Source organism: Cavia porcellus, unplaced genomic scaffold (genome assembly GCF_034190915.1).
Source record: "Cavia porcellus strain 051 isolate PalLab524CR breed Dunkin Hartley unplaced genomic scaffold, mCavPor4.1 scaffold_9, whole genome shotgun sequence".
Taxonomy (NCBI): domain Eukaryota; kingdom Metazoa; phylum Chordata; class Mammalia; order Rodentia; family Caviidae; genus Cavia; species Cavia porcellus.
Genome location: NW_026947492.1, coordinates 32,730,303 through 33,278,531, shown reverse-complemented (window position 1 = coordinate 33,278,531; position 548,229 = coordinate 32,730,303). Strand labels below are relative to the sequence as shown.

Genomic DNA, 548,229 nt, shown 5'->3' with positions numbered 1-548,229 from the left:
TCATTCAACTTCAGGTGATAATGAAAAGTTTGCCTCTGGAATCCTTCCATCTCCTCATCAATTCATTTTCCTTCTCCCTTGACCTAATTCTTTTATGAAATCTGCCCCTTGTATCTGAAGTGTTTCAAGACTGAAAACACGTAAGAGTCTACGAATAAACTCCAAGAGCACAAGGACAAAGCAGTGGGGCTACTGAGAGGGGACGTGCTTGTCCAACACTCCTGCGAACCATGCTACAAGTTAGCTACCTCCTCATGTTTCATGGACAACTTAGTGGATAGAGTGGAGGGCATGTAGGATATGTTACACAATAATTTCTGTGACCCACCTCTCCTACCCAGGAGGTATCTTTTTCTAAGCCTTGGACTTCAGAATAATGATTCTGTAGGAAGAAAAGGAGGCTCTGTAATCCTCCCTCTGATTCTACCTCCAAGACCTGCCTTTTCCAAGTTCTGCTATTTAACCTCTTTGACCTTCAGGTGTTTCATTTGAAACACAGATAATGACCTTCACCCCTTTGTTCTTTTGTGATGATTAAGTGAGATAGTGAATTATAAATACTCACATATAGGAGAGTTGTTCACTAATAGTCATTCTCTTCCCTTTGACCTGAGGGGAATATTATGCATTGAGTTTGCAAACAGATGGGCTGTTTATGAAGAAGAAGATATATGGGGAAATTTAATATAATCTTTTCAAACAATAAATATAGTTTGAGAATCATAAGGGGAGCACAACAGAGTTGGGTTAGACAGCAGCAAACAAATTGAGATTTCTTGGAAAATGTGAGAAGGGGTGGTTTTCCAATCTCTGTATCCTGGAATTGAGAACTACCTTGAAGTTAAATTGTGCTCAATAAACATGTAAGTGAATCTAGCTGAAGAATATTAAAAACATCAGTAGTGAATGTCTCAAGCAGAACAATCATTGCTTGGAGGATGTGTCCCTAAGCCTTACTGAAAGCAAGAACTGGTCTAACCCACACCAGAAAATAATCTGGTTTTTAAAAGATTCATAGGAAGTATCTTGAGTGTGTAGGATGTAAAATTCAAAGAAATATAGTTATAAAGAAGTGAAAAAAATGTCCTCATTAGAAACAAATTTTATTTCTCTTTGGGTCATGCCTTACCAAGGGCCCCAAATGAGTCAAGTATGAGGATGAAGGCCACTTGTGCTGCCAGAGGACATCACAGTGGTTATAAACTCAGGTCCTGCAGTCAAGCTGACTTGCTTCAGAATCTTAGCTCCACCACTGTACAAATTAGTAGTCAAGTTCATATCGCTAAAACTAATTTTTTTCATTGGTAAAATCAGAATAATAATTGTTTCCACCTCAAGAGTTGTTACAGACATCGCATTACATAACAAGGAAAGTAGGCTACTGTCCAATATAATTTAAGGGTTCTTTTTTTCTCTTTGGAATTGGGGCCTCAATCTAGGATTCATTGATTACTAGTTTCTTTTACAACTCTGTACTGAAGGCATTTTAAAATATATTGGTATGTCAGTGTGGTGGCTTACACCATGATCCCAGCAGCAGAAGGCTGAGGAAGGATAATCACAAGTTTAAGGCCAGCCTGAGCCACATAGTGCAAGCTCAACTTGGACTGTGTGGTGAGACCTTGCCTGAAAGAAGGAAAGAAAGAAAGAAAGAAAGAAGGAAAGAAAGAAAGAAAGAAAGTAAGAAAGAAAGAAAGAAAGAAAGAAAGAGGAGAGACAAAGAAGGAGATCAAGTACCTAATCTCTCTCTCCCAGAGAAGGAACTACAAAGTCATTCTGAACCTCAGAGCCAGATTAGAAGCCAAGGATGTGGCACGGCTTCCATGGCTTCCTTCTATCAAGGGCAGTGAGAATGAAGGTGCTATGAGCAATGCTTTTTGTGAAGAAGAGAAAGACAAGTTATGCTGCTAAGAGTTTCCTGGTTACCAGGCTGGGGATTTTGCTCAGCAGCACAAGTACCTGCCCGGCAAGTGCATGGTCATGAGTTCAATCCCCTACATCAAACAAAACAAGAGTTTCCTTGTTAGGAAATCATATTTTATATTACAAAGCTTCCCAAAGCATCCAGGACTCCTGGACATTGTTTCCTTCCTATAGTCAGACACCAGGACATTCAGGGCTTCATCCCTGATGGAAACCACCTGTGGTATTATCCTCAGGGATCCTGAGGCAGATTGGAGCATGGTCACCAGCAAGGACTGGGAAGGGGTGAGAATCCCAAAATTCATAGGAAACCACCCAGCTGACCCTTTGGTGTAAATAGCCTAATCAAGTAAGAAGGGAACTTGAGCTAGTAATGCTCTCCTTTTATGGATAAGGAAGTGGAAGTCTGAAAAGGGGAACTGTGTTGCTTAAGGAGACATCCGAAAGGTCTCCTGACTCTGTCTACTCATCTTGGTAAAGCACACTTCATTTGTCATTTTGACTTTTGCTCATATTTATGTCTCCTAAATAATTATCTTACTAAAAACAATCCAAAACTTCATTAAACTATCCTCAGTCTTTTTAGTGAAAGGCATGCTGTCCCCTTGCTGTTGCTTGGGCCAAAAGTAACCAGGCAGTGCCAGGTGTATGGCAGGTGTGTGAATTCTCTGCCGTGTCTGTGCTCTGCAAGCTGAACTTCTGGACGCCTGCTCCCTGTAACGCTGGTGCTGGGTTCTGTCGGCTGGGTGTCTTCTGATGTCAGGGTTCCTAAGAATTTGGCTAAGGCAGCTCTGAGAAGCAGTGTTTGTGGTCACCCCAGTCAGTTCTGTGAACTTGAACCCCAAGGAGCTACTTTGCAGCTTGCGTTTGTAAGGCCGAGAATGTTCAGTCTCTGCTGTCTTTTAAATTAGCACTCAGCCTAGAATTGCATCAAGGGGCTTCCTAACCTCAATGCATTCCTCCTAGGTAGTTGCCAAATGTTGGTTTTTTTAAAAAATCTGGAGTGTGTTAGGTTTGGGTGATTTGGGAGTGAGGGCAATCTTGCTGAGGGCAGCCCAGAGAAAGAAACTAAATGGAGAAAATAGGGAAAATACATGCTTGCTTTTTCTTGTTATTTTTCTAACCTAGTAAATGGCTCCCTTTTAATAATTATGAGTTAAGACATAAAATACTGCAGGAAGCAGTGTCCTACATGACCGTGAGAGGTAGAGAGTGTGCAAAGTTACAAGCACACATGTTGTGAGTGAATTCTTTGTTTTCTTGTTCTTGAGGATAGTGACCAGTGAACTACTCTTGACTCTGCAGCCTGGGTAGAATGGGAAGAGCAAGGCTTGGAGACAGACCAGGCCTCAAATCTTGCTATGCTATCTGGAGGCTGTGTGGTTTTGGTCAAGTTATCACAGTTCAGTTTCCTCATCTATGACTGGTGTGAGGGTTAAATAAGAGAATATGTGAAACTGCTTAGCACTGTGGCTGACCATTAGTACTCTGCTCGTAAATGTTGGTTCTCTTTCCTGCTTAACATCTGTGGCAGTATTTCTTGATTTTCCTTTGTTACTGCTTTCTCATAAAGAGATGCTTTAGACTTTTAGACATTCTTCTCATACCATTTTAATAAAGACAGGTACTGTGCATTTGCCTCTGTGTTTTATGTATATTTGTCCTTTTATACACAAAAAGATAAGATTTTAGCTGGGTACAGTGGTGGTGGGTACAGTGATACCTATAATATCAACACTTGGCAGGAGACAGGAGGATCGTAAATCCAATAATGACGAATAATGACTCTGTCTCAAAGAAAACAGCACAGAAGTAAGCTGACCAGGTCTCCACCACATGGGGAAGATACAACCCCCACTGAGAATGCATGTCATAAAGAAGTCAGTTCGCCACACTACTGGGTTACCAAGTTGCCCTACACCAGATCCTCCTGGTTGGAAGTGGAATTTCATAGACAGAAGATTTCAAGAAGACACAAATAAAGGAAGGGATCGGGTTTGTGTCATTACAAAGTAAAACCATTCTCATAAAGTATTGTAATCTCTTATAATTTGTTGATTACTTAGAAAATAAATCAGTGGTTAGGGGAGAAGAATACATCAGAGAGAATTGTGGTTCTCTTCAAAATGAAGCAAGGCAATTTTAAAATTATTTTTTCTATGCTTCTCTTGTTGCCTTGAAATCTTAGTCAAGCAACTAACAGACTCTATTTCTTGTCTCGGCATCTGGAAACTTGAACACATTATTCACTTGCTGACTTCTTTTTAAGAGCTTACATATTAAAGTGTACATAGTTTAAGAAGAGTGATTTCTAGGACCGGGAGTGTAGCTTGGTGGAAGAACACTCGCCTAGCAGGCACAGGCGAGGGTCTAAGTTCAGCCCCAAGTGCTTAACGAGAGAGACACAAAGGGATGAGAGACAGCAAGGAAGAGAAAGACAGACGGACAAAGGAAGAGAGAGCAGGAAAGGAAATGGAAGAAAGCAAAAGGAGGAAGAAAAGAAGAAAAAGAAGAGTGATTTTTCCTAAATTGAACTTTTACTTGGAGGGAGGGGTAGGGGAGTATGGATTCTGGATACCATGAAGAACTGAACCCCACCTACACAAGGGTAGCATCACAAGGATGTGGTGGGACTGCAGGGAATCAACAACATGAGGAACAAGCAAATGAGCCTCTGGCCAGGTCTAGTGCATAAAAAATGCAATATAGGAGGCACGACTAGGCTCTGAGTCATTCTGCTGCACACACAGCTAGATGCTTACTATGGCATTTTCTGCCCAGTAGCTGTGCTGTATCATCACCACCATCATTATAAAATATTCATATATTTTAAGGGCAGTTTTCTAATTGTCTTGTCTCATTTCTCAAAAGAGTATACACTTTGGGGCTGGGGATTTAGCTCAGCGGCATAAGCGCCTGCTTTGTAAGCAGGCAGTCGTGAGTTTGATCCCTGGTACCGATAAAAACGAAAAAGACAAAACAAAAAAAAGAGTATACACTTTATAAATTTATATGTTTCTTAAACGTATTTGACCTTAATATGTGTTGAAATAAAACCATAGAGGTGATACCTTTTAATTGTCCTATTTCCACATCAGTACTCAAACTATGGGTTATCTAAGAAAAATTAGGAAATAGTTAATATTTTATTACTCCAGTCCCTGAGCCACTCACATCCAGACAAACCCAGGCTCTCTAAAACTCCTATTGCTCTCAGCTGTATTTCAACAGATCCTTCCTCAAGATATTATCTAGTGGCTCCTGGAAGCGTCTCCTGTCTCACTGGCATTTTCATTGCCATAGAGAATCCTAAAAGAGATAAGAGGACCTTACTGAAGTAAGCCTTCCTATTGGAAAAATGTGGGAACTCACGGACTACACAGAAAGACCAAGGGCAAGAGGGCTTGTTAGGGATGGAGATGGTTTTCTAGCAAGTACTGTCCTATTCAAAGTCCTCCTATCATGGCAGCTTGGCTGCCCTTGCCAGCATCCTGGCCAAAAATATCCACGCACTGCTTGCAGGAGAATTGCACAGACCCACATAGAGAAAGAAACAAAGAGGACACGCCAGGGAAGAAAAGGAGAAAAGAGAAAGGAAACACAAACACACAAGGAGCAACAGACTTGAGCAGAACTTCACTAAATTGGAAGTATAATTCTGTCGGCCCAGAATGGTTGCTTGTCCCAGAAAAATACAGACAAAACAAGAAACTATTTCTTTGCCCGAAGTAATTTCTTAAGCTCAAGTTTCACAATTTAGGCTTCATCTGAATAACAAATCTCTTGGGAGTTTTCCAGTCAAGTCACTTTCGACAAGATACATTCTGTGGAAAGAGCAAAGATTTCTTTCTTACTAGTACAAGTCCTTGAGATGATTAATAAGCTCCTCAAAAAATGGCGAATCATGCTTAGAATCCATTTTATAAATGCAAAATATCTCACCATGAGTGACAACAATGTCTCATATCTGTGTCTGATGCATATTTCAAATAGAGTTCAAAGCAGTCCTGCGTGTCTTTAGTCACGTTCTGCCCTGCTCCAAGAAAGACTCTGAACTTGTTTTTCATTAGTGTAGGTGCAGCCTGCGCTCCAGGGCACAGTTCTAGTAAACTAACTGCGGTGAAGCCTTATCTCATCACCCATTCCTTCCCTTCCAGCCCTGCTCAGGCAGCCTCTCTGTTGCTTGCCTCTGCATTTGTGACTCAGCAAAACATCTACATCCTGACTTCTTTCCCAGAGCTAAAGGGACATTTTCCTCTAAATCTCTAAGACTGTCACGTTGGAACCCACCCAGTATATGTCATATCCTTCCTGAGTCTATACAAGACCACATGAGTTAGAAACTGTATATGCCTTCAGTGTTTTCTGTGTGTCTTTTCTGAAGACAATTAATTTAATGGTGACTAGTTATTCATGAAGAACGTGCAAGGTGTGGAAACTAACAATTTAAAGAAAATTTTATCACTATGAGATTTTCTTGCTATATATAAATAATATGTACTTATATAGAATATCAAATATTTGAACAACAAAAAATATAGAATAATAAATCAACTAATATAAGAAATAAGATAAAATACCAACTGGTATTACTCTGAAATCATAGTCACCATTCTTCCATTCCACTCTTTATGGACATATGCACATACAGTGAGTTTAAATAAGTTCATATCATGCATGAAATTCTTATGATAGATGAATTTTTCAAAAGAATGGACATTTTTGCATTTTAATTCCTTTGCTTTGTGTATGTCACTTTTTCCTTTTGTCTCTGCTAAATAACTCATCTTATCCTGCTCTGATTAAGAACTGATGGTCAACTTAACGCCAGCTGTATTACATCAGCATGGCACTGAGGGAAGATGCCCCACCTGACGAAAGTTGCCAGCATAAGTAGGTGGAGAAGGAGGAGATTGTTAATGTGTTGTTGCATGTTGCGTTGTTGCAGTGTTGTGTTGTTGTTGCGATGTTGCATTGTTGCGTTGAGGGTTCTCCTACATGTTGCTGTTTGAGTCATTGGTTCTCCTGGAGAAGCTTTGGTTCTCACATTGAGCATTGCTTCCTGGCTTCGGAGGGGAAGACATGTGCCACTTAGTCTCCAGGATGAACTCCTCATGCTGGCTTTCTGGCATGTACCCGACTGTGCTTGTTGTTGGAAGAGCTCAGGGCCTCCATGTTGCTGAGGATGGCGATGGTGCTTTTCAGGACAGCACTGGTCTTTGTTGTGAGCGTGACTTCTCGGCTCCAGTGTAGACCCCCTCAACCTACCAGTGGAGCTCCTTCACCCCGATAACATAGACTTTTTGGCTTCCACCACTGACCTTTGGGCCTTCCTGGCATGGATCCATAAAAGAGACTGGTGTGAGTCCTTTTTGTGGGCCCTGGACCTCCAGTTGGACTCGTGGGAGGCATTGGGTTTTTATCTAGACTCATGTGGGACATTGTTGTGGGATTTAGGCCCTTGACTAAATATTCTATGTCTTTGGTGTTACAGATAGATTTCCTGCATTTTCCTGTGTTAACTCCTGGTGACCATTATAAAAATAATATTATAAACTCCATGTCCTGAGTTCTCTGCATGATCCCTAACTACAACAGGATCTGTCACAATTTATTCTGCCAAAATCATTTCTCTGAAACTTGCCTTTCTCACTTAATGATCTCACCATAGGAAGCTCTGCAAATCAATGGTACAGAACACAATTTTTTCATTCTAATAAAGTACTCTTACTATATTCCAAAGTTAAAATGTACCAAAATTTTTAAAACTTTTGTCATTGATGAATGTGTGTTGTTTCCAGTCACTTAACCAGGACAACTGTGGAAAGAGAATCTTAAGTCCACAATACTATAGCACTTTTTTTTCCATTGTTACAGACTTGTGAAAATAATTTTGTGGTTTTTCCTCTGTGACCCTGTCATGTGACTTGAACAGATCTTTGTTGAGACTCTTTTAGAGGTCTTTGGCCTCTTGCAAATCCCACAAATATTTGATGACAAATATCTGAGCTTGAAAAAAATTTCAGACAACAAAGAATCTTCTCTCATGATTTGGAATATCCTTCAGAGCTCTAAATCTTCCTTCTGATGATCATTGGGAGACTATGCAGGCATTTATGGTAAAGGCAGGTGGCTGAGATTGAAGTCACTCACAACACTGTTCCTGCCCTTCCCTGTGCCTTCCAAGCCACTGGACACATTGTTGATTCACATCATGCTGTGTGAATTCAAGGGCTACTGTGATTGCTGTCCTCTATATGATGTGATTATTAAGTGCTTATTATCCATGTCACTTGACTCTCATAAACTTCTATTTGACTTTAGTTTTTTCCTTTTTTATTGGTTGGTTGATTTATTAGTTGCTTGGGATTGTTTTTTTAAATTTTTTTATTTTAAAAATAATAAAACACAACAAAACAGAACAAAGCCAATCAAAACAATGCAGTGAAATTGCACAGAATTTCAAAGCAGGATACCGGGATAATAATAATAATTACTGTAGTATATCTTGTTATCTTGTTAGTTGTCCATTCCATCAGGTATAGCAAAGTCAAACCAAACACAGAACAATGTAAAACCAATGAAAACAGAATGTTGAATAGAGCAAAATAATCATAACAAAACAAAACAGTGAAAACAATATTGGCCTTCAAAGACAAGATAGCAGGAAATCTCCCATATTGCTATATTATACTGTCATCCTCCCAAGAGATTCTCAGACCTCTGGCCACAGGTCAGCATAATCAGCCCAACAATACAAGCATTTAGTTGCTTTATGTCCCTAAGTTGCTATCAACTCCAGCTAACCTTGAAACCATCCAGTTGCTGGGGGAGGGGGTGTTGATTCCCAGCCCACACCCAGTAGGCCCATGGGAGACACTGACTCTTCCTGGGGCGCCCATGGCTCATGCCACCCATCATGAAGGCTGGCTCATTGCTTTCTTGGTCAGTACCCCAAGTTCTAGCATGGCTGATTCTCAGAAGATACTGATTTGCTCTCTCTTTGGGTTTGTTGATTTGCTGTGGGATTTAGGCCCTTGGTGTCTTTGGTGTTAAAGATAGATTTTTTGTATTGCTTTTGTTTTCAAGACAGGGTCTCTCGAAATGAGTACACTCTGTGTCTTCTAGGCTAGCCTTGAATTTCTGGGTAGCATGCTGACCTGGAAGTCCCAATCATCCTGCCTCAGCAGCCTGAGTGCTGGGATTACAGGCATGCGCCATGTCACCCAGACGCCATTTGCTTTTGTTGCTGCTGTCTTGGTTCTCGTGGAGATAATGGATACAATGACTCTTCAGGTATGTGTGCCCTGAACCTTTTATACTTGTTTTTAAGGCAGTAATTCAAAGGCAGAAATCAATCCCAAACTTCAGTGAAGAGCAGCTTTCATTGCCCTATCCCTACTTCTATGTGGCAGAAACAGCACTGTATCTTATGCTCAACGCGAGAAGTAAGAAATCAGAAGCTTTTACGAGTATCAGCTCTGGTTTTTACACTAACTATAAAGAAATAAATTGGAAACGCTGAGGTTAGGGAATCACCTTCATGTGCCATCTCTTCTGCATCTGTATTCTCTTTGTGGCTATAGTCTAAAGGTTTAGAGGCTACCCAAGACCATAAGGCATCAGGGTCAGATGTCCCTTGACCAGGGATGTCCAGCTATTCAACCAATGACACAGATGATGCCAAATTTGGGACAAGTATTCTTATCGTAAGCAATACATAGTTTTAAATCATAAATATTCTTTTGTTTAAGTGATAGGTAGATCACGTTTTGACTTTGCTTTTAAAAAATCCATAAAGAAAGAAAATATAACCTATATAGGTCTAAGGTGGCACAATGTAATGGAAACTACATCCTGATGTCCTAAATAGATAAGGTTTTAAATGGGAACAATGAATCAATTACGTGTGTTAGGAGGTGACCTTAAGGCAAGTAATAGGCACCAAAAAATCCAGCCTCAGCCCAAGGCTGTGTGAGAGAAGAAACTGGCTGTGTGCAGAGGCTGAGACTAGGGAGTGGAAAGTGATGGGAAGTGAGCATCATGTAAATGCTCTCAATCCACAGCATTGACTAGTTACCTGGGGAACCAGAGTAGGAAGAATGGAAAATTCAGGGAAAGTCTTTTTATTTTCCTTGAGATACTAGAAATTGAGCCCAGAGACTCCAGTCCTTTTTTATATTTTATTTTGAGTCAGAGTCTCACAGAGTCACTAATTTGCCCAGGTGGGCTCAAATTTGTTATCTTCCTTCCCAGCTTCCTTAAATGCTAGAATTATTTCTAATCATATACCTCCTCCGGCTTTTTTTGTGTGTGTGTGTGGTATTGGGGGTTACATATGGGAATATTCCCAGCCCTTTTTACTTTTTATTTTAAGATGGGATCTTTCTCAGTTGCCAGGCTAGCCTGGAGTACCCCTGCCTCACCCTCTTGAGTACCTGGGGTTACTGGCCTGAGCCACAATGCCCCATGGGAAAACCATTTTAGTAAGTGAGTATCATGCATTGTTCATAGCAGAATATTTCAGTTTCCCAAGATCTTGTGTTGGAAGATGGCACACATGAAGGGAGCCATTGATTGGGCCTTATTGAGTCAACCAAACATTCCTGTAAGACTGGTACCAAAAAGTAAACTTAAATTTCCTGCTATAATGATTTCATGGGGAATCCCAATGTTTTGATGTTTCATATTGCTCCCATTACCATTACTTGATTGATCTGTTCTTTTTTTTCTCTCTCGGAAGAATCTGCACAGTGAGCAAATACTGGTATTTCAGCTGCAAGGCCTCTTCGTCCTCGTGTTATCATTGGCACCTCCACTGCAGTGTTTGGCTGAGTTTTGGTTATGACAGAGATCCCTTCAAATTTACACCTTTCCCCTATTACCCAAGAATACCAGGACCTGGATGGCTTCTACCCATCCTGGAGGAGTTTCAGCCCCTCCTCAGAGTGTTTTCTCTTGTTCAGCTTTCATCATGGCAGGTTCTGTGGTCACCTCGTGACTTGGGTGGAAGCTCAAATCTAGAAAAATTTATGAAAGTGTCAAATACGGATGCTGGAGAAGGTAAGAACCTGACTTGAGTAAGTGCCTGCTCTATGACACTAGATCAGATGATTTGTATACATTGTTTCATTGAAATTGATAAATCCCTAGTAAGACACTGGTGGATGAGGGACTTGAATCTCTGAATCTTAATAACCTGCTGTGTTCAACAAGATAGTTAAGGAATTGGATTGCTTTTACGTACAATTTTCATTGATATATAATGCACTCAGGTAAAAGAGAGAGGTGATATGTAACACACCTGTAGAATTGATAAATCAGACACAGAGATAAAAGCGTACCAGTCACAAGTGTTCATCCCTGAATTTTCATAAAATGAATATACCCTCATAACCATAAGTGAGTCATTTAAATTATTTAATGATTTTCTTCAGGAGTTTTAAGAATTTTCTGTGGTTTTGACTACTAATGGAATTGACTATTGACTACTAATGGAATTTTTATTAAAGGATGTCTCTTGAGAGAAAGCAATTTCCAGTTTTCATCAAGAAGGAATTCCGTCCACATTCACATCTGGCACTAAATTAACACCAATCATTGCATAATTAGGGAATTTCTGCACCACTCTCTGGAACAACTGTCTTCTTTTTTCCACTGGCTAGAAAGACATCAGCTTGCCACTGTGTGACAGCCTGAAGTATTCTTTACTTCTGTAATGACACACAAATGTCCAGGAAATTAAAGGAAGACACGATCTTTTTTGAAAACTATTAAACGTTTTAACTTTATTTGATCTCTCGGTCTAAAACTTCCTGTTTCTCCTGATGGTATTACTTCTCACCACCAGAACCACAATTCCAGGCGGAACCAAGGGTTTCAGTATTTTGTTCCCTGAGGAAGCACAAAACAGAGACCAGCGCCTGATACAGGAGAGGTGCTTAGTAGATATTTGATGAAGGAACACATGAATGAAGAGAAATTTCCCTCACCCAAGTCTCAAAATATTTTTCTTGACAAGCACTTTATTTTGATACTCTTCCTATTACCATGGAGGATGAGGTCCAGACAGGTTTCTAGGTTTTGTCGTAATGAACAAAAAAACTGGACGTGAGATGCAATGGTAAGGAAAAATCACAAAGCAAGTGGGCTCATGCCTCCCTTCCTTCCTAGGAACTGTGATTTTGCTGTTTATCTTAGAGCTCCAGTTATCATCACAGAGTTGCACAAAGTGAAATCCAAGATGTGTTTATTTTAGATGGTAATGCTTTTTTAAAAATGACCCAAGCAGAGTTTTTAAAAATTACCTTAATATCTGCTCTGAAATGGATATAGCCACAGGAGTGGCTGGGATTGTGTAATTTCCTGTAAACTTTGTTTTCCATGTAGGGTAAACTCTGAAATCCTTCCCATAGCTTCATTCTATCAGCTTGCAAAAACTGGTTCCTCTTAAAAGCTAATTCCTTCAATGCAAAGCAAAGGCTGTATCATTTATTTTTATTTTTATTTGAAATCATCTCAACCTTTTTTCGGATAGTTTAATAACAACCTGATCCGCTGACAATGATGTAGAGTTAGGAGAAACCAGAGACCTGGGATTGGAAAGGGAAGGACCATAACAGGGATGGCAGATACTACATCAGAAGTCAAGTTTCCAAACTTATTAGGGTACAGCAGTATAGAGGTAAGTGTCTATAGGAAAATTTCTCACGGCGTAATTCCAGACCAGAGCATCAACTTCTCCTGAAAATTTATTAGAAATGCATAATTGTGGCTTCCTCCCCAAAACTGGTGAGTCAGAAACCATAAAAGGTTTCACAGGGCCAGCAATGGTGCTTTGGGAACTAATGGTCTAGAGTCGAAAGGGAGGGTCTGCGTGGGAGTTGCATTAAAATCTTACTTCAGCTTCTGCTCCTTTCCTGTTCCTTTCCTGCCCCCAAGTAGCAATGACAAAATCATAAAAATCAGGCATTTTTAAGATTTAAGAAAAAAAAAAAAACCTTGGGTATTTTTGAACTTAGGAATGATTGGATTTGAGAAGCAAAATACTAAATCCGAACTGTAATTTAAAGATCTTAATTGTCTTTATTTGCAATTCTAAAATCAGCCAATACTGGCTTCCATAAAACTGAAGACATGTGCCACCTTGTCCCAAAATAAAATTTAAAAAGCTCTGGGATGTAGCTTAGTGATAGAGCCCTTGCCTAGTATACACAAGGCACTGGGTTCAAGTCCTAGCTCCAAAAACAAACAAACAAAGCAACAAAATAATGTTCTAACTGGGTTGGACAAAGAAGTTGATTTTATAGACATAGAAGGACTAAAATGAAGGAAGCAAAAATAAAACTCAAAAAAGGGGTCAGCTATTTCAAACTTGCTTATAAAATGGGGACAAAGAAGAAGAAAGAAACCTGGTAAAACATCAGATTGTGTCACATTGTTTAGTTGCAAGGATTAAAGCATAAGAACCTGACTGTCATGCTAATGAAATTTGACTATTATTTCTTACTCTCCTAATTTCCAACAAGGTCAGATAATAGCAGTTCTGTTTGGTTACATTAACTTTAGGAATTCACTCCATTTTAATTTGGTCTGCTAAAAAATGCCACACGTATCAAGTTCTATTTTTTTCTTTCTTTTAACTTCCTTTTCTTTTTATGAGCTAAGTACTTAAATCTTATTTAAACCTAGGTTTGTTATGGGTCAGAGATCATTTAGGTTCCTGTCATGTGTTTATGATTCGGACTCCCAGCTGTCCAGAGGCGTCCCTGGAAATGTGTGGTGGCCAAGCTGCACACAACTGTGCAGTTGCCTCTCTGATGACACCAGCGTGACCTTTCTTCTCACAGCACTTCTTAAGGGGGTTCTCTCCAGACTCGGCCTTCCTGTATGATGATTCGATTAACCAGCATGACGTTATGTCTGAAGAAGAGTAGAGAAACTACTAGTAAAAGCAAGGCTTCCGCCTGGTTGTGTGGACATTGTTGCTGCTGTTTTGTTTTCCAAGACAGGGTCTTGTTGTGTAGACAGGCTGGCCTTGAACTCACAACCTTGAGGGCTGTGATTACGGGCATGCACCATCATACCTAGCTTTTCAGAATGCTATTTTAAAATAGTAACTGAGCAACACACTTCCATTAATGTGTTCACTCACTCAGTGTTGTACACCTACCACTTTTTAGATATTAGACATGGGAAATATTGCAGTAGACAAAAATGCTTACCTTTATGAGATAAGTTGGATGACACAGGTAATAAATAATTTTTACTTTTTTTGGTACCAGGGACCAAACTCACGATCTCACACATGTCAGGCAGGAGTTTATTCCTCCGAGCTAAATCCTCAGCCAATGTTTACTTTTTATCTTTAAAAACTTTTTTTTAGGAGTGTAGAGGTGCATGCCTGTGATCTTAGCATGCTGAACGATGAGGCAGGAGGATTGCCATAAGTTTGAGGCCAGACCAGGTTATACATGAGTTGAAGGCCAGTTTAAACTACAAAGCAAGACACTGTCTCAAAACCAAAAAAAAAATCCACAAATATTTTGTTTTTAATTGGAGTATAACCTATAAGTATATGAATCGTAAGCTTACTCAATTTTACATATCTATATATGTCTATAACCAACATCCATGCCAAAATACAGAATCAGCTTTCCAGAAGGCTTCTCTGTGTTCTTTCCAAAACTAACTGCTGTTCTGATTTCTATCAATGTAAATTAATTCTGCTGGGGTTTGAAACTTTTCATAAATAGAATCATGGAATTACTGGTTTTTGTCTCACTTCTTTCAGTCAAATATTATCTGTAAGATTTGTTGTTTGTTCTCTATATTGTTTATCTTTCACATTCGAATTATATAGTCATTTTTATAAGTTATACTAGATATCCTCTTTTGAGAAATTGAGAATAAAGCTTCTATGATTTTCTTTTCATACTCTCTACATCTTCAGCCTTTTTTTCTGTTTTTAGAATTTTGAGACAGATTCTCACTAAGTTACCTAGGGTGCCCTTGAAATTATTAATTTCTCTGACCTCAGGTGTGGATTGGCTTGATAAATTTTGTACACACACACTCATTTCAAATATATAATAAACTCCTATATATCAATATGCAAATGTTAAGCCACCCAATATTTTAAAAATTAGTAAGACTTACGGGTGCATGCCTGTAATCCCAGCACTCAGGAGGCTGAGGCAGGAGGAGTGCTGTGAAATAGAGGCCAGCCTGGAGGACAAAGTGAGCTCAAGGCTAGTTTGAACAGCATAGTGAGAACCCTGCCTCAAAAAGAAAAAGATAGTAAAACTTAATAGACCTTTAACAAAGAATCTACTCAGATGGTGTAAGTGATAATTGGTCTTTGTGATCAAACTTCTGGACAGAATTTGGCCAGTCCAGTATTTAGGTCATTTGAGTGGTTAGATTATACAATCTTTACCTAACTTTCTGTGTAGATTACACTAAAATTTCCCAAAGGTATTAATTTGTTGTCTACATGTGGACACAGTTTATATTCTTCCAGTGTTTTAATTTTGTTATGGTTGTTATTAATCCTTGTAAAGGAAATGAAACCATTCCAAGACATATGATGCATTGCTGAAACCACAGTAAATTTACCAAAAAAAAATGGGTTGACCACATCTTCCTAAATAATGTGAAAAACTCAGTCATGCATTGAGCTGGAAGAGATCTTATTTTTGGTTCCTTTTTTGCAGAAGTCTGAATGATTTAATTTACATTCTCACACATTTTTAGCTGGTATATTTTAGGTGGGAAAAAGAATAATTGCTTCAATGACTTCTTAAAAAATTAGTACTTACAGCTAGATATGCTGGTACATGCATGAAATCCCTCTCAGGAGGTGGAGGAAGGAGATCCCAAGTTCAAGGCCAGCCTGGGCAATGTAGGTCACTTAGTTAAACCCAGTCTCATAATCAAAAATAAAAATAAAAAAATACGGAGGTGCAGCTCACTGGTAGTGTGTTAGGCAAATGGTGGCGACTCCATAAAAGAGTATGGAGCCAGGTTGAATTTAGTGTTTCTGGTGGGAACTCCTGGAGTAACTCCAAAGGAGTTTAGCTTATTGAGTCCATTTACTGAGCTTGGTATTTTAATGGATAGGGTAGGGGATCAGTGGGATGGGCTTAGGTGGACTGATGCAAGTGGGGAAGGTGAGATTGTGGGAGCGATCTAAGTACCTGGCTGAGTACATGGCTATAGCCATAGGCACTGTGACCTAACAGGTGGGGCAGGTGTGTCATATCCTAGTGAAACAGGCATTGTTCTTGGGCTCAGGAAGTTGAAACAGCCATTCTGGGAATTTGGCTAACTGGGGGTGAGGGGCAAATGGAGGTGAGACCCATTAGCATGACCCTGGTTTTAATCCTCAGTATCATAAAGAAGTAGTCATTGACCTGGATGGCAGCATGGGACAGCCAAGAATGCACTGGGCACAGAGCCTTGGGTACTTCCTATGTCACAGCTTCTTCAGATCCATCGCCCAAAGTGGCTTACTTAGCAAAAGCAACCAGGCCAATATGATCAGGAGGGCAGACATCGTGACCAGAATGACTGTCTTAAGAGAATGATGACTAATCCTAAACTGGCAAATGGCTCTAGAACATGAAAGTAAAAAGCTGACCCAGCAGAATGGTTCAGTATATACGAACTGGTCGACAATTGGGTCCTCTATCAGATGAAGTTTGAGTGTGAGCATTTGGTAAGTCAGTAGAGGCAAAAATAAAATCATTATAAGCATACTTTAAAAGTTGGGTCTGGATATGTGTATTCCAAAGAAATAAAATTAAAATTTAGAAAAAATGTCTGTAATTCTATCATCATTGTAGCATTATTCACAACTGCCAAGATATGGAAACAATCTAAAGGTCAGAGATGAGTGGGCAACAAAAATGTTATATGTGTGAAATATTATTTGTCTATAAATATTACTTATCCAAAAATATTATTTTCTCACCAATTTTACATTGCTGATGACATGGATAAACCTGGAGGACATTATGCTAAATGAAATAACTCAGACACCAGAAAAGCAAATGCTGAATCTCCTTGTTCATAAGTGGAATCAAACAATGTCAAACTTAAAAGTGCAAAGTAGAATGGTGGCTGCCCGGGGTGGAAGGAGGCGGGGAAACGAGGACTTGCTGCTCAAAGGCACAGTTTCAGGTACGCAAGATGAATGAGTGTGAGAGACTCGATGGCCAGTAATGTGACTGTTGCTAACACTATTGAATTTGTACTTGAAATTTCTCAGATGGTAAATTTTAATTGTTATAACCCCCAGATGAATAAGGAAAGGAAGAAAGAAAAGACAGAGAAAGAAAGGAAGGAAGGAAGGAAGGAAGGAAGGAAGGAAGGAAGGGGAATAGATGGAAGAAAATGGTAAGTATGCAAAGTGATAATTATCTTGCTTGCTTGTGGTGTTCATTTCTCATGTGTTCGTCAAAGGGCTGAGGGCTCTCAGTAGTAGAGCACATGCATAGTCATGTCTGATGCCTGCATCCAATCCCCAATGTGCACATACACATATGTACACACACGTGCACACACACACACACACACACACACACACACACACACACACATAAAGGAAAGGAAAGGAAAGGAAAGGAAAGGAGAGGAGAGGAGAGGAGAGGAGAGGAGAGGGGAGGGGAGGGGAGGGGAGGGGAGGGGAGGGGAAGGGAAGGGAAGGGAAGGGAAGGGAAGGGAAGGGAAGGGAAGGGGGAAGAAAATTGAAGTTGTATACTTTAAATACATACATATTTATACATATATTTTTGGATTATTCACTTTTATGAAAAAAATGTATTCTTCGATACAAAGCTGGATTACCTACTTGCAAGGAGGCTTTTTTTGTTTTGTTTTGTTTGGAAGATTGAATCTAAGATCTTTGCACTGAGCTCATGTCCAGCCCTTTTCATTTTTTATTTTGAAACAGAATCTCAGTGAGTCGCTAAATTGCCCAGGCAGGGCTCAAACTTGTCACTCTCCTGTGTGAGCATCCCAGAGTGCTGGAAAGCAGGAACCTTGGATTAGGAGAGACAGCTGGGTGTGGTGCTATCCCAAATATTAGAATATAAGGTATCAACATGCAAGTAGAGACCCACTTACATGGAAAAATATTTAGATATTTTACATCAAACCATTCCAGTGGCCCTACTCTGGCTGCTACCAAACAATCTACAGAATTTTCCCAGATATGGCCCCCACAGCTGGAGGTGTAGACTCCTATCTCCTCCTCCTCCTCCTCAACTCTACCCCCATTCACCCATCCCTTTCCGTTCTTCAAACCCCAGCTGCCACGCATGGAGCCCAGAAGCCAGCCTTTTAGTGTGAATCTCTTAGGGCAGGCTGGATGCTGGGGTCTGGCCAGCGCTCTGTAACTTGACTGCACCTTTCCAATCCTTGGTGGTCTCAGGCCCGTAAAGTGCATACGTGATCTTCTCCGATGTGAAAGTGACACGACTCCTTAAATCTAGCACTTCAAAACACCTAACTGCAGGGCACCAGCTCCTGACAAGGGAGACAAATCACTTTACTTTTTTCCTACTCTGGTTTTTATTGCATACACATACATGTGTAAGGCTCTTATTTTTCCTTCCATGCATAAAATTTATAGCCTGGGAGGAAAATAGGAAATCATAATGCAAAGGGGGCTTCTTTCTAAGCTAAATCTGAGGCCAGAGAAATCTTCAGAGATAAAGTAAATTTAAAATAAGGCTGAAGGTTGAAGAAGGGTTATCTGAGATACAAAGAACAGCATGCATTAAGGCCAGACAGAGCAAAGAGAAAGATTGCAGTGGAGCACTGACAGGAAGGTGATTGAAGCTAGAATGGAAATTATGCGGGGAAAAGAGAGGGTCAGCCAGGGCAGCAAGCAGGTGCATGCCATGAGGCTGGGTAGACACACACACTTCATACAGAGGAGCCTGACTCACACCGTGAAAGCAAACTGCTGCCATTGAAAGGCTTTACGTGGCCTCTACATCCACCTCCCCATCCCGGCTGCACTTGGAGAACTGTGGAGCTTCCAACAAGTAGACAGGCACACAGTATCCCCGGAGCCCAGCCTATTTGGGACTCCTGCACCTCACCACTGGTATGCAGAGGAGGGGCTGGGCAGATCTGGGGTGCCTGCATCCGCCTCCCCGTGTGTCTGGAGGACTGTGGATATCTCAGCAAGCAGGGGAGAATTGCAGGTTCCAGAGGCCCTGCGGCCTGTGGTAAGTGCTCAGCACACTCTGCCCAAAGCCCAGACTGTTCGGGACCCTCCAGGCTTCCGGGTGCAGTGAAGTGGAGAAGTGGGTTTGAGGCATCTACATCCACCTCCCGATCCCAGCTGCACTTGGAGAACTGTGGAGCTTCCAACAAGCAGGTGGGCGCACAGTGTCCCTGAAGCCCAGCATATCTGGAACTATGGAGTTCTAAACAGGCAGAAGAGGGTCATTGGTTCTACAGGCCCAGTGGCTTGGGGTAACGGGGTGCCAGAGTCTCAGGAGCTACAAACATAGAAGGGGATTTCCAACAGACCTTGAGGAAGCTTTCAAATAACACTTGAAACACAGAAATATAGGAAAATGACAAAACGAAAGACCAAATTACAACCTCAAACCTCCAGCCCATCTCAAGAAACCCTAGGAACAATGTATATAGAAGAAAATATATCCCATCCACCTCAAATATTGGACACAATAGCTACTGAAATTAACAAGCAACTCCAGGAAGCTTTAAAGAAATTCAAACGTGAAATAATCTCCCAGGTAAAAGAAGAAATGATAAAAGAAATGAAAGAGATTCTGAATATATCTAAAGTAAAAACAGATAAAAAATTGGAGGAACTAAACAAAAAAATAGAATCCCTAGATGAGCAATATAAGAAACAAACAGAATACATAATGCAGATGCACAGAGATATACAGGAAATCAAAAACTCCACTGAAAGTTGTAAAAACTGCCTTAATGAAAGTGAAGATAGAATTTTAGACCTTGAAGACAGGATTGCAGCTAGTGAACAGGAAAGGAAAGATTTATAAAAATAACAAGGAATCAGGAAACAACAATTCAACAACTGCAAGACGATGCAAAGAAAAATAACATAAGAATGATAGGGATTAATGAAAAAGAAGGAGACAACATAAAGGATGGCAAGAGGATATTTAGAGAAGTAATAGCTGAAAATTTCCCAAGCATGAGATCAGAAACCGACATCAGGATCAGTGAAGCATATAGAACTCCAAATAGTCATAACCTAAATAAAACTACACCCAGACATATAATAATCACCATCCCAGAAATCCAACACAAGAATAGATTATTAAAAGCTGTCAGAGAGAAAAGACAGATCACTTATAAAGGAAAACCTATCAGAATCACAGCAGACTTCTCAGCACAAACAATAAAGTCAAGAAGAGCATGGAGTGAAGTATTCCAGATCCTAAAGCAAAATGATTTCCAACCTAGACTGATGTATCCTGCAAAACTATCATTCAAAATTGATGGTGAAATACGATACTTCCATGACAAAGAACAGCTGAAGAACTTCATGAACACCAAACCAACCCTGCAAAAAATATTGAAAGACAGTTTAGATACACAAAGGAAAAAAACACTAAGCAAAGCAGATAATTAAACAGAACAGAAAGATAAAGATGCAACAGCAGAGAGATAACATGTCAACAATAAACCAGCATTTAACAGTAATAACCATTAATGTAAATGGTCTCAATGCACCAATCAAAAGAAATAGACTAGCAGAATGGACCAAGAAACAAAATCCAAACATATGCTGTTTACAGGAAACCCATCTAACCTAGAAGGATACTCACAGACTGAAAGTCAAAGGATGGAAAACAATACTTCATGCAGCAGGAATCCAAAAAAAAAAAAAAAAAAAAAAGCAGGAGCCATTCTGTTTGCAGACAATGTGAACTTTAAACCAACAATGACCATAAAGGACAAAGAAGGTCACTACATACTCCTTAGGGGAAAACTCCAAGAGGAAGAGATAACTATCTTAAATATATATGCACCAAACTCCAGAGCACCCAGTTATATAAAACAACTATTAACAGAAATGAAAACTCAAATTATCAGTAACACAATTGTAACAGGAGACCTTAATACACCATTGACACCAAGGGACAGATCAACTAGACAGAAAATGAGCAAAGAAATAACAGAACTGAATCACACCTGCGAACAAATGGATTTGATAGACATACACAGAATGTTCCACCCAACAACATCAGAATACACATTCTTCTCGGCAGTACATGGATCATTCTCTAAAATAGACCATATGTTAGGTCACAGAACATACTTAAACAAATGCAAAAGAGTTGAAATCATCCCTTGCATGTTATCGGATCATAGCACTCTGAAATTAGAAATTAATGATAAAAGATACTGCAAAAATCCCACAAACACATGGAAATTGAATAACACACTCTTGAGTAATCAGTGGGTCACAGAAGAAATTAAAGAAGAAATTAAACAATACCTAAAAGAAAATGAAAGTTCAGATACAACTTACCATAATTTGTGGGATGCAATGAAAGCCGTCCTCAGAGGAAAATTTATTGCACTGAGTTCCCACATCAGGAAAACAGAACGAATACAAATAAATAACTTGATGCTACACCTCAAACAGTTAGAAAAAGAAGAGCAAGTCAAGCCCAAAGCCAAAAGAAGGGAGGAAATTATAAAAATCAGAGCAGAAATCAATGCAATAGAGACTAAGAAAACAATCCAAAGAATCAATGAATCAAAGAGTTGGTTCTTTGAAAGAATAAATAAAATCGATAAGCCCCTAGCCAACCTTATTTTAAAAAGGGAAGAAAAAGCTCAAATTCATGCAATAAGAAATGAAAAAGGTGAAATCCCTACAGATCCTATAGAAATACAGAAGATCATCAACACCTATTTCAAAAACCTCTACTCTCAAAGGTTTGATAACACAGAAGAAATAGCCAGATTCTTAGAAACATATGAAGTACCAAAGCTAGATCAAGAGGATGTAAAACTGTTGAATAACCCAATCTCTGTTAATGAAATTGAAAATGTAATTAAGTCCTTACCCACCAAGAAGAGCCCAGGCCCAGATGTATTCACTGCAGACTTCTACAAGAAATACAAAGAAGACCTAATGCCAACACTCCTCAAACTATTCAATGAAATTGAAAGGGAAGCAATCCTTCCGAAGTCATTCCTGGAAGCAAATATTACTCTAGTACCAAAACCTGAGAAAGACCCAACTATAAAAGAGAACCATAGACCGATCTCCCTAATGAACACAGATGCAAAAATCCTCAATAAAATATTGACAAATAGGATGCAGAAAATCATCAAGATTATACACCATGACCAAGTGGGATTCATCCCAGGAATGCAAGGATGGTTCAACATATGTAAATCAATAAATGTAATCCACCACATCAATAAAGCCAAAAGTAAGAATCACATGATCATTTCTATAAATGCAGAAAAAGCCTTCGATAAGGTCCAACATTTATTCATGATAAGAACTTTACAGAAAATTGGAATAAATGGTCTTTACCTCAATATAATAAAGGCCATTTATGACAAACCAACAGCCAGCATCATACTAAATGGCCAAAAATTGAAAGCCTTTACTTTAAAATCGGGTACAAGAGAAGGATGTCCTTTATCACCACTCCTATTTAATATAGTACTGGAAGTGCTAGCCAGAGCAATTAGGCAAGAGAGAGAAATAAAAGGGGTAAAGGTAGGAAAAGAAGTTAAATTATCATTGTTTGCAGATGACATGATACTCTACATAGAAGACTCCCTAAACTCCATTGAAAGACTCTTAGATACAATAAATAAATTCAGTAATGTAGCTGGATACAAAATCAATACTCAAAAATCAATAGCATTCCTATACACGAACAACAAAATCACAGAGAGGTAAATAAGAGAAACTACACTCTTCACATTAGCAAGCAAAAAAATGAAATATTTAGGAATTATTCTTATGAAAGAAGTGAAAGACCTATACAGTGAAAATTATAATACACTGAAAAAAGAAATTGAAGATGATCTCAGAAAATGGAAAGACATCCCTTGCTCATGGATAGGAAGAACAAACATTGTGAAAATGGCCATTCTCCCAAAACTGTTATACAGATTCAATGCAATCCCAATAAAAATACCATCAACATACCTTATAGATCTAGAAAAATCATTCCTAAAATTCATCTGGAACCAGAAGAGACCTAGAATAGCAAAGGCAATTCTAATCAGCAAAGGCAAGACAGGAGGCATCACAATCCCTGACTTGAAGTTATACTACAAAGCAACAGTAGTAAAGTCAACATGGTTTTGGAATCAAAACAGAGCCGAAGATCAATGGAATAGATTAGAAGATACAACCACAACTACAAACACACTCAACCATCTTATCTTTGATAAAGGAGCCAAGCAGGTTCACTGGAAGAACGACAGTCTCTTTAATAAATGGTGCTGGAAAAACTGGCTCTCCATTTGCCGAAAACTAAAGCTAGACCCATGTCTATCACCATGTACTAAATTAAAATGTAAATGGGTCAAAGATCTGAATATTAAAACAGAAACACTAAATCTATTGGAAGACACATTGGGTAGAAACCTTGAAGACATAGGAGTAGGTAGAGAATTCATGAACAGGACTCAAAACACACAGGAAATACTTCCCAGAATCAATAACTGGGACCACTTCTTATTAAAAAGTTTCTGTATGTCAAAAGAAATCTCCAGCATAGTGAAAAGAAAACCCACAAACTGGGAAAAGATTTTAGTGAACTCTCTCTCAGACAAGGGACTGTTGTCTAAAACATAAAAAGAATTAAAAAAAACTCAGACCCCCAAAATTCAAAGCTCCAATCCAAAAATGGGCATCTGAGATGAATATACACTTCTCAGATGAAGAAATACAAATGGCAAATAAATACATGAAAAAATGTTCATCATCGTTGGTCATTAGAGAAATGCAATTAAAACCACACTGAGATACCATTTCACTCCTGAAAGAATGGCCAGGATCAAGAAAACCAACAACAACAAATGCTGGATAGGCTGTGGGGTAAAAGGAAGTCTCCTACACTGTTGGTGGGAGTGTAGACTGGTGCAACCTTTGTGGAGGTCAGACTGAAGATTTCTCAAAAAGCTGGGATTGGAAGTCCCATTTATTCCAGCTATTCCACTTCTAGACATATTCCCAGAAGAACTGAAAGCATCATACCACAGTGATATATGTGCACCTATGTTTATAGCAGCACAATTTGTAATCGCCAGATCTTGGAAACAACCCAAGTGTCCATCAACTGAGGAATGGATAAAACAGTTGTGGTATTTCTATACAATGGAGTATTATTCAGCTATGAAGAAGGATTACATTGAGATATTTATCAATAAATGAGCGCAGCTTGAGACCATACTCATAAGTGAAATAAATCAATCTCGCATGCGTGAATACCGAATAGTTTCCCTAATGTAAGTAATGATTCAAATATATAAAAATATGTGGTAATCATGATTCCCCATTATGTGGCCTTGAAGCCTTATAAAGTTTTCACTTATTAATTGGAAAGGCTTTATTCTGGGCTTCTTGATATGGAAATATTTGAAGCTATAGTATACGAAGCTTTATTCAAATATTTCAAGGAAAAGGATAGACACTATGGTAACTACTATTAAGTCAGGTTATTTGATGGTGAAGCACTAGTTGCTGAAACAGTCATGCTTTGACCTGTATTGTTATATTGTTATGTCCTGTTTTATCTCAATCTCTCCCTTATTCATTAAAAAAAATTATTTAGTTATTTTTTATGGTTTTTTTTAATTAGGGGGAAAATTTTAAAAATTAGCAGGATATATAATAGTAACTTTTTTTGATTTCCTATTAACTTGTTTTGAAGTCCTGTAATACTCCCACTATCTTGTTTTGACTGATTAGACTCTGTTCCATTCTGTATGATAGTGTCAAGTTTGAGGATATAGGCAACTACTTTGAAGGCAATAAGATTCACTAAGATGCCCATTCTGGTTTGACTATTGTCTCCTTTGGAAGTCCTGTAATGTTTACAATGCTTAAGTTTTATTGGTCTTGTTCTCTACTGTTTTGTTCAACTTTATAATATCTAATGAGATACACCATTCTTTTTAAGGAAACAAGAGACATTGTTGATAACCTTGTACTGTTTTACATCATGTGCTATGTCTATCCTTGGTTTTAACTGACAGCTTTGTTTTGCCGTATTTGACTTTATTCTCTCCCCCCCCCCAAAAGTAATAAGAACTAAGGAGTAATAAAACCCAAAATGTGTAAATTTTGTTGTGAAAAAGAGAGGGAAAAAAAGTGCTCTAAAGGATACAACAGCAAGTGTGTTTAGGGGTGTTAAATAGCTGACCATATTAATGTTTTTGGTTGGATCATTGAACACAACTGTTTGCAGTCTCACTGTTTGAATGTCCACTTTGTATGCTTTGATACTGTGATTTGAGCAACTATCTCTAAGATGATAATATGTAATCTATTAACTGGTGATTTCTTACTTTTTTTGTAGTTCTGTATTACTTTTGTAGTTCTGTATTACGCTTTGTTTTTTTTTTTCTTCTCTTTTTCCTTTTAAATAAAATTTAAAAAAAATTTTTTTTAAATTTTATTTAAACATAAAAAAAGGCAGAGGAGGAGCTGGGCAGATCTGGGGTGCCCTCACTGGCCTCTCTGCGTGTCTGGAGGACTCTGGATTTCTGTGCCCAGACTGCTGGAGTTCCCTCAGGCTTCCAGGTGCAGTGAAGGAGAGAGGTGGGTTTAAGGCTTCCACATCAGCCTCCCCATTCCCGGCTTCATTTGGAGACCTGCTGAGCTCCCAATAAGTGGGCTGGCCCACACTACCAGCCTAGCCCAGCCTATTTAGCTGCCGCGCCTGGCCACACGTCTGCAGAGGAGGAGCTGGGCAGATCTGGGGTGCCCTCACTGGCCTCTCTGCGTGTCTGGAGGACTCTGGATTTCTGCGCCCAGACTGCTGGAGTTCCCTCAGGCTTCCAGGTGCAGTGAAGGCAAGAGGTGGGTTTGAGGCTTCCACATCAGCCTCCCCATTCCAGGCTTCATTTGGAGACCTGCTGAGCTCCCGATAGGTGGGCTGGCCCACACAACCAGCCTAGCCCAGCCTGTTTAGCAGCCGCGCCTGGCCATAGGTCTGCAGAGGAGGAGCTGGGCAGATCTGGGGTGCCCTCACTGGCCTCTCTACGTGTCTGGAGGACTCTGGATTTCTGCGCCCAGACTGCTGGAGTTCCCTCAGGCTTCCAGGTGCAGTGAAGGAGAGAGGTGGGTTTAAGGCTTCCACATCAGCCTCCCCATTCCCGGCTTCATTTGGAGACCTGCTGAGCTCCCAATAGGTGGGCTGGCCCACACTACCAGCCTAGCCCAGCCTGTTTAGCTGCCGCGCCTGGCCACAGGTCGGCAGAGGAGGAGCTGGGCAGATCTGGGGTGCCCTCACTGGCCTCTCTGCGTGTCTGGAGGACTGTGGATATCTCTGCAACCAGGGAGGGTCCACAGGTTCCTGAAGCACTGCGGCCTGTGGTGAGTACCCTAACCCGGCTGCGATTGAAGAACTGTGGAGCTTCCAAGGGGCAGGTGGGCGCACAGTGTCCCTGAGGCCCAGCTTGTCTGGAACTGCGGAGTTCTGAGCAGGCAGAGGAGGGCCACTGGTTCTGTAGGCCTAATGGCTTGGAGTAGCGCGGCGCCAGAGTCCCAGTAGCTCCAAACATAGAAGGGGATTTTCAACAATCCTGAGGAAGCTTTCAAGTAACACTTGAAACACAGAAATATAGGAAAATGACAAAACGAAAGACCAAATTACAACCTCAAACCTCCAGCCCATCTCAAGAAACCCTAGGAGCGATGTATATAGAAGAAAATATATCCCATCCACCTCATATATCGGACACAATAGCCACTGAAATTGACAAGCAACTCCAGGAAGCTTTAAAGAAATTCAAACTCGAAATAATCTCCCAGATAAAAGAAGAAATGATAAAAGAAATGAAAGAGATTCTAAATATATCTAAAGAAAACACAGATAAAAAATTGGAGGAACTAAACAAAAAGATAGAATCCCTAGACGAGCAATATAAGAAACAAACAGAATACATAATGCAGATGCACAGAGATATACAGGAAATAAAAAACTCCACTGAAAGTTGTAAAAACCGCCTTAATGAAAGTGAAGATAGAATTTCAGACCTTGAAGACAGGATTGCAGCTAGTGAACAGGAAAGGAAAGATCTTTTGAAAATAACAAGGAACCAGGAAACAACAATTCAACAACTGCAAGACGATGCAAAGAAGAATAACATAAGAATGATAGGGATTAATGAAAGAGAGGGAGACAACATGAAGGATGTCAGGAGGGTATTTAGAGAAGTAATAGCTGAAAATTTCCCAAGCATGAGATCAGAAACTGACATCAGGATCAGTGAAGCATATAGAACTCCAAACAGTCATAACCAAAATAAAACTACACCCAGACATATAATAGTCACCATCCCAGAAATCCAACACAAGAATAGATTATTAGAAGCTGTCAGAGAGAAAAGACAGATCACTTATAAAGGAAAACCTATCAGAATCACAGCAGACTTCTCAGCACAAACGATAAAGTCAAGAAGAGCATGGAGTGAAGTATTCCAGATCCTAAAGCAAAATGATTTCCAACCAAGACTGATATATCCTGCAAAACTATCATTCAAAATAGATGGTGCAATACGATACTTCCATGACAAAGAACAGCTGAAGAACTTCATGAACACCAAACCAACCCTGCAAAAAATATTGAAAGACAGTTTAGATACACAAAGGAAAAAACCACTAAGCAAAGCAAATAATTAAACAGAACCGAAAGATAAAGATGCAACAGCAGAGAGATAACATTCCTACAATTAACCAGCATTTAACAGTAATAACCATTAATGTAAATGGTCTCAATGCACCAATCAAAAGAAACAGACTAGCAGAATGGATCAAGAAACAAAATCCAACCATATGCTGTTTACAGGAAACCCATCTAACCCAGAAAGATACTCACAGACTGAAAGTCAAAGGATGGACAACAATTCTTCATGCAGCAGGAATCCAAAAAAAGGCAGGAGTAGCCATTCTGTTTGCAGACAACGTGAACTTTAAACCAACAATGACCATAAAGGACAAAGAAGGTCACTACATACTCCTTAGGGGAAAACTCCAAGAGGAAGAGATAACTATCTTAAATATATACGCACCAAACTCCAGAGCACCCAGTTATATAAAACAATTATTAACAGAAATGAAAACTCAAATTATCAGTAACACAATTGTAACAGGAGACCTTAATACACCACTGACACCAAGGGACAGATCAACCAGACAGAAAATGAGCAAAGAAATAACAGAACTGAATCACACCTGTGAACAAATGGGTTTGATAGACATATACAGAATGTTCCACCCAACAACATCAGAATACACATTCTTCTCAGCAGTACATGGATCATTTTCTAAAATAGACCATATATTAGCTCACAGAACATATTTAAGCAAATGCAAAAGAGTTGAAATCATCCCTTGCATATTATCGGATCATAGCGCTCTGAAATTAGAAATTAATGACAAAGGATACTGCAAAAATTCCGCAAACACATGGAAACTAAATAACACACTCTTGAGTAATCAGTGGGTCACAGAAGAAATTAAAGAAGAAATTAAACAATACCTAAAAGAAAATGAAAATGCAGATACAACTTACCGGAATCTGTGGGATGCAATGAAAGCCGTTCTGAGAGGAAAATTTATTGCACTGAGTTCCCACATCAGGAAAACAGAACGAATACAAGTAAATAACTTGATGCTACACCTCAAACAGCTAGAAAAAGAAGAGCAAGTCAAGCCCAAAGCCAAAAGAAGAGAGGAAATTATAAGAATCAGAGCAGAAATCAATGCAATAGAGACTAAGAAAACAATCCAAAGAATCAACGAATCAAAGAGTTGGTTCTTTGAAAGAATAAATAAAATCGATAAGCCCCTAGCCAACCTTATTTAAAAAAGGAAAGAAAAAGCTCAAATTCATGCAATAAGAAATGAAAAAGGAGAAATCACTACAGACCCAATAGAAATACAGAGGATCATCAACACCTATTTCGAAAACCTCTACTCTCAAAAGTTTGATAACACAGAAGAAATAGACAGATTCTTAGAAGCATATGAAGTACCAAAGCTAGATCAAGAGGATATAAAACTGTTGAATAACCCAATCTCTGCTAATGAAATTGAGAATGTAATTGGGTCCTTGCCCACCAAGAAGAGCCCAGGCCCAGATGATTTCACTGCAGAATTCTACAAGAAATATAAAGAAGACCTAATGCCGACACTCCTCAAACTATTCAATGAAATTGAAAGGGAAGCAATCCTTCCTAAGTCATTCCTGGAAGCAAATATTACTCTAGTACCAAAACCTGAGAAAGACCCAACTATAAAAGAGAACTATAGACCGATCTCCCTAATGAACACAGATGCAAAAATCCTCAATAAAATATTGGCAAATATTTTATTTGCCAGGATCCAGCAAATCATCAAGAAGATTATACACCATGACCAGGTGGGATTCATCCCAGGAATGCAAGGATGGTTCAACATACGCAAATCAATAAATGTAATCCACCATATCAATAAGGCCAAAAATAAGAATCACATGATCATCTCTATAGATGCAGAAAAAGCCTTCGATAAGGTCCAACACTTATTCATGATAAGAACTTTACAGAAAATTGGAATAAATGGTCTTTACCTCAATATAATAAAGGCCATTTATGACAAACCAACAGCCAGCATCATACTAAATGGCCAAAAATTGAAAGCCTTTACTTTAAAATCGGGTACAAGAGAAGGATGTCCTTTATCACCACTCCTATTTAATATAGTACTGGAAGTACTAGCCAGAGCAATTAGGCAAGAAAGAGAAATAAAAGGGGTAAAGATAGGAAAAGAAGAAGTTAAATTATCATTGTTTGCAGATGACATGATACTCTACATAGAAGACCCCCTAAACTCCATTGAAATACTCTTAGATACAATAAATAAATTCAGTAATGTGGCTGGATACAAAATCAATACTCAGAAATCAATAGCATTCCTATACACGAACAACAAAATTACAGAGAGGGAAATAAGAGAAACTGGACTATTCACATTAGCAAGCAAAAAAATGAAATATTTAGGAATTACTCTTACGAAAGAAGTGAAAGACTTATACAGTGAAAATTATAATACACTGAAAAAGGAAATTGAAGATGATCTCAGAAAATGGAAAGACATCCCTTGCTCATGGATAGGAAGAACAAACATTGTGAAAATGGCCATTCTCCCAAAACTGTTATACAGATTCAATGCAATCCCAATAGAAATACCATCAACATACCTTATATAGATCTAGAGAAATCACTCCTAAATTTCATCTGGAAACAGAAGAGACCTAGAATCGCAAAGGCAATTCTAATCAGCAAAGGCAAGACAGGAGGCATCACAATCCCTGACTTGAAGTTATACTACAAAGCAACAGTAGTAAAATCAACATGGTATTGGAATCAAAACAGAGCTGAAGATCAGTGGAATAGATTAGAAGATACAACCACAACTACGAACACACTCAACCACCTTATTTTTGATAAAGGAGCCAAGCAGGTTCACTGGAAGAACGACAGTCTCTTTAATAAATGGTGCTGGAAAAACTGGCTCTCCATTTGCCGAAAACTAAAGCTAGACCCATGTCTATCACCATGTACTAAATTAAAATGTAAATGGGTCAAAGATCTGAATATTAAAACAGAAACACTAAATCTATTGGAAGACAAAATAGGTAGAAACCTTGGAGACATAGGAGTAGGTAAAGAATTCATGAACAGGACTCAAACCGCACGGGAAATACTTCCCAGAATCAATAACTGGGACCACTTCTTATTAAAAAGTTTCTGCATGTCAAAAGAAATCTCCAGCATAGTGAAAAGAAAACCCACAAACTGGGAAAAGATTTTAGTGAACTCTCTCTCAGACAAGGGCCTCTTGTCTAAAACATACAAAGAATTAAAGAAACTCAGACCTCCGAAATTCAAAGATCCAATCCAAAAATGGGCATCTGAGATGAATATGCAATTCTCAGATGAAGAAATGCAAATGGCAAATAAATACATGAAAAAATGCTCATCATCATTGGTCATTAGAGAAATGCAAATTAAAACCACACTGAGATACCATCTCACTCCTGAAAGAATGGCCAGGATCAAGAAAACCGACAACAAATGCTGGAGAGGCTGTGGGGAAAAAGGAACTCTCCTGCACTGCTGGTGGGAGTGTAGACTGGTACAGCCTTTGTGGAGATCTGTCTGGAGATTTCTCAAAAAGTTGGGACTGGAAATCCCATTTATTCCAGCTATTCCACTTCTAGGCATATTCCCAGAAGAACTGAAAGCATCATACCACAGTGATATATGTGCACCTATGTTTATAGCAGCACAATTTGTAATCGCCAGATCTTGGAAACAACCCAAGTGCCCATCAACTGAGGAATGGATAAAAAAGTTGTGGTATTTCTATACAATGGAGTATTATTCAGCTATAAAGAAGGATCACATTGAGATATTTATCAATAAATGGGCACAGCTTGAGACCATACTCATAAGTGAAATAAATCAATCTCGCATGTGTGAATACCGAATAGTTTCCCTAATGTAAGTAATGATTCAAATATATAAAAATATGTGGTAATCATGATTCCCCATTAGGTGGCCTTGAAGCCTTATAAAGTTTTCACTCATTAATTAGAAAGGCTTTATTCTGGGCTTCTTGATATGAAAATATTTGAAGCTAGAGTATATGAAGTTTTATCCAAATATTTCAAGGAAAAAGACACTATGGTAACTACTATTAAGTCAGGTTATAAGGTGGTGAAGTACTAGGTTATTGAAACAGTCATGCTGTGACCTCTATTGTTATATTGTTATGTCCTGTTTTATCTCAATCTCCCCCTTATTGTTTCAAAAAAAATTATTTAGTCATTTCTTATGTTTGTCTTAATTAAAGAAAAAATTCAAAAAAATTAGGATATATAAATAGTAACTCTTTTCGATTTCCTATTAACTTGTTTTGAAGTCCTGTAGTACTCCCACGATCTTGTTTTGACTGATTAGACTCTGTTCCATTCTATATGATAGTATCAAGTTTGAAGACATAGGCAACTACTTTGAAGACAATAAGATTCACTAAGATACCCATTCTGGTTTGACTATTGTCTTCTTTGGAAGTCCTGTAATGTTTACAATGCCTAAGTTTTATTGGTCTTGTTCTCTATTGTTTTGTCCAACTTTATAATATCTAATAAGATAGACAATTCTTTTTAAGGAAACAAGGGACAACGTTGATAACCATTGTTGATAAACTTGTACTCTGTTCTACACCATGTGCTACGTCTATCCTTGGTATTGACTGACAGCTTTGTTTTGCCATATTTGACTGTATTCTCCCCGCCCCCCAAGAAAGTAATAAGCACTAAGGAGTAATAAAATCCAAGATGTGTAAATTTTGTTGTAAAAAAGAGAGGGAAAAAAAAAAAAGAAAAGGAGCTCTAACGGATATAACAGCAAGTGTGTTTGGGGGTGTTAAATAGCTGACTTTATCAATGTTTTTGGAACATTGAACACAGCTGTTTGCAGTCTCCCTGTTTGAATGTCCACCTTGTGTTCTTTGATACTGTGATTTGAGGAACTATTTTCAAGAAAATAGTGTGTAATCTACTAGCAGGTAATTTCTTACTGTTATGGTTTTTTGTTTTGTTTTGTTTTGTTTTGTTTTGTAGTTCTGTATTGCGTGTACCCTTACGCTGCTTTGGTTTGTTTTGTGTTTTTCTCTTTTTCCTCTTAAATAAAAAAAAAAAAAGTGAAATAATGTAAATTGAGGTGTACTAATATGGCACAGAGTTTCTGCAAGTCAGACCTGGGGCTTGTTCTGTGTTCCTTTCCTTTTCTCTCAATGACTGTATATACTGGACATGTACCAGAAGTGGTGATGCTTATCTACCTTGAATCTCTTTTGAATCTGTGTCTCTCTCTCTCCTCCCCCACCACTACAAAAAAAAAAAAAAAAAAAAAAACCATAAAAAAGAAAGGCTTTACGTGAGGGGATGACATTGTTAAATAAGGAAGAAGTTTCCAAATCCTCGCCTCTCCTCCCCGAACAAAGTCTTCAGACTACTAGAGGGTTTCAGCTTCTATTGTATGCTTGTGTAACTGACTAATTTGGAATTTGAAAAACTAAACTATTAATAAAAGAAAACCATGCGGCCAGGTCTGGTGGCATATTCTTAAAGTCCCAGTACCATGGGAGCTGAAGCAGGAAGACTGAAAGTTGGAGCTGAGCCTGGGCAACCTACTGAGTTAGTGAGACACTGTGGCAGATAAAATTAAAGAGAGCTAGGGTTGTAACTCAGTGTGAAGTCCCTGGCTTCAACAACCAGAACTGAAGCAGGAAGAGGAGGAGGAGGAGGAAGAAGAACAGGGAGAAAAGAAGGAGAAGAATGAGAAAGGGAAGAGGAAGGAGAAAAATAAAAGAGGAAGGGGAGGAGGAGAAAGAAGAGGAAGAAGGTGACCACAGTGGATTTTCTTGCATCCTGTGTATAGAGTATAAAGGAAGCCAGTGTTTTGCATATAGGAAGCAATATTGTGGCCTCTTCACCATTTTAAGTAAAATATATTGTATAAAAATGCTTCCTGGAAAACAAAACAAAATTTAAACTCCCACCATCTGGCTTTTTCCACTGTTTTGAATCACCTATATTACCTGTACTGGGAAACTTTATATATTTTTTATCTGGTGTTTTTTCTGCCTGGAAGATAGCTCATAGCCATTCAAGTCCAGCCCTCACATTCATAAGCTAAACGGGCATGAAGGAAAAATCTATTCACTTTTGGTTAATATTTTAAATGCCTGTGGTCTACTACCAGGGTTGTTGGAGGAAGAATAGAAATGTTTCCTATTTTAAAGATTTGTTATCTAACTAGAGGGACCTTGGAGACAAAAAAGAAAGAGATTAAGCAGTTTACAAGTGCTGGGTATGGTGGTGCACACTTGCAATCCTGCACTTGGCTGTGGCAGGAGGATCCCCACAAGTTCTAGGCCAGCCTGGGCTACAAGAGGCTGGCAAGCAGATATTCAAGCAAGGTATGAACTCTCCAGCAAGCTGGGAGCTGTCATGTCTCAATATGGTCCACCAGCATCTATTGGACCGCCATCTCCAAAGGTTTGACCCCATGTTTGCATTTTCTTAAGGATCTCCTTTCTTTTAAATCAATCTTACAGGCACACTTTTGACATACAGAATGATCAAATTCAACATAAAGAATTCTTTTTTTTTTTGTCCCTTTACCCTCATTTCCCTTCAATCCTTCTTCCCCTCCCCCAGTGCTTCTTATTTCTTTTCTACTAGTTCATATTTGCAGTACATAATGATCACATTCCTTGTCAAGAATTGGTGCATGTACATAACACAGCTTAATTCTTTTTTCATCCCCTTCTCTTTCTCTCCCTCCCTCTTTCAGAAAGCAATTTGAAAAGCTGCTAAAAAGTGCTACAGAGTATGCAAAGAAAGAAAATGATGATTTCATTCCCAACTTGTTCAAAGAAGAGTCCAAAGGTCTGTGGAAGTTAAGTCAAGACCTGGATGGGATAAATCCCAAGAAATCACTGACTTCTGTGGAACCAGTCCCTTTCCTTGGTATGATATCTTCTTTGAATGCGGATGATGCCACCGTGGCTTATGCCCACAGCTCACGACTTCCCCCTGGGTTGCAGAGAGTTAAGACATGACTTCTGCAAAGGTCAGTGCATGGCCTCCTGGGTCCCTAAATGTATTTGGGCCTTGTCGTTTCAGCTCCGCTTTACCCAGGAAGTCTTGTCACCCCACCGAGGCCTGCCTTCTAGGAACGTTAATGACGCATTTCATATATCCTCAAAGCAGACTCATTCCCATAGTGGGCAGGTCCAATAGTAACTTGAAAAGTCTGGTAGTTTCCTCTCTCTGGGAGGAAGGCACAGTATAAGAATTTAAGAATTGAGGAAGTTGAGCAGTTACAAATTTACCTCACCCTAATCAGCAGGGACAGGGTGGTACAGCACCCCACCAACCTCATCCTGCAAGAGTAAAAGAAACCCCAGAATGCTTTAGCTTTCATGTGAGCTACAAATTTTATTAGTTTTATTTATTAGTTAGTTTTATTTATATTTAAGTTCATATTATGTGTTAGAGAAAAATAGCTGTGTTTTCTCTTTCTCAATCTACAAGAGTTTCTGTAAGAGTTTCTCATAGGCAGTTTATTTACTTTCTGTGACATGGGATGCTTCTTATTCTACGGACAATTGGCTCAGCCACGATGGGGCGCCGGTGGGTTTCATGCTCAGGACCATACTGTTAGGTCAGGCTTGCTTTCTTTAGCAATTTCTCTGCTGTTGTTATTCCTCAATAACTTCTCACTAAGTCTTCTCCAGGTCTAAGTCATATCTACATGCAGGATTGTAAAATATCAAGTTATTTTTTTAATCTTTGTGAGACAGGAACTTGCCAAGTTGCCCAAATTGGCCTTGAACTTTTCCTCTTCCTCAGCCTCCCAGTGCTTGGGTTAGAGGCATATACCATCATATCTGGCTAGTTTTAAAAATCTTAATTGACACATAATTATATATATTTGTACAGTGAGATACTTCCATGTATGCATACATTATATATCAATTATGTCAGGGAAATTGATACATCCATTACCTTAAATATTTGTCATTTCTTTTTACTGGAAATATTCAGTTCTCTCCTCTAGCTATTTTGAAATTAATTAGTGTCAACCTTAGTTACCGTATTGTGCCATAGAACATTAGAAATTATTCATACTGTTGGGGTGTATAAGAATACAAGAGCCCTCACGGATCATCCGCTTTCTATTCCTCCCCCCACCACACATCTTTCTTAGACTCTGGTAACTGTTATTCTATTGTTTGTTTCTATGAGATCAACTTCTTAACTTCCCTATATGAGCAGGAACATGCCATATTTGTCTTCCTGTGGCCTGACTTTTTTCACTTAACATGATTTCCTCCAGTGCCATTCGTATTGTTAAAATTATATCTTTTCAGTGGATGAATAATAAAATATGTTTTGAGCAAGAATGATAAATATCTTTTATTTGTTTGATGGGTTTTGTTCTAGGAAGTGAACCCAGGGGTCTTAATATGCATGCACTCTCACATAGAACTGTACTTCCAGGCCCATTTTGGGAGGGTTTTTGAAATTTTGTTTTGTTTTGTTTGGGGCTAAACCTAGATTCCAAAATACTTATTAAAAATATACATTATGTTGGGAATAGTAGTATACACCCATGGTCACAGCTACTTGGGAAGCTGAGGCCAGGAGGTTGCTCAGCCTAGGATGTTAGATAAAGCCTAGGGAACATAGTGAGGCTCTGCTTCAAAAAAAAGATTAATCACTTTATATATAGTGGAACCGATAAATCAGAGTGATTAAGAACCTAAATACTGAGATTATAAAGCCTGATTCTATTTATTACTGGCTATATTTCCAGGAAATTTCTTAATCTCCTTAACTAATGTTTTTCTTCTACAAAGTGCACTCAACTATAGAATTTCTATCTATGTCTGCTGTGAAAATCAGATCAACCAGATGAGCTAGTGAGCATGAGATAGCCAGGACAGTGTACGGTTCCTCATGAGTGCTCAACAAATGCTAGGAATTAATAATAATCTTGAAATTATTAATGGATGAGCTAGGTCTTCAAGGAAAACAATGCAATACTTGCCTCCTTTAAGGAAGAGACAAATGACAGCTCTGCAAATAATGATAAAATATGGAAGTTATGTACTTCAAATCAGCTTTTGTTTTGCGTTATTTACTTACTTGCAAAACATCCTTTTTCTTTTAGTAAAAGCATCTTTCTTTTACTTTAAGGAGTGCTCTCTTTGGTCCTTCAGATCATTGTTCTATGCAAGTGTCCACTTTAGAGCCAGGACCTTTATCTCCACACCCTCAGTGGTCAAGCAAGGGTTTTAAACTGAGATAATTTCACTCCCCCACATGCACACACAGAGAAAGATTTTGTGTTCATAATCTCAAGAATTCAGCTCTTGAGAGGAATAAAGTAAGGTGGAAGCAGGTGAGGAGAAACATCCTAATTGGGTAGTCACAGGAAGCCTGGATTCCCATTCCTGAGATACCAGGTCTGTGTTGGAGCATGTTCTTCTGGATAGCCATTGTTTTGGTTAGCTTTCTCTTGTTGAGACAAAATATCTGACCCCAAAGACAAGTAGGGAAAGGCTTATTTAGCTCACAGTTTGTGGTGGTCTCAGTCCATACTCACCTGGCTCCAAGGCAAGGCACATGGCAGAGAAGCAGCAGTTTACGGCAGCTGAAAGAAAACAAAAGCAGCAAGAGCAAAAATGAAGGCAGAGAGGAGGGTGAGAGAAGACTCTTTCTGTCCCTTATACTGTATGCAAGCTACCAACCCTAGGATGGGTGTAGCATTCCACTGATACCCATAATCTCCGCACTGGACCATTAATCAGTCACAAACACTAGAAGCCTGCCTCCATGACAGCATGAGGCTTTGGATGGACCTCTAGACACATACCATACCAGCTATGAGATTAGTTCTTCCTTCAGTTCTCTGAACTGCTGGGAGTCCTCAGCCAGAGCTGCACTCAAAGAGCACTTGAAAGATGCAAAATGAAATAAAAACAGAAGTGGAAGGTCTAAGTAGTATGTTCAGAAGGCAGGTGGCTTGAGTCTAATACGACAGTGGGAGGCTCTGAAGAGGAGGTAATACATTAAACAGGGGTTCAACCGGGAGCGTCAGCCATGCTGTAACTTCACTTCCACTTCAGTTCTTGCTACCAAAGAACTCCCTTTGCTCTCCTTCCTTCATGACAGTTTCTGCTCACTTATGACTTGTTTTGACTCATTAAGCTTCTGGCTAACATTTCTTCTCTGTGCTTTTCTACTCTAATGTCTGCAGATATCCTCAAATTTCAAGTTTAAATTCTACAGAAGCAAGCAACTAATCAACTATAATCCAGTGCTCAATACCTGTTAGGCCAAGTTCTTTTATCAGATTGCTTTCAATGTCATTGCTCAGACCATAGATACCTTGTCAGATACTTTGGCCAGCAGAGTGGGATCATATGATTAGATTAGAGCATGGTGACTCTATGTGTCAAACTTTGAAGAGAGGGTTGTGGACATGGTAATAGTGCTGTGTCCATGTCAGGCTCCCAGATAAGTCATTTTAATTTGTTGTGTAGGTAACAAGAAGCCACTGAAGGATTTGAATAAAGATTGAGTATTAGAACATTGTTTAGGAAGATCAATCATTAGTTCTGTAAAGGAAAGGATTTCAGTACAGGAGGCAGAGGTGACAGCGTGAAGACTATTATAATGGTGTCTTAGTTATTTGTTTGTTGCTGGGACAAAATACCTAACACCCATAAGCTAAAGGATGAGAGGATTATTTTGGCTTACAGTCTGCTGCGATCTCAGTCCATAGTTCACTGGCTCTAAGGTAGGGCCACATGGTGAAGGGTCACAGTGGAGGAGAAAAAGCTCATAGCAAGGCAAACAGGAAGCAAGCTTCACCTTCCAATATCACATTTAGCTCAGAGAGATATACTCTCCCAGGCTGCACTCTAAGTGACCCGCCTCCTTAAACCAGGCTCACCTCCCAACATCACATTTAGCTATAAACTCACCAATAGACAAATCCATTGAAAATACAATATCCCTAAACCTATCACCTCTGAAGATCTCCACCTATGAGTTTATGTGGCTGTAGGAGGACATCTAGATATAAATCATAATATTGTGCCCCTGGCCCATAAGACTCATGCCCTTCCTTTTACAATTAGATCTTCTCTAAGAGCAGCCAAAGTCCTACATGTTTCAATGTCTCTTCTGAGATTTAAGGCAAACTCTTAACTGTTAACTCTTCTGAAAATAAAAAGAAACATATAAAGGTACAGTACAAAAGGCAGAAATAGATGATACAAAGGAAAGGGACCAAAGCAAGAACTAATCCAGCAGGGCAAACAAATCTTTTAGTTCCATGTTCAGCACATGAGGAAATCTGTTGCAAGACGAGAATGCCAAAGGGCTTAGATAGCACCATGCTCCTGGCATTGCCAGTGGTTATAGCCCTGGGGCCTCGCTTCTGGACTAGCTTTATGCACTTCTTGCAGCTTTCCTCAGATGTTCCACATTCCTGGCTTTTCCACCATCCTGGGGTCTCCTCCATACTTTTAGTCAACCTCACACAGTGCCCTCTCAGGGGCAAACTGCCTGGTCTCCAAGGCCTTCTTCTGAAATCTGGGTGAAAGCCTCCCTGACCCCACAAATTTTGTATTCTGCATGTTTCTAAAGCCATCACTGAGTGGAAAATTCTCAACTACTGGAGCGGTAGTTGAGCCCTTTGCGTTGTGTTGGTGGCTACAGGGGCCTCTGAGTGCCTGGATAGCTGAAGAGTGAACTGAATCTTGGGCAATTAATTCCCATTTTTTTAGAATGTCTTTATTCTGGAGCATGGTGCCCTCTTTTCTTGAAGCAAAATCATTTACCTTTGCAATTTTGAATCTGGAAGAGGTGAAGCCTTGCTGGTTTCTAACCTTACCTCAAGGCATTTGTTTCAATTTTCCTGTTCTAAAGAATTTGGCTAATGCTTTTTGATGCTAATCATTGTAGCAACCAACTTTTTGGTTCATTTTTTGCAGGCCCCAACCTTACTAGGATTTCCTTTCTGACCAAACTCAAACATTTTAAAATCATTCTGCTGGACCATTTACTCTTGATTTGAAATTTGGGCCTGGCCCCCAATAGCAGCTAAGTTACAGCGTGAATGTTTGGCTGCCTCAAAATTTCCTCCACCAGATTAATTAGTCTGCTAATTAATTAGCAGACTTAGTCTCAGCAGTCTCCTACAAAATCTCTGGACAAGAGGAAAATACAGACAAATTTTCTACTAGAGCATAACATATATGGCCTGGAGTCCAGCTGCCAGTGGAAACCACTTGAGTCTTGTCTTTCTTAGCTGCATTTTTTTTCTTTTGTACTGGGAATTGAACTCCAGACGTTGTGCTTGCCAGGCAGGCACTGTGCCACTGAGCTATCTCCCCAGCTATGTTGGGTGCATTATTGTTAACATTCTAGTCCTCTGGGATTTGACCAGAATCTCTCATCAAACTTGACTCATGGTGTTCTAGGATTGCTATTCTAGACAGCATCTCCAAACCTTTCCAAACTCTTTCCACAAGTCAGACCCAAAGGCTTCTGAGCCATATGCAGGTAGTGTTAGAGCAACATCCCCACTTTTCTGGTACTAGAATCTCTTAGTTTCTCACTGCTGGGACAAAACACCTAATAACATCAGATAACAGCAGAGCGGTTTCTTTTAGCTCATTGTGTACAGAGATTTCAGTTCATACTTGTCTGGCTCTGAGGTAGAGTCATGGAAGAGGGCCATGACGAGGAAAAGCAGCTCTGGCATGAGATACAGGAAACAGAGAGTGTTATCAGATCTTGGGGCACTGTAGTCTCCTTCCAGAGGTGGTTTCCAGGGGTTTTTTTTCTGTCCTGAGAAAAAAATAAATCAAGACAAACACAAAGAATAGCAAAGTTTTATTAAAGGTAAGAAAAGGCTCTGCAGAACAACTTTGGGCCAAGTAAAAGCAGAAAAAGACATATATTCTACAGCATCAGTATGAGCCACCATACTAGAGAACACAATGAAAAAAATCAACTGGGCTGTCTCTTTTGCTTCATCGAGTCCTCAGGCTGATGCCAAGTTGAGGATATTTTATCCGAAAACCTGCTTGGAATTCTTACAGGAGGTCTATGTGCAGGGCTTTGGGAACTGCTGTGTGAATATATCCTGGGATATTGAAATTATCAGGCCATACCTGCTTCTCTAGCCAGTTTTGCAATACCCTAATCTCCTGGCTCAAGAGACATCAAGGAAGGAAAGAGGGAGAGATAATACTTTTCCAAGCCATATCCCAAGTAATCTACCTCCTTAGTCCAGGTTTCACCTTCCAACATGGCATTTAGCTGTAAACTTACCATTATATGAATCCACTGATGGCTATCATGCCCCCATGATCCAATCATCTTACCAAAGTCCCACTTACGAGTACGTAAGACTTTGGAGAAACATCTAGATATAACCATAACAAATGGTTAGCTATGAAGCTTCTGGGTCTTATTCTAGGGTTTACACAGTTCAAATGCAAAAATAAAAGTAGATAGAAAAGGCATACAAAACAATTGGGAAACTGTCAGAGAAGGGGTCAAAAATAACTTTAATTTTGAATTTGTATGGCAAATACAAAAATTTAATAGGGAATTTAAACTGGTTTGTGGAAGAAAAGGAAGATGAATAATGCTTTGGACATAGTTATAAATACAAAATGGAAGGGGATTTGCAGTATCAAAATCAGTGGTTCTGAAACTTTAAAATATATTTTTAGTTTTGATATACATAACTCTCTACAAATGAAATCCAATGTCTGTAGCAAAATAAAATCAAAACTATTCTTATTGAAGTGTTAGGTAGGAAGTCCCAGAGCTCTCTCACTTGGTGTTCTCCGGAATATTTTTCCTCTCCCATGACACACACTTAAGGGGACTCTGAGATATGTAGGAAATGGTTTGAAGAATCATGCTCCAGCATCTATGAGTTGCCAGGCTGGGCTGAAACTCTGAGTCCTCTTGCCTCAGCCTCCTTAGTAGGTTGGATTACAGGAGTTCAGTGCACCTCCGTGCTTGACCTAATACTCCATCTTTTTTACACATGACAAAACTATTATCTCAGAAAGCAAAGCAAATTGCTCAAGGGCACAAAGCCCCCTGTAACAGATCTAGAATTAAAATACAAATTGTTAACACACAATTTATAATGGATTGTCTAATATGTGCTAAACCTGTGCTAGGTGCTGAAGCTCTAAGGGACTCAGTGTCTGTTCTTACAGAATGTGTATTCTAAACAAGAAAGTAATGAACTATGTTCAGAAAGTGACAAAAACCATAGAGGAAATAGGACAAAATCTATGAGACAGTGAATGAATGGGGCTGGCAGAGAGGGAGGGAGGGAGGAAGGGAGGAACGGAGAAGAAATCAGCTGTGTGGAGAACCGGGGGAAATGGGTGGACACGATAATTACAAAGGCCCTGAGGCAAGAACGAAGATGGTTTCTTTGAAAAACAGTAGGTCCCTGAAGAGAATCAAGCCTAACAGTAGTGAATAAATGGGAAGATAAGAGGCAAGTTACCTCAGAGAAGTAAATGGAGACAAATCATGTATCACTGTGCTTTCCGAAGTTTGGTGTGCCACCAAAACTTCTGGATGGAGACATTCCAACAGACACTAGAAATTCAAATCAATATCAAGCTAGCAATGTGTGTTTAAGAGGCAGTGTTTTCTGGGGAAAGTGTCACTTGAGATTCTGGAGGTAATCAGGCAGTCAAAGCGAGGGTGGCAGGAAAAATAAACCAGGACTGAAGAAGGAAACCTAGAAAACAGTTATGGAAAAGAAAAAGAGTAACTACTAATTTCTTTTAGTTCATTGAAGGGATTATTTACATGGGTTGATTAATTTAATTTTGTACACTTTTATCTTGTAATCTGAGCAACTACTTTAAAGGCAAAAAATGCAGTTTATTAACCATTATTAATTTCTTATTGTCTTGTTCTGAAATTCTGTATTATTATTTTTATTTTTGTTTACTTTTATCTCTTTAAAATTAAAAAAAAAGAGAGTTAAAAGCTACCTGCATTCAGCCTGGCAAGCCGAAAGTACGCACAGCACTCTCCAGCCCACCAGGAAGCTTTGGTGCTTTGGTGGGAGACTGATAAGACCTCACTCAACTTGGGAAACTCACTGCAATAGGGATAGATATTCTCACCCCAAGAAATGACTGAGATCTTGCTTCAGCTTCCCTAAGGGAAAAGAAGAAAATGACAAAATGAAAGAGCAAGATGCAATCTCAACTCTCCAGCCCATCCCAATCAAGCCTAGGAGACATGGACATAGAACAAAATGTAAGCCATACACCTGAAATTCCTGAAATGATAGCAATTGAAATAAAGAAACAACTCTGGGAAGCTATAAAAGAACTCAGAGCAGAAATAACCTCCCAGGTAAAAGAAGAAGTGACAAATGTAATGAAAGAAAAGCTGAATGCATCTAAAGAAGGCATAGTTAAAGAATTAGAGAAACAATGCAAAAAGATGGAAAATCTGAATTAACAATATAAGCAGCAAACAGAATGCATGAAGCAGACTCAAAGAGATACAGAGGAAATCAAAAATTCTATCAAAAGATGGCAAAACCACCTCAATGAAAGTGAAGATAGACTTTTAGACCTTGAAGACAAGATTGCAGCTAGTGAACAGGAAAGGAAAGATCTTTTAAAAATAACAAGGAATCAGGAAATAATCCAACAGCTGCAAGATGATTCAAAGAAAAGCAACATGACATTGATAGGGATAAATGAAAAAGAAGGTGACAGCACAAATGATATCCAGAAGCTATTTATAGGAGTAATAGCTGAAAATTTCCCAAACATGAGAATGAAAACTGACATACAGATTAATGAAGCATATAGAACTCCAAATAGCCATAACCAAAATAAACTATACCCAGACATATAATAATAAACTTCCCAGAAATCCAACATAAGAACATAATATTAAAAGCTGTTAGAGAGAAGAGACGGACCACTTATAAAAGAAAGCTTATCAGAATCACAGCGGACTTCTGAACACAAACAATGAAGTTAAGAAGAGCATGGAATGAAGTATTTCAGATCATAAAGGAAAATGACTTCCAATCCAGACTGATGTACCCTGAAAAAGTGTCCTTCAGAATTGATGGAGAGTAAAATACTTCCACAACAAAGAAGAGCTGAAAAATTTCATGACCTCAACACTGCAAAGAATACTAAAAGACATTCTAGATAGACATAGAAAAAAACCACTAAGCAAGGCAAATAATTAAACAGAGGGCAAAGGTAAAGAATCACAGCAGAAAGATAACATGTCAAAAATAAACCAATATATATCAGTTATAACCATTAATGTAAATGGTCTCAATGAACCAATTAAAAGAAACAGACTCACAGAATGGATCAAGAAACAGCATCCGACCATATACTGTATACAAGAAATATATCTAAACCAAAAGAAAACTCATAAAGTGAAATTCAAAGGATAGAAAACAATATTTTATGCAACAGGAACCCAGAAAAAAGTAGGGATAGATATTCTGTTTGCAGACAATGTGAACTTCAAACCAACAATGATCAAAAGAGATAAAGAAGGTCACTGCATACTAGTTAGGGGAAAACTTCAAGAGGAAGTGTTATGGATTGCGAACTGGTGGTCAACTTAATGCCAGCTGGATTACATCAGTAAGGCACTGAGTGAAGATGCTCCACCTGAAGAAAGTTGCTAGGATAAATAGGTGGAGAAGAAGGGAGGTGTTAGGAGGGTTGAGGTATTAAGGAGGCATTGTGGGTTCTCCTATGAGTTGCTGTCTGAGCTGTTGGCTCTCCTGGAGAAGCTTTGGTTTTCACATGAAGCATTGCTTCCTGGCTCCAGAGGGGAAGACATGTGCTGCTTGGTCTCCAGGATGAACTCGTCATGCTGCTTCCTGGCACGTACCCAACTGTGCTTGTTGGAGGAGGAGCTTGGCGCCTCCGTGTCACTGAGGACAGCTGTGGTGCCTTCAGGATAGCCCTGGTCTTTGTTGTGAGTGTGGCTTCTCAGCTCGAGCATAGAACCCTCATCCCACTAGCACAGCTCCTTCATCCTGCTGGCATAGACTTTCTGGCTTCCACCGCTGACCTTTGGGTCTTCTCGGCATGGATCCGTAAAGGAGACTGGCATGAGTCCCTTCTTGTGGGCTCTGGACCTCCAATTGGACTCGTGGGAGGCATTGTCCTGAGCTCTGGGTTTTTAATCTGGACCCATGTGGGACATTGCCGTGGAGTTTAGGCTCTTGACTAAATAATCTATGTCTTTGGTGTTGCAGATAGATATCCTGCATTTTCCTGTGTTAACTCCCAGTCACCATTATAAAAACATTATAAACTCCATGTCCTAATCCTAATTGTTCTCTGTGTACAACCCCTGACTACAACTGGAAGAGATAACAATTTTAAATATCTTTGCACCAAACTTAGGAGCACCCACCTATACAAAACAAATAGTATCAGAAATCAAAAATCAAATAAGCAATAACACAATAATAACAAGAGACCTTAATAAACCATTGACACTAAGGGACAGATCAACTAGACAGAAAATCAGCAAAGAAACAACAGAACTGAATCACACCTGTGAACAAATGGACTTGGTGGACATATACAGAGTGTTCCACCCAACAGTATCAGAATATACATTCTTCTCAGCAGCACATGGGACATTCTCTAAAGTACACCATATACTAGCCCACAGAACATACTTAAGTAAATGCAAAAGAGTTGAAATCATCACATGCATGTTATCAGATTATAGTGCCATGAAACTAGAAATTAATGACAAAAGAAACTGCAAAAAAAACACCCACAAACACATGGAAATTGAATAATACACTCCTGAACAGTCAGTGGATCACAGAGGAAAATAAATAAGAAATTAAGCAATATCTACAAGAAAATGGCAAATGAAAATATAAGTACAACTTACCAGAACCTGTGGAATATAATGAAAGCAGTCCTCAGAGGAAAATTTATTTTTTTAAAGAGAATAAACACAAAAGAAAAGGAACAAAGCAAATCAGAACATAACAATGCAAGCAACACAGCACTTCACAACAAGACAATCATAGCTATGATAATGTCTCTTTTCTTTGACATAGTTGAGCATACCCACACACACAATAATATCAAACATAACAAAATACTATAAAGTCATTCATAAGAATGAAAGCATTACAGGACTTCAAAACCAAATAACAGGAAATGAACAATGGCTACTATAATATCTCATTTTCCTTAAAAATTTCATTTGTACCATCACACATGATAAAATCAAATAAAACAGGATAGAATCAATTGAAACAGAAGATCAAAAGCATGGTAGGACTTCAAAACAAGATGATAGTAAATCAGCAATGGCTACCATGATGTCTTGTTTTCTTCAGAATAGCTGTTCATACCATCACACATAATAAAATCAAATAAAATAATAAAATCAATCAAACCAATGAATGAAAGCATTTTAAGACCTCAAAGCAATATAATAGGAAACCATTGTTATCATAAAATATCACATTGTATTCAAAATAACTGTCCCTCCCACCTGACAGCATAAAATCTAACAAAATAAGGCAGAACAAAGCCAAACCTAAACAAAGTTGTGTAAATAATGTGAGAGCTCAAGATAGGACAATGAGAAATTGACAATAGTTTCCACCTTTCCCTCCCAGATGTTTCCTCCCCTTTGCTCTTACATTAACTATTTTGCTTTTGGACCCATTAACTCCTCCTATTTCTTATGCTAGGAGAGGAGTTTAAATTGTTTTGGCCATGAACATGATCTCCAGTTGCATCCATTTACCTACAGGAGCCTTGAAATTATTCTATTTTATTATTGGGTAGCTTTCCACTGCATGAAAATACCATATCTTCCCTATCCATTCTGCAGTTGATGGGCAAGTAACTCTTGCTTTTTATTGGGGGGGGGGGAGTCTCCTGTCACATGGAACAACTGTTTTCTCTCCTTTGATTTTCAGTCTATGAATTTCCTTTCCAGTTAGATGTGTTTCTTGTGTATATTATATTGATGGATCTTGTTTCTTGATACACTCTCCCTGTTTCTTTTTATTACTGACCTGAGGCCATCTACATTAATGGTTACAGCCAGCATACATTGGTTTGTCTCTCTCCTAATATCCTCCTATTGTTGGCCTTCCAATTTTCCCCTTTGTTAAATTGCCTGTCTTGTTTGGCAATCTTCTTCTGCTGCTGTTCCTGGAACCATGGTCATCTTTATCTCTTTCTAAAATATTCTTTAGCATTCTCTGTAGGGTTGGTTTGGTAGTCATGAATTCCTTCAGTTGTTCTTTATCACGGAAGCATCTTGTTTTTCCACCAATTTTGAAAGATAGTTTTGCTGTACATCAATCTGGGTTAGAAGTTGTTTTCTTTCAGGGTTTGAAATTCTTAGCTCCAAACTGTTCTTGACATGATGGTTTGTGTTGACAAGTCTGCCATGATTGTGACTGGTTTTCCTTTATAGGTGATCTGTCTCTTTTCTCTAACAGCTTTTAATATTCTGTTCTTGTGCTGAGTTTCTGGAATCCTGATTATTATATGTCTGGGTGTAGATTTACTTTGGTTATGGCTAATTGGAGTTCTATATGCCTCACTTATGCATGCCAGATCCATTTCCCATGTTTGGGAAGTTTTCTTCTATTACTTCTGTGAATATTCTTTTAATTTCATTTGTGTTGACCTCTGCTTCTTCATTGATACCTATCACTCTCAAATTATGCTTCATTGCATCAACTTGTAGCCATTGTTATTTACTGATTCTGTGTTATTTGTAAGAGATCTTTCCTTTAACAATCACTAACTGCAATTCTGTCTTCAAGGTTTGAAAGTCTATCTTCAGTCTCTTTCAAGCAGTTTTGCCAGCTTTTGATTGAATTTTTAATTTCCTGTATCTCTCTTTGAATCTGTTTCATGCATTGTAATTCCTTTCTACATTCATTCAAGGTTTCCATCATTTTCTTATGCTCCTCTTTATTGTCTATGTATTCTTTAGATCTGCTGAACAATTCTTTCAGTATGTTTGTGATTTCTTCTTTTACTTGAGAGATTATTTCTGATTTGACTGCTTTTACAATCTCATCAAGTTGTTTCCTTATTTCAGTTGCTATCCTCTCAGAGATTTCAGGTGTATGATTCCATTTTCTTCTATGATTGTATCTCCCAGACTTATTGTATGTGGGCTAGAGGTCTGAGTTTGCCTTTTGCTCCTTCATCTTGACATTCTCCTGAGTTCCTCCCAACAAGCTAGTTGGGGGTCCCAGGCATTTCCCACATTGGCTGTCCCTAAGTGGTATAGGGGGATGGGACAGACACCTGGGTTCCTCTAATTCCAGATTTACAGGGAGGAGTAGGGTGTGGAGTGGACTTCTCCAGAATTATGCAGCTACACTGGGGCTTTGTTGATGATCAGGGGTGCATGTAGGTGGCGCTGTTTCTCTCAGCCTGTATGTCTACACTGGGTCTCCCAAGATGGTGGCAGACACACAGGGGTGTGTTTGTCTGATTCTGCTAGTGGATGATGGCTGTCTGAGGGAACCAAGGGCCTCAAATGGTGGCCTATGGATGCACAAAGCTTTCCTGGCTGTTTCCCTGTTCCTGCTGGCTGCCTGCAGGAAGGAGCCTTCTGGTGGTAGCTCCTGGAAGGTGAAAGTGGATCTGCTAGTTCTGTCTTGCCCAGACTGGCAGCCTGTAGGATGTGGCTTTTTGGTGGTGGTGCACCGCAAGCAAGGTGGATCTGTTTCTCTTCTTTGGCCAGTGCTGGGCGTGTAGAGCAAAGGGTTTACTGGTGGTGGCATCTGGCAGGTGGAGACGGGCCTCCTCCTGGTTCTCTTTGCCTGTGCTGGGCTCATGGAGGAAAGGTCTTCCAGCAGCAGCACTCAGCAGGCAGAGGTGGGCCTTTTGCTGGTTCTCTTACCTCAGAAGAAAATTTATTGCAGTTAATTCCCACACCAGGAAAACAGAATGAACACACATAAACAACCTGATGCTACACTTTAAACATCTAGAAAGATAAGATCAAGTCAAACCCAAAGCCAAAAGAAAGGAGGAAATTATAAAGATCAGAGCAGAAATCAATGCAATATAGACTAAGAAAACAATACAAAGAGTCAGTGAATCAAAAAGTTGGTTCTTTGAAAGAATAAATAAAATTGATAAGTCCCTAGCTAACTTTATTTTAAAAAGGAAAGAAAAAACCCAAATTCATGTAATAAAGAATGAAAAGGGTGAAATCACTACAGGCCCTGTGGAAACAGAGAAGATAATCAGTACTTATTTTGAAAAACCTCTACTCTCATAGTCTTGATAACACAGAAGAGATGGACACATTCCTAGAAATATATGAACTACCAAAGCTGGGTCAAGAAGATGTAAAAAGTTCATCTGGAACCAGAAGAGACTTATAATAGCAAAGGCAATTCTGAGCAACAAAGGCAAGGCAGGAAACATCAAAATTCCTGACTTGAAGCTATACTACAAAGCTACTGTAATAAAATCAGCATGGTAGTGGAATAAAAGCAGACCTGAAGATCAATAGAATAGATTAGAAAATACAACTAAAATTACAAACACACTCAGCCACCTTATCTTTGATAAAGGGGGCCAAACACATTCACTGAAGAAAGATAGCCTCTTTAATAAATGATGCTGGCCCTCAATATGTCAAAAACTAAAACTAGACCCATGTCTATCACCATGTACTAAGCTAAAGTCAAAATGGATCAAAGATCTAAATATTAAAACAGAAATATTAAATCTACTGGAAGAAAAACTACATAGAAGTCATAAAGACATAGGAGTAGGCAGAGAATTCATGAACAAAAATCAAACCACAATGGGAAATACTTCCCAAATCAATAACTGAGATCTCATCTTATTAAAAAGTTTTTGAATATTGAAAGAAATCTCCAACAGAGTAAAAAGGAAGCCTATGTATTTTGAAAAAAATCTTAGTAAACTGTCTCTTAGACAAAGGACTTCTGTCTAGAACATATAAAGAATTAAAAAAAAATCAGATCCCCAAAATTCAAAGACTCAATCCAAAAATGGGCATCTGAAATGAATATACAGTTCTCAGATAAAGAAATACAGATGGAAAATAAATACATAAAAAATGTTCAGCATCATTGGTCATTAGAGAAATGCAAATTAAAACCACACTGAGATTGCATCTCACTCCAGAAAGAATATCCAGGATAAAGAAAACTACCAACAACAAATGCTGGAAAGGCTGCAGGGGGAAAAGGAATTCTCTGCACTGTTAGTGAGAGTTTAGACTGGTACAGCCATTGTGGAGGTCAATCTGGAGGTTCATCAAAAAGCTGGGATTGGAAGTCCCATTTGACCCAGCTATTGTACTTCTGCGAATATTCTCAGAAAAATTGAAAGCATCATACCACAGTGATACATGTGCAGCATAATTTGTAATAGCCAGATCTTGAAAACAACCTAAATATGCATCAACTGAGGAATGGATAAAAAAGTTGAGGTATTTTTATACAACGGGGTACTACTCTGCTATAAAGAATGATCACATTGGGATATTTATAAGTAAATGGATGCAACATTCATAAGTCATATAAATCAAACTCACAAGTGTGAGTACAGCATTATCTCCCTAGTATAAGAAATGGTAAGAATATGTAAGATACAAAATTCTCAATAAATACAGTGAAAGGGTAAGAATATGCTCAAAGGGGGAAAAGTAATATCACAGGAAAAAGAAAAAGGGAGGGAAAAGAAAAAATATCTAAATTTGTATAAACACATATAAGATAGCTAAGATGATTGTGCTACAAAGTCTATAAGTTTGTAGAACAAAGCAGTTAATATTCATAGGACTGGAACAATTTTGCATGTTTTTATCTGGTGATCTGAGGAACTCTTAAAGATCATTATGTAAAATGACAACCTTAGTTATGTTCCTACACCTTGTTTTTAAAGCCTATATCATTGTTTTGGGCTCTTTGCTATTATTTATTTGTCTTTTTTGTTTCTTATTTTTCTAGTAATGTTTTGTTTTTCCCTCTAATGAAGAAAAGATAGGTATACAAGCAGAGACTTATACATGCCTAGAACTTCTCCTAAACAGTTTATGAGAATCGATTATATCACGTGTGATGAAATCAGCAGCTACTTTGGAGAAAAACAGACATTATGATATCCATTGCTGATTCATATCATCATGCTGTGAAATTCAGTAATGCTTCCATTCTTTGTTCAGAGTGGTTTTAGTCTGTTTTGCATTGTTTAATTTCAACATCATGAAGGAATGGACAGCTATTTTGAAGAGAACTAGAAACATTAAGTCAACCATTGTTAATTTTCCTATTTTCCGGTTTTTAAGGCCTGTAATGCCTTCATTACTCTGTTCTGATCAGTTTTATACTATTTTGTTTTCTATGAATTCATTGCTTGTGAAGATATTGACAACTATTTGGAAGAAAACAAGAAACATGGTAGCCATGGTAGACCTCCTATTGTTTTGAAATCTGTGTCACTTACATTGTTTTGCTTCTGATCTGCTTTGTTCTGTTTTGTTTTTTGATTTTACTCTTTTTAAAATAAAAAATAAAAAAAGAGAAAAGGGAAGTAAAATCACCAAACTAATAAAGCTAAGAAACAGCAGTTAAATGCTACCTCCAGAGCGACTGAGGCATGACATTCAAAACTAGGGAGGGTTTCAACAGTGTCAAATGCTTTTAATCCCCATTCCCCACTTCTATGTCCCATAGAAGTCACAGACATGGAAATAAAGATTGTTTAGCTTGGCAACAGTCATCCTGAAGAATTTAGAAAGCAGTCTTCACCGTTATGAGAGAACCTTAGATTAATGCCACGTAGCAAGAGTTTGAGGAGCAAATTATGGGTCAGAAATAGAACTCAGAGCAGTTCAAAACTTGTACACTGAGTATTTGTATGACCTATAGCAGCACTTAGAATGAGGGGGTGGAGAGACAAGAAAAAGGCACCATCAATGAGAAGAGGTAAAAGTCATACCTCAAGTAATTTATTCCCCGGTAGAAGGGGTAAGGAGAGAAAGCTGAGAATAGTGTGTAAGTCTATCAGAATCAAATTTATTCACTATTGATGATGCCAGAAGTTTAACGGTTAACAAGGCCATGGCAAAACTGTTCAGGACACTGTTTCTGTTGCAGCATTGACTCAGACAGAAATCCTGGCACAATCATTATGTCGTGGAGCTCGTGTGTGATGTGTACTCTGTATCTGCGTTGAACTCCAGTTCAATTTGTCTAGTATTAATTCAGAGACTTCAATGTGAAAGGCAGTTCTTTAGATACAACACATGATCTGAAACCTCAGTCTTACAGAAAAAAAGGTAGTGGGGAATACAAGTTCTGGAAGAAAAGCAAAAGTAATATGGGTAACAAGTTTTAAAAGAGAGAGAGATCAATTTGCAGAACACTAGCATGTCAGCTGCAATCAGAAACCCGAGTAAACCTTTGCTTAACCTTTTAGTTCAGTCATTACAACCAATAGAGCACAACTTTGTAATTGCTGGAGAAATTTCTCACCTACTTCTCATTCAACCAGTTAGGAAGTGTTAGAGGGAACTCATTAAATGTTTGTCCACTGAAGTAGGATTAAATCTCATCTTGGAGTGACACTACACTTAGGGTATGTGTGTCTCATCATCTTCTTCTGGATTTTATTGCATTTCCTGGAACAGCATCTCAGTGTTTAAATAGATCTTCCAGCATGGTGAATAAACTACACATACTATCACAAGACAAGAAAGTCTGTGAGTGGTGCAATAATGTCTGGGTTATTAATTAAGCATATACCCATTTTAAACCTCTTCTCTGTAAAATGTTTATAACATAATTGGTTTTCCTTTTCCCACAAACTAGTCATTTTAAAACCATAAATGAAATACAAGATTCAATTTGTTTCCAAGCTGTGTTTTTGCTGTGATTATCTGTACTAGCTCAGCTATTATGTAGTGACTGGACTCTGTTCCTAAATTTATTAGGATAACAATTGGGAGATCTATATTCAAAAGTCAGTACTTTTTGAAGAAATGGAGTTTAGAAGACCACTCCAAACTAAAGTAAAGACAATGTATTTCTCAGTCTCAATCTAGAAAACCAGATGTTTTTCTACACAATCAATCAGCTCAAAAAACAACGTGTGAATTTGCTGTGCTCCACACTTCCTAGCAATGATTTTGGTTTTCATATTTCCTTGGATTTAAATGAGGGAAATGTAGACTAAATATTCAGAGTGAGGTGATTGAAACAGTGGTTCCCAATCTTTTGGGCACTAGGGACTGGTTTTGTAGAAGATGAATTTTCAACACACTAGGGCTGTAGAGTGGGCTGAAGGTGGTTTTAGGATACATTCTCATAATGAATAGGCAATTTAAATTTCCACATTCACAGTTCACAGTAATGCTGATGTTCCTGTGAGAATCTATTGTAACCACTCATCCAATGGGAGGCAGAACTCAGGCAGTATGTGAGTGGTAGGGAGCAGTTTGCCCGCCCCTCATCTGCTCTGCCATCCAGACCCTAAAAGGCCGTGGACCATACTGCTCTGTGGCTCAGGGGTTAGGGGCCACGGAGTAAAATAATAATTCCAGTGACAGAAGCCAAACTGGCCACTGCACAGGGCTTAGCTCTTAGTGAGCTTCGAAGACTGTACAAATGTTTGTAGGAAGAAAGGAAGGATTGGAAGGAGAGGAGGGGGAGGAAAAGAAGGCAACATACCCATGACTAACCAACAATGCACATATTGAACACCACTGTATTGTTACATATGTCAAGGGTAGTATTTCCTGTGACCCTTAGAACAATCCTGTGAGGCAGACAACACAAGAATTATCATCTTCATTTAGTCAGAAAAAGATGGAAATCAGAGTAGTGGGTTCCTGTCCTCTTTGAAAGTACTAGAGTTCAAATTTAAACTTTGTTTTGTTTTTAATGTCACTGTACTGCATGATCACATTCAACCGTTGTGCTTTCATGGCCAAAATACCAAAAGAAATTCTGAGTTTCTCCAAAGACGTAATTTCAATGTGTATTTTGGTGTTTACAAAGGTTCTGAAAGTATCTCTGGGCTTAGCTGTGGAATTTCCAGTCATTTGATTTGAAGGATAGTCATGTGTACTGTACTACTGTGGCCTCAGTGATCATAATAATCCAGCCGGACGAACACACATGTACACACATGCACACAAACAGCATATTTCACTTGTGTGCTTTGGATTTATGTCATTTGGGGAAGTCATGTTTTCCAAATGTTTTCAGTGTAGCGTTCACAGTCAGATGAATAGCTGCAAAAGATGTAGTCTTTCTGTTCTCTAATTCCCTTCTAAGGCCACTTACTTGCTCCTATTCCCTTTCTCTTTCTCTTTCTCCCCGCCTATTCTAATTCCCAGCTCCTGCTGTCTAAGCCTTCTCTAGGCTGGTCATACTTCATACACAAGAAGATTTCTGAATCATAGTAATATCATGAAACTGGGAAGCGTTGTAGGCAACACAACTAGCTCTGAGGCAAAATGGATACCAGGTTCATTCAAGGTCATGTAGCTGGTCCTGGCGTGTGCGAGACCCTCACGGCTGCTATTTCATCATGGCCAGGACCACAGGAACCACCATCAGCTTCCTAGGGGAACATCCTTGGAGGAAATGTCGGAGTCACTGTCTGTCATTTGTCACAGACTTTCAGTAAAGATTGAAACTACTCTGTGCTCAGAGACACAACAAACTCCTGTTTTTACTTTTCTTAGCTCAGTGATAGGGGATTCCAGTAGAACTATACCTAAGAGGCTGCACAGCAAAGTTACTGGGATTTTCTGTACTTCACTGAAAGTAAGAAGCAATGGTGACAAACCTAAAAGGTTCACCATCACTGGTGAAAAGAGAGACCAATTCATTCTCAAGCATCTGCAACACCCTAACCTAGTGATGGCAAAACTTTTAAAGGCAATTACCCAAACTACAAGTAAAACCCACTTATTTATCTCAAAGTATTAACACTGCAATTAAAACTGAACGTTGAGCTTAGAAAAAGCAACTCAAGTATTAACATCTTTTGTCTTAATGGAAAACAAATAATACTTGTAATAGGTTCACATGACTGCCCTTAACTCTTCTACCTTTGGCCACCATTTATGTTCCCAGTGACCAGGGAGTGTATTTGTCTACTCTTCCATAAAGAAGGTTGCTAACTTTGATTTGTAAAATTACATAGACTAAATAATCTGATATCTTATAACTCTAATCTATGAACCAAATCATAGGATTGTATAGTAATTTTTACTTAAACTTCTCATTGTTTTAAATCTAAACATAATTTTGGTTCCTCTTGAAGTCTGTACAACATCTTTAGCAAACAGAATTACTCATTTATACAGTATTCCTCTGCCTTATGAATGAGGAAGCAATACAGAGTTAAATTTTATAATGAAACTTGATGGCATTGTTATCAACAGTAGCTTGCCAGCCTTCTGAGATTCCAGCTTTGGGAAGGCAGGTACAACAGCCTACTCAAGATTATGATTTCACATTCGGTAGAAAAGAAAAACAACTATAATTCCACAGGGTGTGTTTTTACCTTCTGGGTCCAAAGTCTTAATTCTTTAGTAGTGAAGAATCATCTCAATGGTTGTATCACAAAGCAAACACCTTAAATTATCTTCTCTCCTGAGGCAGAGAGATTGGGAGTTGATGGCATACATGTCACTGGAGTTGGGCAGAGAGATGAGCGTGTCCTCCAACCAACATAAGACACACCTGTGCTGCTGTTCCCTAAGGGTGAGGCTGTGTAAGTGCCGCCTGTGAAATGACTTCATTCACTTTCTGTGGCCCAGGGGGAAGTGATTTTTTCCATACCACACAAATCCTCATAGTTGATTTAGTTACCAATGTAGATAAAAAGTCATACATATGATTGGAAAAAAACAACTACCTTGAGCTTCAGTTTATTGGTTCATGCAGCATGATTAAGTTGTATCAACATGAGGCAAAAGCAGATTTGGGACAGGGCTAGATGTCAACTGTTTCTATTTATATCTGTCTGAGCAACCAGTAGGATTTTAGTCTCGGATGCACCATACCTCAGAGGACAGTTTCCATATTCCATTTGGTCCTGACCTTTCCCTGGGAGAAACTCCTGAAGACTGGTTAATGTTCCTTGCAATTTAGAAGCTTCTGGCCTGTTGCCCTGACTTTATATACGTTCAGGAAATAAAAGTTTTAAAATTAGCCTAAAAAGATACATACTTAAGAAAAACTATTTTCTCAAACAAACCTTATGTTGTATTCCTGAACCAATAATAACACAATTTTATTAGTTCTTTATATTCATTTGATTAAAGCTACCTTTAATCATTGTTCATTGTTAAAATGGATAACTCAGTAGCTGACCAATTGGTCTTCACAAAGAGCAGAGGATCTTTTGATACCACCATTCACATAAGAATCCTGTTTACCAGGACAAAACCAAGGACATATTTGTTGTAAAGATATAGATGATTCACAGTTTTATTCTTTTTTATTTTATTTAAGGAGAAAAAGGAAAAAAAGCAGAAAAAGGGTACAAGTTATACAGAATTTCAGAAAAAAAATAAACAGTAGGAAATCACTAGTTAATGGATTACATATTGTCATCTTAGAAATATTTGTTCAAGTAACAAAATTAAAGCTTATAAAGTGGACATTCAAACAGTGAGACTGCAAACAGTTCTGTTCAATGATTCAACAAAACTCAGTAATATCATTGTCTATCTTATACACTCAAATATACATGCAGTTATACCGTTTAGAGCACTTTCTTTTCTTCTCTTTTGTACAATGATTATTATACATTTTGGGTTTTATTGCTCCCACAGTTCTTACTACTTTTTTTGGAAGAGAGTAAAATCAAATGTGATTTAACAGAATAGAGTCGGTTAAATTGAAAGGATGGACATAATAGATAATGTAAAAACATAATACAAGGTGATCAACAATGGTTACCATAATGCCTCCCGCTATCTCAAATAGAATTGCCTATATCATCAGTTATAATAAAATTGAACAAAACAGTAAAGAACGAAATCAACAAAACCAAAATATTGGAGACATTACAGGTCTTCAAAAGTAGATCATAGTCAACCAGAATGATCATCATAATGAATCCCATTATCTTCACAGCTGTTGCCTAAACTTTCGAACCTGGTACTATCAAGCAAAACAGAATAGAGGAACATCAGTCAAAACAAATGGTGAGAGCCATACAGGGCTTCAAATCAAGTTAATATAAAATCAAAGTGGGTTACTATAATATATCCTGCTATTCTTTTATTTATTTTTCCCTTAATTAAAAGGATAAAAATAAAAAAGTAAATAATAAAAGGAGATTGAGATAAAAGAGTGCATAACAACAAAACAGTGCAGATCAAAATATAACCATTTAAGCAAAATAGTGTTTCACCACAAAATAATCTTGACATAAAAGTAGTTACCATATTGTCTCTTTCCTTTAAGTCTTTGAGTATAACTTCGTATACTGTAGCATCAAATATATCAAAACAATGTAAAATCATTCAAGAGAATGACAGTATTACAGGGTATTTAAAATCAACTAACAGATAATGAACTATGGTTTCTGTATAATTTCCTTGTCTATAAAAGTTTTTGTTTATACTATCACATATAATAAAATCCAATAAGATACAACATGTTAAGACCTATAGAGACAGAAGAACAAAAGCTTGATGGGACTTCAAAAAAAGATAACATCAAATCAGCCCTACCTATTATGACGTTGTTTTCTCCAAAATAGCTGTTCCTATCGTCCACTCTTCTCTGCCTCATTTCTCTTGAGCTCTTTTTCTGTCATTAGTTGTCAGTTTGTCTTCTTCATTTTGTTTTCTGCTCCATTCATTGTGGCCTCTCTGCCACTATTTCTGGATTCTTTGTATTTTTCTTTTTTAGAATATCCTGCAGTATTCTCTGTAGAGTTGAATTGATGGTTGCATATTCCCCTAGTTCCTCTTTATCCTGAAAGCACCTTGTTTTTCCATCAATTTCCAGGGATAGTTGTGCAGGATATCTCAATCTTGGCTGGAGATTATTATCTTTCAAAGCTTGGATTATTTCCCCCCATGCTCTTCGTGATTTGATGGTTTGTGCCAAGAAGTCTGCTGTAATTCTGATGAATGTTCCCTTGTAAGTGATCTGTTTCTTGTCTCTGATGGCTTTTAATATTCTGTTCTTATATTGGATTTCTGGAATTTTGATTATTATATGCCTAGGTGTAGCTCTGTTTGGGTTGTAGGTGGCTGGGGTCCTGTATGCTTCTGAGTATCTTTACCTTTTGCTAAATTAGGAAAATTCTCCTGGATTATTTCTGCGAGTAGCTTTTGTAGTTCATTTGTTTGTGTCCTTACTTCTTCTTTTATGTTCTTAATTCTTAAGTTATAGATCCTCTTATCATCTTCTAGTCTTTGTATTGTTGCTGTTTGTTTCTTTGTTATTCGGGGCTGGGGATTTAGCTCAGCGGCATAAGCGCATGTCTTAGAAGCAGGCAGTCGTGAGTTCGATCCCTGGTACCAATAAAAAGGAAAAAGACCAAAAAAAAAAAAAAAAGAAGTTTTTCATTTCATGCTCCCATATTACAAATCTGCCCTCCAGTTCAAATAATCTATCCTTAGTTTCTTTCAAGCTGTTATGCCAGTTTTCAGTAGAGTATTTAGTGTCCTGGTAATCTCTTTGAACCTGCTTCATATATTCTATGTTTTCTCTATTTTCTCCATCAAACAATTCTCCCCTCTTTTTCTGTTCTTCCATTCCACCATCTGCTTTTTCTTGGGTGGTGCTTAGCATTTCTCTAACTATTCTGCTTATGTCTTGCTTCAGGTCATTAATAACTTCATTCCTGAACTTGTCTATGAGGCTCTGGAGATAGTGCTTTATGTCTATTGGTGCCATGTCTGCTGTTGCCTGTTTCTCAGGATTGGAGGCTGAGGAGCCTTTCTTGTTGCTCCCTCTTCCCATATTCTTTGTTCCTTATACATGCAAGCGTATATAGGAGGCCCAGCTTCCTTCCCTGTTGGCCACAGTCTGATTGAATTGTGCCGCCCAGGTGTTCCCACCCACTGCAGTGCACCAGGGAGTTATGGACCAGGCAGCCTATGCAGGGCCCACCCCTCCAGGTCAACCTACCTAAGGCTTCACTACTAGGGTGCACCTCCAGGCCCTGGGACCTGTGTTGTGCTAGCCTACTGGGTCTCAGCCAGCAGCATCAAGTAGGCTAGGCACTGCTCACAAATCCTGCTTGAGAGGGGGGTATGTGACTGAACTCACTACAGCGCCCTGTTCTGGCAAGTCTGCCTGGTCCCAGAATGTCCTCTGTTGGAGCCTCCTAGATCCTGGAAGAGTCCCAGTTTCCCTCACTCACCGCAGGTTGATGCACAGCTCCCCGCCCATCCAGCCCTCAACTCCATTCACCGATTCCTGTTCTCAGAGCTTTTGCGCGTCTCTCTCCCTGCCGATTCAGATGCAGCAGCGGCAGCAGGAAACCCAAATCATGGCTTCCAATGGCGCAAGCTCCAGCTTCCATGCTGAGGCTTTATCTTTTCCTGTTATAGCACCAGGATTGCATTCCCAGTTGGTTTCTGTCAGCCCAGTTCGTTCTTGGGTCAGCAGGGTATACCTCCTCTTACTTAGGATTCCTCACTCCACACCATTCCTGGATTCTAAGCTGGGTCTCGCAGAGAGCCTGTGTAGCTGCTGCTATCTGTCCACCATGCTCTCCCAGAAGCCCACAGTTTTATTCTTAATTCTGGAGAACTGCCTCTTAGAAAATAAAGAATTTCATGTCCCTTACTCATTAAAGTTCATGTTCTTTTTTCATTAAAAAAAAAAACCCAGGAGATAACATTTGACCAAACTGAAGAGAAGTGGCCTGGAAGCTGAATGAGCAGTGCAAGTGCTTAAATGATTGCAGCTGTAACCCTGAATGCATGAATAAAGCAGCTGATTCTGAGGATGGGCCTTGTGTCCGCAAGGTACTTAGACTTACCATCTCACTTCCACCCCTTATGACTCACTGTTACCACAATCCTCAGCGCTATGAGGCATAGCTACTATTTACTAAACACTTCCTATGTGCCAGGAACTCTGCTGAGGACTATTTATCCATTATATCAGTTTAGTGCATAGCTCTAGAGATAGAATGACTGGGTTCAAATTTCAGGTCTTCCACACACTAATGGGTGATCTAGGAAAGTCTCTTAATGTTTCAGCACTTGCTTCCTTACTCATAAAATAAGGACCAAAATAGAACTGTTGGGATGATAAGTAAAGTAAAACATGTGGCTACTTGAAGAGCTCTGGCACTTAGAAAAGTATAAATGTTTGTTACCATTACTTACAAACCATTTTAGAAATGCCATTTAAACTCAAAGAGCTTGCTTCGATGTTTCACACTGATTCCCCAGGAGCAGGTTAATCGAGGCAGACTGATGAGTCTTTTTTATAGATGAGTCCTTGCTCCTATCATGCATGGGTGCCAGTTTCTTCACTATCGCCTTCATCAGACTGAGCCTCATGGGGCTAAAATGCATCTCTGAGGGTGGAGTAGGCCCTTAGCCTGCTCAAGGCCCTGGGTTTAATCCCAGAAATCATCAGCATCATCGTCATCATTCTTCCCTCTGATGGTTCCTCTACATTCTGCATTTTGACTAAAAACAATAGAAAAGCTGATGAGAAGCTAGTGCCATTATTCATTTTCTGTTGCTATAACAAAATACTTTGAGCCAGACAATTTACAAAGGTGGAGACTATTTGGCTTACAGTTCTGAAGATTCACAAGTCTAAGAGCACGTTGCTACACCCTCTCAGTTTCCGATGAGAACCTTTTTACTAGATCACAACATGACTGAAGCAATTGCATTGTGAGGCACAGCAAGTGAGCCAGGAAAACCTCACTTTTGTAACAAAGACATTGACAGGATAACTCACAAGTCTGTGAATGGATTTGTCCATTCATGAGAGTAGGATACCTCTCAAAGGTTTCATCTCTCAAACACCATTAACATATGACTTACAATTTTGGGGAGAAAGTTTGCAACATATGAGACTTAGGGGACACAGTCAAATTATAGCAGTTCAGTGGTGAAAAGGACAAAGGAGCCAGGTGAGTTGTCGAAGATCTAAGTGAGAGTCTAAATGAAATGAAACGAAAGGAAGCCAGCAAGTCATAGAGACAGGGAGGAATCTGACAGTGCCACACTGAATATCCTGCCTCACTCTCCTGAGGTCGTGATTCTCCGTGAGTGCAGGGATACCTATTGGATGCCACAAGTGGCCATGTAGGTAGTAAGAACCAAGATGTATTATAAGCATAAAATATACATCAGATTTTGAAGACTTTATATGAGAAGCAAAATGTAAAATAGCTTGACAATGTTTTAAAATACTCATATTTGGAACAACATTATTTTGGATCTATTTCATTAAATAAAATTTAGCATCAAAGTTCATTTTATCTGTTTCTTTTTACTTTTTAAAATGAAGCTCCTAAAAATTTAAAGTTATGTATTTCTGATGGATGTTAGTCTTCTATTGACAGAATTACTTTAGACTAAGAGTCTTCAGAATTTCCTGCTGCTATGGCCTGAATGGACCTCTGCCCCAGCCTCGTACTCCTAAGCCCGGTGTGGATGAACCTGCAGACTGAGGCATCCATACCCGCACGTCTGAGACCACTTGCCATGTAGAAGAAAGCACTTGCCATGCAGCAATAAGCGTGGAAGATGAACCTGCTCAGAAGAGGGGCTTCCGAGTGTAGGCACAAGACCGGGTTTGAGTAAATGTGGTTTTGAGGCAACCAAAGGACATACATAGTTCTAAAAGATGACAACGACAGCTGGAACAGCAAAGGTTGTTTTTGGCTTTCATGCTGACACTGTCAAGAATGGGGCTAGGTGGAGGGTGGTCAAGTGATGTGGAGCAAGAGTGTCACTGACAGTTATTCTTCCCTGTGGGAAAAGAAAGGAGTCATCGTGATGGTTCAGGGCAAGAAAGGGAAGGAAAACATCAGGTTTTTGGAATGGAAAAAGTAACATTTGAGATAGCTGCACGTGTATCTTCTGAAAACAGAAGACAGCCATTCATTGACAGCAGGACTCGGCCTCTGTATTGAGGCAAAAATCCTAAATTGAGTCTCAAAAGTCTTTAAAAAAAAAAAAAAGGAAAGGTTATCCACAGAGTGTTAGGAAAGTGGGGACTTGTTATTGAAAATAAAACAGAAAGCTACTTTGTCATGCTACAGCACAAGGGGAACTCATTTAGGGGAAATAGAGAAATCAAGACATCAAAACTGGATGCAAAATTAAAGTTGTCCTGGCAAGGAAGATATTTCATTGTCGCAGCTGAGCTAGAGATCCCTCAATTTCTGTCTCTCCAAACTCTCAGGGTCAAGGGACCTCCTCAGTGAGGAGAAGACAATCAGCAGAAACTGAGAACCTGGTGGGATTTGGCACAGACACACAGACCCAGCTTCCCTGACACTGGGTCACAGGTACAGTCACATCAGTGGTGCCCTAATGTAAGTAGAAGAAATTGTGTTTTACACCCTGTAGTACATAATAAATGTCATAAACACTCTTCTCTCATGTGAAGAACAGTAGAAAAACTAATAAGCTAAAAAGAGAAAAGTAGGGTGAATTTAATGGTTCAATCTGCAACATTGTCGATTCTTCTTATTTGTAAAATGAAGAAATTGAGATCAAGTGATCTAATATGTCACTCTATTTCTTTATCTTATACAAGTACAAGACATACAATATTGGCATATTTTTCCTATCCCCTAAACCTGCCACATCAAAAATTTTCAGAAAATGACTTTAACTCAAATGTAAATACCCAAGCAAAGCAGATAATACAATTGCCTGTCAACTGCAGAACTGGTAAGAAAGATGCAGCATTTCTATACAATGGAAAGCTACTCAGCTATAAAGATAACCTCAAGGCTCTTGTAGGTAAATGGATACAATTTGAGATCATGCTTAGGGATGAAACCATGTGGGTGAACACCATGTTACCTCCTTCGTATAAAAAACTAAAGGGGTTAGTGGAATCCAAAGTGCACAATAGATGTTGTGAAGGTGAAAGGGGAGGAGATGTCTAAAGGGGGAAGGTAGTGGCCATTGTCAATATATATCCTGTTTGAAACACTGCATTGTTTTCATTGTTCTGTTTAGCTTGGTTTTATCCTGTTTTGTTTTGTTTCATTTTTTTCATATTTGATGGCATGGACAGCTATTTCAAAAATAGCAAATTGTATTATAGTAGCCATTATTGATTTACAGTCATCTTGTTTTGCATCCCTGTATTGCTTTCATTGTTTTGTTTTGATCTATTTTATTCTATTTTGTTTTGTTTGATTTTATTGTGCCTGATGGTATAAGCAGCTACTTTGAAGATAACAAGGTGCACTATGGTAGCTACTGTTGTATTCCTGTTGTCTTGTTTTGGAATCCTGTATTACTTTCACTGTTTTGTTTTGATTGGCTTTAATATTTTCTGTTTTGCTTGATTTTATTACACCTGATGGTATGGGCAGTTATTCTGGAGATAGCAAGAGGCATTATGTTTGGTTTCCTTTTATCTTGTTTTGAAGTCTTGTATCATGGTCATTGTTATGTTTTGATTGACTGACTTCTATTTTGTTTTGTTTGATTTTATTGTGTCTGATGGTCTAAGCAACTGCTTTGAAGATAATAAGATGCATTATGGTAGTCACTGTTGTATTCCTACTGTCTTGTTTTGAACTTCTGTATTGCTTTCACTGTTTTGGTTTTAACTGGTTTTATTCTGTTCTGTTTGATTTTATTGTGCCTAATGATATAGGAAGTTATTTTGAAGATAGCAAGCAGCACCATGGTAGCCATTGTTGGTTTCCTTTTACCTTCTCTTGAAGTCTTGTATCACATTCAGTGTTTTGTATTGATTGTCTCTTCTATTTTATTTCTTCTGGTTTTATTCTCTTTACAATAAAAAAATAAAAAATAAAAAAATCACTTTCCTCTAAACTTGACATTGTCTAAGATGGTATATAATTATCCATTTTTATATTTGGAAAACAAGATTTATCATGCCTGGTAGCTTGAATTTTTTTCCTTCTTGCTACTGTAATAGAGCTAATTTGGTTTCATTGTGGGATGCTGATTTTCATGTATTTTGTGATTTACATTGGAGTCTGTCACCAAGAGACCTATGATGACTTACAAGCCTCAACTCCAAGGGCTATGTACAGTGTGTCTTGGTGGCATGACACACCATGCTGACTGTTATTTCTGTGAGATAAGTGACAGGAATACATACGTGACTAAGCTAACTGGAGCAAACTGTTCTTGAATTCAAAACTATTAAATCTTATTAAAGTCAATTACATAAATAATTTCACAACTGGTGATTTGGCCAACTTCTTCATTCCCACATTAATGAACAGAGCATTTGTTCTGAGACTTCTTCAAATTAATAGAAATTTCCCTATCTAAAAAATAAAAAACATAGCTGGTGGCACCTAGTGGAACTATTGTAAATGACACACTCTCATATGAATCTTTAAAATCAAGATACACACTGTGTGCATAGAGTTTAAATTTGGTAGCTTTGTCTAGCAGCTATCTTTCCATAAGGCCGTCTATATTTGAGTTGTTTTTATTTTGGACTGAATTTATGCATATCCAGGACAGTATTTTTAATTTAACATGAAAATTCTCCAAGTATAAAAGGGCAAAAATTATTACATCACTAGAAGACCTGTCAGTTTCCTCTGTTTCAAATACATTTGTGCTATTCGTGAACTTTGTGGTATCTTTCAGACTTCTAATTCTCATTAGCTGCTAAAGAGACCATTACAAGCTGTCATTCAATTTAAGTGCCTAGTGAAGCTCCTCTGTGGATATGGCACCACTTCTAATAAAAAAATACATTACTTGGTCTCTTGATAGCATTCAGGACTATATGTGGAAACAAACTATCTGTATTTTACCTGTAATTTGTGTCACAAAAGGTTCTACTAGGATCATCTGCTCGACTAACTAGTAAATTCCCAAATTCCAGTGATGAGCTCCCAGTAACTATTTGGCATAATTTGATTTTGATGCTTTGACCACAGGGGAAGGGACTTGATCCAGTCATATTGGAAATTTGGATTTGGTAATCCTGACCTCTTATTGTATTTATATATTTATACCTATCCATGTGTCTCTATCTAGTCAGTGTCTATGTGAGAAAGAGAGAGAGAGAGACAGACAGACAGAAGCCAGCAAATGATAAATCAAGTAGGGAGCATTTTTCTAAAATCAAGTTAAACATGTTTTAAAATGAGGGAAAAAGAGCTATCACAGTTAACCGTGGTTGTCAATTTGACTGGATTAAGAGACACCTACAAAATCGGTAAATCACAGTTCAGTTAGGGATATTAAGGCATTAAGTATGTGGGTCAGTGGATTAAGTGGGGAAGACGTGGCCTGATGGTAGGCAGGACTGCCAACAGGACTGCCAACAGGTTGGGGATTCAAAAGAAATTAAAGGCCAAGAAGAGAAATCACATGAATACTCATTAGCCTTCTTGGGCAGGTGCATTTTGCTGCTGCCATTGACCACAGACATCAGACAGTGGACACTTCAGCCTCTGACTGTAGACTTTCCCCAGAGACTTCAGGGTGCTTTCAGGCCTGCACCCTTGCATGGGGCTGCATCACTGATCCCTGTTGTTCCAAGGTTCCCGGCTTCTTAGACTGAGCAGTTGGTTTCCCCAACTCTCCACCTCACAGAAAGCTATTGTGGGCCTTTTCAGCCTCTGATCATGTATGTCAATCTAATCAATCCTCTCATTCTATTCTTTTCCTCAAGAGAGCTTTGACTAATGCAAAAAGTACATGATATTCCATGTTCAAGCCAAGGTAAATCTACTCTGTAAAGACGGTTTCTCCACCACAGTATGGTGAGTTCATAGCTGAATGCTGTTAAGAGGTAGAACTCTGGCTGGAGGTGACCTGGAAGGCTGTACTATACTCTTGTCCCTGGCTGTAAACCTTAGGCATCAGAAATCCCGCTATATTGTCAAGGAAGGTGGAAATTGTGCAGATTTTGTTTGAGGTATACAGGAGGAAGAAATCAGCAGTCCTCTCTTCCCACAGAATAAGGTTATTTCTCCCCTAAAGGAGCACAAAACTGTTCAAACTTAATTGTCTTACAGTTCTATCTCATAGTAGGACAACAGCTTTATAGGAGATTGAGATTAAGACTTTATTTGTTTGAGTAAATGGTATTTAACAGACACTTATTAAATGTATAGAGGAAGCACAAAGCTTAGGAAAACAGAAGGGACCTAAATTTAAGCCTGGGGGAGCCTGGATTCTCTCATTAGAGACCCTTGACACCACCATATTTCCCCCAAATCACCGAGCTGTCAATCCTACTGTTTTGCAGAGAAAGTAAGACCCACGAGATAAAATGACTGGCACAAAGTCAGAGAGCATAGTTCAGAGGAGGGGAGACATAACTCTATCTTGACTCTAGATATATTGTCGATTCTCCTGAGGAATGTGCTGACTCTCCCTAGGGAAGTTGGCCCAGAAAGGTCTCCTCAGAACTAGACAGACCAGAACTTGATTAATGCAATCTGTACAATTAATTTTATATCCTGAATTTGGGGGGAGGGAATAAGGGAAGAAGGAGGAAAGTATATTCAGGAAATAATGATATAAAAAAAAGAAATAATAACTTGTAAATTTTTGAGAACTTCAAATCACATCTTTGAAAATATCCTTTTTATTAGAAACAACATACATACTTTCTAATACATTATGTAAATATACAATTCATTTTCTCTGTCTGAGTTTTTATGAACAAGATCTCTAGGTCCAATAACTCTTCCTTTGGTGCCCAGTCACATATTCAGGCAATGAATGGCAAGTACTCAAGTGTCCAGGCTTGAAATGTGATAAGGAATTTAATAGAGAATAGGAAGGATGGAAGGAAGGAAGGAAAAAAGAAAGAGAAAGAAATAAAGAATAAAGAGAAAGAAAGAAAGAAAGAGAGAAAAGAATAGAAATGGCTCTGTATTTCAAGAGGACTACAATGTAACAGACTACTTTCTTTATGTTGCATGTCTCTGTTTTAACATACATACTTGTAATTCATAAGATGTACTTTATTTTGTTCTACACTAGTTTTTAGAAAATAGCCTATATATCCAAGGTAAAGTGGACATTGAAAATAATTAGGTCAAAACAATACTTTTAATGTTAAATAGTCAAATGATTATGAAAAAGTGATAGTATCATCTAAATTATTTTGTTAATAAATTTAATGTTTAGAGTATAACTTTTCAAAGATCTGAAATATTTTAATAAAAAGAATTTCTTTCTTTGTTGTGTATCAATGTGCAAAAGAATATCTGTCTTATTTGAAAGCTGCCCTTGAGTCATTAGCAAAAGTAGAAATTGAACAGAATCCAAAGCCACATATACCATCCTTTCTTTGATGACTTAATAGTTTCTTAGAGTTTGGGTGAAGAGGGGCATGTACAACTGAATCTTCTCAGTGCAAAAACTTAAATTATCTTTCAAAAAGGTGTCTACAAATTTATCACAGATGTTACCCTTTATCTAACTCATGTATGGCTACCACATAACTCCATAAATTTCCATTTGTACTATTTCATATTTTTAATGATGATTTATAACTATATAATTGTAATTTACCTTTATGCCGTTGTAAATGTCCTTATAAATATATTTAAAAACCATGTTCTCCTTGACTGACCATCTATCCCATTTTGGTGTGGGATATAGCATCTGCTATTGTTTTTATATAGCACACCAGAATCAGCTGATTCCTGGAGTTGTATTTCATTAAAACTCTCCACTGTGGTCCCAGCCACGCAGAGTCGTATAGATACTGCATACTCAAAGATAACTTACTGACGCTTGTTCACAGAACTAAGCTCTCCCCTGCCATCTCTTCCCACCCGCTGCCCCAGTGCTTCTGGAAGTATTAGCCCAAATGCCCTCCAGGACTTAAATAACAATTTTAAAAGACATTTAACACCACAGCAGAGAATTTGTGGGCATGACTCGAACAATACGGTTACTCCAGATGCTGTATTCAAACTGTATAGGTCCATTGAAGAAATAGATGTAACCTACAAGAAAAAGACCACAAGGAAAATTTCAGTTTGAGAATAATAAGGTTTTAATAAAGCTAATATTAAAGATCCAATCTGCTAGACTCCATTTGTTTTTAACTTTCTAACCTTTATCTTTCTTACCTTTTAAAATCATATCAATGTTTTAATATATTGCTTATAGTTTTTATAGGAAAAACTCAATAACAGGAAAAGGAGGGAAAAAGGGATTGAAATCCAGCGCAGACAATGTATCTAAAAATATACCCCAACTTAGCATAATTGTCTTATGTGTTCTTTGCCCTATTATTTTGGTTTTCAATCTGTGTATGATAATTAACTTTATAAGACTTTATAAGGTAAACAAAGGAGCCCAATGCTGGAAAAATAGAAGGGGGAGGGAAGGAAGGGAAGGGGAAAAAAGAATTAAAATGTGTTACGTACATGTACCAATTCCCCACAGTGAATGTAATCATTATGTAAGCAAACATGACTAATAAAAGTAAAAGATATATATTACTTATAGTTTAAAAAGGGATAAATGTTCCCAGATATACTTATTACCTAGAATTAATAATTTTTCCATGAGTTCCAGTTTTGATGTTAGAAAATCTGATATTAAGTCACTTGCAAGTTAATGATAATACATTTTTCATAATTAAAGCAAAAAATCTTCAATGCCTATGACAGTTACAAGTCTTTACATATAAATGGTTCTCCACTCCGCACCTCGAGTGAGTTCTAGCAATACCCTTTGGACTTGGCATCTTTACATATAAATAGGGTAATGTTTAAGGTTTAGCAATATTTGGCTAAACCTTATACTCATATACTTAGCAATATTTGAGTAAAATTCTTATTTATTCTAAACAGATTATTTTTGGTTTGCTATTTGTATAGTCACACAAAAGCAATTAATACTTAAAATGCTATACAATTATTAGTACATCTAAGTACTATATTAAAATCTTTTGTATGGGAAAAAATTGTGAGGTGCTACAGAAAAAGCCCTTCTTGAAAATCAATGCAATGTAAGTAGTTACCATTGTTCTCATAGACAGCATCCACTTTATCACCAATTCCTGGGAAGACCTCTTCTATCAGTCTGGGGTAGTCTTCATCCATAACATGATTAATGTCATCATATCTATTTTAAAAAAAATAAACTCTTAAGTTGTATTTCTTAAAAACTATCTTCATTCAGGTACAGTAGTATATGCTTTAAATCCCAGCTGCTTTGGAAGCTGAGGCAGGAGAACTTTCAGCCTTGGCAAGGGTGAAACAATCTCAAAAGGAAAAAAAAAAGCTGTAGAAATAATGCAATAGTTATAATAGCACCTTTTAAAATTAGTGAGAATTTTTAAAATTTTAAGTCCCCTTAAAACATCTCATAAGATTTGCAATACTGAGGGTACTGAGTGTGTTGATGAGCACTTGGTGACTTGTTTAAAAGCCATCTTTGTAAAGATTGTCATGCCCTCATTTCCATTTCGCAAATTACGTGCTTGTTATAAAAGCATGTCACCGAGAAAGTGTTCTTAAAATAAAATGAATGTTTACGCATTGACCAATTAACTATTGATCTCACTATATATCAGATAGCTTCTAAGTTCAGTAATAAACCATTTAAGTTTAATTTTTTGCACTAAAAAGTTATAGGAGCATTTGATTGTGTTAAAGGAAAGAAGAGGCGTGCAGTTAATATATATTCCCCACATTCAGGAATGCTTCCCTACTAAACCTTTCAAGCGCTGCATTCCTAGCATACATTGCCATTCCTTCATAGAAGCATGGACATGGGCTTCTAAACGTTACTGATATCAGTGCTGCCTGAATCTCTACATATGGTTTAAGTAGTTGCCCTTCAGAAAATGTCACTTTACAAACTATGGGACTGACACCTTCCAGGCCACCTGTCTAGTGGATCAACCAACTCTGCAAACAGGGAGCCCTTTCTCAACCAGTTTTTACCTGTACCCATTCTCATACCCTCTCTAACTGCTGAAAACTGAACCACATGCAAATCAGAAGAGGGGCAAGAAGTAGGAGCCAGGAGAAAGATCAGGCAAAATCATGGCACCAAAGTAAAAGAGCGTGGTTTTGCTGTGATTGAGGTACAATAAATAGCTGAGAAAACACAATGGTTGGAACAGGTGAAACAGGTAGGCGTGTGTCGTGTGTGTGTGTGTGTGTGTGTGTTTTAGAGGGTGTGAGACTTTTAAACACAAACTTGAGCTTTCTGAGAAGTTTCTGACATAAAAAAGAAATAAATGTCTGGCATGACATTGAAAATAACATATGAGGTGATAGTTTGGATTAGAAACGTGTTTGGGGCTCACTTTGCCCTGTGACACAAAGAGGGTCAGTGTGTTTTGCTGCCATACCTCCAGACTTGGTTTCCAGAGAAGAAGAGAGTCTTGCCTGAGTCTTCAAGGTGAACAGCGGCACTTAGCCTCTTAATCTCTTTTGGAAATCCCAATTCTGCTATTTTTTTGGGATAGCCTTCCACAATGTCATAACCATTAAGAGCCCAAAATTTTCTTCCTAGAATAAATAATAGAAAAAAATTGTATCTAAGGGAATCTATTAGGACTCAGATGTAGATGTTTACTTAAATAAAGGAAGACTATGAGAAAAATAATACTGAGTGTGTGCAACACAATGTTTATGAAACTTCAGAATCTGAGTATTTCTCAAAGAAAAAATATCAGATTTAAGGTTTTAATACCTTAAATATGAATGTAGTCAATCAGATATCACAATTAATTTGGTAATTTATAATTGAATATTGTTTTGAAATAAGTAGAAAATACATTAAAATGTCTATGTGAATAAATAGAACCATAGAAACAGTAAAAGAGATTAGAAACTCAACTTTTATATCAGTTAGTAAGCTATTGCTTTTTTAAAAAATAACTTCATTGTAACAGGGCATGATGGCATATGCTTGGCATCCCAGAACTCTTAGTTGAAGCAGAAGATTCCAAGTTGACTCCTTGGACATCTTGGTGATGCAAAGAGACCCTGCCTCAAAATGAAAAGGGATGGGGATGCAGCTCATTGAGATGGTAGTAAGTGTATTCCCCAATGTCAGGGGGAAAGTTAACTTCATCATAACATATATAATAGTTGAATAATGAAAATGATGTCACCATGTTATGTACACATGATATTAAAATATAATCATGAAAACACAGCAACAATTCGGGAAATTTTCCATGATTCTATGTCACACAAACAAATAGAACATAAAAAATATATCTATGTTTTGAAGTCAAGTAAATAAAAATACATATTTCAACATGGTGAAAAACGAGAAAATAGAGAAAATGAAATTAACTCATTTACAGAGAACTAGAGTTAATATTCTTTCACTTTTCCAAAGTACACAATGTTATGTTTTGTCAGTGAACAATTTTTAAGAGAAACAAACAAACTTTAAATGATATATGACTGATATGAAGCAACAAATTAATATGATAAATAGGAATGAGACCTTTTACATATCAAATTTGGGGTATTTGGTAGAATTGATGCTGTCCAGTTTTTGTTTGTTATTCTAGGTTCTTAATTTAGACTTGATCTTAGCCAAAAGGCTGAGAAGCAATCGGTTCTTAATTAAGGTGTAATTTCACCAATAATCATTTCATGAAATCCTTGGTAACAGGAAGTTAATCCCTCTCCTCGCCTGTGGAAGCCTTACCTCTAAAAATGAAGATACGATCGCGAGAAGGATGCTCATATGCTGCATCGATGCGGTTCGGAAGTTCTGGCCAAAATGATTTTGTCAAAAATAGCTCTGCATCAACCTGCTGTGGGTGCAGGCGCCAGAAGAATCTAATGAAAGAGGAAAACCAGAACATTTTTTTCATGACATTTTCACACTCAGTGTTTCAATCCTGCTAGCCATTTCTCTCCACAGCCTTACAGATTACACAACCACATCCTGGCACTCGTGAAGGGGAAAAAAATCCATATTTTTCCTTTAAGTTCTGGTTGTAAGTTGTGACATTTTTAATGCTTGCTGAGGATAGACAGGCTTAAAATGTCACAAGCCTTTGTAAAGACTGAGTCTTCTTTGAGCAGAGACCGTATTTTCTTTAATTTTTTACATTTTGTATGAAGCAAATGTGCCAAGAATTATGTTGGGCTTTGGAGAGAAAGCATCAATTTCAGGGATTCTATTTTCAGTGATCTCATGGCCTAGGGAAAACAGTAGGTGAGAAAATGCCTGGAACAGTGCAGTTAGTCATTAATAGAGGCAGTGGGACTGCTACTGGGCCACGCATGAGGAAGCAATAAATGAATGAATGGATGGATGACTATACAAGCATAATACAGAAATCCAGAAAGTGAACATTGACATACCCTTTTTCTTTATAAATTTAGATTTTAAGCTTTCTGTCTCTTAAATTCCAGCATATGTACCAAAATCAAAGACTAACCATGGCAAAACACATTTATGTGAACATTTATGAGTAACTGTTGACTACTTAATTTCTTTCAATATCCATTTTTCAAGTAAATTGTATTTCTAGTTTACCTTGGTATCTTTCGAAGAGAGACTATCACCAAAATTTAAAGGAAGTTGCATAATGTTAAGATTATCCACTAAAATATAAGATTTTATCCATCATTTATTTGACTTGAAATATGTAAATAAACTGCCAAAAGTCTATTATTTTTGCTGTTAACTTTGGACATTTTACTGGTATTTTGGCAATTCGTAAACACAACTTTGCAAATTACTGTCAGGTGCAGAATTCGTGACAGAATCTCGGGTACCTGTCTTTGAAGATCATTGTTTCTCCTCGGAGACTGGTAATGGCGTCAAGGGACAAGGCGGGGTCACACTTGTCTGGTGTTTTGGGATGTTTAGGGTTGGGGTCTTCATCTCCTGGACCTGCGGTCAGGAAACAAACATGAGAAGTTGCTGATGCTGACCTTCCTGATGATGTAAGGTGTAGATGACAGGCTGAGCCTGCTAGTAGAGTGGTGAGGGTTTGCCCTGGGAAGGCAAGAAGTCCTGAGGCTTCTGTGTACAGCACAAGCGCAAATGCCCTGTAACTTCCTTCCTTCCTCTAGTATTACCAAGGTCTTGGCAAAGGAGTATTTTCAAGACGTTTTCAAATCTTGCTGAACTATAAATTTAGACTTCTTGAGGTTGATTTTAGAAATGGAGGAAAGCAATAAACTGAAAAATTGTCCTCACACCTTGCACAACTTCTTGTCAGATGGTTTGGGAGAAACACATTCCTCTTGAGGCCATTTCTGGTGGCACACGGTCTCTGTGGGAGCTCTCATCTTGGCTTTTTCTTTTTTACTTGTCTAGTTTACTAACTGTCAACAGCAGCTGATATTGCTCCACTAGTTTACCACAGTGCAGCTGCTTCCCAGTGACAAGAGTGAGGTGACCAGTCCCAAGTTTGTAAGTTTTATATCCGGTCACATGCATTGACACACGGTATATCATAACCCATAATGCTTTAACTGCAACATGACACAATACAAAAAAGAACAGCAAAATGAATTGTAAATTTTTCTATGATGCCTTCAAGTTTATGCCTTCACTTAAATCAGCTGTAATAGAAAATTTAAATACAGATGGAAAAATGATGCTCAACAACATCAAGTTTTTTGAGTTTTTTGCTCAGGAATGTTTACACAGATGACTGTGCATAGTGGCTTTAATTCTCTTTATAGCAGGTAACCCATAAATAAATATTTGGATTGAGGTTTAATTATTTTGTAAATGTTACTGAAAATTGATGAGAAAAAATTTTACACTATCATTGAGGATATTGGTTAAAACTACCAAAGGCTACTTGAGTGATTTCTATCCTAGAAAACTGGACTGGTTTTGACTGAGAAAGAAAAAATGGCTAGTTTTTCCCTCAGGTTTTAATAATAAAATAAAAACAGCATTATTGGCAGAGAACATTCAGCAGTAATTTAGAAAGTAAATGTATGTGTTTATTGTGCTTACATGACTAATTTTATAGCTGATTATATTCTGCTTTTATAACTGATAAATTAAAAGTTACCATAGAGAGACTGGATCCCTTGGACATCATCATCAGGAAGCACAAAATGGCTCTTGTCAGTGTAGGTATAGACGGGAAACATGAGCGCTCCTGGGTCCCTAGAGTGCTCAAGACCTAGGGAGTGACCCAGCTCATGGGCAGCCACAAGAAACAAGTTGTAACCTGTAAGGAAAAAAAAAAAAAAAGAAAAAGCAATAAAAACAGTAAGGCGCTCCAATGACCACTTAATGAAAATAAATATTATCTTCCCCATAATTCTTTTCTCTTTCACCATATGTTGTTGCATGAAGATTCAAAATATTAACTTAATTCTCATGATTAATTTTTTCCTTTTATTATAGCTGCCTGCACAATTAGCCAAACACCTACAGTGATATCAATAGGTTACTGCCGTATAACTAGCAACCAATAAGGATTTGATGTAAAGACAATAGGACTGGTTAGGAAGAAAGAGCAAACCAAATTTGACCCTGATTTGCTCTTTGTAGTTTTAGGTCTAGTGAAGGAAGTGGAGACACGACCTTGAATCAGCAGTGAGAGCACACACAGGGCTGGGCAGAGACAGGGTGCAGCCTAGATCACCATCCTAGGAGACCGCAGTCACAGAGATGATGACCAAGCAAGGAAGATGCACTACACAGTCCTTGGCTATACCCTTGGGAACAAAATCCAGCTAAACTATCCTTTCCAGAGATTTCTGGGTGCTAGAATTTAGAAAAAGAAACTCTGAGCATGATTGGTTATCCCTCCTTTAGTCTAGAATATGACTGTGCTCCTTTATTTACATTGCTGCCTTTAGTCATTCTTTCTACCAATTTGCTGCACTTTTAAATTGTAAGAAAGAATAATCAAAGACGTTTTTAAAAATAAGATACATAAGACAACAGGTTCCTTCCGCTTAGACCACATAAAAGTTGGAGCCAGTGATTTTAGTTTGACCTTAAAAAGCATTTTGTTGTCACAGGTTGTGCATGAAGAAAATGAGCTAACTTAGCAAATTTTGCACATCACAGGGCTATCAGTGATCTTTTGAGCTGACTGTAATTCTTTACTGAAATGACTAGTAATGGATATCATTCTTGGCCATTAGCTGAAAATTTCATTTATTTCATTAAATAATTCAAGCCCAGTATTTACTCAGTAACCTAAGTCTGAAGATTACTATGACTCTGCCTTCACCATTATAGATATTATTCTTTCTTCCTAAAACTATGCTTACCAGAGTGTGAATGTATAAATTCTCACCTTTTCTCCCTCCAAATATGGATTGGGTGCTTTGAAACTGAGACATTAATCATTTATGACTCAATTTTACTCATGGGAAGAATAATGATTTTCATTTTGATACATAATAAAAAAAATCAGCTATCTATGAAGACTGCCTCTAGTTGTCCTAAGGATCTATCCGGCTCCAAAGTTAAATCCAAATTGGGATTACCTATGGATTTTCTTCCTAAATTAACATCCCAATTAATTTGGGCCTTGAACATGCAACTGCTAAATTAATTCATTCAACACTCAGTTTTGTTTTACTCTTACAAATATAATCTTCATCTTATCTGTAATATACTATTTGGAGTAAGACATTATTTTGATTTCCCAGAGTGATATTTATAAAATGAGTGCTACAGATAAAACTTAAACAAGTAACTCACACACTGGGAGACAGAAATTTGACATAACTTATGCCACTAATATTTTTGCCAAAGAAAAATATTTTGATTTACATCCAATTCAGTTGTGTGTGTGTGTGTGTGTGTGTGTGTGTGTATGTGTGTGTGTGTAGAGTGGTGGTCTGTCTGTCTGTCTCTCTCTCATATATATACTATACTTCTTCAACAACTTCAAAAAAATCATCCACAGTAACAATACCTTAGCAGACAAGAAAGACATTCTGGTCTTATTAAGTAGAATGTATTCATTTTTAAAGTTGAACATTGATTTGTAGAAATGTCACTTGTGGAGACAATAACAAGTATAAGCTAAACCAATTTTTTTATAAAATATAATCATATACTAAATATAAGTTATCTGTACAACCAGGTTTACTATGTAACCTAATCTAATAAGCCAAGAATTATATCTTTATAAGAAATAATTACCTTTGGAACTATCTGTCCAGTATTCATCATCATCAAAATGCGCATCTCCTCCATAATTTGGTCCAGGAGGAAAGGCATGTGCCAGCAGACCAGAGGGTCCATCAAATGGGTAGTAGTCACCATGTTCTACATACAGAAGCAAGAGTAAGGATCTAATTATATCCAGTAATACCAAGCATGGGGGCTTCGTGAATTGTCATTTAACACTGCAAACATGAGTGACTGAGAAGGAATTTGAAAATGGAACCAAGTAAGTCATTAGAATATAAAATGTTTCAAGCAGAATTCTGTATGGGTACCTTTAGTTCCAAAAGAGATCATGATATCTGCAGTGCCTTCATGAAGTCTGGTAAAATTCAGAGGTGTCACACTGGACCAAACTTTGAAAGCTTTTTTGAATGCTTTTTCCACTTCAGAAGGAGCCATATCAGGTGTATAATTCACAATTCTATTCAACAGAAGAGTTTTCAATTAAATTTCGGAAGGCTAGAGTATTTGTGAATATATTTAGCTGTTTGAAAATGTACTTTCTTGGAATGCTGCTTGACAACTCAAACCGCAAAGGCTTTTATAAAAGTTCTAATGAAGCAGAATTTATTAATTGTGATGTCAAAGAAGACTAAAAATGAAAAGTTCAATCAGATATTCAGTCATCTCTAAATATCTGCATATATTCCATCACAAATGAAAAATATTCAGATGAATAGTACAACCCATTTTACATGCTTGCAATGTTGAATTTATTAACATAGCCACATTAAATAGCTCCATGAAATTTCTAGAAAGCCTGAACTTTCTAAGAACTATTATAAAATACTATTGATTAATACACTTGCAAATTTCCTTAAATCTACTAGTACTCCAATTTGATATTTTTAGAAGAAATACCTTGAGATTTTTGCTGAAAAACTGTGCTAGATTAGTTTTATAATAACAGATGTTATAAGCCATTCTCAGCAACAGCTTCTAAGCTATTCCTAAATTTAACTTCCAATTAAGTGGTTAAGGCCTGTTTTTAATATTTGACATTTAATACTGCAAGAAAAAGCTAACAAATATTAAGAAAAACTAGGCTATGATTTACCTGTAAGTTAAATTCATTTTGGACCATTTGAGTGTTCGAGGGAAAACATTGTATTCTCCCACATCAGGGACCCCGCATCTTGGTTTTTTCATGATATCTAAGGTGTTGTCATCAAGCTTGCCTGTCACCTCTAAGCCAAAGAAGGACTGCATTTCTCGGAGCCTGTCAACCATGGAACTTCCCGCGCTTTTCTTCAGTATGCCCGCAAGATTTACTGGGTGGTAGTATGATTTCAGGTAGCGCTAGAACAGAGAACAAAACGATCAGCTTTTAAAAGGAACATGAATTTAAGGGATAGAGCATGTCAGCAAGAATGGCAAAGGACTCTACCTCTGCAAACTGGAGGTCTTCTTCAGACAAGTCCTCCTCATCTTCAGCGCTCGGCAGGGGCAAGGACCGACAATGAGCCCAGCTCCAGAAGAGGAAGGTGGCCAGGACAACTGGGCGCATCTTGGAAGGCTGTGCCTGGAGGCTGCTGCCTCTCCCAGCGAGGACCTTTGCTTTTATAGGACCGTACTGGTGAGTCATCACTTACGGGTATGTTTTAACTTCCTTGTTAGTGAATGGCAAACTTGCTTACATGGCAACTTTTTTTCCTCTCCCAAGTGTGGTTTGTGGCAGACCTTGAGGGCAATACAAAACTGAGGGCATCTCTTGTTTCAGCAGGGTCTCAGATCCCATCTGACAAAATAAATAGCCTCAGCATATTTATGGGTACTGTGGGAAGAGGCAGACAGCAGCAGGGTTTTCACTACGCTTGGAAAAAATAGGGGTTCTGTCCTTTAGGAAAGCAGATACTTTGACTTCTTTGGAGTAGAAGAGTATTAATATGGTCTGTTTGCTTCCATAAAGAGAAACCTAGTCCTGTGTCCAGAATGTTTGTAGACTGCTGAGTTGTATTCTAAACTAAACTTTCTCTAGTTACAAAAGAAGTCACTGTTTATCTGAGGACCATAAAATTACACCAGAAACATGCTCAAAGACTAAGGGATGTTACAAAAGATTGAGTTCCTTGGTTGTAATTTAAACACATTGATACAACCTTTCCATAAATATGAAGAACATGAATTTCCCACAAGTCCAAGTAGACATAACATATTGTATTATATTGAAATGCAACAAATTAATGGTTAGGGATATATATTGAGAGATTATTCCATGCTGGATTTAAAAAGCATTATCTTATTTAATCCTTACAACACCCTAGGCAGATACTATGGCAAGCTTGTTTTCTATCTTGTATATGGACAATCTGAGGTGTAGAAAATTCAAATACTTATTTAAGGCCATATAGTTAGGAAACAGTTCTGCTAGGGTTTAAACCCAGGCCAGTTGACTCAAGTCTCCATTTTATTAGCTATTAATTAGAATGACTTCTACTGAACCCTCACCCTCTAACAGTAACCCTAACCCTGTCCATTCCTACACGTTTTCTTAAAAACTGAAATGTCTGTTCCCATACCTCTAGGAGTGCCCCAGAAAACAGGACCTTTTTTAAAATTTTATTTAAAGAAAGACTAAACAAAACAGAAAATGGGTAGAAATAATACATACATTCAGAGAAAAAAATAAACAGCACATGGCCAATTATAAGCGTCTCCATTTTTCAGTTTGAACAATGGAAGTAGCACTGGCCAGACACAACTCAGAATAATAATTTTAGAGTCTTCTTAGAGGACTTTTTTTTTTCCAAAATATCACACGTCAGTACCATGAAATCAAAGTGACACCTCGGTGCCTTTAAACAGGTGGAGCAATATAGACCATGATCTTCAGGTTCATCTGACTTCTTCAAATACAGCAAATGCAAATTAACATGAGTGATTAACAGTCAGAAAGAAATGAAGCTTGAGTTAACAACACAGTAGGACAAAGTAGGCATGCGTGAGTTTTAAAGTGAGCAGGAAAGTGACATTGCAACATGTGGACAAAAACACTATAATTTAGTGTAGCTGGCTCTTTTAAAAAAGGCAAACAGAAAAATCTATGAAACATAAGCAATCAACTGAGGGAAATTTATTATTATAGCCCAATACCCCTTAGGATCAATTGTTCCCAATCAATGAGATTAAGATTATATTTGGGATCACTCAGCAATAAAAAATGACAGTTTGTGACTTTCAACTAAAAAAGAGGCTTTTTTGTTACCAAATCAATGAATGTTAGTTGAGAATGAATCATACATCTCCCTTATAGTCAACGTGTAAGTAAAGGCTAAGATGAGAACTTATCATCACTACAGTATTATTTCCCACCAAAAGAACTAGTGTGGTAAGAAACAGAAATAAATGTCATTGTTTCTCAATTTTAAAAATAATGCTAATTATCCAACAGTTTTACTGTTTCATCAATTTCTTTTTCCTATTTAAGAACCTATTTAGCACAAAAGAAAAAACACATAAATGAGAACATACTATTACATATTCTGTAATTTAGTAGAGTCAGAGAAAAATTCCTCAGAAAATTAAAATAGACATTAGTTCTTAAAAGAATAATCACACTATAGTTGAACAGAACTGTTTGCAGTCTCTCTGTTTGAATTCCCACTTTATATGTTCCACTTTTGTATCTTAAACAACTATTTGTAAAAGGACAGTATGTAAACATTAACTAATGATTTTTTACTGTTTATTTTTTCTCTGAACGTATGTATTATTTCTACCCATTTTCTGTTTTGTTTAGTCTTTCTTTAAATAAAATTTTAAAAAAAGAATAATCACACTATATGTCTAGAGGCTATTGTTCATGAAGATGTGATTCTTAGATAACTGACAGAATGTGTCATCACATCATAATACAGTTTGAAAAGTGTTGCCAACATAAATCCTTCTCATGTTATTAACTGTTAAAATGAAAAGTAGGCTTTCTGATTATCACTGCTGAAATAGTGTGTGGTTTCAGGTGCCACCTTCAACACGAGGAGATTGGTATTTTAAAATGGTTCTAACAAGTCTTACTGAATCACTGGAAAATTAGAAAATTTACAGAATGAGCTATCAAAACAGGAACAAGTCAGGAGTGTTAACCTACTGCTGATTCAGACATAAGCAATATAGGACTTCTAAAAACATACGTCATCATCAGTTTCTAAGTTCAAAACATCACCCACGAGAAAAACCATTGTCCATGAACAAACATTTAGTAAGACCCAGGGCAGTTCCAGATTAGATTCAACACAATTTGTCACTTCAGTCAGATTAAAATTTTGAGAATTCTATGAGTCAAAGCTCCTTAAGATCAAGATTCTAGCTTCAGTTTAGAGAAGGATAAACTTATATCATCTACGCTGAGAATGCCAGAGGTGTCTTTGCTTTTCTGAAAGTAAGTAACTTCATAGAGTATTTTGTAACCACTCTTAAGTTTGTTTTATTTTGTGCATTTTTATTTTATTTTACCTGCAACCCCATGGAGTGAGTTTACATGTTCTTCAACAAGAGAACTAAATTTGAATTTAAGCGCTTAATCATATTTGCACCCTAGATGGAAATGTAAGAGTATCCCACTTAACCTACTTATTCATAGTCTGTGGGGTCATAAGCCACAGTCTGTAACAAAAATATCAAGAGTCCTTTTAGATCCTGTCTCTACAAAGCAGGCCAGCAATTTAGGAGGTCATTTATTTTTAACATCTGAATCTCATGCCCTTCAGAGATGCTATTATATTCGTCCTGGGTTGATCCACAAAACAAATGAATAAAATTTATAAGAAACAAAGGAAATTTCTTTTCAGTTTCTGCTAGGCTATAACATCTGAATATGAAGACTTAATGTACTAGGCTCACTTCCTAATGAATTTTAATTTTATTGTTTCATTTCCTAATGAATTTTTTTTATTATTATTTCATTGAAAAGAATATTTACTAACCAGTCATCAAAGCACATACCTGTAATCCTAGTACTTTCAGAAGCTGAGGCAGAATCAGACATTTGAGCCCAGCCCAGGCAACTTAGCCACTTAGATAGGACATGTCACAACATAGAGAAGGTTGGGGATGTACTTCAGTGCAGAGATCCTGGGTTAAATCCTCAATATCACCATCCAAAAAAAAAAGTTTACTGACTCTACTTCTGACAGAGTTAATCAGATACTTAACAGAATACAACTAAGAATAGAATATACATTCTAGCTCAATTCTGTCCAAATTTCTTTGAAAACAATAAAATCTAGATGTTGGTAGTGAAAAATAGAAATTAACATAAGTTATAAAAATGGATAAATGTCTTTGTGGTTTTAACAACAAGTGATTTCAGTATATTTAAAGATCTCTAATATTTAAACAAATTTGAAGCAAATTTCTATTCTTAAAATAGCCTTGTCTCACCTTGTAGCTTAATTCTAGCTTAATGTAGATTTTGTTATGCATTTTTTAAACAACACATTTTCTGATTTAAACAGTGATATACAAAAATATACAATATTATTATACAATTCTTAGAAAACAGAAGGTTAGAAGAAAATAAATCACTGTAATACTCCTAAGATTTTGGGATATCCCATACCCTCACAAACAGCAGGATAATACTGAAAGTTGTTTTATAGTCTGTAATTGATCTTACTGACTTTTAAAAATGTTCTGTCTAGGATTAAAAAGTTGTCATGCCACTTGTTTCATCTACTTTTTTTTTATTCCAGAAGAAGCACCACTAATGGGGTTTCCATAATTAGCCTTTCTTCATCAGAACTATCATAAACTTAAGAATGAGCTTAAAATGTTTAAAAATATATCTTAATTATGCTATTTAAATTTTCTCTAAATATGCCATAGGTAACTTCAGAAAACTAGGAATTCGAGGCAACCATGAGCTGCCAGCAGAGACCTCTACCCCAGTCTGGCTGTTCGGATGATTTCATACCTGCAGTACTGTCCACAGCAAAAACAGTGCTCCTCTAAGCACTAAACCTATGGACAGCAGTATCCATCCCTTAGCTGTGTTCTGGGAATTTGAGCTCACATATCTCCTTGAGAGGTTCACGTACCACCATGTGACTTGTAAGGATCTCAGCTTTTTAAATGTTTAAAACGATGTGTCAAAGAAAGACCTGATCCTTGGGGAGAAGGTTACAACCAAGCAAACAAAACATGTCTAAGGTAAAGGGCACAACAAATTAGTATACGAATTACAAATAAATCTTTTTAAGATACAGACTCCAGAACATATGCTTGTTTCTTCTAGTTCTTCCTTTTCTACCCCTTAACTAAATCAGCGGAGCCACAGAGAAATTAATAGTACAGGCCTTTGCATTAGATACACCAGCTGAAATCCCAACTCTGCCAGTAGTGTCCTGATTTTTAGCAGTTTTTTTAATCTCTCTAAACCTTACTTTCCTCTCTTGCAAAACAGTATAAGAAGGAAGCCTTTATGGAATAATGCAGATAAAGAGCTGAGCTCACTGTATTATTACTATTACATAGGTTAATACTAATTATAAATACAATCACTATGTTATGCCACTAAATGCTATGTAAGTTATTATTCATGATTATTTATTTTCTCTTTTTAGTTCTGGAGGATTTTTTCAAGTGCATGTAACTAAAACAGACAGAATTCCTGCTCTGACATTCTAATGTGAGAGGTAACACACACTCTTCCTACATCTGTTAGGCTTCATTGCTCTGTCCCATGCATTGGTAATTCACCTCCGTAATCACCCTCTGTCTTCCTTCCCTTGTTAGAACCTTAGCCTCATGTAATTGTCATAACCCCCAGAAACCTCAAAATGTCTTTTAGATAATGTTTGTGATTCTTAAAGCATCCAAGAGCCAAAAAAATTGAATGCTGAATGATGAAATTCCATAAATGATTAGCAGTAACCTAACTAGAAGGGAAAGTGTAGCTAGGACTGAAGGTCATGTGGAAAGCAAACGGAGACTAAAAGTCAGAGGACACGCTGATGGAAGAAAGGCCTACATAGATCCTGAAGAGGAGCCACTCTACAGAAGTAAAGGAGAGAATTCTCTGAACAGGAAGATAGGGCCTTTCGTGAATTCTTCATATGAGGCATGATCAGTAAAAAAAAATGTGGTAAACACTGTTGATGAGTGCCAACTAACAGAAAACGTAGCAACTTCCTTACAAGAAACAGTTCACTAACAGAAAAGGTAGCAACTTCCTTACAAGGAACAGATCATCAAACCTTAGTAACAGTGTGTGACAAATTCCAACTATGATTCTCTTCTGAAACATTTAAACAACAGACTTGAGACCAATGAGTGTGAAATTTGTTCCACATGTTTTGACTGCACAAAAGCAATGGTAGTTGTTAGTTTTATTGGAGTCGTGTGATTGTACAGCTACAGATTTTAGCTTTTCAGTAAACGTCATCACAGAAGCTAAAAGCTGGGTTGTGATCTTGAGACTAAGACCCAGAGTCCTCTGGAAATCATCCACTTCTCCTCCTGCTAACAAAAATCAGTATCTTTGAAAATCTACCATTAAGGGGATGTTGATTATGTTTTTTGACCATGATAGAATTGTGTGAGCTGAGTTTATGCTCCGGAGCACTGTAATAAACTCTGAATATTATGAAGGATTAATACATGGGAAATAATGTGTATAGAAAACAGCCTGGGGGCTGGGGATTTAGCTCAGTGGCATAAGCACCTGCCTTGCAAGCAGGCAATTGTGAGTTCAATCCCTGGTACCGATAAAAATGAAAAAGACAAAAAAAGAAAGAAAGAAAAGAAAAAGAAAACAGCCTGAGAAATGGGCAAATACTTCCATCTTTCATCATGACAACCCTCCAGGTCACACATTGTTTTTGCTTCAGCAATTTCATGAAATAAAAATATTACAGTGTGTCTTCATCCACTTTATTAACTGGATCTGGCATCGAGGGACTTGTAGCTTTCTCTGAAAGTCAAAGTGGCCATGAAAGGTAAATGTTTTGAGTCAATTTAGGACATCAAGGCAGCCAGGACTGTGCAACTCAAGCCAGTCACAAAAAGAGGCTTCCAGAATCGCTGCAGAAAGTGACATGGAATTCTGGGATAAGTGTGTTTGAACAGACAGAAATATTTTGAGGAATATTATGGCAATGTCACTACAATAAATGTTTTTAAAATTTAAACACTCGCTATATTTTTTGATAATACCTCATAACTTACATTCATATAGTTGGTAAGATCAGGCCAAAATGAATAGAAAAGTAATGGTTTTTCTTCAGAAAACTGATATTATTATGTCAGAAAAGTCCAAATTTTAAAAAGCAAGATAAAGTAGCTAGTGTTACTTGAAGATAATCATTCCAAAGTTACAGTGGAAGCCTGTACTATTGTTTTTTAAATTACAGCACTGGGTATTGGGCCTAAGACCTTCACACTGAACGGCGTCCCATACATTCCTCAACATTTTTTTTTTTTTTGAAAAAGGTCTTGCAAGTTGCCCAGGTAGGATTGAACTTGTGAAACTCTTGCTTCAGGCTGCTAGAGTGCTGGGATTATAGACATGCACCACCACATTTGGCTTGTAACACTTTTTTTTTTAAATACCATACTCTGTTGAATTTGGCATCAAAAAGAACCAAAAGATATCATCATCCACTGGAAGCTCTTAATGGGGTCTCCAACAGCAGCAAGTCTAAGGATGAGTGGAGCAGAATCCAACAGAGTGAATGAATACAGCAGCCTTTATTCAACAGGGCTGGGTTTAATTTCAGGCTCCATTACTCAAGAGGCTGTGTGAAATTTTGTTCACCTTTCATTCAATGCTGCCAGAGTTAATCATGTGCCCAAAAATGTTGTAAATGGTGGGGATAAATGATAAGAAGCAAACATATTAGATCCTGGTCCTCATGATGCTAACACTGTAATGGGTTGATAGAAATAATTACAACAAAAATATTATGTAGAAATAGAGCCAGAAAGAAGGAGGAGGAATAGGAAAGTCAGGCTGAAGGAAGTGGGCCAGATATGGTGGCCAAAGCACTATTATTTTGGAACTATGAAAACAATTGATAAGCCTCAAGCAACAACAGATACCAAGAGAAATTCAAACCTGGGCTTTAAGTTGTCTCAACGCATTTAGAAGCTTTGCATGAAAATGTAGACATACCAATTACAGTAACTGGTACTGATTTAGCCAAGTCTTTGTCAGAAAGCATTTGGGAAATATAAATATTGATATGTTGTTGCTATACACACAAATATACTCTCCTAATTCCATATTTTCCAAATTAGGGATATTTTTACAGCAAGATTTTCAAACGTGCATTAAGTTACTGTGAGGAATGTATTTTCTATGCACATTCTTCTATGGCATTATTCTTTTCCTAGTGAAAAGTAGAGAGATTATAGATAAATATTTAATGTCTGTGTTGCCTACCTCTGAATACAATATTTGGTCGAAATGTTGATGAAGAGTAGGAATATAAAATAAAACAGGAGATAAAGCATCATTTTGTATCCAAATGTATGACTGTATGTTTGTTTGTGAATCACTGTAAATATGTTCACTGCACTGTGGTTTAGACGTTCATTTGGTAAACTCACATTTTGTATAACCACTGGGGAGAAAAACTGGGTCAGGTCAAGCTTTATTTATAATGTCACCACACAATCCCTGTGGTATTAGCCTAACTATATGTGACCTCAAAAAGCATTTTGCTTGATTGTTTTGCTTCCTTAGCTGCTGTTTGGAAATATGAGATGGAAAGCTCAATGTTTTGATCACTTGTATATGTAAAACAGACAAAGCAATTTTCTCCCAAATGGAACATTTCTGTAACTTTGACTACTCTACATGTTTCATGACTAAGGGAATCATTGGTCTACACTTCATCATTACCAAAGTGAACACTGCCTCCCAGATCCTTGGCAGACGAAAAGCATGAGCTACCTGTCTGCAGGGCCCATCAGCGGGAGACAAATAGCCACACTGTAAACAGAAGGACTCAGAAAACAATGATGAAAAAAATTGTTAAGGCAATAACAAAGCCCACCACTGCAGGCAAAACTGAGAAGTCTCCAGTGATGATTATATTTATTCATTATTACTTCTACTTCCAAAGATGATAGTGATATAAGCAGTATTCTGAAAAATTCTAAAAGTGAGTCTCACCACTCCAAACCTTCACTGTCAATGAAACGTTATAGTCGACAGAATCAAAGCACAGATCTCATGTTTAATCTATTTTTATATTCCTAGAGATCAGACCCCTGCCTGTTACAAATGAATCAATGGATGGATAAAAATAAAGGGTAGGTTCAAGGTGATTATCTAGAATCTCACTTGAAAAAGTCAAATTCATGCAGTAACGTGTGTTCTATATTTGTTATTTCTGAAATTTCTAAATTTGAAGGAAAATGATTTATAGTACATACTAGTGTGAAGAGACAACTGATTTTATCTTTTCTCTAAAATTAAATTCACATTGAAAATTATGCAAGAAAAACTGAAACCCTTAGTTGTCTATTGTTATGATTTAGATCTAAAGTGTCCCCAAAAGTCTCATGTGTTTGAAAGGTGACTGAAGGGTGTTATACTCGTCTGAAGATTAATTCACTGGGGAGTTCAGTAGCTGGATGAGCTGTTAGAAGGTGGGACCTGGTTGGAAGAGGTGGATCGCTGGTAATGTGACCTAAAGTGGTATATTCTTGTCCCCAGTCCCACCTCCTTTCTCTTTCTCCCTCTGTTTGGTATGTTTCGAACAGTGTTCACCTGCCATTCCCTTCCACCATGTCATTTCTGCCTTAGCCAATTAACCATGGCTTGAATCCCCTGGAAACGTGACATCAAAAGATGCAAAAACTCTCTGTTCCTTTAAATTCTGATATTGGATATTTTGTCCCACTGACAAGAAAGAAGATAAATGTATCTATCGTTTTTTAACTTAAAAATTTTATTTTCTTGATATATCAAGCCATGTTGAGGAGATTTACTGAGTTGGGATTGAAGTGACAGAGATTAAGCCTACATTGATATACACAAGAATGTGACTTGGGTACAATATACACACAGGTCCAAAAAAAGCCTCCAGAAATCATCTCTTCTGATGCCTGCATATTACTTTGAAAAACAAACTCGGGGACGTTGAGCAACATCCTCCATACTACACAGAGATAAAGTTGATGCTGAGATTGACATCTGATTCCTAACTAGGCTAGCCCAGGACACTGTATTACTCCAAACACTAGCACATGATTTGCATAACCTAATCCTGCCAGCTATAGCAACATTACACATTGTGAAATTCTTAGACAAAATTTTACTCGTAGGTCAAGTTATTAGTTAGCCACTTCACTTTCCTAAGGAAAGAATTATATTCCTCTGGGTCAAGGATCTCATATTCTGACTGCTTCAAGTTTAAAGTTTTAAATCTGCTTATCCATGTACTAAGAAAGCCGGAACATGTTGACAACTACTTCCCAGATGTGCAGAGTTCCTCTTTTATTTATGGAGGGAGGGGTGGGTTTCCAAAAGAAGCTGATAAAAGGTAGCACAAAAACTGGGCAAAGTGGTGCATGCCTGTAATCCCAGAAATCAAGAGGCTGAGGTAGAAGGAGTATGAGTTAAAGGCCAGCCTGAGCTTCCCAGCAGGTCTGAAGCCATCCAAGATTACAGAAATCCTGCCACAAAAAGGAAGGAAGGAAGGAAGGAAGGAAGGAAGGAAGGAAGGAAGGAAGGAAGGAAGGAAGGAAGGAAGGAAGGAAGGGAAAGAAAGAAAGAAAGAAAGAAAGAAAGAAAGAAAGAAAGAAAGAAAGAAAGAAAGAAAGAAAGAAAGAAAGAAAAAAAAAAAGAAAAACATAATCACATACATAGAAAGTGACGTGCTCAATTAGGAATACAGCAAAAGGAAGGTTCTTTTACCTCTGCAAGAAGCAGTTCTGCACTGGTGAGAAAATCTTGTTCTCTAGAAGTAGCAGCCATCAGACAGCAAGACTCTGGAACAGAGATGTCCTGGTGCCTCCCCTGCTGGAGCAAAAGTTAGAGAGATTACAGAGATCTTCACTGGGGCATTGGCACTGGAGGGACATAAGGTGAACCCCTTCCTCACTGAGCCTTAATCGGATCAGAGTACTGTGTATGGTTCATTTCTTATCCCCTCTTGTTTGTACTACTTTCTGCTTGAGGACAGAGCAAGTATAACTTGTCCAAAGTTAAAGTTCATGGGTCAAACAAAGACTTCATCCTTTCCCATTGAGTGGTCTCAAATACACAAGTTGTATTTCTTGAGCATTTTATCTCTAAAATTGACTGAGCAGCAAAAATCTTGCAGTAATTTGTTTTCTATTAGAAGGTAAGAGGGGAAAGGAGGGAAAATGGAAGAGAAGGAGGGAGTAAAGGGGAGAACTTAAAACAAGAAGGAAAGAAAAAAGGAAGAGAGCACAGAGGTAAGAAGAGAGGTGGTATTTATTCTGAAAAAAGGTGCACTGTCTTCATGTTTTTGCTTTTTTATTATGGGAGTAGCTGAGAAACTGAGTCCAACCCAGAGCCTTGGATGAATTAAATTGTGCTATAGAATTAGCAGGAATTTTTTGCACAAATTATGATCCAAGGACCCGCACTACTTGCATCAATGAATCTATTCATCTTGCTGCCAGTATCATTTTAATGATGAGTTGAATCCTAAATGAAATAGACCCCATATATAGGAAGTGAGCCATTTGCCTGGTAAAACACCATTGAGGCTATGTACTAATTTTTTCCAAAACTAGACTTTTCCCCCAGCTTTCCAAATATTGGCAAGCACACATGTTTAGGCAGATTAGATTTTCTCCTTGTACAAGTATGCAGACTGATGAAACTGATCAACCAAGCATTGAATCTGATCCATTCTTCCTTCAGTGGTAAAAGTTTTACACATTTTGGAAAGTCCTACACCTGTCAGTTTCTGGATGACTTCAGAGTGATTTTAGCATATTGCAAAACTGGTAAAAATTGAGACATCATCCTAATGCTTCATTTGCTCCAGGGTATTTTGAACCAGTTTGTTCCACCATTACTCACTTTGTTATTATGGAATCCGGTTAGTTGATGGGGATGAGGAGTATGTCCCAAAGCCAGGAACTAAAATAAATACTCTCAAACGTAGGAATTAAGTGAACAAGTGCCTCCCAGAAGGTAGTGGAGGCCAACATTGGTTTTCTGAATAAATGTAGGTGAGCTCACTTATTCTCAGCCTATTTTCTGCTGTCCCAAGAGATAAGCTAACAGTTATGACCTTGTCCTTGAACTGCACAGGGAATCAGCTGTAATTCCACCTCTCCCCCCAATTCAAGAAAATATACTCTCAATATACCAGTGAGAATGGTATTATAACAAATAACCTAGACTCTGAAATAAAAAATTTTCAAATGTAAGTCATTTAAAAATTTTGACATTATGATTAATTATGATTTCTTGTGATTGATTCCACACAATTTATGGAGTGAATGATTGATTTTTTTTTTTTGTAGCAGGAATTGAACTCAAGACCTCTTGCCTACGAGGCTGGCACTGCACTAAGAGCTATATCCCTGGCCCACATGGTGAATTTTGACACCAAACTGGATATTTTTGCCCCAAATATGTAGGATATAAACATGACAATATGGAAAATCAAAGTTGGAAATTCTGTGTAAGAAATAATTGTTCACCCATCACCTAAAGATTATCAAGATGAATGCAAAGTTCTCTCTGAAGAGATTCTATCATAAAAGATTATATATGGCCCTTGTTGGGGTGATATTTTAAAAATATCTTCAAAATTATGGAATAAATTTTGAGATTATTTTAAGTTGAAGAGCTCAGAGGAAAATAATTTGAGTGTTTATAGCTATAAGTTGTATCTCCTCAACTGTTCCCAAACTAATGTGGGATTAAAGAGCTTTAGGAGTACTGGAAAATTTATTAGTTTTCATGACTTAAGAATAATGCTTTGGAAGCTTTTGTTTTTGTAATGCAATACTTTTAAAATGATCTAATAAAGACTGGAAATGTAAATCAATGGTAGAATGCTTATTGACTATGTATAACACCCTGGGTTCAACCTATAACACTACAAGAAGAAAATTAAAACACAGACAGCCAGATCTAATAGTAATTGTATTTTTATTTTTTCATAATTGGTTATATTTTTTGATTTTGTAGACTATTGTTCCTAATTTTAATGTCTTTCTAAATAATTTATTTTGATAATTTATTTAGAATGATACTATGTGTGACAAATGCTTATAAATTTGATCTTCTATTATAAATGTACACTTATTTGAAATATACTAGCTACTTCAAGGATTTTCATTTTCTACTTATTTACTTATTTATTTATTTATATATTTATTTTGTACCAGGGATTGAACTTACGACTTCATGCTTGCCAGGCAGGTACTTGTGTCACTGAGCTAAATCCCCAGCTTTCAATGATTTTTAGAAAACATTATAAATTCTGAGCATTTTTAAAAATAAATGAGCAAGTTTTAAACACATGCATTTTATGAAATAAATATCAAAATGCCAACATTATCATTTTGTCAATTTATTAAAATCTCTCAAGTGATAGTGAACACTCTTTTTCGTTTTTAATAGGCTTTTATAATTTTTCTTTCTCTTCTGTCTCTCTTGATTTTCTTTGAGACAGATTGTTGGCTGTCTTTGAACTTGATATACAGCTTAGGCTTTTATTTCTTTTGTAAAGTTTTAATAAGGCTAAGGATTCACAGATAGACAGTTTAGACTGTGGCAATACTTTAGCATGCCGGCTATGATGTGTGAGTTCCTCTCAGGAAAAGATAAGCCATGCTTGTCCTATAAAATTTATGAATGGCTTTTTCTGTCACCAGATAAAGCAAGGAAATTTATACTCTTGATTGTATTTTACATACATGTCCCTCAAAGGACTAGAATACACAAATTATGGTATAGGGCTTTCTAATAAGCATATTTTTATCCAAATTAGCATTGGAGCACTGATTTGTAAGTTTCATGTGAAGAGCTCATAAAGGTTATTAGAGTAAAAGACATACACAGTGATAGCAGCCAAATTGAGCTTTGCAAACCACTCCTGTCCCAGACCAGACTAACACAAATTACCTGCTATAAAGTGTCTTTATCTACACTTTACAACATAAATGAAATTGTCTTCCTGGTACTCATACATTTGAGTTTCAGGGAAAGAATACAATCAATTCTTTATTCAGAATATGGTTAATTAGGAGGGGGATTTGGAGATTACTTTTTTTAGCTGTCTGAAGACAGTGCTCTGTGAACCTAATCTTGGAATTGATAATCGTTTTATTGTGAGCTATATACTATTTAATATTATTTCTTCACTCAAATTTATGAAGTCAGTGCTCAGAAATTACTTAGTTGATGGATAGATGAAACGGGGAAATTATCTATACCCAAAGCCAGTTGAAATTAACATATCAATCATCTAAATACTATTATGAACATTATCATATACAATTTTAAAAACTGATGATAACCTGTTTTAAATTGGAAAGTTTTTAAGGTACAAAGAGTTGCTTTATAATATCATGTTTTCTACCTTCAACTGTAGATAATATTTGTGGTTTAAATTGAACAAAAATATAAATAATATCAAGTATTTACAATTTTAGAAGGCATGCAAGAAATAGAACATGTAAGTGTGTGTGTGTGTGTGTGTGTGTGTGTGTGTGTGCGTGTGTGTGTGTAAAAGAGATACACTTTGAAAAGATCTGGTTATCTTATTTAAATACTGTTCAATATAGAACTGCTCCTCCTTGCATGAAATTTTCCGGCAAGTTTGTTCATAGCAACCTTTGATTTGATGGTTTTAATTAAATAAGATGGCTGGAATGATGTTAAAGTGGTCAGTATAAAGTATAGTAGCCAACACATGAGAAATCACTGCTGAAAATGAAGTTGTGGGTATGTTATGTGTCTTGGTTACTTTTTTTCTCATTGCTGGAACAAAATACCCAACACTCAAAAGTAAGGAAGGGAAGGATTATTTAGTTTATGAAAGTTTCAGTCTGTAATCAGCTGGCTCCAAGGCAGGGTATTTTGGCACAGAGGCCACCATTTAAGGTGACAGAAGACAGCAAATAGAGCAAGAGCAGAAACAGAGTGGGGCAAGTCTCTGTCCCCCTCATAGTGTACGCAGACTACCCGCCCACACTATCCCTGTGCCCTCTTTTTGCTTAGGCTTGGGATGTTTACAAAGCGAGGATCTTGAGCCCCTGCTGAATCACTTAGTTAAACTTCTAAAGTTTTCATTACAGGATGTGATGAGCAAGTCTTTAATTCTCCTCAAATACTGCAGCTTTTTCACAGTCTTCACTAGGTTGCCTGATTCTTCTATGAGAATGGAAAAGATAGTGCAGGATTGGCAAAGAGAAGAAACAGCAAAGTTAACAATTTCCAAAAGAAGATCCCTTAAACGTAAACATTATATGCGATATGCTGAAAACATGTACAAAGAAAAAAGAGGAAGTGGGTGGAGGGTGAAGCAGGGAAGGGAAAGATGAAAAAAAGAATTAAGGTATGTTATATGCCTGTATCAACTTCCCAAAAGGAATGTAAACATTATGTCCTATACCCATATGCTAATAAGCTAAAGTAATAAAACATTATTGCTTAAATCAGTCATGCTTATACTATAGAATTTTCTTGTTGACTAATTTGTTCCTATATACCTGAGCTGCATTATTTACACTGACACAGTACCTAAGAATGATAACAATAAAACTAATGTCCATTTGGTAACTCAGTTAAATAATATTTAATTATGTTTTTTATTATCATTCCCTTCTTACAAATAAAGAAATACACAGTCAGTAAATAGTAGATTCAGAATTTATGCCATGCTCTCATTCTGACACCAAAATCTATGGGCTTAGGGGCTGGGGATTTAGCTCAGTGGCATAAGCACCTGCCTTGCAAGCAGGCAGCCGTGAGTTCGATCCCCAGTACTGATAAAAAGGAAAAAGACAAAAAAGAAAAACAAAACAAAAAAAAAATCTATGGGCTTACCCACCACTCTATTGTTTTTCTGAGTTAAAAGAAAGAAGAAAAAAAGAAAGAAAAAGAATGTGGACGAAGAGAGAGATCAAATAAAGGAAAAATATCATGAGGTAAATGTTCAAGATTCAAAGATCCAGAAGATCTTCATTAGCATTTGATTAATGCCACTGATGCAACAGGGTGCAAAACTCAACCAAGTTCCTCCTCTCTTTTTAACAATACATAGAAATAGCAGAAGAGCTCTTTGCTTAAGCGTTCTAATGATTCCCAAACCACCATTGGGGAAGAAAAAGACTTTTTTCCTCTACTCTTCTTGGTTTCTGAGCAAGAGCCCTGTGTTCCTGTGGTAACACTCAGGGATGGGGAACTCAAAGGGGTAATAGCACCTTAACAAAACAACAATAAATATTCAGGAAAGATACAAGACAAAGGATAAGGTTTGTTTCATTGATTCCTCTTAGTGTTTTCTCTGGACTCCTAATAGTGGAGTTGTCTCCAGAATTAACATTTGTCCTCCATGGTAGACATAGAAGGGTCAATTTGACAAGTTTATATCCCACCTTTACACAAAAAAGGGGAGGGCAGTTTTTCTTCTGTTTCTTCTCAGCTGCTATCAGTTCAAATAATCTTTATGCTAAAGATTATTGAGTGTATTGATTTCATCTTATAGAGGAGCCAAATTTGACCAGATCAAAATCAACACCCTACAGTGGATACTGATTGTATTTGACCTGTATCATTTCCACATAACCCTTCTCATCTGGGGCAAAATTCCTCAAACCTTGAAGAGGAAAACAAAATTCCACATAAAACTAAAAAGAGCTTGCTACTCACATCACAGTCTCTATAAAACATCCTATATAAACCAACCAAGGGAAAAGAAATTTTTAAAAATCAAAAATAATTAAAAGTTCATCAAGATGTCATTATAAGGTCTAGAATATCAGTACTGAGTCAAATATTTCTGTCAAACCGGGACTACAGTTTGCAACAATATTTTTCTTTAGGTTTCTGAAAACCACAATGGTTCTACCAACGGAGTTTGGCACTCCTCTATCATGGGATGAAATGTCTCGCACTACGGCTTTTCCTGCCACAGCATTTAATTTTGCCGTGCAGGCATTGAGCAATGCATTGGGTCTGTACTTGTTTGCAGGAAATCTGTTGGAATTTCTGTATTTGTTAAACCGCTGAAGGGTTTCCTTGGACTCAATTCCAAAAGAGGTCTTGCATTTCATAGAAATAAGGATGTAAACCAACCTTTATTGTCTTCCCTGGCATCTTTCCCCTGCCCAGTTCCAGTCCCTGTAAAGCTACATGCTTTGACCTTTCTTTTTTGAACCCAAAAGGTAAGAATCAAGTACAGCCTTCTAACCCTGACCTGACCCCAGTTGCTGCTGTTGGTCTGACATAATAAACCACTCCTCACCTGAGTGTTTACTATTTTGACCCAGTTCCTATTAGTGGTCACCTTATATCCTCACTGGAAAAAAATCACAGGGATCTAGTCAGCCACCAGGCAGGAAACTTGCCTAGTTGAAAATTCAAGCTTGAACTATTGACCAGAAGACCAGAATCTGGAGGTGGGGAGTTATTTCCAGAATACAGATTGTGAGGGTGGAAAATTGATATAACATTGCTCATTGCAAGTCTTCCATGCCTCAGGGATAGTCCATTCCACCATGATAGCAAAAAACAAATGATTCATATCCTGGCATCGACATGCATCAACATTAGACAACACCTCAGGACCCACTGAAAAAAATCAAGACAACATCAAGGTATGTTTTTAATTTTTCTTGGAAAATTGAGCATATGCCTTTTTTACAGAGTTGTTAGTATAGCATATATGTGTCAAAATAGGTCATGTGCCTTGGTCGGTACTCTTGTATCCTTTCTTATACATGCACCAAGGTCAAACATGGCTATTGCTGTGTCTTTTATTTTCTCTGCCACCCCAGCACCATCCATAGGTCTTCCAGTACTTTCCATCATATCTTACAATATATGTGCTTTACACTATAGGCATCGCATATTTTTCTTTAACCCAAAAAGGTGATGTCCTTAACTTTCTCTTTATGAGAAGTGTGTACATATTAGGTCATATGAAATTACTACTTTTGCAAATGAAAATGATTAATATTGGCAATTTCAAATATTTCATCCTATTATTTGTGTATATGTACAAGTATTACATCATAGGTTTGTGTGTACACTGTGTGTGCATATGTGTGACTCAGGCAGAAGCATGCTGTATATTTTACTTCCATTAATGTTCACAATATCCTGTAAAGCAAGTCAGTTTCAAGTTACACATGTAGAAGCCACAATGAAGAAAATATTATAACTTGTCTATCTCAGATTTTCCCAAGATTCAAATTGACTGCTCTTTCCCTGAGCCACCTACTCTAGTCAATCTTCCCATGATAGAGACAGTTTTATAGGCTGGTCCATCTGGGCTTCAAAGTTGCTTTGGGAAGAGACCAGCTAAACACTCTCAAGCTTGCAGACATCGCTTCTGTCATCCTGTCTCAGGATGTGGTCCTGCACACAGGAATAAGTCAGCATGAACCACGTCTGTTTATCCCACTAGTAAGCAGTGGTAGAATTAACTTAGAATGTTTCATTTTTGTGACAGTTATTTCTACAATAAGCCCTTAATTAATTATTATCCCCATATAGAGAGGTTCATGTTTGGGAAAAAACTTGCATTTGTTTTAGAGGGATGTTAGTTTTCCCAGAAATTTGGGAGGAAAAAAAGTGCTTATAATACAGTTGAGCAAAGGTGAACAAACACTGTGAAATCTAGTTCTTCTTCTGCCAAATTATAGACCGTGAGAAGTGGTTTGCTGGCTTTCCGGTTCCTACTCTGGACATTTTGGGAAATAAGACCACAGAGGTCTAGATTTACATTGTTGGGATTTTTCTTTCAGTAAAAACTTATATAAATCCATTTCTTCCTGTTAATTTGTGACCCGTTTGTCTGTAGCTTACATCCTTTACCAAATAAGAATGATTAAAAAAATACTAAGCCTTTACACTCAGTCATGAGAACACTGCCTTAAGCCTTTTTCACAGCTCATATTTTTAGCTCCCAAAGGTGACAAGAAAGCTTTGGATAAGCAATCAGCATTTTCCAGATTCTCCAAGTGGCAAATAGGACTTTAAGAAGTCAGCAGCAGCACAGAAAAGCAAACCAAAGTAAGAACATGTGGAACATCTCCCTGTCCTGGTGATTTTGTTTGATAACTAAAGAGGCAGAGGTAGGAAGAGCCATTCTCAGGGGTGACCTTGCTGGTAGGATGAACCCTTCAAGACCGTGCTTTACCCAAATGAGGATTCTGAATGCTTGGTAGTTTGTACCATGTGTTCTTAAGGGTCTGCAAGTTTGTCATGAGAATATTTTATGTTTTGACTTTAATGATCATCTAAAAGCAATCAACATATTTGTAGCTGGGATTATTTGGATAACCATCTTATAATCAGTGAGTGTGGCATGAGTTCGTGGTCAATTTTTGTAGTTGTTTGAAACTTATGAAAATTATTTTAAAAATAACAGAGGAAAACTAATTATGCCAAGTCAAAACTAAACAATATCATGAGTTTTCTATGAAAGAAAGTTCTGGAGTAGAGGAAGAGTGGGAGAATTAGACAAGTTCATACTGGGAACCATGGCCTACTTGCATTGCAACTGCACTGTTTATCATATTAACATAGCCTGATTCAAATTTGCATTTAGAATCTTTAATTTATGCATTTTTAAATGTACCTTGATATTACACAAGAGTTATAGATTTATGGAATGTATAATTGTAGTGAGGAATTGTACATGTGTAAGTAAGAGTACTAATTTGCTAGGGCACCCGAGACAAATACCATACACTAAATCACTTAGCGAACACAGACTTATCATCTTTCAGTTCTAGTGGCTGGAAGCCCAGGTCCAAGCACTGGTAGGACTGTGCAGCCTGTGAGGAGCTGGAGAAGACTCTGCTCTGGGCTTCTCTCCTGTTTCCTGGTAGCTCACGGGCTTGTGGCAGCCTAACACTATCATTCGATGACATTCTTCTTGTGCTTGGGCGGTTGTCCAAATATTCCCCCGAAGGACTGACATTAGGGAAATAGTGGATGAACTTATCTAGGGCCACATATCTAAATAAGATCACATTCTAGGGTCCTGGGAAGTGCGATGTCAGCATGTGAGTTTGGGGCAGACATCATTTAATCCGTAAGAGGAATGTGCTTAACAAAAGTAATCTTACATCATGAAAGTTCAAGATTGTTTTAAAGCGATCTACATATTGCTCCACAAAATTATTCTGTTAAGAATAAAATTAAAACTTCTCATTCTTCAACAGGAAAACTTATAAAAAATTTTGACCCATCAAACTATAAAAGGTTAGGGGAAAATATAACAGAATATTAATGAGGCCTCTTGAAAAGATGAATCTCAGTCTCGAAATATAAAGGAAACATCATTGAAGTAGGAAAAATAGGCAGGATGATATTAAAATGTAAATTATATATAATTTTTAAAAGGCACATAGCGGAAAAATACACACATAAACAGAAAAGAAAGGGGAATCCTATGTTGATTTTAGAAAACAAACCTATAAGATAATGGAAACATAAGACCTCAATAAATAAGCAAAAGAAGAATTTTTTTCTTTTAGATGAGTAAATGATTTATAGGGGAAAATAGCCAAAGAATTATTAACCAGAGCATTATTTGCAAAGACGAAGCTGTGGATATATAATGAAACTGGAACCTTCGGGACACTCGCATACACTGCTACTGCCTTTTGGAAATCACTGCTGACAACAGTACAGACACGGCTCCTCAAAGTCAAGGAGGGTGCAGAATGTTTTAAGCCCTTTTTCTGAGGTGAATCTCACATAAAATAAAATTTGCCATTTTAAATCATGCAATTCTGTGGTATTTAATGTGTTTAGAAAGTCATGCAACTACTCCTTGAGTTTCTAAGTACTGTATTTTTGTCCTTCCAAAGGAAACCCGGGTCCCAGTATATGGTCATTTTTATACTTCATTTTACCTGGCCTGGGAACCACTCATCCATGTCTGTGAACATATATATCTTGGCTATCACATATGGATAAAATCATACTAGACGCAATCTTTTGTATCAGGCTTTTGTTGAACTTTGAATAATGTTTTGGAGGTTCATCATCTTGTAGCCAGTATCAGCATTTCATTCCCTGTTAAGACCCAATTATATGCTCTTGTAAACACGGTTTTTATTAATGCATTGATATCTAGGTTCTTTCTATATTTGGGCTGTTCTGAAGCTATTACAGACCACTTTTAAAGAAAATAAAAGATTTCACCTTTTATTCAGTCATTTTAATTCAGGAAATGTCCCTGAAACAAGTACCATACCCTTGAGCTCTCCCCCTCCTTTGTTCTTAATTGGGAGATAACCTGAAGCCTGAAAATGTATAGTTGTGTTTATTGTAGTATTCATACAATAGGGGAAAAATATAACTGCAGTAAAATTCAAGCAGACTCTCGACTGTTCAATCTTTTGGAATAACCTGATAACCTGATAACATGTCCCTACCGACTGTTTTTATTAAAATTTTGCCTTCTAACAATAGCCGACGCCAATGTTTTTCAGCAGAAAAGCAGGTCATCTCATTTGCTAGCTAACATCTCTTCAATTATTTCCTGTCTCATTCAGAAGCCCCCAGCCCTGGAGGAGCCTGCCCTGACTTCATCCACTTCCATTTTCTATCCATCCCCACATCTACTCTGTCCAGGCACAACAGCTTGCCTTCCATTTGTGACTGGGGATCTTTGCTCTTCCTTTGAAGGTTCTGCCACATTTGTGTCCTCAATTTCACTGCCTCCTTCATTTCCTCTTTACTCATTCATCATTGCAGTCTGACTTTTGCTTTGACCATGTGACTGAAACTGCACTCTGGAAGTGACTCATATAAATAATGTTGGAATAAAAAATCCATATGCACAAATATTTGACATCCTTTGAAATGAATTCCTGGGGTGGGGATAGTAGTTTAAAATATGTTAGAGCTTCTCTGCTAAACCAGCTCTGGAAAGTTACAAATATGCTTTCTAACATCGTCATCTTCCCTCTGCTTCCTCCTCTTCTTCATGATGTCTAATCATTCTCCAAGGTTCAAAAGGTCTTCTGGAATCAGCTCTTCTTGTTGTGCTCTTTCCCTACTGACAAAATGCAATGCAAGGACAAGTGCTGCTCTGGGAACTTCAGGATTAGTCATTCTGAGAGCCCTGGGAGTCTGCATCCTCCTCAACAGTACAGTTGTCTCCAGGCAGGACAACGGCAGCGGAGAAGGGCCTCAGGGGCCTTTGAAAGGGCTACATTAACAGGTCACAAATTACATGTGTCCCTAAGTACATGTGATAGCCAATCACCCAGAGAATATGCAAATTAACACAAGGAGGCCTGGCATTGAGTGAGCAGGTAGGGATCAGGTACTCGTGAGATTAAAATATTAATATTATTAATGCTCCCTCTTATAGTCTCAGAACTTGGTAAATTCTGGTCCTTCAAAGTTCTGTGATAGCCATGCTTTTCCAGTCCAGAGAACTTCATATTTGGTTGTCAGCTTAGATACTGGGTCATCTTTGAATCACTCAGACACTGTTCAGAATAAATCTAACTCATTAGTGTTAATTGTGGTTAAGAACAGAGGAACCAGAAATTACACAAACTAATGCTAGCACCCATGATATTCACTGGCAAACCCCATCATTTCTCTGTGATTTACACATTTTCTTAATTCCATCCAAGAAATATATGTTGAATATCTACCATCTGTTTAGTCTCTGAGCTAGGCACTGCAAGTGATATAAGGGGGGTTTGACGTAGTTTCAATCCTGAAAGATAGGTAATCTAGAAAAGATAAGCTGAAACATCCAATAACATCAGATTTTTCCCCAATCAGAATTTTTTTAAAAAAAGAAATAAGATTTAAATACTGAAATAGATAAGATATATATCAACTTTGTTAATAGTGGATTCTTGGATGAAAAACAAGCCCTAGTCTAGGCTTTAGAATGACCCAGCAGAGGGATAGTTTCAGTTTTCAAGGTAAACACAGTAACCTGAGGATTTAGGTAAGTGGTCAAAGTGGAACAGGGCTTAAAAAAGAGAAAGAAAGAAAGAAAGAAAGAAAGAAAGAAAGAAAGAAAGAAAGAAAGAAAGAAAGAAAAGACTGAGTATGCTACCTCAGAACCAATGATGGATTAATATCATCTAAGCCAGAAACATGAACTAAAAACTATTACTCACCAGGCAGGTCACTGATGTAAAGGGGAAGTCAGAATGTTCAGGGACATCCTCCATTTTAGAAAAGAGACCCCTCACACCCATCCCAGCCCAGAGGGGAGCATGCACACGACTCTCTGTTCCTTAAGTCTGACTGTGACACCTGCTCAAAATGAGTGCAAATAATGCCTTTGAGAGATCTAAAGATGGAAAAAATACTAATTAGAGAGGTCAGTAAGGTATGGATAGAAGAGGCAGCTATTTAACTATGTTAATGAGATGCTCAGAATATGCACAGGTCTAGCAAAATGGAATAGCAGAGTGGACGGACTGCTAGACAAAATGTAACTCAAGGTAGAGTATAAGTATTCATATTTACCTGGGAAATGAAATGGGAAATGTAACTCAAGGTACAGTATAAGTATTCATATTTACCTCAGGGAATAGCAAGTATCCAGCAGTATGAACAGGGCACTATATGAAGCCAATTGAATTTATAGGGCTTTTGGTTTGGCCTAAAAGGCAAGCTACTTTCAACTTTTTACAGTATCAAGCAATGTGTATTTGTGCTTCATCGTGGCTCAGAATAGGGTAAAGTTCAACTAGGATTATGAATGTTAAGCCTAGGGGCAGGCTTGTGGTGTCCCAGTTTTATTGTGATTAAAATAATAGTGAGGTCCTGACATAGCCATACTTGGCCATTTTGAAATAGATTTGGTCAGTTATTTTACATATCAGATCATAAGGGGGTGCATAACATAGGAGATACTGATTTGGCAAAAAAAAAAAGAGCAATTTAGATGACAGAATACAATTTAGATAACAGAATACATTAAATAACATTTAAATGAGTTTATATATACTCCCTAGAAAATGAAAAACAAGAAAAATGGCGAGTTATGTAACGGATGTCATTTTAGTCACTGACATATCAATTGACACAACCCCTTCTGGTGAAGGAAATGACTAACCTAAAAGTTCACCTTCTAACGAAGATGTACAAGATGTAATTGTCATATGAGGATATGGGGACTCATAATCCCCAAGTCCTGTGTGTCAGCAAGTGAGTATGACAGAGCAGCAATGGAGCTGAAAGGCAAGGCCCACCATCAGGAAGCAACTGCAGCAGCCCAAGCAAAGGAAGGAGAGGATCCCAGAGTGGCCAGGCAGAAAGAGATTTGAGTGCACAGGGAAAAGCATTCATGATGGAAAAAACAGCTTCACCTCTGAAACAGGTGAAAGAAACAAGTATAACATACAAATAATATTGTCTTTCAGATTTGCATGATTTGAAGTTTATTTCCACATTTTAATTAACAAATTCTCTTCCATCAGTTCTGATGGCAAGTATAAAAGCTAGTTGCTCAGACTGCAAACAATGGCATACTTTTCTGTTTACTTGACTCCAGTGTGCTCATCTATAAAAAATAAAGTAACCGAGAGTTGACCAGGGTGTCTATTTGTAAACTAGAAAACTATAGGTTACATTCTCAGAGGTTTTTATTTTGCCAGGAATCAAAACCACAGCCACCGTAAAATTGTGAAACTAAGTAGGCAGGGAAGCAAAAGGAAGCATTGCTTCAGAGAAGAAAGAAAGAAAAAAGAAAGAAAGAAAGGTACCAGCATGTGGCATGATTTAAAGATGACAGGCAGTCACAACTATCACTGCTTAGCTCTCACACTACCTCTAAAAACCTCATAAAATCAACTGTCTACATTCTCTGAGATTCCTCCAATCATTATTTCATTCATTTCTCAGATATTTATGTAACATCTGCAGTAAACGAGGCATTTTTCTAGCTAATGGAGATATAGCAGGAAATAATAAAGAAAATCTTATCTTAGAAGACATTAAATTTTTAATTAAGTAAGGGACATAACTAAAAAGTAGATAACTGAAAAAATAATCATTATGTTAAATGGTTGCAAGGATTATGGAGAAAATATCTGCAGGGCAGTCACTGCCGAGGTGAGCATGTGCAGAGAAGGCCTTTCTGAGAAGTTGCCAATGTAGTAAAGACCTGAAGGGATCAAGAGAGTGAACAATTACTGTTTCTCCACTTAAACATTTTGGGGTGCCTGAGACCCAGAATGTTTAAAGTATACCTGCCTGAATTCTCAGTGATTAAAATCAGGGAGCCCCATATTCCCTGGGGAGTGACAGAGTCCAGCACACCTTGGCCCTTCAAGTCATCATGACCTTGCCCTGCAGTCCCCTCCCACATTCATCCTTCAGGAAGACTCTCCAATTTTGTGTGTGCAGTTTAGTGCATATGTGACCTCTTTTTTTATTTTAAAAAGCAAAACAGGAAAAGGATAGAAATGATACTGAATTTTTTAAAAAGTTGTATATTGTTATCTTAGAAGTAATTATTCAGAAGTGTATCAGCAGACTGGAGAGGGCAGCAAGCCCTAGCTAGCATGCTTCAAAGTAATTGTAACCAAGACAGGAAGTGCTGGGGACCACCACTATACACTTGTCTGGAAGAAACCAGAAGCATGACAAGAGGAAGAAACAAAAGGAAGTCTCCAGTCACCAACACAAAGAGACGAGCATGTGGTAAACACAGAACAGATCGGGGGTTGCACACCTGCAGTTCTGGAAAAAGCAGCATCTGATATAAAGAATTATTTTCATGTTATAAAAGAACTAAAAATAGAAACACTAATACAAGTAAAGGAAGATAAAAAAATTTTTTAAAATGCTAAGCACTTCTCAAGAAGACACCGACAGAAGAGTGCAGGAACACACACACACACACAAAAGAAAAACATTTGATAAAGAATATAAAGAAAACCTAGAATACATGAAGCAGATTCAAAGAGATTACCAGGAAATTTTAAACTCCACTGAAAGCTGGCAAAATTGCTGGAAAGAAACTAAGGATAGACTATCAAAACTTGAAGACAGGTTTGCAATGTGTGATCATGAAAGGAAAGATCTCTTAAAAATAATAAGGAAACAGGCAGTAACAATATAAAAGCTGGAAGATGACAAGAGGATCTATAACTTAACAATTGATCCCGCCCACGGATCAATAAATGGGGTGTACCTGGAGGAGGAACGGGGATGAATAGAGGGGAGAGAAAGAGAGATTGAAGCAAGTTGAGAGAATCTGATCAAGCCTCGTTTATTTAGGAAGTGATTGCATCTTTTATAGGACAATGGCAGGCTGGTGGGACAGGAAGAGGCTCCAGGGATGAAAACAACAGGGTCATCGTCACGTCCAGGTATGTGATGTAAGCAGGAGAGGATTATGGTTAATGTAGGCAGGCGCATTATGTGCCCGTAGGAGTGAGCCCCAGGGAGGCAGCACTGGGACTGTCGTGCCGCTCCTTACATCTCCTCCCTTTTTATATTATTTAATCAGGAGTATGGCAGGCCCTATGAGGACAGCACCTGTCTTAGGTCAAGGACTTCATTACATGAACCCAACCAGGCCTTACCCATCATGGGTGTGCAGGACAGCAGTTGGTCCTGTGCCTGTCTTAGGCAGCTGATGGAGTAACATGTTTGTCCCAGTTGCCCATCTCTGGCTGCCTGTCCATTGCCCCAGGGCAGTTAGGCCACATCGTCATATGGGCCACTCGTGGGAATTCCTTCCCGGTAGGTTTGTTGATCTGCCATCTCCAGCTGGTGATAGTGTACCTGAATGGGCTTTGCCATAAACGTGTCTATCCGGTTATTAATGAGCATCATAATCCTCTGAAAAATACAAGGACCCACAGAAAGGAGAAGCAACAGGGCAGCTAGGGGACCCAAAAAGGGGCTCTAGGTAAGAGAAAAGCCCCAGCCCCCACACCAAGGAGAAGGAGTTAGCGGCCATTTGTTGTCGTCGCTGTTGAAGTCATTCTTCTATTTCTTGGAGCTTGCCTCACACAACACTGGCCTGATTGACATAGAAGCAACATTTTTCCGCAGTCTATTTGGCTGGTTTGTGTTCCTCCAGACCAAAAAGAGCCTCCTCCACAGTCACAGGGGGTTCCGTACATGGCTGTTAGCAGTTGTAGTCTGTTTGTCAGGGGTCTAAATCCACCATGGGTGTGGTACGGTCTGAGGAGAAGGCTGAGTAGGCAGCATAAGGTTCCAAGGAGTTGTGTCATCTGTAAGAGAGCACAGGGGGTTGTGCCTCAGAAAATGACATTATTCCTGGGTGTCGCATGGGGTCTTTGAAGAACTGTCTACTTGTTTTATGAGGTGCTCAGGTAGCCATCTAGCCTCTCTGTCTTGTTGAGAGTAAACACACACTGAACCACGTCCCCATATGAGAACGGGGTCAGAGCCATGCCATGAATTAGTCAGGGGGTCTCTCCATAGTACAGAAGCAAATTGCTTTTGTGTTTTAGTATGCCAAAAACACATGGCTGCTGACTGTCCAGAAGCATCCAAATTTAAAAAATTAAGGATGAATAATGCATGAGATATAATACTTTTAGGTGTCTCCCTCTTTATGCACATTAAATATACACTGCATATTATAGAACTAATCAAATCATTACAGGATGATGAAGGCTCCTCAGGTCTTTAAGATCTGACATTGGGGAAGACAATAATAACTATCATAGTGTCTCTCATTTTTTTCTCAGCAGCTGTAAGGCCATATTGGGTGACTGCTATCTTTAATTCTTTTAAAGCTGCCACTGTGAATGGCGTATGTGTCCTAATGACTTGTGGAGCTAGCAGTGCGGCACCCACATCATCTTGCGGCTGTGCGGCACCATCTTGGGGAGGCATGTTTGTTTCCATCACTGGAAACACCATTTCGGGGAGGGACCCACCCTGATGTGGCAAAAGTGAGGCAAGCACCATTTTAGAGAGTTGTGGCAGGCCTCGGGTGGTAGGGGCTCAGATGGTGGCGGGCCTCCATCTTGGGGCTTCTTTAACATATCATTTGACTCACCAGAGGGGCAAGAAGGTTTAGATTTGTCTCCTGAAGGGAGTGATGTTGGCGAAGTGGAAGCACGTAAAGCTACTTCACCTTGGATGGTTGTTTTATCTATTTGAGGGTCTCGGCAGCACTGTGTAAGTAGCTCCAAGATTAGGTTCCAGTAGGCAAAGGCTGAAACTGGGATCTTTTCAGGGCCAAAGACCCGATAGTAATCTTTTAATACATCTCCTACTCTTTTCCATCTTTTTGCATCAATAGAGCCCTCTAAAGAAACCAAGGGCAAACCTTATGAATAAATTGAAAATATTGCAACAATTCTTTTGTTCTAACCCTTACCCCCTTGTCTTTAATGCCTTGCTCAGGCCTCCCACGAACAATTCATGTTCACTCAATGCTTGACCCATGTCCGGGAAAGGGGATGGGGTTGCTGTTCACTCACTGTGACTCGGGCGGCATGTTGGACAGTAGTCCATGCAGGCCTCGGTCCTTGATTCAATTTGCTTTCACTCTTAGCCTCAGTCCTTGATTCAGCTTGCTTTCACTTCTAACCTCGGTCCTTGATTCAATTTGCTTTTACTTCTAGCCAGCGTTCTTGAATGGCTCCCTCGTTAACTCCCCCGTGCCAGGAGCCCCCACTTTGGGCACCACTTGATCCGGCCCGTGGATCAATCCATGGGGTGTAGCTGGAGGGGGAACGGGGATGAATAGAAACAGGGGGGAGACAAAGAGAGATTGAAGTAAGTCAAGAGAATCTGATCAAGCCTCGTTTATTCAGGAAGTGATCGCATCTTTTATAGGCCAAGGGCAGGCTGGTGGGACAGGAAGAAGCTACGGGGATGAATACAACAGGGTCATTGTCATGTCTGGGTATGTGACATAAGCAAGAGAGGATTATGGTTAATGTAGGCAGATGCATTATGTGCCCATAGGAGAGAGAGATGGGGAGGCAGCAATGGGGCTGTTGTGCCACTCCCTACATTGAATAAAGAATGTAAATAAAGAATTGGGGTAAAAACAAAGGAAATGCAAAGTCTATTCACAGAAATAATTAAAGAAAACTTCCCAAGCATAGGAAAAGGAAATGATATTCAGATGTATGAGGCATACAGAACTCCAGCCACCTACAACCAAGACAGGGCTACATCCAGACATATAATAATCAAGATCCTAGAAATTCAATATAAGAACAGAATATTAAAAGCTGTCAGAGAAAAGAAACAGATCAGCTATAAAGGAAAAACCTTCAAAATCATGGCAGACTTCTCAACACAGACCATCAAATCAAGAAGAGCTCAGAGTGAAGTATTTCAAGCCCTGAAAGAAAACAGCCCAGATTGATGTACCCTGAAAAACTGTCTCTAGAAATTAATAGAGAAACAAGATGCTTCCATGACAAAGAGGAAATGGGGGAGTTTGTGACCACCAATCCAACCCTATAAAAAATACTAACAGACATTCTAGAGAGAGAGAGAATAAAAGATCATGGTTTCAAGAACAGTGACAGAAGGCACTGAACAGGGAAGACAGTGGAATGAACGGGAAAAGTAGACAATGACAGAAAAATAGCATCAGAGAGATGAGGCAGAGAAGGTTGGTTATAATCTCTAACACAGATGGCCTTGATATACTAACAAAAAGAAACACAGACAGAGTAGAAGAGGAGAAAGGGTCCATTGAAATGCTCTGTATAGGAAATATAATCCACCTGAAAGAGGGCTTATGGACTGAAAGTCAAAGATGAGAAAATAATGCTCTATGTGACAAGGAACCAGAGAGAAATACAGGCAGCTCGTCCAGCAGCTACATATAGGTTGGAAAGACATGACGCTTTTGTACAGTGGAGAACTACTCAGCTATAAGGAAGGACAAACTTGAGGCTTTTGTAGGTAAAGGAATAATATAGCTTGAGATCAAGATCATAGGTAAAAAGGTTCAGAACCACTTAGGTAAATAGCAGGTTGCCTTCCTAATCTAAAAAGTAAAGAAGTTAGTGGATACAAAATGTATAATGCATCCTGGGAGAGTGAAAGTGGAGGAACTGTCTAAAAAGGGAAGGCAGAGGACATTGTTAATCTTGTGTCATGATTTGAAACCCATATTGTTTTCATCACTCTGTTTAGTTTGGTTATATTCTGTTCCAGTTGTCTACTTGTACTATATTTGAGGGCATAGACAGCTATTTCAAAGATAGCAGGATACACTATGGTAACTATTTTTAATTTCCTGTTAACTTAATCTGAAACCCTGTATTGCTTTCACTGCCTTGTTTTGACTGATTTTATTCGAATCTGTTATGATTGATAATATCAAGCCTGAGAGTATAGGCAACTAGTCTGAAGACAGTAAGATTCACTATGATACCCATTCTGGTTTGGCTATTACCCTCTTTTCAAGTCCTACAATGTCTCCAATGTTTTGTTTTTATTGATTTTGTTCCATACAGCTATGTTCAATTTTATTGTACCTGATGATATGGGCAATGTTATTGATGATAACAACACACATCATGGTAACTATTGTAGATCATGTACTATGTCCATTCTTTTGTTTTGAATGACTCCATTTTGTTTGGGTTTTTTTTCTCATTTGGTTTTATTCTTTTCAAAATAAAAATAAAAAGAGAAGTAATTATTCAGGTTACAAGATTTGTTTTTTAACACCAAGTACATTTATTAGAAAAGAAACAAATTATGAAATATCTTCATATCTTTCCTTAAGAAATTAAAAATAAAAGAATAAAACCAAAAATGAATAGAAGAAAACAATAAAGATCAGAAAACACAATCCCTGGGGCTGGGGATTTAGCTCAGCGGCATAAACGCCTGCCTTGCAAGCAGGCAGTCGTGAGTTCGATCCCTGGTACCGATAAAGAGACAAAAAAAAAAAAAAAACAGTCCCTTATAAAATGTCAACATTAATTTCCATAAGGATTAATATTTTGATTCTTACATTTCTCTAAAAATACAAAAGACTCAGAATAGTCTAAACAAAATTAGAGCTCTAACCCTCCCTAATCCCACAATTTATCACAAAATTATGACAAAATAGCATTGATATCAAAACACCAATTTGAAATCCCAAAATAAATACCCATATAACAGACAATGGATTTCTGGCAAAGATGCCAAAACAGTTAAAGTGGAGAAAGGATCATACCCTCAATAAATATACTGGAACAACTAGATATCTACACGCAAAAATCCAAACCTTATATAGTACATCAAAAATTTCTTAAGATATCCAAAAGTCAACTCAAAATGGCTCACAGCGGGTTAGTTAAAATAAAGGCAGGTGTGGCCTGAATCATTACTTTGGCTAAAGTCATTCTTTCTGTGAAAAAATACATGACTTTTCTTTCAGTTTATACATGCATGACAGATACATTTCACTAATAAGTATGTTTTCTAGGTGCACCCATTTACCCATAAAAATGTCCAGTGTATCATTCTTTGTGGATGAATAGTATTTCATTATATAGAAATACCACATCTTTTTTATTCATTCCTCAGTTGATGGGCATTTAGGTTGTTTCCAAGATCTGGCTATTATAAACCGTGCTGCTATAAACATGGGTGCACATATATTGCTGTGGTATGATGTTTTTAATTCTATTGAGAAGATACCCAGAAAGGGAATAGCTGGGTTGAATGGGACCTCCGATCCTACGTTTTTGAGGAATCTCCACACAGATTTCCACAGTGGTTGCACCAATCTGCATCCCTGCCAAAAGTGGAGAAGGGTTCCTTTCTTCTCACAGCCCCTCTACCATTTGTTATTAGTTGATTTCTTAATACTAGCCATTCTTCCTGGGGTGAGGTGGATTCTCATCGTTGTTTTAATTGGTATCTCTCAAATGACCAGTGCTGTTGAACATTTTTTAGTATTTATTTGTTGTTTTTACTTCTCCATCTGCAAAGTGTGTGTTAATCTTGGATGCCCATTTTTGGATGGGATCTTTAAATCTGGGAGGAATTTTTTGAGTTCTTTATTCCTTCTTGATAGTCATCCTTTATCTGTGGCACAGCTGGAAAATATTTTCTCCCACATAGTGGGTTGTCTCTTCACTCTGTTGGTTGGTTATTTTGCTATGCAAAAGCTTTTCAGTAGGATGAGATCCCATTTGTTGATTCTTTGGGATAAGTCCTGTGCAATCTAGGTTTTATTCATAAAGCCTTTGCCTACACCAATGTCTTCAAGAGCTTTACCTACTCTATCTTTGTTTTAATATTAAGATCTTTAATCCTTTCTGATTTTAGCTTAGTACATGGTGAAATTTAATCTTTGGCATGTGGAAAGCCAGTTTTTCCAACACCATTTATTAAAGAGACTATCTTTCTTCCAGTGAATGTTTTTGGCAACTTTGTCAAAGTTAAAGTAACAAAAAATAAAAAATAAATAAAATTTTAAAAATTTTAAAAATGATAAGGTAGCATAGTGTGTCTGCACTCATTTCTGCATCTTCTAATCTATTTCATTGGTCTTCAGGTCTGTTTTTTTGCCAATACCACACTGTTTTTATCACAGTGACTTTATAGTGTAATTTCAAGTCAGGGATTGTGATGCCCTCTGTTCTTGTCTTTGTTGCCCAGGATCACCCTTAGGTTAGAAGATTTAGGCATAAAAAAAAATGATCAAATAATGAAAGCACCATCTGTTCTTTTGGATGAAGAGAGACCATACTCATAAGTGAAATAAATCTAACTCACATTTGTAAATATTATATAGTGTAAAGAAAATCTGCAAGAATGATAAGAGACTTGCCAATTTTACCTCCTCAGCAATTTGCTACTTTATTCCTTAATCTGAAATCCATCTCAATCCCCAACAGCCTCCACACCTGTGTGCCCAGTGAAAACCTGTCCACCAGATCACTGACCCTTACCAGGCCTGAGCTGCCTAAATTACAAAACTGAGCATTCCATTGCCTGGCTTAGATTTCTTCCGGCTTTCTATCATCCCTAGGACACTGGCAAGCACTTTACACAGGAAATGAAGGCCCTTCCAAAATCTGACAGTTTTCAAATTCTCTTCTAAGCAACAAACTGTTCCTTGCCAACATACAACATGTTCTTTCATTCTCTCTTGCCTTTGCTTATACTGTTTCTTCTGCTTTGAATGTACTTTCCTGTACTCCTGAGTCTGGATAACTTGCAGATACCTTTTAAGCTCAACATGGATATACTTCCTCCACGAATTCTGATCTCTCGGGTTTACATGCGCCTCCTCTGCACACTCCACATGAAGAACGTAACAAAATAGCTTTATTGTTATTATTGATATGTCTTTCTCCCTCAACAAGACTAAGCAGCTTGAGGGCAGAATGGAAACTTGACTCATTTCATGTCATCTAGTATATTGTCTGTTAAAGTTTTAAAAGATTCTGCTCCAAGGATGAAGCTTTTAGAGGACGGGAAGTGGTTATATTTTAAACCAAAGTCTGATGCTTCTTTCTACTTGTAACTCTGTCTACAAAAAGTAACCTTCAACCTCAAGGTTGTAGGGTGGTTTATTCTTCCTGATATATGAAAATGCTATCTACCACCTTCCTTCTCAGAGTTAAGGCATAGACCACTCTGTGGCCTGAGTGTGGGTAAGACTTACTTTTGCTGGCCACAGGGGAAATTGTCTTGTGGATCCCAGAAACAAGATTAGAATGGGTAAGTATTTAAATCTGAAATAAGAAAGAGAGAAAAAGGAAACTATAAGTTGGCACTTTTGTGAAACTCCCAATATTCAAATCTTACTAAACTCATAAAAAGATCAATAGAAGGATAATTTGTGTATGTGTGGAGGGGTCTAATCTGAGAAAGGAGTCTGCGTTTTGTTCAATGATGTAAAGCAAGATTGTGAGCTCAAAGATGGAGAGGACTGAGAAGGAGCCATGCATTTGCAACATTTAGTTACTTGATCTAATAAAAGTCATAAGATTTGTGGCAAAGCATGAACCTTGCAGTCAGAATAAGATAGATTTCAATCCTGGGTCAATTTTCATTAGTTGTACAACCTTGAACTACATTGTTTAACTGCTCACAATCTAAATCCTTCTTATATAAATAAGATAAATAATGTTACCTCTGGATTTCTAAAGAAATCAATAAGATGCATAATAAGGTGTAACAGTTTTATCATAATTGGTACAATGTGTTAGGAAGATGTATCTGGTAATGGTGTTGGGCTAGACAGAAACCAAGAGAAACTAGAAATACACTCACTGGAAGAGATTTGAGCAAGAAGGGATTAAGGCCTGAATACAAGAAATAGTAATAGACAAAACAGGAGAAAACATTTTAAGGGTAGAAATTAGTAACTGATTGGATAAATTTGTCCAAGAGAAAGGAGTCAGAGCTTTGCATTACAGTAAATGAAAAATGAATAATGATAGTAAGCTTCCAGGAATGCTGCTCTCCATAGTGTTCCCAGAATATTCCAACAAGTGCTCACTCTCTGAATTACATCCTTTCGTCCTCTGTGCCATGTAAGACTTCAGTCGCTGGTCATCAGATGTGTTGTCTGATCAGTGAAGTCCAGACTTCGCTCTTCTTTCTCTAACTAACTGCTGCATTTCAAGTCACAGAAAGGTTGAGAACTTAATCATACTTGATTCCCAGGACTTCAGATATGACTTGCCAGTTAAATTTCTTGTTCTCTGAAGGCAACAATAAAGTCTCACTCTTTTTTCTGACATCATCTGGGCCAGGTGATCTATATCTATGCCCGTACCTGTGCCTAATCCTTGTCCTGAGGGCTTCCTTTGTTCAAGACTTCCACGCAATAAGTAAAAGGAAGAATAGAACTTACCCTTTATGAGAGCCTCAGCAGGAAGAGTGTGAGTTTAAGGAAGGTAGAAGAAGAACCAGGAGACTGCCCAAAGACACAAAAGCAATCCAGTGCAAATGCCAGTTTGTACTTACTACTATATTGTCAACAGTATCACTGTATGAACATCTATTACCACACTCCAGATCCACAGATCATCTCAGTTAAGCCTCACAATGACCCAATGGAATGACCACTCTTACTATGCTCATTTCACAACTGAAGAAATTGAAACTTTAAGAAGTTAAACAACTCCCAAATATTGAGGGCTACTAAGTGATGGCAGACATAAACTCTAACATTATTGAATGGCTGGTTATATGGTGCTAATAGCTGAATGAATGCAGTTGGACTGAGGAAAGGAGAAGCTGGAGGGTCACTCCACTAGGTGTCAACAGAATGGAGTCCTGAGCAAGGGAAGAGCTTTGTAACTTAGTTTTCTTCATCGGAAAATTGGAGGAATAGCACTGGATAATCTTGAAAATGTAATTCAGGCCAAATTCTGTGCTGGAACCAGCATCTGTTTCCTGGTACAAGAGGCTGAGTGACATCATTGTTAAAATAGATGCACACACTTTTTTCTTAAATAAGTGTATATATTCTTAGAGGCTATTGGAATTATGAGGGGCAAGTCAGTCAAGGAAGGTCACATGAACTTTTGCTTTGAACTAAGAAAAGGAACAGCATGGAGAAGAAACATAAGGAAAAGTTTCAAGTGAGTGTACAGTCAGGAAGATGACTAAAGGGAAGGAGTAGGTGAGTCACACGCAGTGTACACTAGCAGATTCCCCCAGCTGCAGTGGGAAATGGGTACAATTATTAACATGAAGCCAGGTGGTGAACAGTCCTAAGGGCAATGTATAGATAACTTAAAATTGGTAAATGGAGCAAATTCTCTATCCAATAAGCTTTCTTAGTTTGGGAAGACAAGATGATTCATTAATTTTTCATCCACTAATTTGTTATTTGAGTATAATAAGAATATTCTGTCTCACAGAAACTTTTGAAGAGTAAAGCAATGAGAAAGAAGCTGCTCCCATGTGACATTATGAAAGCCAGCAGAGCCAAATAAAATGTTTTGTGATGCAAGAGTTATACTTCTCAGAGCTTGCTGATGAGCATGTGGAAGAAGGGGGGAGAGGGAGAGATCTAAATATGCTATATGGATAAATGCAGGAGGAAATAGTCCATCCCTGACTCTTATATGGTTGCTTTCTTTTAAGGTGGCATATTTTCTTACTTTATTCCCAGAATGTAAGATGACCTAACCTAATTTTCCAAATGTGACCACAAGTCCCTTAAACTTTGTTTCACTTTTATTAAATCTTAGTATTTGCAAAAAATATTTACCTGAAGAAACATATTTTAAAAAGCCCTGTGAGTTTTTTTTTAAATATAGTGCCAGTGCATCTCAAGAAAAGAGGGATATTTTCATACAAAATAATAAAATTATTTAGTTTTGATAGTAAGTTACATAGGCTAGTTCTTATCCTCAGACTAAAACATTTTTTCCTCATTTTCTATTCTTTTTCTAATATGCATTTTTGAAACTATAGAAATAATCAAAATTACATTTAACATCTCAGTTTTCTGCTGTTTATGAAAAAGATTCCTCGGCAGAACCAAAGAAGATGGAAAGGAAAAGCTTTAAATTGTTTGTGCATTCACTATGTGTTGGACACTATGCTCAACTCTTCCTGCACTGTGGTAGATTAACTAATGGCCAACTTGTAAGGCCCAGCTGACCTGAATCAGCATGGTGCTGGGTGTGGATAACAACCTGAAGATCATTGCCAACAGCATAAAATGAGACCTGGAGAGGAAGATGATATGTAGATTCTCCTGCAGAAACTTGTCATGCTGGTTTTCCTGATACGAACTTAGCTGTTCTCATCATTGGAGGAGCCCAGTTCCTCACTGACTCTGAGGATGGCTGTGGTTCTCTTTGGGGGCGCTCTGGTCCTTACCTTGAGTATCACTTCTTAACTCCAGTGCAGACTCCTCAGCCTCCTAGCACAGATCCTTCACCCCACTGGCACAGAGTTTCTAACTTTCACTACTGGTCTTTGGGCCTTCCCAGTGCAGATCCTTGATACAGATTTGTATGAGACAATGTCATGTGTTCTAGGCCTCCAGCTAGGCTCATGGGGGACATTGTCATGGGCTCCAGGTCTTTAGCATGGATCTCTAGTCCATGGAAAGATCTCTTGCACTCTTCTGCAGAACTTGATACTCTTCAAATGCTTTGACATCCATACAGAACCTACTGTCATGATATTATTTTGACCTTTCATTGTCCCAAACCCTTAGCGACTCGTCAACCTTAGAGAATAAAGTCCTTCTCAATATACACATTAATCTTAATCCAACTGTTGTTTCATCACTTCAACCTTGCACTCCATGTTAGCCAAATTTAAATATTTATAGCCTTCTGAATCCACTCTAGGTTTCATACTCCATGTCTTTTCAAATACTCCTCCATGTCTCTGCATAGAATGCGCTTCTCTTCCCTGTTCTAAGACCTTATTCAAGTGCCTCCTCCTCTGAGGTCTTCTCTGGTTTATGTGGCTATAGTTTATGATCCTCTCCTTTGTTTCATTTATTATATTTGTATTTGTCCTTTCTCATAGTATTGCCATTTTAAAAGTCAGTGTGTTTCTATGTGGCAAGTTCCTTAATGCTGTGTTTTTATGTAACTTTTAACTCCATCAAATTCTTTTTCTGTCCCTTGCTCCCACCCTTACTCAAGCCATCGTCAACTCACCCCATCATTACTGGAATAGATTCCTGACCTCATTCTGTACTTGCAGTATTTTTTAATACAAACTGGTGCTATACTTCACTTCTTAGAGGCCTCCCTGTTTTCCTTAGGGTGAAAACGTAGAATCTTTATTATGTTCTTTGTGGCCTTCAGGACTTCACTGATTTTTATCTTCCACATATGCTCTTTCCTTCTCTTCTAATCTTGCTAAGGAAATGACTTTCAGTCCCTGAAATCTATCACTAAATACACAGAGGGTTTAGATTTCCAACTAAAGGAAGTAGAGTCATAATGACATTTGATCAGGTGCATATCAAGATATAACTATACCATAAAGGAGATATAGACCAGGTAGGTTGACTAATCACATGAGTCCTGTGTGAAGCACCAGAAAGTTGGTGCAATAATAGGGTGTGCCTTGTATGATGATGGTGCCCACAAAAGAGACAGGAAAAAGCATAAGAGCTATTTCAAAGGCAAAGACTTCAGAATTTTGGCTGGTCATGAAGACTAAAGGGAATGAACTAGCAGAAGGAGAATGGTTTTTGCCTGGAAAGGACAAATGGAAAAGCTCTGGGTTTGCGAGTTGGGAGCGTGAGTTCTGCTTCAGACTGGTTCAGAAAAAGTGAGACAGTGCTTGGTTCCATCGGAAGGAGGGACTGCTTACTGATGGAAATGTCCTACAAAGGGACAGAAGGTGCAGCAGTACAGATCTGGATGCACCCACACAGCAGAGGAACGAGCAGAGGGAGGGTGGATCTGCTCTGGTGGGAAGACCATAAAGATAAGGGATCGAAAGATCAAAAGGGCGCCTGAGGATATGTGTAAGACACTAATCAAGAAAAAAAAGAACAAAGGAAACAGAGGAATTATTTTTTAAAAGGCAGATTTTGAAATAACATGTTTTACAATCTCTATTTTAGAATACAGATTTTGCGGAAGTACAGGTCACACAAATTCATAAAAAAATAAAGAGACCAAAGTAAGTCTTTTGGGTTCATATTTTTAAAAAGGGGCATTATTCTTGACTTTTGAGAGAATCTACTAATTATTATCTAGAAATAAGTATTAGAATAAAGAGAATACCAAGGAATAGGTCATTGTTAACCTGTGATAATGAAAATGGTTTTCTGACGAGTTTATGGATTTTGAACAGCATAGAAGCCAGGTCACTATTCACTTACCAGACATTCTGAAATACATCCTTACGCTTAACAATTGGCTACCATATTTTGTCAATAAAGGCCAAAAACCACATAAAAACCTCTTAAAAGGTTTCTCTTAAGACATCCAAAGTTGGGAAAGTTGTGAAAAGTCCCAACATGAAATGTTTTCTGAAGCTCTCTCCGCCTTCTATTTTTGCCTAGTCAGAAGAATATTTGGAGCCGGTTGTTTTTCTAAGTGATGTCTGAATTCTATCATTGCAACATGCACAAGAGCAGCTGGAGACTATCTTCCTGTTTTTGTTTTTCTCCAAGTAAATTACATCATGAGACTGGACATAACCCCACCTTCCAGTGGTCTTCAGAAGTTTTCTGTAGCATTAAAAACAGCTAACATCTTACCCAGTCATTCTGCATCTTCACATAAACTCAGCAATACCTATCTTCTAGCTTCCTTTTGGAGGACATGGAGAATTTTATCCAAAACTTAAAAATAAGTCACTTTTTTCATGCATCATTTAGTGAAGTCTATGTATGTCAAACACTAAGATGGCTCCTGAAAAAAATAAAGAAATTCTTGGCCTCAAAGCCTTCACATTTTTGTTTTTGGACATGTGCTCTCCCTGGCCGTGGTAAAAGTGTGTAATTGGAGAATAGATACAAAGATACACTGAGTCCCAGCTAATCTTTGCATAAAGAAGTAAGAAATCAGTGTCTCCCACATCAGAAGGGAAACTTTGCATGGCATTATTCTTTCCACAAAGTTACTTTGTCTTTACAACTATTAAGTGGAATGTGGAAGCCAAGAAAACTGCACAGATAATACTAACTTTACTCGAATAATGCAAAACTTTGAACAAAGTTTATGATAGTTTTGTTTTGCACTTTTGAATAGTTGTTAATGATTATTTTTTTTCCTGCTGTTGAGAATTCAAGTATGGTTTGGTATAAATAAAACGACATTATGATAACTATAGTGAAGTAATTTAAATGTATTTAAATGAGGAAATACATTACGGCTTTTAAATGAAAGAATCTGACTCAGTCTTTCAGTTATAGCAATGGCTGCTTGTTTTTACCCTCTAAGGAAAAATATCAAAATACATAAATCTGACAAATAAAATACATGTTTAAAATTTTTTAAGGATTAAAAATGAAAATAACAAAACATTCTAAACGGGTTAGTAGAAGAGTTACAATCATTAAAACATTGTGTATTGTTGTCTTTGTAGTAGTTATGCAGCATATAAGGTATAGGCATGATATCTTGTCCAAACAATATTAGCACAAACCTTTCTTTCCAATAAACTGAGAGAAACTAGCTATATCAGTATCTTAACTATCCGTGCTGTGTTCTTTTTCTCTTCCTTCCTTTCCCCAGTCATAGTGTGTCTTTTCTTTTGAACGTTTCTTCCCAATTCACAATATCTGTTGTATATTTTGGACCCCATTCACTCTTTCAGTTTCTCACGCTAATGAGACAATACAGTGCTACACATTTGAGTCTGATTTATTTCAGTCATGCTTTTGTTGCGTCTATAAAAGTCTTTAGTTTATCCTCTTTATGGCTGAGTAGTACTACATTATATAAAAAAATCGTTTTTATCTATTCCTTGGTCAGTGGGCATTTTGATTGCTTCCAAGATTTAGCTGTTTACAAATTGTGCTCACGTGGATGCTCATATATTGACATGGTATGATATTTTTAATTCTCCCGAGAATATGCCAAAAGGGGATAGCAGGGTTGAATGGGAACTCAATTCTAATTTTTAAAGGACTCTCCACACTGATTTTCATAGCAGTTGCCCTCCCTTACGGCCGGTGAAATGTTCCATTATCCCCATAGTTCTGCCAGCAGTTGTTATTGGTTGATTTTTTTATGATACTCATTTTTTTCGGGGTTAGATGGAATCTCAATGTTGTTTTAATTTGCATTTCTCAAATAACCAATGATATAGGACTTTTTTTCATGTATTTATTTACCATTTGTATTTCTTCCTCTGAGAATTGTGTATTCATCTCAGATACCCATTTCTGGATAGGGTCTTTCAATTTGCAGGGGGGTCTGTTATTTTTCAGTTCTTTATATGTTCTAGATATAAGTCCTTTGTCTGAAGAAAAGCCCCGCTCCGTGGGTTGTCTTTTCACTCTGTTGGTGATTTCTTTTGTTGTGCAAAAGCTTTTTTAATAAGTTGAGATTCCATTTGCTAATTCTTTGTAGTACTTCCCTTGCACTCTGGGTTTTATTCATGAAGTCTCTGCCTATACGTATGTCTTTAAAATTTTTCTTCTATTTTCTCTTGCAGGACATTTATTGTTTTTATTTTTTTATTTTAAAGAAATTAAGACAAAAGAGGACATAACAAAGCAGATCAGAACAGAACAGAATGTAAGCAACACAGTATTTCACCACAAGACAACCCATAATTAACAGTAACTACCATAATGACTCTTTCTTTGAAACAGTTGAGCATAACTTCATATACAATAGTATCAAAAATAACAAAATAGTATAAAACCATTCAAGAGAATGAAAGTATTACAGGGCATTCAGAACCAAATAACAGACAACAAACAATGGCTACTATACTATCTCATTTTCCATAGAAAATTTATTTATACTATCACACATAATAAAATCCAGTAAGATACAATATGATAGAACCAATGAAAACAGAGAACAAAAGTATGATAGCACTTCAGAGTAAGATGATATTAAATCAGCACTGGCTATTATAATGTCTTGTTTTCTCCAAACTAGCTGTTCATATTATCACAGATAATAAAATCAAACAATCCAGGATAAAATCATTCCAACTAATGAATGCAAACATTATAAGACTTCAAAGCAATGTAATGGGGAATCATGATATTGTTTTTATTTTAATATTTAGATCTTTGATTCATTTTGACTTTAGTTTAGTGCATGGTGATATGACAGACATGAGTCCAGTTTTAATCTTTGGCATGTACAGAGCCAGTTTTTCCAGCACCACTTATTAAGAAGGCTATCCTTCCAGTGAACATGTTTGGCTCCTCTGTCAAAGATAAGGTGGCTGAGTGTGTGTTGGGGTTGTGTCTGCATTTTCTATTCTGTTCCACTGATCGTCAGGCCTGTTTTTTTCCAACACCGATGCTGATTTTATCACAGTAGTTTGCAGTATAATTTTAGGTCAAGGATAATGATGCCTCCTGACTTGCAAAGGCCCACTATTGCTTTTACTATTCTAAGTCTCTTCCAAGTCATGTTTGAATTTTTTGAGATTCTTTCATGTCCAACTAGTGGCAGCAGTGCATGAAGAAAGCTTGGAGCCCAAATGGCAAAACTGTTACACCTCAGGGCGCAGGCCATCTTGGAGAGGATCTGACCTCCAGAATGAAGATGCCATTCTGCATCTGGGTCACAGACAGGCTCCTGGCTCATCCACTTTCCCCTTGGGAGAGGGAGCCCAGCCAGCCAGATACTTGTAGGTTAGGGCACCAGAGGAACTGAAAGCCAGAGAGAAACATACTGGACAGTGAGTAAACTGTCATTGGCAGACCCTTGAGAGAGCTAAAACAAGGGGCATGGTCCTGCTGAGCTGCATCTGGGGGAGGAGCACAGCTGCTCTGCTAGCCAAGCAGCCCACTGGAGTGTAACTCGGCCCCTACAATACATTAGAGGGGCAAACTTTAATTTGTAAAGAAGAAAAAAAAGGGGAGAAAAAAATCGGGGTAGGCAGCTGCGGAAAGATGGAGGACCTGCAGCTCTTTGTGCTCAGTGACCTTTCCCCTCCACCCAGAACTTGCCATAGCTGGATCGGCTCTGGGTTCTTTTACCTAACATCATCTGTCCTGGTGGTCTGTGTGCAGCTGCCTTCTACTTGTCCTTGACCTAGCTTGAAAGCTTTGTCTTGGGGTGGGCAGCCAGCTGGCAAGGAGGTGGCTTATTCTTGATTAGCTTAGCGTTAGTAAGAGGGAGTGTGGATAGCTAGTACACTTTACAGTGACCTTAGAGTGAATAGTACTGTGAGTCTAGGGTGAATGGACCTGTAAATATACGCATGTGTTAGTGCAGAGATATGAGTGAGACCTGCCTCAGGGTTAGTCAGAAGCCCCTCCTTGCTTCCTCTCTGTTCTAGTGGAGGTGGGGGCAGTTTATGGTTTGTGCACTTTGGCTTTCTCTGTCCTGCCTGCCAGATCTTTTTCCTGGTCTGTTGGTGCAAGTCCCAAGTCCATATGGTACCTTTCTTTACATGGTTTTTTTTCTCTTTTCTAACCTTGTCTTTGATTTGCTTCCCAAGGAAATTTCTCTAGGAAAGTTTGTTTTTAACTCCTAGTCAAGATTAGCTAGAAGACCTAAGAAGGCCTCTGTTTTATTTTCTTACTTACAGACCTTTGTCCTTACTTAAGGACCTGAAACCAGACACTGAGTTATGGTCCAGGGAGCTGTGGGTGTGGGCAGCTGTTGCAACCCACAATCCCTTGGGGACAAAAGTAATTTAAGCAGCAATAAACAGGCACTCTCCCATCGTTCCCGCAAACAGCAAGGCATTCCGTGCCCACAAGATATCTTGCCCCCCTGTCTACCATTTGGTACCCACATGGGTTCTCCCAAATCCTGGCCCAAAGCTGCTAAGCGCCACAAGCCGTAGGTATCACGACATCCATAGACTCTATGTTGATTCTTTGTGGAGTGTGGAGACCAAGATATAGGCAAAAAGCCAGAGACCAGTGGCTTAGCCAGGGGGTGCGACATGGGGCAGTTATCTGGAGCCTCATAGAAAGAACACAGAAGTAGCAGAGATTGAGAAGGCCCTGTTGGAAATCAGTGAAAACCCAATTAAACTACACACTACCCCATCAGGTGAGTATCAGTTTTTAAGACAGCAAAAACCTGCAGTTAGACACCCGCAGGAGGGAAGCTGAAACTAAGCAGAGCACTGCCTACAGAGGGAAGGGAGCCGGCAGGCTCAAAATTCCATCTGGACCCCCAAACTCCTTTACTGATTGTCAGAAAAGAGAGCAGGTCAGAGAAGGGCGGCCAGCTCAGTTAGCTGCAGGGGCAGGAAGTGGTCTGACAAGGAAGAGAAAAAAGGCACTTTTTAAAAGGCTCTGATTTGTACTTTCTTATTTTAAAAAGCAAAACAGAAAAAAAAAGGATAGAAATAATACAGAATTTTTTAAAAAACAGTAAGAAGTCAACACTAGTTAACATATTGCATATTGTTATCTTAGTTGTTCAGGTTACAAGATCTAGGCATGAAAGATGATCAAACAAACAATGAAAACACAAACTGTTCTTTTCAATGAACTAACATAGATTAGTAGTATAGTTATTTTGCACACATATACCTACACACAATTATATGTGTATATCTACATATATATAATCTTTTCCTTTCTTCTGATTCTCAAAAAAAAGGGTGCTTTATGGTCTGGTGACACTGTGGAGTATATAAGGGCCGGCTGAAAACTGAAGGGCAGTGACATAACCAGAAGGTGCTGCATGGGGTGCTTCCCTAGAGATGGATGGAAAAAGCAGTTAGAGACACCTGCAGAGATTACTGGTGGGGGACAGGTGGAGACCTGGGAATTCCATTCGGGAAGCAGCAGAAAACAGGCTACCGGCTTCTCACCTCTGACTCGATTGAGGGGATGCCATCATGGGGGCCAGGGAACGACTTCTAGCTACTCCTGTGCATAGGAGCACAATAGAAACTGCACAGAAAATTACCAGAAAGAGCCCAGGTCTACTAACAAGGCAAAACTGCATTTGAGAATACACAGGGAACAACACACTGGTTGAATTTAGACCACAGTATCAACAAGACTCATGATTCTGTAATGTGGGGTTTTTCTTTGTCCTTTCTCTTGTTTTTCGCCTTCATCATATATATATATGGAAGATCTTTGTATATATGAAAAAGAGAGTAAATACTAATCGGTGCTTTAGTCCAAACACTATTTTTCATGGGCGTGTCAAGCATAACCTATACCAAAAATAGTGTATGGAGGTTTCATACAAGCTCTCTTTTAACATAGTAACTGACTCCAACATTTTCACAGCTTCCCTCAATCTCCAATTACCCTTCCCTCTCTCTGCTTCCCTTCTCCTGCCCCACAAATATTTCCTCATGTCTCCTCTCCACAAGTCTTCCTCTTCATTACAAAAATAATATCAACAAAGTTTGATCTCTTTTCTTACTTTTATTTGCAGTTGTATCTCTTTTCTCCTCTGCTTTTGTTTTAATGATGTATTTCCTTCTTTTTTTCTCTCTCTCTATTTCTTTCCTTGATTCATGCTTTACAATCCCAGCCTACCCATCAGTAGTAACTGTAGTTATTCTGGATCATTGAAAAATGGTGGAATTGTTTAAAAAAAGTGTTTGATTATATGATTGATCGATGGTTGGCTCTGTAGATGCTGATATAACCGGTAATAGTTCTCTCCATGCAACATGGTAACTAAAACTGATCCTACTGAGTAGGTTGAAGACGTGTATAAATTAGCAAAACAAGCCAAGATCACACCACAGAGAAACATGCATTAACTAAAAGATCTCTGTACTAGCCACAGATTTTTTTTTACTGTAATTGATCCTTAACCTTCAACACTGACATGTAGAAACAGATGAGAAAATCAGCAGAAGGCCTCCAAAAAATCTTAACTCCCCGTAGAAAAGTCCCAACATGGCTCGTCATTCTGTCCAATTTTGTTTCAAGTCCTTCAGTGATACACCACTCAAGCAACTTTCTCAGATCCTAGTCTCTATGATCTCTTCTTCTTCACCTAATTATCTATAATTCAGTTAAAATGCTAGGCTTTATCTTGCTTTCTTTGTATGTGCATCTGCTGCTGTTTGGATTATACTCCCCTGTCTCCATTTACTGCTTCTCTTTACTCTAATTTCATTGATAAACATAATTTTTAAATTTATGCTTCCTGACCATAATTTCTTTGTTACAGTATTTATTGAATTATTGTATTGCTGTGTTTATTTGTTAATATACCTATCTTGTCTAATAATGCTAGAAGGTAAGAATTTCACCATGTTTCTTTATTATCTCCAGCTTCTAGCAAAATGATTAGCCTGTAGTGAAAGCATAATGAATTTGATTAACTGACCATCCCTAACAACAGAGCACAACTGGTATTGCAGTCATCTAATCAAATGTGACAACTGATTGTTATTCTGTCCAGAACATACCACAATTTTACTGTACTGAAACCAAAAATAGAACTGAAATTAGAGTCTGGTCTTCATTTTTCCATTCTCTAGTTAAGTGACTCTAGGAAACTTTCCAATCTTGCTTTTTTTAACCATTTCTATGATATTAATAGTATCACTGCTGCCCATTTTGCAGAGTTGCAAAGCAAATCAAATAATTCTTTATATGAATGCATTCCATAAACTCTTAAGAGCTTCACAAAACTAAGTCCTAAGGTAACTAAACTGGCCATGCAGCATTTCTGTTAGTGATGATCTTATGCACAGGGCTCACTCCACAGTACAGGCCCAAACCAGCAGGCACAGCACCTTTGTACATGCGGGCCCAAGCCGAAGGGCACAGGAAGTCCAAAACCTTAAGACACATGATTTGTTATGGCTAATTAAGACCTGACCACAGTGGTATTTGGTAGGAAATACCTCAGGTAGGGGAAAAAAGTCTTTCTATTGATTAAAAATTATAGCCTGAAACAGAAGACTAAAAATTAAGCTTTCAGTTGGAAAAGAAATTCAGCCATTACTTATGAAGAAAAAAAATATGCAAAGATGATCATTGATAGGAAGCCGGGCAAGTGTAAACGACATTGCCCATAAAGCGAAGGGCCATCCGCTCCCATGCTTTCTCATCCCTGCCCCAGGCTCCAACTCCTCAGAGTACTTGAGGTTGGCTAGAGTAAGCTCTTATTTCCCTGTAGCTTGGCAGTTCCATGATCTCAAGTGACCTGAGGTTTAACAGCTCTGCCTGACACTGCCTAAATATTCCAGGGAACTAATGGAACATGAAGTGGTTTTATGCTCAATTAAGAAAAGCAAAAATGGGGGATTTAGCTCAGTGGCGTAAATGCCTGCCTGGCAAGTGCATGGTCGTAAGTTCGATCCCACAAAAAAAAAAAAAAAAAAAAAAAGCAAAAAATGGATCTTTTCATTGTGGCCAGAAAAATATATCACTTCTGACACAGAAAGAAGATGGAGAGTGAAGAATAAAGCCAGAGCAGTGAGTCTGAATCATCAAACCAAAATAATTTTGATCCTTGAGGCTAGAAGTTAAAGAGTTTAAGGAAGAGTTCTATAGTTCTTCTCATTCCCCTCACTCACTGTTATAATTGCATCTCTTAGAACACCTGAAAGGTAAACATAAAGAGTCGCGTAATCTTTGCATAACCCTAAGTAAACATTTATAACCCTTGAATGCCTGCCTCAATTTCTTCACCAGCAAATGACTGAGTTGAACAATGAATAAATTACTAATAAATGAGATGGAAAGCAAGGGATAGAAATGGTCAATGATAGAGACAGTAAAGTATATTACAGATAACTTCATCAAGATATTATTATTCACTCATTGAATGAATGCTTATTTATTATGTCAGACATAATTCTAGGTGCTATGGATAAAAGAGTACAAAAAAAAAAAAAAAAAGAAAGAAACAACCTAGTGGATATCTTTGCCCTCTGGGAGCTTACATTATTACCAAAAAATAAATTAATTAATTAAACATATTGCTTGGCAGGTTGTGTGAGTGCTAGAGAGAAAAGGGACAGTGTAGGAACCTAGAGAATCCAGCAAGGGGGTGGAGGTGGAGGGGGAGCTGCAAATATCCGAAGGAGAAGATGATGTGAACTGTGTCTACCAGAAGGGGAGCCTTGCAGCAGGGAGAACGGCGAGCGCCTAGAAGGCTGGAGCCCCAGGAGTGCTGGCCAGCACAGAAGGACGTGAGATAGGGCCCTTCACAGAGGACACGCCATAGAGAGCTCGGTTGAACTTTGGTTTTTACTCAGGGTGAGGTAGAGGGACGTTGGAGAATTTTAAGGAAGGGAATAAATAAACTTAGCTTTCAAAAAGAACACTCTGGTACACCATGGAAAACAGACCACAGTAAATAAAAAGTACTCTGGAGATAACCATTTAAAAGGCTATTACAAAACCCAGATGATGGCAGCTTGGCTTGGGATAACTGCAGTACAGAAAGAGAATGGTCAGATTCTATATGCTTTAAAAAACAGATCGGGGTTTGTTAATGCACTCCTTGCAGATTCAGAGATGAGCCTGATTTAAACTCCAGTATTGCTCTCCCCATCTTGTTCTGTCTGATTCTACTATATTCTATTTTGTTTGATAGTATCAAGTTTGAGCGTATAGGCAACCATTTGAAGGCAATAAGATATACTATGATGCCCATTATGGTTTGACTAGTATCTTCTTTTGAAGTCCTATAAGGTCTCCAGTGTAGGTTTTATTGGTCTTGTTCTGTACTGTTTTGATCAATTCTATTATACCTGATGATGTAGGCAACTCAATTTAAAAATAGCAAGAGGCACAATGGTAACCACTTTTGATCACCTGGTATTCTATTTTTGCATCATGTACTATGCCCACCCTTCTGTTCCAACTGAATCTGTTTTGCTTAGTCATGTTTGGTTTTATTCTCTTCAAAAAAAGTAATAAGAACTGTGGGAGTAATAAAACAAAAAGTGTAATTGTTATTGTAAAAAAAGAGAGGAAAGGAAGGTGGACTAAGGGATATAACCGCAGGTATGTTTCAGTGTGTAGGATGGAAAACCATATTACTGAGCTTTTGTTGGATCATTGAACGGAACTGTCTCCAATCTCACTGTATGAATGTCCACTTTATATGCTTTAATTTTATAATTTGGACAACTGTTTCTAAGAAGACAATATGTAACCTATTAACTAGTGATTTCTTACTGTATATTTTCTTCTTGAAAAAAAAAAAAACAAAAATGAGAAGTCAAGGATGATTTTAAGTTTCTTTGGCCTGAAGAGTTGGAATAATACTGTTGGCATTTACTAAAATGGGAGACAGCAGGAAAAGGAGATCTGCAGATGAAGAGTAGGAGTTTATTAAATCTGAGATGTTAGACATCTCCACCCAAAGGTGCGGAGAAGGCGGTCGGCGATCCTGAGTTCAGAAAAGAGGATGTTGATACTGGGAACACAGACTTAGACTTAGGAGTCATCCATTTTAGCTAGAATTTAAAGGGATAAAGCCAGAAGCAATCACTAGAGAAGAAGAGGAGGTAAGGAAAATTTGAGAACTGAAATAGAAGGCACTCAAATGCTTATTGAATAGCAAAATAAGAATTAGCAAAAGAAATCAAGAGACAGAGATGAATGAGGCAGGAGAGTGTACTATCCTGGAAACTAAGTGGAAAAACTAGTTTCTCAAGAAAGAAGGACTAATAAAGTTGCAGAGCGGAGAGCACAGGGCCTGCACCAGGAGAGCACACCCCACCGGCTCAGCATCTTACCTCCAATGTGAGCACTTCCTATAATCAATTCAGCCTACTACACAGACTTTTGACTCACTTTAGCAACCTGACACCAGGGAAGTGCACATGCCACATTTTCAGATTCTTTCTACCAGCAACACTCTTTTCTCTTTATCTCCAAACAGCCCCCACCCACTTCCCCTGCTAGCAGTAGTACCCCAACTCCCCAGCAAGTTCTGGGCCCAGAAAATCCTTTTCCACTCCCAGCTGATATGCCTCCTGCCTGTGTGCCACCTATGAGAAGGTGGGTCAAGATAATTCCCAGCATATGGATATGACGGTAATATGATTCCTCAGATTATGCCCAGCACACCCAGCAGAGACATCGAGGCTCTTGCTTATTGGTGTTCAACTGTCTACTATGAATTAAACAATCATGTTGGAGAAGCTTTGTGGCATCATCTAAGTGGGTTAGTAGATGGATTCACAGACCCTTCAAATCACAAAAGTAGATTCTGCTAGGGATTGTTGTCAGATAATAATCATAATTTAACAAAAGGAAAAGGTGTCCATCTGTACTGTGTTGTGCTATGTTGGAGGTCTCCGGGACAAGAGCGTATTTGTACAGAGCAGGAACTGCCGTTTTCATCAGGGCTCCATGGCACCACTATCCCCAGCCTTGGCAGTCCCAAAATTTTTAACAATGAGTAGTTTTCACAGCTTCTAGCTGGGTCTGTCCACCCTAGGTTTAAGGCAGTGTATGAGCTCACCAAAATGTTTACCATCTGGAAGAATTCTGTCAAGGACTGGGGAGGCGAGTATTAATAGCAGGATGTTACTGGCACCCTGTGTTGGATTGAGATTCATCTCCATGGGCCTCTTAGTCCTGACTCAGATGGGCTCTTTGAACCCCGTATCTCCTGTTTCATAATGCAGAAGTGTGCTTTTCAACTGTATTAGTGGACTTTAATTTTAAAGAAGCTTCCAGGTGAGGTACTGTGAGCTGACATGGAAAAACAGAAATTGCAGCTTATTTTTTTCTGTATAATTCTGACCAGCACAGTTGTAGTTCGTGTTTGTATTCATGCATTTGTATTCATGTTCATATGATTTATTCTCAAAAGTGTTGTGAAAGATGCAGCGTATCATGCCCTCATTGAGAAGTCTGGCGTTGGTCTTAGACTGGAATACGTTTTTGTTTATTGTTGCAATAATTCTTTTTTTAAAAAAATTTTTAAATAATGTATCCCATGTTAGAGGGCATAAATAGTGAAAAGTAAGTCCTCCTTTCTCAGTCTTCCAGGAGTTGTACTTCTAAGAAATTCCTCACCCCAACAACTTTAGAAAGCATAATACATTGTTTTTCAAAAGCATATCATAGGGGTTCAAACCATTAAAAAATCATTTTCTGAAGCACACTTTGTGCTGCTTTAACAAGTGGTGTTCAGTAAAAACGAAGTAGCTGTTTTCTAGATGGCATCATAAAAATTACATCAAATACAGCTAAATGTCAGTGCAATGTAATTTCATCTATATAGCTTTTATAAAACATTTCCTTTTTTAAAAAATTATACAACTAATTGATCTTTATTACATGTCATGTACTCAAAATCTGTCATAAGTGCAGTATTATGGCATGCAGTACTTATGTATGGCCTCGTTCAGCTATTGGCTGCTTTTGGCCAATGTAGAAAGAACTCTAATTTTGACATACATTAGTCTTTTATTTTCCACTTTAATGGGCAACAGTTTTTAGTATAGCCTTTGGTAAAACATACCTAAGTAACTTGGGTTTAGATGCTTCCTCTTATTTTTTGGTACCCTTTTAGTATTTACAAACACTGCAACTTTACATTACAGCTTTAGAAAGCTATGCATTTTTTTTATTTTCAACCTAAAGTATAATGGTTATTCGGTAGCTCCTTTTAAATTCCCTACAATCTTATGGTGTTATTAATATTGGTAAATCATGTACTTAATGTTACTTTTACTGGTATCATTTCTCCCCATGCGATGACCTGTGCACTACGTACAGAGCCATAGGAGGTGCGATGGATGAGGCTACCGATGTGATATTAAATGAATCAGCAGTAGGTGTTAGCACAGCTCATTTTAAAACCTCCACATGTCGGAAACAATACAGACTGCTATTTCATCATCAGTGCTCTTTCTCAAGTACCACGTGGATGCTAGCCTCACAGAACACACTCCTCTAAGAGCAAAGGCATAAACACACATAAACACCCATTGATCAGTCATGCCTTTGGCATGAGAGTGAAGAAATTATTTTGAAAAGATAAAAGACCTAATTTATCTTTGAAAATATGTTTTATTTTCTGGCGTCTTTTGAAAGCATGTAAGAGCCATGTCCTTTTTCTGTTAAAAAAAAAAAAAACTTTGGTTTGACTTTTGACTTTTTCCTTTCTGCTTTTATGAGAGGAAAAAAAGGTATTTTTTCATGGGAAGGATTTTGTAATTTCTTTGGTTTTCTGTGCCATTATTTATGCTTTTTCAAAGTGCAGCTTTTGGAAGGTTTTAGTTCCTTCAGATGAAATGCCATTTGTGTTTCAGCCCACAGTCCTTTGCTGGGAAAATGGATTCTTTCAGTCACCTAAATTCTAAACATATATGTTACATAACAGATCGTCTCACCCTTCCAGGGCTGGATTAGCCACCCGAGAGAAAATTACCTGCTTAGCAACAGGATTTAAGTATTTTCATGGTTCTTTCATTTGGCAGGCTCATGGCGATCTTTGGAACAAATTTATAGAAAAAGGGTCTCTCAAATTGAAGGACAGATTCCTGTAATTGGTTTTAGTGGATTCTAATAAACTTCTATTGCTTAATTGATGTTTTCAACTGTAAACTAAAAATTGGTATTGCTAAGTCATCATGTAACAACCTTTAGGATTAGCAGAATTTTATTTGTCTTATGTTTGTCCAATTATTTTACATCTCAAAAAGGTGTCTTATGCTCAAATATCATGAAAAATACAAAATGGCATATGCTTTATCTGTACTTTATACGTGTTTTTTTTCTAATTTTTTTTCTCATGAATAACAGTACTGAAGATATAAACTGTTAAAGAGTTTCACGAGAACTAGATATGGTGATACGTGCCTAACATCTCGGCACTCTGGGAGGCTGAAGCAAAAAGATCACAGGTTCTAACCTAGCCTGGGTAACTTAATGACTTAAAGTCCCAAAGAATGCACATGTATCTCTGAATAGGAAAGGAAAACTGCTAGCAATATTAAAAACAAAAAAAGAACTAAAAGTCTAGTCAACAAAACGAAAGCATCTTTAAACAGAAGCCATTTAGAATACCTGGTTAAGAATTTTTGGGGGGGGAACAGTATCTTACTGTGTAGTTCAAGTTGACCTTGGTCTCAGTATGTAGACAAATGTAAGGAAGATATCAGTCAAAAAGATCAAAAATATACATCAGAGTCTAAGTAATCTTTTATAGCTCATTGTTGCTATTTAAGAAAACTGTGGTTATAGAACTGACTGGTTTGTTGAGACAAAATTCAGAATAAAGTTACTAGCCACGTCTAACAAGCCACATGTAAAGTAATGATACAGCATGTACTACTTTGCATTTTTCATATTTGAGCATAAGACATCCTTTTGAGTTATAAAATAACCAATAAATCTTCAAATGTGATGTCTATTGTCAAAATAAGACTTGGGGGTTCACCTTCTAAAACTGTATATTACCTGAGGGGTACCTCTGTGAAACAGGAAAGTTGTATAAAAATAAAGTCCTACCAGGGGCTGGGGATTTAGCTCAGTGACATAAGCACCTGCCTTGCAAGCAGGCGGTCGTGAGTTCGATCCCTGGTACCGGAAAAAAGACAAAAAAAAAAAAAAAAAAAAAAAAAAAAAAGTCCTACAAACAACAGACAAACTCTTCTGTTATAGAGAACATTTAGTATACTAAGTTGGATCCATTTCAATTGAACCCAGACTGGGTTTGAATTTGGAATCTGACTAATCAGTTTGTTTTTCCTTTTTTTCTTTTGGTGGTTCTAAGTATTAACCCCAGTGTTTTGTGTGGGTATATACACAGCTGTTTTTAAATTTTGAGGCAGAGTCTCACTAAGTTCCCAGGCAGGGTTTAAACTTGTGACTCTTTTGACTCTTCCCAAATAGCTGTGATTACAGGGCTCCACCACTATACTAGAGTTCTTTATACTTCGTCTAGTCATTTGCTTAATAGTGCTTTGGATCATTATTGTATTTCTCATTTAAAATATATTAGTATTTTTTTACTAAGGTACAAAAATAAACTTCCTTGACATGATAAAGACATGTATGGAAAAGTCTGTATAGCCTATTTCTCTCCTTTTAAGGTCAGGAGTGAAATAAAGAAACCTACTTTCACTACCACTATTCAATATTGTCCTGAGAATTCTACACAGCATAATTTAAAAATAAATAAGAAATATGAGAAAAGTTAAAAAATCTAATATTGGAAATAAAGAAAAACTGTCAATATTTACAGATAGCATAGTGCTATATACAGAAAATCTTAAGACATCTACAAGAAACCCACTGAATATTCAAAGTTTCAGGGTACAAGATAAACAAAAGATTAGTTATTTTTCGCAAGCCAGCAATTCACAATCTAAAAAGGAATTAAGAAAACAACTCCATTTCAGTCATTGCCAAAAACACAAAATACTTGAGAATAATATTAACTAAGGTGGTTTAAAAAAAAAACCTTATACCTGGAAATTATAATGCATTGCTGAAAGAAGACCTAAATACATAGAAAGGCATCTCTTATTCATATGAATATTGTTAAGATATAAATATCAGACAAGGCCGTGTGCAGATTCAATACAATATCTACCAAATTTCAATACACCTTTTTTTTATAAAAATGAAAAAATCAATTCTCAATTTCCTAGAGCTTCACTCAGGCAAAATAATCTTGAAATTCAGTTGTCACTGCATCATCTCTTGAAGAGACTACTCTTTTTCCATTGAGTAGACTTGGAACCCTCATTAAAATTTAATTGACCATAAGAGTATGAGTTTATTTCTGAACTCTTGATTCCCTTCTGTTGATCTGAAGATCTATCCCTACACCATTACCATACTATTTTGATTATTGTAACTTTGTAGTAGATTTTGAACTTAGAAATTCGAGTTCTCCAACTTTATTCTTTTTCTTGTTCTTGAAAGGCATCAGTTATATGGGATCAAGTTTCCAATCTTAGGCTTAAACTTCAATACAGTCACAGTGGAATTTAGGGCTTCAATGTATGAAATTTGCAGGGACATAATTCATTCTATAGCAACCATTCAGAGAATGACAGATGTTTTTCACCTCAAAAAATATTACTGGTTAATTAAACACAAGAAATAGCAAAGGACTGTGTAGAGGGTTTCTGCAAACAAGAGGATGACATTTTTGTGTGCTTAGCACAAATGCTGATCAGTGACCTAATTTAACTCCATTCCCAAAAAACTAATTTAAGCTACACTGGTCCTGTCTTATGACAATATCTAAACTGTGACTCAGATGCTAAATGCATGTAACACAAAGTTCACAATAATTCCTCAGACTATTCCCCGCAGTCTCCTAGGGGGAATAGAACCAGGCATATAAAACATCACAGATAATAATTACTCAAATTTTCTATGTGGATCTTTACAGAGCTCCCAATTATAATAAATCTTTATAAGAAAAAAATCTACATGTGGAGAGACCACTGACCCACTTCACTGGTCAGAGATACTTTGTGCTGCTTAGGTAGACAAAAAAAAGTTTCAGCTTTTTTGTAAATAAGAGCTTAGATCACAGGGCCAGGGATTTAGCTCAGCAGTGTAAGTGCCTGCCTGGCAAGTGTGAGGTCGTGAGGTCAGGAGGTTGTGAGTTCAATCCCTGGTACAAAAAAACAAAACAAAAACAAAAAAACAACAACAACAAAACCAAGATCTTGGACCACAAACTGTTAATATATTTCAGTTCAACCACAGTCTACAGGAGGGAAGAGAAGAGGTGTGAAAGAAAGGCATTAAGAATAGCTGAACTAATAAAGAGGAGTACATTATTTATAAGACATCTAAAAATAAGTGTGTAACAGGCTGGGGATGTAACTCCATGGCACAAGTGCATGCCTGGTAAGCATAAGATTCTGGGTGTGATAAACAGACCTACTCAGCATGGGGAAGAACAAGGGGAAAATCATGGAGCAGAGGTCCAGAGAAAGTAATCATATAAAAGGTATGTGAATACTCTTAAAAGAAATAGCTGATATATGTAAAGAGGTTGGGGTGAATTCACTAGAAATAGGTCGTATCAGTGGATCTATTTTCTTTATATAACTGAGTTAGTGAATTAGTAAAGAAAATGATTCCATAGATTTAGGATACAGCTGACAAAATTTCTGCTAATACCATTATGGAAAAAAGGAAACAATGAAAGCTGCGTGTTGGCCAAGTTTAGAGGGCCATATGTGCAAAAGAGTAACCACACTCACTTTATTTGTTCCCAAGTCCATGTCAATCCATTCATTCTCCAATGATACAGTGTACTAAGTAGAACTGTCTGTCAGTTCTTATTTTAAGACTTAGGGACAGTAAGAAGACCAACCTGGTCTGATAACCTATTAGGGAGAAGCAATGCTATCAAACAACTGCGAAATTGCTCCAAACCATAGAAGAAATGATTTCCTTTTGTTTCTTTCTTTCCTTCTTTTGTTCTTTCTTTCTCTCTCTCTTTTCTTTCTTTCTTCTTTCTCACTCTTTCACTGCCTTGAATTCTCAGTGATCCTACTATCTCAGCCTCCCAAATACTGGAATTATAGGCAAAAAGAGTAATATTTCAGATTAACAGAGTATCTTCAGGGAGAAGACATAAGGTTCTCAAACCTTATCTGACATTTTTTTAACCAATAATGTAGCCACTGCCAGAAAGCATCTTTAAATTATTTTACAGATGTTATATAGAAGTAGGTATACGCTGATAGATAAAAATAAAAGGTAAGACTTTTCAGGAGGCTAGAATGATGGACTAAAACCAAGAAAATGAATGAAACATAAGCGAATTCAGTGACCTGCATTTACATTAGAGAACATAACCACCTCTGGGCACTTTAAGGCTAAGGTAGAAGATTCAAGTTCAAGGTCAGTTAGCTATAGAGCAAGATTTTCTAAAACAAAAGAAAATAAAAACAAAAGCAAGCAAACAAAAAAATCCCCAACCCATGGAGTACCTGGAAGGACATAGTTTGACCTTCACAACAGCTGCTGTGAAAAAGTTCTGACTCCTAGACTTTTACTCTACGTAGCTTAGAAGAGAAATGCAGTGAATAAAACCAGTCATACAACTTGAGGCTATCCTACTATCATAGTGTGTATTCCGACAAACTGTCCAAGGTGTGATCAAGTAAGCACTTCAGGGGATGTTTAATCAACATTCCTATGAAGTTACCACAATGAAAGACGTACTGCCATTAATCCCTACCGCTCTGAACACACTTTTCCCATCATTTTGCCACATTTTGAAGCAGTTCTGGAAAAACTTTTGCTAAGTATATTTTTGTGGCTGCCTTGACGTCCTGAGTTGACTCAAAATATTTACATTGTCTATCAAATAAAAACAGTCGTGGTGCACACATCTACTTTATCTATCAGGTCAGGCCCTGGATGGCATTTGGCTCTTCCCCAGTGCCGAAATGACCACAAAGAGTAATCGTTTGGAGTCCACTCAGAACATTGTGGGGCAGTTCTCACAAATAAAGACCAGTGCAAAAGTCTTCCAGCACTGCTTCCAAAAGTGGCAAATCTGATGAGATGGATGTGCTCAAATTAAAGGGGGATATTTCGAAGGAAATTGATGGTAATGTGTCTCCTACTGTAACAACTTTCTTTGAATTTAAACATTCACTGCTTTAAAATATATTTTTAATGAATAAGGGAGAGGTTGAGATAAAAGGGGGCATGCCCCCTTTTATCTCAACCTCTCCCTTATTCATTAAAAAATTATTTAACTATTTAAATTTCTTTTTTAAACTAAGAGGAAAAAAATAAAAAAAAAACTAGCAGGATATATTATAGTAACTTTTTTGATTTCCTATCACCTTGAAGTCCTGTAATACCCCCGTTATCTTGTTTTGACTGATTAGACTCTATTCTGCTCTGTATGAAAGTATCAAGTATCAGAATATAGGCAACTACTTTGAAGGCAATAAGATTCACTATGAGGCCCATTCTGGTTTGACTATTATCTTCTTTGGAAGTCCTGTAGTGTTTCCAATGTTTAGGTTTTATTGGTCTTGTTCTCTACTGTTTTGTTCAGCTTTATAATACCTAATGAGATAGACAATTCTTTTTAAAGAAACAAGAGGCATTATGGTAACCATTGTTGATAACCTTGTACTCTGTTTTTACATCATGTGCTATGTCTATCCTTGGTTTTGACTGACTGCTTTGTTTTATCATGCTTGATTTTATTCTCTTACAAAAAAAAAGTAATAAGATCTAAGGGAGCAATAAAGCCCAAAATGTGTAAATTTTGTTGTAATAAAGAGAGGGGGAAAAAAAGTGCCCTCAAGGATACAACAGCAAGGGTGTTTAGGTGTGTTAAATAGATGACCATATTAATATTTTTGATTGGATTACTGAACACAACTATTTGCAGTCTCACTGTTTAAATGTTCACTTTGTATGCTTTGATCCTGTGACCTGAAACACCATTTCTAAGATGATAGTGTGTAATCTATTAACTGGTGATAGCTTACTGTTTTGTTTTGTTTTTTTGTAGTTCTGTATTACTTGTACCCTTACACTGTTTTGTTTTGTTCTGCTTTTTTTCTCTTTTTCCTTTTAAATAAAAAAAAATATTCTATGGTAGTCAGGTTGATTCTCTGCAGGGTAACATCCAGTTACCTAGGGTGTATATTCAAGGCGAGGATTGATGTATAGGATCCATAGAAGGAATTTTTATATGAAACTTCTTCATTTCATATTTTTTAAAAAATTGGAAGGGAAGGAGGATTTTTAGACTGAAGAAAAAGATGCAATAGTCCTTTGCTTTCTTTAATACTAAGTGGAATTATTCTATGTAGCTCCAGAGGGTGAAATAGAAACATCTAAATTTCTACTAAGATTTCTTTTATTCTTTGCAAAGAACTATCTTGTGAATCAAGTCATTTTGCTCTCAGAATGACTTTGAGAGTTAGACAATGTAGGCAGTACCACTACCATCATTTTCTGTATGGCAAATCTATGGTCCAGAAAGGTTGGAGCTTCCCCAAAGTGAAAAAGTTGAGATCCAAATCCCAATTTTCTGAGTCAAAATCTATGCTTTTCCCATAACTTCATTCTTAATCATCATGGGATATGACCCAGTATTCCAATAACAGTACCGAGTCCTAGAATACTAGTAGTAAGCATCTTGGTCCTGAATACAGAAATCCTGGTATTAAGTACCAGTTCACTTAATTATCATCTGTGGACTTTGCTGAGTCTAAGTTTTCCCCTGCGTACAGTGAGGCTTATAAAATTGTAAGGTATGAGCAAGACAATATTTTTTAGTACTAAATTGTTAGTCCTTTTCTCTCCTTTAAATATGAATGTCACGGAGTTCCCAGGAGACAGTTTGCATACCTTAAGAAAGGACCTGGATATAAAGAAAGCAGAAGGGTAAGTGGAGCACATTCTAGTGTTTACTCACTTAGCTGGTCTGAGGAGGACCAATTAGGCTTAACTTTGTCAGATAATAATGTATTAATTTACAAGCCCAGGGCAAAGCATGTTCTGGAACTTCATCTTAAGTTCTCAGTCTAAGATGTTTTTCTTTTCACTAATCTTTGTATTCTTTTGAACAAATTATAGTGGTTTCTTATTTTCAGAATTAGGGAGATATTTGTTAGATTCTTTTATAGATGAAAGAGACAAAAGGGCTTTGTTTTATCTACTTAATCATATTTCTTAATAAGAGAAAATAATACCTTCTAAAAATAAGGAAATTTTTTATTTAGTAGATTTTGAAAACAGCTTAGCTATAACTACAGTGGTTTGGAATGTGATGCTTGGACTATTTTGCCAACTTGATGTTCTGGATAGAAATCAGAAAATATCAGAAGACAATGGCTGGTCTAGTTATGAAAGGGTTTTTAGTTGGCACGTGGAGTTCACCAAGTTATGGAAACTAGTTTTGCAAATAAAATCTTGCTCATCTCTGCCCAACCACTCTTCCAAAAATAAACTTGGATGAAGGTTTGTTTTAATACATAAGTTAAATATTCATTCAACTCTCACATCAACCATGACCAAAAATTATAAATTTCTATTGAATACAGAATTATTGTACTAATCTACTATTTATTCATCTTCTACTCCATTCTGAGAAGGGTAAAAGATGGCAAAGAAGCATAAGATTAAGCTATGGTTAGTTCTTCCCCCTTGTATATATTTAATGCACATGAAGCAGTTAAATAACATCGAATTTAGTCACTGTTCCTAACAGCACCTCGCCTATCGTATGCCAGGTATGCCCTTCCTTAAGAAATAGTCTCAGAGTGGTAGAAGATGCTAGACATAAGATGTCTTGCACTAGCAATATAATGTAAGATATATATTAGATCTTAGCACCATGAATTAGTACAGAACAATAACAAAAATATTTTCCTAGTCTATTCAGTTGTAAACTCCAGCTATTTAGCAAGTGTTTCAATGAGGTAGGATAATTTGACACATTAAATATTTCTATGGGGAATTTCCTGTGCATGTAACACTATGGTGGGTACTTGATGGCCTGGGGAGGAGAGTTAAGACTGTCATTGCCATGCTGTTCAAGCCCTTGATAAATGTAAAGTACTTTTCTTAAAATTAAATAAATTTTAAAAAAAAGAATTTGACTTGATAGAAGAAGAAAATAATCTTAGCAAACACATAGCTCCCTATTTTGTCTCCCAAAATGCCAAACGAGTAGTCTGGTTAAATTTAACAGGTTTACTTGTTTCGGGGTCAGCAAACCACACATTTATCTTGTCAATAATAAAAACTAGTGAAGAGGAACAGGAAAAGAGCTCAGTTATAGAGTGCATGCTAGAATTCTCAAGGGCCTAGGTTCAATTTTCAACCCAAACAAAATAAAACAAAACAACAGTAAATAATGGTGAAGAATGGCTGGGGATTTAGCTCGGTGGCACAAGTGCCCACCTACCTGGCAAGTGAAAGGTTGTGAGTTCAATCCCCAGTGCCCAAAAAAAAAAGATGAAGAAAGTAAGATGGAGAAAAATAAAGGGGATAATAAATCCCCAGGTTGAAAAAAGAATAACTTTTACAGTTAAGGAGGAAATACATTTCCTCACAAATATTCCAGGGTTTATTTAAAATAGTAATCAGAAAACAATAGCAAGTATTTAGTGAACACTTATCATGCATCAGACTATTTCAAATACTTCTATATAGTAATTCCTTTAATCTTCCAAGAAAACTATGAAGGTGGAACTCTTTCACTATGTCATCAGGATCCCTAAACTTTAGGACCCTTAAATCAGAGATTAATGAGTTGGAAGTTACCTATAGAGAATATGGACATAGATTGGCACATCATATCGTACCCTGTAACTATATGCATTTATTATTCATCAATTTAAAACATATAAATATTTAAAGTGAAAAGGATTAATTTATCTGGCTTTTTAAATATAAATTTATGCAGTAGTTATTTATTCAGAGGTTGTTACATGTCAGGCTTGGGAAGTCCTGGAGAGGGAACTCACAGAGCTTTAAGAGATGGCTGGATCCTGGTGATTTCCTGTTTTGCCTCCAGGCCTGGGGCTATCTCCTCTGGTTTCCTCTCACAATATTCAGATTTTCTCACTCTTGAAACCTGGAAAGAATTTCTCAGAAGTCTAAATTCTGTAAACTTAAGAGTTTCTCTCAAGGGAATTTCTCTCTCACAAAACTATAGGTACTAGAAAAATATAACTATTTCTGACAATAATTGTGTTTAGTCATTTTTCAATATAAAATTAGCCTTTACTTTCACGCATGAATATTCAGAGGAAATGTGAATTTTAAGAGTATAATAAGTAACTCCCTATTGATGTTCAATGCAAACTTTACATTACATTTGCCTTATGTATGGATTTTAAATTATTAGTACTGATAACCTGTTATATAAACTTGTATCTCAGTCAGAGAACTTCAATTAATGTGGAGCAAAGGAGGAATACAGGGCAAGATCCAAGAAAGCCACTTCAGGAGTTCACAAGCAAGTCCAAACAGATCAAACCATGGACCTAAGGAAAAAATTTATCTTCTGTAATCTTGCATTTTGTCCAGTTTCATCAGTAGCAAGTCATGTGGGTTTAAGAAATACAGCTTTTATTCTCTAAACTTCCCAGAAATTCACAAAAATTCAACAGATTTTTGGTTTTGCAACTGAATTTTTAGGGTGACTCTTTTGGATAATATGTATAATTTCAAACCACTCTACTCTTCTTCCGAATTTACCAAGGAAAATTAAATTACCTAAATGCAAATTACATTACAAATTTCCATCTAACATAAGCAAACACACCTTTTCTGGAAATTGATTTCCCCAAGTATATAAGGTACTTGTCTCTTCATTGACTGAATAGATGTCAAACTACTGCCTGGCTTTAAATTTTGAATGATTGGTAATGTGTTGATCATAGTTGTGGAAAATTTTAAGATGACTGAACTAGTTTCTTACATAATTTTTCGGATTAGTAATTAATTACATGCATTTCACATGATCACTATAGTTTTGATGATGTGAATGTTAATAGCTTTTGAAATTACTGAATAGCCTTTTAGATTTCATAGTGTTTTCCCCTTTCTTATCTTATTAGAAACTTATAGTAATCCTAGAAATCATCCAGGAAACCCATTGGGCTTTTAACTTAGAAGTCTTTCTCCTGCAAACAGGTTAGTAGAAAGCAAAGAGTACAGTAAAGTGTCTGTTATTAATATGAAAAATTTTAAACTTACAGTGAGCTAGCCTTCTCCAGGTTCACTTTGGAAGGGTCAGACCAACCCCATAAAGAAGACATACAAATTCCACTGTTAAGTCTATCTCATCTTCCATAAAAACACAGGACAAAATATTCTCCCAAAATGATGCAATTTTATATTTAAAAGTAGTTACTGATTAAAATATTGACTCTACTCAATACTCACTTATTTTAAGATATTATTGAGATACTTTTATTTCTATTTTTAAGTAACTGAATAATTTCTAAATTCACATGTTAAGCAGTACAAGGTTGTGCTGTGTGGTAAGAATCTAGATCACGATGACTTCCTCTTCCTATTTGTCATTCTTTCCACTTAATTACTCTCTAGTTGGCGTGTGGAGAACATACAACTATTCAGTAAAGTAATACAGTAAGTATCTGTTTATACTTCTCAAGTGTTTCCTGTTTTGTTGCTTTCCAATCTGTCTATATATAGATATGAGAAGTCTGAAGGTTTGCTTGTTTTTCCCTAATCCTCTTGGCTTCATTCTGTGACTTTTTCCAATCAAAGAAACGAGCTGTACTGCAGGCAGCACGTTTAGCAAGAGGTGGTGTCACTTCCTTTGCCTCGATCTGTCACTTCCATACATAAACTCATACTCCGTATTTCTGCTTCACAAAGATTTTGGCTCACGCAGTGATGATCACTGTGTCTGCAGGCACTTGCTTAGAGAGATTAAAGATATGGAAGGAGCAGGCATTGCAATAACTGGAAGAAAATAATACTCTAAGTTGTTTTGGACAAAGGCTATCTCATTCTTTGTGTGTAAATCTATAACTACACTGAACTTTAACAGAGTATATATCACTTTAAACATAACATGATTTGCTCCAAATTATTACTTTTTTCCAAGTCTTACAAATAATTCACTTATGTTAAGAAAAAATATTTCATGAGGGTTAGCAGAATCTTGAAGAATCTCTATATAAAGACAAATGAAAATTAAAAGCAGGAGGAAACACAAACGTGAAAGGCAAATGCAAAGATGCCTCAGAGAACTAAGGGTAGTGCACGGTAAGAGTTCAGAATAAACTACCCCGCATGCGAAATGCTGTGAGCGTCTTCAGCTGTGTTCAGGATCAGAGTATGGAAGAGTCATGACTATGGCAAGACGTGTCACTCAGAATGCAGAGAAAAATAATTATCCAGGCCCTGTTTTAGTTACTGTTTTCTCTGTTAATGAATCTGAATCTGAAATTTAAAAAGCTAATTTCAGGAACATAAAATATCTTCTGTTCACTGTACTGAATAACCAATCTGTAGTTTTATTTTCAAATCGAGGTTCAATATTTTTAGAGTCAAAGAATCCTGAAATATCTCAACAAAATACTTTTCTCCTTTGTTTAGTCATTAATGCATTTATCCTTCAATAAGTATTTATTTTTCACCTACCATAAGGTTCCATTTTAAACACTAGAAAAATAGATGAATTCTTTTATTGATTTGCTCATTCATTTCCTCAGGTGTGCCTCTATCAGTTCTGGGCATAATGAAAAAGTCAGTCAAGGTCCTTGCTATCACAGATACAGTGTAGAAGTCCCCATGGTAAAAGTTGTGTGATACATAGTGAACCATTTCTGAAACAGAGAGGACAGGAACTCGTGTGGCTAGAAGAAAGGGTTTGAAATGGGCTTGACAAAGGAGGAATTCAGTATATGGAGAAAGGGATAAAGAATTTTGCAGGCAGAAGATTGGCAAGTGTGACATCCCTGAGGTACAAAAATACAAACAGGCTACATCAGCAATAAATGACACTTTGATTAAATGAGAAAAAGTTACAGAAACTAGATATTTTCAAACTGAAGAATAAGACTTATGGCTAGGATATTATTTTTGTCTTCAAATGTCTGGATGTTGCTGGGCATGGTGATGCACACTTGTAATTCAAGTTACTCAGGAGGCTGAGGCAGGAGAATCATAAGTTCAAGACCAGCCTGGGAAACTTAGTGAGATTCCACGTCAAGATAAAAAATAAAAATAAAAGGGTCAGAGACATGGTTGCCTTTGGTATTGCAAAAACAAAGAAACAAACAAAACAACGAAAAAAGTCCATGCATAGAAGTACAAAGAAATATGTCTAGAGTCAGTGTCAAGAAATTCCATAAAATGAGTGTTGTTTCAAATAGAGATGCTTTTTATGGCAGTAATATCAAGCTACAGAAAATATTCAAGCAGAGCCTCCCCAAATCAAAGGATTACACCAGCAACTTTTATACTATGTTGAAAACTAACCTTTTAAGTCTTCTGTCCTATCCTATCCTATCCTATCCTATCCTATCCTATCCTTTCTATTTTTATATTGGAGGTCAAACTCAGGGGCACTCTACCATTGAGCCATATCCCCAGTCCATTTTATTTTAATTTATTTTATTTTTTGAGACAGGGTCTCCCTAAGTTGCCCATGTAGGACTTGAAATTGTGATTCTTCTGTTTCAACCTCCCAAAGCTCTGAAATTACAGGCATGTGCCACCACACACAGCTTAATTCTTTAAGTTCTCTGAAAACTAGGAATGGGACACACTGTTCTAAGCACACTAAAATTTGACACAATTCTGGAGAGGAGAGAGACCGTGGGAATTACTGAATCTAACATTCATTTTATAGTTGAGAAACTGAAACCCTGGAAAAGTGACTGGACATTCTCTCTGCTTCAACATCATGCCATAAGCTGTCTGTCTCCTCTGCGATGCCCATCTGCCATGCTGCCCTGCGTTGATGCCAGCGAAGTATGGACTAAGTCCCTACAGACCTGAGCCAAAATAAACCTCTCCTAAGCTGTAGTCATCTGTATTGTATTCCAGAAGACACCCCACAAATCAATGGCTCTGATTAGATGTCTCTCCAGTACCCTATCTAGTAATCAAGTTACTGTATCATACTGCTCCCTTGAAAAGAATCCAAATATGTAAACATACAACTCCCAGAATACGGAGGTGACAACCAAAGCACAGCCTGCAATGTTTAATGTTAAGTGGAAAATGAAGGACAAGACATTGAGTTGTTAAAGAACTGAATATGGGCACGTTTGCCTGACTTTTCAAAAATAGAGAATATGATTTCTCCAAACCGTAATCAAAAGATTTTTAAAATATCAGCCCAAGAGGATATGGTCCAAAGTGATAACAATAAACAGAAAGAAGTGGTCACAAAGAATCAGCATGGAAGAACAATCCAGCACAATGTTTATTTTTAACATGGTGAGGAAATGTGTTTGCCTGTTTCATCATTTGTCATCCTATCAAGAAAGAAATATTTAAGTGCTCGCTTTAAGTGCTCACACTGAACTAAGCATCAGGAAAATGAGTGACCAAGTCCAAAGTTTCAAGGGGCTCAGTACAGTACAATGTGACATATCCAGTGCTATAGGAGGCAAAAGAGGATTTGGGGGAATGAGTGTGGGTGTGGAAATCCTTGGTAGAAACACTATATAGGCAGGGTGTGCAATCCCAGCACTTGGTAGGCTGAGGCAGGAGGATTGATGTGAGTCCAAGGCCAGCCTGGGCTACATAGGGAGACCCTGTCTCAAAAGACAAACAAACAAACCACAAAGTCAATATAAATGCTAGGATAAGAAATTGTGAAGAATGATGAGAAATAGCCAGATTAGGACTTTGAAGGTAGAGAGGTAAGATGTAAAAGGATACTCAATGGGAAATTGGAAGTGGTATGGTCTGTGCTGTAATTATACTCTATTTTCATTCTACACTGACAAAAATCTAAATAATAAATTTAGTGCACATAAATATATTAGGTAAAGAGATTACTGATTATATGAGTGGGTCTTCTCCAAGGGTAAAGAGCAACAGATTAAGCAGATAAAAGGTTTTAAGTGGCTTTATATTCACTGTATTCATGAGGTTAAAAATAAACAGTATACTGAGGGAAAATTATTTTATAGTAACATATATTAAAATTGTTACTACAAATTCTGTGAGACAAAGTGAAATGAATTAAGAATACTAATTAAAGGCATTGTAGAACATATACAAATACCCGAAGACAAGATTTCGTCTAAGTTTAGGAATTTATAATTGTACAGATGATTTTTACAATTAGGAGAACTTATTAATCAAAACAGCACTAGATTACAAAGGGAATTTCTGAATTTCAGTATGTGTCTTTTATGGTCTCTTGCATCTTGGACAAATCTTGTTGGGATTCATATTCCTCCAACTCCAGCGACAGAAGCCCAGACTATATATATAATTTTCCAGTTTTAAAAATGTTTCAAAATACAATTAATGTTCAAGAATTTGACACTTTAATCTCAGGTTTCACAGTGGGCTCTGGATTCATTTCCTGAATGAGTGAACAAATCAGCGTCCTTCTCCTCCTGTATTTGGGCGTCACTGCATCATGTGTGTACTACGCCAACAGTGGCAACATGAGCAGGGAAAGGGTCTGCAATGCTGGATCCATGTGAAAGATACTGCCACTCTTCAGCAAGACAAAATGTATGATCAGCAAACAAGTATATATTCTTACACAGCCTCAATTTTTATAACCACAAAAGTAGTTAAGTACTTATTACAGAAAACAGTGCCAAGTAAAATTCCTTGTAATTTTATTACAGTGTTCTCTTTTCTTATATTTTGGTGTATAGCCTTTCACTCATTTCCCCACACATACTGTGTCCTGCTTTAAAAATGGGGTTTTCCCTCTTTAGTATAGCATGGACGTTTTGTTTGAAAGTGGCATGGTGCTTCATTGTATCTGTGCAGTATAATGTAATGAATTTTCTTTTTTAAGAATTTAAGCAACTTCCTTTTGTCCCTATCTAAATTGTTACAATAAAATATCACAAATTACTAGTTCATTCTTTAGGGTAGATTTTTTGGCATTGAATGTCTGAGTAAAAGGATACAAAATTTGTTTAGGCTTTTTAATGTATCTTCCTAAATGTCTTTCAGAAAACCTTATGCCAGTTCATATCCTCTTTATCAAAACACAATTTCTGGTTCCCTGTATTATCAACAATGGATATTAACCCTTTCTAAAATCTATGCCAACTTGAGGTGAAAGTCTCACAGCTTTTAACATGTACTTCTTATTTTGATTTACATTTAATATAGCAACATTAAAATAGGACTGCACCATGTCTGCCATACAATGAACAAAAAATACACAAAATATCAGACATCTTACACAAGCAAAATAATTTATTTAATCTTTTCATTCTCATTTACTCATTCATTCCATTTTTGAGTGTTTTTCCTACATTTTGGACAGTTGTAAGCACTGGAGAATAAATAAAGCAAAAACATGGTGCCTGCTCTCAAGGAGCTCACAGTTTAGTTAAAAAAACAGGTAAGTATACTATTATAATACAGTGTTATCAACATTTAAATAAAAAGATATATGAGGTTAGTAGTGGCTCAAAGATGGACAGGAAGGAAAGGATGGTTTTCTAAAAACAACCAGACGCAAAGTGGGAGGACCAGACCCACTGAACGTAGGAGGTACTAGGGATCTGGAGACGCCAGGCGCACAGAAAGTGCTGCAGCTGCTGGACATAAAGGGGAGGTTCCGACAAAGCCAATGTGACATCGGAAACCTAGACCAAGCGTACCAATACCAATTCATGCCTTTTAAGTTCAACAAGTATCCCACCTGCCCTTATTTAACTAGTGGCCTCTCAACTTTTTTTTCTCAGTCATTTTATAACATCAGACCCCAGTCAAATGTAACCATTTTATGACCACATTTAAAACAAATTATCAGTGAAGGGGAGAAATGACTCATTAGTAAGTAAAGTGGTAAGAAGTTACAGCAAATGAAGCATTCATCCTTCAAGCTATTTTTATTTTTTAAAAGATTTCCTGCAAGGTTTACTTTGTGGTTTGCATCTTTCAACAATGCAGCAACTTTAGAAATAATGTCAGCATGAAAAGCTAGGATTTTGTCATGTCTGCCATAACTTTAGAGCCTCAGGATTGTCTTTCTTCTAATTGTATTTTGTGGTTTCACATATTTTTCTTCCCATAAGAACTAATAGGTTTACTGGCAGATGTAGTGGGGACATTCCAGTGCCTCTATTCTTTCATTAGTAAATACTCTTTTTTTGTTATTCAACAAATATTTGCAACCACTACATTCAAAGTATAGTATTAGGAATATGCAGCACTTTACAAACAAGGTACCGTACCGTAACTACGTGCTAAAATCTCAACTCTACCTTGTAGAAGACAAAAGCACTGACATAATTCTCAGTCACATGGTCACTAAGAAGTAACCAACAAGTCTGGGTACAGTAGATCTTTGAATTCCCACCACAGAGCTCTTTTGATGCATTACGTTCCTTACTAGTCTTCCCAGTTTAGTTCCTCTCCAGTTGTCTACTATTCTTAAAAAACCCCTTCCACACTCATCAAGTTTAATCTGTTCTGAAAAGCCATCTTGACTGTTTCAGTACACAGGACTGACTCATTCTCCTTTGAATTACTATAGGCTGGTCCTTAAATTTTTCAACTGGTGCTCAGAAAATGCTTAGGAGCTCTATCTTCAATCATGGGGTAATTTTCATGTCTAATTAGAAGACACTGGTACTACTAAAGCTTGAGTTCTATTCAGTTGTGCAAACTTTTCTGACAATTTACTAAGTTAGATACTATGTTAAGAACTAAAGACATGATTTCTATTATCGAAAATATTAGCCTAAAGGAATTGTAGATATGTAAATGCTTTGTGTAAACACATTTGTTCATTCAATTAATTCAACAAATTCAACAACTCACTCATTTGATTAAGCAAAAAACATGCTGGCCATGTGCTGGCCCTGGGCATAAAGAGATGAACAGTCTGAATTTCAAGTAACTTACAGTTTAAGAGTAAAGGTAAACATGTAAATTTTTTCATTCACTCAATAAACACCTTATTATAAGGTGGGCATAAAGGAAACCTATGACTAACACAGATACGTTTCCTCTCTGAGGACCATAATTCTCAAATGTAGAAAGTAGCAACTGTATTCGTGTTTTATCCTATGTGCTAAGGGACCACAGTGAAGTTTGAGTCCGTGGGTATTCATCCTTTATAAGTCTGGTACTTCATATATCAACTCCAGATAATAACTCTAAGACAATTATGAATTATCATTCTAATATAAATGTTCCCAATATTGCTTGAAATATTTCTCATCTTATTTCAGATCACAACAGCCCCAGCTACCTCTTGGCTTCTTACAGAGAATGAAATAGCAACTACTAAATAGAAATTCAGTTTTCTCTATTACTTTGTTCACATTCAGCATGTCAAAGTACAAATATGAACACACTGGTTTTCCAAATATACTAGTCAGAAGTACTGACATATTCCTTGGAGGTTTCTCAGAAATGATGGTACCAGGGATGGTAAGCAGAACAAGAGCCTACCTCAACTAGAGCATTTTAGCTATTTTAAATTTTGTGGTTCTAGACAAAAATTACTTTGGGAAGAGCCTTGCTGCTTAATTTTCTAAAAATTAACAGCATAACAGAATCAAACAATGTAGTAAGGCATAGTACTGTAATTGTATTTTTAATATTTACCTTTTAAAAGTCTTTCCTGATCCACTTTTAAACGCAAATATAGTAAATAATACTGAACACATTATTTGGGACCAAGCACATTCCAAATTGATCACCTCATTTAAAATCTCTTTGGAGAATTATTTCACTATATCAAGCAGGTAATTCAAATTAATCTATAACACTGATATTAGATTCATTTCCTAAGAGCTTCTAAATGTGATCTAGTGGGTAAACTTGCTCCCACTTACTTGGTTCTATTGTGCAACAACTTAAGTTTTTGAACAAAAATTCAGCCTAAAGGGTCCCACTAATCCACTTCTTTCAGACAGCAATGTAGCTAGTATCTACTAAATGTATTATATTTCTTTCTCAAAAGAATCCTCTAGGTAAGGAGTATTATTTTCATTTTACTGGCAAGGAAATCAGAAGAACTAGCAGCATGCTGAAGTAAAAAGGCCAGAGGAGCACATGGCTAATATAGGAGAAAGCTTTCTGGGGAAAAGGGGGAAAAGGAGGTATCCTCATTCCAAAAGGTTCCACTCACCTCCGACTTTTTGAGCTAATAGAAGTCAGCCAGAGAGTGCCATCCACCTTTCTCATACATCTTTTCACTCCAGTGACTATGAAAAGGCTAGACCTTCCATTCAGACTATTAGAAAAAGGGAGGAGGGAAGAAAAAAGATAGAATCGTCTCCATAACCTTTAGAGATGTTAATAGGAAACCCTTTCTGTAAAGGTGACAGTATGAAAACAGGTGTTTTGGGTTTTGGTGGCTTTTATTTTTTGGCAAAGGCCCCCAATTCAACTTTTTTTTCATGCATTTATTCAAACACTGAACTAACCTAAAGTTAGGCACTATGATGAATACTAAGAAGTACCTAAGAAAAACAGGTTCAGATTTGTATTACTCAAGGGAAAAGACATTTAAATACATGCAGCACTAAATATTAAGTGATGCTGAGGATCTATCAAAGTTTGAGTCAGGTGGATATTTTGCTCATTTTTGCAGCCCCAACTTTTATCACAATGTCCAGCATAAAGTTAATAGCTAAGTACATTTCCTGGATAAGGTTTAGCTCTCTTCAAATTCTCTTATGCTCAATATAGATGCATGGTTGACTACATCAGATTAACAAAGCTACATTTGGTTTCTTGAACTTTATACAAATGTGTTACTTTTAGTTACCAGCCCTTAAACATAATAAAATCAACCATTAGTCTTATTTCAGGGTTCTTAGGCAACAACAACAAAAAAAACATTACATGGTAAACTTGTTGCTTGAGAAACAAGTGCATTCATTGACAATGAACACAGGTACTGTTTGGTTAAATTAACTTGTAAAACTCTTCATAATCTAGGAGCAGGCCTGCCCTCTAGTGCTAAAACTGTCAAATTGAATCAAAGCGGCAACTTTCTACTGGGGGGGGGGGGACGGGACACCGACGACGGGACACGACTTGGCAATATACTGTTAAATGCTCATCCTGAGAATTAAGCAGTAAAGTGGCATCCCTGCTCAACTTTTTAGGTAGTTGGTAATTTATCAATCTTAATTTTTAAAACCTCAGTGTCTCTATAATACAGAAATTGTTTGTAGATGTGGTAAAAAATGTTAACATTTTTACCTGAAAAATCACAAAAGCAGCTCTACTCTATCACTAATCTTGTGTTCAATTTAGCAGCATTCTTTCTGTACTTTTTCTTCATGTAACTTGTGCCACATCTGGATTTAAAATAGGTATACACATTGATGACTTTCAATTTGTCTCCAAACCAAATTTTACCTTTGAATTCTGTCTACTCCAGATTTCCCTCCATTTAACAAGGCATCAGGTCTACACAACATCCAACACTAAGCTCTCAAGTCTTGCTCCTTTTGAGTCTTTTCCTTACCTGTCATTTCACTTCTGGAGTTAAGCCAAAATCCTTAAGCATTCTCCTTTTCTTATAGTCCACCCCCAATTCACCCGCTTACCCCATCTACATGTACTCACAGTCTGATGACTGATGTGCCCTGCCCTCACTGTATTATCCTCCTCACTCTTTTCGCCCTAGGGCTGTTCTGGTCACAACCCTAATGGCTTCCCACCACACTCACTCTAAGTGTTTAGAAGTAGTATGCCTCATCAGGTACCTACAGTCAAGCACAATCATTGCCCCCACTCTCTCTTAACCTTACTTCCTGATTCTTCGTGCTTATTGGTCACACTGATATTAAGACACCAAGCACACTGTACAAACTCCTGGTCTTTGCACACACTCTTCCTTCCACCTGGAATACTTTTTGCAGATATTTGTATTATCCAGTTCTTCAGGTCTCTGCCCTAATTATTTAAGTCTTCAGTCTATCTAGAACAGCAATCCTATGTTCCTACTCTTCCGCTCTCACCTTCAACTTATTTCCTCCAAGGAATCTTGTTACCACATAATGAACTATGTATTTTACTTAATAATTCAAATGAAAGCCCCACAAAGTTGAGTTACTTATTATATGCTCTGTTACATGTTAAGGCCTCCAAGAACAATTGGTATAATTCGGATCTGTTGAATTAATAATTCAGTCTATAAGGAATATGAACAATTTATTTTACAATAAAACAAGAAATCCAGGCTATTTGCTTATATGATATAGTAAAATTTATTGGGAAAAATTTTTTGATTTAAAAAAACCTAAGTATAGTCACTTAATATCTACTAAGTGATGTAGACAGGACCCTATATAGACTTCTTAATAATACTAAGTTGCATTACTTTTGCTATTTTACAGAAGCAGCTCAAGATGTCAGAGGTCAAATGACTTGTCTAAAAGTGAAATCACAGGGAGGAGGCAGAGACAGTCAAATTCAGATTCTCAGCTGTAACTTCTATTAATTCAATATATAAGCTAATACAAATCCCAAAGAGGTGAGCATTCTCCATTTGTAGCTAAAAATCTTGCTATAAACCAATTCACTACATGACACAGAGTAGTACAGGTAAAATACCTAAGTTCAATAAAAAATTAATTATGCTAGTTATGTAATTCTGCATACTTACAAAATGCAGAAGACTGCAAGGCAAGCAGCAATTCATGATCAGTTTTATTAAGTCTGGTGTGGGGCTGGGGATTTAGCTCAGCGGCATAAGCGCCTGCCTTACAAGCAGGCAGTCGCGAGTTCGATGCCTAATACCGATAAAAAAGAAAAAGACAAAAAAAAAAAAAAAAAAAAAAAAAGACTGGTGTTTGGGAAAAGGGAAATAAACTGTATTTTAAAAGATTAAAGGGTTTGCCTAGTGAAGTTAACTAGATGAATTTCTACAATTAAATGTTAGTGACAATTTACCTGAGTTTTGGGGCAATTCGTTTTTCTACAATCTGTAGTTTACCATAAAAGATAAGACTGCTTTTGGGGCTTCCACAATATAATCATGGGTAACTAGAATGGTCTAGAATACTGAATAATTCATACTAGAATAATTTCTACTGCAGAAACTAGTGACATTTTATTATTTCTTTGCTCCTGAAGAGAAAAATGCTTCCTTTCTTGAAATATTTCCTTGTGATGATTTCTTGTGTCACTTAAGACATGACACTTCCCTAAGAAAGGAAAAGTCTTCCTTAGGAATATGAATTCTTCAGCAGTAAGATCAACTTTTTTGCCTATTCTCTTATTTTAATAAAGAATACATCTAAATTACACATTTGTCGATGTATGTGCTGCTTTAAACATCTGGGAAGCACGAGTGGTGCTACAAAACTTTAGGCTTTAGGAACCTAAGAGCAAAAATAGTTTTATCGCATGATAAATTATCACAGCAGTATTAAATGCACTTTTTCAAGAACATAATAAAACAAACTGAGTCAGCATTACTTGTTCCTCAAAACTAAGCATATAATAAATTTTAGAAAGTCTTTTTATAATTTCACAACAGCTAATGGCAGAAAGAACATGTTCTGCTGAAGAAATATTTCAAAGAGAATATATCAATGTATTTCCTTTGTCTTATATCTGAGCAACTCAACATATCTTATATGCCTTAAAATTTTTTGTTATCTCAAAATTCTACTCATGCTCTCAGCCCTGCAAATCAATGGCATTCAATATTATTAAGATAAATTTTTGGTTTGCTAGATGAAAGACATTTGCACGTAAGAGATTTACTCCTCAGGGTCCATCTAACATCTCCGTGGGAGGCTTTTTAAATCCCAAGAAACAATCTAGAGTAAAATAAATCAATCTAGAGATAAACTAAATTAATAAAACCTATTCTTTATATATAAAAATACTTTTCAAAAAATGTATTATATCAAGAATTTTATGAGCAGCATTTAAAAAACAAGAATTACGAGACAGTAAGAAATAAATATGGCCACATAGATTTAGATCAACACAAACCATAAAATGTTTTATCAACTGTTACCTGAATCCTTGGCAAGTTTTCACAGACCAATAAAAATTATTGTCTCAAAGGAATCATTAGGAGTTAAGGGGAGAGACCTCAGTATTCACGTACAGGTGAGACTCAACACCTGGCTCTACGTTCTTCAGTAATATTAATTTGTATAAGAAGCAAATCAACTCCATGTTATTAAGCACCTAGAGTATTACACTCTGTACAAAGGAAATAAATCTGAAAGTTTTACAACAGAATTCCTGAGAAGGCACTTTAAGTCATAAAAGGAACCACAACAGATTTCTTTTTTATAGTTCAGGTTCCTATATACTGTCCTCTTTACTTAACATCTAAAAATCTTCAGTAAATTAACTGCTGTACACTTAAGAAAGGAAAGAATGGAAACAGCCCACACCCAGACTGAGAAATCAGAAGAGTAAATTTGTAAATGTTACAACTCTAAGAAGGCTAAATCCAGCACTCTGGAAGGCTGAGAAAGGAAGAGCCCAAGTTTAAGCCTAGCCTAGGCAACTTAAGTGAGTCCATTTAAAAAAAAAAAAAAGGTGAAATTCAAAATATATCAAGGGAAATAGATGGAACCAGAGAGGGATTAGGACTGCTGACTTTAAGAAAAAATTAATTTTCATTTTCAGACTCAAGAAATCTTAAAGATATTTTTGGATAAGCAAGTAAATATTTTCGTATTTTCAATTTTTAAAAGGCCTTCTAAAAGTTTTAAATGTTTATTTTTCTCAGTGAAAAGGACAAAGACACTACCATTAGCTGAAGCCATAAACTGACCATTTAAACTGTTTGAGAATTAAACAAAAATGGGCAATACTTTTCAAGTTTAAAAGTTGTGCCTTAGAGAGGATTCAATTAAATTGTAAATTCAAAAGTTTAAAAATTTAAATACTTTGCTTGTGAGTGTTATATTAAAATATTCTTCAGATTAAATCTTACCACCATATTATGCTCAATTCCAGTAATTTGATTCAAATGCTTAAGAGCATTCTAAAGCATTCTAAGAAATTTATCTTTTGTGTCAGGGATTTAGCTCAATGGTTTAAGCACTTTCCTGGTAAGCATGAAGTCATGAGTTTGATCCCTAGTACCAAAAGGGGAAAAAAAAAAACGTGATACCAAAAAAAAAAATCTGTAAGATGTTTAGGAAAACTCTTTCCCACTACTATACTGGTGTTTTACAAACTGTACAAAATAATCTCACTAAAAAAGCACAGAATTACTTCTTCTCTGTTCATTAACTTAAAAAGCTTGAAAGTCCTATTTCTTAAGTATTCAATACTGAAAATCACTCATTAAAGATCTATCATCAAAACCATGTATCTTTTATCAATACAGTTCCTTATTATGGAAAAATACCCTATTTACTTCTCTCCACTTATACAATAAAACTAGAAACACTGAGGTGGGGGACTGTCACAAAGTGAACAAAGTTTTCCTATGACTGGGATACTGATGATATGACTGGTTTGAAAGGAAAGTAGTTACAGGCTCACTGCTAACTAGAAGTACTTATTTTGTGAACTAGAAAATGCTGCCATCTCCTTAAATTATGATAAATAGAAAACTATGACACTATCAATGTAAATGGCCTAACTGAATTTGCAGTTACATTCAGAGTTCGCTCATGATTCCTTATGTTCTCTTACATGTATCTTCACTAAATCTACAACAGAGCTACAGTTTTCTTAAGGCAAACGAAACTGCTCTCCATAACAGTTCCTGCATTAACAACAATACAAGTTCAATACCGGCCCTAATTCTCTCACAAACATGTTTGATTTTAAGACCATTAATTTATCAACCTCTTCAAATATAAAAAAAATTTTTTAAATGACAGAAATTCAGAAACTTAAAATTAATGTTAAGGATATACATGCAATATTCATTTATGCATATTAAAAATACTAAAGGTTAGAAAACAAAAATAACTGGACATAACCTTTCTGATTTTAAACTCTTCAAATAAGGTATGTGTGTATAAGACCTTGGCAGCTTTTACAGAAACCCAGAACTGGAAGTTGAAACACTTCTGAAATCTAGAAATGCTATTTTACCAGCTGTAACACAAAATCATGATGCCAGAAATCAATATAAATAATTATCCTTTCTAGTTGTGCAAAGATCAGTAAAATGAGCCATATCACCATCAAACTACATTGTCAAATACTTGAGTCTTTAAATTATCCAAATTCATTGTGATTTAGAAGTTCAAAAATTCAAGATTTCAAATTTACAAAAATAAATACCACTCTGACACTCAAGGGACATCTTCACGTTAAGGCCTTTGTCACAAATCTGAATCTTTATTGTTAAAAACATAACTTGAAACAAAAACGTCAATATTCAGTCTCAGAAGAGGTGTGGTTCAATGCCCATCACATGTAACAAGGAAACTTCCTTTAAAAAAAAGGAAAAAAAAGTACTGTAAGTCTTTCATATGAATGAAAATGCACCCTTCGGATTTTATCCCCCTCAACTCATTGGCTTGTATACACATGGGAATCAAAAGTTTGCATTTTCTTCACAATAGTTCTTGCTATGATGTTTGACGGATTTTTTGCCACTCAACAAATTCATCAAGAAGAACAGGCCCTAAAATAAAGAAACAAAATGTGTTAGAATTCAGTAAACTCATCTTTCCAACTACACAACCAGCTCTCCACAGGCTTTGCAATGACCGAGCCGACCTAAGGTTCCTTCGGGGGTTTGGCTTCTAGTCACGCTCTTCTACTTACCAGCGCTTGCTGAGCCATTTCTGTTCTGATCTTAAAGACAGAAGGGACTGAGAGTAATAAGCAGTCAAAGCAAACTTCTTCTCAAGGTACTTCATAAACCCTCCAACAACTGAGGCGACACAAATTTCTCTCATAGCATTCTGGCATACGAAAAGTGTATGAAGTAGTATTTCTGCTACCCCATTCTGTTAATATGGGGAGTTGGCCATATAAGAAATTTATCTTACTACCAAAACAGGACACAGTACAACGCAAATGCTTAATAAATGTCTATTACTCTAAAAAAGGTATTTTTATAATGGTCCAAACATTCACTTACAAAAGTCCAAAAGGCAATTTAAGTGCAAAGTTTTTTTTTTAAATGTAGGAAAACTCCACACTACAAAGAAATATTTTTGTGTGATTTTTTTTTTTTCAAAACAACCTTTGGGTGGTCTTTTTTTTCTCTCTTGATTTTACTAGACATATTTCTCTACTGTAAGAAAAACAACAGAGCAAACACAATAAATGGCAACTGAAAAACAACTTGGGGTTGGCATACTGTTTGGACTGTCAAAATGGAAATCTGGTTCAACATAAGCCACTGCTTAGCTCCAACCTCTGAGTCTTATGAAGGAATACAGATGCAGTTCTGCCAGATTTTCTGACTTTTCAAACAAATGTACAAGGTTTACTTTTACACACAATATGTTTTAAATGTTGGTTCAACATACATGAATACAGATATATGCAAAACTATATACAGCCCTTGGGTGTCAGTTTATTACTACAAGGTCATTATTTCTTTAAAATAACATTAAATTTTATTGCATCTCATAGGAGAACATTATATATGCAGGAAGAAACAATTAGAATTTTAATTATCCTTTCCTTTTATTGCTTCAATGTAACAGAAACGAGTACATAATTTTAGATTACATTTAAAGAAGTTAGGTCACCAAGTAACCCCTGTGAAAGTTAAAACAATGTATGTAACCAAATGACAGTGGAAACTGGAACAGTTCTAGAGAACTTAGCTTATCTATTTATTCATTATTTTAAAATTCTAATTTATGGCATTCTAGCCGCTCCACTGAAGAGTGCCACTATTTTAACATGAAGGATTTTAAAAAGTGTCCTACTGCACTATCAATATACTCAGAATCAATTTGTAATTTCTAGAGGGAAGTTACTGACATCATATTGTCAAACAGCAATGTCAATGAGTAGTATGGTAACACTAAAGCTTTTTTAACTGTAATAGATTTGTTTTGCTTCTCTACTTTTAAAATCATGAATACATTTTTTTGTATACAGGAAAAGGAAAAAAAGAATTTTAGTATCTGTATACAGAAATTATCACTTACATTTAGATATAATGTCTGGTTACTTAGGAATGGAAAACATTTCATTTACTAGCATAGATTTTCTAATGTTGTTGAATCTAAGCTCTCTATCTCCCTTATTCTGTTAAATAGTACGTTACAGCTATGTATAAAACATTTATGTTAAGCTGGAGATATAGGTCAGTGGTACAGCACTTGCCAGGTGTGCGCAAAACCCTGGTTTTAATTCCCAGTACTGCAGGCAACACACACAGATGGGGACACACACACACACACACACACACACACCCCCTTTGCGTTAACAGTACACAACCCATTCCCTCATTTAATATTTTTTAAAATTTCATTTCTACAGAGATACTTTATACTTACAAGCACCATCTTCATCATAGTTACTAAGATCTGCATGGACTGTCCTGCTGAATTCTAATACATTGTACCACTGATCCTTGTTCATGACACGATACTTTGATTGCTGTGGAAAACAACATAAACGTTTGTACTACAGAACAAATTACTTATTAGGTAATTTTGTTTTTCCTAAAACATTTATTCATCTATTGTTTGTGTTTCTTTCTAGAGAATCTTTAAGTGCACATACACATTAACATCATGCATTTTTTCCATTTTTCTTTCACATTTGAGGAATAAGCGTAAAAGTACTAAATTTAAGACTAATATTTACTGAATTTTTACATATGTATATATTTGTGTAACTACCAATATAATCAAGATATAAAATATTTCCCTCCAGCAAGTTCCTGTGTTGCTCCCCAATAAGTCATCTCTTTCCATGAGTTGTTTTGAAGTTGGTATCTATGGAAGTAGTAAAAAGAATATAGGATTGAATTCAAATACCATGTCTGCCATTAGATGAGTGACCTTGAGAACCTACCTTACAACTCATTTCTTCAACTGCTAAATTTGAATAAGATAACTAAAATGGTATAATGATTACAAAAAACATCATATGGCCTGCACATATACTAGTATTTAAAAATAGCTGTTCTTCTCAACTCCCCAGAGTATTTTTATATTCTTTATTTGGCTTAAAATTTAGTTGTGCACAAAACCCATTTCTTAACTTTGACTTTTATTATAAGTTTAAATAAAATTGTTCTAAAGAACTTGCTATAAGTAGTTAGCTTTATGAGAAATTACTTCCAAAAGAAAGAGCATGTTTATAAAAAAAGTGAGAACCAGAAAAACTAAAATTTAAAAGGCCTCAAAATAGATACTACAGTAGACAAAGAATGTACTAAAAAAAGGACAGTCTTAGAACCACTGCCTCTATTAAAGGTTATGATAAACTATCTAGAAAAATATTTCATAAACAGCGTATTTTTAGTATTAGCCATATTACAACCATTTTCTTAAGTCTTTATTGTAGACACACAGCATTAAAGCTTATTGTCTTTCTTTATATTGAGTCTAAGTAGAAAAGAGAAAAGTTTTATTATAATATAGGTTCTCCTAAGTATATTTCAGCCTAATATCCGTAAGAAAGGACATTTATTTTTTTAAAAGTAGGAAAATTTTTTGGCGAAAAGGAATGGTGAATAGGATAGCACCTGAAAGACAAGGGGGGTCCCAAGTGAGTTGCCCAGAAAGCAGATTGAAAACTTTGAAATTTGTGTGCATTCGATCCTTGCTTACCAAAAACTCAAGAAACTACTTTTGTATGAAGAATGTCTTTAGTAAAACATAGCCTGTCTGGCAAGGGAGGAGGAATGAGGAATAAAAATATTTCTTTTCCAATACAGTGCTAGGGACTGAAGCACGGACCTAACATAGACTAAGCATACTGTCTACCCCAATCTACACCTTCATAAGCATCTTATGTACCGAATACGTTAAATAACATGAATTCAGTCTAAAACTGGCAAATATGTACGCATTTTAACAGAACTTTTTCACTACTCAAGCAGGCTATTTAAAAGTACAGTATTAAAAACTTACCTGCTCTCCAATTAAAAGTGTATCTTCACCAGATAAAGTTTCAAAACATAATTCAAAACAAAAACATACCTCCAGGTACTGGTAAAATACTGAAAACAGTGGCCATGTCCTCCCAAGCAGAAGAGCTAACATAGATTTAGCAGTATCAATATCAAGGCTTCTCTGATCTTTATCCTAAAATGAGTGAAAAACTTTTTCTGAGTATGGTCAAGACATAAAACTATTACAGTGACTAAACATGGAAACTGCACCTACCCTTGCAAAATCAAAGGCATATCTGTATATATTCTTAAATGATGAAATATCATTCAGCTGTGAGCGTAAAAAGTCAAATTTGTTCTGTAACTTTTCTGTGCAGTCACACCTTAAATAGAAAAAAATTATACAGTCAAGAAAATCAATTTAGGATACAAAAAGTTATGCATTAAGAAAAATATGAGAGTATTTATGAAGATAATTTAGCTCTAACATCTCTTACAAATTTAGAATAACAAACTTGTTGCCTTGTATTTACCAATGAAATGAAAAAAAAGATTAAAAAATAAAACCTAACAATTACTGAAAGTTTTCTCAAGACTTTTGAGGAAAAAAAAATTCCAATAAATCACAAATATCTCTTAAAAAGAGAATATAAAATGAAAAGAAAAAAACATAGCACATAAGCCTCTGCTGCTTATTTCTTTGGAAAGTTTTTAGACAATGGCTTGGTGAAGGAACCATGAGTGGTTTTAAAAGTTTAGTATACAATATAGAGAAAACTAATACATTAAATGTCTCAGTTACAAATCCAAGTTCCCACATTTTAGTGAACAAAAAATTTAAGATTTCAATCAGTAAAAGCAACTAATTTCAAATAAGGTACAATACGCAAAAGCAGGAAGACAAGTCATACACATTATTTCTAAAGATAATACATTAAACATAGGGACCTAACTAAATAGAATGCTCAAAAATCTTGAATGGATTTCTGATTCTCACTAGGTTGTTAACTTCTACTATACAGAGGCAAAAACAGAAACTCTTAACAATTTAGTACAAATCTTCAGTCCTGCTTTGCCACTGTGAGTATCCTTACTATGATTATATTTCAATTACCATGCCTAAATGCCACCACCATATGAAGTGTGTTCCTCCCAACGTTGTGACAAACACTACTCAAGATCTAACTCACATTGTACTTCCTCTAAGAGACCACCCAACTTCCATTGACTAAATCAGCTGTGTCATCCATCTACTGTGCCTCACAGTACTCCAGTCAATGCTGAAGATTAGCACTTATGATATAACACAGATACCTGGCATTTTAAAATTTAGCTAAGACTTTCACCATCCTAACCAGTGATGTCAGAGCCAACCATGTGTAGTAAGTTATAATTTTACTAAGGTATACATATTTTGGATACATTTCTGAAGTTAATTAAATCCTGAACATTTAGACTATACCAATCCTTCTCTGTCAGTGGTATAGAGTGACCTGGTGAACAGCCAGGGCTTTCACCTAGTAGCAGCAAGGTCACCTCCCTACCCTAGGAGGGTCCATGAAGGCTATGTGGGAAACAGGAAGGTACTCCCACCCCTTTCAGACAAGAAGGTTATTAGGGGAAACGTACAGAGGAACCTAAACTCTTGTTTTTATTACATCAAATAACATCCCTCCTTCGATGTCAATGGGCACAGAGTAAGAAATTCAATTTCTACTTGCACCTGATAGCAATGAGGCCAAAGTCATTACTTCTTTTGCAAGAGAAGTATTACAAAAATCTAGCCAACACAGAAGGCTTAAATGAGATCCAGAATTTCATAACATAATATCCAAAATGCTCAGTTTTCAATAAAATAAAAATATCACAGATCAAATATATCATTAATCAAAAGAAAAACAGGAGTAGCTATATTAATGTCAGCTAATATAGACCTACAGCAAAGAAAATGACCAAAGAGGTGGGGACAATTGTATAATTATAAAAGTGTAACTCTAAAAGGAAGATACAGCAGTACTAAACAATCATAATTAATATGTACCAAACAGATGCAAAATTATGAAAGAAAAGTTAATAGAATTGAAAAGAAAAACAAATTCACAATTTTAGTTGGAGATTAGAACACTTTTCTCTTAGAGATTGATAAAAAATTAGACTATCGGCAAAAAGAGAATTAAGCAATAGCATCAACCAAAAGATTCTAACTGACATCAATTGAATACTCAATAAAATACATATACAAAGGCCCAAAGAACATTAAGATATGCCATATCCTGAGCCATAAAACAAACCTCAATGACTAAAAGTAAATGAAATGACAGTGTATTGTTTGGCCACAACAGAATTAATCTAGAAATTAATAATAGAGGGGCTGGGGATTTAGCTCAGCAGCATAAGTGCCTGCCTTGCAAGCAAGTGGTCGTGAGTTCGATCCCCAGTAATGATAAATAAATAAATAAATAATAGAAAGACAATAGCAAAATCTCTAAGGAACTCTTAGAAACTCCTAGATAATCTCTGGGTACATTAAGTGTAAGAAGAGACCAAAAAATGCATGCAATTGAAAATGAAACCACAATGAAATCAAAAATTTTAAGACAGAAACACAGCAGTATCAAGAGGTACTAACAACAGATGCAAACATTAGAAAAGAGAAAAAGTTTCAAATCAATTATCTAAATGTATAGTCTGGAAAAAATGAAAATAAACACAAAGCAAGCAGGAAGTAAGAGAAAATTAAAGAAATGGAAAACAGAAAAAACAAACAAACCCATGAAACACAGAGCTAGTTCTTTGGAAAGGTTAATAAAATTGCTAAGTTTCTAGTTAAATGGATGGGGGAAATAAAAACTTAACAATACCAGAAATGAAACAAGGGATATCATTACAGACCTGAAGACATTAAAAGAACTGTAAGGTAATCTACCATAACTCTACACATAAAAATTTGATGACTTAGATAAAACAGACCAATTCTTTGAAAAGCACAAATACTATAACACACAATGTACAATAAATTGACGAGCCCTGTAACCACTAAAGAAATTTAATTCAAAATTTAAAATTTTCTGAAAAAGAAATCTGTAGGCTCAGTTTCAGTATAAAAGCCAGCCATACCTCTACAAATCTGCTTTAGCTAAGTGTGGTGGCTCACACTGGCAATCTCAGAGAGGCAGGCAGGAGAATCAAAGTTCAGCTCAGCTGGGGCAGTACAGTCACTTACTCTCTGTCATAAAATAACATAAAAATAATTTTAAAAAATAAAATAAAGGACTAGGAGTATAGCTTAATGCAAAGACCCCAGGTCCAATCCCCAGTACCACAAGCGGGGGGAAAAGATCTATTCTATATAATTTCTTTCGACAAACAGATAAAAAAATCTCCCCAACTTACTATATAAAGCCAGTATTACCTTGATACTAAAACCAGATAAAACCAATATCAAAAAATTAAAAACTACATAAACCATATAATCAGTAAACGTAGAAAAATCATGAAAAATCTGACATCCATTCATGATAAACTCTCAGAAAAAAAGAAATACTTAAGAGGTCAGAACCCTCAGCCCAAGAGAGCATTGATGAGCAACTTATTGCCAATACACTTATAGAGAAAAGACTGAAATCTTCTCTAAGATGGTAGTTAAAGATGCTCACTCTCGACACTCAACACAGTGATACAAGTTCTAGCTAACAGAAGACGTATAGATCAGAAGAATTAAATTGTGCCTATTTCCAGATGGCATGACTGTCTATGTAGAAATCCTAAGGAATTAAACAAAAAAAAAAAAAGAAAATCTGAACTAGTACCTAAGTTCAGTAAAGGTCACGGGAAACAAGATAAACTAAATATAAAGCAATTAATTTTATATACGCAAGTAATGAATATGCACATACTGAAATTAAAAATAAGAAACCATTCACAAAGGCTTAAAGTAAAAATGAAATGTATTTAATTTTAACAAAGGATATACATGATGTACACTGAAAACTAATGAAGGAAAATGAAAAAAAATCAAACGTGAAAATAGGTAGGGCTGGGTGTGTGACTCAGTGGTAAAAAATTAGCCTAGTGTGTAAGGACTAAACCTCAAAACCACAATAAACAGTCATCCTGAACAATCATAAGCAATTACTATCTAAATCTTAAAATGTAGTGATATAGCTACTGTCCATATACTGAATAGTCAAGTAGCAAAGATGTTAATTTTCTCCTAATTTATTTGTAATTTAACTAAAATTATACCTTTTGGAGATACAGAAAATATTCCAAATTTCATATAAAAAAAAATAGCAGCTAAAGGGATTTTTTAAAAAAAGATAAATCAGTCCATCTGATTTCAAGGCTTACTATATAGCAGTGATGGTGAAACTGTTAGAGCTTTCAATGACAAAAAAGCCTGTGGTGGCACATGCCACTACTGCTATATAGCTAAAGTAAATCAGAGTGTGCAGTACTAGCACACAATTAGGACATATCAATGGAACAGAACAGAGACTGAGAAACAGACCCACAAAAATGTACAAACAGCAAAAGTATTCAATAGAGGAAAAACTGCTTTTCAATGAACAGTACTAGAACAATGGGCCAGAGACAAAGAAATAAAGACGCCTAAGCCTCACACCTTTTACAGAAACTAATTCAAAATGCATCACTGAAAAATATAAAACCTATAAATCTAGACAAAACAGCCATAATTCTTAGTATATAGAACTAGTATATAGTAATAAATGACTGTCAAAACTTGAAACCTTTGTTTAGGAAAAGTTCTTGTTAAAAAAAATAAGAGATAAGATACAGAATAAAAAGAACATAGGCAAACAACATATTTAACACAGGACTCATATAGAGAACTGTCAAAACTCAAAAAAATTATTCTCAGGTCTGTTTATCATTTTCCTTTTATTTCTCTGTACTCTTTTCCTTAAATAGTATAGTTCATGAGTTCTTTCTTCAACTACATTTATCCACCTTTTATTTCATCCAATAAGCTTTTTTAGCCTGTTATTATTTTTCCCTCCTAGAAATTCTCTAAAATCTGATCAGCTGCTATCCCCCAAATATGTATGCATTTCCTAAGAGCTCAAAACAACTAATCTTACAGGTTCTGACCCTGAAGTGTGTTTCTTAAGACTGATTCCAGTGATTTTTTTAAATTTTAAACTAATGATTAAGGAACTTTTCTCTGCAGAAATAAAGTGTTTAAAATTCATTACTGTATAACTGCTTCTGCCAGAAACGTGGAAGGAAGAGTCTTAATTATCTGGGACAATACTAAAGTACACCTTCTGGCATGTGACATACAAATAGTAAATGGGTATACAATGTGCTTCATGCAGAAACAAAAATTATTTTTGCTACTAAGAGTTGCTTATTTACTATTTAAATTGGGTGCACAATATGCTTCATGCAGAAACAAAAATTATTTTTGTTACTAAGAATTGCTTATTTACTATTTAAGTAACTTTATTTGCTACAAAAATTATGAAAAATTTGTACTTTAATAAAAGCTGAATATGCAGTTAAATTCTACTGTGGGGATATGAAAAAGAAAACCATTTTCACATGACATACTTACTAGTTTAACACTGTCTAAAATTTGAAAAAGTATTCAGGATATCTAGATTTACCATCTGAATATCCTGAGAGTACACCACATTTTAAGTAACTGTTTACAGATATTCCTTCTGTTGTCACTGATTTTAAGAAAGGTCTTTATTTTTTATACCTCTATAGCTTCAAACAATGGTTTTCACATTCTGGTTTTTTATGGTTGTTTTGTTTAAGTAATGTAAGAAACATTCTTGCATAAAATATTGTGCAAACTCAACACTTAAGATTCAAGAGAGTAAAAAGATAAAGGACCTCCTGACATTCTAGACGTTCTTCCTTTTTCTTCCACCAGAGTTTGAAAATCACAAACTGCCTGGGATATAGAAACATTCCAAAAGGATGAGTTTAATAGACATATGGACACCAAAAAGAAACCAGAATGCAGTGATATATTTAATTCAAAAAGTTTCAAAATTCCTACCTGGAGAGTAATGGAAAAGCATAGCTCAGATAGATCTAAAAAGCAGTCACTGAGAAGATATTAAATAGATACGACAAATTATAATCTTTTCCAAATACTTTACATTTGATGGGTATACACAGCAAAGACATTATTGATGTGATCTTAATAAGCTCAAGATACAGGGCCGGGGATTTAGCTCAGCGGCATAAGTGCCTGCCTGGCAAGCACAAGCTTGTGAGTTTGATCCAGTACCACAAAAAACAAAAAACAAACAAACAAAAAACTTAAAATAGTGAAAGAACGAAGTTTCAAGTCAATGTGAGTTTGAATGAAACTCCAATTTCTCCATTTTCAGCCATGTGACTTTAAAACAGCTATAGACTAAACTTTTCCAGCCTATTTGCTCGTTTTTAAAACAAAAGTAACTATAATTTCATAGACTAACCATAAAACACACACATTATATCCTTAGCACAATTCTTAGCTTATATACTCCTTTTAGGGAAATAGATGAAAAATCACCTAAACTATACACTTTCATTCAAACTGCGTCCTACCATTCCTTGTAGTCTACCATATCTCAAACAGATAAAGTATCTGGTACAAATTTCACCTTAAAGAATGAAAAATGGTTAAAGGTACAAAGTTCCACACTAATCACCATGAAAGACTATCTACAGACCTAGCAAAACCAGTAACGTTACCAGTCATTATCACCACAAAGCCATTCAATCTAGTCCCTAAATGTACTTTGAATAGTTAAGAATGTCCGTATCTCAGAACTTGCAAATGCAAAGACTATTTCCTCTGAATGAAAAAAAAAAAAAAAATACAGTATACTTTTAACTAGCCCATCACAACAGCAAGAAATTCTGAATAATATCACATAAAGCCACACAAATTTTTGGGACCACTGACATATGATACCACTTCTCAAGACCATTGTGGTTAAATAAGAAAATGAGTTTAAATCTCCAACTTTAAGGGGCCGGTGATATGGCTCAGTGGCGCAGTGCCAGTCTGGCAAGCACAAGGTCCTGAGTTCAATTCCTGATACTACCAAAAAAGAGAGAGAGAGAAAGAAAGAGAGAGAAAGAAAAGATTGTAATTTCAACTTTAGATCTTGGAAATTAATTTCCTGAGTACTGCTAAACATTAGATTATCAATGGAGACTTCTGAATTTCTGCTTCATTAAAGACCTATAAAATGAGAAGAAAGTTTCATTTACTTAACAGACCTAAGTGAGGTTCTGTTTCTCATTAGTAAATTCCAGTAAGTGTGGCACACTGATACAAAGCATTCCTCACAGTTCTGGATTTAGCGTTTGTTCTAAATCAGGTATACCTGAAAGGACTAAAGACCAATCACCCTCGAACTCCCTCTTCCTCCCCTGCAGCTGTAGCTTCTTGTTACTGTTGTTCGGTAAACAGAGCTTATGGCAACTTGTTCTCGCAGGATTCATAAAGCTCTGTCTTCTTTGAAGGCTAAGTTATTAATTGGATGGCATTGGAAGTCTCGGGACTCCCTCTAGCCTGCAGGCAAAGGAGACAGCAAATCTGTCATCTGGTTCCTCTGTGGTCACCAGAAATACTGCAGAATCCAAGAGATCAGAAAGATCCATAAGCAAAGAGGAAGATTTCCAGAATTTTAGATGCACACTGACCTAGCTGAACTCCTGTCCAAAGTACTTGGTGTTAGAACAAAGGAAAGGTCCTACTTTTATGCATTTGCAGAGGGAGTGGTAGAGCGAAGGTATAGAAGCAAGACAAAGCAATTAATAGCTTAGCCTTCAAAGAAGACAGAGCAATGTAAAAGGTAAGACACTGGAAAAATAAACGCCCCAAAATGATAGCAGAGATAACAATAGTTTCAAAAGTTGGAAGGGGCCTACAAAAGGCTACTGACCCCTGGAAAAAGACCCAGCTGCTAGTCTCATTGGATTCATAGAAACTAGGTTACCAGGACTAGGCCACACCAGGCTTCGTCCCCTTAGGCCTATACAGAGGACAAAATAATAAAGTATACAGAGGAAATTCATCAACTTTCTGGTAGATGGTGGAGCTAATCACTCAGTAATGACACAGCCCATTGGGCCATTATGCAAAAATCATGTTACTATTGTCAGAGTCACCACAATCTCAAAAAGAGGTCATTTCTTCCAGTCTGAGAGGTATATCAAAAAAAAAAGGAGGTCTAATGTTAAGTTTCTATATCTTTTAAACTGCCCAGTTCCCCTGCTAAAAGAGACCTACTTTTTGAAGTAGGCACAAATCACCTTTGGGCTACAGAAATAAAGAAAAGACAACATGGCACAAGGTTGAAATTGAGAAGCAGCTCACCCAGGTGTACAAGACATCAAACAGTGAGCTCAAGAGATATAAGGGGCTGTTGGAAAACACTGAGTCAATGGTGACAAATAAAAACGATGCTTGCACTGAGGGTAAGTTTTAAAAAGCAACTGCTGACATGACAGAGCTAGCACCGAAGCTGGGACATATCCACAGCAATGCTAAACACACTGTGTAACAAGTAACAGACCGAACTGGAAGCTGCTCAACAGCAAAAGTTGACAGTGAAGAAACAACAACAGTGCCTGAGGTTAGAAAAAAAGTACGAAAGACAACTGAGGAAAAAGATAGCACAAGGCTGCACTGGAGAAAGTTGACTTAATTAAGATAAGAAGCCTAACACCCAGAGAACAAACAGAACAAAAGCACATGAATCTGCTGGCGTGTCTATGTGTTGAGACAGACACAAGTCGGTGAACAACTGAGGAGGCCAAGAAACATGCTGAACGTAGAATAACACATTCTCCCTGGCAGGTAAGAGACAAAATGACTGAAACAGCTGACAAGGCACACTTTCAGGTCCAGGTATAAGTGGAGCTGGAAACACAAAAACTACAATGACACACACAAAAGGAAATGGCAGGGCAAAAAGAAACAATAGTAGGAAGATGTATGCTATACCATCTGTAGCACAGACTGGAATCAGATACTCAAGCCAAGACCCAATAGGTAGAGGCGACCAAACAGGCTGCACACAGAGAAAAAGATTCATGTGGTATGCCTCTGGCTAGAGACACTGAATGCCTGTGTGACAGGGCTAAAGATGAACTACAGGTTCCATGTACACGGATGGAGGAGACAAAAACACAGAAGTGCCAAGCACAAGAGGAGGCTAAACATTTGCAGAGACACATGCAAGAGGAGTCAATGCAGACATCAAGAAGAAGCAAAGGCCCTGTGGATGAAGACTAAAACTGAGACAACTAAAAAATAAAAAACAAAAAAACAAAAGCAAAACACCAGAGGGCCCTTATAGCCCCTGGAGGAACTGTAACTGCAGGCCAAGAAGGCAGAAAGGCAACCATGGCAGACAGAGCCAGAGCAAGCACACCAAGTACAGGTAATCCTAGAGACTATTCAGTGTAACACAGAGGCAAAACTACAAGACAAGACTACATAGCTCAGTCCAATTCTGCAGGAAAAACAGGGAACAATGGCCCAGCTGCAGGAGAAAACAACAGACACAGCAGCGCACAAAAGCTAAACAGCTCCAAAAAAAGGCTGAATGGGGACTGGAGCACTGACAACTAAAGGCCAGCGCGACACTGAGGCGACAAGCAGAGGTGGTAACACAAGAGAAGAGTGCGGCACAGGCCAAAGCCAAAAATAAAGTAGTTAAAAAAAAAAAAAAAAAAAGAAAAGGAGACTATATTCAGATAAGCCACCAGAATGGGAAGGAGCTCTTCCTCTGGAAAGCTGACCAGGAGAAATCAGAGGACCTGACTCAGGCCCCAGCCTGGTATAACCAAGCCTTCCTTTTTGCATGTCCATGAAGAAAAACATGGCCATACAAGTCTTCCACCTAGGCCATGGATCCTGGCAGTGTCTAATGCCATAAGTGTCCAAACAGTTAAGACTCCATGCGTTACATTACTTGCTCCCACTTCCTTGCTGACACAGGAAGCTAGTAAGTCCACTTTGGGACAGCAACTTACCAATGAGTACCACACTCGGTCATGACCTTAATGGACCAGAAAGGTGCCAAATCCAAGGATGACTCAATATGGAGAGCTCTTACGCTAAAATCCTCACATAACTTTGGAAAAGTTAAGATAGGGTGAACTCACCTACCTTGTTCCCAGGAGTCCTCCAACCCCACCCCCACTTGACTGTATGGCTATACTATACAGGGTCCAAAAAACAGTATGCAACAGTAACTATTTGGGCAGAGAGTAATAGCCTCAACGAGGACTCTTTTGCTAGCAAAGGACAAAAAGGTTTACATCTATATTGACTCTAAATATTAAAAAACAAAACAAAACAAAACAAAAACAAAAAACAGAAGGCTCTTGATGGCTGGGGAACAAGTATAAAAATTTTTATAAATCCAGATGGAAAGTGGCCATTATATACTGTGAGAGACATCAGAGGACTGAAACAATAAAAGCCAGAGAAAACCAAGACGGACAAGGAAGCAAAGCTGGCTGCTATGACAGCTTCACAAATGGGGGCCCTCACTACATCCTTTATCATGAAGCTGCCTTTCCCCTAAACCTCAGATTACTCCCAAAATGAGAAAATCCAATTTGCCCGAGAAGCTAAATATGTAAAAGATGATGATGAAGGTTTGCTGATGGGAAGTCAGCTGTCCTTGAAGTTCTGGGCCTGAGGTTCATAAAAAAAAATTCCATCAGGGGTCTCACATGGGAAAGACAATATTGGAAACATTACTAGGCTGCCATTACTATGCACTATGATTTACTGCAATCACTTGTGCTGTTTGTGAGCAAAGCTTGATCTGTGCACAAAACAGCCAAAGGCTCTGGGTATCCAGGAAATAGGAGCTGCCCCATGTGAAAATTTGCTTATAGGTTTTACTAATTTGCCTCAAGCTGGTGGCTAGCAATATATGTTAATGCATATTTGCACCTTCTTGAGATGGACTGAAACTTTCCCTATATGAACCAAAAAGGCATGAGTTGTGACCAATCTGCTTAAAAGACACCATCCCAAAATATGGACTATTCCTGAAGCTAGGGTCAGAAAACAGACCTGCATTTGTAGCCAAGACAGTCCAGGAGTTCACACAGATCTTAAAGATTAATGAAAAGTGTCACATGGTTTACCAGCCACAGAGTTCAAAAAAAATGGCACACACAAACTGGACACTCAATCAGCTCCTGAGAAATTTTGCCAAAAAGCCCCCTTGAGATAAGCTCCCCATGGTCCTTGTTGTGGTGTGTGTCTGGATGTCCCCCGCAAAGCCTAGCCTCATACAGTCATAGGGGCAGGCTTCTAGAATTTGTGACTCATTCATGGTTCAATTCTGGGATTATGGGAGCGAGTGCTACACCCATCCTACACAAGTCTTCTCTCCATGTTCCTCCCTCTTTGCTCTTGTTGTTTTTGCTGTCTTCTGCTGCCATGAACTGTTTCCCTCTGCCATGTACCACTCTGCCTTAGAGCCAGTAGATTATGGACTAAAACCTCCACAAACTATGAGCAATACAAATCTTTCCTTCCCTAATTTTGGGCATTAGGTATTTTGACTCAGCAATGAGAGAAAAGTAACGAACACAGTCCTCTTCTGTGTCCAGAATATCTTACTCCCTCTAATCAACAGGGTATAATAGAATTAAAAATTCTACTTGGCTGGCTGCCCCCAATCATGGGTCAAGTTAAAAAAGATCTCTATAAATTAGGAGACAGACACAGGCTTTGTAATAGGCATGTAGAATGTTCATAGTTGGGTAAAGGAAAAAATGACCGTAAGCTTGATAGACACAATAAACCCATCCAAAACTGGGGATTTTGTTTTGTTTAAAAAAATAAAATCTGGGACTGGGGATTTAGCTCAGCGGCATAAGCACCTGCTTTGCAAGTATGTGGTCGTGAGTTCGATCCCCAGTATTGATAAAAAAGAAGACCAATAAATAAATAAATAAATAAATAATACTAAATAAAATCCAACAACTTGGGCTCATATGGGATGGGCCTCATACTATAATCCTGTCTATGCCTACTACTGCTAAAAATTACAGAAACTGTCTTAGATCCAACAGGGTACAGAAGCCATAGCCCAAGACAGGTGGTCCAGCCAGCAGCATCCAGACCACCCAAACCAGCTGATCCTGTGACAAGACTGGGCCACTGCCATAGACAACAGACCTGCTCTAGCTACTCTTGAAGCTGAGCAGTCTATGAATGGCCTAAGCTTGAGGATCCACAAGGGAATACAATGACAATGTAAGTCTCCCATCACAAGATAAATGTTAATGACACTGATATTCTCTATAAAAACTTGTTTTAGAAAGCATCAAAAGGGGAAATGAAACTCAAAGAGCAATCCTCTCAAACTCTCCCTTTCCTCTCTTAATAGCTGTAACTTCTCGTTCTGTTACATGTAAGACTGGCAAGTATGTCCTGTAAACAGAGTTTATGCTATCTTGTTCTCACAAGATTCATAAGGCTCCATTTTCTTTCAGAGCTAAGTTATTAATTGCTTTGTCTTGCTTCTGGACCTTCACTTGCCCTCCCCTCAAGTTTCGAAAGTTCAACCCCTTCAGCCAAATGTATAAAACTGAGATCTTTCCTTTATTCTAACATCTAGCACTCTGAACAGTTCAGCAGGGTCGATGTGCAACTAAAATCCTCAAAATAAATCCTCCTCTTTTTTTATAGATCTCTCTGATCTCTTGGATTCTGCAATATATCAACTGCAGCAAAGCAGTCTACCTATTGGTGTATTTGGAAATGTGAAGGACATTTTGAAACTGTTATTACCATATAGAAAAAGCCAAAAGAAGCAATGTTAGTGAGAATAGATGGGCCTGATACACCAAATAAATGAATCATATACCATACCCACCCTACCTTGCTCTTTTGCCTCTACCAAAAAAAAAGAAAAAAAGAAAAGTTCCTCATTCCCTTTCCTCTTAAAAAACAATCAAGCCAGACCAGTTGCTTTAATCTTCAAAGTTCAGGGCTCAATATGAAGGTCAGAAAATGTGCAACCTGAATCATACTGGTAGTCAACTTAAGTTACTATCACTGTTCTCAGATGCTTACCTCTTTATTTCATTGTCATAATCAAGAACAGTCCCTTCAAGCATCTATGCTTTCAATGATCTCCACCAGCATGGTAGTTATTTTATCCTTGCTATACACAGCGAACTTTCAGCTAGCAGATGTGAGGTCTTTTCCAATACAGTAAACAAAACTTCTAGGTGTGCTTGGAACTATGTATCACATGGTGGAAGAGAAAAAGCCAAAATAATATGCAAAATTTTGTGTGTACCAGTACATTTACATCTTAATGGGGACAAAGTCCATAGTTTTCACAAAATTCTCAAAAATTTAGCAGAGTAATTTAGTGAGACCCTCACACAAATGGGCTGCAGATGTTGCTCAGCAATTCAGCATCCCAGGTTTGATCCTCAGCAATATTCCCTTCCACCAAAAAAATCAAGCAACAAAATGCACCCCCCACAAACCTGTGATTTTAAAACATTAAGAATAGTTGCTTAATGAGAGGTACCCCCAAAATCTTTGACAATTCTTATGCTCAAAACTGTTTCCCAGACCAAGGATTTAGCTCAGCAGGTTTAAGCACCTGCCTGACAAGTGCAAGGTCATGAGTTCAATCCCCAGTACCAAAACAAAACAAAACACTCTGTTTCCCAACATCAATAACTAAAGTTTACTCCTTCAACATGTTAGCTTAACCTATCTAGAATTTAAATTCATCCTGGTAATTTTATGTACCTTATGATTCTAGTAACCAGTTCACATTCATCAAATAAATACTTTCTTTCCTCAAGGCTCTGTTTATGAGTCTTCTCTTCTGCAACATTCTCTCAGGTACTCAACCAAAAAGATTCTAATTCTTAAAGATACAGTTCAAAAGCCACATCTAAAAATATTTATCTACTCACTTGAAACTAGTTTTATAGTATTTTTGCTTTCCTGATATTCTGTATTTTTCCCCTGCCACAATTATAAATCTATCTGGATTTATAATTATAGTATTGTCTTCCCAGTGCTATTAGAATGTAACCAAAGGTCAAGACCTCACACTTCACTGTAATCACCAGTAACTGGCTTTACATAGCACAGGGGTTTTAATATAAATAATCTGTACAATTAAATCCAGTTTCCAAGAAAATTTGACTACCATTACCTACGAAAACTACATGAAGCAAAATACTTCAAAGGATGTGGCAATTTCATTTTCTGAAACTTACAAAATAGCCAGCTAGTCCAATTGTAAGTTCAGATACACAAATTCTTTCATAAAAAATAGGAGGTCAATTAGTTTATAGTTTATGGACACATATCCTTAAGACAAATGAATGTACTGTGAAAGCTGTAAAGGATTATACAATATAGACTGTTAATTAATCATGATTATTATACCTAGCTACTCTTGACCCCATTATGTTTTATTTTTATTCTTTAGTACAATATCACTAAAGTTTTCTAAGGGCTAAAACTGATTAATTGAAACTACAGATAACTACACTAAGATGATTTAAAGACCACCAGAAGCCTACATTAAATTAAATTCTAAAACTAAGAAAAATATACATAGGAAATTGAGAATGTAAGGTTTTATATTTTATTTTATGATATAAAACCAAGTACTTTAAACAACTATAAATTTTAAAATTAAAAGAGATTATTTTCTCTTGGATTATACTTCAAAAGCAAGTTTTTCACAAGATTAAGGGACCAGAGTTAGTCAATTTAAAGAAGACACTTCGTACTTCACTTAGCAATCTAACCTTGGGAAAGAAACAACCATTTGTTCGTTAAGAACGCTTTTTATTTGAGTAGCTTCAAGGCTCTGCACTATACTGTTCCATCTAAGCTTTTGAAGTAACTTTAAATATGTAGTAATTGCTTTTATTTTATATAGTCTTCAACCTTTATATTGGAAATGCTAATAAAAGCCATGTTCATGAGCTAGTCAATGTCTGTTCTAGTACTTAATTGATATATATGTATTTTTTTCTTTTGGGCGGGGGCAGAGTTTTGCTATGCAGTTCAGGTTGGCCTCAAACTCACAGCAATCCTGCCTCAGTCTGCCAAGTGATGGGATCACAAGCATGTGCCACTACCCTTACCATCAAGATTATATTCTGATCACTCCACAGTATTAAAAATGTCTTTTAAGGGGCTGGGGATTTAGCTCAGTGGCATAAGCTCCTGCATTGCAAACACACAGTCATGAGTTCCGTCCCTGGTACTGGTAAAAAAAAAAAAAAAAAATTGTTTTTTACACATTTTCATCATGGCACTTTATATCAACTTTAATAAAAACATTAAACCATGAGTAACTTTTTTGTTAGTTGAGATACACCAAAAAAGCAGTAAACAAAAAGTAGTAAAAAAATTTATCATGTCAAATAAAATGTTTTAATAAACCATTACAACACTTACTGAAACAGACTCAGTTGCATAAAAACTAATTTACATTCTTTACATATCCCCTTGTGTATTTTATTTAATCTTCTTTTAAAAAACCAATTAAGCTAATTTGGGATTTAGCTCAAAGAATATCATAATCTATATATTTAACTTGATATATTTTGACTCTTCAATGTATGACAGAATTCAATCTTGGCTATAAATACTATAATTTAAAAAGCTAATAATAGCCTTCGATTTCATAAAGACTTTTATTTATATATGAAAGAATAATATGATAGAAAGTATGGTAGACTCGAAGTTTAAAAATTTAAATTCTAAACCCTCATTCCATCAATAGTTAACTATGGACATTTTGTAGCAATTTTTTTGTTAATTTCCTTGAGTTTCAAACTGTATTTATAAATATTAGAAGTGGGAGGGTTGGTTTTATGTTTCATTCTAGAAATTTTGATTTGGTTCATATGAGAAAAAATTTTACCCAAGGGAAAAAAAATAAAAGTTTATGTTAATGTTTTAATTCATAAAGATAATTACCCACTGAAAATTCAAATATAAAAATTTACATGCCAGGGGCTAGGGATTTAGCTCTGCGGCATAAGTGCCTGCCTTGCAAGCAGGCAGTCGTGAGTTTGATCCCCGGTACCAATAAAAAAGAAAAAGACAAAAAAAAAAAAAAAAATAAGTGCCATATAAACAAATACTTTAAACAACTGAAGTACAGGAAAACAAGGATTAGGAGTATTTAAGTATATTAATAAAAGAATAATCACAACCAGAAACCATGAACCCCACTTTGTGCTCTTAATATATTATAAATTCATGCTTCCTTTATTTTAGAATGCTGACTAGTAAATTTTGAATAAGCATTAGAAATATGACATAATATAAACAAATAATTTCTAATTCTGAAATTAAATATATTTTACTCTGGAAAGCCAAAACAAATTACTTTTATAAAGCAGCAGTTCTATAGCTTATTAAAATAACCCAAGAAGCATACTAAATTGAAAGTATTTAACTATAAAAATGGTAAAAATTGCATGGGAACTATACAACATTTTTCTTCATTTAAAAACAAAAAATCAGAGAAGTATTATATAACTCTTCAAATCTATAAGAGAAGAGAGAGGGGAGAGAGGCCCAAGAGCTTCAGATTGCATAATGAAAACTCATATTGTGACATTCCATATTCACAGTGAGAAAGCCTTTATTACTCAACTTGTGAATAGTCTTTGATCACTGACTTCTAAATCACTTATCAAAAGAATCAAAAGGTTTTAATGGAACTGTACTGAAGCTCTTAAAGAATATGAAAAACGGGCAACTAATCATTTGCCAAGACCATAATATAATTGTCAATTCCCTTTCTCCCCTCAGTGCTGGAACTCAAAAGAATTCAGACATGGATGCAGAGAAACAGAATAACAATCGTTAAGTGGTCCTTTCACTTAAGCTGGAAGCAGCCCAAGCCAGTAGGGCTGGCAGGAGCAGCCCCTGTGCAGAAACTGCTGCTGGGCATGGCCCCGACCCCACTAGCCCATCCCAGGTGACCAAACTGCAGAGACCAGCAGGGCCTAGGTGGGAAGAGAAGCCGATTCCCATACACATACTTAAGTGACCCACAGTCATGTACATCGAACTAATTTGACTTAAAGGTGAAACCTTAACCCTGAAAACTGTTAAGCACAAAATATCAATTAAGATCTTCAAATAGGCCATTAAATTTGTTTTTTAAAAAAAATTCTTACTGTAATGAAGTCATTCCCTTTAACCATTCTTCCTTGGTAAAAAATCCCATGCTTTCAGCCTCCAATTTCCACGCTAAAACTAACATAATAATCTGGAAAGAACAGAACATAAAGGATAGGGGAAAAGTCAGCATGGAGATAATCATGTCTGTATTACGGAAAGCATTTTTATACAAGTATTTCCATTTTGCAACTAGTAAAGAGTACAATCTCTCGAACTTTTAACTACAAAGAATTGATATGTACCAATTTCTTAAAAGGTAAAAGTTCTAAATGAAATTTGCATTAAGCGAACACTTGCACAACTTAAACTGATTAAAAAGATCCTAAATATAAATTTACAATATTAAATATGAAGAAAAAAAATCTTTTTGTAAGAGTAAAGTCTTGCTGAGCATGGTGATGTATGCTTGCAAACCCAGCACTTGGGAGGCTGAGGCAGGAGGACTGCTGGGAGTTAGAGGCCAGCCTGGTCGATATAGTGAGTTACAGGCCAGACTAAATTACATAGCAAGACCCTGTCTCCAAAAACAAACAAACAAAAAAGAATAAAATCTCAATTTTCAGAATTTATCAGTATGTTATACCCCATATATAATCCATTCCACTTAGAAATAAAACATACATTTTCAGGTTCAACACCAATGTCTTCACAAAACTTTTCCATTCCTTCTGGCCCTACAACTTCATCAGGACCTTCAAAGACAAAAGTAGTTTGTATATTTTATTATAATTTAATATCAACATAAAATAAGCCATTATGCAAAAGGCATCTATAAATACAACATATTTTACAAATAACTGAATTTCAATTTTGGCATAGTTTCAATAAAGCCTGATATTTGCTACAGATTTACAATTTAAAACTTAATTTCTTGAACACAACATTACAACATGAAATGACAAAAAATTTTAAACTTTTTAAAAGGAGCAATAAAGAAATATTCTATTAGTATCAATCAACAGTTTATACAAAAGTTTAAAACTACATGTGAAAAAACATTTACTGACAGCCTATTCAGAATAAACTTTGGCAATACAAAAATATAAAGAAGCATAAAAAAGTTGGAGCTTCTACTAGAATGTGTCAGAACTGGAACACAGTAATCAAAAGGAGAATATTTATTAAAAACAAAATCACCTATTAACTGTTTCAAATGTATGTAAACAATTTAACTCTTGAAAAATGTTGTAAAAATGACTTATAGAAATTACTGTATTATGCTTTAAAAACAGAAATTTTCCTTATCATATAGGCTCTAAAATAGACATTAAGAAATTAGTTATATCACCTTAATATGCACACAAGTTTGATTGCTCAGATTATGTCTACCATTTGTCTGAACATTAATTAATGGTAATTTAATCCTTATTGTTCTTCCTTACTATCACTAAATGTCAACAAATCAATTCTCATAATTTTTTTCAGACTTTCAAAACACAGTAATTAGCTAAGTTTCTTCATGACTAACACTAAAACAAACCTTATTGTATGAAATATCATGGGAGAATGCTTAGTACTGTGAAAGTACTGTATAGTCTTGAAATGTTGTTAAAGTCAAGAGAAACCTCTCGTTTCCTTTTCTAAGGATTAAAAGTGCTTCAGCTTTGTAAGTTAGATAAGTTCTAGGCTGCACAGGTGGGTTTATAGCACTATCACTTGATTACAGAAGGTACAACATGAAGTCAGCGTTCTACAGTTTTTTGTAATACAGTATAGTCATCCCGTATGTGGTCAGGCTGCCAAAACAATATTAAGGTAAGACACCAAGACCCTTTTAGATTTTGTAAAAGTATAAATGTCAGTAAGTTAAAATAAGTACCAACAGTGCACTGAGGTGTTAAAAGGTAAAGGGGGTGGTAATTACAGGAGACTTTCACTTCCTAATATATATTTAGAGAATTGTTCAATTAGAATGTGTTACATTTGTAATTTTAAAAGCATACATAGTGATGCGGGGTGGTATGTCTAGTGTAATACAGCACTAGGTTCAACCCCCAGCATCAAAGTAAACAAATGAATAATGAGAAGCACACATAAAATAAGGTTGCTAAAAATATGTAAGTAGGTGTACATCCTTCTATATGGTTGGACAAGAATAATAATAATCAGATTTAAAAATTTAAGAGAAAAAACAAAGAGTATTTTTAAGGCATGATAGAATTACATTCCAACTTTTCTGGTGCAATAACCTCAAAGTTGCCAACAGTGATTAGAAAAAAAAGCTGAACAGTTAAAGAATGTCACTTACTGTAAGCAAAACAGTCCCCTAGAACTGAGAGACTAATTAGTGACTAAATTTGATTAAAAACAAGTTAAATTAGGCTATATAAGGTATATATTATACATATACACGTATATGCATGACCTTATATTCTTATACGAATAAGGTCTGCCCATGTTAAGTGACTTTTTCAAAGCAATGCAAATAATGACAGACCTAAGTTTAAAGCAATATTCTCTAATTGCCTGTTGTTAATTACAAAATATGAACCATACCTTTCCAATAAAATTGGCTGCCTGAGTAAAATCTACAGAGCTATATTTAATTAACTCTTTCAGACAACTATGTTTCCACCCAACTTAAGAAGCCATGGAGAGGATGTGGATGTCTCTTCTAGGACAATTTATCTGCTGGCTATTATAATAGGACTAAGCACCTCTAACCATATTTTTAAATTCTTTCCATGACTTTAATAAAAAGTTTCCTGCCACTTGTTATGTTTTTGCTTACTACAGATCCAGTACACAGTTGGCCTTCCAGACACTGAACCAACTGCTCATAAAAAATGGGGAAAAAAAAATGCATCTGTACTGAATATGTATAGACTTTTTTGACATCATTAATTTCACATATCACAGGAGTTATAAGTAGGCTATAGAAATGATTTAAAGTCTACAGGAGGATGTGTATTAGTTACATGCAAATACTACCCAATTTTACACGAGGGATTTGAGCACCCTCAGATTTTGATACCTATTGCACAGCTGAGATTGTCCTGGTACCACTTTATCCTATGTATAAAGAGGAACAACTGCACTAATGATTCCTGTTATATCACTCCAGAATCATAGATCTTGTGAAAAGGCAAACTATCATGTTTATTACACATGATGTACGATACAATATGTAACAAGTTTTCTGGTATTTCTATAAGAAAAACACCTTAAACTTTCTGATTTTTAATAACCATAAAGAAATGTTTCTAGCTAAATGTTCAGGTCCTAATACCATTCCAACCATAAGAGATGGTCAGGGCCATATATATATATATATATATACACATATATATATATACATATATATACATATATATATATACATATATATATATACATATATATATGTATATATATATACACACATACATATGTTGTTCAGTGGCACAGCATTTTACCAAAGTTTCTGTCAATTTTGAAATGTTACAGAAAACATATCACCTGTAAATCTGATGCTATCTATAATGCTATTGCTGTTTTAATAATAGCTAAGGGTTTTGCATGTAGTGTTCTCAGTAGGCACAGCTATGGTCTCTATTTTAATAATGAGGTTTATTTCTATTTTAAGAAAAAACACTTAAGGTTTATTGAGCAAACAACTGGTTCCTTCTGATGTAGCAGGTTTCTCCTCAGCCTCCACAGAGAGAGGCCTTTCTTCATCACCATATCTGGCAAATCCAACCCTTCCTTTCCCCTCTATTCCTGAACCTCCCATATTACCATATAATCCTCCACAATCTTTAAGTACCTTGCCTACATTTGTTTTCAATTTGTCTTTTTCACTGAGAAGCCAAGTCCCCTGAGGGCAGGGAACACATCTGACTTGTTCACTATATATCCCCAGCACTTAGCATAGTGCCTGATTTACAAACAAGCCCTCTATCAGTTTAATGATTGAAACACTGAATAAATGACAGTTAACTTCAAGTGTATTAATATTTTTATGAAACTGAAAATTAATTGCCATGTTACATAACCACATGCATATTTAAATAAAAGTTTTTCTAAAACACTGTTAAGACAGTAGTATTTAAAAGCAGTCTCTGGGGTCACATTGATTGGGGTTTGAATTCTGGCTTTAGTCACTATATGATCTTGGACAAATTTCTTAATCTAACTGACAGTGTTCTTCTTTGTAAGATGAGAATAACAGCACCTATTTAACAGAATAGTCGTAAGTCAAAATGATATATTTAGCACAATTCCTGGGATAGTGAGAATTATTATGTTGGCTACATAAAAATGCTACCATAGGAAATATTTCATTAGAATATTATGATACCCAGGAAAAGTAAAACAAGTAATCATGAAAGAAAAAAATGTACTCATTATTTTTATGTTATCTAATAACCTCTACATATTAGTAAAACAGGATGAATGACTTCTGGATTCTTTATCATGCATACCGGTAAAACTAGCATTTTGAATAATGGGTCAACGTTAAAATGGAGGTCAGTAAGAAAATGAATTCTTACATTTAAATTGGGTTAGTGGTTTCTTGGGATGCCAGTAATAGCCTTTTTCTGGTCTAAAAAGAAATCTGTCCTGCTACTAAACAATTTTAAAATTATACTTTTGGGATCACTCAGCAGATACCAACTATGAGGTTGCTGCCTCCTAAAAACAATCTCACTTTCCACACAGTTGGCCTAAACTTTACATTAATACCAGGGTACACTTAAATCTTAACATAGATAGGCAATAAATACAAGCATACTTTTATTTTAAACAAAAATTTTAAGAATACCAATAAAAGAACAAAAAGCAAAAACTGGGGAAGCAGGAAAGAAAAAGGAAAAACACAAAGCTTTAAAATCAGTAACTCCAAAAGGCCAAAACTATTCTTAGTGGAAAAAAATTCTTACATGGTCTCATGAAAGTTTATTACTATTCCCATGCATGTATTTGCATTAGCCTCATCCCTGGTTGGCTTTTACTTTCACCTCTTTGCTAGGTATCACCCTGAGCCTAGAGCTTGTCATCTACCACTTACAGGATTTAGCTAAGGTTAATTAGCTCCTTCAAGAAGGCTCCTCTGACATGTTCCAGGCTGGGTTATATATTCCTCATATGAATTCTCACAGTGTGTCTTTCTAATATAGCACTTATCACAGTATTGATATCAACCTACTAAAAAAATATCAAACTACTTACTTTTTTATTACTGCATCTCTTGTAGAAATGGCTAACAATCATTACAAGATAAGTATGTTGCAGAATGACATATTTGAGGTTTAAATTTTTTTCTATCACCCTAAAGTCTTAGAAAATGTTTCTAGTTCAGAAAAATTTCTAAAACAAAGATGTTAGAGAAATGTTTTACAGGGTTTTTTTTCCAGAATATTGCATAGAAAAAAATATTTTACTATGTACTTTTGTTTTCCAGAATACTGCTTTAGCCAATGTATATAAATAAATGAATCTGTTTCTATTTATATATTTTCTCCTTTCCAACTAAATATACACTCAATATATACTTAAAGAAATATCAGCTTACAATGGCATTAAATTCTAACCAATTCAGAATCCTTAGTCTTGACCCTAATCTCAGCATACAGCACTCAAACATAGCAGAACTGCAATAAATAACTTGTTAAATGAATAAATGGGAAAAAAAAAACTTTTAAAAGCATATGACTGATATCTTCTTACATTAATTTCATTACCTGCATACTCATAAAACCAAGCCAGGCACTTCTTGCTTGAAAAATGTTCCTCTCCACTTATTAGTCTAGCAGGGGGTTGGGATCTGCAATAGCTTAGAAAACACACAAATGCCTAAGATTTTTATCAAGTCTCAACTCTTAGTGAAAAACTAAGTTCAATAAGAACTACTTCAATTCAAATTAAAGTTTTATTGTTTTTAAAAGATGACATCATAAGAAAAAAATGGAGTTAATATTTGCAATTTGAAACAGTAAGAATTTCTAGCTAACAAAATTCAACTGGTAACTCTGCTTACTACCCAATTCCAATTAATATCAACTAGAATCATCTCCCCAATTTAACCTAAGTTGCAATGCAGGATTGGTAAATTATACGCTGTGAATCTGCTATTGTGTGAAACAACACTGTATTTGTGTATAACACATACTCATCTGAAATCAAAGTGTATTTTGATACTTAATATTTGAAAATAAAAGGATGTAAGAGATGTGAATAAAATAATATATTGAGATGTTTCCCTATCAAACCTAAATGAATTTTTAAAAGATAATGACTTATAACCTAAGAGTATATGAAACTGCACAATTAAAAAATTTTTAAAAACCCAAAAGTTAATAATTAAAAAGACCAAACAATTATGCCAAAAAATTTTAATCTCAGATTGTTTTCTCCTACTCATAAAATCACTACAAGTTGGGAAATTACAAATGACCTCTAGGATTTACTGGACTTCAGAAAATTATGTAATTGCATAATATAGTGTAAAACAAAGATGCCATATTTAAAAGTTTAAGTTGATAGAGAAAAGTGTCACTTGAGTTCTACTAATACTGCCTTCCGCGCTGTTTTAATGCTTCATTTAAATAATTTTGATACATCATACACTTAAAATGCCCACGAGTTTAAAAATTTGCTTACTTTTCAAAAAAATCAGCTAGTAAAATAACCATGTCAAATTCTAATATTAGCCACCATGAGGAAGAGATTTTACTCTTTACAGTATAAGAAAATTATTCCAGTACCCCAAGAATTCAGTGTGGTGTGCATGCCCATAATCCTAGCTCCCAGGAAGCTGTGGTAGGAGAACTTCTGTGAGTTGGAGGTCAGCCTGGGTATATACTAAGTTCAAAAGCAGCCTGAACTACATACTTGTCTCAAAAAACAAAGAAAACAGAATTTCTCAGGCTTCTTTTGCCAAAACACAGCATTGAAGGGAAAAAAAATAAGGTAACTGCAAAAAAGAAAGACGCAGGCTATACAACTAACATCCCTTACATTTTAAACAGCTCTCTCCTCAAGGAAAGCACATTATTTCATACAGTGTGGCTACTGCTGGGTTTTAATGGCGGCATCTGAAAATATCGCCTTAACCGTAAATTCTTGGTAAAAAGACCCGATTGGGTGGGATTCTCAAACCTAAATTGCAAAGATTTCTGCAGCTTAAAGTATTTCTATAATGGCTATTTCTGTAACAATGCTATAAAAGCGGTCAAAGATTATCGTTCTGTTTCTTTTTTCTCCAAGAGAAAGTAGTGCACAGTAGCTTTAAAATTATTAATATTTATATTGAGAACTAACAATGTGACGAATGTTAGACAACAAAAAACATGAAAGCATGCAGGGCCTTCTAATTCCCCACAAAGAGACCTGGGACAAGTGGAACACCATACTTCCAGAAAACTGGGCTCCTGTAATACAAAAGGCCTGCTGGGCCGATCAGGTGGGGTCACTTCAAATACTAAATACGGAGACCAATTATAGATTGGTCTTTTCCTTTCTATGATTCCCAAAGCAGTTGTCAAAATTCCTCACACTCTGCTCCTTTTTTCACACTCTACAAAGGAATTATACAAGTAATCCTTCTAGATTTGGAAAAAAGGCCTTCGCATCAAGGGAGTGGAGGGCAGGGGAAGAGAGTGGAACACAAATTCGCAAGTCTGTTCCCCAACCTTCCAAGACACAGAGACTCTCGTGTGGGGCGACTCTGCAGTACCCCTCGGACGCCAGAGGACAACACACATAGGAACACGAGGTCGGGTTCCGCGCGGTGAGTCGGTGCTCTCCATCCACCGCCCAGCGCGACGGCAGGGTCTCACCTCTGCAGTCCGAGCCCGGGGCCAGGGCCCGACTCCTTTCTCCTCCAGCAGTCCTGCCTAGGAGGAAGAAGGAAAGACCGAAGGGAGGGGAAGTGGTACCTGGAGATTTTACACTTTTTGAGGCCTCCGTCTTCCGCTACTGCCGCTGCCACCCCGGAGGATTTTCTCTTTTTCTTCACTGGCATCTTCCGCCCTCCCCGGCAGGGTGGGCAGGGGAGCCAGGGAAGGAGGCTGCCACCCGCTGGAGGTCCCTCAGCCTTGGCACCCCGTTCCCAGAGACAGCAGCAAGCGAAGGAGCAGAGCGGCCAGTCCTCACCGGTGCGGCCCAGCTGCTGCCCGTTCCCCGGTCTCGTCTTTCTTTGCCTGGGACAGAGGTAGTACCTCGCCTCTGGGCACTACGGCTCGATCTCACTAGGAGACGATAACACGGACAGCGCGGCACCTTCACTACTCGCGGAGAGCAGAAGGCTCTATTTGACCCGGATGAGAATTGCCCCGGACCGGAAATGACACCGGCGCGGAGCCGGTCGCCGGAGGGGCGTGGCCTGGTTAAACGCGGAGCCGGTCGCCGGGGGGGGCGTGGCCTGGTTAATGCTACCTGACCGCGCCTGAGTAAAGCAGGGGTTTTTGACTGCGGCGAGCGGAGAAATCCAGTTTTGGACGACAGACCGAAGTCGGTATTTTGCCCACGGTATCCTGATCTGTCTCAGGAAACTACCATTCTGCCCTAGAACTTTGTAGTTGGGGTTAAAAATAACCTGTGAAGTATACCAAGTTTATCTTGATGTCCTCTTCACAGTAACCTCAGGTAAGTGTTCCATCCCTTAAATATACTGCCACCCAGTGCCCTGCTTTTTTTAAATGGTACTAAGATCACTTTTCCGTCCTCACCACCACTTCTGTTTGGTTCCTGGCTTCTGCAACTTGACAAGAGACAGTAGGCACACGCTGATTCAATAGAGAGGAACTTGGGGGACAATTCTTAGGGGCCTCTCCCTAAACACTCAAAACACTAATCACTGCACCTTCACTTAGGTAGAAACATTGTTTATAAATAAGGGCTGTCATGTAAAGATTAAGTAACAAGTCACATCTGTAAACCGAACAACGGTGATGGTAGAGGACTAAAATTTTCTTTAAATGTAGTAAAAATTGCTGTGGTTTTACAGAGAGTACCTGCTTTTTGGAACCCTGATCTGGCCAATTAGAATATCCAATTAGTGCTGTTAATTGATTCAGAATGGATGCTTGACTCAAAAGTAGGCCAATGAGTGCTAATTAAATGATATCAAGCCTATTTCATATTTCCTATGAAAATGAAGCCAAAACTCTGAGAAACCAAATCAAATAGGTATCCCCAATCTGTAATATACCCCAGAATTTTTAGTTACATGAGCCAAAAGCTTACCTGTTTTAGATACAAAATTCTGTTACATTGAAAGAATGTGAAAGCATTCACCAACCCAGGTAAAAAATGCATGATGCCAAAAAGTTAAGCTCAATTAGATCAGGTTACTAAATGGAACCATCTATAAAAAGAAGACAGAAGAGTGTGTTAAATGCTTAATGCAAACAAAATCTAGTCTGTCAGAAACTCTACAGAACAAATAACCTAGATTCTGCAACAAATTATTAGAAAGAGATGAAAGAGAAGGAATTTAGAAGAGATATAAAGATATGTCACTCATTTGCAGAGCTGGGGGTCAAACTCAGGGCCTTGCACACGCTAGGAAAGCCCTCTCCCACTGAGCCAAATCCCCAACCTCAGTTGCTTTCAATATGGTTCTTATTTCAAATTCAACTGAAGTCACAAAATACCATAGCCTTTATGAGACAACCAGAAATTGAATATTTAATTAAATTCTAACATCTATACTAACAGCATATCAATTATACTTGGAGCCTGTAATGGGGTAGAGTTGGGGGAGTAAGACTAAAGAGATACAAGAAAACTTTAGTTAATAGATATATGTGTGTGTGTCTGTGTGTGTGCGTGTGAGTGTGTGTCAAAATTCACTGAACTGAACTGTACATGTAGAAATATATGCCCTTAATTGTAGGAATGTTATTTCTCAATAAAGGTTATGTGCGAGTTGTTATGGTTTGTGTATGGAAGTCTCATCAAGGCCGTATGGAATCATGGGGTCTGCCTTCTAGAGTTTCTGATTGATTCATTTTCCAGTGCTGGAATTATGGGTGTGAGTGTTATAGCCATTCTAGAGTGGGGAGCCTACATACAATATAAGACAGAGTCTTGTCTCATGCTCCCCCACCCCCACCTTATTTTCCCGTTGTTGCTGCTTTTGCTGTCTTCTGGCTGCCCTGAACTTGCCCCTCTGCCATATGCCACCCTGCCTTGGAGCCAGCTGACTGTGGACTAAAACCTCCACAAACTAAGCTAAATGAACCTTTCTTTCCTTAACTTTGGGTGTTGGTTGTTTTGTCTCGGCAAGGAGAGCAAAGTACCAAGGCAAAAGATATAAGCAAACAAAACACAAAATGAAACAAATGACGACAAAAAGACATTAAAAAGAGGCAAGTTTGTTTCTTTGAAAAATTAGCTTAAAAGCTAAACAGTGCCTTTTACCAAAGATGACAAAGAAAACGGAGTGTTGCAGTCAGGATTTGCAAGGGAAACAATTTAATATAGGACACATAATTTATAGGATTATTTTATAATATTCACCCATAGAGTCAAATGCACAGGAGTGTGGGAGATCTTTCCACACAATAGAGACCCAAAGAATCTGGCTGAGGGCCTTGATCTCATGGCAGTGGCCTTCGTGAGTCCAGTTGAAGACCTAGAGCCCATGGAAATGTCCTCCATGAGTCCAGCTGGAAGCCTGGAGCCCATAACAATATCTTTGCAAGTCTGTTTCATGGATCTGTACTAGGAAGGCCCAAAGATCAGGGATGGAAACTCAATGCTCGAAACAGTGCTTGCACACTCAGGGATCTGCACTGGAGTCAGGCAGTGGTGTTAAAGGTAAGAACCAGAGCTCCCTCGAAAAGAACTGCAGCATTCTCAGCAGCAGTGAGGTCCCTCGCTTCTCCAGTTGAGAGAACAGCCAAGTTCATGTCAGGAAGCCAGCGTGACAAGCTTTTCCAAGGGAATTTAACAACTCACCATCTTCCCCTCCAAAACTAGGAAGCAATGTTCAAAGTAAGGACCAGAGTTTCCCCAAAGTGAGCTGTAACCATTGTCGGTGACAGTGATGTCCAGAGCTCCTATGACAATGAGAATCCCAGAGTTCGTATCAGGAAAACCAGTGTGACACACTTCTCCAGGAGAATCAACAGCATACTTCCTCTCCAGTTCTCTTTTAATGCTGTTGACAATAATCCTTAGGTGGGCCCTCCATACCCAGAACCATACTGATCCAGTTCAAAGGGTGTTAAAAATCGACCACTAGTTGTCAATCCACCACATGGAGTAAAGCCTAAAATATAACAAATAGCATAGAGAACAAAGCTTAAGGGATATCCTTCCGGAGACTAGAATCAGGATCTAATCAAAAATAAGAAATTTCTTCCTACCTATCTAGCAGGATACCAACGTTGTTATAGACTAGGGCTATTGCAGTTTTCATTCTTTTCTAAATAGGAATTTTTATCATGGTTATCATATCCCTTGTTTGTCATATATATTGGCTAAGGGAAGGAGTGGATAATTTCCTCTTCATTCATGAGCCATTAAACAATATGGAATCACTTCTAGACCTAAGGAAGAAAAGCCCACAACACCTACCCAGTTGCTGGACATTGAGCTGAGTATAGTGATTCAGCAGGGCCTACTTACAGCCATCCATAGAATTCCCTGGGGGGAAAAAATCAAAACAAGTGTTGCATTGATGTGTTATTCAGCCAATCTGCTCAAATAATATTTAATGACCACTTAACTCAGAACTGTGCTGGATTTAACAATATAAAAGACAGACATGACACCTGCATTTGTAGAACTGATAGTCTGGAAAAGGAGATAAACATATAGTGTAAGAAAAAGCCTTAAGTAAAGCACAGGATAAATAACCTGTGCTTGTCACTGATAACAAAGACATTGCAATTTCCAGTCAGGTAGACCATGTGTACCTGTGCACTTCTTCATTACTTTCTCTCTTCAGTACTTACTACCACTACAGTACCTCCATTCTCAAAGGTCAGCTCTTACCCCAATTACTCAAAAAGGGGGATATCAATAGTCTTTCCACATATAAGTGATACAGAACTGACTTGCTAGGTACTTTTAATTTTGTCTCCTGCTCACCAACACATGGATAGTCTATGATTTTTCATCAAAAGTTACCTGTTATGGAAAAACACTATGGCAAAGTATTGTGGCACCTTCTTTTGCAATAAAAAGTTTTCACAGAAAGTAATGAAAAAGAAAATAGAAAAATACGTTCTGGTTTCAGATCCAAAAAGGTACTTGGTAACTTGAAGGAAGGCATAGAAATTTATCCTTCATCTCATCTTACTTTTACGTAAAAATATTAAAAAAAAAAAAAGCTTACACTAAATAATAGCCATCTGTAATGGCAGTGAACATAATACTTTTGCTGACTAGGAAAATAAGCAAAATGCCTGAGACATACCTTTGCCATCTGCCAGGCATTTTGGTCACACACATTCTTTGGCTTTTGGAAGGTATAGAACAAAAGTTTAGGAAAGTGAACTTTAGAAATAGTTATGTGTGTACCCAGCTAGCCAAAAATAGTACCTTGAAAATGTACTTACATATTCTGTAGTTCATTTGTGTAACATTTTTTAAAAATAGGATTTTAACTACTTGTCAGGAAAGCAAGCAACATAGACCGTAAGTGACTTATAGGATGCCATTTGTTATTGTGGTCTTGAATCTCTATACAGATGCTTTTATGAACATTAATATTAATTTTCAAAACAACGTATAAGGCAAAATTTTGTTTCCATACACATAAACCCAGAGAAAGTTGACCCTAAGTGAAAAGTACAAATGAGATATTAAAATTAGATTTTCTACTTTGATGTTTTACTAAAGTACCCCAAAACCCCTAGTGTTTTAAGTGAAGTACAGGGTTGCAGATCCATGTAACATGCCCGCCTACCCTGTGTATCCTAAAACAGCATGCTTGTTATGGATTGTATCTAGATGTCCCCCAGAGTCTCATGTAGTCATAGATGGGGAGTTTCAAAGGCGGCTGGAATAGGGTGTGTGAATATGGAATAAGGGTGTGATTCTGGGACTAAGGGTATGGATGGCATCAATCAAAAGACAGGATGAGTGGAATATAAAGGGGCAGAGGGAAGGTAGGCTTGCTGCTGTTGCTGCTGGTGCTGGTCTCCTGCTGTCTCCTGGCTGTTCTGTGATGCCCCTCTGCTGTGCTGCCCTGCCTTGAAGCCAGCCCTATGGACTAAAACCTCTACAAAGTGTGAGCTGAAATAAACTCTTTCAACACTGTGTCAAGTATTTTGTGTTAGCAAAGAGCAAAGTAACCAAGATAATGGTAGACCACACTGATTGTAGTTTGACTATGAGACTCAGACTGAAAGAATAGCTAGCCACTGTGTGAAACATTGCTTGTCATCATGATAAAGGGAAATATGATGAATCCTATGCTGATTATTAAAGGTTCTGCCCTTTAACACTTGTTCAACCCATATGGCTACACATGAGGTTACCATGTTAAGAATATAGAAAGGAATACCAAATACATCCTACTACAGTGTGGAATTAGACTAAAGTTTATTCAAGGTACACAGAAGAATGGTTCACAGAGCAGTATTAGGGAAAAGCAGGAGATTGGTTTCTGTTTGTACTTCACTGTGGTAGATGGTTATAGTGTTTTAGATTTGGAATGTCCCCCAAACTCTCATGTCCTCAGAAGTATCATGGGGGTGTGTGTGCATCTGTGAATTCATCCACCAGTGAGTTCAGTGGCTGAGTGTGCTGTTAAAAGTTGATGCCTGGTCGGAGTTGGGGATTTAGCTCAGCAGCATAAGCACCTGCCTTGCAAGCAGGCGGTTGTGAGTTCGATCCCTGGTACCGATAAAAAAAAAAAAAAAAAAAACTTAAGTTGATGCCTGGTCAAAGAGGCTGGTCACTGGCCATCATGATCTGAACAATATTCCTCTGCCAAACTATTCTACCATGTCCTTTCTGACTTAGAGCAAGCTGACTGTAGACTGAATCTCTAAAAACTGTGAGTTAAAATAAACCTGTCCTGTTTTAGAAGTTGTGTGTATTAGGTATTGTGTCTCAGCACAATATGAGGTTTATAACTCCAGTGATCAAACTAAGTCATTTGGCAGTACCTATCTTTATTTTTTTATTTTGTTTTATTTTTATTTTGAACATAGAAATACACCAGAACAAGACAGAACAAAGCCAATCAAGACAATGTGATGAAATCGGTGCAGAACTTCATATCAGGTTACCAGGGTAACAGTAATAGGCACCATAGTACGTCTCCTTATCTTCACAATAGTTGTCTAGCCAATTAGGTATAGTGAAATCAAACCAAAGACAGAACATTATAAAACCAATCAAAAGGTGATAGGGTAAAACAATTAATCATAATGAAACAAAACTGTGAAAACATTTGCTTTCAAACAGAAGATAGATTTTTTTTTTTTTGCTATATTTCATACAGTCATCCTCCCAAGAGATGCTCAGACCTATGTCCCCAGTTGCTAACGGTGGGGGTTGGGGGTTTGGGATGTTTGATTCTCAGCCCGCGAACCGGTAGGCTCACAGGAGATGCTGACTGGATCTCCTCCTGGCTCGTGCCAGAGAAAGTCACTTACCGAGAGGGTGAATTGCTTCTTTGTGCAGCCTCCAGGGTTCTACCATGGCCATGGCCGGATCTCTGGGGCCACTGACTGGGTCTCTTCCTGGCTCACACCAGAGGAAGGCACTTCCCAAAAGGGCGGGCAAATTGCTTCTTTGTGCAGACCCCTGAGTTCCACCATGGCTGTATGACTCAGTCTACAGTACCTATCTTTAAAAAGAGGAGAGATGCAATCCTATTACGTGCCATGGAAGAAAAAAAGAGGATAGAAATATTCATTAAATAAAGAATAATTACTACCACATGAATACAGATATTGGTCCTTGGAAGGAAGATTCTGTCCTATAAAAACTTAAAATACGCTATTTGGAATTGGTAGTCATGTAGCAGGTAGGAAAGTAGTAGTTTAGTAGATAAGAGAGTTCAAAAGGACACTTTAACAAGCAAACGCAATCTGAGAAGCAGCACCATGTGTGTACTCCTGCCTGACTGGGATAGCCAAACCCCATCCCATTCTGGCACAAGGTAAGTAAGTACAAACAAGAAGTAGCATATTTTCCCACTCCCCTCTGCCCCAACCACCGTAAGCAACCAGCTTATCTGGAGACACACAGGCTGTGATGATGGATAGCTATCGAGGTGAAGTGCAATCGAACGCCTGTGGTGCTTTGCTGTTTCACTAACATTGCAGGTCTAGGGCCAGTGGTCTAATCATAGGTTCAGAGGATAGCAGTACACAGTGTGACATCTAGGAGAACCTCCTCCTGCGGTTTGCAGACATTGATTCCCCATGGTCTTGTTCTGGAAGTCCTATATCATTTCCATTGTTTTGTTGGGTTAGGTTTTATTCTCTTTTGTTTTGTTTGATTATGGCAAATGTAATGGCATGAGCAGCTACTTCAAAGATAACGAGATATATTATGGTAGCAATTTTGGATTTATTATAGGCTTGTTTTGAAGTCCTTTATTACATTCATCATTTTGTTTTAATTGTTTCTATTCTGTTCTGTTCTGTTTGATTTTTACTATGTCCAAAGTTAAATGTAGCTATTTTGAAGATATCAACTGGTGACTATTACTGATTTTGCAATGTTTTTAGGCCTGTGTCTCTTACACTGGTTTGTGTTGATTGGTTTTCTTTAAAAAAAAAAAAAAAAAGATAAAGAGAGTCCTAGTGACATTGTCCCTAAGGAAAAGAAAGAAGACTGTGAACCCAGGGTGTTGGGAATACAGTTGGAGTCAGAGTGATAATATGTGTGGGCTACAATTGCTCACCTTTAGCAAGATATTACAAGAGAAAGATAAACTCAGATAAGCGTTGGTTACTTTTCTAGAAAGGATGGTTTGAAAAATTCTAGAGATCAAAGGCCTGGGCTACAGATGCCTTCAGGCCCTAAATCCAAATGAGATGAGATTGAATTTTAATTGAGAAAGACATAAAAACAAATTTCAGTTCTTGAAAAAGTGATACAATATATCAGCAAAGATCAGACTAAGGATCTTATTCTTGCCATCCTAACATATTATTTCAGATAACCTCAAGCTAGTTATCAATTTGAGAGAAAGGACATGTGTATGAGGCAAGTAGTTTTTGAAACAGGACTAGAACATGAAATTTAGAATATGGATCTAAATAAAAGCAGTTACATCAGAAAGCCTTCATTTTTATGAGAATTATAATGTTAAAGAAGCTATGTCCCCAGACTAAAAATGATTTTCATTGAGCCTTAAAACAATCATCCATGTCCCAATGTCTCCTCAACAGGCAGCTCTGGTGACTTAGGTTTTTAGTTGTACCAGAAGATCCCCACTCGAACCCGATGAAAAAGACTGTATCATTTGGAGATCTTCTCTCTATCCTTTCTCAAATGAAGGTCTTCTTTAAATGTGTTTTCATTGACTTCCCAGCCCTTTTCCTGACAAGAACACTAGCTATGTGATAGGAATAATTTTCAGTAGATTTAGCAAATATATTTCTTAATGTAAAATTTCAAATTTCATATTTGATTAGAGATTGTAAGAAATTAAAGTTGCCAAGCAAACACTTGGCATGGGAGAAATTTTAATTTGGACTCTTTTCCTTTAAATTTAGCCTGAGCTACCCCTATGAGTAAGATGACAGTGACAATTTTTTTGATGTTCTATTTTCAAAGCAACAGGCTATGTCAGAGAAATATTTTATCACAGAATTTTCCAAAAAAAAAGATACTTGGCTGTGAAACAGAAGGCTCTAATTTAACTGCATGTTATTCAACAATCATATAAATGAAAATAGAAATAAAAACCCAAAATAACCACTTATGTGAACACTTTTATTAATAGTTGCCATGGTATAATAAACCTTCGGCACTTTACATCAATGAGTATTTTTAAAATGACATTGAAGGGTATTATTCAATTATATGTCAAAGCAAGATTGTTTCTTGCAAATAAGAGAGAATCTGAATCATGAACACCATAAAGAAAGAGCAGCCTTAAAACATTTAATATAGTGTAAGTAGTGTCATCGTAGAGGGAAAGATTACTCATTAATATTTAGAAACTTTTAATCCTAAGCACCTCAATACAGTCGTTTTGCTAGTATACTTCATTATCTTAAAAGGCAAAATTAAAAGCAATGTCTTTATTTTTTTGAAAAGTAATTCTATAATTTGCTGTAAATACAGCAAACTGTACTAAGAGCAATAATTAAGGCAGTTTTCAAACCTCGAAGTCTACTGGGAAATTAGTGAAATGGCCAGGGCATGATTCACTAGGGTCTGTGGCGTTGCGGCTATACTGCATGTACCAGCATTTGAATGATTTAGATTAGGCTAGAGCAACAAATCAGCCAATAGCGTGGCTGCCTCCTTTACTCATCAGTGATCAGCTGGGGTTGTTTTTGGTTATTTGTGAATAGTATTGGTTTTTGTAACAGAAGGAAAAGAAAGAACATAGCTTCTGCCTAGTCATAACGGTCCTTTATTCATTTGAAAGACATTAGAAGGCATGATAGTCATTAAGACTGTTCTTAAATACTCTGTTTCTCTGTATCTATCTGTCTCGTATCTCTGTGTCTCTGCCCTTTCATTTTGTGTAAAGGTCTAGTTGAACCTACCTGCCTACTGGCATTTATGTGACCTTTTGGCCCATACAACATGAACAGGAGTGCTGTGCTCAAACTGTAAGGGCCAGAAGGTAGATTGTCACGTGGTCTGTTTCCTCTCAATACCAGTCAGATTGATCAGGGAGAACAAACAAAAAAAGAATGTTTAAGATAATTCTTATATAAGCCAATTATAACTGAAGTTTAAGAACCAGAAATCTTTTAAATCAAAAGATGCACAATATCATAAAGCTGAATATTTTTATATATTCCTCTTTTATTTAAAAGAACAGTTTTAGAATCACTTCTGCCATACTTCTTGTAATCTCTACCATTAAATGTGCTTAAAATTAACTTGTATATTCAATGTAAACCTAAGGAAACACTAGCATTCAAATAAGTAATGTGTACTATAGAAAAGTCAAATATTTAAATTATTTAACTGAACTGTCCATACTTTTCTCATGAAACACAAAGTGGTTGCTGCAAGGAACTCTGCACTTTGATTTTATTTTCTTCTAATATTTGTTTCTGAGTATGTTATTAGAGACAGAAGAAAACCACTCCCATTTTACCTCATTTCTGTCCCTCCATCTTTTCAGTCATGTGGAAAATTTGTTGCAGAAGATACAAAGCCGTGCAATGGAATAACTATCTTCTGCTATGTACTGAGAACCAGTGAAACAGCCATCAGTATTGCCGCACAAACCAAGTAAACCTGAACATGTCTCACAAATTTGAAGAGTAAAACTGAAAATAAAAGGGGGGAAGCTAGAACAGTGTTTATTTGAAATACGTGATGAGAAGTGGCTTCCAGCTTGGGGAGAGGCCCCGTGTGGGTTGGCAGGCATCTGCTCAACCCCGAGCTTCTTATGGATGAGCAGAGCACAGAATCTGCTCAGTTGTTTAGTGGCCACTTATCACGGGTGGTTCAATGGATTTATATTTATTTTAAAAGGAATAAAACAATAATAAAATGAAAGGAAACAGTGATAAGACAGTAGGAAATCTACAACAGTTACTATACTGCACATTGTTGTCCTCTAAATAGTTGCTCAGAATACTGGTTTTAGGCTGCTCCACAGGCAGTGGCTTAGCTGCCTTCCTGGCTCTCCCCACTCCATGCTCTGCCTGGCTCATAGGTGGGGGCCTTGCTTCTATCCTGGGTCTCCCTGTTCCATGCTGGCTTTGTGGATTTAAAACAATCAATGGAATTCAAGCTCTCAGTATGTATGCTTTTATGTTTTACGTGAAACTGAGATTTTAAAGAAAAGCCCATTATTTTGCATTTTAAATTCCATAGTGCTTAGAAACTTAGTAGCAAGGCTGCATTCCATGTTGCCAGAAGAAATTCACTCTTGGTCCAAATTCATAGCCTACTACCTGATCTTACTTTAATTCTTATCAATGTGACTGATCACCCAGCTCTATTTCAAGGCCTTTCCCTGGCTTACTATCTATTCATAAACTAACTGACTAAATTGTCATTTATACAATAAACACTAACTCATCTACTTACTGCCTCCTTCCATATATTTTCAATGCAATTAACTACTGGAATAACTGACTATTAGACCCTCAAGTTATGTTAACTACCAACTATTCACTTTTTTAGGGAAATAGTCATAAGAAATATAATTCCTTTCATTCTATAGGTAGTCATAAAAATGTGTAGAGGTGAATACATTTATTTGCATTGAACATTAAATTTCACATCAGAGTGTTGTCTTAGTCCATTTGTGTTGCCATAAAACATTCTAAACAATAAAAAACCTTGTACTTTGTAAGTGATAAGAATTGATTATCTATATGTAGTTATGGAGACTGAGAAGTCCAAAATCAAGAGACCAATAGATCTGCGTGTTCTTCACAAATGCTGATACCGTATGTGTCCTTACAAATCAGAAGGGGCAAACAAGTTCCTTTGGGCATCCTTTATAAAAGGAAAAGGATTAATTCCCTTTACATGGGCAGCAGTCTTATGACCCAATAATCACCTCCCAAAGCCCCAGTTCTTAATATAGTCACATTTGGGGATTAAATTGCAGCCTGAGAATTTGAAGAAATATAAACATTCAGACCACAGCAAGTATATATTTCATAATAGTTGTGACTGAAATCAGTAAAGAGTTCCGAATTCTGTTAGAAAAAAGCCTTTTAATGACATTCATGTACAGTTATACAGTACTAATACTAGCCGATTTTTTTTTTTATTTTGAAGGTAGTAAAATACAACAAAACAAGACAGAGCAAACCAATCGAGACACTGCAGTGAAGCTGGTACAAAATTTCAGAGCAGGATACCAGGATAACAGTAATAGGTAACCATAGTATATCTTGTTATCTTCACAATAGTTGTCTGTTCAATCAGGCATAGCAAAATTAAACCAAAAACAGAACATTATAAAACCTTTTGGAAGGGGCTGGGGATTTAGCTCAGCAGCATAAGTGCCTGCCTTGCCACCAGGCAGTCATGAGTTCGATCCCTGGTACCGATTTAAAAAAAAAAAAAAAAAAAAAAAACCTATTGAAACAGAATATTGAATAGAGCAAAACTATCGGAACAGGACTTCCAGGAGAACATGGTGGACAGATAGCAGCAGCTACGGAGGCTTTCTGAAAGACCCAGCTTAGAATTCAGGAATGGTGCGGAGTAAGGAATCATAAGCAAGTGGAGATATGCCCTGCTGACCCAAGAACAAACTGGGCTGAGAGAAATCAACTGGGAATGCAATCCTGGTGCTATAACAGGAACAGAAAAGCCACAGTGTGGAAGCTGGAGCCCGCACCATTGGAAGCCATCATTTGGGTTTCCTGCCGCCGCCGCTGTGTCTACATCGGCTCGGCAGGGAGAGAGACGAGCGAAAGCTCTGAGAATGGGAATTGGTGAACGGAGTTGAAAGCAGGACAGGCAGGGAGCTGTGCATTGACCTGTGGTGAGTGAGAGAAACTGGGACTCTTCCATGGTCTAGGAGACTCCAACAGAGGACATTCTGGGACCGGGCAGACTTGCGGGAACAGGGTGCTGCAGCGACTTCAGTTACGTATCCCCCTCTCAAGCGGGATTGGTGAGCAGTGCCTAGCTTAGGTGACGCTGCTGGCTGAGACCCAGTAGGCTAGTACAACCCAGGTCCCAGCGCCTGTAGGTAGATTAACCTGGAGGGGCAGGCCCTGCATAGGCTGCCTGGTCTGCAACTTCCTGGTATGGTGGGCGGGAACACATAACCGACGCAATTCAATCAGACTGTGGCCAACATGGAAGGAAGCTGGGCCTCTAATATACGCTTGCATATATAAGGAACAAAGAATATGGGAAGAAGCAGCAACAAGAAAGGGTCCTCAGCCCCCAATCCTGAGAAAGAGGCAATAGCAGACACAGCACCAATAGATATAAAGTGCTATCTTCAGGGCCTCATAGACAAGTTCAGGAATGAAGTTATTAATGACCTGAAGCTAGACATAAGCAGAATAGTTAGAGAAATGCTAAGCACCACCCAAGAAAAAACAGATGATGGAATGGAAGAACAGAAAAAGAGGGGAGAATTGTTTGATGAGAAAATAGAGAAAGCATAGAATATGTGAAGCAGGTTCAAAGAGATTACCAGGAAACTAAAAACTCTATTGAAAACTGGCATAACAGGTTGAAAGAAACTAAGGACAAATTATCTGAACTGGAGGGCAGATTTGTAATATGGGAACATGAAATGAAAAACTTCTTAAAAATAACAAAGAAACAAACAGCAATAATACAAAGACTAGAAGATAAGAGGATCTATAACTTAAGAATTAACATAAAAGAAGAAGTAGGGACACAAACAAATGAACTACAAAAGCTACTCACAGAAATAATCCAGGAGAATTTTCCTAATTTAGCAAAAGGTAAAGATACTCAGTTGTATGAAGCATACAGGACCCCAGCCACCTACAACCCAAACAGAGCAACACCCAGGCATATAATAATTAAAATTCCAGAAATCCAATACAAGAACAGAATATTAAAAGCTGTCAGAGACAAGAAACAGATCACTTACAAGGGAACACCCATCAGAATTACAGCAGACTTCTCAGCACAAACCATCAAATCACGAAGAGCATGGGGGGAAATAATTCAAGCTTTGAAAGATAATAATCTCCAGCCAAGATTGATATATCCTGAACAAATATCTCTGGAAATTGATGGAAAAACAAGGTGCTTTCAGGATAAAGAGGAACTAGGGGAATATGCAACCACCAATTCAACTCTACAGAGAATACTACAGGATATTCTAAAAAAGAAAAATACGAAGAATCCAGAAATAGTGGCAGAGAGGCCACAATGAATGGAGCAGAAAACAAAATGAAGAAGACAAACTGACAACTAATGACAGAAAAAGAGCTCAACAGAAATGAGGCAGAGAAGATTGGATGATAGGAACAGCTATTTCGGAGAAAATGACATCTTAATAGGTAATACTGATTTAGTATCATCTTGTTTTGAAGTCTCATCAAGCTTTTTTCTTCTGTCTCCATTGGTCTAAACAGGTTGTATCTCATTGGATTTTATTATATATAATAGTATAAGCAAAAACTTTTATAGACAAGGAGATTATAACAGAAACCATTGTTCATTTTCTGTTAGTTGATTCTAAATACCCTGTAATACTGTCATTTTCTTAAATGGTTTTACATTGTTTTGATATATTTGATGCTACAGTATACGAAGTTATACTCAAAGATTTCAAGGAAAGAGACAATATGGTAACTACTTTTATGTCGAGATTATTTTGTGATGAAACACTATTTTGCTTAAATGGTTATATTTTGATCTGCGCTGTTTTGCTGTTATGCCCTCTTTTATCTCAATCTCCATTTTATTATTTACTTTTTTATTTTTATCCTTTTAATTAAGGGAAAAATAAATAAAAATAGCAGGATATATTATAGTAACCCACTTTGACTTTCCATTATCTTGATTTAAAGCCCTGTATTACTCTCACCATCTTGTTTTTGACTGATGTCCCCCTATTCTGCTTTGGTTGATAGTACCAGGTTCGAAAGTTTAGGCAACAAATGTGAAGATAATGAGATTCATTATGACACCCATTCTCGATGACTTTTATCTACTTTTGAAGACCTACAATGTCTCCAATGTTTTGGTTTTGTCGGTTTTCTTCTTTACTGTTTTGTTCAATTTTATTATAACTGATGATATAGGCAATTCTATTAGAGATAGCAGGAGGCATTATGGTAACCATTGTTGATCACCTTGTATTATGCTTTTACATTATCTATTATGTCTACCCTTTTGATTTTGACTCTGTTCTGTTATGTCACATTTGGTTCTACTCTCTTCCAAAAAAGTAATAAGAACTGTGGGAACAACAAAACCCAAAATGTGTAATTGTCATTGTACAAAAGACAGGAAAAGAAAGTGCTCTAAATGATATAACTGCATATATATTTAAGTGTATAAGATAGATAATGATATTACTGAGTTTTGATGGATCATTGAACAGAACTGTTTGCAGTCTCACTATCTGAATGTCCACTTTATATGCTTTAATTTTGTAACTTGAACAACTATTTCTAAGATGACAATATGTAATCCATTAACTAGTGATTTCCTACTGTTTTTTTCTGTAAATCTGTGTAACTTGTACCCTTTCTCTGCTTTTTTTCTTTTTCTCCTTAAATAAAATTTTAAAAAAAAAAGAAAAAAACTATCAGAACAAAGCAAATACAGTGAAAACAATACTTGCCTTCAGAGAAAATCCCCATATTTGCTATATTGCATATGGTCATCCTCTCAAGAGATGCTCAGACCTCTTCCCCATTTGCAAATGGGGGTGGGGAGGGGCGTTTGATTCTCAGCCCATGCATGGGTAGGCTCATGGAAGACACTGATTGGTTCTCTCCGTGACTCGCCTGCCGCTTATTCATGCCGCCGCCACTTACCTTGAAGGAGGGCCTGTTGCCTTCTTGCTCAGCCCTCTTAAATTCCAACATGGCTGTATCTCGGGAGACTCTGACTTATTCTCCTTCCTAGTTGATTATTGCCCTGAAATAAAAAATGGTATATATTAGTCTGGGTCCTCCAGAGAAACAGAACAAGTAGGAGATAAGAGAAAATTTTTATAAAGATCAGGTCTCGTTATATGACACTTGCAACCTGAAGAACCAAAAAGCCAATGGTGTAATTTATCCTAAGTCTAACACCCCAAAAGTCAAAGGAAGCAGTGGTGCAATTCTCAGTTTGAAATGGAAAGCTTGAGAATATTAAAGGGCTGCTGGTATAAGCAAATATTCAGGTGCCTAGAGTTTTTCCTAGAAAGCAGGATGTGGGTGTTCCAGTTCAAAAACAAGAGCTACTTTGTCATTTTCTATCTTTTTCTTTCTGAGTCCTCAATAGATGTGATGATACCTGCCAACATTGATGAGGGCTACCCTTTCATTCAATGTATTGACTTAAATGCTAGTCCTTTCTGGAAATCACTTAACAGAAACATTTGGAAATAATATTTTACCAGCTTTCTGGATATTCCTTAATGTAGTCAAGATGACTGGTACTTTTTCTTTCATTAAATTATAGTTTACTTAATAAGTGAGATGATATAATTAACATTACATGTTTCATGTGATGTTTCAATATTTATCAAACAAGAATAAAATACAAATAACTTCTACTTCAGTTATTTTCATGGAGTTGATACAGATGCTTTAAAGATCATATAGAATAGTCAATCCGACCATGGAGAAAATAGAGATATTTCAGAACATCTACAAGGTCAGAACTATTTTCACAATATTAGAGAGATATTATATGTCCTTTTCATTGTCTGTTTTCAATTTCATTGACGATGTGTGTGGTAGGGTAAACTTTTAAACTAGTACCAAGGTTTCTCTTCCATGGTATACACTACTTGTGTAACTCCCTAATGTTGAATGTGAGAAAAATCTGTGAGTATGATGAAATATCACTCCGATGCTTATTTACTGTTCAGATTACTCTAAACTCAACAAACAAAAGATCATCCATTCGACCTGTTCTAATCAGGTGAATCCTTAAAAGGAACTCATTTCTTGTTATATTTGAAGCACAAGTGAGACTAGTTGTGTTGGCACCAAATATAGTGGTGAGAAACATGAGTGTTGTGTGGTGGCTGAGTGGCTTCAGCTGACAGCTAGCAAGGACCTAGGGACCTTAGTCTCACAACTGCAAAGAACTTAACTGCAACTCAACTATGAAATTTTGGCGGGGAGGGCCCAACAACAGAGGAGAATGCATGTTGCCTTACATCTTTATTTGGGGACCCTTGTCAGACCCTAAGCAGAAAACCTAGCCATACAACAGTTGGCTTCTCTGGCTTCTGAATGTTAGCTAATAATTATGTCCTGTTTTAAGCCACTAAGGTTGTGATGATTTTATGCAGTAGTGAAAAACTAATATAGTCGGTAATATTGCTGCCACCTTGGAACAAACGAAGGTCAAGGCACCAAACCATTCTAGCAATTGTTTACTCCATGCATTTACCGGAAAGTATTCTAGCTGTCCTTAACAATGTCTTTGGGATCTTCTAGGGAAATTTCAGAGTAGTAACAAGCAACAACTCAACCTCTCCAAAATTCAGACACTGGAAAATAACAACCTGGGAAAGAAAACAGGAGGGAGATAGATTTCCAGGACCAAGGAAGGATATGATAGAGAAACTGGGGCCTACAGAGAAATTTAAGAGACATATCATGACAAAGAAAAAGAAGGGCCAATTTGCAATTTCTCCTTGCTCCTAACTTGTGGGTCTCAAGACAGGCGGATGATTGAAAGCAGGGGACTCCAGTGGCCTTCAGGGAGAAATGCAACCGCGTAACGGACTGGCAAGTGCTGTTTGCTGCAGTGGCTGGTGAGTGACTTCAGACCAAGTGCCTGGTATATCCCTGGAGAGAGCAATTTTTACCATTTCAGGGAGGCGTTGACTGAACCGTGTGTGGGTTAGTTTTGTTTCAGAGTCACCGGTGTTACATAGTGACTAGATGAGGCACAGGCATGGGAGACAGCCATGGTCAGAGAGCCATGACTAGGCCAGCCAGAGATCCTCTAAGGGGTTTAATCTAAAGGAATCAGGTCCTGCCCCCACAGCCAGAGGCCAGGCCCCACCTGAATTATTCTGGATTTGACAGTTACAGAATTAGCACACTCACTCTTAATTTTACTTCCTGCGAGTGACTGCATCCTGGTAAAATTTGGGATCTGACTGTCTTCTTTATCTACCAGTGTGAGAAAGGACACAGTTCCAATTGGACACTGCCCCAGAGTTGTAGGTCCTGGAAGAAAACCACACCTTTGAAATCAAAGGGAAAGTTCTTTATTTTATTTTATTGCCCAGGAATCACCTCATAACCTAATGCTTGCCATGCAGGCAGTGTGCCACTAAGCAAGCATGAATACAGAACAGGGGCTCTTCCTATAGGAGTTTGGGTCAGTGGCTCTTCCTGGCTTCCTCAAGGGGATTCATACCTATTTAGAATATCAGTCCCTGATGTTTATTCTTAGGAAGCATTTCTCCTGAGTTCCCAGATACTGTTGCCTCAGTTTTCTTGCAACATCAACAGTGGTTTTGGTCATCAGGAAAATCTAGACAACTGCATTCTCATTCTCAAGAGTGGTGTCTGCTGTCTGGCTTTTTGTGAGATCAGCCACTGTAGCCATGGAGGAAGCCACAAAAGCACCATGTTCTTCAGTATACTGCTTACTTAATTTTTGGGTCCCTTTGGGTCTTCTTTCTAGGAAACAGATGTTAAAGGGAGTTGAAAGGTCACAAGAATTATTTGGGGGTAATTCTTGTGAAAGATAAAGGAAGGGAGAGGGGAAAGTCTTAGGTCATAGAGCAGGTCATTTGTGAAGCAAGAGGAGGACAGGTGGAGAATGAGGAAGAGAATCTCATTATGTATGTTATGTACAGGACAATGGGGAGATAGTCTCAAAATCCTTAGAGAAGCTCCTAGAGGGATAAGGCGTTGGCTTAGACTGCAGTGCCAGCACAGTAAGACAAGTAAGGTGGACATTGCTGAGATCATGTTTGAAAGGTTCTTGGTTTAGTAGAAATTATGGCGGTGGTTTAACGTGGCAGAAGGCCAAAGCAGGACCGCCTACCACTTCCTGCTTCTTCCTCAACCTTAATTGCAACTCCCCTTCCTGTTTGTGCAGGAAGAAGACTCCAATCAGCTCCTTGCGCCTCATCAATGCCCGCCGTAAGCACCATCCCCGGTCAGAGGTTATATACATATCCCATGCAGCAAGTTCTGGCCAGAGAAAGCCAGGACACCGCTGTCATGGACTTCTCTCCATGTCCTTGGAATAAAGGCTATTTTTACTTTATATTCTCTTTCATCACGCCAAAAACTCTTTCAATGTTGTCTGACTGTAGTCCTCACTCAGGCTCTCTGTCCAGGGAGCCAGAGCAGCACATCTCCAGCCCTCCACAGGTCTCCGCCCCACTGGGTTTGAAGCTTAGCTTCCTGAGTAGCTGTCAGTTGGTGTTATGCTTCATACATTGTGTCAACTTGAGAAGTCTAGAAGCTTAGCTAAATGACTCAGCAGCTCTACATCCTGGAGTAGAGGACAATCATAACATGCTCAGTCTGTGCAAGAGGAGGCCTTGCAGATTATGTGAGCTTTGCATCCATCAAAGGGGCATAGCCTGCTTACAATGTAAGGGAGGAAAAGAGGCTTGCTCCCTCTCTTTTGCTCTTGCTGCTTTTGCTTCTTTTGCTGCCTTGAGGTGCTGTCCTTGTGCCTTGCCACCCTGCATTGGAGTCAGCTGATTATGGACTGAAACCTTCACAAACTGTGAGCTAAATAAACCTTTCCCTCCTTAATGTTGGCTCTCAGGTATTTTGTTTCAGGGATAAGAGAAAAGTAACTAGGACTTTTGCTGTATAACAAGCCAATCTAAAACAGTAACTATACAAAAATAAATACATAAAAATATATTTTGTGTTTTTTTCCAAATAAAAAACATTATTAAGTAAGTCCAACAGAAGACAAAGTAATGATCTGAATAAGGTCTATCTTCTTAGCTTCTGCAATAAAGAACAAAACAGTAAGAAAAACCTTTGGGAGGAGCCTCAGATACCACACAGAAAATAGCTGCTGCTAGCACATATGAGCTTTGTGTTATTTTTCTGTCAAAAGATCCAACCACAATCCTAAGCCACAGGTCTAAGCACCACCATTCCTATTATATACATCTACACCTGAGTACAGGAAGTCCACAGTTCACAAAGATTCAAGTTGTGAACTGGCCCAAATACAAACAGGCCTCACATTGTGAACACTCATAGATTTAAACAAATCACATATCTGAAGTAGCTCACGTGTCTGCTGGACATTGCTGTAGATGTGCTGCTGTGTGCTTAATGTGCAAAATGATATTATAGAGTAGTAGAGAGCTCAGTCAGAGTCCAGGAGGTCCAGAAGCAAGAGGAAAAGCAGTGGTGATGGGAGGGATCTGTAGGAAGTTCAGTATACTAATCATGCAGTCCCTTATATGCGAGCTGTGCATGGACTGTATTAGACCACCATTTTTAGGTAACTGTAAAAGTAAAAATAGTATATTTACAGTATTTGTGTGTGTTTGGTGTTTTTTGCTTTACATTGTATGTTTCTGTCAAAGATGTATAAGACTCACTTTGTTGGACTTACAAATATATCCAGTTTACCAACATTCTCCCAGAACTGAACTTGTTTGTAAGTTGGGGACTTACTGTACTGAACACTCGTTTGAAAAAGAAGGTAGCATTAAACACCACATACCACACATGGGTGTCATACACATATTCCCAGCTTCCAGATTAATCCATCTCTTACCACTTTTACACTCATAGCATTGAGACAAAGCCCTTTTACCATGGACACAAAGCATATTTCAATTTCACACTATCCAGGGCTCCAAGTTGTCTTTGGAACATTCATTTCACCAGAGTACTTCCCACCCAAGAACAGACATATGAATTTGGAAACCAACAAGAGGAGGGTTTTAGAAGTCCTTTTATCTAAAGATTGGGTATTTACAGGGAGCTGTGGGGATCTGTAGCATCACCTTGCTATGGTCTCCTCATCTTGGGACACAGCCTATCAAGGATTACTAATCTAGCCTCTATCAGACAGCAGTGTACGGTGGACCTGGAGCCTGACTAAATGAGGTGCTGGCCCTCTGCCCCAGCAGTCCTTTATTGTCAAAGGATAAGGGAAGATTCTAGCCCCTTTTCCTAGCAGCCGACAAGCTTCCAACTCAAAGGCACAAGGACTATCCAGAAACCTGCAGGTGCCATGAGCAAGCAAGTAGCCCCAATTCTACTTGATGGATAGTACCACCCCTTTCCACCTACCATACCATCTGCCTAGCATAGAGACTGAAGTCAGGTTGTTGCCTCTGGGACTGAGGTGGCCAGACCATTGCTTGTTCCATTAGCTCAAGCTCATCCTTTTCCCCCATCAAACACTAGCAAAGATTTTGACTGCCCAGGAACCAAGGTGAAAGGTGAGGAAATGTGTAAGGAGACACTTACCTCCCACAGGCGGTGGGTAGTTCAGCCTCTAGGAGGTGTACAAGGACGTGTGCCACACCACACATTCGTAGATGGTCTCGTTGTCTTCCAGGGAGGCACTGAGTTTCAAGTAGCTGGTGAATGTTAATCATTCTGTTCTTGATGGTGGGACCAATCCAGATGTCCTTGGAAATTATTTGGTAGTGGGGAACTTTCTGGATCCACTTCTCCCATATTATGTTAATGCTTCTGGACAGAATCCACTGGACTGACACACAAAGTGTCTGCCATTCCTTTCAGTGCTTTCCCTCCATGGTTTGCTCCAGAACACTATGCTGGCTGGCTTAGTCACCAAGGAAGAAAAGACACAGAATTGGATTCAAAACCAACTGCCGTTTTTTTCCCCCTTATCTCATGGTAACTGGCTTCTGCCAGTCCTGTACATCACCATCACTTATACTCTAACCAAGTAAGACAGAAAACATAGGTGTCTGCTCTTTCAAAGATGGAAATTTGGAGACACAAGTGACAGTAAAACCATGCCCAGCCATGAAGTGAAGACCCTCTAAGTTGCCATTGCAGACTGGCATTCCTGGAGGGTGAGTAGAAACTTGCTGATTCCCAGCCCCATGCTTGACCCAGGGTAAGACTTCAGGAAAAATAAGTGAACTAAATGACACTGCTTAAGTTAGGGAGTCTTAAGTAAGCAGGTTCCACTGCCAATGAGCTATTGCCACATTGACAGTGGACCTAGACTCTCATGGTAATTTGGAAAGTAGAGTTTCTTCAACTCTTCTGTGCCAGAATGTTCAACAAGCCTTCTGTTGTTGCAAAGACTACTCCTGAGCATTCTCTGCTGGACATGACACATCTAGATTAAATGCACACTCCATTCCTACTGCATGTAGGTGTACGCATATGAATTTGGGGCTAGTCACTCCAATGTAATAAAACTATAACACATGCCCCAGCAACTGTGCGTAAGTAAAAAGTATGATTCTAATAAAATAATGAATAAATCAACAGAACAGGATAGAAAGGCAGAAATAGATTAACATAAATATGGTCAGTTCGTATTTGACAAAAGAAGAAAAGTAATTTGAGAGAAGAAATAGTTCCCATGGAATGGTGCTGGAAGAGTTGCACGTTCCTATGCAACAAATGTACATGGAATTTACACAGAGATCTTACTCCTTTTACAAAAATTAATTCATTTGGCCGGGGATTTAGCTTAGTGGCACAAGTGCCAGCCAGGCAAGTGTGAGGTCATGAGTTCGATCGCCAGTTCAAAAAAATAAATTCATTCATTTGGATGAAAGACCTAAATAAAACCACAATTAAATGACTGAGTAAATAAATGAATGGCAAAACAAAAACAAAACAACTCTCCTGTGAGGAATTCCAAATAAACCATGAAGCTACTCCATGCCAAAGGGAAAGGAGCACAACTTGAGTGGGGGCCACAGAGTGACTTCTTCCCAAAAACCACAGAACTGAAGCAAGGGAAGAACAATAAGTTAACAGTGAACAAGCCAAACCAATACTACTGCACAGAGGTAATCAGGGGCAACTTCAAGAGTCATAAATTATGTGACTTGACACAATGTGTTGCAAACTTGCTTTATGTTTGTAACCACCCTCCAAAAATCAAAACCCCAGTCACATTATAAGAGCAGCAAACAAATTCCACAAGAATGGCATTCTACAAAACCTTGACAGTATTCCTCAAAACTGTCAAGGACATCAAAAACAAGAAAAGTGTAGAAACTGTCATGGCCAAAAAAGAAATGAAGGATACATGAAAATTAAAAGTATGTGGTATTCTGGAATAGAAAAAGGATATTAAGTAAAACCTAAGGAAAATGAAAAAACTTATGGACTTTGATTAATAGTAACCATCAATATTGGTTTATTAATTAAATCAACTGCACCGTACTAAGGCGATCTGGACCGTCTTGTAAGTCTATTCATTCCTTTTAAAAAAGATATTATTTCAGGCTTTTAGGGGGTTGCAGAATCAATGAAAAATTTTAAGTACTATACCTCTATACTGTTAATATTAAAATGTACAAAATGATCAAGGTTCTGCTTACAGTTAAAGAGGTTTCAATATGGCCTAAATTTCATATGTCCCCCCCAGAGTTCCTGGTATCCCTGTATGTGAAGACCTAACAATAAATTCTTAAAAGAGCTAATTAAATTAAAATGAGATTGTCAGAGTGGGTCCTAATCTATCGTAACTAGAGTCTTTTCAAGAAAAGAGTTGGAGCAGACAGATGCAGGAAAAAAGACCAAGGGAAAATAGAGAATCCAAGCAGAAAGGACTCAGGAGAAATCAGCCCTGCAGACACCCAGACCACGCAACCTTCTGGAATCCAGAATTGTAAGAAAATAAACATCTGTGGTTAAGCCATCGCTTCAGTGCTATTTTGCTTTGGGAGCCGTAGCAAACTAATAAACCATGAAGCTCACCCACATATCAGATTCTTTCATGAAAGAGGAAAGAGAAGCTCAAAGTGATTTTTGAGAGATGTTTTAAGCCTTGATAGAGAACCTACCTGCATTACAGCAGGCAAACACCCTTACCAGTGAGCTACTTCTCAGCAACAGTTTTGCTTTTTTTTCCCATCTGTGTTTACTGTTTGTACTTTTTTGCTTTATTTTGAAAAGGAGTCTCACTAAGTTGCCCAGGTGGCCCCCAAGATTGAGCTCCTCCAGCCTCAGCCTATCAGGCCACTGGAATTTAAAGGCATGCACCACCATGCCTTATTTTACACATGTTTATTATTAGGCAGGTAGGAGTTGTCAACCCATTTTGTACACGGGAAAACTCAGGTTTAAAGATATTAAGTGATATGTCACAGTGACAGGTTGGAAGTAGCAAAGCTAGAATAGGATTCAGGTTAGTCCAGTCATGAACTAGCATCTCTCCCCTTTCCCAGTGACCTGTCACTTCTTCAGTGACATCAACTGTTCATATAAGAGGTGAATTATGTAATAATTGCTAATATTGTCATTTTCTGGGCACTTAACAATGACCAAGCACTATGCTAAACATTTCGTCTGTATTTTCCTACAATCTTACCTTTGGGAAGTCCTGTAATTGGCTGCCACCTTATATCTGCAGGCTGTACCACCTTAACTCCCTCTAGGAGTTAAATTTGGTAGTTAAGCAGCACCTTGCCTACTAGCTTGTTTGATCTATTCAGGGATTATGTTAATCAGCCAGCCTTATGAGACCACGTGGGAAATTTGAATTGACCTATAACCCTTGGTCTTGTCACTGTTGCTAAGTTACCTGCTGCCCTCTCAGAACCCAACTCCCTCCTCCTCAATACCCTATATATTTGATTCTCCTTCCTTGAATAAAGAGACTTGATTGGACTTCATCTTGTCTCCATCCTTTGTGTTTCTTGTTCCCTCTTCATCCCCACTCCCCCTCTAGGGTCTCCGTGGACTTACCCGCAAGCTGGGTCACTTATCTATAATTCACTTTGGTAGAGCATTGAAGTTCAGAGTGACTAATGACTTGCTCAGGGTGGGCCAAGTGTTTATAGATGGGAGACAGCATTTGGGTTAGACTCACACACTATCCCTCTACCCAACGTGGTCCACCTTTATCTCCACCCCAGGACATAGCATCTCGAAAACTGGAGGGCTCTTGCCTCTGGTGCTCACCCACCACTTCCAGCCAGACCTTTCTTTCTGCCATCTCAGAGAGGACGATCAGCTGGCACTGGTATTCTCCTGCATCGCCCAGCTGGACCCCAGGCATTGCCCTGCTGCAGTCCCTTTGGAGACCCTAATGCCTCAGGTCAGGTAATGTTTTTCTTCTGTACAATTAACTCAGACACCTTGTTCTTCTAATACTGTAACAGAAAAGTTAAAAATCAACAGTCTGATGCTCTGTTGAAACAAAATGTGCTCACCTAGGCTACCACATAGTTAGACCATTAGACTGACCTTGCTGACCATAGCTGAATCAGCTGACCATGTCAGTTGCAATTTAGAGATAGTCCAACCTGATTCAGTCTGACCCGTCCATCTGCACTGCCTGTACTGTCTGATATGTAAACATATTTCATTTTCAAGGGCTGTCCAACGGAGATAAACTAGTCAAGGACATGCTTAGTTTCAACCGCCTGCTCAGCCCCAGTTCCCTCCCTGGTTTCTCCTGCCTTGTGATAAACAATTCCTTTTTAAATAAACCTGTCTGGAACAAATCTGCTTGACAACATATGACCTGACATAAACTGATTTGCAAGTGGCTTCTGTACTTCCTGCTTGCAACCCTATAAAAACTAAACCCAAATTGACTTGAGGCTGGTGATTTGGACTTTGTCCCACCAGTCCACTAGCAACAATACCACCTAATGCCTGATGTCTTGGGGTCCAGCCTTGGGGAGCCAGAGACTTTGCAGGAGATGGTGGTATTGTCTTTCAGGTGTACTGTCTGTGGACTTTTGAGCATCACCATTTCCAGAGAACCTGTGACAATAACACACTTGGTTGGTTATGGGGGTCTTTGGTATTCTTAAGCATGACCAGGTCATAAGTTTTGTTCGAGGTAAGTATGAGAGGACTCAGGACACAGGTTCTCAGTTCACAGCCCTCATTCACCCACATAAGATCCCTCTTTGTTCTTTTTCAAGATTATTTTGGTTGGTGGGATCCCTTGAAATTCCACATGAATGCTGGGGATTTAGCTCAGCGGCATAAGCGCCTGCCTTGCAAGTGCGTGGTCGTGAGTTCGATCCCTGCTACCGGTAAAAAAAAAAAAAAAAAAAAAAAAGAAATTCCACATGAATTTCAGTATCAGCTTATCAATTTCTACGAACTGACCAGCTGAGCTTCTAATAAGAATTGAACTTAATCTGTTACTTTGGGAATACTGCCATCTTTACTATGTTACCGGTTTCACTCATAAGCATGTTTAATGGACTCAATGTTTTTGTTCTCTCAATGTATCCATTGTGCTCTTATTCTCAGCATGATGGTATTTGGAGGCAGGTTTGTTTTGTCCTCTGTCTTGTTAAGTTTCCTAAGATTATGGAAATGGTAAATATGCATGCATATAGTACACATGTTGCTTTTGATGTATGGTATATAGGTTGCATTATTTCCCTTCTTGGCACTTCCACATGACCTATACACAATTGTGTGTGCTGTGCTTTCACACATCTATCAGCACAGTAGTTTTATTTGTATCCATAGGAGCACAGGAGTACTGGGCTGCATTACTACCCCCCAACTCCCATACTTTCCCCAGAATACATAAACTGCTATGTGCTCCAGCAAACACATTCTTTACCCACTCATAGGTGCTTCCCAGTCCCTTTTCCCATATCCTTAAACTTTTATGAAAACTCCAAACTCTCATCCCTGATTTCTCTTGTGGAAACCACAATCTACTAGGCCAAGTAAATGCTTGTCTTAACTTGTTGCCAAAGTGGCGTTTACTTGAATCATATCCCATGCTGCAGGGCAGTTTATCTCAAAACAAACCAAAGCCTAAAAACAAAACAGAAACAACCCAAAAACTTCTAAATGTCTAAGCTTGGGTTTTGCCCCACAGATGAAAAAGTTCCTCAAAGTAAAGGAGTTCACTGTCAGGTCATGCCCTCCAACTCTCTTGGTGAGACTTCAGTAAGGTCAGGAGTCTTCCTGAGATGCGGATGGAGAACTTTTCTTACTCGACCTGTACATTTCCTTCTCTGTCCCAATTTTGAAGACATGGACAGGGGCCAAATGCAGATGTCCTGGGAAGGAGCCTGGCGCCCCGCCCCTGCCCTGAGCCCTCACCTAAAGCTGCAATCTATAAATCTGCACTGCAGGTGGCTCAGAACCTGGCAGCTTCACAACAGCACAGCAGGTGGGGGAGGCCACACGGTTGCAGCCAGAAAAGGGGCCACACTCTCACCCCTAGCTTAACTCATGTTGGTGGGGAACCTAGCACTAAAACATTAGGAGACCATCTACTTCTGGGTGCGGGTTTCCTAAGGAGCAAAGCAGCTGCCTTGTTGTGATCTATTGAAAGCCAGCCCTGGACAAGAGAGTTATTAAAACAAAACAGAAACAGAACCAGAAAGACAAATACCACAGCCCCTTTAAGTACCTAAATCACCTAGATTGGCCTGGAACTCGGAGTTTCTATTCTTTAGCTTCCCAGGAGCGCAGTGCGGAGATTTCAGACTTGGGTCTCTGCAATGGGGGGTGGAAATAAACACATCAATTAAAACGACTGACATTGGTCCCTAATTTTCCATTCCTTGAATAACCACCACCATGAAGGAAACTGAAATGCTCAGTGCTCATCAGTGATTGAATTCTACCATCTCCACAATTTTAAAACCAAATTTAACAGCAAAGTTAAATGGCACAAATGGCAGGTGTAAATGTGTGAATGCATGTTACTTTTCACGTTCAACATTTCTTGGCCCTTCTGGAGCTAAATGTATTTCTGTTGTATACATTGATCGTACTTTATTTCCTCTCACATGGGTACAGAGAAAGTACGTCTGAATCTCTATCCTCTCCACTTACTAGAGATGAACACATGCCCGCCCAGGCGCCACAATCCCAGCCCTCAATCCCTGCAATCAATGAATCCGCATTTGGCCTGGCCATTTCCTGGCAACACTGCAGGTAGGCGTGCCACCGCCAGCGCCCCAGAAGCCACCTAGTCCGGGTCCCCTCTTTCCCACTAGCGATCCCACGCGCGGTCGCCAGCTCCCCACACTAGAGCAGCATCCGCACCGCTGCACCCCGGTGGGCTGCAGATCACTGGCCCTGCTCCGGGCAATGCCATTTTCCCGACCCATAAACTGCGGCCCGCGCGGGCACTAGGGGGGTCAGAGTGTGGCACGCAAACTCCCGGGCTCTGGCAGACCGGGTCGGGCGCAGGAGGCCGGACCAGTCGGCTCTGGCGTCCGCGTCGGTGCGACGCGCAGAGCCGCAGCTTGCGGTCCAGTAACATCCCTTAGCGCCAGAGTGGAGGAGCCGATCCGGAGCCGGACAGGACGAGAAGCCAGCGCGTTCCTGCGTTCGCCCAGCCTGGCTCAGGCCCCGCCTGGGAGTGTAACTAGTGTTTCAAAGTGTTTTAAAGTCTCAGTTTTACTTTAAAGTTTTTCTTTGTACTGAGTAAATCTCCAGCTTATTATTATCATTATTACTGTTATTATTTTACTTTGAGACAAGGTCTCACTAAGCTCCTAAATTGCCTTAGGGTGGGATTAAACTTGTGATCATCCTGCCTTAGCCTACCAGAGTTTGGAACTGCAGGTATGTGCCACCATGCCCAGCCTGGTGTAATGTCTTTTTTTTATTTTTTTTTTATTTTTTATACTGGGGATCACGCTCACTACCTCACACTTGCCAGGAAGACACTTATGCCACTAAGCTAAACCCCCAGGCCCTGTTTCTAATGTAATATTGACAGAAATAACCTACAGAAACAAATCTTTTTTTGGTTCTAATAAATTTTTACAGCATAAAGAAATCCTGACATCAAAAATTTTAGGAAATATCAGAATAGAACAAAGTTAAGAAAAATGGTTCAGAAAGGTTTCCCTTCCTCTTGTTCTCCAACTTCCTATGCCACCTACCAGCCAATATGTTGCAATGCCTTACACTAAAAAAAAAAAAAAAAATTTATGTAGCATGACATTAGGGACATTTATTTATTTACTATGAAATTACTATGAAAACAGATTCACATGTTTAATGTAAAATATTTGAAACACAACAAAGATTATTTCTCATTTATTTAACAGTTGCAGGCATCACAATTCGGGAATCCAGGGTCTTTTAAAAGTGTTCTCTATTCTTGGTTGCTTTGTTAGCCGTACCCTGTTGGCAGAAAGCCTAAAGATACATGCATTTCTTTAAACCTTTGCCTTAAAAATGGCATATATGATTTCTTCTCACACTGCATTGGTGAGAATGATCATACTGGCTAGTAGCCATGTCTTAGTTGTGGAAAGAAAAAATGAGTTTTGGTGAGTGTTTGTCTGCCACTGTATATAGTATATTCACATTTGGTATGCATCTTGTTGCATCTGTGTGGCCTTGCTGTTATTCATCTGAGATTTTTTTCTTTATTGTAAAAATTTTAACTGTAATGTTCTTATCTGTCTTATTTTGTACTATAGGCCTAATTCTACACAACAATGGAAAAGATGTATAAAATATTTGTTTTCATGTCAAGTGGCACTTCCATGTTTCTTGAGATCTAAATCGAACTTGATTCAACAGTTCAAATTTCGTAGCTTGCCTAAAGCCTGTTAAAGAGTTTCAAGAATTATTGGGAGAATGACAGTGTCATGATCTCACCTGCTTTCCAGCGTCATGATTTTATATGTGTAGGCCTTTCTTCACTATATTGCCTTGGAAATCTTCACAAACATTAAAACTTGCTCAGATCAAGGACTTATGGGCAATGGAGTGCCAGGAGGCTTAGGAAGGATCATAATTTCCACTGCAGAGCAAGAAGGTCTATATTTATACCAGCCCCTTTTGCTTTCAAATTTCTTTTTATTTAGTTCTATCTATCTATCTATCTATCTATCTATCTATCTATCTATCTATCTTTATTCCTCTTCTTTTTCTTATCAGTGTGATGGGAAAAATAACTCCCAGTCTATTACATGTCAGATGTACTGAGTTTCACAGTATCAAGTAAGGAACTCCTGAACCAAGGGAGGAGGTTGGAGAGTTTTATGGGAAATAAGAATAGGTTTTGGATTTCCAGGAGGGGTCCTGATTGGGTGGCCACTGAGGCTCTTTGTTAAGAGTATTTTGACAGCAAAATCACAGTGTGGGTACAACGTAGGTCAAACTATAACCAACCTATACAATTAAAAGTATAGTCACTTAGCTAATATTGATTCAGTAGGGAAATGAGGGATGTAGGAAACAAGACAGGAGAAAAGCATTCCTGGAAAAGGCTGGGAATATGGGCCCAGATGTTCTGGTTACCCACCTGTGCATCTGATGCCTTTTTACACTCACTGGGTCAGCTTGTGTTAATTACAGGATAATCTCCAGGTGCTCTTTATCTCTAGAGAGGGTTGCATGCCTGGCCATTTTGGGCCAACCCTCTTTAGATTCACCTCCAGCCCCAATCTTGGTGTGTCTCATCTTTTGCATTGACTTCCTCAAGGCCCAATCCTTCCCTGATTATTAATTTTTAACTGAATTAGCTGCCTATAATACCAGTGGCTACCATTTAATCTCATTGAATTTTCCCCCACTGAATGGCCAGACTCCCATATCCCACCTCTTGGATATTTCATGAGAATTTTAATTTACTTTGATCATTGACAACAGTTCAGCTTCCTTTTGTTTCTACTATTGAATCTTAAGATGTTCAGCAGATAAAAGGGACACTCTTCTACCACTAAAAGAATATGGTTTTAGGGGAAAGTTTTGATTACTGTGAAAATTTACAAAATCTGTGCATGTTTTATCTAATCAGTTCTGAGGTGATGAATGACTAGACCCAAATTCTGTGATTCTATTGTGTTCTTCATTTCTGGTTCAGTCCTTAGCATGTGGTAGTAAGTAGTAACTGCTTTTAGAAGAGAATTATTGAATTTACATGGTCTATAATACATATTGGAATAAATGACCAGCAGTTTACTTGATTACAATTGATGATGCCGTGGGGAGGAAAATGATGAAGCTTGCTTTATTTCTGTATTCAGTATGTGTCCTTGTTATTAAACTAACAACCATCATTGTATATTTTGACTATTTTACACATGGCTGTGTTCGTGTAATGATTGCATATGGGTTTTCTCCCCTTAAGTTAATATTTAAAAAATCAAAAGTGAGAAATTAACCAGCACAGAAGAGAGGAATTACGAAAATAAGTTAACATTGTTTTGAACTTTACTAGCCTTTCTAAAAAGCGATTTTAAGTAACAGTCTCTTAAAATCCTCATGATACCCTTAGTTGTGGGATTGTATTTCTCCATTTTACAGATATGTAATTTTGGGGCTGGAAGTGATTTGCTAAGGGGATACTAAAATTCAGCAGTGCTTATAAATCCTGGTCACGGTTCTGCACTTGAAAACTATCCTTACTGTTTATAGATGATAAAGAAACCAGTAGGAATAAACGTTTTTCACTCAATATAAACTCGTCCGAATCTTTTATTATCGATGATTGCGGGGATCAGCTAAAGAACTCCGAGGCGATCGAGCGCTTCCTGAGCTCTGCGTGCGCATGCGCAATACAATGAAGTTTGCTGAGTGGCGCCTGGTTTCTGAAGTAGCGCATTGTCGCCATAGCGACTGCCCTTGGCAACCGCGAAGCTCTGCGGCCCTGCGGGCCTGCTGGGAGTTTGAGCAAAGCTGTGCTGTATTAACTTTGATTCCTCTGCGACTGTAATCTTGTTCTTTTCAAGGTTTCCCATCCCCCTTTCCCTCTCCCTCTCTTCGGAATCATGGCGGGCGGGACTGGAGATATTCGGAAACTCTTCATCCTCACCACTACCCAGAATTACTTCGGGTTGGCGTCCGATACCTGGGACCAGCCTCTCCTGTACAACTGTCTTGAAATCAACAACTTCTTGGATGATGGGAACCAGATGCTGCTGAGGGTACAGCAATCCGACGCCGGACTCCACTTTTCCAACACGGTAGGGTTCCTTGCAGCTCTGCCTGACCTACCTTAAGCTCCCCAGGCCGACCCGAGGGATGCGGACCCCTCTTCAGCTGGACCTGAGATCCTTGATTCTCCTCAGGACTCTTGACTCTCCGCCTCCCTCGTGTTTAGCATGTTTTCCAAGCTTGCTTCCCACTTACTTGGAGCTTCTTTGCACTTTAGGAGTATAACCCCCCCCCCCTTTTTTTTTTTGGTAAAACGCTCTCAAAGTCGCCCTGGTTGGCCTCGAATTTCTGTGCCTGAGCTATTCTGCCCCAGCTACCCAGTAACTGGGACTACAGGTGTGCCTCGGGCGCAGCTCTTCTAATTTTTCAAGGAAGCCTAGAGATGTTTTATGAACTAAAAGGAAAGCATTTAATTTTTGTCCTTCGTGTAACCATCCCCCCCCCCTTTTTTTAGTTTTTAGTTTTTTTTTTTTTCCCTTTGTCTTTTTCCTTTTTATCGATACCGGGGATCGAACTTACGACCGCCTGCTTGCAAGGCAGGCGCTTATGCTGCTGAGCTAAATCTCCAGCCCCACCATTCCCCTTTGAAGCAAATTCTGGTATATCTTCTTTGGGTTTTAATACAGCCTGAGAGAAAAATTAATTAGGAATTTAAGTCTTCAGGAAATGATTTTATATATTCCAAAATGAAGTTTGAGTTCGTTTTTGATGTGTAACATGACATTTATTGATTTGCTTAGTCTACTGTTACTTCGACTGGCAAGATTGTTTTAAAATGTTACCCTCTATTTCCATCAAGACTCATATACAGTGTATGTTAACTTCAAAGTAAACCATGTAATAAAATTGCCTAACATGCTAAAAGGGACAGGGAATGGACGAAAATTAACTAATTATCGACATTTTCAACCTCTTCCTCTTGTAGTCACTCATATCTTGAGGTATGGCAGAACATTTGCACATTTTTTTTTTTTTTTTTTTTGGTAATATCACTGAATCTTCATTCATTATGAATCTTTTTTCTTTTTGGCTTAATTCAGTTCTATTCATAAGTATTTATTTTGAACTCAGTATTAATGCAAGACACTGCCAGATCTGTTGGGTTTACAAAGATATAAAAGGATAGAATATAGCTAGCATTTATTTTCAGTTTACCTGTGTCACAGGTTGTTTCAAGCATTTTATGTGCATGACTGTACTAAATATCCATAAAACTATGAGACAAAAACTACTTGTATTCCCCATTTTATGGCTAAGGAAAGCAAGGCATGCATGTTACATTCTAAGTGATACCCGTTCCATTTCTCTAATGCTATAATTCAAAATGGGGCCCCTGCTTCTGTCTTCTAGTGCTTCACTACAGTGATTTGTTGACACATTCTCAACAAATTGTAAAATTAGGTCACAGTGTAGTAAATGCCACTTAAAGTTCGGATACAATGCAGTGGGAATATGGGAAAAGTCAGTATGATTTAATGTTAGTCAACGTATATTTATGGGATACATACAATAGTTTTTGAAATTTTCCTAGGTGCACGGCATAAAGTCATGAACACAGTAGATTCTTCATCTTACAGGAGAAACACTAGGATGCACAAAGATATGCTAAACACAAAGGTGTAACATAATTGTTAATGTTGATAAATGATGTTAAGGAAAAAATATTACAGCAATGATGGGGGAAACTTCAATTAAAGTAGGGAAGAAGGGAATACCACTCTGGAATAGTGGCCTTTGAAGTGATAATTGAATGATAAATTGTGGGCTGAGATATGATCTGGGTGAAGTACCTAACTCCTGAAGCTGGGCCTTTGCTTAATTTCAAGGCAGGAAAATTCAGTGTGGTTGCTGAAGTTTAATGTATGAAGGACAGTGTGGAATACCAGGTGGGAGAGTAAGGAATGTGCTAACCATGTAGGACCTTGGATATCAAATAGGAAGTCAGTGGTAATGTTAATCAAAAGAAAAATGTGATCTGCTTTATGCTTTAGGACTAGGCTTAGCAAATATTCCATAAAAAGCAAGATAATATTTTAGGTTTTGCAGATGAGAAGGGTTTTGTGACAACTATAACTGTTCCATGGTAGTGTAAAAACAGTTACACAATAAACTATGTAATAAGCCATGTAAATGAAAGCATGGCTGTGTTCTAATAAAACTTTATGGATATTCATTGATACTTGAATTTCATATTATTTTCATGTGTCATGAGAAATATTAACACAGAGTAGTTCCATCCTAGTGGCTACAATTGTTATAATTCTGTAGGAAAGTGGATGAATCTTGAGACCACAATATTAGATGAAATAAGCCAGTCACAGGAGGTTACATATCACGTGGTTTCTCTAATGTGACAGAACCAAAATATAAATAATTTAAAAAGTGAATAAAAAGAGCTATTTAAGAGATGGGAAAGCAATCTGGGGAAAGGACGGGCAAGGTGAGTAAAGATGATAACGGTGTGATATGTATATGTATCAAACCCTTAATGTAATCACTATGTACATCACTAAATGTAATCACTATGTATCACAAAGATATACTGATAAAAATTGAAATATTTAGGATAAAGCAACAGCATGAAATGTCTATGAAGTTTCAGACAACAGTAACTTTGAATACTTTTTCATTTATGGGCTTGTTTATTGACTGGAAGAAGAAATGAGAATAACTGAAAAGTAATATAGAATGCAGAAATTTCTTTTGAGTAGTGTATTTCTGGGCTAATGAACTACTTACTATGACGATCTCTTTTAAATGATCACTTTAGTGAATCCCAATTGAGTTCATCTGATCACAATTTTAAATTATGTGATAATTTAATAAAATTTTGATGTTCCAACTCTGTGGAAACATTTTTGGCGAAGATAATTCTAGGAGATATACAGTTTAGGTTCATTTGGGTGTTTTGAACATTTACATATATAATTTATTATATAAGTGATACATTATAGTATATGCCTATAAAATTTAAAAGCTGTCCTTTAAAATGCCCTTTCCAAACAATAGGGTAATAAACAAAACACCATTTTACAGACTTTCTTGGGCTACTAGAGAAGTGTTAAGTGCCTGAGGCTTCCACCCTGTGAATCAGACTGGAATGGAATAGTTAGCTTTATGGTATAATCACATAGGAGTGGGGATACATTTTTAAACCTAGGAGAAGAAGAGAGCTATATTAGCTTTACTATATTTATTTTAAAAATAAGTATGTTTGGGGCTGGGGATTGAGCTCAGCGGCATAAGCATCTGCCTTGCAAGCAGGCAGTCGTGAGTTCGATCCCTGGTACATAAAAAGGAAAAAGACAAAAAAAAGTATGTTTTCCTGGGAAATATAGTTACATTGATGCAACATTTTAGAGCCACATTTTTAAAGTATTAAACTGTATGAAAATAACATTAAAAATCATTTATTACTTTAGGTTGAGTTCGGTGATACAAAAGATAAAGTACTGGTGTTTTTCAAGTTGCGACCTGAAGTAATTACAGATGAGAATCTACATAATAACATTCTTGTTTCGTCAATGTTAGAGTCGCCTATTAATTCCCTTTACCATGCAGTACGGCAAGTATTTGCACCAGTGTTGTTAAAGGTGAGTAAGTAGCTGCATATTTAATTTATATTTACTTAAGTATTTGAATAGTTATATGAACTCATACATTGTTTATTATTGTAATTGGTGTTTTACTTTTGCATTGAAATACCACTTTTTGTTATTACTGGGTATTGAAACTATAACTTAAATGGTGAACTGCGGTCCTAGCCCCCTTTATTTTGTTATTTGAGATAGGGTCTCACTAGATTACCCAGACTAGTTTATTTATTGATCTTTCTGTTTTAGTTTCCCAGTAGCCGGGATCATGGGTGTGGGCTGGCATACCCAGACATTTTCTTGTTTTTAGGTGCTGGGCAATGAACCAGGTCCCATATAACATTTCTCAAATTCTAGTTGTAAAGTAAGCTCTACTGACAAATAGAGTAATTAGAGAAAGGTATCCAGTGCAGTTCATTGCTGTGGTAAATGATCTTTATAAAGTTTTAACTGTTCAGAGGACAGTTTATCCTTCTAAAATGGAGGCTGTGGTGACTTTAAGCCAAGCAGGAGTACGTTCACTTAGTTCTTTAGACAGTGTCTTTGAAAGCCAGTTTGATTGGCAATGCTCTGATCAGAGGTTGCTCTTGTATGTTTTTATTTAGGATCAGGAATGGAGTAGTAACTTGGATCCCAAACTTCAAAATCTTTTGAGTGAACTAGAAGCTGGGTTGGGTGTGGTTCTACGAAGATCAGATGCCAATTTATCAAAATTGAAACTTAAGGAAGATGATACTAGAGGTATATAACAATATATAATGTTTCATGTTCATGCATCGCATCAAAATAGCTTTGTGATATAATTGTGTAGCTTAATCAAAGAAAGTAAAAGATGATTATTTCATTAGTACATTTGTATCTTTCTGCACAGAATGCAAAATGTATTTTTTCAAATGTACAATTTCTTGAAATAGAAGGACAGTTGATTTTCATTGTTCACATTAGTTAGGTCTTATAAGGTCACTATGAATGCTGAATTGGTGAATACTGAACTGTTGCTTCCAGGAGAAATACAGGGTAGGTTCCTTCGAGCTTCCAGCCATAACATTTTGCCGACTGATAATACATAACTTTGTTTTATGTGTGCTTGTGTTTAAAGACTTTCATTAATGTGTATTTTTGAATAATTGACGTTGTCATTATGGCCATCAGTGCTGTAATAGGAAGGTTTTGTAACGTATTTTCCTTAAGGAACACTCAGTTTTCTTGTGCTTTAGGAATACTTGATAGCATTTTAGCACTGTACTTAAGGGTCATTTTAAGCAGTGACATCAACAGAAAGTAACAAATATGGCATTAAATATACTACAAAACAGACAGGGACTAAGAAAGGTACAGTGTTACTTTAATCTCGGCTAGGAATATACATAGCAGGTCACTCAAATATTTTTGCTGCTCTAAATATTGAATATGTGAATAATGACAGACTAATTGTATGCCATGCAAAGATGATAGACCATTAACTTTTATGTTAAAATGGATTTCCTGTAGCAGTCATTTTAACTTAGTTGTAATTATAGGGAAATTACTATTCATATGAAAAATAAATGTGAAATGTATAACATACAAATAATTATTTTAAAATGTTGGCTGTAGTTTTATATTTTGCTTGAAAATAAACTAGAAGCTGACAGCTCATAATCTCAAGAAGAAAAGTATGTTTATTTCCAGCATATTATTAGGCAAATTGAAATTATCCAGTTTATTGAGAAATTTATAAGAAAATTTAAAAGTAAAATTAATTTGTCATACTTAGAAATTAAATTAAACCATACTGATGAAATTGTAATTATTTCCATTTGGATGGAATTTTAAGAGCATAAATGATATTGGAATTAGATTTATAAAAATAGTGCTAGAGAAGCAAACTCAGACATAAGAAGTGGAATGATTGTGTAGAAAGGAATGAGTTAAAAAGCACATGAGAATCATACTGAATAACAAACTCAACAAATGTGGTATGATCAAAAACCCAAAAAAGCCCAACAAGCTGGATGTGGTGGCACACACATGTAATCCCAGCACTCGGGAAGCTGAGGCAGGAGGATAGCCATGAGTTTGAGGCCAGCCTGGGCTCAACAGTGAGTGAACTGCATAGAAAGACCCCATCTCAAAAAATAAGAAACAAACACAAAATGTGCTGTGAAGTAGGAATTTAGGGCTTTTAGTGTTTTTAGTGAATTTAAGTAAGACCTTACTGTTGATAGTTTATTACTATAAAAGTACTTGCATATACCTCTTCAAGAGTATGAGAAATATTCATGTATGCAGACATAGTTAAAATTGTCAAATGAACCAAATAACTTTCTGGCTTTTCATTTTGTATTGATAATTTTTCTTTTTCAATTTTTCGCTTTTACAGGTATACTTACACCAAGTGATGAGTTCCAGTTTTGGATAGAACAAGCTCATCGTGGAAACAAACAGATTAGTAAAGAAAGAGCCAGTTATTTTAAAGAATTATTTGAAACAATTGCACGAGTATGTGATTTGTATATAGTTATATATCAGACTTATAAAAGTTCCTTATGATTCAGTTTATACTGTATTTTTCTCATCTTAAAATCTACTTAATGACTGAGAACAAAATACATACTACATCTGTAGCAAACTTTACTTAGGATGTGAATTTAGAAATGAATAAAATTTAGAAATCCAAACACTAAAATAAGTTTTTCTCTAGGAAGTTTTTTTTTGTCAAAAATAAATTTACTTTTTTTACAGATGCTTAGAAAAAAATAAAAATACTGACAGAAGTTTATCTATGTTGAAAGAATATGTTCTTTTGAGATGTTTACTCATATTAGCACTTTGAAATATAAAATCTTTTACAGTTTTTTTTTATGTTTTCTCAGATTGATTGATTCATATAAAATAAAAATCTTTTAAAAAATACAGTAATTTTCTGCTTGTTTCCACTATTGTTTCAATAAAATTTTAATTGTGTATTTATAATAATTTTTTTTAGTAACAACAGTAAAATACAGAATAATAGAACTTATACTGTGGTTCTATTCTTAGTAACCACAACATTATTAATAAATATCAATTACAGAGATTAATGTATATATGAATTTAGGACCACTTGTACTGAGAGAATAAGTAGATGAATCTGAATATCAAGAAAATTAGGCTAAGGGTATAAATAAATGAATGCATTTTTTTTTTTTTTTTTGTCTTTTTCGTTTTTACTGTTACCAGGGATCGAACTCACGACTGCCTGCTTGCAAGGCAGGCACTTATGCTGCTGAGCTAAATCCCCAGCCCCACGAATACATTGTAAAACAATTATTTTTTCCTCTGGCTGTCATGAGATGTATGTTTATGGAGGATATTTACATAAAGAAGTAGTTATCTGTTAGAAAAAGAAAGAAAATAGCATAGCAAATATGAGAGCTGTGGCAACTGAAAGTCTGGGAACATTTTAATTATAGTACTTAAAGTATGTTTATAAGTATGTTAGAAAATTAGTGCTTTTTTATTTTAGGAGTTCTATAACTTGGATAGCCTATCCTTATTGGAAGTTGTTGACTTGGTGGAGACTACTCGAGACGTTGTAGATGATGTGTGGAGACAAACAGAGCATGATCATTATCCTGAGTCACGGATGCTACATCTCTTAGATATCATAGGTATTAACAAAGACATAAACTTTTGGAAGTCTGTCTTAATCTTTTTTCCCTTTGTCCTTCAGGTTGTTACTTAATATAATATTAATATAATATTATATGTAACAATGTAATAATATGTATTTGCATATAGTGGGTTAATTTCAACCATATGTGAATTTTTGACCTAAAATTAAATTTATGTGGATTATTTTGGATGTATATATTTAACTTATATTTTCTAAACTGAAAAATTACCAAAATATATTGGTTTATCTGCCACTATTGAATTTTTGATCCAGAAAATAACTTTTTAAAAATTATCCTAAGGAATATCAGATAAGCACATAAAAGTTTATGTATATCGATATTTATTGGGAATTATTTATATAATATTACTAACCTATGGTAGGCTCTGTAGCCTTGAAAAAATTGTATATATATTTTTACCCTTGCAAGATATGTACAATATATTGAAAGATACAAAATGCAACTATGTGTGTGTGTGTGGGTGTGTGTGTTTTAGCAATATGTTATTGACAGTGCTGTGTGAGGGCATGCATGCAGTATTTCATACATTAATATTTTCACTTTTTTTTTTTTTGGTACTGGGGTTTGAACTCACGACCTCGAGCTTGCCAGGCAGGCACTTATGCCGCTGAGCTAAAACCCTGGCCTATTTTCAGTTTTTTTATCAGTATATATTTATGTCTGTAAAAAGACACTTCCATTAAAATCTTTGCTTTTTGTTTTACTAGGGGGTTCATTTGGAAGGTTTGTTCAGAAGAAGCTGGGAACTTTGAACCTATGGGAAGATCCTTATTATCTTGTGAAAGAAAATCTGAAAGCTGGTATCTCAGTTTGTGAACAGTGGGTAATAGTCTGTAGTCATCTAACTGGTCAGGTGTGGCAGCGCTTTGTTCCTCATCCATGGAAAAATGAAAAATATTTCCCTGAAACACTTGACAAACTTGGCAAACGCCTTGAAGAGGTATCAGTTTGATTATCTATATCTTTATTTCTAAGAGTGAAGTACATCTTTATCGTTGTTTGTGAACACATTTCATAATTAACTGTACATCTGATAGAAATAGTTTATAATTTTGGGAGACAACATAAGTTAATGTTGTGTGAAATTTGTGACCTTCATCTGGTATAGCGCTAGATGCAAAGTACTATCTTCTTGTTTTTTGCTTTTTTTTTGAGACAAGGTCTCGTTGTGCAGTTCAGGGTGGCCTTAGACTCACTGTGTAGCCCAGGTTGACCTTTAGCTCTCATCTTTCTGTCTCAGCCTCCTGAGTGCTAGGATTAGAGGCATGCCATATACCTGGCCTGTCTTCCTCTTATTTTTTTGGGGTGTGACTGGTAAACATATTAATTATGAAATTTTAGTTTTTTCTTTATTGGAAAAATGATAATCCATTCACTTATTCAGAGTAGGAGTTCAGAGGCATTCGGCTGTTGAGTTTGTTTTTGTCTAGACTTCTTTTTAGTGGGCATTGAATGAACTATTTGAAACATTCACTTGATTTATGTTATTAGTTTCAATATATATTACTTTTTTTTTTTGGCTTTTTTGTTTTTATCGGTACCAGGGATCGAACTCACGACTGCCTGCTTTCAAGGCAGGAGCTTATGCCGCTGTGTTAAATCCCCAGCCCCCATCTTGGTTCTTTTTTGGTGAGAAATGCTATTCAGTAGCAACCTGGTTGAGAAAGTACTGTTACCTGTGTATTAATGCTTTTAGGCAGAGACATACATAGATAGAATTTTTGATTTTCTTTTTTTTAGCAAGAAAAAAAAAAACCGTGAGTTTATCCTGATATTTCCAACTTAAGTGGAAGATTATAATGTTAACACTTAAACTTTCTGATTACCTTTTGATTGTTAGCAGAAAATTTCATTTTAAAAATAACAATACTTATTTTTTAACCATTTATAAATTATAAATAGTGGAGACATTAACATAAATTTCATTATTAGATGTGCAATATAATGCAGAATAATGAAAGCTAGTTGTTGCTATACTTAGGAAAGACTCTAAAATTTGCTTAACTGAGCCTTAAATATAAAAATATCAACAGCATTCAGATTTCATCTCACTCCTGGAAAGAATAGCTGCCATAAGAAATCAACTGATAACAAATGTTGGTGCGACTGTGGGGAAAAAGGAACACCTCTCCACTGTTTGTGGGAGTGTAGACTGGTGCAGCCACTATGGAAATCAGTATGGAAATTTTTCAGAACGCTAGGATTGAAAATTCCATTCAATCCAGCTATTCCCCTCCTGGGTTTTTCCCAGAAAAACTGAAAAGGTCATGCCACAGTGACATGTATGCACCCGTGTTCATAGCAGCACAATTTGTAATAGCTAAATCTTGGAAACAAGCAAAATGCCCATCAATCACAGAGTGGATGAAAAAAAATGTGGTATTTTTATACAGTGGAATATTACTCAGCTATAAAAAGGATGATTTTGAGGCCTTTTTCCATAAATGGAGGTAACTTGAGACTATCCTCATAAGTGAGGTAAATAAGAATCATATTTAAAAATATCACATTTGTCTCTAGTGTAAAAAGTAATAACTGTAGGAGTATTAAACCCAAAATGTGTAATTGCTATTGTAAAAAAGAGGAAAACAAAATGCTCTAAAGGATGTAACTGCATGTATGTTTAAGTGTGTAAGATTGATAACCATATTACTTTTTTTTTTGTTTTGTTGGCTCATTGAACAGAACTGTTTGCACTCTCACTGTTTGAATGTCCTCTTTTTATGCTTTAATTTTGTAAATTGAACAACTATTTCTAAGATGACAATATGTAATTTATCAGCTAGTAATTTCTTAGTGTTTTTTTTTTTGAAATTCTGTATTATTTCCACCCTTTTTTTGTTTTGCTTTTTTTCTCTTTAAATAAAATTAAAAAATAAAAATATCCAAGGTTTACACATTCTCACTAGACTTAAGTAACCTGATCAGTGGTAGTATGATACTTTGATTATCAATGGGTGTTAATTCTTAGGATTATAGTTTCAGTTTCATTCATTGCAGAGACCCTGGTTTAAAGACATTCTTACCTACTATTTTTGAATTTTAAACCTATCTATGTAGATTTTTTTATTTAAATAAATTCTCTTTGATTTAATATTTTGTGTTCTAGGTCTTGGCTGTTAGGACAATTCATGAGAAACTTCTCTGTTTTATGCCTACCAGTGAAGAGAAGATTGTATGCCTCTCTCGAGTATTTGAACCGTTTACTGGCCTGAATCCTGTGCAATATAATCCATATACTGAGGTTGAATATATGTTTTTATGTCTATATGATTTCTTGTTTACATTGTTATTTTTAAAGATAGATTTTTAAGTATGGAAGTCTAACCAAGTTGTTAATTTATTCAGCCGTTATGGAAAGCTGCAGTGTCTCAATATGAAAGAATTATTGCACCCGCGGAACAAAAAATAGCAGGAAAGTTGAAATATTATATTTCTGAAATTCAAGACAGTCCACAGCAGGTAAAAGATTGAAACATTTCACTTGTAATATTTTCCTTAAGCTATTTGTGTGTGTGTGTGTGTGTGTGTGTGTGTGTGTGTTTATGCATAAAGCCAATTGGGATAACATGTACTTCTTTCATTTTATGTTAGCTTCTTCAGGCATTTCTGAAATATAAAGAGTTGGTGAAGCGTCCAACTATAAGCAAAGAATTGATGTTAGAAAGAGAAACTTTACTGGCAAGACTTGTGGACTCAGTTAAAGGTAAAAATTTAGTGATTAGTGTTTGAAAAAATATTTTTGTAGATTAGTTTTTTATGGCATATCATTTCTGATTGACTATATTCTGACATTTTTATATTGAAGGTTAATTAATTTCTGTGTGTTTTGAGTGACAGATTTTTTAAATTAGGTTATTTTCTTTCTCTGTTTCAATTGATACATAGTAAGGTCTTTGAGGGTAAGGATGAACTCATTATTTTTATTTACAATATTTGACATGTTTGGTCCATGGAAGGCATTTAGGAAATCCTTGTTAACTGCATTTAATAATTTTTTTAAATTTAAATTTCATAGATTTTCGATTAGATTTTGAGAATCGATGCCGAGGAATTCCTGGTGATGTGTCTGGTCCACTTGCAGGCAAAAATCTATCAGAAGTTGTCAATAATATTGTTTGGATTCGCCAGTTGGAATTGAAGGTATTTTTTTTGAATAAAAGTTGAAGAATACTAGTAGATCTTCTAAAACTGTAGTAATGAATTCAGTGTTTTTTTGTGGCATTTCTGTCTAATTTTCATGAGATATATAGAAGTCTGTAAAACTATGTAGAGAAAATTCTGAAGGTTCTGTTTTTTGCTTATATAGAGATACTTTTCAAGTCATTTATCATTCCAATTGTATTTTTTCTAGGAAAGTGCCTTAAAATTATGCAAGAAGAATATATTATTTATACTACATTTAAAAAACATAATTGTAAATTCTTGTTGCAAAGTTTATTTGCAAATACATTTATATAACAATCTAAATTTTTTTTTTAACTGAATTCATCTTTAGGTGGAAAGGAAGTTAAAGGAAAGGTAGAAGATAATTATGGCATTATCTAAGAGTACTAGCAATGTATAAATTTAAAAGGCTATTTTAATATTAAAGTTGAACTCTTATTGACCTAGTGAGTAGTTAGTGTCTTGCATTAAATCATACAATAAGTATTTGAATATGGTCTATGATCAAGGGTAAAAGGACTGTTTCTAACACTCTAGTGTTACAAAAGCTAGCATGTTTGACAGTTCTACTTTATCAAGTTTGTATTTTTTATTTACTGGAATTATCAACCACCTTTCCAGATTGCTACAATATTCTACAATATACAATTATAGAGGAAATGTATACTTTTTTCTCTTGACATTAAAATTGGTACAATTGTTGGTTGTTATTTATAGCCTTTAGCTGAGGGCCAGAATTATTAATGAACATTTTCAGAATTAATGCTGAAGTTGTTGAAGTTGTCAGTGGGACACGAATATTTTGAGACTTTACTATTCCTGTATTTTACCCTTCAATTCATGCCTTGTCTTGCTTTAATTGTGTTTTGTTATTCTGGTGTGTGGAATTCAGAAGTAGAGATTAATATTCTTTTTCTGATTAATACTCTTACCTCGTTATGTTCTTTCAAATATGTGTTCTTCTGTTTATAGCTGAAAGGGAAAATATTTCTGAATCACAGATCAGAGAAAAGAGGTCCTTACTTTATGCTAATTTTGTTTGAATTTATATAATGCGAATCTTTTAAATTTGACTTCCTAAGGTAGATGATACTATCAAGATTGCGGAGGCTCTTTTGTCTGACCTGTCAGGATTTCGATCTTTCCACCGAAGTGCTGAAGACCTCTTAGATCAATTTAAACTATATGAACAGGAACAATTTGATGACTGGTCCAGGGATATTCAGTCAGGTTTGTCTGATTCCAGGTCAGGTTTGTGGTAAGTATAAGTATACTAAACTGTAAAATACAAAACTGTATGTTACTAATCCAAATTCAAGATGGAATTAATCTTTCTCCTTTTTCCAAACTTGTTGCTGCTCGTATATTTTCTATTAGCTGATATTTCATTTTGAAGTCATTAAAGTTGGAAATTTTCTTGATGTAGTTGACTGCCCGCCTCATCCTGACTTCTAATGTCTGTTGCCTGGAATGGCAGATTCTTGTTTGGGAACTAGGCTTTTTATGTATTTTATGTTGTTTTACATTTATCTTACACAAACACATACTTCACACTACATTGGATCTACTTCCTTGAAACAGGGAGTATTTTTTCATTGTGCCTGACATAATAGGCTTTTAGTAAATATTAAGTTTTATTGATTATACTAATTGGTTAATTTATTTATTGTAATAGGGATTTAAAATTATCAGTTAAAAACAACTACATTTTCTCTGTAACACAAGCTCAGTTTCCCCAATGTTGTATCTGTCTGTAGATTTACTATGCCTCCCCAACCCTGCCCTGCCCCACCCCTATGGTGCTAAGATCAAATCCAAGCTCTGAGGATGCACTCTACCACTGAGATACACTACTGTGTCCCTTTATGTTTCTTACAGACAGAGGATCTTGCTGTGGTGCTAGGTTGCCCTTGAAGTTACAGTCTTCCTACCTCTGCCTTCTTAGTAGTTTTAGGACCAAAAGCATTCACGCTCTTGGCTAATCATGTTTCTGTATTTTGTCCATAATATAAAGTTCTGTTTATTTTCCCCATACGGCTACAAAGGATAATGAATTCAAAAGTGCTCCTTCCTAAAGTCAACAAAATACTTCTATTTTATTTTTTCTAGAATTGTGGTTCTGGTGGAAAAATAGAACCAAAGGATTCTAGGACATATTGATTATAACTTTGTGAAAATTAACTTATTTCTTGCCTACTTTGGGCCTAAAACATCAGAGATGTTCCACCCTACCCGCTCCATTAGTTCTTTAGTCAACTAATTTTGAAATATTTGCGTACTTTATAACTGTTACTCTAGGAGTGAACATTATATGTGGTAACATGCCAAGGGGCTGAGATCTATTCTAAAGAAGCCTGTTTAACTTTGTTCAATTTAGCGTTTCCTATTTTTCAAAAATCACCTTCTTCTTTCTTTTTATTTTGTCATAAAACCTATTATTGCCCGATAAAATCATAAGTGTATTTTTTTTAGCACAGGTTTGGAAATACTGGTATACACACATTAATTTTGAAGGCCACTTCTGAGTATAAACAAAAAGTTATTATTACAGTTTTCTGACATGCTCTATGTGAATATAGCAAAGTTTGGGCTAAATTGTTACTTAAAGCCATTTGAAAGTATCTGTTTCGTACTATGCTCTGTTTATTTGCTATTAATCAACTGAATAGATTTGTTTTTGCTTTTCAGTAGGTTATTCTCTAAAATCTGTAATCTTCTTAATTTTTCAAAATGATTAAAAACAGTAAGCATTATATAAAACTAATTCTGAAAGGAAGGTAATGAAAACATAATACTTTGTACTTAATTTAGCTCATTTTCATAATCCATGCTTACTGGCATATCTCAAAATAATAGTTGCTATTAATGTTTTCAAAGAAGCCCAGAGAAAGGAAATCAGTAGGTGGCAAAACACATGTAGAGAATAAAATATTTGAGCTTGTGTATTCTTACCATTTAGATTTTTATAAATCTTTGATTGTTTACTGAAAGTATTAAAGAAGCAAGTAGGTTAATTTAAAAATTCTGAAGTATATTTAGGAAATGAATCCAGATCTTTTCTTTTTATGACTTAGTTTTGAATCTAAGTTGACTTTTCTGACTTGTATTGAAACACAAAAATTGGTTGCAATATTAAGTTGATGATATCTTTTGGATATTGTCATTTGTTTCCAAATTCTTCATTGTGAGGTAATGTGTGAAAAAATACAATTTAAAAGCTGAAAATAAAAAATATTTTAATATTAGATTTATAGAAAAGTTTAAACAAAAGCTGTTGTGTTTTTTATCCTTCAAAAGAGTGAGACCATGAAATAAAAAGCTTTTTTTTTTTTTAATAGTATTGAGGCTAATAGTCGAATTATGGAATTGGATCCTAATGATGGATCATTAAAAGTGCATTATTCAGATCGCTTGGTGGTTCTTCTAAGAGAAGTTCGTCAGCTTTCGGCCCTGGGCTTTGTTATTCCTGCCAAAATACAGCAAGTTGCAAACATTGCACAGAAATTCTGCAAGCAAGCAATTATTCTTAAACAAGTATGAAATTATATTTTTCAAAATATGTATTCTGAATTCATTACATTAAACTAGAGTGTGTTAAGGAGTCTGTTTGCTACTTTTTTTTTTTTAAAGCAAATAGAATAGAGTTTTTAACTTGTGAAATTATGGTTTGTTAAGTGACTACATTACAAAATTTACTTTGTAAACTATCTGGAGTTTATTAATTTGAAGTATTCTTGGTTTTCATTTTAACATTTGGAAAAGGAGAACTTTTTTTTTCATGTTGCTTACTAAAGTTTTAAAAGACTTTGTAATTGAAGTCATCCGTCTACCTATTTAGGCAGATCCATAGAGAATGGCTGAGCTAGTTGGTTGGCCTTTGTTTTTGATCCTTTCTTCAATCTGTGTATTTGCACAGTGCCATCGTCTAATCTCTGCTTGAAACCAGTTCTTTTTTTTTTTTTTTTTGTCTTTTTCGGTACCAGGGATTGAACTCACGACCACACACTTGCAAGGCAGGTGCTTATGCTGCTGAGCTAAATCCCCAGCCCCTTGAAACCAGTTCTTACGTCTCACTATCTCCATAGCATGGCATATAGAATCCTCCTCAAATCATTTTCTTGTTAACCTTACTTGTTGGGCCTTCACTGCCTATACTTTGCCCTTATACTGTGCCTATGTTGTATTAGCATTGTGTCAGTGTAAAAAATAACTGAGATAATCAATTGATGTGGAGAAAAGATTTATTTTGCCTTACAGTTTTGAATGTTCCAACCCATGATTGATTTTTCTCCCTTGCATTTGGCACTGTGTCAAGGCAGCATATCATGGTAGCATGTGGTGGTATATGACTACTCACTTCATGAGTGGGAAGAAAAGAAAAATAGAATGAAGAAGGGTTGAGAGGTCCTAGAATTCCCTTCAAGGGCAGGCCTGTAATAATCTAAAGCCCTCCCACTAGGCGCTACCTCTTAGAGTTCCTACTGCTCAAGTAGTTCTTTTTTAGAGATCAAGCTTTTACTACATGTGTTGTTGGGGGACATTTAAGATCTAAACTATAACATTATACTTTGGTAGTATGAAAGTTGGCTTTTCTCTGAGTATGTCTCCATTCAGTACTATTTTTTCTCTTTCATTGGAAAACTCAGTGCTATTGTTTAATTACCAACTCAAAGTGATTTTTTCAATTGTGTGTTTCTTTAGTTGATTCGTCCATATATTGTGTGCAGTGCAAAAATCATTGTAAAGCTTATCATATTGTATTCTTTTTATTTTCAGTACTGGGAACTAAATCCAGGACCTCATATGTGCTAGACAAGGGCTCATTGAGTTAAATCTCCAGCCCTGGATTTTTTTTTTTCAACTTTTCTCTCATTTACATGTTTGGAAGGCAGGAATAGTATTTGGCTTTTAATTCTTTCATTCAACAAAAATTCATTGAGCACCTGTTTTGCTAGATATTATATAATGATATGAAAATATTACTCTCGTAATTTGGTACAGGTATTCTTACCCTTACAGTTTTGATAGTTTGTATCAATTTTTTCCCCATTGGGAGAACTTCTGTAATACACAATGTTTTATAGTATGCCTGGCCTATACTTAGTATATTCCAATAGTACCTACCTGGTACTGATCATAAAAAATACCTGTAGAAAAGATATTTCTAGATGTTCCTAGGGTGAGAATCACTGATCTAGTGGGAGAGAATAAACTTATGAACATTTATTAAATACCAGGCTTTGTGGTAGATAGTTATGGTAGTATATTCCCTTTTCTACTATTTTGCTTTCCTATAGTTTTTTTTTTAATACCTGTGGTCAACTGGAGTTTAAATATTTTAAATGGGAAATTCCAGAAATGAGCAATTTATAATTTTAAAATTGCACACATTCTGAATAGTATGGTAAAAGCTCAGACTGTGCCACCCCTTTGGTGTGTGTTTCATACTTTTGTCCAATATGCTATGAATGCTACCCTTGATAGTAACCATTTTGGTTAACAGATCTGATCACTGTCATAGTATTCCATGTGTTTAAGTACTTTTATTTTATTTAATAGTGGTTCCAAAGCACAAAAGTAGTGATGTTATTAATTCATTTATGCCAAAAAGTAGTTGTAAAGTGGTTCCTTTAAGTTAATTAAGAGGAAAAATTCCCAACTTAATAAGGAAAGAAAGCAATTCTGTGCTAAGAATGTTATTAATGTGTGTTAAGAGTGAATCTCCTACCTGCAAAGTTCGAAAAAGACAAAAAATAAATTTATGCTAATTTCACAATCACATGTCAAACTACAAAAGTAACAGCCACAGTATGCAATAGGTGCTTAGGATAGAAAAGGCATTAAATTTGAGGTTCAGCCCTATCTGCAGTTTCAGGCATCCACTGTAGGTCTTGAAATATATCCTTTGTGTCTTAGCACTGATCTAATTGCAAAGCATGTGCATTACATTTTTCCAATGTCACATAGCTAGTAATTTATGCAGCTATTATTTGATACAAATCTCTTGGACTCCATATTTATTTAATTATTGTCTATATAGGTTGACAGGTTGTGAACAAGCAGATACAATGTTTCATGTACTATAAGGACTATGTTATATCCAAAGTCCTGTGAAAGCATAGAGGATGGGGATTTTTACTTGTTTTCCAGGGCAAGCATAGAAGTAGCATCACATAATTCATTTCAGAGGATTGATGTTTGATGTACCTCTGGAAGAGTATGGGTGTATTCTCTCTGGTGCCCAGGAGGGGTGAGTGATCATTTCAAGCAGAGAGATTTGCTCACTTTTGTAACCCGTGTATTTAGTTTATCACAATAGGGATGCAACAAGTAAAGAAGTGATCATATACTTTTTACTTACCTCTGAAAGAGCAACTGGGAAAATCAGTTTACATAGACAGCTTTATTTATGAACACATATAGCTGGAGTAGAGAGTGTGAAGTAGAACGTTGGAGAGAGAGCAGCATGACCAGCTTGGGGTGATAGTATATTTTCTGATGCTTCTAGTTTTCCTGATTATGCTTTCTCTGCCTATTGTATTTGTTTTGTTTTATTTTTGGTCCTGAGTACCATACCCAGGGTCCTACGCATGCTCTACAACTGAGCTGTTTCTCCTGGCTGGGCCTACTTTTGTGATACTGAACAAGAGTAGCTATTCTCCACCGAATAAGTTATATTTTCATACATATTAGGAATAAGAAGAGTCAGTATAGTTGTTTACTTTATAAACATTACTATGTGCCAAGAATTGTTTGAGGTGCTGGGGATACAAACTTCATTTCTTTTGTCCTCAGAGTCATCCTAGAGTATCTACTTTATATTTTTATGTGAACCTTTCTTTTTTTTTTTTTATTCTCAATGTCAAATGACATTGTGTTGACAATATCCTTTGTCCACCCCTCCACCCTATGAAGTATTTCTACATATTGATTCTTAGACTAATAAATATTCACTGAGTGTATCCTATCTGCTTGGCACTGTTTCAGATCTCTCCTTCCAGTAATAAAGACAAATAGACCTAGGATACATTAGATAGTGAAAAGTACTTTGAATAAAAAGCATAGTAAACAGATGGTAACAAAAACTTCAAAGAGTGATTTCAGCAGGCCTTGAGGAGAAGGTACTATTTGAGAACAGAAATGATGTGAGATGAGCAAAAAGCCATCTAGATATTTGCATTGCAGAGGGAATAATAAGATGCAAATTTCCTGAGGAAAGCCTCACTCAGTCATAGGCTAGACGGAGGTCATTTGGGTTGCTGTGCAATAAGGGAGAGGCTTGTGGTGGGTGGGATTGAGGTATAGTTTAAGTAGAATTGTATGTGCTGAGATAAGGTCATGGGTTTTATATTTGGATTTCAGTCTTTATTATATTGAGAGTTTTGGGATTTAGTTTTTATTCTCAAGTATATTGGGAGGTCATATATTTTGAATAGGCAAGAGATGTAATATATGTATAAAAAATACCACTCTGGTTTCTTAAATTATATGTGTCATGGTTGGAAGCAGGGATACTAATTAGCAGTGTGTGTTATTCTTCTTGCCACGAGATGAGGATGTATAAATTGCAGTGAAATTTATAGAAGGTGTGAACTGGTTGAATTCAAAATATATATTTTTTTATATGTATATATACTTTTTAAAGTATAGGTAGTAGGTTTTTGCTGATGTGAAATGTTAGAGAAGAGTTGAAGACAAATAATTTTGGCTCAGGAAATGGATAAATCTTGTGGTATATCTAGAGGAATGAAGGAGCAGATTTCGAAAGATGCAAGAGCTAAGAATTCTGGTTCATAGAAGTTATCATGCTTCTTTGTTTTTGTTTTTTTTTTTCCCCTGTGAGGCTGTAAATTTGATCCAGGGACTAAGTTTTATTATTCTTGTCTAATAAGCCTCCAGATGTGACTTGGCAAAATATAGGAATTTAGTATGTATTCATTGTATTTAGTAATTCATGAAGACATCTTATATTTGAGATAGAAAACTATTTTTTTAATCTTAGAATTGAGAAATGTTAACTGCCATTCAAACAATTAAAAATGAGGAAAAATGAAAATTTAAAAATGGAATGTGGGTCAGGGATGTAGCTCAGTGTTATATTTGCCTGTGCGAGGTCTTGATTTTGATTCCCAGTACAAAAAAAAATGTGTTATCAGTTATTGCTAACTTGTCTTTTACTTTGTAGGTGGCACATTTTTACAATTCTATTGATCAACAAATGATTCAAAGTCAGAGGCCAATGATGTTACAATCTGCCTTAGCATTTGAACAGATAATTAAGGTAAATGGATTTTTTATAATTAGGTTTTACATGTAAAATAACTTCTGTAGAAATGCTGTGTGTGTGTATATATATGTATGTGTGTATATGTATGTATTGTACTCATTGCCCCCCAACTCTACCTTACATGCTTTCTTTGAATCTGTATTCTCTACCTCTTGTCTAAAAATAGTCTCTTACGAAGTGATTCTTATTATTTGGCTTTTCTGCAACCCTTCACCTTAGTATAACCATTGAGCAAGACTTTCTTTTGTCCTCCAGTTGACAAGTAAATTTTTTCCAGCTGAAGATTTAAATAATTTTAGTATTTTACGTATTTTGGAATTTGTTTTGAGTAATTGCATTAATGTGGATTGTGTATAATTTACATGCTATTATATTTATTTTTCCTTGATGTTTGAGGTCTTCATATATACAAAGTTCATTAGTGGTTTACTGCCAACTTTCAGTTTTGTTATCTAAAACATGTTTGATGTTTATTTGTGCTTATTTAAATTTTCACATATCTGGAATTAGCAAAACCCATAGTAATGTTTAAACTACATTTTAGTATCTGACTGCTAGCTTTTTGAAATTTCTATTTTTTAGTCTTCATAGACATAAAAAAATAAAAAGAGGAATATACCCTTTAATTATTTGTTTGAAAGTGGGTAGCTAGTTGTTTCAAGCACCTCAAGACCTCTCCCCTGTTCTATTATTCACTAGGAAAAGTCACAGAATTTAGTGTATAGTTGTACTTCTAAGATTTGAAATTCAGTCATACTTACAGCAATAACTTGCTTCAGTAAACAGATACAAAACAAAATTAGGAAAGAGAAAGATGCATGGACTTAAGTCTAAGGAACCAGGTTGTAAGCTTCACGCAGGTTCACAGAGGCCTGTTTAATTCTCTCAGCAATACCCTGTAGTACATGAAATGCTGTCTTATAGGGAAAATGATTAGAGACTCAACACTCAATTTTATATTAGGGGATGGCACATAGGCATTTTTGGTTTAGTGTGTACCCAAATTCTGCGGTTTTAGACAGAAAACAAGTGTTTAAACACAAACCGTACATTTACAAACAGTGAGCCATTCTCACCAGGTTTTTAGAAACTGAGGTTTTTAGACGCTAGCACAGGGTTAATCTTTAAGAAGCCTTTTCAACTGATAGACATACTATCTTAATTCTTTTTTGCACATTAGTAATTGAGCTTAAAATTTATGAGAAGTTATTTAATTTATACTGGAATAGCCTGGTTTATAATGAAAAAATTTAAAAAGTCCTATAATGCTGCCAAGATACTGCAGTTAGATATATATCTTTTAAAACTTTTTCTGTGTATAGTTTTGAAGACAGAATCATGTATAAATGAGTCCCTGCCCTCCAAAAGTTCTGTAATACAGTGAGTGGCTGAAGAGTTACAAAGATCCTTGGTATTGTTAAGTTTCACCCTAATTTTTTATCTACTGTTACATCTCATGTAATATATACTAAATGTAATTTCTTCTCCTAAGACAGTTTTACAAAATAAGATTTGTGTCTCTTCAGAAATAGTAAGAGATTTAAGAAACTCATGAGCAGGAGAAAAGCTTTGACTTAGTGACTGTCCCATCCTCCAAGACATAATACTTGACACTTGCAATTTAAAGGCTGCTCCGAGACAGAAACAGGATGACGGGGCACAGAGGAAGAAAGGTGCTCAACCGGGTGGTAACCAGGAAGATGGTAACCAGGAAACAGAAAAAAAGAGAGGAGTTGGGCTCACCCTTTCTGGTCGCACTCCTGGTTACCTGCCTCCAGCAGGCCCCACTGCCTAATAGCACATTCAGCTCATCCATATAGTGATGCTCTGGTGAGGATAGCACACCCGGGTCCAGATCACTTCCCACACACATGAGCATTTGCGGTCTAAACCCTAGCAAGTTTATTATAGGTATATGTTAAGGTCTGTCTCTGTCTCTTACACACACACACACACACACACACACACGCAACTTCATCCCAATGTTCTCTTGCCTTTCTGAAGTTCCAAGCTTCTTTTGTTATTATTTCCTTGTAATGCGGAGAGTTTCCTCTAGCCATGGTTTAAGAGTGGGTAGGGTAGTAACAAATTCTCTTAGTTTTCCTTTATTTGAAAATAATTTCATTTCCCCTGAAGGATGTTTTTACGAGATACACAATTCGTATTTGACAGTTCTTTTTGGTTAGCACTTTAAAAGTGTCTTTTCACTTCTGCTGGTCTCTATTTCCTCAGTTGAGAAGTCATTTGAATTTGTGTATCTTTTCAAGTAATGGAAATACTACGTATGTTTTGCTGTGTCATAGAATTCAAAAGCAGGAAGTGGAGGAAAGACACAAATTACTTGGGATAATCCAAAAGAACTGGAAGGTTATATCCAGAAACTCCAAAATGCTGCTGAACGACTTGCCACTGAAAATAGAAAACTGCGGAAATGGCACACTACATTTTGTGAAAAGGTATGCTCTGTTTATAAAATTGAATAGGATTAATATAATTATTAAAAAGTAATTAGGATATAATTTAAAAGAAAACTTAATCTGAAAATAATTTGGAACTTAAAGTGCAAAAGTAATATCATATTTACCCTTCACTCAGCTTCCTTTGAGGTCAACAATTTATGATAGTGTAACATAGGCATCAAAATCGGGAGATAGATCTTTTTTAATATTATCATTGTTTCTATTAAAATCCTTTTTCTTTTTTGGGATATAATTCATTTTTTTGTTTCCCATTTAGTTGTTGAGTCTCTATAGTCTTTCACTCTTCAGTGTTTTCTTGTTTTTCATGACTATGATACCTTTAAAATGTGGTGCTCACTTATTTTGTGGAGTGTCTTTCATTTTGACCTTATGTGATATTTTCTTATGGAACTTTGACAGAAATACCATAGGAGGTGATGTTTTGACCTTAGTACATTAGGCAGGTTTTGATATTTCTTACAGGTTGAATAGAACTTGTTCACTTAGTTAAAATGATATTTATCAGTTTTCTCTAATGAAAATTACTGTATTAATAGCAATACATTAAGACTGTTATGTTCTAATTTTTAATAGGTGGTCATTCTTATGAATATTGACCTGCTTCGGCAGCAGCAACGTTGGAAAGATGGGTTACAAGAATTGAGAACTGGTTTAGCAAGTGTAGAAGCACAGGTAGAGTATATTTTACTTTGTGTCTGTATTTTGAAATATAATCTTTTCAGATATGAATATATGAGTTGATAAGAAATATATCTATCTTTAAATCTTTGCCAATAAATTCTTAGTGACTTTAGAATTCTTTGAGAAAATTATATGTATTAAGACCAAAACTTAGCAGTAAATTTAAATTTAAATTTAAAACAATTTTGTTTGTTTTACAGAATGCTAAATTTCCCAATTTAGAGTTTGTGGTGTTTCTGTTTTGGTATTTAAATATCTGTTGTTTGTTAATTCTCTTTAATTGTGACATCTATAGAACACAAAGTAAAGTTTAGGAAGATGACTAGTAACAGAAATAACTATGTGAGAATTGTTTCCTTTTTCAGAGAAGGCATTAAAATTTCAGTTTTTACTCACATTTTGACATAAGATATGATTTACATTGAGGGGGTAATACATGGTCTGCTATGTATTAGGTGGTGATAGAATTATAGTTGAATATGTATTAGCTGTGGAATCATAGTTAAATATGTAGTTTGGAACTTCAAGACAAAAACAAAAATATATAGAACCAAAAAAGTGTGTAAACTTATCTTGAGCATTTGTCTTAGATACTTTCTTGTCACTAGGATACAATGCCCAAAATCCACAGTTCTTAGGAGGAAAGGTTTATTTTGGCTCACAGTTTGTGAAGGTTTCATTCTATAGTCTGTTGGCTCCAAGACAGGGTGACATGGCAGCAGGGCATGGCAGAGAAGAAACTGCTCATGTCATGGCTGGCAGGAAGCAGAGACAAGGGAGGAAGAAGGATGTCTTGTACATGTGCACACCTTTCTAGGCCATGTCCTCATTGGCCTGCCTCTTCCTACCAGGTCTCCTCCACTGTAAATCCATCAGTGGACTAATCCAGCAGTGAGTACCACACACCCGTGATCCTGTCTCCTCTCGGAATCCTCACTTATGAGTGCATGAGGCTTTGGGGCACATTTTAGATCTTAAGTCATAACAGCATTCTAATATTTTAAAGTCCTTACATTTTAAAATACCTAGTGAATCATTTAGGAAGTGGAAAGGAAGACTAATGATAAAAATAACTGTCAGAATTGTTTCCTTTTTTTGGAAGGGCAGTAAAATTTCAGTTTTATTCATATTTTGACAGAACATGATACACATAGAGGTAGTAATACAAAGCCTACTATGTGATGGGTGATAATGGGACCTTAGTTGAATATGAGTCCTCTGCCTCATGGGAATTTTTGAAAAATGACTAAAAAATTTATAAAATAAACCATTCTTTGTGTTACTGCATTCTAAAGTCCAAATATAAAAATCCATTTAATAGTAGTTTACTTTTCTAATGTTATTGATTGCTTTATGTACCATTCATAGCAAGATGATTTGTTATTTTCCTGTTTGACATATGAACTTACTGAGAATGATAATTTCATGTTTTAGGATATTTAAAATGAGCTCTTTTACTTATAAGCATACTTTATGTGACATGAAATTATTAAATGAAAAATCTATTCTCCATCTAATTTTTAAATAAAAATATGACTACCATGTTAGGGGTTCCAAGCAAGTGATATGCGTGCATGGAAACAGCATTGGAATCATCAGCTGTACAAAGCTCTGGAGCATCAGTACCAGATGGGTTTAGAGGCACTTAACGAGAATCTGCCAGAAATAAATATTGACTTAACTTACAAGTAAGGTGTTTTAATATACCAATCTAATTTTCAATTCACAATTTTCTAATAATGTATATTTTAAATTAAATAGGTAATTAAATTATAAATTAATATGTGTAATTAAATTTATATTTTATTTTCAGACAGGGACGGTTACAATTCAGACCCCCTTTTGAAGAAATTCGGGCTAAATATTACAGAGAAATGAAGAGATTCATCAGCATTCCAAATCAGTTTAGGGGAGTGGGTGAGGCAGGAGATGAATCTATTTTTTCTATTATGATTGATAGAAATGCAAGTGGATTTCTGACTATTTACAGCAAAGCAGAAGATTTGTTTAGAAGACTGTCAGCTATTTTACATCAGCATAAGGTACAGAACACATAAGTTTCCTTTCTTTCATAAAATTTCAACTGATTAAATCAATGCCAAATGTCACATTAATAGTTTATCTTATGTGGCATGCAATTAAAACTTGATAAACCAGAAAGCCCAATTTGTGGATTCTCATACAATTAAATTTATGCTGCAGATGAAAAAAACATTATTATGTTTTTTGTCTTTGATTATTTTGTGAAGATTAAGAATAAAAGTTGTTTTATTATTGTGTTAAATTGTGACATGACTTGCCATTTGTTTTTGAGACAAAGTCTCACTATGAAGTTCAAGATGGTCTTGAACTCACGATATAGCCCATTCTGGCCTCAAATTTATGGTGATCCTTTTGCCTCAGCCTCCCAAATGCTGTACTATAGGCGTGCACCACCATGCCTGACCATTGTTACCAGTTTTAATTCTCCTAAAGAAAATGTATTTTGAGGGGAAGTGCTCAAATTTTAGTCAATTCAGGACAGTATATAGACATTCTCATGTTGCTTAATGAGTTAGTTATAACCTGAAAAATGTTTTGTTTTGTGTGAATATGATAGAGTGTGAGGGTAAACCTTTTAGAGCTTTCAGTGACAACAAAAAAAACCACTGTGGCGCACGTGCCATAGGTTCGCCACCACTGTCATAGAGTGACCTTATGCAAACCCATATAGTAAGCTTACTATGCATTTGGGCTATGTGGTATGTATGTGGTGTCATTTATATGGCATTATGTGGAGCAGACCATTTCTTACTGCTTTAAGTGCATCATAGCAAGTAGTTCCAAATACTGTATAAAGCCCAGTTTCATTGCTTATTTGTACTGGTTCTGAGATGTATGACTGAAAACTTGTTCATTTCCTTACTGCGGTGCTTGTACATTTTAGATTTCTAGACTCTACTGGGTAAATGTGGATATTTCCAGATCTGTAGTTTATCACAGTGAGTTTTGGCTTTGGAGAGGTGATTCTGTCTTTGTATTTTATGAACATCTGCTTCAAAAAGATAATCTAAAGAAAGTTTTATTCTCTTAAAGTGTGATTACTATATTTACGTACTAAAGCTTTTTTTTTTCCGGTCTATTCTTAGACTATGCATTAACAAGTACCTTTACTTATTTAAATCAATATGTACTTGAATACTGTACATTTTTTCTTTTTTCGGTCTTAATAGTTGTACCCTAATATTTTCAATAGCAACTTATTCTATTTATCTAATAATATGCTTTTCATTCTTTAAATAGGAATGGATTATGATTGGACAAGTTGATATGGAAGCTCTGGCGGAAAAGCATCTTTTTACTGTACATGATTGGGAGAAGAATTTTAAAGCATTGAAAGTAAAAGGGAAAGAAGTAGAGCGACTTCCGAGGTATTCAAAGTTAATGTAGCGTTGCTATACCAGAATACCACAGTTTTTGACATGGATAGTGAGGGTATTCTCCACTTAATTGTGTTGAAATAAAATTCTTCACTTCTATAGATCTCAGCTGTGACATCTGAGCATCATCTGGGTAGGGATGAAAGACATTTCCTTTACAGAGGTGCTGGCTGATATGTATTTGGGTAGAATAGATTGGAGGATGAGGCTTCTCTTCACCACTGGTATGAGAAGCTAATATTCGTTGTGCATTAGCACAGTCTAATTATGGTCTAAAATTACTGGTGAGAGCATACCAGAGAATATAGTGCTAATGACATTCAACTGCTTTCTTTCTGAATGCCCTGGGAGGCATACAATGAAGTGTTGCATTTATGTATTGTTCTACATGTGGACCAAGGCCTCTGAAGAGTGTTGCATAATCTAGCTACTTGAGAATTTATCTTCCTTGTTATTTGATATTCTTACCTCTGGAGCCACTCTTAGCAAAACTTTCCATGAAAGGCTGTGTGTAACAGTGTGTATATTATCTATAAAAGGCAATGTTGCCTTAATTCATTTGCTTACTCAAATGTTTATATTTTGTCTGCAGGATACTGAATTTATTTTACAGATATTTAAATAAGTATATTCTCTGCTATGACAAAATGTATGAATATTTAAATGTATTCTGTTGATTCTTTAATAATTTATAATGCTTTTGTAAAAAACTAATACATAGGGGGATGATCAAAAATTAGTGATATATTTACATTGTTCAGCAAAAATAACTTTGAAATAGTAGGTATAAATTGAACCTAAAATCTAGATGTGTTTAAAGATCATGGTAAGCTGGGTGTTGCAGCACATGCTGTAATCCTAGCATTTGGGAGGTTAGGGTAGGAGGATTGCTGTAAGTTCCATTCTGGGCTACGAAAGTGAGTTCAAGGCCAGCCTGCACTACATAATAAGACTGTGTTTCAAAAACAAACAAACAAACAAAAAATCAAAAAGAGAGAAAAATCACAGTAATACATTTAACTTAAATTTTGATTTTGTACAAAGCCATTACAATATTCATGTTAAATATGTTGTTGACATTTTTTAGTGCTGTCAAAGTGGATTGCTTAAATATTAATTGCAACCCTGTGAAGACTGTGATTGATGATCTCATACAGAAGTTATTTGATGTGCTTGTTCTTTCTTTGAAGAAGTCCATCCAAGGTAAAGACACTTTAATTTTATTTTCTATATAGAGGGATGTAATTTGGGTATAAAATATGAATTTCAGTGATGCTTAAAAAGTGAAACTGAACTAGGCAACATTATGAAATAAAATTTGTTCAAAATGATAATTTATAAAAGTAAGAAAGTTCTCATTCATTCTCATGAGTTCTAAAATCTGTTGATACCTGTATTATTTGAAGTTTGAGCTGGTTTCATTTTGTTGTATGTTACTGAGAAATGTAGGTAATTCTGGCATATTCCATTTCTCCTTATCTCTTCAAATGACACAAGAAAACTGAAAAGACTTCTGATTTTTAGTAAAGCATACTAACAATGGTTACATTTTACTTTTTTTCTAAAAAAATTTAAGCATAATGGGAAATGATTACGTTTTCATTTTACTATTTAATATTTTGAAATTTTGTTATATGAGAGTGAATTATAATCTAGGAGTTTATGCAGGAATTATTTCTAAAACTGTTCCACTTAGAAATTATGTGAATAAATATATTTGGGTAATAATAATAATAATAATGGTATGTCTTATATTTTAATGTTACTATTTAGCTCATTTACATGAGATTGATACATTTGTTACTGAGGCTATGGAAGTCTTAACAATTATACCCCAGTCTGTGGAAGAAATAGGTGATGCAAATTTACAGTATGGTAAGCTGCAAGAACGGAAGCCAGAGGTGAGAATCATAAAGTGAGGTTGTTATTATTTTTATTGAACTGGAGATATTTAAATTAGATAATTTTATGTGATTATGTAGAAATACATAATCTGAACCCAAAAGAATGTCTTTTTAATTTTTTTGTACTGGGGATTGAACTCACAACCTCACACTTGCCAGGCAAGCACTTGTTTGGCTGAGCTAAATCCCCGGCCAAGAATGTCTTTTTAATCGTGATCATGATTGGGCTCTTGATTATGTGATAGTTTAATGAAAACACTAATGGTAATGTTTCATATTGTTTTTAGAAGTCGGTTTTTTGATGTATTAGAATATGAGCAAACAATTCATCTCCCTTTCTTGAATACTTTTTTCATGATTTTTTTCTCTATAAAATAGGATATTTTTCTTAATTTATGCTCTTAAAAACAATAATCCTACTCTTTTAGGAGATTCTTTAGCATTTTCTGATGAATTGAGCATTTATAATGAGAATTTTACTTTAAAAACTAGTTACTCTCTCTATGGATTCTTGGATTTACTCAACTCGTATTAGTATTATTAGTACACTTGTTACTTCTGATGTTAGATTGCCTTAGTTTAGATTTGGTATAAATAAGTGTTAGAAATTTTATATCTAGGATTTTAACAGATTACTTAAAAGCAAAAACCCTGATTTTGGGAAAGCAAATTATGAAGCAAAAATTAAAATCATAAAGAGATTTGGGAAAATAATTGGTCATACTTTTTTAACCTTTAGATTTTGCCTTTATTTCAAGAAGCTGAAGATAAAAACAAACTTTTAAGAACTGTGGCAGGTGGAGGGTTAGAAATAATTAGTAATCTGAAAGCCAAGTGGGATAAATTTGAATTAATGATGGAAAGTCATCAGCTTATGATTAAAGACCAGGTATGAAACTTTTAATTATTTTATTAAAATGGGATTTAACTTAATCTCACATAAAATTTTTCTTATATTTATTTCATTATGTCCCAGGCATGTAAGAATTTAATGTCATTGTTGAATTTGTCTGTTCTCTGTACTTTTATAGTCAATACTTAATATAAATAATAACTTCATATGGTTTCTCTTTATTTTCATATCCAAAGAAGAAAATAGTCCCTTTAACATATAATTTTATTTTCAGTATTATGAATTAATTTATTTATATGTCTTAAGGTGATCTGAAACTCATGTTCTTTTTTTTTTTAATTATTGCATTTATTAAACCATCTGTTTGACTATTCAAATGGAGACTCCAAAATTTAAAGCTCAAGTTTCTTTTTCAAGTTATATTGCAGGGGCTGGGAATTTAGCTCAGCGGCATAAGCACCTGTCTTGCAAGCAGGCGGTCGTGAGTTTGATCCCTGGTACCAATAAAAATGAAAAAGACAAAAAAAAAAAAAAGTATCAACAAGTTAGATTGCAAGCTGAAATAATACCTTCATTCCATAACTTTGTCTGGGGCCCAAATTTCTTCAGTTTAACTTCGCAGTGTCTCTAGGGTATTGCCCCACATGGGTTTATTACCACATTCACTTCTTATCTTAGAGGGGAGGGAGAGAGGAAAGAGAAAGGGGAACAGTCTGTCTTTTAAGATACAGCCTGGAGATTTGTGCTCATATTCGGATAACCAGAAGTTAGTCTATGACATAAAACAACCAGCAGTCTTTTATTAATTTTTAAACTATATACTTTTGTCCACAGTTGTCATGGGTGCTGTTAATCACAAAAATGGCTTGTTTAATGGTGATAATTGTTAATTTATCATCTAACTTAATATGATTAAATCAGTAATAAAAATGTAAACCTTTGAAAAGTTCATGTCATTTTTTTTTTTACTTTTAAACAGAAAACATTAGAAATGAAAATTAAATGCAACTTTACTCTGCGTTAAATTATTTAAACTTTATTGGCTTGTAGATTGAAGTAATGAAAGGAAATGTGAAATCACGTCTTCAGATGTATTATCAAGAACTGGAAAAATTTAAAGCTCGTTGGGACCAACTGAAACCTGGTGATGATATTATTGAAACTAGCCAGCATAATTCTCTTGAAAAAAATGCAAAGTTAATAAAAGAGAAAAAAATTGAATTTGATGATCTTGAAGTCCTAAGAAAAAAGCTAGTGTATGTTTTTTCTTTAAAATTGTTAGTTTATTTTGAGAAATAAATTTTGTTTATATTAAGCCAGTAATTTTCTTATCTCTGCTGTCTTGATACCTTCCTTCACAAATTTTAGTAGTTTTAAAATACAAATAATACATGCATATGTCCACATTACTACTCTCTTAGGAGTTGTGTTTGGGATATTAGAGCAAATTTCAAGGAAGGCTTTAAAATTTGAAAATTAAGTTTATACATAGGTTGTGTTGAGAGGTTGGGATATGTTTCATGATCGCTTTCTGTTTAAAAATGGAATATATAAAACATTTAGGGAATATATTTTTAATGCCTCTTCGAGAAAAATGAATATGGGAAAACAAGTAATAAGACCTCCAGTGAAAAAAGGGGTTGTTGATTTATAATAACATAAGATACTAGATTTGAGAAGTATTTTAGGTTTGATCTAATCAGGTGACTATATCAGTAAAATAATTGCTTTCGTAGGTGAGTGGAGATTTTAATACTATACTTATTAAATGGTATTATAATAATTAAGTGAAGAATATCTTATATTTGACTGAGGCTATTCTCTTTTCAGATTAATTCATAGATTTATTAGAATCATGAACATTTATATATATTACATATACAATTATATCCATGTATGCTTTACCAACTCCATGTTGGTTCCTTTTGAAAAAATGTCTATTATTTTAAGTCATCTAAAATTCTCTTCTGCTGTATCTCTACTAGTTATATACACATGTGAATGCTTATATTCATGCAAATATATATACTCAAAATTTAAGTAACTTAATATTTATCAGTTCTTTTCACAATTATAAATATTTTAATATTTGTTTTGGTAGTGATGATTGTCATCATTTTGGACTAGAGGAACCTAACTTCTCTCTAGCATCTACCATCTCTAAAGACATTGAGAAATGTGCACAAATTTGGGCGCTTTATGAAGAGTTTCAACAAGGATTTCAGGAAATGGCCAATGAAGATTGGATTACTTTTCGGTTTGATTCAAAAACAATATTAACATGTAGATTCATATAATTTGATATTTATTTGTATGTGAACTTTAAGTTGTGTTTTTGTATTTTATAGGACTAAGACTTATCTATTTGAGGAGTTTTTGATGAATTGGCATGAAAAATTAAGGAAGATTGAAGAGCATTCAGTTATGACAGTGAAATTGCAATCAGAAGTTGACAAATATAAAGTAAGATTGTTTTAATTTATTCTATTAATTAAAATCCTATTTAGGGTCTGGGGATTTAGCTCAGCGGCATAAGTACCTGCTTGGCAAATGTGAGGTCGTGAGTTCAAATCCTTGGTACCAACTCCCCCCGCCCCCCTGCCCTGGAAAAAAGTGCTATTTGGAGCTTTCACTGATCTTTTTCTTAGTAACTCAACCATGGTCTTTTTCGTTTTTATCGGTACCAGGGATTGAACTCACGACTGCCTGCTTGCAAGGTAGGCGCTTATGCCGCTGAGCTAAATCCCCAGCCCTGAACCACAGTTTTAATTTATACATTTTCCAGTTAAATTATTCCATTATAAGCCGGGTATAATGGTGCATGCCTGTAACCTCAGCACTTGGGAAGTGAGGGCAAACTGTGAGTCTGAAGCCAGCCAGGGCTATATAGTGAGTTTAAGGCCAGGCTGAACTGGCTAATAAGACCTTGTGTCAAAAACAAACAACCAAAAAAATTATTTCATTTAAAAAGTCATAAATATAAAGTAAGTCATAGAAATTATAGATGAAAGTATTATAGATTCACTGGAAAGAAATTATAACTAAGAAGTTTATGGATAATATTATAGAGTATTTAGATCCTGGTCTACATGCATTATATCCTAAAGTAGAAATATTCTTTTTATGTTTTAAAATATATTAAAGTACAAGAGGAAATAAGTATATAAACTTTCATACAATTCTAAGAATGTGATTTCAAGATTGTTAAATAAGGTAATAGTGCAAAATTTTGAGTGCTAATAATCATAAAATTATAATTTATAGTTTGCATATGTGAACATAATACCTTTTTCTTCTTCTTTAAACAGATTGTAATTCCCATCTTGAAATACGTGAGAGGGGAGCATCTTTCTCCAGATCACTGGCTTGACCTTTTTCGCCTGCTTGGACTTCCTAGAGGGACTAGTCTAGAGAAATTACTGTTTGGTGATTTGCTCAGAGTAGCAGATACCATTGTAGTCAAAGCTTCAGACCTTAAAGTAAGAATATTCTTATAAATATCCCTTAATGCTGACCTTTTTTGATATAGTTTTTGTTGATATTTTGTTAAGTGAAGTCAGACTTTTTCTTCTCTTAAAATTGTAATAATGTATTATTTGATTCTTTCATTACTAATGCATCTGAATCAATCTAGCACTGTTAATGGGTTTATGGAAACAATAATATACTGTAAACCATTCTTTGTGAGAGACAAAATAATGCAATAAAAATTTTCTTTTCAGAAGGATGTCAGCTACAATAAAAAACTTAACAAACATTTTTACCTAATGCATTTAAATCTTATGATATGTTACAAGTTGAAGGTACAGGGAACAAAATCTAGAGCACCAAGTTATTAACTTGTTTATTAATCATATTTACTAAAGGCTGTAGGTAATTGTGAAACTTGTCACAATAGTTGCTTAAATGGCAGATAGTGTTGTATCTGGCCACTTATTATGAAAATATGACTCATTCTATCATATTGTTTTATTTTCTATCTAAAAGGTAAACCTGTATGTTTGTCAGTAATCCTGGAACATGTTTCACAATCGTGAGAAATTGTAAGGGTTAGCTGTTAAACCTTTTAGGTAAATCAGGGTTGACAGATTACAGTGACATTTCTGTAGTTGTATTTTCTCAAATATTGGCTTTTTTGTCTCTAAAACTTTGATAAACCAGACTAGTTTCCTCTTGAATTTTGTTTTTCTTTTGTAGATGTAAAAAGCATAGATTTGTGTGAATCACATGAATGTGAATGCTTAATACCTGATATGCCTTCATATGATAGCATATCATTGGGGGGGAGGATTACATGTAAAATATATTCACTTTATTGTTTTTGCCTTATGATAAAAATTTGTACAAAAGTATATTCTTATATAGTATATTTTTATAATTTATATGACAATAAGTTTGAAATAGTAAATGTGGAATTTTATGTTAAATAGGATTTAAATTGTCGAGCACAAGGTGAAGTTACAATCAGAGAAGCTTTGCGTGAACTTGATCTTTGGGGAGTTGGAGCAGTGTTTACATTGATTGACTATGAAGACAGCCAAAGTCGAAGTATCAAGCTGATTAAAGACTGGAAAGATATAGTAAACCAGGTTGGGGATAACAGATGCCTTCTTCAATCGTTAAAGGACTCTCCATATTATAAAGGATTTGAAGATAAAGTGTCAATTTGGGAAAGAAAACTTGCAGAGTTAGATGAGTACTTGCAAAATTTAAATCATATTCAGAGAAAGTGGGTGTATTTGGAGCCCATTTTTGGCCGTGGAGCTTTGCCAAAAGAACAGACACGCTTCAGCAGAGTTGATGAAGATTTTAGGTTGGTACAAGTACATAAAATCTTGACATGTGTGCCAGCATTTTAGTCATATTGTGAAGTGTTTGTTAATCTCTGTACTCAGTCTCTTTTCTTTGGACCTTCTGAGAAGCTCTCTCTCTCTGTTTTTAATTCAGGCATTTAAAGAAGTTATAAGTTGTGTTTTATTATCCTCTAACAAAACTTTGTACTCTGTCTTCGTAACACATACATATTCTCTCTGTCCCTCTTTCTCTTCTGTGTGTGGGGTATTGGGGATTGTACCCAGAACATTACATGTGTTAGGGAAGTGTTCAGTCACCAAGCTGTATCTCCACTGTTTTAAAATTTTTATTTTGAGATGGTGGGTCACTAACTCTTCCAGGCTGGTATTGAATGTGCAATCCTCCTGCCTCAATTTCCTCAGCAGCTGGGATTATATGGGTGCTCCACCCTGCCTAGCTTTATTTAAATACTTAAAAAATTATTTAATGTCTTTCTCTGTCATCATAGCATTTTCTGAGCTAGGACTTAATGGTGTTTCATGAATGAATGGTATAAAAGAAATTGTAATGTGAAAAGAGAAGATCATAATGAGACATTAATGTTTAGCATAATCTATTAAAAGTGTTAATGGTTTCTCAATGTATTCGAAGCAGATAAAAATATCTTAATCTCTTTCAGTTATAAAACTGTTAATACATGTGAAAATAATTTTTCTTTTGTAGATCAATAATGACTGACATCAAGAAAGACAATAGAGTCACAACATTAACTACTCGTGCAGGAATCAGAAACTCTCTACTAACAATACTTGATCAGCTTCAAAGATGTCAGAAATCATTAAATGAATTTTTGGAGGCATGTTTATTTTTAAAGCAATCTAAATGTAATAAATTGTAGAGTATTTAGTATCTTAATTATTTTAAAAGAAAACTATTTAAAATTTTTTTATTAGGAAAAACGCTCAGCATTCCCAAGATTTTATTTTATTGGTGATGATGATTTGTTAGAAATACTGGGCCAGTCTACTAACCCGTCTGTGATTCAGTCTCATCTTAAGAAGCTGTTTGCTGGTAAGATTCACTATTTATTCAGCAGATACTTATTTTGTTTTAACTATCTGCTAGGCACTTGAGTAAAATATAATTAATATACTCAGAGTTTAATCCTGGAGCCAAGGTAGTAAATCGACAACTATAAATAAATACATTGTGACAGTTTTTATGGTTTATGTATGTACTATAGCTGTACATATGCGAGGATTTAGTACAGTTGTGCAACATCATGGAGAATATAACATGTAAGGTAAGGTCTGATGAATATATAGGCCTTAAAAGCAGGGTGGTCAGTAAGAGAGGACAGGCTGTGTAAAGGCCTCAAAGTGAAGGAGAATATGCCTTTTCATTGTTGAGTTTAAAGTCTTAGCAGTGAAAGACAGCCAAGTAGAAATATTCAACAATGATGGTTATTTTTTCACAGTATTTCATTTCTTTGGAAAAGAGCTGTAGTTTTCAGAATAACTTTAAAGAACAAAGAATTCTAGACTGAGGCAAGGGGATTGGTAAGTTAAAACCCAGCCTTGGCAACTTCATGGTTTAATGGAACCTTGCCTTGAAAGAAAGAAAGGAAGACAAGAGAAGAAAGGAAAGAAGGCTGGGGATGTAGCTCAGTGCTAAGACCCTAGGTTCAATCTTCAGTACCAGGAGAAATAAAAAAATAAACAATTCTTGTCTTCATTTACAAGCAGCAATTAGCAGTTACATCCTATGGGCTAAATCAGTCTTCTGTTGCTTTTTAAAAGAAGTTTAAATAAAGTTTTATAGGATCATAGTCATACTCTTTTGTTTTATGCATTATCCACAGATGCTTTTGTGTTATAATTCTAGAGCTGAATATTGGACACAGAAATTCTGTGACCCATACAACTTAAAATATTTACTTTTTGGTCCTATACAAATATTGCCAACTCTGTGTTCCTGAAGTTTTATGCTGTTTATATAATCTGTTATATGGGCTGTAGAAGGTAGTAGAGCTATTGGCATCAGAGGTCATATTTAAGCTCTTTCTCTAATAGTTATTTACTTCTCTGAAATTGAATTTTCTTCTTTATATTACAAATAATAACTTTTTGAAGATCAAAATGAGATCACATGTTCACTTACTTTATAGGTAATGTGTTAATTTGAGATTTACCATCTCAATTCTCTTTTGTTTCATTTTTAAATACTATTTACAATCATTACTTTTATAACTCACCTAGATTTTAGTATCCTAAAATACATTTTATTGATACATAATTTGTATAAAACAACCTGGGCATCTCTCCTTGAATGCAGAACAATTGCTTCAGCGTTAGTTATAGTGAGTCTTATTTCCATGTACTGATATGTACAGAGCTGGCTTAATGGGGACCTGGTCAAGATCCCCAATGTCCCAAATGAGTGTATGGCAAAGGCTTAAATAAATGAGACAAGTGGTATAATTTTTAGGGTTCCAGGAGGATCAAAACCTTCTGCAGAGTTCAAGACTCTGAGCTAAGACAAGGAATGTCTCTTTGTGGCCCGTATTTATTTAGTATTGACACAAGGAAGGAGTTAGAGTGGAAAATGCAAGAAACCTGAGCAGGACCTTGGGAAAGGTTCAAAGACCCCTCCAAATAACAGTCTATGTTAATTGAGGAGAACTATCCTAGAAGAAAGTCTCCAGGTTGACTCACTACAGGAGTGAAATGCCTGAAGCTACAATCTCTATCTTAATTGGTGTTGGAGCCAGGTGTCCTCAGCTGTGGCCTATCTCACCCTTTGAGGTGTCGCTTTGTTTTCAGTTCAGCCATGACCCAGCCATGCCACCTCCTTGCTCGTGTATTCAGCATCAACAGCTTTAACACTGGCTGTGCTATTTTCTTCTATCTGCAGTTGGCTTTAAGCAATGCAAATAAGGCCAGCTGAGATACTGGTATATAGTCCTTAGGATCAGCCAACAATTTTCTGTTTCCTTGTATCATGGTCCCTGTAAAACAGTGAAATACAGTGTGATGTCAAGTGGTATGAGCCTCAAAATAAGAGACTATGACATCCCAGGGCACAAAAGTTTACATATCAGAAACTGATGCAACAGTCTCCTAAATTCATTCATATGCTCTCTCAATTGAGTTATGCAGGTTGGTCTTTCTGCATATCTTTTTCCTTACATATTATTACAGAGGTGCGTGCTCTCCACTTGGCTGGCTCATCTCACCTTACTCACATAATTCCCACCATCCTCACTGTCACTCATCCTTCAGCCACTCCCTTTTTCATGAGAATAAATTCTGGGAGAGACCTTGTAATTGGGCCTTTGTTCATATATCCTCACTTGAATCAGACTTAGGACCTCTTGGCTGCCAATAACTTTAAATATGTCTTAGTGTCTTACTTCTATCGTGAGTTGCATTGGTGGTAGATTAAAATTAACTCTCTGGAATTCCAGTAACGTTTCTATGGTATTACAAATATAGCTTTCTGGATTATGAGGTGGACTGGAAAAGGGATTTATAATATTTGGACTACAATTTACAATATTTGGATTACAATAGTAATTTATATACATTATACTGTTTATACTTTAAATACATAATTTGATGAGTTTTTACAAATATATACACCTGTGTAACCACTACTTCAGCTTAGCAAAAAACATTTCCATCCACCAACAGTTCCCTTATGTCACTGTTACTCCTAACCCTTTATTCTTATCGCTTACCTGGTTTTACCACTTTATATTAGTTTTTCTTATTTCTAGAACATATAAATCACCAATATGTATTTTTGTGCTCTGATTTGTGTTTTCGCATTTCTTTGCTTAACATGGTGATTCACCATCCAGTTGTATATCCTTTTGTAATTAAATCATTGCTTCCCTATAACAGGAATTAACAGTGTGTGCTTTGATGAGGAGTTAAAACATATAACTGCAATGAAATCGTTAGAGGGAGAAGTTGTACCTTTAAAAAATAAAGTCCTTCTATCAAATAATGTAGAGGTATGTAATTCTTTTTCAAGTATGAAAATAAAAAAATTAGCCTATGAAATCTGTATCAAAAATAATTTAGTCAATTTGTAGGATAGAGTTACTTAATTTATGTGTTTTAAGAAACTCATATCTTCAGGAATGCTTTATTTTGTTAGGCTCAGAGTATTTTAATATTAAAAAAAGGGTCTGAAGTGTAGCATGTAATTATGCAAATAATTTTGATTTTGGAGTAAAAAAAAAGTACTGGATAGTGACCTGGGCTCCACAAGTTATTAGCTTTGTGACTTAATGTCTCAGTGCTCTTATCAGTAAAAGGGAAATCTTCATATCTGTTGCAAAAATTTTCAGTTGAAAATTAAATGAGATCGTTGCCTTCAGTTAGACTTTGATTCCTTGGAACATAAGTACTTTAAATAAATGCTAAATAATTCCTGTTTTCTCTTTATTCATTAAAATACTGAATTGTATGAGATTATTTAGGTGAACAAGTAAACTGGAAACTATTGCATTAATAAAACAGTCACTGATTAGTGCTCCAGGACTGGACGTAACCTAATCAAAGGTCTATTATAGACATACAGCTTAAACCAGTCAACAGTAATTTACATCACATTAAAATTTTCAGGTTCCAAAGTAATCTTTCAGTGGAAGCCAGGGGCCATGCCTGAGGATGTGTGTATATATACAGGCCAGCAAAATACCTTTTCTTGGCTAGGTCTCAATATTTTATTGGATGTTGAATATGTAAATCAGGTAATTAAAATGTTATAGTATTCTTAAGTAGTTCCCATGTTTGAGAATTTTATTATTGCTTTCATTCCTTGATTTACTGGCACAACACAGAGAGGAAAAATTGAAGTTTTAGTAACTGGGCAACAGCATTTATTATGCCAGCAAAGGAGAAGCTGATGCATAGGAAGCTTTTGTGATTAGCAGAACAGTTATCTCCGTTGGCTGAAAAACAGATTCTTACTCTAGCTTCAGTGGCTTTTAACATAGGCAGAAGTTCATGCAGTGTGCTGTATAAATTAAAAATAAATCTAGAACTTAATTAGATGATGAAAAACTAAGATTATAGTTTTTACCTTTATAGTTCTTTTCCAGTGATACTTTGAAAGTAGTGGTAGATAGTCTTTGTTATTTTTTATCAATCATTATTCACTTAACTGCAGTCAAATTTTATTTATCATTAAGTAGAAAAATGTATTTTTTTGATTTTGAAGTATGTTGTTTGTTTATCAAGGCAATCTAACACCCATCTTTCCCTGTGCTGCCTCTGTGACATTAGGTTAAGCCTAATGCCACAATCTCTTCCTGTGAGTGCCCCTCTCTGAGTCTCTGATAACTGTGATGGCATGGACCAGGAGATTGTACAATCATTGCAGCTGAATAACTGGCTTATCTATCTAGCTTGTTTGTCATAATGATAAAAAGGATGGGCAGCTTTTCAAATGTTCATATTATACTGGTTTTTGTAGACATACTAGTTATGATACAGCTATCCCCAAATGTGAGCTTTAATACTCACTATTATACCAAAAGGTGAAAATACTTTTTTCAAATTATTTGAGCCATTTATAACACAGTGGAGAATTATATGCTGTGTTACACTGTTACATGCAATTATATAAATAATGTCAATCAGTAGATCATATGTTTGTGTTATGACTAGTGTATATTATTTTCTAATTGTATTTTCAGGGTTGGTTGAATGATTTGGCCTTGGAAATGAAGCAAACTTTGAAACAATTGTTGAAGGAATGTGTTACTATTGGGCAGAGTTCACAAGGTGCTGTTGATCCATCTCTGTTTCCTTCACAGGTAAAGTGCTTATGTCTGGAATGTACGTAAGCATGGAATTGTGGAAGTATCCTTTACATAGATTCTAGGAGGCTCAGACAAGTGGAATACTTAATATTTAACCTTTCACATTTTAAGAGAAGCAAAATGACTGGTTTCAATCACTGCTAAATTGTTAATCTAAAAAGCAAATAACTATTGTAGATTTTTTTCCCATGAGAACTCAACATCTCAGTGTCTGCCTTCGGTTCCCAAGGATGAAAGTTCTTTTTATCTAGAGCTAATGTGAACAGATGACTCAGCTTCTGCATTGGGTCCTTCAGCTGTAGAATGTAAAGGATGAACTTTGTGGTAATGAAATTATCTTCTGGCTCCATTACTTTGCTCTACTTCAAACAGGGGGCATTTTGTGATCTAAGTAACGCAAGTCAGTGACGAATAGAATGGGGAAGGGAATCAGCCACATAATAGCTTCCTAGTTCCAGATATTTAGGCCATTATTGATGGAGACACACAGGATTCATAACATTGTTGCCCCTATGCCACCACTCCTTGCATGGGACCATCTAAGAGTAGGGAGCTGGAAGGAATGTGGTCGGGTGTTAATTTAGATCTGAAATATAATCACAACACTGTACTGGAGTATTGGCAGGGAATTGGTCACATGGTGGGACACAGACATGCTATAGCTCAGTAATAACAGCAGCTCATTCCTGAGACATTGGATACTCGATATGTAACTTACACAACTTGTTCCAGGTCTTATCAAAGTATAGCACTAATAAGACTTGTGCTACCAGTTTTGCCCTGTTCAGGATGTGGGCCCATTAATGCTCTCAGCATAGAGCATTATTAGCTTTGTCCTTAGAGCTGGAGGTAGGCATTGAGGATTTTCACATTAAAATCTTCCAAACAGCTTTCAAAGTTACTTACTTTTTGATTAAGAAAATTATTACCTATTGAAACAGGTTTTTATGTTGATTCTCTTAAAGTATGGGAAGTTAATAGAAAGTATGGAACATTTTAGATTCTGAACTTTTTGTCAGTAGTATCTTTTTATATTTTGAAGCAAACTAAAATGTATTTTAAAAGTATTTAACCAGCAGCATTACAGATTTAGATTTAAGCTCTTTTATTATCTCTGAAAATGCTTGCTTGTATTCTGTCAGCTTTTATTTTTCATTTTTTGGTACCAGGGATCGAACTCACAACTTTGCGTTTGCCAAGTAGGCACTTATGCCACTGAGCTAAACCCCTGCCCCTTCTGTAGCTTTTAGATAGGGCTTAAATTGACTTACAATAAAAGACAAAATGTAAGAAATCCATAAAAGCAAGAATTGACTAATAATTGAGTTAGGAAAATGACAGTTGCATTTAAAGATATATTAAGAAAATTAGGCAGAAGGAAGTTCCAGATTTCAGCCTGAAAGTTACCTCTAGGTTCTTGAACAGTCAAGTAATAATGCAAATTCGTTTTTTTTTTTTATTTTAAAAGATACAAATTCTTAAGAATGTAAATAGGTCTTGTGTATCTTAACAGAGGATTTCAGTTAATTAGATTTCAATTCCCTTAACAATGTATCTTGAGTATTTGTGTGAAATGATGAAATAGTGTAACTAGTTACATAAATGCTTGGTATAGGTAATTATGTGCTGATGATTCAGTTACTTTTTTATACGGGCCTGAAGTGATGTAGAGAAGGTCTGATCTAGAAAGGAGGCAACCTGGTGAAGTTGAAAAATATTCCATAGGTGATGGCTTATTTTTCAGTTATTCTCTGAATAATACGTTTTGACACATAGTTATGTGTCACACATACTATAATAGCACTTGTATTACCAAATTATTTTGAAGGTTGTTTATAAAATATTTACAGAACCCAAAGTGATTGTTATATTTTATGTGTTAGTAGTATTACTGCCTGTCTAAATATCTTATTGATAATGTGACTTGAGAATACAATACTGGTCTTGACTTTCACTTCTGTTAATGTCTCACAGATATTGTGTAGTAGACTGTTAAAAATTGAGATCATTGATGTTCATTTTGGAAATAAGAAATACTAGATGAAAGCATCTAAATGTTTATGTATTAGGCTTGGAAATAGCATGTTTCAATTAAAGAGCCAAGTCTTTTTCAAACCTGCATTTGGATTTGATTAAATGCTTAACTCTACAACCTGATTGAAGTAGCAGGTGAATTTGTACCACCTGATATAGTGAGATAACTTTACCCAGGAACGAATTATTAATTGGCTTTATCTTCTATAAAGTAATATTAATATGATATTTATAGAGTAAATTAGAATAAGACAGAAGCTTAGCTAACTATAATATAAAATATATGTATGGATAACTCAATTAATATAGGGGTTGGATGATATCTGGATAATGAAAGGTATGTGGCAAAAAACTTCGTTAAGTAGAAAACTGTCAAGAAGTGTAGAGCTTTTATAAGATGATAGTTAATATCTGTAGTTTAAAGAAGGATATTGGTTTTTATTTGTTCATCTAATAAGTTTATCAAAGTGTCTTGATATAAGTTGCAAAGGCTGGTCTTTCAGTATATGATGTGCCTTATCAATAGCCTTGCCATACTGTACTATTATAGAAATCTTCTTAAATAGTGTTAGTATTTTCAGTTTTCTATAAAGATTTTTGTTTATGGATATTAGATTGAAAGGCTGACACATCTTTAAGAAAATTAGGATATTTTTAGCAGTATACTGAAAGATTATTTTGAAATGTTAGGTTTTTGTTTTTTATTAAGTAGCATACATCGCATTCTGATATCTCTGCATCTTGGTGGTTGAAAAAGGGTAAAAGGAGAATCAGTGTCTGTAAGTCCAAAGCCCTTAGGGTATAATAACTTGGTGGATTTTAGGATCAAAAAATAGACATGGAGCAGAGTATAGTAAGAGAGGAGTTCTAAGAAGTAGGGTTCATGCAGTGGTTTTTCTATTACAATATTGCACAGTCAGTAGTTGAGGTGGCAGTATGACATTCAGGTGAACTATTTAATACACAGTTGACAATTCAGAAAATGGTATTTTTCCTTAAATTTATAAAATATTTCTAAGAAAATTCACCTTTTAAGCTAATTTGTTCTTTATTCCATAGATACTATGCTTGGCAGAGCAGATTAAGTTCACTGAAGATGTAGAAAATGCCATTAGAGATCATAGTCTTCATCAGATTGAAACACAGTTGGTGAATAAATTGGAACACTACACCAACATTGATACAAGTTCTGAGGATCCTGGAAATACTGGTATGGAAAAAAGTGTTGCTTTTTTTTTCCCTCCTGCTTTTGGGTTATTCAAATTTTTAAACCTGGATTGTGTATCCATTCTTCTATACAACCATTCATTTGGTAATTACTCTGTGATTTACTATATTTTTAAAATTTTTATATTGTACTTAGTCCAACAAATGTACTTCTTTAAATAGAATGTAGAAACTACCCAATATAGATGTCTTTATCCTTGCCTTTTTTTGTTGTATTCAACTATTACATCTACATACATTGACATGTCTGTGAAATTGTTTTATTTTTTGCTTTTAACCCCAAGTATTTTTAAAAGATTCAAGAGAAAAATAATCTATTGTATATGCTAATATGTTTACCATTTCTGTTGCCCTTCTTCATTCCTGAATATTCTGATTTCTGTTATTTTCCTTCTGTCCAAAGAATGTCCTTCACTGATTTTTTTTACATGTTGTGATAAAAAATATGGATAAATGTTTATATTTGAAAAACTGTTTTCACAATAAAAGACACACTACCATTAATCACTTTCAAAAATACTCCCCCTCACATTGAGCATGCATATCCTATCCTCCTTGCTGTTTTGTCAATTAATTTAGTGAGAACTATCTTTAGTTGTGCTGTCATGGGTGCCTCGGTATCCTTGCTCTATTCAGGATAAACCTTTCATGATCGTTTTCAGTTTGGAAAAGAGCCAAAAGTGGCATGGTTCTAGACCTGGTGAATGGAATGAGTAAGGACCCTTCACAGTGTTTTTAGGAGCTTACTTTTCTGCTGAGTGTTAGTTAAGCAGCAATATTCACTCTATTTTTTTATTATACCTCATAAAAATATAAAAGAGGATTTCCAGAACTGCTTTGGAAAGTGTCAAGAACGATGGCATACTCTTTCCTGGTACTCTTTGTTTATGTCAATCTGAGTTTTTTTTTTTTTTTTTACCATATTGGGTATAGAAATGGGAATGTCAAAGGAGGGCAAATAAAGAGGTACATTTGCCAATTAGTTTTGTGGTATTCCTAATTTTAATCTCCCAATATGCCTACCTTTTTTTTTTTTTTTACTTTTCAGAGACTTAAAATAGCAGATCGATATATGTCCAGTTGTTTAACCTACATTTACATGTACAAAGAAAGTAGAGTATGCTTACTCCTTTGAATAAGGAACCAGAACTCTTTTTTTATTGAAATTTGATGACCTAATTTTTTGATACTTTTTATTATTTCTTGCTGACATTTTTTGTCTTATACAATTTATATTACTGTACTATTCAAATGTATTGTGGTATTACCATTTAAATTGATTAAAAAATCACTGTGTACATACTAAGTCACTGGCTAATGTGTTTTCCTGTTATGTTTATTTGTGTGTAGAAGTAGGCATTCTGGAACTTAAACTTAAAGCACTAATTCTTGACATTATTCATAATATTGATGTGGTGAAGCAGTTAAACCACGTTCAAGTTCATACAACTGACGACTGGACTTGGAAAAAGCAAGTTAGATTTTATATGAAAAATGATCACACATGTTATGTTCAAATGGTGGATTCTGAACTTCAGTACACCTATGAATATCAGGTATGACTTTTGGCAGAAATGGTTTATTTTTCTAGATAGAAGTTATTTAAAGAAAATTTACATAGGAAGTAATATGTTTATTTCTATTGTAGTTTTGAATAATTTTTTGTATTATTGTTTTCTTATGAGAATTTAAAGGTATTATATAACAAAATATAATTCTTACAAAAATTTGAAATATTGCTAGGCTTGTACTGAAGTCTGTCATTGATATTTATGTAGAGTTTGACTCTTTCCAAAAGGAATTTTATTTTGACACCCAAATCTGTGTACCTAAATTGAGGAAAAGTCCTATAAATAACAGCTGAGGGTACAATCTGTTTTCTCTATAATTTAGTAAAATTTTTGATTGAGAAGTTACTACTTTTATGAAAAAAATTGAATTAATTGTACTTTGACTCTCAATGTTGTGATTCTTGTTGATCATAAGTCTAAGAAATTATTTACATACATTTAAAAATATGAAGTGTTTTTCTTAGTGAAATAAACATTCTGTTGTCCTATAGAATATTTATTTCACTAGGAAAAATTTAAAAAACTTTAACTTGTTTGTGATGTTTTAGCTTTTTATGTAAAATCTCCTCCTGTATAAATATTTGTAAATGTCGAGCAGAATATGAATATCTTGACATGCTTCCTTTGGGTAGGGTAATGCTCCTAAGCTGGTCTATACTCCACTGACGGATAAGTGCTACCTGACGCTCACTCAAGCCATGAAGATGGGACTTGGAGGCAACCCTTATGGGCCTGCTGGAACTGGAAAAACCGAATCAGTGAAGGCATTAGGTGGACTTCTTGGAAGACAAGTTTTAGTTTTTAATTGTGATGAGGTACAATAAATAATTATTAAAATACATGATAGTGTGTTAAATATGTTTAGTTTTCATTTACTTATTTAGGAAGTAATTTATTTTCTACTTTTAAAATACTTTTTAGCAAGGAAAATATTGAATGGTAGGGAAAAAAACTCTAGCACACCAGCTCTCCCCTCCTCCTATAGAAGAAAAGTCTTAAGTTCATTTAAAATTACTGTTTTCACAATATTTTATATAAGATTTGTATTTCAACTTAAAGAATATCTGAAACAAAATCTCATACTTAATTCTATATAATTTTCAGAACATTTTCCCCATGCATTATTTTATTCCTTCAAACTACTCTGAAGTTTGAAAGAGAGGCTACTTAATCCCTAATTTATTTTTTATTTTTATTATTAATTATTTTATTTATTTTTGAGACACAGTCTCACTGTGTAGTGCAGGCTGGCCTTGAATTTGCTTATGTTTCCCAGGCTGGCCTAGAACTCATGGCAACCTTCTTGCCTCAGCTTCCTGACTGTTGGGATTATGGGCATGTGCTGCTGTGCCTGGCTAATCCCTGTTTTAAAAGAAGCAAAGGAGACATAGATAGGTGAAATGATTATCAATGAATGACATGAAATATTATTAGATTTTCAATTATTTTTAATAAACATTTTCATTATCATTTTTAAGGGCATCGATGTGAAGTCAATGGGGCGAATATTTGTTGGTTTGGTAAAATGTGGGGCCTGGGGTTGTTTCGATGAATTCAACAGACTGGAAGAATCTGTTCTGTCAGCAGTGTCCATGCAGATCCAGACAATTCAAGATGCTCTGAAGAATCACAGAACTGCGTGTGAACTGCTTGGCAAGGAGGTAAAGAATACATTGGAAATTTAAAGAACTGGAATATTTTGTAAGACTTGGCATTAGTTATACTTAGGAATTATTTTGTCTCTGTTTCTCTTCTATTCTTGTTTCTGATCTGTGACCAGTATGCTAAGCTTTTTATCTACAAGTATCTCTTGAGTTCTCCTGTCCTTTTTGGTCCCACTTTGACCATTCATCTTTAAACCTTCAGTGTGGACTGTATATGTGTGTGGACACTGTGCATAACATGGTAGTGTACTGTCTATAATACTGTAATCTTTTGATGGAGGTACTTTTTTCTACTTTATAGATGAAATTAGAACATGATGGTGCTAGCAGTAGAGCTGGGATTTGAATCTGTCTACTTCTACAGCACATGTTTTTAACCATTGTGTATGTGAATGTTAAAACAGTAAGCGCTCAGCTATGCTTTTCATCACTTTCCCTGTAGGAAATGTTCATTCATGTCAGTAGAATGTAAACTTACTTGTATAGAAGATGTAAACATCTTCAATACATGCATAATGCTGAGCTCACCAGAAGTCATAGGAACTGTGAAATTACCCTGTTATCCATAATAACCTTTTCACAACATGGATTTGTCTGGGTATCCCAAGAAAGTAAGATCAGTCCTACCTTGTTAATGTGTTATTTACATGGTGCTTAAATTCTTCACAAATTTAAGAGAAGAAAAAATTACCTCTCTCCTGTCAAAAATTACCTTCTTCCACATTTAGGTTTTTCTTCCTCTTAGAAAGAGTAGTTCCTGGGGCTGGGGGGTTTAGCTCAGCGGCATAAGCGCCTGCCTTGCAAGCAGGCAGTCGTGAGTTTGATCCCTGGTACTGATAAAAAGGAAAAAGACAAAAAAAAAAAAAAAAAAAAAGAAAGAATAGTTCTTTTTCCTGAACAGTACTAATCTCGCCATCTGTATTTTGGAATCTATTTTTCAGAGACCTTTTGGTTTCCTCCTGTGCTAGAGCTTCAGTCTTCCCTCTTCTACTGATGCCTTATTGGCCTTCAAGTGTAATCAGTCTTTTTCATCTTAATGATACTTAAAGCATAAACAAATCTTTCCTGAATTTATCTTCTCTTATAACATCTGCCTTTTTTTTTTCTTTTGTAGACAGATTTTTTTCTTTGTTATTCTAGGTGTTTTTGCTTAGCAATTGTTTCTACGTTATTTACATGTTGTAATTTAACTTTTAATCTTAGTCGCATTGAAAATGCTACTGACAGCTGCTCCCAGAACATTCTACTCTTTATGTCCTAACATTTATCCTACTATGATTGCTTCTGTGCAATACTAGATAGGCTGTGTGTATGTTTCAGAAAAGCATAGGCCATGATTAACTTTAGTGCAGAGTTGTCTCTGTGTACTAGTGCAAAGAAGGCTTTTATTAAACACAAGTTGAATGAGTGAGTGGCATTCAAATTAGTTACCTTTTCTTAAACTTTCAGTTTTAGGCACTTCAGGGAAAAGCCTGTATATAGCAGTACATTTCTAAGGAGTTTATTTTATGTTTAGTGAGGAGATGGCTAGCCTATTGGAGGTTGCTTTTGGCTAAGATGTAAGATTTCTATAGAGAAATGTTATAAGATTTCATTTGGCAATATGTATATTTATAATTTCAAATTTCTAAATTAATATTTCAGGTAGCTTTGGATTCTAATTCTGGAATTTTTATCACGATGAATCCTGCTGGAAAAGGTTATGGAGGAAGACAAAAACTGCCTGATAATCTTAAACAGCTTTTCAGGCCAGTAGCTATGTCTCATCCAGACAATGAGCTTATTGCAGAAGTTATTCTCTATTCAGAAGGATTTAAGGATGCTAAAGTACTGGGCAGAAAACTGGTAGCTATTTTCAACCTATCTAGGTGAGTTTTCTTCTTTAAATATTTTTATACCTTGTATTACTGATGAATATTTATGGTTATTAGCTTTTTTTTTTTTGTACCAAGGGTTGAATCTTGGACCTCACAGTGAGCTACATTCCTACCCTTTTTCAAACAGTTTGAGACAGGATCTTACTGACATTGTCAATTGCCTAGGCTAGGCAGAAACCTATGATCTTTATTCTTCAGCCTCCCAGAATACTGGGATTACAAGTATTTACCACCTTACCTGATGGAAAAATTTTACTTTTTTGTTGTTTGTTTCAGACTAGTTCTTACTGTATAGTTGAGGCTGGCTTTGAACTCACTGTGTAGCTCAGGCTGGCCTTGAACTCCTGGTGATCTTCCTGTCTCATCCTTCAAGTAGTGGGATTTTAAATGTGCACTACCATGGCTGGCCTGGAAGATTGTAGTTTGAAGAGTAAAAATATGAGGCTCCAAACTACTCATTTTTTTCTGAAAACTTAGTTAATATTTTTCCTTCAAATATTTATATTGGAACACTAGCTAATGAACTAATTTACCACCTGACAACTCAAAATCTGATCTTTGCAGAGAATCTTTCACATTTTTTACTGAGGTTTTCTAGTAAAGGTTGACTCTTAGCTTCTTTGGCACAACCTAAAGTTCTGTTTTATATCACTTAAAGAGATAGTAGGGAATAAGACAGTGCCAGAGATGGAGAGCAAGAAGGGTTGATTAAATTCTTTAAGAATAAAAGTAACAGGTTGTTGTTATTTAGCTTTTTTATTAAGATAGTGGGTTTATAAAAGGTTAATCCTAATCTTTGAGGACGATCTGCTTTGAATAGCTTACTTGAGTGATCATTTTTTTGTGATTGGCTTCTTATATAAATTAAAAGAAAACAGTCTTCATTTCTGTCTGTTGGCAGTTTTATAATTCTTTGGCTGTGATGGAAAGATTTCTTATAGCTGCTTGATGATTTAGTCTTTTCACATTTTTCAGGGAACTTTTGACACCTCAGCAACATTATGATTGGGGTTTAAGAGCTTTGAAGACAGTTCTGAGAGGAAGTGGAAATCTTCTTAGACAGCTAAAGAAAAGCGGTGCTGAACAGAATGGTATGATTGATTATTCCAATTATAGTAGCTTATTTTTAAAAACAAGCTTTAGTTTGGAATAGCTTTATATTCACAGAAAAGTTACAGGTTCAGTGCAGATATTTTCTGTATACTCTGCCCCAGTTTTGCCTAATGTTAAAATCTTAACCTTATGAGAGTACCTTTGTCACAACTAATTGGCTAATTTTTGTATGTTTTTTTATTAACTATATTTTTTACTTTGGTTTTTAATCTGATGCCCTATAATTTGTTTGGGGTGAGGGTACTGGAGATTGAAACCTGACAGTGCAGTCTATGACTAGTTATACCCTCAATCCCTTCTATAAGAACTTTGACATGTATATCAAGTATTAAATAGTTGTTATCTCTAAAGAAATACTTTAATCTACTTGTACTTTAGTGTCCATCAGAATCACCTGGTGGCTTGATAAACTGGAGTTTGTTGAACCTCACTATCAAAGTTCTTGATAAAGGAGGTATGGAATACAGCCCACGTGACTAGTCTTAATAAGAACAGAAACTTTAGAAACACATGAAAGATTTTCTCTTTCAAAAGACAATATTCCATGATTAATTTGGATTATGAACCTTTGAAAGAATATGATGTGGAAAGCTCTATTTATCACTCTGTATTAATGAGTATATATTAACAACATGATAATCACTGACTGTTTTTTCTTTTATCACTTGGCTGACTTAGTATTTGCCAGTCTCTCCATTATAAAGTCATATTTTCCCTGTTCCCTATGTGATGTTTTGGAGCATGTTAAAAAATCTGGCATACTTGGGTTGGGGATATGGCTCAGCAGCATAAGTGCCTGCCTGACAATTCGATTCCTGGTACAAAAAAAAAAAAAAAAAAAAATCCGAAAACTAAAAGCAAAACCAGAAAAAATTCCCCCAAACTAGTATGCTCTAAAAGTAAGGAGGCAAGTATTAAGCTGTGTCCCTTAGAAGTGTAATATCTGCATTATTATTTGGAATGGTTCAGTAAAGAGTTGTCTTAAGTGATAATGGTTTTCATTTTTATATGTGTTATTTATCAGTAAAGACTCATGCATATTCTTATTATACTTCACTCATGTAAAATAATTGATTTGGCACTCAGGATAAATGATTTCCCTTTGTCAACAGATGTATGTGTAATGAAAGGTTGAATGTTCAGCCCCTTGAAGTTTCTATGAAAAACTGAGGTTAAGATGTTGTGAAAGAACAACATAACAAAAAGAACTACATGAAATTACATGTTTGGAATTTTTAAAAGATCAAGTGTATATACATATTATAAAAAGAAGCTATATTAATGCTCTTAATTAGGTAGACATATGCAAAGGTAGAAATAGCTGTTTTGTGAAGTACTTAAATAACTATTTTCCTGTTGTCTTTCGTGATTTTTAAAGACATACTGAAATAATACCTGTAATAAACTAAGATGGCTTGTGAACTCAGTGCTTGAAATGAACTTCAGAGTAGCCAAATCTTTCTCCAAATATGGTATATTTTACCAATATCAAGTAATTATAGAGAAAAATTCCAAGCTAAATATACATGTATGTATTTTCCTTAGTGTGTGTCATAAATCACCAGCTAGTATCTTTGAAAATAATAGTTAGATAGTGATGTTAATATATACATTTGGTCTAAGAAGAGATGGGATTGACCAAAGATTGCTGCTTGTTATCTTCAGGTTTAGGACAGAAATTTTCTTGGAGGTAATATTATCGTATTTGAAAGGATAGTCAAACCTAGAATTGGTTTACTTAGATTTGAATACCAGCCTTAGTACTGTGCCTTCTCAGGCAAGATATTTAAACTGTTAGAGACTTTATATTCTCATATGTAAAACTAGAATAATAACAGTAATTCTTTCTTGTCTATAGAGTTGTTACAAAAGTACGTCATACAATATATGAGTGTTATACAAATATGAGTGATAATGGTTTTCATTACTAAAGTCTGGGTTTACTAGAATTCAAATCCTGTGGAAAGGGGTTCCTAACCACCTAGTAATCCTCATTTTTTCAGTAGTTACTAGATACTGTATTTGCCAGTTTGTAAGATTTAATGTCTTTAAATGTTTCTTGTGCATCATTTAATCAATTATAATGCTTATGAAGCCAGTAAAATAACCTTAAAAACTCTGAGGTCATTAAGTTGATAGCAAGATTTTAAGATGAACCTTTTTCTCTAGCTAATGAAAGTCGTGTTGTGGTACAAGCATTGAGACTTAATACAATGTCAAAGTTTACATTCGCTGATTGCACCCGATTTGACGCACTGATTAAAGATGTCTTTCCTGGAGTTGACTTTAAAGAAGTAGAATATGATGAACTAACTACTGCATTAAAGCAAGTCTTTGAAGAGGCTAATTATGAAATCATACCCAATCAGGTAAACTATCAAGAATATTTTATTACATTTTCCTGGGTAATAATTATCCTTATCATACGTTATGGAAGTTATCTTTCCTCTCTCAGCTTTCAGCTTGCTTCCTCAGGGAAGCAAGCCTTCTTCAGTCTTAAAGTCTGGACTATAGCCTTTTGCTACGTGTGTTCATTACCCGTTAGAGGCCGTGATAGGAAGATTCCAAGTTCACGTCTCACCAGAGTGACTTAAGGAAACACTGTCTCAAAATAAAAAAATAATAAAAAGGGATAGGTATATATATAGTTCAGAGGTAGAGCACCTTGAGTTCCATTCTAGTGTAAAAAGAAAATATGCTCTTTGTACATCTTTGTTATTTTCATATATGGTTAATATTGATTCTGTGTCACCAGATAATAGTTTTTATGGAAGGTAATATCTCTATCTATTATCTGGCATGTAATAAATCCATCATATATTTTTTGATAATTGATTTTACATGATTTAGTTTCATTTTGATAATTTCCTTGAAGACACTCTTTTTAGTGAGTCTATTTATATAGCGTAAATAATTATTTAAAGTGAATACTTTTTTCCTTAATATTTGAGAGATATAAAAAATGGATGACTGAATAAGTGAATAAAATAATGAGTATGTTGTATTTTTATGTAAGAATGATTAAAGAAAAATAATAGCATATTACATTGTTAAATATATGGGAAGTATATTTATTTTAAACATACTGAATTTGAAGATTTTGTTGTAATTATTTTTAAATTTGTTTAGCCATTGTTCTGCCTAAGGTTTTATCTTCCACTGAAGAAACTGAAGACTCAATTTACATGTTTGAAATAGACCAGTTATGTAGAATGAAATAAAAACTAAGCATGATTTAATATTATAAATGATATATGAACATAAGTCTTTTCTATTTCTGCTAGATCAAGAAGGCTTTGGAATTGTATGAACAGTTGTGCCAGAGAATGGGAGTCGTTATCGTTGGTCCAAGTGGCTCTGGCAAATCAACTCTTTGGAGAATGTTAAGGGCATCACTCTGTAAAATTGGCAGAGTAGTAAAGCAGTATACTATGAACCCAAAAGCTATGCCTAGGCATCAGCTATTAGGCCATATTGACATGGATACAAGAGAATGGTCTGATGGTGTTTTGACAAATAGTGCTCGTCAAGTAGTTCGGGAACCACAAGGTTAGTTTCTAATGTGTAATTCTGATGTGTAATGTGTAGTTGATTTACGTAATAATTCTTTTTTGAAACAGGGTCTTACTATGTAGTTATGGCTGACCTTGAACTCACTTTGTAGCTCAGGCTGATCTCAAACTCTCAATGATTCTTTTCCCTCAGCTTCCCAAGTGCTGGGATTATAGGCATCGCCACCATGCCTGGCATACATAATAATTCTTAGAGAATGATAGAACTGACCTATAATGTTCTTGTCAAGACTTAGACATTAATGTAAAATATCTTACAATGATATGTTTTTGACATTTTATTAAGACATGCTATAATTTTGACATAATACTCTCTTATAACTTTAGTACTATATAGTCAAGACTCAGAGTAACTTGTGTAAATTGTAAACTAGACTAATTTGGTAAAGAAATTAACATTTTTGATTGCTGAGTTGATGTCATAGTGTCATATAATCGGTGTGTGTTTGAACACTTATTGTCAGTTTGAGTAGATTGTTTTTGAATAATTTTGAAATTTTAAGTAGTAAGCAGATTTCTTGGTCTAAATTTTTTCCACTTACTGTTTAAGAGAATTTTTTTTATCAGAATCAGAGGAGACTCCAATTTTGCTAGATCATTATTTAATTAATAGTTATTTTCCTAAGGCACTTAGTGAAATTGAAAGACAATGAAATTCTAAGATTTTGGAAGAGATTTTCAGTGTAGTCTCTTCATTTCTACGTATCACATTAAATAATGATCAGATACTACATTACTTGCACATTTCTCATGTTTTTATTGATCATGTTTTCCTTTCAATTTTTACATATTTTTAAGTACATCTTGAACTGCTTCCACTTTTAGAAGGCTATAAAATGTTCCTGAAGGCTGTGCATACAACCTTCATTACTTTTTCCCTTTGAAGTTATCTTTCAATATATAAAAAAAATAGTGAGTAGTCAATTATTTCTCATCTAGGATACTGGAAATTGAGTGTTCTATATTTTCTGAAAAAGATACCAAATTAGCAAGCATTTACATATATTCTCATATCATGGAAGAAAACAGTTGTTTGAAGAATACTTTATAGGTATCTGATGGGAGGAAAAAAATTTGTCTTCTATGCTATTTTTTTGGGAGGGGAGGTGTTTCCATTCTGTGTATTTATAGATAAATAAAGCATTTTCACATGGTAGGTAACATGGCCTGCTGAGACAGCGTGACCTGTGGTGTTTTTGTTCTTTTTTTTCTTTTTTAGCAGATGTGTAGTACAAATTGATATGAGAAATTTCAGCTTGATCAACTTTTTGTTTCTGATGTTCAGGTTTAATAATACAAATAATGCCTATGCATATCATTTTTGAATAAAGATTATTCCTTATTTTTAATTATAACTGCATATACACAATACATGTTAATGATCTCCTCTGTTATGGTTGGGAAACAGATGTCAGCTCATGGATAATTTGTGATGGTGATATTGACCCTGAGTGGATAGAATCTCTGAATTCTGTTCTGGATGATAATCGACTACTCACTATGCCTAGTGGAGAAAGGATCCAGTTTGGCCCAAATGTTAACTTTGTATTTGAAACTCATGATTTAAGCTGTGCCTCACCAGCCACAATATCTAGAATGGGAATGATATTTCTTAGGTAAGCCATAGAGAATTGACATATATTATATTAGATTGTTCTTTATCACTTTGTTTTATAGGAAGTTAAGTATAAAAATATATATTTATTTTGTCAATTAACTTCTTTTTTGTGAAGGTTTAATTCATTCAGAATTGTTATATTGCAATTGAATTTCAGCAGTTTTGATTGTATTGTAATTACTAAATAATAATAATATTTTTGTTTATTTAAGGAAGAAGAAAATATTTTGTTTTTTTTTTCTGTTTATTTAAATGTAATTGAGTCCAGAGAAGCGAATGTACTAATGAAGAAGTAGGAGCTGATGCTTTAACGCTCAGCAGCAGTATTTTAATTATCATCTTGCATTTATAGAATGATAGGACTAGTTTAGTTTGATAGGTACTGTTGTCCAGTGTTTTCTTTTACAAACTGAAAACTGCTTTAATATTTTCTTCTTCAGTGTATTTGGAAGAAGCTTAAAGAGCAAAAAGTGAATTAATATCATATGTGGTAGTCACATATCAGAGCATGGACATTTGAACTAGTTTCATTTCCCAAAATGTTTGTTATAAATAAGGAAGTTTTATTTTCTTGTTTGATTTTATGTTTTAGAACTTGTTATTTATCACCTCATATAAGGTGTTTACTTCTTGGGGCCATTTGAAACAAAGATAGTGAGACACATGACAGTATAATCAGTTAGGTTCAGATTGTGTTTTAAAATTGCTTATTTCTTTAACAATATTGTGGAAGTAAATTAGTTATGAACTTCAGTTAATATGAGCTATTGAAAATACTGTAACTGAATTTATAGTTGCATAGCAGCATATGTAAAGAATTTACCACTTATGCAGTGTATTCTTATAATCATGTGGGAAAATTAGAGTAAAAGTTAAGTTTATAGTTAGATTTGAGTATTTTCAGTGTGACATGCTCAATAGGGGCCTTTTAATAGTGGAACACACATACAAAAGTAACCAAACTAACTCTTGCATACTAGAAGATAAAATACTTGTGTGTAATGATTCATTTTAGAGCAGAAATTTATTTGAAAGGAAATTTGTGATTTCTGAATAATTTCTTATATTTTTTATGTTAATTTGTTTTAGTGATGAAGAGACAGATGTTAATTCTCTTATAAAGTGTTGGTTGAGGAATCAGCCTATTAAATATAGAAATAATCTTGAAAACTGGATTGCAGATTATTTTGAAAAGGCTTTACAATGGGTTCTGAAACAGGTACGTTGACCATAATATTTCATAATTAATCACCCGGGTAAGCAGTATAATAATCTATAATAATGCTTATATTTTGCTTCCTCAGATAGAGCTGGACTGGAACCTGGGGTTGAGTTTAAGTGACAGTCATCTTAATTGGTGTCTCTAAGTGTCTTCTGGCATAGTTTCTTTTTCTTTTTTTTTTTGGTACCGGGGATCGAACTCACAACCGCAACTTGCAAGGTGGGCGCTTATGCCGCTGAGCTAAATCCCCAGTCCAAGCATAGCTTCTTAATACATTAGTTTTAAATCATTTTAATTTTCCTATCTACAATACTTTCATAGATTACCTAAAAATCTTGAATTGGGAATATCTTTAAGTTTTCACTAATAAAACTTTTACCTTATGTTTCATTTTACTATGTCGATAATACATATATATATCATGGTAATTTTAAGCTAATGTAAAGTAGAAAAAGTATGAAGATTTATATAAAATAGTTTAGGAAACATTTGTTTATTCAGGGAAAAGTAATTGAGTAATGTACGTCAATCATAATACTATAGAAATTTTGAGAGCTGACAGCACAGTAGGCCCTTTCCTTGAAAAGGGTTGATCTAATTAAGGAAAATGCCACATTAACAGATAATCATAATATAACAGGATAAAAAGTAATTGCTGTCTTTAAGAAGCTATAAAAGATCATATTTGATTTTGAATTTGAAGAATGAATAAAAGATTAATATTCCATGAATTTTTCAACTTTTCTTGGCTTTGCTTTTAAGTTATTGCTTGTTTTTTTTTCCTGTACCAGGAATCAAACTCAGGACCTTGCACTTGCCAGACAGGTGCTGTGTATGTTACGGCTTTTATGAAAAACTTAAACATATACAAAAGAGAAGAAATAAATAGCAGTGTATTTTGAAAGTATGTGATTATTAATCTGACTGAATTAGTCGTCTGTACTTTGAGATTGAACTAAATGCATGGACAGGGAGATTTAGCAGTAATTTTCTTAACTTTTTTCTTTTCTCAGGGAAGTTGAAGGAATAGGGATTTATGAAGAAATAGGTTTCTCTGGGGGCTTCACGGAAGGACTATTCCACCAGTCCTCAGTCTGACTAACCTACATCCTAAATGCTATAGCAGTACAACATTTGCCAACTAGTTATATAATAACCTATTTATATTAAATTGTAAACACCTTGAGAGTGTCTCATTCCTTATGTATCTTTGGAACCACATAAAGTATTAGCAGAGTAGTGAGTGAATAATAATGCATATACTTAATTAAATACTCCTTTCTCTTTTATACTACCTGTTCAGTAGATATGTCATTACTGAAAAAAGCATAAAAAGCTTAACCGTGATCTCTGTAAATACTTTGCCTGCCATGAGAATGTTAGATAGAGGGACGTAACAGTAGCTGGAATATTTTTATGTGTATATAGGGGTTTGACTATAGTTCTGTGACAGGATGCTTTAAACCAAAGTGGATATCAATGATTCATTTAGAAAATAAGCTGATTCTTTTAATGTGTTGAGATTTCTTTTTTTCTTTTCCTTTGTTTTTGATGTTCATATTATGAGATATAATAGATACTCTAGTCAAGTGGTAAAATTTTACTTATACTGTGTTTTCTTGTATTAAGTGAGCAAATAAAAGAATCTAGCAAAGTAAATATGTAGGTTGCAACCTAGAACTCTAAATTTTGAGCTAACCAGCTGGATTTCTTTCCCCCTTTCTTCTTCTTACTCTTTTTCCTATTTCTCTTTTCTTCCAAAATAATTATATAAACAGAATGGTCTTTTGTAATGTAAAGTGGTTCATTTTACTGTCATTAGAAACAGTGTAAAAACAATGAAACTAAAATTTTAATTCCTTTTCATGGTCTATAAATTCTGCCTTTGGCCTCTCTTCTGCTTCTCTGATTTAAACCACTGATTTCTTGCTTCCTATAAGTTCTTTCAGTGTCTTAAATGCATCATTTTCCTTTGCGTTTGCTGTATTCTCTGCATGACCACATAATTTTATTTTTTAGATGTTAACTTAAATGTCACCCTTTACAAAGAGACCTTGAAACTTCAATATGAGGCACTCTCACAAACTCTACTGTGCTACTCTCTAGCTCCTACTACAATTGATAACCATTTCTTCTTCCGTGTTTATGTTCCTTGAAGGTATAGACTAAGTGTAATCTACTTTTTAAAAAATATATCACGTATAGATCCTGATGCATGGTTGGTTCTCAATAAATATTTCTGAAAACAAGGGTGATTTTTCATCTGAACTCTCTGGCATTTACCAGAGGCCCCAGATATCTGTAGATCAAAACCATGTGTATCACCTCAGTCCAGAGGTTTCATTTTAAAATTCTGCCTTTGGAGAAATCTCTAAGTTATTTGTCATGTGAATGAGCTTTTAATTGCCCTCTTTGTCTGAGAGCCATTAACCTAGGCTCTTGTATCTGTTTTCTTTTATTATTGGCAAGAGAAAATGGGCAGCTATTCTTTTTGTACTGTGTTCATTTTTCTTTTATATTTTCAGATTTAGAAAGTAATCTTGTAAACACTAGCATTTACAGCTCAAATTATTATTTTTTTAGCTCAAATTATTTTTATATATAACTGAATAAAATCCAGACTTTCTACAGCTATTAATGAGATGGCTGAATTTAAAGGTGATTGTCTGAAAAGACATATGAGCATCAGTGTGAGTTTAAGTAAAGTGGTTAATACATATTTTTTGTTTGTCCATACTATGGATTTTAATCAACAGAATGACTATGTGGTAGAAACAAGTTTGGTGGGGACTGTAATGAATGGCTTGTCCCATCTACATGGATGCAAAGATCATGACCAATTTATTATTAATCTCATAAGAGGACTTGGTGGAAATCTGAATATGAAATCACGTATGGAATTCACCAAAGAGGTAATGCTATTTAAATCCTAATCAGTCTATTCTTTCACTTTTTTGATGCTTAACTGACAAAATCAATGATTTGTAATTATAAGGTAGAGAACTATTAAGTTTTGAAATTATATACTTCAAGAAGCAATAGTGCATTTGTATGTGTGCATGTGTAGTTTCTCCTTTGATCTAATTTATGATCTTTGATATTATTAAAAACATAAAATAATTTTTTAATAGGTTAAAATTCTGAATGTAGAAATGTTAGACATTTGTGAAGATACTTACGAATATATATGAGTATATATGAATTTAATATTAGAATTTTTAATCTTAGAATAACATTTTCTATCATCCTTTTAAACAGAAAGTTACTAGCAAATGAACAATACTAGGATGGATAAATAGTCTTTAATATTTTGAAAGGTTGTATTTTATCGAATTGTCATAGAGCTGAATTTCCTATCGGAAGGGGTTTTCTACCTGTTGTTCTCTACTGAAATAATGGTACATGTTTTCCACTGATTAGGTGTCAATTTTATGTTCCAGCTTTTTTCCCCATTTTGCTTTGTCACTAGCGTTATTTGTTGCTTTCTTCATTCTATTTCTGTTAGATGCTTCTTATTGTTACCACTCAGTGCCATTCAGTGTGCTTCTTTGAAGCAGAAACTCTCATGAAAGTTCAGAATAAATGTGTGGAAAAATAGCTTGAGGGAAAACTCAGCTTTATATTTATAGTACAGCTTTTAATATGAAAGAAAAGAGTAGCACATTGAGTGCGGTAGAATGGGCAGTACTAGGATGTATGGAAATGAATGGCTTAAAATTCCTACACGCTGTAAGTTGTGAATTAGTGCCTTTAACAACTCCATTAAAAGTTAAAAATAGATATAAACTGGTGTATAAATACCTACTGATTTGATTTTTTCTGTATATACTTTTATTTTCTTAAATTATTGTTTAGAGAAAAATTTTTAAGGTGAAATACTACTGTATTTATAATTTGCTTATAAGTAGGTATTATGTATACGAATTTTAAAAAAAAAACCTAAGAGAATTCACACTGAGGACTTGTACTGTGAAGAATTAAAAAATTTGACACACTGCATTTGGACCATGTAAAAACTTCTCACAACTTTTCCTCCTAAGGTTTTTAACTGGGCGCGAGAATCTCCTCCAGACCCTCACAAACCAATGAACACCTACTATGACTCAGATAGAGGGCAGCTAGCATCTTACGTGCTGAAGAAGCCAGAAAACTTGACTGCTGATGAATTCAGTAATGGCCAGGCACTTCCAGTTATTCAGACTCCTGACATGCAACGGAGTCTAGATTATTTCAAACCTTGGTTAAGTTCTCATACTCAACAGCCATTCATTCTCATAGGTCCAGAAGGATGTGGCAAAGGGTAAGGAACATGCTGACAGAAGTGCATTTGTACATTTATGCCCCTCTTCCGCAATGATTTGCGTAGCATTTTCAGTTTCATGTAGGATTCTTTTTATTCTCACTAGTTGTAAAAATTGTAACTTCTGAGAAGAATGTATCCTGATGTCTGCCAAGTTATATGAATTTAATGGAAAGAGAGCATCTGAGAAGATACTTTCAAAGATGATACGTTTCAATCACAACAAAAAATGAATACCTTAGATATACTCATAAATTGTCTTGTGCTTTAGTTATAAAATTTAAATGTTTAATTTGCCATCCTATTTAGCTTCTAATTTGGTAGAACTCACCTATTTTTAATGCTTTTGGAACAAAGAAGTCATGAATTATTATCTTTTTACCTAGGAGAATTTAAAATTTTTGCTTTAACTCTGTGGAAACAGAGATATATTTTGTATATACTTTATTAAGTGAAATTACTTTTGAGAACTTTGAAGTTTTTTGGCTGAAAAGAGCTCCATGAATACCAGGAAACATATATTTATTGTTTTCCCCTCTAAAAATTAGAAAGTTACCTTGATGTTATGGAAACCATATCCATGCTTACCATATAATTTGTAAATTAAAGTTATTTATAAGATAGACATTTTATATTGAACATTAAAAGTATTTTGCTGGTTATGATTTTAAAATTAGATGTCATACATCTTTCCTAGGATGCTGCTCAGGTATGCTTTTTCTCAACTGCGGTCCACTCAGATTGCTACAGTCCACTGTAGTGCTCAAACTACTTCTCAGCATCTTCTGCAGAAGTTGAGCCAGACGTGCATGGTAATCAGTACAAACACAGGACGAGTATACAGGCCAAAAGACTGTGAAAGACTTGTTTTATACTTAAAGGATATCAACCTACCCAACCTTGATAAATGGGGGACAAGTACTTTGGTAGCTTTCCTACAGCAGGTAAGCCTTATTGCTTGATGTGTTTTGGTAAAATTTGATATAATTTAATTCTACTTATTTTGCTTATATATAGAGTATCTGCTTTCCTTCTTTGAATACAGTGTTATGTAGCATGTATCATGAAAATTAAATTGCTGAAACATTTCCGTTTTGTTCTAAGTCACGTTGTTTAATCTCCCTGTTAGATGTTAGTATTACATTAAGATAATATGAGGAAGAATAAAAACCTGAAGTGTACATGTGGTAACTTGTACCACATTTTTTTTTTTAAATGAGGAAAGCAGAAGCTAGAAATCATGCTAGAGTTGGGGTAATTTTTGATTTTTTTTTTTTAGGTTCACATTCATCTACCAGCAGTTACAGTCAATCATGCCACACTCTGGCTCTTTCATCTATTAGTCTTTCATTTTGTCTATGTAAGGATTCAGAACCACACATTCTTATTCAGTACAGAAGATTTTCTCCATTTATATATTTATATCACATTTAAATCTCTAAAATCTCAAAGTTTTTTTAATGACTATTTAGGCCTATTTTAGCTAAAATAGCAGAATATGATAGAATACTTATAGAAAAGAATCAAAATATTTTCCTGACTTCTGATACTGTTTTTTTTTTGGTAATTGCTGCTATAATATTTGGACTTTTTGTTTACTTGAGAGAAAATATTTTAAAAATAAGGACAATTTAGTAAACATTAACTGACAACAGATTTGAACAGTATTCCTTTTCAATAGTCCAATAATTTAAAATATATTTCAATCTTTTTTTATTGTTGTTGTTGTCTTTTTCCTTTTTATTGGTACCAGGGATCGAACTCATGACTGCCTGCTTGCAAGGCAGACCCTTATGCCGCTGAGCTAAATCCCCAGCCCCAATACATTTTAATCTTAAACTGTTATGTAGAGGAAATGATTGCATTCAGATATAATTAAAATTTATGTATAGTATTATTAGCAAAGTTAAAGTATAAAACATTTAAAATGTATTTTTCAATAGGTATTGACTTATCAAGGATTTTATGATGAAAATTTGGAATGGGTTGGTCTAGAAAATATTCAAATTGTAGCTTCTATGTCAGCTGGAGGAAGATTGGGAAGACACAAGCTTACTACCCGATTTACTTCCATTGTTCGACTCTGTGCTGTAGAGTAAGTATCTTAATATTTAAATTTTTTTTAAACTTGGAGTGATAATACTTAATTGTATCTCATTAAAGAGGTCCATTAGTAATACTTTTCCAAAATGTAGACTGTTTAAGTAGTCAAACACACAGGTGTGATGGCATATGCTATGTAAATGCAGCAGTTATTTGGAAGGCTGAGGCAGGAGGATTTCCATAAGTTTGAGGTTGGTCTGAGGTAAATCATGGGTTTAAGGCCAGTCTGAACCACATGTGGAAGAGCCTGTCTCAAAAAGAAAAAAAGTGGTCAAATTTAAAATCTGATACATTTTTCCTAACCTTCCAAAAACAGGTAATAATTTAGGATCAAAAAGGCTAAATTAATCAGAAACATTTAAGGAAATAGAACACATGTTTTGTACAGTTTTTGTTTTAAAATGTTAGAATCAGAAATCAAAATGATGAACTTGGGCTGGGGATTTAGCTCAGCGGCATAAGCGCCTGCCTTGCAAGCAGGCAGTCATGAGTTCGATCCCCGGTACCGATAAAAAAGGAAAAAGACAAAAAAAAAAAAAAAAAAAAAAAAGATGAACTTTACTTTTTGGTACTGGTAGTCAAATTTATGACCTTGTACTTGCCAGGCAGGTGCTGTGCTGCTGAGCTATGTTCCCAAAATGATGAATTTTAATTTTTTTGAATTTAAATTTTATAACTGATGCATAAAAACAAAATTATATATATAACAGGTACTATGTACTGTTTTGATTTTTACTTTGTTTTGAGTCGGGGTCTCACTAAGTAGGTGAGGCCAGCTTTGAACTCACTATGTAGCCCTAGCTGGCCTTGAACTTGCAGCGATTTTCCTACCTCAGTCTCCCAAGGGCTACGATTATAGGCAAATGCCATCACGCCCAGCACCTTGTATTGTTTTCATACATATTTTCATTGGATGATGTTTACATCAGGTTAAGCATGTCTGTCTCACCAAACAGTTACATTTCTTAATGGTGAAAAGTTGGAAAATCCTTCTAGCTTTCTGAAATGGATAGCACATTGCTGTTATGTGATCATGCGAGTATGCAGTCGCACACCAGAACTGCTTGCTACTGTCTAGCCAAACTCAGTGTCCATTGATTGACGTTTCCCTATCCCTCACTGGCAACTCATCTCCCCAGCCTCTGGTAACCACCATTCTACTCTCAACTGCGTTTCCACATATGAAAGAGATTGCAGTATTTATCTTTCTGTGCCTCATTTATTTCCCTAATGAGGTGGTCTCAGGTTCCATCCATGTTGCAAATAACAGAATTTCATTGTGTACCATATTTTCCTTATCCATTCACTGACTGATGAATAGTTGGGTTGTTTCCATTTTTTGGTTATTGCGAATAGTGCTGCAGTGAATATGCTTGTGCAGATGTCTTTTCTCATACTGATTTTTACTTCCTTTGAATACATAAGTCAATTGTAGATTTAGAAGTTTTACATGTTTCATAAAACAAAAAGTGTGGTAAATTTTATGAAGCAAATTAAAATATTTAAATCTGGGTAAGATAGAATTAGATCATTTTAATGATTGATGATACCAATGCTGATATATCTAGCCATCCCTGTGGTCCAAAATTGTTGCATGGACTCCTGGATTTTCTGATTATGGCATTACCCGCTCTATTCTATTTTTGCCTTACTAGACTTTGCCCTTGTGGTTTCCTGCTAAATTTTACCTTTGTGTTTTCATGCTAATTGCACCTTACTGATCATTGATTTTTTTTTTTTTTTTTTTTTTACTGAAGTGTCACCAACACTGTTTAAGCTTCATGAAATATCCTTTGGTTTAGTAGAAACAAATTGATTTTACTCGTTGTATGAGTCCTACTTTTAAAGTTCTCAGGTAGATTACTAACCTTTCTATAGGCTCTGAGTAACCTAAAAATACATTTTCTTAAATGAAATTTTTCTTTTGTTCCTTTCTAAAAATCGTTTTTTGGAATGGTTAGGTGTTTAATAATTTTGTTGGAATCCTCTACTAGTACTTCAGTATTTGACAGTAGAAACGTAAGGAGGTGGTGTGGTTGAAATGAGAACGAGCACTGTAAGCCTAGCCCTAGTCCCTGTCCCAAGCATAATTCGACCAGTCCTGTAACTTATTCATGCAGTAATGTAGAATGTTGATTTCAGCTTTCTTTTTGCTTATCTGTCTCTTTTTAGTTACCCAGAAAGAGAGCAATTACAAACAATTTATGGAGCATATTTGGAAGCAGTTCTACATAAAAATCTGAAGAATCATTCTATTTGGGGTTCTTCATCAAAAATTTATATCTTAGCAGGATCTATGGTACAAGTGTATGAACAGGTATGTATGCATTTGTACTGTAGTTTTCATGTCTATTGGTGTCATTGTCAAAGCTCTGTCTTTAATACTAACCAACAGGCTTTATTTTCCTGTTGTTTATTAAACTTCCCTACTTGAGAGTGGGCTTTTTCAGGGAAGGGACTATTTATGCCTTATAGATGATTGTATCCGAAGCCCAGTTTCTATTAAGCACTAACAAATATTTTTTGGATGAATGAATTGTTGAATTACCTATTCTGTTATCAGCTCATGTTTAACCTATTCAGAATGGAATGATCTTCTTTCCAAAGCCAGTTCTTTCTTCTGATTCTGTCAGGTTTTTTTTTCTGCCAGGCTTCAAACTTGAGAGTAGCATTTGATGTTTGTTTCTTTCCTGCTACCTGACACAAAAAGTCTAAAGTATCATTAGGAAAGAATATTTAAAAGTAGGCAGAGAGGACGCAGAAGAGTTATTGAGTACTTTCTCTTGACCGCAATAGTCCTAAGTATACAAAATGAATGAGTTTCCCTTCTCTGAAAGTTTTGTCTAATGAAGTACTGAATTATAGAAATAAGCTATTAATACAATGTGAGAAATGTAATAGTAACGTGCTTAACTTACAGAGGTAGTTCAGTGGAGAGAGTGAATGTTGTTGCTTTGTATGGAAAGGAGGTAAAATTTTATGTGTGGTATGGAAAGTGAATAGAAATGCAGTGATTAGAGATGAAAGGTATTTTTAAGTAAAGGGAACAGCATGTGATATTAGGGAAGTATTTGTGGAAGATGCTTTTTATCGTATCAGAGTAGGAGTGAAAAAAGGTTAGCAACAAGTTACTCTTTAAAAGATATATGTATATATGTGTATAGATGCATATGTATGAGTATATATGGGTAGGGGCTGACACTAATTCACGTTATGTGGTTGAGATCAAAAGATAATGGCTGAAGGACAGACTTTTTGAGGATAGGCATTTTGATTTGCTCAGAAACTTATTGAATGTTAGTAAATGGCTCCAAGAGTACCTTGCAATCAGAAGCAGAATTTTATAAAGCTTAGGTTAACTTTTTAAAATTGCTTTACCTCACCTACTTAAACTTTTTTCTGTTTTTTTTTTTTTTTTTTCTTTTTTCCTGCCATGGGCAGTCTTTGCCAGTATGTTGAAACCATGAACCCCTTTTAGAATATTGTTTTAAAGTGCATAGGATTGAAATAGGGTAACTTAAAAAAATCAGTTCTGCTAAAATCCCACCAAGAAGAGCTTATCATTCATGGCCAGGTATGGTGATGCACACCTGTAATCCCAGCACGGGAGTCTTAGGCAGTATCCTTGTGAGTTCATGGCCAGCCTGGAATACATAGTAACACTCTGTTAAAAAAAAAAAAAAAAATAAAAAAGGCTTATTCTTATGAGTTGAAGGTGATTGAAAAATTTAGAGCTTGATTATATATCTAAGAAAGTAGATTGTTTACTGTATTTTCTTTTTTAGGTGCGGGCCAAATTTACAGTTGATGAATATAGTCATTATCTATTTACTCCTTGCATTCTTACACAGTGGGTTCTTGGCTTATTCAGATATGATTTAGAAGGAGGTAAATTTTTCTGTTATTTGTGTTAATCTGTGTATATTTGTGAGTGCATTTATGCTTATTTATGTATTTGTAATAGGTCAGTATTGTGAGTGTAATTATATTTTAAATTGTATTTGTAATAGATCAGCATTGTGAGTGCAATTATATTTTAAAAATGATACTACTAATATTAAATTTAAATGTCAAAATACCTTTTAAGTATCTCTATTAAGTGATATGTATTTCTTTGTGTAAACTTCATTGTTATCAATGTATTGTTATCAAGTATTAAATCTTGATCATAGAAAAAATTGAAATTATTCTCTTTAGACAAAGGTGTTTAATATGTTTTTTGGAATCAATATTTTTAATGAACGATTAGGGGTAATAACATTTAATGTAGCCTTTAATAATAAAAATGTACTAGTTCAGTAACAAAATAAATTTAAACCTTTTTTCTTTTTTTCTATTTATCTGATGCCAAAATTATGGTATGTAGATTCTTACTATTTTAAAATTATATTAAACAAAATATTTTAAAGTAATTTGAATTTTATTACAATTAAAGAAAATTTTGCCCTTTCAGGCTCCTCAAATCACCCATTAGATTATGTGTTAGAAATTGTTGCATATGAAGCACGGCGCTTATTTCGTGACAAAATTGTTGGTGCAAAGGAACTTCATTTGTTTGACAATATTTTAGCGTCAGTGTTTCAAGGAGATTGGGGCTCAGATGTGTTGGAGAATATGGCAGGTAATTTTTTAATTTGAACATTTCACCATATATTTTTGTCCTATATCATACTTTTTGTCCTATAAAACTTGTAGTCTAATGGCACAAACAAATATAAAACATCTAGTTGAGACTTCTGCTAGTGTGTTTAGATGCCATGAAAGTCATTGAAAGTAGATGATTAAACTGGCAATAATAGTAAAGTATTAAATATTTTAATTAATTAAGTTTATAAACATGTTTGGGATAGAGGGTAAATTTTATGGTCATAGAAGAGATAGAGACTTTTTTTAGGAAGTTACATTGAAGCAGTTTTAAATTTAAAAACTGAGATATTGTCAATTCACATGCAATTGTAATAATATAGGGAGAACACACATCACTTTCACCCAGGTGTCTTCCAGTGGTAACATGTGACCAAATTATAGTAAAATATACAACTAGGACATTGACATTTCCATCAGAGGCTAGTGAAGTAGAACGTTTTTCATATGCTTATTTGCTAACTGTATATCTTATTGCTGAAATATATCTTCATATGTATTTTTCACCTGTTTTTGATTAAATTGTTTGGTTTTTACTATTAGGTTTTTAAAATATTGATATATTCTTGCTGGTAGTCTTTTGTTAAACATGTGGTGTGCAAATATATTCCTCTAGTCTGTAACTTGTCTACATCCTCTTATAAGTGTCTTAATTTTATTCGGTCTAACTTGTCAGTTTTTCCTTAAGGATATTTGGTTGTCAAGTTTAAGTTGTTTTTGTCCAGTCCTGGATCCTGATAATATTCTTTTGTGTTTTTATCGTATATATTTATGTTTCAAACTTTAAATTAGTGGCCTATTTGAGTTAATTTTTTTAACATATGAATGCCCACTTTCTATAGCATCATTTATTGAAATGTCTTTCTGCTTCAACTATTTTTGCATTTTTGTCAAAAATTATTAGTCTGTTCCTGGGTTCTTTATTCCACTGATACATGCTGTCTGTCTTTTTCCCAATAATCACAATATTTTGATTGCTGTAGCTACCAAATAATAAATCTTTATATTGGCACTACTCTTACTTTATACTTCTTCCTCAAAGTTCTTTTAGCTAGTTCAGTTCAGTTCTTTTGCTTTTTCATGTAAATTTTAGAGTATTGTCTACATCTATAAATATGTTGCTGAGATTTTAATAGTATTGCATTAAATTTGTATTTTACTGTTGTCAGATTGGATCTTTAGTATGTCAAGTCTTCCAGTTCATGAACATGATATGTTTCTTCTTTTTCTTAGCTCTTACTTGCTTTTTTCTCATCAATACTATGAAGTTTTCAGCATACAAGTTCTGTATATGTTTTAATAGATTTCAATTTAAATCTTTATTATTTTTTAGTTATAAATTATAAATGTTCATGCTGTGTTTTAAAGTATAACTATATTGAATAAAGAATAGGGTAAGGGTGTTCTGGATGGAGGATAAAGAATATAAAAAAAGCAAAGACTTGAGAAAGCTAGTATACTAGCTTTATAAAATACTACTAGTAATAGTATTAATGTAATAGAGGTGGTATTACTAGTGTAATAGAAGGAGACAGGACAGTAAAGCATTCACTAGAGTAGACCAGAAATTCTTTATTGAAAGCTTGAATATCTATCTACTTCATTACTGTTTATACTGTTGGACTCATATGATGCAGTTAGTTTTATTTTATTTCTCCGTGTTGATCTACTGGTAGTGAGGATGTGCTTATGGCGCAAAGACTTTTGGAGGACTGTCAAGTAGGAGACTACTGACGTAGTCCATGTGAGAAATGAGATATGTAGTTATTATAACATTTATAGTTTAAAATATTTATTATACACATGTTTGAATATTTTCAAACTTTGGGAGTTTTGGAACTGTGCCTAGAGTTGGTCACCCATGAGGTAGGAATCATGTTTTTCTTATTCATTAGTTAAATCTAGTAGAAAATACAATACTTAAATTGGAATTCTCAATAGATAATTGGTTGAGTGAATGAATGTGACTCATATGTCAGTTAGGAATTGCAAATATGAGAAGTATGAGAATTGGCAGAGCTTTGGAGACCCGCATGGAAAAAAGTAGTGAATGACTGTTGTTTAATCCATAGAAACTGATAAACAGAACTCTTCAAAATTGAAAGCCTAGAAGGTTAAATTTAGATTCTGGGTCACTTAAATATATAAAAGCTAAGCAGAAAACCAAAAAAGTGTGGTTTATGAGTTAATGTGGATGGTCACATAAATCCAAGAAAAAGGTTTCACAAAGTGAGCAGAGAGGTTTATTTTGGCGTAACGATTGCACAGAAGACTTGAATTCAGATATTAGAGCTTCATTATTATTCCCTAATAAGAATTCTGGTATAGGTGGAGTTTATAGAGAGAGAAAAATGAGAAATATGACAGTGTAGGAAAGGAGTGGACCATGGAATAACCTGTGTTTAGGAAGGTAAGTGGTTCTTATTTTAGGAGATGGTAGAATTGGGAATGCAGCAGGACCCTTCCTGGGATAATCTCCCAGAATAGCAGGGAAGAAAAACATTCAATGAATAGGGAGTGGATTTTCCTTATATGATAACACAAACACTGCTATAGACAAATTTAAGAGAAATTTGGATGGTTTTGGTTTTCTAATTAAAATTTTTCTTCTATTTTAGAAGTTAGGCTCTTGAATGTATTGCTAACTCTGTGTTCTTTCTCAAGAGAATTTGTTTTATGTCAATTTTATACATGCTGTTTTTAGTATACAAATCTCTTTGAGAGGTTCTGGAGAAGGAAAATGGAGCACACTGAGTGTAGACAGAGGGATTAGCAGGGAAGCGTTAGGAAGCCATTTCATCTGGGGAGAGTCAATAGGGATGTGATGGTCAGCCAGCTCTCTGTCACAGTCTGATGTTAACTGACTTGACTGATCTTCCCAGGGATGGTGTCTATGAATTTAATGTAATTTTTCCTTCTCTTTCTGAAGATAATCTAATTTGGGCTGCTTAAAAGTAATTTTTTAAACAGTGTACTTACTGATTCTTTCCTTCATCTTTCATTTCCACAGGTAGTTTCTATGTTACCTGGGGAGCTCGACATAATGCAGGTACAAGACCAGGCCCAGGGCAGCCATTGGCTCCACACGGAAAACCGCTTGGAAAGCTGAGCTCTGCAGATCTCAAGGATGTCATTAAAAAGGTATAAGATGAGCCATGAATTTGTGTTAAGATTTAGGTGTGATTATGTAAAATACATCTATTGGAAACATTTTGAGACCATAGGGATGGATGATCATAGGATAGACAAAGGTACTTTTGTTGTTTTGGAGTTGGGTCCAGTGTGGCATCCATAAGTAGATGCACATACGCTGTCAAGATACACTTTAGTAGATGACATTTGTTGAAAATATTAATGAAGCCAAAAATGGGGAAATCATCCTAAAGCGTGATTATTAGACTTTAGTGAGCGTCAGAATCACTTAGAGAAGTAGAAAATGGACAGATTTCTGGTTCCTATCTGCCTACTGTCAGACTCACTAGGCAACGCCTGGAGAGTTTACAGTTCTAACAGGCTCTCAAATGATGGTCATCTTCCTTGTCCACTGTCTTCCAGACATTATGTCCTTTCTTTTTTTCCTTTGTTTTCTTTCTTGTTTTTCTTTCTTTGAATCTTTTTCTTTCAGTTTTGTTGTAAAAAAATTCCTAAGATTGTTTTACAATTACTATTTATAATGAAAGTTAGTATACATTTTGTGTCACAATTTTTTTTATGCTCTAGTTATGACTCTTATGAATGGCTATTGCAATTTGGAAAGCTTTGAAACATTTTTAACTATGTGAATCCTATTTGTCTTTTCTCTCTTCCTGTACTTCATCACATAGTCCCTGGTAGTGTGTGGTGCATATATGGGATTTTCAATCTTTCCCAAGCAATGCAAAAGAAGCATTCACATGAGATTTCTTAAACATTGGGTTTCTAGAGTTTTGAGATTGTTTTATAGTTTATGCTTGTTGACTTATAATAACTCATAAAACTGGAGTGCTTTTAAAGTTTTTGAATTAAGCTACTATCTTACTATTAATGCTACTACTTCTGCTGTTTGCCAATATATTAACGTCCAATGCGACTGATACTTGTGGACCCTTGGAACTTGTTTGGCATTGTATGAGATTTTCCTTAGAGTGCTTATAAACTATATTATTAGATAAGTAAAATGTTGGATATGAAGAAGTTATTTTGTCCTTTTTTCCTAAATGTATCAAAATTGTATTTTAATCTAGATAACATGTTAATTATATAATTAGTGGTTATATTACTTATAAAATATTCTTTGTTACCTTTTCAAAGGGTCTTATTCATTATGGACGAGATAACCGGAATCTAGATATTTTACTTTTCCAAGAAGTTCTGGAGTATATGTCTAGGATAGACAGAGTCCTTAGCTTCCCTGGAGGTTCACTTCTTTTAGCAGGGCGCAGTGGTGTAGGTCGTCGGACCATAACTTCTCTAGTCAGCCATATGCATGGAGCAATCCTGTTTTCTCCAAAGATTTCCAGGGGATATGAACTGAAGCAGTTCAAAAATGATCTCAAACACGTGAGTTGCTCATAGTCTTTGGCTTTATTTGACTTTAAATAACATTAATTTAAATGAATTTTAAGATCTTTATGCATCATATAGAACATAATTAATTTTGATGATTATCTGTCCCATAATTATTAAAAATTGTGTTTCATAGGAAAGAATTTGTAAGATTTCTAGGTCTCAGGTGCTCCAGTTATGGAATATTTGATGAATATAAATGGTAAACAAGAGGATGTAATTTATATGGGAAATATACATATTTATAAAAATGATCTTCTATTTTTATTTTAATGTCTTACCTTTAAAATAATTAAAATTTCCCTCAACTGGTACTTACTGAAGGGTTTGATTTACTCTCCAACATTGACAAAACTGAATTTAATATTAATTATTCAAATGTAAACAAATACATCTTAATGACATACTTACATAGAGAATGAAAGTTTTCTACTGTATCAAAAATACAAAAAAGCACTGAAAACGCTTTCTTATTTTGCAGGTGCTTCATCTTGCAGGAATTGAAGCACAGCAGGTGGTTTTACTTCTGGAGGATTACCAGTTTATACACCCTACGTTTCTGGAGATGATCAATAGCCTTTTGTCTTCAGGCAAGTGAAAATGAAACTAATACTATAAAATTATTCATGTTAAGTTGCATAAAATTTACCTGTGTTTCAGAGAATTTTTGACACAGTTATTAGCAAGGTCATAGAGAATTAAATGTACTTTTGGTTAGAGAATTGAGAAACTATTTTTATAAAACTAATAATTTAGAAACTATTTAAATATTACTGATAGTATTGAAATATTAGTAAATGTACAGGAAAATTGTTATTCTTATATATTTTTTAGCAGGCTATTCTCTGCTCTACCTTTTGGAAAGTTTCCCAGTAATACTCATGAAGAAAAATCTATCATACATTTTGATGTAGCATTTAATTATCTATAGGAATTTAACCCATAGATATAAAAGAACTAATATATACAGGAAAATCTAGTATAATTTCTAATCACAAAAAGTTTGATACAACTTCTGTCATTAATGAAATTATTAAGTGATTATGGTATGGCCTTAGTGTGGATATATAAATACAGATATATTTCAGCAATCTATTCTGCATGTTAGGGCCCAGATTTCATGTATGTCTGAACAATATATAAACCTGGTGTAATGCATATATTATTTCTTTAATTGAATTGAATAAATTTACTACTTACTAAAGTAATTTCACTTTTTTAAAGAAGAAATTAAAATTATTTTTAAGGAAAAAGGAACTGTGTTGGGCATAGTGGTGCACACGTATAATCCTAGCATGAGGGTGGCTGAAGCAGTTGTATCTCTGTGAGTTCAAGGCTACCCTGGGCTACATAGAGAATTCAAGGCCAGCCTGCACTGTGTAACAAGACCTTGACTCAACTAAACAAACAACAAAAACCGCTATAAATATGCATCTGCTTAACAGAAAAATGTCATTGGAAAGAAGACTACATTAAATACTTTTTAAAAATTTAACAAGTGGACCTTCTGTATATGATTATGGATCTGGGTTATAGAAATAATTATTCCTTTATTTTCTCAAGATTTTTATGTTTGGCTGTTGCTTGTAAGATAAAATAATAGGCACTATATCCATTTTTATTCTGTATCATTTAAAAAGGTCTAATTGCAATTAGAATTTTCTGGAGAATTAAAGACTGAAAAACGAATTCTTTCTTGCCTTCCTCAAATCTCTAAATCAGACTCTCTGGAGTGTGGAAAAGAGATTTTAATCATTAAGCCCCTATTTGATACAGGGCCTTTGTGCCGACCTACTCCCTGACCCTCTTTGATTTTTCACATTGAAATACGGTTTTACTAAATTACTAAGTTGTCCTGACTGGGCTCAAACGTGTGGCTTGCTTGCCTACCTTAGCCTCCAAGAGTTTTTGGATACAGAACAGATTTATGCCACCATGCTCAGGTCCTTTGTATGTTCAGAATCCATTTGGGCAGGAGAGGGAAGTAATTCATTATTACTGTGAGAAATGTGAAGCAGCGATATGTTTGGAGGCTAAGTGAAAAAGAGTGCTTTTCTTAATGTGTAGTTCATTAGGGCACAACAATTGGAGAAGCAGTGTTTTAAAGGATGAACAGTATGGGAATGGTAAGGAGCAAAGGCTTAGGCCTACGTTCCAAGAAAGAGAATAGTTTGTTATATTTATGGAACACAAGTTCATCAAGGCTAGAAACAGGGCTATATGGGAAAAAGTGGAGGAAAAAAACTTACAAGGGTACATAGATGGCTAGATTATAAATGTTATTGAATGACTTGCTTGGGAGTGTAGATGCAGATTTGTAGTCACACAGTAGGGTTTGTGTTTTTTAGAAGCAAATTAATGTGAAAATTGAAAAGTGTGTGTGTGTGTTTTTAGGTCAGTACATTACAGTCAAAATTAAAAAGCAAGGTCATGTTCTTGTGTAGGTGAAGTCCCTGGTCTCTATGCCCTGGAAGAACTAGAGCCCTTGCTGTTGCCTCTTAAAGATCAAGCTTCACAGGATGGTTTTTTTGGGCCAGTCTTCAATTATTTCACATATAGTAAGTGACATACAATTTATTAATCAGTACAATCTCTCATTCAGGTAAAATAAATATTATCCTATACCTTTCTCACTCTCTCTTTTTTTTTTGTCTTTTTCGTTTTTATCGGTACCAGGGATCGAACTCATGACTACCTGCTTACAAGGCAGGCGCTTATGCCGCTGAGCTAAATCTCCAGCCCTCTCACTCTCTTTTTATTTCCTGGAACTTTTAGAAGATAACAGACAGCCTATAGGCTAGATTGTGATAAAAATACCTTAGCAAAATTTTAGCAAAGGGCAGTGGTGCAAATGTGGAATATGTACACTGTGCCCTTTATTTTCATGTGATGAATTTGTGCTACTTTTGTATCTGCTCTCTTTTTAAAGAGTTACTGAACTGTTTAGATTGCAATGAATTTTATTATTTTATTAAACTGAATAACCTTTATTAATACAGTTATGTGTGATTAAAATTTAAAATTGAAATAAATTTTAAAAATGAGAGAATAATCATACTAAGGCATTGCTGTACTTATGCCATTCATGGATAGTCTTCTGAATCTTTTTTAGAATTCATACACAGTGTACCTATATACATTTATAAATATTGTATCCTATATTTCATAATTTGTTCTTTTTAATAAATGGCTCTTAATATTCTATTTCAGGACATTTTAATCTCATAAAACCAAATAATATATAGATGTTCTGATTCCATTATTATTATAATTATTCGTGATTATAATTTTCTTATATTTTTTAGGAATTCAGCAAAACCTTCATATTGTTTTAATAATGGATTCTTCAAATTTAAACTTCATAATAAACTGTGAAAGTAATCCAGCTTTACATAAGAAATGCCAGGTGCTGTGGATGGAAGGCTGGTCAGATAGCAGTATGAAGAAAGTAAGTTTACATTTAGATATGAAAGTCATAAAAAAAATCATATTTTATATTTCAAGTTTATTGATTTTTACATCTTCTCTTTGGTGTTAATTTTAAAATTACCTAATTGTGACACTTAACATCTCTCTCCTGATTGAAAATGTCTGTTACCTTTTTTTTTTTCTTGTTGACAAGTATAGAATTTTAGGTTGAGGATTATATTCTTAATTCAGGACCAATGAGATAATTATCATACTTTAAAATTTTATGCCTTTAATTTTCTAGCCTATTATAAGTTACCCAATAATTTAAAAACTCATAGCAATAACATTTCCAATTAAAAATTTTAAAATCTTTTTTTCAGCTTATAATTGCCATACTTTATGTTCAGAAGAGAATAAGTTTGAAATGTGAATTCAACACTATGAGCCTCTTTGTTTTATTTAAATAAATAATAATTTCCAGCATTGTCCCTTAAATGATATTCATATGTACAACCATTCATGTCACTATTTGTGGTAGAAATGCAGACAAGTAGCTGTTATGATTCAGAGAAAGGAGTATAATTTGAGATAATAGACATAGCTTTGCAATTGAGACTATTTTAGTTAGATTTCATTAAGTAGATAGAAGTATTTTAGTCTGAGGAGACTCCAGAAAAAGAGGCATTCATTGATGAAAGGTGATTATTTGATTTGTAACACCTACCACTTTTCTATATATTGAAGAGATAATGTGGAGGCTAACAAAACAAAGATCCTACCTTCATAGATTTTTACATCTTGTCACGGAGAAGTGAGGGAAAGCTTGTTAAGTAAAGATTCTGAGGTGAGAACATGTCTGATGATTTTTAGACTTGGCAAGAAACTCCTTCACCAGGAGCAGAGTGATGGATGGGGAGAGTAGTAGATGTGGTCAGAGATATAAGCCACGACTAGTTAGGGTATGGGTTTGTAAGCCATTATAAGATCTTAACTTTTTCCTGAGGACTTACTTCTTTAGGCTTTTGAACAAAAAATGTTTTGACTCACATTTTAATGAGATTACTCCGGTTTTAAGGTTGAAAGTAGATTAAGAGGCAAGGGTAGAAGCAGTTAAAAAGTACTGCAATAATCTAGCTGAGAGAAAACAGTGATGATTTAAACTGTAGATTTCTAGTGGGAAGGTGCTTGTAAGCACTTGGATTCTAGATATGTTTTGCAGTGGAGCAACACAATTTGCTGACATTATAATAAAGTGTAAGTGAAAATGAATCAAAGATTTTGCCTGTACGTGGCCAGAAGGATTGAATAACCATCAGCTGATATGAACATATTGAGAAGAAAAATATAAGGCTTTCAGATTTAGATGTGTAAAAATATGGAGTACATCCAAATTATGAAGTTGAGAATGTATGGGTCTGGATTTCTGGAAACAAGTGCCCATAAACAAACGTATCAGAATTATCAGATTGTATTGGCATCTAAGGCTATGAGAATGACTAGGAATAAGAGAGTGAGTGTACACAAAAGAGAATAGTGATCCAACAGCTGGACACTGAGGCATTTCAACCTTAAGAAGTTGGGAGAATGAAGAGGAGGAATGAACCATCAGAGGCTCGAGAGGAGCGTCTAGGGAAATGTGAAGTGAAACCAGAGAGAGGGTGGTAGTGTAGAAGCCACGGGAAGACATCATTTCAGAGGAGAAAGGATATGCTTGCTTTGAAGAAAGGGATATTGGAACATGCTATATGAAAACCCAGATGAGGACTAGAAATTGATGGAGAGTAATTTAAATTTAAAGTCGGAGTGAAAAAACCATTACAATATGCAGTTTAAGTTGGGACTGAAAAAAACCTTTTACAATGTATGATTTGAGACACTGGATATAGGCAACTTTTTTATATTTAAACTTTTTATTAATGTATTTTTGCAGTACAAAATAGTTTTAGGAAATTGTTACACATATATAATACATCTTGATCATTTTTTGTCCCTTTACCCGTTCCCCTGACAATTTCTCCTACCCTTTGAGTTCCTTTCCTGTTTTTAATCTATACTTTTGTCTCCTACCTTTATTTTACTTTTTATTTATTGATGTTTTTCATATGGTGCATGCCTGTAACCCATTACTGGGAGGCTGAGGCAGTAGGATTGTGAATTTGAGCCCAGCCTTGGCAACTTAGTAACTTAGTGAGAACCCTACCACCTTAGCCAAAAAAAGGCTGGGGAAATAACTCAGTTCAGGTCCTGGATTCAGTACCCAGTGCTACTAAAAAAATAAAAAATTAAAAAAATTAGAATTATATGGATACTTTTTGAAGACATTTGTTTACAGGGAAAGAGAAATGGATCAGTAATTGAAGAAAGTAAATGAAAGATTTTTTTTTTTTTAAAGATAGGACAAACTATAGCATGTGTGTATGGATTTGGGAATTATTTAGCAGGGAAGCCAAATATATATGATACAGAAAGGCTGGAGGAAATTGTTAGAGAAGCAGTATCATCAAGTAATGGATAGTGAATGCATCTAGCGCACAAATAGGTGACTTGGAAGTTTAAACAGAAAGATAACTGGATGGAGGTTCACAGGTCTGGAGAGGTGGAAAGATGCAGCACTGAGAAAGTTTGGATGCTCTTTTCTGTTTCCTCAGTGAAATCAGAAGTAGGGTAATCAGTTTAGAGAAGTGATGACAGAGATTTTCGGAGCTTGAACAGATACAAGAAGACAGATATACAAAATAGTTGTTTATGAGAGAAAAAGAGTAAAAGGGGCTAGTAGAAGAGAGTATGCTAGACAGGTAAAATTAAAATTAATTTGAGATTAGTGATCCTGAGTTCATTTGAGTCCAGTCAGCATAGTAGTGTGTTTTTCCTCAACCATGTGTGCATTCATGGATGCCAACCTGGAGTAAGTAGTGAGTTGAATGATGATGAGCCAAATCTCAGGATGTAACCCTGAGTCTCAGTGGATCACCACGAGGTAGTACGTAGAAGGAGAGAAGTTTAAGGAGTTGAGAAGTGAGGATTGTTGAAGGGATTATGACTAATGAATATTGACATTGTTAAGAAAAAAGATGGGAATTATTTTGTAGATAGTGACAGTGGGACAAGAGTTAAAATAATTTTAGGAATCAAAAATCATTAGACTGGTAAATGCCTGGAACAAAGAGGGTTAATGATTGCTGTAGTTTGATCATATGGGAATTTAAATTGGGTAATTTAGTGAGGATGGTTTTGAAATAAAGATGAGGTCTGGAGGATACTGCCTCATCATGCATGCCTTAGTTGAAAGACACGATGTTGTATGGAATGCTTGGATGGCATGGGATTCATGTGGCTGCTGCACGGAGTATGCAGCACATTGCATGTGGGAGATATAATGAAAACCAGGTTGGCAACTGATGAAGGAAGCTAGGAAGTGCTGTGGCTTTGAATTTTATTGATTAAAAACTGGGAGCACTTGAGAGTTATTTTGAAAGGGTTCATAGGATCCAGTCAGTATTTGATATAACAACATAGGTACTGGACAGAAATGTTAATTGATAAAGTTAATGTATCTGTATAATTTTTATAAAGTATCATTTTGATCTCAGAGAAGGGAAAATGGAGGCAAAGCACGTATGTAGGTAAATCTGAGTAGGGAAATTTTGCTAGTATAGGATAGTTAGGAATAGGTTGTTTTAAAGAAGTGAGTTTGCAAAGAGACAAATTTTCACTGATTCCAAAATGTGAATTTAAAATATTCTCACAGTGGCAGCTCTTTTATCAATGAAGGTAGTAGAGAAAAAAATACAATCTCTGGTTTCAGAACAATGACACCTTTCAAATTTTGTGGATGTTAAGGGGTCTCTTGAGTTAAATTTTATTCTGTCTGAAAAATTTTAATAAATTGTTTTTTCCTAGTTATCTGAATTATTTGTATTTCTTCTTGCTATTAATGTTAGCAGTATTAGTGAAAGAATAGGCTATTATTTGGCTTGATTTTAATTTTTCTACAGAAAATTTGTTTTCTTTTGTATATCTCCATGTAATATTCTTTTTTTTTTTTTTTTACCGGTACCAAGGATCAAACTCATGACCATGTGCTTGCAAGGCAGGCGCTTATGCCACTGAGCTAAATCCCCAGCCCCCATGTGATATTCTTATAAAGTTATCATGTTTTCTTTGATGATAAGCTAGCTGTTTGGAAAACATTATTTGATTTTTATAGTGGCAAAAACTGAGTTACAGCTAAAAAACAATTTTAGAATTCCCAATTATGAACTTATGTAGTATCATTTATGAAATTATTTTTCTTTAATTTTAGTTATTTCTTATTTTAAAAAGCTAGGAATTGTTGTTCCCCTGCCCTTAAAGTATTTTGTTCAATGTCAAATGAAAAATTTTATTATCAGCTGTATAATCTAAATGATATTTTCTATTCAATCCAAATATTAATACCTTTCATTTCATATCATTTAATAATTTTAAGTGAGATGTTAGAGCTTTTTCATCCATACCATTAATGTGTAATCAATTAATGATTGCTATATATCTAATATCTAGTAAATAATGTACTTTAAATTAGTATGCTTTTTTCTCTTAATCTGGAAAGAAGAAAATTGAATTGATACTGGATGTTTTAGCATTGCTGAAAGTTGTTAACTTGATATTGGATATATTTGAATTTTTTAATACTGATTTAAGGTTAATTCTTTTTTGGGTGATGCTGGGTATTAAATATAGGTCTTCATGCATTGAAGCTCGCACTGAGCTGTACTCTCAACCCAGATTTGAGTTTTAAATAAATGTCTCTGTGTTATAGATACCTGAAATGTTATTTGGTGAAACAGATGGTGAAGACAAATATACTGATAAAAGGAGAAAAGAAGAAAAGAAAAATAATTCAGGTAGTATTTGGTGAAATCAATTTTATCTGATTTTTTGAAATCATTTCTATTTTTCTAATGGTATAATGAATAACTATAAGAAAGTTAAATTTCTTATTCAAACCAAGTTTTGAACCCTTCTTTATTTTAATTAATGCATATGTGATTTATTATAAAATAAAACAGAATACCTGTAGTTTGAATTTAAGAAATTAAAATATTATTTTTCTTATTGGGTGATCTTAAAGTCCTAATAATATTGTTGGAGTCTTTGTCTAACAGCCTAAGTTTTCCATATTAGCTAATTGCTTAAATATGTCATAGAACTCATTTCTAATACAGAAAAGTTTTATGTATTTTTCTAGTAGAGATATTTTCTTAACTGTAATATTCTCATTATTTTTTCCATCTTCAACTTAATTTTGAATGTGGTATTTATATTGCTTTGTAGCATTGCTTATTTTATGAATCTCACCATCTAAGCATTAAATATTTATTAACCTTGTTTTATACTGAGTACAGGGCTGCATAGTAGTGATGATTTATCAGGTCATAGGCTGTATCTGGTAATCTAAGCAACTTTTTGAAGATTACAATATGCGATATAACAACCATTGTTAAATTCCGGTCATCTTGTTTTAAAAGCCTATAAAGTTTAAACCACTTTTGTGGTTGTTTGTTTGTCTCTTGTTTTTTTGTTTTTCTTTTCGTTTTTTTTTTTTTTCTTTAAAATCTGCAGCAGGTCATAGGCTATGAATAACAAAGAACTATAAATATGTGTAAAGCTCTGACATAGCAAGATAAGTGATGGTAGAAGTGTATATGAAGTGGATTTGAAAGTAGAACTTTTAACTGGCAGATAGTATAGGAATTAGAATTTCCCAGATGGGCAGATCTAGAAAGACATTGTGGTCAGAACGAGTAGCATGGCAAAGGCTTGAAGTAATACAGGCCTTTTTAAGGAACTGTAAATAACATCAGTTGCTAAAGCATAGAATGTATAAATGGTAGAATACTAAATGGAGAGGAAAAGATTGTCAGAGTCATGTACTAATGAGTCTTCCACATTTTGTTGAGCTTGGATCCTAACTCATATGTGATCTGAAGTTATTGGCAGAGTTTAATGGAAGTATAGCCAGACAGATTCTTATTTACAAGTAGCAATCTCTGTTCCACCTTTTTCTTTGGTTATTGTAAAATAGATTGGTTTAGGGGGAGACTGAACACAATTGGATCACTTTACAAGTCCACTGCAGGAATCCTAAGAGAGATGTGAGAAAGTACTGAATTCGGGAAAAAGTAATAGAGAGGACAGAGGGGACTCGGGGATATTAGAAGGTAATCTAACTGGGACCAAATTAGGTTATGCTGTGGCATACAAGTACAAAGAAAGAGTTGAGGGATGTCTTGAGAATTTCATTAGATGTTGATTTCATTCATTACAGCAGGATATAGAATGAAATTGAGTCAGTGAGAGGTAATGTGTTAGATCATGGATGTAGTGAGTCTTAAGGTAAATTTAACTTTTTGTTTTGGAAATTTTGTTTTCCTTTGTATCAAATGGGAGTAGATGAGTATTATTTGGTTTGGTATCCCTTATTTATTTGAATGCTTTTTTTTTGAGTTCACTTTTTGATTACATGTATTATGTAGTCTTAATTTATGTTATTGTAACTCCATCTTGCAGCAGTCAAAATGTTCAGGAGAAATAGAAACAGTGGAAAGGCAGAGAATTAGATGATACCAAATTCTTAAGGAAGCTAGGAGCTGTGAATAGATGCTTAGGAATACCTGTGAATTTTAAAGCAAAGATATAATTGCAAAGGAAATAGCTAATATAAAATATATTTAAGATTATTTTTCTAAATCTTTATATATTATGCGTATGTCATTTTTATTTCTTATTATTTTCTAGTTGATCCTGACTTCCTGAAATCATTTTTATTAATCCATGAGTCTTGTAAAGCATATGGTGCTACACCAAGCCGATATATGACCTTTTTACAGGTGTATTCTTCAATTAGTAGCAGCAAGAAAAATGAATTATTAAAAAGACAAAGTCATTTGCAGGTACAATATTGATAAACTTGATGATTTTATCTTTACTTTTAACTTTTAAATTATATTGAATTATTTTATTATTTATTGGAAATAAGGACTACATAAATCATAATGTTAACTGGGGTATATATATATAAGTAAATAATGTACTGTATTAAAAAGTTCAGCAAACAGTTCTCTACTTTTCTACCTCTACTTCTCTACTTCTCTAGATTATAGTAGTGGTTTGTATTTTTAAAATTCAGTAACTACTATTTTGTTTACTAGATAGTATTTATGTGCTTTGGATAGCTTATATTAAGAATTTTTTTCATATAAAAGCATTTTTAGAAATTGAGAAATTCTTTTAAAGGTTAGTAGAAAATTTAATTGGTGGGCATGGTGGCACATGTCTGTATTCCCAGCACTCTGGGAGGCTGAGGCATTAGGATTGCAAGTTTGAGTCCAGGATGGGTAATTTAGTGACTTAAAGAGACCCTGTCTCTAAAAAAAAAAAAGGCATAATCTTAGATGTTATAAAATTGAAAATCTATTTTAAAATAAAATTGGCTATTATATCTGACACTAAAATTATATTTTATGAAGTAGTGCTCTTATCAATGTCACTTCCCTTAATAGCTTCTCTGCAGTTTATTTCTGTATTTTTCTAAATACGGTGCTTAACTTAAGTGTGATATTAGAATGCCAGCCTCTGAAATTGTTGGCATTTCCTTTCTTAAGTTCTAGCTTCTCTTTCATAGGATAAACTAGAATCCCTCTTAATTGACATAATTTTATCCTAATTTGATACATTTTCATTTATTTTAAATTGCTAACTACACATGAGTTTGGGAGAGTTAATTTCCTAATTTAATTCTTGATGGTGTTTTGAGTAAATTACTTAAACTTGCTGAGTTTCAGCTTAATTGAGTTAATGGTAGTTGTATATATGGGTTTATTAGATAAAATTCCTACGTGAAGAAACTCACTTGAAACCTGTCTTTTATGTTAGGTACTCAGTAAATATTTGTTACATCCCTTTTAAATCATGATTCTTTATCAAAATTTTTTGATTTGTTAAGTGACAGAAATGTAACTTAAACCATACAAGAGAAGGTTTTTTTCCCCCCCGTCCATTCCTTGGATTAGTCATGGAAAATGTGATTAGATACTATAATAGACAGGTTACGGCTGCATACATGTCCACTTAAAGAGTGCAGTTGAGGCATTTTGAATATTACTCTGTGAAAAGCATAAGTGAGGTAGAAAAAATCAAGTCATGTACACTATAAGTGAGTGACCTTCAATAAGAGTCCTAATGAGTCTTTCCTCAGTAAGACTAAAAACTGAAAAAGTTTTACTGAGTTTTTCATTTTTTATTTTCTCTCATCCAACACAAAAAATACAGTGTTTAATCCAATGTTTTATCTATCAAATATATGTTAAATATCTAGCTTTGAAATTTGTTTTCCTTTAAAATCTTTATGGAGTCTGTCATTATATCTTAGAGGGAATAACATTTAGTAAAGCAACAAAATAATTAGCAACAAAAAACCTTACATATACGTGCTTCTGTTCCGGAGGTAACTGATTATATGTTTGCTTGATTCTTCTCTTTCTTACTTGGCTGAGTGTCTGTAGTTACCTTTTTATTTAGCTAATCAATATTTTGTTGATGTAGGCTGGTGTATCTAAACTAAATGAAGCTAAAGCTCTTGTGGATGAACTGAACAGAAGAGCTGGAGAGCAAAGTGTGTTACTTAAAACTAAGCAAGACGAAGCAGATGCTGCCCTTCAAGAGATCACAGTATCAATGCAGGTAATGTTTATAATGAATGCAAAAATGCCAAAAAAAAAAAAAAAAGCATTTAAGTCAAGTTGTCAAACAAAATGAAAAAAATGACATCTTTATTTATATGCATTTAAAAAAATATTGCCCATCTCTCCTAAAACAAATTGATAGTAATGTATATTTAAACTTTTGTGGAAGAGCATAATGTCTTTTCACTTTATTTAGGATCATAATTCTCTCAGTTGACCACATTCTTATTTATCTAAATTCTTTCCATATTTCAAATTGGTATGTGTCTTTCTGTTAACTGATTTTATTTATATTCTACCAGTAAAGTTGGTATTTCTTTCCTTTTTCTTAAAATTCTCTTTTACTCTTTGTAAAATTTCCACTTGTAATATTCTCAAGATTTGTAAATAAATTCTTTATTATTGCATTACAATTTTAGTAATATTTTAGTTATATAGCCTTTTAGTCATTACTGGGTGTGTGTTTGTGTGTGTGTGTGTGTGTGTGTGTGGTGCTGGGGCTCAAGCACTGGGCCTGGTACATGTTAGGCAGGAGCTCTACCGCTGAGCTGCTTCATGACTCCAGCCATTACTTTTCCTTCACCAAAGATTTTCAAAGGAGATTTCAACATCTATCTTACTTAGCTCATCTTTTATGTTTGCTTACTTTCTCAGGATGCTTCTGTCTATTCTCTTGCATGGTGCTATCACCAATATATAACTATTACCACCTCTATCTTTTTCTTCCTTTAGACCAAACCCTTTCATTTATTTATTTATTTTATTGATTATTTAGTTTTTGAGACATGGTCTATCTGTGTAGCTTAGGCTGGCCTTGTCTTATGTAGCCCAGGCTGGCCTTGAACTCAAAACAGTCCTCCTTCCTCATTCTCCCAAGTGCTGGAATTATAGGTGTGTGCACCACCATGCCAGACTTCAGCCCCTTCTTTGACTTTCAAATTCATGTATCCAATTATCACTTAAACATGCCTTTTTGGAAGTGGTATGGGTATTATACTTTGAAATGGGCTTGAAACTGAACTCATGATTTCCATCCTTTATATTTCTTCTTTCAGGTTATGGTAGTATAGTTTAGTTAATTATTCAAGGAAGAATTTATACATTATGGTTCTGTTTTGTCATCTCTTACATGTAATCGATTTTGTCAGTTTCATCTTCTTGGACATGTCTTAAATGCAGTTACCTCATCTATGTTGGTAAACATTACCTAGTCACTAGTTTCTAGTCTAATACTTCTTTTACTAAAGTTGGCTTTAATTATCAGACTAAGGTATAAAGTTGACTTTAATTATCAGACAAATGTATAAATCTCAATTAAAAAGTAAATAGCACAAAATTATAAAAATATCAAAGTTGATATCAAAGTTTAATTAGAATGCTACAGTATTTAACATAGTCTGCTTTTAGTATAATGTTCAGCATAGAGATTATTGGAATACTTATAGAGTCCAGAAGTAGACCTACACATTGAAGTTCAATTGGTTTTATATAAAAATGCCAATTATTTGGGAAAAGGTAAGTTTTTTTAGAAATGGTGCAAGATATTTGGATGTCCATAGGTAGATCAAAACTCCAGATTTTTGCCTTGAATTTTGTAAAATTTGGAATTGTACACTGTTTCATTTTATGGATTATAGATGTAATTATACAATGTTAAATTATAAAACTTTGGAAGAAACTCTTCGTGGCATTAGCTGAGGTAAAGAATTTTTTACATGTGATGCCAAAATAAGAAAAGAAAACAAAAATAGATTTGATTAAAATTTAAAATTAACCTGTCATGATGGCACACATATATAATCCCAACAGGAGGTTTAAAGAGAAGAATTATTAGTTGCTAGCTTGAGGATGACGCGGCAATTTAGTGAGATCCTGTTTCAAAACAAACCCCAAACAAACTCTGGAAACAGACAAAAAACCCCAAAGAAACTCACTGAAGTATTCCCTAGGTCCAATAACCAGTACTACAAAAAATGAAAAGTAATAAAAAATACAACTTACCCTTTTAAATAAATTCTGAAGTAAAAAGGCAAACCACACTCTTGGAGAAAAATACATACAAAACGTGTATATAATAAAGGATTATATTGTATCACGATGTAAGAGGTGTTACAACCCAATAGTAGTCAAACAAAAATTCCATTTTAACAATGGTCAAGGACTTGAATCGGTTGTTTATAAGGAAGACAGAAGAAGGGTTGGTATTATAAAAATTTGCTCAGGATGGAGATTTAGCTCAGAGCCATAGGTGCCTACCTGGCAGGTGTGGAATCATGAGCTCAATCCCAGGTACAAAAGAAAGAAAGACAGAAAGAAAATATGCTAGTCATCAGGAAAAAGTAAAGTAACACTCCAGTGAGACGCCATTAGACCTCTACCAGGAGGGTAAAATTAGAAGACTGAGGGTACAGAGTGGTGGCAAACATGTGAAACATTGGGGGCTCTCTGGTACGGCCTCTTTTCAAAAGTTCACACTTTTTATAAAGTTAAACATAAATGTATTGTGGAATCCAGAATTCCACTTTTAGGTTGTCAGTATTTGGTAATCTATAAAAGGTTTTAGTTTTTATTGTATTTGAATAATTACTTTTGCTGTTCCTGGATTGTTCCAAGATATATATATATATATATATATATATTTTTTTTTGAATTGTCTAAATTTATAAAATAAGAATTTACTGCTTTAGGTGGACAAAATTAAAACAAGAAAACCAAGCTTTCTGATAGAATTACTGTACTTTAGAAGCTCTTATGTCATAGATTCAAAATTTATATCAGAAAAAAATTAATGGAAATTGTTATTTTAAATAGCATTTTTGGTAGGATTCTTTTTAAATATTAGGTGAATCAAAATTGTTGAAATACCACTTAAATATTTCTCTAGGATGCGAGTGAGCAAAAGACAGAACTTGAGAGACTGAAGCATAAAATAGCAGAAGAAGTTGACAAAATTGAAGAAAGAAAAAGCAAAATTGATGATGAGTTGAAAGAAGTACAGGTAAGTTAAAAAATATATATTAAAATCCACTTATTGATTTGGTTCCCAGTTAAATGTAGGAGTGTAAGCATTATTTGTGGCTCAAGGTATTTTCTTATAATATTATCAAAGGTGAGTTTCAACCAGAATATTACTTATAAGAAGAAAAGCAAGAAAGAAAACTTGCTAGAAAAAGAAGTTAATTAACTGATGGTAACTGAAAATACGCTGTTTTCTGTGATCCTTGTTTGATTGTAGTAATAGAAATGTATTATAGACAAACTATTAGCTTCTTTGCAGACTTGACTGAAATTTCTGTCTGGTGGTAAAATGTAAATGCTAAGGGTGGCAAATTGAGCCAGGAGTGGGGGCTCCACCTGTCCTGCCAGCACTCCCGAGGCTGAGGCAGAATCACCAGGTGTTTGAGGCCAGCCTGGGATACACAGTGAGATCAAGGCCAGCAGGAACTCCAAACTGAGACCTTGTCTCAAAAGAAAAACAAAAACTACCAATTATCTCAGGGCAAATTAGACTCTCATGTTGCAGTGTTAGTGGCAGGAAGACTTGCTCAATTTGAGGATTTTGCTATTTGAAGACAATTTTAGTAACTGCAGTTATTTGAATAAAAGACACTATATTATGTTTATAGTTACTTATTTTTAAAAATACATAGTTTGAAAGTAAAGTGACCTTTTTTTGTTTCAGCCTTTAGTTAATGAAGCTAAACTTGCTGTTGGAAACATTAAGCCAGAGTCTCTTTCAGAAATTCGCTCACTGCGTATGCCACCCGATATAATCCGAGACATTCTGGAAGGAGTTTTACGGTTGATGGGCATTTTTGATACTTCTTGGGTGAGCATGAAAAGGCAAGTTTTTGAATTTGTGATGAACATTACTTCAGCAAAAATTCACCTTCTTTTATAATTTTAAATATTTGTTTTGTTAGTATTTCTCAAGCTGACCTTTATATAAATACAGTTACACATGTTGCCCTGAATTTTGAAGATACTATATGTAATCATTTATGCGGATATATATATTTGTCTTCCATAAATGATTGTTAAAAGTGTCAAAAGAGGTAAGGAATGCATTAGAATCTTTCAGAATGTTTCATTTAGTTTAATAATTTATTTGCTTTTTTTGTAGTAAGAACATTGATTTTGTTGTTAAAGAAAATATAATCACTACACACCCTACAGTATTCTACTTTTAGGGTGAGGTGGGAAGAAAAGGGGAGAAAGGAGAGAGGTGAAAAAAGCAAGGAAAGATGGAGATACAGAGGTGGGAGCGACAGAGAGAAGTGAGCCAGCCGTAGATAATATGGGACATGTAAACTAGAAATCCATGAGTAGTAACTAACACACAGACATTCTGCTTCAGGCTTCTCGTTGTAATGTTGGTGTTATGGTCTGCACTGATGTTAAATTCTGTGTTGGGATTTAGGTTGCTGGTAAAGAATTTTTAAAAAATCTGCTGATAGGAGAGGAGATTTAGAGTAAGAAAGCACTTTAAAATACCTTAGTAAAATGTCAGAAAGTATTCTTTCATATTCTAGACCACGTGAGAGTAGTTCACAATGATGTGAGTGGAATAACAACACTGATTCTAACATTTCGCTTCTTGTTCTAGTCTAGTAACAATGTTATTAGATTAGATTATTATATCTTTCTCCAGTTGTCTTTCTTGTGTATTAAAATGATACTACTAAAAACTTATATCTTTAATGTTCTATTATTTAAGTAACTAACACAGTTATATTAAAAGTATTACCTACATCAATTTAATTGATTTTTTCAAGAAATACTTTTATTTGACCTCCTTTGAATTAATATTTTAATTTTAGTTTCCTTGCTAAAAGAGGTGTGAGGGAAGACATTGCAACTTTTGATGCACGAAATATTCCAAAGGAAATAAGAGAGAGTGTTGAAGAACTTCTTTTTAGAAATAAAGGCTCTTTTGATCCAAAGGTATTTTTTTTAACATTTATACCATGTTTTTTCTATTCTGCTTGTCAGATTGTGATGCCTACTCAATTTATCAGTAATTAAGAATCACCGAAAATTACAAAAAAAAAACAAAGACCGTCTGGGTTTTATACTTAGAAAACATTCACTAACAGAATTAAATAAAGTAGAATCCAGTAGCAGAAGGCAATTTATTGTCCTGTTAGGTTTTGAATCTTAGGATCTTCTGTCAATGTTAAATCCATAATTTATCATTTTTTTTGACTTTCAACTGTTTTTCTTGTGTACTTGTCAAGCAATAACATATATACAGATATCAGTGTTAAGATAATTGTATCAAATTTTAGTGTACAGTTTTAAATTCTATAATTTTGTTATTTTTAGAACCTTTATTCAGAATGTTTTATTTATTGTATTTGAAACCAATAATAATGATTTCAAAGTTGCTCTTACATAAAATATATTATATGTATAAAAAGAATCCATTCTTGAACATTGTTACACATGGCACGTGTATCTATAAGTGGAGACAATAGAATAATTATGGTAGTAAACCATAAAGTAACATCTTCATGTTAAAAATTCTGTGTGGTTGAAACAATTAATTTTTTTAAGCCAACAATAAGAGTTCATGGGACTGGGTATGTAGCTCAGTGGCACAGTGCCTGCCTGGCAAACACAAAGCCCTGAGTTTGATTCATAATACCCAAAACCAACAACAACAATGAAAGCAAAAACAAAAACAAATCAAAACAAAATAGAGTTCATATATATTTCTCTTAATCAGACTAATTCACTATATTTTTATTTTAGTTGTAACCCCAAAATTTCATTTTTTGCATTATGTTTTCTAATAAAAGCCTAAATAAAATGCATTTAACTTTGCATTTATTTGAAATCAAGTCAGGAGACTGAATACTTCCTTTTGGTTTTTTTTAGAATGCCAAGCGTGCCAGTACTGCAGCTGCACCTTTGGCTGCCTGGGTTAAAGCCAATGTACAGTATTCCCATGTCTTGGAACGAATTCAGCCTTTGGAAACTGAACAGGCAGGATTAGTATCGTAAGTGCAATACAAAATATACAAAGTGCAATACAAAATATAAGCAACTCTAATACTTATTTTTTATTAATATGAGTTTGTTATATTATTAGTACTGTACAGTATTTATTTTTTGTATTTGAAAGAACTGCCAATATTAAAATATAAAATGATATAAATTAAAAATTAAACATATGCAAAAATGAAAGGACTCACCATCAGTTGGATGACAGAGCCAATTTATTTATTCCTTTATAATGTTGTTGGAAGGATAAGTTGATAAAGACTAAGTTTTATGAAGAAAAATAGTAAAATGCAAAAAGAAAGTTTTGGAATTTAAGGCTTTTATGTTTATTTTCACCATCTAAATTTTAGATATGTGTACTTTTTTTTTTTTTGCAAAATGGTATCTGGGCAGTTAGAAAGATATCATCAATTACTATTGACGCTCAAAGATCTAGTTTGCTGGTACAGTGCTGTTTTTTATTACTGTAGCTTTGTAATACGCTCATAATAACTAAATCAACAGATGGATAGTTAAAGAAAATGTGCTATTTATATACAATGGAGTGCTACTCTGTCATAAAGAAGGATAAATTTGAGTTATTTGTGGGAAAATGAATACATCTTGAGACCATAATACTAAGTGAAATAAATCAAACACACAAACTTAAATATCATATGATTTCTCTTATGTGAGAAACCCAAAATATAAGTAAATTAAACGCAAAATAAAAGATAGTACAAAACAGGGAGACAGATTTCCCTCCAAAAGGGAAGTAGACCAAGGTATAGAGGGAGAGAGAGGGAAAGAAGGGGATTGAAAAAAAGAATTAAGCTGTATTATCTGTATCTCCCCACAATGAATGTAATCAGTATGTATTGTAAACATGTACTAGTAAAAATAAAAAAAAATTAAAAGATCTAATTTCTGCTGGGTATAGTAGATAGTTCAGGCCTATAATACCAGCTGCTCAGGAGCTAAGGCAGGAGGATGGAAAATAAAAGATCAACTTGGGCCACTTAGCAAGATCAAAATAAAGTAAAAGAAATCTCTAGTACTACAAAAGAAACCACACACAAAATCCAAAAAAGAGGTTATGCTGTAGATTGTGCAGTTTTTTACATTTCTTTGAAGAATTTTCAAATATATTTGGGTAGAGTTCTAAACTTTTATTCGTCTTAAAGGCTTCGTCCTCCTGTGCCGACATGGATTAGTTCTTTCATCATTCTGTTCTGAGCTGGGTTAGCTTCTCCTTAGGCCTAATGACGATAGTAGTTACTCAGAGCCTGCTCTTCACCATTATTCTGAAGAATACCTTCTTTTCTTTATTGTGACCTTTCATTATAAATTCTTATGTTTTCCTTAGTTTGTCTTCTGTTTTTCTGGAATATATCCTTCATAGAAGCTTCCTAAGAAAGCGTAAAGGGCTGAAAAATATTTTGGTATCTTTTATGCCTAATAATATAGTTCAGAAATTTATATGTCAATTCTGGGTTATTACATTATTCCTTTGATGGTTTGTTTCTGTACTTTTGTATCATTTGGGATATTTTTGGCTATGGACTAGTAAAATCACGCCTCAAAATGGTTTTTAAAAACTAAACAACATTATAAACAGTAAGGCCCAAACTAGATTGTTTCCAGGGTGGTTAATAATGTACTTCCATGATAATATCAAGGATATAAGTTTTTCCTCATTTTTGACATTCTCAATTTATGTGCAAGTTAGCAGCTTCTTTGGGCAAAGGAGGTTGCTGAAGTTCTTTTCAGACAAGATAATATAGGAATGAAACAAAGATTATTTCTTTACTGTGAGCCATTTTTTTTTAAAAGGAAGCACATCTTTTTAAGAACAATGAAATCTTTATAAGACTTCACCTACCTTGATTTTCTTCTTATGTGTTATGATTGGGTGAATCATTATGTCCCCAAACTAGATAAAGGAGGGATGCACACTGGAACAAATCTGTGGTTCTGTCAGTATTATAGAATGAGAACTTGGTTTGGAGTAGGCAGATGGAAATATTGGCTTTATTTTTTTCATAAATTCATATTAGTCTTCTGTTAGGATACTTGGACCAATCTTCTAAAGTGCTTTTGTATCTGCTGTGATAATTTTAGAGTTCTGCTAACTTGTGAAAGATAGAAAAAGCCATCTTTTCTGGGAAAAAGTGTTCCCAGTATGCAATGAAGTAGTACCCAGTAATACACACAGTGGACCTATTTTCCATGTTGTCTGTCTTATGTTTTACATTTTTAAAAAAAATTTATTTTAAAGAAACACTAAACAAAACAGTAAACAGGTAGAAATAATACATACTTCCAAAGAAAAAATAAACAGTAAGAAAACACTAGTTATGACTACATATTGTCCTCTTATAAATAGTTGTTCAAGATACAAAAGTGTAACATAGAAAGTGGCGATTCCCAGTGTGAGATTTAGGTATTGGCTGTTTAACTTCCAGTGTTTTTGGCTAAGTATGGCCTGGTCATTGGATAGCAACCCCTTCATAATTTTAGTATTTTTAGAGAGCAGCATCATTCATTTTGCTCTAAAGTAATCCCCATGTCTTCTGGGTAGGATGTGCTTAGAGGTGGATGGCATCGGATGGGGATACGATGTGCTTACTGCATTCTGGGTTGGTCCAAAAGCAAAGTCTGCTTCTACTGGGAAGGGCTTTTGAAGTCAAACACTTCGTAATATCAACTTTTAAACAGATCTTTGTATTTGACTTTATTGTTACCTTTAGAGAGACCTGTTCACATTTTCTAAACATTTTGAAATTCTTTTAGTATATCTTCCTGCAGGCATGCAGCTTTTGGCTTTTATGTTCTGGTATGTTATTACTTTTAAAAATTTTATTGCAATTTTTACTTTGTTATATCTTTCTCTTTTGTTCTTCTTACATATTTCATTTTCTTGATTTACTTTAATAATTTTGGGAAGGAAAGAATACAAGTGAATAAGTGAATAGGTTTAGTCTGCCAATTTTATCTAGAAGTCTACATGCACAAATTTTTTAAAACTTGGATTCCTAGGAGTGTCATGGTTAGATGAAAGGAGGCACTTCTAATTTGACCATTAATTCTCAAATTAAATTTGAAGCGAAAGTGTTATGATTTTGAACTACTGACATTCATGTCATTGTCATATATTTACTGCAAGATTATATTTTTAAAAATAATATGAGTTTTATAATGCTGAATTATATCTTAGGAATTTGAAGAGAACTGAAGACAGAAAAAGGAAACTTGAAGAGCTTCTTAATTCTGTTGGTCAAAAGGTTTCTGAACTAAAAGAAAAGTAAGTTAAGTTTGAAAAGTAACTTCCATATTTGAAACTTATACCCAAAGTGATTAATTTTGAAAATCTTTCTGATTACTATTTTATTTTTTGTGATATATCATTCTGAAGTTTGGAAGCATACAGAATAATATAGAATATATGGCTTTATAAATAAATTTTTTCATAAGAAGTCTTTTTTCTCCATCTATTAGTCATTGCTACATATACTCTTTTTCTTTTTCTTTTCTTTTTTTTTTTTTTTTTTTTGTCTTTTTCCTTTTTATCAGTACCAGGGATTGAACTCACGACTGCCTGCTTGCAAAGCAGGCGCTTATGCCGCTGAGCTAAATCCCCAGCCCCGCTACATATATTCTTGAAAACTACTGAGACAATTGAGCAAGATGAATTGAATATAATGAATTAATGCTGGGAGGGTTCATATTGGACATTCCATTTTCTTTTCATTTTAGTTTTGACATTTAATTTTAGACTCCTTTTATATAAGATAATGTTATTGCCACATATTCTGTAATCTTCCCAAGGGCATATTGTAATGATGAAAAATTTCTATACTTTCAAATTGTTTTTCTGCACAGTGTTGAAATTTTTTTCATGTAAATACACTTAAGTTCAATAATGTGTGAAGATATTTAGTATTAAAGTCTTTCATATATCGTTGGTGTCTGCAGTTACTACTTAATATAGCATAAATATATTGATAAGGAATTATTATTAATTTGGAAATATTTTCTTTGAAAGTATGAAAAGTTGAAAAGCTGAAGAATATAGAATTAAATGTAATATGTATGTTATAATTTGTATCAGTTTTTGGAGACATTTCCATGAGCTTCTAATTTTTTTGAAGTGATGTATTTCCTAGATGTTATGGAAGAGATAATTACTGTATCAAGAAGGAATTTATCAGACCAACATTATGACTTTGTTACCTCTAATTTCAGGAAACAAATCTCTGTTTTTTTCTTTCATTCATATATAGCTATATCATACATGTATACATATAAGCTATATATATATATATATATATATATATAAGCTGTATATATATACATTGTGTGTATGAATTTTTCTATCAACATTAATTTACAAGTATACAAGCATGCATTCATACATTTAAGTATATATATAAAATAATTGTACAAATATTTTGAAGGAAGACATTTAAATACAGAGATATGAGCTGTGGCAAATGAGCCATGGATAGGTGATTATGTATAATGGACTGGATAGTTGAGGTGAGTTTTGAAATTTTATTTATATTTTGAGCATGTTGCTGTTTGAGAGGATTGGGCTGTAAGGTAAATATGGATGAGAGTGGTTGGAAACGAACAGAAAATAGGTTATTTTTAAATAATATAAAAATTTTCAGATATTGACATATACTTTTATAGGACTGGAATAAAAAATGAAATTAGAGGGGTAGAATGGATCAGTCTTTTTTTGTGTGTGTCTTTTTGAGACAGGATCTCACTATGTAGTTTAGGCTGGTCTTGAATTCACTTTGTAGCCCAGGCTGGCCTCAAACTCACAGTACTCCTGCCTCAGCCTTTTGAGCATTGAGATTACAGGCATGTGCTACCATGTCTGGTTTTGGACCAGTTTTGAAATAGAGCCTTGACCTCCATACGAGAAATTTGCACATAATATAGTAGGGTAAGGGGCCCTTGTTCAACTTTTTGAGATAAAGAATGATACACTTTCATGTTGGTATATTTGTGTGTTTAATGAGAGATATTTTGTACACAAACATTATGATTATCATTAATTAAATTTAGGTATAAAAGTATACTTACTGGGGCTGGGGATTTAGCTCAGCGGCATAAGTGCCTGCCTTGAAAGCAGGCAGTCGTGAGTTCAATCCCTGGTATCGATAAAAAGGAAAAAGACAAAAAAAAAATTGATGTAAAAAAAAAAGTATACTTACCTACTGAGTGAAAATTTCATTAAACATATATGAAATTTATTTTAATTTTAATTAAATGTTAATGTCTTAGATTTCAGAGCAGGACTTCAGAAGCTGCCAAACTTGAAGCTGAAGTCAGCAAAGCACAGGAAACAATCAAAGCAGCAGAAGTCTTAATTAATCAGCTTGATCGAGAACACAGGAGATGGAATGCACAGGTTTGTTTGATTGAAAGGGTTCCTTTAAAACAGGAAACTTATGGTGAAATGTATTTGTTTCTTTAAAAGGAGAAAATACTAATTACCTTGCAGCTGGTTTTGGACAATTGCTCTAGATACAAGTTCAGTAAATGAATCAGTTCTTAAGTAATATATCTTTATATGGATGAATTTTAGGATAGCACCAATTCATTCTCTTTTCAGTTACCTATGTTTTTGAGAGAAAGGACAGGAATGAAGATGATCTAGTAGAAATTTGGTACTCCTTAGAGTGTTTAAAGCAGTTGATCTTTATCAAGATAGTAATTGTAAGATTCAAAACTGATGTCCATTTATTTCTTGAAATTTTCATTAGTTACCTTTGTTAGTCTTATTTACCCCTCCACCATTTTTTAAGCCAGATTCCTTCTTTCTTATCTGCAAACCCAATAATGTTATCTGCAGTATTCTCATCTCTCACCTGACCCTTAAATAAGTCCATCCTTCTTGTGTCAACTGAATTAAAAACCCAGATGACTGTTTTTCCTCACTGCCTGCTTATACTGTCAATGGCTTGCGAGGCAGGTTAAAAGAGAAAATTTGTTGAATAGTATGGAAATTCTTTCACAATCTGCCTCTAATCAACTTTACTTCTCTCTCTTTTTGCTCCTATATCACCACCCTTTCTGTGTAATCTTATGCTTTTCCTTTACTAAAGTTTTCACAAATGAATCTCCTTTTGTTTGTTTTGTGCCTTTGTTCATATACTATGTTTTAGTTTTATTTTACAAAGTGAAGCAAATGCACAACATTTAATTGTGGTCAGAATCAAAACTTTGCATGCACAATGGTCAGTAGGAAGCTTTAATGACAATGTGTTTATTTTTGCAAATATATTAATATTTCATACTTAAAAACATCGCAGCAAAGTCTAATGTCTTGGTCCTTTAAAATATTGACCATTGTCTCAGGCTAAGGAGTTACTGAACCAACAGTTGATATTTTTCTCCATAAACAAAACTCTGACTTGTTTTCTTCCATGTATATCCATATATACCCCTCTCCCTTTTTCCAGGTTGCAGAGATAGCAGAAGAGTTAGCTACTCTTCCTAAAAGAGCTCAACTAGCTGCTGCATTTGTTACATATCTTTCTGCTGCTCCTGAGTGCCTGAGGAAAACCTGTTTGGAAGAATGGACCAAGTCAGCTGGTCTTGGAAGTTAGTTATTCTTGAATTAGAAATTTTAGTGTATTAAAAATGTACCCTTGACCAATGTTATTATACTTTATTTAAATGGGAAAAATTTTCTGTAACTTACAGGAATACTATAACTACTTTAGATTTGCCAGGCTTCCCATTTTTGCAAGTTGCTTTGTAAGTAAGAGATGTGCATTTCTAAATTACTGTCAGAAACAGGAGACTCAATTTTTTTGATACTGCAGCTGAACATTGTAATTTTACAGTAATTTAATATGATGAGATTTGATTCTAAAATTTCTTGTGAACTTTCTGACTTTCATTGAATTACTATGTTGGTAAAACATGCAGTGCGGGTGAATAAGATTTAACTGAGTTCTGCCTCATTGAACTTGCTTTTTTTATTTTATTTTTTTTAACCTTTACCCTTGAGGTTTGGGTGGTTTGAGTGGAAGAATGGGTTTCAAATTAGGGGTTGTCATCGACTTTTTGCTTTAGAAAATTTTAGATAGTTTCATTTCCTTTTCTTCATCAATTGTAAGATCATTTTAGTAAGATATTATTGATATGTTTACCTTTTCAGAATTTGATCTGAGGAGATTTCTTTGTACTGAAAGTGAGCAGTTAATTTGGAAAAGTGAAGGCCTTCCATCAGATGACCTCTCCATAGAAAACGCTCTTGTTATATTACAGGTAATTAGTTTAATTTTCCCAGAAATTTTTGAAGCTTGTTGCAGGAACTTTGTTCTTTAAATTCTTAGACTTTGTTATTTTTTTCATAGTTACATAAAAGTGAAAGTATTTTGCTAATGGAAATATGTTTATGATTCAGCTAGTAAATGCATATTTTATTTCATGTTAAAATAAAAAGATTAACTAAAGTGGCATTTTTTGATTTTAAAATATTCTAAATTCAACTCTCTTTAATAATAATTATAGTATTTTAGATGTACCTGGCCCATTTGGTTGTATGTGTTCTTTAATATATAACTTCTTAACCTTTATATTGTATGAGACAAAGTTATTAAAAGTGAACATAAATTTTGAGTTACAAGTTAGAGATGACTAAGCATATTTTAGAAAAATTTGAGTTATAAATTAAGAGATGACTATATACATATTTTAGAAAATCTTACCTTTATTTGTATAAGACAAAATTATACAAAGTGAACATAAATTTTGCGTTATAATTTAGAGATGACTATATGCATATTTCAGAAAATTTCATATTCTATATATTTTTACTTTTTCTTTTTTCTCTTTTTTGGTAGGGAGACAGTGCCTTGATATGTAGTTTAGGCTGGTCCTGAACTCATTACATAGCCTCAAAAATTACATGGCCTCAAAAATCACAATGATCCTTTTTTCTTAGCCTCACCAGTGCTGAGATTTTAGGCATGCACCACATGCTCAGTGGTATGTTTTCATAAAGTTGAACATACTCTGATCTTCTTGGTAGTAAATGTGAAAACCAAATTCAAAACTGTGTATACAAATAAATCTTTGAGTAAAATTTGATTTGAACCTTAACATGACTGTCCTTTCTGATATTCTTCTGATAGACAGAATTCTGATAGAGTACTTGAAAGACAATATATCCTCCTTGATAAAGTGAATTTCTGTTATCTATCTCAATGTTTGCACATGTTAATGTCAGTATTGTTTTTCCTCTCTGTAACCTTTATTTATGTCCACACATCATTTCCTTGTTCTGTAAGTCTATAGTCTCAAAGAAGGGATAAATATTAAATTTTTTTTTCAGGTAGGATAAACTGAATCATAAATTTATGTTTTGGGCCCTGTTCATTATTGGACAATTGACTTCGTTTTATTAGACATATTAAATAGCTAGCCCAATGTTGGCTCATTTCTTTGATGTCTTATTAGTAGAGAAGTTGCTCACAACAAATTCGATAGCTTTGTCTTACACTAATCTAATTTTTGCTTTATGTTCAGTTTGCTTTTGACCACTTTCCATCATTGTTTTTTCAATAGAACTATAAGCGTGGCACTCTACATATGTGTGTAAATAAATTCATTGTATTGTTAACTATTTTTACTATGTTTGTAATCCTTTTCACAGGGTTTCATAGTCCCCTTTTCTTCCTATTTCAATATAAGAGTGAAATTTTTATAAATTAAAAAAAATACTAGGTTAAGAATTTTTTTCTGTAAAGTACTATGGGCTAAACTTTAGAAAAATATGTGTTCATCAGAATAATTTATATTTTTTGCTGATAATAATTGAAAATAATTTTGTGATTTGAATTTTCTACATAATGGTTATGGGGAAATTGCCTTTGAAATTAATAATACATTTATGTTTACTTTGTATTTAATAGTACCATGCTTCTTTTAGATACTGATGTATATATTATATGAGACAATAAAAATTATTTGCAAAGATTTATTAGGGTAGCTAGTTAATTTGTTAAAGTGAATTTGCCATTATGTCAACATTTTATCTCTAAGGTAGGCTAGTTTTAAAATAATTTGTTGTAATTAAGAGTGTGATTGGATAACACATGTTGATTCTATCTACTCATCAACACACTGTGAGCTACATGTGAAATTAAATTGCTAAATAAATACTCCCTGAGCTTCTGAGAAGCTTCCTCTGAGGGAAGATGGCAGACATGATAAATAAGATGTACTTTTGATTCCAAGGTTCATAAAAATTCTCCAGTAAGTATACTGAAACTTTCTTAGATTTAAGCCCTGGAGTTATGCAGTGTTATTGACATCTAGAAAAACCTTTTCTGTTTCAAAGCATTTCCTTACTGTTCCTCCAAAGATGCTTGAAATTTTTATAATTAGGTTAAGCTAATCGTTGAAGTGCATGTATTACCTGGGTGAGGAAAGCCTGGTAATAAGCCAGGTTCTCATCCTTAAACTTTGCCTTCTAAGGAAAATTAATTTTATGTTAGCAAAAAGATTATATAACTTACATCTCTGAGGAGCAGGGAAAAATTTGACAATCAAGATCATATGTTGTGCCTTTCTTGGGCTATGGTTTCTTTACACTTTGCCTGATATAATTGATAATTTCCTTTTACTTTCCAAAGTGTTCTTGTATGAGTAATAAATAGCATGATTTTTAAAAATTGGACAACTCTGGATAATGGGGAGTATAAAGCTGTTAGAAACTGTGGGGAAGGTATATGTGAAAAGCATCCAGAAAGGAGAAGGAAAAGAAAAGTAGTTTCAATTTCAGACTTTATATAAAATTTTTTTGTGAATATATCTATTGGGTATATATTTTCTCATTTATGGCCAACTCAGTGTCAAATTGGTTTTCTTTTGACCACTTAGAATTTCTAAAATATATTTTCCTTCTGCAGTTTGGTGTATGTTAGAGAAAATACAAATTAATTTGCCATTAGTATAATAATATAAAGTATATTAAGGTAAATCATAAAGGGAAAATTCTTTAATTCTTAGATAATAATAATCAGCTTACATGTTGTGCATGTATTCCTGGTTAATAATTAACATTGCAAAGAATTTAAACACTTAACACACTTAACTCACATCTGTTATCCTTTTTGCACATAAGGACATTGAATTATGGAAGAGTCAAATCACAGAATTAATACTGTCAAATATTAGAGCCAGAATTCCAACATAGGCTGATGGCCCCAATTTTTGCTCTGAAACTGCATATCATAGGAATATGTGTATTCATGCATGTGTGTTTAACTTTATTTTTGTTACTATAGCTCTCCTTAGTTAATAAAAAGATCAGCTTTAGTTTTACTTGTAAAATGATTTTGCTCTTATTCCCTGTATACATACTAAAAGTAGAAAAAAACTTGTAGTGTCTTAAATATTTAAAAAATTACCTCTTTCAAAACTGTTCTCAGTGATCCTTCAACATCAAGGAGAAAATTAAAGTAGGTACTTTTTTATATTTCTAGCTTTTGACTTCTCTTTTGACCTGTAATTCCAGCTAATTACTAGATGTTTTTATGTAGGCATCTAAAGCTTCATCTGCCTTTGACTAAATTTGCCTTTTATTTGTCAGGAATCTTTCTGTGACTATTATGGCACATTTAAGCAGCAGCAGCAGCAAGAACAAATGAATGAACAAACAAACAAAAGCAACAACAGACAACTATTCATGCTTTAAAATAATTGTGGTTTCCGCAAGGTTGAGGCTACCTTCAGAATTCAAATATCACCAGTGCATCACTCTCTCCCTCTATTGACAGATGAATTCATTCTGAAATAGGTTCTCTCACCTTCCGTTAACAGTGGTTACTGATATTGATGACTCATGTTTATCATCATAGGAGTTTATCTTATGAGATTAAAGATGTGTCATCCTTCCACTCCTGTCATGTATGTCGGCCTGCCAGAAGGATTCTGTTTAGTTAGCGTCGGTCATCTGCTTATCTTTTGCTCTTTTGTACCCACAATGGTAGATGATCAATAACTCTTATCAAAAGTACATTGAAGCCTAGGTATGATGGTGTACTCCTGTAATCCCAGCACTCGGGAGGCAGAGGCTGAAGGATCACCATGCATTCAAGGCCAGCCTGGACCACATAGGCACATTCAAGGCCAGCCTGCACTTCATAGCGAGATCCTGTCTCAAAGACAAACAACAATAATAAAATACTCCCCAAAACCAAACAAACAAAAACCCAAAATACTTTGAGCGGTACCTACCAGCCAGGAAGGGAAACTTTTCACTGTAAAACTCTTCCTCACTTCCTAACCTATTCCCTCTTAACTGTTTCTCTTTCATTTCTTAGCACTGGAGCTCTCACATCTTGATTTAGTGGTGCAAGCTACATAACCTCAATCGTTCTCACTTTTTAGTTTTTTATGTAGTTAATTATTATTTATCTCGACTTGTTAAATGTATTTCTCACGTATCTCAAAAAATGTCTCTGCTTTAGCTATAATGCTGGTGGCTTCATTTCTGCCTTTATTATTTTTAGTTTGATAAATACAGTATACCTGCCCCTACCATCAGTTCCTTTACTGTTGAAATGATCTGAGTCATTAATTTGATCGTGATTTTACCTCAATTAATATATTTCATTAACCTCTCAGTGCCTGAAGTACAAAAATTTCATTATCTTTATGCATGACATAAGTGCTTTTCATGATCAGACTTCAGATTACTTTGCTGTTTTAAATGTACCATTTTTGCCCATGTTTTTTGATCCTGCTGTGTCAAACTACTAGGAGCCAAGCTTTTTTTATTTCTCTCTTAAACATAGTATTGCCTGAAATACCATTTCACTTTGTTGTTCAGCTAATCTTTTACTGTTTTTTGGCTTGAATTTTCTAGTGGTCTATGCCAATTCCACCTGTCATCTTCGTGGAGTTTCTTGTATACTTCATGATAATGGGATTTTCATTTTTGCTTCTTTATTGGATGTGAAGTTATTGAGGACAAGGTTTTTCTGCTTTCTGTAACCCTAATTTTATCTAATGTATGATGAATGAATGAATGAATGCAAGTATGAACCTATGATTCAATTAATGTGAGAATGAAAGTTGAACAATTCTGAATCTATTATAATTTGCTTAATGTAAAATTTGACTACATTTAATCATGGAGCATGATGGTAAAATTGTACCTTAGAAATTTTGTCTAAATCTCTGGAAGTGTATAAATCAAATGAACATAAACTTGTAAGTACTCTTTGAATTTGTTAAGCATAATTTCTTTGCTAAAAATAGGATTTTGAAACGTTACCATCTTTTTCTTTCCTTTTTTTTTAAACTGCATCAGATCATTGCTTTGCAATCATGGGTAAGAACTTCTTTAAAATTTTAATATAATTACTCTGATAGGCAAGATCTAGCAGAATTATGAAACATTTACTGTTAAATACTAGCAAAAAATTAGACTGAAAACTTACAGTAACAAACCACATCATTTTGGTAGGAATCATACATTTATTTGATGGAACAGCACATGAAACCTCTAGACACAGCTGCTGTATAAAGGTCATAAAGTGCTGTCACATGAGAGTGGTATGGTAGGCATAGCCTACTTGGGTGCAAACAAAAATGAGTCATCTGTATTAAAGTGGTTTGTGATCCCTATAAACTCCATCTTTGTTTCCTTCTTGTGGTTGTATTTTTTTGTGTTGCCCAAAGCCAGAAAGAAAACTTCATTTCATAATTTTTAATACTTTTTATGAATTTATTTACTTTTAAATGAAAACTTAATCATTTAAATAACTTTACTTTTTCTTAAACTAGAGTCGAGTGTGCCCGTTTCTTATAGATCCTTCTTCCCAAGCTACGGAATGGCTAAAGACACATTTGAAAGACTCACGTTTGGAAGTTATTAATCAACAAGTATGTGTGCTTATAATTTAGATTTCAACTAAAAATAGTATTTTATAGTAAAATAACTCTAGATCTATATCATAAAGCATGTATTCCAGACTGAGTCCTATAGTTTACTGGTATGGTTACAGGGGAAAGAAATATAACTCCTAGGTTCAGTTTTCCAACTGTTAAAAGATGAGAACATTTATTTGGTGCTAGATAGCAATCTAACCCCTGGGAATTTAATAATGAATAAAGGCACAGATTCTGCACTTAAGAATATGGCACTATAAGTTAGAAAGACAAATAAGTACACTATTTAAGTTATGATAAAGGATATAAATATAGAGTGATATTTAATTAAGTTATTAATTTAGATTAGAAAATAAGAAAAACTTAGTAGTTTTATTTATACCACCATTACCACAAACACTAAAATAATACATTGTACTATGATATTACTATTACAATTTCATTAATCAATAGAAATTTCTTAGCTTTGTTAGAATAGTATTAGACCACTATTTTATATGCATTTCATTGTTGAGTGAAATGTTATAATGCAGCACATGACTGTACTTGAATCTCTTTTCATTTTTAAAACTTTAGTTGGAGGCCTGGAGTAGTATTTAAAACCACTCTCTCTGGCCAGAGAGTCCCAACATTTTTAATGGTGTAGAATTTTGTCTAGTCTCACACCAAGAAAAGCTTATTGGGATTCATCATCTTGCCTTTTCCCCTCTATTCAGTGTTTGATTTGGAAGGTAAGCATATTAGATCCTTGTATAATAAGGGAAATTTGGGAAAACACTTATTATATAAGAATCTAATCCTATTAATGCCTGCTAATTTATTTCAGGTAAAATTTGATATTTTATTCTATTATTTTTCATTATAGTGAAGAATTAAAGGTTTTTATAGTAGGAGAAATAAAGAGTTGTTATTCAGTGGATATAGAGGTTCTATATGTACATGAAAGTGTTCTAGAGATGCACTGCCCACAGTATTACAATTAATAATACTGTAATCTACACATAAAAATTGGCTCTGAGAGTACATATTATTTGGATTCCTTTTTTGCCACATTAAACATGTTATAAAATTCTTGTTTTTATACATCTATGTTATGACATTTTAATGATTATGTTTTCAGTTAATTCAGCACCAAGTACTTCCAGCTAGAAAAAAATCACAAATATAATTTGAATTATTAAAATGTATATTATATTTAAATATGCTATCCCTATTAAAACTTTCACTGATCATCTTTGAGGCTCTTTGAAAATACTAAGGTCATAGAGGAATTAATATGTAGTCTTTTTTATTCTCATAGGATAGTAACTTTATGACAGCTCTTGAGTTGGCAGTACGTTTTGGGAAAACCCTTATTATACAAGAAATGGATGGTGTAGAGCCTGTACTTTACCCACTGTTGAGGAGAGATCTAGTTGCTCAAGGTAAACATTTGAGTTGCCAGACTACCTATTTTTTTGGTTTTGTTTTTCTACTCAACATCTTTCTACTTCTTTATTGGCATATGTTGCAATACATTGTATTACTTTCATTTTGAGGAATTGGTGTATGTAAAGGTTACATTTGTTAAAAGAGAAGGTTACATTTGTGATTAATTGTTGTATGTATTTTTAGTAGGTTGTTCTCCATAGGAGTATGTCTTTGCTAATTCAGTTGGGTTTCAGTGGCCCAATAGCTTGAAGATTGATAGGCAGTTACTTCTCCATCAGGAACAATTTTACCTTCTGGAAATGTTTACCAATGTCTAGAGAGATTTTTGAATCTATTCCAGACCTATCTTAAAGGGATGTAGTATCTTCCAACAAATACAATTTTTCCAACAAAAATTGTCAGTAGCGCTGAGGTTAGACACCCTAAGTTAGTTTAGTATTTCTGACCCACGAATCTTTGTACAGCTATGTTTCAACTGGTGTCAGAGTAGCATACTTTATAGCCAAGAACACTACTTGAAGTCTGCTAATTGTACAAACTATCCAATGCTATATAGATTGCTGGAAATTTTAGTTGTGTTTGGTAGATGATTATAGCATTGGATTGGCTTTGACAATCTGTGGCATTATTTATAGGTCTCTTTAATTCTGTATGCCTGAAAGATGTAGGAACCAAAAGCAAGGATTGATTTACAAGTGCTTAGCTTATTTCCAAAGTTACTGCTTGGAGAAGCTGCCATTCAAATCCATGTTTGTGAACATGATAAGAAGCTATTTCCAGGTTTAGTAGACAGACATTTATCCTTAAATGAGCTGTGGGATAGCTCTGTGGGAAATGTCCATTTGGTCATTTGTGTGGCAGGGTTTTAGATTTCCCTTCATATCATTTATGAAAAATTAGTTATACCTGAATGGTATACAATATAATGTCAATGGTTTTGTCAGGAAAGACCATTAAATGTTGTAATTTTTAAAAATATCTTCTGTGGAGAAATGTCTCTTATGATCTTTTTCTTATTTTTTAAAAATGTGCTGTTTCTGTGCTATTGAGTTGTAAGAATTTTTAATAAATTTTGAATATTAACGGTATCTGATGAGTGACTTGGAATTTTTTTTTTCAGTCCATAGGTTACCTTTCATTTTGTTGATAATGGGTATCTTTACAATTATGTATTCATAGGTTTTGTCATTTTGTTTCAAGTATTATATCTTATGTATCTTTTGATGAATTTAGAAATAGAGAATAGTATGTAATTGAGTTTCTATTTTTATCATCTCTAGTCAAGTGTTTTAGAAAAATTTAGACTATGAAGCACAGCTGATATTAAAACTATTCTGAATATAATTAGACGTTCCCTTACTGCTTCAATATCCCTGCGTATATTAATGAATACTATTATTCTTGCTTATGTAAGTGCTGATTTATAAGAGCATTCTAATATATTCGATAACTGAACTTTTGCTGTGTTTTGGGCCATCTTAAAAAGCCTATAATATATTTATAAGTAGTTGAATCTTATATTTTTAAACATTATGCAGCAAAATTAAAAACATTCAGGCTAATTGTCTTTTTTTTTATAGGGCCACGTTATGTGGTACAAATAGGTGACAAAATTATTGATTACAATGAAGAATTCCGTCTTTTCTTAACAACAAGAAATCCAAATCCATTTATTCCACCAGATGCAGCGTCCATTGTTACTGAGGTTAATTTTACTACAACAAGAAGTGGATTGCGAGGCCAGGTATATAAAGAAAGTCATAATTTATTTAATTTAGAATGTTTTTTAGCTTCATATACCTGTTAGACATTTTGAGTTGAAAGACAGTTTGTTAAACTGATTACTGTTTATGTTTGGGAGTTTGAAAATGTACTTGTGAATTAACAGTTCAGGCTTATTTTATCATTGTGTTAAATACGTGTGTTGGGTCCTAGCATCAAATTGTTGCTTCTTCTAATATGACTAATTTTTAGCCTTATTTTTGTCAGCTGTGCTAGAATTTGAGAGACAAAGTTTTCATAAACAATAAGATCTGTGCTTTATTTTTTAATTTTGAAAAGAAGCTTGTAAAAGTTGCAGTTGATTGACTTATTTAGATAGTTGAAAGTCTTTGATTCCTGTGCTGGTATTTTGTTTTAATCACTAGAATCTGTGCATCTTTAATTTTAATTGGTGTATATATAGCTCATTACAGTTTAATATTATTGCATTAATTTCAAAATCATTTTTTATGTCCAGACTTTTACATGTATATCTAGTCATTTTTTCTTCTTGAAGTATGTCAGTTGACTTTTATGTCAGTGTCATTATTTTTTTAGCTAATCTAACAATAGATATTTTTCTGTTTTGATAACGTACATTTGCTGTAATTTTTAAAACTATTCCTTCTAAGTATTGTTTTCTTACTATACTATAGGACTAGGATTCACTGGATATATTTTATAAATGATATCTTTTGATTGACTTGATTATGGCTTTTGTAAATAAAACAATGTAATAGCCATTTAACACTTAGCAAAATCACTCCTTTCTTCTAAAAGCTCTCCACAGTAACTATTGAAAAGAGCTGTGTGGGTCTTACTTTACAAGAAGTATGGGAAGATGCTTATACAGCAGATTTTGGGAAAAAATATATTTATTTATTCATCTTTGTTCCAAGAATTGAACTCACAACTCATGGTTGCCAGGCAATTGCTGTGCCACTGAGCTATATCTCTGTGCTAAGTTATATATTTTATACCAGTGTCATCTTCTATTTTGGATTTCAAAGTTACAATTAGAGCATTTTTGACAGTTTAACAGATTTATTTACTTAATTACTAGTTTTTTTGAGGCAAGGTCTTACGTAGTTTAGAGCAGCCTTGAATACCGTATGTAGTCCAGGCTGGCCTCAAATTTGTGGCTGTCCTCGGCCTCAGCTTCCCAAGTGCTGGGATTACAGGTGTGTGCCGCCATATGTGGTAGCTTAAGAGTTTTAAAAGATAGAATTCATGTACCATACAGTTTGTTGGTTCTAAGTGTATAATATTTTCTTAGTGAAATTGGTGGTAACTGTATGTTTAATGATTTGAGAGACTAATTTTTCAAAGAGACTGTGTTGCTTTACTCTCCCATCAACAATGTAGGAGTGTTTTACTTTTTCTGTATCTTTGTCCATTATTATTATCTGTCTTTTGAATTGTAAATGTTCTCGTTGAAGTGATACCTCATTCCGAGTTCAATGACATATTTTAAGTAATATATCTTTTTATTTTGAATGTGAATACCTATCAATAGGTAATAATGCTATAGTTCAAATATATTTAAGATTAAATATTGCATATTGGCATAATAAATAATATAACTTCTTATAGCTGTCCTATAAAACATTTCAGCTTATTTCCTTCTGTGAGATATAATTGTGAAGGTGTCTCTGTCTAATTAAAAAAATTAAGTGAGGTAACAGTGTTATAAGACTTGTAGTATTTGCTCAAATACAAGGTCTATTCTCATGAATGTTTTATTTTAAAGCCTATTGGTAGAATTAACTTACTTTTTATTTTTTTTAAGCTTTTGGCTTTAACCATTCAGCATGAGAAACCTGATTTAGAGGAACAGAAAACAAAATTATTACAACAGGAAGAAGATAAGAAAATACAATTAGCAAAGCTTGAAGAATCTCTTTTAGAGGTAAAATTAATGCAGTATATTTATTATACAGTATATTTTTCATATTATTTTTCTTTAATATAAAAAATAATATAAATAACAGTATATTTCTTTAAAAATCTACAATATTTTCAAAAAAGTTTTTCCTAAAGGCTTACTAACAGCCTATAATAAAATCTAAACCAAGTAGGTAACTATTTGAGTATAAGATCTTAGCCAGTTATATTTAAGACAAACAATTTTAATTATTATTTTCTTTACTATATATTATATCATTTGATATATAGGAAGGCCAAAAATGTTGAAAATATCCTAAAATAATGTAAGTTTCCGTCATCAAATGGTCATTTTTGATTTCCTTTACTTGCTTATTTTAATATGTTTGTTAATAGTTATGTTATTTTGTAAATCTTTATTCTAGACACTTGCCACATCTCAAGGCAATATTTTGGAGAATAAAGATTTGATTGACTCTCTGAATCAGACCAAAGCAAGTAGTGCACTTATTCAAGACTCACTTAGAGAATCCTACAAACTCCAGATTTCCCTTGATCAGGTAATTATTTATTTCTCCATGATTTTTTTACATCAGGTCTTCCTAAGAGCTTTTGGCAGTATGATAGAAGATAATACGGTGAAGTCTTAGGGGAAAGATGATATCTAAGAAGATGAGAAGGGGAAGGAGGAGGAAGTGACAGTGGTGGCCGCAGTGGCCACTTAAAAGCACTAGAGCCTCAGGTCTGATTCTATTAAGGCTGCTAATATTTTGAGCACATTGAAAATAAAGATTTCTGATCAGTATACCTTAGTAAGTTTTACTGATTTCTTGATGTAATATTATATCAGGTAGAGCTACAATTTATTTTTAACTAAAATTGAAAATGAATGTTAGAAAACCTCTTTGCCATTGTTATAGTCAGCTTTCTATTACTAAAGCAGATACCTGAGATAAACAAACCTGCAAAAGAAGAAAAGTTTGTTTTGATTCAAGATTTGGGCATTTAGGTACATGGTCAGTTGGTCCATTTGTTTTAGGGCAATACCACATCGCCTGTTTGAAGGCACTCTCCCTGTGATACATGATTTTTCACTAGGTCATCCTTCTTAACATTTATAAAGGTTTCACCACTTTCTAATAACACCGTGGTTTGGGGACTAGACCTTTATTTAACATATGACCCTTTGGGGAACATTTCAGATCCAAACTATAATACTATTTTTGGAAAAATTTTAAGAAGTGTTGGAAACACAAATAGGGTTATAAGCCATCATTTGCATTAAAAACATTTTTCTTTTCTGTTGTACTGGATCCCACTAATGTGATGATCTGATTTTCTTGCAAATGACTTTAACTCCTTTTTACTTTATGTTTTTGATATTTCCTTTAGCAAGATTTCAACTTTAAATCAGTATATCTCTTCCACCCATGTATTCAGTGACTATCCTTTGTTCAAAAAATTCAGACAACCAGAAAATTAATGTTACTATGAATTTCCTTGCACTTGACTCGATCTCTCATTGATACAGTATTTTTCAGTTCACCTCCATTCTTAGTAACCGTTCCAACTTTTCCAGGCTTTTCAATCTCTTTTCAAATTTTACTCAATCTGTCTCTAATTTCTTCAATTGGGAAGAGCATGCCCTATTTCCAACATGTTTACCCCACCTTCCCTTCAGTGCTAAACTTTGCATATGTCATGATTATTATTTTCTGCTAAAAGTATTTTAATTTTTTTGCCTTTTCTTATATAACTGTGCTGATGAATGACATACATAATTTTACCATTTTTTTTTACCATCATTGTAATGCCAGTGCTTTGATCATAATAACATGGAGAACCTTCTCAGAGGCCATTAAGGCCATTTGATCCTATGATATTCCCATTGCTCTTATTCTTTACCTTCACTTAAAATGAAAGTCCCTATAATTATTAGTTCTTTTTCTGCTTGCTTTAATCACTTTTAGGTACTTTATTATTATAAAATTCATGTCTGTTAAAGATATCTTCTCTACCTTTAAAAGTGTTCTTATTGGTACCAGTTCTCTCAAATTTGAACTTTCCTCTGCTTCAGGGATAGCCTAGTAGTATTATGCCCTCTTGAGTTATCCAAACTGGTTCTTTTCTCAAATGTAAAATTGTATCATGTATTTTCTGATCCCAACTGTTTAGTACCATATATTTCAGTGGGCGGTGAACTTATGGCATGCGTTATTGTGTTTTTCTTTTAAGTCAAAAGATGTTGAAGTAAGAGTTGTTTTTCTCTGAAGTAAAACCATTGCTAGCATTTTGCATAGATAAGTGGGCTTTGGTTTGCAGATTGGGTACTCATCTCTTAGGTTCACCATCATTGTATATTCTATCTTACTCTTTGTACATTCTACAAAGCATAGAATGTATATACTCATTGTGTATTCTATCTGTACTCTTGGTCCTCATTAAGACCAATTTGATCTATTTTCAGATTTATCTACAAAGGATGGAAAATGCTTTAAAATGTACTACTGGGGGGCCTGAATATTTATACCTGTCCCACTAGTCATGTGTAGAAATTTGTCCCACAATGGGTTGGTATTAAAAATGGTAGGATCTTCTGAAAGTAATTAGGTCATGCATATGAAACCTCCTAAATGGGATTAATGTCTTTGTAAAAGAGGGCTTCAGGAGTTTCTTTTTCTTTTCTGCTGTGTAAGGACACAACAAGAAACAAGACTATAAACCAGAAAGCAGATCTTCATTAGACAACAAACTTTTGATTCCTTAGTGTTTTTGAGTTTTCAGCCTCCAGAAGTGGGAGGAATAAATTTCTGTTTTTAAAGCATAAACAGTTTAGTATACTTTATTGTAGTATCCTGAACAGACTAAAATATATATTGTACTCAGATTAATAAAAATAATTATGTTTTTCTTTTTAGTTACAAATTTTTCAGTTCGTTACTTGATTTGCTGTGTGCTGAGAACCCAGGGCTAGAAATATACGTGGTAGTCTGTAGGTGGCAGTAAAGCACTAGTATGTACTAACTTGTTTCCCACTCCTCCTATAAACAGCAGCGGGATGCCTATCTCCCTCTGGCAGAGAGTGCCAGCAAGATGTACTTCATTATCTCTGACCTGTCCAAAATTAATAACATGTACCGCTTTAGTTTGGCTGCCTTTCTCCGGCTTTTCCAACGAGCTCTGCAAAGCAAACAGGTAAACTACTGGTTTTCCTAAAGCTGAATTAGATCACTTTAGCAGGTATTTACTTTATGATAGTTTCCTGAAAAAACTTACAGAATTATGCTACAGAAGGCTCTGTGTAACCCTTTTAAATTCTATGTAAAAGAAACCAGTTCCTTCATTTTATCATATGTTCCTAACAAACTTCCAATGTGGCAGTTTTTTTGGGTGGAAACAATTTATGTTCCAAGAATAAATTATAAGTCATATGTGATAATTAAACACCCTAGTGATTCATAAAGGTCAAGAATAATGTCTATAATTTCATTACCTTTGATACGGCCTCATTATTTGAGGCAGTAATGTATGTCAAGTATTGTTCTAGATAATGGGACATGGGATGTACTAGCTTAGCAGGATTGTATCCTCAAGCAAGGAAGGATTTACTGAAGGATAACAATTGTTTTAACCAAAAGGTCGTATTATAATTGTATAAAATGAATCAATGAATATATACCTATGTAGTGTTTTTAAGAACTGGTGAGTTGCACCATAGCTTACCTCCTGTGTCCTGTGTGGATATTGTTTGGGTTATCTGTACTGACTGTTGTCACCAACAACTGTGGCATATTAAAATGAGTTTCTTATACTCATGTGATAAATTTTGGTCAGAACATAGCAGGGATGGCTTTGCCTCTCTTTTAGAGTCAGCAGCCTCAACTGGGATGTGTTGATGAAATGAAAAGGGGGTGGGGAGAGGTGCTTGATCTGCTTATTGAGTGCCTGGGATGGAGGGATGTGACCACCAGGATTGCTGACTGCAGTGCTTCCACAGAAGGCTTGACTTTCTCAGAGCACTGAGTAGACGGACCTACACCTTGGAGCACCACGTGTGTATTCCAGTGAATAAAGCAGAAACGGAATCAGCTTTTATAACTAACCTTCACATCAGTGTCATTTCTGATGTCTTGCATTAACTAAAATAGTCATAGATCTTATTTTCCAGATTCAGCAGGATTAGGAAATGGACTTCACTTGATGGAATGAATGTCACTGAATTTTGCAGTTATATTTTAAAATAGCTGTAGACATATATGTTCTTTCCCCCTTATGCTTTACTTCTCCAGTTGTTTTCCTAAATTTCTATGTTTGGGCAGTAGCCTGGAACAAAAATGCGTATATATAATTCTTTGTCAAAGGCCTAATAGTTATACTTCAGAAATATATCGTGTTGGTTTATTAAACTGATTCAATGACTTTTTCCATTTACATCTCAACAACTGATAATAACACCTTTAGTAACTGTTGTTTTAAGTGATTAAAAAGTATTTTATTGATTTTGCAAATCTTTGTAAAATGTAAATATTATATGTAAGATAAGTAAATATATTATTTGATGTTTTTATTTTTTGGTTAATGTTGTATCCTTTTTCTTTTGTGCTTTTAATATTTAAAATTTTTATTAGTGTGTTTGCAGTACATGTTTACATTTCTTGTATGCAGTTGATACATGTACATAGACATGAATTCCATTTTAAATTTTTTTCTCTCTTCCATCCCCACTCTGCATCTTTTAGTCTCCTTCCCATTTTAGAAAGAGCTATTGTCCTACTACCTAAAAATGGAGTTTTAAGAAGTCCTTATGTATGAAGACTTTAAGCCTTTGTCATGTGTTGCAAATGTTGTCTGTTTGCCTTTTTACTTTATTTCAAATTTGTTAAACTAATTTCATTGAAATTTTTATTTATTTGCATTTGGTATAATACTAATACAATCTTTAAAACTTTTCTGGAAAAAACCCCACATTTTCCCTTTAGTTAAATTGTGAGGAAAAGTTTCGTACTCAAATAAGGGTACTTACATATCTTTTGCTGAGGAGAGGCTCTTCATTCAGTAAATATTTACTGTATTCTCACTGTGTGCCACATATTCTTGAAGATATATGGCAGACAACAGAGTTTAAAAACCTTTGTTTTCATATTTGGCTTAATATTTTTTATCAGTGAATTATTTTATAAATCCATTAATTGATACTAAATATCACCTAGAGTGTTTGTTTGTTTTACTAATTTCTCTTCTACCAATGTATATCATTTGATGTTGTTCCTACATTCAGATTTCAAATAAGATTGTACATAATGAAGAATTTGTTCTTTGGAGATTAGTTTCTTTCTTTTTTTAAAAAAATATTTTATTTAAAAGGAAAAAGAAAAAAAAAAGCAGAACAAAACAAAACAGTGTAAGGGTACAAGTAATTCAGAACTACAGAAAAGCAAAAAAAACAAAGAACAGTATGCTATCACCAGTTAATAGATTACTCGCTATCATCTTAGAAACGGTGTTTCTTGTCACAGGATCAAAGCACACAAAGCGAACATTCAAACAGTGAGACTGTAAGCAGTTGTGTTCAGTAATCCAATCCAAACTATTAATATGGTCTTCTATGCAACACACCTAAACACCTTTGCTGTTGTATCCTCCAGGGCACTTTTCTTTCCCTCTCTTTATTACAACACAATTTACACATTTTGGGCTTTACTGCTCCCTTAGATCTTATTACTTTTTTTTTGTAAGAGAATAAAATCAAGCATGATAAAACAAAGCTGTCAGTCAAAACCAAGGATAGACATAGCACATGACGTAAAAACAGAGTACAAGGTTATCAGCAATGGTTACCATAATGCCTCTTGTATCCTTAAGACGAATTGTCTATCTCTTTAGGTATTATAGAGTTAAATATAACAGTAGAGAACAAGACCAATAAAACCTAAACTTTGTAAGTCTTACAGCACCTCAAAAGAGGATAATAGTCAAACCAGAATGGGCATCATAGTGAATCTTATTGCCTTTATAGTAGTTGCCTGTACTCTGATACTTGATACTTTCATACAGAGCAGAATAGAGTCTAATCAGTCAAAACAAGATAACAGGGGTATTACAGGACTTCAAGTTGATAGGAAATCAAAAAAGTTACTATAATATATCCTGCTAGATTTTTGATTTTTCCCCTTAGTTTAAAAAAGGAATTTAAAAAATTAAATAATTTTTTAATTAATAAGGGAGAGGATGAGATAAAAGGGGGCATAACAACATAACAATACAGGTTAAAGCATGACACTTTCAGCAACCTAGTGCTTCACCACCAAATAACCCGACTTAATAGTAGTTACCATAGTGTCTTTTTCTTTGAAATATTTGAATATAACTTCATATGCTATAGCAACAAACATATCAAGACTGTGTAACACCATTCAAGTGGATGAAAGCATTGTAGAGTATTTAGAACCAGCTAACAGAAAAAAAATGATCAATGGTTTCTATATTATCTCTTTGCCTATAACAATTTTTGTTTATACTACCGCATACGATAAAATCCAGCAAGTTACAAAATGATAAAATCAATGGAGACAGAAGAGCCATAGTTTGGTGCGGCTTTAAGACAAGATGGTATTAAATCAGCACTAGCTATTATGATGTCTTATTTTGTTCAGAGTAGCTATTCATTGCACAGGCCATAATATCAAACAGCCCAGAATAAAGCCATTCCAATTAATGAGTGAAAATTTTATAAGGCTTCAAGGCCACATAATGGGGAATCATGGTTATCACGTCCTTTTATATATTTGAATTATTTCCTACACTAGGGAAACTATTGGTGTTCACAGATGCGAGTTTGATTTAGTTCACTTATGAGTATGGTTCCAAGCTGCGCCCATTTATTGATAAATACCTCAATGTGATCCTTCTTTATAGCTGAGTAGTACTCCATTGTATAGAAATACCACAGCTTTTTTATCCATTCCTCAATTGATGGACATTTGGGTTGTTTCCAAGATCTGGCAATTACAAATTGTGCTGCTATAAACATAGGTGCACATATATCACTGTGGTATGATGCTTTCAGTTCTTCTGGGAAGATGCCTAGAAGTGGAATAGCTGGAACAAATGGGACTTCCAATCCCAGCTTTTTGAGAAATCTCCAGACTGACCTCCACAAAGGTTGTACCAGTCTACACTCCCACCAACAGTGTAGGAGGGTTCCTTTTTCCCCACAGCCTCTCCAGCACTTGTTGTTGGTTTTCTTGATCCTGGCCATCCTTTCAGGAGTGAGATGAAATCTCAGTGTGGTTTTAATTTGCATTTCCCTAATAACCAATGATGATGAACATTTTTTCATGTATTTATTTGCCATTTGTATTTCTTCCTCTGAGAAGTGTGTACTCATCTCAGATGCCCATTTTTGGATTGGGTCTTTGAATTTTGGGGGTCTGATTTTTTTTAATTCTTTATATGTTTTAGACAAAAGTCCTTTGTCTGAGGGGGCGTTCACTAAGATCTTTTCCCAATTTGTGGGTTTTCTTTTCACTATGCTGGAGATTTTTTTTTGACTTACAGAAACTTTTTAATAAGAGGTGGTCCCAGTTACTGATTCTGGAAAGTATTTCCCATGCAGTTTGAGACCTGTTCATGAATTCTCTACCTACCCCTATGTCTTCAAGGTTTCTACCTAATTTGTCTTCCAATAGACTTAGTGTTTATGTTTTAATATTCAGATCTTTGATCCATTTAGATTTTAATTTAGTACATGGTGATAGGCTTGGGTCGAGTTTTAGTTTTCGGCAAATGTAGAGCCAGTTTTTCCAACACCATTTATTAAAAAGACTGTCGTTTTTCCAGTGAACCTGCGTGGCTCCTTTATCAAAGATAAGGTGGTTGAATGTGTTTGTAGTTGTGGTTGTATCTTCTAATCTATTCCATTGATCGTCTGCTCTGTTTTAATTCCAGTACCATGTTGATTTTACTACTGTTGCTTTGTAGTATAACTTCAAGTCAGGGATTGTGATGCCTCCTGCCTTGCCTTTGTTGCTTAGAATTGCCTTTGATATTCTAGGTCTCTTCTGGTTCCAGATGAACCTTAGGAGTGATTTTTCTAGATCTATAACGTATGTTGATGGTATTTTTATTGGGATTGCATTGAATCTGTATAACAGTTTTGGGAGAATGGCCATTTTCACAATGTTTATTCTTCCTATCCATGAACATGGGATGTCTTTCCATTTTCTGAGATCATCTTCAATTTCTTCCTTCAGTGTATTATAATTTTCCCTGTATAGGTCTTTCACTTCTTTCTTAAGAGTAATTCCTAAATATTTCATTTTTTTGCTTGCTAGTGTGAAGAGTGTGGCTTCTCTTATTTCTCGCTCTGTGATTTTGTTAGTGTGTAAGAATGCTATTGATTTCTGAGTATTGATTTTGTACACAGCTACATTACTGAATTTATTTATTATATCTAAGAGTCTTTCAATGGAGTTTAGGGGGTCTTCTATGTAGAGTATCATGTCATCTGCAAATAATGACAATTTAACTTCTTCTTTTCCTATCTTTACCCCTTTAATTTTTCTCTCTTGTCTAATTGCTCTGGCTGGTACTTCCAGTACTATATTAAATAGGAGAGGTGATAAAGGACATCCTTGTCTTGTGCCTGATTTTAAAGTAAAGGCTTTCAATTTTTGGCCATTTAGTATGATACTGGCTGTTGGTTTGTCATAGACAGCCTTTATTATATTGAGGTAAAGACCATCTATTCCAATTTTCTGTAAAGTTCTTATCATGAATGAATGTTGGACCTTATCGAAGACTTTTTCTGCATCTAGGGAAATGATCATGTGATTCTTACTTTTGGCTTTATTGATATGGTGGATTACATTTATTGATTTACGTATGTTTAACCATCCCTGCATGCCTGGGATTCATCCCACTTGGTCATGGTGTATAATCTTCTTGATGATTTGCTGGATCCTATTTGCCAATATTTTCTTAAGGATTTTTGCATCTGTGTCTATTAAGTCCATTTGTTCACAGGTGCAATTCAGTTCTTTTATTTCTTTGTTGATTTTCTGTTTGGTTGATCTGTCCATTGGTGTCAATGGTGTGTTAAGATCTCCTGTCAGAATTGTGTTACTTCCGATTTGGTTTTTCATTTCTGTTAGTACTTGTTTTATATAACTGGGTGCTCTGCAGTTTGGTGCATATATATTTAAGATAGTTATTTCTTTCTCTTGGAGTTTTCCCCTAACGAGTATGTAGTGACCTTGTTTATCCTTTCTAATCATTATTGGCTTGAAGTTGACTTTGTCTGCAAAGAGAATAGCTACCCCTGCTTTTTTTTTTGGGGGTTCCTGTTGCATGGAGTGTTGTTTTCCATCCTTTGACTTTGAGTCTGTGAGTATGCTTTTGAGTTAGGTGGGTTTCTTGTAGACAGCATATGGTTGGATTTTGTTTCTTGATCCATTCTGCCAGTCTGTTTCTTTTAATTGGTGTATTGAGACCATTTACATTAATAGTAAGAACTGTTATACATTGGTTTATTGTTGACATTATCTTTCTGCTGTTGCATGTTTATCTTTCTGCTCTGTTCAAAGTCTGCTTTGTTTAGTGGTTTTTTCCTAAATGTATCTAGGCTGTCTTCCAGTATTCTTTGCAGGGTAGGCGTGGTGATCATGAAGTTTTTCAGCTGATCTTTGTCATGGAAGTATCTTATTTCTCCATCAAATTTGAAGGACAGTTTTGCAGGGTACATCAGCCTAGGTTGGAAATCATTTTCCTTTAGGATCTGAAATACATCACTCCATGCTCTTCTTGACTTTATTGTTTGTGCTGAGAAGTCTGCTGTAATTCTGATAGATTTTCCTTTATAGGTGATCTGTCTTTTCTCTCTGACAGCCTTTAATATTTTATTCTTTTGTTCAATTTCTGAGATGGTCATTATTAAATGTCTGGGTGTAGATTTATTTTGGTTGTGACTATTTGGAGATCTATATGCTTCATTGATCTTTTTTTTTTTTTTTTTTTTTTTTTTTATTTAAGAGGAAAAAGAGAAAAACACAAAACAAACCAAAGCGGCGTAAGGGTACACGCAATACAGAACTACAAAACAAAACAAAACAAAACAAAACAAAACAAAACAAAACAAAACAACATAACAGTAAGAAATCACCTGCTAGTAGATTACACACTATCTTCTTGAAAATAGTTCCTCAAATCACAGTATCAAAGAACACAAGGTGGACATTCAAACAGGGAGACTGCAAACAGCTGTGTTCAATGTTCCAAAAACATTGATAAAGTCAGCTATTTAACACCCCCAAACACACTTGCTGTTATATCCGTTAGAGCTCTTTTTCTTTTTTTTTTTTCCCCCTCTCTTTTTTACAACAAAATTTACACATCTTGGATTTTATTACTCCTTAGTGCTTATTACTTTCTTGGGGCGGGGGGAAGAATACAGTCAAATATGGCAAAACAAAGCTGTCAGTCAATACCAAGGATAGACATAGCACATGGTGTAGAACAGAGTACAAGTTTATCAACAATAGTTATCAACGTTGTCCCTTGTTTCCTTATAAAGAATTGTCTATCTTATTAGATATTATAAAGTTGGACAAAACAGTAGAGAACAAGACCAATAAAACTTAGGCATTGTAAACATTACAGGACTTCCAAAGAAGACAATAGTCAAACCAGAATGAGTATCTTAGTGAATCTTATTGTCTTCAAAGTAGTTGCCTATGTCTTCAAACTTGATACTATCATATAGAATGGAACAGAGTCTAATCAGTCAAAACAAGATCGTGGGAGTACTACAGGACTTCAAAACAAGTTAATAGGAAATCGAAAAGAGTTACTATTTATATATCCTAATTTTTTTGAATTTTTTCTTTAATTAAGACAAACATAAGAAGTCACTAAATAATTTTTTTTTGAAACAATAAGGGGGAGATTGAGATAAAACAGGACATAACAATATAACAATAGAGGTCACAGCATGACTGTTTCAACAACCTAGTACTTCACCACCTTATAACCTGACTTAATAGTAGTTACCATAGTGTCTTTTTCCTTGAAATATTTGGATAAAACTTCATATACTCTAGCTTCAAATATTTTCATATCAAGAAGCCCAGAATAAAGCCTTTCTAATTAATGAGTGAAAACTTTATAAGGCTTCAAGGCCACCTAATGGGGAATCATGATTACCACATATTTTTATATATTTGAATCATTATTTACATTAGGGAAACTATTCGGTATTCACACATGTGAGATTGATTTATTTCACTAATGAGTATGGTCTCAAGCTGCGCCCATTTATTGATAAATATCTCAATGTGATCCTTCTTTATAGCTGAATAATACTCCATTGTATAGAAATACCACAACTTTTTTATCCATTCCTCAGTTGATGGGCACTTGGGTTGTTTCCAAGATCTGGCGATTACAAATTGTGCTGCTATAAACATAGGTGCACATATATCACTGTGGTATGATGCTTTCAGTTCTTCTGGGAATATGCCTAGAAGTGGAATAGCTGGAATAAATGGGATTTCCAGTCCCAACTTTTTGAGAAATCTCCAGACAGATCTCCACAAAGGCTGTACCAGTCTACACTCCCACCAGCAGTGCAGGAGAGTTCCTTTTTCCCCACAGCCTCTCCAGCATTTGTCGTTGTTGGTTTTCTTGATCCTGGCCATTCTTTCAGGAGTGAGATGGTATCTCAGTGTGGTTTTAATTTGCATTTCTCTAATGACCAATGATGATGAGCATTTTTTCATGTATTTATTTGCCATTTGCATTTCTTCATCTGAGAATTGCATATTCATCTCAGATGCCCGTCTTTGGATTGGATCTTTGAATTTAGGAGGTCTGAGTTTCTTTAATTCTTTATATGTTTTAGACAAGAGGCCCTTGTCTGAGAGAGAGTTCACTAAAATCTTTTCCCAGTTTGTGGGTTTTCTTTTCACTATGCTGGAGATTTCTTTTGACATGCAGAAACTTTTTAATAAGAAGTGGTCCCAGTTATTGATTCTGGGAAGTATTTCCCGTGCGGTTTGAGTCCTGTTCATGAATTCTTTACCTACTCCTATGTCTCCAAGGTTTCTACCTATTTTGTCTTCCAATAGATTTAGTGTTTCTGTTTTAATATTCAGATCTTTGACCCATTTAGATTTTAATTTAGTACATGGTGATAGACATGGGTCTAGCTTTAGTTTTCGGCAAATGGAGAGCCAGTTTTTCCAGCACCATTTATTAAAGAGACTGTCGTTCTTCCAGTGAACCTGCTTGGCTCCTTTATCAAAAATAAGGTGGTTGAGTGTGTTCGTAGTTGTGGTTGTATCTTCTAATCTATTCCACTGATCTTCAGCTCTGTTTTGATTCCAATACCATGTTGATTTTACTACTGTTGCTTTGTAGTATAACTTCAAGTCAGGGATTGTGATGCCTCCTGCTTTGTCTTTGCTGCTTAGAATTGCCTTTGCGATTCTAGGTCTCTTCTGGTTCCAGATGAAATTTAGGAGTGATTTCTCTAGATCTATAAGGTATGTTGATGGTATTTCTATTGGGATTGCACTGAATCTGTATAACAGTTTTGGGAGAATGGCCATTTTCACAATGTTTGTTCTTCCTGTCCATAAGCAAGGGATGTCTTTCCATTTTCTGAGATCATCTTCAATTTCCTTTTTCAGTATATTATAATTTTCACTGTATAAGTCTTTCACTTCTTTCGTAAGAGTAATTCCTAAATATTTCATTTTTTTGCTTGCTAATGTGAATAGTCCAGTTTCTCTTATTTCCCTCTCTGTAATTTTGTTGTTCGTGTATAGGAATGCTATTGATTTCTGAGTATTGATTTTGTATCCAGCCACATTACTGAATTTATTTATTGAATCTAAGAGTATTTCAATGGAGTTTAGGGGGTCTTCTATGTAGAGTATCATGTCATCTGCAAACAATGATAATTTAACTTCTTCTTTTCCTATCTTTACCCCTTTTATTTCTCTTTCTTGCCTAATTGCTCTGGCTAGTACTTCCAGTACTATATTAAATAGGAGTGGTGATAAAGGACATCCTTGTGTTGTACCCGATTTTAAAGTAAAGGCTTTCAATTTTTGGCCATTTAGTATGATGCTGGCTGTTGGTTTGTCATAAATGGCCTTTATTATATTGAGGTAAAGACCATTTATTCCAATTTTCTGTAAAGTTCTTATCATGAATAAGTGTTGGACCTTATCGAAGGCTTTTTCTGCATCTATAGAGATGATCATGTGATTCTTATTTTTGGCTTTATTGATATGGTGGATTACATTTATTGATTTGCGTATGTTGAACCATCCCTGCATTCCTGGGATGAATCCCACTTGGTCATGGTGTATAATCTTCTTGATGATTTGCTGGATCCTATTTGCCAATATTTTATTGAGGATTTTTGCATCTGTGTTCATTAGGGAGATTGGTCTATAGTTCTCTTTTATAGTTGGGTCTTTCTCAGGTTTTGGTACTAGAGTAATATTTGCTTCCAGGAATGACTTAGGAAGGATTGCTTCCCTTTCAATTTCATTGAATAGTTTGAGGAGTGTCGGCATTAGGTCTTCTTTATATTTCTTGTAGAATTCTGCAGTGAATCCATCTGGGCCTGGGCTCTTCTTGGTGGGCAAGGACCCAATTACATTCTCAATTTCATTAGCAGAGATTGGGTTATTCAACAGTTTTATATCCTCTTGATCTAGCTTTGGTACTTCATATGCTTCTAAGAATCTGTCTATTTCTTCTGTGTTATCAAACTTTTGAGAGTAGAGGTTTTCGAAATAGGTGTTGATGATCCTCTGTATTTCTATTGGTTCTGTAGTGATTTCTCCTTTTTCATTTCTTATTGCATGAATTTGAGCTTTTTCTTTCCTTTTTTTAATAAGGTTGGCTAGGGGCTTATCGATTTTATTTATTCTTTCAAAGAACCAACTCTTTGATTCGTTGATTCTTTGGATTGTTTTCTTAGTCTCTATTGCATTGATTTCTGCTCTGATTTTTATAATTTCCTCTCTTCTTTTGGCTTTGGGCTTGACTTGCTCTTCTTTTTCTAGCTGTTTGAGGTGTAGCATCAAGTTATTTATTTGTATTCGTTCTGTTTTCCTGATGTGGGAACTCAGTGCAATAAATTTTCCTCTCAGAACGGCTTTCATTGCATCCCACAGATTCCGGTAAGTTGTATCTGCATTTTCATTTTCTTTTAGGTATTGTTTAATTTCTTCTGTGACCCACTGATTACTCAAGAGTGTGTTATTTAGTTTCCATGTGTTTGCGGAATTTTTGCAGTATCCTTTGTCATTAATTTCTAATTTCAGAGCGCTATGATCCGATAATATGCAAGGGATGATTTCAACTCTTTTGCATTTGCTTAAATATGTTCTGTGAGCTAATATATGGTCTATTTTAGAAAATGATCCATGTACTGCTGAGAAGAATGTTTATTCTGATGTTGTTGGGTGGAACATTCTGTATATGTCTATCAAACCCATTTGTTCACAGGTGTGATTCAGTTCTGTTATTTCTTTGCTCATTTTCTGTCTGGTTGATCTGTCCCTTGGTGTCAGTGGTGTATTAAGGTCTCCTGTTACAATTGTGTTACTGATAATTTGAGTTTTCATTTCTGTTAATAATTGTTTTATATAACTGGGTGCTCTGGAGTTTGGTGCGTATATATTTAAGATAGTTATCTCTTCCTCTTGGAGTTTTCCCCTTACGAGTATGTAGTGACCTTCTTTGTCCTTTATGGTCACTGTTGGTTTAAAGTTCACGTTGTCTGCAAACAGAATGGCTACTCCTGCCTTTTTTTGGATTCCTGCTGCATGAAGAATTGTTTTCCATCCTTTGACTTTCAGTCTGTGAGTATCTTTCTGGGTTAGATGGGTTTCCTGTAAACAGCATATGGTTGGATTTTGTTTCTTGATCCATTCTGCTAGTCTGTTTCTTTTGATTGGTGCATTGAGACCATTTACATTAATGGTTATTACTGTTAAATGCTGGTTAATTGTAGGAATTTTATCTCTCTGCTGTTGCATCTTTATCTTTCTGTTCTGTTTAATTATTTGCTTTGCTTAGTGGTTTTTTCCTTTGTGTATCTAAACTGTCTTTCAATATTTTTTGCAGGGTTGGTTTGGTGTTCATGAAGTTCTTCAGCTGTTCTTTGTCATGGAAGTATCGTATTGCACCATCTATTTTGAATGATAGTTTTGCAGGATATGTCAGTCTTGGTTGGAAATCATTTCGCTTTAGGATCTGGAATACTTCACTCCATGCTCTTCTTGACTTTATCGTTTGTGCTGAGAAGTCTGCTGTGATTCTGATAGGTTTTCCTTTATAAGTGATCTGTCTTTTCTCTCTGACAGCTTTTAATAATCTATTCTTGTGTTGGATCTCTGGGATGGTGATTATTATATGTCTGGGTGTAGTTTTATTTTGGTTATGACTGTTTGGAGTTCTGTATGCTTCACTGATCCTGATGTCAGTTTCTGATCTCATGCTTGGGAAATTTTCAGCTATTACTTCTCTAAATATCCTCCTGACATCCTTCATGTTGTCTCCCTCTCTTTCATTAATCCCTATCATTCTTATGTTATTCTTCTTTGCATCGTCTTGCAGTTGTTGAATTGTTGTTTCCTGGTTCCTTGTTATTTTCAAAAGATCTTTCCTTTCCTGTTCACTAGCTGCAATCCTGTCTTCAAGGTCTGAAATTCTATCTTCACTTTCATTAAGGCGGTTTTTACAACTTTCAGTGGAGTTTTTTATTTCCTGTATATCTCTGTGCATCTGCATTATGTATTCTGTTTGTTTCTTATATTGCTCATCTAGGGATTCTATCTTTTTGTTTAGTTCCTCCAATTTTTTATCTGTGTTTTCTTTAGATATATTTAGAATCTCTTTCATTTCTTTTATCATTTCTTCTTTTATCTGGGAGATTATTTCGAGTTTGAATTTCTTTAAAGCTTCCTGGAGTTGCTTGTCAATTTCAGTGGCTATTGTGTCCGTTATATGAGCTGGATGGGATATATTTTCTTCTATATACATCGGTCCTAGGGTTTCTTGAGATGGGCTGGAGGTTTGAGGTTGTAATTTGGTCTTTTGTTTTGTCATTTTCCTATATTTCTGTGAATCAAGTGTTATTTGAAAGCTTCCTCAGGATCTGTTGAAAATCCCCTTCTATGTTTGGAGCTACTGAGACTCTGGCGCCGCGCTACCCCAAGCCATTAGGCCTACAGAACCAGTGGCCCTCCTCTGCCTGCTCAGAACTCCGCAGTTCCAGACAAGCTGGGCCTCAGGGACACTGTGCGCCCACCTGCCCCTTGAAGCTCCACAGTTCTTCAATTGCAGCCGGGTTAGGGTACTCACCACAGGCCGCAGTGCTTCAGGAACCTGTGGACCCTCCCTGGTTGCAGAGATATCCACAGTCCTCCAGACACATGGAGAGGCCGATGCAGGAACCCCAAATCTGCCCAGCTCCTCCTCTGCAGACCAATGGCCAGGCGCGGCAGCTAAACAGGCTGGGCTAGGCTGGTAGTGTGGGCCAGCCCACCTATTGGGAGCTCAGCAGGTCTCCAAGTGAAGTCGGAATGGGGAGGCTGATGTGGAAGCCTCAAACCCACCTCTCCCCTTCACTGCACCTGGAAGCCTGAGGGAACTCCAGCAGTCTGGGTGCAGATATCCAGAGTCCTCCAGACACGCAGAGAGGCCGGTGAGGGCACCCCAGATCTGCCCAGCTCCTCCTCTGCAGGCCTATGGCCAGGCGCGGCAGCTAAACAGGCTGGGCTAGGCTGGTAGTGTGGGCCAGCCCACCTATGGGGAGCTCAGCAGGTCTCCAAGTGACGCCGGGAGTGGGGAGGCTGATGTGGAAGCCTCAAACCCACCTCTCTCCTTCACTGCACCTGGAAGCCTGAGGGAACTCCAGCAGTCTGGGCGCAGATATCCAGAGTCCTCCAGACACGCAGAGAGGCCAGTGAGGGCACCCCAGATCTGCCCAGCTCCTCTTCTGCAGACCTATGGCCAGGCGCGGCAGCTAAACAGGCTGGGCTAGGCTGGTAGTGTGGGCCAGCCCACCTATCGGGAGCTCAGCAGGTCTCCAAATGAAGCAGGGAATGGGGAGGCTGATGTGGAAGCCTCAAACCCACCTCTCTCCTTCACTGCACCTGGAAGCCTGAGGGAACTCCAGCAGTCTGGGCGCAGATATCCAGAGTCCTCCAGACACGCAGAGAGGCCAGTGAGGGCACCCCAGATCTGCCCAGCTCCTCCTCTGCAGACCTATGGCCAGGCGCGGCAGCTAAACAGGCTGGGCTAGGCTGGTAATGTGGGCCAGCCCACCTATCGGGAGCTCAGCAGGTCTCCAAATGAAGCCGGTTATGGGGAGGCTGGTGTGGAAGCCTCAAACCCACCTCTCTCCTTCACTGCACCTGGAAACCTGAGGGAACTCCAGCAGTCTGGGCGCAGATATCCACAGTCCTCCAGACACGCAGAGAGGCCAGTGAGGGCACCCCAGATCTGCCCAGCTCCTCCTCTGCAGACCTATGGCCAGGCGCGGCAGCTAAACAGGCTGGGCTAGGCTGGTAGTGTGGGCCAGCCCACCTATGGGGAGCTCAGCAGGTCTCCAAGTGAAGCTGGGAGTGGGGAGGCTGATGTGGAAGCCTCAAACCCACCTCTCTCCTTCACTACACCTGGAAGCCTGAGGGAACTCCAGCAGTCTGGGCGCAGATATCCAGAGTCCTCCAGACACGCAGAGAGGCCAGTGAGGGCACCCCAGATCTGCCCAGCTCCTCCTCTGCAGACCTATGGCCAGGCGCGGCAGCTAAACAGGCTGGGCTAGGCTGGTAGTGTGGGCCAGCCCACCTATCGGGAGCTCAGCAGGTCTCCAAATGAAGCCTCAAACCCAGCTCTCTCCTTCACTGCACCTGGAAGCCTGAGGGAACTCCAGCAGTCTGGGCGCAGATATCCAGAGTCCTCCAGACACGCAGAGAGGCCAATGAGGGCACCCCAGATCTGCCCAGCTCCTCCTCTCTTCATTGATCTTGATAACAGTTTCCAATCTCATGTTTGCGAAATTTTCAGCTATTTTCTAAATATCCTCTTGACATCCTTTATGTTGTCCCCTTATTTTCATTTATCCCTATCAACCTTGTGTTGTTTCTCTTTGTGTCATCCTGTAGGTGTTGAATTGTTGTTTCCTGATTTCTTGTTATTTGTAAAAGATCTTTTCTTTCCTGTTCACTTGTTGCAATCTTGTCTTCGAGGTCTGAGATTCTATCTTCACATTCACTGACGTGGTTTTTACAACTTTCAATGGAGTTTTTGATTTCCTGTATATCTCTTTGCGTCTGTTTTATGTATTCTGTTTGTTTCTTATATTGTTCATCGAGGGATTCTATCTTTTTGTTTAGTTCCTCTAATTTTTTAACTGCCTCTTCTTTAGCTATGTTTAGCATCTGCTTCATTTCATCAATTCTTCTTTCATCTGAGAGAATATTTCTAGTTTGAATTCCTTTAAGGCTTCCCATACTTGCTTCTTTATTTCAGTTACCATTCTTTCAGGTATTTCAGTCATGTGGCATGTGTTTTCTTCTATGCACATGGCTCCTGGACTTTCTTGGGATGGGCTGGATGTTTGAGATTGTATTTTGGACTTTCGTTTTGTCATTTTTCTGTATTTGGGAGCTTTAAGTGTTGTTCCAGGTTTGGGAGAGAGATCCACCAGCCTGGGATGGGGTACCCCACGATGGCCTCACTCACTGGACCCAGCAGGGAACTATGGCCTGTTCCTCAGGCCAGGTAGAGTGTCTCCTCAGGGTGGGCGGAGCTCCCCGCCGCAGCTGCCACAGTCTCTGATCTGGCCTGCTCCCTAGGTCTGGTGGGGAACCGCCCTGGGTCCCTAGGTCAGGGCTAAAGTTCCTGTAAGCTGGGTGTAGCTCCCAGCCGCCACGGTTACTCTCACCCTTCCGGTCTGGTCTCTGGTCCGGTGGTGAGCCGGTCTGGTCCCCAAAGTCAGGCAGAAAGTTCCAGCAGGCTGGCCGGAGCTCCCAGCAGCAGCTGCTACAGTCTCTGAACTGGCCTGGTCCCAGGGTCCGGTGGGGAACCAGCCTGGGTCCCCCATGTCAGGGAGAAAGTTCCCACAGGCTGGGTGGAGCTCCCAGCCGCAATGGTTACTCTCACCCTTCCGGCCTGGTCTCTGGTCTGGTGGGGAGCCGGTCTGGTCCCCCAAGTCAGGAAGAAAGTTCCCGCAGGCTGGGCGGAGCTCCCAGCCACTGCTGCCACAGTCTCTGATCTGGACTGGTCCCCGGGTCCAGTGGGGAACTGGCCTGAGTCCCCAGATCAGGAAGAAAGTTCTGGAGATTAGTTTCATTAGTGGAAATTTGCCTACTGAGTCATGGTACATAGACATTTCTTCAGTATTTATTCTTAATTTCTTTTGGACAAACACTAGCTTTTAAGATGGTAGGTATCTTGGATCCTTTCTCTCATTGCTGATACAAAACATCTGACACCCAGAATTAAAGAGGTAGAGTTTATTTAGCTCACAGTTGGTGGAGGTGTTAGTCCATAATCAGCTGGCTCAAAGGCAGAGTGGTATGGGAGAGGAGCAACAGTTGATGACAGTAGAAGACAGCAAAAACAACAAGAGCAGACAGGGGAGGAGCACGCAAGAAGACTCTGTCCTTTATATTGTATGTAGGCCACATGTACTTGGGTGTAACACACCCATAAACCAAGCTTTGGAATGTAAATCATTCACAAATTCTAGAAGCCTGCAACCGTGGCTGCATGGTATTTTGGGGGACATCCAGAAAAAAACCATAGCAGTGTGAAATGCTAAAAAATAAATAACTAGACTTTTGGTCTTCAATTTAAAATACTTTAATACTTGAAAAATTTGAAATACGTTAAATTTAATCATAATATTTACAATATGCTAAGTTTTTACAAAAATACAGAATTTTGTAAAGACTGGGTGCTTGTGATATGTAATTTAAACTTATTTTTGTAAAAACAGAATTTGGTAAAGTCTGAGAGTTAGTTCATAATATTTGATCTTATTTCCCATTCACTGTATCATATAAAACTAAGGTAATTTACATTTATCTTTTTGCATTAAATTTTTTGTGATAGCGTTATTTTAACTTCTCTTTATTTTTTAGCTAAACATACATTTTGAAAAATTCAGTAACTACCAATACTGTGGTATGAGAACTGATAAGTAGAAATTTGATCAAATGTCATGAGAGCATTAATTGTTTTTTATCTTTTAGAAAAGCTAATAACTCGTACTCTTCTAGGTAACCTTAGTTCTTGGATAGATCATGTAGCCTTTGAATAATATTTACCCTGGTGTGGGTATATACTTGCTTGTGATTATGTGTACACTTTAATTACTGAATATAAAATGTAACAATTTTAAATATGTAGGGTAAAAACTTGCTTCCTAATGTTTTGAAAATCTGTAGGATCTTATAGATACTGTACTCCGTTTTACAATGGAGTACATTTCAGTGAATCTAAATCACATTTTACCTGTTATCTTTCTTAATTTTTTTTTTTTTTGAGACAGAGTCTCACTGTGCCATTCAGGCTGGCCTTAAGCTCACTTTGTAGCTCAGGTTGGTCTCAAACTTGCAATGATCCTCCTGCCTATTTCCCAGCATTCCTGAGTGTTAGAATTACAGGCATGTGCCACTGCTGGCACTCTTAGTTTTAAAATGAGAAGAAACATTTATTGTGTGAACCACAAATGAACAACTCTCCTAGTTAGAACATACTATTAACAAAATCAGAAGGCTAGATTTTATGTATTTGGCTATAAATTTGTAATGTTTTATAGCAGTTTCACAATTCGCAACTAACCTTGGTTGCATTTTTTTAAACCATTAAAATTTATTAGAGAGTTCTTCTTGTTAGTTGTAAGCCCAGTGAAGCAAAGAAATGTCGTCTTATTCTTATAAGAGCATTGAACTTTGCAAGACATGTATTCTAGTGATCTCTGAAATGAGATATAAAACTCATATCACACTAGAGGAAAGGCTACCTCATACACAGCCTTTCCTGCCTTTGTTAGTATCCCAAACATTTTTTTTTCTGTAATTAAAGGAAGTAGCTATTGATGATATTTTTCAAATTATGGCAAATATGTACAGTGGCAGTATCAGTTTAGTTAAAAAATTAAATTAATTAGGCTTCTGGGAGAACATGGCAGATAGATAGCAGCAGCTATGGAGGCTCTCTGAGATACCCCACTTAGAATCCAGGGATGGGGCGGTGTGAGGAGTCCTAAGCAAGGGGAGATATACCCTGCCAACCCATGAACGACCTACGCTGACAGAAACCAACTGGAAATGCAATCCCAGTGCTATAACAGAAACAGATAAAATCTCAGCGTGGAAGCTGGAACCTGCACCACTGGAAGCTGTGATTTCAATTTTGTGCTACCGCTGCTGTGACCAAATCAGCACGGCAGAGAGAGAGATGCATGAAAACTCTGAGAGTGGGAATCAGCAAATGGAGTTGAGAGCGGGACTGGCAGGGAGCCCTGCATTGACCTGCAGTGAATGAGCGGAACAGGGACCCTTCCATAGAGTAGGAGGCTCCAGCAAATGACATACTGGAACCGAGCAGACTAGCCGGAATAGGATGCTGCAGTGACTTTAGTCACATATTCCCCTCTCAAGCGGGATTGGTGCGGAGCGCTTGGCCTGGGTGACGCTGCTCACTAAGACCCAGTAGGCTAGCCCAAACCAGGTCCCAGTGCCAGGAGGTACACCCTAGCAGTGAAGCCTTCAGTAGGTTGACCTGGAGGGGCGGGCCCAGCATTGGCTGCCCAGGTCTGTGTCTCCCTAGTACACTGCAGAGGGCGGGAACACCTAGCCAGCAGATTCAAACAAACTGCAACAGACAAAGAGAAAAAAAAAACTTGGTCTCCTGTATTCGCTTGTATGGAAGGAACAAAAAGTATGGGAAGAGGGAGCAACAAGAAAGGGTCCTCAGTTCCCAGTCCTGAGAACACTGATCCAGGAAAGGTAAATGCAAAGGAGGACAGAAAACATGCAATATCAGACACGGCATCAATAGACATAAAGTGATATCTCTGGAGCCTCATAGACGAGTTCAAAAGTGAAGTATTTAACGAAATAAAGCAAGTTAAAAGTAGAATAGTTAGAGAAATGCTAAGCACCGCTCAAGAAAAAGCAGATGGTGGAGTGGAAGAACAGAAAAAAAAGGGGAGAATTGTTTGATGGAGAAAATGTATATGAAGCAGGTTTACAGAGATTACCAGGAAACTAAAAACTCTATCGAAAGCTGGCATAACAGCTTGAAAGAAACTAAGGATAGATTATCTGAACTGGAGGGCAGATTTTTAATGTGGGAGCATGAAATGAAAAACTTCTTAAAAATAACAAGAAAACAAATAGCAATAATACAAAGGCTAGAAGATGATAAGATGATCTATAACTTAAGAATTAAGAACATAAAAGAATAATTAGGGACACAAACAAATGGACTACAAAAGCTATTTACAGAAATACTTCAAGAGAATTTCCCTAATTTAGCAAAAGGTAAAGATACTCAGATGTATGAGGCATACAGGACCCCAGCCACCTACAACCCAAACAGAGTTACACCCAGGCATATAATAATCAAAATTCCAGAAATCCAATATAAGAACAGAATATTAAAAGCTGTTAGAGACAAGAAACAGGTCACTTACAAGGGAACACCCATCAGAATTACAGCAGAGTTCTCAGCATAAACCATCAAATCATGAAGAGCGTGGGGGGAAATAATTCAAGCTTTGAAAGATAATAACCTCCAGCCAAAATTCATATATCCTGCACAACTGTCCCTAGAAATTGATGGAAAAACAAGGTGCTTCCAGGATAAAGAGGAACTAGGGAATTTGCAACCACCAATTCAACTTTACAGAGAATTTTGCAGGATTCTAAAAAAGGAAAATACCAAGATTCCTGAAACAGTGGCAGAGAGGCCACAATGAATGAAGCAGAAAGCTAAATGAAGAAGACAAACTGACAACAAACGACAGAAAAAGAGCTCGACAGAAATGAGGCAGAGAAGATTGGATGGTAGGAACAGCTATTTTGGAGAAAACAAGACATCATAATAGCTAGTGCTGATTTAGTATCATCTTGTTTTGAAGTCCCATCAAGCTTTTATTCTTCTGTCTCCATCCGTCTTAACAGGTTGTATTTATTGGATTTTAATATATGTGATAATATAAGCAAAAACTTTTATAGACAAGGAGATTATACAGAAACCATTGTTCATTTTCTGATAGTTGGTTCTAAATATCCTGTAATACTGTCATTCTCTTGAATGGTTTTACATTGTCTTGATATGTTTGGTGCTACAGTATATGAAGTTATACTCAAAGATTTCAAGGAAAGAGACACTATGGTAACTACTTTTATGTCAGGATATCTTGTGGTGAAACACTATTTTGCATAAATGGTTATGTTTGACCTGTGCTGTTTTGTTGTTATGCCTTCTTTTATCTCATCTCTTTTTTAAAATTATTTACTTTTAAAATTTTATCTTTTTAATTAAGGGAAAAATAAAAATAGCAGGATATATTATAGTAACCCACTTTGATTTCCTATTAACTTGATTTGAAACCCTGTATTGCCTCACCATCTTGTTTTGACTGATTTTCCCCTATTCTGCTTTGCTTGATAGTACCAAGTTCGAAAGTATACACCTGTGAAGATAATAAGATTCATTATGTCGCCCATTCTTGTTGACTGTTATCTTCTTTTAAAGCCCTGTAATATCTCCAGTGTTTTGGTTTTATTCTTTACTGTTTGGTTCAATTTTATTATAACTGATGATATAGGCAATTCTTTTTTAAGATAGCAAGAGACATTATGGTAACTGTTGTTGATCACCTTGTATTTTGTTTTTACATTATCTTTTATGTCCATCCTTTTGATTTGACTGACTCTGTTCTGTTATGTCACATTTGGTTTTATTCTCTTCAAAAAGAAGGGGGAGTAATAGAATCCAAAATGTGTAATTGTCATTGTACAAAAGAGAGGAAAAGAAAGTGCTCTCAAGGACACAACTGCAAGTGTGTTTAGGTGTGTAAGATAGATGACCATATTACTAAGTTTTTGTTGGATCATTGAACAAAACTGTTTGCAGTCTCACTGTTTGAAAGTCCATTTTATATGCTTTAATTTTGTAACTTGAACAACTATTTCTAACATAACAATATGTAATCTATTAACTAGTGATTTCCTACTGTTTATTTTTTTTGAAATTCTGTATAACTTGCGCCGTTTTTCCGTTTTCTTTTTCTCCTTAAATAAAATTAAAAAAATTAAATTAATTAAAGTCATGATTTTTACTGCACCAGTTTTAAAGTTTTTATCCTTAGTTAACCTGAAGGATGATTTAAGATTGTTTAAATTCTTAGGTTGAGGATGAGAAGTATAAGGTGAGTCTGGCCATAATTTTGGGTTGGACTGGTAATTATAAGTAATTTAAGCAGCTTTTACTCAGTTCAAAAATAGTGTTATTAAAACTATATGCTGTAGTAAAGTGATAAGTTTTGACTATTATTGTATATTGGAAATCAATTATAATTTTCATTTATTTAAAGCTTCAACTTATACTTTTAATAACAATGCAGCATTTTTAATACTAGTTTAATGCACTTATTTATTTAGTTCCTTGGTTTCATGAGCAAATATACTTGTTCAAGAGTCAGCTTTGAATCTAGAGAAATAATTTATATGATTAAACTATGTACTTTGAAATATTTGTAAATTTCCTAATTTTTTAAAATTTTCAAATTGTAATCAACAGGATGCTGAAAGTACTGAGCAGAGAATCCAGTCTCTTATCAGCTCATTAAAACACATGGTATATGAATATATATGCCGTTGTTTATTTAAGGTAAGAAGCATTGTATTTTTCAAATATAAAATACTAGTTGAAGCCAAGCATTACGGTTGGAGGATCACTTATTCTTAGAATTTAGAAATTACCACCCTATGTAGACAACATAAAGAAACATTGTTTCAAAAAACTTTTTTATTTTATACAGTATTTACATTTGTATAGCTAGATACTTGAAAGATGTTGCAGTTAGCATTTCTGATATTTCTCAGGATATTATTCATTACTAACTGAAATGTCATATAGCATTGTATAATATAGTGGGGAGAAAAGGGAGGAAGAGGCACTAAATTAGCTGCCTCAGCTTTGAATATTCTGTGGTCATTAAAGGAGAGAATAAAAATGGCTTATGTAGCTCTTACCTATCCAGGTTTTCTCATCCTGAGCACGATTGACATTTTGGGCCGCACAAGTCTTTGTTGTGGGAGGCTGTTCTATCTATGTTACAGTGTTGAACAGGACGCTTGGCTTCTGCTGAATAATGCCAGTAGCACTCTCTTCCCCTGTCCCCACTTTGTGAAAGTAAAAAATGTCTCTGAACATACTTCATTGCCTCCTGGGATAGGTGATAGAATTGTTTTCTGTTTCTTGCATTATGAGGTAGACTAGTTACTGTTTCTGAGTTATGAACAGAATTTATGATAGAAGACTTCATATTATGAAGGTTCCAAAGGTACATGCAATGTACAATCTTTTAGAAACTTCTGTATATTATAAGAAACACGGACTCTTATGCTTTCTTAAAAAATCTTTAGGTATAGGGTAGAACATAATGTTAAAGAGGAACATTGTAAAGGCAGTTAATTAAGTTTGATAAGTAGTCATTATCGTTCTTAGGAAATCTTGAAAAATATATACTTGATATATTTTTTAGAAAAATGTAATAATTTATGATTTTTTGAGGATTTTTATTTGAGAAAGTATAAACCCTTCAAAATATCTTTCAGTATTTTGACAAGGGTTGTTATTTAAGAGTTTAAAAAATTATAATTTTTGAATTTCTAAAAGCATTCTTTTAATGGTTTGTGTACAAGTATATTTTTCTTTAAAGGTCTTTTCTTAAAAACATCTCCTATTTATTTACTTATGATTCATAAACTTACTCTTTAGGCCTTAATGTTAACTGTATAAAATGAGAAATTGTAAGCAAATTATCTCACATTTTGTTGCTAAAATACTAGGATCCTACATAGGAGAGTTACCTTTAAAGTGGTACGGTTTCATCCGTTACACGTTTCATGTCTCTAATATTTGTATAATGTTTTATATCATTGACACTTAACATTTTTATTATAAGCAAAACAATATTTTCTGAAGAAATTTCAACTTTCTGGAAATACTATAGAAAACAAACTTTAAAGATTTACTTCAACCTGTACTCCAAGCCTTACTGCTGTTTTAAAGTAGACTAACTGTTTAAGGTTTGATTTGTTTCTTATTGTCCATTTTCTCTCTTTTCATTCATGTACAGAAATACATAGTTTTATATAAGAATTCCTTAGTTTATATTATGTCCTGTAGCTTTTCTTTCATTGCAATAGGCCCTAAAGGTTAGAACTTTCCATGAATATAAATATGTTAACCTCACTATTTGTAGTAGTCATGTGGTATTTCATTAAGTGGTTACAAGGTTGAGTTTCCATTATTCAAAGTGCTTGGGATCAAAAGTGTTTCAGATTTTGGATTCTAGAATACTTCTACATAAACATTAAGAAATGTTAAAGATATACCCAAGTTGAAATACAAAATTCATTGTTGTTTTGTACTCATATTCAAGTTTTAGTTGTTTGACTATAACTTGTCATTTGAATTTAAATGTGAAAATTTCCATTGTGGCATAATGACAGTGCCCCAGTGTTTTTAAATTTTGGAGCATTTGAATTTTGGATTTTCAGGTAGTAATGCTAAGCCCATTATACTGCTTGACCTGATATTTGTTAGTGTATATTTGGTTACATATTTTTTGGCTATTATGAAGGATTGCAATGAATATCCTATGCAATACACGAATATTTATGTGTATATATAAGTGTTTCCATTCAGTAGATTTCTGGAGGGTAGCATAATTGCTGGTCCAAGGATTATGCTTTGTAAATTTTGCTTAATGTTATCAGATTGCCTTTTGAAAAGTCTTTCTGTAAACCACTTAATACTCCTGCCTCCTATGCTTCTGATGGGATCTCTTTCCTTGCATACTCATGGACCCTGGATATTATTAGTCTTTTTAATTTTTACCAAGCTCTGGTTTGCGAAGGCTCACTTACTGTTTTATAATTTTATTGTCTTTCAGATTTTTACTTTTACTTTCTTCGATTACCTTGCCATCTTTTTCTTGAAGAATAAATTTTTTCTTTATGTAGAATAAGTTGACTTCATTGGAACTATGTTTTATATTTTAGTTTTTATGCATTTCATTTACTTATTTTTCTATTTCTATATTTGTATGAATAGTTTTAATTAAAATGTAGTTTCAATGCATTTTTATTTTCTAGGCAGTATATTAAGCCATAAAATATTATTTTATTATTCTCAGTAATAAGGTACTTAATGTCTTTTAATTTTCCTTTCTAAACTTCTACATTAAGATAGGTTGTGACTTAAGAACATGTTATGGTGTTCCATTTGTTTTAATATGCCCCAAATGTTATAAATAAATGGTACTTTTGAAAAATGCTTTAAGCCTGAAGATAACATGAACTACCTTTGTATTCATTCCAAAAATTAGTAGTTTTTCTTATTAGTTTCTTGATTATTCCCAACCTATGTGTCTGTATTTCAGTTTATATATTCTTTGTTTTTAATAGGATACTATCTTTGCTCCTGAGATTTAAATCTTATGTCACGGATTTGACATAATATAATTAGGAAAAATATAAATATTTAGCACCAAACTCCTTACTGTATCAGTAGAATGAAGTGAGGATTATAGTTTAAAAATACATTTAAATTAGGCATAAAGCAGTATTTTGTTACCCTAGAAGAGAGACTGAGAGGCTTAATTTCCTAATATTTTAGTGCTCAACAGGAGTTTTTCATGGCTTATAATGAGTAATACTTTTCTATCATGAACAATTGAAAATCATTAAAAAAAGCTATGGTTTAGAATCTTCAAGACATACTTTTGATTGATGATGGAATATCTATTTGGTAAGATTCATTTCTGGTTGAGTAATGTTAATTCTGTACAGCATGAATTCAGCATACCTGAGTGTTTCAGTAGTGAATAAAATTTTGGAAAGCACATTAATCATAAAACTATGATATATATTCTTAAGATTTAACACTGTAGCCTTACTGAGAATGGAAGTAATTTCACTTATTTAAGTTTGTTAGCAATAAGCACCATTAAATTGTCTGCCAGAGTCTCTGTCATTCTGATTTTGCTGTTATGTTGATGACAACAGTATGACAACAGTGGACTCTTAAATATAGAGACAGAATGGGAATTATTAGTATTCATATTACATTAAGCTGAAAGGAATTTGAACTGGGACATAAAAATGATTCACTTATTTTATAGCAGAAAAATTAGATTTTTAATAAAGTAAGCCAAAGAGACAAAGTTGTCTTGCAATTTTAGTTCAGGTTATTAGCTATTTTATTGTGTTTTTTTAGAGAACAAAATTTTTTAATTCACTTGCCTAAGTATTTTAGAAAATATACAAAATTAGTCACATATTTTGTTCCAAACTTATGATTATTTTGAAACTATGAACACATAATTACCTCTGCATATCCTGTCTTCACTTTAATTTATCATCTGGAATAGATACAAAATAGTGGAAGCTATTATTAGAGTGTTAGTTGCAGTGTGTGACTATATGGAAGAGGGTTGGCCAGAAGAACTGGAAGGATATGTTCTTATTTTTTCTTTATTCTTCATGAAGGTATAATTTCAATGAGATCTGATGAGGTATAGAAAGAATGGTGGATTATGAAGTTACATTTTAACGCATATTTCTTGAGTATGTTGTATATTGTTAACAAAATCAATAAAAACAAAACATTGGAGACATTATAGGACTTCAAAGAAGGTAATACTCAAACCAGAATGGGTATCATAGTGAATCTTATTGTCTTCAAATTAGATGCCTATACCGTCAGACTTGATACTATTAAAAAAAACTAGATTCGAATAAAATCAGTCAAAGCAAGACAGTGATCAAACAAAACAGATTTTTAAAAAATCAATCAAAACAAGACAGTGAAAGCAATACAGGGTTTAAAATTAAGTTAATAGGAAATCAAAAATGGTTACCATAATATATATATCCTGATATCTTTGAATAGCCGTCCATGCCCTTAAATCTAGTATGAGTAGAAAAACCTGAAACAGAATATAACCAAACTAAACAGAGCAATGAAAACAATATGCGTTTCAAATCATGATACAAGATTAACAATGTTCACTGTCTTCTCCTTTTAGACAATTCTTCCCCTTCCATTTTCACAGGATGCATTGCACATTTTGTATACCACTAACTGCTTTAGTTTTTAGATTAGGGAGGCAACCTAATATTTACCTAAGTGATTCTGAATCTTTTTACCTCTGAGCTTGATCTGAAGTTGTATTAGTTTACCTACAAGAACCTCAAGGTTTTCCTTCCTGATAGCTGAATAGTTCTCCATTGTATAAAAGTGTTATGTCTTTCCAGCCAGTCTACAGCTGAAAGGTGAGCTACTCCAATTTTTTTCTGGTTCCCTATCACATAGAGCATTATTTTCTCATATTTGACTTTCAGCCCATAAACTCTTTTTCAGGTTAATTATATTTCTTATATAGATCATCTTGATGGATTCTATCTCCTGATCCACTCTGCCTGTGTTTCTTTTTATTAGTGTGTCAATACCATCTATATTAGTGATTATGGCCAACCTTCTCTGCCTCATCTCTGCTATGCTATTTTTCTGCCATTGGTTGTAGGCTTTTCCCTTTCATTCCACTGTCCACCCTGTTTAGTGAGCCCTCTCTGCCACTGTTCCTGAAACCATGGTCTTTTTTTCTCTCTCTTGAATGTCCAGTATATTTTTTGTAAGGTTGGATTGGTGGTCACGAACTCCTTCAGTTCCTCTTTGTCATGGAAGTACTTTGTTTCTCCATTAATTTTGAGAGAGAGTTTTGCAGAATACATCAATCTGGGTTGGAGGTTATTTTCTTTCAGGGCTTGGAGTATTTTGCTCCAAGCTCTTATTGATTTGATGGTTTGTGTGGAGAAGTCTGTTGTGATTCTGATGGGTTTTCCTTTATAGATGATCTGTTTCTTTTCTCTGACAGCTTTTAATATTCTGTTCTTGTGTTCAGTTTCTGGGATCTTGATTATTATATGTCTAGGTGTAGATCTATTTTGGTTATAGCTGACTGGAGTTCTGTATGCCTCATATATCTGAATATCATCCTTTTTCTATCATTGAGAAGTTTTCCTTAATTATTTCTGTGAATAGATTTTTATTTCATTTGTGTTTATCCCTGCTTCTTCACTCACATTTTTTATTCTTAAGTTATAGATCCTGTTGTCATCTTCTAGCCTTTGTATTGTTACTTCCTGGTTCTTTGTTATTTTTAAAAGATTTTTCCTTTCACGATCACAAATTGCAAATCTGTCTTCAAGGTTTGCTAGTCTAAAGTTTCTTTCAAGCAGTTTTGTCAGCTTTCAATGGAGTTTTTAATTTCTTGGTAATCTTTTTGAATCTGTTTCATGTATTCTAATTTTTTTTATAATCTCCATCGAAGGTTTCCCTCCTTTTTCTATGCTCCTCTATTCTTCCATCTTTGTCTTCTTGAGAGGTGCTTAGCATTTCTTTTATTATTTTTCTTATGTCTTCCTTTACTTGTATTAATATTTCGGTTTTAAGTTCTTTTATAGTTTCACGAGGTTGTTTCTTACGTCAGATGCTGTTGCCTTAGAAACCGCAGGTGTGCAACTCCTGATATCTTCTGTGTTTACCTCTCCTCAGCCAATACTACTTGGGTTGGAGGCTGGAGACTTCCTTTTATTTCTTCCTCTTATCATGTTCCTGGTTTCTTCCAGTCAAGTGGGTAGTGGGGTCCTTGGCACTTCCTGTATTGATTATAATTACTCTGAAGTGTGCTGGCTAGGGATGGCTGCTTTCCCCAGTCTGCTGGTTACTACTGGAGTATAAGCAGTGTGAGGGCAGGCTACCCTCCCTTCTGAGCTGGTTAATCACTGGGAGTCTTCAGCACATTAGTGTGTGGTGCGCTGTGGCGGTGGGGTTGGTTAGGGATAGCTTTAGGGAAAACTCAGCATTAGCTATTGCACTATGCATAGGGGCAAGACTTAGTCCAAGCAATTTTCATCAATCTCCTCTGCACTAGGAATGGCTGAATGAAGCTGTCTACAGTTCTGGGTCCAGGCTTATCCTGCCTGACTCCAGAATGGCACCTGGCCAATTGCCTACTCCCCCCCGGAGGACTGAACCCCCACACTCACCGCCAGCCAGTGCAGTTCTCGAATCTGCCGTTCCCCTCTGCCACCGTGTCTTCCCGCAGAGGCCTTTGGGCTTGCCAACCCCCAGCCTCACTGTGACCTTGCATCTTAGGATTCCAGTGGCCCTTCTCGCACAGTGGGACAGGCTCTGGTGAAAGTGTGTCCAGCTACCGCCTTCTGTTTAAGTTTTTGTTTTCTTTTCTTTCTTTCTTTCTTTTTTTTCTCTTCACTTTGGTTTAGGTTTGGTTTGATTTGGGTTGAGGGGATCTATTTCTTTCCTTCTGGTCTCTAAAATGCTATATTCCAGCATTTGGGCTGTTTCTCTCTGAGAGGCTTTTTACTTTGCTGCTTACTGGTCCACCATCTTCCCAGAATCAAAATATAATTTCTTATACTAATTTAATGAAGGTTTTCTGCTGAGTGTTTACAGAAATTTTATAACCTATGGCTATTACAATGGATTTTGATAATTTCCTTCTGCTTAGGTAACTTCAGAACTTTTGGTATTGTATTTTACCCTTTGAGTTTTCTTACCCTTTGAGTTTTCTGGAACTATACTTGAATGTACATAAAGATACCCATTAAAATGTATGGTTTAGTTTCAATTTCAAATGTGAGTGCTTAAGTTCTGAGCTTTATCAACTCCTTTGAGAATAAAGAAGAACTTTTCTTCATAAGATAATAATTCTTTTCATTGAACATATTTGGAAGCAATGAATATTGTAAAATCGACATAAAAGAAAAGAATGTGATATTCTGTACTGCATAAGTCTCTCTGAGAACAATGTAATTTATGGAATATTGTTAAAAATTTCTTTTCTGATATAACCGTTTGCTGTATATCAGACAGTTATTATTACCTATCATCTTTTGATAAATGCTTTAAATATATTGCCATCTACCAAAATCCTATTTGCAGAAGAAGTTTAGAGTTAATAACCATTCTTTACTCAGATTTAGAAGATACTGACATTTGGAAGTCAAATACCTTCTGTTGGTGCTTAAGATTTTTTAATAATGGAATATACATGAAATAAAACACTATAGAAATGCAAATTTGATTTTAATGATAAATTTGACTTTAGTATTTTCCTGTACCATATTAATTCCAATAATTAATAATTTCTTTCTATTTACTACAGTATGTGTAATGTGAAAATATGGAAGGTATGGCTGATCTGTACTACTCTGTGGCCTGCCATCATGTGTTTGTATTTCTTTATTCAGCCAGTGAGTCATGTACATGATCAGTTGAGGTTTAGCTCACTGTATGTTCTCTTGATTTTTAAAAGAACCCATGTATATTGAGATAAACAAGAATTGAATTAAAATATTAAATTTTCTGATCTGATAAAATAGATAAAGATTATAACAGGTATTTTCTAAACCTTGCCTAATTTGCTGTTGACATTTTAAAAAATATATTCAGAAAATCTTTAAACTTGATTCATTCATTTCAAATTTTGTTTCAACTTAATAGGAAATTATATCCCACATACTTACATTCTCTCTCTGTAAGTTAGGATTTTAGTTTTATTCTTGAATCGTTATTCTTCATTATAATATTTTTTGTTACATTCTATGGCTAAAGGGATTCATTGATATAGCTAGGCAATCAGACAGATGGCCAAAAGAGCTTTTTGTCATTTCCAGCTTGGAAAATAGTGGAAGAAAGTCATGATTGGTCTTGCTTAAGTCACATGATACTCTTGATTCAATATCTGTGGGGTGATATAATAGGCAATACTATAATTACATGTTTTTTTCTAAGGTCAGGATGTTTTCTGAGATTCCCAAGTGGGAAGGAGATTAACTACTCTTATTTATGGGCCACATATTATGTTCCAGTTTTTGACAATTCTTGGAGTTTAATCTCATCTCAGTAATAATCAGCAACTAGTTTTCAAGCTGCAGGGGATAATCTGAGAATCAAAGAATAGTGGGGGCTTTCCTTTTTCCATTAACACTAGTGGACTACATTATTCTTCCTCAGTTCAGAGTAAAACATGGCTAAGTTAGTAATACTGGCTATACATCTGTGTGTCTGTAAATATTTTAAAGAATTAACTATATAATTAAATCTTCAAAGTAATGAATTTATTAGCTTACTTATCATTGTATGTTTGGTTACCTTAAACTGTGGATGTTAGAATGATAAAATAACTTCTAATTTCTAAAATAAACATTTCAGTAGCTTTTCCAGCTGAACAATGAAAAAATCACAAACTTAATACATATTTTCCCCAAAATATGTGTTGTTTTTTTATAGTAGTTTAATTCACATGGTAGCTGTTATGCATACATGGTAGTTGGTTGTGTCTGTTTTGATCTCATCTTAGTTAGGCCAGCCAATCATGTATGATTTTTTTTTGAGGGTTTGTTTATTATGTTATAGTTGTAGATGTTTTTTACATAATAGTCTTTATTTTGTAGAGTAATTTTAGATTTATAAGCAAATTATGCAGACAGCATCAAGATTTCCCATATGTTCCATGATGCTCCCTATTATCTCCTCCCAGTATGAAAATCCTGTGCTAGAATGGAACATTTGTTATAAATAGTAAACCTACATTGACACATTATTATCATTTCAGTTCACTTTTGATGTTATACCTTTTGCACTTTTGTTTTAATTGTAAATGATGTGTATCCACCATTGTATCCTACAGAACAGTTTTACTGTCCTAAAAATCTGTATTTCACCTTTTCATTCTTTCCCTCCTTGACTCTGGCAACCAGAGATCCTATTTCATTGTCTGGATGTACCATTTTTTTACTCATTCACCTACTGAAGGGCACCTTCGTTGCTCAGTTGCTAAGCTTTAGTAATTTTGAATAAAGCTGCTATAAATATCTATGTAGAGGTTTTTGTGTAGATTAGTTTTCAACTCTTTTAGATAGATGACAAGGATGGCAATTGATGGCTTATATGATTATGGTACATCTAGTTTTATAAGAAATGGCTCAGTTGTCTTCCAGAATGGTATACCATTCTGCACTCTAATCAGCAATGAATGAGAATTTCTGTTTCTCCATACCCTTGCTGGCATTTGGTGTTGTTAGTGCTTTGCGTGTTAGCCATTCTATTAGATGTGTAGCAATATTTCTTTTTATTTTGCATTCATCCAATGGCATATGGTCTCCTTCACTTATATTTATTCACTTAGTTAAAAGACATCTATTGAGCACTTGCTGTATGCATATACATAAATATCTAATAGATACTTTTATAAAATAAATTATATTTTTATACTTTTATTATTCAAAACACTGAATTGGAACAGATGGTGATTGTCTTTCAGACATACTAGTAATGTTAGTAATTTTTACAGGAGGTTCTTTTAAAAATATGTTTCTTTTCCATATTGTGCTTTAATATGCTTATTTTATCTCTGTGTGTTTATAATCATGTATATGTGTACGATATACTAACTATAAGGAAGTATTATTTATAATATAGAAGATAAACACACATTAGAATTTAGTAGAAAGCCCTATACTTGAATAGTTTCTTTTTCTTACTAAACATTTTCCCTGTCTCTCTGTTTCTTTCTCTGTCTGTAGTACAGGGGATCAAAACCATAGCAGTTCTGTCACTAAGTCCCAGACACTTTTACTTTTTATTTTGAGACAATTTCATTCTAAGTTGACCAGGTGGGACTCGAACTTGCAATCTTTTGCCTCAGGCTCCCAAAGTACTTGGATTAAAAGTATCTATCAACACACTTGGCTTCTGAGTCTCTTTTTGAAAAAACACAAATAATATAACTTTATTTTAGAAAATTTGCAAAATATATATAAGAAAAAAGCAAACAAACTATAACACTAATGAAAATTTTAAAATCCATTGTAATTTGTTTTTTGTAGGTATATCTGACTATTTTTATATAAACATATTCCTCCTCTTTCTGCAAAATGGGCTATGCTATATATTTTTTGTTTTGAATATTACTCATGGTAGACTCTTTTGGAGGATAATTTTTATTAATTTTACTTAGGACAACTGAACAGTGTAACTGAACAATTTAACTCAGTTTAGAGGTGAGTGTTTTAGCTTTTTACCTTTTCTGTTTGGTAATGTGAATTATAGACTGTAGACCCAGGACTTTGCCTTTCCAGTGATGGTGGATCTCAGTATATCACTGTAATTAGTTCTGATAGTTCCATCAACTTAGTGAGAGCCCTTATCTTCCAGGTGAAATTTTCCGAGGACAGTGGTGGTACACGTCTTTCTATGGAGTAAATGTGCCACACTCTAGCCTTCCTCTTGATGGTGCAGTATGAAACTCCACCTTAATGACACAGGATAGGCAAAAAGACAACCAGCTAGGCAGAAATATGATAGACTTTGAACATTTATGTCATTTCAGTTTTTCCTGTTATAAATGATGTTTTAATTATTGTTTTTATGTTGTATATAGGAATTTATATGTAGTCTTAGGCATAAATTTCTAGAAGTGAAATTTCTTAATGTAGGGGCATAAAGACTTTTAAGAGACATATAAAGTTCTCTTCAAGGATAATTGCATCCAATTCCTTATCATCAGCAATATGTTAGTTTTATTTTCTGGCTAGCATTAATACTAGATATTTCATAAGGTACTTGGCCTTGACATTTTAAAAATATTCCACCTGTTGTTATTTAGAAAAGTTATTTGTGCTCTTTGAAAAGATCATATAATATATACCTATGTACAAAGAAAAAATATTTTACCCCTCTTGCAATTTTAAGATATCCGTTTCCAAAGATTCTATTAGTATTAAAATTTTAAGTTATGCTTTTCAAATTTATATTTTCTTACCATTATACATAGAATATGTTAATATTTTCATATGTATGACTTTTACATTAACAACTGCTTCATATTAATGTGACTAGTTTCTTCCATTTCACTTATATCTTACTAGCTTTTTCCTTATCTGGGTCTAATTTCTTTCTTTCTTTCTTTCTTTTTTTTTTTTTTTTTGTCTTTTTCATTTTTATCGGTACCAGGGATCGAACTCACGACTGCCTGCTTGCAAGGCAGGTGCTTATGCCGCTGAGCTAAATCCCCAGCCCCTAGGTCTAATTTCAACAAGTGTTTTTTCCCCCAGAAATTCTTTCGTCTTTCATCTGCCATTTTCAGAAATATTGTTTACTTCTGGGTTATGTGATTCTTTTCTTAAGGTCTTAGTTATTTAATCTGTATAGTCTCTTGCAGATTGTTCTGTTATTTAAAGTTCTTGGAGTTTTATTTTTCTCATTTGACGTATCTAATGATGCTTATAGTAGATTATTTTCTCATGTTGGTAGTTTTGAACTTTGAATTTCATTGATGCTTTATACATTGATGTGTTTGACATCTAGGTTAAGGGACCAGCTTTGCAGAGCAGGGTTGCCTAAACTTTTGCCATATAACCAGTGGAATCAGTGTTAACTGTGTTGCTTAGAAATTCTTTGCCAGCTTCACTGTTAAATGTGTACTTGAAAATTGCTAAGCACATTATCTATTTTTTGTTCTACTTTTGTTTCAACTATAAAATGTTGGGTTATGTAGTTTTTTTTTTTTTTTTTTTTGTCTTTTTCCTTTTTATCGGTACCGGGGATTGAACTCATGACTGCCTGCTTGCAAGGCAGGCGCTTATGCCACTGAGCTAAATCCCCAGGCCCAGTTATGTAGTTTCTTTTGTGTTGTCTAATCAATCAGTTACTTATGTTTTACCTTTGCTACTTTTTCTAAGTAGTATCACATTGATGTATGTATCCAATTGGTCTTGGTAAGAGTTCTAAGTAGAAAGTAGAAATTCAGTAATTTAGGATGTTAGTAAATATCTAGAAAACAGAAAATATTGCAGCTATGATAATTGCATGTAGTCACCTGTTTACATCCTCTCAATGACAAGTTAAATATTGCTAGTGCATTAAGTTGATCTGATTAATAATAACTGATGAAACCTCACAGTTGGGTTTTGTCTAAGTATGTTAATTGTGTTTTGTTTTTTAGTGAAATATACAAGCAAGTGTTTAGGCAATATATGGGAAGACTTTAGGTAAACCTACTTTTCAAAGCTGGTCCCTTAACCTAGATCTCAAACACATCTTTAATACTTTATCTAAAAAATTTTACCATTTTGTCTCCATCCTCAATCCTCATAGTTCGTTCTATGTAGATGTTCTTTGAATGGCAATTTCTTATGCTGGTGAAAGTAGGCAATTTAAAGACAATAAACAGATTTTTATGAACCAAGATTTAGACTATACTATACTTTTCGAAAGACATAAATTTAGAAAATACATATTAACATCTGTTATTCTTTATAGGCTGACCAGTTGATGTTTGCTTTGCATTTTGTTCGAGGCATGCATCCTGAACTTTTTCAAGAAAATGTAAGTTGAATTGAAGGAATAAAATTCTATTGCTTATAGACATTTGATAATGGGTATATTTTAAGTCAGATTAAAGGTTTCTTTACTCTATCAATTATATATAACCTACTAATTTCTTACTAAGATAGAAATTTAGTATTAAATGCTGTTTTCCAGTTCTATTCCATTCTTGGTAAATTCTACATTTTAGAATGACAGTGAGGAGGAAAGACACCTAGGTAACTTCAAGCTGTCTAAATTTATCTAAGCCTAGGTCCATTACTCAATATACCGCAAGAGTCTGCCCTTTTCTTTTTCTGGCTTAAGAGTTGAACTAAGAAAAAGTGAGACAGAATGAATATTCAATTATATTATTTACTTTCTGACTTGTCAAGAATCATTGAAGCAAGATAGTGGCCAGTTCTCAGGAATTTCTGGTACTGATCACTTCATGTATAATTTATCTTCTTTGTCTGTGATCTTATATTTGGTCTGTCATCTCATCCTCATTGAAACTTGAGAAGAACTTCCCTTGAGCTAGAATTCATCTCTGTGCTTCTAATTAAAAAGAAATGTTTCCAAGTATTTTTTTTTCTTGTTATTATGCATTTGTCATAAAATAAGAGTTTAGTAGCCAGGATGCAAATGCTATGCAACTGTGACCTACTAACTTTTAATGCCACTTGGTCAGAGTTTAACTGTCTTCTGCGTGTCCTTCATTCAGATAGTTAAATGAAGGCAGACCACTTGCAATTCTGCCTGTGTTCTCTCTTTCTTTCCTCCAGCTCCTTTTGATGTGGTTCATTTGTGGAGTTTTTCCTGAATTTATTTATTTTGCTTCTTTAATTCTGTTAACTTTCATGTCTTTCACTTCTATATAATTCTTTTCACCTCAATTGATATGTTTCATGTAATACAAGACCTTATGTTCCCTATTTTTTGGCCCTGGAATATAAATAAACCATCACTAGGAAAAGAAAACATTTTTCTCATAAGTGTTAGTACCCATCTCATCTATTTTAATTATATGTGACTTCATAATTATGATAGAACAGGAGTGAAGGCAAGAAGCATATTACTTTGGTAGTTTTTCCATATTACTCTCAAATATTAATATGTTTTGTTAGCTAGTGAATCACAAATAATATGGTGGTGCCAATTATCTAAATTGGAAGACTCCCAGGAGAAGACATAAATTTTCTTAGAGCACTAGATTTCATAGCACTTGATCATTTTTGATTTTTTTGTTTTAAAAAAAGAATTAATGGTAATCTTACCCTAGTCTATAAAGAAAGATAAGTTAATGGAATTTAAAAAAAAATTTAACATACAATTTTTAAATCTTTATGTACCTTACTAATAAATTAGGAATACCATATAAAAGAACAGATTAACAGGTAGGAAGAAATATTAATTACATTAGACATTTAAGTTTTAGATGTTAAAACTAACAGTAAAGTTATATATAATTTTAAAAAGTTATCAGTATAGTTTGTGTAATACATGATTAATACAGTGATCACGGGGACTAGGTGTATATATATACATGTTGTATCTTAATTATTTTCATTTCTAGTTTTCTTTCTTTTTCCCTGCCTTTTCTTTCTCTTCATCCTTAGGTCCCCTTCCCATCTGAAAACAGTCTACTTTTCTGCTTCCTACCTATGTTTCATTTACTCTTTGAATCACATATATTTTGGAATTCTCAGAGAAATCATCTTTATTTGATTTTTTTCTATTTATTTCACCATATTATATTTTTAAGGTACATTCATTTTCCTACAAATGACTTTTTTATCTTAATAAAATTATTCCTAGTGGTTTTCATTAGTACTTTATATTGGTACTTGATCTCATTCTTACAATGTTAAAAAATGTGAAAGTTTTTCTCATGTTCATAGTTGCATTATAAGCCATTTTATAAGACAATTTAAAATAACTGTTAATATGTTATTGTTGATATTTTTGTGTTCTTCATATTTTTATTTGCTAGGAGTGGGATACATTTACAGGTGTGGTTGTTGGAGATATGTTGCGGAAAGCTGTAAGTTAGAATATTATTATTTCACTAAGAGAAAATAGTCCTAGTTTGGCTTCATGAAATATTATTTACTTTAGATGAGTTTTAAATGATTATTTAAATTATACTTTAAGTAGAGAAATATGTCGTGGCTTCTCCTGCCTTCCTATAAAGTGAATATAAAACATTCTATGATGTTGAAGACCTATATTCTTTTGAGAATAATATTAAATACTAGAAGATTAACATAGTTATGTTTTCTATGTATACGTATTTTGCTCCAAGAAAAATTTTTTAATCTTTAGGAAAAAAATGGAACATTGTGTAATGTGTAGGAGAAATTCTATATAATTTCAGTTTAAAATTTACTTTCTGAAACTTTTGATAATTTATTCAAATTAAACTTTTTAGTACTTTTTATTTGAATAAATAATGGATGTTATTTTTCAGTTAATGCACTGAAAGGATAACACAGAACCTCAATTATATCTGAAATGCAGAGTATAATTGAAATAATATGTTTTATGACAATTAAATTTACCTAAAGCTTTGTGGAAAATTATGTACAGTAAAGTGAATTCATCATTTGCCTTAGTGGTTCTCTCAATACATTATGTTACATGGCAAGTTGTAAAGTATAAAGAAATAGTTCATAGAATGTGTATTTTTTTCAAAATAATGTTTATAAAAATAGCTAATTGCTATTTTTAAAATTTATATCTTATCAAATATACTCAGGAGAATAATTGCTTTTATTAAAGGATTCTCAACAGAGAATACGTGATCAAATTCCATCTTGGATAGATCAGGAAAGAAGCTGGGCAGTGGCAACATTAAAGGTATTCTTTTTCTGCATGAGAAATATTTTAATTTTTAAATATAGTTTAGTTATTTCTGTGGACATTTTTATGTGCTGTTTATTCATACTTTTTCGATGTTTCTGTGACTAGGAAAAAAATCACTCAAGGCAACTAAAGAATTACTATGATTAGCTCATTAATCAATGTTTAATTTAAGTCTTTCATTCACAAAATAGAATGTGTTTGATATATAGGTCTTCCAAATATAGAATCATCCCCTTTGCCATCCCTCTGTCCTTCAGCTGTTCTGTATTTTGTTTGTTACTCAAACCAAAGTGGTATTTTTATGGAAAACAAAAGACAAATATACTTCTCTTCAATTCCATTTGTCTGTCTATTTATCTATTATTTTTCCTCCTTATTTCTTCTGATTATTTTCCACATTATAATATTACACCAGTCTGTGGTAAAAATACTAAGTTTAGTTAGTAGTTACTCATGGCTCAGTATGTTCAAGTCATTATGCAAAATTCGTGTATTTCTAATAACGTTAAGTATTTCCAGTAACATTAGGAGCTAGCTGTTGTCTTTGTTTAAACTAAGGAGCACTTGCTTATAATCACTTAAGTAGAGGCAATTCAAAATTGGGCACCTTGAAGTGTAATCTGGGAACCAATTACTACTCTATGCATTGTTTTCACAAATGTTTATTGAATGAAATACGTGAATTCTCCTTTATACCAGTCATTGTTTTCTGCACTAATCATTTACTTGGTGCTTACTGCCAGTTTAGCATTGTATTAGTGACAAAGTTGATGCTTGACCAGATTTTAGCCAGTGTCCTGGATCTAGGTTTAGGCCCATCCATGACCTCCTGGTATATTTAGGAACTCTGCTGGTAATCAGAATTCTCCCATCTTCCATCTCTGATCAGCCATGATATCTAATTTACTTCCTTAGCTTCCTTCATCCCCCAGGTGATTCTGATCACTTTGATGTGCCTTCGAGAATACTGTTTAGTAGGTTTTGCAGAGTCCTGTGTTACCCTAATGTTTTCTCTTGGTAATTTTCTAAATGTTAATCTGTACTGATTTCTTGGTTATAAATTCCCACTTACCCACATTGTGTTAAACTTTGTTCTCTACTGACAACTGTCATTCCCTGTTTCAGTAGTCTTGAATAAAATCTGTTTTTACTGCTTTTACTACTGTCGAGCTCTATTCTTCAACATCAGTGGAGCGACAAATGTTTATTTTATATATACTGAGACTCTGCCAAAAACAAACTTGTTCTGTAGAGAATGTATCACAGAATTATCTACTCTTATGGCTAGCATTACACAAGAGCCATGACATAGTTTTGCAATTTAATTGTGGCAATATCTAAAATGTGTACTTGATTTTAATAATGTTTTCCAGCATTTTTTTTCTCCACAAGGTGGAAATAGCTAAGTGCAAATGTTTTTATGTAAAATTACAACAAATTTCTTAAGTTGTGAGTATTGCTTTACTGTTACTTCAGAAAGTTTTATTTACTCTTGGCTTTAACATGAAATACTATACTGTTTCTGATCTAGAAATGATTAGATAAGCCAGTAGGAAGTTTTAAAAAAGTATTAATAATTGGTCTTCATTTCCTTTTAAAGTTTTTAAAAAATACATGCATGTACCTATATTTACTTGCAGTTCATTATATATTGTTACTTTTATCTTTTAGATTGCTCTCCCAAGTGTTTATCAGACCCTTTGTTTTGAAGATGTAGCCCTGTGGCGTGCTTACTATCATAGTTCAATATGTGAACAAGAGTTTCCATCCATTCTTGCAAAGAAAGTTTCCTTATTTCAGCAGGTAAAATTTAATGTGTCCAAGTGCAAAAAATTATTCAGTGTTTCTGATCAGAAGTCATTTGAAGAAAGTTTTGTCTTTAGATTAGTATAACCTTTAATGGCATTTGAAAGGAAGCACTTTTTTTCCATTTTATCTAGAAAAATCACTGGCAGAATTTCTTACTAGCTTGTCTCCCACTGTAGTCTTTCTTCCTCTGCTTGTGATCCAAACAGGTTTTACAGATATCTTATAGATACATCTTACAGAAGGAAAGATACAAATTATTTAGATTATTCACTCATTTTCGATAGATTTATCTAGGAACAAGACTGAGGTGAGGAAAGAATATTTTTCCCAATTCGATTTCAAAATAGAATGAAGAAATATACCAGAAGGTTCTATTCAGTATTTTGTGTACATGAAAGTCTCAAAGTGAGAGTGTTGTCCAGGAATGAGTGCTTCAGAGAATGACTCTTCTATATATCTCTTCTTTAGGTTGTTAATTGTAGGACATGGCCTCTTAGTCTTTGTGTACTGTATAGTCAGTTCTTTCTCAACAAATGCACTTGAAAAGAAAAGAGTAAAAAATCTAGGAATGAAAACTTAAACATCTAAGATTATCATAGATATGTGCAATTCAGCATAAAAGTAGGGATTTGAAGTTTTTAGGCTTCCATTTGCTGCCACTAGAAATTCTTAGCCTATATTGTTCTATATTTTCACCTGTCATTTAGCCTTTTATTAGCTCTTGAAGATATAGCTAAACCTGTATTTACTTTAGATGATACTCTTAAATGGATTTCAGTAATACTTTGTATATGAAAGAGATGCCTTGCTATATATCTATTGTGACAGTTTTAAGCATAATCAATACTTTTTAACAGTAAGTATGCACATATTTTAATATTCGTTTAATTAGTTAACATTAATTATTGTTTATTAAAAGCTAGCTAGTAAAAGTTTATTTAAAAATATTCTGCATTTTGTTTTAAGGTTCTTGTAGTACAGGCTCTAAGACCAGACAGATTGCAAAGTGCCATGGCTCTGTTTGCATGTAAAACTTTAGGTAAGTGCAGTACTTTTCAAGAGTTGGAACATTGATGCTAGATTTTAGTGATTTGCTTGTTATCTTTTGTTACCTTGCTTGTAACTGCATTGCTCAGATCTATTTCTTTATTGTCACATTTTATTTTCCCTGTGTGTCTTCTTTTTACATGGCTGTATTCTTGTAGGGACACCTGTCATATTTAGGGGCCTTTACTTAAGTATAGTTAACCAATTATATTTACAACAATCTTATTTCCAAATGAGGTCACATTCTGAACTTCTGAGATTAGAATTTTTACATGCCTTCTTTGGGGGAGGACACAATACATACTAAGTTTTTCACAAGATGCTTCTCTTTTGCCTTTGTCAGAATATGTCTTGTTTCTACCTTGCTCTCTAATTGCATGTGTAAAAATACATGCACTCGCATACACACATAAGCCACACACAAGTGGTACCTGTGTTCACAAATTTGATTCTGTCCACAATTCTAGTTTCAGGTGAAATGCAAGTGCAGTATGTATATGCTTGCAATTTGGTTGCAACTAGAAGTTTGTGAACTGAGGTGCCGCTGTATTTTGAGTTGGCTTTAAGACGGATCAGTTGATTTGTGATGGGCATTTAAATATGATTCTGTAAATACCCTGTACTTTCTATTACTTCTGTATGGAGAGGACATTTTCCTGTTAATTCATTTCTGTTAGAATGTTTATCAATCAGTGTGGTGTTTGCAGTCCAGAATATACCTTCAAAACCTCCTGTGCTCCAGAAGTGTGGCAGGTGATTGGATTATTGGAGTGCACCAGCTAATTTACTATTGATAGGTGGATCCTGAGTGGGTGTGGGTTGTTGGTGGAATGATCTGAGTGTTGTGTCCCCCTCCCGCCTCCTCCCTTCTTTCTCTGATTCCTGGCTGCCATGAGTGAGTGGCTTTCCTCCTCTGCAGGGCCCTCCCACATGCTATTTTCTGAGTTTGAAGCTATCAGGCATGGACTGTAATTTCTGAATCTGTGAGCCACAATAAACATCTCTTCTTCAAATTGGGTGTCATATTTTGTCTCAGCTGGGAAAGGGATTAAGACAACCAAATGTCTCCTTTCTCGTGTCTGGCAGAATGTTTATCTACCAAACTGTTGATACCTATAGCAAACTCACTTAAATGGAAAAGAGAAATTTATTGGTTTAAGTAACCAGTACTCAGAAAGAAAGAACTAGAGCCGGCTTCTATGCCAGCTGATTTCATGGTCTCCTATAATAGATTTTTCTTTTCATCTAATAGTTGGAGTTTGTCTCTTTTCTACTTTTTTCTGTTGTTGTTAATGAATGTTCTTATTCCAAAGTACAATTGATGTAACCCGTCTCTGCCATTGTCATTATCTCTTGCATCATGAATTTCACCGTTTTCAGTGGCACATTTCTCACATCATGAAATATATTTTGATATCGTTTCTCTTATTCTTCCCTAGCCTCCATCATAGTTCTTACTTTTATAAAACGAATACTGAACATGTGACTGTAGCTAAAGACTAGAGTAGTCCACTTCCCCAAATCTTATTCTATGTTCAGCTCACTTTATTGACACTTCAAACTATGAAGTACCAAAAAATACTATATTCTTTCTCTTACATGAGAAAATTAAAATATAAGTAAAATATAGAGCAAAATAAAAGACAGTAGGAAACAAGAAAATAGATACTTTGTAGATGGAAGGACACCAAGAATCAGAGAGGGGAGAGGGGATAAAAAAGAATTAGATGTGTTATGTACAAACTCCCCATGATGCATGTAATCCTTATGTACCGAAACGTACTAATAAGAAAGATTACTTTTATTAAGGTCAGTCTACTTGGCTGTATCCTCTTTTGCTTTTATCTTGATTTTTCAACAAAGTTCCATTTTTTCCTTCTTTAAATATCTTGTCTTCTCTTGATTGTTATGTTCCATTTTACAACACTTTTGAACTGTCCCTTTTCTGACTCCTTAATTTTCCTCTCACAGCATTCTTCCTTCGGGTTCCTTTTTAAAATTTATTATATATTCTTGCTATAGGTGATCTCACCTAACCCCTAGTTTTAAATAGCATCTTTTAAATTACTCATATCTCTTTTTCTGTCCCCAGAATTCTAGGTTTAGGTACCTTAATGTTTATTTGATGTTTTCTTGTGAATGTCTAATAGATATTTCACGATATTGTGATCACTGCAAAACATGATTCCAAGTCTGAGACTTTCTCTAAGTTTTATTTACTTTACTTCATTACTGGTGAACTAAGTAAGCTGTCGTTGTTGCTCACCTCAGTTAGACCATAGCTTTTTTCTTTGTCTTATTCTTCATAAGATATCTAGAATTCGCTCACTGCTTATATCTCCACTATTGTGTACCCTTTTGTTCCAGCTCATGAACAAGATTATTGCCATTCAGACTTTTTTCCTGGCTCACTTCCATTTTTCTTCAATATAGCAGCTAGCGTGTCTTTTGAAATATAAAGCAGATCACTCAAATGCCTCTAATAGCACTTTCCTTGCTCAGTATCCTTGCAATCTTTTACAGGATCTTAGTCTTTTGTTCCTGTTTCTCTTCAGATCTCTCTTACTGTTCTTATGCTTGCTCAGTCTTTTCCCAACACAGTATGTTGTTTTTGAATCTTCCAGGGATGCAGGTACATTTCTGAAATATCAGGGTCTTATACTTATCTTTTTTCTTCTGATCTTTACCCAAGTTATCACCCTTACTTTTATTTTTTGGGTGAAGATTTTTTTCTCTGTAATTGATCATAGACTGACATCTTTATTTCTTCATTAATTGCCTGTCCCCTTGACCAGAACATATGCCACATGGAGGCATAAACTTTATTTTAAAGTTATGTCTCCAGTGCTTTAAACAGCTTCTAGAATGTGCAGTTACTATGAATATTTGTGAAATCAAGGATTACCTTCCCAATTGGTTCTCCTTACTTCATTTTTTTCTTCTTGTTTTTAATCCTTTCATCTAGAAGGTAGTGTAATGTTTTTGAAACTTAAACCAAATCTTTTTTTGCACAAAATCTTCAAAGTCTGACTCATCTTGTACTACTTTTGCTTGCCCTCTGTACTTCAGTACGTTATCCAGGTCTTTATATTCTCTTTCCTTCCTATGTTCTCTCTACTTCTTATGACTACTCTGTATCATTTACTTGTTAGCATAAAATATTACATTTCAGATAAATTTTATGGGCCGTCTAATCAATTCTAATATATCAACCTGTTTTAAATTCTCTGCATAGCACTTACCACTGTGTGGTTTATTTCATACATATGTATGCATTTTCCATCTGTTCCAGTAACTTAAATGCTCAGTTAAGTAAAATGAGGTAAGTCTCAGGGTGGTTCTTAAGAGTTCTTCTTTTTCCCACCTGCTTAATCTATAAAAATGTGCTTTGTGCTGCACGGCACATAACTTTTCTCAGGATTTAGTAGTTTTACCCTCTACCAACTCTTTAGAACACTTATTAATGCTAGTATTTCATTCCCAGGTCATGTGACATTTAAAGTTTAACAGTCTTAACTGAGAAACTCAGGATATTCAAATATTTAAGTGCTTTGAATGTTTAATATACTTCTAAAACCATATTACCTCTAGGCAATATATATATTATTATATGGGTAGATGACTTTGTGTTTAGTTAAGTAGTTTTATTAATAAAGTTTTTAAATGTAAAATTGGAGGTTTTGTAGTATGCATAAGTTTTACAAGCTCAAATTATTACAGAGCAAGCACATAACTCTTTTAAATCAAATTTTTAGAGATTTGATTTTAAATGTAATTTCTTTCTTATTTTGGGAGGTGGAGGGAGATTAGTAATTGAACTCAGGACTTTGCACTTGCCATGCAGGCATGGTGCTACTGAGCTATATCCCTGGTCCTGTAATTTTTATCCATAAGGAAAGATTATTAAGTTTTAGTACTCCTTTGTATAGTCTATAAACTTTAAGTTAATAGCTTATAAAAATGTAGTTTTGAAAGCAGTTATAATTTGAAGATTAAGTTAATAGAACAATCCTGAAAACTTTTAGGACTCTTTAATGCAATCCTGCAAAAGCATGATAATAATGCTAGCAAAATCTACTGCATAAATATAGTACCATGTGCAAAGTTTCTGACTTCTGTAATTCTGATTTAATTTTGATATTCTAGAACTGTTTGAGAAGGATGTTATGTGATGTAGATTGGAGTACCAGAAATGTAAAGATACATGCTACCATAATTTGCTGCATAGCTAAAGAAACTTTTAATAGTGTTCCATCAAAAGTGTTTTTGAGACCGAGGATTTAGCTCGGTTTAACAGCACCTGCCTGGAAAGCACCAAGGTCCTGAGTTCAATTCCAGTTACTCCCCCCCCCCCCCCAAAAAAAAAAAAGTATTTTGGGCCATGCAAGTGTTGTTGGTTTTACAGTCCTCTCCCTCTTATCTGTGCTGTCACCCCATCTCATGCATGTTGCTTCCATTGTTGAAACTGTATGAAAGGTATACCTCTAAGACGAAGGAGCATCACAGGAAATATATATTCATTTTCTACTGTTATTATAAATTTATCAGCTTATCAACAGCACCCATTTTTTCATGGTCTGCTTACACCATTTATTAGTCTAAATTTATTAATCTAAAATCTGTTTGAATTTTTATGAGGGAGGCTCTGGGAAAATTCTACTTTCAAACGTTGCTCAGGTTTAGCCCCATGGGGTTGTAGGACTGAATTTCCCATTTCCTTTTGTTGTTTGGTGTCATTCTCTGGCGTTGGAGGCAGCCTGCATTCTTTGGTATAAAGCCAGGAATAATAAATTGATTCCTTTTCATGCTGCACATGTCTCTGACTTTCGTGTCTATCTCAGTGCACCCTCTCCTCTCTTCTCTTGCATCTGTGACTCCAAGCAATGGAACCTGTCTGCTTTCTAAAGGAACAAATGATTAGATTAGCCAGAGAGGCAGTGTCCTTTCACAATAGTAACTAGTTTCACGTTTGATTGAATAATCAAGCCTTCAGAATCTTGAAATAGATACCTTACAAATTCTGCCTGCCACAAAGTGACTTTTTGTTTGATTCTAGTGTTGAAGTTTATTCTGTTTTAAAAAATATATTTCCTTATTTAATTGGCACGTTTCTTAGGTTAATGAATGGTTGTTTTTCCTTTTTATTGATGTTTGTGGTTCATGTAACAATTGCCTTTTCTAAGAAAAGGGAGATAATTTTGTATTCTTTACTTAGCTGTTTGTAAGGGAGGATATGCTGAATGAGGAAAATAAATCTGTTATTACTTACTCCGTGTAGAAGATTAACATTAATTTGGCACTTTCTTTACCTGAGGTACCTGAAAAGGAAGGAGTGATAATTTTTAGTTTATAAAGTGTAGAATATTTCTTTTTTTTATCACAGCATTTTATGTAAGTAAAATAAAATATAATAAAGTAATAGATTATTCCTTTGACTGTTTTAAGATTTTTTCAAAAAATCTTGTTTTAAAGCACCATGTTCAAGATATGATTCTCATGATTTACACATGTACGTGATTTCACAGTGCAGTTTACTCTTTTTTCTACTTTCTAGCTTTACTAAATAATTTTGAATGATTTACCTAGACAGTATTCGTGATATCACGTCAGAATTATTTGAGTTAGTAAAATAAGTGAATGTACCTAATTTGCTTAATTACATTGGACAGATGACTAGTGTGGAATTCCAAGAAATAGTAATGGCACTTGTGTTATATTAGATGGAGGATTACAAGTTCAGGCCCAAAGTTTTTACTTAGCACGACCTCATCTCAGAAAAGAACCAGGGCTGCAGATGTGGCTCAGGGTGTAGACCTTGAATTTAGTGTCTTGACTAAAAAAAAAAAAAAAAATCTTGTTTAAAATGTTGCCCTGATTTCAAATATTATATAAAATGAATTGATAAACATAAGTTTAGCTTTTATGGTAAAATTAGGCATTATAATTGAATTACATTAGCCTCTGAATATAAAATAGTGAACCAAACAAAATGACACTTGCTCTTATGAAGTTTCCACTCTATTCATTAAATTAAGGAATGACATGATAATCTACATTTACTCTTTTTTATATTGGCATATGTTTTCAAAGTTAAATAGTTTTAAGTGTTATTTTATGTAAAAGTATCATGTTTTGACATTTTATTCATATAAGAGATACTAATTACAGCAACCAGAAGAACAGTAATACTAACATTTTTATGTGTAACATTTTATTCTCTCTATGCATCTTTCTCTTTCTCTACGCGCGCACACACACACACACACACTACAATGTTGCCTATCCTATTAAATAGTCTGGTTTTCCAGTAAATTAACTTTTACCTCAACATTTTGTAATTTTAGTTCCTTTTTTGGCTATTGGGAATTTACATGCAGTTTCCTATTGTCTTTATGCAGTTTTTAGCTAATACCAGCAGCTATAGTGGAAGCATGGATACCTAGTTTATGTACATACTCTGACTTATTTCTTAAATAATTTCAGTTTCTGAGTCAAGGCCATGCACATTTTTAGGGGTTGGTGAGGCCTGCAAAGTAGAAAAAGCACAGATGAATTGTGTTTGAATACGGTAAGCAGTTACCAGCTGGGCACCCTTTGGCAAGACCTGCAGCTTCTTTGAGCAATATTAGTTTTCTCACATGTAAATTAAAAATGGTATTTGTTTTTCATGGTTATATTGTGTAGAAAGCAAGTTAATAAACTACGGTGCATTCGGTATAATCTTAGGATAGAGTTGGTGATGGTTGAGTGGTATTTATTATAATTACAGTTTACTTTGCTCCTAAGGAACCTGTGGGTTGTTTTGGCCCTATTTTACGATTGAGAATGCTATAGCATAGTGCCTTTCAATGATTTGTATAAGGTTAGTCAGTCAATAAATATAAACTGACACTGGCATATTTCCATTTCCAAAGTAATCATTCTTTTTATTTTCTATTCCACCTATTGTGTTGGGCACGAGAGATAACTATCCTGTATCACAACAGTGAAATTATTTACCCTGATGTCTTCGTCACTTTCCTTATTGCTAGGACCCAGTACCTAACACCTATAACTTAAAGGAGGAGAAGTTTAGGTTGGTTCACAGTTACAGTCCCTGTTTGGTTGCCTCCAAGGCAGGAATAGCGTGTCAGAGGGACATAGTAGAGGAAAAACTGCTCATATCATGGCAGCCAGGAAGCAGAGAGAGAAGGGGGGAGCCAGGCAGGGAGATACATCTTCCAGGTCATGCCCCAAAGGACTCACTTCTGAACGGGTCCCACTGCCTAACAATGTCCCTGTCACTTTCTAGAAGCCCCACCTATTGGCTCATGAGAGTCTGGGGAGTCGTTCTTGACCCATAACATAATAACACATGATTTAGAACCCAATTCCTCTATATACATGGTGCAGAGAAGGACTAGCTAATATATAAAGTAATCAATTGCCTAAGAGAGATGTCCAGTTAGATGGAAGGGTTCAGTCTTCTCTTGTAGAGAGAAAAACAGACTACAGTGCTGGCTATGTATTTATTCATCTGTTAAATGTGATATTCACGTTACTAGTTAGCATCATAATGATGAGAAGATAATGAACGTGGAAGTGTTTAGAATAATGCTTGGCACACTGATCCAGGTGTGGTGATACGTGTCCGTAATGCCAGTACTTCTCAAGAGGTTGAGGTAGGAGGATTACCATGTATTAGAGGCTACCCTAGGCTACATAGTTTAAGGCCAGCCTGAAATGCATTATAAGACCCTATCTCAAAATTTTTTTTTAAAAAAAGTAGGTACCCTAAGCATTCAATAAATATTTTATAGTTCTTATTATGTTAATTATTTTAGAGTGAAAAACTTAGAATATATAAGATTATAATTTACTCAGATATTCTCTATGATATATATAATGCATTTTTCAAAAGACTTTTTATGATGCATGTTGCTTTTTATTTTTTAATTCCTTTACCATTTCTTGTAGGACTGAAAGAATTATCACCACTTCCACTAAATCTCAAACGTTTGTACAAAGAGACACTGGAAATTGAACCCATTTTGATAATTATTTCTCCGGGTGCTGACCCTTCTCAGGAACTCCAGGAACTTGCTAATGCTGAAAGAAGTGGGGAGTGTTATCACCAGGTGAGTCCACATTTCCCAGATGTTTCAGCTCCTTCCATTGTTCCTGCTGCAAGAGATCCTGTTAGTGAAACCGGCATTTTTGTTGTGGTAGCCCAAGTAATGACATGAAAGGTGTCTTATGTGCCAGTCCCTGATAGGTTTTTGGCAAGATAGACAAAGAAAGGAAAAAGAGGCCTTTATTTCACGCACAGGATAACTGTGGAAGAGACACAAGCACCCTCAGATGAGAACAAGGCCGTGGAAATCCTTTTCCTCCTTTAAGTCTGACTGGGGGAGATGTGTGGGAGGCAGGCAAAATGACATATCAGCAGCTGAGTTGAAGGAGCATCTGCGTGTGCAAAACAAGAGACAAAGATTTACTGGAGGCTAGGGGTGGGGTGCTGGGGTGGTTGTGGAGTCTTGGGACTGGAGAGGGCTCAGCACACACAAAAAGGGAGAAGGAGGTTTATTTCAGGAACTAGAAGAACAGAGAAGTTATTCTTAGATAAATTGCTTCTCTGGGCCTAACACCAAGTTGGTGGGTGTTATCTTAGAGATAGGTAAGGCCCAAGCTAGCACAATCTATCAGTCCCCAGAACTTGTGACTATGTTATACAGCAAAAATAACTCTGCAGATATTGTTAAGGATTTTTGCAAAGAAAAGTAGCCTGGATTAACAGTAATCACGAGCATCTTTATGAGAGAGAGAGAAGCAGACCAGGGAAAGTGAAGGTACAAGACAAGGAGACAGAAGTAGAGGTCAGAAAGGAAAGAAGGTACTGTGCTGCAGGTTTTGAGCATGGACCAAGTTGCCATAAAGGAAGGTAAATGGCTCCTTGAAGCTGGAAAGGCAAGGAAAAGGTTTTTTTCTTACAACATTCAGAGTAAAAGTAGCCATATACTACTACATTTATTTTCACATCCAAATGCCTCAATTTTAGATTACAAAAACTTCTAGAAGTCTAAAATAATAATGTGAATCAAACTACTAACTCTGTGGTAACAATAGAGCAGCAATAGGAAACTAATATATTTGCTTATGTCTTGGGAATATCTTTTAAAATTTTACTTGAATGCCTTTACAATAAATTATTATGATGTTTGCCTGCAAAATGTTAACCTAAAGTGAAATACATTAGAGTAAAATTTATTCAGTATGTTTTCATATTAGAAACTTATATTTTATTCAGGTTGCCTATTTTTTTTTCAAGTTAAATACAAATGACTTTCAAAATTAAATTTATTTTTTCTTGGTTTTTGCCAAGTGAATAAGCCTTTTTGGCTAGGAAAATAATTAATGATTCAAAAATCCAAATATTTCATAGCAGGCAAAAGGTGAGAAACAAGAATTTCACCATGTAAAATTTAAGTGGTAAATAATAGGATAGCAAAGTGTTAAGCTTACATGAACAGATTTTCACCAACAATAGGGGCATTCCATTCAATCATTGGTATAGTATATTAGTATATTTATTAGAACAATATTCAGTTATCAATGAGGTGTTTGAAAGCAAGGAGTCGTTTTCTATAGGTTGTATCTGATAGCCAGGAACTTTGGCAGGAAGATTAAACTATGTGTATACATTTTTAAATTCATCCTTATCCTTGTGTAAGTTTTGTTTTTCATAACTTGATATTAAAGCTAGCAAGAGAGTTTTAGAGTTTATCATTTTTATTACTCTCTTACAGTGTTACAGCATGTTAGCAGAACTTCTATATTTTGTTTTTGTAGGTTGCCATGGGTCAAGGTCAAGCTGATTTAGCAATCCAAATGTTGAAAGAATGTGCCAACAATGGAGACTGGCTCTGTTTGAAAAACTTACATCTTGTGGTATCTTGGCTGCCGGTTCTGGAAAAGGTAGATTCAGATAAATACAGTATAAATTATGTCTAAAGTATAAGTTCAGTGATGTTTAATAAGCATCCATATTCAAATTCAAGCATTATGTTTTTAAAATTTAGTAACTGATAATTTTAAATGTGTTTACTTCAATAAAATACATTAGTGCAAAACAAGATAGGTCTTTTAATAGTAAGTTTATAAAACGACCTCTTTTAGGGAGAGTTAGAGAAACTTAGAGAACTTTGTAAAGGAAAATAGTGAACATATTAGAAGACTGTAGAAAACTGTTTAAACTAATCTGGTGCTTAGGTAAGAAAAATATGTTCTTGGATAGAGAAAACTTAACGAACGAGGTGTACCTTAAGGTGAATGGAATTTAGCTAAGTGTGGACCAAAAAGGCTGATTATGGCTAATTCCAACAGCACAAGTAGAGATGCACATTGCCGAGGTCAAGGACTGGAGAGATGTTCGTGGCAGTACTGGAAGGGCCAAATAGGGCAGTGGGAAAAGATGCAGTTAGGTGAGTTGGAATGGCCAAGGTTAGTGAATATCCGGGGAACTGTGCAGTGTGTCGTGTTTTATCCTGCCACTTAGCTGAAAGTCCTTCCAGGGTGATTAATAATTAATAAATTGAATTAGCCTCGCCATACTTGTTTACAACATTGAGCCAAACAGAGTAGACTGAGGACAGCCCTCTCCTATTTGTGAGGAGTTAAAAATTTATGCAGTCCTGATAACCTGGCAAGTAGAGCGTTGTGCACAAAGTAGACACTTAGTAAATCTTGGAATGAGCTTTTGTCTGAGTGGATGAATTGATGGACTATGATGTTTCATTACTTATAAATGAAAGATACAGATTATGGGGCTGAGCTACATATAAATGTATAATGATTTATAGTTTTCTATAAAAATCATTAGTATGTTAATATAAAATTTATGTCTGAATCATATATTTTTTATTAATTTTGTTGGTACCTGTTTGCCATACATAATGATTACATTCATTATAGGGAGTTTGTACCTGTACATAATATATCTTAATTCTTTTTTTGTCTCATTCCTCTCCTCCCCAACTTTTCTTCCCCTCCCCATTTACAAAGGCTTGATTTCTATTTTTTCCTTTTTTTAAAAACTCCTGTTTTCTTCCTTCCCTTCCTCCACACACCTCCTTTCCTTGTTCACCTTCCCATTTGAAGATGTTCTTTTTATTGTCTCCTAATACCCAAACTCCATTTTGCTCTTTATTTACCCTTTGGGTTTTCTCATGCAAAATAAACTATGTGATATTTAAATGTGTGTACAATTTTATTTTACTTAGAATTGTATCCCAAGGTGAATCCATTTATGTAAAAATACCTCATTTGTGCTTCTTAATGGCAGATTAGTATTGCATTGTGTATAAATACCACATTTTCTTTATCTGTTCATTGTCGATGGGTATATGAGCCATTTCCAAGATTTAGCAATTATAAATTGTGCTATTATAAACATGGATGTGCACATAACACTGTGGTATGATGATTTGAACTCCTTTGGGAAGATATTAGAAGGGGAACAGTTGGAACAAACGGAACTTGTAGTTACAGTTTTCAGGACTCTTCACACTGATTTCCATAGTGGTTGTACCTATTTACAGGCTCACCAACAATGGAGAATGGTTCCTTTTTTCCTACAGATTGATTTCTTGAAGGTGGCCATTCTTTTAGAGTGAGATAGAATCTCAGTGTTGAATAGCCAATGCTGTTGAACATTTTAAAATATTTTTATTGCTATTTGTACTTCGTCTGAGAAATATATTCATTTCAAGCATGCATTTTTAGATTGGATATTTAAATTTGATTTTGTTCAGTTTTTTAAAAAAATACATATTCTAAATATATTAGTCCTTCATCTGGGGAATAGCTGGTTAAATTTTTTTCCCCACTCCATGTGTTATCTTTTTCTCTGTTGGTGATTTCTTTTGCTGTGCAAAAACTTTTTAATTTTTTGATGTGATTCCAGTTGTTGATTCTTTTTAATATTTCCTAGGTGATTGAGGTTTTGTTCATAAAGTCTTTGCCTACACATATGTCTTCCAGTGTTTTACCAATTCTGTCTTCCAGCAAGTTTTTTTTTTTTTTCTGTTTTAATATTTAGATCTTTGATCCATTTTGATTTTAGTTTAGTCCATGGTGAGAAATACAAACCCAGGTTTACTCTTCGGCATATGGAAAGCCAGTTTGCCTAGCACCAGTTTTTAAAGAGGCTTTCTTTTGGTGAAAGTGTTTGGCCCTTTGTCAAAGATAAAGTTGAGTGTGCTTGGAGTTGTTTTACCATCTTCTAATATCTTCCATTGATCCTAGAGCTATTTCTTTGCGAGCACTATTCTGTTTTTATCATGGTAGCTTTGTAGTGTAATTATTGTGATGCCACATATCTTACCTTTATTGCCCAGAATTGCTTTTGGTATTCTAGGTCTCCTCTGGTTCCATAGAATTTTAGAATTGTTTTCTGTAGTTCTGTGAGGTATACTACTGGTATTTTGATTTGGATTGCATTAAAACCGTGTAACAGTTTTGAAATTATGGTAATTTTCACTATATTTGTTTTGCCTCTGTAAGAATAGGGGGTTATATTTTGATTTTCATTAGAAAAATTGTTCTCCTTTTTGATTGTACTGTAGTTTTCATTATAAAGGTCTTTTATTCCATTCATTACACTGATTCTTAAGTATTTCATTTTTCTAGGTGCTGTTGTTTAAGATATCCATTCTCTATTTCTCTCATATTTTAAAATATAATGAAGATGAATGAATAACTGAATTGTGCTCTTTGTAATAAGTTGTTGATTGGTAGCTATTAATCTATGTAAAATATAATTTTAGTCAATACCTTGAAAGCAAATTTTAGAACTTTTTGAAGGACAAGTAGAATATACTATATTTCAAAAGTTTAAAAGAATTTTTCTTTTTTCTTTTGCTCATCTTGGGAACTTTGGATGAACTGTTTGGAAATAAATTTACAAGTTTTTTGTAACCGCAGTTATATCACAAAGATTGTTTTTAAATCTTTTAGATATGAGAGTCCAAGGCAGAATTTTATATTAATTTTACATTTTTAAGTTGAGATGTGAATACATTTTAAATGATATTAATCAAGAATGTGAGTGTCAATGAAAGCGGTCTTAAGAGGGAAATACATAGCAATAAATTGTCATATCAAGAAAACAGAATGAGCTCAAATAACCTAATACTTCATCTAAAGCTTCTAGAAAAAGAAGAGCAAGTTAAACCCAAAGCTCATAGAAGAGTAGAAATTGTAAAGATTAGAGCAGAAATCAATGCAATTGAAACTAAAAAAAAAAAAAAAAAAAGATACAAAGAATTAAAGAATCAAAAAGCTATTTTTTTTTTTTTTTTTTGTCTTTTTCCTTTTTACCGGTACCGGGGATCGAACTCACGACTGCCTGCTTTCAAGGCAGGTGCTTATGCCGCTGAGCTAAACCCCCAGCCCCAAAAAGCTATTTTTTTGAGAGAATAAGCAAAATTGACAAACCTCTAGCTACCCTTATAAAAAAATAGAAAATACCCAAATTCATGCAATAAGGACTAAAAAGAGGGAAATTACTACAGATCCCATGGAAATTCAAAAGATCACGGATACCTACTGTGAAAATCTCTACTGACGTGGAGTGGAGAATGCAGAGGAAATGGTAGATTTCTAGAAATATATGAACTACCAAAGCTCAACCAAGAAGATATAGCAATTTTGAATAACCCAGTATCAGCTATTGAAATTGAAAACTTAATTAAAACTTACCAACAAAGAAAAGCCCAGGTCCTGATGAATTCACAGCTGGATTCTACAAAAAATTTAGAGATTTGATGCCAATACTCCTTAAACTCTTCAATGAAATTGAAAAGGAAGCAATCCTCCCTAAATGATTCCTGGAGGCAAGTAGTACTCTCATACCAAAACCAGACAAAGACCAAACCAAGAAGGAGAACTATAGGCCAATCTCACTAATGAACATTGATACAAACATTCTCAATAAAATACTGGCAAACAGAATGCAGCAAATCATCAAGAAGATTATACATCACAACCAAGTGGGATTCATTCCAGGATTGCATGGATGGTTTAACATAGGCTAATCAATAAATGTAATACACCACATCAATGGAGCCAAAAACAAAAACCATATGGTCATCTCAATAGATGCAGAAAAAGCTTTTGATAAAGCCCAACACATGTTCATGATAAAAACTCTTCAGAAACTTGTTATACATGGTAGCTACCTCAATCTTACAAGACTATCTGTGAAAACCAACAGCCAGCATTATACTAAATGGACCAGAACTGAAAGCATTCACTCTAATCAGGAACAGGACAAGGATGTCCACTATTCACCACTCCCATTCAATATAATTCTGGAAATACTACCCAGGGCAATCAGACAAGAGACTGAGAAATAAAAGGAATAAAGATAGGAAAGGAAGAAGTTGAATTGTCACTATTTGCAGATGATATGACACTCTATATAGAAGATCCCCAAAACTCCTTTGAAAGACTGCTAGATACAATAAATAAATTCAGCAGTATAGTTGGATACAAAATCAGCGCTCAAAAATCAATAACATTCCTGTACACAAACACAAATCTCACTGAGAAATTATGGACATATCACCTTTCACAATAGCATCTAAAAAAATGAAATACGTAGGAATCAACCAATGTAAAACACCTATATGCTGAAAATCATGCTACACTAAAAACAAGATTGAAGAGATTATTAGAAAATGGAAGGATACTTATTACTCTTGGCTAGGAAGAACCAACATTGTGAAATGGCCATATTCCCAAAAGTGTTACACAGATTTAATGCAATCCCCATCAAAATTGCATTGACATCCCTCACAGATCTAGAGAAAACACTCCTAAAATTCATTTGGAAACAGAAGAAACATAAAATAGCAAAGGCAGTTCTGGGCAATGAAGGCAAGACATTGAGGCATCTCAATTCCTGACTTGAAACTATACTGCAGAGCTACAGTGACAAAATCAGCATGGTACTGGCAAAGAAATGGACCTGAGGATCAGCGGAACAGATTAGAAAGCACAAACACAACTACAAAGACACTCAGTCACCTGATATTTGACAGAGGTGCTAAACATGTTTACTGGAAGAACGATAGCCTCTTTAATAAATGGTGTTGGAAAAACTGGCTCTCCACATGCCAAAGACTGAAACTACACCCATTTATCATGTATAAAACTAAAATCTAAATGGATCAAAGATCTAAATATTAAAACAGACACACTAAATCTACTGGATGACAAAGTAGGTAGAAATCTTGGAGACATAGGCGCAGGCAGAGAATTCATGAACAAATTGCAAACTACAGGAAACACTTCAAAGAATCAACAACTGATATCTCATATTATTGAAAAGTTTCTACGCTTCAAAAGAAATTACCAACAAAGTGAAAATAAAACTCACAGAATGGGAAGAATTTTAGCCAGTCACACAAAGGACTTATATCCAGTGCATATAAAGAATTGAAAAATATCAAGTCCCCAAATTTAAAGACCCTCTCCATAATGGGCATCTGAGATGAACACATAGTTCTGAGATGAAGATATACAAATGGCAAATAAATACATGAAGAAATGTTCACTATCACCAATGGTCATTTGAGAAATGCAAATCAATACAACATTGAGATTTCATCTCACTCCAGAAAGAATAACTGCCATCAAGAAATCAACTAATAACAAATGTTGGTGAGACTGCGGGGGAAAAAGAAACACTTCTCCACTGTTGGTGGGAGTGTATACTGATGCAACCACTATGCAAATCAGTATGGAGATTTCTCAGAAGACTAGGATTGGAAGTTCCATTTTCTGTTTTGCTTTTGTTCTCTTTAAATAAAATTTTAAAAAAAGAATGTGAGCATCAAACAAATGAGCAGTAAGAATTAATACTGCTTTTTTTAAGATACTGGCTTTTTTCCATTTATTCTTTCAATCTACAAACACTTGCTGATTACAGAATGTAGGAAGTGTACTACATGTTGCCTACATATAGAATTTGTACCTGTTTTCTTGCAATGTAGTTTAGAAAAGATAGATTCCATTTTACATAACTGTATTACAGAAATGGATTTACAGAATAGCATGAGTGATTGATCTTGCTTGGGATTGTCGTAGTGCTAAACTAGAGAAGATGTTTCCTTGAAACATGAGTAAGAATTTGTTAGGCTACATAGAGAAAAAAAATCTGAGTAAATGACCAATGTATATAACATTAGGGGTATGGGCAGATAAATTAATTTAGTATTTGAATTTATAATTTGGGGAGGGCATAGCTCAGTTGTACAGCTCTTGCCTAGCATGTGTGAGGCTCTAGGTTTGATCCTTAGCACTGAACCAAACAAAAGCCTTATGGACCAAACGTTGTATCAAATATTGCCAGTAAGGAAGTTCATATTGTTGTATAACTCTGCCAAAGTGTGAATTAAGATAGAGTCCATAGGTCTGGCAGTCACTGCTAGTTTAGGTGTTGCAGTTGTAGCCGACACTTCCTCCTAGGCCTGTGTGGCAGGGACTGTTATTATTGTGGCCTTGAGAAGTAAGTCATAAAGCCCGAGGTCACACAGCAAATAGGGGGCAAAGTTTGGACTCTAATGAGTACAGTTGGCTGTAGTTCCAGGTTCTTATTCATTACACTAAGCTAATAATAATGAACATAAAATGTAAAAGAAATTTCGTCAGTATTTTATCAGAATACATAGAAATTATATCAGTGCCACAGAAAATTTTGATAAGAAAAACTGATTAATAATAGATGGCTTAAAAGGAGTGTATATTATATATTAAATAGCTTCTTATCCTTATTTTTGTAAACAAGGAATTGAATACTCTTCAGCCTAAAGCTACTTTTCGTCTTTGGCTCACTGCAGAAGTTCATCCGAACTTTACCCCTATCTTACTACAGTCAAGTTTGAAGATAACATATGAGGTAAGAAGACTTAAAACTTGGTCATTAGTTGTGTAAGAGCAATAATCTCTACATGCTTCCTAAAATTTTGTAAATAATTATCTATGTAAAATCCATTAAAAACTTTTTTCTAAGTGAAGTACAATATGTAGAATAGCAAAAGATACAGAAAAAGCTTAAGTGTTCTTTTCCAATTTTATCATTTTGTACAAAGAACACAGACTTGATCATTTTAACCATTTATAAGTATACAGTATTATAGTGTTAATGTGTACCTTCTCATGTAATGCATCTCTGGAACATTTTATCCTGTAAAACTGAGATACTGTTAATGCCCAGTCCCCGTTTCCTCATTCTTCAGCCCCTGGCATTCACTCTACTTTTAGTTATTATGAGTTTGTTTCAGATATCTCACTTAGTAGAATCATACAGTATTTGCCTTTTAGTGACTGTCTTATTTCATTTAGTGTAATGTCCATCCATGTTTTAATTTTAAGCCTGAGTAATATCCCATTATATGTAAGACAGGTCCTTTATCCATTCATCTATCAGTGAATTTTTAGGTCTTCTACTTCTTAGCCATTATGAGAAATGCAGTGAAAATAGGTAACCACATGTCTCTTCAAGATTCTATTTTCTGTTATTCTGTACATATGCCCAGAACTGGAATATCTGGATCAGATGACAATTCCGTTTTTAACATTTCAGGAAACTCTGTATGGTTTTTCATTGTGCCCGTACCATTTTATGTTTCCAAGGGTGGTGCACAGCTTCTTCATACCCTTGCCATCACTTTTTGTGCTGTTTTACAAAACAGCCATCATCCCATTAGATGATAGATGTTATCTTATTGTGGTTTCAATTTGCATTTCCCTAATGTTAATGATGTTTAGTATCTTTGCACATATTCGTCAGACATTTGTGTATCATCTTTGAAGAAATATCTATTCATGTCACTTCCCACTACTAATTGACTTGTTGTTATTAAAATTCTTTTCTGTAATCTCATTAGATAGAGATTTCGCCAATTATTTTCTCCCATTTGGTTGCTTGCTTTTTAGCACTCTGCTTCCATCTTACTGTACAGAAGGTTTTAAGTTTACTGTAGTTCTGCTTAACTATTTGTGCTTTTGTTACCCATGCATTTTGTGTCTTAGATATGGAATCATTGTCAAGTCAGGGTCATAGAATTTTTTCCCAGTGTTTTCTTCTAGGAATCTACAATTTCAGATTTTATATTTTGGTCCTTAATCCATTTCTATTTAGTTTTTAAATGTCTTATAAATCTAGGCATCTTAACTTCATTGTTTTACATATAATTATCTGTTTTTCCTATCATTTGTTTTTGTCTTTAATAATTTAGATTGTCATTGTTTGATTTTATCCATCTGCATGTCCCCATCTACTCTTTTTTTTGGGGGGGGTACTGGGGATTGAATTCATGACCTCACACAGGCCGGGCAGTCGCTTGTGCCGCTGAGCTAAATCCCTTGCCCCATCTACTCATTTTTATATTGCTCAAACATGTAATTTTAAGCAGATTCACTGAAACTTTATACATCTAAAACTATATATTGTTGAAATATTTTATACTTTATCAGTTATAAATAATAAACAGGATTAAATATTAAATACTTGTGAAAGATGTCCTACTTGCATTCTCTCTCAATTTGTAGAAACACTTCTTATAATGTTTTCTGCATAAAATATCTTCTTAGTATTTGTAGCTGTTGTGTTGGATCAGTATTTCACTTTTTCTGAAAGTGCTTGTCTCAGTTAGGGAAGAAAATGGGCAGGGATTAGTTCAGGGATACAAAGATGACCTGACAGTGTACATATATGAAATAAAAGCCTTTATAAAGCCTAGTAAGAATCTGTCTAGACTCTTCTCTAGCCACTCTTCCAATAAGCTCCCCCATTATGTTCTCATCCAGCACTGAGTGATCTCCAGCACTGAACTATGTGAGCCATGAAGGCAAGGTCTATTTTTTCATTGGCTTTTTTGTAGTGTTTACCATAAAGATGACTATAGGACGAGCTTGGTAAATTTTTCGGAGAAACTGTCCTTGAATGTTTTATCTTTAAAGTGCAACTTTTTACAGTATCTTTTTAAGGAGGTAATTTGATGACATTTTAATGGAAAGTTCTGTTTTGTTATTTTTCAAATATGTAGTCTTCATTTGCATATGATTTTTCTTTAACAGTATGATTTATTTTTATCACCTATAGTTGAGCATGAATTAAAAACTAAGTGGTTTTTAATCAGGCTTTATTAAATAGTGTGAAGAAATTTGATGTAGTCCATAATTTTTAGCACATACTTAATAAACGAAAGTTTAGAAACCATTTTAGAAGGATTTTACTGTTAAATAAAGGTCATTTAATTCAGCAGATAAACCTGTATCATGTTCTTAAATTTTTTTAACATTAGAATTCTCTTGGGGGAGGATTTTACTTTTAAGAATTTGAATGCTTTTTATCATTTTGATATATGTACACAGAAATAATACAGGAACATGATCTATAATACATAAAAGTATAATAGAGTATATTTTATATAGACCTTGTACATGTAGATGAGCATTTATTTACCCAACATTAATTCAATACATACAGCATTTTAGTTCCTGGGTTTGTATTTGTGATTAGTTGCATAGTAGCAATGTCAGGTAACACCTATTTCAACTTGGACTAATGTGCAAGAAATAGTTTACGTCATATGTAAATGACATAGTGTCCCAGTGGAAATTGAAATACCAACCAGTGAAGGATAACTGGTTTATTAAATTCAAAATATCTGTCGTATTGCAATCAGTATCATATCAATATTGTCATGATTTTGTTTCAGTTAAAAAACTCAGTATCATATAAAATTGTATCATTTTGAATATTCACTATGCAAATTTTATGAAGGAGTATTCCTCATTTGTAATTGAGATGAACTATTAGCTTTAAGGTACTTAACTAGTTTTATATTTGTACATTGTAAAATAACAAAATGATTCAGACTTGGAAACTGATGAAATGCTCTGAAAATACGTCCTTAAATATATGAAATACAGTGAAGATTCAAGCAATGCAATGTCTGTTACTTTCATTTCTTTAGTCACCTCCAGGTTTGAAGAAGAATTTAATGCGAACTTACGAGTCTTGGACTGCTGAGCAAATTAACAAAAAAGATAATATACAGCGGGCTCATGCTCTCTTTAGTTTTGCATGGTTTCATGCTGCATGTCAAGAAAGAAGAAATTATATTCCACAGGTAATTAAGAACATGTCTTAAATATAGTTCAAAGTTTACTTTCTATTAGAATCTTTTTACAATTTAGTCTCAAATTGACTCATAACTCATAAATTTAATCTCCATTTCAATATATTCTGCTTATCTTCTCACTAATAGGTAGTTACTGGCTTCGTATCTCATTGAACTAGAATATTAATAATTGGATATCACATTTATGGTTTGTATCTCACAGATACCTCAGACTTCAAGAACTGGTCCCCTGTTGTTGTTCCTTTAGTGCATCTGTCAGTTACCCATCTGCTTCCTCACAGTGGAATTCTGGGAGATTTTTTTTCCCATCCTAATTTCTCTACTTAGTCTATTGTCGAGTAATATAGATTCTACTTCCAAAATGTAATTCAAGCCTGTATACTGCGCTTCAGCCCTTTTTCTAAGCTTGATCATCTCTCCTGTACTACTCTATGAATTCCTATAACTGCTTTTCCTTTTTTTAAAAAACATTTAGCAACCAGAATTCTCTTTACTGTGTAAGCTTGATTATCTTATTACTTTGCATTAAAATTATCAAATAGGCTGTGTTGTACGTGGGTAAAAATTATGCAGATTTCTTCCCATGCACAGAAGAAAAGATCTGCTGTGTCTCGGCTTCTTCTCAGGCTCCTCTTCTTACTTGCTTACTTGTCGGGTGGCTCTCCAGTCACCCAGAGCCACCTCACGGTTTTCTATCCACCAGGTTCTTTCTTATGATAGGTTCTAGCTGGTGACTGTTACCCAGCCACTGAGTTGAACTTTTTCATTGTCATGACAGTTATGCCTGACTCCGTGCTCCCTTCTTGCCAGAGGTCTTACTCACCCACAAATTGCATCACCCTCCCAGTGTTCAGTATTCCTCCATCTTCTCTTTTCTCTTCTTCCTTCCTTCTTTTCTTCCTTCCTCATTCCTCCCACCACTTCTGCTGGGAAGTTGCCCTCCTCATCTTTCTTACCTTTTGGGTTCTCCCTGTATTTCAGTTACATTTCAAAATACAAGCATAAATTCTTGTAGACTTGGGTTTGAGTTAGACTTGGGTTTGAGTCTTGACCAAATTTTGTATAAACTATTTTAACCCCTAGTAAACACTAGTTTTATTAACTATAGAACGGGATTCATGATTATGTTTACCATTATTGTGGGGACTAAATGAGATAGCATGTACTTGGAGGTACATGTTTGACTGGCCTGTAGTCTGTCAAATGCTTTATCAAACAGTTGAAATAAATAATAATAATGCATTGTTCCATACAAAATGTCAAAATAAGAGCATCTTCATACTACATCTCAGGGGAGTATTCATTTATTACCTTCATTTACACAGACGGAAAGTGCATTTCGATGATAATTAACTTGCTCAAGGTATCATACCTAAAATGCTGCTGAGTTCTGAAATGTCCAGACCCACCTTCCCCTAAAGCATATGCCCTTAATTCTGTTACATTCGTGTTCGGCTTAGTGTAGCAATTAATATTGACTGGCACATGAGGAATAGCACTAGTGATGTACTTTCATTGATAAAAGCTATACTGTATATCATTGTGAAACACACACATAGTATAAATTCAAATGCTGTAAAACGTTTTGCAATGGAAAGTCAGTCCCTTCCTCTTTATCTCCTTGCCAGCTAGTTTCTAATCCAGTGGTGTTCACCGTTAACTGTTTCTAGGCTGTGCTTCAGACATGTTGTATAAAAATATGCTTTATGAATGTATATATCTACTTAATGTTCTTTGTAACATAATGGTGAGATATTAAGAGTTCTATGCATTGCTTTTTAAAAAATATATTTGAAATATCCATATATGTTTAATGCCTAATTTAAAAATATTTATATTATTGTTTTGACTTTTAACACATATAAATTGAATGGTTATACATATTTTTAGTCTTTGTTATTATGAAAAATGTTTCAATGTATATCCCTTTATTTGCCTTATTTGACACTTTAGTAGCTATTTTCAAAGTGTGTAGTTGGAGTAAAACATATTTTAAAAATACTCATAAATATTACCAAAATGCTTCTCATAGACATAGCAGTTTGATCTCTCCCATAAAAATCATAAAATTGGAGGTGAAACTAGACAAAATATAGAATAATATTTTGATTTGGAGGACCATATCATAGGAAAATATGGTAAATAGTAAAAATGATAAGAGTCTTTTACTTTGGGGATTTTATAAATATTAATCTTTTATAGTTTTTGACAGAAATTCACTTTTCACAAATAAGATCTAATAGAACAATGTATAAAATGTTAAAACTTTGAGTTGATGGAAAATTTAAAATATTGTAGGAATTTTACTGTTGATTGTTACATATTCCTACAGATCATTAATTCCTAAATAATTATACTTAGATGTAAGTCTCTTTTTGTTTTCACAATATCTTTTTAGAATTATAATGCAAATGCTTCTGACCCTGTATTTATATGGATCAATTCTCTAAGCACGGGATTTATATATCTAATTACTCATTCTGCCTGTCAAGTTTAATGTCTCAAAAAATGTTTGAAAATCTCATATTCTCATATTCTAGATCAAGTAAACCACTCTATGAGTGGTTTATGAATTCAGTATCAAGTATTGGAATATAAGCTTCCCAGCAGCACAGATCTTGGTTTCTTTTATTCATTGCTAGGTTGTCATTGACCAAAATAGTGCCTGGTGTATAGCACACATTCCATGAGTTGTTTAATAAGTTTTGTTTGGAAGTTGTGCTAAACTTTTGATCTCCTGATTCCTTCCTGTGCTGGTTCATTGTTCCACTTATCAGTGAGTGACCACTATCCATTTGAATGCGACATAAGGTTAGAAGTCATTTAGAGCAACTGTCCTTTTGGTGTCTTCACTTTCCATTACAATTACAACTCCATTCAGAACTCTTAATAATTTTCTTAACAACTGCTCAAATCCATCTATTTTGTGTTTCCATCTGATTTACCCTTTTTCTTATCAGTGTGACTTACCTCCCCTCTTAGATTGGTTCAGATCTCTTGTTTATAAATACCAAGCATGGTTCTATTAGTCTAATTTATTATAATTTATAGTCATGCATATATTTGAGAGATTATCTCACCTCACTCCTCCCTAATTTGATTGAAAGCCACATAAAGGTAGAGATTATTTATGTTTGAGTTTATTTTTATACTTCTTGGGATTCATCTATAAAACACAAATTTTTTGAATGATGAATAAGTAAAATTTGTATCAGTATTCATAAATATTATCCAAGTCTAACACTCTGTAGGTTGAACTTACCTAATTATAGTTAATGGAAGCGCCACAGAAATTGTTTTCATGCTTCTTACTATTTTATACACAATGTCATCCTCTGTGGAAGTTTTTTTTTTTTTTAAATACAGACATTATAACCATTAGCTCTATGAGTGGTTTATGAATTCAGTATGAATAATTGTATGGAGAGCAAAATTATATCCTTTTGGGACCCTGGCAGTATTTCCATTTTCATGCTTTTGGAGAAGGTATATAGTTTGTGAAGCATAAAGTTATAGAAGCTATCTCATTGTGTACACAATCTGTAGAATAAAAGAGGTACACCAATTTGTTCTCACTCTTTTATCTATACTGAAGTGATAAAAAGCAAATATGGTATTATAAAGTTTTTTCAATTTGGGGGGAGTCAGTAGATTTGCTTTTGAAAAAGCATTTGTTGTTCTTTTAGATATATATTGGTTTTATTAAAAATTCCAGTAAGGAATTATATTTTAGTCACTATAGTTGAATTTTATTTAGTATCTATTCAGCATTTTCTTTATAAGGGCAGTAATATATACATATGTATCTTTGAATATTGCTTAGTTTTTTACTACATTTTGTATTCTAATAGGGCTGGACCAAGTTTTATGAGTTTTCTTTGTCAGATCTTCGGGCTGGGTACCACATTATCGATAGACTGTTTGATGGTAAGTTCTAACAATGAAAATTTTTATCTCTAGGGTTAATGATGTTTGATTTGTAGTATTATTAACAGTATGGTTTTTCAGTAATATTTTAATATCTTGGGTCAAAATATGATTTTTTTTTATGTCTTAACTATCTTGCTTGGCATATCTGAGGGTTTTTATATTATAGACTTTAGTTTTGATGTAACCCATTAGATTTCTGATAAACTTGTAGCTTTCAGGAAGCAGAAAACTGGAAAGACCATATTCATTTTGTGGTCTCCAAAAATTTGAGGCTTCAACTTAATTATTCAAATATCTTTCAAGGGAACTGTTAACATTCAGAAGTATAGCAGTCAAAGGCCAGTAACAAGGATTTGTAGAGCCTTAGTTGAATTATTAAGTAGGAATGAAGGTACCAGTACTATACCGAAATAGTGCAGCAAGTAAGATTTATAATTTGATTCCTTTAGATCATCTAGCTCTTCGCCTTTTATGGGCCAGTGTATCCCACCATTTAAAGTTGCTCATTATAAAGAACACCCTAAGTTCCCTCTCAACTTCCAGCCCTGCTACCTTGCCAACCCAGTGTTCCCTGATCTGCCCCATTGTAGTAGATAACATCACCATTCATCTAGTTTTTGAAGCTCCAAGCCAACAAGTCATCCTGGATTCTTCTCACCCTCAGACAGCCAGTGCTTTGGCATTCCTGTCCATGCTATTTCTTAAATCATATTTTAATTCTGTCTAGTTTAACATCATTAAAATCTTAGATTAGTGGTAATTCTACCTTAGCACACTTTGAAACATTTTCCGTACTGTAAACTAGTTTATGTTCTGGAAAAGAAAACCAAGTCATGTAATTCTCTTTACATACAACCATTCTTGTTGTCTTTTTGATATTTAATAAGGTAACTTTTTCCTAATCATAGATTTTATTAGGTATTCCATGGTTTTTAATGCTTATTTTGACATTTGAGAAGGAGCATGCAGTAGTGCAGTGGTGGTGTACCTGTGGTACATTTGGCATAAGGATGAGCATTGCCAGCTAGGTTGTGGCCAAGTTCCATTTTAGTCTTTGTTTGTGAAGTTAGAGTTTTGGGTTTTCTTTTTTTTGAAACGGGGAATCGAACTCATGACCTCATGCTTGCCAGGCAGGCAAGCTAAACTGAGCTAAACTCCCAGCCCCGAAGTTAAAGTTTTTAATGAAGTATAAAATACGTTGAAAAAGTACTTGCAAGGTCAGAACCTAAGAAAATTTCCACAAACTGAAGACATCTCTGTAGCTGGCAATTTAAGGAAGAAACAGAACATTACTATTAATCCAGATTGCAATGTGTGCAGTGCTGCTTTCCAGTTACTACTGTCCCCTCACTAACTTCCCTCACTCCAGCTCTTGAGGTAAATATCAGATGCCTTATTGTATGAGTTTTGCCTGTTTGTAAAACTGAAGTCATACAGCTTATATGCTTTAGTGATTAGGTTCTTTTAGTAAGATTGTATGTGATTCATGCATATGGTTGCAAATAAATCATGGATAATTTTCATTGCTATTTGGCATGCTGTTGTGTGATTATAGATCTTTGTGTTGATAAACCTGTAGATAGATTTTAGTTTGGGGTGATTATGAGTAATAATAATTAATACTGCTATAGCTTTAGGTAAATATGAGTGTTTCTGTGGACTACATATATAAGGATAGAATTGCTGCTTCATAATTTGTCCAGTTATTAGTTAATGCCAACTAGTAATCAAGTGGAATTTTTTAATTAAAAATTTTCTTGAACCATGTATCAGAAAAGTGCACATAAATGAACACCTCAGTAGATTTGCATAAATTGTACCTATATAATGGGGCTAAAATAAAAACAAAAAATTGCTGTCATTCCAAAAAGCATAATTACCTAGTTTAAATATAACTAGGCTTCCTATAAATACTATTAATGTTTCCTGTATTTACTAAAGATCTGGGATTTCTTTCTTGTATTTTAACGTTATCATCAAATTATGATTATGAGGATGTCTCTGTTGCAAAGTGACATAATATGTTATAGAAAAATGCCCCATTGCAGGTAAGATTGGGTGTGTGTATCAGGGGGCCGGAGGGGCCCCCTTTTTTTTTATTTTGAGATCTGGTTTTTCCAAGTTACTAAGTTGTCCAAGCTAGATTTGACTTTGTGATCTACGGGTTGGAATTACCCTCTGTCTGTCCCATTTTATTTTATTTTTTTTCAGTACATTTCTCTTGTAGAAGAGAAAATGGATAGTTGGCTGTGTGATTTATGACATGTTGAAGACTATATTATATAAATTATGTATTGTATGCTGGGCAAAAAGGATGACTCTGGGTTTGTTGTTCCTCTTTTCTAATCTAGATCTGTGGGACTGCATGAGTTTTTTTGCCTGTTTTCATCAGTAAAACTTCTTAAGCATTGAGTTTGCCATCTATATAACTGGCTAATATTAGTATTTCTATTTGTTGTGAAGAGTTTATAAATACAAAATATTTGTAATTTCAATGAATATCACCTACTGTTAATATTAACGATCATATAAATGATTTAATAGTTGTTAAATATATGTTACCATTTCATAAATGTAGTCAGAGTTCATAATTTAGTTAATATAAGGATTTTAGAAATGAAATTAATGTTTTTTTAAACTACAGGTTCCAAAGATATACAATGGGAATTCGTACATGGCTTACTTGAAAATGCTATTTATGGAGGACGTATAGATAACTACTTTGACCTTAGAGTTCTTCAGTCCTATTTGAAGCAGTTTTTTAACTCTTCAGTAATTGATGTACTAAACCAAAGGCACAAGAAAAACATTTTTCCATATTCTGTGTCGCTACCAAAATCTTGCAGCATTTTGGTAGGTAAAATTAATCTCAATTTTTTTCCCTGTACCAGATAATTGAATCATTTATTAAATATGTTATTTCTTTTCAAAGGTACAAGTAGTTATTGACAGTATAGATTACTTATTTTGTCAGCTCATGGCCTGATTTTTTAACTCTAGTAAAGCTTCCTATATGCATTCGGATCTTTTTTCCCCCTGAAGATTGGTTGATCATAGTGATAACAGACCAGTGTTTATGCCAATCTAGGAGTAGCCAAAGAAAACTCAAAAATATCAAGAACTGCTGTTAAGAGCTGTAATGGAGGATTTGCTATTTTGTACTAGGCTTGAATATACTCTGATACACTGAAGAATATTAAAGAAGTGAAATATGAAAGAAGTAAAGTATTTAGCAAATGTTTGTTTTTAGCTTCTGGTTTTTAAATTTAAAGTAAATCTAAAGATATAGAAGGCATTCACTTTATCTGTCTTTCACAATCACATTTTTGTTTATGCATATTTATTTTAGCATACTTGTAACTTTTGCTTCAAGTTATCACATAAAAGCCTCCCAAAATACAGTTGTCATTTTCAGAAGGTAGTAATAAATATAGCCAAAATATTTCAGTTCTAGTTTATTTTGCTACAAGTCAGTATTTTTAAATTGACTATTGTTATAATGTATTTTTTCACTATTTGTGGGAAGATTATATGTATTAATTATGCTGTTCTCTCAGTATTGTTAGTTTTTCCTCACATACGTTTTTCAAGAAACTTTTCAATAACATAATTGTCAAACAGTGTCAGTGAATAAATGGTAGGCTCCAACCAATCTAAATGAGGAGGCTTCATAACTATTTGGAAGTGAACCAAATGTGTAATTCTAGAGTAATGGTTCTACATTTATATGATGATTTATGAGACTCAATATTTCTAAATTGGATAGGAGAAGATCAAGAATCCTAGGAGGATAAATGCACATAAAATTGTGCACACACTCTTAACACAAACATACATTTGTATATGTTGTGATTGAACGCTATGAAGAAGCTTTCATATGCTAAGCTAGAGGAGAGGAAGAATTTCAAAATACAGCATGACTTTTAAAAATGTAACACATTTATAGTTCTTGGGCTTTCTGTAGTTCAACTCCTTCCCTGAAAATTCTTCAGTGCTGGTTACCAGGCATGAGAAAAGATAGCTCTGCATCTCCCCCCTGCTACTCAGCACCCATCACTTATGTGTATTTATATAATACTTAAAATGAACTTGCCTCTTACGAAAACAAAACAGTTCCCATCTTTGGGCCCAAATAAACTAATCCATGGTCTGCATTTCATTTCTCATCTGAAGTCATGAGTATATAAGTGTTCAAATGACACTTGACATGTTGTGGGCATAGCCATGCAAGTATATTTGGTTTTAGCAATTTGAGGTCCATTTGTATATGGGCAGTTGGGATAAGAAAACAATATAATGTCAAATAACTGATGCAAAAAGAAGTATTAATGAAAGAATATTTTCTCTAGATAACTGTATTAAAATATAGGCAGAGGCCTGGTCATGGTAGCATGTATCTGTAGTCCCAACACTGCAGAGGCAGAGGCAGAGGAATTGCCATGAGTTTGTGGCCAGCCTGGGCTATGTCCTAAGTTCAAGGCCAATTAGAACTACATAGTAAGACCCTGTCTCCAAAAAAAGTGTGTGTTTGTGTTTATGTATATTTTTCTAATTTCAGTTATTGTAAATTCAGTCTCTAATTGAAAAAGTTTTTTACTTGTTTATGTTTAGGACTATCGTGCTGTCATTGAAAAACTGCCAGAGGATGACAAACCTGGTTTCTTTGGTCTACCTGCCAATATCGCCCGTTCATCTCAGCGCATGATCAGTTCTCAGGTAATCTAAGAAAGCATCTACCTTGTAGAAAAACATTACTGTTGAGTCTGAGGGGAACAATCTTAAATTTTATTACCATAGATCCAATTGTTGTCTTTTGCTTAAAATGTGTATTTCATTTATCATGGCACATTTCAGTTTTACCTCAAGTTAAACTTGTAAGAATCAAATAAAATTAATCAAATTGCATTGAATTCATCAATTTCATTGAAATTTTGTTGTATTTCTGGTATATGTTTTCTTGCTCAAGGCCCCTTTTACCCAAATAGCCTCATTAGGAAACACTCTTTTTATTCCCTGAACTTTTTATTTTTTTGGTACCGGGGACTGAACTCACAATCTCACGTTTGGAAAAGCAGGCACTTATGCTGCTGAGCTAAATCCCTGGCCCTATTCTGGTATTTATTTTATAATTAAGTGTAACAGTTGAATATGTCATATTTTCATAGCAGGTACCACATACAAATACGTAATTTGCATGTTTCCAGATACATAATTGGCTTATAAAATATAATATTTCATGTTTATTTTCTCGTGACCGAATATTACACAAATTTGGGAAAGCATGAATTTTTGAATCACTGCCACATGGAAAAATATTAGCCATAAATAATATATTTTCTTGGCTCTATTTTATTGATACCAGATAATAAAAAAAAACTAACATTTACTGACCTCTCACTACATGCCTGAAATAATTCTCAGTGTTTTAAACCTAAAAATTTCTTTAATCTTCACCTTCTTGAGGTATTAACTAGACAGAGACACAGTAATATAAACTATAAAATCATAAAGTCAGAAGCAGAATTAGAATTTAAATTTAGGCTCTCTGAGTAAAGAAATGGTCCTCTTTACCATGTAATATAGTTACCTTCAGGCATGAATATTTTGCTAAGTAATGTGCACCATTCCAGGGACATGGAATTGTGAACTGTTCCACAAGGTTCACTGTGTAGTCATTGTCAACATAATTCAACATAATTCTTATAGCCCTAACTCTATACTGTTTATAGTCATTATAATTAGATGTTATTTTCGTATTTCAATCTACAGTTTCATTTTTTATTGCTATTTTAGCCAATCTTTATAAGTCTGATGGCATTTTCCCTGTTTTATTATTGTATTGTTTGTTTTTGCAATTTCAGTGTTCACTCTTAATACCATTGTAAATTTTGCATATATGTTTATAAAAATAAGTGTAAATATTCCCAGGAACAAATAACCACTCCACTTCCAGCTGATGATACTATTTCCTTTTCCCTTTCTTACAAAAAGTTAAATTGCTACTCTGTGAGAATGTAATATGTTGTGTTGAATAAAAATTTTCACCATATATAATTATACACTAGTTCCTGCCATCGTTTTTTGTTAACCTGAAGTAATTATTTTTTTAATACCCACAGCAATAACATGTATGTATTTTCATATCTCTGTACATGTATGTCCATATTCGCCCTTCAAAAATATTTTCCTGATACCAGGTAAACCTGAGTGCACAGCTAATCCAGGCTAGTTTCACTAGTTTATCTTAGAGTTTAAACTGAAGTTTTTAATATTTTTTACAAATGGGTGTAATATATTTTATACATGCATAAAACTTCACAACAGTGCTTAAGTAAAAACTTGAAATAATTAAAAGATCAGTGAAATAAAAAGCATTTCACAGAATCTACAAAACTGTTTAAGAACCTTATCAATAGATTTAAGAGCTTTCTTTCTAACGCTCTTTTATTAACAGAGCATAGTTTCTGTAATTTCTAGTCTACTGCAGCTTCTGGGAGAATCTGACTTAGCAATATTTGGATTAAACATCTGGTTCTTTGGGTTTTTTTGCAAAAGAAGAAAAGGAGGGTTAGGAGAGTGCTAGGTGTCTCTTGAACCAACTTGATCTTAGGTTTGCCTCTAAAATATTTCTACTATTGACTTTTTGAGTAAGGACATTTTTTCCTTTGTTTACCACATTTCCTGCACTACTTTTGCCACCACTTTTTGCTTATTAGGTCCTTGTTCCCAGAATCACCATCTCCATGAAGTTTTGTATTGATCCTTTGAAATTTTCCACTTTTATGTATAGTATGTTCTTCTAACATTAGCAAGTAGAGATGGGTAAAAAGTAGACCCTGTGAGTATCACTACATTTAAATATTAAAGAAGCTTGTGTTCTAGTTAAGTATGTGTCTTGTGAATTTACATATGAACAAATGTACCCATGTTTCAGTTAAAATTACTGGAAAAAATTTTGACATGAATTAGTGTGTCTGGAAATGAACAGAAATTGTGTAATTAAGACAGTTTGAGTACATGAGAACCTATTTAAAATTGAGCTAAATTAAGTTTTACCAAGGAAATCTCAAAGCAGAAATTAAATTCTATTTCTCTTATAATTTCAGGTTTTGAAAATTAGAACTAATAGTTTTAGTATATCTGTATTTTAATTGGTTAAATTTTTAAAAAAACAAAAGTTAAAGAGAAACAAGTTTAATATTCAAAATCATATTTTTTCATCATTTGAATTCTTACTATTAACTTGTCTCTTTGTTTACCAAGATGAGGCAATATCTTCTATAGGGAACATATATTCATCTTTATTATCCCAAATACATAAAGCATTTAACTTAGTAGGGTGTATCATTTTGTATGACTCTGGTAGGATTATTAATGACACTATCATTCTCTTCCATCTCCTTCATATCTTCCTTCCTATTGTACCAGAATTGTTCATCAGAATATCATTTGCTCTGTGATGAACACAAATTATCATATCAGGAAAGTCAGATGTTGATACAAAATAGTGTTCTTTTCATTAGATTAAACTGAAATATTAAGTCTGTACCTGGTGTAGTCATACTTAAAAGACCCTTGTAATTCAATAATATGTAAAACTCAAGACATGCAATGAACTTGAAAGAGTAATGTATTTACTTTCACAACAAAAGAGACTATATGGACTTCATGTTTGTTACTTTTTATTGAACTTATCAGTGAAGAGATCATAAGGCAGCAACTCTGAAATCACAAGCATTCATTTACCTCAGGCAAATGCATCCAGGCACTGATATGAGTTCAGCTAGACTAATTGATTAATTGATCAAGACCAAGTAAAGGCTGCAAGAGCCAAAAGGCTACAGATAGAGGATGATTCATTCCTACTGAGGGGCGTTTTCTACATGAACATTAAGGGGAATTTGAAATCTGTGGTGCCCTGTGGATAACTAACAACAATGACTTCAAACCTATCTAAATTCCTCATTTAAGGACTAGAAACTGCATTATAAAAGCGTATCACAATGGTGGTAAACCTGTGGCACACACATGCTCTCTGCAGCCATTTGTTATTGTTGAAATCTGTAAAAGTTTTGCCACTATTGGCATATCAAAAAGGAAGTCTTGCCTACTTCTTAGCTTCGAGCTTCTTAGTTTCTCCTGCTCTGTAGATGTTTAGGTCTCAAAACTATTATCAGGCACAAGAAAAGTTAACATTCCAAGAGACAAAACAGTTGACTTGGATATGACACATATGTTGGAATCATATAACAACAGATTCAAAATAATTATGATGTATATGTTAAACATTCTGTTAAAAAAATGGACAGTTTGCAAGATGGTTCTGTTGGAAAAAATGTGCAGCATATGCAAGATGGTTAAATCCAGCAGAGATATACAAACTAAGAATGAGTAAAATGAAAGTGTTAGAAAAACAGCAACAGAGATGAATGTCTTTAGAAAACTAGTAAGTATACTTGACATAGTTAAGGAGAGAATTAGCAAAAGTAGAGATAGAGCTATAGAAGTTACCTAAACTGAAATACAAGGGAAAAAATGGAAAAGAGGCTAGAATGTGTCTTGCTTAATGTGTACATGGACCTAGATTTGAGCTCAAGCAGCATAAAAAAGTCCAGAAATTGAGAAAAATCAAACCATTATGTAATTAGGATCCATATATCTACAGAACTGAATGCCATCCTGGATAAATTTCCACCCTTTCCTCCTCTAGAGAAAAAATAAACCCTCTTAGACATATAATAAAATTTAAAATATATAAACACTAAATGAAGCAGGTAAGGAGAGAGGATGGTGACACAATACATAAAAAGAAACAAAGCTCGGTGTGGTGGCCCACTCCTGTAATCTCAGCCTTCTGGAAGCTAAAACAGGAGGAAAACTATGAGTTCAAGGTCAGCCTGGTGTGCATAGCAAGACCCGGTCTCAGTAAAAAACAAAACAAGTATTAGAGCAGTCTTCTCAGAAGTCAGAAAAGAATGAGATGGTGGTGTAAAGGTCTAACTGATGAAACTATAAACCTGAACTCCTATATCCAGTAACATATCCTTCAGAAGGAGAAAGCAGTCTTTAAATGAACAAAAACAGAATTTATTGCAAGCAGACTTGCTCTGAATGCTATACAAGATTGCCACTGGGAGTTCTTTATGCAGAGGGGCTTAAAGAGACTGAATGTCATTATAAATAATTCAGAACATCAGGAGGTAGGAGAATGCTGTTCACCACATAGTGAGTGGCCAGGAAACAGAAACAAGAGGAATTTGGAATAAGAATGTACCTTCTAGATTGTGCCCCCGGTGACCCACCTCGTCACTCTGGCTCTGACTCTGAACAGTACAGTCCACTCTGAACTCACCAATGGACAAATTCATTGATGAATATAGTACCACAGCGATTCAGGCATCTCCCGAAAGCCCCATGTCTCAACGTGAGACTTTTGAGTGACGTTTTAGATTTAAACCATCCTACTGTTAGTTAGTTTATTTGATGACTCAAATCAATACAATTAGAGATGTAATTGTACATCTGTTTTCCACAGCAGTTGTACTAGCTCTCGTTCCCATCTACAGTGTATTGTATATGGGTTTTTTTTAACTCCACATCTTCACAATGTGAGTTATTTTTGTTTGATAATATTTATTCTGACTGATGTGAAGTGGAATCTCAGTGTAGTTTTAGTGGCTAACACTGTTGAGCATTTTGTCATGTATTTATTGGCCATTTATATTTTTTTTTTGAGAAGTGTCTGTTCAAATAATTTGCCCATTCATTTATTGGATTGCTTGTTGACTTGTTAACTTTTTTTTTTTTTTTTTTAGTTCTTTATAAGCCCTGGGTATTAGTTTCCTGTCAGATGAATACCTATCCAAGACTTTCCCATTCTGTAGTTTATCTCTTCATTCTGTTGATTCTTTTGCTGTTCAGAAATTTTTTTAATTTGATGCAATCCAATTTGGCAATTTTTGTTCTTACTTCTTCTGCTGTTGGAATGCTATTTTGGAAATTATTACTGTGTTAATATTTGAAATGTTTCCCTCTATTGATCTCAAAGTTTTAGGTTTTACATTAAGTCATTGATCCATTTTGAGTTGACTTTTGTACAGGGTGAGAGATCAGGGTTATAGTTTCAGTCTTTTACGTATGGATATCCAGTTTTTCCAGCATTATTTTTTGAAGAGGTTGTCTTTTCTTTAACATCTGTTTTTGGCATGTTTGTCAAGCATCAGATGGCTCTAGATTTGTGGATTTATTTATTTTTAATATGGAATATTTCACAAATTTGCGTGTCATCCTTGTGCGGGGGCCATGCTAATGTTCTCTGTATTGGTCCAATTTTAGTACATGTATTATGAAAGTGAGCACTGTGTATTTATGTCTGAGGCCTCTATTTTATTCAATTGGTTTGCGTATCTATGTCAATAGACTGTTTTTTCACTCCAGTGGATCTGTACTATGCTTTGAAATTTCTTGTGATACCACTGTTTACATCTCTAATTGTATTGATTTGAGTCATCTTTCTTTCATTTTATTAGTTTGGCTGAGGGTATGTTAATCACATTTATCTTTTCAAGGGGCCAACTTTCTGTTTCATTAATCTTTTGTATTATACTTTTAATCCTTAATTCATTTATTTTGACTCTGTTCTCTTTTTTTTACTTCTTGCCTTCTGCTTGTTTTGGGTTTACCTTGCTCTTGTTTTTCAAAAACTTTGAGATGTATTTTTAGGTTATTTATTTGAGATTGCTATACTTGTTAAAAACATGCTATCATAGCTATAAACTCTATAAACTTCCTGTTAAGAATTGTTTTCCACAGCTTCTCATATGTCATTTTTCTGATTTTATTTGATTCTATGATTTTAAAATTTTTTCTCCAGTTTTTTCAGTAACCCTACTTTATGTTCAAAATTCTATTGTTAGATCTCTGTAAGTTTCTTTGGTTTTTCTTTTCTACTAATTTCTAGGTTCATTGTATTATGATGTGATAATATTCAAGAAGTTACTTCATTTTATGTATTTGTTAAGACTTCATTTATGGACTAAAATGTGATTAATTTTGCAGACTATTCCATGAACTGCTGAGAAAAATATATATTTTTTCAGCTGTCGAATGAAATGTTCTGTGTATGTCTGTTAGGTTTATTTAATCTCTGGTATTTCCTTAATTTTTTTTTTTTTTTTGGTGTAGCTGATCTAGATATTGGTGAGCGTAGGATATTGATATCATTCATCATTATTGTATTGGAGACTGTCAGCTTCTTATATCCAGTTGTGTTTGTTATAAAATTTGACACATTGACATTCAATGTATCTATAACTTCTGAAGGGTTCCTTACCTTATCAATATGTCATGACCTTTGTGTCTTTTCTGACAAAATAAAAAAGAGGGCAAAATATTATACATAAACCATAAAGTTAAAAAATTAAAAGAAGTAAAATTTATTGATGAGGAAAGATGAGACAATAAAAGACTGAAAGAAGAAAAATTTTATTAAATTATATTAAGAAAGAAAAAATATAGTAAAACTAAAAGATAAAATAGAGAATAAGAAATGAAAAAAAATGTCAAATTCCTCTTAGCTGAGGTGTTTAGATTGCAAACACTTCTTTCTGGGCGTGTACCCATTCCCACCATAGGCTATCAGTCTGTATACTTGATATCATGGTTGGTCTGAGCTGCAGTACGCCTTTCTGTCCAATGTAGTTTTGGTGTTTTATGAGATATGTCTGGCAGAGGATGTCTTAGTTACTTTTTACTCGTTGCTGAGACAAAATACCTGATTACCAAAGTTGGGAAAGGAAAGGTATATTTTTTACAGTTTTTGGAGGTTTTAGTCCATACTCAGTTGGCTCCAAGGTAGGGTGGCATGGCAGGGCCACAGTTTATGGCAGCTGCAAGCAAAAAGGCAGAAACCAGCAAAAGAGCAAGACACACCTTTTTCCTGTCATTACATTACATGCTGGCTCCACCCCAAAGCCTCCCCTCACACCCCCAATCCAAGCTCTAGACAATGAACCAATCACAAATGCACAATGCAAATGCACGAGGCCTGGGGGGCCTCAGACATAAACCATGACAGAGGGCTAGTATACAGCCCATTGGACTTGAGTCTGTGTTCCTTGTGGAGTGGAAAATTTCCAAGCTACAGTATATAACCAGGATGCCTCAGAGCATGTGGGGGAAGCAATCAAACCAAGTTCTTTGCTGGAGAGGGGTGGACAGAAATGGTGATTTGCAGCCCTCCAAATACTTTCAGACCTGGCTCCCTTAAGACAGCTTATGCAGCAGATCTTGCTCATCACAGGTAGCAGGACCACTGTTTGCTGTATTCTCCACTGTCTGTCACACCCTGTGCCCCTCTGTTCATACCTTATGCGTGGCCTGACTGGACATTTTCTGACTACTGCTGTCCTGTACAGTTGTCTTTCGTCCTCTTAAGTGCATTGGGTTGTCCATAGAGTGCCAAATTTTTTACTGCTTCCAGTTTTCTGCTCCCAATAGAAGTTCAGTTCCTAATAAAGCTCTAGGAAGATGGCTATAGAACTCTTAGAATTTGCTGAGAATATACTAAAAGTTTCTTCTAGAGCTATCTTGCTTTGTGGAGAAATCATTCATACAAAATTCCCTAGTTGGATTTAAAGTATGTACGAACCATGGGTTTTTTCCTGCAGCTATGATTGATGAACTGCATTTATTATTGGGATGGCTAGGCTTTCTGGTGGCTTGCATTGTGCTTGCGAGGTCTGGTTTCCACTCTTTAGCTGGGGAGCCATTGTGACTTTCTTGGTACTTCACTCTGCATTGGCTTTCCAGTTTTCTGTGCTACTTACATATCTCATCACTTTTGGTTGATTCTTTCTATGGAATATAATACCTACTTTGTTGCCTCATATCCTCTAACTTGTAGAGTGACATGAAATCTACTATTCCATCTCCTTGTCCAGTTCTTGTTTTCCTTTTAGTGATTGTATTTATTAGACACCATGCAGTGACAACACCTTTGCTATGCTGAGAAGACTTGCAGCTTGAGAAGGAAAGGTGTGAAGTTTGTTTTTGAGCAAAAGGCTGGAAAAAAATGGGAAAATTTTAGTTTTGAAAATTCTTATTACTAGTTTCAAAAGTGAGATACAATTAAATCTTAATTTTTGATTTCTTCAGTTCAGTTTAGCAATGTATTAGCCATAATTACTATATTATATATATTAGTGCTTTAAAAGATTTAAATACTTTCTTTGAAAAGTATTTTTCTTTGTCTTTAATTTTGCCATGAAATTTATTTCACATTCAACAATGAATTTTCAAGTCAACTTTGGCAAAGTATTACTTTTTAGGTCAGTGTTGGCTTTTCCTTTTAAGAAAGAAGAAAACATCAGGATTAGGCAACTTGGAAGTTAATTGGAGAATTAAAATAAATATTTCTGATCTCTCTAATGAATTCTTGACCCCTTAAGATTTTGCATCATAGGCCTGCCTACTCAGGTTTTTATGGCATTTTAAAAAATTGGCTGCTTATACCAGATTCAAAAGAAATAGGGGAAAACTGGGAACTGTAGGAAATATGAGAAAACTAGGAGATGTAAGAATAAAGGAGAACATAGGATATTTGGAGCAGACAAAATAGCTCCTCATTGGAAGATGTGCAGAAATAATGAAAATATATAAATAAAAACTGGTTTTAAAAGGTGACATCTATTAAAAGAGTCTGTTTAGTTTTAGAAGAATGATAACATTTTTATTTTAAAGAGAAAAACAAAAATCAAGAAGCAAAAAAACAATCAAAAACAACAAAAAATGACAGCAATAAAAAAAAGAATGGCAATATAGGATTTCAAAACAAGGTGATAGAAATTTAACAGTGATTGTTCATATTGCATATTGTTACAGTAATAACATTTTTATATTGCTAGAATTAAATGAAGTACTGTCTTACCTAGATGACGTTATTTATTACATTCTATGCGATAATCACATAACTTTCCTTGAGTGTCCTTTAAAAGTTGTGATTTTCTTTTCTTCTGTGTACAGTTAGTTAGATTTTAGAGTGTATATCTAGTGTCATCTTCCTTATCTATGTTTATGATGATTTAAAAGGTGACGATTTTGATAGTTTTTATGCTTCTTGTAACCCTCATTTAACCGTCAGAATAGCTCCATAATATGGGTATTATTATTGAGCTTATTTTATAGTTGAAAAAATTGAAACCCAATGTGTTTTTTCACCGCAGAGCATATTTTCTTAGTAAGTTACTGAAGTGAAATTTAAATTTACTACTAAATTTGAGTTCATGTATTTGTGACATACTCATGGAGCAAGGTTAAGTTATTGATTTGAGGCTTTTATGTGTTATGACATTCAATAGATTTTTCTTTAGCAGGTTATACTCTTCACATAGTCTCCATTATTGAGAAAGATTACTTGTAAGGCAAAAGTAATTATTAAACTATTCTGTTTGTATATTTATCATTTGCTTACTTAGCAACTAAAGTCAAATTTTAATTACAAATATGAAATTTAGTATATTTTAGAGATAGAATCTTAGGGAAAAATATCAAATTAAAATTAAGCATTGTTGAAATAAATATTTTGTAGTTAAGTTACCTGACTCTAAAGTATTATTGTTAATCATTTGGTCCTTCAAAACAATAAATTTATTTTGTTGTAGACTGAAAATGTTTATGGACAAGTTCTTATGGCTTATGTCTAGATGTACTCCCCCCGCCCCCAGGCCTCATGCAGTCATGCAGGACAGGCTTTTCAGAAATGGCTGACTCTAGAGTATATGATGCTGGGACTAAGGATGTAATTGCTATACCCACACTATGATGGGTGGCCTGTATATAGTAGAAGGGAACAGAAAGAGTCTTGTCTTTCTTTCCTTGTTTATTTTGCTATCATTCCACCACCAAGAATGACAGGAACAGTTGCCCCTCTGCCATATACCACCCTGCGTTGGAGCCAACCAATTGTGGACTGAAACCTCTATGAACTGTGAGCTAAATAAACCTTATCTTATTTACCTTTTGGTATCATGCATTTTGTCTTAGCAATGAGAGAAACATAACTAAGACATAATTTGGTACCAGAGAAGTGGGGCTGCTATACCTTACCATGTAGCATGATCAATATATTTAAAATTTGTGTCTGTAACTTGTTTGTAACTTTTGAATGCAAATGTCTATCTTGTGCCATTGAATGCTGGACTTACTTAACTTTCTTATCATTTGTACAGGGACTCAAATCTAAGAATTTGGTCTAAATCTCAGAGAAGACTTAAGACTTGGGCTATTCAGTCATGTTGAAACTATTAGGACTTTAGCAATTCTTGGAGATTTAGTAAATGCCTTTTGCATAAAGGGATGTGCATGAGTCGTTGGAGGGCCAGGGGTGGAATGTTATGACTTGTGTCTAAATGTCCTTCCAAAGCCTCATGCAGTGATGGGGTATGGGCTTTGCAGAAATGGCTGAATCTAGAGTATGTGATGCTGGTTTTAAGAGTGTGAGTTCTGTAGCTACTCTAGGGTGGGTGGCCCTGAATACAGAATAATAAATAGAAAGAGTTTTGTCTTTGTTTCCTTATTGATTTTGCTGTCTTCCCCACTGAGATAGATGCCATGCATGGTTGCCCCTCTGCCATGTGCCACCTTGCCTTGGAACCAACCAATTATGGACTGAAACTTTTAAAAACTGTGAGCTAAATAAACGTTACCCCCTTTAACTTTAGGTGTTAGGTATTTTGTCTCAACAATGAGAAAAGTAAGTAAGACACAAGTGGAATTTGCACAAAATAAGTAATTTTTCATTTAATAAAAGTGTCAATTTCTTTAGTATTAGTCAAAATTACCATAGCATTCTTAGTTAAGTGTTCATTGCAAGACTAAACAGAAAGAACTTGTGTCCATTCCTGATCTGAATACTTTGGTATCTGGATATCTTCAGCTCATGAAGATATCCTAAGTTCTTTTGGTCTTAGACTGTAGTAAAGAGCAGCCATCATAACTACTACCTGGCTAGAATATTCAAAATGCATTGGCCATTGATGCTGATGAATATCAGAGAATTGTTAATTAATTCTGCTGAGAATAAGGAAGTGACAGCCTCCTCCAAACCTATAATTGTCAACCAAATGAATGTTACTATGAAGGATGAAGAAAGTTCATATTTATGAAGTTTAGGGATTTAAAATAAAAACTGGTCACGAGGTATGTGAAATCAGTGAGACACAAATCTTTAAATATATTGATCATGCCTTTAAACCAGTGAAATAGTCAAAAAAACAAAGTTGTCTATTTAATTATTTCAAAGGTCACCACATTCAGTGATCTAGACCAGTGATACCCAACTGCTAACTCTAGCACATCTCTTTATGATATTATTGCATTCAAAATCTTGGGAAGCAATCCATAATTTTTAAACTGTCCAAATCACTCTGTTGGTTTGTATTTGTCATTCTTAGATTTGTCCCTGTGGCCTCATAAAATCAATACTCAAATCTCTTTACAGCTTTTCTTTCTGTCTTTCTAAACTGTTAATCTGCAGTTACAAATGTACATTAAAGTAATTGTTAAACTATCATAATTCTTTTCTGCCTAATTTTAATCCTAGGCAATATCTCTCTATGTTGACAATAGCCCGTTATATCAGAATTATCTGAGAAATTTGTCTAAAATTTGCATCTTAGCTCTATAATTAGATTATTTTTGAGTAGAGCTTTGAAACCTCTAGTTGTCTAACTACAACTTTTTGGGCGACTCTTAGATACCCTTAATACTGAGAGCATCTGCGCTGCAGTTAGGGGAAAATAGAGAGAATGGATGATTCTAGTATTGTAAATAATGTAACATATACATATTAGATTATTTTTTACAATCTGTTCAATATTAAGCTATATGCTCAGAATTTTAAAAAATAATTTAACAAGGTATTGTACTTCTGGAACAGACTTTATAAATAAGCTATTCACAATTTATTTACAGAAATATTGAGCTTATGATATACAATGATAAACATTTGGCCTACTAATATAACACCTAAGTTTGTTCATTTCTTTTTTTTTACATCACATCTAGGTTTCTTGAATTCTTAAATTCACATCATAGTAGGCTATATCTATGAATTTTTTTCTTTAAAATATTTTCTTCACTCCATGGAGTGCCTTAATGCTTGAAATTTTTGAAATTTGATAGTTATTAATTTTGTTTCATTTAAAATAAGTCAAGCAAGAAGACCTGGGGTTATATGAAAGATGTGTCACGTTATTAAATGTCTATTGAAGACTTCACCCTTCAATAATTTCAAGCTATGATTTATGAATTTAATATAGTCAGTAAAATGGTAGAGGGCAATTCTTAGAATATTATTAAATAAAATGATTCCTTCACTTTTCTGTAGAAACCATGAATCTTTTGAGAAATCTGAGATAATCAGCATGAAATCTGAAGCATGTGCCTTTTAATTTTGCACAGCATTCTGTGTGATTCAGAAAAAAAAAATTTAGTTATTAGAATCTGCATTTGCATACGCACTTAAGTTTTTCCATATAGATTTTAGATACAGGCAAGTAGAGCAACGTTGTTCTTGTGATTCTAGGCCAGTCTAACTCTATCCAGGACATGAGATTTTCTAACAAACAGATGGACATTTTCATGTTGTATAGATGATAACAGAAACTCGTTTTTCTACCAGTCTCTCTGGTGCTCATTGTAGAGGTCTAGGAAATTGCACAAATAGTCAGGCCCTGGTGCTCCTTCATCATCTTTGTCTACTAATCGTCCTCTTGCACATTCAGTTGCAGCCACATTGGCCACATTCCTTTTGAGCTTCTGCTTAAGATCCTTTACCCTTCACATGCCCTTTACCTGGACATTCATACTCTCCATGTCTACGTGACAGTCTGTTACTCCCTTCAGGTCTCTGAATGTTATTGTATCATGTCATGAGAAATTATAAAATAACATTCTTGTTCAGCAGTTGGTTCCACTTATTTCCTTTAGCTTGTTTTAATTTTTTTCTATGACTAGGTGATGCCTTTATGTATATTCTTTAGATTTTGACTTTTTACTCTTTGAACATAAAGTTAACGCTTATAAAGTAACAATATACTAATATATGTTAGGGCTAATATCTGGGTTTCCCCCCAAAGCCTCTGCAGTTAAGGTGGGGCTTTTTTGGAGTTGACTTAATTTAGAGTGTGTGAATAATTCATAATGCAGTGCTAAAATTAAAGGTGCTAGGAGTAAGGATGGGTGATTACTAAATCAGTTCTCCAATTAGTTTCGCACCACCCTAATCCTGGTAGCCTGGATACAATATAAAGGACAGAGAGAGGCTTGTCTTTTCTCTCCCTTGCTTTACTACCTTCTGTCTGCCATGAACTCTTTCTCTTCTGCAATGCCTGTCTGCCTGCTCTGGAGCCAGCTGATTATTGACTAAAACTCCACAAACTGTGAGCTAAATAAACCTTTTCCACTTTAACTTTGGATGTAATGTATTTTGTCTTACCAATGGGGAAAGTAACTAAAACAATATATAATGTAAATATTAGAAGTGTGATATAATGAACAATAGCAAATCAAAAACTAAGATACTATAGTAACTTGAATCAGTTTACTGATTCTGTTGTATCCAATGTTTCTCTGCTTTTATGCTAAACAGGAGCCAGTATGCTGGTTTTGTTTATATTTTAAAAATAATTTTATACTATTAAAAGTTGTATATATTCTCCTCTCGCTTATGCCTAGTGCTGTGTTGTTTTACTTAATTTTTCTACTTTATAACATTAATGTATTGCCTATGATAATAGGACTTGCTTTTTTCCTCCAGCTTTGGTTTTCTTTACTTTTAAATTTTATTTAAAGAGAAAAAACAACAGAAAAAGGGTACAAGTAATACAGAATTTCAAAAAAATAAACAGTGAAAAATCACTAGTTAATAGATAACATATTGGCATCTTAGAAATAGTTGTTCAAGTTACAAAATTAAAGCATACAAAATGGACACTCAAACAGTAAGACTGCAAACAGTTCTGTTCAGTGATCCAACAAACTTAGTAATATGGTTATCTATCTTACACACTTATACATGCAGTTATATCCTTTAAAGCACTTTCTTTTCCTCTCTTTTTTACAATAACAATTACACATTTTGGGTTTTATTATTCCCACAGTTCTTATTACTTTTTTTTTTTTTTTTGGAAGAGAATAAATCCAAATGTCACAAAACAAAACAGAGTCAGTCAAAACCAAGGATGGACATAGTACATGATGTAAAAACAGAATACAAGGTGATCACTAATGGTTACCATAATGCCTCTTGCTACCTTAAAAAGAATTGTCTATATCATCAGGTATAACAAAATTGAACAAAACAGTAAAGAACAAAACCAATAAAACCAAAACTTTGGAGACATTACAGGACTTAAAAAGAAGATAACAGTCAAACCAGAATGGGCATCATAATGAAGCGTATTGCTTTCAAAGTAGTTTCCTATACCCTCAAACTTGATACAAACAAAACAGAATAGAGTAAAATCAAAATCAGTCAAAACAAGATGGTGTGAGCAATACAGGGGTTCAAATCAAGTTAACAGGAAATCAAAATTTACTATAATATATCCTATTTATAAATTTATTTTTTCCCTTAGTTAAAAAATAATAAAAAAAGTAAATAAATTCAGAAAAAAGTGATTGAGATAAAAGAGAATATAACAACACAGGTCAGAGCAGAAGAATTTAAGCAACATGGTGTTTCACCACAAGATAATCCGACATAATAGTAGTTACCATAGTGTCTCCTTGAAATCTTTGAGTATAACTTTATATACTGTAGCATCAAACATATCAAGACAGTGTGAAACCATTCAAGAGAGTGAAAGTATTACAGGGTATTTAGAACAACTAACAGAAAACTAACAATGGTTTCTATATTATCTCTTTGCCTATAAAAATTTTTGTTTATACTATCACATATAATGAAATCCAATAAGATACAACATGATAAAAGCAATGGAGACAGAAGAACAACAACTTCATGGGACTTCAAAACAAGATGATATTAAATCAGCACTAGCTATTATGATGTCTTATTTTCTTCACAATAGCTGTTGATACCATCACAGACAATAAAATCAAACAACCCAGAATAAAACTATTCCAATTAATGAGTGAAAACATTACAAGGCTTCAAAGCAATATAATGGGGAATCATGATTACCACATATTTTTATATATTCATATCATTTCTTACATTAGGGAAACTATTCAGTATTCATACATGTGAGTTTGATTTATTTTACTTATGAGTATGGTCTCAAGCTGTGCCCATTTATTTATAAATATCTCAATGTGATCCTTCTGTATAGCTGAGGAATACTCCATTGTATAAAAATACCACAACTTTTTTATCCATTTCTCAGTTGATGGACACTTTGGTAGTTTCCAAGATCTGGCTATTACAAATTGTGCTGCTATAAACATGGGTGCACATATATCACTGTGGTATGATGCTTTCACTTCTGGAAATATGCCTACAAATGGAATAGCTGGAACAAATGGCACTTCCAATCCCAGCTTTTTGAGAAATCTCCAGACTGACCTCCACAATGTTTGCACCAGTCTACACTCCCACCAACAGTGCAGGAGAGTTCCTTTTTCCCCACAGCCTCTCCAGCATTTGTTGTTGTTGGTTTTTTTTGATCCTGGCCACTCTTTCAGGAGTGAGATGAAATCAGTGTGGTTTTAATTTGCATTTCTCTAATGAGTAATGATGATGAATATTTTTCTATGTATTTATTTGCCATTTGTATTTCTTCATCTGAGAATTGTGTATTCATCTCAGATGCCCATTTTTGGATTGGATCTTTGAATTTTGGGAGTCTGATTTTTTTAAAATTCTTTATATGTTTTAGACAGAAGTCCTTTGTCTGAGGGACGGTTCACTAAGATTTTTTTCCCAGTTTGTGGGTTTTCTTTTCACTATGCTGGAGATTTCTTTTGACATGCAGAAACTTTTTAATAAGAAGTGATCCAAGTTATTGATTCTGGAAAGTATTTCCCGTGCAGTTTGATTCCTGTTCATGAATTCTCTACCTACTCCTCTGTCTTCAAGGTTTTTACCCCAGTTTGTCTTCAAATAGGTTTAGTGTTTCTGTTTTAATATTCAGATCTTTGATCCATTTAGATTTTATTTTAGTACATGGTGATAGGCATGGGTCTAGTTTTAGTTTTCAGCATATAGAGAACCAGTTTTTCTAACACCATTTATTAAAGAGACTGTCGTTCTTCCAGTGAACATGTTTGGCCCCTTTATCAAAGATAAGGTGGTTGAGTGTGTTTGTAGTTGTGGTTGTATCTTCTAATCTATTCCATTGATCTTCGACTCTGTTTTGATTCCAGTACTAAGTTGATTTTACTACTGTTGCTTTGTAGTATAACTTCAAGTCAGGGATTGTGATGCCTCCTGCCTTGCCTTTGCTGCTTAGAACTGTCTTTGCTATTCTAGGTCTTTTCTCACTCCAGATGAATTTTAGGAGTGATTTCTCTAGATCTGTGAGGTATGTTTATGTATTTTATTGGGATTGCATTGAATCTGTATAACAGTTTAGCGAGAATAGCCATTTTCACATTATTTATTCTTCCTATCCATGATCAAGGGATGTCTTTCCATTTTCTAAGATCATCTCCAATTTTTTTTCAGTGTATTATAATTTTCCCTGTATAGGTCTCTCATTTCTTTCGTGAGAGAAATTCCTAAATATTTCATTTCTTTGGTTGCTAGTGTGAAGTTTGTGGCTTCTCTTATTTCTCTGTCAGTGATTTTTGTTGTTAGTGTATAAGAATGCTATTGATTTTGTATCCAGCTATACTGCTAAATTTATTTTTTATTTCTAAAGTCTTTCAATGGAGATTTGGGGGTTTTCTATGTAGAGTATCATGTCATCTGCAAAGAATGATACTTTAACTTCTTCTTTTCCCCTTTTATTTCTCTCTCTTGTCTAATTGCTCTCCCTAGTATTTCCAGTACTGTATTAAATAGGAGCAGTGATACGGGACATCGTTGTCTTGTACCTGATTTTAAGATAAAAGGCCTTCAATTTTTGGCCATTTAGTATGATACGGCTGTTGGTTTATCATAGATGGCCTTTATTATATTGAGGTAAAGACCATCTATTTCAGTTTTCTGTAAGGTTATTATAAATGAATGTTGGACCTTATCAAAAGCTTTTCTGCATCTATAGAAATGATCATGTGATTCTTACTTTTGGCTTTATTGATATGGTGGGTTATATTTATTGATTTACATATGTTGAGCCATCCCTGCATGCCTGAGATGAATCCCACTTGGTCATGGTGTATAATCTTCTTGATGATTTGTTGCATCCTATTTGCCAATATTTTATTGAGATTTTTTGCATCTACGTTCATTAGGGAGATTGGTCTGTAGTTCTCTTTTTAGTTGGGTCTTTCTCATTTTTGGTACTAGAGTAATATTTGCTTCCAGAAATGACCTAGGAAGGATTGCTTCCCTTTCAGTTTCTTTGAAGAGTTTGAGGAGTGTAGGCATTAAGTCTTCATTGTACTTGTAGAATTCTGCAGTGAATCCATCTGGGCCTGGGCTCTTCTTTGTAGATAAGGACTTAATTACATTTTCAGTTTCATTAATAGAAATTGGGTTACTCAGCAGTTTTAAATCCTCTTGACCTACCTTTGGTACTTTATATGTTTCTAGGAATCTGTCTATTTCTTTTGTGTTATCAAACATTTGAGAGTAGAGGTTTTCAAAATAGGTGTTGATGATCTTCTGTATTTCTACAGAGTCTGTAGTGATTTCGCCTTTTTCATTCCCTATTGCATGAATTTGAGCTTTTTCTTCCCTTTTTTAAATAAGGTTGGCTAGGGGGTTATCAATTTTATTTATTCTTTCAAAGAACCAACTCTTTGATTCATTGATTCTTTGGATTGTTTTCTTAGTCTCTATTGCATTGATTTCTGCTCTGATTTTTATAATTTCCTCTATTCTTTGGCTTTGGGCTTGACTTGTTCTTTTTTTTCTAGATGTGTGATGTGTAACATCAGGTTATTTATTTGTATTAATTCTGTTTTCCTGATGTGGGAACTCAGTGCATTAAATTTTCCTCTGAGGACAGCTTTCATTGCATCCCACCGATTCCAGTAAGTTTTGTTTGTGTTTTCGTTTGCTTGTAGGTATTGTTTAATTTCTTCTTAATTTCCTCTGTAAATCCACTGATTACTTAATTTCCCCTGTAATCCACTGATTATTCAAGAGTGTGTTGTTCAGTTTCCATGTGTTTGTGGGATTTTTGCTGTATCTTTTATCATTAATTTCTAATTTCTTGGCACTATGATCTGATAACATGCAAGGAAATATTTCAACTCTTTTGCATTTATTTAAATAGGTTCTGTGAGCTAATATATGGTCTATTTTAGAGAATGACCCAATTACTGCTGAGAGGAATGTGTATTCTGATGTTATTGGATGGAACACTGTGTATGTCTATCAAGTCCATTTGTTTACAGGTGTGATTAATTTCTGTTATTTCTTTGCTGATTTTCTGTCTGGCGTCAATGGTGTGTTCAGGTCTCCTGTTATAATTGTGTTACTGATAATTTGATTTTTCATTTCTGTTAATACTTGTTTTATATAACTGGGTGCTCTGGAATTTGCTGCATATATATTTAATATTGTTATCTCTTCCTCTTGAAGTTTTCCCCTAAGCAATATATAGTGACCTTCTTTATGTCTTCTGATTATTCTTGGTTTGAAGTTCACATTGTCTGCAAACAGAATAGCTACCCCCGCTTTTGGGGGTGGTATTCCTGTTGCATGAAGTATTGTTTTCCATCCTTTGACTTTCAGTCTGTGAGTATCCTTTTGGGTTAGATGGGTTTCTTGTAGACAGCACATGGTTGGATTTTGTTTCTTAATCCATTCTGCCAGTCTATTTCTTTTAATTGGTGCATTGAGACCATTTACATTAGTGGTTATAACTGTTATATGTTGTTTTATTGTTGACATGATATCTTTCTGCTGTTGTATCCTTATCTTTCTGTTCTGTTTAATTGTCTGCTTTGCTTAGTGGTTTTTTCCTAAGTGTATCTAAACTGCCTTTCAGTATTATTTGTAGGGTTGGCTTGGTGATCATGAAGTTCTTCTGCTGTTCTTTGTCATGGAAGTATCTTATTTCTCCATCGATTTTGAAGGACAGTTTTGCAGGGTACATTAGTCTATGCTGATAATCATTTTCCTTTAGGATCTGAAATACTTCATTCCATGCTCTTCTTGACTTTATTTTTTGTGCTGAGAAGTCCGCTGTGATTCTGATAGGTTTTCCTTTATAGGTGATCTTTCTTTTTCTCTCTGACAGCTTTTAATATTCTATTCTTATGTTGGATTTCTGGGATGGTTATTATATGTTTGGGTGTAGTTTTATTTTGGTCTATTTATGACTATTTATTTGGTCTGTTTATTTTATGACTATTTGGAATTCTATATGCTTCACTGATCCTGATGTCGATTTCCTATCCCATGTTTGGGAAGTTTTCAGTTATTACTTCTCTAAATATCCTCTTGACATCCTTTATGTTGTCCCCTTCTTTTTCATTTATCCCTATCATTCTTATGTTGTTTTTCTTTGCATAATCTTGCAGTTGTTGAATTGTTATTTCCTGATTCCTTGTTATTTTTAAAAGATCTTTCCTTTCCTGTTCACTAGCTTTCATTTGTCTTTGAGGTCTGAAAATCTATCTTCACTTTCATTGAGGTGGTTTTTACAATTTTCAATGGAATTTTTGATTTCCTGTGTATCTCTTTGCATCTGCTTTATGTATTGTTTGTTTCTTATATTGTTCATCCAGGGATTCTATCTTTTTGTTTAGTTCCTCCAATTTTTAAACTCTGTCTTCTTTATATATGTTCAGTATTTCCTTCATTTCTTTTATCATTTCTTCTTTTACCTGGAGATTATTTCTAATTTGAATTCCTTTAAAGCTTCCCGGAGTTGTTTCTTTATTTCCTTTGCTATTATGTCTGATATTTGAGGTGCATGGCATATATTTTCTTCTATGTACATAGCTCCTAAGGTTTTTGGGGATGGTTTGGAGGTTTGAAATTTTAATTTGGTCTTTTGTTTTGTCATTTTCCTGTATTTCTGTGTTTCAAGTGTTTTTCCAAGGCTTCCCCAGAGTCTGTTGGAAATCTTTTTCTATGCCCTCAGCTCTTTGGACTCTGGCAGCCCAGTTGCCCAGATTGAGAGAGGGTCACTGGGGGTGGAGCAGGCTGGCTCAAGACCTGCAGAGCTGGTCCAGTGAACTTCACTGAACAGGAAGCTGTGAAGTTCCCTATCCAGGCTGAGCGAGGGTCCCCAGCTAGCTGGGCTTGGGGGATGGTGCGGGGGACTCTCACCCCAGGCAGCCCAGCCTCTGGAACCAGTGGCATCTGTTTGCTCAGAACTCCAGAGTCCACCAAGCATGGCAGGGAGCGGCAATGCCTTTACAGGCCTGCTCAGGACCCGCCACGTTGGTCCAGTGCAACAGGAAGCTGCAAAGTTCCCTGTCCTGGGCCGAGCAAGTATCCCAAACTAACAGGGCTCAGAGGATGGTGAGGGGGACCCTCACCCCAGGCTGCCCAGCCTCTGGAACCGATGGTACCTGCTCACTGAGAACTCCAGGGTCCCCAGCTTTGATTTTCTAAGGTTCATTCATGTTGTTGGGGCTGTAGTCTGTTATTTCATTATGTAAACATTATGTGAGTTGTTTATCCATTTTCTATTGATGGACATTTGGTTTACTTTTTTTGCCTACTAAAATAGTGGCCCAATGAACATTGGTATATAAATCTCCTGGTACACATGTACAAGAATTTCTTCAGAGTATATGCTTAGGCATAGAACCACTGTGTTAAATAGTCTTTAGAGGGTGGTAGTTACTTACACACCAGCAATATATAATATCCACATTCTTTTAATTGCATTATATTAAGCATTTTTGGATGCCTTCAGTTTTGCAAATCTGGTAAGTTAAAATGTTACCTCATTATGGCCTTAATTACCATTTTTGATTACTAATGAGACAATGTGGTGTTCCATATGTTTATAGACTGTTTCTCCTTTTTCATTTGGAAAGACAGCATGAGGGTAGATATGGCCAAATTATAGTGAGATAGAAGAAGAGTGATGGAATGTTAACCTGAGCTAGCTACAGTGGAAGCACTAGAGCCTTGGGGCCATGGGAATAACTAGATCACCCTAGCAGGCATGGCTTGTAGAGAATAGACAACTGTGGAGTAAGACTTAAAGCAGGCAGAAGAGTTGGAAAGCAGTTGCAGTAAAATAATGCTGTAGCTCAAAAATGGTAGCAGGTATTTGGAGGTAGTCATTATTGATCACATTTATGACTAGTTTTGTGGTTCTAGAAAAGTTTCTACATGTGTTCCCTGTAAGGACAACAGTGTTAGCTACTTACATTTTTTCCTGAACATGCTTGATATTTCCAGAAGTGCATTACTTTTTCATAGATCCAATAGCAGTTTTATAACAGAACTCTTAAAAAATGTGTTTTATTTATTCTGAAAATACAATTATGGTTTTTCTGTTGCCAAAGATTTGAAGATTAAATGTTAGTATAATAATTTTAGCAACATAACAATGAATGCCTTTTGTGAACCCAGCAGATGTGATTACTCATATTCAGCAGTTGTGCTTATCCTGACTCAAATGATTTTTCATCAGTTACTAAAGAAGACACAAGTTTCTGGTACATTCAGTTTTTGAAATCAGGAAGCTTAAATTATACTTCTCTTTTATATGTCCTCTGTTTGCATATATTATCCCGTATTTCAGAAGCCTGTTTATTAGTTGCTACTTTGTCACTAGTGTATCACTGAGAGATAATATATGTGTATACAAATGTATATATTTTATTTCTCATGTAATAACTTTTATTGTCTACTTCTGGGCAAATATGAATTTAAATACTCTTTGTATTTCAGTTCTAAAATGATTTAAAAGAAAAATAGTTTGGAAAACACTATCAGTCTATGCTGTACACTTATTCTTCTTGAATATTTATGTTGAAATAATATTGTAAACTTGATTTTTAAACCTGTAGATTATTTAGTAAGAAATTTAAAAATGTATCTTAATTTAAAAAGATCAATTAAAGGGAAAGTAGTAAGTACATTTTAATTTATACTTCAGAGCATAAAAGAAAAGTTTAAAGAAAGCTCTTTTTAGTGCTAACTTCCTATTAAAAGGAAGCACAGGAAAATAAATGAAATTACAACAAAATATTCAGAAGATAGAATATTTTGCAGGATAACTGATTTAACTTAATCAATAAATTAATGGTATACAGAAAAAGAAGGCAAGAGGGACAGTTCTATGTTAAAAAGATACAATACATAGTAATTTTATAATCTTAATATAGATCTTGATTCATATAATACAATTAAAACAAATTTTGAGACAATCAGGGAAATTTAAAAATGTATTGACTATTATTTGATACCATCTGATTTTTATTATTGGAAAAACTACTGCCATTATGGTTATCTTTTGGGTTTTGGTATGCGATTTGTTCTACAACATCTAAGGAGTAATAAGAAAAGAAGGCAGAATCGAAATGGATGATGCAAGTGCAATAGATGTCAATAACTCCTAGATGTGCATGATGGGCTAAATCCTTCTCACATTGCATTGGCATGGCAGTTTGTAAACAGGGAAATAATGAACCAAAGAGGCAGTTTACCTGTCTAAGAAGGCAGTAACCAATCTACACTGGGAATAGAGGAAGGGTAATAAAAAGGGTTATGAAGTATGGAGAGAAAACATCAGAGAATGTAGAATGTTTACTTTTTTTCTTTGTTTTTGGTAATGGTACTTGGGATTAAACCAAGAATCTTCACATGACCTTTAAAAATTTAAAAAAAAATTTTTTTAGACAGGGTCTTACTAACTTTCTGAGCTGAATTTCAATTTGCATTCCTCCTGCCTCAGCCTTTCACAGAGCTGGGATTATAGGTGTGCATCACCTTGCATGGATGAATGTTTATTTTTTAAACACTAACAATTTCTAACTCCTGGATAGCATCCAAAGCCAAGACCTGTGATGACACAGAAATAGCCACTGGTTCTATGTCCACTGACAAATCAAGTTTTTACTTTTTCCTTCTAGAGTAACTAATGTTTTAATGGCTCTATGCCCACTTTTTAACTTTCCTTGTAATTCTGTGAACTGCCTAACATTTTAATACTTACTTTTCCCACTGTTACATTATTGAAGTTAATTGAGGTTCAGTAAATAGCACATTTGAGAAAGTGTAATCTGATAAAATTGGACAAATGTACACATTTATGAGATGATCCCAACAGCAAGACAGTAAACATTCACCTCAGCCCTCCCAAATTTTCTCTTGGCACTTTGTCTCCACTATCCCAAGGTAACCAATGATTTCCTTTTTATCAGTATAAATTAGTTTGCATTTTCTACAGTTTATGTACAAAGATAATACAGTTAAGTATTCTCTTTGTATGGCTCCGTTCTGAAGGTAATTATTTTAACATTGGTCTACTTTCTGACTTGCATCAGGAGTTGGTACCTTAGTACTAGTGAATAGCATGCATTCTATTGTACAGGCGTACCAACATTTGTTTATCCAGTCATTGAAGAATATTTAGATTATTTCCAGTTTGGGGCTTCTAAAATTGACATTCTTTGATTACTTGAACATTTTCTGTCTTTGTGTGAATATTTGCTTTTATTTCTCTTGAGCAGTGACCAGGCTGGATCGTATGACAGGCATGCTTGAGTTACTAATTAATTGCCATAATATTTTCAAATATAGTATACAATAAGTAATATAATCCAAAGGCAAAAATCTTGTGTGTATTGAGTATATATCTGTGAAATACAATGTTTATGTAAGATGTCTCTGGCTTGTTTGTACTTCTATAAATAACAAAAAGATTTTGCTTTCAGAAAATAGGACTACCTACCATTGATTATCCAAAGTGCATCAAAGTATCATAACTATATCTCTGAATATAATATACATCAGAACAAAATCAGTAGTTGAGGAAGTCAGGGTATGAAAATAAAATCAAATGAGAGAACTGGTTAATGCCAAAAGAAGACAAAAAAACTCTTGTGCTGACATTCTGTAAAGTTTCTATTATTATATCAAAAATTACTGTTTACTTCATAATATTGAGATGAAAAGGGGAAATATAATATTATGTACAAGATTCAGTGCCTTCAAAGTATTAACTTTTTATTTTGAGAAGTGAATGCTGAAGTGAACTAACTTGATGAAGAGTTACTTAGTCTCGTTGAAAGGTCATGAGCAGGTGGGAGGAGGGGTTCTCGTTGGTTTGTGGTTAGGGTTCTGGATAGTGGCACATGGTGGTGAAAGGGGAGTGGTGGACACAAGTGGTCATATCCTAAACAGGAAGACAGGAAGTAGGCAGGGCCAGGGCTGTCCCTTTTATACAGTCCTCTTGCAGTTTCAGAACTAGCTCAGGCCCTGCAAACCTCCACCTTCTAAAGATTCCACCGTCTCCCCACCGTGCCACCCTGGAGACCACACTCTGCTTACACTGGGAGGGACAGTTAGACCATACCCAAACCAGAGCAGTGTCTTACAGTAAAAATGTTTGTTGTCATACTGAAGCAACGATAGTATTAAAATGTCTTTCGTTGGTCTCTAAAATGAGGATGGGTGAAATAGAAGTAACAGAACCTTCTGCTGCTTCCCTACAATTCGTAAGATCAGCAAAGATTCCCAGATGGTGCTAGTCAGATAATGTAAGCTGGTAATGATATATCTCATCTACGTTTGACATCCTAGTAAGGCACTATTATGGAGAAAATATGTTTTAAGTAGTTTAAACTATTATAAACAGAGCCATTTCTTCTGTACTTTGTAAAAATATGTTAGATTTTATAGAAACCCTGACCTTATTAATAAGAATTATTTTTATTACTGTCTGTTCCTTAAAATTATAGTAGTGTTTTTAAAGCATGAAAACCTCAGATTTTCTACAATTAAAAAATGGCCCTTTTTGGCTGGCATACAGTCTTCTTAAAATAGTTTTTAGCATCATGTATAAAAACCATTTGTACTCTTTTTCCTTATACTTCTTTTTGTATTCTTGTTTTCTGTTGTGTTTGACAAATTTAAAATGTAAGTAAGTGGTAGCAAATGTTACCAGAGTTAAAATAGCATGCATTCTAACAACTAGTGATGTTTTGTAGTCGTGCAAAGCTGATAAATTAGGTGCTGTTGTAGAGTTCAGCTTGAACAAATGAAAATAATTTATCAGAAAAACCAAATCAAACACTGAATCACCATAGTTTTTTAAGACTAGGCAATCAATCAAAAGTTCTAAGAGTACCTTGAGTTTTAAGAGCCTGATTGTGGATGTTTAATAATTAAGTGGTACATTCATTCTGAAAGATTTATAACTTTCATTACAAATTTTGCTAACATAAGAACTTATCAAACTGTGAAATCTAACCCAATTTGTTAAAAAGGAAAAACACTTTATATCTCTCAAAAATTAAAAGCAAAAAGTAGTCAATGTGCTGCAAATGTTGAAGTTTAAAATGCTGCCTTAAGCAAACATGCTTTTTAAAATTCATTTTATGTTATCAGTGAGGTAGCACAATTTTAATATAGTTTAATAGTTGAAATATAAAAAATAGTCATGGATACCTTACTGATTTTAGACACACAATAATTGTGACACAGTATTTAGCATACTTAGTGATATTATGGGTAATTTTTAGCAAATGGTTAAGGAAGATGATTAATATTGTTAAAATGAGAGCCATTAACACTTTATAAGACTGTAATAAAATGATTTCAATGAGAATGGGGACATAGAAGCTAATAATAAAAAATCTACATATGTGAGAGTTTTAGGAACGAATAATTATTTACTATGCTTCATTTTGATTAGTTGACCTATATTTCTTTCATTGGAGCCTTATATGTAGAGCAAACATTGAAATGGCTACTTTAACAGAACATTAAAATTTAGATTTATGAATAGCTTATCAGCCAGTAATCACTGAAAATTGGTTTGCCATTTTATTCTTGCCATGCCATTTATCTTTCCTGTCACTTTACATTTTAAGGAAACTGTCTTTGTTAGCATTTTGAAATTATGAAATTTAAATCAATCAAATTGTACGGATTTTAAAAATGAACAAATAGATACCAAGAGGTTTTAGTAATTAGTTTTTAGTAACAGTTATTAATAATTAGTGTTAGACAAAAATTTTCTACATAAAAAAGCAGCTTTATAATATATAACTTTTTTGTTTTTGTTGTGTTTTGTTTTTCTTTTAAGAAAGGGTCTCGCAGCGCAGGCTGCCCTTGAACTTTCTGTGTATCCATTGTTGGCCTCAAACTGGGAATCCAATTGCCTTAGCCATCTGAATGCTAATTATGCTGCCGTGCCTGGCTTTATAAATTTTTTAACGGTTCCCTCAACTTGAAATATTTAAATAGTAAAATATGAAGCCAAAAGTACAGACACAATAGCATTAAAACCTGTGTATAATATATTTGATAATTGTGTATAAAATATGTCTGGTTTTGTACCTTTACTGCTTCTCCCTATTTGGAGTTATTTTCATTTATTACTACTTTTATTCATTTAGGTTATTTCACAGTTGAAGATCTTGGGCAGATCGGTAACAGCTGGTTCCAAGTTTGATCGAGAAATTTGGTCTAATGAACTTTCTCCTGTCCTCAGTCTCTGGAAGAAACTAAACCAGGTTAGTAATGAGTATTCTTCACACTTCTTTTTTTCTTCATATCCTTTATCTATGTTCTACTCTTCTTCTGGAGTCTTACTGTTACCAGATTCTGAGGTTCCATAAACTCTTCTTACCTCTTGTCCTGGACAAAGAATAGGACAAGATCCATGAAAAAGATTTTATATTTATTAAAGACAGGGAAAGAAGTATGCTCTGCAGAGTGAGAATGGACCAGTGAGAGAGTTTACAGTGACTAGGAGCTTAATGGTGGGACCTTTTGTGTCTCTCATGCTTCAGGTTGATGTCAAATCTAAGACATTTTAGCAAAAACTGGCTGATTTCTTTTTTTTTTTTTTAATTTTATTTAAGGAGAAAAAGAAAAAAAAGCAGAAAAAGGGTACAAGTTATACAGATTTACAAAAAAAACTAAACAGTAGGAAATCACTAGTTAATGGATTACATTTTGTCACCTTAGAAATAATTGTTCAAGTTACAAAATTAAAGCTTATAAAGTGGACATTCCAACAGTGAGACTGCAAACAGTTCTGTTCAATGATCCAACAAAACTCAGTAATATCATTATCTATCTTATACACTTAAATATACATGCAGTTATATCGTTTAGAGCACTTTCTTTTCCTCTCTTTTGAACAATGACAATTACACATTTTGGGTTTTGTTGCTCCCACAGTTCTTATTACTTTTTTGGAAGAGAGTAGAACCAGGGTGGACGTAATAGAAAATGTAAAAGCATAATACTAGGTGATCAACAGTGGTTACCATAATGCCTCCCGCTATCTCTAATAGAATTGCCTATATCATTAGTTATAATAAAATTTGAACAAAACAGTAAAGAACAAAACCAACAAAACCAAAACATTGGAGACATTACAGGTCTTCAAAAGTAGATAATGGTAAACCAGAATGGGCGTCATAATGAATCCCACCATCTTCACTGCTGTTGCCTTAACTTTCGAACCTGGTACTATCAAGCAAAACAGAATTGAGGAATATCAGTCAAAACAAGATGGTGAGAGCAATACAGGGCTTTAAATCAAGATAATGGAAAGTCAAAGTGGGTTACTATAATATATCCTGCTATTTTTTAATTTATTTTTCCCTTAATTAAAAGGATAAAAAAAGTAAATAATAAAAGGGAGATTGAGATAAAAGAGGGCATAACAGCAAATCAGCGCAGATCAAAATATAACCATTTAAGCAAAATAGTGTTTCACCACAAGATTATCCCAACATAAAAATAGTTACCATATTGTCTCTTTCCTTGAAATCTTTGAATATAACTACATATACTGTAGCATCAAATATATCAAAACAATGTAAAACCATTTAAGAGAATGACAGTATTACAGGGTATTTAGAATCAACTAACAGAAAATGAACAATGGTTTCTATACAATCTCCTTGTCTATAAAAGATTTTGCTTTTACTATCATATATAATAAAATCCAATAAGATACCACCTGTTTAGACCAATGGAGACAGAAGAACAAAAGCTTGATGAGACTTCAAAACAAGATGATACTAAATCAGTATTACCTCTTAAGACGTCATTTTCTCCAAAATAGCTGTTCCTATCATCCAATCTTCTCTGCCTCATTTCTGTTGAGCTCTTTTTCTGTCATTAGTTGTCAGTTTGTCTTCTTTATTTTCTTGTCTGCTCCATTAATTGTGACCTCTCTGCCGCTACTTCTGGATTTTTATTATTTTTCTTTTTTAGAATATCTTGCAGTATTCTCTGTAGAGTTGAGTTGGTGGTTGCATATTCTCCTAGTTCCTCTTTATTCTGGAAGCACCATCAATTTCCAGGGATAGTTGTTCAGGATATATCAATCTTGGCTGGAGATTATTATCTTTCAAAGCTTGAATTATTTCCCCCCACGCTCTTTGTGATTTGATGGTTTGTGCTGAGAAGTCTGCTGTAATTCCATCAATTTCCAGGGATAGTTTTTCAGGATATCTCAATCTTGGCTGGAGATTATTATCTTTCAAAGCTTGAATTATTTCCCCCCACGCTCTTCGTGATTTGATGGTTTGTGCTGAGAAGTCTGCTGTAATTCTGATGGGTGTTCCCTTGTAAGTGGTCTGTTTCTTGTCTCTGACGGCTTTTAGTATTCTGTTTTTGTATTGGATTTCTGGAATTTTAATTATTATATGCCTGGGTGTTGCTCTGTTTGGGTTGTAGGTGGCTGGGGTCCTTTATGCTTCATACAACCGAGTTTCTTTACCTTTTGCTAAATTAGGAAAATTTTCCTGGATTATTTCTGTGAGTAGCTTTTGTAGTTCATTTGTTTGTGTCCCTACTTCTTCTTTTATGTTCTTAATTCTTAAGTTATAGACCCTCTTATCATCTTCTAGTCTTTGTATTATTGCTGTTTATTTCTTTGTTATTTTTAAGAAGTTTTTCATTTCATGCTCCCATATTACAAATCTGCCCTCCAGTTCAGATAATCTGTCCTTAGTTTCTTTCAAGCTGATATGCCAGTTTTCAATAGACTTTTTAGTTTCCTGGTAGTCTCTTTGAACCTGCTTCACGTATTCTATGCTTTCTCTATTTTCTCCATTAAACAATTCTCCCCTCTTTTTCTGTTCTTCCATTCCACCATCTGTTTTTTCTTGGGTGGTGCTTAGCATTTCTCTAACTATTCTGCTTATGTCTAGCTTCAGGTCATTAATAACTTCATACCTGAGCTTGTTTATGAGGCTCTCGAGATAGCGCTTTATGTCTATTGGTGCTATGTCTGCTGTTGTCTCTTTCTCAGGATTGGGGGCTGCGGACCCTTTCTTGTTGCTGCCTCTTCCCATATTCTTTGTTCCTTATATATGCAAGCATATATAGGAGGCCCAGCTTCCTTCTCTGTCAGCCCCAGTCTGATTGAATTGCGCCAGCTAGGTGTTCCCACCCACCACAGTGCACCTGGAAGTTGCAGACCAGCCAGCCCATGTAGGGCCCGCCCCTCCAGGTCAATCTACCTTCAGGAGATGAGACCTGGGCTGTGCCAGCCTACTGGGTCTCAGCCAGCAGCATCACATAGGCCAGGCACTGCTCACCAATCCCGCTTGAGAGGGGAATACGTGACTGAAGTCACTGCAGCGCCCTGTTCCCGCAAGTCTGCCCGGTCCCAGAATTTCCTCTGTTGGAGTCTCCTAGACCGTGGGAGAGTCCCAGTTTTCCCTCACTCACTGGAGGTGGATGCACGGCTCCCTGCCTGTCCCGCTCTCAATTCCGTTCACCGATTCCCGTTCTCAGAGCTTCCGTGCGTCTCTCTCCCTGCCAATCTAATGCAGACGCACCGGCGGTGGTGGGAAACCCAAATCCCGGCTTCCAATGGCGCAGGCTCCAGCTTTATCTGTTCCTGTTATAGCACCAGGATTGCATTCCCAGTTGGTTTCTCTCAGCCCAGTTCATTCTTGGGTCACCGGGGAATATCTCCTCTTGCTTATGATTCCTTACTCAGCACCATTCCTGAATTCTAAGCAGGGTTTTCAGAGAGCCTCCGTAGCTGCTGCTATCTGTCCGCCATGTTCTCCCGGAAGTCCAACTGGCTGATTTCGCACCAGAAAAACTGAAGATAGCACTTTCTGATTGATACCAGGTGCTGGACCTGGAAACTGTATTCTGCAAATGTATCCTAAACCTCCATGTTTTACAGGTAACACCCACTTGCTCAGCTGATTGGCCACATCCTAATATCTTGCTGCTTTCCCCCTGAAAGACATAAATCCTCATAATCTTTATGGGTTGTTGAGGGCATAGAAGTCTCTGTCTTCACATAGCTATTTCTGCCTGAAAGGGGCTGTGGGCCCTGCCTGTAAGGGAATTATGTACTCTCAATCTATTCTGGAATATTGGGGTTCCCTGGGTCAGTTAAAAAAAAGTCTATCAAGACAATGAGAAAAGAATCACTGTGTGTATGTCAAAGACTATTGAGCTACCCAGCCAATAGGGGAAAGCCTGGTGAACATGTCAGGAGAGCTGTGGTCTGAAATCTGGGTTACTGTCTGAAGTCATGAATGGATAACCTTTACTATTAGGTTGGGGATGCAGAAGCCAAATATGAGAAGAAGTAGTTTAGACTATTTCCTAGTTTGTCTTAAAAGGTCGACTTTGATGGATCTAGCAATTGGAAACATTATTTTTCTCTATATTATTGGTGACAAGTTTTCTAAGTTTTGTTTTCATGCTTCCTGTGGATAGTAAGCATGGCAGAGAGAGATGTTAGCTAAACTACTAAGAGCCTGAGAGCTATACTCTAGTGGGATTACCCATGTTAGAGATCTAATTAAAAACAGGTATGCAAAAACAGGGGCCCATTTAATCTGTGATAGGTTATGGGCCACTGATAACTGTACTTACTTGAACCTGAAGCAGTACTAGAGTCCTGATTTTTGAAGAGGAGCCTCAGGTCTTCTAGAGCTTCACAGGAATAACTTTTATCTTTCAGGTGGTCTTTTTCCGGAGACAGTTCAGGTGAGGCTGGCTTTGTTTTAGAAAGGTGAATTCAGCTATTTGTCTCTGCTTCCTTTACTTCAGTGGGTGTGGAAAGAATCACTGAAAAGAGGCCCTTCCATTTTGGGTTTGTTTTTTTTTTTAATTTTATTTAAGGAGAAAAAAAAAGCAAAGAAAGGGTACAAGTTATACAGGTTTACAGAAAAAAATAAACAATAGGAAATCACTAGTTAATGGATTACATATTGTCATCTTAGAAATAATTGTTCAAGTCACAAAATTAAAGCTTGTAAAGTGGACATTCCAACAATGATACTGCAAACAGTTCTGTTCAATGATCCAATAAAACTCAGTGATATCATTTTCTATCTTATACACTTAAATATACATGCAGTTAGTTATATCATTTAGAGCACTTTCTTTTCCTCTCTTTTGTACAATGACAATTACACATTTTGGGTTTTATTGCTCCCACGGTTCTTATTACTTTTTTGGAAGAGAGTAAAACCAAATGTGACATAACAGAACAGAGTCAGTCAAATCAAAAGGGTGGACATAATAGATAATGTAAAAGCATAATACAAGGTGATCAACAATGGTTACCATAATGCCTCCCGCTATCTCTAATAGAATTGCCTATATCATCAGTTATAATAAAATTGAACAAAACAGTAAAGAACAAAACCGACAAAACTAAAACATTGGAGACATTGTAGGTCTTCAAAAGTAGATAAAAGTTAACGAGAATGGGCGTCATAATGAATCTCACTATCTTCACAGCTGTTGCCTAAACTATCGAACCTGGTACTATCCAGCAAAACAGAATAGAGGAATATCAGTCAAAACAAGATGGTGAGAGTAATACAGGGCTTTAAATCAAAATAATGGAAAGTCAAAGTGGGTTACTATAATATATCCTGCTATTTTTATTTATTTTTCCCTTAATTAAAAGGATAAAAATAAAAAAGTAAATAATGGAGTGGAGATTGATATAAAAGAGGGCATAACAGCAAATCAGCGCAGATCAAAACATAACCATTTAAGCAGAATAGTGTTTCACCACCATATAATCCTGACATAAAAGTAGTTACCATGTTGTCTCTTTCCTTGAAATCCTTGAGTACAACTTCATATACTGTAGCATCAAATATATCAAAACAATGTAAAACCATTTAAGAGAATGACAGCATTACAGGGTATTTAGAATCGACTAACAGAAAATGAACAATGGTTTCTGTGTAATCTCCTGGTCTTTAAAAGTTTTTGCTTATACTATCGTACATAATAAAATCTAATAAGATACAACCTATTTAGACCAATGGAGACAGAAGAACAAAAGCTTGATGAGACTTCAAAACAAGATGATACTAAATCAGTATTACCTATTAAGACGTCATTTTCTCCAAAATAGCTGTTCCTATCATCCAATCTTCTCTGCCTCATTTCTATTGCGCTCTTTTTCTGTCATTAGTTGTCAGTTTGTCTTCTTCATTTTGTTCTCTGCTCCATTCGTTGTGGGCTCCCCGCCACTATTTCTGGATTCTTTGTATTTTTCTTTTTTTAGAATATCCTGCAATACTCTCTGTAGAGTTGAATTGGTGGTTGCAAATTCCCCCAGTTCCTCTTTATCCTGGAAGCACCTTGTTTTTCCATGAATTTCCAGGGACAGTTGTGCAGGATATCTCAATCTTGGCTGGAGATTATTATCTTTCAAAGCTTGAATTATTTTCCCCCACACTCTTCGTGATTTGATGGTTTGTGCAGAGAAATCTGCTGTAATTTTGATGGGTGTTCCCTTGTAAGTGGTCTGTTTCTTGTCTCTGACAGCTTTTAATATTCTGTTCTTGTATTGGATTTCTGGAATTTTAATTATTATATGCCTGGGTGTTGCTCTGTTTGGGTTGTAGGTGGCTGGGGTCCTTTATGCTTCATACAACCGAGTTTCTTTACCTTTTGCTAAATTAGGAAAATTTTCCTGGATTATTTCTGTGAGTAGCTTTTGTAGTTCATTTGTTTGTGTCCCTACTTCTTCTTTTATGTTCTTAATTCTTAAGTTATAGACCCTCTTATCATCTTCTAGTCTTTGTATTATTGCTGTTTATTTCTTTGTTATTTTTAAGAAGTTTTTCATTTCATGCTCCCATATTACAAATCTGCCCTCCAGTTCAGATAGTCTCTCCTTAGTTTCTTTCAAGCTGTTATGCCAGTTTTCGATAGACTTTTTAGTTTCCTGGTAGTTCCTTTGAACCTGCTTCACGTATTCTATGCTTTCTCTGTTTTCTCCATCAAACAATTCTCCCCTCTTTTTCTGTTCTTCCATTCCACCATCTGTTTTTTCTTGGGTGGTGCTTAGCATTTCTCTAACTATTCTGCTTACTTCTAGCTTCAGGTGATTGATAACTTCATTCCTGAACTGATCTATGAGGCTCTCGAGATAGTGCTTCATGTCTATTGGTGCGTTGTCCGCTATTACCTGTTTCTCAGAATTGGGGGCCGAGGAGCCTTTCTTGTTGCTGCCTCTTCCCATATTCTTTGTTCCTTATATATGCAAGCTTATATAGGAGGCCCAGCTTCCCTCCCTGTCAGCCACAGCCTGATCGAATTGCGTCGGTTAGGTGTTCCCGCCCACCGCAGCACACCAGGAAGTTCCAGACCAGGCGGCCTACGTGGTGCCTGCCCCTCCAGGCCACCGCCAGGCTCTGGGATCTGGGTTGGGCTAGCCTACTGGGTCCGCTAGCAGCGTCACGTTGGCTAGGCACTTCTCACCAATCCCGCCTGAAAGGGTGATATGTGGCTGAAGTCGCCACCGCACCCTGCTCCCGCAAGTCTGCCCAGTCCCAGAATGTCCTCCGCTGGAGTCATTCTGTGGTAGAGTGTCAGTTTCTCTCACTCACCTCACCACAAGTCAGTGCACGCCTCCCTGCCCATCCTGTTTTTGACTCCGTCACAGATTCCTGTTCTAAGAGCTTCCGCGCGTCTCTCTCCTTGCCGAGCCGATGTAGAGGCCGCCGCGTGGCAGAAAACCCAAATCGCGGCTTCCAATGGCATGGGCTCTAGCCTCCACACTGAGGCTTTTCTGTTCCTGTTCTAGCACCAAGACTGAATTCCAAGTTGGTTTCTCTCAGCCCAGTTCGTTCCTGAGTCAGCAGAGCATATCTCCACCAGCTTATGTCTCCTTACTCCGCACCTTTCCTGACTTCTGAGCTGAGTCTTTCAGAGCGCCTCCATAGCTGCTGTTATCTGTCCACCATGTTCTCCTGGAAGTCTCTCCATTTTGGTTTTAATTAGTGTGCGGCAGTTCCTTTTTTTCCAAGTGTAATGAGCACTTCATCCCCAGTGTGGACATGAAGTGGTCCTCCTATGCCATGAATCAGCAGAGTTTTGTGCCCAAATAGTTGAACATCCTGTTGTACTTGGCCCAGATTAATAAGATTTTTAAGAGTTTTGTGGTCTCTGGGTCCACTACCATATCAGAATATGGAAAAGTTCTTCTATATAATATCTTGGATGCATTCATGTTTAGCCCAGCTTTTTGAGGTGTTTTGAATCCTCATGAGGGCCATTGGGCAGTAACCAAAGCCAAGACTCAGAAGTTTCTGGCTAACTTTTGCTGGAGTTCACTTTAGAATGTGCTTGACTCTTTGAACCTTTATTGAGGTCTGAGGTTTTCATGCAGACCTGCATGGAGGTAGTACTTTATTCCTAAGTCTTTTGTCAGAAATGGAGAACTGTGCCCATTTTTACTAGTAAATCTCTTCCTACTGAGGGAATTGGACACTGTGGGGCAATTAAAAACCCATAGTTGAACATTTGACCTTTGAATTGACATGTGAGAGCACGTGTAAAGAAATTCTGATTTAGGGCTTCCCTCAAGTCCAGTTATGGCTAAAGATCTTGGAGAAGGGTTTTCCAGGGTAGTTAAAACACAGTAAACTACTTTTGTGTATACAAGAAATTGGATTTGGTTATCCATGATGTCCAGGATCACCCCAGGTTCCTTAGAGTACATGGAGATGTTTGTGGGCACAGACATTCAGTTTCCCTAGGCCCTGCAGTCTCCTTCATTAGAGCAGGCGTTGAGAGTTTCAGCTGGCCTTGTCTCCTCCCTGGGATCTGGAACAGTGAGTCTTCCATGCCAGGAGTTGTGCACGTTGGCCACTTGACACACTGAAAACAGGTGCTTTCCTTCATTAGCCTTGATGACTTGGGTGTGCTTAACAAATTCTTGCCAGTTTCAACCATTGGTAGCACATGTATGATTAGCCCACTGGGCAGCATAGGACTGTCACACGTGTACCACTGGGTAGTACAAGCTGCCTGGCAATGAGACAGCATTGTGGCACCATTGTGAACATTTAAAGCAGAGAGATCCAGGCCCAGCCCCTAGAGAAATGGTCCAGAGCAGTGTAGCACAGAGGGCAGGTGGCAGCTCCACAGCTGACTCAGATGTGTCCCATACCCTCATGGTAGGGCACATTAAGGAGCTGTTCTGGAGAGATAAGAGTCTCCAGCTTCCACTAATTTTCTCACTTGCAGAAAATTGCTTATCTCCTGGCTGGGTCTAACAAGAAATGTGTTGTTGGATTCTGTAGACTCTTACCATGTCCTTGGTGTCCTGGAAAAAAGAAGTGGATAAGACACAAGTAAAAGATAGTGAGATTTTACATTTATTAAAGGAAGGAAAAGAAGTATGCTGTGCCGAGTGAGGGAGGGCCAGTTAAAGGTGGGAGAAGAAGTACTATATAGTCAGCAGAGTTGAGAGCAGGCCGCAAAATGCTTCTGGTGGCCATGAGACTAATGGTAGAGACCTTTTGTAGCCTTCGTTCTTCAGGCTAATGTCAGATCTTAGACCACCCTAAGAAAACCTGCTTGATTTCTCACCAGAAGAATTAGAGAGAGCGCCTTCTGACTGGTCCCGGGGCAGGACTTGGGAACTGTATCCTGCTCTTGCACCTGAATCTCTAAGATTTACAGGTCACAACCATTTGCTCAGCTGGATGGCCAGTCCCTAATCTCCTGCCTCAGTTCAAATAATCACACGGAAGTCATGGTCTTTGCCATGACTCAGGTTCCCTGACTTCCATTGTAGTGGAAAGAGTTTTGATGACATTTCAGTAAACATGAGGTTCATGAGGCAGAATTTAAAAGTACACACTTAAAGAAAATAGAATAGGGTCCTCCAGAGTAGCTTATTTGCTTCAAGCTGGGTGTGTGGCTAAGCAGTGAAAATCTGTGGGAAGAGGAGACTTCATTTTATAGGTGAAAGCAAATGGCCTTGCTTATCAGTTGAAGTGTGATGACCCAGTCACAGGTTAAAAGGCCCATTTATCAGGAGAAAGTGGGTATGTTATTGGTAGCTTGCTTCTAAAAAGTGACTCACCAACTAAACATTCCAGGTTTGGAATTACTCCCTTTCTTTCGGAAATTGAATTCTAGTCCTTTTCATCTCTAACAGTCTCTAACAAAACATTTAACAGAACAAGCAAACAGCAGTCGCAAAGTTTATTCAAGAAAGTAAAAGTAAAGAGTGAAAAAGAAACTGGCTCTGTAGAGCAAGCTTGAGCCAAATAAATAGAAAAAGGTGGAAGGGCAACACGGGAAACAGCATGCGTGGGCTGCCATGGGACGTTATGATATCCCTGGCCCTCAAGGATGCCCTTCTTTTATGCTATCCACATCTGGGAGAATCCCCGGGTGCCTTCCCCATACACGTCCTGAGAGGCAGTTCTTGGTCTCATGCTTCAGGCTGACGTCAGGACCTGTTGAAAACCTGCTGGAGTTCTCCTAAGAAGTCCACATGCAGGACTTTGGGAACTGTTCTGCACAGGTTTCAGGGATCTTGTAGCTAACACATCACACTTACTTCCCCAGCCAGCTTTTGCCAAACCCTAATCTCCTATCTTAAATGGGCAGTTCACAGTGGAAAGGTATCGGCTTATTTTCAAGGTGAAAAGTATGGTTTACAGGTGAAAAGCACAAGTATTTTAGGAATTTATGTATTTATTTTTAAAGTGAGATTCTGGGCAGAGAAAAACACTGGATAGCTCTTGTCCTGAAACTTGCAATTTTTCTTAAAGTAAAATTCTAAAATTGACTTTCCTTGTCTCTTTTCTATCTTTATTTCTTTTATCCTACCTTAAATCTACAGTCAACAGGTATCTGTTGTAAAGTTTTCTCTTTTGTAGAATATGGATTTTTAGGGTTTGGGTAAGATTGAAGATTAGTATGCAAGTCCTATTGCCTTATTTTCTTTTAATCTCCTCAGGGTCTACTTCTGAATTTACACTGGCCATGGTTTTGCTCCACATTAGATCTAGCACAAAGTGCAACTTCTATTCTGCTTTTCATAAGAAAACCAGTCATGATTTTGCTCTCATTACTGACTGTGTGTTCTAATAACTTACTTTCCTTTTGTTGCCAGACTGATTTTCCTGCTGCTCAAAAGATTTGAAACACTTGGGAGACAAAAGTCAGTAGAAACAAGTAGTTTTATTCAAACTGCCCCTAAGAGAGATGGAGGGGCTTCTTTGTTGCCTCACGTCTCTATCTCGAGGGCTCAGGGTCAGTAGGAACTTTTTTGGGAGAAGAGGATTATAAGACAGGAGAGAGGAAATCTCTGTACTGCTTAGGAGTCTTCAGAGTGGACTCCTTTCTTTTAGCACTCTCCTCTTCCTCAGCTAAATGAAACTGAAACTTCACCTCCTGGGACCAGCATGTACATTTTCTTTTCAGTAAAACACATACCTTTATGCATGACAGTTCCTATGAGCTGAGAATTGGGAGCATTTCAGAGGCCTCTCTTTAGGAATTAGAATGTGTGAAAGGACCAGATCTTAAAAGAGTAGGAGCAAGAATTGAGTCATAAAAGCATTAGGGAAAACATTTGAAAGGGAAGGAATTTTAGTGAAAAGTCTTTCCCTAAAAAGTAACTCTGTTTGGATTATATTCTTTGAAATTTTTACACTTTCTAAAGTGATACTGTTGCATGGAGTTTCCTAGATGTATAGTTTAGTCTCCCTTATTTTACCTGCTTACTTTGTTGAGCCCATATGAATTTATTGCTGCTATACATACCCCCACACCGACTGTTAACATACTTATGTTCTTTGTAACTGATAGAAATATTTTCTGTTATATAAAGAACATGAATATGACCTCAAAAGCATAAAATATTTGCCTCCTAAAACCCAACCCAACTCAGATTACCTCTTTGTGTTCCCTAATCCTCATTTGAAATGTTCATAATAGTCCATTTCCATTCCGATGTTGGATTTATGCTGTAACATGCGTTTTTCTCTTTAAGTTGTTCCACTGCTGGACAAAATACTTGATACTCACAATTTTTAAATGGGAGGTTTATTTGGCTTATGTTTCAGATGTTTCAGTTCATGTTAGCTCATTCCAAGGCAGAACATCATGGCAGAAGATCATAGCAGATCAAGGTTGTTTAGTTCATGACCTGAAAGCAGAGCAGGGGAACAGCACCAGAGAGGAAAGGTCCTGGGACCGGCCACTTCTGTGACTCGTGAGACACCAGAAGTATACTCCGCTAATCCTTGAGGTAGCTGTGAAGCCAGTCAAGTTGACTATCTAGTTTAACTGTCACACCCTCCTTTGCTTATCCTTATACATAGAAAAAGTAAAGACTTGATAGAGTAAAATATTGTAATGAAATATTAGATCATTGAGATAAGTGTTATTGAGCTAAGTGAGGGCAGAAACACAGTTTACAGTATGCAAGATAAATTTTTTTTATTTTATTTTAGGAGTAGTACCATGGGAGAAGTCAGTAGACTTCTCCACAAATCATCATTCTGAAGGGGTTAGGCCAGTGGTGGCAAACCTATGACACATGTGTTACAGTGGGCTGTTTGTGTCAGTGAAATATCTAGAAGATTTGCCATCACTGGGGTAGGCAGAAGGGCATAAAAAGCAGCAACTTCAAGTGTTTGATAAGGCTCCCAAAAAGTAATAATTTTAGCCTAGGAGAGCTGGCTATTTTTTTTTTTTTTTTCTGAAGAGGTTGAACAGAACTTGTTGATGAGTTTAGCCAAGACAGGTATGCAGTTGGTTTTCATTCTCCTAGCCATCCCATTTGGTTACATCAGCCAGTTTTTTGAATGGATGATCCTGTGTCTGCTACTGTGCCACTAGGGACTTACATGTTATATATCATTATCTACTGTGACAATAAAAATGTGGCTTCTAAACATGGTTAAAATTCCTACCCTAGCATTCCTACTAGTTTACAGAATAGTCATATCATCTACCTTCATACAGTTTACAATTGAGTTTAGTATTTTATGAAAGAAAAAGAAGGATTTTTATGAGAGCAGATATTGTTTCATTTTCAATGAGAGATAGTTATATGATTTCCCAACTTCCCATGAGTCTTTTTGCACATTAAAAACCTTAAAACTTTATAAGAAAGGCAGGAAAATCTTATTTTTAAAATGCAAATATATAGCTATTTTAGATAATTAACAGAGAAAGGGAATGGAAGGAAACTAAATATATGACTCAATTTAACTATTAACTTCCTATGATAGTATAATATACATAGTATTTTAAAATATAAATATATATTATATGTACATATACTGAATATGTATTATATATTATATATATTCAGTGCATATACTTCACTTTTAAAAGATAAAATTTGTGACAGCTTCAGTAGAACCTAGGAATATTAATGCTAAACAAAAGTGTAAAGGGAAACTGAAGGAATTGAACTAAATAAAGGAATTAGAAGGCATAGGGAGAGAGGCAATTTCATTCTGATGATTTTCCTAAAGGATCAAGAGAAATGATTTCATGATTTTTATTTGTTCCACTAGTTTTATATTTGCTCACCGGAACATTATAATAATAGTCCCTTTACAATCTCAGCTTCTGTGTTGTCTTTGAGTTTGTATAGACAGGGCCTTGTTATCTTTTTGTTGTTGTTGTTTCAGACTGGCCTGGAACTTGAATTTCTTCCATCTCAGCTTTTCTGGTGGCTGGAATTATGGGCAGGTGCTACTGCATCTGGCTCGATTGTTGCTTTTTACTTGAAATTTAATTTTATGAGGTTTTAGTGTAATAATTTTGTAACCTGAGCATTTGAAGTATTTATAAGATTTGGGCTCCAGTTTAAATTATTTTAAACAGGTAACTAACTTGTTTTGTTTCAAAATACACATTACAGTCTCTTTTTGAGGACTGTGATTCTAGCCAATTAGTTTATAAAACTATTGCCATGCTGTGGTCTCCCTCACTTACATTTTGCATGACTGGATTTCCCCCTCATCTGCACAGAGTAAACTGGGAAAGAAAGGAACAGCCATGGGTTTCTACAATAGTGGGCTAGAGGGGAGGAGCAGTATCTCTTCAGAGAGAGATCAGAAGTCCGGCTGCCTAGAGTCTCTGCCTTCTACTTTAGGCCAGGGAAGACTCATGACTTCTAATAAAATGATTATTCATTTAAAAATATTTTATATTCATAAGTTAAAATGTGTATGGCTGTTGCAGTTTAGGTAAATTACTAACAGTGTTTGGGGAAGTATCTCTCAACCTGTTAGATGTGCCAAGTTTATGTCTCTATCCAATGAGAATTCAGTTACGCTAAAGAATGGAATTGAGGATAAAAAAGATTAAGAATAGGAAAAGTTTTACTAAGAGAAAGCCTCTGAGAAGTAGGAGTCCCCAAATCAGGTTGCTGCTGAGGGAATTTGTCCAAGCAAAATCATATCACAGGTTAGCTTGGGTCAAACAGTACTCAACCTGCAGAATGACAAGACAGGAACAACTCAGATTGAGCTAATAGAAAAAGAAGGTACACAGCACGGGTAAATAGCACAGAGAACAAAGGCATTTCTGGAAGGGGCAGGAGTGACTAACATGTTCTGATCATCTATCATTGTTCATTACTTGTTTCTATGTGTTTGTTGCATTGTTTAGGCTTACTGGGCCAAGTGATGCCAGTTACAGTACAGCCTTGAGCTGCTATCCCTGGGGAGGCTTGCAGGCCCAGCCACATGGCTCCATCCTGGGGCCAGTTTCCACCTCACAAAGCAGATTTGCCTCATCTTGTTTCTGACTGTATCCTGGGCCTGTCATTCTACCTACTTTGGCTGTCTGTAATAATAGGAAATTCCTTAATATCTTATGTAAAACCTAGCAAATTTTAACTCTCATTCCTATTGTTTAAGAACCCAGAATAATATAGTAAGTTATATTTAGGAAAGAGGCAACAACACACTTGTTGGTCATACTGAAACTAAGTGAAGACATCAGTGAATTTAACTCATTTTTCAGGGGAATTAAATTGACAGAGTTAAATAGATTTAATACCATCATCCTTTATTGCACAGGAAAATTTTGTCTTTTTCCACTTGCCTTCAAAAGGTTTGAACATACAAGGCAATTGTATCCCATATTTTTAAAAATTTGTTTTATAACTTGTCTTAACATGTTTGAGCTGTGTTTATATTAGTTGAAACTAAAGAAATTAGGAAATGGAGCATGTGTATTTTGGGTTAAATGTACCTTTTATGAATGATAAAATTTAGATCCCCCTTTAACAGAAGCAGATAACAGCAAACACTTCATTTGGGAGAAAGCAGTGTTACATAAAGGACAGTAGAAGATAGAATAGGTTGCAACTTATCATAAAAGGTGAAACTAAATTTTAAACTATGTAGACACTAAATATATTTGAACTTTGAATTTTTAAAATGCAGTCATCTCAAGACTAAGCTGTTTGTGCAGAGGTTTCACTTGGAAGGCCAGAAGGGTCTGTATCTGCGTCCACGTCTGTGTATTTCTATAACCCCACCTGTCTGCATCGACAATTTCAGTGTTTAAGGATCTACTCTTTAACATGCCATGTTGGTGCATGCCTAGAATCCCAGCATTCCAGGAGGCTGAGACAGGAAGAGCACAAATTCAAGCCCAACTGGGCAATTTGGGAAGAGGGAGAAAATCTACTTCTTTCTGATAAGACTGACTCATTGGTTTTTACTTTAAAATGTGGATTATTTTATATGTGTAACCTTAAGGTGTTGGAATGGGGGATGTGTTGGTGAAAAGTGTGTGGAGAAGAAGAGATTGGCCATGCTGGTCACTGAGTCATCCTGGAACTCTGACTGCAGTTGGCAATTGGATTGGGCCATGGAGTCTGTGGGAAGCCGCCTGAGATGGCGCCCATTTCCTGCTTCCGGGTTCTTCCCGGCCTGAACAAGCCCGCCAAATTGTCATATCTGCCCAGTTACCCGTGACGCTAGCCTATCAGCTTGTTAGGCGCGCTTCTCTGTGATTGGATACTGCTTCCCCTTATAAGAGGTTGTTCCTGCCCCCAACGGCGGAAGAGGAATCAACACCGAGGGTGGTGGACCTTGTCAGGTCCGGTTCGCTGTACGTAATAAAGTTTGAGAGCTGATCCTGCTCGAGTTTGGTCTCCTGTCTTCCGCGGCTCCGGTCATCTGGTGGCCCGTACGGGGAAAAAGGTAAAAGACTCAGCGACGTGCCTCTTCGGCCGGGAGGTGCGATTGCTGTCGCCTGCGGTACGACGGAGGACCTGGCTCAATAACAACGGAAGGCCGCGAGCGCCTCTTCTCTTCACCCTGATCAGCTACGTGAGATACAGCGGTTCCCGGGACAGGTGAGTACTGGGTCACCTGGGTTGGGTGGACGCACCTAACAGATTTTGAGCGCCACACGAGTGGACGCTGGGTTTTTTTTTCTTTTCTTTTCCCTTTGCATCTGTTTTGCTTTCGCTTCACTAATACAGCCCGACAGGCTTTTGATAGAGCTCGATCGAAATGCTCAGAGGAGCCCGGAGCCACTGCCGATTGTGGGTCTCCGGAGGACCCTCAGGGCTCTAATTCTGATTCGGATTTGGAAGGCTCAGAAGAGGAGGTCGTCTTTGCTAAGCATGACCCTCCTACACCGTTAAAAGAAGAACTTAGGGCTCGGGAAGATAAAAAGGGGAACCAAACATCACCCTGCTCGAGCTACTCTGCCTTACGGGAGGAGCTTAAGCCCTTCCGCCCTTTGGCAAGTTCGCGAATTCAGGGCTCGGGAAGATAGCACCGCCGTGGCCGGAAGAGGAGTTGCTCCCTGGGCTGCCACCACAACCTATGGCACCGCCCTGGTTAGAGGGAGAGCCACTTCCTGGGTTGCCTTCTGCGCCCCCATCTGGGGAGGGAGGAGGACGTTCCTTCCACCAGAGGGTATGGTCGCGACTTCCCTTTAAATGTTTTGGACTTCACGCCTTCCCGGTACAAGTAGGCGGCAGGGGAGGAGGAGGATATTATGAGCCCTTAGAAATTAAACAACTTAAAGCTATCAAGGACGCAGTTTCAGCTTATGGGCCCAATGCGCCATTTACCATGGCGCTTTTAGAGGCATTGGCAGGTCTGCTTTTAACTCCTGGAGATTAGACCCAGCTGGCACGCGCCTGCCTCTCCCCCGGACAATATTTAGATTGGAAGTCCTGGAATGAGGAATTCTGTGTAGAGCAGGCGGCAGCCAACAGGGAAAATAACCAGAGAGAGTAGAACAGGGATATGCTATTAGGGCGAGGAGCCTTTGAGGAAGATCAAACTCAATACCCTCGCCAGGTTTATGAACAAATTAGCCGCTGTGGCCTCCAGGCCTGGAGACGGCTGGCTGGAAAGGGAGAACATACGGGTCACCTTACAAAAATTATACAAGGGCAGGGAGAGCCATTTTCAGACTTTGTGGCCCGCATGCTTGAGGCCGCTAACAGGATTTTTCCAGATGCTGAGGCGGCTCACCCTCTCATAAAACAATTGATTTTTAAACAGTGCACTAAGGAGTGCCGTGATGTCCTAAAAACTAACAAAAATAGGTCCTTAGAAGAGTGGACACGCCTGTGCCGTGAATTGGGTGGCCACGGCCTAACGCCCAAAGAAAAAATATCATTGGCACTCTTTACCATAAATTTTTAAAATCTTAATCACAATAATCATTCCCCTGCCATGGAGCACAATAACCCGTCCCCGGCCGACAAAGGGCTGGTGAGATAGAAAGATGTCCTTACAGGACAATGGATGGGCCCGGATCCAGTGGTTAGTTGGACCTGAGGTGCGGTTTGTGTTTTCCCACAGGAACCAGGTCGCGAGCCGCTGTGGGTCCCGGAAAGATTGACACGAGCAGTAAACTCCCCACCAGTTCCTGATAAAGCACAGGAAGATAAGCCCGCGGACACAAGTCAACTCGACCCTTCTGGGACCGACGCTCAGCGCCCGAGACCATCTACAAACTAAAATGTCTGGTTTGGAGCTTTTTCTATTCTGTGGGTTCCTATTAATCACCCCTGTGATATGCTCAAATTCCACAGAACCACCACAATATCTTTGGGGTCCTTGGCACCACCCGCCCACATTGGCACCTTTTTCGGCGGCCTCGCCCACCTCACCCAGGGTTTACACCATCAATCAAACAGTCCTTGATTATGCTAATTGCCATGGCTATCCTAGTAGGGCTTGTGGTTATTAAATGCTTGTTAGATCGCCTCATACAAACTCAGCAGCAGGTTAAGATCACAGCTATGGCAGCCATACAAATGGCAGCAGGTGGCCCATCAGGCCAGCAGGCCGCCGCATATCTCCTTCACATTGCAGAACATCAGCTATAAGAGCTGAGTGGGCAAGCCAATGACGGGTAAGACGGGAAAAGCCCTCCCGGTCAACCTAAGACAGGCTCCACTCAGATATACATGGCCTATAAGGCCAGGGGTCCCTCCCGGAGTCAAATTATTGGCATTAAGATGCGAGACCAAGGGTACTGCAGTGCCATCCGCCCCAAAGGTTGGGGGGAAGGCAAAAATAAATGTCTATATGCATCCAGGTTCGGTTCACAAAAGCCTGGCCCTGCAAAAAAATGAACCACTCACCTTGAGCATGGTCCTGGCGCAAGGATATACACAAAACAGGGTGATGCACAGCAGGGTATAGACCTCTACATTCTCTCATGCCTCGGCCTATAAGGTAGGCCCACTCCTAGGTGTCTAACAGCAACAAGGTCATAGACACCTTGGAGGGACCCACAGACCATCCTATTTTAATAAATAAAAAAGGGGGAGATGTGGGAAGCCGCCTGAGATGGCGCCCATTTCCTGCTTCCGGGTTCTTCCCGGCCTGAACAAGCCCGCCAAATTGTCATATCTGCCCAGTTACCCGTGACGCTAGCCTATCAGCTTGTTAGGCGCGCTTCTCTGTGATTGGATACTGCTTCCCCTTATAAGAGGTTGTTCCTGCCCCCAACGGCGGAAGAGGAATCAACACCGAGGGTGGTGGACCTTGTCAGGTCCGGTTCGCTGTACGTAATAAAGTTTGAGAGCTGATCCTGCTCGAGTTTGGTCTCCTGTCTTCCGCGGCTCCGGTCAGGAGTCACTTCCGGTCAGTGAGTTATGAATAAAGATTTAGAAGTCATAAATAAATAAATAAGTAAATAATAAAATGTAGTCATTAACTGGTCAGCCAGGGTCTTCTCAGGCGGTGCCACAAAACAGATGAATTTAGAGGAAATGAAATAAGTCTGATTTTCATCCATTTGGGTCATTTCCTCAGTATTTTTTTGGAGTGAATATAGGACCACTTTTTATTGCTAAGAAACGAAGTGATCACTTAGGCATTTAGAATGGCAAATGAGGGAGGGAGAGAAATGGAAATACTAGCAAGCAAGTAAGACAGCCAAGATTAAAAACAGGCATTGTACTCTTATTATATTCATGTATTTTACATTAAAATATTAGGACATAAATAAAAGAACAATAAAGATTCAGATCAAGTTCCACTTATAAATAAACTTTTGCTATAGGAATGTGAGAGACTCCCCTAGGAATAGTTGTGAATTTTTCCCTATCTTCTGCATTATAAACATGATTTTCATGTAATTTTATTTTAATACAGTTTATATATGTATTCATTATAAAGCCATATTAGCCAGATAATATAAAATCTTTATGAAAATAAGACAATGTATTTTTACCAATAACAATACAGTATGATATAATAAAGCACAGCTTATAGAACTCCACTGCTTAACTTAAATTCCAGTCCTGTTATTTCCAAATATGATTCTGTACATTTTATTTAATTTTTCTTTTCCTACTTACATGCTTTGAGAAATGGTAAAAATAATTACTATGACATCTACATTAGTTAATACCTGTAAAATAGTTATAACTAAATTAAATGACGATAAATATTAGCTATTATTAATCTACATTTTATAGACAATGTTAGGTTGAAATTTGCCTATAATCTGGAACGTTAGTATCCTTTTGATAAGTAAACAATCTAGAAGAGTAGCATCATTCTGTTAGAATTTATCTTAAATGTGATTAACAAAGAGACTTATTTTAATTAGGTGAAAATGTAAATCTGTAAAGAAATGAGCCTAGATTAATATAATGGATCATTCAGAATTCTATATCAGTTGCACATTAGGGAAGTTTTCAGTGAATGCAAATAACACTGCTTTAAATTAATTATTTCTCTAGGAATGATAATGATCATTACAGTACTTAATGAATGATTAATATGAATTCTAGGTAAACATTATTAACTTTTTTCTTTTGTGTTTTAAATGCCTATTTCGTTATATATTTGTATGTGTTTGAGTGTGGGCATGTGTATAACTTTATCAGATCTGACTTTTTTAACGTGGTTCGTGATCGCAATGACAATGTTAGAATGTATGTTAGTCTCATTATTTTTCCCCTAACTTGACTGGAGCCGCGGGAGACAGGAGGCCAGACTCGAGCAGGATCAGCTCTCAAAGTTTATTGCTTACAGTGAACCGGACCTAACAAGGTCCGCCACCCTCAACGTTGGTTCCTCTTCTGCCCGTTAGGGGCAGGGACAGTCTCTTATAAGGGAAAACAGCATCCAATCATAGCAAAGCAAGCCCAGCAAGCTAATAGGCTAGCGTCATTGGTAGCTGGGCAGACGTGGCAATTTGGCGGGCTTGTTCGGGCCGGGAAGAACCCGGAAGCAGGAAATGGGCGCCATCTTAGGGGACCGGTCAGGCGGCTCCCCACATCTCCCCCTTTTTTATTTATTTGAAAATGTGATGTCATGTGGGTCCCTCTAGGGTGTTTATAATCTTGTTATTGTTGGACACCTTGGAGCGGGTCTACTTTGTAGGCCGAGGCATGAGAGAATGTAGAGGTCTATACCCTGCTGTGCATCACCTCGTTTTGTGCATATCCCCCCGGTAGGACCATGCTCAGGGTGAGTGGTTCATTTTTTTGCAGGGCCAGGCATATGTGAACCGAACCTGGATGCATATAGACATTCATTCATGCCTTCCCCCCAACCTTTGAGGCAGATGGCACTGCAGTACCCTTGGTCTCGCATCTCAATGCCAATAATTTGGCTCCAGGAGGGACCCCTGGCCTTAAAGGCCATATATATCTGAGTGGAGCCTATCTTAGGTTGACCGGGAGGACGTCTCCCATCTTACCCGTCATTGGCTTGCCCACTCAGCTTTTATAACTGATGTTCTGCGACATGAAGGAGATATGCGGCGGCCTGTCGACCTGATGGGCCGCCCGCTGCCATTTGCATGGCTGCCATAGCCGTGACCTTGACCTGTTGCTGGGTTTGCATAAGGCGGTCTAACAAGCATTTGATAACCACAAGCCCTACTAGGATAGCCATGGCAATTAGGATCCAAAAAGAGGTAATCGTGGGACAGAAGGAAGAGAAATGGAGGGTCGACCGGAGTTAAGTGGGTGGGTCATAATCAAGGACTGTTTGATTGATGGTGTAAACCCTGGGTGAGGCGGACGAGGCCGCCGAAAAAGGTGCCAATGTGGGCGGGTGGTGCCAAGGACCCCAAAGATATTGTGGTGGTTCTGTGGAATCTGAGCATATCACAGGGGTGATTAATAGGAACCCACAGAATAGAAAAAACTCCAAACCAGACATTTTAGTTTGTAGATGGTCTCGGGCGCTGAGCGTCGGTCCCAGAAGGGTCGAGTTGACTTGTGTCCGCGGGCTTATCCTCCTGTGCTTTATCAGGAACTGGTGGGGAGTTTACTGCTCGCATCAATCTTTCCGGGACCCACAGCGGCTCGCGACCTGGTTCCTGTGGGAAGACACAAACCGCACCTCGGGTCCAACTAACCACTGGATCCGGGCCCATCCATTGTCCTGTAAGGACATCTTTCCATCTAACCAGCCCTTTGTCGGTTGGGGACGGATTGCTATGTTCCATGGCAGGGGAATGATTATTGTGGTTTAAATTGAGAAAATTTATGGTAAAGAGTGCCAATGATATTCTTCCTTTGGGCGTTAGGCCGTGGCCTATCCCCTCTTTTTGCTTTTGTAAGACACCCTTGAGTGTCCGATGTGCCCATTCAATGATGCCTTGTCCTTGAGGGTTATATGGAATGCCATGCTTAAGGACAACATCCATTTGTTGACAGAATGTTACAAAAGTTTTGCTGGTGTAAGCAGGACCATTGTCTGTTTTTAATATATTGGGCTTTCCCCAAGCAGCCCAGGCTGCAAGACAATGATTAATAGCATGGGTGGCCCTTTCTCCAGGTTCTGCCGAAGCAAACATAACCTGAGAAGTGGTGTCAACCGAAACATGTACATATTTGAGTTTTCCGAATTCTGGGATGTGTGTAACATCCATTTGCCAAATATGATTGGGGCGCAGTCCTCTCGGGTTAACACCAATAGATTGTTGAGGTGAAGAGATCACACAGGCCGGACAATGTCATACTATGTCTCGTGCTTGTGCTCTCGTGATGTTAAAGCGCGCCACAAGGGTGCGGGCATTAACATGGAACTGAGAGTGGAATTTTTGGGCCGATTCTAGAGGACTGGGAAAGGTGAAGATCCATACTGGGCGCGTGGCCAAGTCCGCCAAGGCATTACCTTCCGCCAAGGGTCCAGGTAGGTTAGTGTGAGCTCTGATATGTGAAATGAACATTTTTGAGGTCCTACTCCATAGTAGATGTTGAATACCTCGGAATATGGAGGCTACCGTCGAAGAGGGTTTGATGGGACCTGCCGTCTCCAAAACTTGGAGAGCATTTACCACATATTTGGAGTCTGACAGGAGGTTAATGTCGCCTGGGAAGCGACGTAAGACTTCCTGTATTATCTGGAGCTCGACCACCTGGGGTTGGTCTGGAGTGAATTGGATAGTTTTTGGCTCTTGACCCATAACCACATATGCGCCTATGCCTGATTTGGAGCCATCCGTGAAGATTATTGGAGCTCCAGTTATGGGGTATGCGGATGTAACCTTGGGAAAAATCACAGGGTGTACTGTAATAAACTGAAGTAGTGGGTCTTTTGGGAATTGATTATCTATGGTCCCTTGAAACGTACACCGGAGAATCGCCCAGGAATCTAGACACGTTGTTAAGGTCTCAATTTGTTCTCTTGTGTATGGTACATGTAGGGAGGAAGGAGGCACCCCAAAGTGTTGTATGGCTCGTGAGATGCCCTCTAAAGACAGGGAAGCAACCGAGTCTGGATAATGATCAATAGCTTTAGCGGGTGACTTTTTGGATGGACCCAAAGCAAGGGTCCCTGCTGCCAAATGACAGCCGTGGGTTGTCTAGCTGTCTTGAGAACGCACAAGGCGAAGATCTTTTCTGGATTGATACGCCTTAGTGCAGCCGTGGTCAGGGCCCGTTCCACAGCTTGTAGTGCCGTCTCGGCCTCCGGCGTGAGCTTTCGAGGTGAATTTAAGTCAGGGTCTCCCTTAAGTAAGTCAAACAAGGGTTTTAGCTTACTATTAGGTAAGGCCAAATATGGCCTGATCCAATTGATAGCACCAATTAATTTTTGCATGTCATTTAAACTTAGGATAGTATCGCGCCTGATGACCAATTTTAATGGTGATACCTGAGAGGAGTTGATCCCTGTCCCTAAATATTGGGCTATCTCTGATTGTTGGATCTTGTCTGGGGCAATATGCAGATTAGCGGCTCTGAGGGTGGAAACCAGCTGTCTTAGCATTTGTTTTAGGCTCGGGAGATCTTTTCCTGATATCAAAATGTCAACCATATAATGGAGACATTTGTTTTTTGGGAATTCATGTCTTATGGGCTCTATGACAGCGTCAACAAACAACTGGCACATAGTGGGACTGTTAGTCATCCCTTGGGGTAACACTATCCACTCGTATCTAAGGTCTGGCTTTTCCTGATTGATAGTGGGCAAAGTAAAGGCGAAACGAGGTGAATCTTCTGGGTGAAGGGGAATGGAGAAAAAGCAATCTTTGAGGTCAATCACATAAACCGGCCAATTGTGCGGGAGCGCTGATAGTGCAGGCATGCCTCTTTGAACCGCACCCAGGGGCTGCATCTGAGCATTGACTGCCCTCAGGTCATGGAGGAGTCGCCATTTTCCTGACCTTTTTCTAATGACGAAAATAGGGGTGTTCCAGGGAGAGGTTGATGGTCTAATATGTCCCGCCTGGAGCTGCTCCTGAATTAGCTCCAGGGCGGCTTCTGCCTTCTCCTTTGGTAGGGGCCACTGTTGAACCCACACAGGGGTGTCAGTTTTCCAAGTAATCTTTATGGGTTTGGGTTTGAGAAGGCTTTCAGTGGCCCCTAGGAAAAACCCAATCCTTTTTTGTCCTGCTTAGGGTTGCCTAGAATTGGCGAGGTTCGACCTTGTAGGTGGACTCCTAGGCCCTTTCCTGGGATATACCCTTGTTTCAACAACATGGACTGAGCCTTTGGGGAGTAAATGTTAGTTAGGGTGATGCCCATATCTGTCAAAATGTCTCTTCCCCATAGAGATACGGGAAGCTGGAGCATGAAAGGACGGAAGTGACCAGAGTGGCCTTCTTTGTCACGCCATGCCAGGAGCGACGCACTTACCTTGGGAGCGTGGACAAATCCAAGTCCCTGTAGGCTCTGGGATGCCACATCTGTGGGCCAACAACTAGGCCAATCTTTTTGTGAAATGATTGAGCGGTCTGCTCCTGTATCAAGCAAGCCTTTAATGGATTTGCCATTGATATCAAGGGTTAACATAGGACGTTCTTGCAACGTCAGATGTAAGCCTTCAAAGGTGTCCCCGGAAGAGCCAAAGCCTTGATCGCCTCGAGTTGAGGCCTCTGCAGGAAAGTTTTTGTGAAGGCTTGGCAGGACCAATAGCTGGGCTATTTTATCCCCTTTGTTGATGATGACTGTACCCTGTAGGGCTTGGACCATAATTTTGATTGTACCCGTGAAATCTGAATCAATCACACCTGGGATAATCATAAGGCCTCTGAGTGCCACTGAAGATCTCCCCAATAGAAGTCCGACCGTATCTGGTGGGAGAGGGTTAGGTAGGGAGGTTTCAACTATTTGTACTCCCATCTCAGGTGTTAATAGGAGGTCGGAGGTGGCACTGAGGTCCAGCCCTGCTGAACCTGGGGTTGCCCGCCGCAAGGGACTTGGGGTGTTTGTGGTTGCTGGGGCTGGAGCTGAAGGAAGGTTTGGGCCAGAGGGGACCCCGCCTGCAGGAGGGGCCACCGCTGGCCGTTTTTTGACTGATTGTCTGAGCGTCCCGAAAGCCTGTGACCATCTTTATCAAACACTGAGCGGCACTCAACTGCCGAATGATTGCCTTTTCGGCATCTTGGACATAATCCAGGGCCAAGAGCTCCTCCTTGCCTAATCTGTCTATTAGGACAATTACGTTTGACGTGTCCTGTTTGGCCACAGCCAAAACAAGAGGTGTTGTTTTTACTTTTATTGCCCTTTGCCGGGGGCTTGCCTCCGTTGGCGGCGCCTTGAAGGGCAGCGACCATGGCGGCGGCGAGCCCGTGATTAGTTACCGGGCCACCCAATTCACGGCACAGGCGTGTCCACTCTTCTAAGGACCTATTTTTGTTAGTTCTTAGGACATCACGGCACTCCTTAGTGCACTGTTCAAAAATCAATTGTTTTATGAGAGGGTGAGCCGCCTCAGCATCTGGAAAAATCCTGTTAGCGGCCTCAAGCATGCGGGCCACAAAGTCTGAAAATGGCTCTCCCTGCCCTTGTATAATTTTTGTAAGGTGACCCGTATGTTCTCCCTTTCCAGCCAGCCGTCTCCAGGCCTGGAGGCCACAGCGGCTAATTTGTTCATAAACCTGGCGAGGGTATTGAGTTTGATCTTCCTCAAAGGTTCCTCGCCCTAATAGCATATCCCTGTTCCACTCTCTCTGGTTATTTTCCCTGTTGGCTGCCGCCTGCTCTACACAGAATTCCTCATTCCAGGACTTCCAATCTAAATATTGTCCGGGGGAGAGGCAGGCGCGTGCCAGCTGGGTCCAATCTCCAGGAGTTAAAAGCAGACCTGCCAATGCCTCTAAAAGCGCCATGGTAAATGGCGCATTGGGCCCATAAGCTGAAACTGCGTCCTTGATAGCTTTAAGTTGTTTAATTTCTAAGGGCTCATAATATCCTCCTCCTCCCCTGCCTCCTACTTGTACCGGGAATGCATGGAGACCGGAACACTCAAAGGGAAGCCGCGACCATACCCTCTGGTGGAAGGAACGTCCTCCTCCCTCCCCAGATGGGGGCGCAGAAGGCAACCCAGGAAGTAGCTCTTCCTTTAACCAGGGCAGTGCCATAGGTTGTGGGCGCCCTCTGGCGGCCACGGGTGGAGGTGGCAGCCCAGGGAGCAACTCCTCTTCCGGCCACGGCGGTGCAGTGGGGCCTGGCGCCCTGAAGGGGGTGATCGTGGGTCGCGAACTTGCCAAAGGGTGGAAGGGCTTAAGCTCCTCCCGTAAGGCGGAGTAGCTCGAGCAGGGTGGTGTTTGGTTCCCCTTTTTATCTCCCGAGCCCTGAATTCCTCTTTAAGCTGTGCAGGAGGGTCCTGTTTAGCGAAGACAACCTCCTCTTCTGAACCTTCCGAATCAGAATCAGAATTAGAGCCCTGAGGGTCCTCCGGAGACCCACAATCGGCAGTGGCTCCGGGCTCCTCTGAGCATTCCGATCGAGCTTTATCAAAAGCCTGTCGGGCTGTATGAATTCCGGGGATCTGCTCATCCGTTAGGCAAGCTCTAATCATCTCCCATAGGGGTAGAACCATAGGGTCTAAGAGACCCCTCTCCTGGGCACATCTAAGGTCTCCTCCCAGCTTTTCCCACGATGGGAGAGTTAGTGAGCCCGTGGGCCAAAACCAGGGGGCAATATCATTGATATGGTCCAGGAACGTCGAGAAGGTGACCCGGTTCATGTAGATGCCTCGGGTCCACAGTAAGACCCTTAGGGAATCGGCAAGGGGCTTGCGAGCAGCGTTGCCCATATTAGCGAAGCTAAAGCAAAACAGATGCAAAGGGAAAAAAGAAAAAAAAAAAAAAACCAGCGTCCACTCGTGTGGCACTCAAAATCTGTTAGGTGCATCCACCCAACCCAGGTGATCCAGTACTCACCTGTCCCGGGAACCGCTGTATCTCACGTAGCTGATCAGGGTGAAGAGAAGAGGCGCTCAGGGCCTTCCGTTGTTATTGGGCCAGGTCCTCCGTCGTACCGCAGGCGACAGCAATCGCACTTCCCGGCCGAAGAGGCACGTCGCTGAGCCTTTTGTCCCCGTACGGGCCACCAGATGACCGGAGCTGCGGGAGACAGGAGGCCAGACTCGAGCAGGATCAGCTCTCAAAGTTTATTGCTTACAGTGAACCGGACCTAACAAGGTCCGCCACCCTCAACGTTGGTTCCTCTTCTGCCCGTTAGGGGCAGGGACAGTCTCTTATAAGGGAAAACAGCATCCAATCATAGCAAAGCAAGCCCAGCAAGCTAATAGGCTAGCGTCATTGGTAGCTGGGCAGACGTGGCAATTTGGCGGGCTTGTTCGGGCCGGGAAGAACCCGGAAGCAGGAAATGGGCGCCATCTTAGGGGACTGGTCAGGCGGCTCCCCACACTAACTCAGTAGACTGAATGAATATTTTGGAGAAGTTTTAAATATGTCATTTTGAGAACATTTTATAATTAGTTTTGTAAACCAGAAATTTAGGACCCCTCACATTTTCAGGTCTGTTAGTATAATTAAATAGAAAACCAGTTTATTACCTTTTTCTAGGAAAAAGTTGATGGTAACAAAATGTCACATCACTAATTATTAAGTTTATTATTGTAACAAAATGTAATTAAAAATGTCATTTCTGACAATGTTTTGCAAACCAGGTTATCAGTAGTTTACTTTTTTCATATTTTAAAAATTTTAATTGATACATAAAGTTTGTACATATTAATGGGGTAATACAGTGGTTTCAATACCTGTATAGGTTGTGTGATGTTTAAATCAGAGTAAACATTTATCATTCCTCATGGTGAAAACTTTCAAAACCTTTTCTGAGTTACCCTGCGGTGCAGGAACACGCCGTCACTTCTTGCTGCCATCTAACTGTACTTTAGTAGCCACAAATCAACCTTTCTCCATCCCTTCCCTTCCCTAAATTGCCCCTTCCCTGAAAACCAACATTCTACTTTCAACATCTGTAAGATGAAACTTTTTAGATTCCACATGAGCAAGATAATACAGATCATTCCCTAGTTACTCAGTTTACTGCATTTTCTTGATATCATTCCCTTGTTATTAATTCAGTTTATTGCATTTTCTTGATATCATCCCCTTGCTAAACACATAGTTTGCAGTTACTTTCTCCCATTCTCAGGATTGGCTTCTCTGTTGATTGTTTGCTGCATGGGAGTGTTTTATTTTATATTTGATTCTGGCATTTATTTTTGGTTTTATTTCTTGTGCTTTTGAATTATTATCCAAAAAAGCTATTCCAATGTCCTAAAGCATTTTTCCTGTTTTCTTTTAGCAGTTTGACTAAGACATTACATTTGTGTTAAATCTATGTTGAGGGTTTTTTTGTTTTTTTTTGTTTTTTTTTTTTTTTTTTGAGACGAGTCACACTAGTAATTCGGGCTGGCCTTGAAATAGCAATCCTTGTGCCTCAGTCTCCTGAGTGTTGGGATCACAGGCATGTGCCACCATGCCTGGCTTTTGAATTTGGTTTTATAAATGATGGGAGATTGGGTTCTAGCTTTATTATTCTGCTCATATACATTCAGTTTCAATTTTCTTAACTCAATTTATTGAAAATGCTGTTCTTCATCCATGCATTTTCTTAGCACCTTTGTCAAACATCAGTTGTTTACCTCTAGACTCTGTTCTGTTTCATTGGTGTCTCGTTTTATATTAATACCATGTTGACTGGCTGCTGCAGTGTTGTGGTTTTGCATAAGTATAATGCCTCTTGCTTCTTTTTGCCTGAGACAGTTTTGGCTATTTGGGGTGTTTATTTGTTTTATTTTTTTGTGATTCCATATACATTTTAAGACTTTTTAAAAAATTCTGTGAAGAACATCATTGGTGTTTTGACAGGGATTCTTCTAATACATAAATATAGTGTATCTTTCCACTTTTTCATGCATCCTCTTTGATTTATTTCATCAGGGTTTTAGTTTCCATTACAGAAATCTCACCTGTTTAGTTTTAACTAGGTATGAACACACAAACACATTTTTGTAGCTATTGTAAAGGACATGGGCTTTCTTGGATTTATGTTTCATATAATTCATTGTTGGCATATATCAACACTAATTTTTATATGGTAATTTTATGTCTTGCAGCTTGGTAAATTCATACATTACTTCAAACTTTTTGTAGAGTTTTGAGAATTTTCTGTACATAAGTGTCATTTGAAAACATCGACAGCCTGACTTTATCTTACTAGTTTAAATGCCCTTTTCTCCCTCATGCCTGATGGTTCTGGGTATGACCTCCAAAACTGTGTTGAATAAAACTGATGGAAATTGGCATCCTGTCTTGTTCTAGATCTTACAGAGAAAGCTTTGGGGTTTTTTTCCTTTTCAGTATAAAGTCAGATATTAAGGTATGTTCCCTCTATACTGAACATGTTTTGCATGTAATGAAGGGATGTTTAAATTTATCAGATGCTTTTGCCTGCGTCTATTGTAATGACCATATCATTTTGCCCTTTATTTTTTCTTTGATGCTTATTGATTTGCTTGTATTGAACTATCCAAGTAACCTTGGGATAATTTCTCTTCATCATGGCCAATAATCTCTTTATGTGCTGTTGGATTTAGCTTGCTAGTATTATTGTTCAAGATAGAACATCTCTGTTCATCAAGGAAGTAATGTTGTTTTTCTTTTTGTTTTATTTTATTTCATCTTTGGTCCTTACCTGGTTTTGCCATTGGACTATTGATGGCTTCTTAGAGTGTGTTTCAGAATTCTTTCCTTTCCCATTTTAGTAATGTAGGGAGAAGTGAAATTAGTTTTTATTTAAATGTCTGGTAGAACTTACTAGTGATGCCTTTTCATTCTGGATTTTCCTTTGATGGTAGACTTTATTACTAATTCAGTTTTACTTGTTATTGATGTATTATTTCATGCTTCGGTCTTGGTGTCTAGGAATTTATTAATTTCTTACAGATTATCATACTTGTTGGCATATAGTTGTTCATAGTATCTCCAATGACCCTTTGTATTTCTTAGGTCTCAGTTCTAATGTTTTTCCTTCATCTCTGATTTTATTGTTTTTGACTCCTCTCTCACTCTAGCTAAGGACAATCAAACTTTGTTCTTTGTTGATTTCCTCTCTGGATGATCTATCTCTTGCTGAAAGTGGAGGGTTTTAAATTCTTTACTATTCCTGTATTGGAGCTGTATCTTATTGATATAAGTATGATTGTTCCTATTTTCTTTTGAATTCTGTTTCTTCGGTATTGTAAAAATCTCATGCCTCTTCTACTCACCTATAGGTTTGTACTGAGAAATCTCCTTTAGGTGAATTACAATACCCTTATATGTTACTACTTGTTCAGGCTTAAGAAATTAGCTACTTTGCTATTTAATAGTGATTGAGTTAATTTCAAACTTTAAAATAGGTTATACTCTTATGTAAGAGTCAGTAATGCATATAAACTACACCAAAAGCATTCCATTGTCATGAAAAAAGGTAAATCATTTAATTGTTAGAACATGGTTCAAAACTTATTCATTTAAAACAAAATGACATCATATTTTTCCTATAAACAGATCCAAAAATCTCAAATTCTATTCTTCTCTCACTTTATTGTATTCCTTGAGAGTTTGTTTGGAGGTTCTTGTAGGGGAACATAGCTACTCTTGTATCTTTGACTTCCTCTAGTGGAAGTGATTGTCCTCTTCCACCTAACATGCACGCTGTGGGAGGGACACACATGGAGCAGTGAGGGAGAAGGGGACACCAGCCTAGCCAGCCAGGTCCATCACATGAACTCTGGCCATCAGTAGGGTAACATGTTTTAGCCTCACCCTCACATGCACTTTGCTGCAGAAATGCATGTGGCTGGCACATATATTCTCCAAATGTTAGCCATTCTTTCCCTTAAATATCACGGTCTGTGTTTGCCTCTTTATGTACAGAGATTGTGTTGGTACTGTTATTCTTTTAGGCCACATCTTTTCTTCCTCACCCCTCCCCCCTAGTATTGGGGATTGAACCTAAACTGTACCAGATTAGACTGAAGATCCTTTATTTAACAGTTTATAACTATCCATAATCTATCTTTCTTTGTCAACTCCATGATAAGATAACGATTTTCTGTGATTACAGTTTGCTTTTTAAAGACAAAATGGACTTTAAAATGTCAAATACGATTCTTCATAAGTATGCAACTCTGTCATTTATATTTTCTGCTTTTTTGGGTAACTTTTAAAGAGAATAAAAACAAGCAAAATAAAACAGATTAAAGTCAGTCAAAACAAAACAATGATCACCAGCATCATCTGTGGGCCGCTGCCAGACTGGAACAGACCCCAGACTCTGCCCATGAGTCAGTACCATTTGCAGACTGGAGATAGAGAACACAAACCCATACCAGTGAGCAACCCAGTCTGGGAACCAGTGCCATGCCTGGACCACTGCACTGAAACAGTCAGATCCAAATCCCTTCTGGTGCATGGGCTGGCAAACAAGAAGTGTCTGCCCCCTGTCTCCATCCCTGCCACTCTGTGCTGTAAGCTACCCGTTTATCCAGAGAGGCACAGGCTGTGATGATAGCTATCAAGGTAAAGTGCAATTGGATGCCTGTGGTGCCTTGTTGTTTCACTAACATTGTAGGTATATGGCCAGTGTTCTGATCATAGGTTCAGAGGATAGCAATATGGAGTGTGACATCTAGGAGAATCTCCTTCTGAGGGTTGTAGCCATTGTTGATTCCTTATGGTCTTGTTTGGAAGTCCTATATGATGATATAGGACTTTGTTTTGTTGGGTTGGGTTTTATTCTCTTTTGTTTTGTTTGATTATGTCAAATCTGAAGGCATGAGCAGCTATTTCAAAGATAGCAGTATATTATGGTAGCAATTTTGGATATACTATAGACTTGTTTTGAAGTCCTTTATTGCATTCATTGTTTTGTTTTTATTGTTTTTATTCTGTTTGGTCTGTTTGATTTGTATTATGTCTGAAGTTATCTGTAGCTATTTTGAAGGCATCAAAAGACATTATGGTAACTATTGTTGATTTCATAGTATTTTGAAGTCCTGTATTTCTTACACTGGTTTGGTTTGATTGGTTTTATTCTATTTTATTCTCTTTAAGATAAAAACAAAATGTGACACAGGATTTCAAAACAAAATAATAGGAAATCAACAATGGTTACCATAATGCCTCTTGTTGTCTTCAAAATAGCTGCCCACACCTTCAGAAATAGTAAAATCAATCAAAAGAGAACAAAATAGAAACACTAAAAACAAAGCAAGTAATGCAATTCAGGAATTCAAAACAAGATAATTGTAAGTCCAAAATGGCTACTATAATATATCTTGTAATCTTTGAAGTAGCTGCCTATTGCCATCAGATACAGTAAAATCAAACAAGACAAAACAGAATAAAACCCAACCAAATAAAATAATGAAAGTGATATAGGACTTCAAGATTAATAGGACGTTAACAATTCAGAAGGAGATCCCCCATAGATGCTACATTCCATATTATTATCCTCTAAATAGATGATCAAACTACTGGCTTTAGGCCTGCGAAATCATTGTAGTGTTTAGTGTTTAGTGTCGTAGCTATCCTCTCAGCCTATGTTTCTCCAGATCAGCTGGTCATTTTTGCAGGGTGGAGTGTAGGGTCTTCTTGTCTCTCAGCCTGAGGAGCCACTAGAAGGAGCTGGCATAAGGTTCTCTTTTGGCGGCCTGTGCATGGTGCCAGCTCACAGGAAGGGTGTATTTTTGCACTTTTTTTTTTTTTTTTTTAGAAAATGCTTTCTTTAAAACTGTTGACTAAAGAGATATCACTGTGACCCATTTAATAGTTTCATCAAAAATTATACTACTGTATATATGTTGTATTCATTTGTTAATTATATCTACTTGAATGATAAATACTACTGTGAGTTTATTTTTGTTTAAAATTATGTAACGGTTGTTTAACATGTTGGTAGTATATATATATATATCTGTGTTCCTTATCCTTTGAGAATATATTAAAATAATTGTATTTATTCTCAGAATAGTTATGTTATACCTTTAATGAAAACTTTGGAGAGCCCTGTGAGAAATGGGTTATATCATAGTACATACTACAATACACCTTCCTGTCATTTTCTATATTTTCCCTCTATTATTATATCATTGTTTATAGACTAGTTTGCCTTTCTGTTCTTCATTTTTCTCAATATTTTAAATCTTTCATTAATCAAATTTTGAGTCCCTACCATATGATTTTTCTCCTGTTCATTTTGCTGAACTTCAACCATTAATACAAATACAACATGAAGCAAAAATGAGAGCCATAATTTTCAAAGTAGAAACAGCAACTGAAATGTTAGTAATATTTTGTTTAATTCAGTATATCCAAAATATTAGCATTTCAGCATTTGATCAGCGTGAAAAGTTGTGGCACAAGCATCGTTTTTCCTTGTAGTCTTTGAAATTTCATGTGTGTTTTACATTTATGGCACATTTCTAGGCTCATAACACTTGAATTCTATTTAAGAATTTGTGTAATTACTAGAAATCAGACTTCTTACAGTTTCAGTGCATTAAGCTTTTTGTTTCCTTTGGGATGTTCATTTAAGAAATAGTCCACTTAACTAAGTTCTTGTTCCACAAAGTAACATGAAAACAGTATATATTTGTCATGTCAATCTATAAAAAAACAGAAACCCACAAAAAACTACTTTTAAATAAGCTATTTGCTGACTTTGACATAATCTTGATAAACATTTTGATACCAGGAAGCCTGTTTTAATAAAGTAGTACAAAAGATTTACAGTTCAACTTTTATTTGACTTTATTGCTCATTGATTTAAGGTGAAATGTGTTTAGTATTACTTATTGCATGCTCTGGCCCATATAGGTAATTCTGATGATATTGTTAGATTTTTCTCTTCTCTAAATTCAGTTTTGAGTTTGCTGCGAAGTATTTAAATGTATATGTTTCAGTAGTGTTAATATTGTTAGTGCAGAGTAATAGAACTAAGAATGCCATGCCCTACCCATATGCTAAATTTGTGTTCAGGAATAACTATATGTCAGTAAAATTATTTAATGGCAGCAACTGTGCTGTATCATATTGTTAAATTACTATGGTAACTGAATGTCACAGGGACAATGCTATTGTACACAATGTGACTATATAATTAGTATTGGCTTACCTTTTGGTTTAATAAAGCACTTGCCAATTTTTGCACCAGTGAAGAACATGTAGAGAAAATTGGAATAACAGTAGTTAAAGAACAAGACTTCTCAAGTTTATCTTTTGGTACTTTTGATAATTTTAGAATATATTGAAAATTGTCTTTCTCTTTGGAAAATAATTAACCATTTAAGGTATTGTAAAATGGGATTCTTTGAGTTTGTTTTTTCTTTAAAATTTGATAAATTTCAGAATTTCCATATACCATATGATATATTACCTCTGTTAGATATAAAGATTGACTGGCCTGAGTACAAGACATTAAGGGTAGATTTCAATTGAAATATGTACTCACATTTTATTTATTGGCATGATCTTTTCTTACTGTCTTTGTAATGTCAGAGTGGTAGGTAGCTGTCTTGCTTTCTGCATTGGCTTACAGGTTACCTCCCGCCCCACTTTTTCTAATATATTGAATACTGCTTTTCAATATGTTTTTCCTTTTATCATTCTCAGTTCCCACCTTATATACCCCTTTAAATGTTAGGAATTTGCAGAATTGTCTTCTTGTGGTTTTGCAGACATAATATCTTTGGCCATTCATGAAACTTTTAAAACAGAATACATTTTAATAAGTTTTGAAGTGTTTCCATGTAACAATGATTTATATTACTTTTTAGTGAATATGACATAATTTTTTTTTTCAGAATTCAAACCTGATTCATCAGAAAGTGTTTCCTCCTAATGATCGACAAGGATCTCCAATATTATCATTCATCATGCTAGAGCAATTTAATGCCATTCGTTTAGTACAAAGTGTTCATCAGTCTCTTGCTGCTCTTAGCAAAGTTATCAGAGGAACTACCTTACTGAGCGCAGAAGTGCAAAAATTGGCAAGTGCTTTATTAAACCAAAAGGTAAGCCAATACTAATTATATGTGTGTGTGTGATTTTTTTTTTTTTTTTTTACCGGTACTAGGTATCAAACTCACGATCACACACTTGCAAGGCAGGCGCTTATGCTGCTGAGCTAAATCCCCAGCCCCAAATTATATGTGTTTTTTATTGTTTAAAGAAGCTGTTGTTATGTGTACATTTATAAGTAGTTTTTGTTATTTTTATGTACTGTATACTAAAATGGTTAAGAAGTAGCCCCTGAAAGAATTTCAGCCTGTTTGAATTCTACTTTATTATGTAGTATCCATGTAAATGTAGATTAGTTATTTGAACATATCTAATGTTCTCATTTGTAAAATGTAAGTAGTAATAGTTAATATTATTTTGATGATTGGGGTAAAGTACTTGGCACAGAATAAGTACCCTATATATGTTATTTTTGTTGGTTTTACTTTAGGGTAACTTCATTATGAATACAATAGCGTATTTATGTGATAACATTATGCAAAATGAGTTTATAGCAGTAGACAATTTGTAAGTTACTAAACATTCCCACCAATGGAGGAAGAGTTCCTTTTTCCCAGCAGCCTCTCCCTCATTTGTTATTACTTGATTTGTGGATGGTAGCCATTCTTTCTTGAGTAAGGACTCAGTGTTGTTTTAATTGGCATTACTTTAATGACCAGAGGTGTTGAAAATTTTTTCATGTCTGAATTAGCTATTTGTATTCTCTTCTGAGAAGTATCTGTTCACTTCAGTGGATCATTTTTTTATTTGCTTTTATTGAGAGGATAGCTTTCTAGAGTTCTTTATGTTTTCTAGATACTAGTCCTCTGTCAAAGGAATAGCTGGCAAATATTTTTTTCCATTTTGTAGGTCATCTCTTCATTCTGTTGTTTCCTTTGCTTTGTAGAAGCTTTTTAATTATATAATCCCATTTGTTGATTCTTAATGTATCTCATGCAATTGGGGTTCTCTTCAGAAAGTCCTTGTCTATGCCTATATCTTCAAGAGTTTTACCTATAATGTTTATTTTTTAAAAGTTGTTGAGACTTGTTTTGTGAGCAACCCTATGGCCTATCTTAGTGAGTATTCCATGTGCTAGTAAGAATGTGTGTCTTAAGATATACCATGTTGAAGTCCTGAACTATTACAATATAGAAACGTCTCTCTTCCTTTAAATTTAATAGTTTTATGTAACTGAGTGCTCCAGCATGGGTGTATATATATTTAAAAACATTTTTCTACTTGTTGAATTGATTCTTTTATCGCTATACAGTGATCTTAAGTCTTTTTATAGTTTTTGACTTACATTATTTTATCCAGTACCAGTATACTGTACTTTTTGTTTCTATTTGCATATATACCACCTTCATCTATTTGCTATGTCTATTTGTGTTTTTGTTTTAACCAATAAATATGTTTCTTGTAGAGAGCATAATCATTGGAGCTTATTTGTTTTAAACATGTTTTCAATCGGGCTGTTAATTGTATGTCTCACTACTGGGTGGCTTGAACCACAGGCAGTAAATGCATGACTGTCCCATTGGGCAGCTTTTTATTAATTAGTAAAAAAAATATGATAAAAGTTATTAGATTAATTTGTACCACTAGAATACACAATGCCCATGTATGTGGTCATACATGTGCCACCAGGGATTCAAACCAGTGGGAACATGTTAACCTATTCATCCATATTGAATCTTTGAATGGAGTAGTCTGTTTACAGTTAAGATTATTGATTATTAAAAATCCTTTTGTTGTTATTTTTGTGGATATTTTATACTTTTTTTCTTCCTTAATCTTTGTGATTTGGTAGTTTTTTTCTTCCTTGATCTTTGTGATTTGATAGGTTTTTATTATTTTTTTTTTTCTGTTTAAGAGTGATGGCTTAAGGTAGAGTGCAACTTGAATGGCTTTGCGATCTGCTCAGAGAATTGGTGGAGTGCACTTCTGGGTGTGTCTCAGTGGCCGTACAGGCATGGCCTTGAAGTCTGTTTGTGGTCCCTTGCCCCTTTCTCTCTGACATTCGTCTCATGTTTTGCTTCTTGACTACTGTGAACTGAGCAGCTTTGCTTCAGCTTGGCCTTCTACCCTGATGTTCCTGCTTTGGAGCCAGCTAATTAGGACTGCACCTCCTTAAAATGTGAACCAAATCCAACTTTTGGTTCTCTGAGCTGTGAGTGTTGTATACAAAAGAAAAGCTAATACAGTAGTATTAATCCTTTTTTCTTTTATGTGAGTTATGCACTTGTGTATATAAAAATTGGCAGTTTTAATTTTCATTTTAAGTAACATTTAAATTTCTCTTTTGTTTTCTTTATTTATCTGTTGGTCATTCAAGAGAATGATATTTAATGTCCATCTATGTGTTCGTATACTAACTATATAGGTCCTTTGATTAACTTCTGATTTTAACCTTTTATAGTCAGTGATAATACATGATATAATTTGGATTTTTAAAATATCTAAACTTGATAGTTATTGTTGTTTTGCTACTAGCATAGGATTTCTTTTAGTCATTTTAACCAAGGCTGGTCTGATGGTAATAAATTTCCTCAGTTTTTTAATTGGGCAGGTCTTTTTTGTTCCTTTATATGGTTGGCAGTTTTTGCTTGTTTCAGGACTATAAACATAATCCCATTTTACTCTGATCTATACATTGGCATTGCAGTGGAGGAATCTCCAGAACTCTGTTCATCATTTAAAACTAAAAATATACCCATTAAGCCACTTCTTTACTCTTCCCAATCCCTGACAACAGCCATTCTACTTGTCTCTGTGTGAATTTCACTCTAACGTATATCATTTAAGTGGAACTACACAGCACTTTTCTTTCATAACTGGTTTATTTCACTACGCATAATCTTTTCAGGGTTCACACTTGTGGTAACAGCCACAATTTCTTTCCTTTCCTTTTTAAAGAAAAATACAGTGCTACCTTATTTCATGAATTTAATTCTTTCCATCATCCTGCTTATAGAATTTGTTTCATCAATTCTGGAACCAATTCTGTGGCCAGAACATAGAACAATAAGTGTAAATAAGGACAAAAATGTATAATACATACTGGGAAATGGAAAGCAGTGTACTAATGGGGAGTAGAACAGGGGAGAGGAGAGGGGAGGAGGAGGATAGGAACAAAGAGAAGAAAAAATTGGAAACAGAGCCTTTGTAAATAAAAGAGGGGAAAAGGGGCTGAAGGGAGGGGAAGGAAGTGAGGAGAAAAGAACTGACATGTATCACGTAGATCAAGTTCCCTATGGGGAATGTTAACACTCTGTAATTCTAAAATGTACCCCCCCAAAATGATGCTTTGTAACCAATAAAAAGTTAAATCTTAGTATAAATACTCTATAACTTCATGGTCTGGTCCTTAATACATCAAACTAATTTTCTTTCTACTGTAGCCTTTTTTTTTTAATCTGACTTTGGAATATGAGACTCATTTTAAGAAGTTACCTCCTTGAGGAGGCTTTTCTTATTCTTGTCCTTTTAATTGGCATAACTTCATGTTTGTTTATAGTGTTTGTCACTATTAGGGAACTTATTTTATCTGTAACTCTCATTTATTGTCTGCTTTTCTATCTAGCATAAGTTTTTATCGACAAGGACTATATTATGACTTAGTATCACCAGCAAGTAACAAATGATTGACCAGTAGGTTCTAGTTAATAGATGTCTGCTTGATGCAGTGGTTAAGATAGATTGTCAACTTGATTGGCTTGGGAGCCTCCAAGGGGACTGGTAAAACACACTTCTAGGTGTGTCTGTGTAGGTCATAAAGGTGTGACTTTGGTCTATAGCTCGTCCCTGGCCCCTTTCTGGTGCACTTCCCTGCTGTTTCCCAACTACCATAATGTAAACACTTTGCTCTGTTGTGCCCATCTACCATGACGTTGCAGCCTGCTATAGGCTGAATCCCTCAGACTATAAGCCATGTTAAAGTTCTCATAGGCAGAGCAGTAGCACATACCTGTAATCCCAGCCAGGCAGAAGAATCACAAGTTTAAACTTATCCAGGACAATTTAACAAGACCCTGTTTTAAAAAAATTTTTTTAAATGGTTGGGTGTTAGTGTAAAGGCCCTATCTTCCATTCCCAATACTGCAAAACAATAGCAAACAGAAAATATCACCATTAAATTTTGAGTGTAGGATATTGTTTCCCAGCAATGGGGAAAGCCAATACGCTAGATAATTAATGCTGAAGCGAGAATAGAAAATGAAACTAACACCTGCTCCCTTCTGTGACATATCTGATGGAAAGCATGGATGGTGAAAAGAGGGTACATACTGTAAGGTTAGACCTGGGTTCAAGTTCTTTATTACTTAGTTTTTAAAGACCTCTAAAATTGACTTAACTTTACTATGTGCTTTCCCCATCTTGTAATTTTAATCTCCAGTACACAATTGTTGAATTTCAATTGGCACACTATGAAAATTTTTATAGAAATATAAATTATGTCAAAGGCAATGTTATTCTAAGGTCATTGATGAGATGGCCATTGCCAGTTCACATATCTGCTAATTCTTGAATAAATATATCACTTCCTTGTCACATGAGCCTTCCCATGAGTCATCTGAAAGTGATCAAAGGAAGTAAGAAATAAAGAACAGGACAGGGTTCTTGCGACCTAATCTCAGAAGTGACGTCATTACTTTTGCTATATTCTTTTGTTATGAAAATGTCACAATGAGCAATTCACATTTAAGGTGAATGGATTTCACAGAAACATGAATACAGTGTAGCAGAGATCACTGGAAACATCTTAGAAATTGCTTAATTATTTATCATATGTGGTAAGCACTATGAAAAGGAGACATAACAGGAAAAGTATACTATGGTGAATATAAACACCTGGTACTGTGTATCAGTTGTTTATTTCTTGATTAAAAAAAAAACAGAGAATATCAACTTTTAAACATTTTTATCTTCCAAGCGTGATGTCTGAGTAGGTCTTGGCATGAAAGCTTATTTCATCCACACAGCCCCCCCACGTGGCTAGTAAGTCAGGAGGCTGACAGTTTGGAGCCTCTGTTTATTGCCACGTGGGCCTCTCCAAAGATAGGAAGGGCTCCACAAAAGGGGGCTAGGTTCCAACAAGAAGGACATCTCCACAGAAAAGAGATCAATCTCTTCACAGTCTTGAGCTGGAAACTGGCTCTGCCTCACCTGCATTAAATTCTATTGCCCCAAATAGTCATTGGGCCAGTATTTAAGGAGTGAAGATGGACCGCATCTCAGTGTCAAAGAATTTGGGATGTTTTATGATAACAGTTTTTGGTTTAAAGCATAATTCTGGCTTTTATCTACCACATTTTTAAGGTTTATTTTGTTTCTATGAAGTAACTAAATTAGATGTTTTCTAAGGCCCTGTGTGTGTGTGTGTGTGTGTATATATAAAATAAAGATATATATATCTATGGTATACACTATACATATTCCCATTTTCTATAAATCACTGATATATTCTAGCATAAGTAATTTCATGACAACATAATCAGAGATTATTTAGGGTATCAAGTTAATATTCAGAAAAATAAGACATTAAGAAACTTATAACATTTATATTTGGAAAATGCAGATAACCCTTACCAAAAAAAGTGATAATTATACTGTAATAATTATGAACTTACAGAATGCCTGTGAAGTAAAGAAGTATGCAGCAATGTAGAATGCCAGCTAATAGGTCAATATTCATAAGTTGTACAAGACAGCTATTTTTCAATCAGTGTTTTTGCTTTTTACTTTTCCTTCATACTATATATTTCATTATAGCTTCAGGGTAAATGTTCTATTAATACAGCTTTATTATTCAAATAAATTCTTGTGGGACCAGTGATTTTTTTATCTTACATTTTTAGACCTGTGACATTTGATTTCGTTATACACTAAATATTGTTTTGAGAAAATATGATTGACTTTTTTTGTTGTTGTTGTTTTGGTACCTGAAATCAAACTCGGGACCTTGCAGTTGCCAGGCAGGTGCTTGTCCTGCTGAACTATATATATCCCCAGCCCTTAACTTCTATGCATGTTGAATTCATTAGTTTTTTTATTTCAAGAATTTTTACTTTTAAAAAAATGCTTTCAAGTAAAACAGTTCATTATTTTTATTATTGACTTGAAATGAAATTAAAGAAAAACAAATGTATATCTTAATGAAATCATGATATGGAAATGTGAATTATGCCAAACTTTTTTCCTGTTATACTAATATAAAAATATTTATGTAATATGTATAAACTTAATCTTGGCCCTTTTAAAATTACAGTGTCCTCTCACATGGCAGAACAAGTGGGAAGGCCCAGAAGATCCCTTACAATACCTTAGAGGCCTGGTTACTCGTACCCTTGCTCTACAGGTAAGTAGAAAATATTTAGTAACTATAGTGCATGACTGTTGTATTATAGGCATACATATTAGAAATAATTAGAAATGTACAAGCAAGTAACTAAATACCACAAATTAGAATCACTTAGTGTTTATTGCCTGTGTCCAGTCCCAAATTGGTTCTCTTCTATTGGACTGTATTAAGTCTGAATTAGGCCTAAGTTGGGCACTATGTATTACAGTGCTAAAGTGCCACATGTGTTAGCAGATACCAATGTTACATTGGCTTCTTTCCACCCCGTCACCTCACAATGCTGGGAAACAGAGTTTTTCCCAGCATACGTGTTGGCCTCTACCTCCCTCCGTGGTGTATTTCTGAGATTCTTATCCTCAGATGCTGCTTCCTTTCTTTTGCTACAAATTAATATTCAGGCACAGAGTTGATCTGTAGCATGTCATCAAGGTTCTTGTTGCCTTAGCTACATTTAGCTTCTTTAGTGTCTTGGTTACCTTTCTCTAGTTGCTGAGACAAAACATCCAACACCCAAAGTGAAACAAGGAAAGTTTTATTTCATTTAAAGTTTTGGAGGTTTCAGCCCATAATCAGCTAGCTCCAAGGTGGTGTGGCAGTCCTTCATGGTGACTGCAAGTGAGAAGAGCAAAAGGGCAATAGGGGGAAAGCATGCCTCCTTTCTTCCCTTGAATTGTATGCTGGCTCCCTGCCCCTGGGCAGATGCAGCACTCACACCCCAATCCCAGCACCGGACAATGAACCATTCACAAACACTAGACCCAGCCACCTCCATGACTGCATGAGGCTTTGGGGGGAACACTTAAACAAACCATAGCATTTAGCTTTCTAAATAGCAGGTTATGTGTATTGGCCACTTCAAGAAGATTGATTTTTCACTAGTTCTTCTGTCTCTTAACTAACCCTGACTGTTTACAGGAATCTGACTGAAATTGCTAGATCTAGAAATGTCTCATTACTCCTACATTCATCTAAATAGCTCCTGTCATTTTTAAGTATAAAATGTGCTAGTTGCCTAAATTTCAGCTTCACACGTCTTTATTCCAGCCAAGTATTTAACAAGTATTTAAAACACGTATTCAACTTTTCAAAAGATCTAACCAAAGGTAGAAAGAATATATATAAGAACTGAGACCAACTCTCATATTAGACATTTATGTAATTTACATGGAATTTAGTGATATAACCTATGAGCTAGACATTATTATTGATATTTTAAAGATGATAAAAATAAACCCCAAAACTAAACAATAGATTAAATAGTAAAAAAGAGAAGGTACATTGAAGTGCCTTTTTTATAATAGCATATCAGATATTTAAATCATATGTAACTCATTAGTAGCATTTAAAAAGACTCTCTCCTTCCACCTTACCCTTTGAAGCTATTTTATACTTTTACGCTTTCTAGCTTAGTTTACACTTAGGCTTTTTTCTTTTGTATCTACTTTACTGATTTTTTGTCTCCCTGATTGCTAAAATTGGATTCCTTGAGAGTAATGTTATCCTTTTTGTTTTACTTTGGAAAGTTTTATAGGTCTTTGTATTCCTGGAATAGAAAATTCTTCATTTTCCTAAGTCTTCTAGTCTTTATAGTACAAGCAGTATTAAGTGCTCCTTAAAATTATAAGTACTAATTATGAGAAAGACTTATAAAAACAAATTTTAAAAGTCTATGTGTGGCTCTAAAATGTCTGGCATTCTTCTTTAAAAAAATTATTTATGTAAGAGAAAAATAGATACTGAAAAGAATAAAAAAAAGCAAAAGAGTCAAATAACAACAAACCCAAAACAGTAACAGGATAGGTTCTCAAAACAAGATGATAGGAAGTTAACAATGCTTGTAATATTGCATATTGTTACCTTCAAAAGAGGTGCTTAGATTACCAGATACAGATTTGAAAAATTGATCTAATCATATGAGTATTAACTGTTCTTTTCTAAGAACTAATGGAATTAGTAGTATAGTCTTAGCTATCCTGTGTGTGTATGTGTGTGTGTGCGTGTGTGTGTTTCCTTTTCTCTTTGTTCTTTCCTCCTTCCCCATATGCCAGTTACTTTTCCTCTCTGAGTAATTTCCTACCCTTACACAATATTTATTGTGGTTTTGGATTGATTTTCTCTTTCAGTTTCTTATCTTTATATTATACTTAGAAGAAAAACCTTCTGGGTATCTTATCTAAGCGTCTACATTTGTGTGTGTGTGTGTGTATGTGTGTGTGTGTGTGTGTCTGTATACCTAGTAGTGGGGTTAATATGAAATTACTAGTAACAAAAATTTCACTATATTTTAGTGAAGGATATAGATAATATGTTAATAATAGAATTACATAAAAGATAAATTTTGGATAAAATCCTGAAATCTAAGTTTAATACACAGCCAGACTTTTAGATTACCATCATCCTAGAATGAACTTATGTTTTAATGCATAAAATTTTAGACATGTAACTTAAGTATTGCTATGGCTGTAATTATTACAAAATTTTAAGAATTAAATTTTATACATTAATTCCGCATCACTTTCAACTAATAAATTCTTCCTAGGGTTAACTGTCTCGCATGGCTGGAATACTAAACAGTAGTTTAGTGATAGTTTTATAGAAGCAGTTCTACAAAACACTGTGCTGCTTTTCCAAAAATTCATGTTGGTTTACAAATCTGACAGTATATCAACATGACATAATTAGTTTTCAAGGTAACAAAATCTTTACAGAATTTCTGTCTGTATTTGCAGCCTTCCTCATATACATGTCAATTTTTACAGCTTCTTGTGACAGCATAATAAGAGGATCCGTATAACAGAAATACTTTAAACTCTTAGGGCAAGTTTAGTTTTTTGAAGAATTAGCAGAATCTAACAATCTCCCAGACAAGTAGCCAGTAATTGTTAGTAATATTGTCTGTGTTAGTATATTCCTATTTGCAGAATACATTTCTAGATTTTTGTTGTTTTGTAGCCTTTTTTTTTTTTTGCCATTTGTAGGCTTTTTTTACATATTCTTTGAATACTGTTCAGTAGTATATAACAGAACAGTTGAAAAATGTGTTGTGTGTTATGTAGTATTACTTTTGGTAACGAACAACAGAAGTGGTTGACGCTTTGCTGTTTGTAAGTATATTCTGACAAATAAATCTGGCATTTCTGAACACACAGTGGAAGGTTGTGAACAAAACATTGTGTGTGATTCCTGTACTTCCACCACTTTTTTTTTTTGTCAATGATAATTTTGCTCATTTTCTATTCTGTAATGCACCTTACAGGTTTTGATTTTGATTTTTTGTTTAGGTTTTTGAGACTGTATAATCCAGGCTGTAGTCTTGAACTCACTATGTGGCCTAGGCTGGCCTCAAACTCATATCAATTTTCATGCCTGTTTGGAGTCACCTGTTTACAACTAGAAGTATCTTCACCAGAAAAGAAAGCATTTTTTTTGGTTTCACTGTGTTAATTTACACATTATCACACATTGAAAGAATTTTTAGCTGTACGTGTATATCTCACTGTGGTACATACTATTGAAGTAGGCCATTGAGTAGTCTTTTGAAAAACACCAAAACTAGGAACATTTTACATATAGTACACATAATTTAGGAAAATATTTTTCAATAACCTTTTCTCCAAGGAATCTTGAATATAAAATCTGTGACTTTAGCAAGTCTCAGAACTTTAACATCATCTCCTGAAAGTTACTAACAACCCATATCACTGATTTTGCCAAGTTTTGAACCTTTACAGATTTAAAACCTCAAAAAGAAATTTTCTAGATAGTCTTTTAATGTGTATAGTTTTGAAAATTAATTGTATCACATATTTACTCATTTTATTTTTTATCAATTTTTTTCAGTTTTTTGATTTTGATTTTTATTTAGGTTTTGAGACTGTATAATCTAGGCTACAGTCTTGAACTTATTATGTGACGTAGGCTGGCCTCAAACTCATGGCAATCTTCATGCCTTACCTTCCCAAGTGCTGGAATACAGGTGCACACCACACTCAGCACAAATACTTTTATAAGTGATAATATACTCTTTTAAATTCCTTGAAAATTATGATATGGCAAAGTTGATTTTCTGTTGTTATTTTATGCTTATGAAATGGGAAGTATGCCTAAATAAGACCTCTTGAAGAATGTGTGAAGTTTTCATAAATAGAATTAAATAACTTAAAATTAATTTAATTTTTATAAATATTGTTTAGTATTAAAAATGTCAGTATATCAAATTATTCTACAATGGTCTGGATTTCTATGTATAGTTATATGTATTGCAGACTAAATATTAGACTATATATTACAGACTACATATTCTAATTAATTATATATATAATCTACTTTTGTTAGAATATTACTAAAACTTAACTAAAATGTATCTAACATTATTTCTTACATTTACTCCGATATATTATACTCTTAATATTATCAACGTTTATCTATTATTTTACCATAAATTCTTTTTGAAATAAAATTTTCACAATAGTTTTTAGGTTTTACTCTTAAAGTAATACGTATTTATAGTTCAGAGTAAGATAATTTCATATAAAGGGTGATATTCTCTTTGGGTGCCTTTTAAAATGCTTGTTTAGATATGGTAATGAATAATATTTGAAGTAAATCTAAATGTAATACCTTATTGAGTTTACTATCATCAGAAGGTAAAGGCAAATAACAAATCATGGTCAAATTTTGAAACTGAACTAAACTTCATTTCAAATACCAAGGTGTGCTATAAAAAGAATTGATGCAGATTAACAGAACTGGAACTAAACATGCTAGAAGTAACCCTTTAGTAAGAGCGATCAAGGAATGCCTCTTAGGAGGTAATATTTAAAGTGTGAGAGAGTGAACTATGAGGGGGAACTGTGGGGGGAAAATCTAGGCAGAGGGTCCAGTAAATGCAAAACCCTATTAAAAATAAGTTTTCTTTTTCAAGGAATTTAAGAGAAATCCAGTATAGCCACTATATAAATCAATATAGAAATTTCTTAAAAAACTAAAAATAGAAATGCCATTTGATCCAGCTATAGCTCTCTTATGTATAGTCTCCCAAAATTAAAGCCACCATATTATAGTAGTACATGTATACCCATGTTTATAGAAGTCCAGTTCACAATAACTAGACTCTGGAAACAGCTTAGATGCCTGTCAGCAGACAAAGAAAATGAAGTATGTGTTTACAGTAGAATAGGAATCACTTGCAGCAAAATAGATAGAACTTAACACCATAATGCCAAGTGAGACAACAAAGTTAAATATCACATGGTTTCTCTTAGATGAGAAACCTAAAATATAAATAAAATAGAGGAGAGATGGTAGGAAGCAATAAGCTAGACTTTCCGGAGATGGGGGGGTGAGCATAAAGCTGTGTGTGGGGGAGTGGTAAGAGGGTAGAAAATGATAAAGATACATTATGTGAATGTACCAGTTCCCCCAAAGGAACATCACTATTATGAATTGCAAACATGCATAGAATTTTAAAATGAAGTGTAATAGGGAGGCCAGGTTTGGCTAAAGCAAAGAAAGTCTTACTGAAAATTAGGTGAGATGCATAGCCAGGAACTGTGACATACGGATTCATGTGGGCTTGCTACAGGCTGTTAATCCAGTCTGAGTTCAGAAGTTAGTCGATACTTGCTTGAGAGCAGGAGACTGTAGGATTGATTACTCAGTGGGTCAGGGGCTAGACAAACCTTTTAGAGCTTCAGTGATACAGCTGCTGAGGCACATGTGCCGTAAGTTCACCAGCACTGGAATGCAGAGAAGAATGCAAGCAGGATGACCAGGAGATCTCTGCAGTAGTACCAGTGGGGTTGTGAAGATTTTATACGTAGTGCAGTGGCTGTGAGGTAGAAAAGTGGTAAGATTTTTATAGTAGACATGGATTTGGTTATGGAATACAAGGGAGTTACCAGACATGATTTCAAAGCTTTGACCTGAACGATTGGTTGCAGGATACTAGTAATGGAGTATATTTCTTAGGCATGAGGGAAGTGGTCTTGTATATTAAGGTGTGTATGTGTGTGTATGGTGCAGTGTCCCTGCTGATTGCACTGAGAGTCTTGTGGATGCTAGGCAAGAAGTCTAGCACTGGACTACATCTCCAGCTTGAAAATTCTGATTTAGACATACCTAAAGAACTGTCAAAGAAATAATTGACAAGAAAGAAGTTGGAATAAGGAATACAAAATTGGCAGACATCAGCATTATCAAGATGGCTTGCAAAACTATAGCACTTGTCAATTTTTGGCCCTGTGGTAAACTCCAGTATGTCAGATTCTGTAGGGAGATTAGACAGAGATCATTGAGTGGCAACATGAATGACACTGGTGATGTTGAGGAGTTGATTTGAGAAGTTCTGAAGGATGAAAGTTTAGCCTTACAAGTGAAAGAGTAGAACAAAAAGTAGCACAGATAAATAGTGCAGTAAATACTGGAAAGAGGGGCCAAGGAGTGATTGTTTTACCATGTCTGTGTCCAATGAAAATAAAAATATTGATGATAAAGGGAAAAATAATTTCAAGAGTAAAGTTTTGGGGAAGGCAAGAGGAGATGAATCCTAGTGTACTTATTGAAGAATTAGCTTTCATTAGAAGTGTAAGCTACTCATGAAATAAATTATAAATTATAAACAGTAATTAAGAAGGGAGCTATAAAATGGGTAGATAGTAGAAATCCCTGGCTTAACATATTATAATTAAATACTATACCAAAAGCCATTTGTAATAATCTTTTAAAGTGGCTCAGATTCTGCATGCAGCCTATCTGGATTCAGTCCATGCAATGTAACTTACTTGTCATTGGAAAGGTCCGAGGAGATGATCAATAAAAACATAAGTAATGAAATTTTATTTTCCAGTCTTTTCTGTGTAAGATGGTAGAAGAGAATCATAAAGTTTACTGAAATAATATAGTAATGCTTTGTATTAGCCATCAAGCCTAGAAACATACATTTATAGTTTTGAGTTTTATTTAAATTTAAAAATTCTACACACTAGAATAGACTCTCTACCTTTTCATTAGTTAAGTGTATTAAAATAAGAAAATAGTACAATTTTTAAAATTAAGAAAATAGAAATTTTAAAAATAAGAAAATAGTAGTATTTTAAAAAAACAAGGTATACTCAGTTTCCAATCAGATTAAGACTGTGTATATTAAGATAATACATTTAAACAAGCTAAAAAATTGGTCCATTGGAAATCATTCTAGAGGCTAAATTCTTCTTAAGATTCTTTGCATGGCTTGAGTATTTTCAGCCTGCTGTGTAAGATAAAGGATAATAAGTTACCTTGTCCCAGAGACTCTGTGTTTATTTCCAGATCGCATGTCCAGACTTTGTTCTTAAGAGATTTATTATAGTTGAGTTTTTTAGGCAATGAGAAATCCTTCAAATTTCATAAGTACCTAGGTTTATTAATAATATTTTATTTCTGGTTGATATGATTAATTTAGGTAAAGATTTTTATTAATTCAAGGTTTGAGTATTGGTATAAAAATAATACCTAATAAAATGAGTATCAAGAAACACTTGGATTTTAAAACATTTCCAATTTCCTAATAAATACTGAAAAATCTTAGTCTTTTCATATACTAGAAGTACAATTATAAAGGATGGTTAACAAGCAACAAGTCACTTTTAGAATTTAAAAACCCTTCGGAAATGTCCTTCACATGTAAGGAGATAGAATCTGTGCTTACTGTGTCAATGCTGCTTAAATCTGAAATAAAATAAAATTTCTGTAGAAAATTTGGGATATTAAATTTAAGGGTAATAGTAAACAAAGGAGGTAGCTTGCTTATTATATTTGTAGTGCTTTCCAATGGAATGAATGGTTGTTCATATATGTATATATTTTTCTACCATTTGCTAAATACCATTCAGTAAAATTGTGTTCTGTTCACAAGTCAGTGTGGAGAAAATTTCGTATTTAATTTTATAAGTTATTTGTGATCATTATCATCACATATGTTTGGAACATTATTTAATTAAAAATATTACCGAGAATATAAAAAGGAATATTTTAGGTAAGAAATCAGTACTCTGATCTTCATCTCTTCATTTAAAAAGCATTGTAAAATCTCATGTAAAAACAAATTAAAGCTATAATTTCTTTTTCTTTTTCTTTTTTTTTTTTTTGGTCTTTTTCCTTTTTTATCGGTACCAGGGATCGAACTCATGACTGCCTGCTTACAAGGCAGGCATTTATGCCGCTGAGCTAATCCCCAGCTCCTAAAGCTATAATTTCACATGCTGAATTCATTTGGCTCAGCTCAAGACCCTGAATTGCTTCACTATAACATATGAAAATTTTCCATTCAATAATAGTAAATTGTTAAGTACCATTTTTATAAATTAATGTGTATTTTCAAAGTCACCAATGAAAAGTGAAGTATTATCAATTTGGATAAAACAAGACCACCCATGATAGCTATAAGGCATCATGGCAGTGCATTTTAAATGTTAAGATAGAAATTTGTTAAAAGTAAAGCAATGGCAAGTAATACTTTGTCCTAGTAGCAGCCCAAAGAATTGTCTTAAATATTTTATTGTCAGGCAGATGACCAGAGATAACAACCATTGTTTATAATGATAAATGGATGATATCATCAGAAGAACTTAACATTACTAAACTTTTACCCAATTTCAAAATAAGATTTCTTTCAGTGCTTATTAATAATTGAAAATGTTTTAAAATCCAAGTGTTTCTTGATACTCATTTTATTAGGTTTTTTTTTTTTTTTTTTTTTGTCTTTTTTGTTTTTATCGGTACCAGGGATTGAACTCACAACTGCCTGCTTGCAAGGCAGGTGCTTATGCCACTGAGCTAAATCCCCAGCCCCCTAGGTATTATTTTTATACCAATACTCAACTGAGAATTACAGAACAAATAGATAAATCTAAAATTAAAATTACTGATTTCAATACTTGTCTCTCAGTAATTAAAAAAATAGAAAATCAGTAAGATTATGACTTGACCAACATTGTTAACATGATACCTTCAGAGCAGTTTTCAATATTAGCATATATATCCTTTGCAATTGCACATAAAACATTTACAAATATAGATCATGTTCTGGACTATTAAACAAGTATCAACAAATCTAATAGGATTCAAACTATGTAAATTATGTTCTCAGTCCACAATAGAAAGTTGTTAAAAATCAGTGCCAGAAAGATTTAAGGAAAATCCTCAAGTATTTGGAAATTAAATACTCACTTAACTCATAGGTCAAAAAAAATAGCCCAAAGATTTGAAAATTAACTATCTTGAAGTCAAAACACAATATATATTAAAATTTGAGAGATTCAGAAAAAATTAAAGTCAATTCATTACATTATTAAAGTTCTCTAGAGTTTGTAGGCAAGGCAACCTTCATATGGAGAACAAGGGGCATGAAAACATTAAGGTTCCTACAGTTAAAAATGATTAGAGCTGGAGAAAGCTAAGTCCGATTCAATCTCATTGCATCAAATTCTGATTTTTACATTTTATTCTCAAAACACACTGACTACACTTAAAAGAGAACACTTAATTTCTTTGGCTTTCTGCTATGGAGAGTAATGTAACTGGTGAACTTAGTGGCACATCATTATAATGATAAGGAGGTATCGGATTTAGGATAAATCATACTCAAAAAATGGTAATACCTAGTAGTATATCTATTCCTTGAAGCTGGTATAACAAACTTTAACAAGAAAGTCTTAATTTTCCTAAAATATTCTGGGGTTTTAATTCTAGTATAATTCTTGGTAATCTGTCTTATTAATGAACTGCAGTTTATTACCAGCTATTGAGCCAGTGATTTGATAAACTTCTTATACATAAACCTATTAACATGCTAATAACTTGTATTTTTAATGCCTGTCAAAAGAATGGCCATACTTATTTTTATTCTGGATAAATTGTATCTTGGTTCTTGATGAGTATATTTTCAAATCCCTAATAAATTGGGAAAAAAAGATGAAGGCTTATAAAAGATGACACAGAAAGAATGATTGTCTAAATTACTTGTTTTTTACATTAAACATTTTATAAGGAACACAGCACATTAAAACAAACTAGAATGTTATCAGTTTATTAATGCATTTCAAGTTACATAATTATTATTGCATGTAAGATAATCATTAACAGTCTATAGGCCAGGCCTATTGAAATGATACATTTTGATGTTTTCTTCTGACATTTTTTCTGTTATTAAAATAACATTTCATCTAAATATGTGTATATACATTTCACATTCTTGCAAGCATATTAGATTATGAATATTTCCATTGTTATTAAATATTCTTCAAATTGAGTTTTATTGGCTGTTGAGTTTCTTTATTGTACTGATACAATCAACTAATTTCTATTATACTTATGAATCTAATTTCTTAGAAGTAATGTTAAATGAGCATGTTATAGATAATCTCTGATTTAATTTAAATTCTAAGAAAAGGAACTACTGAATAAAAGGTTTTTAATGTTTTTAATCATTTTGAGATATTTTATAAAATCATTTTATTGAAATTTTAACTGATATATATGTCTACAAAAATTTTATGCCTGTTGCACACTTACTGGCATTTAATATTTATCATTTCTCCTACTATTCTGATGAGCTAAAGTCTGAATTTTACATAAGTATTGGTGATGGTATGTCTTTATAAATGTGTAAATAATTTGCCATTGTGTTACTAACTCATTTTCATATTTGTGGTTAGTATATTTTTAACCTATTTAATGACTTTTACTTAATCTAATGTAAATCTTTTCCTTGGTAAAGTTCATCATACTTTAATCAGTTACATAATGTTTTTTTCTTTATCTAAGTGTTTTTAATCTCCATTAGTCCATGAAATAATATTCTGTTCTGAATTTTAAGTAGCACTGTTGTCAGAATGTGAATTGAAAATTGAAATTTTTTCTATAGCAGTTAACCGTTTTCCCTGAGTATCATGTATTGAATATTTTTAAAAACTTTCTAATCACCTGCTAAGTTTTACTTGATTATGATTATAAGAGTGAAACACAAGTTTTTCTTTGTGTCTGCATACATATTTCATAAATGTATATGACAGTGGGACAGTTTTTGTACCCCTTTGGATATAACCAGTATATTTAAGTTTATCCCAATTATTTTATTTCTAATTTTATGCTTTTGGCCCTTGAATTTTTCAAGGTTGTTTTGTGCCTTTAATTGTTTTACAATAATCATTTAGATTTAATTCTACATTTAACTTATATCACTGCTTATAACCTTACTTTTATATCCTTCAGAATCTTAATTTACATTAAGTAAAAGCATTGGAGACCGTGTATAATTTTAAGAAGACAGAGATGCATATATTTTCTGAGCTCTTAACCTTTTAAATTTTTTGATTATATTACAACTGAATAAATTAATTAGACATAATATTCTTGAAGAAATAACAATTTTCCTTTAAAATTATGGAAATAATAATCCATAAAGAAGTGGAATTCTCATGAAACTATTTATTTCATGTGTAATTTTTCACTCCCTTGAGTGACTGTAAAGTAATATAATTTGAATTCATAAATCCTTCTTTATAATCTGCATTAAATGCAATGCTGTACTATTTTAAGATTATCCCTGTCACATGGGAAAGTCATTTATATTTATATATTAGTAAGGAAACTATACTAGATATCTCCATGATTCTTTCCAGTTTAGAATGCTACCTATTCTAAGGTTGTGATTGGTGTAGCATACAAGAAATTGCCCTGTCCATGCATCCTTTCCATTCTGTTAGGTATTTACTCACTTATTTTCATAATTACATTTTTATCAGACTCATCAATGTAAAAGATCAGTCATATGTGAGATAGAGACCTTATGTTCTGTCTCTGTTAATCCTTTCAAAAGAGCATAACCTCTCACCAGAAGAAGAAACATTTACTGAAAAATGTCAACTAATGTGTCTACAACTTTATTTACTGCAACTGATTTGCGTATGCACATCTCTTATTAAAGATAGTACTATTTGTTTCCATACTTATGAGTATAAATATTGTTTTAAGTATAAAAGTGTTTTTTCCACTATGAAGTTTATTGCTTAAACATTTATATATACTAAAATAATGTTAAACTTTTTCTTATCAAAAAATATCTTTACGTTAATCTACCTTTTAAGCTTAGAAGAATAATGTTATTTTTTTCCTATGAACCAGTAAAAATTTTACCAAGTGAACTTTGTCTCCTTTACTAGTTATATTAATCTCAAGTTTAATGAAGTAAAAATGTGATTATCTAACACAATCTAACTTTTAATTAATTTGAACATACGTACATCAGGCTCTAGCAAGGACTGTTTTAGGGATATTTGAGTTCAAATTTAATTTTAAGACATTAAAGAAATAGTATTATAATTGGAAATATGTGGATATTAAATGATTATTTTAATAAACTTGTAAAATAACAAATATTACTTAAAAAGATGGTGTAAATAATTTTTTTACTGTTCAACTAAGGAAAGAAATTATTTGGTAGCAAAGCAAGTGAAAAATTAGCTCTGTGTAATTTATTTGAGAATACTTCATGAAATGTTATTGTAAAAGATATTGAGAAAAATATATGTAATGAGATCTCTTAAAATCTTTTTTACATGGAAAATCAATCACCCATTGGGAAGCAGGATATGAGAAAATTTGCTAAAGGATTTGAGTACTAGTTAAGGGCATTTAGAAATTAATGCAAATACAGTGGCTTCAAAAGATTTTAATTACTCCTGATCTTGGCAGAGAAATGTGAATGCTTAGATAAATATTAGGCTGTTACTGTACATACAACAAGCACATCTTTTCTATAAAAGTAATAAGTAAACATAATTTTTCCTTGACTGTTTATAAATCATGCAAAATAATAAATGAGAATTATCTTACGTTTTTAACAGCTGGCATTATGGTGGTACTTACCATCTCAGTACCAGCTGAAGTAGCAAGCTGTTTAGAAACCATATGTCTGTCATGGTATACAGTATGATTTAGGTCAGAAATATCACTCAAACCTCTCGTGAGCTCAGTAGCAGGGATTTTGATCATGGGACTCTGTCCACTAATCATGTCAGAAGTTGAGTGCATTGTTGGGAGGTGAGGCCTGGTTAGTCACAGGGACTTGACCTGCAAAAGGGTACAGTTAGTTCCCTCTCTGCCTCTTCTCTTTACTTTCTGCTTCCTGGCTGCAGTGATATGAGCAAGCCGCTATCCTTCCCTCAGACTCTTCAGCCATCACCACGTCCTTTCAGCCTTGGGACCAGCTGACCGTAGACTGAAAGTGTGAGCTAAAATAAACCTGTCTTCCTTAAGTTGTGGGTGCCAGGTATTGTGTCTCAGAAAGTGACTAAGACAGCACATTAGCACCTGCAGGAAATAGAAACAAATCACTTATGGCTACCAGAGTTTATTCCCAGATTCCAGCATCTATGTGACCTTAGGCAAGACCTTTAATGTCACTGAATTCCATTTTCACATTTGCAAAATGGATACTAACAGGGTTGTAGTAAGCACAAAATCAGGTAATACACGAAAACTATTTAAGCATTGCAAAAGACATTTTTGTTCCAAGAGACAATTTTTAAAATATTTGTTAAGCACACCTTATGTAGATATTTATTACTTCAAATAGAGTTTAGATTGATTTATAAAATGGTAGATGAATACACGATGACCACTTTAAGTCACCTGTTGACAAAGAATTATTTCTTCTTGGACGTTACCTTTCACTAATAATTTAATTCAGTAAGGTGGCAGATCCAGACCTGGATCCCTGATTTGGTTTGTATTGCCCCTGCATGAGGATCCCGAGGACCCTTGAGTTACACCAGGGTGCTCAGTCTCTCCTGCAACACACTATGAAATAAGTCATCATTAGAAATGATGGCCCAAGCTGAAATTCTGTACACAGAACTAGCTTCCATATTTAGACTTTTTATTTGGGGTTGGTTTTTTTTAATCAGGAAGCTTATTTATGATGAATATAGATCTTATTTGAAATTACTATTGCTACAGCAATTTTTGGTTTACAGAGGCAAAAAAGCCAAGCAACATTTGGAGAAATGGAGGGAACCAAGCTCTATCATGCTAGTGGGCCCAGAAGAGTTCAGCGCTCCAAAGTCTGAGCCCTGAGCCTGGGCTGTGAGAGCTTTATATATGGCCTATGGCAGGAAAAGCAAGTGAGCTGACAACAACAAAGGCAGTTACTTGAAGGCCACAGGTTTATGTTACTGCGTATTTGGGTGGCCTCTGCCGGCCATAGAGTAAGTTATTGGATGTGGTGAGGCAGTTTATCAGGCCAGGGTGCAGCTGGTGTGGGAAAAGAAGGGTGAGTATCAGCAGAGGGTGTCAGAGTTAAAAAGCTTCATTTTCCCCAACATTGTGTTATGCTTTGCAAGCAAAGTGGAAATCTATTTTTCCCTAGGGATCTTTTTAGAGTGTTTGGAGACAATTCTCATAGAAAATGACTTATACATAATAATGCTGTTGTTTTAAACGTATGTATATATTTATAATAAATGTTCCCCTTCTCTAGAACTGGGTAGATAAAGCTGAAAGTCAGACCCTTTTTTCTGATACGCTGGACCTATCAGAACTCTTCCATCCAGACACATTTCTTAATGCTCTTCGCCAGGAAACTGCAAGGTAATTAAACATGAAATACTTATATTTCTCTGAAGGTGATTATATTCTGCTTTGTTCTTTTCTGGTCACACTATCATGCTTGTCAAGAAAAAACATTTGAACTCCAGACAGTTATGTTATTCCTTAATATTCTACTTTTAACAATACTTAACTATTTAAAAAGCATGTTGCTTTGTTATTATTTTTATTAGAGCTGAAAAAAGATTAAATTTAACTTCTAAAATTTGACCATTTATTTTATCTAGATCTCAAGTGTCTGATATGATAGCCAGAAGTCACATAGAACTATTTAAAATTTAATTAAATAAAATTAAAATTTGAGTTTTTTAGTCGCATTAACCATATTCAAAGTGCTCAAAATACACATGTGGCTATCATTTTAGACTGCATGCTGACACATTTATCTAGAAAATTCTACTGGACAGTAGTGATGAAGCTTCTTGGTAGAAAATAAGACCTGATGCTTAAGATCAAGTTCCTTTATGAGAAAAAATTTTGATCATTATATCATGTTTAGACTATAATTTTTAGTAAGTTAGAAGGTACTGAAAAAGTACCAGATATATACTAAATAAAACTTACTTGCTTAATGACTCTAGAAATTTTAGCTTATATTGTTTTAGAATGTTATTAGACTCTAGAAATTTTAGTTTGTATTGTTTTAGAATATTATTAGTTTCAGTTTTGCTAAGAACTATTTACTGAACACCTGTTACATGCTGCATTTAAGGGTCATGGTCAAAATGAAGAATAAAGAATGAAAAAGATGCTATACATGAGGACTGACATATAAACAGTTAACTGTAAAGACAGTGTAAAATAAGAAACAGGTATAATAAATCTTATTTGCATATGGTAGATATTTCAATTTAATTCATACTGAGGGCTTTATTTTTGGTTCTGGGGATTTCACCTGGGGCTTCACACATGCTAAGCACAAGCACATGCTCTATCATGGCCCTGCACACCCTGAGAATTTTTTGTGATGTTTGATGCTTTACTTTTGTAGGGCAATGGGTCATTCTGTGGATAGCCTTAAATTTGTAGCCTCATGGAAAGGTCGGCTTCAAGAAGCAAAGCTGCAGATTAAGGTACTAATTTTGGATGTTTATCTGAGTTAAAAATGTATCACACCAAGATAAGGGATTCTAAAAGTCCACACTTACCTTTACAGTTTCAAGATTAACACAGAATTATTTTTTACATAGGTAATATGTTGTAAGTAATTTAATACTTAATATAAAACACAAGGAGTTCTAATGCAAAAATATTAATACCACCAATTAAAATATTATCAGTTTGAGGAAAATAAATCCAGTTATATACTATTTAAAAGTATAGACCTAAATCATGGCAACACAGATAATTTGAGGGGAAAAATGGAAAGTTACATGAAAGTACTTACTAGTGAAAAGGTTAATAATGTTCCTATATAAGATGTGTCTACTTAAAAAATGCAAATTTCCTTTAAATGAATTTTAAAACTTTAAGACAATTTCAACAAAATTCTGAATTTTAATACTTGGAACTCATTCTTCATTTGCATTCTGCTAGATCAGCTATACTGGAAAGTCCACACAGGTTTCACTCACATATCTGGAAATTTGTGCCAGCTATGGACTGAGGAACCTTGGGTCTTCTCCACCTAGCCTCATATGCTCCAGCAGACAAGATAAGCTTCCTTATATTGTGGTCTCAGTGCAGCATTTCAAGAGGATAAGGCCTTTAAAGTCTTGCGCTCGAAGTTGCCTAAAGTCTTTCACCTATATTCTGTTGCTCAAAGGAAGTTAGCAAGTCCACCCTAAATTCAAGAGATAGAAAGCAACTTACCTCCCAATAGCAGCAATAGTTTACATATGAAGAGGTTTCCCTACTAAAATGGGAGGAAATTTTGGCCATACATTTCATAACCCATTACACTGTTACATTATTACTAAACTATAATTATTAATATAATGAAAGACAGAGGGACTAATAGAACACAAGAGAGTCCAGAAACAGGGTTAAGCCTATTATGGAAACTTGACATGTGAAAGAAGTGGTGGTCATTATAAATTGGGAGAATGTGTAGATTCTTTGTTAAGTGATTTTGAGACAATTACTAATGGAAAATGGTAAAATCTGGTATATACTTTATATCATAAATAAAAATTGATTCTGAAGACATAAAAAGCAAAGTTAACAGAAATAAAACTTTTTTAAAAGACTTAGAAATAAAGTAGGGGAAAATGTCTGTATTCAAGATTTTTTTAAGGCCCCACAAAATAAGAACCTCAGGAAAAAACTGATAAATTTGCTGTGCTGAAACTGAAAAGACAACATAAAAATTGAAAACACAGATCACAGGCTTGGGAGATGCTTCTTAAATTACTGACAAAGGATTTGGATTGCATGGGTATCTGAGATTCAGCACTCTGGGAGTCAGAGGTGAGAGGATTGTGAGTGGGAGCCCAGGCTAGAACAAGGGCTCAAGGGCCAGAATAGTTTACAAAACAAAGGACCAGTCTTTTTTTTTTTTTTTTACAGGTACCAGGGATCAAACTCATGACCAGGTGCTTGCAAGGCAGGCACTTATGCCGCTGAGCTAAATCCCAGCCCCAAAGGACCAGTCTTTAAGAACCATTCCCACAGTAGAAAGACGTGGGCAGAGAGTTTTAATAGACAATATATGAGAAGAGAAAACCTAAGTGGGCTAATAAACATGAGGAAAAATACCTAATCACACTTGTAAATGGAAAATGAAACTAAGCCCAAAATTTGGTTTCATTTCATGCTTAACTGATTGGCAAATTTTATGTCTCAGTAGGCTAAACACTGCAAGGTTATGGCACAGTGTAATTGTTATTATGACATGACAAGGAGGAATATAGATTGGTAGGATTACTTTGGGGAATATTTTCCAGTATCAAGTAAATTTGAATATGAGTACACCCTTCAACTTAGCAATGTCATCTCTGTACCCAGAGAATCTCACGCAAATGTGCATAAAGAAGTTCGTACATAATTTTTATTTCTGTTTTTAATAATTGGAAATAAATATTTACATTTTTCCTAAGTACTAATAATTTCCTAAGAATAATGTAGCTGAAAATTGTCATATATCGTCCAATTTAAGGTGTGTTTCTTTGACTTGAAATTGTACAGATAATTTACAGATATTTCTCAATTTATGACAGGATTATGTCCCAATTAACTCATTGTTAGTTAAAAATATTAAGTCACATGCATTTAATACAGCCCTAACCTACTCAACATAATAGCTTAGCAACACAGATTACATTATAATTATTGATTCTTTATCTTTGTGATCATGTGGCTGACTGGAAATGCAGCTGCCCAGAATTGTGAGGGAATATCCTACTACGCATTGTTAGCCCACAGAAAGATTCAGTGTATGATTTCTACTGAGTGTATCATGTTTGCAGTATTATAAAGTTGAAAAATTCTTAGTTGAAATATTGTGATTGTCTATAGTATGTTAAAACTTGGTGATGTTATATAATATTTATAAGAGTATATTTTGGTACCAAGTACAATCTGTGCTATGAAGGTTAAATGTTGAACAACTACAGACCCAAAATACATTTCCCTAATTGCCTTTAGATATGTAAATATAACACTGGAAAACTAAAAGAATAAGCACTAAGAAATGTGAAGCTAATTTTTTACCAAAGAACTATAGTTTTAGAGTCAGAATTTCCACTTGCATCAAACTTACCTTATAGTAAGATATTCTTTCTCCTTTTTTTATTCTTTCATTTCTATGTGGCATGTTAATGTTTTTCTCATTAAACATTCTGAATTTTTTAATGTTAGGATTCTAAGCAAGAAGCATATATTTTCTAATTATACTTTGTTATATTTCCATAATTTAATGGCAAGGCATATAATTGAACACATCTGTAGTTTATGCTAAAATATTAACTAAAAATGAGAACTCGTTCTAAAAACATCTCTTAGTAACCACTGATCCAGATCTTTATATTCCAATAAAATGCTATAATACCTCTTCATAGTATTGAGGATACCTCATCACAGGGGAAAGTGGGGCCTTTGTACTCGAGATATAATATAGTGACTCCTAATATTTCAGAATTTAATATATTTTGAATGATTTCTGTGTTTTCCATGGCAGATCAGTGGTTTATTACTAGAAGGATGCAGTTTTGATGGTAATCGACTTTCTGAAAATCATGATGATTCTCCTAGTGTGTCATCAGTTCTCCCTTGTTTTATGGGCTGGATTCCACAGGTAATGCATCATTAACAGGCATAATTTTTAAATTGCTAATTCACTTCTAACTTTTTATCTTTTCAGAAAGATAAATTCTTGGCTGTCAATTTTTTGTTTGCTTTGTAATATTACTGCATTTGAACAAATTTTCAGTCAAAGTATTTTATCCTTATAATTTTTATGGGGTATTTTTAAAATGTTGTTTTGAAAAGAATAATGGTTTTAAAATCTAAAGAATATATAGCCTTATAAGGAAAAAGTCTAATGATAAGAACTACTGTGTATTATTGTGTGCCTTATTTTCAGCAATGCACTGGGTGCTTCATATACCATATGTGCTTATCCAAGCTGCTGTGAAAAACAGGTATTCTTACTTTCAAATAAGTAAACATGTGCTCATGCAGGTTAGAAACTTCCCATAAGCCGAAATATAGAAACCAAGGAGTTATACATGTTTTGAGCTTTGTAACACACTATGGCAGTTACACAGTTGATAGACAAATGGAGATAAAGTTTTCACTTACTAAAAAAATTTTCATCAGTAGAACTTCGAGTTCTATATACCTGTAAAGTAGGACATGGCTATCGATGTAACTTTTTCTTAATTACTAAATTTAAGAATGTAAGTATGAATATATGTGAATAAAATTTAATCCTACATCTAATGAGTAAAAACACTTTCAGTGAGTGGGGCATGGTGGCTCACACCTGTAATCCCAGCACTCTCAAAAGGCTGAGACAGAATCATTGTGAGTTTGAGACCATTCTGGGCTACAAAGTGAACTCAAGGTCAGCCTGAACTACATAGTGAGACCCTGTCTCAAAAGCCGAAACAAACAAAAGACCTATTTCATGTACTGCTCACTCCCCAAATACATTTTTTGTCATTGGAAAATAACATTGAATTTTCTACTAATAGTTTCTTTTTCTAAAAATCAAAAGCATCTGAATATTTTAGAAAATGAAAACAAAACCTAAATACGTAATAATAATTAGCAATCATTTCTCAGAATATTCTCCAGCCTAGAAGAGCATACACATTATTGTGAAGCCTGTTTTCCTCCTATATCAGATTCATTTTCTCCAGTATTAGGGTGAGCTGGATGAATAAAAGAAGTTACTATTTGTTTTATTTCAATCTTCATATTAATTCCTATAAGAAATTACAGTGCAAAGTTGATAAATTACAGAAGAAACATTTCTTGATCTTAGGTTTGTGGACTAAATTGAAAGTTAGGAACAAAAGTTGAGGCTAGAATTTGCCCAAGGTTTTAGCTGTATCTTTTGAAATCACACATGATGTAGGTGAATCTTAATGATTCCACATTGTGTGATAATTCTGTAGCAAATAAAAGTCATGTAATGATTTTGGTGGTAGGAGATAAAATAGTTACACAGGTGTTAACTGGTTTACTGAAGAAAACCTAGCAATAAAAATAGAACATGGAAAATGACTAAAATAAAGGAAGCATATGACCTAGACAAATACCCAACTAAGCCACCACAAACTAATGCAAATAGGAATACAATGCTATTATGGAAAAATCTGGAGTATTATTCAGTTGTATAAAAAGGAGTGGACTTTATAAAACTGGTAACTTTGCGTTAATTTACATCATTTATATATAATTATATTTTTCATATCTTAAAAACTTAGGACAGGCATAAAAAGTAAAAATAATTTGAAAATGAGCTCATCTGAAGAAAGCTAAAATGAGTTGTGTTTAACCTATAAAAGATAATACATATTTTTCCTACTTTATGTAAGGGATTCTTCCTAGGCTTTTGCACTTTTGCAGTCACATGTAATGGAAACAATTTAACGGAGCTTCTCTGCCTTCATTTTCCCCTCAGATCTTTAGAGTAGGCCTCTTTCTGTATCAGTCGACAGCTTTCAGACTATTTTCCAAAATCAGATCAGAAAAACATGAGACATTTTGCTAAGTGTTTCAGAACACAACATTTTGGAGTCCAACAGACCTTAATTCCAACTCCAGTGCCTAAATTTATAAAGTAGGCAATTTAAGCAAAGTAACTTCACTACGCCTGTTTTCTCTTTGAAAATGATATTTTATAAGACCATGTTGAAGATTATATATACTTATATGTGCATAATTTATCTACATTGTCTTACACATAGAAAGTATAGTCCTATTGCCAATATTTTAAAAATGTTTAATAATATGATAATTATCTTGTTTCATATAGTACTTTAGAGTTTACTGGTGTTTTCATTCATCATTAAATGCTTGCTGAATATTTATATACAAGATACTATGCTGTACACTGATACTACAAAGATGAATTTCTCCTATCAGAATGTCTTTTTGACCAGAGAAAGACACCATTATAGTTCACAATTATAATTGCAATTATGTAGGTTTATATAACAGAGCTTTAACAACTCTACCATGAATGAGCAGATGAGGAAAAGTCAAAGCTTCCTCTTACAGCGTCAGCAACCTCTCTTGAACTGTGACTTGAAATAGAAGTAATGGAGTTTAAGGACAAATTCAAACAAGGTAGAAGGTAAGACATAGAGAGGGCTGCAAATTCATGGTGTTAGGAAAGAAATGCTTCTGAGGTCTGGTGCTATAGTGTATCTGGAGTGTACGGTTCACATGGAAGACTTGTAGATGTGTTCAGAAATGAAGGCAAAACTAAGTTGCATAGCAGTGCCAAGGCATGTAGGCCACTTTATGGCCATTAGAAAACCACAAAGATTTTAGAATAATAGCATGGTAAGATTGCAGCGGCAAACACAAACACTGAGATGACATCCAAGATTTCGAGGCAGATTTATTTATGTCAGTAGGCACTGAGCAAGATCATCTCAAAATATCAGATCTCGAAGGCTTAGGGAAAGAGGTATTATGGGACTGAAAGGGGGGAGGTATTTTCTGCTACAAAATCAGTTCTGTGAGTTTGCTTGAACACGTTTTCTGTCTTGTTGATAAAGAGACTTGAGCATTAAATAAATTATTTATTGTAAGCAACAATACTAGTATTAATCTGTGACTAATAATCAGAATTTTTTGTACCTATTATGTACAAAGCACTGTTCAAAGTGTTTACAAAATACTAACCCTCACAAAATTTTTGAAATAGAAATTTTCTTTCTAAACTGAATAGAGGAAAATATTGTACAAGTTGTCTAATAACACATGTTAGTAAATAGGCAATAGATTCAAATCCAAGCCTGTCTCCCAAAGTGCTGACCTAATGCTGAGTCATCCTAAAGGTGTAAATCAAGGCTGGGAACTATGGCCCAACAGCCACATCCAGCATTTTTTCAACAGCCCATTAGCATTGAATGTTTCTTTACGTTTTTAAGAGGTTGAAAAACTCAGAATAAGACTTGGTGACCTGTGAAAAATACTGTATATGAAATCCACATCTCTCTACCCATAACCTTTTGTTGGGAGGCAGCCTTGCGCAGTGTGCAGGTGCACAGCTGAGGCTGCTTTAAGGCAGTAGAGCTGAGTGATCGTCTCACAGATCGTGTAGCCCACAAATCATAGAACATTTACCCTCTGGCCTGTCATAAAGATGTTTGCCAACCTGTGTAAACTATTAAACTCTCCATCCTTTGTTTCAATTATACATTGTTTTGTTCATGAAAGTATTTTTATAGGGAAACTGTGATTATTTTTAATGTATTTTATAGAAGCCGAAGTTGAAAAGATTAACATTTTAATGAATTTTATCCAGAGAGAAGGAACCAACATGAAATAGAAAGCATAAACATCCATTTCTATAAGCCAGTGGAAAGTTAGTTTTGCCTTCAGGACGTGCAGACTTTTTTAATAAGTTTGGATAAAAAAATACAAATTGGAATTATAAATTCTCAAGGAAAACTGAAAGTAGGAAAAATGCTGATTGGTGGGTTCCCTGGAGTTTGTGTTCACCATTATCTATGTGTACGAAGACATAACTTGTGCTGATTCTGTTTGCTTATACCTTCATTCATTCAGGATGCAGATTCTTAATATTATTGCAGCTAGATACTATTGGTTAATTTAAGTCAAACTAAAATAGCCAAGGAACTTAGCCGCGAAAAGCATTAATTTTTTTCTAAAGCACTTCCCAAAATGTTTCCAGATAACATTATTCTATAGTAGTTCTCTGTGAAAAGTGGTCCAATAAACAAATTTAATAAATACAGTATTTGCTCCTCATTGAAAAATTTTGCATTAAAAACTGAGAAGTCCTCAAATTACCAACCATACAACTTTTTATACACTTCATTCTGCCCCCATCAGGATGCAGAATTCTACAAAATATGATTTGGGAAACACTGATGCAGAGCAGTATCAGGAGTCTATTTTGACATTCCACAGGAATTCAGCTAGCTTTGTAAATGTATTTTTTATGGTTTTGTTTTTGTTGTCCTCTCTGGTTTTTGACTAAGTTGTATCTAATGTGTTTTTCCTTCATAAAATGTATTTTTTCTTCCCAATTATTAGCATTATTGCTATTATTTGTAGAACACCTGTACTTTTCAGTCACTTTGCCTGAAGCATAAAAGTTAATTTTGTTGTGAGACATTTATACTTTTCTTGGAAAATTTAGGCAAGCAGATAAATTATGCAGTACACTTCTCTACATAACAAATTTTTGCCCATGAAAAGCTAATTGACCCAAATGAGTATTCAGTTTCAGATTTTAGCTTGTTAAACAATACGATTGGACTAGTTTTTCCTATTTTAATAGAGTTATAGTGTTTGAGCACAATAATCACTATAATCATAATATATAGGTTCTTAGTTATTACGTTTTAGTTATACAATATTTTGTTTATATGTACTATTCTTTTCAGAGACAACTTTTCTGTTTTTAAATTGGTAGAAAACTTACTTGAAGTCTTTTGCATTAACAGTGTATTCATTGATAGTTAAAAAAATTTTAATTTTATCCAAATATTTTAGCCCAGCAGTCTTATGCTTTGCCTGTTCAGATGAATGCATGAAAGAGGGAATTGGGTCATAAGCATAACATTCAGTGAAGAATTTTAAAAATTTAGCTATGCTTTTATTTTGATCATTTTCTTTGTGAATTAAGAACAAGTCCCCTCAACTTTTTTTATTTAAAGATAAAAAGAAATAAAAGCAAAACAAAACAGAAAAAAGGGTAGAAATAATACAAAATTTCAAAGAAAAATATTAACACTAAGAAATTACTACTTGATAAGTTACATATTGTCATCTTAAAAATAGTAGTTCAAGTTACAAAATCAAAGCATAAAACGTGGACACTCAAACATTGACAGTCTCCCTCAACTTTTTCACAGAGGTAAGAACATTTACCAGTTCAGAAACTGTAAAAAATGAGAAGCAAAGAAGTGTCAATTTTCAAGAAGCCTGTGTGTTGTTTTCCTTTAAAATATTAGCCTTTGAGAGAAAGATTTGACACTTCACTTTAACAAACGCAGCCTACAACTACAATAGGTGTGGAAGGATTTGGAAATAAGGCACAAAATTAACTTGCATTATTAAGGTCCTTGATTAAAGGGAAGTTTTCTTGGCATTACAGTGAAGAGATTTAAAGGCAATCTCCTCACTAGAAAGGAGCTTTGCAAAATATTATAATGTTTCTACTTCATTTTTGATAATGTAATGGAGAGCAAAGCAAATAGCAGTAGAGAATGATAATTTAAGACCTTTCCTAGGATTAAAAGTCATCATATACAGATTCAGATCACTTCAGTGCAACAAATATGAAAGAATCTGGAGACTAAAAGGCTAAAGAATCTAGAGACAACTCCCGAAAGCCTGTACTAGATTATTCTCCTAGATTGGCCTGAAGAATTATCATAGTTAGAGGAATTTTTGAATCCTAAAGCTTTATCATTAAGCAGAATTAGAGAAGAAGAGATAGTCAGTGACAGATAATAGTTGAAAGTTCTCTTTACTCCAGTGCCTACATTTTTCTGCAGCCCAATCAGGATTCATTCTCTCCACAAGTTTTCATTCAGTTAACAAATTCTAGAATAGTATTTTTGGTTTTCAGTTTCAAAAATACACATTTTGCCAAAAATTATATTCTAAATATATGTGTGCATATTGTTTCCCAAATTGAATTTTAAACCATAAAGAATATTGTTTTCTCTATTTGTCTATACTTCAAAGCTCAGGCTTTATGATTTTAGGCATAAATATGAGCATATAAAATGCTGGTAAGTGGGTAGCTGAATTACTAAGAGAAATCATCAATGCAAACAAAAACACTTGGTAAAATTCGAGTTGGATAATGTTTATATCTGGGAGATGATTCTACCTGCAGAGTGAAATTTGTTATATGTTCTTTGGGTTAAGATTTAAGAATGCAAGGAAAGAATAATTTGTCAGAGGAACTTCTATGATTTTTTTCAAGGACCTGAAGACTCAGAAAAATATCTGTGTGTGTGTGTGTGTGTTTGTGTGAATTTTGTAAGAGAGGGAAAGAAAGGAAGTCACTGTGCGCCTCTGATGGAAACTTTAATAACATCTATGGAGTTTTTTTTAAGAAATGAATTACAGTTTATCTCTAGATCCAGCTTGAAGAAATGAACACAGGCACATGATACTAAGGGACTGTAACCATAAAGCTCAGAATATGCTACAGTATTGTCACAAGGATAACTGAAGGCAAAAAAGGAAGAATCATAAAGTTATGAGATTTAAGGAATAGCAGTACATTGTAAGGTATAAGTTTTATTTGAATTATGATACAAAAAAACCTCTATTCCTAAATTTTAATGAAGATTTGATGATATCAGGGAATTACATTTCCTTAGAGGTGGTAAGTCATAGAATTTGGTTATAAAGGAAGTATGACTATCTAACAGTCAGTATTGTAGTGGTTTGATACGGGTTTATTATATTTATCTTTATTTAAAGGTTTATAGTAGGTTAAATAAACATTCCTTGTAGGTTTATCTTTGTTTTCTTAGTTACCTGCTGATCTCTGTCAAAAGAGTATATTGCTACACTTTAAATTTAAAATTTTTTTAACAGGGTGCATATGGCCCATATTCCCCTGATGAATGCATCTCTCTGCCAATTTACACAAGTGCTGAAAGGGATCGTGTGGTAACCAATATTGATGTTCCATGCGGCGGCAGCCAAGACCAGTGGATTCAGTGTGGAGCAGCTCTATTTCTAAAAAATCAGTAGACAACAAAATGTGTCTTCGCAAAAAGAAAGAATTGTTTAAGCTTTAAAGAAAATACATAGCCAGATGACATCTAAAATGCTGGCTCAGAATATTAATGTATAAGCCACTCTATGCTGTTGATCACCTGGGGTTTCTATAATGTGTAACAGCAGCATTGTGCACCTTCTTCCACAGCAGTAACTTACTGCAGTGAATGTGAAAATTGATACACTTTTAATAACAGTAAGTAGTTCTGTGAGAAAGTTTGCTTTTCCAATGGTCCAAACTTTTAAGACATTTGAAGTGCTGTATTTAAGGAGTATTTTAAATACTATTTTTGTATCATAATTGTTCCAGATACAAGGCTAAAAATCTTTTAATTTTCCAAGGTTTTAAATGCATACATATTCTAAAAACATTAAAGAATGTATATTTTAAAGTTATAAAAAAGTGTATTTTCTGTCTCATCAATTAATAACATAGAAAAGATTCTGTTTCCTAAGAAAATCAACAGAGCAGAAAGGTGATAAGTATGGATGAAATGTTAACAAGAAGAGGAGGAGAGGGCATTTCCAGCTGTTGGAACAACATGAAGACTCTAGAGGAAGTGAAAAGTTATCATAGAAATTTTAAGAAATTAATTAGAATAGAAAGATATAGAGGGTGGGATATGGTAGAAAATTAGTCTGAAAGGTAAATTGAATTGTTCATTAGCACTCAGAATACTACAGAAGAGTTTAGACTTTTACACGAACAATTAGAAAACATGAAAAGATCCAAAAAAGTTAATTTATGTATTAAATGTATTATGTAGATTTAAAGTCTTATTTAAAACTTTACACCTGAGAGTTTATAAAATTCTTTATAGCTTCTCTAAATTTTCTAAACTCGAGGTAGAAGTTCTCACTTCATAGATAAAGATTGAGGCCTAGAGAGTACATGACTTGCCCGAGATTGTCTAAAGATTTTTGCATTTTGTGTTTCTTTGTAGTTAAGTTAATCTTAAAAAGCAGGAATAGACACTTCCCCGCAAAAATTGAGTATGATAACAGTAGAGGGCAGCTTTTTGCTCATTTAATAGTCCAGATGACACGTTCAGTTTGAAGAGTAGTTTCCCTTCCACGTAGTCACAGGAATGGAGACTGATGTCAGTCCTCTCATTTTAGCACATGGCTTTCCAGGCCTGGTACTGAAATTCCATGTGTATTCCTCTATTCTTTTTTCCTTTTACAGCTGACTGGAAAGTTTTGGTGGCATGTCTGGAAATATCAGACATTTTTCTGCTCACATTTCATTGCAACCTAATCATATAGCTATACCTAACTCCTAGGGCGGCTGGGAAGTACAGACAGCTGAGTGAGTGTTCTAATTGCTCTGCTGTAACCCTTCCTATTTAAGAATTTGAACCCATTACTAAAGTATATTCAGTATAACTATACAGAGTTACATTAAAAAGTTAGGCATAGATTTTTGCCTCATTCTAAACCTTAAGAATTTTATAAGTCCTCCTTTATCGATTACAGATATTTTCCAAGATGCCCAGTGAATATTTGAAATTGCTCTTAATATTGAACTGTATGTTTTATCCTGTGACTTTATCTTATAATTCGCCAAAGGAATGTGGAGACCAATAGAAGAAATCTAAGATGATAAATTTCAGTACAGTCACTTGGGACATCGTCTATATTGCTTCATTTGTTCATTTCAATTTTGTCAATATAAAATGTGAATGATTTGTCATTTCCCAGCTGTCTTAGGAAAGGATGAGCACATAGGAGTTATGTCTGTCAGACAAAGAGCATGCAGAGTACAGATAAAAAATAAAGTACTGCAATATGAAGTATATTGAACACAAAATCATCTTACCACTTGTTGTGACTCTCATACGTTATACATTTTGAGGGAAGCACACTTTTCACGTTTTTCCTTATGATACTTGTTTATGTTAGAATTTAATGCACATTCGTTGAATCAATGACTAAAAATTGTGATAATCAGCTTTGTTTCTAAATAATTTTGGATTGTTCCCTGAGTCAAACTCAACAAATGATTACAGTAAATCCTTGTTTCACAAACACTTCTGTTCACAAACAATCCAGTTCTCAAAAACAGAAGAAATTTTGCTTCCTTTCAGAAACTCCAGGTAACAAACACAGCTGTGGCATCTTCCCTAAATAAACACAAATGCTATGCTCGTCCCCAAAATCAGAAAACAAAATTTTTGAACTGAGGTAACACTGTATGTTTTTTCATTGAATTTAGTGGAGGGAGACTGATTAGAGGTTAAGGAAAAGTGAAGGAACAGTTTCCCCAAATAGCTGGGCAAAGATATCATAATTGGATTGTGTCGCTATGTGATTGTTTTAAAAAACAGCTTTGTATAGTCCTTGAACCTAAAGCTTTTGAAACTGAAAAGGACTTTAAGAACTGTCTGGCTGTGTGTTTGTTTCACCTTGCAGTCATGCCCTTAACCCTATCTTCCTTGTGAACTTGAGCTTTTCTAACATTTCTGACAAGAAAAACCTGAGTAGTCGAGGAACCTATGATACAAGAAGTAGAAATACACCTTCTGGGGTCCAAACTCTCAAACGGTTGATCCTCAGTACATCTGAAACTCTTGCAGACATTAAGATTGCAGAATTCTCACTGAAAAATAAATGTATTCTAATAGTTACATTATTGGTAGGACAGAAAAAGATAAAGCTTGTCTGGATGTTGGGAGGAGTGACCTGATTCAGAATTCCTGTCTTCACCTTCAGTGGTACTTTCCATTCATGTAGATATTGTCCTCCGCTTTGGTTTAGAAAGACAGAGAGTAAAACAAGTATCAACTAAAATAATACGCTACAGCAACTGATTAATGATGCATAAATTTGTCCTCTTTCTCCATTTCAAAGAAACTAAGGCAATAAAAATTCATTAAAAAGCAGAGGCAAGAAGGTAGTGTATAATAAGATTCAACACACCAGAGAAATGTCCTTCAATTTACCTTATTTTTTAGAAGTAGATTACCTAAAAGTTAAAGACAAAAGTTTTTGTTTTATTGGAAAAATCACAGGACAGTGAAAATACCAACATATTCCTATATATAGAAAAAGAATGGAATCAAATTAGTCTAACACAGAATTTGATTATTTATTAAACTCAGTGACACCTTTGTGTTTTAGAAATGTAGCTTAATTTCTATTTTAAATAAGTCATTAAAATTGGAAATTATTAGAACATAGCTAGTTCTGATAGTAATGGTTGTATTCTTAACAATTATGTGGCTAAAAAAAATAAGATAATTTTAAAGTGACTGCCCTGTATACAAAGTACATCCTTTTTTTGTTAGAGACTGCTACAGTCCTCTCAATTCTCTTTTCCCCCACTACTGAAGTATTACAATGTTTAATTTGACCATTGCATACTCAGAAGTATTTCACTCCATCTCCATTACATTCACGTTTGGACATGTGCCTTCTGGCCAAAAAACAAACAAAAAATATGAATACAAATATCCAGCAATTTTCAGGTCCTTTTTTTGCAGAGTATGGTCCATCTACCATTTTCTTTGGCTCTTCCTTTATTCTGCAGCTTAGAATATGGGCACTACCATTTTGGACCTAGGTCCTGAGACTGTATGAAACAGATGTTTACTGTGAAATATTTGATTTGTGACTTCATTTGTACAAAAATAATTTTGTACCCTTTGATGGAGTGGCTAAATGCAGGCAGGCTGATGCTATGAACAGACAGGACTGGCTTCCCAAGGCAAGTCTTCCAAAAACGAGAACGAGGCTGCACTGTAAGCTGAAATTGGGTAGGCATGTCCAACTCAATTACAACCTCTTACTGCTGCAGGTCTCTTGGTGGAGGAGGCGATAAGCACAAAACTTTCTATCAGCACTATGTGTGTTGTGGAAGCATTAACATATCTCTCTTCCCCAAACTCTTGCAACTTGTTGACAGTCATGGGAGGGATACAAGTGTGTAAAGAAACATCACCAGTAGATCCTTTAGTCCTCAGAAAGCTTTGGAGGTGGTGCCAAAAATGATTCTGCTCTTGGTTACTTGGTGAAGTTTTCAAGAAGGATCTCTGATTAATTTTTTTCAATGTGATGTTTATGGACAACTTTCCCTGAAATAGATAGGGATCATATATAATTTAAAAGATAGTACAAAATATGTTCTTCAGCCATGGTGATCAATAACATCATATCAACCCTGGAAAGCATTCAAGTCAACTTCTTCTACTCACTGTCCATAATTATAGGGATAATTCTGTCTCTGGGCAAATACAAGTTATATTTGGTTCTGTGTTGGTTTGGTTTGTTTTTTTTGGTACTGGGAATTGAACTCACTTGCCAGGTAGGCACTATGCCACTGAGCTATAATCCTGGTTCTGTTTGGTCTTAATATGATAATTTTAAAAATGTGTATAGGGAGCCTGGACCTCCACCTCAGAGGGTGGCCACTTCAATGCCTGCCCTCCAACCCTCGGGGACATCCGCACCTCCTGTCCTAGTATTGCTGTTGATCTTTAGCTGCCTCTCCTCCCAGAACCTTGGACTGCAGGCATTAACTGTACTGCATTGATGGGAGCTCAGCAACCAGAGGACCTCAGCAGGCTTCTGTCAGTGTGGTGAGTTTGCCCCTAAAATAAAGATCTTCAGTGAATAAACGAGCAGTAATGAAGTCCCTTCCAGCTGTTGGATATTGGCAAGCCTGGAAAGAGTGTGAGTGAGTTCTCCCTCCATACAGAGAACATCAGGTGGGTTGAGGAGTGTGCTGTTAAGACCTCCCTCAACCTGGACAAAATTAAAGGGGCTTATGAGACAGTGTCACAGTAGGTCCCAGCCAAGACAAACACTATAGCTGGGAGATTTGGTGGCCTGGAACATGCTGAAGACCGTAACATCAGAAACTAAGGGCTGACTTACATCAACACTCCTAGGCTAATCAGCCTAGGAAGAAGATAGGACTCACCCAACAGGCCCTTCAGGAGGAAGTCAGGTGACTGGCTCTCCTCTTCATGGTGGTACTCAGCAAATGGACAAATATCAACCACACAGTGGGAACCTAAGATACCCACTGTCGACAATTGAGACAAGTGGGATTGAAAGACCAAATATTAGACCAAAAGGTGAAAATGACAAAATGAAAAAATGCAATCTCAAACATCTAATCAGAAACAAGTACAAGAGACATTGATATAGAGGACACTAAAATTCAAACACCTGGCTAAAGACGAAATCAAATTAGAAATAGTGTCTCATGTAAAGACAGAAACAACAACCTTAATAAAGGAGTTGCTTGACATTGCTAGAGAAGACATAGATAAAAAGTACAGGAGCATGGTAAAATGTTTAAAACCTTGAAAACAAGTAGAATGTATGAAACAAATTCAAAGAGATACCCAAGAAACAAAAAATTCTGTTGAAAGCTGGCAAAATTGTTCAAATGAAGCTGACAATAGAATTTCAGACCTTGAGGACAGGATTACAGTGATCATGAAAGGAAAGAACATTTTAAAATAACAAGGCAGCATGAAATGACAAACAGCTTCGAGATGATCCCAAGAGAAACAATATAGACTAACAGACATCAGTGAAGATGCAGGAGTCAATGTGAATGACATTGGTGACAACTCTTTATAAGGTAATAGCAGAAAATTTCCCGAACATGGGGAAAGAATCTGATACACAGAAAAATGAGGCTTATGTAATGCCAAATGGCCACAACCAACAAAAATCTACACCCAGACAAAGAATAATTAAGATCCTATACATACAGCATAAAAACAATACTAAAAGCCATTAGAGAAAAGACCCAACTCACCTTTCAAGAAAAGCCCATTAGAATCATGGCAGATTTTTCAACATGAACACTCAAGTTAACACAAACTTGGACTGAAGTATTTTAAGCACTTAAAACAACTTTCTACCCAGATTGATGTACCCTGCATAATCTTCCATGACATTTAATGGAGAAATAAGATATTTCTGTGACAAAGAACAACTGAAGAAATTCATGTCAAAAAAAACAATCCTAGAAAGATTATTAAAAAACATACTAGAGAGAGAGAGAAAAATGACTACAATTCCCAGAACAACAGAAAGAAACAAGACATGACAAGCAATTAAACAACAGAGAAAAGCAGAAAACCAACAGCACAAAAATAACATGGCAAAGTTGAGCCAGTGTGTATCAGTTATATCCATCAATGTAAATGGCCTCAATTCACCTATTCAAAGAAATAGGTTGGCAGAATGGATCAAGAAACAAGATCTCACAATATGCTGTATACAAGAAACACATCTGACTCAAAAGGAAGCTCATAAATTAAAAATCAAAGTATTGAAAAGTTTTCCATGCAACAGGAACCCAGAAAAAAGCAGGGGTAACTATTCTATTTGCAGACAATGTGAACATCAAACCAAAAATGATCAAAAGACATAAAGAAGGTCACCACATACTTGTCAGGGGAATAATTCAAGAGGAAGAGTTAACAATCCTAAACATATATGCATCAAATAAAGGAGGACAGAACTATATAAGACAAATACTAGTAGACATGAAAAACCAAATAAGCAACAATACAATTGTAACAGATGACTTTAGTACCACATCGTCACAAAGAAATAGATGAACTGGACAAAAAGTCAGCAAAGAAATAACAGAACTGAATCAAACCTATGAGCAATGGACTTAATAGATGTTTACAGTGTTTAATCCAACCACATCAGCATACACATTCGTCTCAGATGCACATGGGACATTCTCCAAAACAGGCCATATATTAACTCATAAAATATTCTTACGTAAATATAAAGGGATTGAAATAATCCCATTCTCTTTATCTGACAATAATGCACTGAAAGTGGAGATTAATGGCAAAAGAAATTTCAAAACCAGCATACATGAAAATTAAATAACCTCCTGAACAGTCACTGGGGTACAGGCAAAATTAAGAAATTAAGCAAGAAGGACAACGCATTGAAAATACAGATACAACACATTGAAACCTGTGGGACACAATGAAAGCAGTCCTAAGAGGGAAATATATAGCAATAAATTGTCACATCAAGAAAACAAAGCACAAATAAACAACCTAATGGTACATCTCAAGATTCAGCAAGTAAAACCCAAAGCTCACAGAAGAGAGAAAATTATAAAGATCAGGGCAGAAATTAATTGAGTTGAGACTAAGAGAACAATACAAGAATTAATGAATCAAAGAGCTGGATTTTTGAGAGAATAAACAAAATTGATAAGTGTCTAGCCATCCTTATCAAGAAAAAGAATGAAAAAATTCAAACAATAAGGGCTAAAAGAAGAGAAATCACTACAGATCCCATAGATATTCAAAAGATCATGAATACCTACTTTGAAAATCTCTACTCACATAGGGTGGACAACATAGAGGAAATGGACAGACTTCTAGAAATGTATGAACTACCAAAGCTCAATCAAGAAGGTATAACTATGAATGACCAATATCAGTTACTGAAATTGAAAAAGTAATTAAAAACTTAGTAAGGAAGAAAAGCCCATGTCCTGATGGATTCATGGCTGAATTCTATGAGAAATTTAGAGAAGATTTAATGCCAACACTCCTCAAACTCTTCAGTGAAATTGAAAGGGAAGCAATCCTCCCTAACTCAGTCCTGCAGGCAAATATTACTCTAATACCAAAACCAGAGAAAACCCTAATCAAAAAGCAGAACTATAGGCCAGTCATACTACAAACATTGGTGCAAAGATTCTCAGTAAAATACTGGCAAATAAAATGCAGCAAATCATCAAGATTAGACATCATGACCAAGTCAGATTTATCCCAGGAATAAAGGGATGATTTAACATACACAAATCAATAAATGTAATACATCACATCAACAGGGCCAAAACCAAAAGTCACAGGATCATCTCAATAGATGCAGAAAAAGCTTTTGATAAAATCCAACACTTGTTCATGATTAAAAAAAAAAAACCCTACAGAAACTCAGAATAGATGATATCTAACTCAGTCACATAAAGGCCATCTATGACAAACTAACATCCAACATTACACTAAACAGACAAAAACAGAAAGCTTTCACTCTAAAATCAGAACCAAGATAAGGATGTCTGCTATCACCATTCCTGTTCAATATAGTTCTGGAAATATTAGCCAGAGCAATCAGACTAGAGAGAGAAATAAAAGTAATAAAGATAGGAAGAAGTTAAATTTTCACTATTTGCAGACAACATGACACGCTACATAGAAGACCCCAAAACTCCATTAAAAGTCTACTAGAGTTAATAAATTCAGCAGTGTGGCTGGATATAAAGTCAACACTCAAAAATCAATAGCATTTCTGTACACAAACAGAAAACTCAGAGAAATTATGGAAATATTGCCTTTCACAATAGCATCTAAAAAAATGAAATACTTAGGAGTCAACCTAACCAAGAATGTAAAAGACCTATATGCTAAAAATTATACTACTCCAAAAAAGACGATTGTAGAGGATATTAGAAAATGGAAGGATATTCCTTGCTCTTGGTTATGAAGAACCAACATTGTAAAAATGGCCATACTCTCAAAACTGTTATGCAGATTTAATACAATCCCAATCAAAATGCCATTACCATACTCTATGCATCTAGAATAAACATCCCTAAAATTCATTTAGAAACAGAAGAAATCTAGAATAGCAAAGGCAATTCTGAGCAACAAAGGCAAGGCAGGAGGAATCTCAATCCCTCACTTGAAATAACACTACAAACTACAGTGATAAAATTAGCATAGCACTGGCAAAGAAAGGATCAATGGAACATATTAGAAGATAAAAAAATAACTGCATAGATTCTCAGCCACCTTATCTTTGACAGAGGGGCTAACCCTGTTCACTGGAAGAATAGCGTCTTTAATAAATGGTGCTAGAAAAATTGGCTTTCCACATGCTGAAGACTGAAACTAGACTCGTCAATCACCATGCACTAAAGTCAAAATGGATCAAAAATCTAAATATTAAAATAGAAACATGAAATGTACTGGAAGACAAGGTAGGTAGAAGTCTTCAAAATATAGGGGTAGGCAAAGAGTTCATAAACAAAACACAAACTGCACAGGAAGTTCTTCAAAGAATCAACAACTGGGATCTCATATTATTAAAAAGTTTTTGCACTTCAAAAGAAATCACCAACAAAGTGAAAGAAAACCCACAGAATGGGAAAGAATTTTAGCCAGCAATCCCTCAGACAAAGGATTTATATGCAGAAGATAAACTGAAAAACATCAAGACCCTCAAATTCAAAGACCCTCTCTAAAAATGGGGATCTGAGATGAACACACATTTCTCAGATGAAGATGTCCAAATGGCAAATAGATACATGAAGAAATGGTCACCATCACTGGTCATTTGAGAAATGCTAATTAAAACAGCACTGAGATTTCATCTCAACCCGGGAAGAATAGCTGCCATCAAAAAATCAACTGATAGCAAATGTTAGCAAGGTTGTTGGTGGAAGTGTAGACTGATGCAGCCACTGTGGAAATCATTATGGAGATTCCTCAAAAAACTAGGATTGGAAGTTCCATTCAATCCAGCTCTCCCCCTCCTGGGTATTTTCCCAGAAAATGCCATGTCATAACAATATATGTCCCCCCCCATGTTTATAGCAGCACAATGTGTAATACCTAAATCTTAGAAACAACCCAAATGCCCATCAACTGCAGAATGAATGAAAAAGATCTGGTATCTTTATAAAATGAAATATCACTCCACTATATAAAAGACGATCTTGAGGCTTTTATAAGTAAATGGAAGCAACGTGAGACTATCCTTGTAAGTGAAATAAAGCAGTCACATTTGTAAATATTGTATTATCTCTCTAGTATAAAAAATAATAACAAAAAACTGAAAGTAATAAGATCAAAATGTGTAATATTATGAAAGGGATATTATTATAAAGTGAAAGGGAAAGAAAGTGCTCTAAAGTATATAACTGAATATTTGTTTAAATGTGCAAGGTAGATAACCATACTACTAATTTTTTTTAAATCATCAGACAGAATAGTTTGTGTTTTTATTGTTTGAGTGTCCATTTTTTATGCTTTGGTTTTGTAACTTGAACATCTACTTCTAAGATAACCATATGAAATTTATCACTAGTGATTTCTTACTGGTTTTTTTTTTTAAATTCTGTATTATTTCTACCCGCTTTTCTATTTTGCTTTTTCCCTAAATAATATTATGTGTATAGTGTAATGTGAATGAAAAAATATTTTATATAACTTAACCTATGTATATAAAAATCTATTAACATAAATGATTATTTCTGGGTAGAATTATAGAAAATTCTTGTTTTATATGGGGTACACTTTTTTAATGATGAAAATAAATATATTACTTTCACACTCTAAGCTAACCCCTAATTTTTAAAAATATAAAAATTTTAAAAGTATATAAATTTACCTTTCATGTTCCAAGATGAATACCTTCCTACTATTTACAAGCTTCCTAATACATTTGTTATATGACTTAATACCGAAGTTAATTTTATGCAGGTTTTTATAACCTCAGATAAAGGTTCATTGACATTTTGACATGACAAGCATTTGATAAAATTTCTTAAGTTAAAAGCAGAACTGACAGTTCTAGCTTGGCATACATCCATGATCAGAAATTTCGAATAATGACACAGGTGATGAGTCCGCCCTCACACAGTGACAAGAGAGCAGTCTGTGGAGTTACGCCGTGTGGCTTCCAGTCTTAGACTTGTGAACGTGGACTTACTAAGATATCCCATCCTTCTGAGCTTGTTTTATTTATGTAAAAACATGGGGGGGGGGGTCCCATTTCAAAGTATGATGTGAAGATCAAGTAAAATACCATATGACAACATTATGTGAACTGTATCATTTAGATTTGAGGTTCTTGGAATTAGATATGGACTTACATGATAAGATGTTAAAAGATGTGAAAGTTCCACTGCAGGACATGACACAGGGAAAGCTACTCACTTCAGGGCAGCCAGGAAGTAGAGAAAGGCAGAGAGGAAAGGACAAAGCAGACCTTTCAAAGCAACGCCCCCTGTGACTCATTTCATTTAATGAGGCTGCATCTCCCAGTCAGCCCATTAAGCTATGCACTCGTTCATGGACTAAAGCCCTCATCCTCAAGACAACCCATTGGGTCCCAATTCTAAGCACTGCTGCCTTAAGGCTCCAACTCAATAGACGAGTCTCTGGGGCACACTTTATATTTAAACTATGAGTAACCCCAAACAATAACTGTCAGGTAAGTTTATGTGCAAATCCAAAATATTTCTGAAAGAAAAAAAATCAAATTTTTCTTCCTATTAATACACTCAATACAGAACCCTTCTGTGCCCAGTGAATATTTTCCCCATTCACCAAACTATTCTCAGTGGACACCATTAAGTTGTCCTATAAATTAATTTAATTGTGACAGTATTTAGGGATAGATACCTATCTAAATAAATAGTGTCACAATATGTAGCTCAGAACCACAAGATTTCTGCACTGCCCCATTCAAACATCAATCATATGTCCCAGGTTTTGACCTACAGAATGTTTCTGACATACTGACAATGAACCAGGTTCCTGTAACTCCCAGCTTGAGTTCTATAATTTGCTTGAATGACTCAACCAAATATGCTTTGTTGTATGACATCATTAATTACTGTTCAAGGAGAAATAAAAACTACCACGAATTTTGCTCTAATAACTGCCAAGCGTGAACTTCATAAAAATCTTACTGGGATTTTTTCTGTGTGGATAGGAGTTGGGGAATATAGCTAGCACACATTCTTTTAAAGCTGAAAACCACAAGCATATTCCAGCTCAGATGATACTTAATGGGTCAAAAGCTATACTGAAAGTACATGTAACAATCTCAGTGTCACATGTAATGAAAAATCAAATCCAAGAACTGAATTGCAGGCTTTTTAGACTAGATAGGAAAGCAGGCACCATGCATATCATTAAGGACAAAGGCTTCCTCTCTGAAACTTAACTCTTGGAGCATGTAACAAGTGACATGATACAGATAAGACAATGAAACAGTAGTTCTTGTACCCTCTAGGCCTAAATCCAAAACTTCAGGGAGCTAGATGTGACTATATTACCAAGCATACACATATTTTACTCTTGAAAAGTTCAGGATTACATGTAGAAAGCAATATATGAACATAATTAATAGTTTATGTGTTTATAATTTTAAGTTAGGTTTATGAGAGCATTTAACTCCAGTTTAAAATGTGCAATTGAATAAATCCAAACCTAGCTTATTAAGTTTATAAACATGTTGAAACATCTAAGTGAACTTAAACTGGACATATTTAAATCTTTCATTTATAACTGTGATCAGCTTTTAAGAGTTATTTGGTCTCTAGCAAAGTTTCAATTATTGACTCAAATAACGTTAGAGGTTATGAAGGAAAGATTCCATCATAGCAGTCTAGAGGAAGCAGCACTCTAGGAAGACCTAAGACATTCACTCATGTGAGTGGTTTGGATGGCTACATGGGTGTTAAGCACCCTACTCCTTACCCGCAGGTACCATAACCCGAACAAGGCAGCAAACAAGGCAAGAGATAGATTAGGGAAGTGAGTCTAAGAACAGAAGCTGCCTCCCAACATGACGCTATTCTCACTGTGGTTCTACAGGTGGCACCATTTTATGTGCTGCCTAAATACTCCAGAGATAAAAACTCCTGGAGAAAACCAGTTTAGTGCTTGCCCTGTCTACTACCAAGTGTAGGGCAGGCCAATCCTAGAGGCATTCCCATCAGGGTGGAGGGACCCAGAGACTGAGACACTTGCACAAAGGCCAAAGTGGGAATTGTGAGCCAAAGAACTATGAAGGCCTGGGGAGGTGCTAGAAGTCAGCATCAGTGATGCAGACACCTCAGGTTTGGGCTGTGTCTCCTTGGCACATGGCAGTGAGGTGACTATAACCCAGAGAGAGAATGCAGGGTTGAGGCAGAGACAGAAGGGGTTAAGGGCTCAGTGAGACAATTGGATGGCAACAAGATGCCTATCAGAATTCATAACTCTTCCAAATGTATCTTACAGACTATGAAGTGGATGAAGTTCTGGACAAATGACCAAAAAAATAGTTTAAATGATTAAAAGACAAGTAGATGAATACATTGATTACTAAGATGATCGATGAGCTTAAGGAAGATAAGAATAAGCAGCTAAATGAATTTAGGAAGACAATGAGTGATATGAAATACTGCTTCAGTAAAGCCATAAAGGCTACGAAAAGGAATAAAGCAGAAATTCTGAAAATGAAAAGCTCAGCTGAAAGTTTTGACAGTAGGCAAGATTAGTCAGACGACAGAGGACAAAGACTTGAAGACAAGATGTATGGAGTAGAACATTTACTCAGGAACACTAAGCAGCAGCAACAGACAAAAGGTGATCCAAGAGTTCCCAGATGACTCTAAAAGAGCAAACCTAAGAATAATTTGTTGAGGAAGGGGTAAAGACAGAGGTTATGGTATAAAAAAATTTATTCACCAAAGTTACTGCAGAAAATTTCTTAAATATAAGGAATGACATACTGAGATAAATGAAGATTTAAAAACACCAAATAAACACAAGCAGAAAAAGAATCTCTCCATGACACTTCATAATCAAATCTCTGAAATTCAGAACAAAGAATACTAAAAGATATTAAAGAAAGTTGCCAGAAAGCCTATAAAGATGAGCCAATCAGAACAACAGCAGATTTCTCAATACAAAGCCCTAAATGAAAATAATTGCCAAACTAGGCTACTATTATCCTGCAAAACTGATGGACAAATAAAGACCTTTTGTGATAAAGGTAATTAAATAAATTCATGACCACCAAACCAGCATTACAAAACATACTGACAGGAATCTGAAAAAAAGGTATGTTGATCACACCAGTGAATCCACAAGAAAAAAATCTCAATGGAAGTACTTCATCAAAAGGTAAACAAAATAAAAATCAAGCACTGGAAAAATAATGTACTTGAATAATGTACTTGACAGAAAAGAAAATATAATTTTAATCGGAGACCTCACTTATGTCTGGTCAACCAGACCTCCCCTCCCCAAAAATTCAACAAACACATACCAGAACCATACCATAAAATAGATTTTACATATCTATAGAGTGATTTTTCTGATGTAGCAGAACACATTCTTCTTAGCAGTCCATAGAACTTTTGCAAAAATAGATCATCTTTTAGAATATAAAGCAAGCATGTCTCAATAAACACAAAGACCTGAAAATACTATTGCATTTTATTAGATTAAATGAAATGAAGCTAGAAATCATAAGTAAAAGAGACCACAGGTACTATAGAAACACACAGAGATTCAATAACACACTCAAATGATCAATGGGTCACTAAGGAATAATAAGAAATAATAATCCACAGAAATCAATGCAATTAAGACAAATTACACGGGATCAAGGAATCAAAGAGCTCATTCTTTGAAAGGATAAGTAACACTGATAACCTTTTATCCAAACTTTCCAAAAGAAAAAGAGAACTACATCAATCTAACTAAAAATGAAAAAGATACCACAAAAAGTTAATGTATTGTAACAAACTATTTTGAAAATTCATATCCAATAAACTGGGGTATCTAAAAAAATAAATTGCTGAACACACATGACTTACCAAAGCGGAACCAAGGAGACACAAAAAACAAGTTCAATAATGGATTAGTGTTCATGACAGCTTGCAGGGCAGGGACAAGATGTCCACAAAGACTGGACGTGCCCTGAATCAGATTTAATGCAAGGCACAGACATTTACAAGACTGACCTATGGTGGCTGCCCAGAGACTCAAACCTAGAAGACACAAAAGATCTTTTCACATGCTAGAAGATCCAAAGGCTCCAGCCAAAGGCCCGACCCACGGCAACATCTTCTATAAATCTACATCGAAAAATCCACAACAGAGACTGAGGGGTCTGAACTGTGAAGGTCAAAAGGTTGGCGCTAGAAGCTCGAGTCTTGCGAGGGTGGGCTGAAAATGCCAGTGCTGCAAGCCAAAGTCTGAGCAGAAAGCCAGGAGACGATGCCCAAATCAAAGAGCAGAGCTCCTCCAGAGAGAACCGAGGAAGCTCTTCCAAGGAAAGTCAGATGCACCCACCCGCCTCTCCTGTTACACCATTCTGACAAGCCCTCCCTAAAGTGGTCTTCCATGTCCAGAACCATGCTGACTCAGTTCAGCTGGGAATTCCCCCACTCAAATTCACAATCAATTAACCACCAAAATAACAACTAATGAGGTTGATGCAGTAACAGAAACTCTACCAACAAATAAAATCTCAAGACCTGATAGATTCATTGCTGAATGTTCACCTAGGGTGATCGTTCCTCAAATTTTTCATGCAATTGAAGAGGAAGGATCACTTCTAAATTCATTGTGTGAAGCCTACATTACCTAGATACCAAAACTAGATAAAGTCAACAAAAATAAAAAAAATAAATAAAGAGAACTCCAGGTGAATATTCTTTGTAGACAAAGATGCAGAAATCTTCCCTAAGATACTTTGCAACCAGGCATGGTGGTGCATACCTGCAATCCTATCGGTCAGGAGGCCGAGGCAGGAGGATCACCATGAGTTCAAGGCTACCCGGGGCTACATAGTGAGGGCAACTCACTACTCTCACTGAGTAAGCCTGGACTACACAGCAAGACCCTGCCTCAAACAAAACAGAACAACGCTTGCAAACATGATTTAACAAATCATTAAAACATCATATATGATATCCAAGTCCACTTTATCCCAGGGATTTAAGGATGGTTCTATATATATATATATGAATAAATGTAATACAGCACCTAAGTAGAAACAAGCCTAAAAATCACATGATTAGCTCAATGTAGAGAAAGCTTTTGATAAAATCCAATTATCTCTTCACGATTTAAAAAAACTGAAAAGAGAGGACTTTATCTCAAAATAATATAATCTATATATGATAAAATCACAGTCAACATTATACTGAGTGGGAAAAACTATAAACAGTTCCTCTAAAATTAGGCAGGAGATATGAGTGTCTATTTTCACCACTCTTCAATGTAGTAATTGAAATTTTACCAGGTGAGAGAAAGAAATGAGAGAGATATAAATAAGAACAATTTAAATTATTCCTATTTGCAGATTATGTGATTCTAAATACAGAAGACCTAAGAAACTTCCAAACAACTCTTTAAGCTGATAAATTCATGAAGGATACAGACTATAAAACCAATACATAAAAATCAACATTGTTCCTTATGTCCATAATGAAACCACTGAGAAATCAGGAAAGTAATCCCACTCACTATAGCTTCCAAAAATATTAAACATCAGGGCATCTATTATGAAAACTAAAGAACTCTGATGAAATAGATTGAAGAGGATACAAGAAAATGGAACCACATTCCCTATTGCTGAATAAGCAGAATTAATAACTTTAAGATTATTATATTACCAAAAATGATCCTATTAAAATGCGAACAATAGCTTTCATTGTTCTAGAAAAAATTTGAAAGTTTATATAGAATTTGAAAAGACTTACAATAACCGAAGCAATCCTAAGCAAAAAGGGCAAAGAATTTCAGATTACAAATTATACTGCAAAGATATAATGACAAGAATAACACGGTACTGGTAAAAAAAAATTAGAAAAACAAAAGATACAACTCCATGAACTTTCAACCATCTGAATTTTGACAAAGTGACCCAAAACATACATTGGAGAGAAGATAACCTCTTTAAAAAAAAATGATGCCAGGAAAGCTGGTTATCCTTATGCAGAAAACTGAAACTAGATCCATCTCAGGCATCCTGTACCAAAATCACCGTAGGATGGATGAAAGATGGATATAAAAACACAGAGATCCATCATGGCTGGCGTGGAGGCAGTAGGAAGGGAGGCGACAATCGCACAAATAGGTTCACTGAGGCAGAGGTGGAAGCCAAAGCCAGACACCAGAAAGCAAACTGCGCCATTTCCAAATCCGTATTGGAGGGCTTATTTTAACCTTTTTTGCTTTTTGAAATAGGGTCTTACTCTTCAGTTAAGGCTGGCTTTGAACTCACTACGTAGCATAGGCTGACCTCAAACTCACAGCACTCCTCCTGCCTCAGCCTCCTGAGTGCTGGGATTACAGGTGTGCACCACCACAGCCAGCATCAGAACAGTTAGGGTAGCTGTCCTGCTTCCCTGCCGACACACGTTTCACCCCACGTCCACCTTGGGGGAGGAGCCATGTGCTGTGGAAGGGAGCACGCAGGTCAGCCCTGGCCAGGCCATCGAATGAGCTCTGGATCTTTCAACCCACCCTACTAGGAAGAGTGACACAGTGAGTGAGATTGCTGGGGACAAAATTCATAACCCTTCTTAGGAATTACAGTTTTCTTAGCTAAAGAGGTATGATGAACTAGGGCATCAGAGAAATGAACGCTGGAAAGAAGTGCATGGTGTTCATTTGGTTTGGTTTTTTTCTTTCTTTTTTTTTTATTTAAACAAGACAAAACAAAACAAAACAAAACAAAACAGTAAAAGGGTACAAGTAATACAGAATTTGAAAAAAATAAACAGTAAGAAATCATTAGTTAATAGATTACATATTGTCATCTTAGAAATAGTTGATCAAGTTACAAAATTAAGCATTCAAAGTGGACATTCAAACAGTGAGACTGCAAACAGTTGTGTTTAATGATCCAACAAATACTTAGAAATATGGTCATCTATCTTACACACCTAAACACACTTGCAGTTGTGTCCTTTAGAGCACTTTCTTTTTCTCTCTTTTTTACAATAACATTTACACATTTTGTGTTCTTATCACTTTTTTTGGAAGAGAATAAAACCAAATGTGATAAAACAAAGCAAAGTTGGTCAAAACAAAGGATGGACATAGCACATGATGTAGAAACAGAATACAAGGTAATCAACAATGGTTACCATAATGCCTCTTGCCATCTTAAAAAGAATTTCCTATATCATCAGGTATAATAAAATTGAACTAAACAGTAAAGAACAAAACCAATAAAACCTAAACATTGGACACATTACTGAACTTCAAAAGAAGATAATAGTCAAACCAGAATGGGCATCATAGAGAACCTTATTGCCTTCAAAGTAGTTGCCTATACCCTCAAAATTGATAATATCAAACAGAACAGAATAGAATAAAATAGTCAAAACAAGATGGTGAGAGCAATACAGGGCTTCAAATCAGGTTAATAGGAAATCAAAAAAGTTATGTATAATATATCCTGCTAATTAAAAAAAAATTTTTTCCCTTAATTAAAAAATAATAATTATAAAATGAATAAATTTTAAAAAGGGGGAGATTGAGATAAAAGAGGACATAACAACATAACAATACAGGTCAGAAAAGAACAATTTAAGCAACATAGTATCTCACAACGAGATAAACCGACTTAATAGACACTATGAGTTACCATAGTGTCTCTTTCCTTGAAATATTTGAGTATAATATCATATACTATAGCATCAAACATATCAAGACAGTGTGACAACATTCAAGAGGATGAGAGTATTACAAGGTAGGTAGAACCAGCTAACAGAAAATGAACAATGGTTTTTATATTATCTCTTTGCCTATAAAAAATTTTGTTTATACTATCACATATAATAAAATCCAATAAGATACAACATGATAAAAGCAATGGAGACAGAAGAACAACAATTTGATGGGACTTCAAAACAAGATGATACTAAATCAGCACTAGCTATTATGATGTTTGTTTTCTTCAAAATAACTGTTCATATCATCACAGACAATAATATCAAACAGCCCAGAATAAAACCATTCCAATTAATGAGTGAAAACTTTATAAGGCTTCAAAACCATATAATGGGAAATCATGATTACCACATACTTTTATGTATTTGTATCATTTTTTTACACTAGGGAAACTATTCGGTATTCATACATGTGAGTTTGATTTATTTCACTTATGAGTATGGTCTCAAGCTGTGCTCATTTATTTTTAAATAACTCAGTGGTATCCTTCTTCATAGCTGAGTAGTACCCCACTGTATAAAAATACCACAACTTTTTTATCCATTCCTCAGTTGATGGACACTTAGGTTGTTTCCAAGATCTGGCTATTACAAATTGTGGTGCTATAAACATGGGTACATGTATATCACTGTGGTATGATATTTTCAGTTCTTCTGGGAATATGCCTAGAAGTGGAATAGCTGGAATAAATGAGACTTCCAATCTCAGCTTTTTGAGGAATCTCCAGACTGTCCTCCACAGTGGTTGCACCAGGCCACAGGCCCAGCAGCAGTGCAGGAGAGTTCCTTTTTCCCCACAGCCTCTCCAGCATTTGTTGTTGTTGGTTTTCTTGATCCTGGCCATTCTTTCAGGAGTAAGATGGAATCTCAGTGTGGTTTTAATTTGCATTTCTCTAATGACTAATGATGATGAACATTTTTTCATATATTCATTTGCCATTTGTATTTCTTCATCTGAGAAGTGTGTATTCATCTCAGATGCCCATTTTTGGATTGGATCTTTGAATTTTGGGGGTCTGATTTTTTAAAATTCTTTATATGTTTTAGACAGAAGTCCTTTGTCTGAGGACAGTTCACTAAGATTTTTCCCCAGTTTGTGGGTTTTCTTTTCACTATGCTGGATATTTCTTTTGACATGCAGAAACTTTTTAATAAGAGGTGATCCCAGTTATTGATTCTGGGAAGTATTTCCCATGTGGTTTGAGTCCTGTTCTTGAATTCTCTACCTACCACTATGTCTTCAAGGTTTTTACCCAATTTGTCTTCCTTGGAAGGAGTGGTTGTTTCTTTTTCTTTTTCCCCTTTCTCTTTCTTATCGGATTACCTTTCCTTTCTTCTTTCCATTCCTCCTTTCATCTAGCATGCATACATATACATATGTATAACATGTATGTATAACGTGTATATATATGTATATTTCATACATGTGCAAAGGGAATTAGAATTGCCATTGCTTTCATCTAAACAGTACCTTTCATGGGCAACTCAGGGTAATCCTAACCAAAACTGTGTACGGAGAATCCAAATATAAAGTACCAAAAAATCAACAGGGTCTAGGACTCTCATAGCTGCTTTCAGTCTTCAGTTACACTTCCCTCTCTGTGTCCATTCTCCTGCTCCCACAAATCATCTCGAACCCCTCAATGTTTGACTTTTATTCTAGCTAGTATAATAATTCCAGCAGAACTTGGTGTGCTGTTTCTCATTACTTGATATTTCTTACTCTTTCTTCTCTTCTTATGCATATATCCCTTGTTTCCTATTTCTTTTGGCCATCTCCCCTCCCTCTTTGCTAGGTTTGCCTGTTAGTACAGCATGGGGTTTTGATAAAAGGGGTAAACTGCTAAAACTTGACTGATGAATGGCTGCATCTGTTGACACCAATGAAACTGGTAGGGAGTTTCTCCTCAACAGGGTGTGATCCTGTTAAAGTGAATAAGTCATAAATAGGTCCATGAATAGAATACAAACAAAGCCAAGATCACCTCACTGGGACGCAGATACTAAAGAGATCTCCATCTTAATAAGTCTTTCCATTCAAACTGATCCTCAACTCACCACACAGAAATGAAAACGAGGCAACGAAATTGCTTCTCAAAACTCTCAACTTCCCAGAACTGATCCAGTGGGCACTGATGAATTGGAAATAAAAAACAGATGACTGAATTATATGAAATGTTAGAGAAGAAAACAAACATACAAAAGAAAAGAAAGAAAGAAAGAATGAACAAAAGAAAGAAAGAAAGAAAGGAAAATGTCAATAAGGTGCTTAGCAAGCACAAAAATGATAGGAACAGAATTTTTCTACTCTGGGCGCTTTACTCAATCTTGAAAGCCTCAGTTGCTGCTTATTTATTTTGTTTATTTATGTATGTATTTATGTATTTTGTTTATGTATGTATTTATGTATGTTTATCTATGTATCTTCTGAGACAGGGTTTCACTATGTAGCCCAGGCTGGCCTCAAACTCACAGCAGTCCTCCTTGTCTCAGCTTCCCAACAACTGACACTCGGCATCAAAAATTTTAACTTTTGGGGTTCTTGATTCTAATTTGCATGCCTATGAGTATATTTGGATTTTGTTATGAGATTTAATCAAGACATTAGAAATTGTTTGATATTTTTAGGTCTTTTGACATTTTCTATGTAGCAAATACAGTTTTAAGAAGGAAAGTTATAATAATAAATACCTACATTAAATAAACAATAAAAATCTCAAATATACAACATAACTTTACAACCTCAGGAACTAGAAATAAAGAGCAAACCAAGCTCACAGCAGAAGAAATAAACATGAGGAGAGAAATGAGTGAAATAAAGACGAAAGACAATAAAAATATTAACAAAATTAAGAGTTAGTTTTTAGAAAGATAAAAATCAATGTATTTCCTTATCATGCTTCCTTATTTCCCTGTGTAAGTCATATATATTCATATATCTGAATCACCCGAGTATGTGAATATATGAATTCAGGAGGGGAAGAGCGAGAGATGGGTAGGGACAGTGACATGCACACCTGTAATCGCAGCACTCAGGAGACTACAGTGGGAGACTCAGCACAAATTTAAGGCCAGACCGGGCTACCTAGTGCAACTCTATTTCAAAAACTCCAGCAAAGAAACAAACAAACACACTTATGAACAAGGTACAGTGGTTTATGCCTATAAACCCAGCACTGGGGAGGAAGAGGCAGGAGGATCTTAACGCATTCAAGGCCAGCCTGGGCTATATAGTAAGACCCTCTGTCTGTCTGTCTCTCTCAAAAAAAAAGTTTGAACACTTCTAGACTGTGAGGATGGCTGAACACATGCAGAAATATAATTGTGATACACCATATTAACAGAAACCATACAATAATAGATTCAGAAGAAGCATTTGACAAAATTCAACATTCTTTCATGATACTGTCAACAAATAAGACATAAATATCTGATCTTAATAAAGGACATATATGACAAGGCTACCACTACCATCTTTTAAAAAATCCATTTTGATATAGCACAAAATGACTATTTTCATTTTAAAACATATTTTCCTTCTCTGTTTCAACACAAAATAAAGCATTATCATTTTATTATGAAATTTTAAAATACTTTCTTTTTTTCTTTTTTTTTTAAGCTAACATCTTATTTAAAAGTGAAATGCTGAAGATTTTCCTCTGGCAGGAACAGGACAAGGATGCTACCCTCACCATTCTATTTTCCAGAGTCCTGGAAACCCCAGCTAGAGAAATAGCGTACAAAAAGAAAAAATGGCTTTCAAATAAGAGTATTAATCTTTCATATAGAAAGCCCTAAGTAACCTATCAAAAGCTATGAAAATAAATTTAGTACATTTGCAGAATACAGATCAATATACTGAAATAAACTTTAACTCTCTACGCTAATTTATTCAAAAGAGAAATTAACAAATTTATTCAAAATGGAAATTAAGAAAATCTCACTTACAGTAGAATTGAAAAGAATAAAACACTTAGGAATCAATTTAACCAAGAAGGGAAAGATCTATGAACTGGAAAAGGCAAAACCTTGATGAAACAAACTGAAGAAGACATAAATAAATAGAAAGACATCCCATGGAGTGGAATGACAGTTAAAATGTCCATAGGGGCCAGGGATACAGCTCAGGGCACAGTGCCTGCCTGGCAAGCACAAGGTTCTGAGTTTGATTGCTGGTGAAAAAAAAAAGCCCATAGTACCCAAAATGATGTATAGATTCAGTGTACTCCCCAAATTTCCAGTAACATTTTTCGCAGGAATAGAAACAATACTAAATTCTTACAGAAACACAAAAGAAAGTGAATTGTCAAAGCAATTTTAAGAAAGAACCCAACTGAAGACATCATATTTCCTGATTTTAAACTATACTACAAAGCTGTGGTTAAAAAGTAAGAAACTATCACTAAACAAGATATAAACCAATGCAAGAGAAAGGAAAATCACACATACATACTTAACTAATCTGACAAGGGCACCAAGAATGCAAATTCGTAAAGGACAGTGTCTAGATTTTGTAAGCTGAAAAACAACTTCTAAGACAACAATATGCAATCTATTAACTAATGTTAATTCTCTACTGTTTTGAAATTCTGTATCATTTCTATCTTTTTTCTGCTTTGCATTTTGAAAAAAAAATTGCAGTGAAAACTAGATATTCACAGAAAAAAAATTACTTGTCATTGATCTTGGTGGTGATTTTTTTTTAATATGACATCATAAACCCAGGCAACGAAAGCAAAATAAAGTAGTGGCACTATTTCAAATTAATGTTTGCCCAACAAAGCTAACAACAAAAATAAAAGGCAACCTATACAATAAAAGAAAACATTTAGCAACCATTTATCTGGAAAATAGTTAATATCCAAAATTTGTAAAGAACTGATACATCTCAATAGCAAAAATAGACAATTAAAATATGGACAAGAGATTTGAATACACATCTTTCAAAGAAGATAGACAAATAGCAAATGGGTATGTAAAAGTGTGCTCAACATTGGTGATTGTCATGGAAATACAAATCAAAACCAGTGAGCTATCACCCCACACCTATTAACATGACTATGTGATATCAAGAGTTGGTGAGAAAGTAGGCCAAAGGGAACTCCTGTGTACTGTTGTTGAGGATATACGTGGGCACAACCATTATGCAAAACATCATGTAAGTTCCCTGAAGTATTAAAAACAAAATGCTGTGGTCCAGTAATCTTACTTCTATCCAAAGGCATAGCTATGTTACCTTGTTTATTGCTGCAGTATTCCACAATAGTCTACAACCAAAGTATCTGTTATATAACACACACATATATACCATACACATATATGTCAGTTAGCAATAAAAATAATAAAATCTTGGCATTCGTGGTATCATGGATTAACCTAGATGACATCACACTATGAAATAAGCCAGATAGAGAAGGACAAATACTAATGGTCTGGACAAACACTGTGTTAATAAAAAACTGTACTGTCTTATTTACATGTGGAATCTAAAAATGCCAAATTCAGAGAAACAGAGAAGAGTGAGTGCCAGGGGCTGTAGGGAAGGGAAATGGTGAGTTATTGGTCAAACACTGTGAACTTTTAGTCGTAAGATGAATGACTTTTAAAGGGGGAGGGTGGCAAAGGATACAGAATGAACAAAAGAAGTTGGGGTATGCTACATACACGTTGCCCCTCCAAGCAAGGAATGTAAAATTGTGTGTTACAAACAAGCACAATAAAAACAAAAAAAAGAAAGAAAAAGGAAAGGGATCAAGAGATGGAGGGAGGGAGAGGAAGAGAAGGGAACGGGATTTAAAAAAGGAATTGTGTTATGTATAGTACCATTGTCCCACAAGGAATGTAAGCACACTGTGCTACACATATATACTAATTAACTAAGACAAAAAAGAAATTTATCTTTAACTAAGACAAAAAAGAAATTTATCCTGAAAGCAAAATTATTCAAAGCCATTTACAGCATTGGCCAATCCAGTAAATGAATTCATAATTTTCTTCTATAGCCAAAATGGCTTGTGAACACAATAGATTCAAATTTGTCTTTTGCTTTTGTTGGTAAGACTTATAGTTAAATGGCATGTTTTCACAACACTATATTGCTAAAGTATTCTTTAGCAATTAGCAAATTGTTTAGTCATAATATCATAGTAGCAATTTGTTTAGTCATAATATCAACAAACCAAGAATTTAGAGCACCATAAAAATATCAAATGTTCATCATGATGAGTGGGGCTAATAACATTCTAAGGTTTGCTTGATCCTTGCTAAGACCAAAAGAACAGATCTTGTTTCCTTGTCTGCCCATATCACTCCTGTCCCACAAAGAAAATGTTGACTATATGTGGTGATACATTAATGTGCTGAATTTTATCCCATATGTCCCATATCCCTTATATCCCATTTTATAATCATTTATACCGTATATATGTATCAAAGGCTCATGTGTATACACTGAATACACAGCATTTTTATCCATCAATTATATCTCTGTGAAACCAGTGAAAATAAGGTGAAGAGATGGCAAAGTCAAACCAGGTTTTCCCTAAGAAATATATAATTTATAACAAGGAAAAGAAACAAGAACGTAATGCACTCTTTAGCCATCCTCCCTTACATCATATTCTGAGCATCTCTGCAGGTACCTATTTTGTGCTTCCTTCGCTAAATGATTATGTGTAAGTGCCCCTGAAGAGAATGGGAAGATAGACATGGGCTGTCGTGTAATCAGCCTTCACTTGGTTATAGGGTAACAAGCACCCCTACACTCCCAGTGACTTGTAATGATTTAGTTTCAAAGCAAGAGAGAGGGAGAGATGACTCGGGTGTGGGAGCAATATTAATGATGAATAGGGAATAAACAGATTTGGGAGATACTTGAGAGGAGAAATTAAAAACAGGCAGTTGCTTTGAGGAATGTGGTGGAAGCCGAGGTTTCTAGCTTGGCTGAGAATTATTTCTGTCTGAGAACATGGAAAAGGATGTTCAGGTTCAAATTGTCAGGTTAAGGAATCTGGCTTTGGGAACTGGCTTGAAAGAAAAAATAAACTTGGGGCTCAGAAAGTGTTTCCAGGTCCCTGGCAGATGTGACAGTGCACACTGGGAAGTGCGAGGGTCCCAGGCTCCCACGGAGGGACTTGGCAACCACGGCAATGAAGCCTGCAGAAGACCCAGTCTCAGGAGGCCGGAGGAAGAGGACCCAAAGGATGGCACAGTGAAATGCAGCTCTGGAGAAGGCAGAGAATGAAAACCACACAATCGAAGGTGTCTGCAGGCTTGTGTAGACCTGAGAGGCTTTTCAGCTTCAGTCCAGAAGCTCAGGGGCAGACGCTTTACAGCCGGCCAGACCTGAGACTAAATTTTAATGAGTGTCTAAAGCTGTTCTATTGAATATCACTGTTGTAGAGACAATGCTGAATCCAAGACAGTATACATTTTTAAGAGATTAGAGCATTAGAGTATACCAACTTTCATTTTTTATAGTCAAGTCAGATTCCACAGAAAAGTCAAAATCATGAATTTTAACTGTAAACTGGGATTTATTAGGAGTGCCTGGTGACTGTTTTAAGTTAGTGGAGGTACACGACAGATTTTCCAGAAGAAAAAAATATTGATGGTGAGCATTTTTGAAACCAAGCCCCTAGGTCTTTCTGCCATTTTTTCATATGATTCATGATTTTTTATTTATATAGAGTGCCGGGTCATACCTGTTCCTGAGAGATTTGTAATGCCAAACCTGTTTCTTCTACTGTAGCTATTTAGACATCTTTTGAAAAAAATCAATTTTGCAGGATTTTTTCTTACTTTTAGTTCACATACAAGAATTTCTTGTTCAAAGATTAAGAATGTTACTAGAATGTGTTATAATGCTGGAATCTGCTTATTATTTTTCTTTTGAAGCTATAAGCCAATTTTAAGTTTTCAGACTTTAAATTCTACAGTTTTCTTCAACTGTCCTCTTGATAAATTTTTTCCATTTATTCAGAATTTTCCCTAGGAAATTCAATTAATCTTGTGTCATTTCTTCATGTACAGTCTTTAAATTTTGTTACCTTGTCATTTTTGTTATTCTTTCAGTCTGTATCTCTAATGATAGAGACTGTCTTGATGTTTTTGAAATATTACTCCTACTCCTTGTCATTCCAGTGAATATCTGTTTTATCATGGAAATCATCCTGATATCTTGTTTCATAACTTTGTGGCTATCTTCAATCTTCCCGAGAATAGATTACAGATATTTCAGCAGATTAGACACTTCCATCTTTTCTCCATGAGGAAAATTACTTGACAGATTCGAACTGTTTTAAATAGAGACTTGTCCCTGCTAGTCTGGTTTTCTTTTGCATGGTCACTTCCTCATAGGAGTCTGTGCTTTCTCCCTTGCTCACCTTTTTCTAGTTTACTCTGATAATGCCTAGTGACCTGTCTAAAACCATCGCATCTCACTGTCAGGATGTGCTGCCAGAGGCTAGGGGTGCGGGGCTGGGCTGGAATCCGGTGTGTGCTGGTCTTACCCATCTGAGCCCCCGGGGTAGAGCTGGAATCCTGGAAAAAGGCAACTTCTAATCCTCCAAATACTCTTATTTCTCACCTTGCTACCAGAGGCTCCACGTGGAAGAGTGCTTCAATGTGCCATTGCAATAGTCTGTGTCAGGGTCGAGGGGCTGATTTCCCCTACAAGCACTATAGTGGGTGAATGACTGCAAATATCTGCAGGGCCTGTTCATTCCTACCATGTCATCTACTAACCTATCAGTCAAGGGCTTCCTGGCAGATTTTAAATTACAAGCTACTCTGCAGCACTCACTGATTTTTACTATGGTCATTTATTTTAAAAAATCAGGGAAGCATTTAAAAAATAAATCAGTCACTTTATTAAATCTCCTTGAGGATGGACAGTGCAGATGTAGCTGACAGTAGCTAGGTGCTTGTGAGGGCTCCTGTTCCATCTAGTACCAAGACTGAACTGATGGGCCTGACCATCTCAGAAAGTAATTCTTCCTCTTCATTCTCTTTGTGTGTTTGTGTAGAAGCTGCATGATAACTAACGTGTGGGAGATAACTTTCTCCAATAAAGAAATTACTAAGGGAAACACGGAATGATTGGGGGTTGGATTATTTAAGAACATCTGTTAATAAACCATGCTTCCCACTGTCTTAATCTCCTTAACCTCCTTAATCTCCTGCTTCTGCCAGGAGGTGGAGTTTATTCCTTCTCGCCTTTCATCAACAGAAGGCAGCAAGCAGGACATCACTCATCCCACAGCTAAGCAGGACAAGAGAAAGTGCTGTCTCGTTTTCACTGTTTTAGGAAACTGTCAACTTGTGAATAAACCTGGCTCCCTTCATTTCTCTGCTGAGAAGAAAACACAGCAAGAGAGAGAGCTAATGATGACAGTTTCAGCCTTTTCAGTGCAATGACTGAATCCAGCTAATGTAACTAGGAAGTTAACTAATGCTGAACCCCCAGACTACCTTTAAGGATTTTTTAAAATGTTAACACAGAAAACTCTTGAAGGATGTCGTTTTCACCAGAAAAACAAACCAAACAAACAAATACCCTCCAAAAAACCCCTGGGACATAAAAGCTTATTCTCATCTGCAAGGATTACAGGACAAGGAGTGAGACAGAGAAGGAGGAAGAATACAAGGCTATTTTGAAGATGAGATGCTGGATAGTCATAATGGTTGTTCCATTTTGGGGTGAGCATCTTCTAAGGAGACAGTTGAGTTATTGCATTGCAGTTTAATGGTCCGTGGAGGAATCAAGGAGGAGGATTTATTTTCCACCTTCTGTCTTCTATTCACCAAATAACTGTAAACTAATTTTTACTCTCCATTACAGGACTAGGCAGGTCCTGGGAGTTTTACCTTTGGGTCCAACAGAAATATTTATCAAGTTGCCATTTTAAGTGAGTTGGAGTCCATTTGGAGTTGGTCCCTAGAGCAGGATCTGAGACAATGTGACAAGAAGTGAGTCCCAAAGCCAGGCAAGGCTGAATGTCCTAGTGCCAGGGCATGTGACTGACATAGCATTTGATGAGTATTTGGTGTATTAATGCTGACTGAACCATGATCAATTCTGTCTAATATAATCTCATATAATATAGTCTATAATTTCAAGTTTATAATGAAATTATACACAAGTACACACTCCACACAAAAACTCTTATCTGATTGTAATGACTTGTCTATCTGTATTCAGATAAATTACACAGATGTTTTTAATCCTTATAAATATTTCATAGAATTCTAATTTCAATATAAATGTAATGTGAAATGACACAACTACAAAAAGTTCAAAGACTCAATTGACTTTTAATCACAGTACTGGAATTGGGTAATATCTCATTTTATCCACTACAAACTAATGTGAATGTCTGATAATCTGAACAGAAATTGTTGGTTTTAGAGGCCAAAAAAGGCTGAGAAAAAGCAGAAACACAGCAAAATGTTTTGTTTCAAAGTTAATTTCTTTATTATGCTGACTTGGGTTGACTAAAATCTGTTTCTTCTTTTGTTTTGTTTTTTAAGATAGGGTCTCACTATGTAGCTCAGGCTGGCCTCGATTTTGTGGTGATTCTTTTACCATAGCCCCCCAAATGCTGGGATTACAATTATGAACCAAAACACTGAGCTCCCCCCCCCTCTTTTTTTAAAACCTATTTAAATGCTCATTTTGATTACTTGGCACTAATAAGTTTTCATTTTGGTTTGGTTCAGTCCAGGGACAGTGAACCTTTCAGAGCTTTCAGGATAATGAACAGCAGTTGGGGCGTGTGTGCTGGAGGTTTGCTACACTGGTCTAGTCGGCTGAGACCTACTACAGGTTACAACAGTAACATATGCCCATGCTAGCACTTTACAACATTCTGAGATGAATGTTTTTCTTGATGTAATTTATATTGTTATTGTGGTAGAATATTGTTTTCCCAAACATTATATGTTTGTTTACATATATACATCAGTATATATGTACTGATGTATACTGATATGTATACTGATATGTATATATCAGTAGAAACATAAACATGCATGAACATTATTATATGTATTTCTAAAAGTTTTGATGAGATGTGACTCCTTATGAAGTTACTTGGTTTCATTAAAAAAGAACAAATCATGATACAACAACTTTGGAAATCAGTGTAACAATTCCTAATATGTTAAAATAGAGTTGCTATATGACCTGGCAACTCTACTTCTAGGTATATACTCAAGAAAAATAAAATCAGATGTCCATATAAAAACCTTTACACAAATGTTCATAGCAACATGATTCATAAGTCAAAAGACATTAAAATCTAATTTTAATTCCATTTAAATCCACCAGTTGATAAATGGATTTTTAAAATGGGGTATGTCTACACAATGGATTACTGTTCAGCAGTTAAAAAAAAGAACTAAGTATTGAAATGTCACAACATGAGTGAATTCAGTCACAAAAGACCATACATGAGTTCATTTAAATTAAATATCCAGAATCAGCAAACCTGTACATTCACTATAGAGTGAATGTTTGTGCCTTATCCGCCCTTCACTTTCATGTGCTGAAACATAATCTCCAGTGCAAGATAGGATTTGGGGAGGTGATTAGAATGGGATAGGTACTGATGAAAGAGTCCCTAAAGATCTTCCTTTGTCCTCTGTCATGTGACAACACAATAGAAAGACAATATGCACCAGAAACTTGGCTCTGAATCTCCCAGTACCTTGATCTTGGATTTCTTAGCCTCCAGGACTAAGAAGTAAATTTCTGTTTAGACACCACTATTTTGTTAGAAGAATAGATTAAGATATCATCACATATCGAAAGTACCTTAGTGGTTTTCTGGGTGTAATGGTTGATACATTGTGTCAATTTTAGAAGTTTAGAAGCTTAACTAACTCAGCAGTTCTACATCCTGGGGTGTAGAGGACATGCCCTAGGGGAGCTGTTTATGGTCCAGAATGTTGTAGTGGTTGATTCCTTGTGTCAACTTCAGAAGTTTAGAAGTTTAACTAAACAAACTGTGAGCTCCAAAGGCTTGGATGGCTCTGCCCCTATGGTATTTCTGGTCTCCCATGGCTTCTCTCTTGGGCTGGTTTTGTTTCCTCTTTACAGGCTTAATTAGATGACCCATATTCCTGGTTTTTTCAAAATTCTGGGGTTTCTTCTGTATCTTTGGTTTCACCCTCACAGCTCATACTGCCTGGCCCCCCAGGTCTTCAGAAATCAGGGTAGAAGCCATCTTAACTCACAGTTCTCTTCATAGTAGCTGTTCTTATCTTTATGTATGCTGAAATTGAACCTAAGAGACTAGACTAAATATCACTCTGAACAGTGAATAATAGTATTGCTAGCTTTTTATATCATAATGCTACAGAATTAGCATTGGGTTTCTTAGTGTCTCTTCTTCTTCAGAGTATCTGTTCATTACATTTTGCATTATATAATCTGTTCCCATAAATAGTTTAAAAAATTCTTCCCATGTGTCAATTTCTACATGTATATCTATCCTCTCTGTATTATAGGGAAAAACAAATCATATCAAGACAGCAAAACAAATTCCTAGGAAAACATGCAATGAAAAAGACCACAATATTTAGGTGATCTACTATAGTTACTATGCTTTCTCTTGTTATTTTCAATAGACTTGTCCACATCATGAGGCTTAATATAGTTAAGCATAGTATTACATAGCTATTTTTATAAAAACACAACTTTGAAAGCATTGTAGGACTTGAGAGCAGTTAATAATCAAAACCAGTATGGATATCTTTTACATCTTGTCATCTTCAGAGTACTTGCCTCTACTTTTAGAGTTGATACTATCAAGAATACCAAATTTGAATAAAATCAGCCAAGGCAAAACTGCAGTCTAACAAACCAGGTTCAAATAAGATCCGTCATAGTAAGACAATGTAAGTAATATAGAGTTTCAGTTTAGGTTAATAGGAAATTAAGGATAGTTACCATGATATAACCTGCTATTTTTGGGTTATATGTCTGTGCCACCAAATCTGGTATGAGTGGACAGACCAGAACAAAATAAATTCAAACTAAACAGAGCGATAAGACTACTGTGACTTGTAAATCCTGATACACTATTAACAATGACCTCTGCCTTTCCTTTTTAGGCTATTTTTCACCTTTCCCCTTGTTAGGATACTTTGTATGTCTTGTGTCTCACTAGCCCTTTAGTTTTTAGATTAGGGGTCCAGCCCATTCTCTATTTGAGTGTTGCTGAACCTTTCTACCCCTGAGCTTGATCTTGAGCTGTGCTCCTTTACTCACTAAAAGTCATAGGGTTTTCCTTCCTTCCAGCTGTGTAGTTCTACACTGCCCCAAAGTGTCATAGCTTTCCAATCTATCTGCAGCTGCTGGATGAGTTGTCCCTATTTCTCTCTGGTTTCCTGTCGCATATAGCTTTGTTTTCTCATCTTTGACCCTGCCAGTTCTCTCCATGCCAGGGGTGGCGGACTGATGTCATCGCTGTGCCGGGCTCTGCCCAAATCCACGCTGTCTTCCACCAGACCTTTCTGCGCCAGGGGCAACTATCTGATGTTACTGTGGTGCCAGGCTCTACCCAACTCCAAGATGTCCTCCACCAGTCCTCTCTGTGTCACTGATGCCACCATGGTGCCAGGTTCTGCCCAATTTCAAGATGTCCTCCAGCGAGCAACAGCAGCCATGGGACCCAGTCCCTAGTACTCACCGGGAATCAATGCAGGTCTTCCTCTTGGGTCCACTGCACACTGGGCCGAGTGTCTTTACTGCGTTCCCAGTTCCCAGCACAGCACAGATTGGTCAGAAAACTGCGCAGTGTCTGGCTTTGGAGCCCAGGAGCTTTTTGCAGTCTCCTCCGGCGCAGCCAGGTGGCTCTGGCTGCTTTGTGGAGCCCCAGCATTTGCTGAGAGCCAATATAGCTTTTCCTCTTGGATCCACTGCTCTCTGTGTGGTAATCTCCCTTTAAGGGTCTGGGATTTTCCGACTCTCATTATCAGCAGCCAGTCTCAGCGCGATCTTGGATGTTCAGGTGTGCTTAGTACAGCGTGGAACGTGGCTCAGTGAGCATGTCGGGCTTCAGGTCTCCATCCGTGCTTTTCCTTCCTCTTCCTAGTTTTATTTTTCCCTTCAGTTACCACCTTGGTTAATAAGAATCATTATCCATTCATCTGGCCCATTCCATGTTGTCATGTTCTAGCATCTGATCTGATTTCTCCACAGAGACTCTGCATCCAGCCCCCTAGCAAGCTGCCATTTTTTCTCTCGAAGACCATATTTTCTATGCTGCTACCATTCTGCTACACATGGTTCTTGTGGTTTTCTCCTCAAAATCTTTACCTTTGCAATTTTGAGGCTGCAAAGAGTGGAGTTTGTGGCTTCTCGAGATGCTCTCAGGCCATCTTTTATATTATCCTATTCCTTCTCAGCAATTGAGGTCTCCTTAGGTCTATTTTATACTCCACAAAGTTATTGGAGATTCCTTTTGGGCCAAACACATAACATTGTAAATCATTCTGCTGGGCTGTCAGCTCCTGATTCTCAGCATAAATCTGCTAAAAGCGCCCAACCATAGCCTCAGCATTTGATTGCCTTGAAATTTCTTCTTCCAGATTAATTATTCTGCTGCCCCTAAGCTCAGTCTCAGACAGAGTCTCTGGACATAAGCAAAAGCAGGCAAACTTTCTGCCAAGCCATAATTTGCCACAGATTGCCTTGGATGCTGCCCAGGAACTACAACACTTAATGTTTGCTCTGCTGGATTATGGACTTGCTTTGGTTCCATTCCTGTGTGTTCCCATTTGTAACTTTTGGAATGAAAATTATCTTGTGCCATTGAAAGTTGGAAGTGTTAAACTTTTAATTTAAACCCAGGGGCTTGCAGCTAAGATTTGCCTTATATCTCAAAGGAGACTTGGGTCTTGGACATTTTAGCAATGCTGAAACTGTTAGGACTTTGGCAACTCTTGCAGATGGACTAAATGCCTTTTGCATAAAGGATGTACATGAGTCTTTGGGAGGCCAGGGACAGAATATTGTAATTCAGATGTAATATAATGTTGAAAGATTTTAAGTCCATACTATAATGTTTAAATTGTGAAATAAGAATAAGCATGTCTCTTTATCTGGAGACTATTAAAGGAGTATGGCTAGTTGCCCCATTGAAAGGGGTGGATTGTAATAGTCGATATATTGTGTCAACCTGAGAAATTTAGAAGCTTAAAGAAGTAACTCAGGGCAGGACATGCTCTAGGGCAGCTGTTTATGGTCCAGGATGTTGTAGTGGTTGATTCCTTGTGTGAACTTCAGAAGTTTAACTAAGTGACTCAGCAGGGGACTAAGGTATTCACTTTGTAAATACTCCGACCCTGTGTAAGAAGAGGTAGCAAGATGATGTGAGTGTGGCACCTGCTGAGGGGCAGAGCCTGTTTACAATAAAACAGAGGAAAAGAGGCTCGCTTCTCCCTTTTTGCTCTTGCTGCCTTTGCTGTCTTCCACCACCGTGAACTGTAGCCACTCTGCCTTGGAGCCAGATTCCAGATGGAAATTTCCACAAACTGAATTAAATCAACTTTTCCTTTAATTTGAGTATCAGTTATTTGATTCAGAGATGATAGAAAGGTAACTAAGACATGGGGTTTGCTGATTGTAGGCAGGTGGGGAAATGGAGAGCATTAACTAATGGGTTCAATACTCTGAAATTAGCTCTTCCCCTTGTGTCCAGACCTAGGACAGCTATGGATCATATGCTGCCCCTCCCTCAAACCTGGAACCCAGGGATTGTTGGCTGCCCCTCCTTGACCCTGAAACCTAGGACAGCTGTGGATCATTGGCTGCCCCTCCCCCTCAACCACTGAACCTTGGGTAGCCATGGATCATTGGCTTCCCCTCCTGTTCAACCCCCTAATCTTGAACAGCAATGGAGTAACTTTGCTGGGCTAATGGGAGACTCAGTAACCCCTCATCCACACAGAAGACCTCAGTGGGCTTGTGGCAGTGTGACTTTCCCCCTCAAATAGAGGATCTCAACAAGTAAATAGGAGCAGGATTAAGGCCTCCCAGTAGCATTAGGACCTTGGCAAGCCTGGCAAGAGTGTGGGTGAGCCCTTTCTTCATACAGAGAACACCAGGTGGGTTGAGGGGAATACCAGTAAGGACTCCCCCAACCCAGAGGAAATCAAAGGGCTTATGAGATACCCAGTGTGACAGTAGGTCCAAGCTGAGGCAAACACTATAGCCAGGTAGATCTGGTGGCCTGGAACAACCTGAAGCAGATACAGTAACAGCAGATACTAAGGGTTGAGTTACATCAATACTCTTAGGCTAGTCAGCCTAGGAAGACTATGGGACTCACCCAACAGGCCCTTCAGGAGGAATTCAGGTGACTGGCCTTCCTTTCATTGTGGGACCCAGCAACTGGACAAACATCAACCACACAGTGGACACATACTAGGGACAGTTAAGACTAGTAGGATTGGAATACCAAATATTAGCCCAAGAGATGAAAATGAAAATATGAAAAAGCAAAATGCAATTTCAAACATCTAGTCCCTCAGAAACAAGTACAGGAGACATTGAAATACAGGACATTAAAAGTCATACACTTGAAATTTCTGAAAAGATAGCAAGTGAAATAAAGAAACAAATCTATGATGCTACAGAGGAAATCAGATTAGAAATAATCTCTCATGCAAAGACAGAAATGCCAATCTTAGTAAAGGAGTTGCTCAGCATAGCTAGAGAAGACACAGATAAAAATGTACAGGAACATGTGAAAATGATGGAAACTTTGAATATAGAAAAGAAGTAGAACACGTAAAACAACTTCAAAGAGATAGTAAAAAAAAAAAGCTGGTGAAACCATTTAAATGAAGCTGAGGATAGAATTTTGGGCGTTAAGGACAGGATCGAGGAAAGAACTTTTAAAGTTCTTTAAAGAAAGGAAAGAACTTTTAAAAATAACAAGACAGCATGAAATGACAATTCAACAGCTACAAGATGATGCAAAAAGAAAAAATATAAGACTGATAAACATCAATAAAGATTCAGGAGTCAATAAAAATAACATAAGAAAACTATTCACAGAAGTAACAGCACAAAATTTCCCAAACATGGGGAAAGAATCTCATATACAGATAAGTGAGGCATATACAATGTCAAACAGTCATAAGCAAAATAAATCTACACCCAGACAGATAATCAACAGATTATAAATAGATAAAACAGATAAAAACAGAATACTAAAAGCTGTTAGAGAAAAGACATAACTAACCTATCAAGGAAAGCCCATTAGAATCACATCAGACTTTTTAGCATAAACCCTCAAGTTAAGATGAACTTGAAGTGTTTCAATTCCTGAAATAAAATAACTTTAAACTCAGATTGATGTACCCTGCAAACCTTTCCTTGAAATTTAATAGAGAAGTAAGGCACTTCCATAACAAAGAACAACTGAAGAAATTTATGTCCACCGAACCAACCCTAGAAAGAGTATTGAAAGACATACTACATAGATATATAAATAAACACAATCTCCAGAACAACAACAGGAAAAGACCACCAGGCAAGACAAGCAATTAAACAAGGGGGAAAAGCAGAAAACAAACAACTAGAACATAACATGACAAAGATGAGCCAGTATGTATCAGTTATATCCATAAATGTAAATGTCCTCAATTCACCCATTCAAAGAAATAGTTTGACAGAATGGCTCAAGAAACAGGACCTCACAATACGCTGTATACAAGAAATACATCTGACCCAAAATAAAATTCATGGATTAAAAATTAAAGGATGGAAAACAGTTTTTCATGCAACAGGAGCCTAGAAAAAAGCAGGGATAGCTATTCCATTTGCAGACAATGTGAACATCAAACCAAAAATGATCAAAAGAGATAAAGAAGGTCACTATGTACTTGTCAGTATAATAATTCAAAAGGAAGAGCTAACAATCATAAACATATATGCACCAAATACAGGAGCACACAACTATGTGAGACAAATACTAGTAGACATGAAAAACCAAATAAACACCACCACAGTGGTAATAGAGGACCTTAATACCACACTGTCACAAAGGGATAGAACAAAAAGTCAATGAAGAAATAACAGAACTGAATCAAACCTATGAACAAATAGACTTAGAAGACGTTTACAGAGTGTTTCAAATAATGACAGCAGAATACATATTCTTCTCAGCTGTGCATAGGGCATTCTCCAAAATAGGCCATATATTAGCCCATAAAACATTCTTAAGTACATGTGGAGGTATTGAAATAACACCGTGCATATTATATGACCATAATGCACTGAAAGTGGAAATTAATGGCAAAAGAAATTGCAAAGCCAGCATACATACATGAAAATTAAATAACAACCTCCTGAACAATCAAAGCGTTAGAGGCGAAATTAAAGAAGAAACTAAGCAATACCTATAATTCAGTGAAAATGCAGATACAACACACTGAAACCCATGGGACACAGTGAAAGCAGTCCTAAGAGGGAAATATATAGCAATAAATCATCACATCAAGAAAATAGAACAAGCACAAATAAACAACCTAATGCTACATCTCAAGCTTCTAGAAAAATAGAAGCAAGTAACCCAAAGCTCACAGAAGAAAGGAATTTATAAAACTCAGGGCAGAAATTCAGACAGTTGAAACTAAGAGAAGAATACAAAGCATTAATGAATCAAAGAGCTGTTTTTTTTGAGAGAATAAATAAAATTGATAAACCTCTAGCCAACCTTATCAAGAAAAAGAAAGAAAAAATTCAAATTCTTGCAATAAGGGCTGAAAGAAGAGAAATCACCACAGATTCCATGGAAATTCAAAAGATCACAAATACCTACTTTGAAAATCTCTACTCACATAGGGTGGACAACATAGAGGAAATGGACAGACTTCTAGAATCATATGAACTACCAAAGCTCAATCAAGAAGGTATAACTATGAATAACCCAATATCAGCTACTGAAATTGAAAAAGTGATTAAAAACTTGCGAACAAAGAAGAGCCCATGTCCTGATGGATTCATGGCTGAATTCTAAGAGAAATTTAGAGAAGATTAAATGCCAATACTCCTAAAACTCTTCAATGAAATTGAAAGAGAAGCAGTCCCCCCTAACTCAGTTCTAGAGGCAAGTATTACTCTGATACCAAAACTGGAGAAAGACCTAACCAAAAGCACAACTATAGGCCAGTCTCACTAATGAACACTGATGTAAAAATTGCCAATAAAATATTGGCAAATAGAATGCAGCAGATCATCAAAAAGATTAAAAATCATGACCAAGTGGGATTTATCCCAGGAATAAAGGGATGGTTTAACACACACAAATTAATAAATGCAATACACCACATCAACAAAGCCAAAACCAAAAATCACAGGATCATCTCAATAGATGCCAAAAAAGCTTTTGATAAAGTCCAACACTTGTTAATTATAAAAACCCTACAGAAACTCAGAATAGATGGTATCTACCTCAACCTCATAAAAGCCATCTATGACAAACCAGCAGCCAACATTATACTAAATGGACAAAAACTGAAAGGTTTCACTTTAAAGTCAGGAACAAGATAAGAATGTCCACTATCATCATTTCTATTCAATATAGCTCTGGAAATATTAGCCAGAGCAATCAGACTAGGGAGAGAAATAAAATAAATAAATATAGGAAAGGAAGAAGATAAATTATCACTATTTGCAGATGACATGATACTCTACATAGAAGACCCCAAAAACTCCATTAAAAGACTACTAGAGTTAATAAATTCAGCAGTGTAGCTGGATATAGAATCAACACTCAAAAATCAATAGCATTCCTGCACACAAACAAAAATTAACTGAGGGAAATTATGGACATATCACCTTTCACAATAGCATCTAAAAAAATGAAATACTTAGGAATCAACATAACCAAGAATGTAAAAGATGTATATGCTAAAAATTATACTACTCTAAAAAAGGAGATTTGAAAAGATATTAGAAAATGGAAGGATATTCCTTGCTCTTGGTTATGAAGAACCAACATTGTGAAAATGGCCATATGCCCAAAACTGTTATACAGATTTAATGCAATCCCAATCAAAATACCATTACCATATGCTACAGATCTAGAGAAAACATTCCTAAAATTCATTTGGAAACAGAAGAAACCTAAAATAGCAAAGGAAATTCTGGACAACAAAGGTAAGGTAGGATGCATCTCAATTCCTGACTTGAAATTGTACTGCAGAGGTATAGTGATAAAATCACATGGTATTAGTAAAAAAAAAAAAAAATAGACCTGAGGATCAATGTAACAGATTAGTGGATGCAAGCAGAACTACAAAGACAGTCAGCCACTGATATTTGCCAAAGGGCCTACACATGTTCACTGGAAGTAGGATAGCCTCTTTAATAAATGGTGCTGGAAATACTGGCTCTCCACATGCTTACTCTGAAATTAGACCCATGTCTGTCACCATGCACTAGAGTCAAAATGGATCAAAAATCTAAATATTAAAACAGAAACACTAAATCTACTGGAAGACAAGTTAGGGAAGTCTTCAAGACATAGGGGTAGGCAGAGTTCATAAACAAATTCCAAATTTCACAGGAAGTACTTCAAAGACTCAACAACTGATCTCCTCTTATTAAAAAGTTTTTGCACTTCAAAAGAAATCATCAACAAAGTGAAAAGGAAACCCACAGAATGGGCAAGAATTTTAGCCAGCAATCCATCAAACAAAGGAGTTATATCCATAAGACAAAAAGAACTACAAAAAAAAAAAAAATCAAACCCCTCAAATTCAAAGACCCTCTCCAAAAATGGGCATCTGAGATGAACACACAGTTGTCAGATGAAGATATACAAACGGCAAGTAAATACATGAAGAAACGTTCACCATCATGGTCATTTGAGAAATGCAAATTAAAACAGCACTGAGATTGCACCTCACTCCAGAAAGAATAGCTGCCATTAAGAAAACAACTGATAAGAAATATTGGTGTGGCTGTGGGAAAATGGAACACTGCCCCTCTGTTGGTGGGAGTGTAAACTGGTGCAGCTCCATTTGGAGATCAGCATGGAGATTCCTCAAAAAACTAGGATTGGAGGTTCCAATTAACCCAGCTATTCCCCTCCTGAGTATTTTCCCAGAAAAACTGAAAATGTCATGTCACAGTGATATATGTACACTCATGTTTATAGCAGCATAATTTATAATAGCTAAACCTTGGAAAGAAACTAAATGCCCATCAACCAGTGGTGAATGGATGAAAAATTTGTGGTAATTTTATACAATGAACTATTACTCAGCTATAAAAAGGATGATCTTCAGGCTTTTATAGGTAAATGGTGGCAAATTGAGACTATCCTCATAAGTGAAATAAATCAGACTCAAATTTGTAAATATTGTATTATCTCTCGAGTATAAAGAATAACAAAAACCTGAAAGATTAATAATCCAAAATGCACAATAGATATTATAAAAATGAAAGGGAAAGTGCTCAAAAGGAAAGAACAACTTGTAGGTATACACATATAACTGTATGCATATTTAAGTGTGCAAGATAGATAGCCATACTACTATGGTCATCAAAGAGAATAGTTTGTATTGTCATTGTTCATTTTTTTATGCTTTGATTTTGTAACTTGAGCAGTTACTCTAAGGCAACAATCTATAATATATTAAATTGTGTTGATTTCTTACTTTTTAAAAAAATTCTGTATTATTTCTAGCCTTTTTACTGTTTTGCTTTTTAAAAATACAAAATTATCTGAAATTAGGGGTGATGGTGCACAAGTCTATGGATATCTAAAAACCATCAACTAACATCAACAGATAGTAAGTGAGGGGGTTTTATATATCAATAGAACTGTTAAAAATGTGTCACAGACATTTCACAGGCCATTGCATTCAAAACTAGGCTACTCATTTATATACTTGCAAAACAATGTTCTATAGTTTATATCTAGTAAAATTTTTATTATATTTATATTAATTGCATTCAGATTTTTCTCAACCTCACTTTTTAATTATGAATGCTCTAAGAAAATATTACAAGAAGTATTTTAATTATCTAACTTACATTATTGAAGAAAACTACATGTATCTGTTTAATTTTAGTAGGTGCTGTCAGATTAATTTACTAAAAGAAAACAGCAATTCATCTGAATACCAGTAGTACATAAGACAGTCTGTTTTCTTAATAGCCTCACCAGCACTGTATATAATTAATCTTTCTAACTGTTGGGAATATGTTCTTAACATGGCTCAATTACTTTTTTAGATTGGTCAAAAGTGTTTAGTTAGATTGAACACATTTTCATGTATTAAATATTTTACTTTTCTTGTATACATTTTATTTTTTAATATTTTGTATTTTTTAGTCAATACAAATGATTTCCTACTGTACCTTATCTATTAACTCCATTACTCTGCCACCTTTTGTATCTTCCCTTTACTTTGGCTTTGCTTAACATATTTTGCATGTGAACATTTATTTTCAGTTTTAATGGGCAAAATCTATGCAACTTTTCTTTTCTGAATCTTGGCTTTACTTTCTTACTTAAAAATTGCTCTCCTCCACCTCAGTCCCTAAAATTATATTAATTAAATTAGAGCATGTTTTCATTTTATAATAAATTCCATCTAAATTACTTGTGTATGTTATAGAGTAGGTATTAACACTGAATTGTTTTAGGAGGAGCCAATAACACGAGGAAGGCTTCCTGAATAGTTGCTCTCCTCCCAAACTTGAAGTGGCATTTCATCTTCTTCATTCTGTTCTATTCAAGACATCTTTTCTTATAATCAACTCTCTCTTTATAACTTACAAAATCTTTTAGACTTGCCAGAAACTCCTTTATAGACTCTGTTTGCATCACTTTAAGTTTCTTTTAACCTTTTATTTGTAGTTATGTTTATTCTCAATTATACTTTCACAGGAATCACCTGTCCTTATTGGCTCAGTGTCTTTTATGTTTATTAAGCTATTATCTCTAGGCTATCATATGCTGTTTAAGTTGCTGTAATAAAAATATCATGGACTAGATGGCTTATAAACAGAAATTCATTTTCAGAAACCAAGAAGCCTAAGATTAAAATGCTTACAAATTTGATGTCTGGTGAGGGCATACACATTCATAAATGGTTATTGTCTCACTGTGTCCTAATATGTTGGAAGGGGCAAATAATGTACCTCAGATATTCTTTCCAAGGCCATTATTTATGAGTGTTGTTTCCATGTGCTAATTACCTCCTGCCTTAATCACTTCCTGTCACTGAGATACTCATGACATAAAGGAGGAGAGGGTTATTTTGACTTATGGTTTCAGTCAGTGGTCCACCAGCTGCAGGGCAGAAACAGAAAGTCAGAGGGATATAGCAAAAGAAAAGATGGTCAACCCATAGCAGCCAGAGAACAGAGAGAGAAGAGAAAGGGTGGGACAAGAACATACCTTTTAGGTCACATCCCAGGACCTGGACCCTTCCAACAAGGCCATGCCTCCTAACGGCACATTAGGATACTGAACTCATTCGTAGATGAATCCACTGATGAGTACAGCACACCATGAGCCAATCACCTTCCAAACACACATCAGGCTGTTAGGGGACCCTCCAGATCCGAACCATAACATCTACTCTTGGCTCCTCCAAAGACCCATATCTTTTGCATCTAATTATGCAAAATGTATTTAGTCCACCTCTAAGAGTCCCCAAAATCTTTATAATTCTAGAACTGTTGAAATATCTAAGTCCAAAGCTTCCTCTGAGACACAAAGCAAACTCTTAGCTGGGAACCCTTGTAAAACTTAAAAAGAAATTTAAATATTGCCAGCATACAATGGCCCTTTACAAAAGAGAGAAATAGGAATTGGATCAAAGTAAGATCAAAATCCACTGGGACAAACATTAAATCCTGCAGCTCCAAGTCCAGCATTTGGGGTGAGGCAAGGTGAGATGTGGATTCCAAAGGCGTGACAAGCCTGTTCCTGTGACAGTGCTGGCTGCTGCCCTCATGGCGTCTGCTTGGGATGATGCTGCTCACTGCCTGCAGCTTCCCTCAGGACACTGTGTTCCGGGTTCTGCATTTCCAACCCCCCAGCACCTCCACTGCCCTGTTGGCTTCACTCACAGCTTCAGGCACTGCTTTCTCAGGGGTGCACTACCTGGCCTACCAGGCCTTCTTCTTAAATTTGAGGGTAAGCTTTCTAAACCCCTAACTCTTTACATTTTGTGTGCCCATGAAATAAACACCATGTAGAGGAAGCCAAGGTCTGTTGCAAGTTGTGGCTGTAGGTAGGCCTCTGTTATAGTCATGGGTTGTACACAGAGAACAATTTAGATCAGGACATGGAGTTTATAATATTTTTATAATGGTCACTGGGAGTTAACACAGGAAAATGCAGGAAATCTATTCACAACACCAAAGACATAGATTATTTAGTCAAGAGCCTAAACTCCATGGCAATGTCCCACATGAGTCCAGATAAAAACCCAGAGCTCAGGACAATGCCTCCACAAGTCCAACTGGAAGTCCAGAGCCCACAACAAGGACTCACACCAGTCTCTTTTATGGATCCATGCCGCGAAGACCCAAGGGTCAGCGGTGGAAGCCAGAAAGTCTTTGCCAGCAGGATGAAGGAGCTTGCTACTGGGTTGGGGGTTCTACTCTGGAGCTGAGAAGTCACACTCACAACAAGGACCAGGGCTATCCTGAAAGACACCACAGCTGTCCTCAGCGACACGGAGGCCCCGAGCTCCTCCTCCAACAAGCACAGTTGGGTAAGTGCTAGGAAGCAGCGTGACGAGTTCATCCTGGAGGCCAAGCAGCACATGTCTTCCCCTCCAGAGCCAGGAAGCAATGCTCGATGTGAGGACCAAAGCTCCTCCAGGAGAACCAACAGCTCAGACAGTAACTCATAGGAGAACACACAATGCCCCCTTAATGCCTCAACCCTCAACACCTCCCTTCTTCTCCACCTATTTATGCTGGCAACTTTCCTCAGGTGGAGCATCTTCACTCAATGCCTTGCTGATGTAATCCAGCTGGCGTAAAGTTGACCACCAGTTCTCAATCCATAACAGTCTCCTTGGGTCCAGCTGGGGTGCTTGGCCTTCCCTGTTTACTGGTTCAGTTTTCCAATACCAATTCAATAAACTCTCTTAATTATTTTTATTAAAATAATGTATTTTTTTTCTTTAGTGGACTATGATGGAGACTTCATGCATTACTTAATCTATCTACCTCTCTAATGTCCTCTGGCTTCTTTCTCTCTATAGATACAGTTAGATTGAGTGAAAGTGGTATTAAACATAAAACTCAGGACCTTGCATATGACAGTCAAGTGCTTCATCACTGAGCTATAACTTCAACTTGACTACTAATAGTTATTTGCCCTTACTTAACAGTTGTATAAACAGGGACCTCTCTGTTAGGATAGTAGGGATGGTGTGAGCTTTTAGGAGATATCAGGGATGACTGTTTCTTTTTCCCAAAAGAAGATGCCAAAACATTAAAGCCAGAAGCTTAAACATTAATATGTATTTAAAGCAATTAAACAAAATAGGGTAAACATTTTGGCATTTCCTCAGCATGTATTTCCTACAGAAGTTGTTCTGCCAGCCATAGATTTTATGTTTAGTAGTACTGATACAAAATTCCAGTGTCTACATGAGACTAGCAACACTACAACTTCAAAACCTTGCTAAAAATCCTGACTCCCACTCACTGAAATCTGAATATTGAAACAGTAATGTTATTCTAAAGGGCAATGTTAACATGTGTGGATCATTAGATACATGTGGTCTGTAGAGCCAGAGTGCAATATTTTATTTGGTTTTTAGAGAAAATGTTAATTTCCAAAGCATTGGATGGAATCTGTTTGTTGCTAAACAATTAGACGCATGTTGGCATGCATTGCCGTGCAAGCCCCACATTAATCACAGCCTGTTGTAATCTAAGTGCTGATTGTTCTGAAGGATGGGGAGAGTGCATCTGTGTTCCAGTGAATCCCATGCATTCAAATTGCCCTAAAACAATGGAAGTTAAATCATGGGAGCTAAAATGAAATCTCTGTATACCTGAGAACACAAATATGCATGAGCATAACCTCCATATGGATGTGCCTAATGGAGAGATGTTTTTATTTTGTTAGGGAATGCACATTAATGCAAATTTGAGAATGAGAAGTTAAAATCATTAGGCAATTCCATTTCTGAACTACTTACAGACTTAGAAAATATCACATAGCCTTCATAAAACTGTAAGTTGTATCTGATTTGAACTTCATTTGAAATTCCAGAGTATGAGAGAACTCAGTTTCCTATTAAATACAAAAGCTTAAATGAGAATTCAGTACCCAGGAGGCAACTGACTGACAATACACAATCTCCCTGAAGCCCGAGTAGGTACACAGCAGCACAGTTAATCAAAACTCTGCTCAGCTGCCAACTCCTTATGCATTCATCAGAGCGCAGCAGAGAGCCTTCAAGACAGAAAATTCATATGTCAAAAATTCAGCTCTGCTTTCCCTGACATTCCAAACAGATTAGTGCATGACAAATTTCTGTAGCCCAGTCACTGGGCTGGCACAAATCGATGGTGGAGATGACAGCCAACTCTGTGGCACCCATTGTCATGGCCTCTTGTCCCATCAGAACTGGCAATGCTACCACCGAGGTTACTGGAGTTATATTATCTGAAAATACTTTGCTTCAAACAGTGTGACAGGAAATGAGAAGGTGTCTACAGCTCACTGACACTTAGAACTGGGTACCTATCAAGCCTTCACCATTCAACAATACTCGGTCCTCTTCTCACAGCAGTGGAGTGTCTGTTTTGAGAAAACAAAAATCTTTTGTTCTTGGTTTAAACCTAAAGGCTACTCTGAGTAAAACTTTACATACAAAAAAGGTAGATATTGATAATTGTAGTATTGTCTCCCCCACAAATATATCTCCTTCCTCATAAATACCTATTACCTTATAAGCATGTGAAGCTGTTGTCAGCCTTTCACTTTAGCCATTATCCAATCCAAATATAAAGTTTTACTTGAAGGAAAAGGATTTCAGTGTGGTGTGCATGACTCCACTCTACAGTTTTAACCCACAATCTTTTTTGTTTTGTTCGTAAAGCACTTATGAACAAGTCTTGTGTGTCTCAACTGACAGTAAACTTCTCAGAGCTTTACTTGTTTGTTTTAGGTTGTGTTCTGCTATTGCCTTTTAGGAACTTAAAGAACTGCCCTTTCTTCCTCCAAATTGATTTTCTGAGCACTTACTGTGGTGAAAGAGCTTACAACCTACTGAAGAACACGTAAGTGGATGTGCTCACGTTCTTTCTGCTTGGATACAGATATAAAACCACAGCTTTAAAGCACTGTTTCTAGGGCAGGACAACTTTGAGAAAAGAGCCTTTGTGGCAAATACTAAAGCACTGAAATTGGTTTACGAAGGACAGCTTTTGACAAGGAAAGTGCTCCCCAAATCTCTTCAATTCTTTTATCTGATAGAATTCCATGAGACAGGAACCCACACGAACATGATTGCAAGAACTCGTCATATACCCTGTGAACTTTAGCTGGCTGGGACATAACCTGTGCGTTCATGTCCACCCATACCCTGCCTCCCATTTGTAGGAAAAGTGATGTTTCCTTTGAATAGTGGTTTACAGTTTTCTATAAACTCATTGAACACAGTCTGAATTTAAACACTTGTCACTATGTACATAGCACTATAGTAATATTTAGTATCCCTGATTAGAAGTGTTTTAGATTTTTTTCTTTGGATTTTGGAATATTTGCATGTATGTTATATCATGATAATAAGGCCTAAGTCTAAACATAACATTTGTTTTGTATACACTTCATACACATAGACTGAAGGTGATTTCATACATTTCGATATATCATTTTTTCTTTTGTTCTATAAACTGAACCTCTGACACTGAGCTGTATCCCCAGCATCACCCTCTGCCCTCATCTTTATTTCCAAGTAGGCCACACTAAGTTGCTGAGTTCCTAGATGGTTCAAACTTGCCATCTTTGGCCTTTGCCCCCTAGAGCGTTGGGATTAGAGGCAGATGCTACTACATGCAGCTTGCACTTGCATTTTGATTACAATTTGTCATATGGGCTCAGATGTCCAATTTTCTACTGGCATTAAGCCCATGCTCAGAAAGTTTTATATTTTGGATTTTTATATTAAGGATGCTCAATGTATCAGTCTAATAAAAATAAGATTCATAAGGGCCCACCTGACCTCATCATGGTCTGTAATAGTTTGTAAATTGTTATTCCAGGGAAAAGTTATTGTAATTCTGTAAGTGAAATCCAATCTACCACTTGCAATGCAATTCACAGTGAGAATAGAGATAAAGACACATCTGCAGATGTGGGGAGTCAAGGGGTTCCTAAGTCCAGTAGGAACAAAGGCTAACTGGAAAAAAAGGCCATCCCGACACCTGGGCTTTATTAGTTCATGAAGAGGAGAGTGTTTGGGGTTGAGTGACAATGGTGGGAACTATGTGAATTCTGTGGGCTGTGGCCTGAAATCACTCCTGCAATACACACACACACACACACACACACACACACACACACACAGAGATGCAGAAAGAGCATTGGTTTCTGTAACAGGGAGCCCTGAGTTTGGAGGAACTGCATGACGCAATTTGAGAAAAGTATCTTGTGTTTTGGGTTGGCTGCTTCAGCTTCCAATGCCCTGGGACATCACTGCCTCTTTCTCTAAGGTCAATCCCATCTCTCAGCCTAGCTCACACTTAGTAGTAGGGAGCTATAGACAAAGCATTACTGACCTGTTGCTTTGCCTCAAAGGCTACACATTGGTGTCTCTGCTGGACCCACTTGCATTACTTACAGCCAAGAGAGAGGGTAGAGCATTTCCCTAGTCAGTTCTGTACATATCAGTATATGAAAGTAGGGCAAAGGTGAATCGAAATGGAGACAAATTGTCACCTTTAATGGGGAGCTGTCCCAGTGGTTCTCCACAGGGTTGAATAAGGCTCAAATGATTTCTCTGCCAATCACTTAAAACAGAAAACTCTAAATACATGTTGGCTGTTAATATTTCTTATTACAATCTATGAGGCAAATTTGAATAATTGCCCCTTTAGGATGAGAAAACTGAGGTCTGAAGTTGATTTAATGGTTCTGAGCCAATCTGTAGGCTTCAGGGTCAGGATGCAGTCCAGAACCTCAAGCTTCTGTGTCCTGGTCAACTGTTCATTTCACGTCTCTACTCTAATGGGGTGACTCGATACTTTTAGGGGGCACATGCATACCTGTCTTAAGTTGATTACCCTCTGTCATACAGCTAACAATAACACTGCATTCAGCTTTTCTATTATTTCCTTCAACCTTTACGACAAGATCTTGCAGTAGTTGATTTTATCATTTCTGTATGACAGGCAGGGACACTGAGGCTTTTGTCTACCAGAGAACAGATATAAAGTCAGACAATCTCCTCTTAGGACTCTCACTTTGGCTAATGAGTCCTGGAACGAAAACTTGAACCCTGACTATGTCGTTTCAAAGCTGGGTTTTTTGGTCATAGTCTGATTCTACAGTGAGGATTTGAATGACCCTGGATATAATATTGACTTGTTTCTCAATCTCTAGTACCTACCAAAGCAAGTCACGTGAAAAACAGTAAGGCCATGTGAGAGTGGACTGAGTGCCAGCAATCTTTGGCAGAAGGGTGAGAGAGGTTTAAAAGACTATATCACTTACTGATTTTGGCTGATTTTAAGTAATATATTTGGCATGTGAGCAAGGAATTCTAGGGCAAATCTACCTAACATTAACTTTCCACATTTTGCTTTGCTTGTTACCATTATAAAATCAAAAGAAAAAACAAGTTTGGAGTGTTCCAGAGAAAGGTAATTTCTGACCCGTTCCTCTCCTGACCTGTCATTAGGGCATGTGGTAAAGTCTCTTTTTAGGCCTCATATCTTTGTGGGCCTTTTTAACTTTTTAAGGGGGCTTTTGTGTAGACTGCTGAAGGTTCCTTTCTTTTCCTCCAGCGCATTTTGCGCAGCCTGAAAACTAGCAGCGCTACCTTAAGAAAGCTAAGGTCATCTTTGAGAAAGAGAATATAAACTGGGCCTTGCAGAATAGCTAAAGCAGAAGTTGCCTTCACTAGCCACAATATTTGATCAGCTTCCAAGAATGTTGGCTCTTGAAATCAAGACAAAGAACTTTTTAAAAAATGATTTAGAATGGGGAAACATGCGTTTGAGTCATATCTTTGAATTATACTTACAAACCATCATGGATCAGGGTTATGACTCTGGAATCTGCAGAAAGCCAGCCTATCACAGGAAAGAAACATCTTTTTCATGGATTGACGTTAGGAGTGTTAAATAGACTTCTCTGAGAGAGCTGTATTTACTATAGCAGATGTTAAGTAATTTATCTAAGTTATGGGTATATGGTTAGAAATTCATCACACAAAACATAATATAGATCTTCTTTTAGCCATTTCCTGTTTAATGAAGGTGTTCTGTTAATGAGATATACAGATGGCAATCTACATTTGGAAAGATGCTCAACATTTTAGTTATTTAAAAAGATCAAATTAAAATAATCACATGCTAAAATGGCCAAAAGTTTTGAGGACAGAGAGCACCTATAGTTCTTATAAACTGCTATTCAAAATGTAAATACTATATATGTGTAGAATACAAAATAGTATAACCACTTGAGTAAACAATGACTTTTTCTTATCAAGTTCAATATAAGCTTATAATATGTTTTAGTCATTCCTCTCCTGGTTATTTACTTTAAAGAATTGAATGGGCATGTCCACATGAAGACTTGTATTTAAATTGTCATGGCAGTTTTTCTTGCATAGGCACAAAATGGAAATACTGACAGTGTCTGAAATAATAAATCGAAAATACTACTAATTTAACCTAGGAAGTAAAGACCTTTTTTTTGTCATCTTTTTTGAGACCAGGTCTCACTATGCAATTCAGGCTGAACTTCAGCTCACTTTGTAGCCCAGGCTGGTCTTGAACTTGCAACAATCCTCCTGCCTCTTGAGTGTTGGGATTATAGGTGTGTACCACCAAGACTTTTGTACTGAATTTATAAAACTTTAATGAAAGAAACTGAGATACAAATGGAAAGACATCCCGGGTTCATGGACTGGAATAATTAATATTGCTGAAATGTTCATACTACCAGAAGTAATCTATAGACTCCATGAAGTCTATGAAAATTCCAATGATACATTTTATAGAAATATTTTAAAAATGCTAAAGCTTGAGGGAACCCTCCCTCACATACATACAGAGCCAAGGCAATCATGAACAAAAAGAACAAAACAGAAACACCACCCTGCCTCATTTCAAACTTTCAGCAAAGCAAAAGAATGAAAACACAGTTCTGGTTTAAAACTAATACATGAAAAAGTGGAACAAAACAAGCTAAAAATGATCTTGCAAAATGCATGCTCATTTGATTTTTGACAAAAGAGCAAAGTGTAAACACTGGGGAAAACAAAAAATCACTTCATCAAATGTCAGGAAGCCTGGATAGCCAAATGCAGAAGAGTAAAATTAGATCTAATCTCATTCCATATATAAAAATTAGCTCAAAATAGATCATAATAAAATAAAAGCCCTGAAATTTTCAAGCCATTAGAAAATAAGGAAAAAAACTAGAAGACATTGTTCTGAGCAATGATTTTTAAAATTTGATCCCAAAGGCAAAGCAAAAATAGAAATTGTCAAACAGGATCACAGCAAAATGAAAAGCTTCTACACAACAAAGGAAATAACTGACAGTGAAGAAAAAATATTTGCAAGGCATAATCTGATAAAAGATTTATATTTAAGTTATACATTCAAATATTATTAAAAGTATATAAGGAATGAAAAACAACTGTATAGAACAAAATAATATGATTAAATAAAAATTAAGATAACAGAAACGTTTCTCTCCAACACGGTTTAAGTTGAGAAAGGGTTAGTCTGGCTCACAATCTCAGCAGTTTAGTACCTGCTCATCTGGCTCAAAGGCAGGAACATCACAGCATAAAGGCACAGTGAAACAGTTTCCCACCTCATGGCAACTGGGAACAAGAGCAAGAGAGAAGCATCCAAGAAGAAGGGGCCAGGGACCAGATATGGACCACAAGGTTATGTCTCTACGACCCATTTGACACTCTCAAAAATGTGCTTTATTAAATCCCATGTGTGGCTTTCAGGTCAATCAAGTTAATAGTTTAGCTTTACTGCCATTATAGCATTATTAATCATTAGACAGATGCATATTAAAATTACAATGGAATATTATTTCACCCTTGTCAGAGTGGCTATTATAAAAATATAACAACTGTTGTTGGTGAGGATGGGGAAGAAAAGGAGCTTGTACACTCTCGGTAGAACTGTAAACTAGTATTGTCACTATGGAAATTGTATCAGAAGTCCTTAAAAAACTAAAAATAGAATTGTCATATGATCCAGAAATCGCACTAGCAGATATTTACTTCCCAAATTTAAAATCTTTACCTGGAAGCACTATGTACCTTCTTATGTTCATGTAGCATTACTCACAACAACCAAGGTAATGAATCAACCTAAGTCTCCACCCACAATGAAAGAGCAAAGAAGATGTGATGTACACACACAGGGGAATATTAAGCCTTAAAAAGGAAAATTTGTTACTTGTGAAATCATGGATGGAATTAGAAAACAGTATGCTAAGTAAATTAAGCCAGGCACAGAAAAAAATACCAATATTTTCACAAGTAGAACCTAAAACAACTGACTTCAAAAAATAGAGTAAAATGTAGTAACCATGGATTGAGAATGGAGAGACGAAAAATCAAAGAGTGAAAAACCTCTCAAACAGAGGAATAAAGTGTTTCCTTGAGAAACAGCACCCAATGTGGCAAACCTAGTAAATAATGTACCATACATTTAAAATTACTATAGTAAATTTCAAATGTCCTTTCCACAATATTTGAGGTGATGAATATGTTAATCAGGTTGATTAGTAATATTGTACTCATAAATCACCGTGCCACTTTATGGTGCATAAATATGTATAATTACAAATGTTTCAATTTATAATTAATAATTAATGGACAAATGAACTGTAGCATACCTATGGAAAGGAATGTGCAGAAATAAACCAGAAGGAATTATTTGTATATGCAACAGCATAGATTGTTGGAGTTGTTGAAGCTGAACACATGTGCAAGGCTGTGGCATGGCCCAGGCATGGCTGAACTGAGAATGAGGAGATACCTCAGGGGGCAAGACAGGTTATAACAGAGGCCACCTGGAGCCTTTCTAGCTAGTTTTCCTTAATTAATTTCCATCATCTGTTGCTCAGAGGGCTTCTTGAGTCCCGCCTAAGGTCCTGCGCAGGTTTCCTTCATTTTCCACTCAACAGCTTGCTTGTTTTGAATAAATACGGGCTGCCCAGGTATGGTCTGTTGGCTATCAGTGTTATGAACTCTGCAGAGGATTTTACTTGTCTTGGAGCCCTAAAGATATTGCTGCTTATCTCATTCCTTTGGGCCTTCACCATGCACTTGTTTGGGGGACTGAGGATCTAGGCAGAGACCCCAACAATGGATGAACTAAAAAATAATCATATTAACTTTAAAAAGGTTGACCAAAAAAAGACGTTTTGCTTGTCTGATTCCTTTTAAACTGTAGATAATGCTGAGAAATTTATAATAACAGAAAGTATACAGCTGTGGCTGCCTGAGGATTGTGGTGGGGTGAGAAAGTCTTAGAGAAACAGATATTCAGGGACAAGAGGAAACTTTTGAGTGTAAAGCATATGTTCATTATCTCGATTGTGTTGGTAGTTTCATGATCAGGCATACCTGTCAAAACTTATCAAATTATATACTTTGTATATTCAAAGTTTGAGCTGGAGATGTAGCTCATCAATGGGTGCTTGGTCCTGAATTTCATCTCCAGCATTGCAATGAACAAAGAAAAACATGAAACTTTTGGAGGTTCAGTTTTTCTAAATTAAGCTTTAAACCTTAAATTCGATGATGCAATGATGAAGATTTTGACCTGTTTATATTTTCCAAGTTTTTAAAAAAATGAATTTACATTTATGGTTCATATTTCAGTGTGTTTTATCTTTTAACATGGAAATGTCTGTAAAACACTGCTAGTATCAGTATAAATTCTTTATAAATATTCACAAATTTCTACTGCTCTATAATGTATTAGTCACTGTGGCATCCTTAGTATCTTATCCCCATGACTTGCTCTGGCTAATGAAATATGACTATATGTTTCAAAATGGTTAGAGAGTACATTTTAAATGGTTTCATCACAAAAGAATGACCAATGTAAATGATTGCTTTTTAAATTAGCTTGATAGGGGTGCTGGGGATAAAGTTCAGTGGCATATTACCTGCCCGGCAAGCATGAGGTCCTGAGTTCGATTCCTGATAGTCACAAAAAAAAAAAAAAAAGAGAGAGAAAAGTGCTAAATTAGCCTGACATAATCACTACATTATAAACATACCTCTGACCTATAAATATATACAATTAAACTCCACTGACATTGTTACCTGACATCATTTGCAAAAATGAGGAATGGAAAATAACTTTATTGGCTGCAGCCTAGTCAACCAGTCAACTGGTTACAATTTAGTTGTTTATAACCTCATCAGTTAACTGGCTACAGCCTCTTCTGCAACCAGCCAAACTCAGTCACTAGGATTAATTGTACTGCTTGGTCCTTTAGGTCTAGGGCAGGTGCTCAGCCTGAATTGATGGTCTGCAAAACCTTATCGACTATAGGCAATGTATTATTTCTGACAGAATTTGAAAGCATGGTGCCTGCCTACACTGTTACCAAGCTGGGGTCTATATATAAGACATTGTTTTAAGTATAACCTTTGGATATGATTGCTATCTAGTCGTGTTTGTTCTGTCAGGGTGAAAATCTTGACAGCACCGCAATGAAGCAAAGCTGGGAGCTGGGGTCTGATGGCCTGCCTCTCATAGGAGGGGCCAAGGGGGCATAGCCATGGCAGTCTCTTCATTCCTCCTCTCCCTCTTTGTTCTCCTTTCAATGAATATTTGTCATTTATCTATGGTGTGTCAGGCATTGTGCTAGATATAAACAATGGTGAAAAAAGGGGGATTTGGGAGTGCATAAAGCTTATAATTTATTGCAGAAAAGTAAAACATATCAGCAATTTGCATTTTATAAACTTTAATCAAACTATGTAAACAAAACCCCCAATAAAGTAATTGTCAAACTGTAACAGTGTGGTGATAGGTTGTGTAAGGTGGACAGGAAAAGCTGAGAAAAATCACATTTTCACATTTTTCCATGAAAGGGAAGAGATTGTTTTAATAAGCTTTGAATGCTGCCTGTCTTTTTTTACTCTAAGGTAACATTTGCACACATTGAGAAGCATAGGTCTTAGCTATCCAAATTTCATTCAGATAGCTTTCATATCCATATAAGCATAATCTAGTTAGGATACAGATAATTTCTGTTACCCTAGAAAGCTGTTCATGCCCCTCCCTGTAACCCCTATTCCCTAGAAGAAACAACGATGTCAACTTTTATAATCTGTAGGTTAGCTTTCCCTGTTCTTACACAGCATGTAAATGGGTGTGTCCTTTTTTATTATCTTTAGTCAGCAGAGCCACATTCTTTTCCTGAGGCTGATGGGTCACCTTCTTGGTCACCAGAATCCACAACCTCTCTTCTAGCCCATTGCAATTTTTATTGCTATGTTTTTGCTAATTGGGTCTTGAGGCTTCTCTGTGGAGAACTGACAGTAAACTGAGACATGCCCTACTGAGTCAGGGCCAAGACTGAGCACAAAGTTAGGTTTGGGTGCACCATTCAGGTGAGGAGACAAAGCAAACTGCATGGAACAGAAGAAACATGTTACTTACATTTCCGAGGGAGGTTGGGGTCCTGGCAGGAGGCTGAGCCAAAACATTAGATGGAGAGCAAGAGAGGAGCTGTGGTGCTTGCCTTTGTTAAGGCACACAGGCCTTATTCCTTAGGCTTCCCTGTACAGGTTGTGGCCTGGTTGGTTAAAAGAAAACACATACTGAGAAGTGGGGAATGTTGGGGTGGGGGGGTATCCATTTTTACTTATTTATATATGGCTCTGATATTGCCCATTAGGTTTATCATGGTCAGCAGCTGTGGGATGTGCTGGATTTCAGTCCGAGGAATGAGGACCAATGGGCTGTGCCACAGTAATTCATGGATAGGGAAGTAAACCACAGTGAAGGTGACGCTGAGCAGCATAGTTTCAAATAACTGACGTCAAGGTTAAAAGGTAACACTGAGGTAGCAACTAGATTGTACAAATTGACAGTGCTGCTTTTCTCTGTCCTCCTAGACTCCAGCTTCCCATATAGAAGGCCAGTTATCTCTGGTCCCTTCATAGGACTGCAGGCAAAAAGCACTGCTGCTTACCTTTCTGTTTCAGCCTGTGTGTATCTGCGCATCTTACATGGGAATTGTGTTCTGTGAGCAGATTTCTAGACCCCCAAACGTGATAGGAAATGCACAGAAGGTTTTCGAATCATTACCTATACCTATAGGGAGAGAGAAGCAGATGCCATTTGAAAGGGGCCTGATTAGAGAACATGTTTGCCAACAGTGCATCTGATTGGCATCTGTGGCTCTGCAGCCAGACCATCTGTTTTTACTAACGCAGCCTCAAGTGCAGTGCATAATGAGGTTGGGGTCAGGGTTGTTTTGTTCTAGTCTGTGGTTTATGTGTGCCACCTCCAGCTAAGTGAACAGTGGCAGGCAGTGCCAGAACCAGGAAGGCAAATGAAATTTCTCTGCTGAATGTCAGGAAAAAAGGCAATAGGCTCCATTTGTGTTTCTAAGGGATCTTAAGGAATGAGGAACTAGTGTGGTGGGCAGAGAGAAAGGGCAAAGGATATAAGACTGAATACTTAAAAATGAGTGATACGTCTGGGCATGGTGGTACCCACCTGTAATTCCAGCAATTATAGGCAAATTATAGGCAAAAGGATCACTGTGAGTTACAAAGTGAGTTCAAAGTCAGCCTAAAGTGCATAGCAAAACTCAATTTCAAGAAGACCAAAAACAAACCAACAAATGCAAGTATCACAAGTAGGAAGGATTTTAAAAATAAAAGGAAAACCAGAATGGGAATGAGAAAGGCAGAGGTATAAATATCCCTGACTCTAGGGTACTAATTCAGTATTTAAGAAATGGGGTCTTCTTTGCCTCCCTCCCACTCCCATCTCCTGGGGACTAGTTTTGTGCAGGGTATACTAGAATGGTAGACCATTAGTCTAAAGTGATCAGAGCACTTATTGATTTGATGATTCCTTCTTATCCTGTACACCTCTAATCTTGCCATTATACCAAAGCCTGAATATGATTCCTGACACATTTTAATAACTTTTTTACTTAAGCTTGGGAAAAGACCATCAGTAGATTTTTTTGGCAAATAATATGCTACACTTACCTTTATACAGTAATTGGATAAAGGTTGACTATACCAAATTTTATGGAACCCTACCCAAGGCATCCCCAAATGGTTTGATAAGTTACATGGGAGTAACACGGTATTTCTCAACAGCTCTTAGTATCAACCTCTCTTGATGAACATAAAATACACCTTCCATAATGTTATTTGAAGCTTATAAATCAGATAATGTGACTAACAGCATAGCTTCAGAGTATGTGTTTTCAAGTCACATGGACATGTTGCTTGAGGAGTGTCCCCAATGTCATTCCCAAATAACCCAAAGCCCCAGACTGGAGAATCAACAGATTTAAGAAGGAAGATAGCCAATAATAGCTCTGCTTTGAGCCATTTGTAGGCTAGGATTTAATCCTACATTAAGAATAACTTTATATTTATTCTTTGGTGTTTTCATAGATATATCATTTTGATAGTTATATTCTGCCTGTTGTGATCTTATGAGATTAAAATATGTTCTTGCCACTCAAAAAAACACGATTTGAGGAGGTTCCAAGTGCCCTGATTATGCGGCTAAGTATCTCACAGACTTATGATGTGGTGGTGGAGTGATCCCACATCCTCCCTCATAAAGACCTCTGAACATCAGCCCTGTTAGAGTGTGTACTAGCATAGTACATATTACCCCACTCTACCTTTTACAAAATCCAAACTTTGGTTCTCAGTCAGTGAGTGTTTTGAACTATTACATGGTTGGCAGTCCTTACTGAGCAGTGTTTGTGCAGTTATCTGGATATTTAGTGGCTTTTGGTTTTATAATTTTATAAAAATAAGTTTATAGTAGGAGAAATAAAATTGCTGACATCAGCATTAAATAGTACAATTCTTATGATCTGAGATAATCACTAGAGGAGCTGAAGCAGTAACTTCTTAGCCTCACTTAGGTGCCTAATGAATTAAACTGTATGACTATATTTAGAATGAAAAATCCCCCCAAGAAAATTGTCAGATGTTAGAAATGAATGTTGATTGTTTCCAAAGACAGGATGCCATAAGACTATAGATACATGGGACTAACCATAACATCTCCTCTAACACTGTTCTAATACACACAGAGTTCTTTGACTTTCAGACAGCCTCTTTTCCTGTGCATCTTAAGAACCGATCATATAGCCGTGATGGGGCTATCTTGTATATCTTCCCTTTAGGAAGGAGTCTATCAGTTACCACCTCATTTGTGTGGCTGCTGTAGGGTAACACTGGCATAACACATTACAAATAAATAAGTAATGGTGCCATAAGTGATATTTAATATATTTAACAATTAATATAGACGTATCAGGGCTATTGGTCCCATTGCCTTGCAGAGAAGAAATCTCTTGAGAAATAAAACTACAGTGTCTTGATATCTCACAATTTTGTTTTAAAGTAAAGACATCTTTTAAATTTTTTTTCAATACTAAATATTGAACCCAAGGTCTTTGCATTGAATTGCATTGCATTTTATTTTTTATTGTAGACAGAATCTAGTTAAATTGCTTAGTCTGCGTTCAAGTTTGTTATCCTCCTTCCTCAGCCTCCAACAGTGTTGGCATTATAGATGTGGCAGCAACACACATGGTTCTTACATTCGGCAAACAGTAAATAAAGGCTGTAAAAGCATTCGAAATTTTATGTTTGGACCTTCCCTACATGAAAATATCTCTGGTGAATTCTATATTGCAGGAATGTATGAATCAACCTAATTTCTAACTATGTAATTCTGGTCATAAAACATGAAAAATTATTTTCATGTTGCTTAACTTGGTGTATCAGAAGGTTGGTGAGCTTACATTGATTGCCTTTTTCCTGTGATCATCAACTCTACTTATATTAGTTGGGGTTCACTAGAGTAACAGAATCATAGTTAAAAATCATAGAATCAATGTATAGTTACAAAAGGGATTCAGTAAGTAGACCTACACAGTCAAAAGGAGAAGAATAGCAGTGGCCATCTATAAAGTAAGAGACTATTATGTCTGTGTCTGGATGCCCCCTCAAAGCCTCATGTGGTCATGAGTAGGGCAGGATTTTTCAGAGGTAGCTGAATCTAGTTTATGTTCCATTTGTAGTGCATTTCTGGGATTGAGGGTGCTTGGATCAAGGGTGAGTGATTGCTGGATCACTGATTGGGTTGGCAACTGCCCTAATTCCAGCAGTTTGGATTAAAAAAGGAGACAAAAAAGAGGCTTGTTTTCCCTTCTTGCTTTTGGTGTCTTCTGCCACCATGAACTGTTGCCCCTCTGCCATGCCACCTGACATGAAGCCAGCTTATTATGGACTGAAACCTCCACAAACTGTGAGCTAAATAAATCTTTCTTCCTTTAACTTTGGGTGTTAGGGATTTTGTCTTAGCAACAAGAGAAAAGTAACTAAAAGAGACGTGGAAGAATCCAAAATGTCAAAAAAAAAAAGAAAAAAAAAAAAGAAAAAGAAAAAGAAAAAAGAAAAAAAAAAAGAATCTAAAATGTCTCTGTGTGCTGGTGAACCAGAAGATCCCACAGCAGTCAACGCTGAAGTCCTGCAAGCTCAGTGGAGAATCCTTAAGTGTGAGTTTGTGTCAGAAAGCTGAAGTGTCTGTGTTGGAAGATTGTGGAATCTGCCCTGGAAGCCTAAAGGAATTGAAGACTGGAGTCCAAAGGTGATGGCAAGGACTACAGCTCCTATGAAGAAAGTGGGGAGATATACTAGTACTTTCTCTTTTTATTCCATCTAGGCTGCAAGCCTATTGGTCAGTGTCATCCTCATGGGGCGTTGACCTCATGGGGATGGGGTTCTCCCTCCTCAGTTTGTACTCTATCTACCAATCCTTCACAGACACACCAAGAGCATTACTAATCTGCTATGTGGTGTTATTCTAGATAAGTTGACGTTTCACAACTGAGGATCACATCCTCTCTTCTGCCTCTCTTTTTACTGCTGTAGCCTCTTGTATATTCTCTAAATCCTAGGCTTTTAATTCCTTCTTATCACACTATTCACAGCATTCATAATACTGATGTTGATTGTGATTTCACTAACTAGTGGATCAGATTTTCAGAAGGTTTAACAGCAGAAATACTGTTGCCATGACGTAGAGTAAGCTGAAGAGTATGGTTATGCAAAGTCACTTGTCAAAAGAGAGTACTATGATGGTTAGTTTTGTGTGTCAATTTGAGTGGGCCAATGAGAAAAGTGATAATCTGGTCAAAGTTATCCTAGGTATTTCTGTAAGCGTATTTTGGATAAATTCAACATTTAATTACATGGATAGACTGAGTAGGGCAAACTGTTCTCTCTAAAGTGGATGGCCTTCATTTGATCAATTGAAGGCCTGAATCAATAAAAATGTTGATTCTCTCAAATAAAAAAGACTATTTCCCCTGATTGTCTTGAGCTGAGTATTTTTTTCTTCCAGACTGGACTTGAAATGTCAGCTCTCCTGGGTCCCAGCAATACCTCCCAGACGTTGGTTGCACCACTGGGCTTGGCTATGCTTCATCTTACCACAATAAATCCCCAGGAGTCTACAACTTACAGGGAAGTTCCACGCTTGTTTTATCATGATGTCATAGAGAGAGAAAGGCAATTCAAGAACCACAGAAGTGAAAGTGAATTCAGGCATTCTCATTTTTAAGTCAGAAAGCCATGTTCTTTGTTCTGATGTTATCTGATAGTGATCATGAAATCTGCTTCCTATTGATTTCTCTCCCTGCACCTAGTAATTCTTAGGGTACTGTTATAGTATTAATCCATTGCTATGCTTTTAAGGGAAAGGGAAGTTGGTATCGCATGGGAGTAACTGAAAGTAGATAGCTGGAATTTTCAAGGGAAACTTTGAACACATCAAATTTTTAAAGATATTTGAGTAGATCTTCAGGTTAGAATGAT

General features: G+C 35.7%; 3 protein-coding genes, 1 long non-coding RNA gene and 1 other non-coding gene across 12 annotated transcripts; 2 read left to right on the top strand and 3 right to left on the bottom strand.

Annotated features, from left to right (window-relative positions):
* Positions 1–66,612: 66,612 nt before the first annotated feature.
* On the bottom strand, positions 66,613–77,687 carry Mmp13 (matrix metallopeptidase 13). The gene is made up of 10 exons (XM_003472818.4): positions 77,548–77,687; positions 77,218–77,459; positions 76,433–76,581; positions 76,134–76,259; positions 74,032–74,193; positions 72,773–72,890; positions 71,691–71,824; positions 70,372–70,531; positions 69,031–69,134; positions 66,613–68,005 (listed from the first exon to the last, which is right to left on the bottom strand). Exons 1-10 carry the CDS (start codon positions 77,665–77,667, stop codon positions 67,905–67,907), a joined length of 1,416 nt encoding a protein of 471 aa, XP_003472866.1. The 5' UTR covers positions 77,668–77,687; the 3' UTR covers positions 66,613–67,904.
* Positions 77,688–144,637: 66,950 nt separating this feature from the next.
* Positions 144,638–182,845, bottom strand: Dcun1d5 (defective in cullin neddylation 1 domain containing 5). 4 transcript variants are annotated; one of them, XM_063256156.1, is made up of 8 exons: positions 182,475–182,843; positions 180,279–180,370; positions 175,237–175,307; positions 174,612–174,703; positions 157,681–157,789; positions 157,495–157,599; positions 155,839–155,941; positions 144,638–153,998 (listed from the first exon to the last, which is right to left on the bottom strand). In XM_063256156.1, exons 1-8 carry the CDS (start codon positions 182,558–182,560, stop codon positions 153,943–153,945), a joined length of 714 nt encoding a protein of 237 aa, XP_063112226.1. In that variant the 5' UTR covers positions 182,561–182,843; the 3' UTR covers positions 144,638–153,942. The 4 variants fall into 4 exon arrangements, with proteins under 4 accessions (XP_063112226.1, XP_063112227.1, XP_063112228.1 ...); XM_063256157.1 differs by lacking the exon at positions 180,279–180,370 and having other exon boundaries at positions 182,475–182,841; XM_063256158.1 differs by lacking the exons at positions 174,612–174,703; positions 182,475–182,843 and having other exon boundaries at positions 180,279–180,372.
* Positions 182,846–182,869: 24 nt separating this feature from the next.
* LOC134477660 (uncharacterized) lies at positions 182,870–201,579 on the top strand. Of its 2 annotated transcripts, XR_010049763.1 has the most exons (3): positions 182,870–183,183; positions 200,010–200,104; positions 201,409–201,579. It is a non-coding gene; the product is annotated as an uncharacterized LOC134477660 (long non-coding RNA). The 2 variants fall into 2 exon arrangements; XR_010049762.1 differs by lacking the exons at positions 200,010–200,104; positions 201,409–201,579 and adding an exon at positions 194,449–196,105.
* A 12,409-nt stretch (positions 201,580–213,988) lies between these two features.
* Positions 213,989–494,795, top strand: Dync2h1 (dynein cytoplasmic 2 heavy chain 1). Of its 4 annotated transcripts, none has more exons than XM_063256154.1 (90): positions 213,990–214,393; positions 217,787–217,957; positions 218,563–218,698; positions 220,320–220,438; positions 221,445–221,589; positions 222,324–222,556; positions 224,726–224,860; positions 224,965–225,078; positions 225,211–225,322; positions 225,635–225,759; positions 226,866–227,041; positions 229,122–229,317; positions 233,969–234,064; positions 236,374–236,526; positions 237,124–237,222; positions 238,780–238,919; positions 239,045–239,273; positions 240,514–240,641; positions 241,738–241,853; positions 242,424–242,551; positions 243,294–243,443; positions 244,458–244,663; positions 245,509–245,664; positions 245,756–245,870; positions 246,716–246,886; positions 247,838–248,220; positions 248,925–249,057; positions 249,155–249,272; positions 252,107–252,219; positions 253,912–254,031; positions 257,131–257,281; positions 258,649–258,854; positions 259,502–259,684; positions 260,348–260,530; positions 262,178–262,401; positions 263,386–263,501; positions 265,693–265,892; positions 266,808–267,072; positions 268,504–268,711; positions 269,803–269,932; positions 272,692–272,847; positions 273,976–274,235; positions 274,933–275,179; positions 276,179–276,330; positions 278,511–278,655; positions 280,124–280,226; positions 280,813–280,959; positions 283,993–284,123; positions 285,273–285,521; positions 286,009–286,117; positions 287,972–288,085; positions 288,833–288,975; positions 293,740–293,824; positions 295,719–295,873; positions 297,525–297,662; positions 300,549–300,662; positions 301,347–301,507; positions 302,485–302,608; positions 303,545–303,666; positions 306,867–306,953; positions 308,948–309,074; positions 310,129–310,270; positions 310,833–310,942; positions 315,999–316,019; positions 316,475–316,573; positions 317,880–318,003; positions 319,591–319,754; positions 321,561–321,680; positions 322,081–322,215; positions 324,707–324,850; positions 346,502–346,591; positions 359,342–359,407; positions 361,380–361,430; positions 362,168–362,245; positions 363,923–364,054; positions 365,027–365,099; positions 373,064–373,224; positions 374,936–375,061; positions 381,936–382,046; positions 385,132–385,287; positions 389,151–389,226; positions 391,874–392,082; positions 393,841–393,945; positions 420,904–421,020; positions 455,815–456,024; positions 462,282–462,371; positions 476,893–477,002; positions 478,012–478,093; positions 481,138–481,254; positions 488,232–494,795. In XM_063256154.1, the coding sequence occupies exons 1-90, from the start codon at positions 214,199–214,201 to the stop codon at positions 488,388–488,390; spliced, it is 12,924 nt and encodes a 4,307-aa protein (XP_063112224.1). In that variant the 5' UTR covers positions 213,990–214,198; the 3' UTR covers positions 488,391–494,795. The 4 variants fall into 4 exon arrangements, with proteins under 4 accessions (XP_063112225.1, XP_063112224.1, XP_063112222.1 ...); XM_063256152.1 differs by having other exon boundaries at positions 280,792–280,959; XM_063256153.1 differs by lacking the exon at positions 315,999–316,019 and having other exon boundaries at positions 280,792–280,959.
* On the bottom strand, positions 399,482–399,588 carry LOC111757691 (U6 spliceosomal RNA). The gene has a single exon (XR_002791978.1). It is a non-coding gene; the product is annotated as a U6 spliceosomal RNA (small nuclear RNA).
* Positions 494,796–548,229: the final 53,434 nt, after the last annotated feature.

What these genes read in the sequence shown, in the direction of transcription:
- Dcun1d5 (XM_063256156.1), bottom strand. Translation starts at nt 182,560, where the DNA reads ATGCCAGTGAAGAAAAAGAGAAAATCCTCCGGGGTGGCAGCGGCAGTA. An exon ending in TTGGTTTTATGAGTATGCAG is followed by an intron (nt 175,308 to 180,278) that starts GTAATGAAATTA and finishes TTGTCTTTGAAG; the next exon opens with GTCCTGATGAAGTTGTAGGG. An exon ending in ATGCCTTTGATTTTGCAAGG is followed by an intron (nt 157,600 to 157,680) that starts GTAGGTGCAGTT and finishes CACTCATTTTAG; the next exon opens with GATAAAGATCAGAGAAGCCT.
- Dync2h1 (XM_063256152.1), top strand. Translation starts at nt 214,199, where the DNA reads ATGGCGGGCGGGACTGGAGATATTCGGAAACTCTTCATCCTCACCACT. An exon ending in GAAGTAGAGCGACTTCCGAG is followed by an intron (nt 240,642 to 241,737) that starts GTATTCAAAGTT and finishes GACATTTTTTAG; the next exon opens with TGCTGTCAAAGTGGATTGCT. An exon ending in GTGAACTGCTTGGCAAGGAG is followed by an intron (nt 260,531 to 262,177) that starts GTAAAGAATACA and finishes TTAATATTTCAG; the next exon opens with GTAGCTTTGGATTCTAATTC.
- Mmp13 (XM_003472818.4), bottom strand. Translation starts at nt 77,667, where the DNA reads ATGCGCCCAGTTGTCCTGGCCACCTTCCTCTTCTGGAGCTGGGCTCAT. An exon ending in GATCTCTTTTGGAACTAAAG is followed by an intron (nt 76,260 to 76,432) that starts GTACCCATACAG and finishes TTCTGTATGTAG; the next exon opens with AACATGGTGACTACTACCCA. An exon ending in CTGGACAGATAGTTCCAAAG is followed by an intron (nt 74,194 to 76,133) that starts GTAATTATTTCT and finishes TTTTCCTTACAG; the next exon opens with GTTACAACTTGTTTCTTGTG.